Genomic DNA, 520,819 nt, shown 5'->3' with positions numbered 1-520,819 from the left:
ACAAAAGAGGGCGAGAGGTGTCGGGGAGACTGGAAGGGCTGCACCTCGGAACACAGAGATGGGCTCGCACTCCGGGCCAAGTAACGTCCTCCGAACTTTTACCCCTAACTCTCTCCCACACTCTGGACAATCCTCATTCTCAGATCTGAGTCCCCTTGGCTAAAACTGCCCGGCTCCAGGGCGGGCTCTGTGGGCGTTGGAGGTAACCCGCTGACCTGGCTCCTATATGCGCTGTCTAGTGCTCAACACACTGGCAGAGGCTAACCCACGATCATTTTAGGACACACAGAAGACTCTGTACACTATCTCCAAGCCGGCTTCTACGGCTAACCTCACAGGCAGCAGAGGATAGATTTAAAATAGATACACACTGCTGGAGGACCAAGTCGCCCGGGCCTGGACACTGTCCCCCTGCCCCCTTCAATTGCTCTGAGCCAATTGTACCAGGCCTCAGAGTCCTGCTCCAGAGCCAGTTTTGTGCAGGACAGAAACTATCATCCCAGGGTATCCAGAAGAACTGGGCAATGACCAAGGTCTCCCTAAAGATGACTCAGTTCTCAAACCCTTGACATTGGCAGCCAGCATCAGCGGGGATGGAGGTGGCCTCTGTGGACAGACTCCTTCCTATCCTGGGGAAGAGCTGAGCCTCTCCTTTAGCGAGGATTAAATGGAAGAGTAAGTGAAGGAACACAGACAGAGGCCATGCATTTCCCGTCCTGGCTGTCCTGAGACAGATTTCTCTTGGCTTCCAGTCCCATCCCAACAGGCCTCGGTTTCCTCGGCTCGAAAACGAGGGTGGGTGATGCCGAGGGGACCCGGCCCTTGGGAAGCTGGGAAGAGGGATCCTCCAGGCCCCTCGTATAATGTGAGGGACGGCACCGGGGAGGCGAACACACGGGTCATGGGAATGGTGTGGAGGCCACAGGAAGGTTGGTCAGATGATCCCCCTACAAGGTCCCTCCCAGCCCTGTCACTGGGGCCCCTCCCTCCTTCGTTCCTCTGGAAACCCCTCCCTCAGGAGCAGCCTTGCCTGCTGCCACCAATTACGTGTGAGCTGGAGGACAAGTTCAAACTTGTCACTCTCTTTGCCCCAAACAAGAGGGGGGGGGGAGAGGGAGAGAGAGAGAGAGAGAGAGGGAGAGAATGGGAGGTATCCAGACAGTGCCTGGGGGAACTGGAGAGAGCTGAGGAGCCCCAAGGTGGGGAGAGAATTTTGTCTGCCTGGCTCGCCTCCCCTCTGCGTTCTTTGGATACTAACTGTGCGCCCTCTGTGTCTCTGGGGGCGTGGGTACTGCCAGCCCACTCCTACCCCACAGCTAAGGACCTGGACTGTTTTCTGGAGCCTTCTCCACGGTTCCCCGTGAGTTCCAGGACCCCCTGGATGGCGCTGTTCCTCCTGAGTTTTGGGCAGAAGGCTGTGGCATGCCCTTCCCAGCCACTCCATCCTCTGGAAGCCCAGATGTTTTACCGAAGTTTCCTTCTCTTTGCATGCCCCAGTTTGCCTCCGATCGATCACCCTCTCTATTCCTCTGTAACCCAGGGAGCTTCTCCCCTACATCTGCTCTCTGCCCACCCCAGTGCACCCCACTCTAGTCCACTCCCCCACCGCACCCCATCATCTCTAGTCCACTCCCTCACTGCACCCCATCATCTCTAGTCCACTTCCCCCCACTCCCCCATCATCTCTAGTCCATCCCCCCACCCCACCCCATCATCTCTAGTCCACTTCCCCCACTTCCCCCCCCCCATCTGTATGGAGTCCATCCCTCGCCCTTCAGCGGATTCTGTGGGAGCAGAAGCAGGGATTCCACCGCTGCACTCAGTGAGTCGGGGTGTGGCCCCCATTGCCCTCCGCTGTCAGCTTCCGCAGGGACTCACACTTAGACAAAGACTCAAGAGGACCAGGAAGGAACACTGAGATGCTAGCAGTGTGACAAAGTGTCCAGCGCGCTCTGGGCCTTCCCATCCATCTCTCAAGTGCATCTAAAAAAAATTACCTTTAGTTAACATTTAGGGTTTTTTGTTTGGGGGGGGGGGCGGTGTTCTTTGAGATAGTGTCTCATGTAGCCCAGGCTGGCCTCAAACTCACTATGTAAGCCAGGATGACACTGAACTCCTGAGCCTCCTGCCTTCATCCCCGTGGGGCGGCCATGGCGGGTGTCCACCCCCACGCCCAGGGCGGCCATGGCAGGTGTCCACCCCCACGCCCAGGGCGGCCATGGCGGGTGTCCACCCCCACGCCCAGGGCGGCCATGGCGGGTGTCCACCCCCACGCCCAGGGCGGCCGTGGCGGGTGTCCACCCCCACGCCCAGGGCGGCCGTGGCGGGTGTCCACCCCCATGCCCAGGGCAGCCATTTGCCTTAAACGTTATCTCCCTTGCTTGTGTTTCATCTCTGGGCAAAGGACTCCTCTGAGACACCCCTAGTTGATATATCCAGGGTCAGATCCTTCCAGGGGCACCCCTGTCAGAATCCAACCACGTGCAGGGACCTCCCCCCAACCCCCTCCCCGACAAATCTCCTTCCTCAGTCTTTGCGTTCCCTCTCAATGCCTCGGCTTTCCCAAAAGTGAGACCTAGCCATCGACAATAGCTTGACAGACGAGAGTCTACTGGAGAGCAGGCATGAGCCAGTGTCCCAACGTCAGGGTCAAGCTGGGCCACCCTTCACACCTGGTGAGCTGGTCACTTCCTGGAATCCCAGCTGGCCAGTGACGGGCCTCTCAAAGACAAGGTACACATGGGCCCTGCTGCCATGAGCTAGGGAGCTAAATGACTTCAAGACCCGGTCAACAGCAGTGTCTTCTTCAATTGTTCTGCCTTATTTTATTTATTTATTTATTTACTTAATTACTTATTTTCAAGACAAGGTTTCTCTGTGTAGCCCTGGCTGACCTGGAACTCACAGAGATCCACCTGCCTCTGCCTCCTGACTGCCACCTCCCGAGGAGTGTACCACCACCACCACCACCACCACCACCAGGCTCCACTTTATTTTTTTTGAGCCAGAGTCTCTCTCTGAAACCGGAGCGCACCTACTGGCCAGCAAGGCTCAGGGAACCCCCTGCCTCTGCCTCTGCAGAGCTGGGGTTCTGGGTGTGCGCCGCTGCGCCTGCCTTTTCATATGGGTTCTGTAGAACCCGGTCCTCACGTTTACCCAGCAAAGCCCTGACCACTTGGAGCTGTCTCTTCAGCCTCCAGCTCAGCTACCTGGATGCCCTCTGACCTCACAGGATTCATAGCATTCGTTCAATGAGATGATGTGTGAAAAACACCTGGCACAGAGCACCTCATAGACGGAGGCCATGGTTGCTACTTCTACCGCTTGGCAGGAACAAAGGGCCACGGTGTCGGATGGGTAAAGGGTACAGCAGTGCCTGGAACAAAGCAGCCTTGGGTCAGGCCAGGCTTTGTCGCGTGGGGTGCTGGCGAGGTCAACCAGGCCTGAGTCTCACCACCCCTAACAGGTTCCTGTCTGTCACACATTCCTACTGGGAAGGTTCCAAAAATTCCATGCATTCCAGCACACTGGCTTTATCTGTAGCCTTGCATTTTATAGAGAATGAAGCGGAAACTCACCTGCCGGTCCCTGTTTCCTTAGGAAGAGGCAGATACCGGGACACAAGTCACAGCAGCCAGCCACCACTACTCACCCCGGGGGTGCGGTGCATGCCAGCCCCTCTACGGTAGCACAGTCCAGCCAAGGCCTGGGGCCAGCAATTTTAATTAATACCTCAGAGCTTCATACCACTGGGTGTTGACCTCAGGTCCTCCCACGTCCTCCACAGGGTTCTCCACCACCGGGCTCTGCGCTAGACTTCCCTTCTGCATTTTATTGTGAGACATCGTCTCACTAAGTTGCCGAGGCTGGCCTTGAACTCATGAGCCCCCCCCCCCCCCCCCCCCCCCCCGCCTCAACAGAGTAGCAGGGATTGCGCCTGCACTGCCGTGCGTGGCTCTAGTCCCCTTGGTACCGGTGGGGAAACTGAGCTCAGGCAGATTGACTTGCATAGGACGCTACAGAGGACCAAAGCCAGGACAGGGCGCAAAGAGATCAGCCACCACCAATGTCAGCTGATGGGAGAGGTCGTGTGACATGGCCAAGGTCCCGCCGCCATGTCTGTAAAGGGAAAGCTGGAACCCAGGCACCTCTCTCCTCTGATCTCAATTGTAGATCAGCACTGTTGCTTCGCGGTCAGAGCCGTCAGAGACCCCTCCTGGTCCCCTCTTCCTAATGTCAGGCCGCCGCTGGTCCTTTCACCAGCATGGGGTGCGAGTCTCACACCTCACGCTACTATCCTATGTTCAACGGCACATGGGAGAATTAGACAGTGGGGTCCCCGGGCTGGTGCGCAGGGCCTTTGCTTTGCTCTCACAAGGGCCTGGGTTCAATGCCCAGCACCACGGAAAACCGAGGCACAATGACTGTGCCTGTCACCATAGGAGGCAGGCAGGAAGGGGCTGGACGGATTGCCCAATGGTTAGGGGTACGTGCTGCTTTTGCAGAGAGAGAGCCTGACTTCAGTTCCCAGCACCCACATAAGGTGGCTCACAACTGCCCGTGACTCCAGCTCCAGGGGACTAAGAGCCTTTGCTGGTCTCTGAGGGCACACGCTCAGACACACACACACACATACACATGATTAAAGATAAAATAGAATCTTTAAAGCAAGAGAGAAGGGAGGAAAGAAAGGTGTGGTCCTCGCTGGAAGCGACACAGCACTGGAGTGGGTATGAAGGCCACGCTGAACCCCAAAGTCTGGACTCTTAGCAAGCAGCCGAGGATGCAGAGTATCGGGATGACCTGGAAGGGCCCAGGCAGAAAATGCCACTGAGAGGCAGAGGAGACAGGGGCCGAGAAGACAGGACAAGGTGTCAGCCCTACCTTGGTGACTTTTAAAAGTATAGACATAAATGTGCAAATAGAAATATGGACACAAGTCAATGGCGGACAAAAGAGGAAGGAGGAGGAAGGGGGTCTCAATTAGGTGGCACCTGGGTGGCCCAGGCCCTGGGTCCATGCTGATCTGGTATGGCTTAAGATGGGCAGAGTCGGGGCCGGGCAGTGGTGGCGCATGCCTTTAATCCCAGCACTCGGGAGGCAGAGGTAGGAGGATCTCTGTGAGTTCGAGGCCAGCCTGGTCTCCAAAGTGAGTTCCAGGAAAGGCGCAAAGCTACACAGAGAAACCCTGTCTCGAAAAAACAAAAACAAAAAAAAGATGGTCAGAGTCATTGCATTCCAGCCCTAGGTTCCAGAAGCCACTTGCCCCCAGCTCTTAGTCCTTAGACAGGTCACAGGTAGCTCTGCCAGGATACGAGGAGGAATCAACCTGGTCCCTGCACTTTACCCCTGCCCTGCCCTCTCTTCTGGACATTCTGGCCACCTTCTGTTCACCGCTCATGTCTCCTCACCCCAGTGTCTAACCTCCCTCCCTCCCCACCCCTGAACCTGAGTCGAGGTGACACTTGTGTCCCCCCCGCAGCTGTTTGCATGAAGAAAACAGAAATCTCCAGTCTCCAACAGTCAGGCATGTCTCCAACCCCCAGAGCCAGCACCTGCCCCCCAGAGCGTCATTGCTCCCCTGAACTTCGGTTTCCCAGTCCCTGCTGGCCCTTGTCCCCTATTTCTCCAGTCAGCATCCTTCGCCAGCGTGGACATCCCACGCCACCCTCTGCCGCTGGGACAGAGGCCCTTCCTCTCAGCCAGTACCATGTACGTGGACCTGCTCACCCCATAGATTAGCTTTTCACGGCAGCCCCTCCCCCTCCTAACAACGCAAGCCTCAGCCACAAACCCACGCCAACTTCCCAGGCTCCCCCGACTCTAGCAGGAGCCTGCCTGCGCCCAGTCCTGACCCGGTCACCCCTCACTCTAGCGCCGCGCAGCCCTGACGGTGCTGGGGAGCCAAGGTCTCCAGTGGCTTCCACAGGCATTCTGACATCCTGGGCTGCCTGCCAAGCCTTATCAAGCTTGACCTGACTGCGTCACCCCAAGGCCGCTGCACATTTTCCTCTCCCGTCTTGGAAACCCCTCCTTTCCCTGACCCTCTCCTGGCCAGTTTCATGTTGGAGCGGGCAGGCGGCTTGTGGAACTTGAATAGCTTCTATCTCCTTCCTCCTGCCCCCCCACCCCACCCCCGCACCTCTTCCTCTGTGACTTTCCATGATGGAGAGCCATCCATGGTAGTGAAAGGAATCTGGACCATGCCAGCAGTCAGTCCCGAGTTTAGATCCCAGCTCGGGCTGTGTTAGATCCTCTCTAACCTGTGCGTTGTTATCTAGGAGACAGAAGATCAAACTCCAGCAACCACACAGGCAGCTGGGGACGGGGAGGGGCACAGGGCAGGGGTGCAGCAGATGGAGACCTTTGAGCGTCCCCTCTCAGGCCCATGACTCTAGGGCCCCTGACCTCCTGGTTCTCACTCCACATGTCTAGGTTGTAAGCCCCTCTTCAGGTCTTCCCTACCCTTTGTTTGTTTTGGTTGGTTCTATATTTCTGCCTACTTATAGTATTTTTCTATTTAAAATTTTTAATATTTAGTTATTTTGAGATAAGATCTTGGTTTTTGTTATTGTTTTATTGTTGTTGTTTTGTATGTTTGTTTGGTTTTTTGAGACAGGGTCTCTTTACATACTCCTGGCTGTCCTAGAACTCACTCTGTAGACCAGGCTGGCCTCCAGTTCAGAGTTCTAGATCTAGATGCCTTTACCTCCTGTGTGCTGGAATTAAAGGCGTATGCCATCATGCCCAGCCTTTGAGACAGAACCTCAAGTTGGCTAGGCTGGCCTCGATGTAAAGCCAAGGATGACCTTAAATTTCTTTATTTTTTTTTAAGATTTATTTATTTATTATGTATACAGTGTTCTGCAGAAATGGGCACCAGATCTCATTATAGGTGGTTGTGAGCCACCATGTGGTTGCTGGGAATTGAACTCAGGACCTTTGGAAGAGCAGTCAGTGCTCTTAACCTCTGAGCCATCTCTCCAGCCCGACCTTGAATTTCTTATCCTCCTGCCTCCACCTCCCCAGGGCTGGGATTGTAGGCCAGCATTGCCATGTCTGGTTTCTGAGGGGCTGGGGGTGGAATCCAAGGCTTCACACCACACAAGCACTCTGCCAACTGAGCCGATGTCCAGCCTCCAGTAGTCGTTCTCAAAATTTCAGGAGGAACACCCTCTCCCTCCCCCCCCCCCCCCCGGCCAAACTCCCTGCTCTCACCACCTGCCACTGTGCACTTCCTAAGAGCCGAGCGGCCCTGTGACCCACCCAGTGACCGCAGCTGGCCCGAGTCCTCAGACTCTGTGGGACTTCTGACCGTCCTCTCGTCCATCCCGTCCGTCTGTCCTTACTGTTGTTACTACAGTCCTCACACCTGCAGAGTCTCCTGGGACCATTGCCAGCCAAGGTTTGGTTTGGGGGCCTCAGCATGGTGCAGGTGACCCTCCATGCCGGCTCTGGATCTTTCTCTGTGGTGATATTTGATGTTCCTCTTCTGAGCCCACTCCCTATACCCGAGCCCCAGCATACCGCGCAATTCTCGCCAGCTGGCTGGCCACTGCCGATCTTTAAGACCCAGCTTCAGGGCATCTTATCTTTGAAGCCATCTTGCTGCCCCAGCAGACTGAAACTCTGTGGCCCTTGACACACACACACACACACACACACACACACACACACACACACACCATGAAGGCTTTGTCCATGTTGTGCCTGTCGACCTTCCACAGGTCTGTCAGACCTTTGAGGACAGAGCTCGGTTTGTCTCCGCTGGAGCCTCAGCCTCAAGCATGTCTTGGCCTGGCTATTGTGACCAGAGATACCTGTTGAGCAAAAGGATAAAGGGATGGATGGCTGTGGTTGCAAGTCTGTCACCCCAGCAAAGAGTTCAATGTCATCTTTACATACCAGGGCAGCCTGGGCTACATAACACCCTGTCTCAAAATCAACCAATCAACCAACTAACCAACCAAAGAAATCATGAAGGAACAAGGGTTCATAGGAACCCTCCATAGAGGTAAAGCAGCCCCGATATGGTCTCCCTGACCCCCACCAGCTTGGAGATGACGTAGACCACCTACAGGGCAGCAGAGGGTCCCCAGAGTGGTGGGGGCAGTGAGGAGACCCCAAGCCAAATGAAAACCAGGGAGATGTGGGGGTGAGGTGAGGGGGTTCTTGGATTCAAGAAGGCAAAGATGGAAAGCTAGAACCTTCCAAGACAGAGCTGGGGATCTTCCCAAAGTTTGAAGAATTTGGATGATGGCAGCCTTGATTCAACAGCCAGAGGCAGGAGACTGGACAGGAAGAAACCTGATGCCAGAGACCTGGGGTCAGGGATGACAGTGAGTCCCATAGGCAGTTCCCTGCGGAGTTCTGGGGAAGCAGAACCGGGGAGGCGGAGTCCTAAGGGAGGGCGGAGTCCTAGGGGAGGGCGGAGTCCTAAGGGAGGGCGGGGTCCTAAGGGAGGGCGGGGTCCTAAGGGAGGGCGGGGTCCCAAGGGAAGGCCTCTGAGAGCCCCAACCCCCTCCTCCTCTGCCAAGGACCTGCACCCTAATACTTAAAAGGTTGTTGCAGACAACCCTTTCGTGTGTCGGAGAAAGCTCTTATGTAGTCCAGGTTAGCCTCCAACTCTCTATGTAGCCAAAGATGACCTTAAACTCCCGATCGATCCTTTGGCCTCTGCCTCCCACGTCCTGGGATTTGCGGGGCACGCCACCACACCTGGTTTATGCAGAACTGGGGATCCACCCCAGGGCTTTGCACCAGGGCTTCTAGCAGCTGAGCCACATCCCCTTTAGCGTCACTTCCTTGAGATGAGCTGCCTCCTGGGTCTGCCTCTTTCCTCCCAAATAGAAATATCCCCACCCAGAAGGACACAGGACAAGGCCCCTGCCAGTGACCGGCTGCTGCCCTGACAGTCCCAGCCTGGGTGGCAGAGAAGCCTCGCAGCTTGGTCCCCCTGCCTCAGCCCTGTGTCTGTATGGATGAAGCTCCTCCCACTTCCCTCCCAAGGAAAAGATGGAGAGGTAGCGTGAGACCTCTCCCCCACCTATCCCAGTCTTGTGGGTATCAGCACGAAAGGAAAGACATTGGAGGTGGTGGAGTGTTCAAGAACCAGGCTTCAATGGTGCATAAAGGGCCGCTGTAGAACGCCTCAGAGGAGGGCCACAGAACCGAGTCCTTCTGGAAGTATCTGAGAATTACCAGGGCTTGGAGGAGTGTCTGCCAGAATGCGCTGGATGTTGGCATTACAAACTTCAGCCTTTTTTTTTTTTTTTTTTTTTTTTTGGCACGAGGCCTCCTTCTTGACTTAATGCTTATTTAATTTATTTTTCTTTGAGACAGAGTCTCACTATATAACCCAGGCTGGCCTAAGTCTCTCAGCTCCACCCCCACCCTGTCCCGCCCCGGGATGGCAGGTGTGTGCCCCACATCCTGACCCTCTCCCCCAAGCTTCCAAGATTCCCTGGGGTCCTGCCCTGGTCTAGGAAAATCCAGTCTGCAGGAAGTCACGGTGGGCTGGGGAACAAGCTTTTCCGGGAGTCCTGACCCCAGGGCACTGTGCTGAGCCTGAGGATCAGTGCTGGCCTTCAGCCCCCGGCCTGGCACCAGCTGAGCGGATGCCGGAGCATCTTCTAGTCTGCGGTGCCGATCCTCACCAGCAGGTGCCGCTGTCCAACATTCCATCCTCCAGCCCCTTAAGTGAGACCCCGGAAGCCTCCCCCGGGGTCCGCGGGCCTCCAGAGCGTTTGCTCCAGTGCGTGTTCCAGCCGAGGTACGCTCACACTGGGGGAGCGAAGGTGCGGAGTTAGTTGTGTGTGTTTCTTTAGGACATTGCTTCTAACCTACCATTGTGTGTCAGGGACTTGGAGGATGCGGGGAGTCAGGATGACTCCGTGGGGAGGTAGGAGAGAGAAACTCACATAGAACTGATTGGCACACGAGGCCGAAGGTGACGATGTCGATCTATGGAAGTGTCAGCGTAAAATCTCAACGAGGTGTTGAAGAAGAACGACCGGGTTGCATCCGGAGGCATGGGCTTGAGGAAGGAGAGGCCGGTTAATCTCTGGCCTCAGAAGGACACAGCATTCCCACCTGTGGAGCTCAGGGAAACAAGGAGGGTGGTGGGTGGCAGGAACCAGGTGAGCAGGGCTTGCAGGAGGAGAATGTCTCCCAGCAATGATTAACAGCGGGACTCAAGAAGACACGTGTGGGACTGGGGAAGCTCAGTGGTTAGAGCATTTGCCTGCCTGGCATGCACAGAGACCTGGGTTCAGGCCCCAGCACCTAAGTGTGGTGGTGTATACCTGTAAGTCCCACACCCCAGGAGTGGAGCCAGGAGGATCAGTTCAAGGCCATCCCCAGATTCTTAGTGAGTTGGAGGCCAGCCTGGGCTATGTTAGACCCTGTGTGGTGCTGTGTAGCAGTTGAGGGGAGCGGGGGGGGGGGGGGGGGACTTACGGGGGTGAAAAGAAGCTCTGAGCGACAGGATGGAGCAGAACAACGGTGGGAGGCAGGGGCTGACAGTGCTGGATCAGCTTTGGACACTTTAAAAACTATTATTTCCCAGTGCCCAGGAGAAGGAGGCAGGTGGATCTCTGAGTTCAAGGCCAGGGCCGTCCTGGAACTCACTCTGTAGCCCAGGCTGGCCTCGAACTCACAGAGATCCGCCTGGCTCTGCCTCCCCGGTGCTGGAATCAAAGGCGTGCGTCAACCACCGCCCGGCTCTTTTTTTCTTTTCTGGGCAGCAGCAGGGCAGGCTTAGGCATGGATTTGCTTGTTGCTGGGTACCACAAAGTGAGTTCACTTCCTCACGGAAGAAACCAGGGAGAAGAGCAAGCAGAGACGCCGAAGGGCGGGAGGTCACAGAGCATGGGAACAGAGGTGCTATTGGCTTCTCTGGGCCTCTGGCTCCGGGCCTGGGGGACCGCAGAGGACAACGTGAGGTGGGTTTGCCAGGGACGTGGCTTCTGCTGGCCCTGTTCCTGCCCGTCTGGCAAGGACATGTCTGGGGGAGAGGCTGAGGAGACAGGTGTGGTGGGCAGGCACAGCGGCTCCTAGCTGGGCCCTGAGCCTGTAGGAGTCTGTCGTGAGGATGTGTAGGCATCAGAGCTGGACTTTGAATGTCCCTGTGAGAGGCCTCTGTGTGACCTGAGGGCCAGGGGACCTGCCCGAGCCCGGCAATGATTTGCCCCTAGCTGTCTCCCTGTCCCACACATCCTGGCAGGGAAGAATTAGCCCCGAGGCTGGGTTCCTCAGTGCAGCCAGGACGTCCTGCTGGGCTGTCCACTGAGAGCTGGCCTTCCAGGCCCCAAGGGTGGGCCTGGCCCTCCCCTTCCACAGCCCGCAGACATTAACTGCACATGCACCGTTACTGCATGAGACCAGGGACCCCGCACAGGCTCGGCAGCTGCAGATCTTGCTCACTGAAGAACAGATTCCTCGGCATTGCTGGGGTGTGACCTGCCGTCAACATCAGATAGCCCTGGCTGACGGGGTGGGACACTAGTCCCAAGAGCCCCCATTGGCTAGGGCTCAGACAGCCTTTGGATTCCAAATTAGTCTAAAAATGGCCCCTCTGGGCCTGTTCCCCCAGTTTCTCCCCTGCCTCAAATCTCAGTTGTTTAAAATTTTAATCATTGCAGTTATTTGAGGAGGGGTTATACACAGGAATGGTGGGTGTGTGGACGGCGGGGTGTGTGGATGGTGGGTGTGTGGACGGCGGGTGTGTGGACGATGGGTGTGTGGATGGTGGGCGTGTGGAGGGTGGGTGTGTGGAGGGTGGGTGTGTGGACGGTGAGCGTGTGGAGGGTGGGTGTGTGGAGGGTGGGTGTGTGGAGGGTGGACAGCAGGCGTGTGGACGGCGGGTGTGTGGAGGGTGGATGTGTGGACGGCAGGCGTGTGGACGGCGGGGTGTGTGGACGGTGAGTGTGTGGACGGTGGGTGTGTGGAGGGTGGGTGTGTGGACGGTGGGTGTGTGGACGGTGGGTGTGTGGACGGTGAGTGTGTGGACGGTGGGTGTGTGGAGGGTGAGTGTGTGGACGGTGAGTGTGTGGACGGTGGGTGTGTGGAGGGCGGGGTGTGTGGACGGCGGGGTGTGTGGACGGTGAGTGTGTGGACGGTGGGTGTGTGGAGGGTGGGTGTGTGGACGGTGAGTGTGTGGACGGTGGGTGTGTGGAGGGTGGGTGTGTGGACGGTGGGTGTGTGGACGGTGGGTGTGTGGACGGGGTGTGTGGACGGCGGACGTGTGGACGGCGGACGTGTGGACGGCGGGCGTGTGGACGGCGGGCGTGTGGACGGTGGGCGTGTGGGGAGGGCGGGCGTGTGGACGGCGGGCGTGTGTGGACGACGGTGGGTGTGTGGAGGTCAGAGGTCAGCTTTCAGGAGTCAGTTCTCTCCTTCCACCATGTGGGTCCTCAAGGCTCCAACTCATATAATCAAGCTTAATGGCGGAGCTCCCTCCCCGCTGAGCCAGCATTCTGGAGGCAGAGGCAGGTGGATCCCTATGAGTTGAGGCCAGCCTGATCTACATAGGGAGTTCCAGGCCAGCCAGGACTACACAGTGAGACCTTGTCTGAAACAAACCAAAAAGGGATCCAGAAGTTGAGAGATGCCTTTTCATCCTGTTTACAACGTCTCAGCCCCTCTCACTTTTATTTTGAGGCAGGGTCTCATGTTGCCTGGTCTTGAATTTGTTGTGCAGATAACCTTGAACTCCTGATTCTGCCTCCACCTTCCACGTGCTGAGATCACAGGTGTGAGCCAACATGGCCATCTTGTTTCGGCTCGTTCGTGGAGTGGGTTCCCCATAGGAGAACCCAGTTCCTTCCACCTAAGGAACATTCCCTTGTTAACATGGAAATATACTGAATCTTGTAAGTCATTTCCATGTGAGCCTAAGTTAGAACATGCTGTCACATAAGTCTTGAGGTGATTGGGGAACCACCCCCCCAATCATATACAAGCCCTTGTCCTGTGTGTGTATTCCCCAGTGAAGTTTTCTATAGTGTTCTCTACAATTCCATACACATTCACCCCTAGTTACGGTTAAAAATCTCTACAATGGCCGGGCAGTGGTGGCGCATTCCTGTAATCCCAGCACTCGGGAGGCAGAGGCAGGCGGATCTCTGTGAGTTCGAGGCCAGCCTGGGCTACAGAGTGAGATCCAGGACAGGCACCAAAGCTACAGAGAAACCCTGTCTCGGAAAACAAAAACAAAGCAAAACAAAACAAAACAAAAAATCTCTACAACGGTGCGTAACTCGACCTCTCCTCCCCCACCTCCACCCTCTGCTTGGCCAGTCAGACCCCCAGGGAGACACCTTGCTTTCTCCTTGGGGACATTCCTCCACTCACAGACTTCCCACTGTCACCCAGCCCGAGGGTGTCTTTCGGAGGTGTGGAGGGGTGAGAGGGGGCCACAGCCAAGCCCTTCGTTCTGGGTTGGTTTAGCTGCCCGGCAGTGAGCCACGGCTTTTGGTGCCGATGGGACACCGTGAGCTTGCTGGGCACACGCTACCTGGATCCTCAGCAACTGCACAGCGGCCAGGAGGGTGGGAGGGGACCGTGCTGGGCTACCCGCCGCCAGCCTGAGGAAACGCTCCTCAGCTCAGACACTCCATCTGCTCTGAGTTGTAGCTGTCTCCAGAAGGCCCCTTCGGGGTTTGGAAGGGGAACTGGAGGTGGCGGGTGTCTGCCATCCTAACATTTGGGAGGCTGAGTAAGGTAGGAGGGTCAGGAGTTCAAAGCTAGCCTTAGCTGTTGAGTGAGTTCTGGGCCAGCCTTGGCTACAAGAGACTGTGTTTCAAAAACAATAGAGGGAGAGGGGGAGGGAGTAGAGGAGAGAGAGAGAGAGAGAGAGAGAGAGAGAGAGAGAGAGAGAGAGAGAGAGAGAGAGGAGAGAGAGAGAGAGAAGGGGAGGAGGAGGAGGGCAGGCTAGGTAGATGGCCCCATTAGTAAGTGCTTTCCATTGACCATTTAATCCCCCAGAACTCATGTTAAAATAACAACAGCCGGGCAGTGGTGGCGCACGCCTTTAATCCCAGCACTCAAGAGGCAGAGGCAGGCAGATCTCTGTGAGTTCAAGGCCAGCCTGGTCTACTGATTGAGTTCCGGGACAGCAGGCATCACATGCCAGTACACTCCACAGTACACACACAGAAAGTCTTTTTGGGAGGGGAGTTGGGATTGTGCCAGTCAGCCAAGGGAAAGCAGTGAGCTCAGAGCAGGGAAGTGGGGTTGGGGTGTACCAGCTCTGTGACTGTGAGACCTGTGTCACCATGCCCCGCTGTCCCTGGTACCTTATGTCGGTTACCTTAGTCAGTCCAGTCCGATCCTCTGGAACCCATCACACCAGCTCTGTGGCCACAGAGGAAGCCAACAGACTGAGACAGACAAGGAGCCCAGAGGAGCAGGGCCTGGCCTCCACCCTCCCGGCCTCTCTTGATGTGTGGCCTTGCTCAAGGCGCGGACCCCCACGGACCTCTGCGGCCTCCTGGGGAGAGTTAACATACCTGCCATGTTCAGAGGAGAACTGAGGTCACGCTTGGGCTGCGTTCTGAGCTTTGCAGACAATGAGTGTATTCTTGGGAGCAGTAACAATAATAATAATTACAGTGACTCTAACCAGTAAACACACCCGGAGCGGCAGTGCGGCCCCTTGGTGGGGTAACAATGAAAGGTCTGGGGTTGCTTTTTGGAGTCTCTAGGTGGGGGAGTTTTCTGGCCCTGTACTGATCTCTGGGGTTTGTACAGTTGATACTGTGGGAGGGGCTGAGGCCTGCGGCCACCTCCCAACGTTAGCAGCATTTGCTGAACAGTCGTGTGTGTTTGCGGCTTTTTTCCCAGAGGCCTTCACGTTCCCTCTTCCTTCTTTTGTTCGTTTGTTTTTATTTTTCCCACACAGGGTGTCATGTAGCCCAGGATGGCCTAAAACTTGTTATGCAGTCAAGGATGCCCCCGACTTCCTGATCCTCCTGCCTCCACCTCCCAGGAGTTGGGGTTACAGATGTGCACCATCTCCTCACTGGAGGTGGGTTTCAGGATTTCCCAGACCCCCACCTCCTCCATCAGCTAGTGTCCATCCACTCACGGAGACAGTGACCTGGCTGTTGGAGATCCTGGGCATTTGGGCCTTGGCCCCAAACTAGGCTGAAATCATGGGCACTGAGACTCTTCTACCTCCTTCTTGGTGGGCTCATGGCCAAGCAGAGGGGTGTGTGTGTGTGTGTGTGTGTGTGTGTGTGTGTGTGTGTGTGTGTGTGTATGGTGTGTGTGTATGGTGTGTGTGTGTGTATGGTGTGTGTGTGTGTGTATGGTGTGTGATGTGTGTGTGTGTGTATGGTGTGTGATGTGTGTGTGTGTGTGTATGGTGTGTGTGTGTGTATGGTGTGTGTGTGTGTGTGTGTGTGTATGGTGTGTGTGTGTGTATGGTGTGTGATGTGTGTGTGTGTGTGTATGGTGTGTGTATGGTGTGTGTGTGTGTATGGTGTGTGATGTGTGTGTGTATGGTGTGTGTGTGTGTGTGTGTGTGTATGGTGTGTGTGTGTGTGTGTATGGTGTGTGTGTGTGTGTGTGTGTATGGTGTGTGATGTGTGTGTGTATGGTGTGTGTGTGTGTGTGTGTGTGTGTGTGTGTAGCCCCCAGGTGCGATTCCAATGCAGCCCCCCCAGTGCTGTTTGAATTCGGGGCTCATGACGTCTTCAACCTTCAACCACTGGCCGCGCGCTGGCTGCTGGCTGCGAACTGCGCAGTGTGGAAGTTTGAACCGAGCAGCTGGAGGACGCTCTCTCCCGGAGTCTGCAAATTGACAGAAAAGCTATGGTGGGAGCCCGGGGGTGTGGCTCCCCTGACAGAGGGCTTGTCTGGCTGCTGCACAGGCCCTCCTGGCATCCGGGGCCATCCGCAGCACCTTGTAAACTTAGGTGGTGGTGGAGGAGTCCCGCAGTTCCAGCAGGAAGGGTCAGGAGTTCAAGGTCACTCCCTGTGCTTGGAGGTAACGTCAACACATTCTGGTTCCTAGGAGACCAAGTTCTCCTTCAGCTCAGCATCAGGATAAGCCAGGAACTCAGAGAAGAGCGGACGTTGGTACTGGTTGGAATGAGTTGGTCCCCACAGGTCTTGGGCAGTGAATTCTTGGCCCCTGGCAGTGCTCTTTGGAGAGGATTAGGAGGTGTGGCCTTGCTGGAGGGAGTATGTCACTGGGGTGGGCTTTGAGGTTGCCCATGCCATTCCATGTTAGCTCTTTCTGCTTCCTATTTGTAGATTAAGATGTGAGATCTCAGCTGCTGCCCCAGCTGCCTGCCGCCTGCTACCTCCACACCACCATCATGGACTCTAAGTTCCTGGCATCATAAGCCCAAACTAAACCCTCCCTTCTCTAAGTTGCCTTGGTCATGGTGATTTGTCCCAGAAAAGTGACAAAGATAGGCATTGTGGATGGATGGAGCTTCAGACAGTGGAAGGTGGACAGAACAGAGAAAGAAATGTGTGCTCCGTGAAGTCTAGAGGTGATGAGGCACAATGTGTCTAGAGCAGGGGTTCTCAATCTCCTGATGCTGCCACCCTTTAATACACTTCCTCGTGTTGTAGGGACCTCATCATAAAATTGTATTCATTGCTACTTCATAACTGTAATTTTCTGCTGTTATGAGTAATATAAATATTCAGGACGTCTGATATGTGATCCCATCCAGAGGGGCCACGACCCATAAGTTGAGAACCACTGATTTAAAGGATGATAATTCAGCCGGGCGGTGGTGGCGCACGCCTTTAATCCTAGCACTTGGGAGGCAGAGACAGGTGGATCTCTGTGAGTTCGAGGCCAGCCTGGGCTACAGAGCGAGATCCAGGACAGGCACCAAAACTACACAGAGAAACCCTGTCTTGAAAGACCAAAAAAAAAAAAAAAAAAAAAAGGATGATAATTCAGAGCCAGGCTGTGGTGGTTTGAAAGAAAATGGCCCCCAAAGGGAGTGGCACTATTAGGAGGTGTGGCCCTGTTGGAGTAGGTGTGGCCTTGTTGGAGGAAGTGTGTCACTGTGGGGACAGGCTTTGCGGTCTCTTTTGCTCAAGCTTCCCTTGGTGTGACTGTCAGTCGACTTCCTGCTGCCTTTGAGTCGAGATGTAAGGACTGTCAGCTCCAGCACTACATCTGCCTGCACACTGCCATGCTCCCTGCCATGATGACAATGGACCGAACCTCTGAAACTAGTCAAGCCACCCCAATTAAATGTTCCTTTATAAGAGTTGCCGTGGTCATGGTGTCTCTTCACAGCAATGAAAACCCTAAGACAGAAGTTGGTACCAGGAGTGGGGTAGAGCTGTGATAGGCCCGTGTTTGTTTGAAGGAATTTGAGCTTTGGTACTTTGGGTTAGGAAAGCAGTGGAATGCTCTAAGCAAGGCTAAATGGGGCATGCTAGTAGGAGCATGGAGGACAATGGTGCTGATGATGATTTGAAATGTCGGGAGCTGGCTCAAGAGGTTTCAGAGATGACCTCAGCTTGGGAGGCAGCAAGTTGGGGAGGAGAGTGATGCACATGTGTTAAGGAAGACCAGACAGGCTTCCCACCATCGGGAATCAGGGAGTCTCAACAGGCTGTGGTTCCCAGCACTCAAGAGGCTGAGGCAGGAAAAGCAAGTGTTTGAGGCCAGCCTGAGTGACATGTCAGGATGCTGTCACAATAAAAACTAAAAGAAATGTGTCTCTGCACATTGCACATATAGGATTTAAGGACAACCAGGCCCTGAGATATGGCTCAGTGGTTATGAACACTCGCTGCTCTTCCAGGGGACTTGGGCTCAATTCCCAGCACCCACATGGTGGCTTATAACTTTCTGTAGCTCTGGCCCCAGGGGATCCCTCTCCTGGCCTCCTTGAGCACCAGGTACACATGTGATGTACATACATAAATGCAGTCAAAGCATACACATAAATACAAATTATAGATAATAATTTTAGGGTGACTGAGAGAAGATGGGGGCTAGAAACAAACCTCCTCCTACTGGGGATGAGGGTCAGTTGGTAAAACTCTGGCCCGGCATGCAAAGCCTGCCTCCAGCTCCAGCTCTGAACAAACCAGCTGTGGTGATGCCTGAGTCATCCCAGCGTTTGGGAGATGGAGGCAGGAAGTTCAGAGTTATCCTTGGCTACATATCCAGTTTAGGGTTAGCCTGGATCACATGATACCCTGTCTCACAACAAAGCAAATGAAAAAGAAAATATCAAAGGAAAATGAACCAGTTTCATGAAAAGCAGAAAAGGCACAAAAACAAGTAAAGGGAGAAATATAAAATAAAATGACAGGATGATTCAAAAAATACCATTAATAATACATGCTCCCTTTCGCACACACAAATAAATAAACATTAGAAAATTTTTAATTAAAAACTATTAACCTCGAGGGGCCGGGGAGAGAGCTGGAAGTAAAACATCTTGTTGTGCAGCCTGCTGACCTGAGTTCAACCCCTGGAATGCACTTAAAAAGATGGATGCTCTGGATGTGGCGCCTCACGCTTTTAATCCCAGTACTTAGGAGGCAGAGGCAGACAGATCTCTGAGTGAGTTCTAGGACAGCGGGGTACATGGTGAGACCCTGTCTCAAAAGCAGATAGATAAAGATAAATAAATGAAATTGGGTGCAGGGATGCACATCTGCAACCCAGCACCCCTAGAGCAAGATGGTTCAGAGACAGAATTGACGATAAGGACACAGGTTGGCCATCCTGAGTCCGTGGCATGAGAGCTCCTGTCTCAGCAAGGTGGCAGGCAAGAACCAACTCTCAAAAATTGTCCTCTGACCTCCATACACACTCTATGGCACGTGTATGCCCACACTCACACATAGATCTCTCTCTCTCTCTCTCTCTCTCTCTCTCTCTCTCTCTCTCTCTCTCTCACACACACACACACACACACACATACACACACACACACACACACACACACACACACACCTAAAATTTTTAATTAAAAAAAGGAGTTAACCTCACAATCATGAGATGATATGAGTCTCTGTAGCCATTTGGAAATGTAAACTCACTCATGGGAAATCTCCAGGAACCCATATTGCTTATCTCTGAGGCAACCTCTTTGTGGGGTATGCTTACCAGGGAAGGTTCACATAAAAATGTCACCTGTGTGGGGGCCATCACCTTAGACTTCCATTCCTAAGAGTGAAGTCTCAATAAGCTTGTTGCCAAGTGTTGAAATCCCCCCCCCCCCCCCCCCCCCCCCCCCGTCTCACCTCAGCCTGTTGTGGAATAGTACTTTAACTAGGCAAAGATGTGTTACATTTGTTTATGTTGCATTTGTTTAACAGTGTAATCATGTGTTGCTGTTTCACCTTGCCTGCCTAAGGCACCTGATTGGTCTAATAAAGAGCTGAACAGCCAATAGCTAGGCAGAGGAGGGATAGGTGGGGCTGGCAGACAGAGAGAATAAAGTGAAGGAGAACTCTAGGCTGGAGGACCGAGAAAAGAGAGAACAAGGGAAAAAGGGGGAGATGTCTGTGGCGAGAAGCCAGACACGAGGAAACAGGAAAGTAAGACATCTAGAATGAAGAAAGGTAAAAAGCTCAGAGGCAAAAAGTAGATAAAGAGAAACAGGTTAAAATAAGAGCTAAGATAAGGCCAAGCATTCATAACCAATAAGTTTCCACGTCGTGATTTGGGAGCTGGTTGGTGGCCCGAAGGAAAGCCTGTTACATGAGCCTGCCTGCCTGGCCACCACTCTGTGCTCTGTAACGCTCACCCCTCCCTCTGCTGGTGAGCCCCGCACCTGTCTGGGACTCAGTCCTGTCTCAGAGCTTCTATTCCTTTTTAGTTGTTGGGTTATTTGTTTATATCTTTGCATTTTATGTGCATTGGTGTTTTACCTACATGTATGTCTGTGTGAGGGTGTCGGATCCCCTGGAACAGGAGTTACAGACAGTTGTGAGCTACCATGTGGGTGCTGGGAATTGAACCTGGGTCCTCTGGAAGAGCAGCCAGTGCTCTTAACTGCTGAGCCACCTCTCCAGCCCCCTATTTTATTTTGTTTTTGTCTTTTTTTTGGGGGGGGGTGTTTTTGAGACAGGGTTTCTCCATGTAGCCCCAGATGGTCTGGAACTCACTGTGTAGACCCCCAGACTGGTTTCCAGCTCACAGAGATCCACCTGTCCCTGCCTGTCAAGTGCTGGGATTGACGTCCTGTGCCATCACCCCTACCGAATCTAGTTTTTAAGGTGAGTTCCGAGGACTGAGCTCAGGTGAGCAGGCTGCACCGAAGCCAGCTCCCAGCCCCTGTGGTGAATGAATTTACCACAACTCCCAGCCATCCTTTCTAATGAACTCAGTGATTGATTGCTCATGCCTTCCAGACAACCTGGACCCACTCCTGTTCCTATGAATAGAGTTTTAGTGACTGAACCATGTCCATTCGTTTGCATTTTTTATCTGCCATCTTTGTGTAGTTATAGCTGAGATCATGTGACCTGCACAGCCCATGACATTTTTTTTTTTTTTGGTTTTTCGAGACAGGGTTTCTCTGTGTAGCTTTGCACCTTTCCTGGAACTCACTTGGTAGCCCAGGCTGGCCTCGAACTCACAGAGATCCGCCTGCTTCTACCTCCCGAGTGCTGGGATTAAAGGCGTGCGCCACCACCGCCCGGCTATAAGACCCTTTTTAAAAGTGGGGGGTCCCACACGTGGGGGTGTGACCTCAGGTCGGCTCTAAGATCTCTCATCTCTTTCACCATAGACGGTGAAACCCACCTCTGTGGTAGTTTAAGCAGAGTGACAGGGGAGACATCCGAACCCCACCTGCCCTGACACATCCCTCTCAGACTGAGTGCCTCAGACTGGTTTCAGGCATCTCTGTGTAGCCCTCACATGGCGAGCTCCCTGGGGCCTCTTTCCCACCCTTTTCTCCACGGCCATCTCCTTCAGTTCCAGCCCGAAGCCTTCCTGACCCCTCATCCCTTGTCCTGGGCCCCTGGTTGACAACAGGAAGTAAGCACACTGAACAGCCTGACTCAGCTTAGGGAAGAGGGGCCGGCATGGTGGCTGGAGAGCGGCATCCCCCTCCTGAGCCACCTGCGGCCAGCCGTGCCTGATTATTCACACCCTGAGACAGGCCAGTTAAGAGGCAGGCAATTTCTGGAAGTCACCCATGTCTTATCCAAAGTCAAACCTCCAGGGACCCTTGGTCTAACACTGATGAACAAAACCCTGAGTTCTTGCATCCCCATCGGCCAAAGAAACCCCCAGCTTTCTCAGTCAGGGCTGTAGACAGTCATTCCCATGACTCTCCACCAACAGAACATCAAACAGAACGAGCCGGAAGGTGCTGAGGAGGTCAGAAGTCATTGCCCAGAGGATTGGTACCTCAGGCCCGGCAGCTCAAGGTCAGCCTACTTCCTCTTCCTCCTCCTCCTCTTCCTCCTCCTCTTCCTCCTCCTCCTCTCTCCTCCTCTCTCCTCTCCCTCCTCCCCCTCCTCCCTCTTTCCCTCCTCCACCACCTCCTCCCCTTTTCCTCTTTCCTCATTTTTGAGACAGGGTCCCATATAGTCTAAACTGGCCTTGAAGTCACTCTGTAGACCAGGCCAGCCTCAGCCTCCTAAGTGCTAAGATTAAAGGCGTGTACAGCCACCATGACGGCAGCACTTTTGATTTTACAAATGAGGAAACTGAGGCCCAGAGAGGGGAAGTTTCTCAATCTGCCACAGAGAAGAATCAACACTGGAAAGTAGTCTCAGCTGAAGCAGCTGGGGGGCGGGGTGGGGGCGGGGTGGGGTGGGGTGGGGGTTAGGGGCAGGCCTGGGAGGGTTAGGAGGCCACAGCCTTCTCTGTGCTGTGGGCATGGCTTCGTCTTGGAGTACTGGCCTCTCTGGGACAGAGGGCTGTCCCAGTTGACCATCACAGGCACATAGCGTCCACTGTCCTCTCATCCAGGCCAAGTGCCACCTCTGCTTGCCTGCGGCAGCCCTGCTCAAGGAGGCCTCCCATGCCTTGGCCCAGGGAGAAAGTCCGCAACAATGCCTCCAAACTGAAAACATCTCTTTCTCCACAGAACAATGGCCATTAACAGGCGTGGAGCTGGAGCGGAGAAAGAAGCGAACTCCAGGGGCCGAGAGCCTGGAGGGGTGTGGGGTGGAGGGGCGCTGGGGGGAGCTTTTGTCCTTCCTGTCAGCCATCACCCTTTCCCCAGAGGCATTCCCATGGACGCCTCTGGACCCTACCCTCGTACTCTGTGAGGGCTCAAGCCTGCAGAGGGCTGACCCCCCACCCCAGCCTCACCCTGGACACTCGCCACCCACTGGGAAGTCAGTGACTTCAATGAGCCAACGATCTAAAACAGCTCCCACAGCATCCCCAGCAGGGCAACCCTGTTCCCAGAAGCCCCACTGCCTTGCCGGAACCGAACAGGACCTCAGGGGTGACCTAGGGGCCAGCAACAGATCCCCAGTTCCCTTACCATGGGAACCCCACCAGCCTAGGACTTTTTTTTAGGGGGGGGGGTTAGCTGAGACAGCGCGTCCTTGTCGAGAGCAGGAGATGACGCATTTTTCTGCAGCCACAAGCCACTTTTGACGGGTCCGCCCCATCGGGGAGCAACGGAAACCTTGTCCCACCCAGCACGGCCTTTGTCTGCACCACATATTTATCTTATTTGGAAGATTTTTGTGGGTTTTCCTGTCTTTCTCCAGTGCATTCTGCCCTGAGGGGGATTCAGGGGGTGAGCAGAAGGAAGGGTGAGAGGCGTTCTCGGGGCTCTATGCCTGGTGGTTACGGCACATTTAGGGTGGGGGAGAAATCTGTCCCCCAGCACCCTCTGTGCCCCGCAAAGATGCTAGAGACCTGGCCACCACATTCCAGGCCCGTCTCTTCTGGGTCTCCTGGGCAAGTACTTGCTCTGACATTCTGTTTTGTTTTGTGACAGGGTCTCAAGTATTCCAGGCTGGCCTTGAGCTCACTGTCTAATGGCGGATGACCTTGAATTTCTGATTGTCCACTGCTTCCACTTGCCTTGAGTGTCCCGCATTTCTACCTAAATCCATCCTTCCTTCCTTTCAAAGACAGGGTCTCGTGTAGCTCAGGCTAGCTCTCTCTGTCTCTGTGGAGCTGAAGCTGGTCTTGAACTCCTAACCCTTCTGTCTTTCCCTTTCAAGGGTTGAGATGGGAGCCACGAAGCACTGGCTCCTGATAGCTTCATCCTAAGAGTTACTTCTTTTATGTTCGTGTGTGGGTGCACCTGTCTGAGTTTATGTGCATCACATACATGCAGGTGCTCAAGGAGGCCAGGAGAGGGCGCCAGAGAACCTGCAGCTGGAGTTACGAGTGGTTGTCAACCACCTGATGCCGGTGCTGGGAGCTGAGTCTAGGTCCTCCGCCAGGTTAGTACGCACTCTTAATCGCCACCTCTCCAGGCCATCTCCACATGGCTCTGGCTGTGGGGGTGCTCCTCCTCTTGTTGAGATCAAACCTGCTGCCTTCTGGCTTCCGCATTACTCTCAGCTAGGCTACGTAAAAATATTCTAGGTTTTTTGCCTCACATCTACAGCCTCCCATTGAGGCCATCATTTTCCTTCCTTGGTTTCTATTTTCCCTCCCCCTCTCTCTCCCCCTTCCCCCCTCCCTCCCTCCCCTCTCTCTCCCTCCCTCCCTTCCCTTTCTCTCCCTTCTCCCCTGTTCAAATACAGAGACAACCCAGGATGGCTTTTAACTCACTACGTAGCCAAGGCTCCAATGCACAATCCTCCTGCCTCAGCCTCCCAAATGCTGGCATCGCAGTCATGCACTGCTGCACATAACTCTCTGAAGTCTTACTGAACAGTCTGTCTTTGTCCTGTGTGTATGGGTATTTTGCCTGCACATGTATCTGTGCATCATGGAGGCCAGAAGAGGGCATTTGATGTCCCGGGTTGGGAGTTACAGAAGGCTGTGAGCCACCATGTGGGTGCTGAGAGTGAAATCCTGGTCCTCAGCCAGTGCTCTTAACCTCTGAGCCATCCCCCCAGTTCCTGCAATCCTTTCAGTACCCCAAGCCCTTGGTGACCACAGACTTGGGGTTCCTCTTCCCATTTGGGCCCCTCTCCAAACTCTGCACAATAATCCCCCCTGTCTCTGCATCCAGTAAAGGTTACAGCTTCTCAGAGGGGCTCCCTGGCACGTGGCAGCTGAGAACCCAGAGCAGAATCACCATCTTGACAGGTTGGGGGTCAGGAAGGAGGTGGGGGTACAGAGCTGTGGCTTTGCCTGTTTCTGTGCCAAGCAGCCCTCCTCCCTCCTAGGGGGGCCACAGGGCATCCCTGTGGAGGCCTATTTTGTCCTACACACACCTCAGAGACGGTCTCCTGGTCATTAGTGTGCATTTTAATATGGCTATTCAGAGGGCCACCTGATATTTTAGACCAGAGAGGGTGACTCACCACGGCTTTTCAGGCAAGTGAGGTATTTTGGGATAAGAAGCCTTGCAGTGCTCGGCTGGCTCCCTGGCTTCTGTGGATGATGGACAGCCGCCAGCCCCAAGCATATTTGCCTAAGGCCAGGTAATTCTCAAGGGGCTGCCCCTCCAGACCTCAGGCTCACATCAGGCTGGGGGTGGAAATGTGGGCTTGTCCACCCCATGTGGCTCACCATCTTTATTTCCTTAAAAGTTTCACTCTTTGTAAAGATTTGCTAGTTAGTTAGTCTGTTCGTTTGCCTGTACCATGCATGTGGAAGGACAGAAGGAGACATCACATCCCTTGGAACTGGAGTTGTGAGCTGCCATGTGGGTGCTGGGAACCGAACCCAGGTCCTTTGCAAGAGCAGTCAGTGCTCTTAACCACTGAGCCATCTCTCTGGCCCTCTTATTTATTTTTAGTATGTGTGTGTATGTTTGCATGTATGTGTGTAGGTATGTGCATGTGAGTACAGGTGCCCATGGAGGCCAGAGGTGTCAGATCCCCTGAGCTGGCAGTCATAAGAGTCTGCAGCCACCCAGCGTGGTGCTGGGACCCGAACCCGGGTCCTCTTCATGCTCTTCACTGCTGAGCCTGCCCCAAAGCTCCGTCACCATGTTTCTCGCATACCTAGTTATGATAAGTGAGGCTTCCCAGAAGAGCACAACAGTGATCGTTGAAGTGTTCTTGACCCAGTCTAGAAAAGGAAAGAAAAGATAAATAATTACTAACTACCGATGGGTAGCAAAAGATGTGGTTTCTTCTTTTGTAGCCCAGGCTAGCCATCCTCCTGTTTCAGCCTCTTCAGTACTGAGACTGCAAGTGTGTAGTCCCATCCCATCAGAGTGGGGGGATTGTCGTCTGCTTTTTTATTTCCCTTGTACTATGTAATCTCCAAATACTTCCTCTTTCCTTTGGTGCTGGGCTGATAGGCTGAGTGCACTGTCCAGGCCAGAATTCCAGACACCTGTGCAGGACAGCCTGGGATGGCCACCTCCCTTCCTGCCAGGCTTTCAACTTTCCCGAGTCCCCTAAGCCTCAGAAACAACCAGTCCACGCAGAGGCCAGCTGGGCGTGAGCAGGTTCTTGTCGTGGGTGCCTGGCGACCACGATGGACACATGTGGGCAGGCTTCTGTGTCCCAGAGTCCAGAGCCCAGTTGCCCTTCAGTGACCTTGCCTGGAGAAGAGGGGAAGGGACTCAGAGGTCATGTTCTAGTTGTCTTTTCTGTTGCTGTGATAACCACCACGACCCTGGGCAGTTTGGGGAGGGAAGGGTTTATTTGGTCCCCATTTCCAGGTCACAGTCGGGAAGTCGGGGCAGGAACTGAAGCAGAGGCCATGGAGGAATGCTGCTTCCTGACATTCTGAGGCTCACCATCAGCTGCCATTCTTATACCCCCCAGGCCCACGTGTGTCTGGGAACGGTGGCTGGGCCCTCCATCAGTCGGCAATCGGGAAAACGCTCATGCACATGCCCACGGGCCAATCTGATGGAGTCATTTCTTCAACCGAGGCTCCTTCTCAGCTGTGCCAATTTGACACCCAAGATTGGCCACTATAGCCAATATTTGGATTTGTTTTTATTATTTATTATATTTATTATATATATGTGTACATGTGGTTTTTTTTTTTTTTTTTTTTTTTTTAAGAGACAGGGTTTCTCTTTGTAGCCTTGGCTGTCTGGAAACTCACTTTGTAGACCAGGCTGGCCTTGAACTCACAGTGATCCACCTGCCTCTGCCTCCAGCCTCCCAGTGCTGGGATTAAAAGTGTGTGACACCATGCCCATTGTGGATTTCTTTTTAAGTTGAGTTTGAGCAGGTATGCAGGGGTGCCTGTGAGGGTGAGCATGCACACGCCTGCTCCCAGGCCAGAGTGGGATGCCAGGTATCCGCCTCTCACTTCATGCCTGTTGCCTCCAGACAGGATCCCTCAGCAGAAGCTTACTTTCCAGCTAGATTGGCTGCCCAACCAGCCGGGGCACCCACCTGTTTCTGCCTTCACAGCTTCCGGGGTTACATGCATTTACACCAGGATTCATACCTAGGTGTTGGGGGTCGTTGGTCGGTCTTGCACAGCAAGTGTTCTTATCCACCCAGCGGCTCGCCAGCCCCGAACCTGGGTTTCTGACGTGCTTTCCCTGTTATAGGCTCCAGAGACTCTCATTTCTGATCTTTTGCGGCCACCCCAGAAACAAGGCAAGGTGACGATGATTTCATTGCCCAGGTGAGAAAATGGGAGCCCAGAGGGGGGGAAACAGTCACACAGCAGGATGAGGATATGGTTCTGGTGGGGTAAAGAGTGGTCCCCAGATCTTCTGTGCCCCACTCCCAATCCTAAGATATATATAGCAGGGATGCGAGGCCTTCTGTAGACGCTGAGCTGGGCCCCTTAGCGTCTCCTCAGCCTCTCCTGGGACCTGAGTGGAGAGGAAAAGTAGGAGAGACCTGGAGAGGTCAAGGTTATCCCTCCTTCCTGGAGCAGTGACGACAGGTTGGCCAGGAGCCCTGTGGTCCCGCCACCGGGCAGCCAGGCCACGGAGCCTGCCAGAACACGGGGCTGAAGAGACTCCAAATACACAGCCAGGACAGCCTCTGTGGTAGAAATGACATTTCTGGGCTTTAAATAGCTGTATCTGGAGCCCCGGAGCCTCGGCGGGGCTATTAATGCCTGGTTCCTGGGGCCCAACGTCACTCTGTTTGCCTAGGTCAGGGAAGAGCTCCGCCACCCCAAATTACTGCCGGGCTCCCACGCCATCTTTACAAGGGGTCCGTTTATTTTTGGCATCGGGATTCGAGCTGACCATGGGTATATTTTGTTCTTACAAAGTGACTGCTCAGGTCCACAGGTGACTGGAAGATTTTCATTGTCTCTGCAGTGAAGGGAGATGGATGATACAGGGTAAGGGGTGAATGTGAGTCCTTATCCAGACATGGATGTGTCAACTTAAAGAATTCCCACGTGTGGTTTTGTGGGTTTGTTTTGGGTTTTAGTCTTTGAGGCAGGATTTCATGTAGCCTAGGCTGGACTCTACCTTACTATGGTGGCAAAAGTGAGCCGGGAAATGCAAATCCTCCTGCCTCCATCCCCAAATGCTGGGATAATATCCATGCACCACTACACCTGGCTCTGTGTTTTCCTTATGTATTTTCTTAAGTTAGTTTTGTTATTTTTATTTTTAGGAAGGGACAGGGTCACAGTGCACATCTAGAAATCACAGAACTTGTACTCACCATCCACCAAGTGGGATTCTGGGAGATTGAATTTATGTCATCAGACACCATTACCTGCTGGCCAGCAGCTTAACCACACTGGTGAGCTCCAGATTGAGTGGAACATAAGGCAGGGGGTGAGGAGTTCCAGATCATCCTTGACTATAAACGGTATTTGAGGCTAGCCTGGGCTACATGAAACCGTGGGGTAATTTGAAAGAAAATGGCCCCCAAAGGGAGTGGCACTATTAGGAGGTGTGGTCTTGTTGGAGTATGAGTGGTCTTGATGGAGGAAGTGTGTCACTGTGAGGGCGGGCTTTGAGGTCTCATATATGCTCAAGCCATGCCCAGTGTCTCAGCTCACTTCCTGTTACCTTCAAGATGTAGGACTCTCAGTTACTTCTCCAGCACCATGTCTGCCTGCACGCTGCCATGTCCTACCATGAGGATAATGGACTGAATCTCTGAATTGTAAGTGAGCCGCCACAATAAAATGTTTTCCTTTATAAGAGTTGCTGTAGTCATGGTGTCTCTTCACAGCAATAGAAACCCTAACTAAGACAGACTGTATCTCAAAAAACCAAAAACACAAAAAACAAAACACAAAAACAAAAAACAAAAAACACTTAACTCAGTGGTTAAGAACACTTGCTGCTCTTCCAAAGGACCTGAGTTCTGATCCCTGAATCCACATGGGGCAGCTCAAAACTGCCTGTAACTCAAGCTTACACACACAGCACCAGTGTCCTCACAAATAACAAACATTTCTGTTGCTGTTGTTGTTTGAGACAAGATTTCTCTATGTAGCCCTGTAGCCCTGGCTACCCTGGAACTCACTATGTAGGCCAGGCTAGCCTCAAACTCAACAGAGATGTGCCTGCTTCTATCTCCCCAGTGCTGGAATTAAAGGCATGCACCACCATACCCAGCATAAACAATAAAATGAATCTTGGTCTTGCCAAGACTTTGTTGACTCCCCAAGGGAGGCCTGGGGCCTAAAGGCAACTAGGGCTGATAAGAGGAGTCCCCCTGTGTCCCTGGAAACACCACTGCAGACTATGGAGCAGACTCATGGCCTGGGCTGTCCCAAGGTGACTCCTGATGACAGGGAATGCCTCTGTGGTTGAGGCTGGTGGGAGTGTGGGGGTGGGGTTGCTTTATTTTTATTTTGTTTGGTGACGAACTGTTAAATAATAGACCTGCCTGGGGTTTGGGCTTCTCCGGTGTGTTGGCTGGCTGACTCAGTGGTGGGTTATTTTGGCCCTGCAGGGGGCCTGGGCTCCACTCCTTAGGCTTTCCTTGCCTCTGACTCTGCCTCCCCTCAGTGCCAGGCTTGTTTGCCTGTCTGTCTGTGCCCCAGGACTGAGCAGGCGGGAGGTGTGCGGGACTCTGAGTGTCCAGGGTCTGGGCACAGGGCTCTAGGGGGGCAGATGTCACAGCCTCAGGGTACCTTTAACTGCGGCCTTCTCTCCTGGGGTCCCCTCCTCTCTGCTGGCCCCTCTGCCTGGGCCCCCAGCTCTGCAGGATACAGTGAGCCACTGGCAGCCCTATCCACGGTGACTGCTCCTTCCACGGGAAGAGAGCTTTCTGGCTCCCAAGCCCGGGCCATCCCGCTGCCCTCAATCTGGGCCTGGGGCTCACCCCAGGCGTGGCTTCACGAAGCTTAGCCCATGTCTTTGGTCATGTGTCCTCATCCTAGGTGTCCTCGTAGTTGGGGAGCCCGCTATCACCCCAAGTCCACTTCCTCCTAAGCAATAGAACCTCTTGAGCCCAAGCAAAAGAACAATTCTATGACGTTCCTTAAACAGGTGGGGGGCGGATGACGCCTTTACCCTCCCTCATTGCCTAAAGTTAGGATGTAGTAGCTTGGCTTCAGCAGCCACCCTGAGCAATGAGGTAACTCTGAAGGCTGCTAAGCTTGTAAAGCTGAACTTTAGGGGGGCTTTGAGGTACCAGCCCAGCCCAGCCCAGACTCACACCCTGGATCTCACTCTGTAGCCCAGGCTGGCCTCGAACTCACAGAGATCCGCCTGCCTCTGCCTCCTGAGTGCTGGGATTAAAGGCGTGCGCCACCACCGCCCGGCCAGATTTCCTTCATAAGAGAGAAATAAGTCTGTCCTGACGAGCCATCGATGCCTGGTTTGGCATCGCCCAGGCGACTCTCTTCCGATCCAGAGACCCCCATTCCTGGTGACCCGCACTCTCCTCTCCCACTCACTTTTCCTTTGTGCCCCTCCCCCGATCACCCACCATTCCTACCTTGTTAATTGGGTCCTTTGAAAAGTGCTTTCTGGTCCAGTGTTCTCGGGATGGTGCCATCCCCCCGAGAGAAGGTGGCGTGCGGTTCGGGATGCTTCACATGCTAACTCACATGGAAGCGAGAATGAGGCCTGGAGAGGTTAAGCGACATGGTGTAGGGTGGGGTGGTCCCCTTGCCCAGCAGCAACCAACCTCTGCACCAGAGGGCCAGGGCCTCCTCTCACAGTGCAACCACACACGTGTGAAACACACATATGCCACAGGCAGAGGCAAGAGGATGATCCCACGTTCAAGAACAGCCTGGTCCTCACACTGGGCTTCAGCGGGGGACCATCTCAAAACAAGAAGTCGCAGAAAGGAACCATCTACTGTGTTTAGCTGTAGTGTTTTGAAATTTGACTCGGGGCCTGGAGAGATGGCTGGGCTGGATGGCGCCCACTGCAGTTCCCAGCACCCATGGTGGTGTAACTAGCTCCCGGGCCCAACCCCTTTCTCTGGTCTCTGAGGGCACCTGCATGCACATGTACATACCCACACACATATACACCATCACAAAATAATTTTAAAAAATGGTGTACATTGAGACAGAATTCCCATCCCATAAAATCCACTCACTCAAAGTGTGCGATACAGGGCCGGAGGTGCGGCTCAGTGGGTAGAGTGTGTAGAAGTAACCGTCTTATTCAATAAGAAACACAGCGCCAATACAGAGATGAAAGCCAAGAGGTCAGAGCTAAGAGCTAAAAACCTTACCCTTCACTGCCGCGGTGGTCCTACCTCTCCGAAAGAGACCTACTTCCTGTGTGTCTGTCTTTTTTATAGAGTTTCTGCTCTGCCTTCTCATTGATTATAAACCCAACCACATGACCTCCTCATCACTGCCTGTCTGTACAGACCTCCAGGTCCTCTATGGTTGGTATTGAGATTAAAGGCGTGTGTCTCCAATGCTGGCAGTATCCTTGAACACACAGAGATCTGCTTAGCTCTGCCTACCAAGTGCTGGGATTAAAGGCATGTTTGCCACCATTTTCTAGCCTTTGTATCTAGTGGCTGTTCTGTCTCTGACCCCAGATAAGTTTATTAGGGTGCACAATATTTTGGGGAACACAACACCACCACAAGAGTGCCTGCCTAGCACGCCACAAGGCCTGGGCTCGATGCCTAGCCTTGCATAAACAGGCTGTGGTGGCACATGCCTGTGACCCCAGTACCCTGGAGGCTGAGGCCAGAAGATCAGAGGTCCACGTTTGTCCTCAGTCATAAAGCAAGTTCAAGGCCAGCCTGAACTACATGGGACCCCATGTGTAGCAGGTAATTTCTTTTCATGTAACATGGTTTTGAGATTCATCCATGTTGTAGCATGGGCCAGAACTTCCTGTTTGACAATAGAACCATAAATTCCATCTGGATTTACCACATTCTATGGTGATGCTTTATTTGTACTGAAGTGTGGTTTTATTTGTATGTTAATAAATAAAGTTGCCTGGGGGTCAGAGCTAATAGTAAGCCATAGCAGAGCTGGGGATTCATAGTGCACGCCTTTAATCCCAGCACTTGGTAGACAGAGCTAGGTAGATCTCTGTGTGTTCGAGGATACAGCCAGCATTGGAGACACACGCCTTTAATCTCAATACCAACCATGGAAGACCTAGAGGTCTGTACAGACAGGCAGTGATAAGGAGGTCATGTGGTTAGGTTTACAACCAATGAGAAGGCCGGACAGAAAGTCTATATAAAGACAAACACACAGGAAGTAGGTTTCTCTTGGCTGAAGAGGATCGCTGCAGCAGGAAGGGTAAGGCTCTTAGCTCTGACCTCTTGGGCTTTTATCTTCACATTGGCTCTGTGTTTTTTATTTAATAAGACGGTTACTTCTACAACGTTCTGTTGGTGGACGCCGGTCCCCGTCCCTCAGGTGTGGTTACGATGTTGCTACCCCACTCAGACCTTCTGGGCTCAGGTTGTTCTGCAGAATGCCTCTTTGGACCGCATGATTGTCCCCTGGTGATTCGGTCGGGCTCACTGGGCCTCCGCGTCCTATAGCCAGGCAGCCATTCCGCTCTGTCTTGAGCTCCACCATTGTCCGGCGGAACCGAGCGCAGAGCATCCCGTCTCCCGACAAAGCAGCGCTATGACCCTGTGCTGCCCGCAGACTTGGCCACAGTCCTCCCGTCTTCGTGAGCCCAGGCCCTCAGAGCTATGTCAGCCCCTTTGTGGTAGAGCTGGCCTGGGGAAATCTGAGGTCCTGGCTGCTGGACACCGCTGCCTTCCTCAAAAACAAGAAAGTCATCCCTGGGCTTGTGACTTCAGTCAGGTGGTCCAGCCCCTTGTTTCTGGTTCCCACTGGGGAAGAAGATGCATGCATCACTGGAGGGGCTTCCTGTTGACGGCATGTGGCCTTAGTGTGGTGTCAGCTCGAAAGACCATCTCTCTAAAAGTGGCTCAGCGGCTCCAGGACTCCTGTGTCTTTGTCATGGCTGGTTCCTTCACACCAGCAAATACTTCACAGTCTGGTTCCCTCCATGCAGCCCCCAAGGGGTCCCGAGGGCTATGCAGACCTGAACTTGCGTCTCTCCCAGGTACCTTTCCTGGGATCCCCAGATTCTGCAGGGTGGGGGTGGGACCGCAGTAGTCTGGGGACTTATTGTTCACCTCTGACCCTGTGTGGCTTTGAAGAGGTCCCTGGCACACTCTGGGCTCCCAAGTGACCACAGAGATGGGAATGGTGCCATTCTTTGCAGTATTGATCTGGGGTGGGATGATAAAACAGCTAAGAGAGGCTGGCTGCCCTCCACGGAGGCATAGGCCTGTAATAAGGGGTTAGGTCCTCTCTGGCCACCCTCCCCAAGACAGACAGCTCTAGAAGACCCTGAACCTGAGGACTGGACATCCCTGAACCCAAACTCACCTTTTCCTTTTCGTTAGCTGTGAGGCCCTGGGCAAGTGACTTAATCTTGCTGTGGGGTGTTCACCAGGGAAGACTTCTCAGACATGGGTTTAAGCCAACAGAAAGTCTTTCTTAGCCTGTGGCGACTACACCAGGTGTTTGGGATCCCAGTGTAGCCCTGAGCCTTTCTCAGGATGAGCTTCTAAGCACATCAGCTATGTTCTGCATTGACATACTTCAGTTAACAAGAACAGCTAGCCAGATGCAGAACTGCAGAAGCCCACAAGCAAGGCCAGTGCATTCAGAGACTTTCCCAGAACTATGGACTTTGATGGGTTAGGTATGTGTTTTCATTTTGGCGGGTGGTGTTGTTTACATGCTGAGTGTTACAGTCTGGAATGGCACTTCCATCATGGAGTCAGTTGTGCTAAGGTCTGGGGTCTGTTACAATCTCTTGGACCCTCTGAACTCCCGAGTCTCCTGTCTCCACCCCCTGAGTGCTTGGTTCACAGGGGTGATTACAGCAACTGGTTTATTCGGTGCCGGGGGATTGAGCCCAGGGCTTCAAGCATGCTAGAGCAAGCACTGTACTAACCAGCCACATGCCCAGCCCCCCACCACCCCCACTTTGTATAAGGCTGTAATATAACGGTGGCTTTTTCGTGGGTTGATAGATTCGCGCTTCTCAGTGAAGTGTCGGTGACAGTTTGTAGGTTACAGATGCCCAATAAACCACAGATGTTGGGAGTACAGATGTTGGGGCCACCTTGATGTTCCCCCCATCAGCTGGTCTCAGAAGCTAAACAGAGCCCAGCCTGCCCAGCATGATGAGAGAAGGTTCCGCCAAATAGGACCAGCACTGGCTTTCGTCCGAAGGCCCCGGGCCTGGGGCCCAGGCTGAGGACAGGCCAGAGTTGCCGGGCGGGGTAACAGACAGGCCTGAGGTATTTCCCGCTTGAAATCGACGGTCCTTGTCTCTCGCTCTCCTTTTCGCCAAGCCCTGATTTCAAGACCTCAGACAATGGAATTAGAAGTGGATTTCTGAAGAGATCAAGATATCTCCAGATAAACCCAGTAGGGGAAGGCCCCAGCAGGGGAATGCACCTCACCTGTGGGTCCATCACCCTGGGAGGCATGTGGGTTCCGGCCTCCTGCTGGCTCTTGTAGGCCACCCAGAGGGTGGGATTTCATACTGCCTGGCCACAATCCTCCAAGCCTGGAGAATGAATTCTTGACAGTTCCTTGGAGGTCTGTTGATTCAAAACCTTGATCCCTGTGGGAGGGAGAGACCTTGGGAAAAGATGTGTTTTAATCCCCGGCAGCCAGGAGGGTGGATGTGGGTGACATGGCAGGTGATGCTCTGTCTCCCCCCTCCCTTTTATCATAGGCCAGTTCCTTGGGTGTATGTGTGCACCTGGCCAGTCTTGGGTACCACTCCTCGGGTGCCTTCTGCTTTGTTTTTGAAGTAAGGCCTCTCTCCGGCCTGGGGCTCTCTGAGTAGGCTGGACTGGCCGGCCAGGGAGCCCCAAGGAACCCTTCTCTGTCTCCACACCTGGCTTTTGACATGTTATAGAGATCAAGCATGGGTCCTCACGCTTGTAGAGCAAGGATTTAGAAACCGAGCTGTCTCCGCAGCCTGGAGCTGCTGTTCTGGCTGCCATCATTACAGCAGGCTGTTCTAACTAGGGCGGTATCTGTGCTTGGAGTATTAGTTTCAAAAATTGGGGGGAACTGAAGAGATGGCTCAAGACACGGGTTCCGTTCCCAGCACCCACATGGCTCACAACTATCTGTAACTCCAGTCCCAGAGGATCCAACGCCCTCTTCTGGCCTCCTTGGGTACCAGGCATGCATGTGGTGCACACACATACATGTAAGCAAACACATATAAAATGCATCTTAACGGCCAGAGGGCAATGAGAGTCATTTCTGTCTACCATGCAGGTCCTGGTGAGGGAACTCTGGCCGTCAGGTTTGGCAGCAAGCATGTTTTTCCGTGTACAGAGTTAGAACCTCCAGTGACATCCCCACCCTCTACCTCTCACCATCGTTTTCCCATGTCTCCTTAACGTTGCCAAATGTCCCCCTCAGTGTGCGGTGGTTTCAGTCACTGAATGAGAAACTCTATTTCCCAGCCTCTCTTGCAGCTATCTGTGACCATAAAGTGCTACCCAGCGGTACATGGCCTGAAACTCAGACCTGTGCAGATGCCAGATCATGTCTTCAAAGGGGAGAGTGGGTCCTTTGCTTCCTGATTGGTCTTCCCACTGGCTGGAAGGTGACCGCAGCGGCAGGAGCTGTGGCAGCCGCCTGATGGCCTGAGGTGGGAGTTCCGGATCAGATTGGTGGAGCCACCACGTCCACCTTGTTGTTTAAGCTTAAGCAGCATCGTGTGAGAGAACCTCCTATTTTGCCAAAGCCAATGTCATCTCGGCCTTTGATGTCATCTGTGTCTTTGTGTCCCTGGAACTCGGTTTGGTATCCTGGTGAGTCAGTGAGGAACCAATAGCAGCCTCTGGTCTCCATGCGCATGCTCACATGCAAGCACACCTGTCTCCACTGGGCCTCTCCTAAGTTTTAAGGACTTTTGTGAATTCTTCGAGTTACTGAAAGAAAAACATTGATCCTGTGATTCCAGAAAAAAAGATACCGAGGTGCAGAGGTCACGTGACTTGCCTACATCCCAGAGCTAGCAGGGGTCACAGCCAAAACTCAACCCGAGGCATGGGAAGATCCCTCCCACACACCCCGGTGTCCCCAGGTTTGGAAGCTGCGTCTTCAGGTGCGCCTGAGGGTGGGTGAGAGCAGGGTATTGCTCCCTTCCACCTGCACCAGCTGTTACTGGTCCAGACTGTTAACCCTCTCTGGACCTCAGTGTCTTCATCACAAAACAAGAGGGTTAGACTGAGCTCCCTCTCTGGCATCCTTCCCCTCAAGGCCCGCGGTCAGAGGCCAGTGGCAGGGCCAGAGGACCCCAAAGAGAGCCCAGTCGAGCGCTGCTTCCCACGTCCATGGCCGCGCCGAGCGGAGGCCACAGGCCATGCGAGCCGCTTTGTAGGACCCTGCGGTGGCTAGCTGCATCACGCTTCACTTGGCTGGACTTCAAAAGGGACTGCGGGGCTCCTGCCCAGACAATCGCTGGGGGGCATGCGCGCGGCCAGGCGGCCCCACGGGGTCACCGCGCTGGGCAGTGGGCAGCCTTTTATGGACCCGACCTGGGGGATGGGAACAAGGAGACTGAACCCTCAAGTGTGGCTGTCACCATCCCTGGTCTCTCCATCTCAGGTTCCCAGCTACACTCCTCCCGCCTCAGGGGTGAAACGCCCCCGCAGCTGAGGGGGAGGGGAGAATAAAGCAAAGTTAAAACAAAAGTGGGGGGGGATGGTGGGTCAGAGCAAGTGCATGTAGGGAAAAGGAACAGGGTCCCCGCAGGCGACAAAACGGCCGTGGGACACAGCTGCTGGAGCAAACGCATTTGGTGCTGTAGTTCCGTCCTTAGAACCGGAAGAAAGGCAAGACAGTCGTAAGTACTGACAGTGCCAGACACTGGGTCTAGGCAAACGTAAGGATCACCTCATCGGCTCCCGGCCAGACCCTATGAAGTGAATGCCAGTCCTGATCTTGCCATGTTCCCAGGGAGCAAGCTGAAGCTGAGAGAGGCTGAGCAACCTGGCCGAGGATAGACCCCACGTGAAGGTCAGGGGTGGACTTTGATCTTAGCGTGTCTCTCTGTTTAGGCTGCATTCTGAATTCCTACTCCAAAGCAGCCTGGTGAGCATGGAGTTCGGTCACCTGTCACCCCAGCATGTGGGAAGCCTAGGGAGGGAGGGGGTCATGATTGCAGGCCAGCCTGGGCTACATAGAAGGAGCCTGTCAAGAAAGAGAGAGGGAGGGAAGCAGGGAGGGAGGGGAGGGGAGACAGAAGTGAGGAAGCAGTCTTGCAGAGAGGCAGTGTAATTCTAACACCCACGTGACTCCAACTCCCCAAGATCCCACGCCCCCTCTGGACATCTTGGGCATTGCATACACATGCTCAGCCACGCATACAGACACACATAAAAATACAAATTAAAAAAAAAACTTTCAAAATAAAAGGAAAGATGGGAGGGTGGAAGGAAAAGAAAGGGAAGCTGCTGTGCTGGCGAGGAATGCAGACCCCGGCCACCAAGCCGAGGATTTGAGTTTCATCCCCAGGATCCACATGGGAGAGAGAACCCACTCCTGAGAGATGTCTCTACCCCCCCTACAACACACACACACACACACACACACACACACTAAATAAATGTAAAAAGAAGAAAATAGAGAAAAGAGAAAAAAGGTAGTTATGAATCTTTAATTTTTTTTTTTCGAGACAGGGTTTCTCTGTGTAGCTTTGTGCCTTTCCTGGATCTCATTCTGTAGCCCAGGCTGGCCTCGAACTCACAGAGATCCGCCTGGCTCTGCCTCCCGAGTGCTGAGATTAAAGGCGTGCGCTGCCGCCGCCGCCGCCGCCGCCGCCGCTGCCACCACCAACACCACCCGGCTCTGAATCTTTAAATTCTTAAAAATTATTTTTACCTTATGTGCATTTGGTGTTTTGTTTGCATATATCTGTGTGAGAGTGTCGAGTCCCCTGGAACTGGAGTTACAGGCAGTTGTGAGCTGCCCTGTGGGTGCTGGGAATTGAACCCGGGTCTGCGGAAAGAGCAGCCAGTGTTCTTAACCCGAGCCAACTCTCTGCCCTGAATCTTTAAACTTTTAAAGTGATGGGGAGGAGCCATTGTGGTGGCCCACATCTTTAATCCCAGCACTTGGGAGGCCGAGGCAGTCAGATCTCTGCAAACTTGAGGCAGCCTGGTCTACATAGGGAGCTCCAGAGCAGAGCTACATAGAGAGACCCTGTCTCAAAACAAAACAAAACAAAAATGTGATGGGGAGAAGGGATGTTTGTCTTCATGGCCAGGAGGGCCAAGTGAAACTCCCACTCACTAAGAGGAACTATCTGGTAGTCAGTTGCCTGGTGACAGTCTCCACTTTAGGAGCTGCGACTCTTCGCCCTGGGGTGTCTGCACAGAGCATGTAGAGGCAGGCAGGCACACAGACCCTGAGACGTGGGCTATGCCCCTTCCTGCTCACCTCCAGATCCCAGCAGGGAGCGGAGGGGCAGGACTGGGGAGGCAGCTGCTGGCCAGTGACATCCAGTGAGTCACTGACCGACCTCTCCAGGGGTTCCCTGAGGAGGCCATCCCTTCTCAGGGGTCTCAGGCTACTTGGGATTTCACCTGTTGGGAAGCACCCTGGCCTCAGGATGAGGAGCTTTCAGATTTGTCACAACAAGTTGTTTGCTCTCTGCTGACCAAGTTCCTTCAGCTGAGATGTCAGTTTGGGTCAGGTGGGTTCTGCGGCATCTTAGGTGATGCACTTGACCTTGAGACGTCAAGGACTCCCTGTGTCTTAGAGGCAGGAGCTGGTGGAACAGGATAGGTCAGGCTATCCTAAGGAAAGGGGGTCCTCTCGGTGAGGGGAGCTGCAGAGGCAGCCCCAACAAGGAAGCCCTGTGTGCCTGTCTCAGTGAAGATCCCAGAACATGTGCTCAATGATAACTGCGGGCTCCTTTCCCCAGAAGACCAGCAGACAGGCTCCTGAGACAGGCGAGGAGGGGGGCAGGGAGGAGGGGGCAGGCGAGGAGAGAGGCAGGCCTCAGCATCCAAAGCATCTTAAATCCTTAGCTTACTTGCTTATTTTGTCTTGTTTTCAGGCAGGGTCTCATTTTGTAGCCCAGGCTGGCCTAGAACTTATGACCCTCCTGCCTCAACCTCTGGAGAGCTAGCGTGCCGCCACCACCACCACCACCACAGCTCTCCTTCATGGTTTTGTTGTCGTGACAAGCCTCACCACCCCAGTCATTTTGTCGTGTTTTGGTGGCACTCGGGATCAAACCCAGGACCTCATGAGTGCCAGGCAAGTGCTCTGCCACCGAGCCACATGCCTAACTCGAGGGATCCACTTATGGAGTGGTGAAAACACCCTGAGTTTGAATTTCAGCCCTGCCACTCACCGGTGACTGACTTCACTTTGACTGTTCCCACAATTTATAATTGGCACAGCTGTGCTGTGAAGGAAGGGGAAGCTGTCTTTATGGGAGGTGGGTGGCATACACCGGCCCACGCGTGTGCACGTATGTGCAGGCCAGAGCTAGACACTGTGTAGCTTCTGGGCTCCATGTTCCGTCCACAATGGCCCTGCCTTCCGGAGTCCGTCTGGGCCAAATATCAACACAGCTAGGCCTCTGGATTTTTTTTTTTTTTTTTAAGATTTTATTTATCATGTAAACAGTGAGTGTTCTGCCTGCAGGCCAGAAGAGGGCACCAGATCTCATTACAGATGGTTGTGAGCCACCATGTGGTTGCTGGGAATTGAACTCAGGACCGCTGGAAGAACAGCCAGTATTTTTAACCTCTGAGCCATCTCTCCTGCCCCGGCCTCTGGATTCTTGACAGTCCTTCTTGGGAGGAGGGAGCAGGGAGGGCCATAGACTCGCCTGAGTGTCCAGCCAGCTGTAAGCAGATCTGCCCTAATTGTACGTGTCCAATTAGGGTCTCTGGGAAGAGCTGGAGGACATAGGTGAGGAAGGAGGAGGGGAGATGGCGCTCTGTCTACACAGCCGTGGGGGAAATCACCGTCTTCCATGCTGGGTGCAGACCTTTAAGGTCACCCACACTCTGTAAGTCAGTCTAACAGACTCATTGGTTCCTCGGTGGACTTTGGTGGACTCACACGTTGATCTGTCATAGGACCTGGGTGGTGGGTGTGGTACGGCTCCCTTGGGGAAGGAATTTATGTAACAACCATTCTTCATATTGCTTTTTGAGGCAGGGTCTCTAAATCTGGAGTTCAGTGACTGCCTAGGCTGGCTGGCTTGTCCATGGACCTCTGAGTCCTGGAGTTACAGGCCCATGATAAATACTGGTGTGTGTGTGTGTGTGTGTGTGTGTGTGTGTGTGTATACCAGGGATTCCAATGAGGTCTTCACTTTTTAGCAGCTAAATCTTTGCCCACGGAGCCCTCTCCCCAGCCTCAAAGCTATTATTTATCACTCCAGGTCAACAGCATAAATCCACACGGGGTGGGGGTGGTGGGGAGGGTGGGGGGGTGGGGGGGTGGGGGGGTGGGGGGGGAGAAGCTGGGCCAAAGGTGCTCTGCTAAGACTCACAGGTCGTCCTGTTTCTGCCTTGGGAACATGGACGTTGTGATATCTACAAACGTGTGCTTCTCCTGGCTGAACTGCAGGTTCGGTGAGTGACCTTCAGTGGGTACTGAATGAGAGCAGGCTCCGTGTGGCCTGGCCCCTCTCCTCACTTTTCCTATATTGAAGGAGCTGTGCCCAAGTCCCTTCTGGATGGCTCAGCCGCTCAGGCCTGCATCTCTCTGTCCTTTGATGAATGCAGCCCCGGGGTTTCTTGGCACAGGAAGGGCCTCTCTGCACACAGCTCCAGGACTGTAAGGCTGGCCTTTCACTCCCAGGTGATTTGAATCAGTAGCTACCAGGAAGTTTGTTTTCCAAGGCCTTTAGTCAACATGCGGGTATGGAAACTTCGACCACTTTCAAGGCAGTCTGCTCCTTTCTAAATAGGGACTTTCACGTTAGACTTCTCAAAACAACATGGTATTTAAACAAAATTCCATTTCCCTTTCCATCATGGACAGCAGTTGCTAAAGATATTTCTGTCCCGACCAGGGGCTTCCCCAGCCCACATTCAGCTGGTGTGATGTCATGGTGTTGAGGGGAGGAGAGCCAACTTTGGTGGCTTTTTTTTTCCCATTTGTTTGAGATGGGGTCTTACGTACCGTCGTCCGGCCTCTAACCCACTATGCTGCCAAGGACAGGCCTGAACCCCGGGTTCTCCTGCCTCAGACTCTCAAGTGCTGAGACCACAGGCGTGCACCATCATGCCTGTTTGAATTGTTCTGTGTCCTCAGTTTCTCCTCTGGCCCATCATGAGACCTCAAAGCCTAAGCTGCCTGGGCCAGATCTCAACATGGTTTATTTGTTTGAGTCTCTGGGCTGCTGACTGCCTGGGATTCCAACAGCGCCCCCCCTGGGATTCCAAGATGCACTCCTAAGTGGTGCGTGGCAGCACCCCAGGGTTCTTGTGTTACGGCCTCTCCTCTCAGGAGATCCCAGGATTTGGCATGAGACACTTCTAACAAAGCTTCAAGTACCCCACATTCGGCTGCCTCCAGCCGGCCGAGGCTCACATCCCACCCTGTCGCTGGTGTGGTGCACGCAGACCTGGCATCCTTCCAGAGCCATGAGCCCTGGCCTGTGTCTGCTCTTCTGCTTTCTGAATCAGCCCTCCCGAGTCCCATCTCCACGGCTAGATGATTCAAGGCTCCGGCAGCTGTTTCCTGTGCCCAGGGGCCGCCATGTGCCCCTCGTTTACCAACGGGGGCTTTGACCAAGCTACAGGGCAAGCGGTGCCTCAGCTGTGTGACCTGGGGTCCTTCCCTAGGGTCTGGTGTGAGGGATCAGTGACCTCAGGAGGGGGGAGAAAGCTGGGACTAAAGAGGTAGCTCAGTTGGTAAGTGCTTCCCATGCAAGCTCAAGACTTGAGTTCAGATCCCCGGCAAACATGTCAAGAGCTGAGCATGGTGGCACGGGCCTGTAATTCTAATGTAAGTGAAGACTGGAGCCCCTAGGAGCTGGTAGCCAGCTAATCTTGCCAAATATGTGAACTCCAAGTTCAGTAAGAGGCGGTCTCAAAAAGTTAGATGGAGGATTGGACTGAGTAACTGAGAACACTGGCTGTTCTTGGAGAGGACTCAGGTTCAGTTCCCAGTACCCACGTGGGGCATGGAGTGTGTGTGTGTGTGTGTGTGTGTGTGTGTGTGTGTGTGTGTGTGTGTGTGTGTGTGACAACTGTCTGTGACTCCGGTTGCAGGGGATCTGATGCCCTCTTCTGGTCTCTGCCAGCACCAGGCATGCGGGTGATACACATATACACAGGCAAACATTTATACACATAAAATCAAAATAAATCTTTTTTTTTAAGTCGGAGCGAGGCACCCAGTGTCCCTCATAAGCATATACACACAAAGCCATACTCATGCATGCAAAACACACAAAGAAAATACTTAGAACCTAGGGTCTGATACGGGCACGATTGCTGTTAGCTGTGTTTCTGATGCAAATTCAACACAACCCTACCTGACCCTGGGTGACCATGACACTGTAACCTGCCCAGGCCCTCTGTATAGGTGACAAGAAGGCCTTGAGATCTGGGCTCTCTGACCCTCGAGTCTGGGTCCAGTTCCAATTCGGTTCCTTGTGCATGTACATTATTACCAGACGACGTGCCAGGAGCCGGGTGGGGGGAGCCAGGATGGATGGAGCCGAGGGAGTTCCGCCCAGGTCTCAGTCGGGCTCCTGCAGCAGGCGCTGGGCTCCGCACAGTTAATCTCCAGCCATCCTTTCTGGCTTCACCTGGCTCATTAAAGCCAGACACGTTTTGAGTTTACTTAGCATCTGCGAAGAGCGTCTTTCATCTTCAAAGGCTTCCCGAAGCACCAACCAATTAATCCTTACAACTGCCTCATCTTGTAGACAAATATTTATCCTCATTTCGTACCCAGGAAAGCTAAGGTGGCGCGAGAGAAAGACCAGACTGTGTGGGAAGAGGAAGAGTGGCCCCTGACCACTTAGCTTCCCAGTCCGTTGGATGCTGGGAAATTGTTCCTGTAATACTCTCTCTCATGTCCCCTCCCTCCCCCATGCCTCCTTCCCTCCCTCCCTCTCTAAATGGAAACTTTTGCGAGTTCAGATAGATAGCATGTTTTTTAATAGTAACCTGAAGGAAACACATTAAAATCATATTCTATCAGTTACAAATCTTCATGTCACCAGCCAAGGATGAGGGAAATAATGCCGGGCCCCGAAACACATCTAGTCAGCAGCTCCTGCACATGGGCAGGGACGATTTATAGAGTGTGGACTCCGGCCCACTGGAACAGGCCCGGAGTTCATCGGAATGGAAGCCGGGCTGCTCTCAGATGAGGTGAGGGGGCAGAGGCTGCCGAGGGCGGCTTGGATTTAATCGTTGTTTCTCATTTTTTTCCCACGTAAATTGCCTTTTTCCCCCAATGCTATAAGTCAGGTTGAGATCAGTCTCGAAAAGATTGCCTTCATTATCTGAGTTTGTCAAGGGTGGTTTGAAACTTATCAGCCCTCCCCCAAGAAATGGTCCCCCCACATGCACATACCGATCCCCACAATGGCGATCAACTCCAAAAGGGGCCATCGAGCAATGAATTGATTGGGAATCTGGATAGTGTGTAGACAAAATATTTGTATAATTAATATGACTTTATTTCTTCTAACAGTAGGGATTCTTCTTTGCCTTAAAATACCAAAATAAAGCTGGACGGTGGCACGTGCCTTTAATCCCAGCAGATGTGAATGGATCTGTAAGTTTGAGTCCAGTCTGCTCTACACACTGAGTTTCAGGACAGTCAGGGTTACGTAGAGACCCTGTCCCAGAGAGAAAAACAGTACCATGTAGCTTAGAGAATTATGGGAAGATAGTCTAGTTCCTGTTGTTGTATGTTTTTGATGCAAGGTTTCATGCATCCCAGGCTGGCCTCACACTTCCTCCGGAGCTGAGGATGACCTTGAATTCAGACTCCTCCTGCCTCAATTAGTGCTGGGGTTTCAAATGTGCACCATTATGCCTGCTTTTACCTGCTGCTCAGGATCAGACTTAAGGCCCTGAGTGCTAGACAAGTGCTCTACCTCCTGAGCCACACTCCCAGCTCCACAGTGGTCTTTTTTGTTTGTTTTTGTTTTTCTGAGACAGGATTTCTCTGTGTAGCCCTGGCTGTCCTGGAACTCACTCTGTAGATCAGGCTGGCCTTGAACTCAGAGATCCAGTTGCCTCTGCCTCCTGAATGCTGGGATGAAGGGTGTGTGCCACCACCACCTACACAGAAATTTTGAATAGCATGTTCCAGCCAGTCTGCGGACCCGAAGGGCAATAAAGCCCTTTCAGCTTGTCTGGGATTAGCAAGGTAGCATGGACTGTGGCACTAGAGTCTCTGGGACAGTCCTTGGCATGGTGGGACAAGTTGTTCACCCTGCTGGGCTGTGTCTGTGTAGCTGATACCATGACCTTAACTGGTTCATGGGCCCTCATCCAGGAGGGGATGAAAGCGAGAAAGGCCCTGTGGTTCGGCTCATGGAAGAGCGCATGCTCATCACACATAAGGTCTTGGGTTCCATCTTCAGCATCAAAAAGAAAAGTGAATTGAAGGGGGGGGGGCACTGAGCCTGGTGTAGTGGCGCACACCTTTAATCCCAGCACTTGGGAGGCAGAGGCAGGCGGGTCTCTGTGACTCCGGGTAAAGGCATTTGCCACCATGTCTGAGGACCAGAGTTTGACCCCAGGTCCCTCCACGGTACAGGGAGAGAACAGACTCCTGAAGGTTGTCCTCCAACCACACACACACACACACACACACACACACACACACACACACACACACACACACACAGACTTTTTTTAAGAAGAGGAAGAAAGACTAGGGACTCAGGCTGTGTGAACTGACTTGGAGAACAGTTACTGAAATAATCACATTTTGAGAAATAAGATTCTGATGCCTTTGGCAGCCCTGAGAGTTGAGCCGAGGGCCTCCTGTGTGAGGAGTACCTACCAATGAGCTATCATTTGAACCCGTCCAAATCTTAGCTGAGCCTTTAAGGTAAGAATGCTAGAGCAAGGCAGTGGTGGCACACGCCTTTAATCCCAACACTCCGGAGGCAGAAGCAGATGGATCTCTGAGTTCAAGGCCAGCCTGGGCTACAGAAAGAGTTCCAGGACAACCAAGGCTGCACAGAGAAACTCTTTCTCCAGAAAAAGAAAAATAATGTGAGATTAGAATCACTTTTAGAGAGGGAAAACAGGCACAACGTTCTACATTTTCTTTGAGGCCAAGAGAATAGACCCCAGAAAAGCTTTAGCTTAGCAACCTATGTGGACACTGTTCCCCAAGTTCTTCTCTGGTTGTGAGCTTGGGCTGGCTGCCAGCCCTCGAGGTCTCCCTATTTAATTTTGGGGGGAACGAGGCTGGAACCTTCCTAAATTTGATTCCAAGGACCTCGCTCTTGGCAGAGAACCTCAGCGGGGTCAAGGGAGGATGGGGGCTTGGGAGCGAGGGCGCGGGATGGTCTTCCCCCTCCACACCCGATAGCGGTGGCTTCTGGGGCAGCGCTCAGACTGCTTCATAAAGAACAGCCCCGACTCGGTGCAGCTGGCCTGCTGCGTGCTGGGAGGACCCTGTGTGTCTGGAATCAGAGCTGGAACCGCTCAGCGCAGGAGCCTGGCTGGCTTTTCAAGCCGCCCTTCTCTCTCTCTCTCTCTCTCTCTCTCTCTCTCTCTCTCTCTCTCTCTCTCTCTCTCTCTCTCTCTGGTTTAACTGCTTTTTCTGGCCCCAGGGGATCCCTCGCAAGTTAATAAAACTTACTACATCAAAGGGCGCCACAACCATTACCCAATTAAAACCTACCAGGGCTCCTGAAGCAGGGGGAGCATGATTAACCCCATTTCACGGATGGGGAAACTGAGGTTAAGTGGCTTGAGCACCGCCCCCCCCCCAAGGAAATGAGGTCCTAGCTGTGTTAGGGATTTATGGCTTGTTCTCCTGGAGGTGGGGGTCGGGGGCTGTTTCTGCGGCACACTGATTTTTATTTTTCAAAAGTACCTTGATTCTTAGAAATTTCTCCCCCCTCCCCCCCAGCCCCCCTCCTGCAGGAAATGATTCCTCCGGCCGGGGCTGTGCTGGGCCTGAAGAAGGTCACTGATGCTGGCTGTCGCCTGGCTGCAGCTCCTGCCTGCAGTCTAGAGAGGTACCATAAAAACAGATGAAAGCCAGAGGTTCTGGGCAGCAATTTAGGAAACAACCTGGGCCTTTCAGAAATTAATGTTATTTAAAGGTGCAGATCCATCCCCCCCGGAGCCCTTCTGGGAGCTCAGTCAGCTTCTTTTCTGGCCCCTAATCCCCTCACTTGTGGCGAAGCTCGACCTCCTGGAGGGAAATCAGCAACAAGAATAAACCTAGCCCAACCTGCCCTGTGCCAGGCACCCCTCCTCCTTCCCAAAGAGCATAAAATTCCTAATCCTGTTTATTCTCAGCAGGGCATTAAACTCAGCTTCCAGTAGACGGTGGGTCCCATGGGGGTCTCCACGCCCCCCCCCCCCCAACCTTGTGTCCTGTCTGCTGTGGATGCAGCCAAGGCGATTGGGATCTTTCCTTCCTTCCTGTCCACTGAGCCCTCCAAACCGTGGTGATGCTGGGTGTTAAGTTTGCCCCGGCCTGCTGAAGGAGATTATATATTTTGGTTTGGATAACGCTGTGAGCCATGAGGAAGATTTTAGAGACTCTCGGAGTTTTCCAAAAAGTCTCCAGTGCCGTCCCAACCAATTATAACCCACCGAGGCAGGATGCCGTGTTTATATAAATAATTACCAGATTTCGGGTGGCCAGACGTGTTTCGGCACCCAAGAGGCAAGCCCATAAATTAATTTGGGGAATTAAGGGTCAGATTGATTTTATCTCTGCAAAGTGGGCCAGATTCCGGCAAGCTCCAGGGACATCCGGTCGGCTGAGCCTTAGGAAGTGTGGGCCCAGGAACCAGCGGGCTGGGGGATGCTGCTTCTCACTACCTGTTCTGCTTCTTCCTGCTCCCCCACCCCCTACTACCCAGATCCTGGGAGGGTGGGTTAGGAAGAGAATTGCCCCGACTTGCTCTCTGCTTACCCTACAGAGGAGGGGTGTGGGAGAGGGGCGTGGACACCAGTTCCCTGTCTGTTTTCTTCGTGGACCACATACATGTCAACCAGTAGATGAGCCACAGGATGAGCTCTGTGGGGGTCTTCTCCTCACGGGCCGCGCCTCCATGTTTTTATTCGGCCAACACACGGGGTGCTGGAGCCCAAGGCAGAGCACTTGCTAGCCTGGGGGCGCTGGGCATCACGGAGGAGGGCTGTGTCCCAGGAACCAGCATGCCTGAGCCTGAATTCTGGCTTCGCTAGCTCTTCTACGAAAGTGACCTAGTCCTCCCGACCTCCAATTTCTTGTCTGGAAATTGGGATAATGACATTACAGTACCCCAGGAATGGACGAGGAGTAAAGGGAGCCGGTTTTTTGTTTTTTTTTGTTTTTTTTTTTTTAAAGGAAAGTTCTGCGGAATTTCATCCTCTGACTGTTACATGGTCATTACCTTTTTTTGTTTGTTTGTTTTTGAGACAGGGTTTCTCTGTGTATATTCCTGGCTGTCCTGGAACTCGCTCTGTAGACCAGGCTGACCTTGAACTCATGGAGATCCACCTGCTTCTGCCTCCCTAGTGCTGGGATTAAAGTCATGCCCCACCACTGCCTGGCTCAGAACTTTTTTTTTTTTTTTTTTTTTTTTTGCATTACCATTTAAAAAAAATAAAAATAAAAATAAAAATAAAAGCCAGGCTGGCATTGAACTTGCTATGTAGCTGAGCATGACCTTGGAGCCCTGATGCTCCTACCTTCAGTGCTGGGATTACAAGCGGGCACAAGTTTATATGGTGGTGGGGAATGAATTTAGGGCTTGGTATGTGCTCACCATATCCTGGCTGGCCATGACCATCTTAACCAGAGCAGCCATGATTACCAGCACGAGACTCCAATGAGATCAGGAATGTTGAGGGGGTGGGGAGAGTCCTGGACCCTCACCTGAGATTCCTGCCGTTCAGCCTCTTCTGCACACCCCATCCTTCCCAGCTGCCTGTGGTCTCGGGTGCCTGAGTGGTTAGAGTGTAACTATGCATGCCGCTCAGGCTATCCACCACACGGGGGGTGCGGCGTGGGGTTTCCTGTGAAGACGCTGTCTGGGGATCACCCCTGCTCCTGTAAACGCGTTGGCACACTCATCTGAACTCGGTAGCACTATTCCTTTGGTGCCTTTCCTGGGGTGACTGGATCTTTGTCTCCATCTCCCCGGCACAGTTCTCACGGAGGTCTTAGGAGAGATCCGGGCACATAGGAAGCATATGGCAGGAACTGGTTGGTTGTGATTACTGTGGCATCTGCAGACCTCACCTCTGAGGTGGTGATGACCTGGTGGGGTGGGGTGGTCACCTGGGGACCCAGAAAGGAAAGGTGGTTCTTGTGAGGAGATGGCCTGAAGGAAGTCAGGCTTAAACCGGCCTTGGCAGGCGGTTAGCCATTTTGTAAAGTGTCTCCGTTTTGGTTAAACAGTGACAAGTCCCAAAACTAAAGCAGTTTTGTTCCCGGCGTTAAAGCACCTTAATTTTCCAGATTCTTCCCTCCCTGCCCTCTTGACCCCAAGTAATGGCTGACCATGAGAGATGTTTATCGTCGCTTGGCATTCTTCTCTTTTTCCCCCAGCCACAGCCAACTGCCGACCCAAAGGGGAGACTTTCCCTCCCCTCCCCCTTTTTCTGCCCTGTAACTGCCCCTGGCTTGTAAGTGGACCCTCGGGGTCCCTTCCGCTGGCCCTCTCCAGAGTAAACTCCATGTCACGTTCTTCAACAGACCTCAAGAGGACGTGCATGGTTGGCCACCAGATGGGGGTCAGGGAGCTTAAGAAAGGCCTCAGCATGCTAGAAGATGGAGGAGGGCATCAACAGAGTCTGCGGCCTTCACATGAAGAAGCAGCCCGATCCTGTCAAGGCTCACGAGTCAGGGCTGCCCTTTCTGGGAGAGAGAGGAGGAGCTCTGAGTCGAGAGAGAGCTCACTGAACAGGCGTGGAGCTCACCACTATAGAGAGCATAGCGGCTGGCCAGTGACTCGGGGGATCCGCCCGTCTCCTTCCTGCCCCACCCCACCAGTGCCGGGGTTACAGGGCCGCACCACCACACCTGTCTCCTGTGGGTGCTGGAGATCTGAACCTGGGGTCCCCTGCTTCTGCAGCAGGCGCTTTCCTGACTCAGCCATCTCCCCCAATGGCTCCTAAGCCATCCTTTGAATACGTCCTAGCTGGGGATGACACTCAATGTGGTTTCTTCTCTGGTGTGGCAGGCTCTGCCTGCCCTTTCTTTTTTTAAAAAGATTTATTTATTTATTATGTATACAGCATGTATGACTGCAGGCCAGAAGAGGGCACCAGATCTCATTACAGATGATTGTGAGCCACCATGTGGTTGCTGGGAATTGAACTCAGGACTTCCGGAAGAACAGTCAGTGCTCTTAACCTCTGAGCCATCTCTCCAGCCCTATGCCTGTCCTTTCTATAAGTCAGAAAATATTGAAGGGCTAGGGATGTGGCTCAGGTGGAGGTGGAGTATTTGCCAAGTGCTGGTCAGTTTTTGTCAACTTGACACAAGTCAGGGATACCTGGGAAAAGGAAAACCCTAGTGGAGGAACTGCCTCTGGCAGATTCATCTATGCGGATGTTTTCTTTGCTTCTCTCTCTCTCTCTCTCTCTCTCTCTCTCTCTCTCTCTCTCTCTCATTTTTTTTTTTAAATTTTTTGATACAGGATTTCTCTGTGTAGTCCTGGCTGTCCTGGATCTCACTCTGTAAACCAGGCTGGCCTCAAACTCACTGAGATCCGCCTGCCTCTGCCTCCCGAGTGCTGGGATTAAAGGCGTGCGCCACCACCGCCCAGCCGCTTTTCTTTAAATATTTTTTTTTTAATTATGTACAAGTGTTTTGCGGGCATGCATGTCTGTGTACCATGAGAATACCTGCAGAGGCCAGAAGAGGGCGTCAAATCCCCCAGAACTAGAGTTACAGGTGGCTAGGAGCTGCCCAAAGTAGCAGTAATTGCTCTCAACACTGAGCATCTCAGTGGGGCGACTTCTTAGTTGCTGATTGATTGTAGGAGGACCCAGGCCGTCGTGGGCGCTACCATCCCTGACCTCCGCTGTATAAGAACGTTGGCAGAGCAAGCCAGCAGGCTGGGCTCCTCCGTGGTTCCCACTTCCGTTCCCGCCCTGACTTCCCTCAGTGATAGTGATTGCAACCTGGAAGATGGAAGGAATGAATGCTTTCTCCCTAAGGTGACCGACTTTCTCCGGTATTTCGTCACAGCAACAGAGAAGCCATCTAGGACACCAGCATGCACCAGACCCTGACACTCCCCACTCCAGCACCTCGCAAAACGGGGGCGGGGGGGGGGGTGTTGATGGCTCACACCTGTAGTTCCAGCACTTTGGAAGTAGAGGCAGGGGGATTAGGAATTCAAGGCCATCTTTAGCTATATGCCAAGTTTGTGGTCAGTCTGGGCTACACTAGAACTCTGTCTCAAAAGAAAAAAAAAAAAATCCTGTCCTCAGCACAGATGAGGTTGACCACAGGAAGACTGACCCGAGATCCAGAGGAACAGACGTGGCGAGTCCAGACCTGCACGCCTGGAGAAATACTCCCGCTTCCACTTGGAAGATGGGATAAATATTGCTTGTAATCTTACTGTGTGAATAAATGAGTGTTATACCAAGTCCGAATCAAGAGTGATTATTCCTCCCCCGTAACCGGGATGTGTGCTTGCCACAGAAATATAAGAATTTATTGTTAACTTTTAAAAAATTATCCTTGCTGGACAGTGGTGACACAGCAATACTCCCAGCACTCAGGAGGCCGAGGCAGGCAGATCTCTGAGTTCAAGGCCAGCCTGGTCTACACAGAGAGTTCCAGGACAGTCAGGGTTACACAGAGAAACTCTGTCTGAAGGGGGAAAGTGGCCCTAGTCATCCATCTAAAATGGAATTTCTGAAGAAACTTTTGCTTGGATAGCAAAGATAAAGATAAATCAATTCAGGAGACATTCAGCAAGTGTGCCAACCATAGGCCTGGCTTTGCTGTGGTTTCTACAAAAGATAAGAAAGAATTTGAAAAGAAACAAGGATATTTTTGCTTCCAACTAAAGTGGCGCAATGGTGAATGTATTTAGTCTCCTGTCTGGTGAGTGAGAGGGAGGGGGAAGTGGGGAGGGGAGGGGAGGGGAGGGGAGGGGAGGGGAGGGAGGAAGAAGACAAAGAGGAGGCTGGAGAGCCGGCTCAGTGGTTAAGAGCACTAGCTGCTCTTCCAGAGGACAGGGGTTGGGGTCCCAGCACCCACAAGGCGGCTCACAACTGTTGTCTTTAACTCCAGTTCCTGGGGATCCGACCCTCTTCTGGCCTCTGATGGCACTGCACTAATGTAGAGCTTGTCTAGACAAATTAACATATACACATAAATAAAAAAATAAGATTATGTTTTTAAAAAGAAAAGAAGATATGATGGAGGAGGGAAAGGAAGAAAGGTAGGAATAAAGAAACCATTGTTTTCTAGAATTTACCAGCGAAGGAAAAGCCTTGCTGAGAGGCAGAAAATAAAACATGATCTAGCATCACTCCAGCTGTTTGGAACTCAAAACCTTGCCTTGGCCTCCAATCTATTAATTGCTGGGTGCCACCATACCCAGTAACAAATTGTAAATCTAAATCCAGTAAAACATCACGTGGGCTATGGGATGGCTCAGTGGGTAAGGGAGCTTGGCAGCCTGAGCTCAGTCCCCAGGACCCACATGACAGAGGGACAGAGGACTCCTACAAGCTGTCCTCTGACCTACACACACACACACACACACACACACACACACACACACACACGTACACACACATACACGTATGACACACATGCGCGCACACACCGAGGCCAGTGAGCATGTACAAGTTTGCTGCACACATATGCAAAATAAATAAAAATGTAAAGAAGAAATCTTTAAGAATAAAAGTATAATAGCGACCTTTTCAGACAGACAAAAGTTGGAGGAATCTGTCAGCAGCAGAACTGCATTGTAGAAAATTGCTAAAATCCCCCAGACAGAGGCAAACGATGCCAGATGGACCGCGGCTCTGCTCAGAAGAACAGGGCAAAACCACAGGATTTGAAGCAATGGTTTATATCTTTTTCAAAGATAATTGACTACTTAAACCAAAAATTCATGTTGTATTGTGTGGTTTAAAACATGTATATGTAAAACGTATAACAATAAAAGCCAAAAGGTCAGGAGGAGAAATGAATTCATATTGTAGGAAGATTCTTTTATGTGAAATGGGGAAGACAACAGTGATAAGATATATATATATATATATATATATATATATATATATATATATATATATATAATTTTATATGTCAATAATTATATATGTAGATATATGGATATGGAGTCTGGAGAGAGTGCTCGCTGCTCTTACAGAGGACCAAGTGTGGTTCCCAGACCAAGTTGGGCAGCTTAGAAATGACTATAACTCCAGCCCCAGAGGAATCTGACGCCCTCTTCTGGCCTCCTTGGATACCTGCACTCATATACACACACATAGGTACATAAATGAAAAATAAAAACTCGTATTTTCTTAAAGGGATTGGGGGCTGGAGAGATGGCTCAGCAGTTAAGAGCACTGGCTGCTCTTCCAGAGGACCAGGTTCAATTCCCAGCACCCACATGGCAGCTTGTAGCTATACATAACTTCTGTTCCAGGGGATCTGACATCCTCATAGAGACATACCTGCAGGCAAACACCAATGTACACAAAACAAGAATAAATTATAAAAAGAGTTTGGGTATCTTGGCGCACACCTTTGATCCCAGCACTCAGGAGGCAGAGGCGGGTGGATCTCTGTGACTTTGAGGCCAGCCTGGGCTACAGAGTGAGATCCAAGACAGCCAGGGCTATATATATATGCACCATATAAATATCAATATATATGTGATTAAACCCTATAAAAAGCCACTAAAATAGCAGAACAAAAATAATAGTAACCAAGACAGAGGACAAAATGGAGTCATGGAAATGAACAGAGAAGAAATGGAAGGTAGACTCTGCCTTAGTCTGCAGATAATAGTTAATAGTCATGCCAGAATAGTTAATAGTCATGCCAGGCACAGCAGCTTGCATGTGGCCCGGCTGTTAGGGAGGCCGGCCTGTGCAGTGAGAATCCCTGGTGGAAGAGACGGCAAAGCGCTCAGGCCCGTGCTTTACACAGCGTGAGGAATGAGGGGAGATGCTTGGTCAGTGAGAGGCCATAATCCCATCACCGGGGAGGGGAGGGGGAGGCTGCCAGATCCCTGGGGATCCTCGGTCGGCCAGCCCAGCCCAGCCCACGTGGTGAGTTCTGGATCGGGAGACCCCACAAGTTTCAGGTTGAATGAAAAAGACCAAAGGATGAGTTAAAGAGCAAGACACTGATAAGATAAAATCTAAGGCTAGGGCTGGGGGACGCTCAGGGGTAAAGGTCACGAGCCCGGTTATGAGTTCATCCCAAGACCCACACTATGGAAGGAGAGAACCAGCTCCTACATGTTGTCCTCTCTCCCCACGAGTGCTGTGACATGTGTGTGCCGCCCACCACCTCCCTAACAAATATAATAGAAGTGTAATACACTTTTTTAAATTGAAAAATAGAGATCCACCATGGCAATCCTCCTCACAGGACGGCGCTGGTGATGACCGCAGCACCTTGAGTTCCTGTGACCCCATCTCACCTGGGGAATTAAGCAGGGGCAGGCTTTGTTAGTACTTGGATGGGAGAAATACAGAAGCGACTTTATTAATATCAAAGATTTCGCCAGGTGGTAGTAGCGTAAGCCTTTAATCCCAGCACTCAGGAGGCAGAGGCAGGTGGATCTCTGTGAGTTCGAGGCCAGCCTGGTCTACAGAGCGAGTTCCAGGACAGGCACCAAAGCTACATAGAGAAAACCTGTCTCAAAAAAACAAACAAACAAACAAACAAAATCAAAGATTTCAGAGCAAAGAATGTTGTTGAATGTTAAGAAAATACTTGGGAGGCAGAGGCAGGCAGATCTCTGAATTGGAGGCCAGCCTGATCTACAGAGTGAGTTCCAGGACAGCCAGGATTACACAGAGAAACCCTGTCTCAAGAAAACAAAACAAAAAGAACAACAAAAACCTTTAATAATGATAGTCAACCCACCAGAATTATTTTGCTCTGTGCTTGCTTCCTTGTTTCCAGGCTTCATGTAGCCAGTCTGGCTTCCAACTCAGTCTGTAGGCAGGTGTGACCTCGAACTTCTGATCATCCCATGCTGTGCTCACCTCCCCAGTGCTGGGGTCGCAGGCGTCACCATCATGCTCTGTTGGAGTGGTGCCGGGGATCAAACCTGCGGCTTTGTGCATGCTTGACAAGCGCTCTGCCTACTGGGCCACATCCTGAGCCTCAATTCATCCAAAGTCTAAAGTGTGTGCACCTAATAACAGAACATGAAAGTATATGAGGCAAAAACGGGCAGAACTACAACTATAACAATCACGGCAGATGGCTCACTATTCCGCAATTACTTATGTGGAAAATAAAGGCGGCTATGGAAGACTGGAGCAACACCACCAACCTGACCTCTGTGACCTCCTGGGTTGTCCCATCCAACAGCAGCAGAACACAAATACTTTTCAGACTCCCAGAGAACAGTTACCAAAATAGGCCATATTCTTTCAATAAGGCAAGTCTCAGTATATTTAAAAAGATTCAAGCAATAAAAAAAAAAATGTTTTCTCACCACAATGGAATTAAATTAGAAGCTAATAATAAAGATCCTTGGAAAAATCCCCAAATATTCGGGAACTTGGCTTCTAAATAACTATGGGTCGGAGGAGAACGCAAAGAGGAACGCCAATGCATTTTGCGTGGGACTGGAACCCGAGCATGAAGATGTGTTGGCGTCACCAGACCAGTCCAGGGAGGCTCCTGTTTTAAGTCTCATTTCTGCTGTGATAAAGCACTCTGACAGAAAGCGGCTGAGGGAGAAAGGTTGATTTTAGCTCACAGTTCCAAGTCACATACCGTCCGTCTCCCGGGCCAGTCAAGGTGATGGGACTTAGCCCATCACATCATCACCACGGACAAGCACAGAGAGAAACGAGCACACCTGTGCTTCCGGTACTCGGCTCTCTCCACTCCTTATACGGCCAAGGACCCCAAGCCTAGGGAATTGTGCCACCCACCGTGGACTGGGCCCTCCCACACCAGTCAAGGCAATCCTCCATAGACATAGCCACAGGCCAAGCTGATCTAGATGGTCCCTGGTTGAGACTCGGGTCTACATAGCAAGTTCCAGGCAAGCCAGGGATACATAGAAATATCCTGTCTCCAAAAAGAAAAATAAAATTAAAACTAGAAACTAGATGTGGTAGTGCAGACTTTTAATCCCAGCACTTGGGAGGCAGAGGCCAGTGGGTCTCTGGGGGTTCGAAGCCAGCCTGGTCTACAGAGTGAGATCCAGGACAGCCAGGGCTACACAGTAAAGAGCCTGCCAAAAACAATAAGAAAAGAAAATTAAAACCAATAACTTAAGCTTTCACCTGAAAGCATTAGGGAAACAAAAACAACAATAAAAACAAACAAGCAAAAAGACTTGCTGACTCAGGCTTAGGATCCGAGCTACTCAGAAGGCTGAGGCAGGAGGACCACAAGTTTAAGATGGACATACTGTTTCAGTGGTGAGAGTTACCCAGTAATATTTCCAAAATTCAGCTTTAAGTGATGGCCCACACCTGTAATCCCAGCACACAGGAGGCAAAGGCAGGCTGATCTCTGTGAGTTCGAGGTCAGCCTGGGCTACATAGTTAGACTATCTCTTAAACCAACAAAAAACTAGAAAGCAGTCGTGGGACTTCTACCGTGCCTCATTCACCCAACCTGTGTCATGTGCTCAGGGTCCAAAATTTAGTGTAGCTGGAATAAATTAACTTAACTTACCCTCAATAAACTGACACATGGGTTTGAGGCAGCTGGTAACCCCTTAGCAGCTTCCGGAAGCACGGAGTGCAAACACTGCTTCCAACCATAAGGAACCTTATTATAGAGGGACCAGCACCTGCACACTGAAGAGAGGGGGGAGGAGGGAGGGGAGGAGGGAGGGGAGGAGGGGGGAGGAGGGGGAGGAGGGGGAGGAGGGAGGGGAGGAGGGGGGAGGAGGGGGAGGAGGAGGGGGAGGAGGGAGGGGAAGAGGGGGAGGAGGGGGAGGAGGGAGGGGAGGAGGGGAGGAGGGGGAGGAGGGGAGGAGGGAGGGGAAGAGGGGGGAGGAGGGGGAGGAGGGAGGGGAAGAGGAGTGGGAGGAGGGAGGGGAGGAGGGGGAGGAGTGGAAGAGGAAGGGGAGGAGGGGGAGGAGGAAGGGGAGGAGGGGAGGAGGGAGGGGAGGAGGGGGAGGAGGGAGGGGAGGAGGGGGAGGAGGGGAAGAGGAGGGGGAGGAGTGGAAGAGGAGGGGGAGGAGTGGAAGAGGAAGGGGAGGAGGGGGAGGAGGGAGGGGGAGGAGGGGGAGGAGTGGAAGAGGAAGGGGAGGAGGGAGGGGAGGAGGGGAGGAGGGAGGGGAGGAGGGGAGGAGGGAGGGGAGGAGGGGGAGGAGGGGGAGGAGGGAGGGGAGGAGGGAGGGGAGGAGGGAGGGGAGGAAGGAAAGATCATGTGGGGTGTAGACTGGCTCAGGAGTCACTTGCTGCTCTTTCAGAGGACCTGATCTGGGTTCCCAGCACCTAAGTCAGGAGACTCACAGTCCCTGTAGCCTGACACCCTCTTCTGGCCTCCTTGCACACTCACACAGACACAGACACACACAAACACACACACACACACACCATCTTAAAAAGAATTCCAGATGCCACAGAGCCCCACCTCCCCTCTTCTCCCCCAAATTCTCAGAGTTGGGGGGGCACATCATGTGGTCTCGCCCAGCAGAAGTGAAGGCTTCTGTCCAGGCACCCCCATTCTGAAATCCAGGGCTTGCTGTCTCTGACCTGTGGCCTCCGGGGGGGCGGGGCAGGCTGGCAGTGCTGGACCTGGGGAGGGGTCTGTAGGAAGCCCTAAGTAGTTCTTAGAGAAGAGGCCTCCCTTAGACCGAGGTGAGGGTGGGGTCGGAGGCCGATGGCTGAGAGGGTCCAGATGTTGAGTAAAACTGAAGCTGGAGATCAGGAGTCCTCCTGGGCGCCTCTGTGGGCACCAGTGGGCACAGGAAATGGAGGTCCTGCGGGGGTCTGAGGTGGCTCAGCTGTGGTTTTTTATTTGATTTGTGACTGGGCTGGGAGTGAGCCTGGGCCTGGCTTGTTAGTCAGCACCGTGCGGTGGGCTACATTCCCAGCCTTTGCCGCCCCCAGCCCTCCTTTGCACTCGTGTGTGTACGTGTGTGTACGTGTGTGTACGTGTGTGTGTGTGTGTGTGTGTTCATGTGTGTGTGAAGGTGTGCACAAGTCTTTATACTTGGAGGCTAGAGGTCCACCTCCGGCATCTTCTCATTGCTCGTCGGTTGCTGTTAGAGGAGATGTTTACTGACCTTGGAGGCCTTGGTTTGGTCAGGGAACTCCAAGGGTCCTCCAGTCTCTGCCTCCACAGGGCCGGTACTACAGACTCACAGTCACGCTTGACTTTATGTGGGTGCTGGCGTCTGAACTCAGGACGCACACACACACCTACGCCTACACCTTTTGAGGGAGTTGTTGAGACAGGGCCTTGCTGTATACTCCAGGCTGTTCGGCCAGATCTCACAACGTAGCCCAGGCTGGTCCGGTGTTGGGGTGTTGGCGGCAACCCTCTTGCCTCTGCCTTAGCATCTCAAAGGGGAAATTCTATAGCATGGGGTTCGAGGGGTCCCAGGGAGGCCTCCAAGTCTCTTCCTGTGTCCCCACCTCTTTAGCCCCGTAAATCACAATATAACTGCAAGAACATGGGGCTACACGTGGCCTTGGACCACCAGCTCAGCCTCCAGCCCACCCTGTTCTTGCTTCCTCGACCATCAGGGTCAGAAAATTCTTGCCATTCCTCAGCCAGCAGCAGAGACTCAGCCGCAGTGACCTCCTTTTGTTCTGAGGGCCGCAGACCCTCAGCAAGGTTAAACCTCTCTCCAGCCATCCCCAGTGAGAACAGGCTTGCAGACTGTACTGTACTGGGGGACAGGAATGGGGAGGGGCACTGGGAAGAATCCAGAAGGGAGAAAGAAAAGGTGTGTGTGTGTGTGTGTGTGTGTGTGTGTGTGTGTGTGTGTGTGTGTGTGACAGAGACAGAGAGAGAGAGACAGAGAGAGAGGAGAGAGACAGACAGACAGACAGAGGAGAGGAGAGGAGAGGAGAGGAGAGGAGAGGAGAGGAGAGGAGAGGAGAGGAGAGGAGAGGAGAGGGGAGAGAGGGAAGCTCTCTCTCCACTCCCCATTCTCTTGTTGTGGGAAGGGAAAAAGGCCCAAGAGACCCTGGTGTATGAGACTTCTCTCCTATTAGGGATGAAGGCAGGAGAGAGACTGCCTGGTCTGGGAGGAACGCCCGGATGGGGAGCCATTGTCCAGAGGGCACAGAGCTTTTGTTGAGGATGAGAAAGGCTTGGGTATAGATAAGTAATGATGTTACCCAACACTGTAATTTTAATCTATTTAACGTCCCTGAATTGTCCATGTAGGAGCGGGTAAAGTGATAAATATTACACTACTCTACCACAATTAAGAACCCCTACAGCCATGTCCCCCGAAACGGCTCAGACATTTCTTTTGAGATCAACTTCAAATAGACTGGCCCTCGAACGCCTCGTCCTTTGTCAGGCCATTATCCTCCGCTCTCAGCACAGATAATTACAGAGGACATGACTGATTGAAACTGATTTATTTCTCCAGCCGGCTTGTGATGCCTTCATGCCTGTCCAGTCCTGGGTGTCCAGTGACTGCTTGCCTTCACCCAAGTCGGGAAAAATAAAACGCAGGCCCCCACCTCAAGGGGGCCCTCATTTAAGGAAATGGCTTATGTGAAATCCAAAGATTTCGAAAACAAAATTGGTGGCTGGTCATTTGCCTTACAAAAGACCGCCTCACTCAACAAAGGGTTTGCTTAAATCTTCCTTCAAGAAGGGAGCCCCCTGGAGCATTTAATGATATTATTGGATTAAAATGAAATCCCGTGGACCATTCAAGGACACCGAGTTGGAAGTATATGAATGCATTGTACTGTGTTGAGAGCGGTCAGGGTTCTTGACAAATGGACCATTTGGGCCCGAAGTAACACAAGAAAAAAACAAAAACAGAACGCGTTTTCTTGGTCTAAAATCCCGGTGGCTTTCTGGAAAGGCTTTGGCAGTTTTCTAAGTGATTTATTTAAGGCCAGTTAGGCCCAAGGCCTGCGATGTGTCCATTTTATGAGAAGGGGCTGGTGTCATATTTAGGGTCAGAGTCACGACTCCTGCTGACCCCTGTCATCCGCCCTAATCAAAACGGGTTCCTGGGACCTGAGCTCAGCGTTGCCCGGCCAAGGCAGAGAGAAGAAAAAAAAAACTCTCTCCGCTGCCAGAAAGCAGAAATGAGGCATTATTTATGTCTGCGTATAGGTACATTCTGGGGCCCATAAAGGTTTAATTGTCCCTCCAACTCATTTTTTTTTTTAAACCCACAAAGAGGCTGCCAGCTTTCCCCAGAGTTGAGAGCCAACTGAATATGGTTCTTTGGGAGCAGCTTAAGTGTGTAACTCACGCCGTGTCCCAGGCACAAGGAGCAATTGTTTTGGGGACACAAGCTAAGAGAACTTCTCAAGTTGGTGTTTGTGGCTGCTGCCGAGCCTGAGTCACTGGGGAGAGGGGAGGGGAGGGGGAGGGGGGAGGAAGGGAGAGGACGGGGAGGGGGGAGGGAGGGAGAGGACGGGGAGGGAGGGAGGGAGGGAAGGAGGGAGGGAGGTCTCAAGTTCTCGGGTGACATTCTCGCTGCCCTCTGCTGCCCCCTTCCGGTCGAGGGGACCCCAGTGTCGCAGGGCCCTCCACGCTCCCCCGCCCCCCCCCCCCCCGTCACCCCTCCCACTCCCGCGACCCCCCATTTCAATAAAGGTTCATGGTAGGATCAAACTTGTGCCTGCAAGTTTCACGACTGCTCTAGACGGAATCCAGCAGCAGGCCCCGGGGGGCTCCGAGGAACTGAGGCTGGTAAGCCACGTCCTCAGGGTGAGGGAGCTGGGAAGAGGCCCTGGGGTGGGGACAGCAAAGCCTCTTGAATGATGGTGAAGTCAGGCAGTCACTTCCAGAACCTTCTTTGCCCCCTGCCCTGAGCCTCCTCCCCAGGCCCTGTCACGGTGTCACGGTTACCCGCTCATCACCTCTCTTAGGGACCACCTCCAGGCCATGCCCAGATTTCCTCAGCCTTTCTCGTAACCTTGGGGGTTCTGTGGAAAGAAACACATTTGTCAAGAGACTAAAGCAAATAGTTTTGACGTGCGGTTCTGGGTGGAAGAGGGGCCCCGGCGGAGTGGTCCCGGTTTACACTACTCCAACTGGTTCCATTTAAATGTCCCGCCCTGTATTTACGCGTCCCCACCACTTCAGTGGACTGTTTATCTCCCCGTGGCCTTGACTGGTTTGGCCTTCATTTAACTTCAGCCTTTACTTTTTCCATCCCAGGGCCTATCATTTACATTTTTTTCCTTCAGAAATGTAAATATTTATTTACAGTATTAGCATTTACTCTTGCAAAGCTCTATACATCACATGGTAAACAGACTGGGCTATGGGCTTTTCTCTCAAATTTTCCATAAACTGGTGGTGACCTTAACCCAGTCCACTCACCCTCCCGACTCAGGACGACTTTGGTGAAATTAGATGGTTTCTGCCTTTGTTTGGTTTTATCTTCCCCAGCCCCACTGGGGATTTCTTTTAAAATTTGAACTTCTGTGTGCCTGGGGCCACGTAGGACCATTTCCTGAGCATCCTTGCTTTGTATCCAAATGTTCTTTTCAGAACATCCTTGTGCACACGGCCAACCTTCAGTATAATTTGTTTCTGAGAGGTAGTGCACACAAAATTTTACCAACGAGAGCAGCACATACTCTTGGGCCGTCCTTCAGCCTGAGACATGTGGGGACCATTGAGACACAGGGGAATTGTAGCTGCCGAGGCCTGACATTGGTTTTTGCTTTGTTTGTCCATTTCTTCCTCTGCCCCCAGCTCCACTGTCCCTCCCTCTCTCTTTCTTTCTGCAACAGGTTCTCATGTAGCCCAGGCTGGCCTCGAACTCTCTACATAGTCAAAGATGACCTTGAACTTTTAATCCTCCTGCTTCTACTTCCCAAGTGCTGGGATTGCAGGTGTGAACCATCAGGCTGGGCTTGGACCGAAATATCTGTAGCCTGTTTCCCAGAGTGGGATGAGGGACGCAGGGAGACACAGGCATTCAAATTAGTACAGGTAAGCCTTCCTTCTAGCACAGGAATTCTCAAATAATTGAAGAGGAGAGTCGGGTTTGAGTGTTGGAGCAGATGTGGAAGGCAGGTGTGGTGTTGCACACCTGTAACCTAGCACTTGGGAGGCAGACATATGAGGAAGCCTGGGCTCCATAGCCTGTATGAGGCCAGCCAGGGCTACAGAGTGAGACCCAGCCTCCACAAATAGATACTATGACCAGAAAATAAAAGTAAAGTGTTGTCATAGTATAAAAAGTGAACCCTTGGGCTGGAGAGATGGCTCAGAGGTTAAGAGCACTGACTGCTCTTCCAAAGGTCCTGAGTTCAATACCCAGCAACCACATGGTGGCTCACAACCATCTGTAATGAGATACAGGCAGAACACTGTATACATAATAAATAAATAAATCTTAAAAAAAAAAGTGAACCCTGAAGTCAGGAGAAACGGTACGTGCATGGCTGTAGTCCCAAGTACTCAGAGGCTGAGGCAGGAGGATCACAGGTTTGAGGTCAGCCTGGGCTATATCCAGAGAGTTCCATCTGAGCCTGAACTACGAAGGAGACCCTACCTGAGTCAGGTGAGCTTTGGGCCGGACCGCTGTGGGCACACTTCAGCGTGAGGACAAGCAAGGCTTACCTCCCACCTTAGGCTGCTTGTGCAGACACCCCCATCTCTGAGGTTTATTATGCACAGGGTTACGGTGTCAGGGGAGTGAGGAGAGACCATCCTGCTCCCTGGTAGACGTATGGAGAATCCCGTCACCACTAGAGTTTAATGGCGGCCTGAGGTGGAGGGCGAGCTAGGCAGACAGCTCCAAAGACAGAGGGCTGTACAGGAAACAATATAAGCTTGGGATCCTGGATAAAGGCTGAGGCTGACCCCATCCTTTCTCTGACCTGCCCTTCTCTTGTACCCCATTGCAGAGTCCACCAAGCCACTGTGTGCTAGACCTCCTTGTATGTAGACAGCTTCTCAACCAGAGTCAGGCAGTCAGTGTGAATTCATGAGAAGCGTATGATCGAGAGTCAAGACCTCGCTGGGCAGGGGTGGCAGCGCACACCTGTAATCTCAGTGCTCAGGAGGCAGAGGCAGGTGGATCTCTGAGTTTGAGGCCAGCCTGGTCTACAGAGTGAGTTCCAGGACAGCCAGGGCCAGAGAAAGCCTGTCTCAAAAACAAAAACAGAGTCAAGACCTTGCCCACCAGTGCCTTTGGTTACCCCTGGAAATCACTCTCATCTTGCCTCTTACCTGGGGTCAGTCCGACATGATGCCCACTTTTGCCTATTTGCACGGGTAGGGCGGTGTGGCGGGCATACGCGTTTGGAATGTAAAAGCACCGAGTAAACCATTAATGGACAAGTCAGCTATTAACAGAGACCCCGAGGCAAGGAGCGCCTATCTCATCTCCTAGCTCTAGCCCCTCGACTCCGATGCTTGCCTGGTTGGTTCTGATAGCTATTAATGATACGGATCGTGGAGTCTGCACCGCGCCTGACCCTGGGAAAACACTTCTTAGTCTCTCTCTGCTGCCCCCATCGTCCCCTCTTCTTCAGCACCCCCCCCAGCAGCCCCCCACTGCCCGCTCCACTTCCTCCCACTACCCTCCAAGAGACGTTAGATCTTTCTTTTTTTAGAAGCATAAATATTTATTTGTGACAAAGGAGTTTGTGTACAGTGTTGAAAACCTACAACTTCTTGTTAAATTCACATTTGCACTTCTCCCTTTTAAACAAACATTTATAGTCATTATTTTATACAGATATAGATGTGTAAATACAACATCAAGTTCAGAGGACCTTCAGCGTTTTCCACTTAAATGTTTTTTTTTTCTTTCTTTTTTTTTAAAATTTTGGAGCTGAGGATCGAACCCAGGGCCTTGCACTTGCTAGGCAAGCGCTCTACCACTGAGCTAAATCCCCAACCCCGGTCTTTTTCTTTAACATAAAAAAAGGTTATAATTCTAAAGTCCAGAATTATTTGAAACTGGAAAATATTTTCTCTGTAGAAAATAGTGAAAATGATAACATTTCCCAATAAGCCCTTTTAAGCCAAATAATACATTCTGGGATACAGAAGAGACCTATCTTCATCTGTTCAGAGAGCTATGTTTTACTTAAGTTGTGTGAGATTCCTATTCATCTTCCCCTTCACTGTTTGATTTATGGCAGACATTTTTCTATAGGCTAATCCATAATCTAAAAAGATTTTAGCCTCCCCTCCTGAAAGTACAGCCAGCATATCCTTTCATCAGCTTGATACGGTACAAATTCTTTTTTTTTGTATTTTATAATTTAATTTAATTTTACATATCAACCACGGATTCCTTGTTCTCCCCCCCCAAGCCCCACCCCCGTACAAATTCTTATCCTTATTTTCTGAGAAACCGTCATACTGATTTCCACAGTGGTTGTACAAGCTTACATTCCCACCAACAGTGGAGGAGTGTTCCCTTTGTTCCACATCCTCTCCAACATTGGCTGTCATTAGTGTTTTTGATCATAGCAATTCTGACAGGTGTAAGGTGGTATCTTGGAGTCATTTTGATTTGCATTTCTCTGATGATTAAGGATGTTGAACAATTTCTTAAATGTCTTTCAGCCATTTACACTACCAAGTTCAGTGTAACTGGATTTATGTTGAGGTCTTTGATCCACTTGGACTTGAGTTTTGTGCATGGTGACAGATATGGATCTATTTGCAATCTTCTATATTGATATCCAATTATGCCAGCACCATTTGTTGAAGATACTTTCTTTTTTCCATTGTGTAGTTTTGGCTTCTTTGTCAGAATCAGGTGTTCATATGTGTGTGGATTAATGTCAGGGTCTTCAATTCGATTCCATTCATCTGTATGTCGGTTTTTATGCCAGTACCAAGCTGTTTTTATTACTATATCTCTATAGTAGAGCTTGAGGTCAGGGATGGTGATGCCTCCAGAGGTTGCTTTATTATACAGGATTCTTTTAGCTATCCTGGGTTTTTTGCTTTTCCATATGAAGTTGAGTATTGTTTGTTGCAAGTCTGTGAAGAATTGTGTTGGGATTTTGATGGGGATGGCATTAAATTTGTAGACTGCTTTTGGTAAGATTGCAATTTTGTTTTGTTTTGTTTTTTCAAGACAGGGTTTCTCTGTGTAGCTTTCTGCCTTTCCTGGAACTCACTTGGTAGCCCAGGCTGGCCTCGAACTCACAGAGATCCGCCTGCCTCTGCCTCCCGAGTGCTGGGATTAAAGGCGTGCGCCACTGCCACCTAGCCTCTAGGGAGATCTTTATAGCAATGCTATTTTTATAGGGGAAAATGTGCTATTATTAAAAAGAAAAAAAAAACTTTTTTCTCCCAGACATTAAAATGCCCAAACAGCTGTTATGTAGAACTGAATAGTATTGTAAAATAAAATAAAATAATTTAAAAAAATGCCCAAACAGAATTGTGGATTTTTCTTTTAAAGATTTCTTTTTTGACTGGTGTGGTGGCACATGCCTTTAATCCCAACGCCGGGGAGGCAGAAGCAGGCAGATCTCTGAGAGTTTGAGACCAGCCTGGACTACAGAATGAGTTCCAGGACAGCTGGGGCTACACAGAGAAACCCTATCTGAAAAATAACAAAACAAAAACAAAAAATATTTTAATTTAAAAATGTTATTTTTTGTGTGTTTTGCCTGCATATGTGTGTATGTGTATATGTATGTATGTATATCATGTATATGCCTAATGCTCGGAGAGGCCAGAAGGTGGTACTGGCTAACCTGGCACTGGAGTTACAGATGTTTGTAAGCCACCATGTAAGTGCTGGGAACTCAGTGCTGGTCCACTGCAAGAGCAGCAGGTGTCTTAACAGTTGAAATATCTCTATGTGTTTGTGTGTGTGTGTGTGTGTGTGTGTGTGTGTGTGTGTGTGTGTGCCATGTGCATGCAGGAGCCCTTAGAGGCATAAGAGGGCATCAGGTTTTGACCTGCCATTTGGGTAGCCTCTTTCCAGGCCTTGCATGTTCCTTTTAAAGGAGAGATCAACAGTAGTCTAAATACGTCGTTATACGACAATGAGACAGTGTGACATCACAGTGCAGCTTCTATCCACTTTTGAAGGAGAGGCTGCTTCACTTTGACACTGGAGAAAAGTGTCAGGGAGCAGGAGGGGGCGGAAGGTTTAGCGTGGTTAATTTGGATGGGTGGTGATGCTTTCTGGATAGCTCTCTCTCTCTCTCTTGTTCTTGATGAGCTTTTAGAGTAAAACCTTCATCTTCTTCACAGTTTTCTGCTTCAAAACTGAGTTGTTCATGAAATTCACACTCTGCATTCACAAGGCAAGAACCCCAGGCAGAAGTTCTTAGAGCTGATGATACAAAGTCTAAAGAAGAAAGGTGTGTTCAGAGCCCTGCCCGGGACTGAGAGCTGGCCAGTGACCAGAGCACTCTCTCTCTCCTTTCCATCCTTTTAAGTAAGTTCATTCTCTTTTGGGGAGACATATAGAGTCTCATTTATCCCAAGCTGCCTGAGAACTCATGGACTGCCTTCTAATTCTCCTGCTTCCACATCCTGACTATTGGGATTACAGGCACCTGTCGCCAGGCCTGGAGTAAGCAGTGCCGGGAAGCGAACCCAGGGCTACCAACCAAGCTACTACAGCCCTAATTCATTTATTATTATTATTATTATTATTATTATTATTATTATTATTATTATTATTATTATCTAAGCCGTGGAGGCAGTGACATGTGCCTTTAATTCCAGCACTCTGGAGGCAGGAAAATCTCTGAGTTCGAGGCCAGCCTGGTCTACAGAGCAAGTTCCAGGACAGTCAGGACTACACAGGGAAACCCTGTCTCCAAAATCAAAACCAAACCAAACCAAGAAAAAGAAAAAGAAAAAAAACTTGTAATTTCTGTGTATGGGTTTTTTTTTTTTTGCTTGCATATATATGTAAGCACACCACGTGCCTGCAGTGCCCCAGGAGGCCAGAAGAGGGCGTCGGATGCCCTGACACCGGAGTCCCAAACAGAACGCTTCGTGGGTGATGGGTCTCGAACTGTGGTCCTCTGGAAGAACACCAGTGCTTCTAACCGCCGAGCCATCACTCCAGCCCCTAACGGGGACCCTGAGGGCTGGGGACTGAGTTCGGCCAGTGGGGACCTAAGGCCCCTTCCATCCCCAGCACATGAACCCTTCACGGGGGTTCCCACCGGTGACCCCAGCACTCAGGCGGAGGCAGGAGGGTTAGACGTTCCAGGCCCGCCCCCGTCCTCCGTGCTCCGCAGGCTACCCCTGAGCCCCAGCCCCTGACCCCGGGAACTCAGGAGGGCTGACGGCGAGCGGCTCGGTCCAGCCCCGGTCCCGCCCCGGTCCCGGCCCGATCGGCGGCGGCAGGTGGTCGGCGGCCGGTGGAGGGGGCGGGCTGCGCGCGTACCGCGTTGCCGGGGCACCCGGGCGGTTTGTTTTCGAATCCCGGGCGCTCCCACTCGGGCCCGGGGCCGCGGGGTGGGGTCGGGGGTCCGGGGTTGCGTGACGGCCCAACGAGTTGGCTCAGTGGCTCCGCCCAGCTCCCCGGCCCCGCCCCCGGCCCCGCCCCCAGGTGGTTTAACCGGAGCCGCCTACCCGCCCCGCGCCGGAGAGCCAGCCAGAGTGGGCGGGCCGGCGGAGGAGGAGGTGAGGGGAGGGGAGGGGAGCACGAAACGGGGAGGGGAGGAGCAGGGGGAGAAGGGGAAGGGGAAGCGGAGGGGAGGGGGAGTGGTGAGGACGGGGTGGGGCGAAGGGCAGGGGGGCGTTGGCCCGGGAAGGCGCCTGGCGGTGGAGGGTAGGAGGGCTCGGCGGCCTCAGTTTCCTCCCTGCGCCAGCGCTGGTCCCTCTGGCCCCGACCGGCCTCCCGCATCTGTCCCCCCATCCACCCCGCACCCAGATACCAGCACCACCGAGATGCCAAACGTGAAGGACAGGGCGGCCCGGAAGGAAGCCCGAACGGCCGAGGGCGCCTCCCGTGAGCCCCACGCGGGACACCCCCGGGAGAGCGCGAGCAGCGCCCAGGGCCACCGATCACGTAGGTTCAACTGTCGCCTGGCCTCCGCCGCCCTCACCCCGGACGTGTGGCCCTTAACCCCGGGCTCGAGGAGCCGCCCGAGGCGGGGTCGGCGGGGCCCCGGACGCCCAGGCTCCCCGCGCGCGCGGGGACCGCGAGCCCGCACCGCCCCGGTTCCCGCGCGCCGGGGTTGCCATGGATCGCCCTGGACGCTCCACAGTTGGGTCTCTGTCCGTCCGGCCACGCGGGGTCGCTGCTGATCCACGGAAGGACAGGACGGCACGGGCCCCAGGGGGTCCGGGTTTGTCCGTCCCCCCCCCCCCAACCCTGGGGCGGGTGGCGCGCGCGAGGGTCAGGGTTTGGAAGCCTCATCTGGAGGCGGTGACGTCCGCAGGAGAAATAACTCCGGGCGGTGTGATCGGATTCCCGTTTTAAGAGTTCGTGTATTAGGGTTGCTCTGTTTTGCAGTTTTCTGTTTGGGGGCCGTCTGGACTTTTAAGAAGTGTGTTTCTGTCACACTTTGTCCCTCCTTGTCCTGGAGCGCGTTCGCGTTGAACTTCTGGCCGCTTTGTGGCAGTTGGCGCGTTTTAGTGTTTCCCGCAGTTTTTCTCCGACGCCTCGCCACTGTCGCTCAGCCCCGCGTTGAAGGCTTCCTTTAACCCTCACGTAGTGCTGTGAGTTAACAGTGGGTCTGCTTACGTCGTGGGCTGTGTGGTACCAGCCACCTTGGCCGGGATGATTCCCAGGGGCGGAAGAGAGGAGCAGCCGCAACACTTCACCTTGTTTTTGTAAAAGGACATTTAATTTTATGTATGCGTGTGCACATGCGTGGTCAGGGCCAGGAGAGGGCGTCAGATCCCCTGCGACTGGACGTGGAAACCGGGAAAGGCAGCCAGTGGGCTTAACCGCCCAGTCACCTCTCTAGTTTACCTTCTTATAACCCAGACAAGGACTCCGAATTTTCTGTGAAAATCCACAATCACCTTATGTTGAGATAGTTCAGATTTGTTGCAAAGTAAAATCCAGTGACTCCGCATTGTATGTTTTCTTCTTTACTGTCTGAAGGCTACAGTCGTGACTTTAAAATTCTTCTGAGAGAGAGAGCATTATCCTATGTAATCTGCTCTACAGTTATTTCTTATTTTATTTTTTGGTTTTTTGAGACAGGGTTTCTCTGTGTAGTTTTGGTGCCTGTCCTGGATCTCACTCTGTAGCCCAGGCTGGCCTTCAACTCACAGAGATCTGCCTGGCTCTGCCTCCTGAGTGCTGGGACTAAAAGCATGTGCCACTGCCACCCGGCTAGTTATTTATTCTTTACATTTTTAATCTTTTACTATAGAAAAGTTCTACTTCTCTGGGCCTGTGAGACCCCTCAGCAGTTGAGCATTCCACACAGGTCTCAGTGGATCCCAGGCACCACAGTAAAGGTGGGAAGCGAGACCCAACCCCACCAGACTGTCCTCTGGCCTTCACACATGCCTGTGCTGTGCAATAGTAACCATTTAAAAAGACACATATTTACAAAGTAGTATGGCCAGCGTCCTGAGTCCCTGTTTACCGGTCCCCTGCTTCATTTGTTACAGACCTAGGTCTGGGTGGTCCCAGAGTAGAATTTTTTTTTCTTGTCCATACTTCACAACACAAAGAATTGGCAAGTTGTGGTTTTTTTTTTTAAATTTTTTAAAATGTATTTATCTATTATGTATACAGTGTTCTGCCTACATGCCTGAAGAGGGCACCAGATCTCATTATAGATGGTTGTGAGCCACCATGTGGTCGCTGGGAATTGAACTCAGGACCTCTGGAAGAGCAGCACAGTGCTTTTAACTGCTGAGCCATCTCTCCAGCCCTGAAAGTTGTGATCTTTAACCTTAAAATCTTCTTGGAAATTTCACTAGTCAGTGAAGTCCTAAAATCGGGGAACTGCTGTTTTGGAAAACCAAATAATGTTGGCGCTCCACATGATGTCTGTTACCCGGAGGGAGAACCCTGGCTCAGTTAACAAGTGTGTGTTTGTTTTTGCAAACCATAAGTTGTTTGTTTGTAGCTTTGTGGGTTTGTTTTTGTTTTTAAATTTTCAAGACAGGCTTTCTCTGTGCAGCCCTGCCTGTCCTGAACTTGATCTGTAGACCAGGCTGGCCTCGAACTCAGAGACCCACCTACTTTGTGGGTTTTTTTTTAAACTAGTCAGCTTCACCTCACGCTTTCCTGACCTTTCACCTTCCCCATGTTGGGCTCCGAGTGTTTCTAGCACTTTCATGGGGAATACAAATGTCTGCTGTTCTCGAGTGGACTCTGACAGCCGTGAGGCCTACAGATGAGTGACCGAATAGTTTCACATTTATGTGGGTTGATCAGTGTCCACCAGAAGTTCCCTGTGTAGCCCTGGCTGTCCTGGAACTTCCTCTGTAGCCCAGGCTGGCCTCAAACTCACAGATCCACCTGCCTCTGCCTCCCGAGTGCTGGATTAAAGGCGTGCGCCACCACCGCTCGGCTTCACCGGTTCTTTCAATTACAGGCCTGACGGAGAGGGTTCATGAAACTTCCAAGCTTGATTCTCACTCGGAAGAGAAGACCTTATCTTCAAGCAGGTGTTGGCTTTTATAGTTTTCTCTGTTTGACTTCCTGACATCATTACTTAGTGCTGAGGGGTTCCGTGACTCAGTGGGCAGAGACATTTGCTGCTAAGCCCGACAGCCTGAGCTTAATTCCTGGGACCCACATGTGCCCCTCCCCAATCAATAAATAAGCAAATATCACTGTCTTAGTTATGGTTTCTACTGCTGTGAAGAGGCACCATGACCACGGGAAACTCTTATAAAGGAAAACATTTAATTGGGGCAGCTTACATTTTCAGAGGTTTATCTATTACCATCATGGTGCAACATGGTGGCGTGCGGGCAGATGTGGCTTGCCAGCCTAGCTGAGAGTCCTACATCTTTGATCTGCAGCCACCGGGAAGTGGTCTGAGTGTCACACTGAGTAAAGCTTGAGCAAAGAAGACTTAAAGCCCGAGTGACACTTCCTCCAGCAGGCCACACTCCCTTCAGGGGCCATTTTCTTTCAAACTATTACAGTTATTAAAAATAAACTCAGTGTTGTGTGATGGTACAAACACACACACACACACACACACACACACACACACACACACACCTACACACACCTGTAATCCTAGGAGGTTGGGAGGCAGATCTGTGAGTTCAAGGCTACCTGGGTCTACACAGAGAGTTGCGGCCAGTCAGGGCTACACAGGGAGACCCAACTCTAACAAGCAAAACAACCCAATTGTTGTTGCCTTGGCAAAGTGTGTTGATTGCAATAGTTCCTGCTTTGATTAATCTATTGAGGCTAATATAATGGTTTAGTGTTCACAGTCCAAAAGTATGATCCTTTTGTCCACGTAATTTAAATTCAGTTCTCTACATGTGATGTTTAGTAATTCTAACAGCATTTGTTGAAAAGATTCTCTGAGCCAGGCGGTGGTGGTGTACACCTTTAACCCAGCACTCGGGAGGCAGAAGCAGGTAGATCTCAGTGAGTTCGAGGCCAGCCTGGTCCACAGAGTGAGATCCAGGACAGCCTGAATGTTACACAGTGAAACCTTGTCTTGAAAAACCAAAAATAAATAAATACATAAAGAAAAGAAAAGAAAAAAGAAAAAAATTTCCTTTCTATATTAAATTGCATCTGTATTTTTTTAGTTTAGACAGGGTCTCATGTAGCCCAGGCTGGTCCTCCTGCCTCTGCCTCCTGAGTGTGGACATTATTTTAATTTTTTAAAGTTATAACAAAGAACAATAACAAAACGTAGCCTTCCTGACTTGATAGATAATGCTCTCAGAATAGGAATATATGAGGAAGAGGTGGGTGGGGGTAGTCTTTTTTTTTTTTTTTTTGAGATAATTGTGTGTGTGTGTGTGTGTGTGTGTGTGTGTAGCCCTGGCTGGCCTGGAACTCACAGAGATCCCCCTGCGTCTGCCTCCTGAGTGCTGGGATGCCATCACACTGGGCTGAGCCAATTTATTTTAAGCCTGACTGATCTGGAGGTGTCTCTGACATTTGAGTATTGTCAAAAAAGGAGAATATTTTCCTAGATTTTAGGAGTGAAAGAAAGTGATGAAAAACCTGCCCGATGCAGCAGCGTGTAGCCACACACGGTGAGGCCCACAGGGAAGACTCACTGTTACACTCAGGCTTGCTTCTGCTCTTGTAGTCACACCTAGCCTTCAGTGACGGCCCGCTGGGCCCGTCTGTCGCTCCTGGTGTTGTCTCTGGGGCTCAGATTCTGAGCCTGGAACAGTTTCTCATGGCGGGAGTAACCTGTGTGTTTGACCTTCTTGTAGCCTGGAAGGTAAGGGCAAGGAGACGATGCCCAGTGACTTCTGGGACCACCTGAAAGAGCAGCTGTCCTCTGTGCCCCCGGACTTCAGCTGTGCCCTTGAACTTCTGAAAGAGGTCAGGGAGGTGAGTGCACATCTTCATTGTAGCTTGGAGGTTCCAAGGCCTGTCTCGGCAGGCACCAGTGGGTGGTGGCCGCAAGTCCTAATTGCCAAGGTGACTAGACAGCCCAACCACTGAGTAACTTCAGTGGGGAAGAGGTCCTGTCAATGACTGCAGCAGGACGGGAAAAGGGGGCCATGGCTAAAGACAGAGACTTCTGAAGAACTCCGGAGCGTCCGTCGCTACAAATGTGCTGAGTGAGTTACGGCATCGAGCTGTGTTGGTGTATCCTGCCTTGAAAGTCAAAATCCGGTGAATAATGGGCTCTATTTGGGGTGAGTGATGGGTCGGTCAGAGGCACAGAGACCTGCCTTTTATCTTCGGGGATGACCAGCTTCCTTCAGAGAGCGGGGCAGTGAAGGAGGCCCTTCCTCTTGTAGGATATTTAGTGCCCTGCAGACTACAGAGGGAACTTGTTGCAACCCCAACAGAGAAACATGGGGAAGGGGGAGCGGTGGAGACGGTGTCAGCCTCTGCTTCCCAGGGCAGGGTCCCGGAAGGGCAGATTTGAAACAAAGCCGCTCTGAGTTGGTAACTTTGAAAGCTTGCCGACTGAAATAGGTAACATGAAGCAGTCTTCTCGTGTACCACATGGAGCTGGTAACTGGATTCTGCTGAGACAATTTATATTTGATTACCCTAAATAGGCATGGGTGTGTCCTCCAGCTCCACGTGTTGGGTGTCTTAAGGAGACACAGGGATAAATAAATAAGAGTCAGTTACCAGGAGCTCACGTTTGGGCATCAGAGACCCCATTACAGTTCTTCTGATCTGTCTTCTCCCTCTGAAATATTTTAAGAAATAAATAACTGCCCTTCTTAAATTAAGAGCACATTTTCTGGTTCTTTTTCAGTTAAGATTTATTTTTAGTCCCAGCACTCGGGAGGCAGAGGCAAACAGATCTCTGAGTTTGAGGCCAGCCTGGGCTACAGAACTAGTTCCAGGACAGTCAGGACTACACAGAGAAACCCTGTCTTGAAAAACCACAGATAAGGGGCTGGAGAGATGGCTCCGAGGTTAAGAGCACCAACTGCTCTTCCAGAGGACCCGGGTTCAATTTGTAGCAACCACATGGCAGCTCACAACTGTCTGTAACTCCAGTTCCAGGGGATCAACACCCTCACACAGACATACATGCAGGCAAACACTAATGTCCATAAGATAAAAATAAAGTTTTAAAAAACACAAATTGAGTATTTTTATCTTATGTGTATGGTGTTTTGCCCGCATGTGTGACTGTGCATCATGTACGTGCAGTGCCCAGGCAGGCCAGAAGAGGGCGCTAGAGCCCCCAGTCTAGAGTTATAGATGGCTGTGAGCGCCACGTGGGTGCTGAGACCTGAACGGAAGTGCTTCTAGCCCAGCTCTGTCTGTGTCCCGTGTGCTTTGTGTGGTCCTTGGCTTTATTAAACTCTATCTCACTCTGACCCATTTATCACAAGCTAAGATAATACTCAGTGGAGCATGTCTGCAGCAACTTCCTGATCCTGAAAAGACAGGCTGGTGTGTGTGAAGGCGTGAACATGGGGGAATGTGGGACTCAGCAGTGTCTCTTCTGACCTGCCTGGCAGATTCTGTTGTCGCTGTTGTTACCACGCCAGAACCGCTTAAGAAGTGAGATCGAAGAGGCCTTGGACATGGACTTCCTCCATCAGCAAGCTGAGCGTGGGGACTTGGATGTCACCTACCTCTCTAAGTACATTCTCAACATGATGGTCTTGTTGTGCGCACCAGTGCGAGACGAAGCCGTGCAGAAACTGGAGAGCATCACGGATCCTGTCCGGCTGCTGAGGTGGGACACTTGTGGGTAGTCACCTAACCTGCTCCAGGGCCTGGGCTGGGAAGGGCTGGCCGACTCCAGGACAGCCGTTGTCTTACTCTCTTTCTGCTGGAGGCAACTTGACGCCCGGCTCCTCTCTGGCCTGTTGGTTTTCACATTTCCAAAGTGGACCTTTGGGTCATCCTTAGCTTGACAGGACCTTTGTGTAAGACACTGCGGTAGACGGAATTCCAAGGCGTGACAGACATCCTGTCCTAACTTTTCTCTGGTCTCAGTTCACACACTGTAAGGGACACGGCATGTCCTCTCCTGATGTACGGTATGGCTGTGTGGCATTTAGGAGGTGTGTTCAGGGAGTTAAAATTCAAAAGCCACCCCCACCCCTGGCCTGAGTGGAGAGGAGAAGGCTGCCTTCTGGGCCGAGCTGGTGTGCTGCTTCTCCAGGGCACCCTGGAGCCCTTGCGGGACTTGAACTCACAGACTTCTCTCTTGAGACCTTGCTGCGCTCCACCCAGCTCAGCAGAGAGAGGACATGGTGAAAGCGACTTGGCTCACCATGGGCCTCGGTCTCGGCTGCTTGTCCTTCCGTGGATGGAGGACAGAGCTACCGCTAAGCTCCTTCCAGGCGCTGGAGCGCGGGCCTCAGTCACCCTGCTGGCTGCCCTCCGCTTGGGTCCTCTAGTAGCATGGTTCCTCTCTCCTGCGCTAGGGGCATCTTCCAAGTGCTGGGGCAGATGAAAATGGACATGGTGAACTACACGATCCAGAGCCTCCAGCCGCCGCTGCAGGAACACTCGATCCAGTTTGAGCGGGCTGAGTTCCAGGAGCGCCTCAACAAGGAGCCCAGTATGTATGACGTGAGGACGGGCGGGCCACAGCTTGCACCTGACGCTCTTCACACAGTGAGTGGGAGGGAGAAGAAGGCAGATTAACCAGGAGCATACACTTTTTACATTTTAATTTAGTGATTATTTTAGTGTTTTGAGATAAGGTCTCACTCTTTAGCCTTGGCTATTCTGAAACTCATTATGTAGCTCAGGCTGGCCCCAAACTCATGGCAGGGCTCCCACCTCAGCTCCACCACGCTCCACAGGAACAGTAGTAGCTGCAGAGAACTGTGGCGCGAAGCTGCAGCGGTAAAGATGCTTATACACTCCTCCTCCATTGCAGACCTCCTCGATCACACCACCAAGTGGCTGACCCAGGCGGCTGCGGACCTCACCAGGCCTTCTGTAAGTTGCGCTGACACACGGGACTCCTCCAGCTCGCCTGGCTCCTCTTCCAGGGACGCGGCTGCCCCGGAACCTCTCAGTTCTACAATGGTGCTGTCCCAGGGCTTCCTGAACCTCCTCATCTGGGACCCTGAGAATGAAGAGTTTCCCGAGGTGGGAATGGGGGCATTGCCTTGTTTTGGGGTTTGAGCTCGGGCCGGATCCCCCTGATGTGCCCCCCACCCCCACCCCCTCCTCAGACCCTGCTGATGGACAGAGCCCGGCTGCAGGAGCTGGAGCTGCAGCAGAAACAGCTGACCATCCTTGCCTCCGTCATGCTGGTGGCCAGTAGCTTCTCTGGCAGTGTTCTGTTTGGCTCACCTCAGTTTGTGGACAAACTGAAACGCATAACCAAGTCCCTGGTAGAGGAATTTAACTCCAGGTGAGCTGCAGACATCTTTTTTTAAGGACTAGGAGGAAGGAGCTGGGGAACTGACTCAGGTGGTAAGGTGAGGTGCTTTGCTGGGCAAGCATGAGGACCTGGCTGTATCCCCAACAGACCCAGAGAAAGCCAGGCATGAGCTGGCGGTGGTGGCGCACACCTTTAATCCCAGCACTCAGGAGACAGAGATCTCTGTGAGTTCCAGGCCAGCCAGGGCTACACAGAGAAACCCTGTCTCTAAAAGGACAAACAGGAAGAAGCCAGACGGAGCAGATGTCTGTAACTCCAGCTCGTGAGGGGGTGGTTCAGGGTCAGCCAGCCTAGTCCACTGGTGAGCTGACTGGGTTCAGTGAGAAAGAAGGTAGGGAGCCACTGAGGAAGAAGCCTGCTGCCAGCCTTAGCCTGTGGTACCGGCATGTGGGCGGGGCGGGCACAGACAGAGGAGCAGGTGGTACAAGCGTCTCGGATACTGGCAGTGCATGAGCTCTTCACCACAAACACGGAGAGAGGCCCTCTAGAACCAGCCACAGTGTTGGTTTATTTCTGTAATGATACTGGGGCTTGTGGGGGCAGGAGAGAACTTTCCAGAAAGGGTGTTGTGAGACCTTGAGCTGCTACCAGGCCCATCTCTCACTGGGCGGGCCTGAACATGTGCTGAGCTGTAGTCGATGATGACTGAGGAGATGGAAGAGCCAGATTTGGGCTGGGGATGTAGTTGAGGGTTTCAGCACTTGTTTGGTATGTTCAAGACCCCAGGCTTGATCCTCAGCTCCCCAAAGAAAACAAACAGCAGGCCAGGCTTGTGCTTGGGGGTAGGGGCCGGACATGACCAGGGGCGATGCTTGGGAAGGGTCTCTGTCCTTACAAAGTGCATTGGCCACAGACACCTGCATCCTGGGGAGAGCCAAGCTGTTCTTCGGTCTTGAGAGTGTTTTTACGGTTCAGGACACAGCACCATTTACAGAGGTCGCTGGTGTTCAGAGGGAATCACGAGGACGTGGAGCCTATCTGTCGGGCTTTGGTGCTGGGCAGCTGGGATGGGGGACAGGAGTTCCCCAAGTCCCTAACCTCTTAACTTCTGCCTGAGGCTTTGTGGTGTCTGTGCCTCTGCCAAGGCCACCTGCTAGGTGCAAGCTCACCTCTGTTGTGGTCTAGGCCGGAGGAGACCATGCAGACCGTGAGTGAGCAGGTGACCCAGGAAATCCACCAGGGTCTCAAGAGCATGGGCCTCGCCCCTCTGACCAGTGACAACACAGCGTCTCTCATAGCACAGTTCCAGAACATTGCCAAGAAGGAGAACTGTGTCCGCAACGTCATTGGTGAGTGTGCCACCTGTGGGCAGTGTGGATGCTGGAGGGAGGGGCCCCAGCCATGGGTGTGGGCGAGTTTCCAGGTTCCAGTCAAAGATGAGACGGTCCTGAGGAGGTCTGCACACAGAAATCCTGTCCACCCAACCCAGTTAAGTCACTCAGGAGTCTCACCGTGTGACATCCACACCCACCCACCAGCAAGAAGCCAGCTGGCTTGGTTTAGAGACATTTCTCTGCAGTACAGACCCCAGCCCCATTTGGAGGAATCAGTTGAAGATGTCTTCTCTAATGTCAAATCCTAGGCCTAACCCTGCAGCCCAGGTCGGCCTGGACACAATATGGACCCTAGGCTGGCCTTACTCGTGGTATTCCCCCTGCCTCTGCCGCCGGGTTCTGGGATTACAAGTGTGAGCCACACCCTGATACCCAGCGGTCTTGAGTACTTGGGCTCAGTGACACCCGGTCCCCGTGAGAAGCTCCTCTGGAGCATGTGACTCAGAGGGCCGTCGAGCGGCCGGACCCCAGGTGCTCAGGGGTTCCGTTGCCTTTTCCTTCTGCTCACAGACCAGCGGATCCACTTGTTCCTCAAATGCTGCTTCGTTCTCGGTGTGCAGCGCTCGCTGTTGGACCTTCCTGGAGGCCTCGCTCTCGTCGAAGCCGAGCTGGCGGAACTGGGCCAGAACTTTGTTACCCTGACACATCACAACCAGCAGGTGTTTGGCCCTTACTACACTGAGATCTTAAAACCCATCATCTCCCCAGGCCAGAAATCGAAAGTGGAGTCTGTCTGAGCATGGGCTCAGAGCCCTGGCACCTTGGACCCAGGGGGAAGGCCCACCTCCTGGCGTGACATCACCAGTGGCCAGCAGAGCAGTGAGTCCCCTCCGCACCCCCACAGCCATCACAGCTGGCTGTAGGGATCAAGTATGTAAACACCAGCTGGCCCAAATCCGCTCCCTAATAAACTATGAACTGCAAGCAGCCTGCCGTTCTTCCTGTGACTCGGCAGAGGCCATGCCCCGTGACTCAGCAGCACCAGCCGCTCTCAGGCGGTGTGCCCTGTGGTGTCACAGATGTCTGGGTGCTCCCCTCAGGAGGCTCTGAGGAGAAGCGCTCTCCGGAGCCTTCACGTTGCCCAGCCAGCCAGGAGAGGACGCGGAAAGCCAATTAAGTCAGAACTAGAGTCCCCTCGAGGTTCCAAGAGCCCCCCAGGAGGTCGGGACAGCAGGAGCCCCGGCCCCATCCAGAGCAGCCGCTGCAGGAAAATGATGCTGGCCGCAAGCAGCCCCCCCAGTCAGCGGGCCCCGGTGTTCTCAGCTCTCACTCCCTCGGGTTATCTAGAGTTCAGGTAGAGTCTGCCTGGTCCCACCCCTGGTCCAGGCTTCTGTGGCCTCAGCCCTAAGTTCAGAGCGCCCACTCCTCGTGACAGAGGCAAGGCGTGCGTTCAGATGGGAGCAGACTCCATCTCTCCCTGCTCTGCCAGTGTGGGTGGTTGTGGTGTGAGTGCCCCCCAACACCACGTGGGACTGTGGGAAAGACCCGGGTCACACTCACTGGTGGCAACTGGCTCCCATGAGAAAGCGTCCCGTTCAGATCTGGTCCTTTTGTAACAGACAATGTGGGGATTGACTTGTGTGTGTCCTCAAGACAACATAAAGAAAAATGACCCCTTTGAGAAGCCGGGAAAGCTGACAACACAATGCAGACACAACACAAGCTGGTGTCTGAGTTCTGCTGGCCTGGGATGGGCCTCTTTTTATTTATTTATTTATTTATTTTTGGTCTTTCAAGACAGGGTTTCTCTGTGTAGTTTTGGTGCCTGTCCTGGATCTCGCTCTATAGACCAGGCTGGCCTTGAACTCACAGAGATCCACCTGGCTCTGCCTCCCGAGTGCTGGGATTAAAGGCATGCGCCACCACCGCCCGGCTGGGATGTGCTTCTAACTGGCAGCCTTTTTAGATAGGTCACAGTGTGGTCAACAAAGTGTCCAGGCATAGATCACTCAAAGTCCTGTCTTGTAACTGTATCACCTCACTTGGGGCGGCTCAGGAAAAGATATGTGCAAATAGATAGGATTGGGTGCTTAGAGCTCTGAGTGCAGTTACTTGGTTCAGTTTCCAGAAGTCCACATCTGGGAAGTGCTGGGGGCTCTGTGAACACTGCCTGGGCAGTGGGTTCAGGCGCTGGGCTGATGAGAGCCTTGCTTTATGTCATAATTAAAGTCTGGAGTAACCAACACAGTAGACGTTTTGAAATGTTTTTCTTGTTCTTCTATGTGGAGGAGACAGGAACCCTATTTTATATTTACATTTATAATTGAGTCTTGCCCATGGGTTTGTGCTGAGGAATAATCCTCTTGTACACTGTAAAGGTCTGTCACTCCAACTGGTTTAATAAAATGCTGATTGGTCAGTAGTCAGGCAGGAAGTATAGGCAGGGTGACCAAACAAAGGATGATGGGAAGGAGAAGGAGGACAGAGTCAGGAGTCGCCAGCCAGGTGCAGAGAGGGAGCAGGAGAAGAGCCTGCCATGCTAATAAAGGTGGCACTATGTGACAGAGCGTAACTAAGGAATATGGGTTAATTAAAATGTAAGAGTTAGCTAGTAACAAGCCTGAGCTATCAACCAAGAATTTATAATTCATATTCAGCCTCTGAGTCAGTTATTTGGGACCGGACAGTCGGGACAGGAAAAGCACCATTTACAGGTTTGAGGACGTTGATGTTGTTTCAAGACAGGATCTCACTATGTAGTCCTGGCTGTCTTGAAACTTACTTGGTAGACCAGGCTGGTCTTGAACTCATAGAGATCTGCCTGCCTCTGCCTCCCCAGTGCTGGGATTAAAGGTGTGTGTTATGTCCCTATGCCTGGCTTGAGGACATTTTTAATTTTTTTGGTTATATTTTAAGTTGTAATAAATACGAAGTTTTCCATTAGTGATTATAATTTCATTCTTAATGTCATACAAGTATCATGACCTCCCATCCAGTGCCATCACCATAGAAGGAAATACCATTGACCAGTCATCTCTATCAGCTCCCTTTAACCCGGGTAACTATCACTCTGGTGTGTGTGTGCATCCTGCAGTGCCCACAGCGGCCAGAAGAAGGCAGTGGCCCTGTAGAAGTGGGAGTTACCGGTGGTTGTGAGCTGCCACGTAGTTGCCGGGAACTGAACTTGGATCCTCTGCAAGAGCAGTAACTGCTCTTAACTACTGAGCCGCTGCTCCAGACCCCATAGAAATATTTTATGTAAATAGTGTTTATATATAGAAACATGGCACGTAGTTGTTTGGTTGACTTCTTTCACGGAGGGTTTATGTTCTTAAGTTGAAGTCAGTCGTGTCCTGGCTGGCTTTGAACTTGTGGTCTCGCCTCAGGCTCCAGAGTGCCCGACTCTGCCCAGCACGTGTGCATCGTGTTTCCTATATGACAGCCCGTTGTCCGTCCTTCCTTACAGCTGGATCATGACACCCCCATGTGGCAGCGCCACCTTCTGCCTTGCCGTCCACCAGCTGGCGGCCTGTGTGGTCTTTGGTAAAGTCTCTGTGGACGGAGCGCCGTGAATGTTGTGCATCTCACTCTACTTCTTCACCTGATTTCAGTGGCCTCAAACTGACAGCCAGGACAGCTGCTGTCACGTGGCAAGGCCATGATTTGGTCTTTGTTTTTATGGGGTTTTGTTGTTGTTGTTGTTTGTTTGTTTGTTTTGGTTATTATTTTGAAGACAGGGTTTCTCTGTACATAGCCCTGGCTGTCCTGGAACTTGCTCTGTAGACCAGGCTGGCCTCAAACTCAGGGATCTGCCTGTCTGTGACTCCCCAGTGCTGGGATTTGAAGGCGTTCCCCACCATCACCCGGCTCCACGTTTAACTCCTAAAGGATGTAAAGTTTGTATTGTCTGAGGACCGGATGCTGTGGAGCAGGGTTATTCTCCTATGTGGATACAACGTTCTCAGCGCTTCTGCTGGAGCCGCTGTCGGGTTCCCCGCTGTCGGGTTCCCAGCTGTCGGTACCTGGTCAAAAGGGAACTCCCCGGTGGGTGCTGTACTGTAGCTGTTGCCCTAGCTCTTTGGAAGACTGAGGCAGGAGAATCACTTAAGGCCAAGGACAGCTTGGGCAATGTATTAAGACCCCATCTCAAAAGAAAATACTGTATAGGTGTTCATTTTTGGCGTTTCTAGTCCATTGGTCTATATGTCTATCCTTAAGCCAGTAAACTCATGTTTTAATTACTATAGTTTTGTAATTAACTTTTGAAATTGGGAGGTATGAGTCTTCAGTTTAGCCTGTTTTCAGGATTGATTATTATTATTATTTTTCAAGACATCAGGGTTTATTATTGTGGCTACCTCCTGCATTTGGATACAATTTTTAGTTTTAGCCTGTCCATTTCTGCTACAGGGAGTTGGGAAATTAAAAATTTTATGTACATGAACGTTTTACCTGTATGTATGTACATGGATGTTTTACCTGTATGTATGTATGTGGAAGTTTTACCTGTATGTATGTATATGGACGTTTTACCTGTATGTATGTACATGGATGTTTTACCTGTATGTATGTATGTATGTATGTACACCACGTGTGTGTGCAGTGTTGGAGGAGGTGGGAAGAGGACCTCAGATCCCTTGGAACTGGGGTCATTGACAGTTGGGAGCCACCATGTTGGTGCTGGGGATTGAACCCAGGTCCTCTACAGGAACAGCTGGTGCTCTTAACCTCGGAGCCGTCTCTCCAGCCCTGGAGGTTTGGATTCCTGAATGCACTGAGTCTGTCTGGGGAATAATCCATCTCAGCACTATGGTGTCTGCCCATCCATGAACACGAGAGTACCTCTGCTTTTTCCAGGCATGTTGGGGACTGAACCTGGGTTTTGTACAGGGCAGTCAGGCACGCTCCTACTGAGCTCCGCCCCATCCCCCGAGCCTGTATGTTCATTCCGGTGTTTTTTTTCAGTTATGTTTTTACTGTTTTTGAAGTATGGATGTTGCGTGTCCTCGGCTCTGGTTGTCCCACAGTGTTTCTCCCATAAGTGGAGATTTGTTACTTCTGCTCCGTGGGTGACCTGTAGGGACAGACCTGTTTCCTGTGGCTTTGCTGGATCAGTAACACCTTCACGCATGCATGGGAATTCTTTGATACTTTTCTCTTCTTTTTTTAAGTTTATGGAGTTTATTTATGTATGAGTGCTGTATGCTTGCATGCCAGAAGAGGGCACCAGATCTCATTACAGATGGTTGTGAGCCACCATGTGGGTGCTGGGAATTGAACTCAGGACCTCTGGAAGAGCAGTAAGTGCTCTTAACCCCTGAGCCATCTCTCCAGCCCCTCTTTGATATTTTTCTTCACGGGTTCATGTGGACATCTGGAATAAAAAGTTTATGTTTTCCTTTCCAGTTTTACTCTGTTTCCTTGCCTAGTTGGTCTGGTTAGGACTCGTAGTCCAGTGCTGAGAAGTGCTGGGACCCAGGCATCCTTTGCTTATTCCTAATGGGGGCTTTTAGGGTTTTTTGCTATTGAGTTTGAGTGCTGGCTAGTTTTACATAACTTGTCACAGTTAGTCATTGGGAAGAGGGAACCTCAGGTGAGATAATGCCTCCACCAGACTGGCCTGTGGGCATTTTCTCTTCTCTTCTCTTTTTCTTTCTTCTTCTTCTTCTTCTTCTTCTTCTTCTTCTTCTTCTTCTTCTTCTTCTTCTTCTTCTTCTTCTTCTTCTTCTTCTTTCTTCTTCTTCTTCTTCTTCTTCTTCTTCTTCTTCTTCTTCTCTCTCTCCTCTCTCTCTCTTCCCTCTCCCTCCCTCCCTTTCTCTCTCTCTCTTTTTTTTTTTCAAGACAGGGTTTCTCTGTGTCGCTCTGGCCATCCTGGAACTCACTCTGTAGACCAGGCTGGCCTCGAACTCACAGAGATCCGCTTGCTTCTGCCTCCTGAGTGCTGGGATTAAAGGCGTGTGCCACCGCTGCCCAGCTAGTGGGGCATTTTCTTGATTGATGATTGGTGTGGTATGCCTGGCTTTGGTCACTGGTCTGTTACATGTGCCTGTGAACTGTGCATAGTATATGAAGCTCTCCCTTCGAGGGCTGCAGCCAGTTCGTTTCTGTTACTGGTTATCAGGATTTGAATGATGTTCTCAAAGGCCTTGGTGCCCGCTCATGGTACTGCTGAGAGGTCATAGGTCATCAGGGGCATGCCTTGGAGGGCCATGGGTGGCTCGGTTCTTTGTGTGTGAGCGGCTCGCCCCACCTCACTGTGGGAGACGGTTTGAGGCGTGTTGGCTGAGTTGCTGGCTATCCCTCTTTTCTCCTCAGTTTTGCTGCAGGTTTTGACCGCTGTGTTGAACTTTCTGGAAGATGGCTGTGTGTGTGTGGCTTTAAAATTTCTCGATTTTGGTTTCACTGTCCTCTGACACCTTGCTTTGGGCTTGTGTGTACATCAAGACTCCTCTGTCCCAGTGTGCAGGTAATGCTACAATCCACTCTCCAGCAGCTGCTACTACCCCGCCCCCCGGCTCCCCCCTGGGCTCCCCCACCCCCACTCCCCCCCACCCCCCAGATCCCCCACTCCTGGCCAGTTTTCAGTTCTCTGGAGACTTCTCTTTGCCCTGGCTCATTACCCACTTTATAGGCTGTCCTGACATTTTGAGAGAGAGATTCCCCTGTCAGGCTGAACACATTCTACACAATTTAAAATCTTCTAAATTTGTGAAGGCTTGTTTTGCGGCCCCAGAATCCATTCTCTTTTGGTATGTGGCTCATGGGACACTCAGGACAGGATGCATATTCTGCCCCTGTTGGTTGGAGTGTTGGCTTAGGACAGAGAAAGCGTGGTAATTGGTAGTCCATTAGTTTGCAATACCTTGCTTACACCCTACTTTGATCTGTGACTGATAAAGGGATGTGGAAGTCTCTAGCTATATAATTGTCCTCTAATATTGACAAGAGACTCCAGGGACCCCTTGCAAATAACAAAACCCACAAGTTTGCACAAGCTCACATGTGAAATGGATAGGAACTACATACAACCTACATACATCCTTCTGTGTGCTTTGAACAGTTGTTACATACAGTAACCTTTGGTAAATGTTATGTAAATAATTGTACTGCATTTCCTAGGGAATGGCAAAAGTCTGTGTGTTTAGTATAATTTAATAAGGGTTGTACAGGGCTCAGATGTTGAGAGCACTGTGCTCTTCCAGAGGACCGAGTTTGATTCCCAGCACCCTTACAGTGCTCAAAACCCTTTTTAAACTCCAGTTTCAGGGGATCTGACCTCCTCATCTGTCCTCTGCAGATACCAGGCATGCACATGGTTCACAGACACACATGCAGGCAAAATGCCCATACACGTAGATAAACAAATTAAAAAAATTATTTTCAGGGGCTGGAGAGACAGCTCAACAGTTAAAGGTGCTTGATGCTCTTCCAGAGGACCTGGGTCTGGCTCCCAGTACCCGTGTTTGGGGGCTTACAACCATCTGTAACTCCGGACCCAATGCCTTCTACACACACACACACACTCACTCTCTCTCTCTCTCTCTCTCTCTCTCTCTCTCTCTCTCTCTCCCCCCCCCCCATCCACATGTACAGGAATCAAAATTCAATTCACAGTTGTGGGAGCCCACAGCAGATAAGAAGGGAGGGTTCTTTCTCACTGTGTTATTTTGTATTATTTGCTGTAAATACACAGACCAGGTGAAACAACAGAAGTTTATTTCTCACTTTCTGGAGGCAGGGAAAGCACGGGCGGAGGCTGGGAAGAGCCTGTGGGGAGGGCTCTTTTCCAGGTCATAGTTGGCCACCTTCTCTTGTCTCGGGGAACTCTCCCCTTGGTGGGGGAGTTGCATGTTTGCGCACATAGGGTGGGAAGGAAAGATGGAGAGAGGCCGTGGTCCAGAGCCATCTTCTGTAAAGCACAAAACCCAGGGATGCGGACTTTGAGTGTCTCCTAAAAATCCCACCTTACCATAGCTGCCTCATGAAAACGGCACGGGGATCATGTCGGAGGGCTGGATGTCAGCGCAGTCTGGGTGGGGTTCAGTCCTGGGCATTCATGGACGCTTTGTATTTTTTCTTCAGTCAGGTTTTATTCCATATGGGTCAGGGTTACACTGGGTGGTTCATACACATTTAATGTCCTTATAATCTTCATGTTGTGACCTTTTGTCATTTTGTAATGTGATTCTGTCTTGTAATTGGTTCTGAAGTCTACCTTAGGAGCTACTTCCTTTATATGAATATTTTATCTACCTTTAGGGTGTTTGTTTTTCGAGACATGGTTTCTTTGTGTAATCTTGGCTGTCCTAGAACTTGCTTTGTAGACCAGACTGGCCTTAAACTCAGAGATCCGCCTGCCTCTGCCTCCTGAGTGCTGGGATTAAAGACATGCACCACCACAGGACAGCGACCTTTAGGATTATTTATCGTGTAGGTATATGTGTAGGCGCACACGTGGTTTCTTGTGAAGAAAGGTCAAAGGACAACTTGTAACAGTCCATTCTCTCCTGGCATTTGGGTTCCAGGGATTGAACCCAGATTGTCAGTCTTGGCGGCAAGAACTTTTATCCCCTGACCCTCCTTAAGTAGCCCCCTCTTTTTACTTTGCCTCAAATGCTACTTGATATGAGTTCCTTGGGGACATATGGTAGATCCTATGCCCATCCTAACCTAACCCAGGCCTTGTGCATGCACTCAGGCAAGGGCCTTTCTATCCAAATGCACTCCTAGCCTTGGCTCACAGTATCTTTGAAAAGGTTGTTTGTTTAATGTAGTGTTTGCCTCACTTAAGTGTGCCATTGTGTATGCAGTGCCCAAGGACTCCAGAAGAGGGTGTTGGATCCCCAAGAGCTGGAGTTTTGTTGGCTGTGAGCTGCCCTATGGGTGCTGGGAACTGAACCTGAGGTTCTGCAAGAACAGCCAGTGTTCTTAACCATTGAGCCATCTCTCCAGCCTCTCTGGATCATATTTTAAAATCTGCTCCACTGATCCTGTAATCCCCTTCTTAGCTGTTTCAAAACAGTGTCAGTATATTGTTGTGTGTATTTTGAATTTAAGACTTCCTCAAGCTGGTCTCAAACTTGATGTGTAGTCTTGAATGGCCTTAAATTCCTGACCCTTGTGTGGGGATTACAGGTGTGTGCTACCACATCTGGCTCATCAGTCTTCTAATTGGTATTTGAAAACAATTTACATTTAATATTATTATGGTTGGATATGAAGCATTTCCCAAAAGGTTCTTGTGTCGAAGGCTTGGACCACAGTTTGGGGATTTGATCAAGTTATCTGGAGGTTGACTAAATCATGAGGGGTATGACCTAACCACTGATTACCCCACAGAGTGGTTCATGATTTGATGGTTTTGCTGGGAGGGATTGGGATTTCTGCAGGTGAGGCCTGTGGCTGTAGGAAGCAGGCAACTGGACCAGACCTTCTCCTTGGCCCTTTCCTGGCCCCACAAAGCAAGCAGCCCTGCTGAAGCACAAACTTTCACCTGCTCAGTTCCCCCCAGGCCCAGGAGCAGTGGAGCCCACAGCCAGCACAGCAGGATTTCTTTGTCAGAACACAGATGCTAGGCAGGAAAGTGACCATTAGGGAGGAGGTCTGCTGTTGTTTTTCTAGTGATTGGATTTTCCTTTTTCCCCCTTGCCTCTCAGAGTTATCTGACTTTTGAGATGGGGTCTTGGTGTTGCACAGGCTAGCCTTGAATTTGTGATCCAAGTGCCGGATTACAAGCACTCACTGCCACACTCTGCACTCACCACATTGTTAAACACTCTGATTTTATTCATAGGGTCTTTCCGTAGCTTTTTAAAAAAGTAGTTTTGAATTTGTATATAACTTGTCACAGTCATCTTCTACCAGTTCAAGTAGCAGAAACTTTGCCTCCCAGTATTCCCTGCTCTGTGTCTGCATCACTTCCTCCTTGGTGAGACGGCGGAGGTGCTTGGCACTAATCCTGGCGGCCTGAGGTCAATTTCTGGTGACAAAGTTCCTGTTTCTTTTCACCCCCAAATGCCCTTATTCTTGTTCATTCCTGAAGAATACTGACGTCTTAAACGAGGTAGGATTGTTGAGGAATATTTGTTTAACTTTGCAAAGGTGTGTTGCATTTGTTTAACAATGTAAAGATGTGTTGCTGTTTTACCCCTGCCTCCTAAGGCACCTGACCGGTCTAATAAAAAGCTGAACGGCCAGTAGTGAGGGAGGAGGTGTAGGTGGGACTTCTGGGCAGGGAGGGTAAGGAGGAGGAGGAGGAGGAATTTAGGCTGGGGACGAAAGAAAAAGAGACGCCAGGGGCCAGACAGACAGACAGACACGGAGGAAGCAGCAAAGTAGGACTTGCAGCATGAAGGAAAGGTAAAAAGCCCCAGGTAACATGTAGTTAACCAGAAACAGTTAAGTTAAAAGAGCTAGTGGGACAAGCCTAAGCTAAGGCTGGGCATTCTAAGTCTCTGTGTCTTTATTTGGAAGCTGGTTGGCTAACTGCACAGGATTCTGGTTTGTCCACTCCTCCCATCCAGTCTTCTTTTGAGGTGTAGGGCCTTACTCTACTCCAGAAACATACTGGAACTCACGACACAACCCAGAGTAACCTCAGCTCACCCACAGCAACCTCCTGCCTCAGCTTGGGGACACATGTGCCACCGTGTGCAGCTGTGTGGACTGAAGACACGTCCCATGTCATTCAAACTGCTTTTCTTGTGGCGGCAGTCCACACCTTCAATCCCAGCACTGGGAGGCAGAGGCAGGCAGACCTCTGAGTCTGAGGCCAGCCTGGGCTACAGAGCGAGTTCCAGGACAGAGAAACCCTGTCTCAAACACCCCCTCCCCCAAAATGATCTTTCCTTCAGAAATCTGACTGTGCCGTACTAGTTAGTATCTTGGCAAGGATTTTTGTGGGCTTATCCGTTTCCAGGTTTGCTCAGCTATCTGCAGGCTTCTGTCTCTTGCCAAAATTGGGATTAAGGCATTTATTTATTAAGCAGTAATTTTCCTTTTTGAAACAGTCCACCAGGTAGTCTGGCTGGCCCACTCATGACCATCCTGCCCTCGCCTCCTGAAAGCCGGGGCTGTAGGCTTGAGGCACCACACAGGACTGATAAGGGTTTTCCTTCTGGAATTTGGACTTGTTAAAATTATTGAAAGCTGTTTGGCTGCTGCTGTTTGCCACTGCCCTGCTGGCAAAGGGATGGCATGGCTTCCTTGCAGACATGTTGGGCAGAAATCCAGATCCCTCAGAAGTCCTTTGGCCTCAGCCAACACCTGAGGTGTGTGCTCCCCACTGCTGGGCGGGAGCACTCCCCCAGTCCTCAGGAAGAGCCTGATGCTGCTGGGGCATCGCACAGGCTCGAGTGGACAGCCAGGCTCCCCTCTGGCAACTGGCTAAAGCAGAGCACAGGCTAGCACTGTCTTCCTTTTGAGGCTGCCTCTCCCCTGGTGCTCATCTAGAAGGCTTTTGCTTGCCTTTTTTCCTGTCCAGTGGGTGTCTCCATTGTTAATTTATCCCTGGTTTAAATTGTACTAGAAAAGGCAAGCAGATGTTCCCTGTTACTTGTGACAACTATTATCAAGCCATCCTTTGTTTCATGTGGTACAAACATTAATTCCAGTTGTTCCTTTTTATGAATGGTTGTGCTCTGCTATACAGAGATGTTTGGCTTTATATACAGCTGAGCACGTGAAAATGAATCCAGAGTTTTACAGCATGCTTGAAAGGGCTTTTCACAGCAAGACCCTGCGGCAGAGGCTCTGGGCTTGTCCAGCACGGACCTGTGGCCCAGCCAGGCAGCTGGGGTGGAACGGTTCTTTCAGCTTTAGAGAGACCCTCAGTGGACATCTGTGGGTGAGCCTGGCCCAAGGTGGCTCATCTGTGGCCTGCATCCCTTATCTGTTCAGTCCTGTCCCTAGGATCCTGCTTCAGACAGGGTTGACTGTTAGGGCTACCTTGGCATCTACCTGCTGAAGACCACGAGTCAGAATTCCAAACCGTTACCCATGCCAAGCAGAGGACACGTGTCCCTGACCTTCAGTGGCATCTAGCCTGTGTCCACACACAACCCCAGAAGAGAAGCTTTCGGATTCAGAGACTCCCAAGCTAAGGCTGGTTTCCAGGCTCTCCTTTATTAGCTCAGTCTGTCCTAAGCTGTCCAGCCACGACAATTACAACCGAGCTGGAAGACCAGGATATGCACACGCTGTAGTGAGGTCAGTCTATGCTGCTGCACAGGTTGGTTACGTTTGGTACCACAAGGTGTTTATAATTCAAACAAAATCAGACAGATTAACAATTTTATGTACAGTAAAACAAAAGGGAAGTCATTCAAGTATCAAAATATGGAAACAAAGATTAAATAACATTTTTCTCATAGTCCAGTCCCACCGTCCGCCATGAGCAACAACTCCCGTGACCTGCAGCATAGGCCCAGGCACCTCACGAGCTGACTGTGAATCATCTTGACGATTGCAGCCATGCCTTCCGAGTGCTCAAACCCGAGGCTTCCCGAGAACTCCCTAACAGGCAACCTCAGGGGCAGAGCCCAGAGTCCCCCGCTGGGATGCAGAGCCTGCTGGTGGGGGCCTCCTGCTCAGGGCAGCCTGCGGCCACGGCGCTGAGGACACTGGGCACGTTTTACCACCCTCGTCGGGACGGCTCCTCCACAGCCAGGCACAGCCTTGGTTTTGTCAGAGGACACGACCTTTCCACTTGGCACCTGTCCTGAAGGGGAGAGACCCGCCCCGAGGAGTAGAAGAGGGATTTCTTGAATGTCCCCAAACCAATCTTGAAACGAGACCCAGAGCAGCCAAGCCAAAGACTTTCTGGTAGAAACACCCTGAATAAATAAGACGTAGCAGCGTCAAGGGAAGAAGTGCCTGCCTGTGGTTTTAGAACAAAACGCAGCTTGAACTTCTCGTAGTGTCTACAGTGTCCCCAGGCTTTGCAGCCACCACCGAGCTCACCGCTGGGAGCAGGGAGGGGTTCAGCACAACCGGTCCACGAACCAAGGGGAGCTTTCGAGGGCTGAGAGCGCGAGGCAGGGAAAGGAAGTACTTCCGCCAGTACCGAGCAGTGGAGGAGCACTGGCTTCTTCCTAGAGAGGAGCTGTACCTCAGCACAGAGCAGACAGAAAGCCCCAGGTCTAGCAGAGGTCAACCCTGCTTCCCACTGACCAGCCACAAGGTGAAGGTGCCCAGGAGCACTCCACACACACGCCCAGGAGCACTCCACACACACGCCCAGGAGCACTCCACACACACACGCCCAGGAGCACTCCACACACACACGCCCAGGAGCACTCCACACACACACGCCCAGGAGCACTCCACACACACGCCCAGGAGCACTCCACACACACACGCCCAGGAGCACTCCACACACACGCCCAGGAGCACTCCACACACACACGCCCAGGAGCACTCCACACACACGCCCAGGAGCACTCCACACACACGCCCAGGAGCACTCCACACACACACGCCCAGGAGCACTCCACACACACACGCCCAGGAGCACTTCACACACACGCCCAGGAGCACTTCACACACGCCCAGGAGCACTTCACACACACGCCCAGGAGCACTCCACACACACGCCCAGGACTGCAGTTCACAGACCGCTCAAGCCTGGCCCACTGTCCCCAGGACCAGAATGAGCTGCCAGGAAAGCCTGAAGCCTGCTACTGTCCCCATGGGCTCAGTGCGTCTCTTCCGTTTTGCTCTCTACTCCAGAAACCCTGGGGAGCGGGCGGCCTGACTTGGTCCCTTTCGCCTAGCACTCTGCTCCTCATTGTTCCTCAAGCCCAGGACAAGGACCACCACCCAAGTCACTTTAAAAAGTAAAGCAAGCTGCAGAAGAGGTTAAGGAGCACCAGCCTGTCCTTAAGACCATAGTGGGCAAGTACACCTGACCTAGCCTTTTCCACATCTGGAACAGATGTGTCCAGCACAGAGGATACAACAGTCAAAAAGCACTAGCGTGAGGTGGGACAGACAAGTCCCCAGCTGGCAAGCTGCAGTCTTAGCTGACATTCCCATTAATGCTCCAAACAAAGTCCCTTCTCCCTTCTGACCTGGCTGCCGCAGCCTGTCAGGAACATGGGTCAGCTGCCTCGGGCAGTGCTAACGTGCACAGGTGAGTACCAAGGAGTTCCCCACACCAGAAACTACTTGCTCATCCCCACTTGGGACCCCAGAAACTTCTGCTCTGGCCCAAGTGCCATTGGCCCAGCTCTAAAGCAGCTGGGGACCAAAGACTGAAGTCTCAACTCTGGCCAAGCCACTGCCAGGCCGAGACCCCATCCTGAAGGCAGGGGCTGTACAGGCGAGGCTTCTGCTGGTCTTCCTCTGTCTTCCTGACTGGCAGCTTCACCCAGAAGCTGGAGCCAAGTGTTAAAATTTTATAAAAAGATTGCTTTTTCCTATGAAAAACACATGTCCTGGACAGGCCACTCCTGGGCCACCCAAAGTTATGGTCCCCTCGGCTAGATGCCTGGTGTCTTCTCTGCCTCCATGGCTGGGTTTGTCCTGCAGGTGGTGGCAGGCCCAGGCCAAGCAGCGGAAAGGAGGTCCCGCGGCGGGGCTGGGCCTGGGTCTTCAGCGCTGCAGGTGAGGCTCTCGGCGGCGCCGGGGCACAGGAATCTGTGCCCCCCACCTCCACGTTTCCGCAGCACAGTGTGGCTGGCTCCTCAGTGGCTCAGCTTGGCAGAAGCAAACAACGGGGGAGGAAAGAGTTAACCAAAGAGCCTGCGCAAAGTGGAGGAAACGGGAAGGACAGAGCAGAACAAAAGGTCCCTGCCTCCCCTGCGCGCCCTCCACAGCCTACAGCCCACGCTGCTCCTGGCCCATCTGCTCAGGAAGGCACAGGAGAGGCAGGCGGCAAGGTGGGCCGGCCCTGCCGGGGGGCTCGGGTGCTGACTGCCCCTCTTGCACTGTCCTACACTGCTGGCTCCACGGCCACAGCCACCAGATCTTCTGTCCCCTGCCATCTAGACTGGTCTTCCCACGCCAGGACATGCGGGGCCGTCTCCAAGACCCAGCTCCGTGACGCTAGCTGCTGGGGACGGCTGGATGACGGCTGCCTCAGGTCCCCACCACCGTAGGGAGGGTGAGAATGTTGCCAGACACCAGAGAAGCTGCTCAGTCTCCGCCCTGTGCGCGGGCAGCTCCACTTGGAGAAGGAAGAAGGCGCACTTGTGTGCAGGGCGCACCTCGGTGAGCTGGACTCCGGAACCAGGCCCACAGCACAGACGGGGGCCAGGCACACACAGGCCCCTCAGGAGCCCACTGTTTGGATGTGCAGGGCATGGCTGGTACCAACCTTGGCCCTTACAGAAAGTCTGTCCCTGGTGAAGCCACATCACGGGGCCTGACCAGGTGAGGAAGCAGCACCTGAGGGCGGCTGTGTGCAGGACATCCTGGCACCGGGTAGTCACAGTGCTGGGGGCTCAGGAAAGGTGAAAACTGGTAGCTTTTGGCATCCAGCTGTGACCCAGGAGAGGACAGGAAAGGAGAGCAACCTCGGAGGGGGCTAGTGGGGTCCCGCTAGAAGCTACCCCCGCCCCTCGCCTCACAGTGCCTGTTGCAGACTTTGGGGGCCTCAGAGCCCCTCTGGTGCCCCCTTCAAAGGCAAGTCACCCCCCAGCTGTCCTCAGCCCAAGGGAGGATTCACAGTGTTGGGTGGTGTGAGCAGGAGCTGTGTGTGGAGGACTGTCTGAGCTGCTGCCAGGAGAGCAGGGCCCACGGAGGTGGGGCCTGGTGGCGCAGCTGGAAGGAGAGTTGAGACAGCAGAAGGGTCGGGTGGTAAAGGCACAGTGGGGTGGTGGAGACAGGGTGGCTTTAGAAGATAGTGGTCTCATACTTGGTGCTGAGGCTCCGCTTAGAGTCTGGCTTTGGGTCCACAATCCAGGAAACACTAGCGTGGGATGGGGCCTCCTGGTCCGAATCAGGCGGTTCCAGCTGCCAAACAAGGAGACAGCGTTAGGACTCAGAGTGGCCTCGCAAAGCAGGACCCAGCACACCTGCCCCTCCTTGAAGGTGAAGGGTGGACACCTCCAGGAACTCTTGGGGACTACTCAGAGGATCCTTGACCCCTGGAGTTCACACTCGGAGCTCCAGTCGCGTGGGCAGGAAGGGGACGCCCTCTAGTGGGCAGAGTGCTCAGCCTGAGGACGGGCACTGCACTCCTCCAGGCCTTTGCAGAAGACGACGAGGACACAGGGCAGAGACACAGGGCAGAGCACACAGGGAGGGAAAGAGTGTCACACAGGCCGAGCGCGAGGCCGCCGGGACAGGAGACAGCTCACGGGCACCGCAGAGCCTGACACACAGAGAGCGGGCGGGCGGGCGGGAGGCGGAAAGACCTTGACTCCAGGACTAACAGACGGCAGCGGAAGGTAGGAAGGACGGTGGGTGGTGCAGGTGTGACAGTGACAACAGCGAGTGTCGGGGGGCGTCGGCACCTGGGGCGCAGAGCAAAGCAGACAGACGGCGGGTGTCACGGGGCTGGCCGCGGCGGCCATCTTGCCCTGGGCTGGGCCTGACAGGGGAAGACAGCTCCCTCTCCTGCCCCAGGATCCCAGGGCTGCAGGGAGGGAGCCAAGGGACAGGGCTGCTCTCCTGGGGCAGCTGGCAAGGAGTGAGAAGACACTCGGTGCGCCCAGCTCCACCCGGGCCCTGGGGTGCCTTGTGGGTGGGGGAGGGCACATACCGCAGACTTCCTCACGCCGACCCGAGGCTTAGGCACCGGTTTGGAAGATTTTGTCTCAATCATCGCAGCTGCAGAGGCCCCCATGGTCCTGGACTTCTGGGCCTGGAGGGCCAGCTGATAGGCTACCTCAAATGCCTGCCCCAGGGTCAGGATGATCTCATAGGTGAGGTTCTGGGAAGAAGCAGAGTGTGCCCCCTGAGCAGCAGCGCAGAATCCTGCAGACCCCACACTCCTCACAGGGAGTGGGAAACTTTCTCTTTTCGAAAACAGAAATTTAAGCCCGGCAGTGGTGACACACCCCTTCAATCCTAGTACCCAGAGGCAGGCAGAGCTCTGTGAGTTCGAGGCCAGCCTGGTCTACAGAGTGAGTTCCAGGACGGCCAGAGCAGCACAGAGAAACCCTGTCTGGAAAAACCAACCCCCACTAAATTTGTTTCGAAGTGGTTTCAAGTGAGGCATTTTAACACATTTAGTTCCCTTAGGCTTCAAACACTAGGTGACTGCCAAACCAGCTAAACCACTCACATCCCAAGAGGAGACACCTGCAGCCCATCCCTAGCATCTCAGGGACCGTGTCCTCTCCAAGGCTTCTCTGGTTTGCCAGCTAGCCATGGTCTCTTCCCAAGGTGGAGCGCCAGTGACCGGAGGTGCATAAGTGTGGAGCGTGCCCTCAACCCACGGGCCTAGACACCCATGCTCCACTGGACTGTGCGTTATCCAGCAGTGGGTTAGGAGCAGGTGTGCCTCCGTGAGCACAGGTGAGGGAGGAGCTAACACCACGTCATCTTCAGTACAGCCCAGGAGGGGAACAGGGAACATTTCTAGATCACCGAGCTACCAGAGGTAAAACTGGGCAGAGAGCTGGACGCAGGAGACTTCCTGCGGGGTGAGCAGGAGAAAGGAAGGAGAATCAAGGTCAGAGTGTACTGCTACCAGCAGCTGGGGGAGCTGGGGCAGCCAGCTGACCAAGGACCTGTCCCTCCCAGGAAACGTGTAGCTACAAAACCAAGGTGTCACTGACAGCCGGGCCTAGGGTGCTTCTCTCTGAGCTGCCCTCATGGCTGTGAGAAAGACTGCACCGCATGCCGCCGGCTTCATTCATAGCCAGCCCCCTGCCGGCTAGGGCTAGGCCAGCACCAGTGCCCATCGATGATGGGCCCTCCATGGCCTTGGTCACTTCTGCCTTCTCGGACAGAGCCGGCTGCTGTCACGGGGACACTCACCACGTCCACGGTGCTGAAAACGTGGCAGTAGTGGTGGCCGGTCTGCAGGTCCTTGGTAATGTAGGCAAATGTACACAGGTCCTCCGGGTCCTGTGCAGCGCAAGAAATGTTCCGGATCTCATGCTCAGCAATGACATTCTGCCAGGAAAAATGTGTTCTGGAACTCACAGTCCCCGGGCAAGCCTCTAGAATTGCCGCCCTAGCCTTCTACTAGCCTGGAACTCCACACCCCCCTCTTTCCTCACTCCTGACCATGGCCAACAGGCAGCAAAATGTTCCCAGTGCATGCTCCACCTATCCCTACAGGAGGGCAGAGAGCGCTCTGAGGAGGTGGATCCCGGAGCAGTCGGTGGTTCACTGAAGGAACCACCAAGGCCAGGCTGAGGACGAGAGAAGCAGCTGTCACTACAGCTGAGACAAACTGGATTCCGGGACAAGGACCAGCAAACTGGAAGGAAGAGTCCTGGGAACCTGACAGTGAGGTGGCTCTGCCCACTGCTGCCCTTTGGACAGGAAGTGCTTCAAAGACTCATGTACTGGACACGTGTTCCCCAGCTTTTGGCAATGTTCTAGAAGGTGCTGGAAACTAAGAGGCGGGCACAGGACGTGGATTAGTGAGAACATGCTGTGGAAAGTTACACCTGCCTGGGCCCCCCACTGTTTCCTGTCCACTGTGAGCAAGCTTCCACTTCTGAAACCATGAGGCACACAGCCTCTGTGCTCTGCCGGTCACGGCCGTGAAAAGGTGACATGGGAGTGAGGCCACCGCAGTGCCTAACCTGCCAACGCGGGCCTCACACCTCTGCGGAGATGTCTGTGGAGGAATCTGGAAGCATGGGACAGACGGAGTGGGAGCTACTGTGCTCAGGAGGGTCTGGTGGGAGAGGCATCTCCCGGGGACCCGCGTTACACTGTGATGAAGAACTCGGCTGCGTTCTGTCCCTGCCCCGGACTGAAGGTGACAGCTGGTGAGCCCAGGGGAGGAGGTCGCAGGGATGCACTGGGGGGACTACGGCTCCTGGCTGTTCCAGTCAGGCTTACAGGGAGAACCAGGAACAACCACCAAGGCAGAAAGGTGTGAAAAACATGAAGTTTGGTCAGAAAAACCTGATGAAGCTGGGCCAAGGACAAAATGGTTTCTGAAGAGAGCAGCAGCATAAAAAAGGAGTCAAATATTTGCATTAGAGTGATAGGAAAATGACTCTGGAGACAGCTGGGCAGTGGGCAGAGCCTGCCCCAACAAACTCAAGACCCTGGAAGAGAACTCTTGTAGAGTGCTCTGCCTGTGCAGGGCCACCTAGAAAGGTGTTTCCCTGGAATTCATTTGACCATGCTCAGCCCTGTGGAATATTCCTTTACACTGTGTGAATATATGTCACAGTGATTGGTTTAATAAAGAAGTTGAATGGCCAACTGAACAGGATAAGGTTAGGCAGGAGAGCCAAACTGAGAATGCTGGGAGGAAAAAGGGCAGAGTTGGAGGAGTCTGAGGGAAGCAAGATAGGCATGTTGCACTGAGAAAAGGTACCAACCACATGGCAAAGCATAGATAAGAAATATGGGTTAATTTAAATCTCAGAGTTAGCTAGTAACAAGCCTAGGCAATTGGCCAAGCATTTATAATTAATATTAAGCCCCTGTGTGTTTATTTGGGAGCTGCTGGTGGGACAGAAACTTCTGCCTACATGCCACAGCCATGGTCTAAGGGCCCAGCCTCTTCTTTAGTGGATGGCAGACCCTGGCATCACCTATGTGATGCTAGTTTTGCTGGCATGAAGAATGCAAAAGTTACAGGGTCCTGGAGGCTTGCTCTCCAATTTCAAAGGAAGGCCTGGGGTCGGGGGGTGTGTGGCAGCATCAGGAGCCCCGTGGGAAGTTTGAGAAGCTGTAAAGGGAGAGCAGTAGAGAGACTGGAGGTACCAGGAATGTGATGTTTCCAGAGGACAGCTGGGAGCAGTGACCAGAGCCAGCGGAGACTAAAGAGAGGCAAGGGCCGAAACAGCAGGGCTTCCCAAGCCCCTGGCCTCACAGTCCCACACCATATGCCCAGATGCCAGACATGGAGCCATGGGCATCGTTGACCTTGCTGGGCTCTGTTTGCTTTGGTCTGATCTTTCTTTGCTATTAATTTCTCCCTTTTAGTGGGAAAATTTTTATTCTGTGCTATTTGTTACCTTGTGAGCATGTAATTTGTTTTCTGATTTTTACTATTTCAAAATTTTATTTATAAAATACTTATTTTATGTGTATGGAGTTTTGCCTGCATGTATGTCTGTGTACCACATGTGTGCCTGATGCTTGTGGAGGCCAGAAGAGGGTATCAGATTTCCCTAGAAGTGGAATTACAAATGGTTTTGTGCCACCATGTGGATATTAAAATTGAACCTGGGACCTCTGAGAGAGTAGTCAATGCTCTTACCCACTTAGCATCTCTCCAGCCCTGGTTTCTGATTTCTTAAATTTTTTATTTTATGTGCAATAGTGTTTTTTGCCATGGGTATCAAGTCGCCTGGAACTGGAGTTACAGACAGTTGTGAGCTGCCATGTGGGTGCTGGGAATTGAACCCGGGTCCTCTGGAAGAGCAGTCAATGCTCTTAACCGCTGAGCCATCTTTCCAGCCCCTGGTCTCTGATTTTTATAGGGGCCCACAGTTAACAGTTTGCTTTGAAGCTGGGCATGGTGGAACATGCTTTTAATCCCAGAACTTGGGAGGCAGAGGCAGGCAGATTTCTGAGGCCAGCCTGGCCTTTACAGTGAGTTCCAGGACAGCCAAGACTACAGAGTAAGACACCGTCTAAAAAAAAAAAAAATTGCTTTGAATCTCTGAGGAGACTTTGAACTTGTACTTGTGAAAAGTGCTAGAAGTGTAAGGACTTGGAGGACGCTTGGACATGGACTAGATGCATCTGTATTATTAGATGGTCATGAGCCGTTTGGGGCCAGGGGCAGAATATTATAGTTAAGAAATGAGGTGTCCTCCAAAAGGATCATGTATTGAAGGCTGGTCTTGGCTGGTAAGTGCTATTTTGGGAGGTGCTCGAGGCTCGAGGCTTGTCCCTGGCCTTTCCTGTCTCTGCTTCTTGAGCACCAGGAGATGAGCAGCCTCTACCATGTGTGTGCCCTCCCCCGGCTGGTGCACTGCCGCATCACAGGCCCAGAAACACGGAGGAGGGTGACCCCGGACCAGCCCATCTGAACCCTAGGCTGTTTCCTCTCAGGTGTCTGGTCCCAGGGACAGACACACCTGCCAGCAGTCTTCACCAGAGCGTACCTTGTTGGAAGCGTCAATGAACTTGACCCCTTTGTATGTGATGGACAGGATGATGGTGGGGACCTTCTTCATGTGCTCGGTAGATTTCTGTAAGAAAAATGGAGTGGGCTGAGAGTGCCTTCTCTGATTTCACAGCCCTCCCCAGCCCTCTGTGGCATGGCCCGGGTGGTTGTGACTGGCATTCCCACTTGCTATTCTAGGCGGCACCTCCCACCTCCCCACATTTTTCCCTTTCCATTTTCATGTCGTGTATATGGTTGTTTTGCCTGCGTACATGCCAGCACACCACATGCCTGCCTGATGCCCATGGAGGCAAGAAGAGGGCATTGGATTCTCCTGGAACTGGAGTTAAAGACAGTTGTGAGCTGCCATGTGGGTACTGGGAATTGAACCTGGGTCCTTGGGAAGGGCAGACAGTGCTCTTAACTGCTGAGCTATCTGTCTCTCCAACTCCTTACCCGCATTTTGGCACAGGCATCTTGTGTGGATTCTGTCCCTCGAAGATCTTTGATCAGCATAGAGCCCAGATACTGTGGGGATGGGCAGGGGATGGGTTTAGGAACATCTGTGCTGTCGCATAGGTTGACCGAGCCAATGTGGACCCCTCTGCTGTTAGAGGGTCACCTTTCCCAACACACTCTTTTCTCCTGCCCCTTCCCTGTCTTATTCTCAGGCTAGTGTCCCTCCCCTTAGCACAGCAGAGGTTGGCTTGTAGGTCCTGGGTCCAGCCTTGTCAACAGTCTGAGGGCCTGAAGAGGCCCGGGAAGGAAGGGAGGGCGGTGGCCATCTCAGAAGGGCGGGAGTCACTCACATTGGCCTCATAACCACAGGATTCAAAGATGAGTTTTTCCGGCTGGTGCTGCCAGCTCTGTACAGGAGCATAGGGAGCAGCCAGGCTGGGTGGACGGAGGGTCAGCTTGGTCTCACCGGGCTCCTCCTGCAGAACACACACAGCCGGACACTGTTCACCTGCTCCAGAGAGCTCACACACTCACTGTCTGGCTCTAGCACACCCACGAGTGGGGAAGCCCGTGACCTCAGCAAGGGCCGGAGTCAGGTGCAGTGGACAAACAGGCACCTGAGCAGCACTGGGGCCAAGGGACGCGCTCCCGGGACAAGTGCAGCCAGAAGAGCTGTGGCACCGAGACAGGAGCATGCACAGCACCGTGTGTGGGAGACACAAGACACAAGGCTAAAGCTGTGCAACCGAGTCCTTGGCTTCCTCAGCTCCTGGGCAAAGGATGCCTTTTTAAATGGACCCTCTGCTGGCAACTGGGTGGTAGGAGGCCACCACAGCTGAGGAGAGTCAATGTGGGGATGGAGGCACAGGCTTCTGCTTCCACCATGTGCAGTCTCCACAGAGGACTGAACACTGGGCAGTGTTCTTCAAGTCTGTAAAATTCTCAGCTGTGCTGTGGGAAGGAGAGGGGCTGGGGAAGGGACAGGGAGACAGCTAGTGACCTGGAGTGTGTGCAGGGTGTCAGAGCAGGTGGCAGTGAGGCATCATCTCTCCCAGAGGGGAAGGGACACCTGCCAGTCTGGGGTCCAGAAGGCTACTTGCAGCAAGGGGCAGAGCCAGGGCCTGGCAAGGCAGGAGGACAGCGAGACAAGCACTGGACATAGGAATAAGAGGGTCAGGGCTCTAAGGCTGAGCCCGGAATGCAAGCCTGCACCAGCCTTGCCCTGGTGAAGCATGAAAACAGGTAGCTGTGCCCACAAGTCTAAGAGCCGCAGCAGAGCGCATCGTGACCTGGGCCATGGTTCTGCAGGGTGGAGGGGACAGGAGGGCAAGGAGCTTTCAGTACAGAAGGAAGTTCTGGGGACCAAGAGGGGTGAGGGCATGGGACGGCCACGGGGACGAGCAAGGGCCTGCAGGAAGACCACGCCACAGGAGAGCCCCAGATCTAAAGATGGGAGGAAGTGGAGGTCTTGGACGGTGCTCTCCTCAAAGCTCCTGGAGGTCGAGGGCTTCACCTAGCCCTGGGCAGGGGTGAAGGAGGCAGGCAGCGCCGCCCCCGACGGTGATGGCAGCCGACAGGCGGCCCCTGCGGCTGACGCCCCTGCTCACCTGCCCTCGGAAGCGCTCTGCCCGAGAGGCGGCCCCGGGGTCGTACGGGCTGTCGTGACGCCTCCTGCTCGTGTCAGCCGAGGGCAGCAGCAGGTCTGCCGACCGCCCTGTACAGGAATCGTTCTGGCTCAGCGGGGACGATGTCTGGGAGATTAAATCCTGGCACTGTTGGGCAAGAAACAAGGGTGAGATTCCCAGGCTGTCCTGAGGCTACCTAGGGTGCGTACGCAGCTGAGGGGTGAAGAGCAAGGAGGCGCACAAGTGGCCAGAAGCGGTGGACAGAGGCTACAACTAGGCCTTGCCCGGTCCAAGGAAGGACCAAGTCTCCCAGAGGCCCAGGAGCCCCCAGAACCCCACCCTGCAGAGGTCCCCACAAGCCTGTGCTGCAGAGGAACGGGCGCGAGGGCAGAAGCCATGTTCACATTTGTCAACAGTGAAATCGCCTGCCACACGCCACCCCGGGCAAAGCAGAGCCCTTTCTCAGGAAGAGCCTCAGAGCAGCGGGTGTTCCAGCGGAAACGTGGGCTCCACAGCCCTGAGAGCGGAGGCACGTGTGCTCCGGCCCTGCCTGGCCTGCTCCAGCGTCACCATGGAGGAAAGCAGCAGCTTCATGAGGTTGCGGCCCAGCACAGAGCCACGTGTGGCCCAGCACAGTGGAAGAGCCTCTCCTGACCAGCAGCTCTAAGCTGTTCGCCAGGCCTGCCTGCCTGAGTAGCCTCAGCTCCGAGGTTTTAAGGTGCAGGACTCTACTCTGCCCCAGGACCTGTGGCTCCGAGGCAGGCACCGGGGAGGCCCACTGTCTGTCTGGTCGGGGATTCCCAGCACCGGCTCGGACACACTGAGGCACTGGAAGGGTCTCCTCGGTAACTAGGTTCGGAGCTGAGCCTAAGCCCTAGATGTGGTCCCACCCTGGAGCTGCTCCATTAGCTCCTCTCTACTGTGAGAGTGGTCCTTCATGAGCAGCCACCTCAGCATCCTGGGATTCAGACAAGAGGCTGTCACACTTGCAAAGGACAGAAGCCACTCTCCTGTGCGTGAGTCCAGCAGGAGAGGGCAGGGCTGCTGTCTGCTATCCCGAGCCATGTTGTTACCAACACAAAAAGCACTTGAGGACCTTTCCCCTCCTTGAACTCACTCTTAGCTGGGAAAACCTTGGGGGCTTCTGGGGTGGCTCCTCATAGGGCCTTTCTGCAAGAGAGGCAATGATGCGCTTCCGGTGGCCCAGCAGGTGGACCTTCAGGACCTGGCGGGGAAGCAGAGGGGCGGTGAGTGGCGCTGGGTCCTCGGCCCCCGGCCCTAGCCTCCCGCGACACACTCACGTTGACAAGCTCCAGCTCCCAGAGGTTCTTCACAGTGTCGATGGAGCTGTAGCCGCTGGACAGGAAGGAGTGGACATAGTCCTGCAGCCCCAGGGAGTCCAGCCAGGAGGGCACTGACGGGGGGCTGGCCCCGTCACAGCCCAGGGCCTTCACCTGCAGTAGGAGGAGGCAGGAGGGCATCGCTGAGTCACAGCAAGACCTGGGGACCCGGGCCTACCTGAGCCCCTCCCCTGGTACAGTCCATCACAACCCTGAGAGGTAGAGGCTGCTGGGTCTGGGGAAGAGGGGCCAGTAGGTGTGGCAAGATGGAGAAGAGGGGGTGACAGAATGCTTCTCTGTGAGCTCTAAGAGGTCACAAGCTTGTGAGGACAAGGATATAGTGTGTGCTTATGAAGCAGTCACTTCCTGAACTCGGGGTGGGTGAAAGGATCAATGGAACACTGGCCATAGCACTAACAGTCAAGGGGTGGACACCGGCCATAGCACTAACAGTCAAGGGGTGGACACCGGCCACGGCGCTAACAGTCAAGGGGTGGACACCGGCCACGGTGCTAACAGTCAAGGGGTGGACACCGGCCACGGTGCTAACAGTCAAGGGGTGGACACCGGCTACGGCGCTAACAGTCAAGGGGTGGACACCGGCTACGGCGCTAACAGTCAAGGTGTGGACACCGGCTACAGTACTAACAGTCAAGGGGTGGACACCAGCTACGGCGCTAACAGTCAAGGGGTGGACACCGGCTACAGCGCTAACAGTCAAGGGGTGGACACCGGCTACAGCGCTAACAGTCAAGGGGTGGACACCGGCTACAGTACTAACAGTCAAGGGGTGGACACCGGCTACGGTGCTAACAGTCAAGGTGTGGACACCGGCTACAGTACTAACAGTCAAGGGGTGGACACCGGCTACGGCGCTAACAGTCAAGGTGTGGACACCGGCTACAGTACTAACAGTCAAGGGGTGGACACCAGCTACGGCGCTAACAGTCAAGGGGTGGACACCGGCTACAGCGCTAACAGTCAAGGGGTGGACACCGGCTACAGTACTAACAGTCAAGGGGTGGACACCGGCTACGGTGCTAACAGTCAAGGGGTGGACACCGGCTACAGTACTAACAGTCAAGGGGTGGCGGCTGTGACCTTAGAGAGGCCAGTGCTGCCTCTCATGTTTGCTCTTCTCAGGCCTCTCTGGGGTTAAGATGGACTAGCCTGGGCTCTAATGAGTCAAAAGAGACCCCAAAGGGGGCTCTAGTGACAGGCCAAGCCTATGGGACCAGGCTTTAAGCCAAGAGGACGCCAAATTCCCCTGGGTCAGTCAGACAAGGTGCTTATGACTCCTGAAGTCCTGCTACTCTCCATGGGCCTGTGGGCTTTACAAGGAAGGAACCAAGACCCGGTGCCCTCTTGGGCTCTTATGAGGGCAGACATGGGATGAGATTTGCATGCCTCAGAGCCAGGCTCCTTTCCTGCTCTCTGTCTAGATCAGTGGTTCTCAACTTTCCTCATGCTGCGACCCTTTAATACAGTTCCTGTGTTGTGATCACCCCAACCATAACATTATTTTGTTGCTATTTTATAGCTGTTCTTTTGCTACTGTTGTGAACTGTAGTGTAAACATCTGATATACAGGATATTTGATATGTGACCCCTGTGAAAGGACCATTTGATCCCCAGGGGTTAACTCATGTTGAGAACCACTGGTCTAGGCATTCAAGAAGATGGCCTGGCCTGGGAGGAGTCACCTTGGGCAGGGAGCGTGCAGCCTGCAGCAGCTTCCGCCGGTGCTGTGGGTCACTGATGCCAATCTCCCTCAGGTCTTGCTCTTCCATCACATTAGACCCCTGAGATAGAGAAGAAAACGTTAGGTCCTTCCTACACTGAAGCCTGGTGTCCTGTCAAGGCCGCCTGCCAGCGGTAAGCAAACCTGTCCGGACCGCCCATCCCCAGAGTGCCTGGAGCTGCCCGGGCCAGGGCTGCACTCCGGTCCCCACAGACACACCTTTGTCAGCATGGTTAAGCGTGAGTGGACAAAGGCTGACAGATGGGGGTCAGAACTCGTGAACGGAGCTCCCTGCTGCAGGGGGGCCCAAGCCAAGCCTTTCTCAGCACATTCTCACTGACCCCCCTACAGAGGAGCATTCGGGGTGCAGCAGCTGCAGGGCCAGCACTGCTCGGCCCTGAGTCTGACAGGGACAGGGGACAGCTGGCGGGCCACGTGCCTGCTTCCTAAGTACTGCTTTGCATGCTCTGTCCAACCTCGCAGCACGATGATGCCAGCGCCTCTGTTAATCTTGGTTGTGCAAGGTGAGAAAACAGAGGCACCTGGCCATCAGAACTTTCCGGAACTTACATATCCAGTGGCAGAGCTTGGAGCTGACCTCACACAGTGTGACTCCACCCCTGTAGCCCACCAGGTTGTCCCACTGTCACAGCCTGAGAACTGTTGGTATATTGTTTTGGTTTTTTGAGACAGGTTTCTCTCACTGTGTAGTGCTGGCCTCGAACTCACAGAGACAGCCCTGCCTCTGCTCCCGAGTGCTGGGACTTAAGGCGTGCGCCACCACATCCAGCTGTGAGAGTGTAAATGTTATGGAGTCAAAGCTCATCTGAACTCTGATCTTTCTTCTTCCGTCTCCCTGTGAAGGGCTAATAGGTGTGCAACCCCACGCCAGGATTTCAGGTGCTGGAGCCTGGGGCCAGAGCCTTGTGCATGACAGGCGAGCACTCTGCTCACTGACCCACCCCCCAGCTCTGAGTAAAGTTTAAAAAGAAATTCATGAGTTTTCCTGTCCTTCTGGAGTCAACTGTCCTGGAACTCGCTCTGTAGAACAGGCTGACCTCGAACTCACAGAAATCTGCCTGCCTCTGCCTCCCGAGTGCTGGGATTAAAGGTGTGCTCCACCAGCGCCTTTAAATCTCTCCTTAATGCTTCCAATTAGCCAGGACAGGCCACCTGTGCAGGTGCCTTTCTTTGAAGCCAATGGAGTCCCAGGTAGGGGCACGCTCACTCCCAGTGCCTGGAGGAAGAATGCCCAGGTCCAGCTTATTCACAAATGGTCCCACCGGCATCCCCAGGCGTCAGGCCCCGCTAGGCCGGGGCTGCAGGAGGGCACTGCTTGCTTGAGGGGTCGTGTATTTAAGACCGACAGATGTTTGTCGTATCAGTGCTGGGTTCCCCACACTGACAGAGGCGTTGTGCAATGGCCGACCTTTGGCCCCGTTCCAGGGACACCATTCTCAGTAAAATGAGGGCTCTGTGTTCCCGGCGGCGAGGCCATCCGTCATCTTCTCATTTTGTTTGGGCATCCATGCAGGGGTCCCTTCGTCATGTCCTTCAGGCTTTGCACACACAAACCTTGGTTCCAGGAGCGCTCTCCCAGTCTCTCTCTTTCCCTGTTTGGCTTTGTGTGTGCTCTCCAGGGAGGAAAGAGACCTCTTCTCTGAGCAGGCCAGTTCAGCTACCTCTCCTTGGCTACAGGACACACCCCTTGCCCAACACACACAGAGCCTGGGGTCAGCTTCTAGGTCACCCCACGCCCAGACATCGCCACACTGTGTCTGCAGTTGCTCTGGGTAGCTGTCCCCCGACTGCTCCTTCCAGTGTCCTTGTTGGCTTTGTGGAAGCACTCTTGAGAGCAATCGGCCCCGTGGAGCATCTTGCATGTCGGCTTGGGATCCCTCTCGGGTTGTTCTTTAGCACTGACACTCTTTTGTGCATAGTGACGTCCTAGGGTCAGCTTTCCTCCCTTCCAGGCAGAAGCTGTCTGTTTCTTTAGCTAGCTTTACCCGGGACCTGGAATTATGCCTGTGGGTCTCCTTCGGGGCCACTTTCTGGATTCTATCTAGAAAGGTGGGTATTTCTACTCCCGCTTTGCACTTGGACATGTTAAGTAGCATGGGGCAGCGAATGCGGACCATGACCTGGTGGCCCACCCCTGGCTCCTCAGCACTGGTGTGGGACAAATACCCCACAGAGCACACCAGCAGCCTAGGCTTGAGAGCTCTGTGCTAGGCTCTGTGGCTTCTGGGCTACAGAATGCACCCTCTGCCTACCATGCAAAGTTCACACACAGCCGCCACCACTTCTGGAGTCTGCTGATGGGTAAGGCCACACACCCAGACTGTCCTTCTGCTGATGCCTAAACAAGGACCTGAGTTGAACCAACACGAACTTCCAGACGCGTGGCCCAAGAGCCACTTCTACCATGCCCACTGGCTGGAAGATCCATTTACTCCTTCTACCAGCTCTAATGCCAGGCAGGTTCCATGTGAATCAGACCCTAGTCCAGGGTCAGGAGCTGTAGAGCTCTGAGAAAGATGAGTGGAACAAATGAAGGGTATGATGGGAAATATGGACACACGGCTCCCAGAGCAGTTCCTGCTGTGTCCCTTTCCTCTCCCTGGGACCTTGGCGTATGAGCCTGCAGGTCAGCTGCCCTGGGAAGGAGACAAGTTTGCATGATCAGTGGATCTTGCTGCCCCAGGTGGCCCTCCCCTGACTCGGCTTCCATCTCTAGATTACCTACAAAGCCCAGCAGGATGCAATGCCCCCAAGTTGTTACTGCGTTGTTTTGTGTTTGCATTGTAACACCAGACACTCTTGACCAATGGCTGGATCCACTGCTGTTGGACAGAGAGGGCTGGCTGCATTTTATAGAACTATCTGTGCTGAACACTCAGACTTTCTTCTCTTTAGTCCCTAAACAATACAGTGTAACAACTGGTGGTCCAGTGAGTTCTGGGAGCAGGGAGCTGGGTGAAGGTAATGGAGGGCTTCCCAGGGAAATAGGGCCCAGCGGGCAAGGTTGGACAGGCAGAGGGCAGAGGAACCAGGATTAGACCAAGTATGAGGTTGTCCCTGAAATCAGCACGAGTCACGGTCTGTCCATGCAGGAGGTCTTGGCCCTCTGTGCTCCTGATGTCAGCTGAGCCTAGTGAGGAGCCATGTAACCCTCACATACCTTCACAATGGGGTAAAAGACACATTTCAGAGACCAAGGCAGCCAGGCCACTTGCCTAGGTAAACTAGTTCTTGACCGTGAGCCTGTTCCTGCTAGCCAGGCTGAGAGGCCTGTGGAGGGGCAACCTGCCAGGGTGGTGGTGGTGAGGCTGCAGGGGTGGGTACAGGGGGTAGTGCAGACCTCATCTAGAAAGACCAGAGCACGGGGTGGGGTGGTGGTGGTGGCGCACGCCTTTAATTGGGAGGCAGAGGCAGGCGGATCTCTCTGTGAGTTCAAGGCCAGCCTAGTCTACAGCGTGAGATCCAGGACAGGCACCAAAACTACACAGAGAAACCCTGTCTTGAAACAAAACAAAACAAAACCCAACAAACCAAAAAAACAAACAAAAAGAAAGAAAGAAAGAAGACAGAAAGACAGACAGACAGAAAGAAAGATCGGAGCTTTCCAGGCTTAGGGTTTCCAGGGGAGTCCAGCTGAGGGGAGGGAGCTCCCCAGGGCTTGCACACAGCAGGCAGGAAGTCTGGCTTCCACCATTTCCTTGAATCCAAAGGAGGCACAGTCCTGGGCTCTGCCAGGTGCCACATAGGCAGCACCCCAGCAATCAGGTCCTGGATTACAACAATGTGACCTCCCTGATGCCCCTCCCTTCTGGGGGTGTAAGGAGCAACATCTGAGGGAAGGAATATTCTAGGCAGGAGAGGGGCAGAAGGGAAGGTGCTCCAACCTGGACAAAAGACAGCTGCAGTGCTTTCCAGCCTTTGGGCCAGGGTCGACTGCAGGATGTAAATGACACCCGGGAGCAGGTTAGTCATCCCTCCCATCAGTGGGCCGAGCTGTGTTCCCAGGACTGGGTGTCCCGCTCATTCGAGAGCCCTAACAGAAAGACCAGAGCGGAGCGCCTCCCCTCTGCCACCTCTGTCGCTGGGTGTGGTTTGTGTTCACAGAGTCCTGCCTTCTCTACATTAGGAAAATGTTTTCCTCAGTAGAAAACGTACACAGTTTATCCCAGGACATTTTGAAAGTGAAGGGGCACAAAGAACCGTGAAGGCCACTCGTTTATCCACCCCTGGGTAGGGGACACCGGCATTTCTCTTCTCCTCTGTTTTTTGCTCCAGTGAGTCAATTTTTGTTGTTGTTTTTGAGACAGGATCTTACTATGTTTCTGAGGTTGGCCCGAAGTCACTATGTAGATCGGGCTGAGCAGGAACTCACAGAAATGCACCTGTTTCTGCCTCCAGAGTGCTGGGATTAAAGGCGCGCACCACCACTGCCTGGCTTTAGCCCCCTTGAGGAGAGAACTGTGGACGTGCTGGGGCACAGGCCGTGGGTGCTCCCCCCTCTGGCCTGCTCTCCCAGGCAGGTTCTTGATGTCCCTGTCCTTTTGACCTGGCAGAGGTGCTGGTTCTGTCCCCACATCTGCAGTATAGTACAGCCTGAGTCAGTCACTCGAGAGTTGATTGGTTTCAAAGCCACGTGTGTCTGCGGGCACTGGCAGGCAAGAGCAGCTCATCCCTGCAGATGCCATTGCTGCCTGCTCCGCTCCAGGGGAAGGCATGCACCACCCAATTGCCCCCAGCCCCACGCAGCAACAGCTGCTCTCCAGGTGTGGTGGTAATGGCATGCTCTCTTCGGAGCTTATGCGAATGCATGGGACCATGAAGGACATTGGTAAATAACATCTAGAGATGGGAAGGATCTAGAGAATACATTGTCTTCACTTAAGCTCTTTGCCACCAAGCAGAGCTGTAAGTTTTCTCCTGAGCTTTCCCTGTCTACATCATGGTGACCACCACCTGGCTTCCCATGCAGGTGTCATGAGCACATGCCACCACAGGCCAGGCTGCAGAGCACAGAGAAGACAGATTCTCTTCAATTCTCTCACCAACCTTTTAGAGGGTGAGTGGGTAGAACTTGGATCCAGAGTACCCCTAAGGCTCTCAAGCTTGATCAAGGGGCACCTGAGGAGTTTAACTCTCAGTGACAAGACTGATGTAGCCCAGAAAGGAGGACACGGGCCTCTCTGAGAACCCTCCTGTCTGTGCCTCATCTCCACCAATCCTCCTGCTTCGGCTCTGTGTCAAGAGGACGGAGAAAATCCCGGCCCAGCAGGTGGCTCACAAAGTGCTGTGCAGAGACAGGAGGCTTGGGGGGAAGCCGGATGCTGCGCAGCCTCTGGGCAGCTCTGCTCAAGGTGGCTGTGGTCCTTAGACCAGCAACAGACAGAGGTGAAAGGGAGGGAGGGGCACAGGGGCCAGGGCAGGAGATCCAAGACTGCAGCCCACAGGTCAAACAGAGCGGCTTATGGGACTGAAGAACAGCCTGGGGAACAGGATGGGAACCTTTGGAGCCTGGGGATTTGGTCTGACGGAGGCTAATAAAGAAGGCTCCTGGCCTAAGGGTGCTGAAAGTCAAACACTTGTCAGCCTTCTCCAATAGGAAGCCCAACAACCCCAGAAACAGACAGAAACAGCCCCGTGGGAGCCCAGCGGCCCTGTAGCAGAAATCCAGCGGAGAAAGAACTTGATGGGAGCTGGAGGCCTCCCAGCTGTGCATAAGAAGCAACTTCCTTCCCATTCATCTGCTCCTGAGCTATTTGGAGCCACTCAGCCCTCCCCCCTCCCGGCTGTCCTGATACCACCTTCAACCAACCTCTGCCGGCCACGGTGGACATGGACTCATGGCTTCTGCCTGGTGGGAGCCATAGGACAAAGGCCCTCAACACAGGGCTCAGAGACATCAGGGCACCTCACATGGCTTCAGGACTCTGGGGTTGGCTCCGGCTCACCCTCCAGCCTCACCAGGCCCTGCTCTCAAGCCAACTTTGCTATCGGTCTCTGGCCCATCACCTGCTCTTCCTCTCTGGACTTGGTTAACACAGTCCAAGTTTGGAGCTGGTGTCTCTGTTGCAACCTTCTCAGCTCTCTGGTCCTCCACTGTCCCACCTGTGATCCTGGGTGATGTTGCTCTGGGTCATGTGTACAGCAGAACATGGTAAACGTGGCTCCTGTAGCATCTAGAGCCTCTACTCAGGCCTTAGCAGGGGGTTGCTCCACCATGCTACTGCTTCCTGAACTGCCTATCTGCAGCTGGACCACAAGGTCCCTTCGACCCACACAGGGTCTGCTGGTCCTGCTTCATCTCCATCCACAGCAGGAGACAGAGAAAATCCATTCTGCCGCCAAGAGAAAACAGAGCTACCAGAGATGGGCATGGGTGTATCCTGGCGCTCCTTACACCTCCCAAGCACAGAGCAACATTTGGGCCATGCATTCCTGTGGGCCACGGCCCCCCAACAGCCCCATATGAGCAAACTTCCCTCTCTCAGATATCCTTTCACTATATGTCTTCACATCTGTCACAACCCTCTGGCCTCAGGGCCACCATCATATGCACCATCAACACTTCCACAAGACTGTCAGAGAGTAAGTAGCCCAGCATGCTTGGAGGCACAGGTGTGCCAGCCATCAATGACCTCCTTCTGAACTCACTGAGTGCATTTGCTCCTTACTCCCAAGAAAGCCCATTTCCTGTGGACATGGTCTGTGGTGAAGATGAATGGGCTGCAAGGTATGAGGCAGTGTGGTGGCTGCTGGCTGGTAAGGCAGCCACACTCCCTTGCCTGGTTTCCTGGTGCTAAGGTTGGGCCCCTCATCAGGCCCCATCAGCACAAGAGCTCATGGTAGCTCTCATGGCCTTGGCTTGACCCTTTCTTTCTACCTACAGTCAAGAGGGTGTGGAAGAAGAAGTTCAAGCTACAAGGTTTGCTAGCCCAAATCCATCTTCATCACTGTGGGAACAGTCAGGATTAACAGCACCGAACCCAGACAATACGGAACCTTCGAGGCCACCGCGAAGTCTTCAATTGTCTAGAGGGCATAAGTGTTCTGTGTGGCCCCAAAGGTGAACCTGGGAGCAGCAGACAGAGGCATAGGGACTCAATGTAAATATGAGCATTTAAGTAGCCAGAACACTGGGTCCTCTGTCACTGAAAACATCAGGGCAGAGATGATCTGGCATGGTGAAGGCAGATCATCCTGGAATGTGCCTTACCATGCACAGAGCTCCATAATGCTCACAAGTACCCTGACACGGAACTCCACAGTAGCACCTTGACTATGAACATGTGTCCAGATGTTCCCAACAAATCTGGACCTGGGGTTACTGGAGCTAGTTTTCATCTGGTAGAAACATCTCCAGGGAATCTCAGAACCAGGTGAAACATTCACAGTCTACTGTGAACCAAACTGGATGGGCTACACCAGGGCCATGTGCTTAGGGAGTGTTTCGGGAATGGGAACACGCCTCTGCTAAAACTTATTCTTAAGCCCACCTGGCAGTTAACATGCAATTACCCAGGGTGCTGTGCTGGCCACTCAGGCCACTCCAGGCACCTGAAGCAACATACTAAACTCAGGTGTGCTCATCTCACCTCTGGGTGGAGACTTCTGCAGATGCTCCAGACCAAAGAGGCCCTGGAGGAACCAAGCTGCTGACTACCAGGGTGGATGGAGCGGCTTTCTGGTATAGGTTCTGCACCTTACACGGGCATCTATCTGGTTCAGGGCCATGCTTCCCCAAAAACGTCATCTAGCTGTTTTCTGGTTTGGGTCTCAGGTGGGGTCAGGGAGACCTGGGGTTGCTCAAGGGCTGGAAAACTGAAAGGGTCCCACACTGAATTTAGGAGACGTGTGCTATGATCTGCAGGCTCAGCTCCTGACCGGCATGGGGGAGTGAGTGTCTGCAGATCTCGACCACTCTGGTTTGACCCACCAGCAGCATGGGGAAGGGAGGACTTAGAAGGCAAGTCCACAACCCCACAGCCAGGACCAGCTGTCCTTCCCACTGACGGAACCCATCTCCTTCCTAGTTCACGGTCCGTCCTTCATTAAAGAGCGTGGTGAGTCAGAAGTAAGAGCCCAGGAACCATAAACATACCCATATAGCTTCAGTTTTAGAAAGGAAAAACAAACTGCTATTTTAAAACTGGAGACTTTGAAATACTGAAAAAGCAGCCCGGACCTGGGAGGAGAGGGCGGCTTGCTGCAGGCTTCCCAGGAGACAGGGGTGACTTGGTTAAGGCACTCTCCATCGGTCTTTCCTGAAGCCCCTGAAGACACCAAACCCTGAGCTGACAGAGGAAACCCAGCCATCCACCGAGACGGAGGGTCGGCTGGGACCCTGTGCCCGCTCTATAAACCCGGCCCTCACACGAGGCGCAGGGCAGGTGTGCACCAGTGAGAGCGCTCTGCTTCAAGGGGACATGGGAAGCCCCCAGGAAATGGGAGGAACAGGGCAGGTAAGTTTGCTCCCTTACCAAGATGTGCAGCAGACAGATGGTTCTGCCACACCCCAGAATGAGAGGTGGTGACAGTGTTCAGAGAGTGACTTCTTGCCTTGTAACTGCCAAGCACACATTGTCATTTGGCCACTCACCAGCAGTGTGGCCCTGATAAAGACACTTGACCTCTGCGCCACACTGGGCATGCGGGAAACAGGTGAAGACGCCAGCACACCCCTCATGGTGCTGGGAGGTCACACAGTGACTGCTGTGACGTCACAGGCCTGCTCCTGTGCATGCCTCGGCTCAGGCACTGCCTTGAATGACCCACGAGGAAGGACACACTGGGCAAGGCTTCTGGGAGGCAGATGACGCGGGACATTCGATTCTAAGCCCGGGGGCTAAGCTGAGTTCCCACTCCCCAGGGAGCAGAGGAGAGGCCCTGGTCATTCCGTTGACCCCTTGTATTCTGAGAGCAGACTGAATCTCCGAAAAGCAACCAAGCTGGCACCGAGCCTTTCCCTGACCGTCTGGGGCCCTGGCCTCCATCTCACTTGCAGGGGTGAGACAGGAACCTTTGCTTCAGTGACAACAGCAAAGGTCTGAAAATAAGGAAACTCCTGCTATCCAGCTGAGATGGGACATGGAGTCCCCATGGGGTACCTGACTGTCCTGTCTGCCAAAGCTGCTGGGGACTGGCTCCACATGCTGGCCAAGATGTCTCAACACACAGCACCCCAGCATCCAGCCTAAGAAGCAGGGCTGGAGCAAGGGTCTGAGTCCAGGGTCCTTCTGAAGAGTGCTCCACCTGAACGGCAGCTGGGACAGAGATAGTGGGGCCAGGAATGTCTGCAAAGTTGGCATCGGGCACTCAGCGACTTCCTAGCACATTCCCTCTGTTAGCTCTTCCCTGGGGTTCGGGATTACATGCCCTTTCCGACTCCAGCTGAGCCCGTGCGGCCAGGGAGGCCAGTTTCCCACCAGCAGCACCAGCGCTGGCCGCTGGAGTGACCTGCGAGCACTCACCAGGAAGCGGACATCGTCAAAGCCGTTCAGCAGCAACCTGCTCTCGTACTGCTGCAGGCCCATCGACTCCAGCCACTCCCCGACGCTCTGCTCCAGCGTCCGAGAACCTGACGAGAGAGGAATCGGCAGACGCTTGAAAAGGGACAACCCATTAAGGCGGTAGCAGCGGCACTCAGAGGAAGACAGATGGCACTGCCACATCATAGTCATCACCATAACGCAGCCAGACTACGGACAGGAGAGCGAGAGAGCGGGCAGGACGAGCTGCCTGCCTGGCACGGCACACCGGCTAACTTGGGCGGCTGCTGCCCACTCACACCCCACGGTACGCGCTGTCCCGGACCAGGGCCGAGGCTGCACATGCACCATCTGCCCTAGGGTCGGGGGAGCCGACCCCCAGTGGTCTCTGGGTCCACTCCTCTCATCAGCGTCCACACAGAGGCACGGCAGAACGTCTGTCCCCAGAGGCACTGGAGGGGGACACTAGCTCTCCTAAGTGCCCACCAGCCTGGCTGCTCCTCTCCATGCAACTTGGGGAGCTGCTGTTGGGCTGTGACAAGGGGCTCGTTCTGCGACCTTGCAGCGTAAACCAGTCAGGAGCGAGCGCGAGTCTTCATGCAGCTGAGGGACACAGGCACCCAGCGAGGGCTCCGGGAAGGAAGCAGCGCGGCAGCTGTTCACGGGGACCCAGCACATGCAATACAAGCAGCCCGGAACACGGCAGGGGAGAGAGGGGACTTTTACTTGTTTTCCCCCAGCAGTCCCGGAAAAAGCAAACCATGGCCCCAGCTCAGGACAGTCAGGGGGCTGAGTGGGACAGATGGGTTGCAGTGTGGGGGTCAGGCTGAGATGCGGCTCTGCTGGGTCAATGGCATGGTCTTCTACCGGGCTGAGTGGGCAGCAGACTTGGGCGCCTCCTGGGCTGAGGCACTGCCCGAGGAGCTGCCTTCCCGGCTTGAGTTGGCTTCCAGGAGTGTGGTGTTCATTCTCACCGTCTCCGGCAGCAGTTCCCGTGACCCACCCGCCTGCCTGCCTGCCTGCCTGCTTAGGGGAAAGCAGTCGGGCTTTCAGTTCTTGGTCAAAGAAGACAAAACCCAAGCAGATAAAAGAAAGAGGCGGCACTTGTCCGTCAGGAGGCGGCAGCTTGTCTATTCACATTCTCTGGCCGAGGGACGCACACGGCTTTCTTCCTGGGGTCTCTGGTCTCACCATCTCTACCGAGGCACAGACAAGGGGAGTACTTATTCACTGTGCTCAGCAGTCAGGACGGGACGGTGGCAGCAAGGAGGACAGAGTTCAGCCGTTCCCGGCAGCCCTCAGATGTTCTGCTCCAGATGCCGTCACACCCACCTTACTTCTTCAGTTCTTGTAGCAAGAATGGGTGAAAGGGGGGTAAAGAAGGGGAGGAAGAGAGAGGTTCAAGGCAGGAGAAGGAAGAACCAACTACAGAGACATCACCTCCCGGGGACTCTCCTCCACACGGTGAAAGTCATCCTGCCATTACTGGCGGTCTCTGCCCTTCAAGGCAGGGCAATGCCAATTTGCTTGTCTTAGGGACCCTGCTGACCAACTGTGGCGGCCTCCACTGCTCTCCTGTCCTCCGCAGAACAGATGGTGGGTGGTGACAGGGTGGTCTCTGGATGCAGGCTGTAGAAGTACTCCAAAACGCCAAGTCTGGGGGCTTCCAGGCTTGCCCTTGAATGGAAAGTCGGCTCCAGGAACCTACGCAGCAGGCTCTTGAATGCTCATGAGCTTGTGTGGCCCCGGCTGCTGATTCATTCCTGCGTGTAATCCCAGGGCTGGGCAGCTGTGGTCCAGGCTGCTGCCGGTGGATGTGCACGCTGACGGAGCCGCAGCAGAATGCTTTGTCTAAAGGCTCTGGGGCTCCACACTGCTGGCTGCCGACTGCCGGCACCACAGTCCTTGCTCACTCTCATGTCTGGCCCTCCCCTTCCTCCCCTTCCTCCCCTCCCACCCTTCCCCCTTCCATGCTCAGGAAAATACATCAGGGATCGGACATCGGAGCAGAAGCTGCTGCTGCTGCTGCTGCTGAGGGGGAGCCAGAGTGAGATGACAGGTTTCCTGAGACTGATGCTTGGCGATGCAGCCGCAGCCGCTAAGGGGGAGACGGCCGCTTCACCTCAGGCTTGTGGGCAGGAAACCTCTTACAGGGCACCGAAGAATCATGCCTGTAACTTGGGCTGGCAGTTTCGAGGACAGCCAGGGGAAGGGACCAAGGGGCAACGTGGCCCACAGTTAAGTGACCCCCCGCTTGTTACTTTAGGACGCAGTCTCCTGCTCAGCACCAAGAGAGAACACGGCTACTACATCTGACGCTCCTTAGACGAGAACCCGGGGCCAGGGGAGAAGCTCACCTAGAGCAGGACACTCAGCAAGGGACAGCCAAGGAGGGGGGACCTGATCAACTGCAAGTGCAGCTGGGGAGGGACAGAGTCACAGATATCCAGGAACCACACATCACCCCGGAAATACGCCGGGGGCACCTGCATCTCAATAGGTCTCTACAGGCACGGTGTCCAGAGACCAGGGGCCCAGAGGGGACACTCAGCAGTTACGCAACAGTGACTGGGGAGTTCAAACAGAGGAAAGCCAGGCTATCCTCGACAGAGTAGGCCTTTGTTCAAAGAATCCAGAGTGGTTAGTGTGACAGACTTCTGATAGTCGGCAGAGGTGTGAAGCAGTTGTAAGACCTGTCTTTTGGGGATTTGGGTATCTAGCCCCAGTGTGGACAGTCCAGGGGCCCTTGGGTATCCAAATGGGACTGGACTCCAGTGCTGTGTCCTGTCCTTCCGGGAGAACCCTGTGCAGAATTAGTCCCTCTGAGCAGCCGCCGCTTGGCTTGGCACCTGCTGCTGAAGGCTGTGCCTCGCCCCAAGCTGCCGGGGCCAGGGCCCAGGTATCTCCTCCTTGATCCTTGTGACAGCTGAACCCTGGTACACTGTGATCCTGACCACTCAACATGCACAATGACTCTGCTTTGGCCTGAGCCAGCCTCTCCAGGCTTCTTAGCCAGGGAGTGGTGCAGACCCCATGCCCTGGGGTTCTCTACGTCGCACACATCTTCGCCTGTCCTGGGTGTCCCTAAGCTGGGGTGTAGAAGGTGGCTCAGCAAAGTAAACATGCACACAGGACCAGGTGCTGGGGTCAGGACCGCCCGAGCGGAGAGAAGCCCTCTTGCCAATCCCAAGGGTGGGGGAGAGAAGCAGCAGCTCAGTGCAGACTCCTTCAAGGGCAGGGCTCTTCCAAGGAGGCCTGACTGGATCCAGAGGCAGCGGGCTGCTGACTCCGGCCTCTTGGACATGCTGTGGCTTAGGTTCCTGAGGAGGTACAGGAAAGCAGAATGTGGCCACAACTAAGCTCAATGCTCTTGGTCCCAGCTGTGATCATCCCCAAAGCACAGCCTTGAAAGTGGCATGCGGGTTTATCTGTGCGTCCTAAATACCTATTCCCTACAAACACCTGACCCTTGCAAACGCATATGCATTCCAGAGGTGCAGGCAATCACTGAGCAGACAGCAAACAGCTGTCCGGAGAAGGGTCCATGGCTTCTCAGCTGGAAAAGCCATCTGTCGACTCCAGCAGTCATCCAAGTCTGACAAGGACCAAGCCCAGCCCAGTCCCTCTACTGGAACCCTGGAACCCGAGAACTGAGGCCTGGAGGGAAGGATGCAAAGCTAAATGCAGAGGGAGCCAAGCCAGGGAGCAGGTGCTCTGCTCCCGGAGTTTATCAGCGTCATAGAAATGGGCACGGCTACTCGAAGCACGGCTTCCATTCACTCAGGCGTGAGTATCTTATTAATTCGCTCCAATACGACAAGGTAAGTCACTGGGTGGTGCTGCTAGGAACCTGGCACTCAGGTGGGAAGAAATGAATGACTTACTCTGCAGCCTGTATCTAGAACTGGGACTTGAACTCAGGGCAGTGTGGCTCCAGGAGCACAGACTGCCCAGCAAAGCCCACAGTTCCTCTCTCCCATGTGCACAGCACCCTCCTCCATCAGGCCTCTTGGCAGGGCCACAGGAGCCCAAGACTGGGAAGTGCCACAAGGAAGGCTGCTGGGCCACTGCTGTCGGAGGTACGAACCCCACCCTGGAGAGGTGGCACCCTCATCAGAAAGGGAAGCTGGGATGACATCTTCTCTGAGATGTCATAGTTCTGGGGTCTGAACCAGGACTCCATGAGAGGTGTGAGCACCAGCTCTGAGAGGTACTTTAAGGACATCTCTCCTGAGAAAGAAGCCCAAAATGATGGTCCATTTCACAAAAAAGGAAATCAAGGCAGGCCTTACCCTAACGGCTTATATGAACAGCGTGACCTGTTCTGTAGGGATCTGGGTAACACTAGCAGAGACAGACACCCCTCCAGGAGACTCTGACACACGTTAACAGAGAACATTCATCTAGCCCCACACTGCCACTGTGGTAAACAAGGCATATGAGGGCCATGTTTTCATGACCAGCTGGTGCCAGAGCTTTCTCAGGAACTGGGGAGGGATGTGGCAGTAACTCCAGTTTGGAGCACTGTGATGAAGTCCAACACCACAAGCAGCCTGACAGCTGCTCCCCATTGCAACTCCTTTTCGTAATAAGCAGCCTCAAATTCAATGCATACACTTCCCCCAAAATGCACAGTCATTTCTCCACAAGTGCAGGCCGTGGCCTGGGCTGGCCCCTTTCTCCTCAGATGTTTGTCTTGGGTCAGAGAAGAACCTGAGGCTGCCAGAGCCAGCGCGAGGCCTGTGTTCTACAAGGTGGGGACTAGTACAGTACCTGAGACCTTCTGCTGTTCCTGAGAAAAGTCAATTCCTTCTCCAATCGAGCTCATGATTTTCTCAATCTGAAACAGAAGAAAGAGGACACAAGAGGGGTCAACTTGGGGTCAGCATTGCCAGCTCAAGGCCAGCACCGTCCGTCTCTTCTCCCAGGGTCTAACTCAGCCCAGGAAGGTATGGGAAGCCGCTCCGCAGGGCTCCGGATAGCAACAGTGTGGGCTGCGGCACAGACGCGACCCCTTTCCTGGACTCGGAAGCCTCACTCCTCAGCCCAGTGGTCTGCACACGTCACTGCTCACGTTAGAACTTAGGTTCCCGGGGAGGACACAGTACCAGCCTTGCTCTATGTCACACTCCAAGCACCTAGAGCCATGCCTGGCAGACTGTGAGCACAGTACAGATAGGTAAGTGGTGGCCGTGACTGGCAGCCCTGCGGTGTAGAGGCAGGCAGACCACCTGCACACAGCAAGCTCCCAGAAGCCGGCAGGGAGGCCACGTAGCCCTGGATGGAAACCCTTTTTGCATCTGGGAGGTGGGAAGGAGTTTTGCACTTATTGGGGAAGAGCCCTTCCTCTGGACCAGAGCAGAGACAGTGAGCCTCAGAGCATCCAATGGCCTCAGCACAGACCCTGGTATGGACCACCTGTCTCAGCACCTGGCTTTGGTTACTGTGGGCTGGAACCAAGCTGCCCCATCTGCCCCTCAGTCCAGTATGCGTGGCCAAGGGTAGGTCCAGACAACCAGACCAGGATGGCTTGTCCCCCTTCTTGGGCTGCAGTGATAATGAGCTCATTCACAGCTTCTTCCAAAGCCATGAAAAGAGGGACCTTTTGTACCAGGGCTTGGATGCTCTTTCCCCTAAGTGCAAGTAAGGAGCCCGGGCCTGACAATCAGAAAAACAACTCCCCAGCTGGCCTCCAGCTGGCAGACAGGGCGCGCAGCTGATGCCCAGAAGGGCAGAGGCTAAGTGCCTGCTCTTTCCGAGGCCAGTGCAGCCCACATCCTCGGCTACAGAGCTCAGCCAAAGCACAGGGATTCACTGAAGACTTGGCGGGGTTGTCTCTGCTTGAGAGGCAGTTCCAGGGTGGGTCTGCACTGCCCCCTGGAGTGAACAGCCACCCACATGCACCCCTCCCCTTGGCTCTGGCCGTTTCAGGTGCTGCAGCACTGGCAAAGGACCCCAACAGTCAGGAAAAGACCACCCACCTCTAAAGTCCGGGATGTAAATACACATCGTGTTCACACAGCATCTAGGGGAGAACATGGCTCACAGTAGATGCTCAATAAAAATTAGCTTGTGCCCATTGTCCTCTGTTGCCCTCTGAGGGCTCCAGCCTACTAAAGCCTAAATTTGAAGCTTAAAAAAATATTTTTATGTTGGCCGGGCGGTGGTGGCGCACACCTTTAAACCCAGCACTCAGGAGGCAGAGCCAGGTGGATCTCTGTGAGTTCGAGGTCAGCCTGGTCTACAGAGTGAGATCCAGGACAGGCACCAAAGCTACACAGAGAAACCCTGTTTAGCGTATAATTATGTCTAAGCACCACATGTGTGCCTGGTGCCTGTGGCCAGCAGAGGGCATAGCAACCCCTGGAACGGGAGTTACAGATGGTTATGAGCCACCATAAGGGTGCTGGGAATCAAATCAAAGGTCCTCTGCCTTAAGCCCTGAACATCTCTCCAATCCACTCAAAAGTACTTTGACTCATGCTCTTCTGTTGTTTTTGAGACAGGATCTTACTATGTAACTGTGGCTATAGACCAGGCTGGCCCTGAATTCAGAGATCCTCCTATCCCTGCCTCCTAAGTGCACCACCATGCCTGGCCCTCGATGTCTATTTCTTTACATACATATTACTACTCAAGAACTACAAAACATCGCTCAGGGAACAGCATGCCTCTGGCTTGCCGCCCATTGCCGTGTTCTTTCCACTCTTTTAGATCACTTCTTAGACGTGGGCAAGTGCAAGGATACCCCCCCTTCTACCCCACAGACATGCCACGCATCTTGCTTTTCCCACTGAGTTCTGGAGCTTTTTCACAGTTCATAGCGAACTTGCAATGGGTAAGCCACACTGTCGGTGCAGCTCTCAAATCACGTGTTTAACAGTTGCCTGGCACATATGTGGGTGTTTTCTCATTGCCAGGGCTGCAGTGAGTTCTGTTCCATGTGTTTTTGTGCACATTTACAAGCACATGAGTGAGGTCACTTCTGTGTGTCCGTTGAAGGTCCACCAGGCACTACACAGCAGTGTGATCAGAGGAGGTAGCTGGGTGAGCTTGTCCTGCACATGTGTGGCCCTGAGTAAGGATCCCACAAACTCACATGAAGACGGATGTGGTAGCTGCACCTTTAACCGACTGTGAGAGGGAGGGAGGGACAAGAGAATCCCCAGGAGCTCGGTGGCTAACTAGGCTGGGGTGCACAGTGGCAAACAAGAAAGCCTGCCTTAAAGAGGGTGGGAGGTGAAGCTGTTCTCTGACCTCCACGTATGCGCCGTGACGAGGCATGCCAGTGCCTGCTGCACTTACACACGTGAACACCTGCGTGCACATGCAGACAGAACCAGCGGCAGGTCATGGAATCCCTCCTCCCATGCACGGCGATTTTGCTGAAGGTCTTCCAGAAATGGTGCTCACCATCTCACACTGTCAGTTCATTCTATGCAGTGACGTTTGTCTTTTCACAGAGTTACAGCTTGCCTGTAACTTCAACACAGGGGCTGCTGCCCCTCCAGACCACACCCTCTTCCCCTGGAGAGGCTTACTGGATCAATTTAAGATAAAAGCACAGTTAGCAAGATAAGGACAGTTGGCAAGAGGCCTGCCACGGCCATACAGTTTGCAAGCAATATAAGTGTCTGTGTTTATTTGGTTGGGTCTGAGCGGCTGTGGGACTGGCGGGTGACAAAGATTTGTCCTGATCGTGGGCAAGGCGGAAAAGTCAAGCTACATTTGGCGCCCAACGTGGGGCTAAAGAAAAAAAAGGGCTAAAGAAAAAAAGGGAAGAAAAAAAAAAGGGACTAAAGAAAAAGGACAAATGAACAGGGATAAAGGCCGGTGTTATGAAAAAAAAAAAAAAATACTAAAGACAAAGTCCCTTAACCAAGAGGCGCTCCAATAAAGTGTGATCTGAGAAGAATCCTCGCGTGGTGGTAAAGAGGATTCAGAACTCAACACACGGAACGGTGACGTCGGTAAACGCCCCACAGTTCCTAATTCTCTCTCTCAAATGAGCGGCAGCCGCCGGTTTGAGTTACTGGCGGGTTCCTGGGGCTTGGGAGAGAGAGGAAAAGGAACATAGACAGTTATATAAAGAAATAGAAAGTTTAAAAAAATAAAGTCGTTAAAGAGAAAGTAAAAGTAATATAAAAAATAAGCCATGTAAAGATGGATATAACACAGAGAGTTTGGATTATATTGTCTTTGGGATTTTTAACTGCAGAAAAACATTTGATCGTAAAAGATGTTGAGTTAAACCAATATGTATATATTAAAGATATCTTGACTTTAAAATTTGGATATAAGGATGTGTTACTTTGGAAAGGAGACTCTGCTTTTATCTCTACAGAAAGCCAGAGGCTATGGATTTTTTCCAGATTGAGACACATCAGGTTTGATCAGCCAAGACCACCTGAAAGGTCTCCGATGACACCATGGCCCAGATGATCCAGCATCCAGAGTCGTTTCGGGGCAACTGGCTCAGACGATACGGTCTCACGGACTACTCCATGATCCTAAAATTTTCTTTGCATCCCCATAAGATACAGCGCCCCCCTCCAGCAGGAAGTAGTTAAGAGAAGCTACGCCCAAATTCCCAAATATACCAAGCTGGCTTTGGAGATGTGTAAAAGTTAAAACCTTCCTTTTTAAAAAAAAAAGAAAGGGGAAGTGCTGTGGGATGTTCTGTATGTCCTGTGGGAGCCCATTCTCAGGTTCCTTGTGGCGTTACCCAGCAGGTCCGCATAGAGGATGATTAGGACCATGGGCCTGAGTGCAGGTGTTTGAGATGGTCTGCACTTGGCTGTGCTGGGGGATGGTCTGTATGTCAAGTTGCTCTGGTTGGTTAATAAATAAAACCTGATCGGCCGTGGCTAGGCAGGAAAGATAGGTGGGACTAACAGAGAGGAGATATAAAAGGACAGAAAGGCAGAAGGAGACGCTGCAGCCGCCGCAATGACCAGAGAGGCTGCAGCCGCCGCAATGACCAGAGAGGCTGCAGCCGCTGCCATGACCAGCAGCATGCGAAGACGCCAGTAAGCCACCAGCCACATGGCAAGGTATAGATGTATGGAAATGGATCAATTTAAGATAAAAGCACAGTTAGCAAGATAAGGACAGTTGGCAAGAGGCCTGCCACGGCCATACAGTTTGCAAGCAATATAAGTGTCTGTGTTTATTTGGTTGGGTCTGAGCGGCTGTGGGACTGGCGGGTGACAAAGATTTGTCCTGATCGTGGGCAAGGCGGAAAAGTCAAGCTACAGCTTACCGAGGCCCGCCTAGAAGACACCTCAGGGCCAGTCCTCAAAGTCTGGGTTGCCTGATCTAATTACAGAAGCCCCACAGCCGGGCAAAGAGCAGATACTCAATAAACCCTGCTCCCTTGCCTGCCTTTTCCTTTCTAGAACATCTGTAGGGAGAGGTGCTCAAGGCGGGAGACTTTTCCCCACATGGGGGAGAATGGCCTGTGTTCCTGGGGTGGTGCCGGGTTGGGAAGATGGGGCATCTATGGCAGACTCCCCAAGGGCAAAGTCCAGTGCATTTCATCGCCTGAGAACGGCACACGGTAAATAAGTGAACAGATGTATGAACAGGCACTTTCCGTTACACTGGCCTAGCAATGAAAAGTTGTTTTCCAAGGCCATGGTCCACACCATGGGCAGAGAGAGCAAAACTGGGTGATGGTCCCGTGTGTTCTCATTCCTGATTTCCCACAGGGCCATTTGAGTGCTGCTGGTCCCCAGAAGCCCCCATGTGCCCGGAGGCCTGCACAAGCCAGTGTTTCTACAGCCTGCCCTGCGTTCCTATGCTAGTGGACACTGCCAGGAGGTTTGCCCAAACGTTTTACTGTTCTGTAAAGCTGCCACAGCCAGGCCAAGCGGAGGAGTCTAGTGTCCAGAGGAACTGAAGGTACGTGCCAGTCTTCTGCTAGCTTGTGGCCCAGGACCCCTTCCGTGGCCGCTGGAACCTACAGAGGTGACATGGGTGGCTGGGAGGGGTTTCCGGGCAGCCCTGAGGGAGGGCTGTGGAGTCGCAGGCGGCTGCCCTCCCTGCCTCCACTCGCAGCCCAGAAGCAGCAGACCCTACACTCGGCAGCTCGGGTGTGCAAGGTGAGGCAAGCAGCAGGCAGACGCCACTCGCATGCACACAGCGCAGTTTAACCGAACGGGGCAAGCCGAGAAACATGCGTGTTCCCAGAAGTCTGCTTCGAGGGAAGGGAGGGAGGTGTGACAGGAGGGCATGGCTTTCTTTTTCTGCTGCTCAGATGAGTGACAGTTTTGGAGCGATGGCTAGTACTGCACTCCTCGTGAGCTGTAACTGAAAATGTGTGTCTGTGTTAAGATAAGGCCCTGGAAGCGATCACAGTGAATTCTTGTGTTAAAAAAGATTTTGAAGCCTGGCGGCGGCGGTAGCACACGCCTTTAATCCCAGCACTTAAGAGACAGAGGTGGGCAGATCTCTTGTGAGTTTGAGGCCAGCCTGGTCTACAGAGCGAGTTCCAAGATAGCCAGGGCTGTTACACAGAGAAACCTCGTCTGAACAAAACAAAACAAAACAAAACAACAAAATGGAAATGATCCATCGGCAAGTGTTCAGGATGCTTCTGTTCGGGTGGCTCCCCTGCCAGGGCTGCATGAAACACACTCCCCACATGGCTGGGAGCAAACCCTGGTTATGATGCAGACCTCTGGGTAGAGCCCCCAGGATCCTGCAGCTGTCCATGGAGGTGGGCCCATCCAGTCATGGGGATGGTACTATGCTTTTCAAGTAACCACTGGAGTGGAAGGGAAACCCCAAGTTCTGAGGAGGGTGGCATGTGCCAGGAAGTGTGTGAGGTGCAGGCAGTCCCTGGGCACCCTGGAGGGTCAGTGCACTCCTGCCCCTAGGCCTTCGGGAAACTCCCCTTTTGGGCGGAGGACAAGTTAGAAGCCACACTGTGTCCAGAGCTTCCATTTGGGACCAGGACAACAGCCACCAGTCAGGGGTGTGCCTAGACGCTGGGGCTTCATGGGGAGGAGAGGAACCGCCTTCCTCCTCCGCTTCTAAGTGTAAATATTAAAGGCCATGTTCTGGAGAGTCTCAGAGTTGGCTACTGACACCCCCCAGCTCCTTCCTACTGCCCGGGGAGCATCCCCACACTCCTGGGATTCCCTGGAGTTGGGAAGCACACGCTAGCGTCCTTAGGTCTGTCCTACAGAGCAGGAGATGCCCCCCTCCCTCCTCCATCCCCCACTTACAAACTTACCCAGAAACCTGTCTGGCTCTGTTGCTTTAACAATTTTAATGCTGTGTCCCAGCGATGCCGAGAACCATCAAGGGAGAAGGCCTGTCTCAGGGCCTTTGGTCTCAGCCTGTGTCTTCTACAGAGCTGCTGTCTTGGTGACGCTCTGGCCTGGTGATAAGCAGTGACAACTACTACTCAGTGCTCTCACCAGGCTGGTCACTGAAACTTGAATCACATTTATATAAATGGAGGAAGCAGGGAGGGTGGTCCACACTGCGGCTTCTGGGTCCGTCTGGATCCTCTGGAGTGCCTTCCCTTATTTTTACACCCTGCCCAACTCCTCACCAGCCCCGCAGACCTCAGCTCATGTGGAGCAGGCACGGAACCCCACAGTCAGGGAGGAATCTGAAGTGCACCTTGGCAGATCCTTAAATGTGCCAGCAGCCTAGCTCGCTCCTGGGCCCGAGAGGCACCAAGCCTGGGCTGAGTGTTTCTGGGAGAATGAGGTGCTGAGGATCTGGCAACATCCTTTCAGCCTGCCAGAGGCTCACCCAACCCTATCATGTGATCCCTGATGCTGTCAGGGAACCCAAAGGATGCTGACAGAGCCACTTCCAGACCAGCAGCCACATGAGAACTTAGGTCCTCTCTGCATCTGCTCGGCTGCCTCTCAGAGCAGACAGGCACTCAGCCGTGAGTGGGCTCTGACTCGCGTCTGAAAAAGGGTCAGTGACCAGGAGCTACGGCAGCTTTCTTCCCCTTTCAGACTGAGCTGCTAAAGGCCTCAGGGAAGACAAAGATGGATTGAAGTAAATGGTTTGTCTGATTTTCTAATCTTGTCAATGGCTTTTAGAAGAGGCCAGGATGGCGTGGAGAAGCGGGGGAGGGAGGGTAGGGATGAATAAGATCTGCCAGTGGGTTCAGGGCCTCTTCTCAAGCAGGCCAGACCGGCAGCTCTGGGAACAATGGGCAGCTTCTCCTCACAGCAGACTGTTAGTCTCAGCTTAATTTGTCTCATCACAGGAGAGCACACAGGTTGATACCATATTTATTGTGGTACCCCCTCACTCCAATTTCCTTTCCCTCACTTCTCTCAAGGTCCCCTTTTCTTCCAGGCTGAGGGGTAGGGAACAGAGCTGTTTCATTTCAAAAGTGCTTTGTCCGACCTGACAAAATGCCTACCCCTCTGTGGTTGCCCCAGACACAGAGGGGCAGCCTAGTAGAGAGGAAAACCAAGCATGCCCAGTCCTAGGCCATGTCTCTCTGCCCCTCAGCCTGCACCTTTGGGCTGCAGATACCAGCTCTTGCAGCCTCAGAAAACCTCCAGTCACACAACCACCAAGTGGGTCCCTTCTCCACCCAGGGGCAGGGCTTGTGATCCTTAACTTCTTTGTCAGTCTGACTGGATTTGGAATCATGTGAGACACACTCTGTGAGGGTGTTTTCATAGAGGTTTAAGCAGAAGACATCCCTGAATGTGCCCAGAGACATCCCACAGGCTGGGCTGGACTGAAGAGGGAGGAAAATAAGCTGGGCAGCAGTGCCCATCTGTCTCCGCATCCTGACTGTGATGCAGTGTGACCAGCAGCCTCCACCACCACCTCCACCACCACCTCCACCACCTCCACCGCCTCCACCACCTCCACCACCTCCACCACCTCCACCACCACCTCCACCACACTCCCCCTGTCCTCGGGGACTGCACCCTCACACTGTGACTGCTTTTGTCACAGTAACAGGAAAACAGAAAGGAAATATGTAGATATGACAAGAACATGACAGAAGAAGCCCCATGGAAACAGGCAACTATTGCCGGGTGGCCTCCTCCTGCCTGGACGGCCCACTCTGAAAGCAGTCTTTGACTCCAAGTGCCTGGAAACTGCTGAAAAGAGAAAAATCGGGAGACCTAGATTCCAATTAACTTTATTATCGCTCGCCACATAACTCTGGGGTGTGTGCCAGGTTTTGGCTTTAAAAAGTGGGACAACTATCTAAAAGATTAATGAAACTCCGTATTTGGGTTCTGGTTCAGTTTATGCTTATGTCTGGCGCATGGAGGAGGACAAAGGTACGTCACACAGCCTCGGGGGGGCACAGGCCCTGGCTGCGGGGTCCTGCTTCTACTGCCACCTTTATTCCACCCCGCCGGGGTGGGGGGACCAGCATCCGCTCCTCAGGCCTACAGCCAGCAGCTGTCTGCAGTACAGGCAGTTAGAGGACACCATGCATGCCATCAAGAGTCAGCACACCGGCACACCCATCAGCGCCCCTCAGGGATCCGCAGCCTGCCACCCCTAATTACTGCTGAACAGGGAGAAGTCGTAGAAACGATCCGGAACCCCAAACTTTATTTCCAGACGTGAGAGTCTTCAGATAACACACAAGGCACATCCTGCACAACTGCTATTCAGATGAAGTAATAGGTCAGGCAAACAACTACCACAGAAAAGTCCAGAAGAGTAGGTGCCCGGGAGGCTCTGGGGTGGGGTTGGGGAGGGACTGACTGGCAAGGGCAGGAGGGAACATTCTGGGGTCACAGTGGTCTTCTGCATCCTAATGGAATTTGGGGTTACACAAATGTAGGTATCTGTCAAAGATTATGCAACGACAGCTATGATCGAAGCTTGTCTTTGAGTATGCGTCACCCCACTTTCACGACCCAGACTATAAACAAGTATTGAACTCTAGTTAGTGACACAGCTCTTTTTCTTCTCTCTGTAGCCCTGGCTGTCCTCGAACTCACAGGGATCCACCTGCCTCTGCCTCCTGAGTGCTGGGATCAAGGGTGTGCGCCACCACACACGGCTAACGACACAGGTTTTTGAAGTTTTGGGATAAAATGTACTGATGCTTGCAGCTTCCCCGAGACACACCAAAAACCAGCACGGCTTGCTGGATGGACAGAGGGGCGAAGGAGCTGAGACGCAGAGCAGGCTGAGCAAGACAGCCGTTAGAGAGTCCAGGCCGAGTCCTGGGCACCAGGGGTTTTCTATTCCAACCACTCAAGTTTCTCTAGTTCAAAACTCAAAACAAAATCCTGGGAAAAAATGTTTCAGGAGCAAGTCTTTTAGAAAATATTAAATTATACAGCCAACATGGGTTTGTTTTTTCTCTGTTAAGAGTTCTGCTCAGCCAGGCGGTGGTGGGGCACATCTTTAATCCCAGCACTGGGAAGGAAGAGCCAGGCGGATCTCTGTGAGTTCGAGGCCAGCCTGGTCTACAGAGCAAGATCCAGGACAGGCACCAAAACAACACGGAGAAATCCTGTCTCAAAAAACCAAACCAAACCAAACCAAACAAAACAAAACCCAGCAACAACAACAAAACTCTGCTCAATATGCCACACCAAAGCCGTGCCCAGCAGAGGCCGTGCGAAGAAAAGGATGTGGGACACTGGCGTCCCTGTCCTTCCCAGCACACAGCGTGGGCTGAGGGCTCTCCCATGGCTTGTGTTGTGCTGTGCTATCTCCATTCTGGAACCAGACAAACCCAGGCCCTGCAGTCTGAAAACCCAATTACTAGTGTTCTCAACAAAGCAGAGGCTAGGAGACAGGTCATACCCATGAGACCCCAAAGGGCCAATCCCTGAGTCGGGAGTGACAAGACCAGAGGAAGCAGCATGCTGGAATGCTCGGCTCTTAGCATGTTCACATCCCTGACGGCCTGGAATCAATAACATCAGGGCCTCAAACACTCCAGAATATAGAGGGAACAGGGAGCCTGTGTGGGCATGCTAAACGCTTGTTAGGCCCGCCCCTTCCTACTTTAGGAGGTCAGATATCCTTGGAAACATTACAACTCAAGCCTTGCACACTGCTAGTTCAGTGGATCAGGAGGACTGGCCACCAGCACGGCCCTCTTCCTTACAGCCATCAGTGACATCCTGCTCCCAGAACTTCAAATCTGTGGCTCTGATGGTCATTTCCTACTAACTTCCTGTCCAGCTTATTTTATGGCTAGCCTCTGCTTCTGTGAAAGCTCAGGGCAAAGTCTCAGATTTGTCAGATGGACGTCACTAGAGGCACAATCAGGTACAGGCAGAGCAGACTTCAGAACAAAAATTTGAATCCTGAGTTCAAATTCTGCTTCTCTCCATTGTAAGCAGAATCTTGGAGAAGCCGTTCAAATGTCTCTGAGTTTTTTTTTTTTTAAGATTTATTTATTATGTATACAGTGTTCTGTCTGCACATATCCCCACAGGGCAGAAGAGGACACCAGATCTCATTACAGATGGTTGTGAGCCACCATGTGGTTGCTGGGAATTGAACTCAGGACCTCTGGAAGAGCAGCCAGTGCTCTTAATCTCTGAGCCATCTCTCCAGCCCGTCTCTGAGCTTTAATACACTTCCAAAAAATGTGAGAAAATCCTTCACCTGCCAGATCATTGCCATGGCCAATGACTTCTCTTCCCCCTCCCTGCTTCCCTGAGCCAGTCTCACGGTGCAGTCCAAACTGACCTCGACCTCAATCTCCTTAGTTTCCCCAGTGCTGGGATTTGGGGCATGCACCAGCATGCCCTGCTATTTCCTTTTCTGAGCCCCCGTTTCCTCAAAGGCTGCTGGGAAAGTCTGAGCTGTTGTATGAAGCATGGCGGGAAAACAGCCTGTGCCCTCCAGACCGAGTGCATGGGGCCTGTGGACTGGCGCCGATCCTCCATTCCCGATGACATCACTGCTGTGGAACATTACTTTAACTAGGTAAAGATGTGTCACATTTGCTTAATTGTGTAAAGATGTGTTGCTTTGCCTAAGGCACCTGATTGATCTAATAAAAAGCTGAACACCCAATAGCTAGACAGGAGAGGGACAGGCAGGGCAGGTGGGCAGAGAGAAAAGAGAAGAGAACAACGGAAGAGGAGAGGGAGATGCCAGGGGCCAGCCATGGAGTAAGCACGGAAGTAGGACAAATGAAAGAATGAAAGAAAAGTAAAAGCCCCAAGGCAAAACGTAGATGAGGAGAAACAGGTTAAACTAAGTTACAAGAGCTAGCGGGACGAGCCTAAGGCAACCGAGCACTCATAATTGGTAATAGGTCTCTGTGTCTTTATTTGGGAGCTGGCTGGTGGTCCAAGAGAGCCTGTTACACATCACCCTGGAAGATGAGGTTCTGCAGCTTCTCCTCCAGAGGTGGGTTTGTCTGCACTGTTTTGGAAGCTCCAGTCTGGGCCTTCCTGGGCCGGAGCAGGAAGTCCTAAGGGCCTCCTTAGCCCAATCCTTAAAAATGTGGGCTGGAGCTGAATCATAATCTACTTCCTGCTCTGTGACCCACCTGAGCAGATGCCAACCTTCTTGCTCTGGGAAACATCTGTAGTCTTTGTAAACTGCATATGCCAGGCAGGCTGTCCAACACCCCTCCCTCCTCATTCATTTACACTGGTTAGAAAGGCTGCCATGGTTTACATTCATCTCATCCTAAAATAAACAGAATTCCACCTAAAACAGTTAAAAGCCAGGTCCTTTAGAGATAAACCCGACGGAAAGGGCTGAAAATGTTCACAACCCCAGTGAACAATAGCTCACTTCCTGGACACAGCTGCTGGTGGCTTCTCCATTCAGGACAGAGCGTCCCAGTGAGGGAGGCCTTCCTGGTAAGGACTTTGGGACAGGACAGAGGTGAGGACTGCTGTATCTGCCCTCTCCACACTTAGGCGAGGGTTGGTTCCCGGGAGCTGCACAGTAGGTCACAAAACAGGCACATTTTGATGGAGTCTGCTCTTAGTTCCTGGCCACTGTGAGTCTGTACTTGACAGCAACTTTCACTGACAACAGTGTTAGTGTTGGAGTCGGTGCCTAGCACACGCCTCTCTAGCCCCACCCCCCACCCCCACAGGGAGGACAAAGAGAAGAAAATGTAATCACATGTTACAAAAGTAACGGGACAGGTGAAAATGCTGTTTCTGTAACAACCAAGTGGATAGTTCCAAGAGACACAATAAAGGGGACATTTTGAAAATGTGTTCTTGAATGAAGTGTAGTTGGTAAAATAAGTTTGAGAAATTCTGAGAGAATTCTATACTCAGACTGTTTTACAAGTGGCTTCATTCTGGCTTTACTTATAAGAAAGTCAAACTGCTAACTCCAGTCAACAGAGCGTCATGGATGGCATCGTAAAGGGCAGGGAACACAAAATAAAGAAAGCCACACTGAGAGAAAGACTCAGGTTCCCTTCAAAGAGCGCGCAAGCGCGCGCGCGCACACACACACACACACACACACACACACACACACACACACACACACATGCTGTAGTTCAAAGTAAATTGATGTTTGTACCTCTTTCTTTAACAGGCCTTGTAATTAACATAAGAACCCCCTTGCATGCGGTTATTCCAGAAGCTCTTACTAAACAAAGGGACATGGAGAAGAAAGTCCCTGGGGAAGCTGGGGCCTGAAAAACACTAACAGCACTAACTTTCCAATCCCCTTTGTTATCAAGCATGCCCCACCTCCCAGGGCAAAGTCCCGCTCTTGATGCTTTTTCTCAGAAGTCTCTCCACTGACCAGAGAACACTAGGCGGTGGTCGTCTCCTCCTTTATAGAAGATCTGTTTGAACAATGTCCTAACGTTTGCTGATCACTACCTTGAGTCGGTACAAACAGCCACAGTTTGGCCTTTCTGAGCTCCCGGTCAGAGCCCAGAGGCTGCTGTGCTACTAATTCCAGCCTCCATCCACACACTTGGCAGGTGGGAGCCAGAACTGCCTTCAGCCAGCTCAGGGCCCAAGCAGGGAGCACAGACACAGGTTATCAAGCTAAGCCCTTCTCAACATGTGGAGCCCGCCCTACAGGCAGACCATAGGACAGAAGGCAAAAGCAATTCTACGTCTCAAAGACATTCTGAAGATTAAAGACACCCAAGACTATCTAAGAGGAAAAGGTTAAGCTATGAGGTCGGAGCTAAATCATGCCCAGCCTGGCCTCTGCCCCATCAGGAATGCAAGAACCCACAGAAATGGCATCCGTGTGTTCCCCAAAGGTAATCCTGGAGAAGTCTCCAAACATGAGAATTCTGAGAACAGCAGAGATCAGGAATGGGGCGGAAGCAGGAAGCCTGGCTTTGATGGAAGACATCCTCATTCCTGCTGATGCAGAAGGTCTCTGGTTGGGCTGAAGTCTCTGCTCCTCTGCAGTCACCCGCTCTTCACTCTCTATCTAATGCCTCTTAGGACCAGTCCAGGCTGCCCTTCCCTGATGCAGTAAATTTTCAGTCAGAGCAAGGCTTCTTGCTTGGCTGGCCCTTTCAGCTAGCTATAACTCACCTAAACTTAATCCACGCATGGGAGCCAAGACCCCTTCATGCAGGCAGCAAGGTAAAATGGAGCGGCTGGCACTCAGCACACACTTCCTGGTTTTGACGAGCGGAGAGAAGCTCACTTGCTGGGTCTCCAGCCAAAGAGTCAGCTGGTTGCTTCCCGGCTTCTCTGATGGAGCAGGTTTTCAACCTAACGATATCTGACTCCCGAGTCTTTACTGGTAAATAGAACAACACTCCACACCATCATAGCCGGGGCCAGGGAAAAGGAAAAAGGAAAAAGGAAAAAGGAAAAAGGAGGGTTTCCTAGGTTCCAAACAGCACATCAGCACAGCAGACCTTTCATGACCTCCACGGCAGTGACGGTGTCCACCCAGGGCCACCTGCACGCCCTTCTCCACACCTCTCCTTCCCTGCTCACCACCACTATCCTGAAGACAGTGTTTCTGACCTCTGGCTTTCCTTCATCTTACCACCTCAGCCACTGTTCCTACAGAACACAGGGTTCCTATGATTGCATGTCTCCAGTGCTCCTGGAGCCAGAGCTCGGGGCCAGAGGCTCATCTGACTGGGGAGGGAACAGGAGGCCACAGAAGGACCAAGGCCAAAAGAAATGCAGCCCTGTACAGGATGCACAGAAAGCCAGCTCCACGGGCCACTGTGTGGGGAGACACATGCAAAGGTGGGGGTGAGCTCCCCACTGACAAAGAAGCACAGAGACAAGCATAGGAACCCACTCCTAGGAAAGGCTGTGACCTACGTCTGTGGTTCACTGACAAGGGAGCCGCAAGGCAGAACTATGAAACGATCATTTTCTCAGGAAGAACATTAAGATAAACAGCACACAGGACAGGGAAGGCAGGAGAAATGGCCACATAACCACTCTGATATCTTTGTGCTGGGAGACGCCTAGGCTGTCCTACCCATGAGCTGACAATGCTCTGCAGCTGCATGAAGACCCCACGGCAGCATCGCCCCCAAGCCCAGCCGCTCTGCAATGAGGGTCAGTGCCACGGCCAGGTCTCCAGGGCTTTGTGTGTGTCTGGGCTCTTCAGAAAAAGAGAAGGTCTGCTGGAGGAGCCAAGAAAGACCCACTTTATTAATGAGAGTAAGACCCAGGACAACTGTTTCTCTTAGTCTTTGTCCTAATTTTATAAGAGCCCCACTTCTGGTTACTTAGTGGATTTCTGCCAACCCCTGTGTTTCCCACTTTTGTTCCAATCATCAATAAAGACTTAGGATGGGAATGTGTGCTCATTTCAGGTGCAGCAAAACCAAGGCTAAGCTGCTTTGTTCCATCCTGAGTTCTAGGGCAACAGGAAAGAGGGGAAGACTGGGCAGGTGGCCTGTCAGGTTAGACGCAAAGGGGAGGCTTGCTGGGATCCCAGAGCAGAGGGGCCCAGCTCCTTGTAACTGGGGTGCAGCTTGTCTTCTGAGACACCCCTTCTGCATGATCAGTAAGTGAGCTGCTGCAGAGTGATCCAGAAACTCACTTTTCTTGCTCTCTGAGCTCAGGCTATGTGCACAGATCAGAATCTCAAATAAGCTCCTGCCGGGTTGAAAAATAAGCAGGATGGCTCTAATCAAAACAGTGAAGCATACTGGGGATGGTGGTGCATACCTTTAATCCCAGCACTCAGGAGGCAGGGATCTGAGTTTAAGGCCAGCGTGGTCTACAGAGTGAGCTCCAGGATAACCAGGGCTACACAGAGAAACCCTGTCTCAAAAACCAATGAACAACAACAGAAAACTATGATGCATGAAACTCCTAGACTCCTCCACCCCCACCCCACCCCACCCCACCCCACCTGCTCCCAGAAGTGGGTGTGAGATTGGCTGGTGCAGGTCTCCCTGACCCGCCAATGGGCAGGCAGCACAGGAGCGTGAGGACACAGGGACCCCTGTGAGTCTCCAGGTCAATCACTGCAACATGGAGACCCAGAGACACTCAGTAATTTCCAAATAACTGAACCAGGCACTACACTGGCTAAATCTCGATGCTTGCCTTCTAACCCCGCACTGACTCTGTCACAGGAAGTGGTAGATATGGAGCAGTCCTTGGTGAAGATACCCTGAATGGTGTCCCTACCCAATTCAGATGCTGGAAGATGAAAAAGTGTGCGGCACTGAGGCCTTTGCCACAGGAATGTGGTGTCTATAAGCCAGGAGGAGAACCCTCACGAGGGGTGCTCATGTGACGCTGGACGCCCTCAGTGCCTCTAAGCCACCTGGTCTGGTGTTCTTGCTCCAGAAGCCCACACTGACTCCTACCATGCCTGAATGTCCACAGGAGCCCAAAGATGAAGAGCAGTGAGCATACTCATCCTTTCTCCACACCCTAAAGCAGAAGCAGACACCAGCCTCTCGGACAAGGCAGCCTCCAGCCAGGGCACAGCATGCCCCAGTTGGAGACATGGGACAATGACCCTGTACTTGGCCAAGACCTAGCCATGCCTCCACTTCGCTGGAGGAACGGAATGTTAAGCTATCAACTTTTCATGGCACACAGGAATGAAGTAGAGACCTGGGGCCAGATGAGGGCAACTCTGTGGTGACCCCAGTGCTCAGTGTAGGACGCTGTGGTGGTGTGGTAGGGCTGTCTGTATCAGTTACAGGCAGAAACTGGGGGATTGCACCAAACACAGGACCACCTGGAACCATTCTGTAACTTCTTGTGAATACACAACTATTCAAAATAAAACATTTGGATAAAGAAAGAGAATGTGAAATCAACCATGCCTTTCTTTTTATAGAAGAAAGGCCAACTGAGTCCAAACACTGGGAAGGGCAGACATAAGAGAACCAAGTGCTGACAGACACACCTCTGGCCGTCTGTCCTGAGTTCTCTCCTCCTGTGGCCCCACTGCACTGCAGGGAGGCAGTCTCCATCCTCACCAGTCCGGCAGCACCCACCATAAGGGAGGCTGGTGTTGAGGAAACGAGGCTGGTGAGTCTGCCCGTGAGAACCCAGGCACGGGCTCTGCTTTCTCCTGCCCCCCCCCCCCCCCCCGCCCCCCAGGGCCTCTACTCTCCTTTACCTCTTCCGAGAAAGGGACGCGACGGCAGCTGTTTGCACTACTCAGTTTTGTTTTTTACTCACTGACCCCGTTCTCCCTGGCTGACCCTGCCTCCTGCACCAGGCAGTCCCAGCTTGGGGCAAGCCTTCCTCTGCAGGAGGGCAGGGGCAGGGTTCCTCTAAGACCCCAGGGCAGCACACAGGGTGAAAGCGGGGGAAGCCGTCGCTGAGAGGCTGCCCAGAACAGCACCTCCCACACTGCTGCACTCCGCACTTGCACGGTAAGCCCCTGTAGCCCCTGGGGGTTCACCTTAAGTGTTAGTGATGTGTGCCCCCCAGCAGCTCACATTGTAACTCTTTAACCCTAGCTCCACCCCAGAGTCTAAGGAGGTCGGTGCCCTGCTGCCCAGGATGCCACTGGTCCCCTCCTCAGCTCCTATCAGCACTCCCTGGAGTCACCTCCAAATAAGCATTTAATTCCTGCTCTTGGAGAACTCAACCTAAGATAGGTGCTCACAGGGGAACGAGGGTCAAAAGTCAAATAGAGTGCGTATAAATGAGGCTGTGTGGAGAAAATCGCCACCAGAAGGTCAAAAGTCAAATAGAGTGCGTATAAATGAGGCTGTGTGGAGAAAATCGCCACCAAAAGTAAGGTGACTAGCAGGCACCCAAAAGCCTGGGCAGGGTGGGAGGACGTGTGTTTACAATGTGAACGTGACGGCCACATGCATGAACTACTTTCACTTGGGTAATCACCCTGGCACGGTAAACAGCCACACCTATGGAATGTGTTAGCCAAAACCTGCATTAGATTTCACTGGACTGCCAGTGGTAAGGAACCCCATGCTTGAGTCCCAAGGCACTCTGGGAGCATGAGAACCCCGGAGGGCTGGTCAGAGCCAGACCACTGCTAAAGCCCAGGTTTCTAGTTATGAAGGACGGGAAGCATCAAGAGCACCTCCCACGGCTCTTCTGTGGAGCTGTGGTACTGGCCGCCGACCACACTTCAGACACACATAGCTAGGGGGACAGAGACAAGGCAGAACTGCAGGGTAGGCTGGCCCCACAAGATGACCAGTCTACAGGTGGCAGAGAAACAGGTGGACTATCCCATCCCGGACGCCAGTCGCTGGCTCACGTCAGGCTTGCACAATGACAGCTCACATCCAAAAAAGGTGACATTATCTCTGCTACTCAGACAGATGCCAGGAGGCCTGGGCTTACTCAGGCCCTCAACAAGTGCCCTGCCTGTGTCATGATGTTGCTTAGCAACAGAGACTTGGGCTCTGTCAAAGGTCAGGTGAGACTCTGAGGTTACCTCCTGTGTGGGCCTCGGTTGCTCACATTTAAGGCCTTAAAGCAAAGCTGCATAAGCATGCTGCCTGCTGCTACCAGCCGACCACGGCGGTGGGCAGCCCAAGGACTGCCAAGGACTGCCAGCGTCTGGGTCCAGGGGCCTTCCTGGGTGGCTGGAGTCCAACGTGGTTCAATGAATGCCAAGTAAAGGTGTTGCCCAGGTGAGATAGCACTATGCCCAACGGCAACCCCACACGCAGCAGCACCCGGCATGAGCTCACGCCCTTAACTGGCACCCCCCTGGCGTATCATGTCGGTTAACCGCAGCACCGCGGTGTAGGGAAGTAGGTGCACCCTGGAACTGAAAACGCTGTCATAACCTCAACTGGGTCTCATCGAGCCCTCCTGCTTGGAATGCAAAGCAGGCGCGAGGGAGGGAGCTGGAGCAGCCACCTGTGAAGGGCACCCAGCCACGCACGCGCTCGGGGAGGGCTGGGGCGGCAGGAAGTCACCAAGCCCTGACCTTGCAGGCCCCACGGGAAACAGGCAGGGAATATGCTTGTCCTTTTTTGTGTTATAAAGAGTGAAACCCGCGAACAGCAGCAGAACTGTGGGCGGCTCTCTACTGACAGGCCAGGAGGGCCCCGGGCACTGAGCAGCCAGGCGGCAGGCAGGGAAGAATTCTGTCCTAACAAACACACACTCTGAGACCTAATGTCACTGTGGCATTAGAGCTGAAAGGGTGGAAGCAGAGTCCCCAGGGCGGGCCAACTTGAGTCTTGCCCTTTTCCGACAAGTTTCAGCCTTAAATAGAGAAGAGACCCAGAAAGCTATTCTTGTCCTAACGCACAAATGTAAGTCAACAAGGAAACCACTGAGACAAGTCCTAGCCCCAGCCTTAACAGCTCTGCTCTCAAAGTTCTTCCTGTGGCATCAGGAATGACCCCTGCAGGCTACAAGCCTAGAGTGTCCTGCCCTTCAGCTCCACCCCCTTGCTCAAGGGCATCCCGCCCAGCCTCCAACAGTGGGCACCATAAATACCTGTTGAAAGGCCAAGGGCTCTGTCCCAGCCAGCCTGGTCAGCCGCTGGTAGTGAGGCTGAAAACAGGGCTCAGGGAGGCCAGCCAGTGCCGTTCACCTGTTCTTCAGGGAGAGCCTGTTCCTAAGCCAACCTGTTCCACTCCTCACGTAGCAACGAGTCCCTCGGGTTCACGGCGCCTGTGTTGGCTGAGCTGCTTGTTTATGAGTTTTATGAAACTCAGCATCTGAGTTTCAGCTGCCGAGGCCAGGATTCAAGATCGCGGCTAAGCTCACATGGCCTTGGTGTCACACCTGTCAACCACTGCTCTACTTGGACTCAGTTTTGTGGCTTTGTTAGTTCCAGACAATCTCAGTTCAGATTTGTGTCATTTCGTTTCCTTTTCTAGATCAATGCTGAAGACATTTAATGACTTTATTACATAAAATTCATCAAATGATGCCATGATATTGGCTCAAGCCATTCTCTTTCTTTCCTTCCTTCCTTCCCCCCTTATTTTTGAATTTTTGAGACAAGGTCTCACTGTGTAGCCCTGGCTGTCCTGGAACTCACTCTGTAGACCAGGCTGGACTTGAACTCAGAGATCCACCTACCTCTGCCTCCCAAGTGCTGGGATTAAAAACATGCGCCATTGCCCGGCTTGGAAATGTATCTTAATTAGCACAATAAGAAATATGGTCTAAACTAAGCAATCGAAGGGCACAGCACAGACTTGACCGGAGCACACATGCTCCCAAATGCAGAAAGAACTTCCCACAGGCTTGGGTCTGATCCAGGAATGTTGTCACTTACTTACTTCATACTCTCTGAGCCAAGTCATGAAGTGGCCTTCATACACACCTGCTCACCTCATGCCACTTGGTATGTCTCTGAGAAACATGCTGGGTGGGGCTGGGGGCCATCTGCTCCCACCCCATTCACCTTCCCGGTGTGCCTCAGGTTTGACTCCAGGGGGAAAAGGTGACACCCATGGTGAAGTCAAACAGGAACCCACGCCAGAGCTGGGCTACACCCTGCCACGGACCGCCAGCCGTGAAACACACACGGCACTGTCTGCTCGGGGCAGGAAGGGCAAAGGCAGGGGTAACGGGCAGTGAAGCAGCAATGAACTCGGGCGGACCCCAGCCCAGGTCAAGAGCAGACCTCAGAGGTCATGGCGAGGGGCTGTTCTTACCGAGCAAGCGTGCAGCCCGGCCAGGCCCACCCGGGAAGGAGACCTGGGCAGCAGGAGAGACTGCGGGCCCCGCTGCAGGAGACCTGGGCAGGAGGAGAGACTGCAGGCCTCGCTGCAGGAGACCTGGGCAGGAGGAGAGACTGCAGGCCCCGATGCAGGAGACCTGGGCAGGAGGAGAGACTGCAGGCCCCACTGCAGGAGGACCTGGGCAGGAGGAGAGACTGCAGGCCTCGCTGCAGGAGGACCTGGGCAGGAGGAGAGACTGCAGGCCTCACTGCAGGAGGACCTGGGCAGGAGGAGAGACTGCAGGCCTCACTGCAGGAGACCTGGGCAGGAGGAGAGACTGCAGGCCTCACTGCAGGAGACCTGGGCAGGAGGAGAGACTGCAGGCCCCACTGCAGGAGCACCAGCCCGCCCTGACTCCACCCTCAAAGGCAGACATCTGAGCTCTTGTCCAAGGGGGCAGCGAATGCAGGAAACCACAGTTCTTGTTCGGAGTGAAAAAGGGCCAGACGGGATCGAGCCTTCAGGAGAAGGGAGCAGGAAAAAGCACTCCCTGAACGGCGCAGGGCCAAGCCAGGGCTCATACTCTACCAAGGACACTCATGAAGACTGATTTCTACACCAGCAGCAATGTTCTGATTTAAACAGACAGACAAACGGGTTTGAAAGACTTACCTACACCGATGCCATCAGCATGTCAGTGTAGGTCAGTGACGTGGGCCCTGCTTTGCTGACTACACTCCTGGGAAGCCATCCGCAGATGGCTGTAAACATGGCACTGGCTGGGGACGTGCTGAGCAGTGCACGAGCTGGATTGGACTTCTGGGGACTGATGGGGACGGATGAAGTCACCTGGGCCGGAGCCGGCGTGTTTCTCTCAAGGTGCTGCATACCACTGGTTTCGTTTCTCCTTTCAATCTAACGAACCTGCCCAACTGATTTTTTGCTCTGGACTTACTTTTGGGTCCTTGAAAACAAAGGACTGTAACACACGGTGGTTTTTCCAAGGGGCTTCTGTGTTCCCTTTCTTCAGAAATGGTGATTACATTATTTGTGGGAAAAGGGCAGAGAATGGAGTTAAATTAAAACTTTCTGGGCTGAGCATGACGGCTTACATCTTTAATCCTAGCACTTGGGAGACCGAGGCAGGAGGACCGTCAAGAGTTCCAGGCCAGCCTGAGCGCTACAGTGCATTTCAGTCCAGCCAGGGCTACAGAGTAAGACCCTGTCTGAACAACAACAAGTTAAATAGACATTTAAATGTTAAGTTCAATCTCATCTTTTCAAGCTAGCATGTTGGAGCAAAACATTTTAAACTTTAAAAAAAGGAGGGAAGGAGGGGTAAACCTATGAAATCACATGGGAACCCGCTCCTGAAATCTGACACCTCTGTGTCCCATCTCTGAAGCTGTGAGTCTCAGATTCCCTCACAACCTGTGCTGGGGAATGAAGGAGCAACTGCCTATACCAGGGAACGAAAAAGCAAACGTAAAGCGGAACGCCCTGGAGACGCAAGACTCCCATCGGGCCCGAGCGCGTGACAAGGTTTTGAGAGCTTTAGAGGGACAGAGGCATTTTAAGGACTGAGGACATCCAGTGTCCTTCCCATCCTTCCGGGTCCTTAACCACTGACTCCAATTCTCATTCATATTCATTCATTCTCTCTCTCTCTCTCTCTCTCTCTCTCTCTCTCTCTCTCTCTCTCTCTCTCTCTCTCTCTCCCCCCCCGCCCCCATCTCTTCTCCAAGACAGGGTTTCTCTGTGTAGCCCTGGCTGTCCTGGAACTTGCTCTGTAGACCAGGCTCTGCTTTCTAAATGACTGTGGCTACTACCTTGGAAGGGCTCTCATCTGACTGGGAAGACAGGTCCTGCTCACATAACCAAGATCAACCGCACGCAGGCTGCCCAAGCAGACTGCGGACCCAGGGTGGGAGGGGCGTCAGGCAGACAGAGTGAACGCACCCTCACTGTCTCTCTCTCTCAAGGTCTCGGCAGCTTGTCAGACTGGCAGGGCCTCCCACCCCGCCACTCACACAGCTCCCAAGCCTCCTCAAGAGCATTTATTTCATTTGTGATCATCTCACTAGTCTGAACTGGTTTAACATCAGTCTCCCTTTAAACACTTAAGTGCCTCGGAAGTGGGTTGTCTTTTACCCTGCTGTTGTTAATGGCAGCAGGCATAGAACGGGGGCTCAGGCATGCTAGACAAGCACTCTATACCACTGCGCTAGCATCTGGCCTTTAGCTCTGCGGTCCAGTCAGGCCTTGAGTTTGTGCTCCCCCTGCCTCAGCCTCCTGAGCAGCTGGGAGCACAGGCCTAGGCCGCTAGGCCCAGCCAAAGCTGGATGTTTCTCGTGCTTATATTTTCATTTGCATGACCAACTCTCAGAGCAATGCTAGGTATGCAGCAGGCTTTTGATAACTGTGGGGAACTGGTACTGGGAGGCAGCTCACTGGGTATGGTGCTTGCTGCACATGCCTAGGAACCTGAATTCAGACCCCAAGCAGCTATATAGAAAGCCAGGTGCCGGGCTGGAGAGATGGCTCAGAGGTTAAGAGCACTGACTGCTCTCCCAGAGGTCCTGAGTTCAATTCCCAGCAACCACATGGTGGCTCGCAACCATCTGTAATGAGATCTGGCGCCCTCTTCTGGCCTGCAGTCATACATGCTGTATACATAATAAATAAATCTTAAAAAAAAAAAAAAAAAGCCAGGTGCCATGGCATGCATCTAAAACCCTAAAGCTGGGGGCAGGGGAGACAGGTGGCCCCTTGGAGCTTGCTGGCCAACCAGTTTAGACAATCACTCCAAGTTCAGTGAAAGCCTCCCCATCACAAAGTAGTAGCCGGGCAGTGGTGGCGCACACCTTTGGTACCAGCATTCAGGAGGCAGAGGCAGGCGGATCTCTGAGTTTGAGGCCAGCCTGGGCTGTTACACAGAGAAACCCTGTCTGTCTTGAAAACAAAACAAAACAAAAAAGCAGTAAAGTGACAAAGGAAAATGCATATGAACTACACAGGTGGACACACCTGCAAACACATGCTTACACATACACACACACACACACAATGTAGGGAAGAAATGATAGAGTGAGCTCTTAATGAAGGGTGAACTTCAACACAGGAAATGGAGAAAGGAATCCTTAGTGAGCATATGGCATAAACTGAGTAAGTGAGGCAGAGTAAGGGAACTGCCCAGGGCCAGAAAACATGATGTCAGAGGGCGGTGACAGGCACACCAGATACTCTTACACGGAGACTGTCTAGCTCCAGCTGAGGAGTCTACGCTCTGCTCTGCAGCACCAGGGGGTGCAGGAGGGGGCTTGTGCTGGGGCAGTGATGTGAAATGGTTAGGGGAATGAAGAGGGAGCCGCAGCGGGAGCCTGGAGAAGCCCAGCGGTTGTACCTGTCCTGGCAATGCAGGAGGAGGTGGGGTAATGGAGAGGGAGGGGAAGAGATGTCAGAAGGAAACCTTGGTAAATGACAAACCGGCTGTAGTTCCCCTCCAGACTCTGGCTCAGGGACATCTATAACACAAGGCTTTCCCAGTCTTCATCTGTCCTATTGATTTCAAATGAAAAATTGGTTCAAAGGTATCTACGCTGCAAATTAAGGTCACAGGGAGTGCCGCTGCTATTAAAATTGGCCTGAGAAAGTCTCCCTGACCCGGAGCAGGCCAAGCTCACCACCGGGGAGACCAGCCAGAACCACTGTCACATTGTGGGCCACAAGGGAGACCTGTGTTGAGTGTGCCAAAGGTGACAGGAAGAGGTGCCATGTACTTCTCAGGCAGGAGTCACAGGAGGAAGAGTTAGAAGAGTGCCAGGTGGCTGCCGATGTAGGCCAGTGACAGAGCTGGAGCAGGTTGTGTGTGTGTGTGGGTTCCTGTGTTCAAGGCTCCAGCACCAGAGAAGAAAGAAAAAAACAAAACAAAAACAAACAAACAAAAAAATCCCCCCAAAACCAAAAAAGCCATGTGCATGTACACAGCATAGCAACTTCCACCGCAGCCTCGGATGGGAAGGGCATCTTGGGAGCCATCAAGTGGCCGTCACTGCCTGGGCTCCCCGACAGACTGGTCTCTCCGCTTCTGAGAAGGGGAGACACATGCAATTCCTGGATAAAGCAGGATAAGGGGCCCTCCCTGCAGTGCAACGTGCAGCATGCATCCCCACCCGCTCTTCTGCCCACCTTGTGGCTCAGCAAAGAAGAGCAGCTCGAAAACAGAGAGGAGGGAGAAGCAGGGACCTCGGCTGAAAATGAGAAAGCACTTGCCGGATCTCACTGGGTGACAGAGGGGAATGTGGAGTGTCTGAACTAAAGCTGGCCGACACTTTAGAGAACAGTGATTCTGTTCATGAAGAGCGGGGGCTACACTGAACTTGAGAATTTGATGGGAATCATGACTTCACTTTGAACAGTCTGTCTGTCATGCTGAGCCTCGCTGGGACTGGGACGGCGCTGCTCCCAGGAGGCTCTCTCCCAAGGTACCACTGTCCTTCGTGCTCATCGGCTGATGACCCGAGTTCCATCCCCAGAGCCCACGCGGGGGAAGGAGAGAACTGACTCCTGCAAGCTGTCCTCTGACCTCTGCGTGTGCAAAGTACAACGTGCACACATCCACACTAAGTAAATGTAACACTCAAAAGTGTTCTAATAATTGAAACAAGAGCAGGCAAAAACAAAAAAACAAAGAAAAAACAGAGCTCCCCTAACTTGAAATTAATCACGTTAAAGGCACTGCTTCCTCCATTTATCAACGCCGAGGCCTTAGGCCAGGTTTTTCAGCTCCCAAAGCTCTAGTTTCCTCGTCTCAAAACTGAACTAAACTGTGGACTTGATCAGATCACCGCTAAAAACCAGAGAGCTCACCAACGAAAAAGAAACTCCAGAAGAAACCAAGGCTGAAAAACAAAGCCATATAAAGTTCAGTGGAAAAACAGTGCTGCTTTTAGAAAACATTGCATTGGGAAGGTCTTTTTAACAGAAGACACAAATTAGGAGGCTGCTGGAGAGAAGATAGATAACTACATAAAGATGTTCATTTCTGGGGCTAGAGAGATGGCAGTTAAGAGCTTGAGAGATGCTCTTGCAGAGGATGGAGTGCTGTTCCCAGCTCCCCTATCCCCAGGGGAACTGAGGTTCTCTTCCGGTCTCTGCAGGCACCTGCATTCACATGTACACACACACCCCCGCCCCAATATGCAAGTAATTAAGATAAAATCTTAAAATTCACTTTAAAATGGCTCATGCCTTTAATCCCAGCACTCGGGAGGCAGAGGAAGAAGATCTCTGAGTTTGAGGCCAACCTGGTTCCAGGACCGCCAAGGCTACCTGGAGAAACCATGTCTAGAAAAACAAACAAACAAAACAAAATAAATTAAAAAAATTTTTGCATGTTGAAAAGAAGAAGAAGAGGAGGAGGAGGAGGAGGAGGAGGAGGAGGAGGAATAGGGTGCAGGCACCGAGAACTCAGCCCAGCAATGGAGCACTTCCCAGGGTGCACAGGGTCTTGGGCCCCATGGCCAGCAGGAGAAACAAACCCAAAAAGCAGCTGAAAACACAGAGCTTCTACAGTAGGTACGGAAGACACTTCGACAGCCAAGGAGAGAAAAAGGACGCAGGAAACAATGTTTCTTCTGTCTCCTGCCCCCACCCCAGACAGGGTTTCTCTGTGTAGCTTTGGCGCCTGTCCTGGATCTCGCTCTGTAGACCAGGCTGGCCTCGAACTCACAGAGATCTGCTTGGCTCTGTGCTGGGATTAAAGGTGTGCACCACCACCGCCTGGCTTCTTGTTTCTATCTTTTGTTTTTGAGATAGGGACTCATCTAGCACAGGCTAGCCAGAACTTATTTTGTGGCTGAGGATGACCCTGAACATCTCATCTTCATACCTCTACCTCCCAAGGACTGAGATTCATGTTACAGCACAGCTGGCTACAATGTCTGCTGCTGTTGTTTTTAAACATCTTTTTAAACAAATGGAAAAAATGCCAACCTCATTCCTAAGGAGACATATTGGAATGCTTTACCAAGACAGCGGTGTTGGTCTGTGAGTGGTGGTGCATGCCTGTAATTCCAGCATTGGAGAGGCCGAGAAAGAGAAACTTTTAAGTTCAAGACATTCTGGACTACATATTTGTCTTTTAAAAAAAAGAAAAGGTAATAGTGCCAATCTGCTAACCAAAATGATGGACGTGTTGATTACCCTATGCCAGGGAGTGTAAAAAACCAGCTTTCTCTGTGTGTTCTGAATGGGAGAGCAAGTTTAAGGTGAACCCAGCCATTCAGCTTCTGGAAATGATTGCACAAGAATCTGCCAATGCGGTGATACTCTTAATTAGCAAGAGCTGTATAACAACTGCCAGTCCATCAGCAAGAAACTTCTGACGTGACCAACAGTGTGTGCATGCCACAGGGTCTTAAGATGAAGCTATGCATGTTCTTAGTTATTATCATCAGAAAAACTATTATCAAGGGAGAAAAGATTTGCACAGCACTGCTTTCATCTTAGAGATCATGTTTGCTGTGTTGGAGATGCTCACACATGTGCAGGGTATTTCTGGAAGGATACTTCGAGACCAGAGAGGGGAACTGGGGTGTAAGAAAGCAGGGGAGACACTTCTCACTCCACGTTCCTCACTGAGTACTTCTGACTTTGCAGGCACACGGCTGCCTGTGGTGGTGTGTACTCGCAATCCCAGTAACCCAGGAGCTGAGGACGTAGGGCAGAGCATCCAAGGTCAACCTGGCTCACACAGCAAGACCTAGTACCAAGGAGAAAAACATTTCTTTCTGGCCATTGGCTGGCATTAAATTAAAAAAAAAAAAAAATCCCCAGGGTATAAACATTCCACTTTCAGAGCTGGCTCTGCCTAGATTTCCATAGACAGTTGGGCAGGAAGGGGCTGGTTAAGACACAAAGCCCCTCCAGAGGCACAGAAACAGCTCCAAGATTTGGGGTTGGGGGGCTCTACCCCGAGAGGCATGCCTTTGTCATGACCACGGGGTTTCAGAGTTCTCTCCCGTCCACTGAGCTGCACAGTGGGCAGGGCTGGTGGCTGAGGAGAACGCTCCCCAGTACAGACTCTAGGGTCTTGTCCCTGCCCAACAGACGCGGCCTCACTGGGCTAGAGCGTGTTCTGCTGAACCAAGGCCTCTTACAGTGGAAGGGAGGTGAGCACAGGGGCGCATGCCTGTGACCTTCACCCCAGGAAACTCACCAAGAGCTCCAGACCAGCCTGATCTATGAGTGACACCCTGGCTCAACACCCCTCCTTCACCCCACCCCCTAAGAAATCCCCAACAAAACAAGAACATGGAAAGAAACCAGAATATTTGCACACAGCACACGTTTCTCTGGGTTTACAATAGCTTCTCGGCTGTTTAAATCAGGACAGCCGGGAACAGACTGCCGGGCAAACTGTCATTTGCAAGCCCCTACTGAGCACAGACAGTTTCCCACCTGTCCAGACAGACAAACAGGCTGCCTACAGCTATGGGCAGGTAGGTCCCGTGGTGCCAGACACTGGGTCATTAGTGTGCGCGAAACCCAGCAGAAGAGCAGCCACTTAGCAGCTACAGGCTCAGGCTTCCTCCTCACCCACGTGCTTGGCGGTACAGAACGGGAACATCAGTGGGGAAGGCACAAGACTAGAGTGACAGAGGAACCTGAGCTGGAAGGGCATCTGCTACAAGTCTGGAGCTGAGACCTGAGACTGTAACAGCCCCCCACCCCCACCCCACCACCAGGGGGTGGCTCTGTGCCGCCTGAAGGTTGCAGATTCCCAAGGAAGCCAAAATGAGCTCCGTGAATTGCTTTCCTGGAGTTGTACAAAATCAAAGGCTTGTCCCCTCACTATCTGGCCAGGTAATGATTTAGCTGCCACGTCAGCCACAGAGTACCAATTAAACTTGTCTGAGGACACTATCCTCTGCCTTCACATCCAGTGCCTAGGAAACTCCTGCTACACTAACCTACCAACTCCACCCAAGGCCAGCGATGCCTGAAGTCCCTACATTTCATTCTCTAACTGGCTGTGGTGAAATTTGCAACTCCTGTACCAGCCTCCTGGGAGTACGTGTCTAAAATGTATCATGCCCCAGGCTCCTGGAGGGAAGCCTGTAAGACACACCAGGCGAGTTCTTGACATGGCCGCTCAGCACCTTGGATGTCCTTTATACCGGATCTGCCCCGGCTCCTCTCACCGCACCTCAGTGAACCCTCCCTTGTCTTAGAATCCTGGAATTTAGGTTTCCTCTCTACTGATCACGTGGTAAGCTCACGGAAACTTCCTTCCTGAGACAGTGATGCGGAAGTCCGTCTCTCCAGCAGAGCTCACTCAGGGATCCTGCCCCGTGGAAAGCATGATGAACCCGGGGCGGCCTCAGGATTCGGATGTCATCACAGCCCCACAACTCAGAAATGCAATGCGTGAGCAGTAAAAAGGCGCCAACACCGTCTAAAGGAACAACAACCAACCCAACCCAACCCAGGGAAACCAGACCAGGAAAGGCAGGCAGCAGCGTGACAGCAGGAAACGGGAAGGAAAGCTAAGTTACAGGGTCGTCTCTGACTTCTGAGTGTAGAATGGAATCTGAAATTTCTTTACAGAGAGACGAACACAAAGTAACTGAATAATGCTGCTGGCGCCCTTCTCCCGTCCCGTCCAGGCCAGCTCAGTCGCATCCTTTGTCCCACCCTTTAGCCTTCTGTGGACTAACAACAAGCACACAGGCAACCTGCTTACTTACCCTTTCCTTTCTGTCTCCCGGTGAGCGTTCTAGAACGCCCATGCTGTGAGAGCAAGAGGCTCTGTCATTTTAACAATGCTGCTTTCCCAGCATCTACAACAGTGCCTGGGACACAGCAGGCACTCAACAAACTAGCTTGATGAATAATTGCAAAGAAGAAAAAACAATAAAGACTCCTATTGTGTCTCAGATGCAACTGTTTTAGAATCATCTAAGGCAAATTACCATTGCCCAAATCATACAAAACCTCTCCATCCACAGCCTGGTGGTGCTCTGACTACAAACTAGAGTCAGAGTGTACATGTCCAGAATTGTCCTGGAATGTGAAAGCAGGCATGACGGTGCACTCCTCAAATTTCATTGTTGCAATCTGAGGCCAGTGTTGGCTACATAGGAAGACCCTAAAGTACCCCCACCCCAAAACATCAGAGACAATGTTTCCCTGATTCTCAGCTCTGGAATAAAGACTACAGTTTAATCATCTACTCACTAACTTTCATGTATCACCAGAGTTGGTTTTTTTTTTTGTTTTTGTTTTTTGAGACAGGGTTTCTCTGTGTAGCCCTGGCTGTCCTAGAACTGGCTCTGTAGATCAGGCTGGCCTCCAACTCACAGAGATCTACCTGCCTTTGCCTCCCAAAGGAATGTACCACCACTGCCCAGCTTCACCAGAGTTTTTGGTTGAATGTTTAAAAACAAATGTTGGAAGGCTGGAGAGATGGCTCAGAGGTTATGAGCACTGACTGCTCTTCCAGAGGACCTTAGGTGCCTAGGTTCAATTCCCAGTTCCTACATGGTGCTTACAGTTTGTAACTCCAATTCCAGGGGGATCTGATGCCTTCTTTAGTTCTCCATGGGCACCAGGTATACATGTATACATGCAGACAAAACATCCATGCACACAAATTTCTAAAAAAATACATGGTAATTCACACCTTTAACCCCAGCACTTGGGAGGCAGGGGCAGATAGATCTCAGTGAGCTTCATGCTACCTTGGTCTACGTAGTGAGTTCCAGGACAACCAGAGCTACATAGTGAGATGTACATTTTAGTGCTCATGCTTGTTCATGCACCCCCTCTCCTACTACGCACACAGGAAGGAAGGAAGGAAGGAAGGAAGGGAGGGAGGGAGGGAGGGAGGGAGGGAGGGAGGGAGGGAGGGAGGAAGGAAGGAAGGAAGGAAGGAAGGAAGGAAGGAAGGAAGGAAGGAAGGAAGGAAGGAAGGAAAGGAAGGCAGGCAAAGGAAATTCTTACTTGGCTGGCAAATTCCCTAACAGCACAGAACCTTCACCCTGTTGTGTATGCTGTACCCAATGCCCCCACATGGTGCTACTGCCCCTCCTGCCGCAGGTGAGTGGGGCGAAGTCATTTATAAAGGATGGGAAGGCTGTGCAGGAGGTGGTATGGGAGACAACGAGAGGCACAGAGGCCTCTAAAGAATGCAAACATTGCCACAAACACTAGAAAGAGAAAATAGAAGACAAGTCCCTGTGCTGGAATACAGGATGAGAGAGAGGCCAAGAAAGCCTAGCACTGATGCCATCCTGGAAGCGGGACACGAAATGAGCAGAGGGAGAGCACAGGTGAGGGAGGGCAGGATCGAAGCAGGGCTGGGAAAGAAGGCAGACAGCGGCAGGAGGCGAGAGGAGAGGCTGAAACTGGAGAAGGCAGGCCCAAACTTCCAGGCTGAGAGCTGCAGCAGGGACACCTTCCAGGCCAGGTGCCCAGCTCCCTGCTTCCCCAGAATGCCGCCAAGATGGTCCAGGAAGGCCAGCGGGAGGTGTGGTCAGTGTGGAGCCAGGACTTAGAAGGCTGTGAGTGCAGGTGCAGAGGAAGGTGTGCAGGCAGTTCGTCAGTCTGGCTAACAAGAGTTCCCAGATCTGACACAAAGCCCAAGATGCAGAGCTGCCTGGAAACAAGAGTGACTTAAGCAGTGTGAACAACTGCCTCCAACCTAAAACCAATGGAATCGGCCAGGATAAAAGCTGCGCCTCCAGCGTGTGCCAGGAAGCAACTTAAATAGGCATTCCAGGCTGTCCCCAGAGGCGGGAGTGCCACATTCTCGTTTAGAGTGGGAGGGCTGGGCTCAGTATAAAGTACGCCCGCTTACGTGCCAAGGAGAATGCACACTGCAGACCTGTGGCAAGCTTAGGGTCTTCCGTGGAAGCGCAGCCCTCCTGCGTAGCCCATGCCACCTCCCGACTTCTCAGGGGTTAAGGCAGACAAAGCCTCTGTGGAGCCGCACCAATCATCTCCCCTCTTGATGACATCATGCTAGCTCCAAGGGACAGTGCTGGAAAGGGGGAAGCTTGGGGACCTGGCCTGGAAGGGCGCCCTTCCTGCCACCACTTCAAGAAGGGACTGGCTGAGGGTCCCTCGGCCACCGCTTCAGACTGAAGCACAGCTCCCCAAAGGGACACTCCTAAGCAGGAATCACGCTCGGACTACGTAGAAGGCATCCAGAGCACGTCCCTGCTCTCCTCCGTCTCCCACTTGTTTAATATTTATGAAAGCTGATTACAAAACACAGATTTATCACTTAAGCCTTCAGCCAAGTGTTCCCTGACTCAGATGTTTATGCTAAGTAGACAAGCAGCCTTCTGTGGTTTTCTCCTTCATAATCTTCGATCCCATTCAAAAGCAGGCATGGGGGAGACCTAGCTGACCTCGCAGACATTTATACCTCAGACACAACCTGCCCGGGCAGCTGCTTTTCTGACAGTCAGCATCCACTTCTCAGAGGCCTACAGCTGCAGGTTCAACAACTACATGGTGAAAAGTTACGGAAAGGAAGAAGCTGATGCCTGTATTCTATATACACTGATGGTTCTCACTGTCTACATTACAGAGTCAAACACCTGGTCACACAGCGCTTCATTCTATTAGTCACAGTAAGTAATCCAGAAATGACAGGATGCACGCATCAGAGTGAGAACAGGCTGTAAGTGCTCCACCATCTTACGCAAAGGGCTTTAGGATCCTTGGGACTCGCCTGTCACAGCAGCGCTGGTTTACAGACACTGGTGTGCAAAACAGTTAATTCTGGCATTAATTGTTGTCGCTGCCTATGTGACTGTGTGCAGGGGGCAGGCTAGGAGTTTACCTAGAGACTCAGATACCACTGAAACCGACACCTTGGCACAGCAGAGCACCAGAGCCTTTCCTATGGATGAAGTGGGAAAAGCTTTGAGTTCTGAGTCCCCAACCCCCATCCCTGTCTCGCAGCATCCCTCATCCCCCTCTCCCAGCATCCCTCATCCCTGTCTCCCAGCATCCCCCATCCCTGTCTCTCAGCATCCCCCATCCCTGTCTCCCAGCATCCCCCATCCCTATCTCCCAGCATCCCTCATCACCGTCTCTCAGCATCCCTCATCCCCGTCTCCCAGCATCCCCCATCCCATCTCCCAGCATCCCCCATCCCTGTCTCCCAGCATCCTGAACACTCAAGCAAGCATTGCAAACAAAAATGAGTTTGGAGAGCTGTGATCTTTGTTCCAGCACAAAGCCATCGACACTTGCTTAGGGGTGACACAAATAAGGTCCCCTTGAGAAAGATGTCACAATCTACTGAAGAGACTTGATAATGGCATTATTGCTGGGCACAGTGGCATGCCCCTGTAATCCCAGGACCTCACAGGCACACTCTAGCAGGAGGACTACTGTGAGTTCAAGGCCAGCATGGACTACCAAATGAGATGCTCAAACAAACAAAAAGCCGGCACTTATTTATGCCAACAGTGCCAATAGTGAGCTTCTTGGTGGGAGGTAGGCTGCAGGGATAGTGACAAGTCCCAGTGGGGAACCCAGGCTCGAGGGTAAAGGAGGGACTAGAACCTGGGCAGAACTTCCACGGAAAAGGCCCCTCATAGGAAGGACACAGCCCGCCCAGCTCTCCCTGGGACTGTCAATGCAGAGCGTACAGGCAGGTTGAGGGAAGGGAACGGACTTGAAAGGTAGGAGGGATATGGTCGGCACAGCATCTGGACGCCCAGCGATGTTAGCACAGCTCCACAACACAACAGTGAGCCTTCAGATCCGAGGGGACTGAAACACCCTGATGGCAGAGTATTGGAGGAGCACACTCCGGGGCCTGGGGTAGATTCCTAGCAGCATATATACACGGGCAAGGGGCGACATGGAGCTCCAGCTCCACATTCTACCTTGTCATGGGAAGGTGTCTACAATGTGCAGTTATTGGGTAAGAAAAGTAAATTATCAATCAGTAAGCATTCAAACCAAATTTGGCTGTGTAACAAATATTCACCTAGGTTACCTACATGGGAGGTGCATGTGGTTTCCCCTCTCCTTGATACCTACGCTTCTGTCATACACAGCTTCTCACTTTACCCTCCGGTGAGCTACAGGAGAACTCAGACAACATCTCCTGGACTCTGGAATCAGCAGCCCTCTTAGGCAGAGCACTTCAGTGAGCAAACTCCATTACTTCTTGGTTAGCAAGACTCTGGTAGGACATGAGAAAAAGGCTGATGTCGCTAATGGATGCTCTTTTGGAGGCTGACCTTCACCAGGCCAGCACTCAGAAGTCATCTTGCCCAGGGCAGTTCATCAAGGGCTGCATCACCAGAAGTAATCAGCATGCCCTCAAACCTATGAGCTGAGCATGCTCCCAGCCAAAGCGCCTCAGCCATCAGCCATCCAGGTTCAAAGATAGTCTGTGTTCAGTCCCGTTTCTCCAAAGCTCCAGGAAGTGACAATATTAGAATCTGCCATGTCCCTACTTGGGCCTGTTTCACAATAAAGAACAATGACCCTGAGGATGTATGAGAGCATCCATGGGATGTGGAGTGGATGGTGGCAATGGCTTTCGAGGCATTACAGAGGCCCAAAATGTCTCCACCTTGCACTGTCTTTTAGAAGTACTAGCCAGACTCACTGCAACTCCATCAGTGCTGAAGTCACAGCTGCCCTGGACCTTTGCCTCCCCCTCCCAGGCCTCAGTGAGGAGCTGCCTGTTCTCTGTCTTCTTCAGAGCCACTTCCCCAAGACCGTGGATCCAAGTTCACCAAGGAAAAGCTCGGCAAGCACAGGATGTGGCGATGCAGCCTCCAGACCTTGACTAGGGTGGGGTGGGCACAGTCAGCACCAAGGCCCTCATCTGGGACAGCCTGCCAGAGGCTTGGGTTCAGGACTAGTCCAAGGGACACTTCTGAAATTTTTGCAGAGAGGAATCCACAAAAACAAGCAAATTATGGCTCAAAAGCAATGCTGAGGGGCTGGGGCTGTAGCTCAGTGGCACAGGACTCACCTGGCATATGAGTTCCATCCTCAATGCTGTGAAAAAGACTGTCGCAGGACCACCCAGTGTGTGTCCATCCCCACACAGCACACGATGGTCACAGGACCACCCAGTGTGTGTCCATCCCCACACAGCACACGATGGTTGTGGGACCACCCAGTGTGTGTCCATCCCCACACAGCACACGATGGTCGCGGGACCACCCAGTGTGTGTCCATCCCCACACAGCACACGATGGTCGCGGGACCACCCAGTGTGTGTCCATCCCCACACAGCACACGATGGTCGCGGGACCACCCAGTGTGTGTCCATCCCCACACAGCACACGATGGTCGCGGGACCACCCAGTGTGTGTCCATCCCCACATAGCACACGATGGTCGCGGGACCACCCAGTGTGTGTCCATCCCCACATAGCACACGATGGTCGCGGGACCACCCAGTGTGTGTCCATCCCCACACAGCACACGATGGTTGCGGGACCACCCAGTGTGTGTCCATCCCCACACAGCACACGATGGTCGCGGGACCACCCAGTGTGTGTCCATCCCCACACAGCACACGATGGTCGCGGGACCACCCAGTGTGTGTCCATCCCCACACAGCACACGATGGTCGAGGGACCACCCAGTGTGTGTCCATCCCCACAGAGCACACGATGGTCGCAGGACCACCCAGTGTGTGTCCATCCCCACACAGCACACGATGGTCGAGGGACCACCCAGTGTGTGTCCATCCCCACACAGCACACGGTGGTCGCGGGACCACCCAGTGTGTGTCCATCCCCACACAGCACACGATGGTCGCAGGACCACTCAGTGTGTGTCCATCCCCACACAGCACACGATGGTCGCAGGACCACCCGGTGTGTGTCCATCCCCACATAGCACACGATGGTTGCGGGACTATCCATGATGGTCGCAGGGTCACCCACGATGGTTGCGGGACTATCCATGATGGTCGCAGGACTACCCACGATGGTTGCGGGACTACCTCCGGCATGCCTGTGATTTTGCAAGCAGGGCTCAAATGTATGAATTCTTTCATAATGGCTCAACCACCTTCAATTTTCTTTCAGATTTAAAATACAGCAGTGTAGCCTGGCATGGTGGTGAACATCTACAACCCCAGGACTGCAAGTTCAAAGTCAGCTTGGGCTACATGAGGAGACCAACCAACCAACAAACAAATAAACAAACTTGTGAAATACAGCAAAGCTTCTGCCCAGCATGGTGGCTCACACCTGTGATCCAAACACTCAAGGGCCATGGGAGACAGGCGAATCTTAAATTTGAGGCCAGCCTATGCCACATAGTAGAACCCCATCTTGGAAAAATGTGTGTGTGTGTGTGTGTGTGTGTGTGTGTGTGTGTGTGTGTGTGTGTGTATGCGCAAGGGTGGTAACAGCACAAAAACCTCATCACGTTATAAAAGCAGAGAAACCTTGTATAGGTGCTGTGGTGATCTGGCTTGTTCTCCAGGAGGAAATACAAAGTGAAAATACATAAGACTGCCTGGCAATGCCACACCTGAGCAGTGTGTGAATGTGCTTGTCCAGCATTATGGACATCCTAGGATAAGGATGCCTAGGAAGACAGCCATGAAGAGGAAGCGGTTCAGAGTCAGCCAAGTTGCCTTCCAGCACATCTGAACAGTCCTGCTCACTGGCTTCACGCAGTTCCCATCTTGCCTCATCTTCTGGGCCTCCCTGCGTTTGGTCCACTTTCTACCCTGACCACACTTGCACTCTCTAGGAACCCAATGTCCCTCTTTCCCAGCTCCAGCAAACCATCTGTTCGTGTTGTCTCTTCACTGTGTTAGCGTCAATCTGGTTTGAACCAAAGGAGTATTAATTCCTTGGTTCCAATCTAACTCCACTTCTCCGTGGAAGCTCTCTCCCACACTGGTGCCCCGTCTACAGACCTACTGCTCGACTCTGTCCCCACCCCATTCCGGTGCTATCCTAAAAGTGTTCTGAGGGACATCTTCTTACACATACTCTGCAGTGTAAGCCGGGGGACCCAGGAGCAACCTCCCAACAGTGACTTCCCTCTAGTGCCTGGCACCTCTCTGGAACAGGTCCAGCAAGGCTTTGAGTGAGCAATGAGAGATCTTTGCACAGGGATTCCTGCGTCTGTTTAAACAGTCCTAAGACCGGTCTTATCTGAAGATAAGGAGCAGAAGGAGCTGCCCCCGCCCTGCCCACACTGGGAATGGGATGGGCTTTGGTTTACATAACTTTGCAGCAGCAGGGCCATCGGGCTGGGTTGGGTATAAGGGCTACAGAATGTTCACAGGCACATGGCAGCTGTGCTGCCCCTCCTTTTAGAGAGCTAAATGCATCCCAAGATTGTTCCTGGGAGACTGGCTGAGTCCACTTCAAAGATAGCAAGCAGATTGTGAGGCGGGCACTTTAACATTCCCAGGGTATTTGCCAATCTTTCAGACACATGTTCTTCTGCCCAGTAGGACACTCCAAAGGTCTCTGGGAAATTGTCGGTTCTACCTCCAAATATTCAGTAACAGTGGTTAAGAGGGACCCTAGGTCTCACACCAGAAATGCGTTCTCCTCACCACGCTTTGATTCTTGAGCCTCCAAAGCCTCTGCCTAACTGAGCTGGGAATGTGGGACCGGCTGCGTGCATCTGCTGGGAGAGGCTTCTGGGTCTCAAGACCATGGCAAGAATAGACAGGAGGAACGCCGGATAGAACACCCTCCCCTGGAAGCCCTCCTCACAGCTCTTCCCAAGCACTGCCCACCCTCTCCCCACCTGCTGCCCCTGCTAAGCCTGGCCTTCCCTCTGCCTCTCCAAAGACTCGCAGGAAGTGCCATGGCTCTTCGGAAGTAACTCCAGAATGAGACAGGCAGATGGGCTCCAAATGTTTCCAAACACATGTCATTTCTAGGAACTGTCCTTCCCTCAGCCCTGCCCTGCCCTGCTAGGTCTCCACCCTCAGGTTTAACTATTCGGGGCCATGTCCTCTAGGACCCGGGCTTCTGGAGCTTGCCACAGTAACCACCATCAGAAACATTCTCAGCACGGTGCTGAGGAACGGGGCAGTTCTGGCCCGGATCCTGGTCCCAGAAGCCAGCACACGGGGAGCTGGAGTGGGCTGCAGCCAGGTCAGCCAGCCCACATTCTCTGTGACATCAGGACAGCCTTACCTCATCCCACTCCGAGGCAAATGAAGGTGACTTCTCCAGCCGCTTCTTCCCGATGCTGCAGTTGGACAGAGACTCGCTGCGACTCCCCATGGTGGTGTCCTCCGTGGGGGAGCAGGTCAGAAGGTCGGAGTCAGACTTAGACAAACTGCGGCTGAGTTTGAGCTCCGCTTTGGGCTTGCTGGTGGGAGGGGCTCTGCTCCTGTCGTCCTCTTCCTCAGCACCAGCAGGGTGCAGAGGCACTGTGTGAGTCCACGTCTGGAGGTGTGCTCGGCTGCCCGGGGCAGGCAGGCCTGCTGGGAAGCCCACTCTCTTGCTTTGGTCCAGGATGCCGGGCTGTGGGCTTCCAGTGCCTTGCACACCCGGCTCCTCCAGCTGCATGCTGGCCTCGTGGCAGGCGTCCTGCTGGGGGGACTCGGGGTGGTTCTGGCTGGGGGCAGTAAGCAGCTGGAAAGGGTCCTGCCCCACCTCACACACTGGGGAGGAGCCGTGGAGGAGACCTGAGAACTGCTCCGGGACCTGCCCGTCCTGCCCCTCCACAGAGTCCTGGCTCCGGCTGCTGCTGCTCTGCCTGTGGTCTTGGAGTGGACAGAGAGAAATAAAAAATTAAACGTGGCGAAAATCAACAGAGTTCCTACGCAGCGCGTGATGGCAGAGCAGAGTTCACAACAGAGAGAAGAAAGAGGTTGGGTAGGCTGAGGGGAGGGAGAGGACAGAAGAGGAGGAGGAGGAGGAGGAGGAGGAGGAGAACAGTTTCATATTGTTCATGTTCAATTTGTACCCAAAGTCAGGGCATTTATGAAATCCCAAACCCTGGCCTGATTAATGCTGCCTGGCAGCCATCCCCATGTCAGACCTCTGTTAACATTAGCGACCAGACCTTGCTATATAAGGCCAGGAGAAGCACTAACTACAGACAGGAAGGACACACAGAAGGACAGAGTGAGGACAGAACGAGGGACAGGGAGCAAGAGTGTGCCAGCGAAAGCGACTCCGGGGACACTGGATACATTTCCATAAAGGCCACAGTGTTATTTAGAGCCGCCCGCCCGCCCGCCCGCCCTTCCTCTGGCAAGCAGTTAGGAGGGGAAAAGGGAGGTCATGAGCACAACCTGCGACTTCTGGAATTCCTTAACTGAAAGTGCAAAACAGAACGGCGGGGGAAGTAACTGCTTCCTTTCTCCTCGGGGCCACTCAGATCCACATCCACGCCTCGTCCTTCCGCAGGAACAGACTTTTCCCTTTCTTTTTTTTTTTTTTTTTTTGAGAATGTGTGCGCCTCACTCCTGCCAAGGCCTCCCAGCTGCTCATATTTGTTTAAGTTTAACCTTAGCTGATCCACTAGAAAAGGAAACAGTCTGGTTTGTCAAGCCAGGAGACAGCTGCTGCTCTCTGGAGACCTCCCTCACACTGTAGAAATCTGACACTGCTAGTTCCCGAGGCCAACTACTACCATACTCTCAAAAACGTCTGCCATGAAGTAGCGTCAATAATCGGCCAAGTCCACGTCTCACGTCAGTGCCACCCTGGGACACCCTGTGGGAACTCAGTCCTATCACAGGTTTTCACCCACGCCGTCAGCTGAGGCAACACCACACCCGGCAGTGATCACATCCAAAGCTAATGTTTAGGCGTATCGTCTACATGCGTGGAAGTGGTACTATTCTACACGCGTGCATCCAAAGAATCCCCTGATCTGCCCAAACGGCCCAAGAACTGTTCATGAGGCCGAGCACCACAGAACAGAGTGTGTGGTTCCAGTGTTTTCACAGATGAGTACTCTGTGGCCCCAGGCATGGTATGCTTTGCCCAGGGTGGTTGGGCAGAGGTTTACCCAGGAGGAAGTACTGGCTCTGCTCCTCTCCAGCTGTGTGGCCTCTGCAGACTGGACTGCATGGTGCTTAAAAATCCCTTTACCGCCACGACAGTGACGAGACTCCCAGTCCCCACATCCGGTGGATGGCACCTGTCCCTTGGGTGCTGTACAGTGCTACCTGGTGCCTCTTTTGCTGCAGAGTGCAGCCCCCACTCCAAACTTTCTTGTTATACACTGGCAGCTGCAAGGTCCCTAAGGAAGCTCAGTACACAACACAGGGAAGTTGGGGAGAAGGGGGCAGATGACCAGCGTGCCTACATGAGGTGCTAAAATAGTCTCCACAAGGTGATGCCAGGGTGGTTCTCACAGTGCTGGTTCTTCTGAGAAAGCCTCTACGGGCCCCAACACCCAGCTCACCCCAGGCGCCTGCACCGCTCAGCTCTGGGCAGCTCTGCAGGGCAGAGGAGGGGCAGCCAACTCTCATTACAGGCTCTGATTACTAATCCATGGGAACCCCGAAGTATGAACTCCAGTGCCTCCCTCCTTTACATCTGACCACCCTGGAACTTTCACATCCTTCATTCACTAATCCTGTACCCTACAGGGCAGTGAACAAGGCATCAACAACTTGAATGAGTTCCTCAAGTAGAAAAAACAGAGGTGAGCAAGTGAGAAAGCGAGTTCCATTCAGCATAACTGGGGCCTGAGGAAGTCATGACTTCACAGCTGCCAAGGGCCGCTGTGACAGCGGGTCCCCAGGACGAGGCTGCCTGGTGACCCTGTATGTAGAGGCTACAGAGAGGACAATACATGACCACCGAAGGGAGGTTTGGGTCAATAGTGCTTTCCCTGGAGAGGCTGACGGATCTGCCGACTGTCCAATGCTCCTGCCCAGGGTGCACTATCCTTGTTGATATTCAGGAAGGGGCCTGGGTTACTCCTCTGCATCAGCTCCAGGCTCTCAGGTGAAGGAGCAACAGAAAGAGAACTCCACAGCCCAGCGCTGGGAGACTTCTTGGCTCACCGGACTGGTAGGGCTCAAAACCCAAGTCAGAGAAGGTTCTGGCTGCTTGCTGGGGAGCTGACAATGAAGGCCCTTAGACAGCCACCCACTCATGCCAGCCATCAATGAAGAAAGGGAGGCAGATGCCAACACCAGGGGGATGCCGGGGGAGGCTGTGGGCGGAGACAAGGGATAGGAGCTTGTGGAGGGTGGAGATCTGTGGAGGGTGGAGATCTGTGGAGGGTGGAGGGTGGAGGTCTGTGGAGGGTGGAGGTCTGTGGAGGGTGGAGGTCTGTGGAGGGTGGAGGTCTGTGGAGGGTGGAGGTCTGTGGAGGGTGGAGGTCTGTGGAGGGTGGAGGTCTGTGGAGGGTGGAGATCTGTGGAGGGTGGAGGTCTGTGGAGGATGGAGGTCTGTGGAGGTCTGTGGAGGATGGAGGTCTGTGGAGGTCTGTGGAGGATGAGGTCTGTGGAGGTCTGTGGAGGATGGAGATCTGTGGAGGGTGGAGGTCTGTGGAGGGTGGAGGTCTGTGGAGGGTGGAGGTCTGTGGAGGTCTGTGGAGGATGGAGATCTGTGGAGGGTGGAGGTCTGTGGAGGGTGGAGGTCTGTGGAGGATGGAGATCTGTGGAGGGTGGAGGTCTGTGGAGGATGGAGGTCTGTGGAGGGTGGAGGTCTGTGGAGGATGGAGGTCTGTGGAGGGTGGAGGTCTGTGGAGGTCTGTGGAGGATGGAGGGTGGAGGTCTGTGGAGGTCTGTGGAGGGTGGAGGTCTGTGGAGGATGAGGTCTGTGGAGGGTGGAGGTCTGTGGAGGGTGGAGGTCTGTGGAGGGTGGAGGTCTGTGGAGGATGGAGGTCTGTGGAGGATGGAGGTCTGTGGAGGATGGAGGTCTGTGGAGGGTGGAGGTCTGTGGAGGGAGGAGGTCTGTGGAGGGAGGAGGTCTGTGGAGGGAGGAGGTCTGTGGAGGTCTGTGGAGGTCTGTGGAGGGTGGAGGTCTGTGGAGGGTGGAGGGTGGAGGTCTGTGGAGGGTGGAGGTCTGTGGAGGGAGGAGGTCTGTGGAGGGTGGAGGTCTGTGGAGGATGGAGGTCTGTGGAGGTCTGTGGAGGGAGGAGGTCTGTGGAGGAAGGCACCTGTGAGTCACAGAAAGTCCAACCTGCAAATCTCACACAGGGAAGAAGCCTCAGCACCTGAAGAGCTAGATCATCAAGGCACAAGAACGTTAGTGTGTCTGTCTGTCTGACCCTTTCTCCCTCCCTCTCTCCATACAGAGACAGTGTCTTGCTGGACAGTCCTGGCTAGCTTAGAACTCTAGTCCAGGCTGGCTTCACACTAGCCACCCTGCTCCTCAGTGCTGAGACTACAACTGTATGCCCCCTTCCTCGGCTGAAACTGGGATCTTGAGAAGTTCGTGCACTGTCTGTCCCTAAAAAAACTGTACCTACCCTAAGCATGGTGGCTTAAGTTACTTTTCTATTTCTGGAATAAACCACCATGACCAAGGCAACTAATAGAAAAAACTGAGGACTTACATTTTGAACTACAAGCATGAAGGAGAGGGAATGAACCAGAAATGGTGTGAATCTTTACACTTTCAAAGCTGCCCCAAGTGCCAAACCTCCTCCAACACGGCCATACCTAAGTTTCCCAAACAGTGTTACCAACTGGGGACCAAGTACTCCCACGTTCAAGGCGATGAAGGACATCTTATTCAAACCATCACACGGCTCAAATCTATAATTCAATTCAGGATTCTGAGGCAGGAGGACTGCTCTGAATTCAAGACCAGTTAGTCTACATAGCAAGATTCTGTCTCAAAAAAGAGCAAGAAAGAACATACTGAAGACAGCAGGCCCTGCACAAGACTGCACTGTTCTCAGAGGGCACGTGCGTGCTCAAGGAGAAAGGTCCTGACCAGGTGACCCGGTCACTACTACAGACCATGATCTCAAAGAGTCCAGTCCAGTCCACAGCAACCTGAGAACAGAACAGAGGATGGATTGGGAGTCGAGAGGTCCAAGTGACAGTCCATTCCAGTGGCTTTCCCTCTTGGGATCTTTTTCTGAACATGAACAGCTGGGATGTATGAGGTCAATCAGAGACACTCTGGTCTGAGTGTGTGATTACCTCTGTCTCTGCAGCCCCTCCCAGTGATGAAATGGTTCTAGTCATGGGCAAAGATATGGGTCTGGATACAGTGGACTAGAGCTTAAGTCCTGGCTCTAACACCAACACTGGGCATTCAGAGCCATTGGTTTTCTCTCCTGTAAGCTGCTGCAATGCTAAGCCTGTTCAAGACTCAAGAGACAACTAACCCATTCCTCCATAAATTCACCTCGCCCTCCTGGCTCCCCCAGGCTCACCCTGCTCACCCTACCAGCTTTCCCAGACTCCCTCTGCTCACTCTGCCTGCTCCCCCAGGTTCCCCCTGTTCACCCTGCTGGCTCCCTGAGGTTCTCTTGGTCAATTCTGCTCACCCAGCTGGTTCCTGAGTCTTCCCTTTAGGAAGCTCTGGTCTCTGTGTTTCTGGCACTTTAGAATTCCCACCAACCATGAAGAACTGGTGTCCTATTTACACAGAAGCTGAAGTTTCAAGAAGGTAAGTGACCCTGAAGGTCACCGACCACAAGGAAGCGAGCAGGAGTTCAAATGCAAGCCTCTGCATCTGGCCTGGCCAACTTCATTCTGTCTTGCTCCTTTCTGAAAACTCTGTTGTCCCCATGAGAGCGACTGTCCCTCCTGTTCTTCCAAATCATCATCTTTACCCACAGGTACGTTCTGGAGGACATGACAGTCTCCTGAGAGGATTGCAACACACGTCATAACCGTTCCATCCTGTCACCATATCAAAATCCAGGGAGTTTCATTTCTTCCCATTTGTCTCAGAGAGGCACCTGCACCATCTGGATTGACCAACAGCCTTCCAACCACCTGACACTTTCGAGTCTTCATCCTCTAGCTCGGAGTCCCTGGAACCTGTGTTAGTAGTGGTGGCCACATGCTCATCTTCCTCTGCTCCCTTGACCTGGCATTTTTAGACAGTTGCAGCCACCTGGGATAAAGGCTGCAGTTGCTGCTTAGGTCAGCTTCACTCTGCTGTCTGTCCAGGTTGGTGTGAAACTTGTGACCCTCTTGTCCTGCCCGCTCCCACATCAGGTTTTAAGGCTGTTCTTTTTCAAATGTGCACCTCAGCATAACCACACAACTGAAGAGTCACACACTCAGTGTTTAGGGACTTTCTTTAAAATGCCTTCTCCTTCCCATGCTAACGACTCGAAAGTGAAGAGCCACCAGGACTGTGACTAACAGGAAGCAACAGGTCCCTGAAAACACAAACTTCCACCCAGTCCTGTGCTCATTTCTGCAGGCAGCATGCAGCTTGCTGAGGCTTCCTGTTCTTTCCTCTTTGGCTCAGCTCCTCTTCTAACCTCAGCGTCTCTCCTAATCCTCAGATCCACGTTTCTGGGTGTTACGGCACATCCACACACATGCTCTCCTGGGACACAGAACTCTAGATTTAGCGTCTTCCCTCAATCCTAGCCTTTCCGACTCCCCACGTTTACTGGTTACATAAGACTTTCTCAGCCAGGCTAGACACCTCCCAGTCTCCCTCAGCACTCAGCCCTTGCTCATCCACACTTGGCGACACCCTCCTGTCATCCCACCCCTTCCTCCTCCTCAGGGCTTCCTCTCCTCCCTCCAGGACAGTTCTAGTTACCCTCAGAGACTCCTGAAGGTCCTGGCTGCCAGCTACCCTGCCTCCGGCCTCTCCCCGCCGAGACTCCCGAGTTCTCTCTTTCTAAAGGGCAGCTCCTGTGCTGTCCACCCTCCTAAAGCTAACAGTACTGCTCTGTCCCTGGAATAAAGGCTGACATTTGAGAGCCAACACTCTATGACAAGTTCTCTTTGTTCCAGCCAAACTGGAGTGCTGGCCAAGCTCCAGGCAACACTCCCCTCCCCCCTCCGCCCCACCGTTAAGTGTGCCACACCCCTGCCTGGAACCTCTGCTCAGCTCCTTCCCCAGTCTTGCCTACTGAGTTGAATCCTCAATTTCAGGGCTTAGCTCAGACCTCTTTGTAAAACGATCTCTGATTTCTTACAGGGACATAATTTGTCTCCCTTTTGAACGGCAAACTGCTTTTCTTTTTTTATCTCTTTCATATGAATTTAACACATTCTGCCCCTTTCAACTGTTTTCTGTATTTATCACACATGTCCACGTCTATAAACAGCTGTCAAAGCATCGCGTGGAAGGAAATACAGGCGCCATGTTCACAAGGCTCATTCAACCAGAGGGAAAGTCAACTGTTCTAACCCCAAAGCAGCAGCAGTCCCAGTGGTCCCAGCCTGGCTGTGTCAGGAGCCTAAGTTAGAGGCTGGGGAGCAGCTGCCGCTGTGGCTCTGCCACGCTGCCTGTTTACACACTCAGTCATGCACACTTCTGCCGGGAAAAACTGCCTGGACTTTGAGGTAAAGATAGGGACTGAACACTGGCATTATTTTCTCTTTCTGAACTCTGACTTAATCAACAGCAAGCACTAAGGCCATGTGAGAATGGGAGAGGCCAGGAGCAGAGGGCCGGAGGGAACAGGCCCCTCCCCTTCAGGGATCAGTCTTCTAAGGCAAGTGCGCCCCCTGCCCCCCCCCCTGCACAGGCCCCCCTGCCTGCTCATGCTAAGCCTCACTTCTCAGCTCACGCTGAGCCCTCCTGGCTCCTTGCTCTGTGCTATCAAGCCTGGGAAGCGGTCGCTGCACTTGTGAGTGATCACGGCCTCTGGACTTGGTGTAGCCTCCGGCTCTGTGCATCTGAAGGAGGAAACTCAGCAGCAAGAAAGCGACAGACTTAATCACAAGCAGCATGTGGGAGTGATGCCAGCAACGGGTAGGTAGCCTGACCTTCAGTGATTGTAAAACGCTGTAAGAATCTTGTTTGATAAGCAGGGTGCCACCACCCCTGGGGGAGCATTCCGAATACTGGGGGGCATCTGGAGTTGCGAGTCAAACCCTGATGGGAAGCACAGCAACAGCCCAGTCACACTGGTCCTGTGTGTGAGACAGTTTGAATCACAAAGGATCCCTACTCGCCTAGAATGGGCCTCATCTTGGAGAGCAGGAAAGCTGAGCCTGTTGCAGCACAGGAGAATTTCCACCAGAGACGTTGTTCACGCCCACGGAACTGGAAAAACCCAGCAGTCGGAGAGAGTGTTAGCAGATCCTTGAGGCAGAAAACGCATGTCCCCCCAAAGCGGAAGGCCCACACGGCACTTATGATAGCTTTAGGGATATCCCTCTGTGGTTCAAGTGTCTCAAACACAGGGCCAGTGTGACCGAGGCATTCTGTTTGAACGCTCTCTGTGCGTTTCTGTCAGTCTTTGTTCATGTCCCATGTTTGGCCTCGGGCTTGCAAGGCATGTGCTGACTGACCCAGCCCCCACTGCTAATTTTATTTTTTTTCTTGAAGAACTGTCTTTTAATTTATATATATGTATCTTTATGAGTATATGCCATGTGTATGCAGGTGCTCAAAAGGGCCAGAAGAGGGTACTGGACCCCTGGAACTGGATAAGGTGGTTGTGAGCAGGCTGATGTGGGTTCCAGGAAGCACAGTCTTAACCAGGAGCCTCTCCAGCCCCACTGTCTGGCGGGGTCCCCGCGACTGTGACAGTGCACAGCGGGGCAGGCGCAGGCTGGCGGGGTTGGGCTGGTGGGTGGGGTGGCCTCCTCGCTTCCTTCTGCTGGTAGAAAAACACAACTGTGTACACAGCATGCCTGCAGCAACACAACTCCCAACAGAAGAGCCCTGGGGACACGCACAGCCACCAGCTGGAAATGAAAACTGAGGGGGGCCGGTTGGCAGCGGTGAAGAAGAGTCCAGCACTTAGGGACCAAGACAAACTGGACCCATGATCTGCAGACAGGTACAAAAAGCAAATTCTCAAGGCCACATGTGACTCCTTCTGGGTTAAATGTGAGTCGTCGGCTAGCTCACAGCCACCCCTGCATGAAGACAGCGTATGTCTGAGGCGGCCACGCCTCCACAACTCTGAGAACGGAGACGTCTCTGTATTCTTGTGATGCTTGCTTCCTTTTCCTTCTTGGTGAGTATATACCAGTATCATTAACAAGGCAATTCAAAAGGACCCCCTGTTCCACCCCACACTACAGGCTAAGGTAGGCCAAGTTCTGTCTCATTAACATAAACATAACCTTTGGAAAACAGATCAATTAGTTCATGAAAGCTGCATACGAAAATGGCACTAATGGATTAGGAGAAAGGACGGATTTGAACGAAGCACCGTAGGCTGCCGATTGCTTCCCTTCTGGGGACACCACAGTCAGGGCTTCTGAGGGACCAGAAAGTCCGTTTTGTAGTTAATGCCTTCGCCTGTCCGAAAGCTCCAGTGAGCCACACCAAAGGGCGAGCCTGCAGGCAGTGCCCCCCCCTCCCACTATGGTTCAATTAAATTAATGCCCACAGCATGCACTCTCACCAGCCAAACAGGGCAGAGAGCAAGGAGCAGAGGGGCAGGCATGAGATTATAAGTCTTCTTTCGAAGCTTCCAGGAACTGGGAGAACTCCTGACCCTGGGACAGAAAATCCCTATCAGGGACAACGGGCAGCCAGGAGACAGGCCCACTCGGAAAGCCTTTGTTCCTTCCCGCTCATGTGAAAGGCTGAGCTAGCTATGTGCAGTCGCCCCACCTGAAGCTGCTCAAAGAATCACCCTCTTCCTTCACGGGGCACCAGCTTCAAATGCAACCTGAGAGTACAGGCCTGTTTGGCCAACGTTAATTTCCATGATTTTTTTTTTTTCAGAAAGGGGCTCACATTATAGCCCCACCCTGACTTGAACTCTGGAGCTCATAGTAATCCCCTGCCTCAGTCTCCAGAGCACTGGGATCACAGGCGTGAATGGCTATGCATGGCTCATGTCATTTCAGACTCTAGAGAAGGCACCAGAGCTGTGCCTGCTCTAAATTAAGGATGTACCCACAGGACGGGCAAACTCATACAGTCAAGGCACCAGAGCGTCCCAAACGGTGGGATTTGACACCAAAATGAAGATCTTAGGGTGAGAGAAAAGACATCCAAAGAAAAGCACATTCGATAAAGAAGTTGTCAACAGAGTGTGGTGGCGGCACAGGCCTGTAAGCCTAGCTAGCACCTGAGAGGCTGAGACAGGGGAATCATGGAGAGTTCAAGGCCAACTTGGGCTATAATGATAAGACCCTGTCTCAAACTCTTAGAAAACAAAAACAAACATGTTCAAAACAAGTGAGTAAGAGAAGAAAGTCATTTCAATTCAGCCAGGCAGGGCGACGCACATACGTAATGCCAGCACTGGGAGGCTGAGGCAGGAGAACTGCCATGGGTTAGAAGCCAGTCTGAGCTACACCTTGTCTCAAAAAAGACAAAAAGGAACTTAAGCCAATAACACCCAGAGACCTCAGACCTCAGTAACGGACGGAGACGACCCACTTTTGAAAGGAGCGGCAGGTGTTGGCGGACACTTCATGGAGGACTGGCTCACACAGCAGCTCAGTCGGGAAGGCGGATGTCCTCCTCTCCTAGGATGACACCGACGCGGGTGTGTGTGTGTGTGTGTGTGTGTGCGTGTGTGTGTGTGTGACAGCACACCGCAGGGGACCCAGAACGGCGAGTCACTGCACAGTGGCTGAGTGGCTTCTCTGAGAAGAGTGCTGCACCCGGGACCCAGAACCCCAAGCCCTCCTACAATGACATGCTTATCCCAGGGAATGAGAACCTCTGCCTGCATGAAAAATGGAAAGAGTAAGTAGTTGTACCTGCCACTGGGGAAAACTGAAAATGACTCCCTGTCCCTGGGTGGGAAAGGATAAACTGGCACACCTCTCTCTATAAAGGAACGTCACCCAGCAGTGAAGAGGAACAAATGACTGAAGACCAGCACAGATGGTTCCCAGATGCACTGCACAAGTCAGGGGTGCACACTGAATGACTCCATTCACGGAACGTTCTGAAAGGGCAGATCACTGGGACAGACATCCGAGGAGAGGGACAGAGGAAAGCCCTCTGTAGTTCTCAGATTGCCCGTTTTGGTCCTGGCTGGCAGTCACTCACAGACTGACACAAACACAGATGCATCTCATTGCATCTAAAGTGCAACCTTTTAGAGGGGTTCCCAGTGGAAACTACAGGACACAAACAGCTGCTATGAGGAGGAAGACAGTTCCTACACGCCCAGGGGAGGCCTCCGAACAGGATGAGAGGCAGTGTGCTGGGGTACCTGACCAAGGTGGGAGTGACAGAACCAACTGGAGACAGTGGGCATGCGCGGTGAAGGACCTCATAGTTCCACTTGTGGGGAACAGGGACAGGCAGGTTCCCTCCAGACACTGCCCTTCAGTCAGCCCAGTGCCCGTGCATCCCCCTCTCTGCAGGGCTGGAACTTATGTCCGGAATGGATTTTGCTGAAGCAATACAAGCGAGTCACAGTGACAAAGCACCATAGTTACAGGTGATAGCCCGTCATGAACCCGACAAGGAGCACACTGCCCTGAGGTCAGGAACCACAGAGTCCACCCCGCGACCATGAGGACCCAGACTTAACCTTAGCGGCGCGACTCCATCTTCAGCACCTGCCCTCCCGCCACCCTTTCCTGTGCCCTGGAGGGAAGCAGGGAGGAAGTACCTTTAGTCCTTCCAGTGGGGGCCCCCAGCTTCTTGGTCTCTGCCGTGAGCAGCAGCTCATACGGGTGCTCGTCTTCCTCCCGGGGGACACCGCTCTGAATCCGGGGTCTCAAAGCCAGGCCCTAGGAGAAAGAAACACCCAGACTCCGTTGGGCACAGAGACGGGAGGAATGTAGCAAAGCTCCCATTCCTGCTACCTTGCAGGGCAGGCCAAGGCAGGGAAAGAGTCGGGCACCCTGTGGACTCAGGTGCTTTTCTAGTCCTCCATGCGTTCTGGCTCATTCCCCAAGGTTACCAATGCCAGAAGCTCGATGTCCAGTGCAGCCGGGATGGGAGACAACACGCCAGAGATGAGGCATGGTGGGTTGGTGGTCCTCCAGACTCCTCTCCTAACAAACCCACTCCTGAGTGGCACCACAGCAAAGGGGTGTTATCACGTGAGCCCGGCACCCCATGCTCGGCCCCGCTGTGACGCAGCTGAGGCTGCCCTAACCAGAAGCTAATGAACAGATGGAGCAGCTTCACGGGACTTTTGGCATCCCACCTGTGAGTCAGATAAACCCCTTTTCTTGATAAACCCAGACTCAGCAATAGAAAAACCGAAAACAATTCCTGTATATGAAATCTCCACAGTGTGACTAAACCATTTTATCCTCCAAAAAATGGTAAAATCCAAGCCTTTCTTCTCTGCCCTCTCCCCACAGTGTTTCTATGAGAAACTTTTCTAGTAGTTGTTATCTGAGCTGCACTGTTACTGCCAACCTTCTCCATGCTTCTTCTCTGACATGCACATATTCTACCCACAGGCTAGTATCCACCTCAAAAGAAAACAAAATACTCTTGCCACTTAAATGGCCTGTCCTTGTCCTACCCTTCCCTCTCCTCTGCTGCTGCAGCCCTGGCTAGCTTGGAACTTGCTGTGTAGACCAGGCTGATCCTCAACAGGCAGATCCTCTGTCTCTGCCTCCCCAGGGCTAGGATTAAAGGCATGAACCACCAGAGCCAGCTTGTAACTATCCTCTTCACAGATCCCAAGGGCTGTGGGAACAGATCCCCTGAAAGCTAGCTTTCTGCTGAATTATAATGTGACTTCAGATGCCTCCAACAGTTTGGAGAGTCAGTAACTAGCAATGTGAGTTTCTGTGGGAGAACAGCAGCTTTGTCCACTGAGAAGGTCTTGATTCAAGCAGGTAAGCACCTCCCATACAGGAAAGGTGAGCATCAGGGGCTCCTCAGCTAGTCCTGGCATTAGAGCCAAGATGGTAAAACCACAGTGCTGGAGACGCAGGGAAGGGTTGTGGAGACTCCTGCCCTGATAATTCTACTCATCTGCCCTGATGCGGATGTGTCTTAAAGACAAGTTAAGAATAATCACATACCAGCTACCGCAATCAAGCCAGAGCACAAAACTTCCAGAGCTGTTTGAAGTGGTAAGTACAGCCTGGGAGTGAAGTGGGGGTAGCTGGGATTCCCACTCATGCCTAACAGAACAGCAGATCCTACAAGGGAAGCTCCTTTACACATACAGACACCTCCTACCACTCACTGGAAAAGCACCAGGTTAGTGATTCACCAGAGTCCGCCTCTGTGGGGACAGCTCACTGTAAGCAGCAGGGCTTATAAGTCCTCCAGAAGAGAAGACAGCACTCCCAGTCTTATTAACAAGGCTGCCTCTCCGATGGCAGAACAATGGTCTCACTCTAAAACTGCTGAGCACAGCAGGTACCCCACCTGGAACTAAAGGTGCCTTTACTCTGGGAGCCCTGGGCATCATTTACTACTGGTCTGTTTTCACAGGAAAACAATTAAGGGAACAAAGAGGGACCATTAAGTAGTTCACACCGTGTCAACTTAACACCACAGGCTTCACTGACAGGATTTGTGCTCTGCAGGTTTCCATCCCTATGACCCCTCACACAGAGCCCTGGAAATCTGATTCCCAGTATTACTGCCTCAGCAAGAGTTCTCACCCAGGCCCAGGCATGCTTCCCTGAAAAGTAGCTGACAGCCAGGATGCCAAGCCTATAAACAGGGCAGGATAGAAGACTTCAGTGGCAAATGAGTCCACGAGGCAGGGCAGATGTGAGCAGAAAGCATCCACCACCACAGCTGGGACACCAGTCACAGCCAGGGGACCTGATTCTGGCCATTTATCTGCAAACTCAGACAGGGCCAGGGACCTGTCCACGGTTAATGCAAAGGCCGCAGCAGAGCTACTGTCATTAAATGCAGTTCCTCGGGTTCTATTCCAGTTTGGCCCCACTTTCCTCCAGCCAATGGGCTGCCTTCCCTTCTTCAACTGCTAATGAGAGCCCCTGCTTGGGCCCAGACAATAAATGGGGCTGTTCCTTTCCTCTTGTTCTGGCCCTGACCAAACTAAGGGGTTAAACCTTCACAGTCAACAAGAAACTTTTCTTCCAGACATCCTTGCTCCCACAGAAGTGGCCCTGTGTTACAGTGACTATGGCAAGAACTGGTTGTCAAAAGAAAGGATTCTGTTTTTTACTAAATTATTTCTTCATCTTCTTTCCCTTTTCCTCCAGGGCTGGCAATGACTCAAAGCTAAAGAATCTCTGTGGAGAGCAGCATTGCTTGGGCACAGAAGGGTTGCAAGCAGCCAGCCATCACCCAGCTGTGGCTTGGAGAATCCATGGGGTGTGGGTAGCTCAGAAGCCTCATCACAGAGGAGACCAGGGCCAGCCCATGGCAGCTGGTAGCCCATCAGGAGGAGTAAAAACTTTTCCTGTGTGGGTGTGTGTGGGTGTGTGCACCAGCACGTGTGTGATGTCTCATGTCTGGCATCATAATGAGATCATTGCTTGAATAAGCTCTTCTATGGTCAAATCCTGGGTCACATGATTGACATGTACACAGCCCTCAGATTTGGCTTGGTCACAAAGCCTTCCTTAGCACCAGAGACAAGTACTATAAACAAAACACATCAGCAGCAGGTTTATTGACATCACTGTCTCAATGTGAGGTTTAGTTTTAAAGCTTTGAGAGAGCTGGAAACTATGATGGTGGGGCTGGACTTCTTGCTGCTCCTGCAAAAGACCAGAGTGGAGGTTCCAGGACCCACACTGGGCAGCTCACAATCCTCTGAAACTCCAGTTCCAGGGGATCTGATGCCCTCTTCAGCCTCTCAGGATCCCAAGCACAGTTCTGAGTCACAGATATGCCCGAAAAAACTACCCATGTACATAAAATAAAATAATAAAGATCCTGTCTGGATCATTAGGAGAACGATGATCCAGGCCATGTCTCCTCTATATTTATGCACCCATAATAACAGCAAATAGGCAAGTTTAGGGCTCTGGTTGTCACGGTCTCCCCAAAACCAACTGTGTTGGTTCAACTGGTTTAGAATTCCAGGCTGTTAGGAAACATTTCCAAAGGATGAACCTCACACACTGACATCCCACCAAGCAGGATAGCCCAGCAGACAAAGGTGTTGTCTCTACACCTGACAACCTGTGTTCAATTTCCTGAACTACATGACGACGGAAGGAAAGAACTCTGTCCTCTGAAAACACACACACACACACACACACACACACACACACACACACACACAGTAACATAATAAAGTCTTTTTTGTTTTGTTTTGTTTTTCAAGATAGGGTTTCTCTGTCCAATAGCCTGGCCATAAAAACATTTTTTTAAAAAGGTAGACTGGAGGCCAGGCAGTGGTGGCGCACACCTTTAATCCCAGCACTCGGGAGGCAGAGGCAGGCAGATCTCTGTGAGTTTGAGGCCAGCCTGGTCTACAGAGTGATTTCCAGGACAGCCAGGATTGTTACACAGAGAAACCCTGTCTTGAAAGACAAAAAGAAAAGAAAAAAAGGAAAACTGTAGCTGAACACAGTGGCACAGGCCTTTAATCCCAGCACCCGGGAGACAGAGGCAAGTGGCTCTCTGAGTTCGAAGCCAGCGTGGTCTACATAGTGAGTTCCAAGACATACAGAGCTACTTAGTGAGACTGTGTCTTGAAAAAAAAAAAAAAAGTAGACTGCTTCAAATAACCACCTCTTTCCTTCCCACCCACCTCCTTTATCTTTTATTTTATTTAATTTTATAGACTTGATTATTTACTAAACTTGAAAATAAAATATCATGCAGCAAAGGTAACCAGACCAAAGCCTATCTTTTCCACTTGTCACCTGTAACCTGATTCATGTTGGATACAGTCTTTACAGGAAGCAGTGAGGGGGTTAAAACAGAAAGCAGCCCCCTGGGGCCCAACCACCAAAACCTGATAACACTGTACTGTTCGTACAATGGCAAGGACTCGGAACCTCGTATCAGGACACTCACGTATATGCCCCACACTCACACACGACTGCAACAATCCTTTCCTCCCCAAAGAGTACAGGCTGGGGAGATGGCTTAGTGACAGAGTGCTTGCTTGGCACACAAGGCTCTGGGTTCAATGCCCAGGGGCTGGAGAGACGGCTCAGCAGTTAAGAGCACCGGCTGCTCTTCCAGAGGCCCCGGACCCAGACCAGCACCGACACAGCAGCTCACAACCACCGCTAACTCCAGTTCCAGGGGACCTGACACCCTCATCCTACCTCCACGGGCACCAGGCAGGCATGTCGTGCATATACATACATGCACAAACAAACAAAAAAATCTTAAAAGCCTCCTTTGGAGCTCGCACATCTACCATTTAACAAATGCTATGTCAGTGATGGGGTGGCCCCAACTCTCTACCTCAGAGGCTGTCAAGGGCAAATACTTCTTATCTACGCGCTCTTCCTCCTCTTCATCAGGTGGCGGCTTTGCTGGAGGCGGTGGGCGTTCCCTCTGCAGAAGAAAAACAAATATTCTACCATCTCTCCTTTTCAATATTTAAGTTTTTGGCTTCCCCTTATTTTAGTTCTTGGAAATAAAAAGAACTATGTAAAGAATTCCCCCAGGAGCCTAAAGTTACGTCCAGTCTCTGAGCAGATGAAGGACCCCACACCCAGACACAATTCAATCCGCTGTGCTATCTGATGTCTGCAGCAAAGATCATAAACACCTCCTTCCGGGCCACAAGGAGAACAGCAGGGAGAACTCACAATTGCCTCGCTGGCACAAATACTCCATCCACACGACAGACACAAAACCTGACAGCAAAGGCAGAAGATCAACTTTCAGTCTACACTGAAAAGAAGAAACTTGAGATTAAAAGACCCAGCTCCGGAGCTCTTCTAAAGCCAAGACTCTCCGGGAGGCAACGGGAAAAGCAACCAAAGACGAAATATTTGTCTTTGCTCAGACTCCAACGCTGTGCTGCTGGTCATCCCTACTCATGAGGAAAAGTTCCACACCAATCTCTTAGCACCTGTAGTTTCAGCGAGTCAGGGGACTGAGGCAGGAGGATCACCCAAGCCCAAGAGTTTGGGGTTATCCTCAACTCAAAACAAAACATCTCTTGGTTTTGGGGTTATTTTGTTTTTGTTTTTTTGAGATAGGGTCTCACCATGTAGCCCTGGCTGTCACAGGACATGCTATGCAGACCAGACTGGCAGCACAGAAATCCTCCTGTCTCTGCCTCTGGGTGCTGGGATTAGCAGCATGTGCCACCACACCCGGCCCCACATCTCCTGTTTTTAGTCACCCCCTTCAGTGATAAATACAGGACATGGGTCCCTCCTGTTCATCTGGACAGGGGCATGAGCACCAGGCTCCCTAGGGCGGGGCTGGCAAGCTTGCTCTGAAAGGACCTAAAGCAACTCTACCAGGCTTCACAGTCAGTTCCACCACAGACGCCAGGCAGATGGTGCGTGTGACTAGATTCAAAATAACCTCAGTCAAACACACAGCTCCTGCCAGTGGGCTGTGGTTTTCCAACCCTCTCCCATAGTAAGGAACTCCTGGAGGGGACGCTGGGCAGGTGAATGAAGGGTGGACAACTTCAGGACCGTGTATGACCCTGGTGTGGCAAAACTGGAGTCGGGGACCATCGCACCCGTGCCTTTCCCACTGTTTTCTGCAGGCCTGGGCCCTACTCAGGGGAGGACAGCTTGCCTGGCCCCACGCTCAGCCCCAGGCTTGCCGGTCAGCTCTTTGTTGCTAACGTAGGCGGAGCTTGGAATGCTGACCGGTAGAGATTTCCAGAGAAATTTGCAAAGACGCTGCTCTGGATTTTGGCACCCAAGACCTTTCTGTTCAAACGCGCTTCTCTACTGCACACCGGCCTCCATCACTCAGTCCTTCTGTGAGGCCAGAAAACGAAAACAAGAGCGGCCACACAACACAAGCGTGCACGCCAAGATGCTCTGGCTTTTTATCACAACCAGCAGAGGCTGGCCTTCAAAGGTTACTCAGCTCTTTCTGGCCTGTGTGGCTTCTAGCAAAGGCACTGGCGCCCCCTACTGGGAGACGCCTGTAAGCCGCACTTAAAGCAAAGCCTTCACACACAGGTTAGACAGAACAGGGAAGGGAAACACCTCGCTCAGCAAAGGCTCCCTTCCACCGCTCAGAGGGTGTGCCTGCAGCTCTTGCTCACACCTCCGCTGCTAGGCCGCCACACTAGAGGGCTCACTGGAACGCACACTCAAACACTGCTATTGCATCAGGGCAGGGCAAGGAGACCACCATCGAAGAACACTCCATGAAGTTCTAGGCCTTTTCCAGGCCAGTTAGAAAGGTCAAGGACAACCCTGTCCCCTGCCAGAACTGGGCCAGAGGGAAGGCCAACAGGAAAAAACCCACATATGCCCCCTATCTGTTTCAAGGTGGTCAGCCAGCCAGGTCAGACAACCACCAGGGTATGAAAACTCAGGACAACGTGTGGAGATGGGAAGAAGTGGGGACAGGGCTGCAGACAAGGCATACTGACTCTGGGGGTGAAGGGGGAGGAGGAGTCTGGAGGTCCAGGAAAAAAGCAGTGCCAGGGCAGAGCACAGACCAAGGGGAAACAGCGCTGCCACGTGGGTCAGGGCTAATAAATACACACGCCGTCTGACTACGTCTTGCGGTGCCCCCCCCCCCCCCGCCCCCAGGGCAGGACACCCCATCCGCACGGCTGGTGAGGCAAGCAGGACTGGGAGCAGCCAGCCGCTCCTGTCACTGGGTAGTTCTGCTCTCAAGGCTACACCAGAGCAGAGACTCGGATCTGTGCTAAGGCCGCGGAGGATGGAGAGACGCAAACAGGCTGCGCTGCGCTTGAAGAAACAAAGCTCTGCCTCAGTGTGACCTCAAGTTTTACCACATGGAACCGGAGAGACAAGACAGAGCCCCCAAGAACAGCGGGGGCTCCGGCAGACCTCTTCTGGCCAGCACACCCCCAGGAGGCTCAGCCCTGGCCACGTACAGGCCTCACTCCGGCAGGTCTTGCTCCGGTGGCCTCGGCCTCCTTGTTCACGGAGTCGCGGTCAGACGATGGTCCGCTGGCCGTGCTGTCCAGGGACTGGCAGGACACGGCGTTGTACAGCGCCTCGTAGGGACCCTCCTCCTCAGCATGGGTATCAAAGTCAATGATCAGTTCACTTACTGCTTTCTCCACATTCCCTGGAGAAGAGGACAGGCAAGCTCGTTAGTAAAAGGGGGCAGAGCCCTGGGTTCTAGACACTCTGGCTGAGCAAAGACTCCTCCTCACAATATGAACCGTAATGAACACTAACCCACAGGGAACATGGTCACTTTGATAAGGACAAGGACTGATTTTTCTCTGATTCAATATAGAAGAGTGCAGCACAGTGGTAGAACTCCAGCTTAGCATGCACGTAGCCCTGGGTCCAATTCCCCAAGAAAAGAAACTACTTTAAATACGGAATTCCCATGTCCTTTGTAAGACTCCAGTATCTCAATACCACGTGAATGAGAACTTAGCCTGAAATGCAGCAATGTGTGACTGAAAATTAAAAGTAATGCTTTAAGTTGTGGTTGATTTTTTTTTCTTTTTTTTTTTGCTTTCTTGTTTTTTGAGGCAGGGTTTCTTTGTGTAGCTTTGGCTGTCCTGGAACTTGCTTTGAAGACCAGACTGTCCTCAAACTCACAGAAATTTACCTGCCTCTGAACTCACTATGTAGAAAAGGCTGTCCTTGAATTCACAGAGATCTGAGTGCTGGGATTAAAGGAGTGTGCATGAGGCAGGGCTTCTCTTTGGACCCGGAGCCTACTTTAAATGATTTAATGAAAGCCACACACACTCCGAGAAAAGCAAACCTTCCTGAGACAAGGTGCTATACTACTTGAGGCTGTCTCCTCAGTGCCGTTAGAAATGGCATCCCTGAGTGGCCTGTAATAGCCACAAATATCAGCGTGAGCTCCTGGAAGGCTAAGAGCTCAGTGAATGGTTGATTCCACAGCCAGGGGATTCCAAAATCAAGTAAAAGTTTGGAGTGGGGGTCAGCGGGGGCTGAAGAAGCCAGCACAGACAGGCCGGGAGTCTGAGGCCCTCCTGCTTCTGCTCTGCTCCACCCCTCCCTTTTTATGTTGCTTTACTGTTTCTTTATTTCCATCTCCATTTGGGGGGTGCTGTTGCTGTCGGTTAGGATTTATTTGTCTTTGTCTTTTATCATCCCACAGGCTGTTCAGTAAACCAGAAAGGATTCTATGGGGGAATGTTAGTTGAAGATGTGTTACATTTGTTTATGCTGTGGAACATTTGTTTAATGATGCAAAGACGAGTTACAGTCTTTTATGTTGCATTTGTTTAACTCTGTGAAGCTGTGTTACTATGTCTACAACACCTGACTGGTCTAATAAAGAGCTGCATGGCCAATAGCAAGGCAAGAGAAAGAATAGGTGGGGCTGCCAGGCAGAGAGATTAAATAGGAGGAAAAATCTAGGCTTGAAAGAAGAGGGAGGATTGAGAAAAAGAGAAGGAGAAGATGCCAGGGGTAAGCTGCCCAGCCACAGAGTAAGAAGGAAAGAAAGATACAGAATAAAGAAAGGTATAAAGTCCAAAGGCGAAATGTAGTTAAAGAGAAACGGGATAATTTAAGTTAGTAAAGCTGGCTAGAAACAAGCCAAGCTAAGGCTCGGCATCCATAAGTAAGAATAAGTCTCTCTGTGTATTTATTTGGGAGCTGGGTGGCAGGCCCCAAAGAGCAAAAAACCATCTACACGGTAACGTACCAACGTGAGGCTTAAATATCCACCTAGGGCCTGAGAAAGCTGAAAAAAAAAAAAAAAAAAAAAAAAAAAAAAAAGGGAGTGGGTAGGAGGAAATATCGTTCCTTTAAGAAACTCTGCTAGCAGGGCAGTGGTGGCACACGCAGAATCAGGCGTATCTCAGTGAGTTTGAGGCCAGAGTCTGGTCTACAGAGTGAGTTCCAAGACAGCCAGGACAAAGAAACCCTGTCTCAAAAAAAAAAAAAAAAAAAGAAGAAGAAGAAAAAGAAAAAAGAAGCCTGCTGTACAGCAGAGCACTGAAACAGCCTTTTTCACCCTAAGTAGAAACAAAAAATAAGTAAAAAACACCTGCCACAGTGCAGAGCTTGGGGGTGGGGGTGGGGGCTGAATGCAGTTCTCAGTCACCCACCTCTAGGGCCCAAGGCTTGGCTCTCAAGACCCTAGAAACAGGCAGAGCCAGCTGCCGAAGCTGTGGCAGAGGTCCTAGCCATGTCACTTAGCAGTTTAAAGGCTCATGTGGTCAGAAGAGGACAGGGATACACAGTAAAGACAGATTCAGATAAAAAAACTCTAAACGGATTACAGTGTGTTTAACAATGTGCATAGGCTTAAGACAGAAAAGAGAAAGGATATAGACAGTCATAGAAAAAAAGTAAGTGGTTTTAAATAATAATAAAAGTTTTTTTTTTAAGATTTATTTATTTATTATGTATACAACATTTATGACTGTAGGCCAGATGAGGGCACCAGATCTCATTACAGATGGTTGTGAGCCACCATGTGGTTGCTGGGAATTGAACTCAGTACCTCTGGGAGAGCAGTCAGTGCTCTTAACCTTTGAGCCATCTCTCCAGCCCTAATAAAGGTTTTTAAAGAAAGAAGTAATATAAAAAAAGAATAAGCCACATAGAGATGGGAAATACACAGTGAGTCTGGATTCTGATTTTTGATTGCTGATAAGCAAATGACAGCTGCTGAGAGACCTGGGATTGAAAAAGGGACAGCTGAAATAAACCAGCCTAGATATTTTAAGAATGCCTTAACTTTAAAATGGAACTAAAAAAACACATTGCTTTGAGAAGAGGTTTTGTTTGCTTTTGTTTCTATAGGAAACAAGAGGCTGGAGATTCCTTCCAGGTTGATATGGATCAGGTTTGATGGAGAAGACCTCCTGAATCTTGACAGGTGATCTATATCAACAAAGGTTGCAGCTGGTCTTCCCAGGACTTGGCCATTACCTCAATTTCCTTAGGGACCCCTAAAGATGCCTTTACCCACAGACAACAGGAAGCAGTCTAGAGAATGACACCCACATTCTCAAGAGGTTATTTGGTGGGTTATAGATGTTGGTTATCATTTAGGGGAATATAAGAATATAGGATAAAAAGACAACTATTAATCTCAGACACTTTGCACTGGCATGGATTATAATATATTGATATAAATTTACAGTTATTTTTGTTTTACTGTATACACGTTTCTACTCTTGTTTGGGGCATTGTGCTTATGTAGCTCATTTAAAAATGCAATGTATAATTAAGAAATGAGGTTAGTAGTTAATCTACAATAATCAATGTTGTAGTCACATTAGGTATGCTTTCAAGGTTAAACAGGCATATTTTAGACAGGTGGTTTTCAAACACTTCAAAGACCTACATAATATGGCATTTAAGATGTTTAATAACCTAAGGTTTTTCGTGACAATGAGACACATCTGCTCCTGGCAGCACCAATTTACTTCATAAAAAGATGATGGTCATCAAAGAAACTCCATATGGAGTTTGCTTTCAATGTGGCAAGGCTAGCCATTTGGGAAAGAAAACTGTTCTTGCCTTGACTGCTGTAGAGACTGGACATGCAGGACACATAGGAAAAAGACCACTGAAGTTTGCTAAGACAAGGCAGGACAGCCCTTTGAGAGTCCTGCTTCACAGAAGAGTCTGCCAGACACTCCGCAGGACAGAGAGGAAAGTGACTGCAGAACTTCGCCAAAACAAGGTAGGACAGTCCTTCAAATTTCCTGCTTCACTGCAGGCAAAAAAATGGATGCCTCAATGGTGCAGAGAAACTTTGGGTGACTGTCCAGACAACCAAATGTTTCTGTTACATCCTACTGGAGTCTTTGATGGAGTTAAAGACTAAATAGTTTATAGTTGTACTTTTCCCTAGTTATGATAGAAAGTAAATTAGGTATAGAACTTTGGAATCACTAAGATAAGATAGATTATGAAGTATTTTCTGACTTTCACAAATATAAATGGACTGAATATTGTAAATGTAATTTAATTCTTGATAACTGTTTTTGTGGTATATAGTTTTCTACTGTGTTAAAGTTAAAACTTTTCATTTTTGTTTAGACAAAAAAGGGGAAATGTTGTGGAATATTAGTTTAAGATGTGCTACATTTGTTTATGCTGTGGAATATTTGTCTAATGATGCAAAGATGTGTTACATTCTTTTATGTTGCAGTTGTTTAACTCTGTAAAGCTGTGTTACTGTGCCTGTTTAAAACACTTGACTGGTCTAATGAAGAGCTACATGGCCAATAGCTAGGCAGGAGAGAGATAGGTGGGGCTGCCAGGCAGAGAGGATAAGTAGGAGTGATCCAAGCTCAAAGAAGGGGGTGGAGAAAAGTAGGAGAGAAGGACACCAGGGGTCAGCCACCCAGCCACACAGCCAGCCATGGAATGAGACGGAAAGGAAGATATATAGAATAATGAAAGGTAAAAAGTCCAGAGGCAAAACATAGTTAAAGAGAAATGGGATAATTTAAGTTAGAAAAGCTGGCTAAACACAAGCCAAGTGAAGGCCAGGCATTCATAAGTAAGAATAAGTCTCTGTATTTATTTGGGAACTGGGTGGCGGGCCCCCAAAGAGTAAAAAGACCAACCAACAGAATTCTGCTGATGATGAACACCTACCACCCAGACCACCTCCATACCAACGATTTATTGCCATAATTGCCATGTACGCAAGGACTAGCCAGCAGACCCTCATTGGCCCAACTGTTCCCAAAGTGCTGCCATGTGTTTCGGTATAGAAAGAGACACTAAACACAAGTTCTAAGTTGATCTTAAGATGATCCTGCCAATTACACATCCCTACAGAAGTAGAGGCCAAAATAAAGCAGACATGGGCTAGAGAAATGGCTGAGTTAAGAGCGCTGACTGTTATTGTAGAGGAGCCAGGCTCAGTTCCCAGCACCCACACAGCAGCTTACAACTGTCTATAGAGCCCAACACCCTCTCCTGACCTTTATAGGCTCCCGCATGCATGCCGGGCACTTAAACACACCTGCCATATGCATAAAATGTATACTGTCTTTTTCTTTCTTTCTTTCTTTCTTTCTTTCTCTCTCTCTCTCTCTCTCTCTCTCTCTCTCTCTCTCTCTCTCTCTCTCTTTCTCTCTTTTTTTTTTAGCCTGGAACTAGCTATGTAGATTAGGCTGGTCTGGAACTCAGAGAGCTGCCTGCCTCTGTCTTTCAAGTGCTGGGGTTAAAACACATGCCTGGCTTAATTTAAAAAAAAATTTTTTTTTTAATGAAAAGGGAAAAGTAGGACAGATAATACCCATAGCAAAAGCTACGTCGTGCCTGCTAAAATTTCATATAGCATGGAGACAATTGAACTGAGTAAGTCTTAATAATGCCCTGCAACTATTATTTGAATTAAGACTTTCCCATTTTGCCTGAGAATGACTGACTCTCCTCAGGATGCACCTCTTTCCTGGCTGTGACTTTGTGATTTTCCTCACCCTGAGACTTTGGTGCTATGGCATCTGTGCCGGAGAGGAGAGGTAGCTGGGCTGTGGAGGTCTTATCACCTTCTTTCACGCTTCTTTTTCCAGTCATGTGATCTGTAAGGGAAGACAGTAAAAAAAAAAAAAAAAAAAAAAACTAGAGGCTACCCCAAGCACAGTGCACTGTAGGTTAGCTGTCCCTGGTCCCCGGACGTGCGGTGACCCACACCTTCTATCAGTGCGGCTATCTGCTGGCTCTTCTGCGAAGGCAGGTCCCGCACAGTATCCAGGGCAGTCAGTCCACGATTGTCCTTTATGTTGACATCGATTCCTGGAAAGGACAGCAGGTGGTGGACCAGGAAAGTGAGCATTTTTAGCAAGCCCAAGGCTGCCCATAGCTCTCAAGCAGCACAACCAACATTCTTCACCCACAGTCACCAACAGTCTAGTGTTCCAGGACCAAGTCACACAGTTCTAACCACACACATATGCTGGGCTCAGACAGCGCCTGGCACATGGGATCAGCGCTGCCGACCTCACCTGCAGCCAGCAGAATTTGCACCACATCGGTCTTGCCAAACAAAGCAGCCTCATGCAAAGCGCTGCCCATCTCCGTCTGGAAGGCAAACAAGAGCGCAGCGGCACGTCATGAGAAGAGTCGGGTGTGTCACATGACAAATGGGACACGGATGAGGAGGGCTGGCAACTGAGCTACACAGAGCCTCTGGGGCTCCTCTTCCCACCATTTCTTGTGTGGGTTCTAACACCACCAGGGTCCACACAGCAAGACCTTGTGTGCTATCGCAGGCCGGCCACAGGCATGAGTCCCCACTGCTTGTAGGGATGCTGACCACGAAAACTCGACCAAGCTCCACCTTCCTGGGGAGAGGAATAAAAGCACCTCATGGCCCCCGTGGAGAGTCAACGCCAAGCTTGAGGAAGTACAGACTGAGAGAAGCCTGCCATCACAGAGGAGTGATAAAGCACATGGGCAGTTGAGGCTTTGGCAGCGCAAAAAGATGGCCCTGGGTGGTGGGGCACGTATGGGAAGATAATGAACCTTTCTGTTTTTGGGATGGCCACAAGCACTTCTTTTCAGGGTTTAAAGGCCGGATCTCACACCCTGAAAAGAAACAAGCAAAAACACTAGACTCACTCCGCAGAGCTCATCTGCCTCTAAGATGTCACGGCAGAATCAAGTGACAAACAGAAGCCCGTGAATGTGATGTGAAACGTGCTAAACACACACAGCCCAGCAGCACGGTGCTTGTGCCTCTTCCGCCAGCTAAGTCCCTGTGCCAGGCGAGATGCCTGCCTTGCTACCTGGTAGTTGCTGTCCATGCCGGCGTCCAGCAGCACCTGCACCACAGCCTTGTGGCCGTTCCTCGCTGCCAGGTGCAAGGGGGTGTGCTTCCTCGTGCTGCAGCTCAGGAGGTTGGGGTGCGCGCTCAGCAGCATCTTCACCACCTCCAGCCGCCCGTACAGCGCTGCCAAGTCCAGGGGGGTTTCGAACTTGTTGTTGCGCATGGTGGGGTCTGTGAGCTCCTCCAGCAGGGCCTTCACCACCTCCGTGTGGCCGTACTGCGCTGCACAATGCAGGGCCGTCTCGTTGTCATTGTTCTGAGGGTGGACAAGCACAGCCCATCAGAAAGGGGTGGGTGGGGACTAACGTCTGCCTGTATCCTCACCCGTAAAACCACTGAAATTTAAATGAGAAAAACAGCAGCAATACTTGGGGACTTACAGGAGTCGGAATCCGGGCACCGCCCCCAACAATCAAGCCTGATTGCTCCCATTGGCCACATCTGCCCCCAGCCCCTGAGGAGGGGAGCATCCCCTGAACATCTGCAGTCCCTGTGTGCCTTCAGGGGTGCAGCTCCATATTGAAGGAGAGGGAACATTTGGCAGACGCCCTGGCATGTCTGAATACTATATTACTGCCATTGTTTCATTCAATTTCAACTGGCTTTACAAGCATTTCTTTGTTCAACCCTGTGGTTCCGATTCGGGGTTTGTCCACCAACCACAGCCTTCCACACAGCCTTTTAAAAGGAGGTTGTCATCTGTAGCTTCTGGCATGCACATCAATCGGCCAGCAGAGAAAGTAACAGAGCAGAGCACCGCAAACCACTCTCAAGGCAGCAGCCGGCAGCCATTTCTGAGGAGGGAGGCACAGGCTCAGGCCTGAGAGAATTCGGGACCCTATCCTGCCCTCATGCCTACTGCAGAAGGGCACGTGGGGCGATGCATGCAGCTTCTACTGCATAAGACAGTGAGCACGTTGGGGAAGCCTTCTCATGTAAGAAAGGGACAGGCTCTGGGATGCTTGGTGTGAGAGGTGCAGAATATTCCAATGCAACATTGCCCTCCATTCAACTCAAAGTCTGGAGGCCTCGGCTGCCAATTTTGTCTCAAGGATAGAGTCTGGAGCAAAATTAGGGAACTTTGTGCTTTTTCAACTGTCAAAAGTAAAATGTGAGTCATGTCAATCATGCTCTTGGTTGAGACTGATGACATACAATTGAAGCAGACAGTTTTTCACAACCTCTCTTTTCGGAGAAGCACTGAGGAGAGTAAGGCTCTCACACGTCTCCGAGTCCTCAGTTTACCCAGGCAGCTTCTGCTACTGTGGGGAAGACAAGGCTTGAGAGGGCCTGTCTTGAGTCAATACTGTGCACCTTTCAGTCGCCAAGAGTTAAACACTGACTACGTCTACCGTTGTTTTAATTCTGTTAGTGACGTTAACATGAACGGAGGAAGAGTTACCCAAACATGCATCAATTCCATCTGCTTTTGACTGCATCGTTTTGGTTCTTTTTCCCAGCTACACAAAAATGGATGAGAAAGATTCAGAGCTGCTGAGACCAAGGCCCCAGGGGCCAGAGTGACAGCAAAGAGCTGTTTTGAGTGGCAGCAGGGGCACATGCGAAGATAAAAACAAATAAACAAGACGTAGACGACAGTGCCAGGGTGTCGGCACAGCTCAGCAAAGGCAGCCACAGGACAGTTTTCAGTGGCCGACGGAAGGCAAACTCACGGGGCTCCCTGTGGCCACTGGGCATGCCCACCTCCTACCAAGCTAGGGCCCAAGGCCCCTGAGCAAACTCAGGGATGTCACTTCAATTCCTTGTGACAAAACATATCTACTTCAACAGAGCTCACAGGAGCTTTCTGGAAAGCGCAACCCAAAGAAGTCTAAGAAAAGTCTCTGAGTTTTCTACCTCAACTTCCGCATGCCAACCAGAGCCAAAAAGTCAGCTTATTCTCAACAAAACTCCAGTCAATAAAACCTGTTGTGACTCTGAATCAAATCCTTATAGCCATGGTGCCTCCTAATATCCAGAATTATGTGTCCTTGACTTTGTAGAATTATAGAGACTTAGAGACTGAAAAACTATAAACACACACACACACACACACACACACACACACACACACACACACGACAAAATTATCCAGCAAGGGAGGGGGGGGTAGGACAGAGGGAGAGAGAGATATAAAGATATGCTGGAAATACGGTTCGGTGGTAGAACACATGCTTAGCACACTGGGCCTGGGCTTAGTCCCTAATGTATCCCACCAAAACGATGAAGCAGAAAGACAGAGCCAGCGCTTTTTAGGTGTGTTTATTGGTTCTTCTCTGGCTTTCGTTAGAATGAAGACAGCTGTCCCAAAGCTGCCCTGTTAAGGTATAATCTTGGTCAGCTCTGGCACACTGCCTGCCTGGTGGTAAACACTATCTAACCACACCTCGCTGGCACAGTGTGGAAGCATCCGAGAGTGTATTGATTTTGCCAGACACGGGCTGGTGGTTAGCTTTCTTGAGCTTGTCTGTGGTGACCCACCACCATGGCTGGGCCCTGGCCACCACCACATGCTCTCCTGGTTTGTTGGAGCTGAGCCCTGTCAGGGTAAGGATTCCTCTGATTCATGGACCCTGGAGAGGGGCAGGGATCCCATGGAGAGCACAGATCGCAGTCATGGGGCACACTTCCCTTTCACCCCTTCTGAACAACACTGCGGTAATCATCTTACTCTGAACGAGGGGAAGGTCACGTGGCCCAGGCTAGCCTTGAACTTGATACTAAAGCCTTTTACTAACCTTCCATCCCCACTCATCTTGAGATTAAGTTTTCCCTGCTACAGTCAGTAGGTCTAAGAAAACGGGGGTCTACTCCTCTCTGCAGATTCCACTGAACTTCGGATCCCCTATGCGATTCACAGATCTACACATTCATAAGTGAGCAGAGAAAATCATGCCGAGTGTGTCCACGGGGGAGTATCCCATCACGGTCAGGCTCATGTGTCCCCTGTGAACAGTCTGTGTAAGGAGCCAGAGCTGTCGCTGTCCCTGACTGTGGTGCAGGTTCTGGAGACCTGACTGGGAAGAAAGGCAAAACCGCTGGTACAAAATTAAGAAGATGGGAAAGAAAAGACTGACCCCAGGACAGCAAAGGAGGGTTCAGCTCCTTCCTGCGGCATGGAACTTGGACAAAGTGGACAGGAGAAAGACACGCCAGCCCAGCTAGAAACTGCAACCAGCAGCCCAGGGACACCTGCTGGGCAGCAGGTAATTCTGGGACACTGGGAAAACATGGAAAGAAAATGGAGCACATTCTGTGCAGGTGACAGCAAGGACCCCTCCAGGGGGAAAGCTGGTTCAGACGAGCACATCTCAAGATTCATCTGGGAACTACATAGAGCTTAAAACTAACCAGTCACTGGCCCACCCTCAGACCTGGCCAAGAAAGCTGATAGAGCAGAAGGGCATACTAAACTATTATTTAAAATCCTGCTGGTATGTAGGACACGCCTATAATCCCAGCACTCAGGAGACTAAGGGGGGAGGATGGAGGATCGTGAGTTCAAGACCAGCCTGGACTTGACGGCCAGAACTTGTCTCAAAACAAGTATTTTACTCAGTGGCAGAGTGGTTGCCTAGCATGTGAGACTCTCCTGAGCTGCACCTTCAGTTCCCATTTCCCTAAGGAGCAAAAGCACCTGCAACGCCACTGTCCTTAAGGAGACAGTCTGTGACCTGATGACACACTGACAAGGGTATCAAGTCTATGGCACCCTGTCCCACACAAGCAACCGGACGGAACCTACCCATGAGAGTAACAGCTTCATCATGGCTGGAGGGTGGTAAGAATGACAGATGGGAGGGGAGAGAAGGGGAGGGAGGGAGGGGAGAGAAGGGGAGGGAGGGAGGGGAAAGAGGAGGAGAGAAAGGGAGAGAGGGAGGGAAGGGGAAGGGAAAAGACAAGGAAATGACTAATTGACATCACGAAGACAAGTAACAGAATGTGAACGTGGGCAACATATTAGGAAACTTTGAATTTTCTGAATTCAGTGACTGTATCAGGGTCTCCTTACTGTTTTCAGACAAGGTCCCACCACGCTCTCTGGCTGGCCTGTCACTCGCTACAGAGCCCAGGCTAGCCTCAGACTTTCAGTAATTCTTCTGCCTCAGCTTGAGTGCCAGGATACAGTGGTGCCCCACCATGTTCAGCTTTATAAGTGAATGTCTTTGTTCTCAGATCTCAATTAATACTAAAGCCAATTAATGCTAAATCCCAATTAATAGTAAATCTAAGTTTTTGGAACCAAGATGCGAACAGCTTAATCTCACACACATCACCACCAGCGATGGCCACGACTGCAGAGGGACAGAGAAGAGGCAGAGGGTGGGACAGTCACTGCTCCGCCCGCACCGCCAAAAGCAGTCCAGAGCCCGCTTGGTCCAAGCCCTCCCTAGCTGGAAGTCCTTCCAATGGGGAGCTCCCTGACAGCTTCTGGTGCCCCTGATGCAGTCAGGTCAGTCAGGTTCAAGGTCCCCCCAGCACTGGGACGTGAATGGTCAGAAAAACTCATCTACCCCAAACGAGTCTGCCTACGCTGCTCGCTTTGTGAAAGAACGCCCAGCAAGGGGAAGCTGTCTTAGGAGGGGTGCCTGGGTCTCACAGTCCCACCATGGCCACGGCTCAGCTTCACTTCTCCTGACTCATGATGATGACGGAAGTGTTGAAAGGGAACAGGAGAGCTTGAGAACTCCACGTCTGCTCCTGAAACGGTGCCCGAGACGTCTACGTTTGTACTTGAGCCAGACAGGATTGAGCATTCACATACACTTTCGTAAAGCAATCCCTAGCCATGGGCCAGGCCAGTCAAACCCGCTTAAGTCAGGACAAGACCGAGGGGTGTGGAACCAAGTCAGCTCCAGAAGGGTCTGCATCCTCAGCACACACAACCCAACTCAGCCCTCGATGCTGTGTGCTCGCTCACCCGAGGGAGAAAGGCACCGGGCAGCACTTCAGACACCAGTGTTCACTGACTGACAACCTATTTTCTTTTCTGTCCACGGAAGCAAACGCTGGGGAAAGCACTTCCAGGAACTAAAGGCCCAGCATTAATCCAAGCTCTCGAAGCCAGCTGAATCACAGGTGGAGACAGTTACTGCAGGCCGCTCCTCACCAAACCAAAGCTTGAGCACACTGAGCGATGCTTCACTAATCACCCAGCAGCACTGGAAACAGATCACATGGTGCCTTTTCAGAACAGAACAGGTAGCGAGGCGTCGTGGTGGTGCATACCTGTAAGCCCAACACTTGGGAGGCAGAGGAAGAAGGGTCTCTGTAGTTCAAGGCCACCCTGGTCTACAGCTAGAACTCCATAGTGAGGACCTGTCTCCATAAACAACAACAACAACAACAAAACCCACAGACTGCACAGGATTTCAGAACATCTCCTATATCGTTAGTTACCAGATCCTTTATCAACCTGACTCCAAAACAGCCCAACAGGGAAGGGAGTAACATCCCATTCTATAAAAGAGGAAACTGAGGCTCAGAGAAAACACATTTCCTCGGGTTAGCAGTCCAGAACTCAAGGCCCGGGGAGCAAGCCTGGCTGGCAAGTCTCCACTCCAGTGCTCTGCTCCAATAAAGGGTCCCTATTTGATTCTGAGAACACAGAGAATACACCAGAACAGAGTGCATGTATCGGCTGCCTCAGATCAAACCGCTTCTCTACCAGCAATGGTTCAACAAAATCATCCCATGACGTGTCTGATGAAAGGGACGATGCCCCTGCCTGTCACATCACACACGGAAGCAGGACAGTTGCGTTCTGAGCAAGCAGAGAGCACCAACCAGGACAATTTAGGATCCGGAGCAAACTCCAGACTGCACTCAGAGAGCAGCTTAGAGCCTGGAAGACAGCACAGCCGACAGAGTGCTGCCCCCGCCCCCACACACACACAAGGGCACCCGTCGGGCGGGCTCTCCAGCGTCCACGCCACAAGCAGGGCAGTAAGTACTCCAGCACTGGGAGGCGAATCCTGGGGCGTCCCTGCCAACCAATTGAACCAAATCGGCAAGCTCCAGGTTCAGTGAGAGACCTGACTCAAGAGTTAAGGTAGAGAGTGACTGAGGAAGACATTGACCTCTGGCCTTCACCCTGTGGGCACGTGCACACACACGCACATGCACACACTCACATGGGGGTGGGGGGGTTAGAAGGATGGGGAGCTGGATCAGAGAGACAGAGACAGAGATTGGGGAGAGACAGAGACAGAGACAGAGGAGAAAAAGCATGTACGTGCGCATCAGCCCAAAATCCATCTGAGTAAAACTCAGCGATAAAAATTTAGCATGTGAGGACAACAAGAAGCCATACCCACCACCTCCTAAGCTCTCTTTATGGAGAAGTCTCCTGGTGAGATAGTGGCTGGTCATGTAGGTCTAGCAAACCACTGCTGCTCCCAGTCACCAGGCCCGTGCCCCGCAGCTCAGTTTCAGAGCCCTCAGGGTCAACAGTGACGAAGCAGAAAGAGAAGTGATGCTAGAGACTGGACTGAGCTAGGAAGCGCCATGCAGAAAGGCACACCCCCAGGAAGAGAGGGCGGCACCCAGCAACAGCTTCTGAAAGAATGAGGTGCGGTCACCTATGTCCCCCACACCACTGTGGCCACGGAAACCTGAAAGAAAGTCAGATTCGACTTCAAAAGAAATGCGAGAGCAGATGAAAAGGAAAAAGCTTTCATTTCAAGAAGTACACTCCAATCATTTTCTGTGCTTATGGCAAGCGAGCGGACTTGTTGGATGGGCCTCTCTGCCGACTTCCCATGACCTTACGAGTTGCAAGCATACAGCAGCAGGCTTGCGGTGAGGTCCTAGTTCTTATTCCTGCTGCTTCAGATGTTCCCAACCTCTCCTGGATGGGATGGTTTTAAAAATAAAGCCTCGGCCCCTGTGCTGTGCTTTCCCTAGACAAGCCAAAAGCAGATGGGCTGAGGCGGGCAGCTGGAGGGTGATGAAGAGGAGCCTGGGCAGGCGGACAGAGGCGCAGCATGGAGAAACACAGGACGATGTGGGGTCCTGGCCGTGATGTACACACCTTGGCATTGATATAAGGGTCAAAGGGGCCGTACTTTTTGAGTTCTCTGATCTCAAGAGCATTCTATAAAAAGGAGAGGAAAAGACAATGTGATGATAAATGGATGAAATATATCAAAGCAATATGTAGCCCCGGGGGCCCAAGGCTAAACAACCTAGATATGAGCTCGGGGGGCCTGAGAGAGTTACAGGGGGGCCGCTCCAGGGGTGCTCACTCTTACCCAGCGGAGCCGCATTAATGGCTTTAAAATCACTGTCATGTCTGTAACTGCCTGGATCCATTCGGTTCTTCCAGCTCCTTTGGACATCCTGCCCAGCCCCTGCCTGCGATACTCAAGCACAGGGCTGGCATCCACCTATCTTTTTTTGCCTACTCTAGGCGGGAGGCAGCCGTGAGCAAGACAAGCTAGCACACTCAAGTGGCTCAAAAACCCAAGCAGCTGTGTTTCAAGGCAAAGTGGGCGAAGACAGGATTAGAAATGATTGCTGAAAATTGCTGAAGTGAGAAGGAATGACTTCAATGGGTGGGCAGTTTTTCAACATTGAAGAATGTTAGCTATAAGCAAGCTTCTCTGCGCACTTCTTTCCGAGAGGAGAGAAAACTGTCGTTTCAGTCAGGAGAACTGCACTTGGGTTCTAGAGAGGCAAGCGCACTGTCATCCTCATGACAGACACAGGCTTCTGTGTCTGCGTCTCTGCTGCTTACCTACCTGGCAGCCCCGCCCGCCCGCCCGCCCGCGAGGGAATGGCAGCTGACTGACAGCTACCAACACCCAGTCTCCAAATGGAGGCACCTGGAGCTCTGACAGTGTCCCTCCCTCCTCAGACAGAGCTGCCCTTCTCAGAATCAAGCCACCACGCTCTGGCAGCTCAGTGGAAACCTGTGTGGGCCTTGCTGATGAGTGGACTTGTCAGATGGCGCCCTAAGTTTTGAGGAAGAAGCTGACATTCCAGAGAGCTGAACAACCTCCTGAGAGCTGTCACGAGGAAGCCAGCCCTGCGCTCCCTGAGAAGGAGCAGCACAGTGCACACCGCAGGGGCAGGGCCGACAGACAAACCTCCCCTCCCCAGAGGACCTGCGTCCAGGGACCCCAACTAGAGGTGGGAGTCACAGAGCCTTCGTAAGGAAGTCTCTCCAAGGAACAAAGACGCTGTCCTAAGCCTTCAATGCAGAGGCCTTGTGAGGTCTCGCTGATTCTGTTCTCTCTCTCTTTTCAGATTAGGGTCTCATGGTGGGGTCTAGGCTTACCTGGAACTTCTTAACTTTCCGCCTCAGCCTTCTGAGGGTGGCGATGCAGGCTGTACACCAACCACCATAGCTAGCTTAGGTAAATCTTCCTTCCTTCCTTCCCTCCTCCCCTCCCTCCCTCCCTCTCTGCCTTCCCAAGGCAAGGTCTCATGTAGCCCAGGCTGTCCTCTAACTATGTAGTCAAAGATGACCTTGAAACACTTGATCCTTCGGTCTGCACTTTCCAAGTGCTGAGATTACAGGCATGCGTTAACAAATCTAGCTGGGTAGTTTTCCTTTCTAATAACTGTGTTTTTTCAAAGTATGCTCACTCTTAAGGCAGCCTCAGAGGACATCATGAAAATGATCTTCGTGCCGCTGGATCACCTCTGCCCTGCATCTCCATGGTTTTGAGTTGTGAGCTCATTTTTTCAGTACTAGCACACATACTTTTACTTCTGCACATTCTGATGTATGTAAAATAACAAGACAGCTCACAAGGCACTGACAAACACCAGGAATATTGTGCTGCATATTGATGGCATAAGCACAAATTGTAATTATGTAATCCCTTGAGTTTGAAACTACATCATTTTAAAAGATTTGCATCAAATTGGATACTGTGAGACTATGCATGTATGTATCTGTGCACGTGTAAAATTCTAGTTCAAATCTGCATGCAAATCCAGTTCAACTGCATATAAAATGTATCCTCCAGGCCTGGCATGGTGGTGCATGCTTTTGATCCCAGTGGATCTCTAAATTCAAGGACAGCATGAGTCTACAGATCAAGTTCCAGGACAGCCAGGACCACACAGAGAAACCCTGTCTTGAAAAACGAAACAAAACAAAAATGCATCCTCCAGAACACAATCTCCCCACTACTCGCAATGAGGGGGTCATGCCTAGGGAATGGAGGAACTATGTCCTGAGCTATATATGCCCCAGGGCTGAGTGAGGCACAGTCTGGCCACAGCTGAGGGAGGAGGACAGTCTCTCTCCCGACCTGTTCGTTGACTCTGGTGTGCGAGGGCCCTTGGTGGATGAGCAAGCGCACTATCTGGGCGTCTCCTTTCCATGCTGCCAAGTGCAGTGGGTAGCAGCCTTTCGAGTCAGCAACATTGGTCAGTGCATCATTCCTCAGAAGAACCTCGACCACATCCCTAGAAAGCAAAAAATCAGCATGAGCTTACAGAACCAGAGGTCTTTCCAGGGGTGTACTGCAGAGTCCTCTCTGACATCATCTCTCCATGCGGCTCACCTCCTCCTCTGAGCTCACTGCCAGATCTTCTTCTAAAGCCCCACAGTCACTGATGTGGCTTTAGGTGGCTGACTCACGTGAACAATGACTAACCTGCCGTGAGCCTTTCTGGATAACCCATCTATTTCCCACTGCTTTGGAACTGCCTGGACTCCGTGTGGAACTGTGCAGCGTTCCCTAGTTTGTGATGTTTAAACAGCATTCAGCGTTTACACAAAGGCAGGCAGACAGGGCGAAGCGACATCCTCACCACCTGTTCCAGTGCCTTGGGGATGTGGGAGCTGAAGGGACGGAGCAAAATCAAGGCCACAGACACAAGGCAGATGCACAGAGCATCGTCTCAGAGCTCCAAAAAGAAGACTCTGGCTTTCTTCTAGGTGACATTGCTAATGAAGCAGATTCAAATGTGTAATTATCCCCAGGCACACAAGGCCAAAGAAAATCCTCCCTGTGAACACAAACAGGCCCTGGAGAGGAACCTGGCTAGCAAACTGCCACCTTTGAGTTGAGGAGTCACCTGAACTCGGACTTTCCCACCACTGGAGAGGGTCCCAATCTCTTTCTACTTTCTTTGTGGATACACCACGTGCCATGGAGCATGTACGGAGGGAGTCAATTCTCCACGTGTACCATGTGGGTCCGAGGGATAAAAGTCGGGTCACTGGGCATGCATCATGGGCTTTACCCTCGGAACCATTGCGCCGGCCCCGGATTTTAGCTTTAAAGTCATTTTAGAAAAGAAACGGTATCCACACTCAGCTTGAGAAGAGTTCGGTACTGTAGCAAACCATCAAGTGGCCACACACTGGACAAGGGACAGAACCTGCGGAGTGTGTGGTCTGTTCCGTGCTTGTGTAAACTGAGGGCTGAGGGTATGGGTTAGTGGCAAAGCATGAGGTCAGCACCAAAGAGAAAGGGCAGGAAAACATCGGGGAGCGTCTGGTCCCTGCTCCCCAGAACTACCCCCACACAGCTCCTCTTCTTCCTAGGACTTTGCTTCCGACTCCCGACACCATCTCTCCTTCCCCGTCGTTTCTGTTCTTCCACAGCTGAGCAAACTCACCCCACACCCATGACGGCACCTGTGCTGCACCGAGCCTCTGATGCTGTCCACTGATGACTCTCAACTCCCCTGAGTTCATCGTCTCCAGAAAACTTTCCACACTCACCTTCTAATAACCTCCCTAGACTCACGAGGGTTAAGTGGACCACACAGGTCTTTTCTGTCTCTTTTAGGGATGGTTCACGGAGTTCACAAGGCTGCTCTTACGGGGGAAGAGTGCCGGCCATGCGGACAGAAAGCCAGCCTCTCATCTCTCTCTCTCTCTCTCTCTCTCTCTCTCACACACACACACACACACACACACACACACACACACACACACACACACACACACACACACACACCGCCCCATCTGTGTTCAGCAGGGACAGACACCTGTGGGCCAGGATCTTTATGATCTGGCTGCCCCGAGTCTGGTCTTCACAGTTAGCACCATCATGTGATGCTGGATCACTCCAGACAGGAAGGGATCATCAGGAGAAAAGGTGAAATTCACTTCTGTCTAAAGATCTTTCTAGGGTGGGGCAGGGTGGGCAGGGAGGGCCCTGGTACTCACCTGTGGCCATTCAGAGCAGCGTGGTGTAGGGGAGTGTAGCCGGTGCTATCGACGCAGTTCACGTTTGGCCCTCTCCACATGCTGGTAAGGAAAAAGAGAGATTTCAAAGGCTGAAGAGACACCTGGGTACTGGTGTAGTAGATAATCAAACCAGAAGCTTCCACAGACTTTGGACAGTGGTGCCTAGCACCTAGAGTGGCCTACTGAGCAAAGAACTTAATGACAAGGCCACAGTGTCAACCCAAGGACCAGTTTACCTGGGCTGCATCACTTACTCAGTTTTGATCTTAGGACTCCCAGCTCACAGAGATGTCACCCAAAGAGCACAAAACCAAACCACCCAGCTAGACATGGGTGCTGAGCATCACCCTGTTCTGGTGAGTGAAGCCAGGAACTACTTCAATACAGATCACAGACCAAGGTAGCACCCGACAGTGTCAAATATGCATCAGGACACATGAGTTGAGACACAAAGCAGACTGTGTCCCCTTCCTTCAAAAAGACAGTTGGCTGAGGGGAACAGGAGATTCTGAATTCACAGATTCAACTATGGGTTGAAATGGGCATTAAAAATGCACCTCTACCAAACACACACAGCTCCCTTTCTTATCATTATAATCCAAACAACACAGTCTAAAACCTGTTTGCATAAGGCTGGGTGTGGTGGCCCATGCCTCTGATCCCAGCACTCCAGAGGCAAGTTGATCTCTGTGTTTTTGAGGCCAGCCTGGTCTATATAGTGATTTCCTGGACGTCCAGAGCTACACAGAGAAACCCTGTCTCAAACAGAGCGAAAGAAAAGAAAAGCCATGCATAGCGTCACGCTGTGGTAGTCAGGGGCAACCAGGAGGCGGCTGCAAGCACGTGGGAGTGTGCATGTGGAGAACACCAGGCGGATACATGGATACACACAGTTTTACACGGGGGTTCCTGGAGTTAACCTCCTGTGGACGGATAAACTACTCCATCTTATCTGTGGATGTCTATACGCCCACTGACAGAATCTACAGCCTGAAAGTCTCACCTCCACGAGAAACACTGTAGAGGAAAGCAATGTCACCTCCTTCAACCCTCAAAGCCCTAATTCCGACTTGTCTCCCATCTCCCTGCACAGGCCACAGCCTCAAGAGTCAAGCCCTCGCTTGTTTCTAATCCCGTCAGCACTGGAGATTGGAAGCACCCCTCTAACGTTTCGGGTTTTTTTTTTTATGGTTTGGGGGATCAAGCCCAGGGCCTCACTCAAGCTGCCAGGCCATCCTTCTGTCAGGGAGCTACATCCCGCCCTTTCCTTTTTAAAATGTTATCAGGGAGAGCTGTTTAATCAAAATGCATTTTCAGCGTCCATAAAAGTAACTGGCTTTCATGTCCAACGACCCAAGCGCACTATTGCCGCAGTGACTATATTAAGCTACTCGCGTTCTTGGAGTGACCTCATCTGTTGCCACCTGTAAGAGCCCGGCTGGGACATACTGTGTGGGGTGTCTGCTTTGGAACACAATACTTGAATTTTCACATCTGTGTTTGTGAGGCCAGCCCAAAGGTTCTGCCTCTTAACGCCACTGTAAGTGGTAGTGTTGGTGCTCAGTTTGGGTCAGAAGTCAGCGTGGCTGCTGTCCACTCATATAAAAAGTCATTAATTGTTTTAGATTTGTTGGCATGTGCATGGGTGTTTTGTCTGTGTGTGTGTATGGTGCCTGCAGAGGTCAGAAGAGAGTTATCAGGTTCCCTGGAACTGGAGTGATGGCTGTGAGACATCATGTATGTGCTGGGAACTGAACACAGGTCCTCTGCAGGAGCAGATGCTCTTAACCACTGAGCATCTCTCCATTCCTATTCGATTTTTTTATTTGGGAACCAGCACTCAGCAGTGGAACCATCTGGGCACAGAGCCTTCAAGCCTGGGTGCTAGAAGCAGGATCACTCCAGGAACATCTTAGAAACAAGTGCCATCACTACAGCCTAGGCAGAGCAGTCCATCATCCAGCTCCCCCGCTCTGAAGGAGGCAGGGAAAAGACCACAGCCGGTGTCACGGCGATCAGAACCACACACGGCAGGTTTGCCCATGAAGACACTGAAACAGAGAACGCATCAGACACTTTTCACTTCATCCCCATCTTAAAGTTTAAAAAAAAAAAAGTTAAAAAAAAAAGTTAAATTATGTTGGAGGCTGGGGCACGTGAGCCACAGCACACCTGTGGAGGTCGGAGGACAACTTTTGGATGTTGCAGTCTCCCTCACTGGGATTGGCGACAAGTACTCCACCTGCTGAGCCAATTTAAACCCCTCCCCCCTTCACACACCACCCCAAAGTTTAATGAACTGACAGGAAAAAAAAAAATCTTATACCTCACACACAGACTGATTCAGCCCTAGCAAGTAAGGACAGATCTTGCCACCTAACTGTCAAAATTGAGATTTTTTTTTTCCCCTTTGCTTTCTTTTTTTGGGGGGTGGTGGTGGTGGTGGTGGTGGTGGTGGCAGGTTCTCATTATGTAGTCCAGGCTGGCCTCAAACTCACAATTGCCCTGCCTCAACCTCCTAAGTACTGGGATTGCACAAACCATCACATTTGGCTTTTTGAGAAATTCGTAGAGGGGAGACACAGAGGCCAACCTTCAACGTTTCCCTCGGGCGCTGTCTTTTTCTCTGGAGACAAGGTCTCTCACTAGGATCTGAAGTTCACCAACTAAACCAGAAGGGCTGGCCAGCAAGCCCAGTGACCCGCCTATCAATCCTCCCCGCTGGGATTGTGTGTGTGTGTGTGTGCATGTCATTCAGTGCCAGGGACTGAGTACAGTGCCTGGTGACTGCATGCCCAGGCACTTCACTGATCCGAACCAACCCCTCAGCCCTTTAGAAGACAGTCTTAAAAGGTAGAACGTTGATGCAGCCAAAGAGAATACAAAGTATACCCATCATGTATGACTTTCCACCTAGCTGATCAACCAAAACAATGGAGTTACCAAGTGTTGGTGAGAGCAGCACACCCTGGGAACGAGTTTAAGTTAGTCAGTGCCCTTGGGAAGACGATTTGGCAGCGTTTATCAAAACCAAAAATAGCATTCCCTGGGAGCCGGCACCTTCACTTCCAGGCGACTCTCCAAGAGAAACATTTGTGCATGTGCACAAAGCACATGCTTACACAGGACCACTTCACTAGAGGAGTAAGATTCCAGGGGCCCAAGCACACCAGTGCACAAGCAGTCAGGATGCTGGTGTACCCGCAACACGAAATACGACACTATTTACAATTAGCCATTAACAATAACAACGGGAAGCTGGGCTTGTATGCCGGGACTTGGTGCTGACAGCATGTGAAAGGACCTCACTGAATCATAAGCGCCCCGTTTTACAACACACAGGACACAGAGGCTCTGAAAACGGGTCGACGTAGAAGAGTGCTCACCAAGAGCTGCTCAGTGCAGCCTTGGGGCGCGGCAAAGGGTGCCCGACACTTCCATGTGGACGCGGTGTCGTGCCACGGCGGTCAGAACGTGGGCAGCCACGTGCTCTCACAGCAACGGCTTTCACATGGAAGAACCGATACAGGGAAACAAAGGCACCAAGGTGTTCCTACGAGGGGCTGAGTGTGTGGCGGGCCTCTCCAGGAAGCCCCGGTACTGACTCAGAACCCTGAGGAGGAAGGAAGTGTTCTGGAAGAGCTGACTGAGCAGCCACGGAGACAAGCAGCAGAGAAAGAGCCTAAGGAATGCGAGAAACACCTGTCAGTCATGGGCCTGAGAAGAAGCTAACATCTGAGACACACACGGACTCAACGGAGTGCCAGAGAACAAACGCAGTTAAAGATGGGCAAAGGACACAAAAACACATCTTCACCATTGTGACAGGGCCTCACGCAGCCCAGAACGGCCCTGGACTCTTGGTCATTCTGCTTCCAATTCCCAAGAACTGGGAAACAGGCTATGCCCAACTCTGTAAAGATATTCTATACAAGACGTACCGATGGTCCACAGGTAAGTGAAAAAGCCTGTTCCATGTCACTAATTATTAAGAAAGTGCAAACCCAAACCTATGTGGTACGGGCGGTGAAGGACACCGCTGGTGGGGTGCAAGCTCGCACAGCCAGATGGACCAGAAATAATGAAGAATTCCCCAGGACCCAGCAACCCCACTGCTTGCTATGCATGAGCATCTATCCAGAGCAGTGAACTGGGAGTGCAGGAGAGACACGTGCACTCCGTGCTTGGTGCCACGCTACAGAAGCCAAGGCACAGAACCAACAGGAGGCTCCATTAACAGTGATCAGGAAAAGAAAGTGGAATGCTATTCAGCCCAGAGAAAGGAGGAGATCCGTCATTTACAACAGAATAAACAAACCTGGAGGACACTGTGCTGGGTGAAAAGGGCCAACTACCAATACCAGGCCGACTCATTTAGACACAGACTCTGAAGTGGAACTCAGAAGCTTTTCAAGTCCTTCCACAGCATGTGCATTTCAAAACAGACACAGCACTTGGGAGGCAGAGCCAGGCGGATCTCTGTGAGTTTGAGGCCAGCCTGGACTACAGAGTGAGTTCCAGGAAAGGCACAAAGCTACACAGAGAAACTCGGTCTCAAAAAACAAACAAACAAAAATTAACAAAATATAAACATCCATTGACATTGTGCTTGTCAGTTAAAAGCTGAAATAAGAGGAAGTGAAGAGCGTGGGATCTGTGTGAGCTGACATTGGGGCTCTTCTTCACTAGCGAGCCTGAGGCACATCCCGACACTCTCCACGTGAGGTCTGGATCCCTCTGCACCTCCCAAATGAGGAGCCACCAGCAATTACAGCTCACCTCTCCTAGCCATTTTTAATAGCAAACTTGCCTGCGTGTGTCTGGTGATGAGAAGAGGATGGGAAGGCAATGACCTGGGAGAGCTGGGAGAGACGGTGCTCATGCAAGAGATTCCTGCATAAATTAGCAGAGCTGCTAGAGTCCAGCATCAAGCCACAGGCACATCAGTGAGAGGTGAGGACCACTGGTGAGGCAGCTCTTGGCACCCCTCCAGAGAAGGACTCTGAGTCTTCCTGGAACACCGAGAAGGAGCTGGGAAGGCAGCATCACACAGCCACACTAGCTTAGCAACCTACCAGGAGCCAGCCCCTACGAAACTCAGGGTCAAGCTGCCCTTCATTTTAGCAAGGGTCCTCCTCCTCCACAACTGCAGAGGCAAGCACGTTTGGACATCCTACACCACGTTAAACTCCCCCAAACTAGACAAAATGATGACGACGAGGCACACGCCCAGCCCTCTCCAGCCCCCTCCCTCGACCAGCATCTCAAAAGGTCCATCTAGAGATTTCGGGGTCCAGGGAACAGACCAAGCAAACTCGAATACTGAAGGAGACCTGTGATCTCCCTGTTTGGAGTTAAGCTCTGGACAGGATGGCAGTGACATCCTCCCCACCCAACGTTCTTCCTTTTTGGCAGCTCAAGAAAAGAGCTATTTACAAATCCTGGTCTTCCTCCCTGTCGCAGCTGTCTCAAACAGTGAGTACTGAGCGCTGCTCACCCACAAACACAGCACAGAATAGAATGGGGGTGGGGAGGGGACCTAAAACCAGTCCAGAAGATTCCTAAACAAGGCTTCATGGGAAGGTTCTGCAGAGTCGCACTTTCTGACAGCTCTGCAGCTGTGGAGTCACAACAGTCCTTGGGGTAGCCTTAGACACAGGTTCAGGGTCTAGGCGCTGGCCTCAAAACTTGACTTCATATGGCAGACATACCACCTAAACCACTTAATACTCTACACCACTATCCACGTGTCTGTAACTCCACGATGGTCCCCCAGGACTTCCATCACTCACAACTTCTAGAAGCTGGAGCCAGATTCACAACACTAGGGTTGGGGGCCTATTGTGTGTTCATGGCCATTTCACTGCTTCCGCATGCTGTTGGAGCAGCCATGTCCGATGCCTCGGAAGCACCTACGTTTAGAGATGGCCTTTAAAAACTGCACAGGGCAAGGGAGAACACGCAGGCGTGGCCCTCCTTCGGCTTCGTCCCTATTCCTCACAGCACAGTCACACCTGCAGGCATTGAACTGCACTTGCCGGGCAGAGGGAGAATAGACACATAACACAATGCACTGCATCTGTGAGTCAGGTCTGGCCAACGGGGTCCTGGGCAGGGGGTGACTCACACACGTGTCCAACAGCATGTGAGGTGCGGCCCACACAGAAGGCATGCCAGGAGCTGGAAAGGTCCTGAATGAAAGACTTCATTTTGTGTGGACACATGCATGAGCGTGTATGTGCACAGGGAGACCAGAGGCCCACATCAGGTATCTCTCCTGTGTTCCACCTTCCTGTTTTGAGACAGGGTCTCTCCCTGGACCTGGAACCCAGTTGCAGGTGTGCACCAACACATCCAGCTTTTATGTGGCTGCTGGGAATCGGAACTCAGGTCTCATGTTAGCCACTGAGCCATCCTCCTAGAGAAAGCCTTCATCTCAAAGGATAGGATCCTGACCCATGGCCCACTTGGCCTTCTCCAAATCCAAACCGGAAACTACAAGATTCCTTCCTGGAGACACAATGACTCCACAGTAAAGGTCAGCAGAAGCTGATTTGGGGGCTCTATCACCCTGTATCATGATAAGGAGTATCCCTGACAAGCTCTTCTTGCCTTTGCACAGTGTCCAATCAGCTCTAGTCTCAGACTTACACAAGTAGATGACAGCCAGGGATCCTGGGCACTGAGGAAACCTTCAGTATGGGAAGACAGATAAGGAGCCAATAACCCCCAAAAATGTCACACCACACAGGCACAGGTCAGGAGAAAAACAGGAAATAACCAGTGAAAAGTTCTTGGAAACTAGAAATGATTGCAAAAGTTTAAAATATAAAGCACAAATGACAAAGCTGAATAAATCACAAAGAAAAACCAAGACAGAAATAGGAAAGACAAGATCAGAAGACTCAGAGTTCTAGAAAAAAGAGACAAAAGAAAAAAATCAGAGAAGTAAGAAACTGGTCGGGAGTAGTGTCACACACTTTAACCCCAGCACTCAGGAGGCAAGGCAGGCAGATTTCGCATCTGAGGCCAGCCTGGTCGACAGAGTGAGTTCCAAGCCAGCCGAGGCTGCATATTGAGACCCTGTCTCTAAACGACAGCAAAAAGGTGTAGAAGGCAGGAGGGCTAGGCTCGGTGGTGGGGTGCTTTCCAGCCTGCCGGACGCTCTCGATTCAGTCCCCAGTGACACACATCCACTCACCCAAGTTTTTGAATTTTGAATACATAAGACAACACTGACCATGATCCTAGAGGGAAAATGGTAGCTCACACATGCAATTTCTTCTCAGTGTTTCTGGGAGCCCTAAGTCCGAGAACAATGTCTCCAAACTTCTGAGGTGAAATCAGTCCCACCTTAGACCTCTCCAACAGACACACTATTGTCAACGCTCAGAGCAAGACATTCATAGACACCCAAGATCTCAAATCTGACCTCCCACACTTCTTGGGAAGAGAGTTGGAGGATGGGCTGCTCAACCAAACACGGGCAATGAGAAAAGGGAAGAGAGGCATCAGGAAGCTGGGCCCAGGGACTCAGATTAACCAGGGCGAGCATGGGGGTCAGAGGCTCAGACTGCAGAAACAGAATGTCCACAGGAGACAGTGACAGCAGTGTGAACACCCGCCTGGGATGTGGGAGACCTTAAGAGATTTAACAAGTAGAGTCAGTGGTTTTGGATGTAAACTCAGAAAACCAAGGCAATCAAAAAGTCATTAATAAATCATACAAGAAGAAGACAGGATTGCTGTATTCTAACTGGCTCAGCAGATAACCCCCTGTGACAGCCACAGGAGCACAATCCACACTGACCACCAGGGCACCATCTTCAGGACACAGCGACAAGGAAGGGAGCTGCAGCCTCTCCTCCACAGCCCCGACTACTAAATGACAGCCACGCTTTGAGAACGGAGAAGCAGCTGGAGCGAAGGCTCTGCAAGCCTGAGGACCAGGCTCAGATTCCCAGCACCCATGCACAAGGCAGGCGTGGCGGCAAGCACTGCTAACGGCAGGTGGGAGACGGGATCCCTGAGGCTCACTTGTCAGTTAGTCTGGCTAACTCAGTGAGCCCCAGGTTCAGTGAGAGACCCTGCCTCAAAATCTAAGGTGGAGAGTGACAGAGGGAGGTATGTATGCATACACACAGAAGGGGAGACAGGGAGAGAGGGAGGACCACCACAGCAATAATTACTACTGTGGAGGGAAGGGCAGCAGAAAATACAGGACAGATGAGAACAGAGGACTAAGGACTCTTGGGGCTACCTGCTCGGCTAGAGGAGCCCTCGTCAACCTTGAAATGTCCAAGTCTGGTTACCCGGGAGTTTTGTGTCAGACACGTAACGGGTAGCTCCAACACTGAAGGGCTTTTCCCTCCGGAGGGAGACACAGCAGGAAAGGCAGTGCTCCACCTCACCTGTGCACACACAATCCACACACAGCCTGGAGGGGAGGGCGGGCCAACGGGCAGACATACAGGTGACACCCATTCTGGTCGGCACCTTCTTTCCAGTTGGCAGTGTGGGGAGACAATCACACACTGAACCAGGCAGGCTTTTGGGGGGTCATGACCACCCGGAAACTCCTGGCGCCTCTTCTTGGGCCTGCTGTTTTCACCACTGAGTCAGGCAGGTGAAGCATCGTGCCCTGTGCCCTGCTTGTCCATGGTGATGGGCAGGGAAGCCAGGGAAGCGTGTGGACCACACCCACAGGGTGAGTGCCAAGAAGCCCCTACTGCATTAAGATGACCCATGAGGATTCAAAATCAAACACGTGTGTGTAAGCCACCTCTCCCCACTGGTTCACACGATTTGGGCCATTCCTCTTTATTTGGCTGAACTTCTCTCCTAAAAACTTCCTGACCCTCAAACGTTCAGTGCTCAGCTGTGAGGAGGGCAGGGCAGAGGGAAAGGCTACTGCTTTATTCTGGGGTTCTATTTAAAAAGATACCACCACCACCCCGCAAAGGAAATACGCCCAGCCAACGTGAGGCCTCCTGCTGAAGGAACACGTGGTGGAGGACTGGATCTCACTGGGAAGGAGAGCACACCAGAGTGACGGGGTAACAGAGCCTTCACCAGATGCTTTACAGGTTTCTGTAGTTCTGGAACACCTACTCTCCTCCTTCTCCCTGTCACACCCGTCAGTCCCTGCCCAGGGCTGAGCAGAAGTGACTCCTCAGGGCACCTACACTACCTCCTCTGGCCAGCCAGGATGCCCCATAAAGAGCAGGGCCCTTGTACTTGGCCACCCTCAAGACCGTCCATCTCACTTCAGAGCTGTTGATCATTATTGACTGCCTCTTTCGCCAGGTCACCAACAGTTCAGGGCAAACTCAAGTGAGTGTTATTTCCCACTGTATTCTCATTGCCAGTGAAGTGCATACACAGTACCTTCCGCACCTCAGTTCTTTAAGAATGAAGGCTAGAGGTGGCTCAGTGGTTAGGGGCACTGGCTGCTCTTCCAGAGGACCAGGGTTCAACACCCAGCACATCTCTCTCCCATCTTGCTCTTCTTGTTTCTCCCCAGGGTCACAGGAAAGCCGCGCAGAGTGCCGAGGGTGAGAGCCATGGTGTTCCAGGCACAGACTGGGTCCCAGAGGGAAATGCAAAGGCGTCTAACTGAAGATCCACTAACATTTCCAGAAACCCACTTTGACTTCCGTACCTAAGAAGTACCGATGCTATACTGAAAGGTATCAACTGATTCATGTCATCTTAAGGCGGTAAGGTAAGAATCTTGTTTGGAGGAAATTCAGACGACAACAAATTCACTACAGAAACAACTCATGAAAACAGGACTATCATGTCCAAGTTATTACCAGACTCAGGGCCTTCAGACATCCAGGTGTTTCCGGATCCCTCAAAGGGCCACAGACTAAAGCAGGATTGTGACTGTGGCTGATAAGTGGGATGTCAGGGGTCTAGAGTCACACTGTTCACACTCCCACGGAACCAGTGGGAGCCTGGATAGACACATCAGCTGCAGAGTCTCCGGCCAAGTGCAGGGTGATTTTCATCTGATAACTGAGATCTCCATGAACAATGGCAAGGAAGCCCTCGGAGCTGTTATACGGAGTAAGTGGAACAGTAAATGTGAAACGAAAACTGCAGGCTCAAATGGAAGTACTTACATTTTAAATAACTCCAGTTGACGATTCTTGACTCTGGACGTGGTGTTTACTCAGACCAGTGTGTGCTGCCGCGAAGCAACAGAACAGCCAGGAGGGAGAGGCGCCCTGCCTCAGTCTGGAGAGTGACCTTACTCACGCCAACACAGCAGTCGGCCCTGACTATTCTGGGCATGCAGCGTGCATTACTTCTGCAGTAAAACATGCACTGTGGTCCCATCCCTGACTGGAGTCCAGTCAGCCTTCTTAGAGCCCCATAGGTCTGCTCAGCAGGCTGAGGAAGAAACCTGCCAATTACGCTTACAAGTCCCTGAGCCCCTGATACCTGGCCAAGTTTCCGGTCTCCTTCCGGGGATAGCTAAGCCTGTACTGTATCTTCAGAACCCTGCTAGTCAGTTCTATGCCCTAACCCAGAGGCCTCCACTATGGAATTTTCCGTCCCTACCACTTCCACCCTGTTGACAGACTGTACGTGGAGTGAAGGCCATATCTACCTATCCCCGTCTCCCTGCCCCACCGCCACAGAAGCCAGGTCCATTCCAGAGAGAGATGGGCTTCCACTTAGGAGCGTCATGGCAGAGTGTGCACAGAAACGGGTCAAGGGACATTCATGTCCGCGCCTTGTTAAGGGCCACTGTGGTCCCTGATTTTCAGCCCCTGGAGGGTAAACATCAATCACTCTCCGTCCTTCTGAAAGGAGTCCCTGAATCACAGCGGTCGTGAAAATAACTTGCTCTGGAGACTTTAGCCACAGGGGAGGTGACCGGAGGGGTCAGTGAGTTCAGAGGCTAGTGGCTTGAGAAGCCCTGCAGGAACCGAGAGACAGCTGAGGTTAGGAGAGGTGAATGGCAGGTCAACACGGGTGCTTGTCTCAGCTAGGGTGTCGACTGCAGTGAAGAGACACCATGACCACAGCAGCTCTTAGAAAGGAAAGCATTTAACTGGGCTGGACTACAGTTCAGAGGTTCAGTCCATTATCATCACGGCAGGAAGCATGGTGGCATGCAGGCAGACATGGTGCTGGAGAGGAGTTAAGAATTCTACACCCAGGTTGGCAGGCAGCAGGAAGAGAGGGAGGCACTGGGTCTGGCTTGACCATCTGACATCTCAAAGTCCACCCCCATTGACTCACACACCTCCTCCAACAAAGCCACACCCACTCCAAGGCCACACCTCCTAATAGCGCCTCTCCCTATAGCCTATGGGGCCATTTCTATTCAAACCAGCACAGTGTCCAAACCCAAGATGCTTTCTTCCCTGAGACAGTTTCATTTTCAAAGTCACCTTCTTAGTCTTGAAATCACCCCAAATGATCAAGATTGCCTTGACTAGGCAACAACATTCTACAGAGGCTGTAACTATCTCAAGGACTCCAGTCAGGTTTTGCTCAGAGCTTTCCAGGCTGCTCTCTATGGAACAGCTCCTCAGTCTGCCACACAAGAACCGCCAACCCCAGCACCACCTGCCACCCTCCTGCAGACCCCGGGTATCAGCTGTGTGTCTATGTACACACACTGCTCTCTCCACCTCAAACTCTGAAATCTCAAAATCCTTCAAAGCCCCGCTACAGTGTTATCCCCCTTTCCAGGCTGAGTTAACAAGGGAGTCCCCAGCCTTCACAGACGACTCTACCCACAGCCTCTCTAAGGCCACCTTTCCTTGTCTTCACTGCCTCCTCAAGGGCAGAGTCTTCTCAGACTCATTTCCTTATCCCTGGGACCTGCATGATACCTAAATACCTGTCCAGTGTCTTGTCTTTACAGATGGGAATGGCCACAGAGGACAGCGGGCACAGCTCTTAAATGGTTGAGCCACACTGGAAGCCAGGTTTCTTGTTTTCCAGGAATGTTCTTTCCATTACACTAGCTGTATTCAGTTTGGGGAGAAACATGGTCATTATTTCTGAAATGGCTGTACAGGTTATACAGATCAAATTCTGCTGCCTTAAGCTCTTCTGTTTAAACTAATTTTTCAAGAAGTTATTTCTCCACAATTTAGTAAGTCATCTAGCTGTAACTTCCGTTAGTGAAAACAGCTGAACAAGGCAAATTACTTTGGAACAACAAAACCGGATTTGGCTTTAACCAAGTCCAGGTTTTTCTCACTCTCTTTGTTTCTATTTGTAATGTGTTTAAATTTAGCTTAATCCCAGGCCCTGTCTCAGGAACTCTAAGATCTGTCTTTAATCAGTGTTCCAAATCTGCTCTGCTGTCAAATTCTTCATCCAGCTTTTAGAAGTGCAGCGCTTTGCCTTGGAATCTTTCAAAAGTGACCCCTGCTTGGATGGCCGAGGCTTGGCAGACAAGGCCTGAAGCAGCATCACTGTGTGGAACATCTGCTCTTGGAGGACTAAGAGACCTTGTCACATGGCTAAAGAGGAAACCGGCTTCCTGACGAGATGGTGTCCCTACAAATAGCCATTTTGCTTCCAGATTATAATTTTACAGGAAGTAACTAGCCAGGACCCAACCATAAGGAACCCAATAAAGCTTCGTAAACAAGAGCTGAGGGAGGCCATCTCGGCTGTTGAGCTGGACAGGTAAAGGAACGCCATCTTCAGTGACTGTGCCCCGCGTGCTAGAAACAAGATGGCCACACTCCCCTGGGGACTAGACTGTCACAGCAGGTACCTAATCAACCCCAATTTTCACACCAAATAGGAAAATAAGAATTTGTATTATACAAACGTTAGCATGTTCAGTGGTGTGACGTCACCTCAGGGAGGGCACACGGTTACCCTGGATGCTTCCTGCCCACCTTGTTAATTCTACATGACCCCCTCTGGTTCACTACCTACCCAAGCTACAATTTGAGACTTAAGTGTAAGTTCCTAAAACTTCTGAAAACCTTACAAATCTACGGATGCCACAACGACCTATGATGTGTCTGTGTCAGCAGCTAATCCCTGTGCCTCTAAGCACACATGTCTAACAGTGACTGGTTAACCAGGACATCATGTTCTAAATTATAATATGCATCACTTCTTGGCCTTTTAGCTAAGAGCAAGTATAAACTATAACATGAACTAAAATCCCACACTCCAGATTATTGCTCCGAAAAGAAAAAAAAAAAATCAGTCAATCTGATAAACATAATCCCAGGCTAACAATGAAAACACAACACTAGCAAACAGGGATCAGAGGCCACCACTGAGCTGGCAGACAGGAAGAGAACAGAGGAGTACGATAAATGACTATGCCCACACACCTGAGAACTTCCAAGAAGTGAGCAAACTCCTTAAAACTAAAAGCCTCAACCTACCAAGTTCACTGAAGAAAACACAGATATAAATAGGCCTGGACCTATTAAAGAAATTGAGCCCTCAATTCCTTCCCTCAATAAAATGCAAACGCCAGGCCCGGAAAGTTTTACTGGTAAGTTCTACCAGGCATTTAGAGGAAACAGAACCAGTTGCTTGTCTTCCCTCCCAGAATAGGGAAGCAGAGAGAACCCGGCTAACTCATTCTGTAGGGCTGGCAGCATGCTAATGCCCAAACCAGAAAGTAATTTAGGAGAAAGGAACAGCAGGCATGGCGGCTCGTGCCTGTGAGCCTAGCGCCTGGGAGGCTGAAGCAGGAGGAACATGTGTTTGAGGCCAGCCTGGGACACAAAGTGGGACCCTGTCTCAAAGAAAAGAAAAAAGAGAACAGAAGACGGAAAGAAAAGGGACAAAAGGAAAATAAAGGACCTCTATCTCCAACCACACAAATACAAAAGGCAAGCCAAACAAAACAGAAAGAACTGCACACCACAGCTGAGTCATTTACTGTAGATATTGAGAACAGGTTCAGACTGGATCCCTTACACTCTACCTTATTTAGACGAGCCTCTCGCTGAACCCAGACTCACGAACCTGGCCTGACTGGCTGGTCACCAAGTTCTACGGGTCCTCCTGTCTTCTCCTCCCCAGGAGAGCTATGAACCCAGCCCAGCAAAATTGTAAACCACTTAAAACAAAGTTGGGTTTTTGTTTGTTTTTCTGAGATTTATTAAATGGTCACTGGATGATGTAGCTCCTGAGAATCAACTTCATAGATGGCCATGTGATGTTGCAATGTCCACGTCTGGACACACCTTTGAGAGAGCTAATGGAGGAAATTTCACTTCCTCCAGAGGGGCCTGCCACCAAAAGCTATGCAGATACGGCGAAGAGGAACCTACCCCGAGTTACAGCCAGGACAACTGTATTCAAAAGCCAATACTTGGTGGCTGATACTCCTGCTTTCTACTCCTCACCTAGAAAAGATCTGAAACGAGGTTCTCCTTGGGGTCCCCCACCATGTTGCACTCTGCCCTCAGTGACAACCCTGGTTTTTTTAAAGGAGCAGCTTGGGTCAAATCTTAGAACTGAGTCAGGATTGTCCAGAGTGTCAAACATCAGAGAACCCGATCCATCTATTATTAAAGAAGAAAGGTCACGTGCTCCTTTAGTTAAAAAATACCTGGTGCTGAGGTGAGTGTTCCAACTGCAATCCCAACACTTGAGAGGGGAAGACACACTGACCTTCAAAGTCTGGGCTACAGAGAGAGATCCTTGTCAAAAAAGAAAATAATCTTGACAAGTAAACACGCTTGCACTATATATAATAATATATAAAGTTTCTTTTCTTTTCTTTTCTTTCTTTTTTTTTTTTTTTTTTTGGTATTTTGAGACAAGGTCTCCTTACATAACCCTGGCCATTCTGGAACTTACTCTGTAGATCAGGCTGGTCTGGAACTCACAGAGATCCGCCTGCCTCTGTCTCCTGAGTGTTGGGATTAAGGTGTGCACCACCACCACCCAGCTCCTCGTGATTTTTAAAGAAAACCAACCCAAGAGGCTAGAAAGGTAGCTCAGCAATTAAGAGTGCAACTGTCCTTGCAGAGGACCAGGTTTGGTTCCTGGCACCCATGTTTGGGCATCCCACAACTGTGTATAACTTCAACTCCAGGGGATCCACCGACTCTGGTCTCCATTTATATCCACAGGAATAAACAGTTACAAAAAAATCATATCAATAAAAACATCAACAATGCATTAAATGTAAAAAAACATAAAGGCAGGTCAGCTTCACCACTGAAACAAATATGGACTGTATCTGTATATGTAGGGAAAAAATTTAATTTCTTAAAATGTTAAAGAGACCCAAAGAATAGATATATTTTGTAAATTTTATAGTTTGACTTTTTTTTTTTTTTTTTTACTGAGAGGGCATATTACATAAATACTTTTAATTAAGTTTTATAATTTTTGAAAATTTCAAATCAGCAACACTTCTATCTTGGTTCATTTGATTTTATATAAAACATGTACAAAAGACAATCTTATGAAGAATCATCAGAAAAAATATTTCTGCATTCTACAGACTTGCAAATTGAATCATGTGCCACTTCTGTTTTTCCTCCAAAAGTGTCCTTATCACGTGTAGATTCCCATCGGTGCTTCAAGGACAAAGACCTCCTGAGGCACTGCCTAGAACATCCTAACCCTGATTAAATGCATGTTTTGAGAGAGTCATGGAAACAGCACACTGCAGGCTGCCCTGCTCACCTCGGGGTCATCCGGCTGCACTGCTCAGCCCGGCAAGGAGTGCACTCGGCAGCTCGGCCTTCGCTATTACATCTCCAGGCAGTGCTTTTCCAGGGCTCACTGCATGGAACCAACTTTACAGACACAACGTGCTCATCAGCACAGACGTTCTCTTCTTAGACCCACCTGGCTGCTGATGTTGCGACTGTTCTTGGTGTGAAAAGCAACTCAACAGTGTGAGATGCCAGCTCTGGAAATGAACTCTTTTGTGGCCATCTCTCCAGGACCCAGATAACAGGCTTGGGCCTGAGCCACACACAGGGCTTCCTCCAAACCTTAAGTATCTTCAGCTACTCCCTACAGGCTGGAACACAAGGTGAAAAGGCCACAGGAGAGAAAATGTCCTGGCTCCCACAGCTTGCTGGGGCTGATTTCTGTCCCATCTTCTAAGCAGAATGGGGAACCATTAGGAAATACTACATGAATGAATGAAGAGCATCAACCGCCCTTAGGCATTTCCAACGACTTTTTTTTTTTTTTTTTTTCCCTGAGGCAAGGTTTCTTAGTGCACTGGCTTCCTGGAGACCAGGCTGGCCTCTGCCTCCCTCCCAGGTGCTGAGATTACCAGTGTGCGCCGCTACCACCCAGTTCCAAATACTTGTTACTTCTGATTACTTGAAAGCAACAAGAAGACAACTAACGGCGTCCTCACAGCTCAGGTCAGGATAGTGCTAGGACAAACCGTGCAAGTTCACAATAACACTCACTAAATGCCCACTGCAACACGCTCTAAGAGATGACATTCTGATTGGCTCCAGCCTGTGGGATGAGGGGCCTGCCCCGGGAGGAAGGGCTCTGAAGACACTGGGGTCAATGACTGCTCTGCAATCGTCAAGATGCCAAGAGCTAGGAAGCTCAGCTGGCTGCAGATGGGTCAAGGCCACAATCATTAATACTCTCACTTCTATTTCCACTGGACTATTCCAACCTCCTTTGAGTTGTTTGTGAAATGACTGTATTTATTAAATAAAAAAGCCCCCAATCAGTACCCTGGGCCCTTATGTCACCTAAAAACCAAATAGTTTCAAGGACTAAAATTCATAAACTGGGTTTGAAGGTACTCAGGCAGGAAGATAGAGAGTTCAACCTGGCCTGAACTATACAGTGAGATACAATCTCAAAAAGTAATACGTATACATTTACACACACACACACACACACACACACACACACACACACATACATAGTCAGGACAACTACTAAATATTCTAATGCTGTAATGCTTAGGAGCTTTCAAGACACACTTGTTTTTCTGTTTGTTTCAGACTGGATAACACTACACAGTTCTGGCTGGCCTGGAACTAACAAAGAATGACTGAGTGCTGGGATCAGAGGATTCTGTGCCTGACCTCACATTTGTTTTTATACCAAAGGTTTTCAAAATTGTGGGCTAAAACCATGTGCAGTCCCGTACCTGAGCGTGGGAACTGCAGTAAGAAGAAGGACTAGCAGTAATGGTAAGGCATTTCTGGATGTACAACGACCAAGAGCTAATTCAGAATCAAGTGTGTAACGGCTGGAGTTGTTTCTGGCTGCACACGACTAACTGTGCTGCATCACACCACTCCACCGCCGCCTTAGCTGCACTCTGCGACACCAAACAATGCTGCCTACAGCAGCCAGGCCGACACCCAGCGCTAACCACTGTATGTCACCAATGGTTCATTACAGAGAGCAAGGACTTCCAGAGAGTGGTTTCATAGTCGCCGAGTAGGTTTCATGAGGCATTCCATACATACATTGTTCTTACTCACCCTCCTCCCCCATGCCCCTCCCCTCCCCTCCAGTCCCCCCTGCTGGCCCTGCTCCCCCACAGCCTCCACTCTGCTTCCATGTCACGTATACTCCGTGACCCTCTCTCCTCCTCCTCCTCCTCCACTAAGATCACATCTTCCCTCTCGGGCCCCTGTCCAGGTTCACCACACAGACACTCTCACCTAACCTAGCCATGCCCACCGTTTCCCCGCAGACCTCATGCTCACATTTGTATTCCAAGCGGAAGAGGAGCCCACTGAGTGTGCACATCACATGTTCTTCATCCATCCATCTGCTGGCCAGCACCTAGGCGACTTCCGTTTCTCAGCTCCTGGGACAACTGCTGCCACGTACGTATCTCTGAGGACACTGAGAGTCCTTAAGGGACACTGCCAGTCGTGGTAAAGTGGTAGTTTTCGTTGTCCTGGCCTTTTGAGACATGCAGCCCAGGATGGCTCCATTTCCCAAGAGCTAGAATTACAGGTGCGCCCCACCACAGCCATCTCTGGGTTTCTAAGGAACCTCCATTCATTTCCTCACTGGCTGCACCAGTCTGCATTCCCATCAGCAGCAACTAAGTAACACGCACGCACGCACACACGCACGCACGCACGCACGCGCACACACACACCATCCTTGCAAGACTCACTCTGTCTTGTTTCCTCACTGCTAGCCATGACTTAGTGAGATGGAGTTGCAACAGTAGTTTGCATTTCGTTTCCCTGGTGACCAAGGATATTGAGAGCTTTTTCAAGTATTTATCGGCTGTTTGTGTTTGCTTTGAGAAGTGTGCGTTTAAACCACTAGCCTGCTGACTGGAGATCCACTGTGGGGTGTTGGGTATGCATTCTCTGCATCAGCCCTGTCTGCTGGAGACTCTCTCCCATTCTGTAGCATTGTCTCACGCTGGTGGTTGCTTCCTTTGCTGGGCGTGAACTTCCAAAGTTCACATAAGCACATCTGTCAACTCCTAGGATGGTCTGCTGTGCAGCTGGGTTTTTCCAGAAGATTCTTGCCCAGACCTATGTCTTCAGGAGTCTTTCTCTAGCAGTTTCAAAGCTTTATGTCTTATGTTTAGGGCACTGATCCATGCCGAACTGATTTCTCTGCAGAGTGAAAGGCAGGGACCAAGTTCCACTTGTCCACAGATAGCTTTGCTCAGCACTGGTTGTTAGAGAGGTGGTCTTTTTAATCCAGTATATTTTGTAATAACTTTGCCAAAAAATTCAGTAGCTCAGGTCAGCAAGATGGTGCAGTGGGTAAAGGCACTTGCCCATAAGCCTGGCAACCTGTGTGGAGTCCCTGGAGTGCATGTGAGGTGACGAGGGAACCAACTCCATGAAGTGTCCTCTGACCCCCACATACCCAGCATTAATTTTAAAACTCAGGTAGCTGTAGCCATGTGGGTTTCTGGGTCCTCCACTGGAGTCCACTGGTCTGCATGTCTGTGTGTCAGCTCCTTGTCACTTTGGCTCTACAGTACAATTTGAGACTAGTTATTGTGATACCTCCAGCACTGTTCTATCTGTTTAGGATCAGGCTTCATGTTTTTACAGAATTTCTGCTTTTCTGAAGGGGATGGCTACTTTTGGTAATACAGCCATTTCACTATGTTAAGCTGCCAGCCCATAAACACAGGAGGGCTTTCAGCTTTTTCTACAGCATCCTAAAGGACCATAGGAGTCTTTTACTGCCTTAGGCTTAGTCCTGTTTTGTTTTGTTTTTTAACTATTGTGAACAGGATAAGTTCCTAAGTTTTGTTCTCAGAAGGGTTTGTTATTTTATGTAGAAAAAAAAATAATATGCCAATTTCATAACCTGAAAGTGTTTATCAGCCCTAAGAGATTTTTGGTGACGGCTTGAGGATCTTTTAAACATAGGGTCAAGTTGTCTGCCAGCAGGTGATCTGATGTCATCCCTTCCTCAACCTGCCAGTGCCATACTGAACAGGAGTGGAGAGTGGAAACGTCATCTCAGTCCAGATCTTAAATACATTTACTATCATGCCGGCTATGGTTTGTCATACACAGACCTCATAATACTCAGAGGAGTTCCTTCTGCAACTATTGCTTCATGACTTTACTACAAAGGGATACTGAACTCAAGTACCTTTTCTGCATCTCCTGAGATGATGATGTCACTTCTGTCGGTCAGTCTGCATGTATTTAATACACAGTGAGTGGTGGTCAGTTTTTGTTTTTTATTTTGTTTTTTGGTTTTTCTAGACAGGGTTTCTCTGTGTAGTTTTGATGCCTGAGCTCACTCTGTAGACCAGGCTGGCTTTGAACTCACAGAGATCTGCCTGCCTCTGCCTCCTGAGTGCTGGGATTAAAGGCGTGTGCCACCACCACCCGACCCGCGAGTGGTCTTCTTTATCTCTCTGACTAAATGTGGTCTGAAAAAGTTGCAGCTTGTTTTGGGTTTGTATTTGCTTGGCAGGTTGGTTTCCATTTTCTGGCTCTCGGTTTGTGGGCATCTTTACCAGTTATGCTTTAAATAACCTGGTCTTGGAAAACAAACAATTTAAATATTTTCCTGTTGTTATTACTTATCATGTAATAACACATCAATGTATCATCAGATTGACTTGTAGTAGACACACAAGCACGTCCATCTTGTTAGTGTGCAAATTTTCTTGCATTTACGATGTGACAAATTTACATGTTTTAATTGTCAATTGTTTTAAATAAATTTCTTTATGCGTTACTGTTAAAAAATTTTAATTTGTATGCCTATTTTATGTGTTTATATATTTTGAATCATATGAAAAGTCTTTGTGGGTAAAGGGGCTGTGAAAGAAAACGCCTGAGAAGCTGTTTTGTGTGACTCTTCCACTCAAAGGGAGGAAACCAAAGTAAGTACCCCAGGGATGCAGAGACCACAGCCCAGATCCAGTCTTATCAAATGTTCAGTTGGACAGATATCGGCCTGGGCAGGGTGACGTGCTGCTGATGTGCCAAGTGCAGCTGTAGGGCAAACACCAGCACATCTGTCCAGTAGGAGCAGGAAGACCAAGCAGGGCACAGACACTGGCATCCTCTACAGCTGTTACCTGTTCCTCAAGGGAGAAGACAGCTCTCTCTGGGGGAGGTGTGGAGCTGCCCCTGCCTTCTGAAAAAGCCGCAGGGAGACTGAATTGTTTAATGCCAGGTCTACAGGGTACTCCCAATCTGCTTGGTTCTGGGAATTCTTCTAAGGAAAAGAAAGGTCTTTAAAACTGCAATTCAGGGGCTGGAGAGATGGCTCAGAGGTTAAGAGCACTGACTGCTCTTCCAGAGGTCCTGAGTTCAATTCCCAGCAACCACATGGTGGCTCACAACCATCTGTAATGAGATCTGGCGCCCTCTTCTGTATACATAATAAATAAATAAATCTTTTTAAAAAAAACTGCAATTCAAAATAAATGGCTTAATGCTGGGCACGCCTTTAATCTTAGCACTCAGGAGGCAGAGGCAGGTGGATCTCTGTGAGTTCAAGACCAGCGTGGTCTACAAAGCAAGTTCCAGGACAGCCAGGGCTAACAGAGAAACCCTGTCTCAAATAAACAAAAACCAAAAACCAACAAACAACCCAACAACAACAGAAAGAGAGGGGGGCTTGAAATGTACTTAAAATGGATAAAATGTCCAAGGCATCTACTCTGACTGCACTACAATGACATGTTTGCCAGTTCAACAGCAAAGGACAAGGGTACAGTCAAAGTGCCATGGGAGCTATGAGGCTATGAATGTGCTCAGGTCCCAGCCCTCACAAATTTCTCTTAGGAACAGAGGAAACCACCTTACCAGAGTCCACACATCACTAGCAAGCTACTGGTCCTTCAGAATGAGGTCAAATCAAGCCAGGGGAAGAACCAACGCCTTGGCTGAGCCAACCACAAATTAATTTTCCCAGTGTTAACACCTTTACCAGACCTCACACAACACTGACATTTGTGCACCACTTACGACTTCTCCTCTGCCTTTCCCTACTGCCTCATGCTCCAAGTTGCCATGGCCACATTAGAGGAGCAACAGACGTCAACTCAAGTGGAGGGTGTCAGGCCACCAGGAGGAAAGTCCCTGATGGGTGAATCTTAGTCAGGCAAGGCCCCAAGACCACAGACCCCAGAAGGAACGTGCCTTTACATGTTTGCTGCTGCCATCTTTTCTCAGGTGTCTGGCCTGGTGGGAATGGGTGTGGGAGATCCCCACTACTGCAATGTATTGTGTTGATCTCATGGAAGCATCCCGTCTTACTGGACATTTTTACCTGTGGATTATTCTGAAGATGATTTCTTCCTAAGCTGAACTGTCAAAAATGACAATAATAATGTTAGTTTAAATAGAGTTTTGATGATTAACAATATGAACAAGAAAGTGTCACACAGCTACAACTGATGAGTTTCTATTGAGCCTTATAGACTGTGGCTTAGGTTAATGATTAAGAAAAACAATTGAGTCCCAGTAGCCCAGCTAGCTTAAATTCTTTTAATCTTAATGTTGGGATATGTGTTCACAGGTTTCAGAGTGCATCACAGCTGAAACAAAGCTTTGAGAAGAACTTAAAGTTAGACTAAAAGGCACATAATTGAGTGAGAAACTCTTTAAGCTCAGGGAACAAGAACAAAGCAGCCCAATTATCATTAGCTGACATGCCTTTCTTGCCAGCATTGGTTGATGACCAAAGGTGATGATTAATTCCTTGTACCCATTTCTGCCCTCAGTCTCCTGATATTAAAAACTATTGATGAGTGAATATGCACCCTGAAGATTTAAAGTAGAGCTGACTGGTTCTTTTTCATATATAAAATTTAGGTTTGTGATTCCTTTAAAATTCCTTATAAGATTGCCTTTCAAGATAAGTAATAAAGTAATTGGTCCTTTCTTTGTAACTGCAAAATGCAGCCTGCCAGTAAAAGACCTGACTGAGAAGAATACCTCGCTTGCCCACACGGTTAATCTATAACAAGCTGCTTGGGTATGAATGTGCGTGGGTTCTTGAGATAATTTGTTTTCCACCTGTAATACGTAAAATGTTTAATCATGTAAGGGATATGGAAAACATGCTGGCTTTTTACTGTTTGCTTCGTATTCATTGTAATCATTCACTTGAAAAACAGAATGTAACCACATTGTAATTCCTATATTGCTTGAAAAATTTTGATAGGGTATATAAGCTGTAGAAAAAAAGTACACAGTAGAAAGAACACAAGAAAGAATACAGAAGAATAGAGAATGAAGAAGGAAACCATCCAGAGAGAGTGTGAGTCTCTTTTCCCTCAAGCCCCTCCGATAGAAACGTCTAGTGTGCCCCACTCTGTGGCTTCCCTCTGAGCCCTGCACTGCTGGAGGCTGGAGGCCCACATTTCCTTTCTCATCCTCCACCACAGAAACGAGGCCTACTAACCATCAGCAGGCTGAGGCTGTTCCCCACATTACAATGGCCCCTGTATCTGTCGGGGGATGCGTCCCACAACCATGTTGTAATGATGGATGGCAGTCAGCCCCTTTTATGTCACGTCCCCTACGTATGCATGTACAAGGTAAGAATTAGTCAGGGTAAGAGATTCACAGTAACTCCTAAGATCATACTGTAGTAAAAGTTACTTAAAACTTAGATGCCAGTAGCCCAGGGAATGAGGCAGGGCAGTCACAGACTCAAGACCAGCCTCAGCAATAAAGAAACCCTATCTTAACTATAAAATAAAACAACAAAAATAAAAAATGACTGTAAATAGCTTACTTCTGGAATTTTCCATTTAATTTTTTGGACTGCAGTTGACTGCAGGCAACTAAAACTATGAAAAGCAGCTGCATACGCGGTTGCTTCACTGCTGCAACTGCCCTGTGAGGTAATTCCTTCTGCTGCAGTCTCATGATGGCCACCGTGCCGTGAGGCAACAAGGACTTTCAACTCCGTCACAAACCTTACTGGGCCATCAATGGCTCTGTGGTTCCTTGTTGACTAAACAGGAGGATCTGGCCTGGACCTGTACTAACTAGTGTCTGAGTCCAGGTCCCGAGTTCTGAGTGTAAGGCCCAACCATCACTGTTCCTCATAAATGTAGTATCTTCTCTCTTCAGAACTCTCACTGGCCTTTACCCAATAAGAAAAAAGAATAAAATAAATAGGAACTTGATGTGTCTATACATGCATGTCTTTCTAGGCAAGTGTTTTTTATTTTCAATTTTGTTTTGAGAATGGGTCTCACTGTGTTGCCCCTGGCTGACTTAGAACTCACCATGTAGAACAGGCCACTCAAATTCACAGAGTTCACCTGCCTCTGCCTCTCCTCTGCCTCTCCTCTGCCTCTCTGCCTCTCTGCCGCTCTGCCTCCCTGGTCCTGCGAGGTGGAAATGGGGATCCCTGGACCTCACTGGCCAGCCAGACTGGCTAATCATTGAACTCCAGGTCTATGAGAGATAATGTCTGAAAAAATAAGACAGAGGGCAATAAAGGAAGACATGTGATGCAAAGGTCTAGCCATCAGGCACCCATAACCACACAGACACACTATCACTGTATGAACACACACACACACACACACACACACACACACACACACACACACACACACACACACCAATACATACAGAAATACAGAAAGGTGAAGAGAATGACCTTGGTCCTATATCCTGAGGGCAGGCTGGCCAGTACCTCACAATTCTGGCCCCAGTCAGATTCACCACACTGGAGGTGAGAGCTGGCTTGCCTGAGTCCTCCTTCAGCAAACAATACAGATCAGGGGTTGCTAGTACTTAAAACAAATTCCCAAGTCTCCCTCAGCGGCCCTGCTTTGAGGGGCATGAGAAATGGTCATCACTGCTCCAAAGGGGTAGTTCTACTCAGGAAATATACCATCCCCTTTCTTTCAAGGGTCTCCTGAACAGCCAGTGGCCAGACATAGGAATTATTAATGAAACCTCTCTCACCCCTGCTCAGTGCTGGGGATCAAACCCAGGGCCTAGAATACACATGACAATCATCTCCAGCCTGAAACGTGTGATGTTATGAAGCGGATGGCCAGGTCACCCACTGGGCCTTTTTGGCTGTGGTGGTTGTTGTGATGCTTTTTGTTTTCCAAACAGGGTTTCTCTGTGGAACAGTCCTGGCTGTCCTGGAACTAGATTTGTAGACCAGGTTGGCCTCGAACTCAGAGATCCGTCTGCCTCTGCCTGCCTCTATCTTCCAATTGCTGGGATTAAAGGTCTGCACTACTACCCATGCCCCACTGGGCTTTTGAATGGCAGGCAATAATTGCGAACGTTTATGTCTTAGGGTTTGGAGAAGAAGACAACGAAGGCTACGGGAAACGAGCACAGATACTGCACGCCATCCCAGTCCTCAACATTTGTCACAGTCACGTGTAAATGACAGAGTCTAACATCAGCAAGTCTGGGCTCCATCTCATCTCAGCAGGTTTTAATGCAGGCTGGCATCGAGGCATCAGTTTTCACGTGACAGCTAAAGACTGAAGAATGGAGCACGGGCTGAGGGGACAGCTCAGTCCCTTGCACGCACGAGAGCCTGAGTTCAATTCACAGAACCCACCCAAAGAGCCAAGTGTGGGAGACAGGCAGGTGGGTCCCTAAGGCTCACTCACTAGCCAGCCTGGTCAGCAGGGACAGCAGCACACTGTCTCACAAAAAGGTGGCTCCCAGCTGAGGATCACTCAAAGACTGTCTTCTGAACACCACACATAGGCACACGTGTGCATGCAGGGAAAACAGCCCGCTCCTGTCCAGAAAAGTGAAAGGCTTTTCTATTCGAGTGAGCAGGAACACTGGCCTCTCATGGCCACTGTTCGCACGCAGAGAAACCGAGGAAAGGAGAGACCTGGGCAATCACCTAGAGCAAAATGGGAGGGAAGAAGACAGGAAGGCTGGTGGGAGTGGAGAGAGAAGAAAAGGCAAGGCTGTTCCTGCTGGGAGGTGCAGGGTATTTTCTTTACATGTCTCGGCCAAAACAAACAGGTTCACATATGCAAGAGCAAGGCTGCCTGGAGCAGAGCCAGCCTGTCATGAGGCCCAGTGCCTCACACTAGGCAGGAGGCAAAGCTTCAAGGACTGTAGTCTTGCAAAGGTTCCATGAAAAGGACGTAGGCAAGACTCCTGAGCTACATGCAACTGCCATTGAGAAAATAGACGATAACCAGGCAGGGGTCTGGAGTGAAGCCAAAGTAAAGCTCACCAGACCCCAGGCAAGCTCCAGAGACCAGTGATGAAAACCCACTTTCACCTAGTCCACATGTGTCCTGGGAACAAAGTGAAGGCTTCCTTCCCCTCAGCTCTCTGCAAAAGGTTTCCATTTATGAGAGATACACAGAAAAAACAGCCTTCAGCTCTCCAACATCTACAGTCCGTCAGCTGGGTGTATACTCTCCCTTTCATACCAGTTCTTCTGCAGCCTTGGTGTCCTGGTCCAAGGCCCAGTCTTCAGAATGACAGCCCTAAAACGTCAACTCCAGGCCACCATAGTCACAGAAAACTAACAGCTCTCAAACAAAAATGATGGGGTTTTGTTGTTTTTTCTGTGCGGCAGATTAAACTTGGAGCTTTACATGCATGCCAGGCAAGTGCTCTACAACTGAGCCGCATCTCCAGCCCCGAAAATAATTTAAAGTCACATTACGTTAATCCAATCTTTCAGCATTTTTTCAAAGACACCATCCTTGACAAGCCTTTTGGAAGATGTCAATCAAAGCCACAAAAGAACTGGAAGAAATCAGAGACTCCAAAGACGTCAATGTCTAAGGGGAGCAGCCCTTGGGGAGGGCCGTGCAGTTCTGCCGTGTGCGGTCAATGCAGCTATCTCCCCTCACACGCGCAGGGCCCTCTGCCAGCCTGAACGTCACATCTTTTCAGCCTTTCACTGCTAATCGCTGATTTCAAAACATCTACTTAGACGGTGATGTTTAGTCTATACACACAGCGATGGAATGACCAATGACAAGAATTAAGTTCCAGACTGTCGAATGAAACCTTCAAAAAGAATCTACACATTATAACTCAATAATTAAAAAATAGACCAATTCCAATGTGACCAAGAGTTTAAAACAACATTTATCTTCCAAGAAGTAATGCAAATGGCTGATAAGCCTGTGAAAAGATGTTTGGTGTCATTACCTATGAAATAAATGTAAAAATTTTAAAAATCACTGTATATGGTCACTTTGTAGTCCCTCCCAGTTACACCAAAGACTGAGGCAGGAGGATTTCTGGGCTGAGAAGTTTAGAGCCATGCTGAACAAAGCAAGAGCTCATCTTCGGAGGAAAAAGAAACAGCCACTTAAAACAGCTAAAGTAAAAACAGACGAACAGTAACAAGTGTGTGAGGACGCAGAAGGACCAAGACCTACACAGACAAGAAGGCAGGACAAGAAAATGATGAAGCCACTTAGGAAAAACTTGGCAGGTCTTCAAAAAGTTAAATATAGAATTACCACATAATTCAGCACCTCACTATGAGAAAAATGCAGGCGCAGGCATATCTCCACACAAAACCCTGTGTCTTGATGTTCAAAGAAGTACCAGTCATAACCACTCACAGGCTTTAAGAACCTAAATGTCCATGAACTAATAAAAAAATGAACAAAATACAGTATACCGATGCACAGTATTACTTGACAATGCCAAAGAGGAACAGCTGCATCCTGACAACACTGACAACAGGTCCACTCACACAGGCAGCACCCTACAGGGGTTTTTGTGGGGGTGATTAAAAATTAGAATATGGTGATACACGTCTGTGGGTGTGCTATAAACTGCCCAACTGTGTCCTTAAGGGCGGGGGTGGCTAGGAATACAACTCAGTGGTAGAGTACTTGCCTAGCATATGTGAGGCCCTAAGTTCAATTCCCAGCAACACACACACACACACACACACACACACACACACACACACACACACTACATCACATCAAAATAGCAGATACAATCTGATCAAACACCAAAATAACATCTGCACAGGAATCTGTATCACAGGATTAGGAAGAATTAGGAACCAGACACTTTGGTGAGAAGGGATCCAAAAGCATCCAGTGCCTGTGTTCTACAGATGAAGAGACTATGTTCGAAGGAGCCACTGTACCCAAGGCAGAATGGAAGCTAGACTGAAGTTAAGCTAGGAGCAGAGGCACACTGGTGGAGCGCAGGCCTAGCATGTGCCCAGGGTTTGGGTGTGGCACCACCACCACCAAAACACCACCCACTCGGGTGCAGGATCTTCCTAACTCTGTTCTGTTCTCTCGAGACATATTCTCCCTATGTAGCTCAGGCTGGTCCCAAAAGCCAAATCCTCCTGCCACAAACCTGACTCAGAGTCCTCCAGTCTCTGAACCTTAAAATTTAGGCATTGGGGGCCAGTGAGATGGCTCAGCAGGTAAAGGTGTTTGCCACCAAGCCTGATGACCTGAGTTCAATACCAGGACCCATATGGTGGAAGGCAACTCCTCTAAGTTGTCCTCTGACCTCCACAGGTGCACCTATCACATGTGAGCAGTCTCAGGGAGGCCACGTAACCATGCTGTGCCTCAGCTGCAAAGCGGGTACACAACACACAGTATAGATGTGTATGAAGATGCCCCAAGTCGGGCGGTGGTGGCGCACGCCTTTAATCCCAGCACTTGGGAGGCTGAGGCAGGAGAATCTCTGTGAGTATGAGGCCAGCCTGGTCTACAGAATGAGTTCCAGGACAGCCAGGGCTGTTACACAAAGAAACCGTGTCTGGAAAAACCAACCAACCAACCAACGAAAAACCCAAAAGAGCTAAGTACCATGGGACTGTATACAGCGAACACGTATCAGCGAAAGAGAGCGCACAGCGATGGGGGTGGGAGGCGGTAACACAACCGTGGCCATGAGAACAGTGTGAGGAGGCACACAGTAGTGAGTAAAGACGGGGGGCGGCTGTTCTAAAATAATAACCGTGAGACAGAGACTCGGACTTGGATGCAGCTTCAGCCCAGCCCCCTGTTATGAGAGCATACTTCTCAGAGCGCTTAGCTAATGCCTTGGCCCAGGGACACCAGGGTGCTTATCGCACCGTTACGGCTCGCCTGTGACAGAGTACTCCTGACAGGGTGATCCCAAGCATGAAATCCCAGTCCCTCCAATGACCCCGGAGGCTCTCGGCTATAAGCCCCTCTTCTCCCCTTCCACTGTGGGGCATCCTTCACAGTCCCAAATGTGATCTCTTGATGGCAGCCTGACCAGGCGGGCAAGGCCAGGCCCGCACGGCAGGAGCAGCAGCCTCTGCCTGCGGACTGGAAGACAGCATTCCCAGGCTCTCTGGAGGCACAGAGGCTCCCATGGAAGGACTCAAACCCAACGAGAAGCCTGGGGTCAAGAGGATGCAGGCAGGAGCAAAGCCAGACGGCAGCCATGGGGATGCAAACACTTGACAGGCTAGTACAAAGCAGACATCGGGATGCACAGGAACACATCAGCTGTCTCTCCCTGCTTCTCGATTCTCACCACAGACCAAAGATCCAGCTCAGGTTGGAGACTGGCCTGCTCAGTTATAAGGAACACATCAGGTCTTGTTCTCTTGTTCTAATAACTTGCCCCCACCCCAGCCCCCCTTCCTCTCTCAGATGTCCGCCCCCCACCCCCAACACACAGTGCGTTGTGTGGATGGAGATTTGGAGCACCCCGCACTGACCCCTGTGCCTCATCAGTCCTCACACTCTGGACACGTGGAGCTGTTTCAATGCTATCCTCCTTCCTCTAGCCCATGGCTGTCACTGTCGCTAACTCCTGACCCAAAGACGGTCACCATCAGAGCAGCTTCCTGGCCGACCTCCACCCTGTCACTGTCCTCTTTCAACACTTGACTCATCAATTTGGACTTCAACTTCCTTTTGCGGTTCCAGAGTGCAGAGCCCTGGTGTTCTAAGTGGCACTCTACTGTTTCCCTGTTTGGTCAGTGTCGGGGATCCACCTGGGGCCTTACTTATGGGAGGTACTCTACCACCGAGCTACAACCCCAGATCTCATTTTAAAACTTAAGTGACACCATCTCACTTAAGTTCATCAGGCTGGCCTTGAACTCATTCTGTAGTCTCAGCAGGCCTTGAACTCATGATCCTGGCTCAGCCTCCAAGCAGCTGAGATATAAGCCTGCATGAACAGAGCAGTCTTGCAGAAGCTAACATTTGGTGCCTATTTATGAATGAATCAATTTCCTAGCCTCCAAACCACATACCCAATCTAACTCTCCATTACCCGTCAATTTCCTGGTGGCTTCTTAGATACATCAAGGCCCGTCTCCCATTGGAACCCTAATGCGCAGTGTCTCTTTGCTTGGACACCATCTGCAGATATCCTTAGCCAACTCAGACCTTCAGCTCACTGCTAGCCCCAAAAAGGATGTCTTTCCCGCCCAAACACACCCTCCCCTCCGGCTTTGCCTCCTCTGCTTCAGCCCTCCTCCAGCAGGTGGTCTGAGTCAACCCACTAAATGTGCTAAGAGGAGAAATACTGATCAGTTCTTGTGTGCCATGGACATTCCAAGCCATCTGTGATTACCTAATCCTTATAACCACCGCATGCAATTATCCAAGGAGACAAACTAAGTCACAGGCTAACTGGCATACATAAAGTCACAAAGCAGGAACAACCTGGTGCCAGAACCCACACCACTTGTAAACACCATACAGTAATTACAGCCTGCTTTATGATGCACTGAGATCATAAACTGCTCTACATGCTTCCACTACCCACAGCCATGCCCAAGTGGCACAGCTGGAAGCAAGGTCAAGCCCCTAGCCAGGGACTGGTTACGGTGCCTCGCGGCAGCTCACACAGTTCTCCTCCTCCTGGGAGCTGTAGGGAAGGGCCAAGTACCAGGGCAACAGGGCTGGGAACAGCCTTTAAATAACACAGACTGAGTGTCCTCACATGGAATATATCTCATGGACATGGACAGAACACGTTTTGTGTCTCCACAGCCCGGGAATTGTTTTAAGGTACACGACATATTGGAGGGGGTCACAAAACAACTAGTAAGGTTCTTTCTGGCAACACCATGACAAGGCAGTTGGGACAGCTGAGCTCTCCAAATCCTCTGAAGAAGCTGCTGTGGGAGTCTCTGCAACATCGCAGGCCTGATGTTGTCACTTGAGAACAGAGCTTAGCCCCACCTTAAACTGTTTTCTTTTCCTTTTTTTTTTTTTTTTTCCAGAGACAGGGTTTCTGTGTAGCTTTGGAGCCTGTCCTGGATCTTACTCTGTAGACCAGGCTGTAGACCAGGCTGTAGACCAGACCTCGAACTCACAGAGATATGCCAGGCTCTCCTCCCGAGTGCTGGGATTAAAGGCATGCGCCACCACTGCCTGGCAAACTGTTTTCTTAGAACTATGCAAACAAGCTGGGCCTGGCGATACACACACGCCTTCCTTTAATCCCAGCACTCCGGAGGCAGAAGCAGGAAGAGCTCTGAATTGGAGGCCAGCTTGACCTACCGAGTTCCAGAACAGCCAGGGCTACCTTGAAAAAAAAAAAAAAAGGAAAATAAAAATATACACTCAGAAGTCTGTGCAGCGGTTCAGGCTGTGACCCCATCACTTGGGGAGGTGGAGGCAGAAAGATCAAGGGTTGAAGGTCACCCTGCACTACTTAAGGTCCTTTTTGAAAAAAAAGAAATAGAAAAACTATAATGCAAATAGAAAATTAAAATGTAGTGACGTTAAAAGGCTGGGACCCTGGGGGGCTGGAGAGATGGCTCAGAGGTTAAGAGCACTGGTTGCTCTTCCAGAGGTCCTGAGTTTAATTCCCAGCAACCACATGGTGGCTCACAGCCATCTGTAGTGAGATCTGGTACCCTCTTCTGGCCTGCAGGCACACATGCATGCAGAACATTGTATACATAATAAATAAATAAATCTTAAAAAAAAAAGAAAAAAAAAGGCTGGGACCCTAGTGATTCATGGGTAAACAGCAGACTTTCCACTGTTTTGACTAACTAACATAGCCTGCTACTTTCAAAGACAGACTGTCACGGTAAACCCTAGTTTCTAATCCCGTGTATTTTCTTATTTGAAAAACAATCAGAAGAAAATGTGTTTTACCCAACAGTGTAATTCTGACAGAAAGTCTGACACAGACTAGCCTTTGTGTGTACTCTGTACTGCTCTGAGATGGGGAGGGGGGAACCCACAGGGCAAGATGAACTATTTTTAACTTTTGGAAAAGAAGCCATTAAAATAGACGTTTCTGGGCTCTCTCTCCTCCCACAGTTCTCATGCTAGCTGGCTGTCCACATCCTTATCATACGGCAGTTATGCTACTGAAACATTCCAACTGCGGAAGCCTCAACGACACAGGAGGGCAGGCCAATGGAGGGCAGACCACGGTCCTGTTAGAGACAACGGTCCTCAGGGGACCTTCACCAGGGACTAATTCCCAAGTTTTCCTTACAGGACTGGGAGCAGTACAGTTTACCAACTACACTGATCCTTTTTCTTTACAGTGGTGATGAGGATGGAACCAGTGAATGCCTTGCACATACTAGGCAAGAGTCCTGCCACTCAACTACATCTGCACCGTGGGAATCAACAGTATATAAACTTCAAAACTAGGAGCAACTTATCAGATTCACAATCAGAGTGCTTTCATGGTAATCTATAAAAAGGGCACATTTTCATTTACTTTGTACTTCAACAAGTCAGAAAGCAGCAGAACACTTTCAACTGGGCTGTAAAATCCAGGAAGCAGCAGCCCTCTGTGGAGACGGACAGGTCACGCTATATGGGATGGCTTCTATCTTCCCCAGATGCTTCCTGCTACCTCCTCTCCTCCTAAGTCTCTCCAGAGAGTGAGTGCAAGGGTGCACTGGGGTGGGGGCTGGAGGCGGGGTACTGGCTGGCAGCATACTGGCCCAGCACAGCCCAACAGCTGTAAAACAAGCACTTAACAAGCACCAACCACATGCCGAGCTCTGCCAGAAACCCTATCAAATGAGAGCCTTTGCTCCTCACATCAACTGCATGGGGCAGTGAGGAAACTGAGGCAGAGTGTATAAAACTTTGTGCTGCTGGGCGGTGGTGGCGCACGCCTTTAATCCCAGCACTCGGGAGGCAGACCCTGTCTCGAAAAACCAAAAAAAAAAAAAAAAAAAAAAACAAAAACAAAAAAAAAAAAACAACTTTGTGCTGAGGGGGATATGGCTCAAGAACAAAAACTCCTAGCCACCACCCACTGCGCTCCCAAGCAGCACTTGATTTTCAATCAGAAGCCCCACACCAAAGCCTCAACATTGTGATTCCTGATGGTCAGACTCAGTCTCTAGATGGAACAGCAGAGAACTGCAGTCAGGACAGGTGGTGGGCAGGCATTTCTGGAGAGAGCCTGAGGTAGGAATGGAGGGAAAAGTCAGGCTCTATAGGAGTCCTCAAGTGTGAGGAGCAAGGAGAGCCTCTTCTCCAAGCCCACAGTCCTACAAGTTGCTCAACAGCCCCCAGGACTCCATGTTTCCTATATATGCCAGCCATGGGCCAGCTAGGCCAGGGCCCTCTTGGCCTTAGGTCTAAAGGAGAGGCCAGGCCAGAGCAGGGTGTGTACTCTGCATTAACAGGATGTCCCCTCCTGCTGAAAAAAAGCAAAGAACCTCTACTCACAAAGACCCTTCTGCCAGGTGTGGTGGCTCACACCTGAAATCACTCAGGAAGCTGAGACAGGAAGGTAGTTCATGAACTGGAGGCCAACCTGGGCTACACAGTGAGTACTAGGCTAGCCTAGACTAAGTAAGACTCTCTTGGGAGAAAGAGAGACAAATGGAAGTGTGTGTGTGGGACAGAGAAAGAGACAAAGAGAGAAAAAGGAGACGCAAGGAGACACAGGGAGAAGCAAGATGGACATGTCGTACTGAGAAAAGGTACCAAGCCACGTGGCAAAGCATAGACAAGAAATATGGGTTAATTTAAATGTAACAAGCCTGAGCTATTGGCTGAGCACTTATAATTTTTATGAAGTCTCTAAGTTGGTTATTTGGGAAGTGGCTGCTGGGACAGGAAAACTTCCACTAACACCAACTGACTAACCAATCACAACATAGTTAGTGTAATAGAGAAATGTGGAGTAAAACTGGACAACATGACATTTCACTTGCAATGCAAGTTCTTCTCACAAATTTGTAATTCTCTCCACTCAGCGGTTATAGGAATTTCAGCAGGTCATTTGGAACTCAGGGTGGGGCTGCGGAGTTCACGTGGGTTTGAAGAGTAGAGATTACCAAACTGAAAAGTGCTGGAAGAAAAGGCCACTGTCACACAACAGCCTCCTCCCTCAGCTGAGGGCCAGCCTCCACCCTGCCCCAGCAACTCTGTCCTTCCACACCCAGGTAGGAAAGCTATCAGCATGCTGCTGAGATTGCTCCTCTGAGCCCACCTCCTCTCCCGGATCCTCCCCTGCCAGGAACAGGCAGTGGCACTGTATGATTTATCCTGGCTAGTTTTGTCAACCTGACCCAAGCTAAAGTTATCTTGTGAGGAGGGAACATCAATTAAGAAAATGACTCCATAAAGTTGGTTGTAGGCAAGCCTGTAGGGCATTTTCTCAATTAGTGATTGATGGGGAGGGCCCAGCCCATTGTGGGTGGGGCCATCCCTGGGCTTGTGTCTTGGGTTCTATAAGAAAGCAGGCTGAGCAAGTCATGAGGAGCAAGCCAGTAAGCAGCACCCTCCATGACCTCTGCATCAGCTCCTGCCTCCAGGTTCCTGCCTTGCTTCAGTTCCTGTCCTGACCTCCTTTGATAATGAAACTGTGATATGGAAGCATGAGCTTCCCTTTCCTCCCCAAGTTGCTTTAGTCATGGAGTTTCATCACAGAAATAGAAACCACAGCTAAGACAATGATGGTCCAAAAACAGAGATGTCCAGGGAAGGCCCTGTGTCTATCTGAAAAAGGGAAAGGCCCCTTCTCTAGTACAACCAGCAAGGCAGGAGGGGGCATTTGTCAGGTCTTTGTTACTGCGGCTGCAGGACCTTATAAGGAAATGTTTGTCTAGTATATGATTCCTGAAGGTTTAAGGAGATGATGCTGGCACCAGCACCTCACAACACAGAGCAACATGGCAGGAATGTATGTGAAAGAGATATCACATTGTGAGACATGATGCCAGGCAGTGAGGCCGCAGTCAATCTCACTCCATTTTAACAACACGCTCTTAAGAGAATTCATAGGCCCCACCTTTACACTCCAGGACAAATCTTCAGCCTGGACTCCTGACAAGCCAACCACATCCAATCACAGCAGAGGGCTCCGGGGTAGAGACCCTGCAGGACAAGCACTTTCCAGGCAGTGCTGATCTACGGCTGCCTTAGAGAACAGGGGCTGTTTGTTCACAGCAAGTGATCAACCAATGTGAGGGAAGATCCAGGACACACCAAATGACCTAAGGAGAGTTCTCCAAACTCAAGAGTCAAAGAATGTGGTGTCTTCTGCCTTTATTGTGATGCAGTGCAATTCCCAAGAGAACTGCCCAGAATTACAAACCCAATGCAGATGGGACTCTGAACAGTCAAAATATGTTTATTTTTAAATTACGTGGGCGCAGAGCATATTTCAGAGCAAAGGGAAACTTTTCCAATAGACCAAATGAGGAAATGTTTCCTTAAGATGAGACATCTGGAAAACCTGGCAATCCACTTGTTGATGTAAGTTTCTGAAACCCAGGTTCTCTCTGCATTATTTTTAAAGCAGAGACTTCACAGAAGTTTGTGTGTGTGCATGTGCGTGCGTAGACCAGAGGACAATCTTAGGAGTCATTCTTCTATTGACCTCCTCATTTGCTGTTTTTAAAATACGGTCTCACTACGTAGCCCTGGCTGGCCTGGAACTTGCTATATAACCAGGGTGGCTCCAAACTCACATCTAGCTCCACATCTGTAATCTTGGCCTCTGGAATGCTGCAGGTGTGAGCCACACACCCAGCCCTCTCCAACATGTTTTTGAGACACAGTCTCTCAGTGACCTTGGAGCTTGCCTTAGGCTAGGCTGGCCGGCCGTGAGCTCCCAGAACTCTGTCCAGAGGTCTGTCTTCGTGCTGAGTGACAAGCACTTTACCCAGGGAGCCATCCCCCAGGCTCCACAGAAAACTCTGTCTGACGATACGGAGGGAGCAACTGCTATCCAAACAGTTCCACTTTCACAGTTTGATTCAGCAACGCTTACTAAAAAGCACGCTGTGATGAGAGGCTCCGCAGGTAAAAGCATGTGCTCCCACACCTGCGGACTGAGCGTGCTCCTTGGGTCCTATATGGTGGAAGAGGACTGACTGTTGAAATTTTTCCTCTGACCTCCACATGCATGCCATGGTACGTGTGTACCCATATACAATACATAAATTAATGAATGCAATTTAAAAAAAAAAAAAGCACACTGTGAACATGTCTTTAATCCCAGCACTCAGGAAGCAGAGGCAGGAGGAGCTTTGTGAGTTTGAGGGCAGCCTGGTCTACACAGAGAAACCCTATCTCAAAAAACAAACAACACTAATAAGTGCGCTGTGGCCCAGCTTCCTTCCCACAGACACACAGCCTTCCCCTAGATCCCTCATAGGCTCTCCCAGGCTCCCGGATGCAGAACCAGTACTTTCTCTCAGAGGTCAGGACAGGAGGACTGGCTCAGGCTCTGGGATGGACCCAGGGCAGAACAGAGACAAGGTAGAGTCCAGAGCCCCGCTGGCCTACCCCAGAACAAAGTCTTCCTAAGTCCTCCCTCCCTCACCTTACTGGTCTTGAGAAAGGCTCACTCACTCAGCCTGGAGCCCACCAACTGGGCTAGACTAGCTGGCTGGCCAGTGAGATCTCTGGCCCTGCTGCTCTGCCTCCCCAGGGCTGACGTTACAGGACAGGTGCCGAGGATCGGAACTCGGGTCACCATGGCATCACAGCAAGCACTTTAGCAACTGGGCCACCCCCCTGAATCTCTATTTCACTCCTACGGTTTCATCCGTCAGGCTCAGTAAAGGAAAGACCTCTGGAAATCTTGTAAAGTGTACACGGCCCCTATAAGCCCAGCCCTTGGGAGGGAGACTGTAGGAGAGTTCTGAGTTGTGGCTTGCCCAGGCTACACAGCAAGACTCTGCCTAAAAAGAAAAAAGAAACACCACCGTACAAGCTAAAAACCACAATATGTTACTAAATCCAGATCTGTGCTATAGGACAAATGTCCCTATACAACACACACACACACACACACACACACACACACACACACACATACACACACACACACACACACACACATCATGCAAGACAAGCCACAGTGCTATCCAGGACTGAGGACATCCTAAGTGTGACTTGCCACAGGGGCAGGAACACAGGGAGCAAACCCATTTGTTTATACCCAAGAGCGGTGGTTCTCAACCTTCCTAAAATCCCGACCCTCTACTGCAGTTCCTCTTGGTGTGATGACTCCCAACCATAACATTATTTCATTGCTACTGTAACTTTGCTATTGTTATGAATCCTAATGAAAATATCTGATATGCAGAACATCCGATATGTGAATAGTTAATACTTAGTGCTTCAAACAGGACTCTTATACATGAGATGACAAAAATTCCATTATAGAGTAAAACAGCCCCACTTCGGAGCTGAAGAAATATGAATAAAGGGACAAGCGGGATGGCTTGACAGGTAAAGGTGTTGGTTGAGCAAGCCTGGCAACCGAGTTCAATCCCCAGAAGGCACAAAAGGTGGAAAGGGAGGACCAACTCCACAAAGTTTCCCTCTGGCTCCCACACTCATGTCGCCCCCAGACACTCACACATAATAATACATAAACCGTATGTTAAAAAATCAGATGCATCAAACCATTTGCCAGAGGTCATGCAATTGACGGTTTTCGACAGGCGACATTTCTAAGTCATGTTCTCCTCCCACAGACAGTTCTGCCTCTCACTGCTGTTCCCAGAAGCCCTCAGCAAAACCGCCAGGAAGAAACAACCATACGACTGAGTCTGTGGGAGAACTGAACGGAGCCTCGGGATGGGCCTGGGCGCAGTGTCCACAGTACAGTGCTAAGGTCCCGATTTCCTGGAGGAAGTTTCCTCCTAAAGCTCTTAGGCAACTGAGCGGAGCTGTGGCATGGGAAGATTGCCTTTCACAGTCCGGTCACTGCACCTGGAGAGCAGATGTGTGCATCAGGAAACGGGCAGCACACTGCTGTGTTTCTCTCAGCCTGTCCAACCCAGCGTTGGTCGAGACTTTTAAAAACTGTCCCTTTCTCACTTTTAGAAAAATCTGACTACTTCCCTAACTAATTTTAAAATATACAATGAGCTGGAGGTATAGATCAATGAGAGAGTGCTTGCCTAGCATTTCAGTACTGCAAACACAAACCACCACTAAAAAGCAAAGGGTGAGCAGGGCATGGTGGTACACGCCTTTAATCCCTGTACTCGGGAGGCTGAGGCAGGAGGATCTCTGTGAGTTCGAGGCCAGCCTGTTCTACAAAGCAAGTTCCAGGACAGTCAGGCCAGATCTCTGTTACACAGAGAAACCCTGTCTTGGAAAAACAAAAAAACAAAAAAACCAAAGGGTGAAAGCTACATCATTCCAGGCTCACTCACTAAGTGAATTACTACATGGTGAATATTTTGTCAGACAATGTATAAGCCTTTAATTAATACTGTGTCTGTGTCTTGGTGTTTCTGTTATTGCTTAGATTTATTTTATTTGTGTGAGTACTTTGCCTACCTGTATATATGGACACCACACCACATGCATGCCTGGTGCCTAAGTAGGTCAGAAGAGGGTGCTGTATCCCCTGGAACTGGAGTTACAGGTGATTGGGAGCCACCATATGAGTACTGGGAATCAAATGCAGGTCCTCTGTGGGAACAAGTGCTCTTAACTACTGAGCCATCTCTCCAGCCCTGAGGAAAGTATCACTTTTTTTTCCTTTTGGTTTTTTGAGACAGGGTTTCTCTGTGTAGCCCTTGCTGTCCAGAAACTCGCTCTGTACACAAGTCTAGTCTTGAACTCAGAGATCTGCCTGCCTCTGCCTCCCATGTGCTGGGATTGAAGGCCTAGCTGAGAAAAGTATTACTTAAGCACAGCTATTTGATGTTCCAACATTCTGCATCTGGCTGCGAGGACAGGTACCAACACACACAAAAATACATTAAGACATGTATAAAAATACATGGACATGGTGGAGCTGCCAGTACTTGGGAGGTGAAGGAGGGTGGATGAGAAGTTCAAAGTCATCCTCAGTTACATAGTAAGTTCAAGGCCGGCCTGGAATATATGAGATCATGTCTGAAAAGATAAATAAATAAGGGTCTGGGGAAATGGCTCAGTCGGTAGGGTACTCGCCATGCAATCATGAGGACCTGACTTTGGTCCCCTAGCACCCACAAAAAAATCTCAGCAAGGTGGCAAGTGTCTGTAATCCCAGCACTGGGGAGGCAGAGACAGCGTGGATCTCTGAGGCTTGCTGGTCATCCAGTCTAGCCAAACCCATGATCTCCAGGTTTAGTGAGAGACTCTGTCTCAAAAGAGTTGAGGATGATTGAGGAAAACTTAACATTAACCTCTGGCTTCCACATACACATGAACACACATGCAAATGAACACGTGCACATACATGAAGAAGCAAAAATATTACTCAAAATCATTTTAATTTCTCAGTCCAAAATATACCATGTTCTTTTCAACAGTCCTCTGAGCCCAGTATCAGAGTGTTCTTCCTGGTGCTCCCTCTAAGCTAATGTCAGCTCTGCAGCAGAGTGAGGCAGTTCTCCAAGCAGATGCCTCTCTGGTCCTTTCTAGCTAACCAGCTATTTCCATCACCTTCTCTCAAGACATGCTGCCAACTCCTTCCCAGAGACTGGAGGAGCTTTCTTGGGATAGAGAGATGAATCAGCAATTAAGAGTACTTGTTGCTCTTGTGGAGGGCCCAGTTCCTATCTCAGAACCTACATGAAAGCTCACAACAGTCTGTAACTCCAGTTCCAGGGGATCCTACTCACCCTCATTGACCTCTGAGAGCACCAAACACATAAGTGATGCACATATATATACACACATACACGCAGGCAAAATACTCCTGGAAAAAAAAAAGGTCTTTCTCTCCCAACCAGCACGCTGTCCTACCCCCAGAGGGCCACTTGGTCTCAGAATCTACAGCACTTATCCCCTAAAGACCCTAGGCCTTCACAAAAGCCAAGGTTTGAGAGAAGCCCATCCGCTGCCAGGGAGGAGAGTCTTGAGGTGCTGTCCTTGGAGGGTGCACCCCTCTCAGGCGGTGAGGACCAGTCTACACCTGGATCCGAGAAGTCCCGACACTAAGTGATACAAGCAACAAGGGGACAACAAGCTGAGACTGGGAGCTGGCCACCTCAGCAGTTCCCAGGAGAGCCACCTCCTAATTACCACCAACTCCTGGCATGCTTGTCATTAGTGGTGGTTCCATCACAACATGGAGCTCAGACTGGACATGCTCAGCTCTGTCTTCACTGCTCACGCAGCATGCCTGTTTCCTGGCAACACACGACTCAAACCAACACTCCTGAGCAGAAAGGACGTGCTGCTGCAGGGGCGCGCCGTCCTGGTACTCAGGCCACAGCCTGGAACGCAGGTACTCCTCGGCACACAACACCGATTCCAAGGACAGGAAATGTGTCCTGTCGCTCGGGGCTTACGCTGACACTGGTCTACTCACCCGAGGATTCTCAGCCCTGCACGCCTCTGTCAGTTTTCTGAGCTGTCAGGGATTCACGGTAACAGGAAATCTGAAGATGGGGTGGGATGTCTGACTATGGCTGACTGGAGAGAACAGACTCCCTTCCGCATGAAGGGTATGGTCTATGTTTTCTTAGTTGCCTCTCAGAGTCAGGACTGTTGGGATCAGCCCTGGGAACTTGTTCTGCCTCTTTTCTTTCTTTTTTTAAACTAAAACTAGTTTTTGGTTTGGGTATTTATTTATTTATTTATTTATTTATTTATTTTGGTTTTTCGAGACAGGGTTTCTCTGCGTAGCTTTGCGCCTTTCCTGGAGCTCACTTGGTAGCCCAGGCTGGCCTCGAACTCACAGAGATCCGCCTGCCTCTGCCTCCCGAGTGCTGGGATTAAAGGCGTGCACCACCGCCCGGCGGGTCTTTATTTTTAAGATTTATTTTTTTAAATTGTGTGTGTGTGTGTGTGTGTGTGTGTGTGTGTGTGTGTGTGTGTGTCTACGTGGGTATGAGAAGGTACCCACAGACGCCAAAGCATCAGATGCCCCTGGAGCCCCCAGGTCCTCAGAAAAAGCAGTAAGTGCTCTTTATCCGGCCTCCCTCCAGCCCTTGTTTTGCCTTCTAGATGTCCTCAGTGCCACCTGCACACTCCTTATGAGTGACAGTCTAGCACGAGGGTGGAGCATGGGCCGTGACAGCCAATGGTACCCGACTCCCACGCCCACCCTGCTGTGATCCTGTGTGTGAGGAAGGAGCTATTCCAGCAGAGCTCAGACCGAAGAAAAGGCAGAGCGAGCTGTAAGCCTCATAAGCCTCAGAATCCACATGCTAAGCTGGTCCACAGGAAGCGCTGACTGGGCTTTTTGCACATGTCAGTGAACAAGCAACTGTGTCAGGTCCTGAAGGTGAAGGAAGGCGAAGGAAGGCGAGCCTCTTCTGCCAGCTCCCACTTGGCCTAGGGGCTCACAGGGCTTCTCTGTGGAACAGCCACTTAAGATGCAGCTTCTGCCATAATAAACAAAGAATGAGGAAATCAAACTAAAAGACCGACTCATTTGTCTGTTTTAAAAGGTTATCATTGAGCCAGTGTGGTGGCGCACGCCTTTAATCCCAGCACTTGGGAGGCAGAGGCAGGTGGATCTCTGTGAGTTTGGGGCCACCTTGGTTTACAGAGCGAGTTCCAGGCCAGCCAGACTCTGTCTCAAACAAAACAAAAAGTTATCATTCAACTCTTGGCCTTAGCGACAAACTCCCACGCACATCAAACAAACGGAGGTGTCTGAAAGCAAGAACTGCCCCCTCAAGAAGGAAAAGCATTTTGTTTGACTTATGACCCACAAAAATCCAGTCCTTCCATAGGGTCCCACTCAGCAGTTTCACACCTGATGCTCTCACAGAAGAGATGAACTTCTCAGTGCAAATCAGCAGCCACAAAATCCTGTTCATTCCACCTCTAAACAACGAATGCTCTTGAGGGACTTCATGCCTCCAGCAGGGCATTTATCATTTTGCAACCCCTAGCCCACAAATTCATTTTGTTTAAAAAAAAAAAAAAAAAGAATCAATCTCCCCAATGGGCATGCCCATCATTACCATCGCTGTAAAACCCAGCACCAGGCCACCTAATGGCGTTGTCAGCTCGGCCTCCTGCCCAGCTCTCTATCCCACAGCCCAGGCCTTGCGCTGACACCCTCCGCAGCTGCAGGCAGGCAGTTTTCTCAATGTGCCCCGCTCTAGCCTGAGGCAGCTCTGTCCCGTCCCCCCCCCCCCCCCCCTGCCTGTACAGCTCCTTCGCCCGAAGACTGTCCCAGGTCTTTCCTGTTCTGGAAGGAAAACTCATCCTTGGTTTCTGAAGAGCCCTCAGCATCCTTCCATCCCGTAGCACTCATCACAGGATTATTGCTTCTCCTCTCTCTCCCCAGCACATGATCAAATGGCTGAACAGAGACTTCTTTTCTGTGACTCCTCTAGCCAGCAAGGTGATCTGACACAGGCAAGGCACTCATCAAATGAAGGAACCGCCAATTGTCCTTTGGCTCCAAATCAGCACGATTCCCCCGACTTCCCCAGAGAGCAGCATGCGTTTGGATCACTTAAGTGCACTTAGAAATGTGAATCAGGTGCTAACTACTGCTATTGGCCCCATGTGAACCACGGACGGCTCTAAGCCAGCTCTGTACTTGTCTGCTCAGGACACAGAATGGGGTGCAATGGAGGAGTCTTGGGGGGATGAGCTTGAACAGTTACATGAGTACATGGAGGAGTAATAGACGTGTTTCTGGAGATTCCCCAGTGCCAAAGGACAAGACAGTAGCTACCTCAGGAAGAGGTACTCCGGGCTGCGGCGTTGGAATACACTCGTGAGGACACAGATACACTCACAGGTAAGAACATATCGATCTGTACCTGTAATATTCATGCCTCCAACTCCATCTATACTTCTTTTTCTTTTGTCGCACTGGATATCAAACCCAGGACCTTGCACATTAGGCAAGTGCTCTACCACTGCACTCCAAGCCAGAAGGAAGCGTAAAAGATAAGGCTTGGGGGACTGGAGAGATGGCTCAGTGGTTAAGGGCACTGGCTCTTCTTCCAGAGGACCCAAGTTTTCCATGCACTCATTTGGAGGTTCACAACATCTGTGACTCCAGTTCCAAGGGATCCATTGTCCTCCTCTGGCCTGTGAGAACACAAGTGATACACATACATACACTCAAGCAAAACACCCTACACATTAAAATAAATGAATAAAATTCTAAAAGTAGGCTGTGCAGTAGTGATGTACGCCTTTAATGTCAGCACTCAGGAGGCAGAGGCGGGTGGATCTCTGTGAGTTCGAGGCCAGCCTGGGCTACAGAGTGAGTTCCAGGACAGCCAGGGCTATACAGTGACACCTGCCCTCAAGAAACAAAACAAAACAGGCTTGGACGTCAGTGACTGGGCCTGAGCCCAGTGTTTCTGTAATGGGCAGTGGACACACCCCCAGGGCAGGGCAGCAGCGTACAGAATAGTGCACAACAGCACTGAGGAGCTTCTTTACTTAATATAAAATTCACTTCAGAAAGTTACTAGGTCCGTAGTCACTTGATTGTAGTGCATCTTTACCAACAAAGGGGACCAAAGAACTCTATAGTCCTGCTGAGACTAAATAGGTTTCTGGACTATTTGAATTCATCAGTTCTCTCCCAAAGTCTATATACTCCCTGAGGCCCAGCATTCAAGCCTGGACAATCTGGTACCAGCCAACCCAGCAGCCTCACCTCAACTGACTGTGCAGGAGCCTCCATGGCGCCAGCTGGGCCAACAGGTCTAGTCCATTCCAGCCTCTCCACTTTCACCCCTGCAGCTGCCTTCCCCCTCCACCTTCTAAGCTGTCTGGATCCTGCAAGGCAGGGTCCAGACTCTACTTCCTCAGAGAACACTGCATGGTGGAGAAAGGGCTTCCAGACTACCCTCAACCAACTGCCATCTCCTCCTCCACACTCCCCAGTCCTGACAGTTTACACCCACAACTACATGGCTCAGTGCCCAGGAGGAGGCTGGATTTCCTCTGTAAATATTAACAGTCTTCGGCTGCCCTGCTATGTTCTAGCCAGCTTTAAGCATTTGCACACATTTCATGATTGAACCTTCATAAAACCTCTTAGGAGAGCTCTTCCTTTCTTGTTTTTTTTTTTTTTTTTTTGGGGGGGGGGGGGCTTATTTTAGAATTCACCATGTAGCAAAAGGTAACCTTGAACTCCTGATCCTGCAGCCCGGCCCCACTTCCTAAGTCCTGGAATTACAGCACGTGCCACCATACCTGGCTGAAGTTCTACTATCACAGACGATGGAAATGAGACAAGGAAAAGAGATAAGGAGGCCATTTCAACCGGCATGGTGGGAAAGAGAAAACCCAAACAGGCATCCCAAAGACAGCACATATGCCTCCACTGTCATTAACGTTTTTTAGATTCGTTTTATTTTTATGTGTATGGTTACTTTGCCACCAGCATGGATGTCTGTGTACTGTGAGTACCTGGGTCCTTGGAGGTTGAAAGAAGGTGTTGGGTCCCCTGGAACTGGAGTTACAGACAGTTGTGAGCTGCCATGGGAGTGCTGGGAATCAAACCTGGGTCCGCTGGAAGAGCAGCCAGTGCTTTTTTGTGTATTTTTGAAGCAGGGTCTTACTCTGTGGCCTAGGCTAGCCTGGAATTGCCTATGTAGCCTAGGCTGGCTCCCAACCTTCAGCAATCCTCCTCCTGGGTGTTAGGCTTATGGATGTGCCATCACACTGGCATAATTTTAAAAGCATTTCAAAGAAGCAGGAAGAGTTCTTGTCCCCCCCCCTCCCCACCCCTCCCTGGTTCTGAGTATCACAGTGATAGTCTACGTCCATCACAAGCCACTGGAAAGCACCAATCGTAAGAGGAAAACAGACACTTTAAGAAGTCATTACTAGAGGCTGTAGAGAGAGCTCAGCTGCTGGCTGATCTCCCAGAGGCCCAAGTTCAGTTCCCAGCACCCATATCAGGCAGCCCACACCTGTCTACAACTTTAGCTCCAGGGGATCTGATGCCTCCTAGGGCACCTGCACTCACATGCACATACCCACAGGACACACATGCAGGGACACACACACACACACACACACACACACACACACACACAAAATTTAAAACATTTTTAAACAAATCTTTAAAAAATAAATCAGTTTGAGGCCATTGAGATGGGTCTGGAGGTAAAGATACTTGACACACAAGACTATAGTTCTGAGTCTGATTCCCATAACCCACATAAAGGTTGAAGGGAAGAATGGACTACACAAAGATGTCCTCTGACCCCACACATGCAGTGCAGCATGTGCATCCACATACATGCATCATACACACAATAATGATTTTTAAGGAGAAGAAATCCGCTCGTATACTCTTCCCACAAAGACAACCTTGGGGTTTGCTTCAACACTGTCCCTTTAGTGCTCATGACAACCTACAGCCACACACGTGTTCCTCCGGGAAACCGAAGACATGTACAAATGACTGTGGAATGTCACTCCAAAAAAATCAAGGTTTCCTGAGTGTCTGACGAGGGAATGAGAAGCGGTTACGTACTTGTACCACAGATGTTCTCTCTGTAAAAGAACTGCAAAGTTGTTGAGGGCCTCATTGTCAGGGTGTAGGACACATAACTGCTAGGGAGGAATGATTAAATGTTCAAGCCCAGCCTGTACTACAGCATTCAGCCTACATGGGTCAGGCTAAACTACATAGCTTCTGAGTGTGCTTCTCTCTCTCTTTCTCTCTCCCTCCCTCTTCCTTTTCTCCCCTCCCCTACACAAACAAGCAAAAAACAACTATACATTAGAGAGCGGTAACTGGAATGATGGGAACTAAAAGCAACAATGAAACTAACAGGTTGTAAGGAGTAAAGAGAAGACACTGAACACATAGTTCATTCTTATCAATCTGTCCAATGACATCAAGTTTTACACACACACACACACACACACACACACACACACACACACACTGATCCTCCTAGTTGGACACAGTGCACACCTATAACCCCAGCTCTGGGGAGGCTGACAGTAGGATGTGGGAGGGTCAGCATGGCTGAAGAGTAAAACAGTGAGACCCTATCTGAAAACAAACCCGAGTCTGATTTCTTATGCACTCTTCAAAAAGAGAAAACTGCTAAACAGTAAAGCAAAGCCATAAATACCGAGCTATTTACTTAAAAAACCTTTCTGAAGATGTGCTCTGTGCCTGATAATGATGGCAAAATGAACAGCTGAAGAGTGACTAGCAAGAAAACGAGTCTCCAGCTGGATCTTATATGGACAATTATGTCACTTGCAACAGATTACAAGTGACAAATCCAGACTCTCTGCCAATTTCCACATCTGAGCTGCTCTTATTGCTAGGTAAAGTAATAGCGCGTCCCACGACTGCTAGCCACATAGGACCCAGGGCTGCTCCACAGCCTCTGAGCCAGGCTCCTCTGCACTTCCATCGCTAGGCTGCAGACCACTGGAGCCGTGAGCTCCACACACAACAGACCCTAAGGGCCACAATCCCAGTAAGATGGACACTAATACTCTCATTGAAGAACTGAAGATTAAAACACCAATCTTATTATGGAAAACAACATTTCCCATCTCACAAACCCAGGCTTCAACTACTAGCCACAGTCATTTGACCCAGGCAGATCAGAGTCTCTGAAAATCTCTTTCTGGAAAAACTATGATTTGAGAAAGCAAGATCTAGTTGTGAAGCACTAAGAAAAGTGGGTGAGAACTGAAAAGGGGGAGCTGAAGGCAACAGCTGGACATGAGCACACAGCGGTGTTCAGCTACAAGAGCATACACATGCACACAAAAGCACACATGGGGGCTGGAGAGACAGCTCAGAGGTTAGGAGCACTGGCTGCTCTTCCAGAGGACCTGGGTTCAATTCCCAGCACCCACATGGCAGCTCACAACTGTCTATAACTCCAGTTCCAGGGGACCCGACACTGCCACACAGACATACATGAAAGCAAAACACCAATGCACATAAAATAAAAAAGCACACATGGTACATGGGTATGAGCGTGTGTACACATACAGACACACATTCACACATACCTGCACACAGTGCACAGTTATGAGCATGTGCATACATTCACACACATGCATGCAAGCATGCATGCATGCCTCCAGCTTCTCATTAGCTGTTCAGACTCACTTTCCTGAACCCACTATGGCCACAACAATGTACCTGGCATTTCACTCATCCAAAAATCTTTACCACTTTCACCTGATGGAGGAGTCTGGCTTTTCTCACAGGTAAAATTCATGGTTCCATGAACCTGTCTTAAGGAAGCTAAGACTTTTCTGAGAGGCATATGGGAGGCTTCTACCTCTTCACGGGCCACACGAGCTTCATGTCCCACATGCTCCAAACCACTGACAGCTGGCGTACATTTAAAGACATCTCTCCATCCAACTTTCCTATACTCCAGAGAAATGACCAATGACTAGAAAGAAATGAGCCTAATTTTATGTAATCAACATGCTCCACAGGGATTCTGTGTTCCAGTCTTAGGAAAAAGAAAGAATTCCCAGTTGCTTAGTAACTAAGCAAGAAGGCTGGAGCCAGTCTGCCTGGGTTCAAAACCAAGCCTCACACTTCCCAGCAGCTTGCTACCTGGACTGTATTGCACATGCCCTTCCCCAATGAGTTGTTACAAAGATAAAATGCATTAATGTCAGAGAAACGTGCAGCATAGAGTAAGGTATCTAAAAGCAACTATTGTAGGAAACTAAGTAAAGCTGTAATGAATTCTCCAAGTGTTCCAACAGGTGCTGGGATCCAGAGTCTGGGAGTTGCAGGGACTCCTGGCTCTGCTCTCTCCTGTGTGGCCCTGGGCTGGCCATATTAACCCCCTCTAAACCTTTGTCTTTTCATCTGTAAAGTGGGAATAACAACTACTGAGCAGGTGAGCTATAAAGACAAACACAAAATAGGGATGCAGAGCCAAGTACCAAGAGTGCAAAGGTGCCCCACAGACACATGTTTACATCCACCTGCTGACACACCCACCTGCTGACACACCCACCTGCTGACACACCCACCTGCAGCGGTCAGGAGAGCTGACAACCATAAACACTACAGGGTGGGACAGGCTTTGCACTGGCTTCCCAGGGAAGATGGCCACCCACAGAAGCCCGGGCGCCCTGCCACTGCACCCAGTGAAAACAAGAGTCACCAAAGCATAGCCTTCTTCAGGCTGGACCCAAGGACCAAGATATCGACGGTTAGGGACAGGGCCTGACTGGAGCTGGGAGTGGCAGTGCACACCTAAAACCGCAGCATTCAAAAGGTAGAGGAAGGAAGGTCAGTCCAAAGTCCTTCAGCTGTATAAGTTCTAGGCCAGCTACCCGAGACCATCTCTCAACAGAAACAAAGTAAGGTGGAAAGGAACTCCCGGGACGTCTACGAGGCTGTCAGCTCCTCAGCTAAGTGACCTGAGCTGACCAGTCTGTAAGCTTGTTTGCTATAGGACTTTTCATAAGCAGGTCTCAACTTCACAGGAAAAGCAAGCTGAGGAATGAATGTGTTTCAAGGAAACCACACGGCTGTGCTCAGGTAAAGGGAAACAAAGCAAGGCTGTTCTATGTGGATGAACAGAGCCGGGATGCAGGCAGACGGTGTCTGCAGAGGCACTGTGTCCGGTTCAAGTGTCATCTCCCGATAAACTGGGCTCCACTTTCTGCTCATCTGACACCTCAACAGTACCACTTTGCCCACCTTTTCACAGATAAGAGGAACAATTTCCATCTTTAAGTCATTTTGGGTTTTGAGTTTTTTTGTTTGTTTGGTTTTTGTTTGTTTGTTTGTTTGTTTGTTTGTGACAGGGTTTCTCTGTGTAGCTTTGCACCTTTCCTGAAACTCACTCTGTAGCCCAGGCTGGCCTCGAACTCAGAGATCCGTTTGCCTCTGCCTCCTGAGTGCTGGGATTAAAGGCATGCTTTTATTTTTAATGAAGGTTTCTTAGGCTGGGGATGGACCTCAACAGTAGAGCGTTTACCAAGAACACATGGGATCCTGGGTTCCATGGGGGCGTGGGGCGGCTGGTGCGTTGGTTGTTAATTATGTCCCTAAATGAAATTAGCATTGTTGACATTTTAAACTTTCTATACAACTGAAAGGAATGAAAGAGTTGAAACTCATGAAATACCCAAAAGAAAGCCGGGCGGTGGTGGCGCATGCCTTTAATCCCAGCACTCGGGAGGCAGAGCCAGGCGGATCTCTGTGAGTTCAAGGCCAGCCTGGTCTACAGAGTGAAATACCCAAAAGAAGTAACATGAATCAGGCATGCATGGTGGTGGCACATGCCTATAACCCAAGCTCTTGGGAAGTGGAGGCAGGAGGATCACAGGTTCAAGATCAGGCTCTGTGAGTTAGAGGCTACAAGAGACCCTGTCTCCCTCAATAAATAAATAAATAAATAAATAAATAAATAAATAAATAAATAAATAAATAAATAAATAAATAAATAAATAAATAAATAAATTTGAAGGGACAGTAATTAAAAAGTTACTCTACTTATCCTAGTGAGCAAATACTTCCTGCCTGGCAAGCTTAACCCTACAATTCGGCAACCAGTGAACACTCAATAAAGGCCTGAGTGGTCTCCTGGCCACCACCAAGAAGAGGTAAGAGCAATAGACAGCCAGGACAGATGATGGCCCCACTGCACGGAGTCAAAACGCTGCAGGTGTGTGACTGCCCGTTTAAAAGCTGGAACAGCAGCGAGAGAGGGATTCTGTGTTCCCATCCTTTCACTTAGACTACGTGCTCCATGCATGTGTTAGTCACGTGAGCCTCTGGGTTGACCAAAGAGATGGCTTGATGCTTAAGAGTGCATAATGCATCATCATGAGGACCAGGGCCAGGAGAGACGGCTCAGCTGCTAAGAGCACTGGCTACTCTTCCAGAGGACCCAGTTTCAATTCCCACCACCCACATGGTGCCTCACAACCAGTGACGATTCCAGTTCCAAGAGATCCAATGCCCTCCTCCGGCCTTTATGGGCACCAAGCATTCATGTGGTGCACAGACATACATGCAGGCAAAACACCCATGCACATGAAATGATTTTAAATGAAAAAAATTTAATCATAAGGACTTAATTTCAGATCCCAGTACCCACTGTAACAAGCTGGGCATCCTGCAAACTCCTGTAAATCTAGCTCCAAGGACCCTCTTCTCAAAACAACAGAAACCCCTTTTATTTTTAGGATAAGTACACATGTATGTCCACACATGTATGTCCATGTGGGGATATGTGCATGGCTGCAGTCCTAGGAGCCCAGAAGACGGTGTTGGGTCTCCTGAGCTGCAGCTATGAGCGGCTGGGCGCTGCCCAGTACTGTACTGAGAACTGAACTGGATCCCTTACAAAAGCAACAAGAATTCTTACACACTGAACCTCTCTCTCCACATCCTCTTGCCTCTACAAATGCAGAGGCACAGGAACCTTCATACATGCACAGGCAGACACACGCACACAAATAGTTTTTTAGGAAAAGACAAAAACCCTGTTCTCGGGACAGATATGGCTGAGTGGGTGAAGTTGCTTGCTGCTGAGCACAAGCCTGATGACCTGAGTTCTATTCCTGGATCTCACACAGGGGAAGGAGAGAGCCCACTCTTACAAGTTGTTCTCTGAGGCAGGATGGTGGCGCACACCTTTAATCCCAGCACACAGGAGGCAGAGACAGGCGGATTTCTGTGAGTCCGAGTTCAGCATGATCTACATAGCAAGTTCCAGACCAGCCAGAGGCCCACACACAGTGAAACCCTGTCTCAAAAGAAAAAAAAAAAAGAAAACAGCAACGAAAGTTTTCCTCTGACCCCCACACACAAATAAATAAATAAATGCAATAAAAAATTTTAAATTCCATGTTTAAAAAGGCAACACTCTGAACACGAGAAGCACCTGACAGCCATAGACCAGGCATTTCCTCCTTCCACATGGACCCAAGAGACAGCAGGATCTCAGAATTATTTCATAAGCGGTATCAATTTCAGTTGCACAGTTATGATTTGGGCAATGATTGAATATTCAGTTTGCATCTGCCGTTCTACTGAGTTTACAAATGTTGTAATCATGAGTGCATAAAAAACTCATCTACAAGAACAACTTTGGTTGACAACCACTAAGTATTTGAAAACAGCTAGCAAGGCCAACACAAGACTGGCAAGTGTCATCAGGACCGAGTGTATGTATGCACTGAAATTTCAGACTGCTCCTCACATACATATACAATGACTCTGCCAATTAAAAATAAAAACACAGACTGAAGATGGCTCAGAGCATTAGTTGTTCTTCCAGAGGACCCAGGTTCTATTCCTAAAACCTAAATGGTAGCTCACAACCATCTGTAATTCCAGTTCTAGGGATCTGACACTCTCTCTGGCCTCTGCATTGTTCAGAGATATTCTTGCAGGCAAAGCATCCCCACACCACAAAATAAAAATAAAAGAATCTTTTTAAAAATAAAATAACATATTACTGAAACAAATTTTTTTCAAAGTTTTAAACCTACCTACAAAGATATGCATCATGCATCTGTCCTAAACAGAAAACTAAAAAGAAACTCATGTCTCACAGCAGGCAAGGGGTTAAATAAATGACAGTTCCTAAATACCATAGCTATCACTAAGGCTCTCAAAACAAGGCTGAACAGTATAGAAAAGGGACCTTTTTTTGTTTCGTTTTTGTTTTTGTTTTTCAAGACAGGGTTTCTCTGTAGTCCTGGCTGTCCTGGAACTCTCCTTGTAGACCAGGCTGGCCTAAAACTTACAGAGATCACCTATCTCTGCCTCCCGAGTGCTGAGATTAAAGGCATGTGCTGCCCCACCACCCGGCCACAGGGACATTTTCATAACACATTATGTTAACGTTTGATACAAGTTACTAACAGAATGATGTCAACTCCTGTAGCAGGAATCTTAAAAGGTCTTATTAATAAAATCAAACCTGAGGCCAGATATTGGGGTGAATGCTGGATGATCAGAAATCAAGCCACAGCTTCCTCACCTCGACAGTTCCTCAGCTGATCCTGTTTCCTCAGACTAGAAGCTTCTGTGTCCTCATCCCAATGGCTCTCAGCTGAACTGCTGCTCGAAAGCCTGAAGCTTAACCAGCTAAAAGCTTCTAGTTCTTGGTCTTCATGCCTTATATACCTTTCTGCTTTCTACCATCACTCCCTGGAATTAAAGACTCACTTCTTGGGATTAAAGGTGTGTGTCACCATGCCTAGCTGTTTCCAATGTGGCTTTGAACTCACAGAGATCCAGATGGATTTCTGCCTCTGGAATGCTAGGATTAATGGTGTGAATGCCACCATTTTCTAGCCTCTGTTTCTAGTGGCTGTCCTGTTCTCTGACCCCAGATAAGTTTATTAGGGTGCACAACATTTTGGGGAACACAATACCACCACAAACTCCATTTTTAAAAAAGATTTGCACAGGAAAAAAATCTAAATATGTACAGCACAATTGCAACAGTTACATCTTTAGGTGGTAGAATTATAATCTGTGTATGTGTTCTTGTGTTTTGAGACTTTCCTACGACAAGGCAGGCGTCTACAACTCCCAAATAAAACAAGCTCTAAGCCAAGCATAGTGGCACATGCCTTTACTCCCAGCGTTAAGTTGGAGGCAGCCTGGACTACACAGTGAGACCCTGTCTCAAAAAAAAAAAAAAAAAAAAAGCTGTGACATTATATTTCCTAAGTCAGCAGCAAACTAGTGTGCTGCAAAACCTGACCGTGACCAGAATGAAGCTGCTTTGCCCCTGCCACAGTTAGCGTGAACAGTCACAGGATTTACAGAGAAACAGGCTGTTCTAGGGATGTCGCAACCCCACTAAGGGGCTCACATCACTCTCCTTGTATCTTAGTCAGGGTTTCTATTGCTGTGATGAACTCCATGACCAAAAGCAACTCGGGGAGGAAAGGGTTTATCTTAGCTTACACTTCCATGTCACATTCCATCATCCAGAGAAGTCAGGGCAGGAACCTGGGGGCCATGGGGTGGGAGGTGGGGGGATGTTGCTTACTGGCCTGCTCAGCCTATTTTCATTACAACCCAGGACAACCTGCCCAGGAGAGGTACCACCCATAGCGAGTTAGGCCCTCTCAAATTAATCATCAATCAATTGTCCACAGGCCAATCTGATGGAGGCATTTTCTCAGTTAAGGTTCCGTCCTCCCAGATGACTCTAGCCTGTGTCACGTTGACTTAAAACTAGCCAGCACACTCCACAACCCCAAAGCTCCATAGATTCTGAACATTAAGCAAGAGACTGAAGAGCTGGCTTAGCTTTGCCACATTTATGTTTTAAAAATAAGATCCCTAGGATGGGTATGGAAGTACACATCCTTAAACGTAGCACTTGGGAGGCAGAAGCAGCCGATCTCTGTGAGTTGGAGGCCAGCCTGGTCTACATAATGAATTTCAGGCTAGCCAGGGCTATACAGAGCAATGATGTTAGGGGGTGGGCTGTAGATTGAGATTCCTCTCCTGTGAAAGAATCAAGAGCCTGTATTATCAATTACTATCAACTTAAAACGGTAACAGTGAAAAGACAAGTCCCTCACAAGCAGGCTCATGGGGCCAACTCATCAAAGGTGGGAACATCTGGTTCCCATGGATGATCCTAGCAGCCACGGTCTGTTAACCTCTGGACATGTGCTAGGCCGTACATGCCTTGCATATTTTGTTTCGACTCATCTGATTTTAGAGAGATGGAGACCAGTCCAGGATGCCTCTACCTATGAGAAGATGCAGGCTTGGAGAAGTTTCCTGAGTTGCTTTCGTCACAAGCTATGACTGATATCCTGAGCTCCAGGGCAGCGGCCTGAAGGTGGCTCTGCCTCCTAAGTCACTTCCGCCCCCACCGGCTCAGTAACTGCAGTGACAGGGCCAGCAGACACAGCTGGCTTTAAGACAGACAACTGACTTATTTCAAAAACTCCTTTTTGATTTGTAAACTAAATGGACTTGATCTATAAATTACCGAGGAAGGATAAATTGGAAGCCCTACCATATAATTTCTTGTGCTGCTACCACTAACCCTAACCACACCAAAATTATTTGAGGATGTTCTATGGATGCAACATATTACACGATATAATTTTCTACACCACAGAAAATCTCCTCGTAATCTTTTGGAAATCAATGTGGGAAACATCTTCCCGGGACACTCCAGAAACGAGCTCTTGCTTCTATCCGCCAGGGAGCATGGCTTACAAAAACAAGCCTTCTACTGTCTAGTTCGGGGGTTTCCTTGGTGTCTGTGCACTACAGAACCCATATTTACTTTCCTACCAAGGACAAGGGCAGAAATGACCCTGGACTTCCTTCTCGAAAACTCCAATTCAAAGCTGTTTGGGGTGAACAAACTCAGGAAGGGGACTGAAGGGGTTTTTCCTGGAAAGGATGCGGCGTCTACTAGTCCCTAAGCTCTTCTGACAAGGGGGCAGGCTGAAGCTGACCAGGGCACAAATCAAACCACGCCACAAGGCTCTTTCACCATCCATATAGTGAAAACTGAACTCAACTGGGGAATTTGGAGAAAGGGGAGCACAGAGTTACTAAATACATAAACTGTCTTCTGCTACATATACTATCCTACTTAAGAATGACACACTCGGGTGGGCAGTGGTGTCACACACCTTTAATCCCAGCACCCAGGATGCAGAGGCAGGCAAACCTCTGGGTTCGAGGCCACTGGTCCAGGACTAGTTCCAGGACCACCAGGGCTAAACAAAGAAACCCTGCCTCGAAAAACAGAACAAAGAGAGGTACTCTCCAGATTGTTTTTCCTCCTAGCGAAGATCCAAGTCAAGCCTAGGCCTGATAGGCACCAGCAAACTCCAGCTCTGCCCTCCTTCCAAAACTAAGACTCTGGATATGAAGTAACACAGTGACAGGTCTGCTACCTTGTTTTCTTTTTTCTTTATTGTTTTGAAGAAGTAGCCATTCTCCTTTAGAGAAAACTGTAACATGTGGCAATTCCAAACTTCAGGAAGAGGACTTCCAAACAATAAAATCATACTTAAAAAAAAAGTATCCTAGAAGTTCTCGGAACTGGAAAGAAGGCTCAGTCATTAAGAACATTAGCTGTTCTTGCACAGAACCTGGGTTCAGTTCCCAGCACCCACACAGTGGCTCACAACCACTCATAATTCTAGCTCTGGGAATCCGACACCCCCTTCCGGCCTCCAGTGGGAAGCCAGCATGCACTGGTACAGACACACACAGGCAGAGCACTCTGGCCTCCAGTGGGAAGCCAGCATGCACTGGTACAGACACACACAGGCAGAGCACTCTGGCCTCCAGTGGGAAGCCAGCATGCACTGGTACAGACACACACAGGCAGAGCACTCTGGCCTCCAGTGGGAAGCCAGCATGCACTGGTACAGACACACACAGGCAGAGCACTCTGGCCTCCAGTGGGAAGCCAGCATGCACTGGTACAGACACACACAGGCAGAGCACTCTGGCCTCCAGTGGGAAGCCAGCATGCACTGGTACAGACACACACAGGCAGAGCACTCTGGCCTCCAGTGGGAAGCCAGCATGCACTGGTACAGACACACACAGGCAGAGCACTCCGGCCTCCAGTGGGAAGCCAGCATGCACTGGTACAGACACACACAGGCAGAGCACTCCGGCCTCCTGTGGGAAGCCAGCATGCACTGGTACAGACACACACAGGCAGAACACTCTGGTGAAAGTTCTTTAAGAATGGTTGGCTGGGGCTGTAGTGGCAGAGCACCTGCCTCACACATGCACCACCCTGGACTCAGTGTTACCCTAGCACCTGAAAAAGGCTTTCTAAATGAAGCTAGTTTAGTGAAAGAACAGGAGAGAGAGAGAGAGAGAGAGAGAGAGAGAGAGAGAGAGAGAGAGAGAGAGAGAGAGAGAGAGTGTGTGTGTGTGTGTGTGTGTGTGTGTGTGTGTGTATCCAAGGGGATGGCTGTGTCCTGCTTGGAATGGTGGGTATGATGGGTTTTATTGGTTTGTATTGGGGGGGGTCTTTTTTCTATTTGCCTTTGTGGGGACTGGACAGGAACTTAAATCAGGCAAATTCACAAGATCATACCACATCACCCTTCTGCCGACTTACACAGTCAGCGTGTTCCTCTTAGGATATTAAAAGCATTTTATGTCATTTGTGTTTTTTTTTCCCCTTGTTTGTTTGTTTGTTTCCACAAGATGGCAGAGTAAAGGGCTTAAAACTACATCTACTGGTACTGTCCATAGGTTCTCAGACCTCTTCAGAAGCCTCTGTGACGACAGAATTGCCCTGACAAAACTGTGACAAAGCCCCCTCTGACTTTATTCCTCTGCACAAGCCCCGAGGGCACCTGACTTCACCCTTCCTTTCACGTGCACTAATTCAAAGCTCGGGACTCAACTTACCTGTCAAGTTTCTTTTTATATTCCATATTCTCTAACCTTGGGCCTTTTAACCTAAATCATACTGTATTCTCAGATATAGATTGCTTTCCTAGAAATCAGTAGTTTCATTATAAACCTAAACACAGCCACCTCCATTTCAGGAATATTTAACGTCAATGTGCTTGGGGCTGAAAGCATCCTAAGTAAAAAATTTAAAGGCTGTCTGTCTTGTCCCCAGTTCTCAAGCTATCATGTGTATCCAGGGAACAGAAAATGAGTCTATCCCAAATCAAATATACTCCATGCAGTGCAGAATCTCCATCGTACTAGACACTTTGGAGAATTAGCTCATCTACTGATTATTATTAGTAAAGTAACAAACATTATATTTGCATCACTTTGGGTAGAAAATTGAACATCTACTGAACATAATCTTTATTTAACGGCTAAAACTCATAATAGACAGCACTAAGATATGGTACAAGAGGGCTTTGGGCCTACTCAGGTCTGGGGAGCTACAAACCTCTGTATCCACAGCCTCAACGGACCAAGGGGTGGGTGCGTACATCTGCCTACACACTCCGTCTTGTCAGTTTGTCACAGGCATACTATACCACTGCAAACTCTATAAGCAAACTGCGCACGACAGTGAGAAGGACGAATTCTGACATGGCGCCTACTATGTGTAAGTGCTGAGATAAATTTCGCAGAGCATCTAACAATCACTTGGCTGGAACAAAGCAGATGATGGGTAAAACAATTCATGAGTGGCATTCACATGTCTGCCTAAGCAGGTTCACACCCTTATGGACAGTTTCTAATCTACCACCACGCAAAGAAGAGATCACCAAGCGTGAAAGAAACCACTTAAAATGTGTCTGAGCGGGGGAACAGTGGAGCACACCTGTAATAGAGCAGCACTCAGGACTTGGAAGATGGAGAATCAAAGTTCAAAGTCATCCTTGGCTACCTATGCATTCAAAGCCAGCCTTGACTACATTAGACCCTGTCTCTACAATAAATGAATAAACTTAAAATGAATCATGTCTCACATAAGAATCTGCACTTAACAAGTGCAACATGACAGACTGTGTGATAAGCTGAGGCTAGCTCACAGTGAGCACACAGGACGTGTTAGGAATTGTGGTGCAATGTGTTCACTGCATTTATTACCCAAGGCAGCATCTATACGGCAGGTAATATTGTCTTCATCTTAAAGAGAGTGGGGATCAAAGTAGGTAACGTCTACAAGTCTAGTGGCCAGCCAGTGGTGCAGCAGACTGTGACAGACAACCTGACTCCATCAGTGACTTCAGTCTGGTGTCCTATGCTGCAGCGAGGGGACAGTAACTACATACACGGGAGTCAGGAGAACACGGTACCTGTCAGCGCTTTTCTAGCAGGTCTTAGGACATTAGGATTCAGATATACTCAGTGAATGAGGACTGCAGCATGAAAACATTACAGTGACAGACTGTCTTCTTCACTAGGGTTTCTAGTCCTGTGATCAGCACCACGACCAAAAGCAACATCGGGAGGAAAGAGTTTATTTCAGCTTAGAACTCTCAGGTCACACTTGATCGATCACTGAGGGATGTCGGGGCAGGAACTCGAGGCAGGAGCACGGAGGAAGAAACTGAAGCAGAAGCCATGGAGAAGCACCGCTTACTGGCTTATTCCATATGGATCGCTCAACCTGCTTTCTTATACGGGGGGCACTGCTCACAACGGGCTGGGCCCTCCCACATCAATCAGGGGGCCTTTTCTCAATTGAGGTTCTCTTCTCTCAGGTGACTCTAGCTTGTGTCAGCTGACAAAAAAACTAGCGAGCACACAGACCAAAGAGAGGAATTCTGAAGGGAGGTAAGTGAAGGGTTATATACTACAGGATGTGTCCCCCAAACCTGCCAAGACCTGTGTCTATATACTACAGGATGTACCCCCAAACCCCAAGACCTGTGTCTATATACTACAGGATGTGCCCCCAAACCCCAAGACCTGTGTCTATATATTACAGGATGTGCCCCCAAACCCTAAGACCTGTGTCTATATATTACAGGATGTGCCCCCAAACCCTAAGACCTGTGTCTATATATTACAGGATGTGCCCCCAAATCCTAAGACCTGTGTCTATATATTACAGGATGTGCCCCCAAACCCCAAGACCTGTGTCTATATACTACAGGATGTGCCCCCAAACCCCAAGACCTGTGTCTATATACTACAGGATGTGCCCCCAAACCCCAAGACCTGTGTCTATATATTACAGGATGTACCCCCAAACCCTAAGACCTGTGTCTATATACTACAGGATGTGCCCCCAAACCCTAAGACCTGTGTCTATATACTACAGGATGTGTCCCCCAAACCCCAAGACCTGTGTTATATATTACAGGATGTGTCCCCCAAACCCCAAGACCTGTGTTATATATTACAGGATGTGTCCCCCAAACCCCAAGACCTGTGTGTATGAGGCGCTCACGAGCTGTGCGTGGTTAAGACCCAAGCAGAAGATGCTCTATAAGAAACAAGGATGCAAGGAGAGGAGGGGAGTTTCCCAACTTGAGAATACACAAAAGGGGTCGGAGGGGCAGCTCAGCTGGTAAAGCGCTTGCCCTGCAGGCATGAGGCCTCAAGTTCAATTCCCCAGGACCCATATAAAAATGCCAGGAGTAGTGGTGTCGGCTTGTAAATCCAGGGCTGTGGAGAAGGAAACAAGAAGAATCCTGAAAGACAGTCTCCCCACCCTACCCCACCCCCGACAAAAAAAGGGGGGAGACCAGCACCTAAAATAATGACATCCAAGGTTGACCCCTGGCTTTCACATATGTATACATGCAGCCTCATGCACACACGCACACACACACACACACACACACACAAAGAATACATACAAAACCTCTGTGGAGCTGGGCGGTGGTGGCGCACACCTTTAATCCCAGCACCCGGAGGCAGAGCCAGGAGAATCTCTGTGAGTTTGAGACCAGCCTGGTCTACAGAGTGAGATCCAGGACAGGCACTAAAACTACACAGAGAAACCCTGTCTCGAAAAAACCAAAAAGAAAAAAGAAGAAAAAAAAAAACACCTCTGTGGCATGAATAGTGGTGGTGGGGTCATAAACACATGAGGAAAAAACACAGAGTGTGATTTGCAACACTATATCCACTGCAGCCATAAGCTCCTCAAACTGGGAGAGCAAGGTAGGCTACAGTGTGCAGTACTAATGAGCTGGGATATGTCTGTGGACACAAGTCAAGATGCCAAACTAGGGTCCACAGCTTCCAATAATAACTCAGGGTTCCTGGCAAGAAAAAGGCTGGATATGTAAGGGACTCATCCCCATCTCACCATCTCCAAACCTGCAGAGGGGACATGCTGACCTAGTGGTTATTCAAATGCATGGCCTCAACCTCTTTCTTAGGTTAACCAGAGTCATCCCTAATTAGTGACACACCCGGTGTAACAAGGGTCTAAATGTCCTCCCCGCCTCTAAGAGTCACAAGAGTGGGAGAATAGGAAGCTTACAGACATCTGTAGCCTCTACTAGACACGGGAGCCAATGAGGAGTCCGGCAGTTTTGTGACTCCAGGAAAAGGAGACACCACTCATGGTACTATGGCAGAGACTGGAAACACCGTCAGGAAGACCAAAGTAAAACCACTGTCATGCTTAACTACATGGCAGCTAGATCTCAGCAACGTTTCATCTGTTCCTGAGGGAACACCAAGAAGAACTTGACTGTATTTGAGGGCAGAAGATGTATGAGAGTCTATACTCTTCCAGCAGAATAGTCTGGGGGTTAAGGCATTCCTGGCAAATCTCCAAGTCCTACATCATCAGTTCATTAGAGCGACTTCCAAACTCCTGTAGTTTTCCCGTACCTCTCAGATATCAAAACTGCAGGATGCTAAAACAGTGCAGATGGAATTAAAAACCAGGTCTATTGGTGCACATTTTTAATCCCAGTACTTGGGAAGCAGAGGTATCTGCTAGTTAAAGGCCAGCCTGGCCTACATAACAATTTCCAGGCTAGCCAAGGCCACATAGTGAGGTACTGTTAAAAAAAGAAGAAAAAGGAGAAGGAGGAGGAGGGGGAGGAGGCAGGAGAAGAAGAAGAAAGGAATGGAGGAAAGGAGGAAGGAAAGAAGGAAGGAAGGAAGGAAGGAAGGAAGGAAGGAAGGAAGGAAGGAAGGAAGGAAGGAAGGAAGGAAGGAAAGAAGGGATAAATGCATTCAATGTTTATTTGCTGAGCACCTGTGTACTGGCTGGTTTTCTGCCAACTTGACACAAGCTAGAGTCATCTGAAAGAAGGGAACCTCGATTGAGAAAATGCTCCCAATAAGATCTGACTGTGGGGCATATTCTTTTTTTTTGTTTGTTTGTTTTTTGTTTTGTTTTGTTTTTCCAGACAAAGTTTCTCTGTGTAGTTTTGGATCTCGCCCTGTAGACCAGGCTGGCGTCAAACTCACAGAGATCTGCCTGCCTCTGCCTCCAGAGTGCTGTGATTAAAGGTGTGCACCACTGCTGCCCGGCTGTGAGGCATATTCTTAGTGACTGATGAGGGAAGGAAGGCCCAGCCCACTGTGGGTGGTGCCATCCTGGGCTGGTGGTCCTGGGTTCTGTAAGAAAGCAGGCTGAGCAAGTCATGAGGAGTAAGCCAGTAAGCAGCACTCCGCCATGGCTCCACGTCAGCTCTTGCCTCCAGGTTCCTGCCCTGTATGATTTCCTATGCTGACTTCCTTCAATGATGGACTACGATGTGGAAGTGTAAGCCGTTAAATAAACTCTTTCCTCCCCAAGTTGCTTTTGGTCATGGTGTTCATCACAGCAACAGTACCCCTAACTAGGACAATCTGTGACTCTGTCTCCAGGCACTAACATAGGGACTGAGAACGTAAGTGTGAGGAAGACGGTCACTATGAGAGGCAACAGTGTACCAATCCATTCTTATTTACCTTTAAGGGGCCCAACTACTCAAGATCCCAAGCAGGAAGTTCCCTGAACAGCCCACAGACACCAAGTAAGTCTCCCTTCTGTGCCTCTGCGCAGGGTGTGCTTACCTGGAACATTCTCACTATATATGACCTGTCAAAGTCAGCCTAAGCACACCTTCCCCTGAGGCTCTGCCTCCCAACCTATCCCAAAGTGATATCTCTACTCTGAAGTACCAACCGCTAACAGTGTGGACCAAACACTTTATTTAGAGATGGATGATCCCCTAAGGAGACGGCGCAGTCTGTAAAGAGCTTGTTCGGCAAACAGGAGCCCCTGGATTTGATCCCTAGCACCCATGTTTAAAGGAAGGGGGGAAAAGAGCCAACATGGCTGTATGCGCCTGTAACCCTAGTACTGGGAAGGCAGAGGCAGGGGGAATCCCTGGGAACTCGCTGGCCGGCCGGTCTAGCACAGTCAGCAAACTCCAGGTTTGGCGAAGGACACAGTCTCAAAGAAAGAAGATGGTGAGCAATTGAGGAAGACACCCAATGTCAAGTTCTAGCCTCCATCATGCACTCACACAATGATCATTCTCCAATCAGTACTTCAATCTACTCAACAAATCTTGAGTAGCTACTATGAGCCAGTACTGTTCAAGGGACTGGAGAAATAGCAGCCAACAGAATGAGGTTTTTCTTCCCCAAAGGAAGGGGAAGGTTCTTCTGTAGTGCTTTTTAAAATCTTGCTGAGAAGATGTGGATCAGCAGTCAGTACTGAATACCTGATTATTAGAGTCTTGGGTTTCTTTGGTGCAAGCTCTCCAAGCAGACTCAAACTGAAGGTACATAAACTAATAGGGGACGGAAGCTAACGAAGCCACTTCTAAATGAACTTCCACTTCTTAAAAACCTCAAAAGAACAAGGAAGGAAAAGAAAACAGCTACGAAAGCGCTGCTGAACCAACACATTTTGTGCACTCTGACAAAGCATTCCAACCCCCCTTGTAAGCGACAAAGAGTGACCACCACCACCACCACCCCCAAGCCTTGCAGCCCCGGATTCAAGTGTCTAACAGATCTGAGAAAGTTGAACGCACGTCAGTTTCCTAAACAAGTCTTCCCAAATCTTATCGAGTAAGTCCCCGGGAGAAATGAGCATATGCCACTTGGACGAACCCAGCGAGGTTAGACTACAAGGAAACTGACGACAAATTGAGCGTCAAGCGCAAGAGAGGCTCAAAGACTGAACACCTCGTGCGCGATCAATGCAGAAGCAATTTTAAAAACAAACAAAAGCCGGGTCCCGCACAGCCCGGTGGCACGTTCCAAGTTCCTAAGAGAAGGAAATGAGGAGAATGTGCTCCAGGGAGTCGCGAGGCTCTGCCCGGCGTGGGAGTTGCTGCAGGATGTGAGAGGGATTCCGCGAATTCGGTCTGCTCTGAAGTGGCTTTTGTGAGAAGCGACAGCTGGCACCCCACGGCGGGCGAGGGGGACGCCGGGCTGTGCCATGAGGCGCGGGCTGCCACCTGGGCACTCCCCCCATTCTCCGCAGCGGCGACGCCAGACGCGAGAGCCTGGCCTGCGCCGCGCGCGCCCCAGGAGCCGCGACCTCTCGAGGGAGCCCGCGCCGTCCAGGCTGCGAGCCGCGCCGCGCCGCGCGCGCACTCACCTCAGCAGGCTGGAAAGCGGGTGGCTGGAGGAACCGAGGCCGCCGCCCCCGGAGCCGCCGCCGCCGCCGGAGCCGCCGCCACCGCCGAAGCCGGAGGAGAGCCGCTTCCCGGACAGCAGCTTCTCCACGGCCGGGAGGTGCCCGGTGCGGGCCGCCTCCAGCAGCTCCTGCTCCTTCCCCATCCCCAGGACCGCCACTCCTCGGACCCCGACCCGGGGCCACGCAAGAGCCTGCTGCGGCTCCCAAACTTTCCGTCTCCGGGCAACGCACCCCTCAAACCGGCCGGGGACGCCACCCCCTCTACACCCCCCCCCCCCCCGCCTCCTTAGCCTTCCCCCCCCGCGGCGCGTCACTTCCGGGATCCGGCGTCACGCGTCACCGCGCCCCCGCGCCCCGCCTCCTTGCCCACCTAGTGGGCGGGGCTGGCGCCGCCGCGCAGGTGACTGAGCGCAGCCGGGACGCGCGGAGCGGAGCCTTGCGGAGACCCGGTCCACGCCCAGCGCTCCGGCCCATTCCACAGGTGGGGGAGAAGACGCGCGGGGGCACACCTGTGGGGAGTGCCTGACGTGCTCGCCTTCCCAAAGGTTTGGTACCTCATGGGCCTGGAAATACGGTCATTTGTTCAGGCACGGTGGGAACCAAAGAGAGATTTGGGAACGCGCCCACGTTACGTTTTCGGTTCCATTCAAGACTCAGATCAAACAGGGAAAAGGCGCGGAGACCTAGAACCAGACATGAGGAATCCCGCCCTCTGGTGCCTCCTCGAGGGAAGACCGAAGAAATGTAAAATCGCTGGGCGTGGTGGCACGTGCCATCCCATCATTCGGGAGGCAGAAGCAGGTGTACCTCTGAGTTTAAGGCCAGCCTGATCTGCATAGCAAGTTCTAGGCCGGCCAAGGCTACATAGTGAGAACCTGTCTCAAAAAAAAAAAAACAAAAAAAGGTGGTGGGGGACGGGAGTGGCTGGGGAGATGGTGGAGGGTTAAGAGCGCGGGTTGCTCTTTCAGAGAACTTGGATTTGATTCCCATCACCCACATGGCGCCTCCCAACACAGTCTGTTAACTCCAGTTCCAGAGGAATCGAAACCCTCTTCTGGCCTCCCAGGGTACCATGAACGCATGTGGTGCACAGACAGACATGCAGCCAAAACACCCATACCTATGAGATAATTTAAAAGGAAAAACAACAACTTTTCCTCGCCTCCATCCTAAACAGCTTCAGTGAAACGGCCAGAAGAGACCTCTCTCTCTTAGTTGTCGTGAGATTAACCAAACATATTTTTAAAATCAGATTTAGAAAACCAGTCCCGATTTTGGGTACTGGTGGGCGACTGACTCAAGCCGGGTTACCAATAATTGAGGCGTTGAATGAGAGCATTGGAAATAGTCTGCTGGAGTTAGAGATTCTTGCGGAACCGAGAGGAAGCCCTAGCCATTCCCTGGTGAACACAAGCCCGCGCGGTCTCGGTTCTTTCGAAAATTACGAGGTTGGGTCCCTGCCGAAAGTTGTTCAGTCCAAGGCAGCGCTATTCCTTGACGCCACCAAGCAGCGGGACTGCGTTTTGTCCGGTTCCCCGACTTTGCTCTGAAGGGGTCGAGTTAAAGAAGGATTAATTGTCATTGCATTTCCAGAAATGAGAAGAAAAAGAAGTCTCTCAGCAGACGAATGTACACTCTTTCAAAAACGCTTCTTCCCTAAAGCGGAAGATCCACACTTCTAAATTTCTTTCTCGTTAAAACAAACTCAAGTTTAAGTGAATCCCCGAGCTAGCAACGCGCTTCTGAAACTGACCCTTCCGAGGAGCAGTGGGATGACGTCATCGCGGCGCGACGACAAACCAAAGCCCCGGCTCCGCTGTATGGCTAGTCGTCTCGCTCCTTCACCCGGCGGCGCTGCCATCGCCTCTGTCCCGCTTCTACCGCGATGGACAACCCTGGGGAGTCGCCCACAGACAAAGGCGGAGAGCCAGCGGAGTCAGAGGAGGTGAGGGCTACTCCTGGGGTCCCGGCGGCCGCCGACACTGAGGGAGTCCCAGAGGAAACCGACGGAGATGGAGACGCAGACGTGAAGGAAGCCGCGGCGGAGGAAAGCGAGGTAGGTGGAACTTTGTGGGTAAGGCTGCAGGAGCACCCGGTCGCGTTACTGTCTGCTTCCTGGCTTCCATAGCCAGAAGAACTAGAACTCACCACGAGTCATTGTTCAGTCTGCAATCTTGGGGGGCAGGGGAGAGGCCGTGAACGGGAAGGTGCTGCTTCGGTTCCAGGGGCCAAGCACTGCGTTCAGTCGGCTCTTGTCTTCACTGGACATTGAACCAGTGTCTTGGCTGCTCAATTCCAGGGGTCTCGGAGCCTCATTAAAACCATCGACTGTGCCACTTCAAAAGCTAAACACTGTTGCCTAGTTGAACCTCAAGCGTTCTTTAGGTTCCATTTCTGCAGATAGAATCTCGAAGTTTTAGAGCTGGAACTGGCTTTGAGAAATCATGGAGGGAACCGTAGATAAGATGGAGATGGGGCTTTCCAAGCGCAACTGCCACTTCAAGACGTTTTGAAGTAATAACTTTTAGGGGGGAAAAACATAGCAAAACTTGATGGGATTTTGCTGTCCTCTTTATGAGGAGCATCTCCCTAACACGGGCTGGCCTTGAGCTTGTGACCCTCCTGTCACAGGTCAGCAGCAAAACTTGCCAGAAGAAAATTTTAAGCTGAATGTCTCATGCAAGCAGCTGAAGTAGAAGGAATAAATTACAGGACTTTATGAGCTACAAAATGAAACCTGCTTCTACCCCAACTCCCTCAAAAAGGAGGAGAGGAGGGGAAAGGAAGAGGGGAAAGAAGGAAAGTTAATGCCTTCACTCCCCCTCTCTGAATTTCTGAATGAGTTTAAATGTGAATCCCTTTTTAAAGGAACCATTATATCTCAATAAGTTTTGATGTACTAAGATTCCATAGTAAGTTGGTCGGGACAGAGTTTGGATTACACCTGTCATGAGTAAAACTGATGAGTGCTTATGTGGAGAAATGTAAATAATAAACATCCTTAAAAAGATTTTAGTGTAGGGCAAGCAGAATGGCTCAGCAGGTAAAGGTGCTTGCCATGAATGCCTGGGAACTGGAGTGTGATCCCCAGAGCCCACATAAAGGTAGAGGAGCACCAACTCCACAAAGTTGCCCTGTGATCAACATTTGCAAGTCCACACATACTGTGCATGAATGTGCATAATAATTTTAAGTCTGGGCTTTTTAAATATTTTTATTGTGTGGATGTTTGCCATGTATGTGTCTGGTCCCTGTCAGAAGGCAGCATCAGATCCCCTGAAACTGGAGTCACAAATGACTGTGAGCTGTCACGTGAGTGTTGGTCATAGAACATAGATCCTCTGCAAGAGCTCTTAACCTCTGAGCCATCTGTTTTTAGTTTAAATTCAGTATGGTGGTACAAGTCTATAATCATAGCAAGGAGCCTGAGGAAGGGCAATTTCCACAATTTGAAGACCAGGGAGTGTTGAGCCACCAGCCTAGGATACAAAATGAGACTTTGAAAGTCTTAAATGACAAAAAAAAGGGGGGGGGGGTCCAAACTGGGTGTGGTGGCGCAGCCCTTTAATCCCAGCACTCAGGAAGCAGAGGCAGGCGGATCTCTGTGAGTTCGAGGCTAGCCTGGTCTACAAAGTGAGTTCCAGGACAGCCAGGACTATGTAAAGACTGTTTCTAGTAGCGGGAAGGGTCAGAACACTGCAGGCAGTGGTGTTCCCCAGGCACAAATGGGGTGGATGGAGGACTGCTGGCATCGTGAGGGTGAGGGTGTGGTAATTTGGCTCTTTGGCATTTCTCCCTTACCTTGGTAAACAAATACAGGACCTCTATATGACCATGGCTCAGTTGGAAAAGTGTATTATTGATCTTCTCCAGCTGGGCTATAATCTTCCTTTGGGAGGTAGGCAGCCTCTTAATGCTGATGGTATAGGCAGTGCCTAGAAGCAGACAGCTACTGCATAAACAGATTTCCTGAGCTGGAAAGAGCAGGGCATTTGCTGACTTTGCCCAAACCTGAAAAGTGTACTAAATATGTAGTCAAAGTTTCTGTCCATCTTCCCAGCTCAAGAGTCAGGATGTCTCCGATTTAACAACAGCGGAGAGGGAAGACTCGTCATTACTTACTCCTGCAGCCAAAAAGCTGAAACTGGACACCAAAGAGAAGAGAGAAAAGAAACAGAAAGTGGACGAAGATGAAATTCAGAAGATGCAGTGAGTCTCTTCTAACTTTTCCATTTCAAGATCCTAACTCAGCTCTATACACTCACTCTTACTTGCTTTTTGTTTGTTTTGAGATAGGGAGGTTTAAGTTAGTCTTGACCTCCTGATCCTCCTGCCTCAGCCTCCTTAGTGCTGAGATTACAGGCATGAGCCACTATGCCTAAGTATAATTTCAAGCCAGCAAAGCTACCAGGTAAAGTTGCTTGCCACCAAGCCTTATGACCTGAGTTTGATCCTGGAAAATCACATGGTGGGAAGAGAGACTGGAAATTGTCCTATAACCTCCAAATATAGGATATAGGCATACCCCTACACATACACAAAATAAATGCATAAATGTAAGGATATTAAATAATTTGTTTAAAAATGCTTTGTTTTTAACATTACATTTGGCCAGTGTTTCCCATATCAGTCATGATTTTCTTCAAAAAGCTCAATTTTATTTTATGGTTGCAATAATATGGGCTCATTGCAAATGACTCAGAATACCCCCCCCAAAAAAAGTAAAATGCCCCAAATCCAGCAGCTAGATCCTATCCCAAGAATGTATATCTGGGTCTATTTGTGCATATAATATTCTCGTATCAGTGTTTCCTGGTTGTACTGCATCTTATCTATGTGATCTATATATCAACCCTTTACCTATTATGAGTAGAGTTTTAACATTTTTTGTTTGTTTTAACAACAGTTACATCTTTGGACATACCTCTACACCTCATCCATTTCTAAGATAAACCAGCTGTATAAAAGCTAGTATAACACCTTTCAAAGGCTTTTCAGCATATCTCCAGATTTATGAAAATTGTGATCTTGTTTTAGTTGATCACTTCAAGTTCCTTGATTAATACTTCAGGTTCATTTTTTTTTTTCTTCATCTTGATTGGCCATTGGTATTTCTGTGAATTTAAGTCCTTAGTTCATCTTCTAAAACTGGTTCGGCCATCTTTTTCTTTATTTAGAAGAATTAACTATAAAGAATATAGGGGGCTAGAGAGACTGCTCAGAGGTTAAGAGCCATCTGCACTAACAAGACCAGTGAGGTCCCAGCACTCACCTCAAGCTGCTCATAAATGTCTGTAACTCGCTCCAAGGATCTGGCACTCCCTTCTGGCTTCCATGGGCACCTGCACAGATAGACACACACAAGCAAACATACTCACATAGATTAAGTTTAAGGAAGAGGGAGAGGGAGGGAGAGGGAGGGAGAGGGAGAGAGAGGGAGGGAGGGAGGGAAGGAAGGAAGGAAGGAAGGAAGGAAGGAAGGAAGGAAGGAAGGAAGGAAGGAAGGAAGGAAGGAAGGAAGAGAGAGAGAGAGAAAAGAAAAGATGGGCCCTAGCAGGTAAGGCACTTATCATCAAGCCCAACCTGAGATTGATACCCAACCCATGACCTACATGATGGAAGGAGAGAACTGCTTACTTCAAGTTGTCTTTCATGTGTTCCCCCCCACATACATACACCACACAGGCATAGCAAATAGATTCAATAATTTGAAATATTAGGGCTGAGGCTATTGTAGATTGCAGAGCATGCAAGAAGTCCTGTGATTGATCCAGCACTGAGTAAAACCAGATGTGGTGGCACATCTGTAATCCCACTCTCTGGAAGGTGGAGCCAGGAGGATCAGAAGTTCAAGTTTATTCTTGATAACACAAGTTTGAGGCTAGCCGGAGGTATATCATGTCTCAAATTTTCTAAAGAACATGCATATTTTTAATGTTTCCCTCTAAACTTGTTACTATTGAAAAGCCCTGATTTGAGCAGACATTCTGTATTAGAGGTTTACTGTCAGTGTGAAGTACAGTCGGCACAGAATACAGTATTTTGTCGTCATGCTGCTGTAAGTCTTTTAGGAGGAGCAGAACAGGCTCCCACTCCTGGGCAGGCATGCACCCCACACCCAGCAGCCTTTGTCTTTAAGGAAAGGAAACTGTGTTTCCTTTTTCTCTTTCCAGAGTTCCTTAGGAGTGGAAATGCCATTAATGCCTCAACAGCACTGGGCCTAAAGCCAGCGACTCCTCAAAACACAATTTTTTTTTGGTTCTGGGCTTGCTTTTGTTGACTTATATGCCTTTAGTATTCATTCTCATTAACCAACTTAATCTTTGTCTAGAATCCTGGTCTCTTCTTTTTCTGAGGAGCAGCTGAACCGTTATGAAATGTATCGCCGGTCAGCTTTCCCTAAGGCAGCCATTAAAAGGGTAAGGATGGACTGCCCCAGTGTGTCCCCACCATGTTAGGAAGATGCCGGACTCCACACCCCTCCCTCTCATTACCTGGCCAACTCCAACTCTGTATGCCATGTGTAGCCAGCCACAACACACAATCCTTGGGGCTTTGTTTTTTATTGCTGTAGCTGTAAATATATGCGTGTGGGTGCCCATGAAAGCCAGAAAAGGGCATCCGATACCCTTGGCTAGAGTCACAGGTGGTTGTGAGCCAGCCAGTATGAGTGCTGGGAACTGAACTCCAGTCCTCTGCAAGAGCAGCAAACATCTTACTCTAATAGTCTGTTTTGGCACACAACCTTCAATGTGGCGTGCACCACTTAACTGCACTGCATTCCAAAGCCAGCCACTGACTATCTTAACACAGTCTTTCTTTCTTTCTTTCTTCCAAGCTGATCCAGTCCATCACTGGTACCTCTGTGTCCCAGAATGTGGTGATTGCCATGTCTGGTATTTCTAAAGTTTTTGTGGGGGAGGTAGTAGAAGAAGGTAAGTGTCATTGGTTACACAACATGTATTACTCTCATGGGATCTCACTTTCTAGAGTATCTACACCAGGGCGTTTAAGGGTCTGTGTGAATTTCCAGCCACACTACAAGTAGATCCTATAGGAAGCCTTGTCTTGAGGACAGCATGGCTACTCTTGTAGTTTTTATCACTGAGCAGTGGGCAGGGTTGGGGGATGGGGATGAGACCATCTAGCAACTCCCAGGGTGTTCCTTAGCCCAGGGTGACCAAGACAGTTGTGTATCTCTCCTTAGCAGACCTTGCGTCTGCTGTTGAGTGTAAGAAGACAGTGCCCTGACAGCGGTACCCCGCTGAGAGTGGTACCCCGCTGAGAGCTGTCTCTCCATCAGGTAGAAAGCCTTGCTACTTCTCAGTGCTCCTCTATAGCTCATGATGTCATTTTCTTTACTTAAGCTGTGATAATCCCTGTGGGGAATAACTAAAGCCAGTGTGACGGACTTGATAACATTTTCTTAAGAAAAAACATCTTGGTTTGTTTCTTTGGCGAGTTTCACAAAAGCCAGAATTTTAACTTGAGTTATGGTTAGTAAATCTCATGTTAACGATGCTGTCTCCTTTCCCACAACAGCCCTGGATGTGTGTGAGAAGTGGGGAGAAATGCCACCCCTGCAGCCCAAGCACATGCGGGAGGCTGTTCGGAGGTTGAAGTCCAAGGGGCAGATCCCCAACTCTAAGCACAAGAAAATCATCTTCTTCTAGATCTGACCCGAGAGTGGTCCAGACTTGTCGTAGTCGGGCTTCCGCACTGGTGCTCTGCTGTCGGTGCTCCAAGGGCCCCTGACGGTGATTTTAATGTCTCGGCACACCTACAAGGCACACCAGAAAGACAGACAACTCTGGTTTCACTTTGAAGCCTAAAGTTGGAAAGACACAGGTTGTTTCTTACCTCTGGTTTTCAGAACTGCACTTGGGATCATCTGCCATGAAGACAGTCACAAGGGTGAAATACTTCATGCTGTTAACATTTCAGATTCTCCTGTGGATTTTGTGAGTTATCACTAAACTTTTCCGACTTGGGTGGAAAAGTTTATTTTATTTTGTTGCAGGCAAAAGTCCTCATCCTTCCAGTGTCTAAATAAAACTAACTAGTCTTGGCTTTTTCTTTTTGGTTTTTGGAGACAGGGTTTCACCACATAGCCCTATCTGACATGGAATTCACCATGTAGGTCAGGCTGGCTGAAAACACAAGAGATCCACCTGCCTCTGCCTCCTGAGAGCTGATTTTTTTTTTTTTTTCTTTTTTTAACAGGGTCTCACTATGTAGCTCTGGCTGTCCTGGAACTCACTATATAGAGCAGGTTGGCCTCAAGCTCTCAGAATGCCACTACTAGAGCCTGGCACTAGTCTTGGCCTTTTTGTGAAGAAAAAAAAAAAAAAATCTATTTTTGAGACAGGGTCTCACTATGTAGCCCTGGCTGGTCTAGAACTCCCTATGTAAACTAGGCTGGACTGCCTGTGGCTCCCGAGTTCTGACGTGGTCACACCTGGCCCTTTTTCCTGAAAAGAAACAAGCAAGAACCTTAGCCTTGGGCCTGGAGCAGTTCAGAACAGAGGACCCAAGTTCAGTTCCCAGCCCCTATCAGGGCACTCACAACTTCCTGTAACTCCAGCACTAGAGGATGCAGTACCTCTTCTGGCCTTCACAGGCATGGACATATATTCACACACATATACAAAAACAACTAAAAATGAGTATTTATGTAGCCAAAGAAATAATTTGAACTTACGGTCTTCCTGTCTTTACCTCCCCAGTACTAGGATTACAGGTGTGTGCCACCATACTCGGTTTATACAGTGCTGGAATTTGGACTCAGGGTCTCCATGCATACTAGGCAAGCATTAAAATAACCTAGGCATATTCCCAACATCCAGCACTATTTACAGCCATGTAAATCCCAGGAGAATCATGTGTTTGAGACCAAATGGGTACAAAGCAAAAATAACCTATCTTAACAAAACAAAAACGTGTAAAAGCTTATCTGCTTCAGCTCCTATAAACAGATATACGAGGACCAATACTATTTAATAGTATTTTTTTAATTTGCTTTTCAGGTGGTTCACAGAACCAGTACACTCAGAGTTTGATTAGATATTGCAACATTAAAATTCCCCAATACTGACTAGGATTCCAGTTCATTGTATACATTCTCGCTGCTTTCCTCAGAGAATGAAGTGACTTTTTATTGACAGTGATTAGCAGTAGTAAGGCTACCTGATATAATTGGCAATCCACTGACCTGCTTCCCATTCACTGTTGAGTGTCACAGGAAGGAGGGTTGGAAGCTGTTCTCTTCCGAAGCTTTCCTGAGCAAGTCTTGTTTTTAGCACCCTGAGTTAGGGAAATAGCTCAGACTCACGTAATTAGACAGATCTTTTAGTAACTTACATTAAAATTCATCAGCTTAGCCAAAGCAGAAGACACTTCAGTGGAGCACTCCACAAAGAGTGCTGTAAGACTCAGGCTAAATATTGACCAAAAACTAGTAAACTGACCAAAAAAATTCCCTCTCAACTCTAATAGGAAATCTTAACGTGTAGGAACTAATCCTATTTCGATAAAGGGTACCGGATAAGGCAGGAATATAATAACAGGACAGGAAGCTCAAATCCCAAGTCTGGCCACTTAGCAAGGCCTCACTGTTCACAGTAAGAGTACTTCCCTGTGCCATGGGGAAAGTGCCTCTTCATTAACAGCCATTCTCCACACCTACCCTGGGGGAATGGAAAGGCCCTAAGTCTCCCGTGTGTGGCCTCTGAATCTCCAAGAGTTCGTCACTTAGGTCACGGCTGTCATAGCTCTCAACCAGATGTTACTCTACTAGCTTAGGCAGTAAACATCTGTTTTCAGTTCTGGGGCTTAATGCCACTGATGTTAGAAATTTAGGCATAAAGATGAAAGGAGTTTGGAATAGAAAGTTCCCGCCCAGGAGAACTCACACCACCTTCTTTGCAGTGCTCAGTCTCTTGAGCCCCTAAGGGAAAACTGACATCAATTCACAGCAGACATTTGAGTTAGAGGGTCTGTGAGAGGTGGTATCATCCCTTGCTATTTCATACACGGGTACCATTCCTTCAGAGCGGAGACATGAAGATTATGGCCCACGGCACAGCAAGGGTCAGGAAATACACAGTAAGAACAGCTCGTAGGGGAAGAGAACCCATGTTGGCTTCCCATCAGACTCAGTCTTACTCAGTGAAGTAGACACTGACAGCCATCTGCAGCCCGGTTAGAGGACTAGATCTAGTCTACACACACCAACACATATTCCCAGTACATGCATGTAAACAGGAACTCGAGGCAATCCCAGATGACGCAGCTGCAGTAAGTGCTTTACCGCTGAGAGGGCAATGTGCAGTGGCTGCAGTCTCTGCGGGACAGTGCTGCTGTCCCTCCACAAGTTTTCGTGAGGTATTATTTCATGGTACAAATCACAGCTTCACAGCAAAACTCCCAGAGAACTGCCCTGCTCTCCATTCTCTTTACCCTTATCCTGAAGATGCGCACAGCCAGTTCACATCTCATCATGACAGTTTCTCCTGTTGATCCCCCAAAGAAGGAGGGAATTGACTTACAAAAGATGACATCACTGGGATGCCATGAAAAACAATTTTACCATCTTTTCTGAGGGATGACTCCCAGACACAAAGGCCAAAGCCACCACATAAGCCAAGACTATGTCTCCATTTGCACGTGGACAAGAACTCCAGGGCCCCTCAGCTCAGAAACATGCTGGCCATTAAGGCATTATCCTTGACAAAGTATGTTTCTACTGCAAGCCTGAAGGAGAAGCACACCGAGTGTTTGCTAGACATCTCATGGAGGGATGAGGTGGGCAAAGAGGAAGGGTGTGATTTTACACCAACTGAAGTGACCCTGATCCATGATTCTATTTTCTAGTTACTGGCTCTCCCTTTCCCTCCAAGAATCTTACAAACACAGATGCCGCTTCTCAAACAAGCTCTTCAAGTTTCTCACTTCATTAAAAGTGCTTTCTTTTCCCTGAGGCAGTGACAGAGCCCTAAAACTAGTGTTTCAAGATTGGGTTCCCCCTACTCTTGACTGTGGGTGTGGTCATCTGCTCCCCTCCACTTTCATCTCTGAGAACAGAGTCTCTGTTTTCAATGCACATCCCCAATCGTTCTCCCTGTTCTCTGAACCTCCGTTCCCTTCTCTACGTCCTAGATAAATAAAACCAATAGAAATGCCCAGTGGTTGGATGAAGTCACTCCCGCAGTTCTACCTGAGACGCTGCTCCTGCCAGCCAGGAGTGCCTTCCTAATGGTGTTGGGAGCACAGCCAGGCACAGCAGCGCCACACAGTCCCTCCTCCTTAAGCAAGGCTCTGGATTCTTTTCTGAGTATTTTTTTAGTGGTAGTAGTTAAAATAGACATAATCTTTATTTTGTTGTGTTTCTAATGCTGGGGGTGAGTCCAGGTCCTCACATATGCCACTCAAATGCTACCACTGAGCCACATCCCAGGCCTTCCCTGTGCTGAACTTCACCTGTCATGTTTCGTATTCACAACCCTGCTCACTGTGACTTTTCTATGGCTGTGTTTCTCTCTTCTGGCCTGCTTTTCATTGTCCGGAAGCAGCAACATTTAACTGCATTTAAAGTTCTAGGTCATTTATAAAAATCTGAAGCAAGGGAATGTCACCTGCTAACAGTGTCTCCAGATGGTGTTCCCAAGTCTGTAATGTGTCTCCTCAGTGGAACAAACCACAATCCTGGAAGAACTGGTGTTTGGAAATTTGCCTTAGTGAAGAACATGACTGAGTCCTGCAAGTCTGAACAAATGCAACCTCCTTCTTTCATAAATATTTTTCGTCTACCCTCAGAACACAGGGCATCGCCTGGCTCACAACCAACCATCTCATCCCGTAGGTGAGTTAGTGATGCTTCTGTATGGCCAGCACTGCTTGGAGACGGCCCAGAGCTGTGCTCTTTCACAGGGACAGGAGGAAGCCTAGCCTAGGAACCTAAGTTGAAATCACATGATTTTAAAAAGCCATAGTAACAGGGAGTGAGGCAGCATACTAAGATGTTTACGACTAAGTTTAGAGCACGTTTATCTCCCAAACTACCAAGTGCTGAAGTTAGCAAAGGCAGAAAGACATAGTGTTGGGAAAGCAGGAGCCCAGGGACTCCTATATAGAGAGAAGATGGTCAGGTACAGCTGTAGAAACAGGCAGAACTGTACCCCTGCCTCCTCATGCCCTCAGCCAAGCACTATTTCTCTTGATTTAAATCTCAAACCAATTGTTGTGCCGGGAAAGACAATCTGGCTGAGTCACAGTCAAAGCATCACAATGAAGAAATTCAACAGAAAAGAAACGAGACCCAAGGCTATCGGCCAAGATGGTATGAGCCTAGCCCCCGTTCCAGTCCATGGCTCCCTGACCTCAGGCCTCCTCTGCCCTAACCCAAAGCTGGGCTATTTCCTGATCTACTCCAAAACTCAGGCCAAGGACTTCGGTATGCCACAGGAAGCACTGGGTCATGGGATCTTTGGTGGCTGTGTGCATGACTCAGGTGGACACTTGTTCACACAGGCCATAAAGAAGCAAACACCACTGCCATGAAACCAGGAGCTGAAATGCTCTACAGTGTAGAGAGGATCCCTCTAGTATGCAGAGGGCTACAAGGCTACATAATGGCAAGATAAGGTGCAGGGCCAGGTACACAGCTATCCCAGTTCCTGGATGGATGCAGCCATGCTCTCCTTGTCCTCCACCAGGCTAGCAGCCAGCAGGAAGCACACAGAGTGACCTGGTGCTCCCGGCCCTGCCGGCTCCTCGGCACCTCTGTCCTAGGTGGCGCTGTTGCTGGTGATATGGTCTCTCCTTGGCACAGATGGCTGAGCTGCTGTCAGAGCTCAAAGAGAGGGTCATATTTCCTAATCTCCTGGAGAAGTTTTTCTTTGTCCTGGTTGGCATTGGCCAGTGCTTGTTTGGTGTCCATCAGTTCTTGCTGTAGGGTAGGTAATTCTTTCTCCTGAGGGATAAGTAGTTCACCATTAGGAACACAGCCAGACCTCCTTGCAACACCACAGTAAGGAGGCTGGGGAGGGAGAATTCACAGAAGCACCAGTAGGGCAAGGATTAGAACCCAAACAGTTTTCCCAGGGTCCAGTTCCCTCGCTGAGCTTATCAGCTCACGTCTACAGTCTCTAGCCTTTCTCCCAGAAGCTGCTGCTGGCCACAGGAGCCCATACCACCTGCTGCACACACAGATGACCTTTGAGACCTCTGAGTTTTATTGCTCTCAAATTACAACCCCCTAGAGGTTTATGGGGAGGTTAGGTCAGGTCCTCACCTGCAGTCCCAAACCCTGTCCTTCGGGCACCAGGAGCACCTGTTCTTTTGGGACTTGCTGCTTCTCAGGTACTTCAGCCAATGGTGTGTCCTGAGCAGGAGCTGGAGAAATAAGCATTTTCAGTGACCAACAGCTGCCAACAGTCAGACAGACTGACTTGTCAACTCTATTGACTCATCAGAGAAAGGTAGAACAGAGAAGCCGAGAAGCCTAACTCACCCCCAAGGTGAAACACGCCATCGTCACTCCGCTTCAGCACAAGATGCTCCACCGCCAAAGTGATGGGGCCAGGGCCAGGGGACGTTGGATAGATAGGAGGGATATCATCCTGGAGGACAGAGGGACCACATGACTACCCACCCAGCTCAGCACATATCCATGCTTCTACCACCCAGTTCAAGGCATTTGACGCCACTGGTTCTCCAGATACTCTTTTGTTTATAATTACATTTATTTATTATTTGTGTGTGTGTCTGTCTGTGTCTGTGTCTGCATGTCAGGGCTCTCATGTGGAGGTCAGAAGACAATTTGTAAGAGTAGATTCTCACCTTCTACCATGAGAGTCCTGGGGATTGAACTCGGGTCCTCAGGCGTGGCAGCAAGTGCTTTACCCACTGACCCATCTTGCAAGCTCGCCCACACATTCCTGTAAGGTACAAGAGGCATAACCAAGCCTCACCCATCCTAGAGATGGTGAGACTGAGATTCACACAGCCAGGAGCTTGGCATGGTTACACAGAATTCCAAATGGCTTTGTGAGAGTGTGTGCATGCATGTGTGTTCACATTCATGTGTTCATGTGCATGTTCATGTGTGTACACGTGGAGGCCAAGGTGTCTTACCTCAACCATGTTCTTCCTTTTAAGGTTTATTTTGTGTATAAATGTTTTATATTCGTGTTTTTATATGTATCACCTGCATGCCTGGTGCCTGCAGAGGTCAGAAGAGGAAGTCAGATCCCCTGGAACTAGAGTAACAGATGGTTGGGACCCACCAAGTGGATGCTAGGAGAGAAACTCTAGCAAGTGCTCTGAACCACGGAGCAATGCTGCAGCCTTCTCTCAACCCTATCTGTGAGATGGCTTCTCACTGAACCTGAAGCTCACTGGACAGCCAGCCCCTGGAACGCTCTGTCTCCTCCTCCATGGAATGGGTCTTTCTAACGTCTGAGGAGCAGCTTACACCTGAGCGTGTGCTTGAGCAGCGAGCCCTTCATTCCCTGCAGAACCATCGTCTACCCCCGTTCAGGCTCTGACCCGTGCCGCCCATGCCCATGCTACTGAAGTACTGGAGACAGTGCTGGACCACCTTTTCACTGGCTCACTGAGCTATGAGGGGACAGGAGACACTGTCACTACGGAGGCCAGGGCAAACATAAAGTCCCTCTCACCTTGAGGGTAATACTGGAGTTTAGGAGCTCAATCTGCATTGGGACTACCACTGGCACTTCCTCATCCTCCAAAAAAGGCCCCAGACCATTGAGCACTGAGGTGAACAGCTCCAGGTCACAGCCTCGAAGTAAGAACCGCAGGAAGCCATTTTGTGTGGCCAGTGGAGAATGAACAGATGCACCAGGCCCCACCTCAAAGCGCAGACCTACAGCAGGCCTGATGTGGCCAGTCTTCAGATTTGAGGATTCCTGGAAGCTTGTACCTTTGAGAAGAGAGCCGAGGAAAACATATTAACACAGAGACTGTTGTAAACACTTCCCCTATGCCAGCATATTAGCACCATCCCATCTCAGAGGCCTGAACTAAGTCACAGAGAATAACTTGCCCCAAGTTACACAGTTGTAGATAGTGGAGGTGAGATCTGAAGTCAGGCAGTCTGAGCTTAGGCTCTTCATTAGAATGCCTCAAGGTAGAGGAGCAGTAGAACACCTTGTATGAGCTGAGGCACTGGACTAACAGTGCAGGGAAAGTGCTTCCAACAAGACCCACAATACCCAAACCCAAGCATCTTTTCCTTCTCTAAAGTGGTGGCCTTCACATCCGTCACTCACCCCATGCTAACCCCTCCACAGTGCCATCGAGAAACACCTGGAGTGGACCTGAACAGAGAAGAGTGTGCCGGAGTGACTGGAAAGCAACACCCCGAGAAACTGAAGCACCCCACTTTAGTGATCGAGAGTCGCCCCCTAGGGTAGATCTCAGGGGTACAAACCCCACGGAAACTCCTGAGCATGTGCACCAGGGAAGGTATGCATGGGAGCTCACAGTGCCTCTACTTCACAGTCACAAACGGTGGTGTGCGGCACATGCCAGTGAACCCAGAACTCAGGAGGCACAGGAAGAACAGTCAGGAAATCAAGGCCAGTCGGAGGCACATAGCTGAGTTGCAAGTCAGCATGACTGCATAGACAAGACCAAGGCTACGACAAACCAACCACAAACAAGCCGAAGCCTCGGGAGTGAGTAGGTCATGGACACAAGAAAATTTTATATGTGACAGAAATGGGTTATGATGGTGACTACACAACTATGAATTTATAGTATTCAAATTATAACTGAAAAACGGGGGAGGGAGTAGACACACCCAAAAGAAAGAATACTGTAAAAATGAACTGATCTCACTTTAGAACCTGGAGCAACAAGCAGATAAGGTTTGAGCCAGGCATGTGGTAGTATGAGACAATAATCATAGCACAGGGGAAGCTGAAGCGGATCAGGAGTTCAAAATCATCCTCAAATACATGCCAATTTCTAGTCCAGCCTGGTCTATATGAGACCCAGACTCAAAATAAATAGGGGCTGGAGGGATGGCTCAGTGGTTAGGAGCACTGGCTGCTCTTGCAGAAGAGACAACCCCAACATGGTGGCTCACACCATCTGTTAGTCCAGTTCTAGGGGATAAAACACCCTCTTCTGGGTTGGGGATTTAGCTCGGTGGTAGAGCACTTGCCCAGCAAGCGCAAGGCCCTGGATTCGGTCCTCAGCTCTGAAAAAAAAAGAAAGAAAGAAAAACAAAACAAAAAAACAAAAACCCACCCTCTTCTGGCCTCTGCAGGCACAAAGCATGAACCTGGTGTACACACATTTATTCAAGCAAAATGTGAAAAATAAAAGCAATCTTTAAGATTTGTTAATAAAGCCTGGCGTAGTGGCAAACACCTTTAATCCCAGCACTCAGGAGGCAGAGGCAGGTGGAGCTCTGTGAGTTCTAGGCCAGCCTGGTCTACAGAGTGAGTTCCAGGACAGCCGGGACTACACAGTGAGATCTTGACTTGAAACAACAACAACAACAACAACAAAAAAAATCCCAAAACAAAAATTTGTCAATAAAAACAATGTTTTGTGAAAAAAATCAAATCACAAAATAATAACTATGATTCTATTTAGGAAAATATCCAAAATTAAGTAACATTCTGATGGAAACAGACGGAAAAGTTACAATGTAATGCAAGAGAATGGTTGCTTAGGGCAGCGGAGGGTGGCCTGAGGCAGGGGGAGAGTCTGGCAGGCTGCAGTGCTCACTGACCAGGTGGAAAGCATGAGGTATATATACAGTAAGGAAGGCATAAGGATCCACTGCAGTGCTGTTATTTTACATGTAATCTATAAATATTCTTTGGTAACGCCTTAAGATTTTTAAAAATATGAAATGAAGCCTATGACACAAGCCAGAGTGTCCTGCCCTCTGATGAACATGAATGACATAAGCTCCTGTCAGATACAGCTTTTTTGGCAGCCACAAGACAAAGGTGAGGACACTCTTCCAGGTTAAACCCAGGGGTCTGGAGGTGAGGATGGGCACCACCCACTGAGTGTGAAGAGCTCCCATCCCCCACGAAAAGCTTCCGCAGGCCTCCTGTCAGGCAGGGCCTCACTGGAGATTCCCCACAGCTGCTAGAGAAAAACACCAAGTGCCTGGCACTGGAGCTTACAACACAGGGCGGTGCCAGCTACCCTCGCCGGCTCGGGGAAACCCCACTTTTCTGGAATGGCCGTCATCTGTACCTGGGCACTGTCCATGTAAAAACTGCCAGAGCCCCACAGTGCCCAGCTGTTGCAGGGCCAGGTCTTCTGCTTGCAAGGCTACTGCCAGGTCCTCACCCCGAACTTCAATCCCAAATGACACTTCCTTCACCTTCAGGACCAAAACTGACACCTGTCAAAAGAGATTCTCTTAGTTTTGATTCCCAAGTTGGTGCCTGACCCAGAGCCTATCCCCCAAGAGAAGAAAAAAGCTTGGCAGCTGACCGAGTGAAGGACAAGGTCACCACTAGCTGACACTGAGCTGTTGGTCTCTGGCAACCCCTGGCCACAATTATCCAGAACAGGGATCCCTTGAACACTACTGTCATCCAAGACACTTGTCACAGGCACTGGTGGGACAGACTCTGGACCAGATTCTGCATGAAGAAGGTAATGAAAAAGGTCAAAGGTCAGAAAGGTCTGTTCACATCTATCCTCTAAAAACAGCAACAAACTAAAAAACAAATACAACAGCTGGGCATTTGAAAACTAACTAGAGAGCTGGTGAATTTAAGGACTGTTGTTTTTTAAACTGCAATACTGTATTTGGTCAACAGATAATCAGAATATAGTATAGATATACAAAGAACAATATCTGAACTTAAAATGAAAGGAAATTCTACATTATACACATTAAAACCTAGAGTCTTGCATACACTGTATCAAATAGAATACACAAATCATAAAAAGACAAGCAAGTGGAATATGGTAACACATGACTAAAATCCAAGCACACAGGAGACCTAGAGAGGATCATAGGTTGGAGGCCAACCTGGTCTGCACAGTGAGACCCTGAATCAAAAAGCCAAAACCAGGAACTGAAGAGATGGCTCAGTGGTTAACAGCACTCACTGGCTGCTCTTGCAGAAGACTTAGTTCTGTTCTCAGTGGCTCACAACTGTCTATAATTTCAGCTCCAGAGGATCTTATGCCGCCTTCTGGCTTCTGAGGGCACTTATCCTCACATGCACATACCCATATACACACACACAATTAAAAACAAATACCTTTTTAAAAAGCCAAAACTACACCGCCGCCCCCACCCACAAAAAATAAAAATAGAGAATAAGTGTTGGCAAGAATGTGGAGAAGAAATGGGTGGTGGTGGTGGTGGTGGTGCACGCCTTTAATCCCAGCACTCAGGAGGCAGAGGCAGGTGGATCTCTGTGAGTTTGAAGTCAGCCTTGTCTACAGAGTGAATTATAGTGAGTTCCAGGAGAGCCAGGGATACACAGAGAACCCATCTTGAAATACCAAAAAAAAAAAAAAAAAGAGAGAGAGAGAGAGAGAGAGACTGTGGAGAAAAGCAAACCCACCCTAGCTCTGTTCAAAGGAAATAAAGTAGTATAGTCAAGGAATGTGCGCACTGCCTTGTTTATTATAGCCCAGCCACAATTACGAAGCTGCACAAACAACATGTGTCTATTATGCAGTGAATAAAGAAGTGTGTGAGTGTGCAGGCAATATGGACAGAGAGGCACAAACCACATACTGTCACTTATATGTGGTATAGGAAACAATCAGACATATTGCAAAGAATAGAATGATGGTTACCATGGAGAGAATATAAAGATGTTGGCCAGAGGGTATAATCATTCAGCTGGACAGGAAGAGTAGATGGAATATATGTGAGATGACATCTATTACCACATAAACACACACATCATACTTTGTCACTCTCCAGTGAAAAATAAAGGGAAAGAAGGGACCAGTGGTTCGACTTGGTGTCAGAGCACTTGCCCAGCACACTGAGCCTCGATTAGAGCAGCACCAAAACCAATAATTATAATAGTATCAAAAGGAAAGACATAAACATGTTCTTCAAATATTCTGAAGGAATCATTTAGTAAGTTTCTATTTTGATAAGCTAAGAGCATGTGACTTCCAGAAGTGATAAATTTAATTCCTGAAAGTTAACCACCGTATGGAGATAAAGAGATGGCTCAGTGGTTAAGAGCACTGACTGTTCCTACAGAGGAACCGGGTTCAATTCCCAGCACCCACAGAGCAGTTCACAACAGTCCATGACTCTAGTTCCAAGGGATCCAGCACACTCTTCTGTCCTCCAAGGGCACCAGGGATGCACACAGTATACTTACATACATTCAGACTAAACACTCATACACATAAGTAAATATAAAAATTAATATAACTAAACATAATAAATAATAAATAAATAAATCTTTCAAAAATTAAAAATACCCAGGCAAAACAAAGCCCAGACGCAAGCATGTACCACTGACAACAGATACAAAATCAACTCTGGTCCGCTGGTCTTGTGGCTCAAAGAACTCCTTTGACTTGCATATTTTTCTGTAATAAATGTTAAGTATTAAACAATAACGTGTAGGAGAGATGGGAGTGATGGTACATACTTGTGATCCCAGCACTTATGAGAGTTAGGAGAACAGGGAGGGAGTTCAAGGCTAGTCTGGGTTACACGAGACCCCCCACCCAAAACAACAACAACAACAAAGAAACAAACATAAAAATAATCTAGGAGATGTGGAAATAAAGCCATAAAAACATGTACTGAATTTCCTCTCTTTTGTTTTGGTTAGGAAAAATACCTATTTTCTCCTGTCTCAGCTCCACTGGAATCCTGCTGGTGTGAGCATTAGCTAGAGAGCGAGCACACTCTCTGGACTAATGCAACTTTCCTCTTACATACCGGACTCCAAGAGCATCACAAAGCTATCACTGCCATCGCTGTCTACTGAAATCCGGTCTTCAGGGCCACTGCTGTCCACTGAGACACCATCAAATGACTGCTGAGAGACTGTCCTCTTCATGGAGAAAAATCGGAGCCGGGCAGCACCTCCACTCACTGGGGCTGCTACCCCCTCATCTGACTTGGCCATGGCTTCCCTATATTTAAAAAAAAAGTGAAAAAAAAATCACCAATTCAGCTTTGAGGACCTGCTTGTCCCCTCTCAACTCACCCAGCCTCAGGCTGATACATTTCCCTAGCTCAGACAGTTAATACGAACACACACTTGCTGTTAGAGCATTTTAACTACTTAAACATCTAATAACATAAAATCTCAAGGTTATTCAGGGTTATGCCATTCACAGAAGAGGCCGACTACCTACCACCCTGGTGACAATGAGTGGTGCCAAAGCCCCCGCATGCACTTCACAAGTCTTGTTTTTATGAACTTGTGTATGGGGGTACACGCACATGTATACACATGCACAGATGCATGGTTTCTGAGGTAGCCAGAAGAGGGTGTCAGGTTCCCCGGAGCTGAGTTACAGAAACAAGGTTGTGAACTTTCTGATTCAAGTCCTGCAAGAGCAGCAAGAGCTCTTAAAGGCTGAACCATCTCTGCAGCCCCATCCCACAAGTCTTTACTCAACTGCTCTGGAGAGACAAGAGTACAGGGTGGGTAGGCTGATGAAGGCACATCCCCTATCCTCAGAAGACAGACTGATAAATAGGTATGTTTTATGAGACTGAGTCACACATGCCCTAAGAGGCCAGAGGAAAAATGATCAAGAATGGCATTTCCTTTGGTTTTGAAACTAAAGTTTTGCCTTGCAGCCCTGGCTGGCCTGGACCTTGGCATCCTGAGTTCCAGCATACTAAGTTCAGGAGCCAGCACCAAAGCGTGTCCTTGAAGGACTATGGAAGAGCCAAAGCAGACAGCACCCCAAGAGGAAAAGAGTCCAAGCCAAGGTGCTCTGCACAAGGTGAGTGCGTGAGCAGAGCCACCTGGCTTGGCTCAGGTGCGGTGGGGGCTGGGGAGGAAAGGGGACAATGCTAAGACAGATGGCTGAAGAGAAGGCTAAAGGTGAGTCAACAGCTGAAGGGGGATGAAGAAAGACCCAAAGTCCTCCAACCGCCATTAAGTGCTTCTCACAACCACACAGACTGCATCCAGATCATACAAAAAGTCAAAGTTGTGTTTTTCAAACTTGGTGGAGGTGATGTCTTTTTAAGACAGTGTCTCAAACTCCTGCAATTCTTCTAGACTCCCAAAGAGCTGGGATTCCACAAGTGTGTGGCTGTAAAAATTCTTAAAAATGGAGCTGGAGAAAGCTTGGTGGGTAAGAGCACTGGCTGCTCTTCCAGAGGCCCTGGGTTCAGTTCCCAGCACCCACAGGGCAGCTCACAGCCACCTGTAACTCCAGTTTTGAAGGATCCAACATCCTTCTGGCCTTTTCAGATGCTGTGCTCACGTGGTTCACAGATATAATGCAGACAAAACACTGAACACTAAAATTAACACAAAATAAATCTTTAAAAAGTTAAAAAAAAGGCCGGGCGGTGGTGGCGCACGCCTCTAATCCCAGCACTCGGGAGGTAGAGCCAGGCGGATCTCTGTGAGTTCGAGGCCAGCCTGGGCTACCAAGTGAGTTCCAGGAAAGGCGCAAAGCTATGCAGAGAAACCCTGTCTCGAAAAACCAAAAAAAAAAAGAAAGAAAGAAAGGGAGGGAGGGAGGGAGGGAGGGAGGAAGGGAGGGAGGGAGGGAGGGAGGGAGGGAGAGAGAGAGAGAGAGAGAGAGAGAGAGAGAGAGAGAGAGAGAGAGAGAAAGAGAGAAAGAGAGAAAGGAAGAAAGAAAGGAAGGAAGGAAGGAAGGAAGGAAGGAAGGAAGGAAGGAAGGAAGGAAGGAAGGAAGGAAGGAAGGAAGGAGACCAGGTATTGGGGAATATTACTTTAAACTAGGCAAAGATGTGTTATATTCATTTATGCTGCATTTGTTTAATTATGTAAAGTTGTATTGCTAGCCAGGCAGTGGTGGCACATGCTTTTAATCCCAGCACTTGGGAGGCAGAGGCAGGTGGATCTCTGAGTTCAAAGCCAGCCTAGTCTACAGAGTGAGATCCAGGACAGGCACCAAAGCTACACAGAGAAACCCTGTCTTGAAAAAAACAGACAAACAAACAAAAAAAGATGTGTTGCTGTTTCACTTTGCCTGCCTAAGGCACCTCATTGATCTAATAAAAAACTGAAGGGCCAGGAGAAGGAAAAGGAGCCTGCCTTTCAACCTTTATCCCACCACTCAGGAGTTACATGACATTTTTTTCCTTTTTGACACTTTTAATAAAATAGTAATAACTCGCCGGGCGGTGGTGGCGCATGCCTTTAATCCCAGCACTTGGGAGGCAGAGCCAGGAGGATCTCTGTGAGTTCAAGGCCAGCCTGAGCTACCAAGTGAGTTCCAGGAAAGGGGCAAAGCTACACAGAGAAACCCTGTCTCGAAAAAAAAAAAAAAAAATAGTAATAACTCATGTTCCAGAGGAGCTGTATGATCCTCAGCAAGTTTTTGCCTTGCTGAGTTGTTTTCTATTAAATGAGGCTGCTGGGATGGAGAGATGGCTCAGGGGTTAAGAGCGCTGACTCTTCTTCCAGAGGACCCAAGTTCAATTCCCAGCACCCACATGGCAGCTCACACCTGTCTGTAACTCCCGTTTCAGGGGACCCTAACACCCATAGCAAAACCACAAATGCATATAAAAATGAAGTAAAATACATTTAAATGAGGCCTGCTGTCAGTGTGTCCCATAGGATTACAGGAATTCAGTAGGTAAATACCACACTAAAGGCAGAACCGGACACACAGGAACTTTCAGTCTAGTATTATTACACACTGGTCCCTTTTTGCATATGTGTGTGCTTATGTGTATTCACTTGTACATATGTGTCTACAGATGCATGTGGAGACCAGAGGTCAACAGAGGTCAACATCAGGTGTCTTCCTCAACTGCTTCATCACATTATATTTTGAGACAGGGTCTCTCAGTTAACCTGGAGCTCCCCAACTTAGTTAGAAATGGTGGCCAGCAAGTCCAAAGGGTCCTCTGTCTCTTCCTCACTAGCTTTAAGATTACAGGCAGATGTCCAGCTTTCTTTATGTTGGCGCTGGGTATACCAACTAAGCCATCTATCTCCCCAGCCTGCCAAGGGCCCCCGTGAGGTTTCCTCCTCTTCCTCCCTGGCTGACTACCCTGTACACTGTACACACAGGCACTGCTCAGAGACCCACTTAGGACAGTTCATACAGAAAAAGCTCCAAGGAGCTGGGGAGATGGCTCCTCAGCTAAAGCATCTGCCAGGCAAGTATGAGGACCAGAGTCTGAATCCCTAGAGCCCACAAAAGGCTGGTGGACATGGCATCCACCTGTAATTCAGGTTTGGAAGGCAGAGACAGGCAAGCTAGCTAGCTAGACTAGATGCACAGGTGAGTTCTTGCCTCAGTGAGTAAGGTGGAAGAGGAATCCAGAACGAATAACAACATCAACCTTGGCCCTCCACACACATGCACACCACATAAAAATGGGGAAAGAGGGCCGGGCGGTGGTGGCGCACGCCTTTAATCCCAGCACTGGGGAGGCAGAGGCAGGCGGATCTCTGTGAGTTCGAGGCCAGCCTGGGCTACCAAGTGAGTTCCAGGAAAGGCGCAAAGCTACACAAGAGAAACCCTGTCTCAAAAAACCAAAAAAAAAAAAAAAAAAAAAAAAAAAAAAAAATGGGGAAAGAGGGCCTGGAGAGCCAGCTCAGTGGTCAAGAGCGCTGGCTGCTCTTCCAGCAGACCTGAGTTCAATTCCCAGAATCCCCCTGGTGGCTCACAACCATCTGTAATCCCAATCCCAGAGGATTTGATACCTTGGGCACTGCACTTATATGCAGATAAAACATCTATACACAAATTTATTTAATGGAAAAGAAAAGAAAAAAACTCCTTGACTGTAATGCCATGGTCTGTGAACCACCAAATGTCCCAGAAGAGACTTCATCATGCCACATATTTTCTTTCTTTCTTTTTCCTTTGGTTTTTGAGACAAGGTTTCTCTGTATAGCCCTGGCAGTCCTGGAACTTGATCTGTAGACCAGGCTGGCCTCGAACTCATAAGAGATTCACCTGCTTCTGCCTCCCAAGTGCTGGGATTAAAGGGATGCATGACCATGCCCGGCTGTCCCATTATCTTTCTAAAAGCTCAAGAAATTCACAGGAAAAGCCATCATTTCCAACTTCTGACTATGTCTTTCAGTTTTCTTTCATCCTATTATATCCTCGAGGCTTGGCACAGGACCTACCACACAGTAAGAGCTCAACACTATTTCCCTTCTCCACTGCCCCGGCAGATGATAATGCGGGAGAGCACGGGCCAAGGCACAGCTCTTTTGTTCATCAGGTCTGGGTCAAAGAGCAGGACCTGCAAAGCATCACTCTCCTCAGCTATGAACGAGAAATACACAGTTCTGCAGCTACTTTACTGGGCTGTTATGGGGATCAAACTAATCAAAGAGATTACAAGATAACCCAGTGCAATGACTATTACACCAGAGTCAGGCGCACTGGCACACATCTGTAATGCCAAGACTCAAGGTGAGGCCAGAAGACACAAAGTTACTTTAAAAAAAAAAAAAAGAAAATCTGTTTCAGCGCTAATAAAAATTTTGTTCCTGTGTGAGGGGGAAAAAAAAAAACAACAACAAACAAACAGAGAGAAAGTTTGTTCCAGACCAGCCTGGGATATATAGTAAGACAGTGTCTTGTCTTCAAACACAAGCAAACAGTATTTGGGCTAGGAGTATGGCTCAGTGCTAACAGAACTTGCCTAGCATTTGTGAGGTCTTGGTTTCCTTAGCAACAAGAACAGAATACGGATGCCAGGTACTGTTATTCTGATACAGCCTAATCTGTATTGATAATTGTAAGGCTACACATCCTGAAAAGCTACAAATGTTGACTTGAAGCCTTCCCATTCAACCAGCCTTTCTTCCCCCTTGGTAATTTATTTTTTATTTCTTTATTTTTGGGTATTTTTTCTTTTTTTTTTTTTTTTCTTTTTTTTTTTCTTTTTTTTTTTTTTTGGTTTTTCGAGACAGGGTTTCTCTGTGTAGCTTTGCGCCTTTCCTGGAGCTCACTTGGTAGCCCAGGCTGGCCTCGAACTCATAGAGATCCGCCTGGCTCTGCCTCCCGAGTGCTGGGATTAAAGGCGTGCGCCACCACCGCCCGGCTTATTTTTGGGTATTTTTTCAAGGCAGGGTTTCTTTGTGTAACAGCCCTGGCTGTCCTGGGACTGGCTTTTTTAGACCAGACTGGCCTCAAACTCACAGAGATCCACCTTAAAAGTGTGTGCTGCCACCACCCGGCCTATAATTTATTTTTATTTTATGTTCATTGGTGTTTTGCCGGCATTTAAGTCTATGTGAGGGTGTCAGAAACCCTGAAACTGGAGTTACAGACAGACATGAGTTGCCATGTGGGTGCTGGGAATTGAACCCAGGTCTCTAAAAGAGCAGCCAGTGCTCTTAACCGGTGAGCCATCTCTCCAGCCCCCCACCAGCCATTCTTTCTCTAAGAGTACACACGGTAGGTAGCCTTGAGCCCAATGGTCAGAACTGGAGGAAAAAGCAGAGTAACTGGAGGAGGCTGAGGACCACTCACTTGGTGGGAGGCAGGGACAACATCTTGTGCATGGTGGAGGTCATTCGATCTCTACCCAAACTGAAGGCATCCCTAGTCAAGGACACAGCTTCCTTGGTGAGGTCCATGGTAGCATGGAGAGCCTCTTTTGTGGCATCCTTGGTCATGTGAATAGCACTGGACAACTCCCCCTCAACGTTCCTCAAGGGTCTGGGTTCCCCTTGTCCATTCATAGCAGCACCCCTACAAGCTGGGTCCTTCGACACAGCCGCCGGTGAGCTGACGGTCTGAGCTCTGCTCCACTTCTTGGCCTGTAGAGACTCCACTGCCTCATGGCTCTTCCCTGCTGGCTGCTGTGCAGGCGAACCAAAGTCCTGTGGCGCTCCATCATCATGCAGCCTGTCCTGGGATGCATCCAGATTTTCAATGCTGCCGACCTTCGGGACTTTCTCAGGGCTTACTGGGCCCTGGTCTGAGGAGGCATCAGACTTCAGTTCCCGATCCTCCGACGGAGACAGCTCTGAGTCTATGAGGCTGGTGGTATCTGAGCCTGCAGAGTCCGCTTCAGCAGTCGCAGGGGTAGGATGCATGAGGAGAGCCACCTCAGCACTGGGGAAGAGGACACCCACACAAGCCGTCTGGTCCTGCAGGGGAGACCCAGTCATGGCCTCTGTGTCCTTAGCCAGCTGCTCCTGGAGCCCCTGAAGCACTTCCTTGAGGCGAAGCAGAGCCAAGTACTGGTAGTGGTCGAGCCTCACTCGGACGTGGGCAGGGGAGTGCACAAGCATGTGAACATCCGCCACACCCTCCAGCTCTGCCACGAGCCCTCTGTGGTCCACACCAGCATCACCTTCTCTCATAACCTCTGGGGTTTCAGTAAAGCCTGACAGGCTTTTCAAGTCTCGTTCAGTCTTCGACCTCTGATGGGACACAGACTCAGGGGCAAGAGCTTCAGAATGCACAGGACTGCCAAAGCTGGCCGACGGTTTGAGCCTTCCCTCTGAGGCCAAAAGGAGCCTCCGTGCCTGGGCTTGCTGCCAGCGGAGAGGAAGGCAGACCCAAATGGACAAGGGGAAGGGGGCCACAAAATTCAAGCTATGGCCTTTGAAGTTCTCTGTGCCTTCAAAGTCCAAGGAGATCTCGGTGAAGTGCAGAGACCAAAGATCCTGGGAGGCTGCAGGCCTCTGAGGAGGGAGGGAGCTAGGCTGAGCTGGGAGGGAATCCATCTGGAAAGCATGGTGCAGGAAGAGCATGTGCAGAAGGCTGAAGCCCCCTGGAACCTTAGGAAAGTGACAATAACTAGAACGAAAGAACTCAGCAGCAGCAAAACCCCGGAAGAGACTCTGGAGGTCTGGACAACCGCAGTGCGGGGCATGCCGAGTATTGGTGGCGACCATGCCTGACGTGGAGAAGACGAGTGCCTGGGGACGATGCAGCTTCGCCTGCTCTCTCTTCTCCAGCGGGAAGCTCACCTTCAGAGAGAAAACAAAACACAGTTAGTTAAGGCTATCTGGGCAGACGTGGGCATCTGTAGGTGATTTTCTTTCTTCTATCAAGTGGACACAGTAGGACTGTCGATTACAACCTTGAAAAACAGCTGTGTCTACCAACAAGTGCCAAAGTCCACCTCCGCCCCTACCTTCAACCAGAATGCATCCAGTCGAATGTCCAAGTGTTCATCTTTTTGCCTTGAATCTTCCAGCTTATAGATAGCTTTGAACTGCTCCAAGCTGCGGTATAAATCTAGGCAAAAGAGGTTTCCCCAAAGCAAGCTGACGGGATCCATGGTAAATGTCAGACCATTTAACTGGATGTAGAGATTAGGACAGGGGACTGGAAGCAGAGAAAACAAGGATAGTCATTACAGTGTAGCAGCTAGACTCTTCCAACCAGCTAACGTTTCACTATCACAACAGCAAAGAGACGCCCTCGTACACCGCAGAGTTTGTTTGTTTTGTTTTTCAGACAGGATCTCACATATCTCAGATACCCCAGACTGATCTCAAACTTACCATGTAGCCATGACCTTCTGCCTCCACTCCAGAGTGCTAAATTTAGTTGTGTATCTCCACAATCAATCTACTTGGTGTTGGTGACGAAGCATGGGGCTTCATGCATGTCAGGAAAGAACTCTCAACTGAGCTCAACTGCAGCCCCAGCCCCAGGCAGTTTTTAACTTGGACACATAACACTCCTACCCACCAGTGAGACTGTATACTGTGCTCTCAGAGCTGACAAAGGTGAAGGGCATCAATGGAAGAAATGGCGAGGCCAGACGCTTACCTGGAAGCTCCTGATTATCTGGGAAGTAATACTCTGTGAACTGTACATGGATGGCAGCCACCTGAGTCGGGAGGTGGTGGCGTTTGCGGCTGCAGGAGAGCAGAGTGGATGGCTTCTTACTTGGCTGTCCTGCCGTAGAAACCTAAGTAACCACAAGTCACTGTTAGCCTGCCACAGCAGCCAGAACACAACTGTTTCCTAAGGAACACAGGCCTCTGCTATCCCTCCACATCCTTCCCTGAGACTCCGAAGCAAAGAGCTTTCCACATGTTCCAGACACAGTCACAATGGTTCTGTACTATCCCCAAGCTGCTGTTCTGTTTGGTTTGGGGGATGGGTCTCACATAGTATAGGCTGGTCTCAAACTGGCAATGTAGCAGAGGATGGCCTTGAACTCCTGCCTCCACCTCCAAAGTGCTAGGATTATAGCACCTCAACCAGTCCAAGTTCGTTTCAGCAGGAGGTTGTAATACAGCATTCTGAGACCATCCCAAGGGCTTTCTCAGAGGCCATGCTCAACAGAAACTGACCATACTATCCATCTCCTCAGAAGAGAGGCCAACAGACCCTGGCTTCCACATCTAGGTTCACACTGTTCCTAAACTATCCCACACCCTCCAATGTCTTCCTGTGCCTTCACCTGGTGGATGTCCAGGTCATCCACTCGAACAACCAGGCAGCTAGAGCGTAAACGATTCCATGCTGGAGGCCCAAAGGCAGCCTGCCAGCCCTGAGCAGGGCTTTTGTCAAGAGGGCTCTTTCCAGGATTAGAGAAAGAATCTAAATAAAAAGGAAAAGGAAAAAGAAGTAGATACATTCATTATTAATAGAATTTAGAAATTAAAAACCCAAGATCATTAATAGCAGGAAGCACAAAGAGAGCTCAACACTGGTGGCAACTTGTTAACAGTCCCCAGGAGTGCAGGACCAGCCTGCGACAGCCCTGCCGCTGCAGCCGCTGCAGCCGCTGCTGACCAAGGGACTCCACACTGGCATCACACTGTGGGATGCAGCTAGGTGAGCAGAGCCTCCACTGCTTCACCTCCTGCAGCTAGCCAGAGCCAGAGAGCAGAAGGTTCAACAACTAGAACCTCCAGGTCCTCAGCACCCACCTGCTTTCTTCCTGAAGGCAGAGTCGACCCCCAGGTGCCACGGCGGCTTCACACTGCTCTCCTCATGCCACTTCTCCATCTTACTCTGAAACTCCATCACCAGTTCCTGGGCCCAGTGGCTTCGGGTCTCCATGGCCTCACAGTGCCGCACCCAGTGTTTACAGCTGTCACCTGTGGGGTAAAGAAGAAAAGGATGTGGGCCCAATGTCACAGACCAGTGTTCCAATGGTTTCTTCCTGTCCAGGATAGTCAGAGTTCAGATTAGAAACCAACCCCAACCCAGAAGTTCCCGGGGTAAGAGGAAAATGCCCGCTAAGAGCACCCACCTTCTTCTAAACCCCATGTGTAATTCTCGTTTCCCAAGGGCCTCAAAAGGGCTCTTTTTGACTATGGAGTACTAGACGGTTTTAAACCTAATGATCTTGAGGGTCTGGGAGCAGAATCCAAAGCACCACCCACTTCCTCCAGTCATCAGCAACAGTACAGCACAGGGCCTGCAGATGTCCTCACAGGAAGAGACTCCCAGCAGCCCTCTGAGCACATGTAGCAATATCTAGCACCCTTTTGCTGGCTGGTCATGTGTGAACCCAGAAATCAATTATCTGAGCCATGCCAGAACACGTTAAATGTCTCTAACCTGCCCAGTGGAAGGGATAGTAGTCAAATGCCATCTTGCGGAAGGTAAGCTGCATGGCACCACCTGTGAGTCTGTTTGCAGAGACACCTATGAAAGAAAGACACAGGTAAACAGCACTGAGGAGCAAAGAAACCTAAGCATCACTTGAACCACCACCAAGTCCTCTGGAAGGTGGAACCCAATGCTCTTGGCAAGAGCAACCAGAGTTCTGAACGAATGGGCCCAGATCTATGCTTTATACTACAGAATATACAAATACTCCTTTGTTCCATTAATGGATAAGAAACAATAATAACTGTTTTAAATTAGCTATTTTAAAGCTATTAGTACTTAAAATTTAAAACTATAATTGCTAATAATGTTTGGGGATTTTTATTGTTGTTTTTTAGGCAAAGTCTCAAACTCAGGCTAGTCTCAAACTTATTAATCATCTAAGAGTGACCTTGAGCTTCTGATCCTCCTGCCTCCACCTCCCAACTGCTAGAATATCATACGTACAACTACAATAATGCATTCTTTTTATCTGGGGAAAGGATTTTTTTTTTTTCAAGACAATGTATCTCTATGTAGCCCTCACTCTTAGACCAGGCTAGCCTCAAACTCACAGAGATCCGTCTGCCTCTGCCTCCTGAGTGCTGGGATTAAAGGTGTGCGCCACCACAGCCAGGCTTGCTTTTTTTTTTTTTTTTTTTTTGGCAGGGGGAGATATAGGAGAGGGTGGGGGCTATTCTTAGACAGGGTCTTGCTATGTGGCACAAGCTGCCTCAAACTCATGACAGCACTTCGCTATAGCCTCCAGAGAGAGCACTAAGATCACATGTATGCACCACCACAACCAGCAAGTGCACTACGTGGCCCTGGCTGGCCTCAAACCCAAGAGACCCATCCAGGACCAAAGGCATTCACCCCACTCCAAGTCCCTCAAACTCGAGACCCATCCAGGACCAAAGGCATTCACCCCATTCCAAGTCCCTCAAACCCAAGAGACCCATCCAGGACCAAAGGCATTCACCCCACTCCAAGTCCCTCAAACTCGAGACCCATCCAGGACCAATGACATTCACCCCACTCCAAGTCCCTCAAACTCGAGACCCATCCAGGACCAAAGGCACTCACCCCACTCCAAGTCCCTAAGCAACGCTGGGAAGAACTTACTAAATACTCACTTCCTCTGATGGAAGATGCCCTATCTACTCTGTCATTCCTCATGTCTCGTCTTTGTATAGAAGAGGGTCACTGCAAGACCAAGGAGTAACAAACTAGAGAGGCAGCGTGGCTTGGTGGCCCAGGGAAAAGACAAAAAACAACTATGTACCCCTGAAACACTTCAAGGGGCAAGTCTACAGCAGGAGTTGTAGCTCAGTGGTACAGCAGCTGCTCAGCACTCACCAAGCCCTGGGTTCAAACCCTCAGCACCACCTAAATAAGGACATAAGTAAGAGGCAGACAGCAAACAGGGCCACAGAGAAGCTAAAGCATGAGAGAGAACCGTCACGTGTGAGCACCAGAGAGCACGAGGGAGCAAAGGAACGAAGACAGGGCAGGAGTAAGCATGAGTCAAAACCCCGTGCAATGACTGTCGGGGGTCCCCAAAGCCAGCAGGTCATCTCACTTGAGCCTGACAATGGCTTTGAGGAAAATAAGCAAAGACTGATTTCACTCAATTTCATAAATGAGGTTATTCCAAAAAGTTAAGCAGGGCTCATAAAGAAATGTCAATCATTCTGAATAAATAGAAATACATGCCGGGCAGTGGTGGCGCATGTCTTTAATCCCAGCACTCGGGAGGCAGAGGCAGGAGGATCTCTGTGAGTTCGAGGCCAGCCTGTTCTCCAAAACGAGTTCCAGGAAAGGCTCAAAGCTATACAGAGAAACCCCATACACATGTGCGATACTATGTTAAGCATGCCATTAACATAACCTCCCTACACATATAAATACAAATTATATAATTGAGGGAGGGATTGAGACAGGGTCTCACTATATAGCCCTGGCTGTCCTAGAACTCACTGTGCAGACCAGAATGGCCTTGCACTCACAGAGATCCACCTGCCTCTGTCTCCAGAGTGCTGGGATTCAAGCTGTGCACCACCACATCTGACCACCACAACATAATCTTAAAACGACTTCAAACTGAACATTCTGGCTCTAGGTAAAGCTGCGGTGGAGCACTGTTTGTTTAGTACACACATGAGGTCTGGGCTCGATCCTCAACTCCAAAAACGAGGAGAGAAATCTGAAAACTCTGAGTTTCCTACAATTGAATTTACTTTTCCTAAAATCCCCCAGCACTGGTTCTCAACCTCTGGCAAACACCAGCATTTCTCAGGGGACTTGGGGAGGAAAACAGCTTTATGCTGGTTGGGAAAAGGGCCTGCCACGTGTCCTGTGGGACAGGTGGCTTCAGCACACCCTACGGGCTGGCGAGCACTGCTTCAAGCCAACACAGAGCTACCGCAGGAGGGCTGGGGCCTAAGCAACACCTGTGATTAAGGGAGCTAACTGAAGGCTGGATGCCACAGTGTCTGTGGGACAGACAATGATGGGCAACCAGCCAGGCGCAGCCCCCATGGGTACCTGGCTCCCGGGACTGGCTGTCATCACAGATGTGCAGGTCCAGGCGGGAGATGAGGAGATGGTAGGAAGACTCCTTCACATCAAACTTCTCAAAGTACTGGCTGAGGCGGCTACTACTGCTGCTGCTGTTGCCCTGGCTGCCACCGAATGCCTGGGCCCAGGTCTGCTGGGCACTGGGGGCGGGCGGAGTGATCTACATGGGACAGAGACAAAAACACCAGGGGCTGGAGAGACAGCTCAGGGGTTGAGAGCACTGGCTGCTCTTTTGATTCCCAGCACCCACATGGCGGCTCACAACTGCCTGTAACTCCAGTTCCAGGGCTTCAAACACCCTCACACGGGCATACATGCAGGCAAAACACCAAGGCACACAAACTAAAAGTAAATTATGTATTTAGAAAGACAGACAGACATCAAGTCCATGCTGAGAGGCTCCTTCTGATGCTTCCTGAAGCGTAAGTCCGAATGAATCAAAGCACAATTTAACACATCCCCTCTGTCTCCCATCCTCCGGCTAGTCTCTCACTCAGCACCACCCGAGGAAGCAGCCCAAACTCCCAAAAGCCTGCCTGTGACAAGTAACTGTCCCAGTGTGTCCTCAGGACTGAGCTGCCCTGCAAGTCTCACCCACTGGGACTGAGCTGAGCCCAGTCGTCTCTAGAATGCCCTCGCTGGGGCACTGCCGTGCTGGGTGGGCAGTGCCCCTTCTCCATGCTCCTGCCGCACAGGGTCTGCATGCTACAGCCCGGCAAACCGCGCACTAACCACTTGTCTACTGTCTACCCTCCAAGACAGAGCAAGGCCCAAGGGCAGGAATGGAAGGCCACACCGCCTCCCTTCTTTGGAGACTAGTTCCATCTGACATACGGGAGGAAGCCAGTGAGCACAGCAAATGAAAGAGGACAGGCGCAGGCACCACCACCACCAGTGACCTCCATAGGCAAGCCAGTAAGCCTTCAGCCCCCCACACTGGCACAAACCAGGGCTGGCCAACTGCCTCCCAGCCCCACAAGATGTCCAGTCATCTCTAACCTGCACAGGCTCGGGAGCCAGGCTCTTTCTCTGCTGGGCTGACTTCTCCATGGCCTCACTCAGCGACTCAGCGTACTTCATCATTGCCTTGAGCTGTGAGTCAGTCAGCACCCAGAGCAGGTCATCCAGCAGGAACGTCAACTTGGAGGCCACCACATTGCAATCTTTGGTCTGAGGGGCCACAGAGAACACAGTTTAGCACCTTGTATCTTCCAAGGCCTTAAAGTGACTGTGGCCTGGTTTTCAAAGGTAGCTTTTCACCTTCCAGGAGGTAAAAAAGAATCACCAAGCACTTTGGAAAGCCTACTTCTTACAAAAAAAACTCAGGTTTACTTGATTAAGAAAAAGCACCAGTCAACCTCGAGATACTTAGGCCAGTGTGTACATAATAAAACTGTGGTTTCTAAAAGTACCAAAACGATGAAAAAAAGCTTCTCTCATGCTGATGGGGCCTACAACCATGTGGACAGAGGAGAATATCAACTTGCAGAAGTATTCTTGGCATGGGGAGCACACACTCACTCTTCTCTTGAGGGCTATCTGGATCCGGCCTTGGTTGGTAATGAGCCTCAGTGGAGTGGTAACTGGGTCCTGATCACCATTATCCGTGGCATCTGCCTCAATTCGAAGTGTCTGCCAAGTTATTTCCTTAAATGTTAAAACCTGGAAGGAGAGAAAACAAAATCCCCTGATTCTAGGGATCTAATGAACCAAGAGACGAAAGAACCGAGGGGACACTCTCAGCCAGCATCCTAACTGAAGGCAGTGGGTCCAGATCTGTGACTGAGCACTAACATTGGTCAGAAAGGATCCCAGCTTTCCCAAGAGTGGGGAGGGCTCCAACCAGGAGCAGCATCCTCCAGGGGTTTCTCCTACTTCAAATCCCTCCACTCACTCCCCTCAGAATGCTAAGGCTGTCACCTCGCCTCGCCGGGGATCAGTGATTCGGGTCAGACGCAGGTCACTCTGCTGCCAGTGGGGGTTGACACTATAGCCCTGGAGCTGCCACAGTTCAAAAGAAGCGTGGAAGGCCTTGGAGTGGATCTTGATGGTGATGGAATTGACGATGATGAACATCCCCTCCACCACCTTCTCAGCAAAGCCATACTCACTGCAAACAATGAGGGAGACGGTCGTTAGAACCAGCAGGCTGCGGGCATGACACTGCTCCCGGAAGACAGCAGATCCAGCTACAGATGTGACTACTTGTCTTTCTTCTTCTTGGTTGGGTTTTTTTTGTTTATGTGTATGAGTGTACTGCCTGCATATATGCCTGTTATATATCACATGCTTGTAGTGCCTGGAGTCCAAAAGAGGGAGTTGGATCCCTGAAACTGGAGTTACATCCAGATGGTAACAGTTGCTGTATGGGTGTTAAGGACCAAACCCAGCTCTGCTAAAAGAGCAGCCAGTGCTTTTAACCTCAGAGTCATCTCTCCAGCCCCCTAAGTTTATATAAAATCTTCAAAGACACAGAATACTTTAAAAAGGGAATAGGAAGAAGAAAGAAATACAGACAGGTCAGGGGTTAATAGTGTCAACTCTACTCAAGAATGCTTCCACCTCCACCCTGCCTAGTACAGCCAGAGAGTTCCTTCCCTCTGAGAAGCCAGAAATGGCAGAGAGAGAGAGAGAGAGAGAGAGAGAGAGAGAGAGAGAGAGAGAGAGAGAGAGAGAGAGAGAGAGATGCCTAGAAGTCCTCAGGCTGTGAAAAACACATTGTGTTTTATTTATTCTTTGACCATTTCATCCATGTACATGATGCATTTTGGACACTTTCCCACCCCTTACCTCTCTTACCCCTCCCCTACTCTCTCAGCCTCTGCTCTTCAGGAGTCCTCTTCCTACTCTAATGGAACAGACATTCTTGAAATGGAATTCCTTTTCTTCTGTCTTCTTTATTTTTATAAGGACTAGAAGCCATCAAAAGACCTCGACCCACACATAAGAGGTATGGTTGTAAACTGCATTGTTGACTTGGCCAAAGAATTGTTGAGTTAAAACCAATTCTGAAACCATTTCTCATTACAAGAAACAAAAAAGATATCTAGAGCCAGATGGTGGTGGCACATGCCTTTAATGCCAGCGCTCAGAGGCAGAGGCAGGCAGATCTCTGTGAATTTGAGGCCAGCCTTCTCTACAGAGCAAGTTCCAGGACAGCCATAGCTACACAGAAAAATCCTGTCTCAAAAAAACAGGACATGGGTGTGTGTGTGTGTGTGTGTGTGTGTGTGTGTGTCTAGAAATTATAGCTGAAAGTACATATTTATATGCAATTTAGTCACATAGGATAATAAAAGGTCCAATAGCCCAATAAAAATAGAACAAAGTATACATAGTTCACAGAAAAAAACAACATTAAACCTTACACATAAATCAGAACTACAGTGACACCTTGGAGTACAGCTAAGTGACCAATCACTTGCCTGCCATGGAACAAGCCCTGGATTCATCCCTAACATAATAATAATGAAAAAAGCTGTGACTCACACCTCTAATCTCAGCATTCAAAATATAGAGGCAAGGGGTTGGGGATTTAGCTCAGTGGTAGAGCGCTTGCCTAGCAAGCACAAGGCCCTGGGTTCGATCCTCAGCTCAAAAAAAAAAAAAAAAAAAAGTAGAGACAGGCAAATGGTCATGAATCCCAGCTTGCTCTGGGGATCTCTTTTCCACCTCCAGAGCTGAGATTACAAGTGGACCCCACACCCCTCTGGCATGACATGAATGCTGGTGATCTGAACTGCAGGCCTCATGCTCACAAAGCATGTGCTTTACCCGCTCACCCATCTGTGCAGCACCTACAGATACTTCTTTAAGGAAAAAATAAATTAAAAAAGTAAAAAATGCTGTGCCGGTGGACCACACCTCTAGTTCCAGCATTAGAGAAACAGAGGAGGCAGGATCTCTGAGTTTGAGGCCAGCAAGTTCCAGACCAGTCACACAGTGAGAACATGTCTTGAAATAAGACAGAAAAGAAAAAAATGAGAAGTTATATTCCTTTAAAAAAGGAAAAAGAACCCCCCACCCCTCTCCAAAAAAGAAATGTGAATATAGGACATGAAAAAGTATATAAAATGTTAAAAAGCAGATACAATTTGGTCAACTGTTGGGAAGAATTTGACAGTTTCCTCCAAAATCAAAACTCCCCATACCATTATTACCCAAACATTTCCCTCCCTCAGTGTTCCTCGAGAGAACAACAGCACACCACCACACAAACACACCTGAACGGGTGTTCACAAAAGCCTGAGAGCACAGCGGAAATGACAACAAGTGAGGGAAAGGGGCATGCCAGCACAGCCTGGAATCCCAGCTCTTGGGAGGTGGAGGCAGAAGGGTCAGGAGTTCAAGGCCAGCCTGAGCTACCTATAGTGAGTTCAAAGGCATCGTGGGCTAGTAAGACCTTTCTGGGGTTTGGGGAGGGTTGTATTGTACCATATCATAGAATGTAACTCCAGTTCGAAGCTCTGTGTCCCCCAAGTTCATACTGCAGTAACATAATAACATAGACTGTGGAGGTACAATACGGCACCTGGGATTTGCTTTCAGGTCCTGGAGCACATAGGAAAAAGACTGGCAAAATGCTGGTAATTATTGAGGTTTGATATTTGAAACACAGAGATTTGACATACTAGCCTATCCGCTTTAGGTGTGTTTGAAATTTTCAATAATCAAAGTTTTATTTTGAGCCAGGAAAGTGTGGCACACTTATAATCCCAGTGTTCATAGACGGAAGTAGGAGGATCATAAGTTTGAAACCAGCCTGGACTATAGTGAAAGACAATCAATCAATCAGTCAGTCCTTTCACTGGGCTCAAGTAACTAACCTCTGTCCTGAAGCAAGGGCAATGGGAGACTGTCCATTGGGGGGGCGAGGATCTTCACAGGTTTTCATCTCCACCTCCACCTTATCTAGACACTGGAATAAAAGTCACACAGAACTAAGCATCCATACAAACCTCACACCTCACCAGCAAGACAGCACAGGCTGTGCTATAGCCACCCACAGCCAACACAAACCACACTTCTTTCTGTCTGGATCCCAAATGAAATGTAAAGATAGAGCTTGAGAAGTAAAACTCATTATTTTAAAAAACTAACAAAGCTTGGCGGTGGTGGCACACGCCTTTAATCCCAGCACTTGGGAGGCAGAGACAGGCAGATCTGAGTTCAAAGCCAGCCTGGTCTACGTAGTGAGTTCTAGAATTGCCAAGGCTATTTTAGAAAGACCTTGTGTCTCAAAAAGCAAAAAAGACAAACAATTACTTTCAAGTATGAAAGGCCATTACCAAGCAAATTGGATGTGTCTTCAACTTGGTCCACTGGATCTGAAAGAAGAAAGCAAAGACACAGGCCTGTGACAGCTGGTCCTCAAGAAAACAAGCCTCCTGTCCCAAGACAGCCACAGCACTTGGACCCCATTCTCACCCGGATGGAGGCCCTGTTGCAGTAGACTCTGGTAATGGCTAGCCAGGTGGGCAGTTCCAGCACATTCTGCAGAACCTCTTCATCCAGCTCCAGGTTGGTCAACTGACCCTCCCCTTTCAGGGTGCTCAAGTTGATCTTGTCCGGGGAAAGATTCTTAGTGAACCTGCAAAGAGTGATAGGAAAACACCATTGTTTCTAGGGCAACATGATAAACTGTCACTTACAGTCAATCGTCCCACGATCTCCACACCACAAAAGGTATGAGGTGAGACTTCTCATTCTTCTATGATAGTCACCATCCTACTGACGGCGTGTGGTGGGGAGTCTGGGGAAATGCCCACAGGACTGTTTTAGTCCTCTAAAAACAGAGCTGCTGGGCCCACCCCCCTCACTGTGGCACCACGCTCTGCAAGGTCATGATGCTTAAAACCCATGAGACTAAACCAATTGCTTTCCAGAATCAGTAAGTGATGACTACTTAGTTCAACTCTCAACCTACTAGATTCAACTAGTGAAGACCTACTAGATTCAATCGCTGACCTCCTACTAGACTCAACCAGTGACCATCCAGATCAAATAGTGACACAGTAGAACTGACTATTAATCCAGAGACTTTTTTTTTCTTCCAAGACAAGTTTTCTCTGTGTAACAGCTCAGGCTGTCCTGGAACTCATTTTGCAGAACAGGCAGTGGTGGTGCACACCTTTAATCCGAGAACTCAGGAGGCAGAGGCAGGCAAATCTCTGAGTTCAAGGCTAGCCTGGTCTACAGAGTAGGTTCCTGGACAGCCAGGGCTACACAGAGAAACCCTGTCTCAAAAAAACAAAAGCAGAAGAAAAAGAAAGAAAAAGAAAACTAGAAAATGAAGCTTCCTCACAGGTCCTTCTAAGTCTGTACATGGAAACAGGAAGATGGATGAGAAAAGACAGCCAAGAATGTTCTCAGCAAGGGTTCAGAACAAAGCAGAGGGGTACAAAAAGGCACCCCATAAATCCAAGAACAGAGGAACGCCTAGGATTCAGTGAAAACCCAAGGGGACTAATTTGAGAAGAGCAAGTAAACTGGGAGGGCCCTGCAGCTACAAGGGCCAGAGAGAACCCGAGCAAGCAGAGTAGTCCAGTCTGTCCACTCCGGAGACCGGCCTTCTCAGTGCCTTTCCAGGCCACAGGGAAGAATCAAAACAAATGGGACTGATTTGGGAGAGAGGTGGTCTAAAGCAGTGGTTCTCAACCTTCCTAACCCTGTAGCCCTTTAATATAGTTCCTCATGTTGTGGTGACCCCCAACCATAACATTATTTTCGTTGCTACTTCATAATTTTGCTACTGTTCTGAATTGTAATATAAATATCTGTGTTTTCCAATGGTTTTAGGTGTCCCATGAAAGGGTTGTTCTACCCACAAAGGGGTCACAACCCACAGGTTTAGCACTGCTAGTCTAAATCAAGGTAGGGATGGAGGAACAGACCAGCAACTGGGAAAGCAAACCATTATACTTTTTCATAGCACAACAGCAACAGACACCTTTGTAGACTCTGAAACAGGGACAAGCTGATTACCTTACTGATGGGATCCGAGAACAAACCAACACCTGTGGTCTTCCCAAAGGGACTGATCCTGATTCACATTGACACATGGAGTCTAAATGCTAAAGGAATCGCACAACAGAACTGCTACCTCTGAGTATGCCATCAACAGAGTCCAGGCTGGGAGACTCCAGACTCATGGCAGGCCAGTCTTCTCACTGGTCCACACTCTGGGCTCTCATCCTCACTCCCTTTCCTGGAGCATCCATCAGCAATCCACTTTGCTCCCTAACCACTGAAGCTCCTAGCCTGCCTGCCCTTCTCCCCATTCCCGGAGTCTGTAACACACATTCTTGTCACAATCCCAGCAGCCTCTGATGTGCAGCCATGCCTGCTCAATTTGCTCTTCCACCTAAGACGGAAGCTTAGTTTACACATTCTTCCCAAGCGGTGACTGTGACTGAACAAACTTCTCTGCTAGCTAACGACTCCCAAATCCTTTCTCATCTTTCTGGCTGGATCAACTTAAGCCTGCTCTTCCGTGTGACAAGCAAAGCAGATGAACCTCATCTTGCTACTGCATCTCAGGGTCGCTATCTTCTGTCGCAATAAGCAATGTGTTTTGTCCTCCAACACTAACTATTCTTGTGTTTACGTTTATTCTTGTCTGAAATGCTAACAGTTTAGACCCAAGTTTATACTTAAGAGCTTTGCCTCCACAGGTCCCTCTCTTTCTCTAAGCTATGTCTCAATATCTTTCCTTTTCCATAAAAATCACAATGTGTACTTTTTTCATACATTATTTATTCATTGTGTGTATGTGTGTGAGTATGGTAGGTGCACTCACGTCAAGGCGAGTTGTTGGGACCCTTGTGGGTCCCAGATGGGGCGCAGGTTGTCAGGTAGCAAATACAGTTACTCTCTGACCTTCCGTACAAATAAAATCAGGATGAGAACCAGCAAGAAACACTGCTCTTCCTTACAATCAGGAGGCCCCAGGCTGGCCCCAAACTGGCAATCCTGCAGCCTTCACGGCACAAGTCCTAGAACTGCAGGTACATGCCGCCATGCTCAGTGGGAAGATCTTTTAAAGAAGAAAAGGAGGAGGAGGACTGGAGAGCTAGATCAGAGGTAAAAACACTCATGGAACCCCAGTGACAGGAGAGCCAACTGCCACAAGTTATATATACACACATACACACACACACACACAGAGCCCAAAGTGTTTTTTAAAGAAGAATATAAACCTTACAACTGATGCTCTGACAAGATAAACTCTAAACACAATAAGTTATATATTGTTAGCACTGAGGAGTGATTATACTAAAGAGATGTAACATAACTAATTTCTATATTGTGTTCTTTCCAAAATATCTCTCTAGAGTTTGATGGAAAATAAATGGCATTTCTCAGGGCTGGAGAGATGACTTGGTGGGTAAGAATGCTTGCTGCTCTTGCAAAGGACTAATTTCGGTTCTCAGCATCTACATCAGGCAGCTCACAACTGCCTGTAATTCTATCTCCAGGAGACACAGCATCCTCTTCTGGCTTCTGTGGGCACCCATACATATGCCCCCCCACACACACAAATTTTAACAATAGCTTCAATCGTGTTGCTTATAACTTATTTTGTTGTTTAAGTGACTTATATCAGGCACTCCCAGCTTTATTCTGACACTCCTTTATCTGCAATCAAGCCTGCAGGGATGAGTTCCAGGATCCACAAAATCTGTGGGTGCTCATCTTTTAAATAAAATGGCCTATTTGAGGCTGGAGAGATGGCTCAGAGGTTAAGAGCACCAACTGCTCTTCCAGAGGCCCTGAGTTCAATTCCCAGCAACCACATGGTGGCTCACAACCATCTGTAATGAGATCTGGCGCCCTCTTCTGTATACATAATAAATAAATAAATCTTTAAAAAAAAAATAAAATGGCCTATTTGTTTATAATATTTACACATCCTCCCATGTATCTGGTTTCCTGAAGATGGGTCTTGCTGTGTAGTCCAGGCTGGCCTTGAACTCATGCCTTCTGCCTCAGCCTAACAAGTGTTGGGATTACAAGTGTATCATCACACTTGGCTCCTTTTTTCCTAATATTATTAACAGTTACCTCAAAACACACCTGGTGGGCTGGAGAGATGGCTCAGTGGTTAAGAGCACTGGTTGCTCTTCCAGAAGACCTGGGTTCAATTCCTAGCAGTCACATGTCAGCTCACATCTGTCTGAAACTCCAGTTTGAGGGGACCTGACATCCATGGCAAAACACCAATGCACATAAAATAAAGTTGAATAAAAAAAAAAATTTGTTTTTGTTTTTATTTTTTTTTCAGACAGGGTTTCTCTGTGTAGCTTTGGAGCCTGTCCTGGATCTCGCTCTGTAGACCAGGCTGACCTCGAACTCACAGAGATCCACCTGGCTCTGTCTCCTGAGTGCTGGAATCAAAGGCGTTCGCCACCACCGCCTGGCCAAAAAAAAAAAAAAAGTGGGGCGTGGTGACACACGAATTCCGGGACAGGCTCCAAAGCGACACAGAGAAACCCTGTCTTGAAAAAAACCAAAAACACCTGGCATAAAATGCACTTAGAAGCTTCTCAGAAATGTTTAGAGAAAGACTGGGGATACAGCTAGTGGTATAGAACTTGCCTGGCATAACGAAGGCCAAATTCAATCCCCAGAACTCAATTCTTAAAAACAAAGAAAAGAAAATGTAAGGATACCCCCTTTGCAGTCACCCATAGCCTGCTGAACCTGTGTAAGTAGAATAAACTTACACAAACCTTTTTATGTAAGGTTATAGTGTAATATCATCAGAAATCTTTCTGAACTTCACTATCCCAAATGAAATTAGCAAAACCCTTCTTGAGAATGCCAGGGCTAATTCATGTCCCTCCTAGCAGCAACCCCCCCCCCCCCAAGACGCTGACTGGTGAGCACAGGAGGCACTAGCTGGATGATCCAGTGCAAAAGCAAACAGCATTCACCAAACATCAAAAGCGGACACTGCTACCGAAAGGTCTTCAAGTTGGGGGTGGGGATTTAGCTCAGTGGTACAGTGTTTGCCTAGCAAGTATAAGGTCCTAGGCTTGGTCCTCCTCACCAGAAAAGTCTTTGGTACATTACCAGGACTGCAAACAGGCTTTCCCTACAACAGTAATGATTGTGACAGTAGGCATCACTTACAACAACAACAGGGATACTGCCTGAGTGATGTATCCTTAGGTAATTATCACTGGGCATACTTACATGAATCTAGATATAACGGCACACTGCACACCTAGGTAGAGACATGTGCAAGCACACTGTATATCTGGTCAGTCACTGACCAAAATACAATACGAAAATGCATAACTGCATTTTCTTCATCAATAATAAAAAGGATACCACCTTAAGCTTCTCCAAAAAAGAAGTAAAGGTTCCTTACAAATAAAGTACATGCCTAACACACATGAAACCCCAACCAGACCCCCTGGGACTACAAACAAGTAAGAATTCAGTAGGACATGTTGGCACCTTTAATCCCAGAACTTGGGAGGCAGAGGCAGGTGGATCTCTGAATTCAAAGGCAGCCTGTTCTACACAGTGAGTTCCAGCCCAGCCAGAGCTACTTAGTGAGACCATCTTTAAAACAAACAAAAATTCCCTGAACTAGTATTTCCTAAATTTTACAGCAATGATAAAGAATAGGTTTTAAAAGGTGATCAGCCGGGCGGTGGTGGCGCACGCTTTTAATCCCAGCACTCGGGAGGCAGAGGCAGGCGGATCTCTGTGAGTTCGGGGCCAGCCTGGACTACCAAGTGAGTCCCAGGAAAGGCGCAAAGCTACACAGAGAAACCCTGTCTCGAAAAACCAAAAAAAAAAAAAAAAAAGGTGATCAATGGAGCCAGTTGTTATGGGGGAGGGGCAGAGGTTTCCTGAACTGAGGCTCCTTGAATGCCATGAGATGTCCAAGTGGCCCTCTCATTAACTACACAAGGAATTCCAGCACAAACTCTGAGTCAATCATGGAGTCCAACTAGATTAGACTGATGCTATGATGAAGTCAACTGTCCCACATCAGCCTCAGAAGCCAGATGAAACTCTCAAGGAACAAAAGGAATTTGAATTCTTGAGAAGAACCTTGCTGTGTACATCTCTATCCTCTCTAGTCCCTGGCACAAACTTTATTCAGCATTCGTGTTCTAACTGAACACAGTATCTATGATGCCTCATAGGCCAAGGGTGGCTAAAAAGGCTAATGGCAGTCTGGTATTTGTTCCAGTCGAGTATATGGGGAAACATTTTCAGGCCATCTGTTACTATTACTGACTACAGACGCTTAGATGAAATCAAGTTGGAAAAACACACTGATGAACTTCATCTCTGCCAGAGAAACACAATCTGCCAAAGAGGCAATAGAAAGGCTCTCAATCATCTTTGCAGAACTGTAACATGATGTTAGGAAGCCAGAGTTTTTAAACCTGCAGACTCAAAGAGCCAGAAATTTTCTTTAAGTCAGGGTCTCAAGTAGCCCAGGCTGCCCTTGAACTCAGTACTTGGGAGGCTTGCCTTGAATTCCTGATCCTCCTGCCTCAGATAGCCTAGTGCTAGGGTGGCAGGTATATGCCAACATGCCCAACCAAAATGGATTTTAAATAACCATTAATTCAAGCTGGGCAATGGTGGCCCACGCCTTTAGTCCCAGCACTGGGGAGGCAGAGGCAGGTGAATCTCTGAGTTTGAGGCAAGCCTAGTCTACAAATCAAGTTCCAGGACAACCAGGGCTACATAGAGAAACCCTGTCTTGGAATTAATTAATTAATAGCCATTAATTAAAATTCTATAATTTGCATATGAAGACATAAATCATCAGAAATGAGAAAGGGCTGCCCAAAAGTCATAGCTAGCTGGTGGTTAAACTAAGCACACCACAGAAACGGAACAGAACCCAGCATTCACTCCACTCACTCTACTACCCTGGCCCCTGGACACGCAGACAGCCGAACTTGCAGTAACTCCTCCCTGTGCTCCAGATCCACAAGTGCGCTCTGCTCTTTCACTAAGATGTATAACAAGACCCAGTCTCAGAAACCCAAAACCAATGGGACTGGAGAGATGGCTCAAAGGTTAAGAGCTCTGGCTGCTCTTCCAGGGGATCCAGGTTCAATTTCTAACACCCACATGGCCGCTCATTATGTATATAACTCCAGTTCCAGAGGATCTGACACTCTTTTGGCCTCCTCCAGCACTGTATGCACATGATACACAGACATACATTCAGGTAACAATTGTACAAAAAAATGTAAATAATAAAATAAACCCCCAAATGCTGAAGACTTTTTTGTAGCTAGAATTTTCCTGCCTTGCCCACAGTCAGGACAAATCTCTGTCACCCGCCAGTCCCACAGCCGCTCAGACCCAACCAAGCAAACACAGAGACTTATATTGCTTACAAACTGTATGACCGTGGCAGGCCTCCTGTTAACTGTTCCTATATCTTAAAGTAACGCATTTCTACAAATCTATACCTTGCCACGCGGCTCGTGGCTCACCAGCATCTTCACATGCTGCTTGTCCTGGCGGGTGGCTGGCAGCGTTGTCCTGGCAGTGGCTGGCAGGGTCTCCTTCTGCCTTCCTGCTCTTTTATCTCTCCTCTCTGTTAGTCCCGCCCATACCTCCTGCCTAGCCACGACCAATCAGGTTTTATTTATTGACCAATCAGAGCAACTTGACATACAGACCATCCCCCAGTACAGCCAAGTGCAGACCATCTCAGACACCTGCACTCAAGCCCATGGTCCTAATCATCCTCTATGCAAACCTGCTGGGTAACGCCACAAGGAACCCAAGAAGGGCTCCCACAGGACATACATTAACATCCCACAGCACTTTTTTCTAGTTATTGTTTTCTAATTCAATTCCACTATGGTCAAGGAACCTAGTACATTTTTTATATCATTAATTGTTTTATTTTTTTTTATGTGTATGGGTGTTTAGTTGCATGTATGTATATGCATAACATAAAAGTCTGCTACCCACAGAGGCCAGAAGAGGATATCAGATCTAGAACTGGAATTACAGTGTGAGCAGCCATGTGGGTGCTGGGAATCAAATCCTGGTCCTCCAGAAGTACAACCAGTACTCAGAACTGCAGAGTCATCCCTCTAGCTACTCAATATCTTGAAAATGATTGAAAGAATTTACTGATCAGGATACGGTCTACCTGGTGGACTTTTCTTGTGCATTTGAAGTAAAAATTATGCAGTTGTCATGTGTGGTATTCTAGGAATGTGCATATATACTACATAAATATAAAGCCTCTACATATGGCTTGGATCATAAAACAGTCACCAGTGTGGTCTTTTAAGGAAGAAGAACTACGCAGTCTTTTATACTTCCATTGCTTGTCATTCTTTCCTGTAGGCCTGTTCTCATTTCCTCTTCAATTTGAAGAACATCCTTTAGTAAGTATACCTTGTTCTGGGTTAGAATCCTCAGTTTTGTTATCTAAAAAATGTCTCTATCTCATCTTGTATTTTGCCTCAGTTACTTTTCTATTGCCAGGATAAAACACTATGATCGAGGCAACTTACAGAAGGCGGGGTTATTCTGGGGTTTACAGCTCGAGGGTTCGAGTCCACAACAGGATCAGCTGGAGCAGCAGCTCAGATCCTCACATCTCAAGCCACAGGCAGCAGGCAGAGACTAACTTGAAATGGCATGAGTCTTCTGAAACCTCAAAGCTTGCCCCAGTGACATACTTCCTCCAGCAAGGCCACACCTCCTAATCCTCCCCAAACAGCACCAACTAGGGACCAAGTATTCAAATGCCCAAGACTTATGGAGGACATCATTTAAACTACCACATACTTTTAAAGGACATTTCAGCCGGGTATGAAATTTGTTGACTTTCTTTCAGGGTTTAAAGTTCCGTCCACCATCTTCTGCTGTTGGAGTAAAATCACCCGTGCTGTGGAAGCACTTTTATCTGCAGCTGCTTTTGTTTTTATCTTTAATTTCACCAATATGAACATTATGTCTCCAGGAATGATTTTGTCATTAGTTTGAGGTAGTTTCTCATATAGCCAGGCTGGCCTTGAGATTGCTATGTAGCTAGAGATGACTTTGAGCTGATCCTCCTGCTTCCACATCCCAAGTGCTGAGACTTCATTGCTCAGACTCTAGGCTGTTTTTTTACCTTTTATTTTTACTGCAGTTACACTGTGACTGCATGTGTGTGTACAGTGTGTGGCACACACAGACAGCATGAGTGTGAAAGGGAAAAACAACCTGCCGCTGTTCTCTCCTTCTACCAAACCCAGCTCCTCAGGCTTGCCGGCAAGAACCTTTATCTACTAAGCCATCTTACAGGCCAAGAGGCACAGTCCCTTCTGCCGTGGAGGCCACTACCAGCTGGCAGAAAGAGCTGGGTTGTGATTAAAATCATACTCACTGATTATTCTTTAACCAGGTTCTATAAAGTGAAGATAACTAAATGCCCTCTAATGCTTAAGTAAATTCTCTAAGGGATTAATCCAGTGTACACACTCTGGCTGCATCACCTGGTGGTGATCTGAATGAAAATGGTCCCTATAGGCTCATATGTATCAATGTTTGGTGCCTAGCTAATAAACTGTTTGGGGACAATTAAGAGGTGTGTTCTTGTTAGAGTAGGTATGTCTCTGGGAAATGGGATTTGAGGTTTCAAAAGTCCACACCAGGCCCAGTCTCTCTCTCTCTCTGCCTGTGAATCCGGATGCAAAGCTCTCATTTACTGCTCCAGCACTGTGCCTGTCTGCTTCGCACAATGGATCAATCTAACCCTCTGATTAAACGTGTTCTTTCATAAGAGTTGTCTTAGTCATGCTGTCTTCACAGCAACAGGACAGTAACTAAGACACACCTATACTAAGGCCCCAGTCTCCCCATGTCATGAGAGGATGTTTCCTTCCTTCTTTAAACCCAAGCATGTATCCCGGATCTGCAGTAAATGTCTAGAAATGTAATATCAGAAGCTAAGGAAATTGCTCAGTGGTTAAAGTTCTTACCACACAAGCATAACAACCAGAGTTCAGATCCCCCCAAACCCATGTAAATGCCAGGCAGAGTGACAGCCTTCCTGTAATTCCAGTCTTAGAAGGTATAAACAGGGGAACCTCAGAACAAGCTGGCCACTGAGGTGAGTCATACTGGGGGTCCTGGCTTTGACTGAGATATTCTGCCTCAATGAGTTAAGTCTGGAGAACATGGAGGATGACCCCCAATATCAACATTGAGCCCCCACATACATACACACGACTCATATCCACACATATGCAAAACCACGCATGTATACATGCACAACACACACAGGAATATGAGAAATGAGAACAATGTGACTGAGGCAGGAGAAATGGTGCAGCAGGTAAACACTTGCCACACAAGGCTGATGCCCCGAGTTTGGTACCCGGAGTCCACAAGGAGAAAACTGACTCCACAGATTTGTCCTCTCATCTCCACACATGCGGACACACACACACACCTCTACAATAAATGTATTGGTTTTATGTTATTTATTTTTGTTTCTTCAAGACAGGGGTTCTCTGCGTACCCCCAGTTGTCCTGGAACTCACTCTGTGGATCTGCCTGCTTTGCACTACAAATGCTGGAGAGCCTCAGAGAAGAGCAGCAAGCCCCCCCCACCCTCCATGCAAAGATGACAGAGGGAAGCAGCCATGTTTTTTTTAAAATGTAATTCCTACCCTAGCGGTAGTGAACACGTATAATCTCAGCACTCGGGAGGCTAAGGCAGGAGAACTGTAAACTCAAGGCTACACAGTAAGGTTATGTTTGAACAGACGCACACGGTGCAGGCTGGCCGAGCAGCTCGCTTGCGGGGCACTCGTCTAGCCTGTGCAATGCCCAGATTTAATGCCTGGCACCTGTGGAGAAGAGCCAAGTGCAAAACAACATGTGTGTATTTTACAGATGAGAAAACTAAAACTTCAAGAAGCTACACTGCTTGCTAAGCACAGAGCTTTTAAACTCATAGAAACTGAGTCCTAGCTCTTTCAGCTATACCAACATGCTCTCCACTGATCTCTCAAAGCAAGTGCTGCTCACTGCTTAGATCCATCTGTGTCTGTGCCACTGGGGCCACAGCAGGCCCTTGCATGTGATAGACCACTAAGCTGCTCAGATAGACACTCAGCCCCCAATTTTTCTTTAAAATTTTTTTAGATTTATTTTACTCCATGTGTTTGAGTGTTTTGCTAGATTGTATGTCTATGTACCAACTGTATGCCTAGTGCCCTCAGAGGTCAGAAGAGGACATTGAAACTGCAGTTATAGATGTTTATGAACACTACATGGTAACTAAAGCCAGGTCCTTGGCAGGAACAATAATTGCTCTTAACTGTTGAGTCATCTCCAGCCCCAAATTTTCTGCTTCTAAAAAAAATGTTATCAGAAAAAGAGTCCATGGCCAGGTGGTGGTGGCGCATACCTTTAATCCCAGCACTTGGGAGGTAGAGCCAGGCGCATCTCTGTGAGTTCGAGGCCAGCCTGGTCTACAGAGCAAGATCCAGGACAGGCACCAAAACAAAACAGAAAAACCCTGCCTTGAAAAAAAAAAACAGAGAGAGAGAGTCCATGAATTTGAAAGAGAGCAAGAGGCTGGGGTGTGCAAGAGAGTTTGGAGGGAGGAAAGGGCAGAAAGAAATTATGAAATTATGATATCAAAAATTTTAATTTATTTAAAAAATTAAAGTGCTTCCTATAATCCATCATAAGCCTGACATAGTGGCACATACATTTAAGCCCGGCATTTGAGAGGCAGAAGCAGGCAGATGTCTGAGTTCAAGGCCAGTCTGGTCTACTTGAGTTACAGGTCAGTGAGGGCTACAGAGACCCTGTCTCTTAAAAAAAAAAAAAAAAGTGACTTTTTGCCAGGCATACTGGCTCACCCCTGAAATCCTACCACTCAAGAAATACAGGCAGAAGGACTGCAAGTTTGTGGTGCGCGCATACACGCGCGCGCGCGCGCGCGCGCGCGCGCGCGCGCACACACACACACACACACACACACACACACACACACTTTAACACACACAAATGTAAGACAGAGAGACCCTGTCTTTTCTTGTTTTTTTGGTTGTTTTTTTTTTTTGTTTGTTTTTTGTTTTTTTTGGTTTTTCGAGACAGGGTCTCTCTGTGTAGCCCTGCCTTTCCTGGAACTCACTCTGTAGCCCAGGCTGGCCTCGAACTCACGGAGATCCACCTGCCTCTGCCTCCCAAGTGCTGGGATTAAAGGCGTGCGCCACCACCACCCGGCGAGACCCTGTCTTAAAAAGTTGTAGGAAAGCTACGCAATTCAAATTTCTATTTCTGTAGGAAAAATGAAATATGTCAATGGGCTGCTAAGATTATAGAGCAGATGACCAAATATTTAGAGAACAACACCTTTACTCCTTTACTATGTAACAGTTATTGTGACATGTGTTGTGTGATAGCTGGAAACATCCTTATCGCCACTGTCCCTTTGTAATTTGAACATTATTCTCCAGTGACATTATATTTTCTCAAGATTAGGACATCAGAATCTGAAAACTGAACAGACTAGGGAGCTCAGCTCAGTGACAGTATGTGCTAAGCAGTGCAAAGTCATGGGTTCAATCCCTCGCATCACAAACACCCTGAGCAGACAGCAAAACAAAGTGTTCACTGGTTTATCACAAGTAAGGGTTGTTTTAATTTATTGTTTCCTGTGGGTTTTGAGACAAGACCCCATACTATAACCCAGCCTGTCCTTAAACTTGTAGGCAATCCTCATGCTTCAGCCTCCTAACTACTACATCTACCCTTTTAAAATAAAATTATATGCATCTTCCAGAATGGCTGCAATGAAAAGGACAGAAAATGCCAAGCGCTGTCAAGGACCCAGAATCAAAGTTCCCACACACTTCAGTAGCAGACCTGCCAATTAGCACACCATGTAGGACTGTATTCATGAAAACCCACACATTCTACAACCCCAAAAATCCCAAGCCCTGGTCTTAAAGAGACTCCCAACAGGCATGTGTACATTTGTCCCTAAATAAACAGGTACTAGAACATTCCTAGTATCTCACTATTATTTATAATGGCTCTGAGAAAATACATAATATTCACCAACAGCAAGTATAAGGAAATTGAGTTATATCCCCATTAACAGAATAGCCTACAATGATGAGGTCAACACGATGCAGCATGATCATGCCCTGAACAGCCAGACGAGGGCTAGGGAGCTGGCTCAATGGTAAAACGCTAGCTGTGCCAGCATGAGGACCTGAGTGCAGTCCTCAACACCCACATAAGAAGTTGGCTGTGGCGGTGGACGTTTCCAGTCCTAGCTCTAGGCAGGCAGAGATAGGAGGATCTCAGGAGCTCGTTGCCAGCTAGCCTTGCCTTAATCAGTGAGTTCCAGGTCCCAAGGAGGTAACTGACAGACAGCTACTGAGAAATGATATAAGTACACATGCACACACATATACAAGACACAAAAAAATGTTTAAGCCAAACAGAAGCCAGATACAGTAGTGTAAACCTGTAACACATTCACATGCAGTAAATAAAATGCTTAAAATATGTATGTGAATAAATACACACAATGGGCAGTATTTACGGTCCATGCACAGGCACTGGGCTCAGTCTCTAGGACCACAGGGTGGGAAGTAGGAGAGCCACTGTGGTGCACACCTGTAATCCCAGTCCTTGTGAGACTGAGGCAAGAAGACTGTAGAGACTCTGTCTCAAAAATGAAAATTTTGGGGGCTGGGGATACAGCTCAGTGGCAGAGCACTTGTCTTAAGCACACAAAGCCTTGAGTTCTATCCCAGCACAAACCAAAACAGAATATGAATCTAAAGATTTTGTTGGTTTGTTTTGGGTTTGTTTGTTTCTCTTTTTTTTTTTTTTTGCGACAGGGTTTCTCTGTGTAGCCCTGGCTGTCCTGGAACTCACTCTGTAGCCCTGGCTGGTACATACACTGTGCAATAATAATTTATATAAAACAGGACAGTGGTTCCATTTTGATGGAGGGGTAATTACTGAAAGAAGGCATGGGTGGTGCAGGAAGTCTCAGTGCTGGGATGGTGCTTCAAGTGGGGGCCGTGTTCTGCCTGAAACATGCAATAGATGCAGAGCATTTTGGCAGCAGAGGTTAAAGGGAAGCTCCAGAATGCAGCCTGCACTTGAATCTCCTTCCGTCACTTACTAGCTGTGATTCTGGGCAAGTTCCTTAACCCTTCTGCTGCAATTCTTCATCTACAACGCAAGCTTCCGCCTCCAGTTATAATCTCAGTTACCACAAGACAGAAGATGATTGTTAGTAGAGACGGCCATCACTAAATGTTTGCTGAGTTAATACAGGAGGTTTATTCTAAAGCAACATTAGAAAATGAGAAAGGAAACAGGAACAGGGTTTGAGTGTTACTAAAAAACAGACAGAATGATTACTAGAGAAGCGATGGTGTTAATAACCAGTCTAGCTGGTGCAGTGGCACAAGTCTTTAATCCCAACACTCAGGAGGCTGAGATGATTCTCTGTGAGTTCAAGGCCAGCCTGGTCTACAGAGCAAGTTCCAGGACAGCCAGGGCTACCCAGAGAAACCCTGTCTTGAAAAAACAAAAACAAACAAAAAACTAGTGTAGCACAAAGGAAAGAATTTAACCTACAAGTTAAGACTAGTCCTACAGATTTCCACCCAAAGGCCCTGACAGTAGGCCTGAGAGCTGAGGCCTGCACAGCTCATGGCGGTGGGGTGGGGTAACCTGGTGATCTCCAACATCTTTCCAGTGCTTTGACACTCTGGAGCACCAGGAGGCCCGGTCAAGAACTGCAACAGCTCAACTCAGTCTGGCTCTCTTGCTCTCCAATAGGAATTCTGAACCTTCCCACGCCTCTGAGGTCCATCACCTATGTTTATAAAAAACTCAGGTTGACATTTTCTACAGTCACTTAAGAGTAAATAACTGGCTGGGCGGTGGTGGTGCACGCCTTTAATCCCAGCACTCAGGAGGCAGAGGCTCACTAATCTCTGTGAGTTCGAGGCCAGCCTGGTCTACAGAGTGAGATCCAGGACGGGCACCAAAACTACACGGAGAAACCCTGTCTCAAAAAACCAAAAAAAGCCGGGCAGTGGTGGTGCACGCTTTTAATCCCAGCACTCGGGAGGCAGAGCCAGGCGGATCTCTGTGAGTTCGAGGCCAGCCTGGGCTACCAAGTGAATCCCAGGAAAGACACAAAGCTACACAGAGAAACCCTGTCTCGGAAAAAAAAAAAAAAAGAAAGAAAGAAAGAAAAGAAAAGAGTAAATAACTAAGATTTCCAATGGATTTCTGAAATAGGCAGCTAGTGTTCTACCATCCATACTATGACCCTGTCCCTAACACCTCTGGCCGTATTTTACAACTACTCTTTATTAAGCACTATTTATATGTCAAGCACTGTAACAAATACCATATTCCCAATCCTCAAAAACATTCCGCTAGCCCCTATTACTCTTTCCTATTCTTTTTTTTTTTTTTTTTAAGATTTATTTATTTATTATGTAGACAGTGTTCTGCCTGCATTGTGTCCCTGCATGCCAGCAGAGGACACCAGATCTCATTACAGATGGTTGTGAGCCACCATGTGGTTGCTGGGAACTGAACTCAGGTCCTCTGGAAGAGCTCTTAACCTCTGAGCCATTTATTTCTCCAGCCCTCTTCCCTGTTCTTATCACTTACCCCCAAGGACAGCTCAGCTGGGGAAGACTGCCCTGGTCAACAATGGCAGAGTTAGAAGATGGATCTGTTTTGTCTGGATCCAAAGCCAGAGTCCCCTGACTGACTTCACATCCTATCATATACCTTCTTTCTTGTCAATCCAAGGTCATTAGTTGAGGTGATCAGGCAAGAAGAAAAGCCAGACACAGTGCCGTTATACCAATAATACCAATACTTCAAAGGCAGGGTTCTAATACCAATAGACAGGCAGGGTTCTCAAGAAGAGGGGGAGAGGAAAAAAAAGAAAAGAAAAAGAAAAGGAAACAAACAAAAACCACTAATAACCTAATTTAGTGAAAAATCTATTTTAGCATTTATTTATAAAACAGGGTCTCAATAAATGGCCCAAATTGGCCTCAAATTTAAGACCTTGCTGCCACAATTTCCCAAGTGCTGGGATTACAGGACTGCACCACCACACACTGCTAATTCTGACTATTTTTAAAGGAAATCATATTACTTCCCATTGCTAAGTAAAGCTCTTTTCATGGGTCCATTTCAATGAACATTTAATGGTGTATTAAATTTCTGCAGAGTAGACAATGGTCACCCAAACCATGGGTGAAATTCCTGAGACATTTAATCCCCACTGCCTTTCCAGTGCCCAGATCAATATCTAGCATAGAGAAAGCATTTAAAATAAATAGCTGAAATTAATAAAATGACCAGAATGCACTTTCTCATCACTGGTCTGTCCTCTCTGCTCTAGGGTACAGTCCCTGAAGTCAAATGGCCCTGCTAGACACCTGCCACAGTTAACAGAGGAACTCTGCAAACCTCCCCAGCTTTCCTTCCCCATCAGGTTCCACAAGCCACAGAGCGACAGCTCTTCCCCTGCTGTAGGAGTGAATACAATACCATCCATGGCATACATGATTAAATAGTGAGTCCAAAGTAAACAAAGGCCCCGGGAGTCTGGCCTTTCCAACCAGACCTGCAGCCTACTCCTCTGCAGGGGCACCTGAAGTTGTAGCTTTAAGTAACCTCTTCCTCCTCCCAGATCCACACCCAGGAAATCAGAAATGGCCCTCCATGCCGAGCATACTATTTCTACTTTATTTAAAGCAAAAAAAGGCTTTCTTCTCCCAGGACTCATCAACCGTGTCAGGGAATACAGAGTTAGCTGTCAGCTTGAGTTACATGACACCATGGGGGGGGGGGGGAGGCTTCAGCATGTATCATTAAAATTGATATTCACAAGGGCTGGAGAGATGGCTCAGAGGTTAAGAGTACTGACTGCTCTTCCAGAGGACCTGAGTTCAATTCCCAGCAACCACATTGTGGCTCACAACCATCTGATGCCCTCTTCTGGCCTGCAGTCATACATGCTGTATACATAATAAATAAATAAATCTTTAAAAAAAAATGATATTCACAGAAGGTGATGAAACGTGTGTGCACTACAGGAAAAGTACATAGCATGTGTGTGTACTCTGGGGAATATGCCCCAGAGTTGGGAAGCTGGTTCTGCCACACCCCTTTATCTTCTGGACATGTCACTCATCCTTGCTGGGCTTCTTGCTTCCTCAGTCAAAAGTGAGGGGTTGAAGTCAGGCATGGTGACATATGCCTTTAACTCCAGCAATTGGGAAGCAGAGGCAGGAGGATCTCTATGAGTTTGAAGTCAGCCTGGTGTACATATGAAGTTTCAGAACAGCCTGGACTACACATACTGAAACCTTGTCAAAAGAAAGAGACAGAAGGAAAAGAAAGAAGAGGGGAGAGGAGGGGAGGGGAGGGGAGGGGAGGGGAGGGGAGGGGAGGGGAGGGGAGGGGAGGGGAGGGGAGGGGAGGGGAGGAAGGCAGGGCAGAGAAGAGAGGCTGGACTACATCAAGAATTATTCACTTATTCCATAATGCTCTGAGAGATTCAGGTACATGCATTAGGCATTCACAACTCCCACAAGAACTTCTACAATGGCAAATGTCAATTATTCCAGCACTTGGAGGCTAAGGCAGGAAACCCACTCCAGGCTACCTTGAGGCACTGTCTCGAGAGAAAGACAGACAGAGACGCCAAGAGAGAAAGAAAAGGTCAACAACACAGCTCAGCAGGTACAAGCATTTGCCATACAAGCCTGATGACCTGAGCTTGATTCACAGAATCCACGTGAATGTGAAATGAGAAGCGACTCCCCAAAGTTGTCCTGCAACTTCCACATGCATGCTGTGGCATTCCTGCACCTCCACAAACACCCACAACACACACATACTCAGTAGTGACAATCATTTTTTAAAACTGTCAGTATATATGAATTTTTATCTAGGCAGGTCTATGAATGGTACTAAACTGTCACACAAGTTATGACCCCAAAATAACATCCTTCGTCCTCCCGAGCACTTACTACGTGTGAGGCTCTGTTGTAAGTCTTTACATATAACAACTCACTGTAGTCTTCTCACTAACTTCTCTAGACCGGCTCAACATGTAGTCCAAGTGGGCTTGGAACTCTGCGTTCTCCAGGCTGGCCTCAAAATCCCACTCCTACGTCCGCCTCCAAAACGCCAGGACGGCAGGCAGGTGCCACCACAGCAGCCTACAACAATCTTTCAGTATATACTAAAGCTATCCTCAGTTTGAAGATCGTCAAACAAGTCGATGAGGAAGTGCTCAGGCTCTAGGAGGAGCCCTTGAGCTCAGGCGTGTGTAACAGAGCTAACCCAAAGACAGATCTGAATCTAGCTGATGAAGTCTAAGATCACAGATGCCATGTCAGTCAGGAAAAGGGGAACACCATGTCAGGAATAGACTCACACACCATTTGCTAAATACAAGGAGAAAGGACTGAAAGGCTACATCAGCACAAGCCCGGGTGCTTCATGTTGACTGGCAACACACGCAAAACACACACACACACACACACACACACACACACACACACACACACACACACCCCTCTTTTAAACTACTATCCACTGTGCAGACAAACTGCATCCCTAGAGGTACTTGAGACCACCTAAATGAACAACCACCACCGACCCCAGGTTAGAAAAAGGAAAGAAAAACAAACTGCAAAGCTAGCTCCCAATTTTTTGCAGCCACCAGTTCGAACAAGTTGCACCATCACGTGGAGACCAGGAAGGAGTCCTTCAGATACAGCTGAAAGTCGTCTTGCTGGTCAATCCCTCCTGCCCCAAATACCGAGCCACAGAACGGCTTGACAGAAGGCTGCAAAGCCCAAGTGGACACTGGCTGTCAAAAAACTTCCACGGCATCTTACAGGGAAGGCTGCCGAAACTTTATCCCCAACTCCGCCGACCTTTCTCCAATTAGTCCGTGTAATGAGAAGAAAGCGGGAAGAGAAAGGAGGGAGGTCCGAGAGGAGGACGAGCCTCGGGTGAAGGGCTCACATCTTTTCAAGGGTGATGCAACAGGGTCAGACAGAAGAGGAGGAGCTCGCTGCACAGAAGCCAGCCAGCGTCGCCGCTGCAAATCTAAGGGGACGCGGGTAATGCAGCACCGGGCGGCAGAGCGAGCAATGGAGCGGGGGCCGGGCGGCTCCCGGGGCGGCAAGGGGCCTGGAGGGCTGGGCAGCGGTGCCCAGGAGGAACCGGCTGGCCCGGCTGGGCTCCGTGCGGGTCCTGGGCCACGAGAGAGCCCGGTGACCCGCGCAGGGGGAGGAGGGGCGGGGGGGGGGACGCAGCGCCGACAACGGCCGGCGACGGTCGGACCGGGGCCGGGCGGCCAGGCGCGGCCTGGGAGAGACGGGGTTTCGGGAAGGGCCCGGGTCCGCGGGGTGTAGCTCTCACCGGGACAGGTGCTTCAAGATCTGCTTCTTAATGATCCCGGCCATGCCGCAGCGGCGGCCCGCCTGCAGGGCGGGCAGGCAGCCGTGGCCTCCTCAGCTGTGGCGGAGAGGCGCCCCCTCACCTCGCCGCGGCGCGGGCACCGGCTGCCGTAATCACAGCGGCCGCCATGGCGCTCTGTCGCCCCCGCCGCGGCGCCCGGAGTTCCGCCACGTTCCCACCCACCCGCGCGCGCGCGCGCCGCGCCGCAGCCTCCCGCGGAGACGAGCCGCGACCGCGCCGTGCCGCACGCCGTCCTCCCGGCTCCCCGTGGCGAAGGCGCGCGGCGAGGGGCGGGGACGCGCGCGGCGGCACAGGCGCACGGGCTGAGACGCCGGGGAGCCGAGGCTCACGAGGCGAAAGGCGAGGCGGCGAGGGGCGGGGACTACGGGGAGGGGGAGGGGCCTACGCGCCGAGGGGCGGGGTTCTCCCCGCCCGGAGCTGGCCAGTGGCGCGGGGCTTTGCTCCCAACACTCCTGGAGGCAGAGACAGGCAGATCTGTGAGTTAGAGGCCAGGCTGGTCTACATAGGGAGTTCCAGGACAGCCAGGGCTACATTGAGAGGCCAGCCTAGTCTACTTGATAGGGAGTTCCAGGACAGCCAGGGCTACATTGAGAGACCTAAATCCAAACAAATAAAAATTAGGCCGGGCGGTGGTGGCGCACGCCTTTAATCCCAGCACTCGGGAGGCAGAGGCAGGCGGATCTCTGTGAGTTCAAGGCCAGCCTGGGCTACCAAGTGAGTCTCAGGAAAGGTGCAAAGCTACACAGAGAAACCCTGTCTCGAAAAACCAAAAAATAAAAAAAATTAAAATTAAAATACGCAAGTGTCCTCTGGACGGTTCTTGCAACCTCTAAGTCTGAAATCTCACGCTGAGGACTATGTGCAAGGCCCTGAGTTCCATCCACAGTACCAAAGGAAAGCGCCTCAAATCCTGAAGAGCAAGGACAATAAGAAATGTTCCCAGTGACCCTGTCTGACATACTATTCTAGTGATTTTGTGCCAAGAAATCTGACTGTTAGTGCTTCCAGTTTCAAGAAAAGAAGTCTCTGCAGTTATTAAACATCTATCAAATACATAAGGTCTTTGTGGTAAAATGTCAGACGAGCCTTCAGGGCTCTGTTAAACACAGGTGGAGCAGGCTTGCTCCACACGTCACCACTATATCTAGGAGTCTAAGATAACATCTGACCAAAGCTATACAACTGGGACAAGGACTGAATCCTGTTTCCATGTAGGACGATGGCTCAGTGCAAGGATCTCATTTCCCAATGCAGCGTTCTGACAAACTGCTGAGAAGTCAGGACTCCAACCAACCACACCAAAGGTAAACAACATACTTTGCATAAAGTTAAAAAAAAAGAAAAAGAAACCCAATCTTCCTATTGACCAGTGTTATATATGATTCAAATGAAGGGGGGTGGGACCCGGCATACTCAGCAATGTCTTCCAACTGCCCTTGGAGAAAGAAGCAACCATGCAGATGAGTGCTACTGTCTTCAATTGTTCTTTAGTGTGGTTTTACTCTGTTGGTTAGTTGAGGTTTTGTTGGCAGTAGTGGGTATTAAACTGAGTGCCTTGTGCAAATGAGGTAAGCACTCCACCGCTGACCTACAGCTCCGGACACCCTCCCCCCCTTTTAAAGATGTATTGTTTTTATTTATGTGTGTGTTCCTATGTGAGTTTATGTGCACCATGGGCAATGCAGGTACCTGCAGAGGCCAGAAGCTGTCAGATCCTTTGGAACTGGACCTACAAGCAGTTGTGAGTGCTGAGAATTGAACCAGGGTCCTCCAGAGCGGTAAGCACCTAACTGCCATGGCTCCATCCCACAGCCCTTCTAGTTTACTCTTGACTTGATTTTTTTTATATTTATTGATTGATTGATTGATTGATTGATTGATTGATTATGTATACAGTATTCTGCCTGCATATGTGCCTGCAGACCAGAAGAGGGCACCAGATCTCATTTCAGATGGTTGTGAGCCACCATGTGGTTGCTGGGAATTGAACCTCTGGAAGAACAGCCAGTGCTCTTAACCACTTAGCCATCTTTCCAGCACCACTTGACTTGATGTTTTGAGACAAGGTATCCATATACAGCCCTAGATGGCCCAGAATTTGCTTTGTAGATAAACCAGGATGGCATCAAACTTACAGCAATCCTCCTGCCTCTGCCTCCTGACTGTCAAGATTACAGCTGTGCATACACCTGGCTATACTGTTTTATTCACTCTAATTAAAATTCATTGAACTTTCACCAATTGTCATAAGTTTCTCCAAAACTTTATTCCAAGACAAGGTGTTTCCAGGATGGATTTTTTTTGTTTGTTTGTTTTGTTTTGTTTTTTGTTTTTCGAGACAGGGTTTCTCTGTGTAGCTTTGCGCCTTTCCTGGAACTCGCTTTGGAGACCAGGCTGGCCTCTGAACTCACAGAGATCCGCCTGCCTCTGCCTCCCAAGTGCTGGGATTAAAGACGTGCGCCACCACCGCCCGGCTTCCAGGATGGATTTTTAATTAAAAACAGTTTGGGCTTGCTCTTCCTGCTGCCTGCCAATCCAAATGTAGAACTTTTTTTCCCCAGCACCATATCCGCCAGTGCACTGCCATGCTTCCCACCATGATGATAATGAACTAAACCTCTGAACCTGTAAGCCAGCCCCAATTAAATATTTTCCTTATAAGAAAGAAAAGGGGGGGGGGGGGCTGGAGAGATAGCTCAGAGGCTAAGAACATTAGCTGCTCTTCCGGAGGTCCTGAGTTCAATTCCCAGCAAACGTGTGGCTCACAACCATCTATAATGAGATCTGGTGCCCTCTTCTGGCATGTGGGCATGCATGCCGGCAGAACACTGCATTCATAATAAATAAAAATAAATCTTAGCCGGGCGGTGGTGGCGCACGTCTTTAATCCCAGCACTCGGGAGGCAGAGGCAGGCGGATCTCTGTGAGTTCGAGGCCAGCCTGGTCTCCAAAGCAAGTTCCAGGAAAGGCGCAAAGCTACACAGAGAAACCCTGTCTCGAAAAACAAAAACAAAAAAAAACAAAACAAAAAAAAAATCTTTAAGAAAGAAGGGAGGGAGGGAGGGAGGGAGGAAGGAAGGAAGGAAGGAGGGACACTTTGGATCATACACAGTAGTACAGTCTGTAGTACTGGCTACTCGGGAGGCTGAAAAAGAAAGATATTGAACCCAACGATCCAAAGTCAACATGGCCAGCAAAGGAGACCCTGTCTCTAAAACAAAACAGAGTGGCACATGCCTATAATCAAAGCACACAGGAGCATGAAGCAGGGGATCAGAATTTGAGATCAGATTACATGAAACCATATATATAAATATATATATTGCTCAGGAGTTAGGAGACTTGCTGCTATTTCAGTGGACTGGAGTTTGGTTCCTAGTACATGTTAGGCAGTTCAACCACCTGAAATCCAGCTCCAGAAGATCTAACATCATCTCCTGGCCTCTGAGACTAACCCCCCTACACACACACAGCAGACATGCAGACACATATACACATAAATTAAAAAAATTTTAATTTTAGTAAATTAAATAAAATTAAAATTCTACGTCAGAGGTGGTGGTGCACATCTTTAATCCCAGCACTCAGGAGGCAGAGGCAGGTGGATCTCTAGAAATTAGAGGCTGGCCTGGTCTACAGAGTTCCAGGACAGCCAAGGCTACACAGAGACTCTGTCTCAAAAATCTAAATAAGACAAAATTCCAGCCTGGTATGGTGGCCCACGGCTTTAATTCTAGTGCTAAGGAGACAGAGGCAGGCAGATCTCTGTGAGTAGGGGTCAGCCTGGTCTACAGAGCCAATTCCAGAACACCAGGTTTGTAGAGACCCTATCTCCAAAAGAATAAAAAAATTAAAAAAAAAAAAAAGAAAACTAAAAATAAACGTAACTAAAACACATACTTTGGACAAAGCCTCCCTTTTGAAGGATGGGTATCAGGTACCTCACCTGCTCTAGCTCCTCACACAATGCAATGGCACCTGGAAAGCACAATGGGTCCCAGGGGACTGAGAATCCACAGGAAGAGTAGGGAGAGGTGGACTGTGGAACTGGCCATAGGAAAAGGCAGCAAGGCAAACCTTAGGCTTATCTGGAAGTTATTTAAAAACCTAACTGGTTCTACAGGCTTTCTCTGCATACTCCAAGAGTGGAAGAGCCAAACCAGAAACCTGCTGCATCTATGTGAAACTAAGGAAGAGCAGGCAAGGTGGTTCATGACTCATCCCAGCACTTGGGAAGCTAAGGAAGGATCATGAGTTCAAGGGCAAGTTGAGGTATATGATGAGACTCGGTTGGAAAAATAACGAAAATAGCCTGACAAGATAGTGCACTCTTAAAATCCCAGGACTCACAAGGATGAGGTAGAACTGCTGTGAGCTCAAGGTCAGGCTGGGCTACACAGCAAGTTTCAAGCCAGCCTAGGCTCTACAGCACATCACTAGCTCAGAACCGCAGCCTGACAGGGAGCAACTCTGCAATATCAGCGTATGGAAGGCTGAAACAGGACTATTAGAAATTCAAGGTCAACCTCAGCTACATAGCAAGTTCTAGGACAACCTGGGTTACAAGACCCTATCTAAAAAAAAAAAAAAAAAAGAGGGGCTGGAGAGATGGCTCAGCAGTTAAGAGCACTGGCTGCCTGGGTTCACTTCCCAGAACCCACCTGGCAGCTCACAACTATCTGTAACTCCCATTCCAAGGCTTCTGACACCCTCACACAGACACACATGCAGGCACAACACCAATACACATAAAATATATTAAAAAATAAAAATGTTTAGTAGCTTTTCTAAACTGCAAATTTCCCAGTCCCAGATCTATTAATCCCAAATCTAGATTTATATTTAGAAGCTAGGGTAGGCAAGAAGACAAGTGGGGGGGGGGGGAGCTGCTTGTGTTACCCACTCTCCACCCTCCCCCCACCTCTGCAAAAACAAATCTTAAATCTTTATTTTGAAAAGGGACCCTTGTGACCTGATTACATCAACCATGCCTGCAAACTGCTGGCTTGGGCCACTCTCTGCCCTCACACAGCAACAGCACCATTAGTCTGGCAAGGATACTTTGTTTGCGTGGTGATTTTTAATAACTCAAAATACAGGATACCAGAAAGGGACAAACTTTTCTCCCCTCATTCCTGTCCCTAGCTACCATTTGCTCTTCCTGAGCTACTAATATCAGTTATTTACCTAATACATAGGCAAATAGAAACAATTCCTTAAGGGCAGCAATGAACTTAAAAGAAATTATCTGCTATTATATATATACAGAACCAAGCATGTCTTCACTTTTTCTATCAGTACACACAGCATCTCTTTCTCTTTAAATCCATTATGTAGCCCAGTGTGGTGGTGCACACCTTCGATCCCAGCACTCAGGAGGCAGAAGCACATCTGAGGCGAGAGAGAGAGAGAGAGAGAGAGAGAGAGAGAGAGAGAGAGAGAGAGAGAGAGAGAGAGAGAGAGAGAGAGAGAGAGAGAGAATATACCAGCTTTCAGGAGGCAGAGACAGGCAGTCCAGCTTTTTAAGCCTGGAGACAGAAATGGTATGCCCTCTATACCTGCATATTGGCCAAGCTATTTCTCCATGGCTGCCTGTGAAGTTGGAAGCAGTCATGTGTCTAGGAGTGTGGTTGGCCTGACCAAAAAGTAGTTCCAGAGCTGGGGAGGTGACTGGATGGATAAAGTGGTAGCTTTGTAAGCATGACAGGAATTTGGAACTTCAGCACCCACATGAAAGCAGGGCTGGTATAATGGCTGACTGTGTCCCTGTACTGAGAACGGAGATAGAATCCCGGATGCAAACTGGCTAGCTAGCCTAAGCAAATCATTGAGCTCTGGGTTCAACAGGAAATCCTGCTTAGTAAACAAAGAACAGTGATTGAGGAAGACATCTGACATCAACCTGACTTCCACATGTGTCCACTTACACATGTACACAAACAAATGCAACAAGTTCCAGATTGACAGCCAGCAAAGACAGAAATCTATTTTATAGAAGCAGGGAATTAAATTCTTGCACATCATGAGCTGAGAAATGGATGTGAGCTTCAGAGGAAACAGCCCATCTGACACCTGCTCTGTACTCTCAGAAGACTGACCAAAGTTAGCGTGCTCCATGTCTGAGCTACAGAGCTGTCTCGATGAACTGCATGCCCCTTTTGCTAACTGGATTTGGGGACCTGTGTTGAGGCAGCCTGAACTTGGAATTCATTCACCTCTGCACAGATGCCAAATCAAGTGGCCTAGAGAACAGAAAACCTAAAGCGGGGAGTTAGTAAACTAACCTCTCAGTGCTGTGCTGGATTAGTTAAGTCCTGTTGTTTTCCCAGGCTCATTCCAGATGCTGTGAAGTTGACAGTATTAACCACATCTAGAAATATGTACTGTTTTAACTACTGAATCTTTTCAGAATTAAATACACCAAGTTAAATCAACTCAGAAAAAGAACCTGCATAATTTTACAAACCTTGTAGCTATCAAGCCACTTACTGGCAAGAAAGCTGAAGTGGTAGCGCACACCTGTCATCCAGCACGAGGAGGTGGAGGTAGATAGGGTCAAGGGCAGCCTTAGATGTACAGTTGGTACAACATGGGCCACATGAGGCCAACATGGACTACATGAGACCCTTTCCTACACTGGGCCCCCACCACCACCACAGCAAAAGACTAAGGCGGGGACCTGAGAAAAATGAGTAAATGGCTAAAATGGGTAGAATAATTTACAGGCGTGGCTAATAATCAGAGTTCAATCTTGGGGAGTCAGATGGTAGAGAGGACCAATTCTCAAAAGTTGTCTTCTCACCTCCACTACTCACCACATACATATACAAATGAATGTAACAAACAAATGTTTGGTTTTTTTAGATAGGGTTTCTCTGTATATAGCCTTGGCTGTCCTGGAACTTGCTCTGGAGACCAGACTGGCCTCGAACTCAGAGATCCACCTGCCTCTGCCTCCTAAATGCTGGGATTAAAGGCGTGCACCACCACCGTCTTCTAGCCATGAAATAAAATAAAATAAAAAAACCGTATTGATGTCCAAGCCAGGTATGGTAGTACACACCCACAATCCTAGCATCAAGACTAGCCTGAGCTTCTAAGATCCTATCTCAGCCAGGTATGGTGATGTCAACATCCTCCTCCTCTACACACTGACTGAGGTCAGCTTGGGCCACTTGAAAAATAGGTCTCAAAAATCAAATAGGTAAAGCTGGGCAGTGGTGGTGCAAGCCTTTAATCTCAGCACAGGAGGCAGAGGCAAGCAGATCTCTAAGTTCAAGATCAGCCTTATCTACAGAGCAAGTCCAAAAACAGCCAGGACTACACAGAGAAACCCTGTTTCAAAAGAAAAAAGAGCCGGGCGGTGGTGGCGCACGCCTTTAATCCCAGCACTTGGGAGGCAGAGGCAGGCGGATCTCTGTGAGTTCGAGGCCAGCCTGGACTACCAAGCGAGTTCCAGGAAAGGTGCAAAGCTATACAGAGAAACCCTGTCTCGAAAAACCAAAAAAAAAAAAAAAAAAAAAAAAAAAAAGAAAAAAGAAATAAAAAAATCCTATCTGAGCACCCAAAAGAAAAGTTTTCCAAAGTCCTGAATGAGGAAATCGAACTAAACAGACAGGCAAGCACTCACACCATGGCCAAAGACTCGCACGTGGGACATGCTGGAGAACAAGCTAGCAGCACACGGCTGGAAGGAAAAGGACACGCTTTTAACTAAAAGAGCTGACGATTTTATTTTCACATTTCACAATATCAGTGAAAGCTGCACTTTTTTTGCCCCACTTCTCTCTTCGGAAGGGGAAGCCTTCCTGTCATGCAGCTAGAAAACACTCAGGCTCAGCACCGTCATCTCCTGGTGAAACAGAACAAGAAGTACAAAGTGATAAAGAGCCTTTCTGCTCTTATCTGTCTGGCCGAGTCATGCCAGGCCGAGTGGGCACCATCATAGGTCGAGCAGGAGGTCTCATCATTGGAGGCCCAGGCATCATGGGCATGTGGCCTCCCATGGGTGGCCTCATTCCAGGAGCTATAGACAAAACAAAGGAAAGAGGAATGAGAAATAACATTCAAGAGACAGTACTATGGGATTTCTTTTTTTTTTTTTTTTTTTTTGGTTTTTCGAGACAGGGTTTCTCTGTGTAGCTTTGCGCCTTCCTGGAACTCACTTGGTAGCCCATGCTGGCCTCGAACTCACAAAGATCCTCCTGCCTCTGCCTTCAACTGAGCTGGGCGGTTGTGGTGCACACCTTTAATCCCAGCACTCGGGAGGCAGAGACAGGACAGATCTCTCTCTGAGTTCGAGGCCAGCCTGGTCTACAGAGCAAGTCCCAGGACAGTCAGGGCTGCACAGAGAAACAATGTCAAGAAAAAAAACAAAAAAACTAAAACTTGGACCCTGAAAAATACTAGAAAAAGACACACAACAGAAAAAAATGCAACAAATTAATCAAATTTTAAGTTAAAGACATCAAACTAAGATAAAAGTCAGCACAGAAAGCTCTGGGAATCCTGATCTAGTGACAGCAGTGGCTATAAATAGACCACTGTTCACAAGGCACCAGGGACACCAGTTCTGCCTTGCTCAGTTTGTTTGGTTCTTTTTTTTGTGTGTGTTTTGTTTTTTTGCTCTTGTTGCTATTGCTGTTATTTTTGGTTCAAACAGGGTCTCTCTATTATATAGCCCTGGCTGTCCTGGAACTGGCTATGCAGACCAGGCTGGCCTCTACCCCTCTGCCACCCAAGTCACTGAGATTAAAGGCATGTGCCACCACAATTAGCCTGTTCAGCTTTTTTAGTCAATTATCTCCACTATGTAACAGGAGCTGTCTCCTCCATGTCCAGTCACAGAGGACAGTCTTCCCATTAAGTGACTGCTGGGAACTATGGGAAGGTGATCAGACCCAGGCTGAAAATCTGATAGTAACTGCAGTTAGCCCAAATCACGAAAAAGAGCAGGCCATCAGGAATTATACCAAATGGAATACACAGAATTTCACTTTGCAAATGCAGTTTAGAAACTATTAGTCAATTCTGTATGTGTCTGTGTGCCAGGGAGGAAAGGCAGGCAGCAGAGAGTAGAGAAGCAACATGGCAGCCTCAGTGACTGTTTAGTGACTGTCTACTCCTCATCTGGATGTGGGCTCATCAATATTCATTTTGCTATTATGCTCTATAATTTTTCAGCTGTATAAATTCTTTTATAAATTTAACTTTATGTGCATTGGTGTGAGGGTGTTGGATCCCCTGGAACTGGAGTTACAGACAGTTTAGAGCTGCCATGTGATTGCTGGGAATTGAACCCTGGTCTTCTAGAAGAGAGCCAGTGCTCTAAACCGCTGAGTCATCTCTCCAGCTCCTATATAAATTCTTTATAAATATCGAATTCTACAAGCAAAGTCGCACTTGCCTGTAATGTCAGCACTTGGGTGGCAAAGGCGAGATGAGAAAGTTTGAGGCCAGCCTGATTACTTAAGCTCCAGGCCAGCCAGGGTTACACACTGAGCCTTTATCTCAAAAAGGGAAATAAAATAGTAAGTTGGGGGCAGGGTCCACTGAAATTACATTGTTTAAGTAACTAATTTTGATTAAAGCTTGTGTTATAAATGGCTCAAGAGGGGGCTGGAGAGATGGTTCAGAGGCTAAGAGCACTGACTACTCTTCCAGAGGTCCTGAGTTCAATTCCCAGCACCCACATGGTGGCTCACAACCATCTGTAACGAGATCTGGTGCCCTCTTCTGACCTGCAGTCATACATATTGTATACATAATAAATAAATGAATCTGTAACACACACACAAAAAAAAGCTTCCCAGGAAGATGGAGCCAGATCACAACACTGGCCATTCACTAAAATAAATAAATATAAATATAAATAAATAAATAAATGGCTCAGGATATAACCATATTCAAAGTTGGATGAGGGTCCAAGCCTGTAGTGCCAGCACTCTGGAGACAGAGGGTTCCTGAGTTCAAGGCCATCCTGGGTTACAAGAGTAAGAGTAAAATTATTTTTCAAAAGTCAACATATCCTTTTCCCCACCATAGGAAGGTGGTTGATAGAACAAGCACTCCAGCACGGGTGCGCGTGCGCACGCACACACACAGACACACATGCTCACAGATAAATGTGAGGAATGACAGTAGGTACAGAAGCTGTAAGTAAGGACCAGTGTCGAGGGCAGCATGTTCTCTGTACTCTGAGGCCCACGAGCACACGCACACTTGGCAATCTGGGTATGTGTGTCTACAAGAAACTGCTCCAGATCAAACATTACACACTGGGCACCTGAGTATTTGTTCTCTTTGCTGTCCACAGTGGACTGAATTCAGATTTGCCAATAATGTGATTTCATACAGAAATCGTAGGCTCCTTTCATCTTTAACTTTACTATAAGGTCTGGGAACACATATAGGGTAGTAAGATGGGTGTGATAGCCATCCATGTCTTGAGACCCAGCTTCAACATGTACACACGATGAGAGCCAGCCCCTGGAAACCTTCTTTCCCTTTCCCCATCATTTGCTTTTATTGTGTTGTTTGTGTGTTTTAAATAGGGCCTGCTACAATGCCTATAGTGCCTCAAAATATTCTCGAGTAATTAGGATCACTCAAGAAGGATTACAGGCATGTGCCACCATGCCCAGGTAGATCTCTTTCTATGGCTCACTCATTCCCAGTTCCCAACTCTTTAAACTAAGTATGTTATTTTGTGACACTAATTTAGAGAACAAGCAGGTCACAGTGGCACATGTCTTTTTTTTGGGGGGGAAGGGGAGTTTCGAGACAGGGTTTCTCTGTGTAGTTTTGGTCCCTGTCCTGGAACTCGCTCTGTAAACCAGGCTGGCCTCGAACTCAGAGATCCTGCCTCCCGAGTGCTTGTATTAAAGGAGTCCGCCACCGCCACTAAGTGACATGTGTCTTTAATTCCAGCATTGCAGAGGAAGAGGCAAGTAGATCTCCACGAGTTCTAGGCAGCCTAGTTTACATAGTGAGACTCTGTCTCAGAAATATTAAATAAACAATAACTGCATCTAAATCACCTGGTTATGTTTTGAGTTCCTAGGCCAGTAAATCTGTTCTCTATCTTCTCCACCCTCTAACTAACATCTACACGGGCCCACAGCGACACTCCTGGCCAGAAAGCTGTTTTACTTTGCACCTCTGTGCACCTTGTTTCTCCAGTTGAGTTGGAGGCACCACTCATCTATTTCCAAACCATGTTATGCCTGCCATTTTTAATACTGTAATTAGACAATTTAACTATTCCAAAACCAGTAAAATGTTTGAGAACTTGCGAGGCAGTGGTGGCGCACACTTTTTAATTCCAGCACACAGGAGGCAGAGGCAGGAGGATCTCTGTGAGTTCCAGGCCAGCCTGGTCTACAGAGCGAATTCCAGGACAGCCAGGGCTACACGGAGAAATTGTCTCAAAAAAAAACAAAAGAAAGGGGGGTAGGAGGATCAGAGGTAGCTGGAAGGCTCTAGATGACCAGAACATTAATTCCCTCCCTAGCAAGGAAGACTCCAGGAACTAGATTACATTGCAGTCTCCAACCACTTCAAGGAAATTGAAATTCCAGCTGAGGTGAGCACTGAGGAGGCAGAAGCAGGCAAATCTCTGTGAGTTCGAAATTAGCCAAGGATACATACATATTCCTTTTCATATTTAACAATCCGCAAGGCCTTGGGTGTACTCTCAGGCTCTGGCAAAAAAAGAACTCTAAATAGGAGGTTTGTGGCTGTGGCTAAGAGGTATAACTTGTAAGCACATCAAAGCACAAGGTTCAATCCCTGGCTACAAAAATAAAAAATAGTTCTCATAAGTTAATTTCATGCTAAATTAAAAACATAAACAAAGGAATGCTGGGCATGGTGGCACAATCCCAGCAGAGGGAGGCAGAGGCAGGCAGATCTCAAGACCAGCCTGGTCTACATAGAGAGCTCCAGGACAGCCAGAACTTGAAAGGGAGACCCTGTCTCAAAACCAGAAAAAAGAAAACCTACTAAGCCAATGGTTTCTAATCTACTGATCTTTGAGAGTGTATCTGCACTAGGAGGCAGCTCTACACCAAACAAAACAGAAGCCAACCTTCCTCTGCCCCAAGACACAACAAGCTCATCGACCTCATCGCAAGTGGCCACAAGTCAAACCAAAAAAACAGGAAGGAGGGATAAGAGGGGCAGCCTCATCCTGCTTTCATAGCACAAGGGCATTAAATACTATTCGATCCTATCGACAGATCAAGTCTTTATCATTAAACGCTGACCGAAGTCAACGTTACAATACTTACAGCTAACAAAGAATGCCCCTTAATGCAGAACTAAAACTCACTGCGCCGCAACCAAAATGTGACACATTCCAACTCACCAGGTCCCACGGGCATCATCCCAGGAGGAGGAGGGCCCATCATCGGCATCATGGGAGGACCTCCCATGTGGGGTGCAGGCATCATGCCAGGGCGAGGAGGACCCGCTAAAACAGACAATGGAGGCTGTGGTTAAGCAGGTTTGCATGCTGACACTCTAAATAATTATAAACTTCCTACAGTTTCCTATTCTAACAGTAGAATCACAAATATAACATGTCATAACTTTTACTTTGTGATTAAAAAGCACTAACAAAATCCCAGCAGTCAGGAGGCAGTGACATGTGGATAATGTGGATAGCTGTGAGCTCAAGGCCAACATGGTGTATTTAGCAAGTTCCAAAACAACCAGGACTACACAGAGAGACCCTGTTTCCAATAACAAAACAAAACATAAAAGTAGTAACAAGCCTGACTAGACAAAATGTAAAAATAAAGTGAGCCCCTACATTTGAGATGCTCTGGAACTCAGTATGCAGCTCAGTGGCAGAACATGTGCTTAGCTTGTCCAAGGCCCCTGGGCTCAATCCCCAGGACATTCACCTCTAAGAAAAACAAATCCCAGAGGCTAGAGCAATCACTCAGAGCACTTGACTCATCTTCCAGAGGCCCCAGCACCCACATGGCAGCTTACAATCACCTTTAACTAAAGATCTAGGGGACCTTTTTGTTTATTTTTTGAGACAGGATTTCTCTGTGCAGACCTGGCTGTCCTGGAACTCACTCAATAGATCAAGCTGGCCTCAAACTCAAGAGAGTCTCAGCCTCCCGAGTGCTGGGATTAAAAGCATGCACCAACATGCCTGGCATACGTAAGTTCCAGGGAATCTACTGCCATCTTCCAGTCTCTTCTGGCACCAGGCACACACACAGTACACTTACATACATGTAGGCAAACTACTCATACACATAAAATAAAATTTTAAGGGTGGGAGGGGGAAGAACAGGGGAACCCGTGGCTGATATGTAGAACTGAATGGTATTGTAAAATAAAAGAAAAAAAAAAGATGTTTTAAAAAAAATTCCACATTGATGGGACGTATGCCAAAATTAAAGAGAATATGATTCAATATTTCCAGAAAAAAAATAAATAAATAAAAAATAAAATAAAATTTTAAGAATTCTACAAAATGTGTTTGTTGTTTGTTTTGAGATAGGGACTCACTATGTAAAAAGATGCAGACCAGACTCAAAGCTAGAAAACAAAGAGGAGGAAAAATCTGGAGGCTTCAGTGACCTGGAGGCTGCACAAGCACCCGGAGGGTCTGACCGGCCATCCGTGGGCGACTCCTCTGAGCAGCCCAGTTCTTTGTTCACACCCATAATATACAGGATGTTTAGTCTCTCGGTCCAGTCCAGTCTGACCCTCGCAGGGGAGCAAAAGGACAATGAGCTAGAGACCCTCCTGTCCACTCCATGAACAGCAAGCCTCCCCGAGGACACAGGCTCGTGGCCCAATCCTCTGTCAATGTCCAGTCCTGACCCCTTCACGGGCTTAGGTGTGGTGGGATGTCTGCACACTGTGTGAAAGGGTGCTGTGACTGGTGTACTAAAGAGCTCAACAGCCAAGAGCTAGGCAGGAGGTATAGGCGGACATCTGGGCAGAGACAAAGGAGGAGGAATCTAGGTGGGGGGGGAGATGCAAAGGAGACATGGAGGAAGCAGAATGGGTGGTATGTGACAGAAAACAGAGTAACAGAAATGGGTTAATTTAATTTTTAAGAGCAACTGGGGCAAGCCTAAGCTAAGGCCAAGCTTACATAATTAATAAGTCTGGCAGGGTGGCCTTAAGAAAAATCTGAATACATAGGTAAGTTAGAAATTGGGAAAAGACAGTTTATCAGCTACTTAGGTCTTCTGGTATTGTGCTCATACCAATAAAGAATTTAATTTGTTCAATAATATCTATTCCTTTTGAGATCTCCAGACCTGAGGAGTCACAGTAACATTACAACTGAAAGTTAACCCTGAGGCAGGCACTGTGATAATCCTAGTGCTTGGGCGGCTGGGGCTAGAAAGTCTACTGAGTTTCACAACAGCCTGTGCTACACATTAACACACTGCCAGCCTGGTGCAGTGGCACACACCTTTAATCCCAGCACTCGGGAGGCAGGTGGATCTCTGAGTTTGAAGCCAGCCTGGTATAGAGAAGAGAGTTCCAGGACTGCCAGGGCTACACAGAGAAACCCTGTCTCAGAAAATGGGGAAAAAAAAAAAAAAAAAAAGAGGAACTGAGTTCAAGTTCAGTTCCCATGTAAAGTCAGGCAGGGTGTGTGCAGCTGTAATCCAGGCACTGGGGAAGCGAAGACAACTGGATCCCTGGGGCTCACTGGTCAGACTACCTGCCTAGTTATAAAGCCCTAGATCCCAGAGAGAAACTGTCTCGAAAACTAAAGGCCAGGAAGATGGCTCAATGGCTAAGGTCACTTGCTGCCAGGCCTGACAAACTGAGCTCTATCTCTCCATCCACCAAGCAGCAAGCAAGGACTCAGTCCTCCAAGTTTCCTCTGACTCCGCATACATGCCACAACATACACACACAATAAAACACCAACACCACAAGGTGGATGACTCCACGGTCAGCCTCGAGTCTCCACGTGAACACACGCACTTTCACACTCACACAGAGGAAACTGCACTGCTAAAGCTAATTCCATTTAATCAACTACCTATAGTCAACAGTATTTGGAAGCCTACTACGTGACAAGCTAATCATCAAAGGATAATCTGAGCAGCTGCACACTTTAGCATAGAATTTCAAACTTACGGAGACTGGGGGGAGGTGGGATCATGGCCCCTGCAGGAGGAGGAGCAGAGAATGGAGCTGGAGGTATCTTTCCTTGTTGAAATGCAGCCGCTTAAAATAAACAAGAAAACAAAAAATGATGTGTTAGGAATGCAGCAACTTGTTTACTAAAATATCCACCACCTTTCTCTGAAATCTTTACTTCACTCGAGAGTATTCTAAGTTCCTACTCCTACGGGTGGCACTACAGTTTGAAAACCACTGAGATACTCCATTGTTACAACTGCGATGGACTGATTTACGGATTTAGGTAATTATGGAATGGCACTTTGTGCTCCTCACTTCTACGGCTAAGATAACCGTTACCAGCGAGTTGGTGTGCTCCTATGAGCCCAGCATTCAACACATGCTGTTGGAGAACGTGAGCACCGGAGTTCGAGACCAACTTAGGCAACATAGCGAGACTAGTCTTCACATTTAAAATTTTAGTTTATAACCAATTCAAGTCATCAGTTTTATTTGGAAAATATACAATCCATACACAAAGGCCAGGCTCTAAAACATGTCTCCTCCCACACCCTGAGTAAACACAATATACTTTCCTTGCTTACTTCTACTGAAACAAATGCACTGAACCAGATGAGGAAGAAATAAATATCTGGAGTCAGGACACTGAACTAAAGGAGATTATCATCTTAACAGAAGACTACCACAATCAACTTCTTTATTTTTAGTTTTTTTTTTCTTTCTTTCTTTTTTTAACTTTTTTCCTTAGAGTACACGAGGCAAAAGGGAAAACAAAAGAAAATGGAAATTGTCTGGGCCAGGCGGTGGTGGCGCATGCCTTTATTCCCAGCACTCAGGAGGCAGAGGCAGGTGGATCTCTGTAAGACCAGCCTGGTCTACAGAGTGAGTTCCAAGACAGCTAGGACTATACAGAGAAATCCTGTCTCCAAAAACCAGAAAAGAAAAAAAAAAAGAATGCCTCTACACCCTTTCTGACTTCCACATGTGCATGCATGGGCAGACACCCACACATACAAAGGAAAAAACAAAAACAACTACCTAAACAAAACACACCAGGCAAATGTGTCAGGGACTTGAGAATCTGAGACAGAGGATCCAGAATTTAAGTTCATCCTCCACCACCCCCAGCAAGCTGGAGGCCCACCTGTGCCACATGACACTAAGGGAATTTTTTGAAAAAGCTATGTTTCAAATATACCCCCATGATCTACAGTAAATGCAGTCTTAGACCCAAAACACAGAAATGAACAAAAAGAATATGGCAGATAAACAGTGGTCCAGAACACATCCAGACTGGTTTTTTTCCCAACAGTTAAGGTTTCTTTTGACTTTTCTGCTTCTTTTTTTTTTTGTTTTTTGTTTTTGTTTTTGTTTTTGTTTTCCCAGACAGGTTTTCTCTGTGCAACCCTGGCTGTAATGGACCTTTATTTATAGACCAGGCCGGCCTCTGCCTCTCAAGTGCTGGGATTAAAGGCGTGCATTGTGACCACCACCTGTCTCTTTTTTCCAGAGCTACAAATATGAAAGCCAAAATAAAGTCTTTCAAACCCACTTCTACATTTTCCAATTATTATGGAAAAATCTCAAAATTGTCGATTGCAGGGGCTGGAGAGATGGCTCAGCAGTTAAGAGAATTGGCTGCTCTTCCAGAGGGCCCAGGTTCAATTCCCATCACCCACATGGCAGCTCACAACTGTCTGTTCCAGGAGACCTGACACTCTCACATCAACATACACAGGTAAAACTGCAACTCACATAAAAGTAAATAAATCTTTAAAAGAAAAAATTGTGGATTGCAATTTTGCAAAGATAGGTTCACATAAATGTGCTACAAAATCTTGTTGCCATTAACAGGAAAATCCTAGGCAACTCCATCTTCTCTACCCCACCTCCCAGTCTAACCAGACTGCACACAACTGTTTTCTAATGCATTACCTCGATGATTAATATTAATGTGTTCCTATATTCCTGGGATTCCTGGGAAACAAATGACCTTCTACTCTGCTCATTCAACACAAGCAAATAGCCCTGTGTATCATACAGAGCGAGTTGCTACTGTGGAAAACAGAGATGAAGATAAAAAAAAGAATGGGACCATTCTATTACATCGGGACAGAGACTGAGACATACTTGTTTTGTCAATCAGGCTCTGGGCCTGCTCTTCCATCCATTTCTGGTAGTAGTCTTTTACATTCTCTTTGTGTTTCCGACCACTGCAGTGTGTCTTTCTCACAGATGGCTGTAAAACAAAAAGGTGATGTCAGATACAGAAACAAACTTCCAAAATGAAAAAGCTGAAAAGCTTTGGCTCTGCATGGGTGGCCTGGCTAAGATGTTCAAGTACCTTTTACAAACACAGCCCTGCAGTGTACATCTTTACTAGACGTATTACCTAGAACAGGCTGGCACACTGTGGCCTGTGAGTCAAGCACCTGCTTTTGAGCACTGGAACACAGACACAGGCCCTTTCCTCCTTGCCCCTCTGCACTCCACTCCGAACTAGGAATGGAACTCAGAGCTTCTGCATTCTAGCCAGTTGCTCTACCACTGGGCTACACATCAGCCCCAACAACACAGTATTCATTGACTTACTGTCTAAGGCTTCTCTCTACAATAACAGACTTGGATATCATAGAGACTCCACATTTACAAATCTAAAATACAATCTGCTACTTTAGAAAAAGTGTACGTGCCCCTGGTCTGAACCATAGTGCTATTTTAATGCCCTCGGGTTTCTCCACAGGAAAATAGTAGCTTCAATACACTTAAGCAACACTGTTATGAGAATACAGTACTTAGGGTGGTTGTAGTGATGCATGCCTTCAATTCCAGCACTCAAGCTGGATAGTCTGGTCTACATATCAAGTTCTAGGCCAGCCAGGGCTATATAATGAGACCCTGTCTAAAAATAAAGAAATAATTTTCATTCAGAGAAACTATGAACACCAAATTTTGTTGTCGCTAAAGGGTTTGTTTTGGTTTGGCTTTTCGAGATAGGGTCTCCCATCTTAGCCAAAAATTCACCACAATACTCCATCTCAGGCTCTCAAACGCTGGGAAAACAGGCCTGAGCCATTAAAACGCACCTACCTTTCTCGCTGTTTTTATTTTTCCCAAGGCCTTGTGAATTCTAAACAGCAGTCTACACTGAACTACATTTCATTAGGTTCTTACACTTATTCCTGCTGATGAATAGTTAAGAATTCCCACAGAAGCAGAGATGGAGCTGCAATTCTATAAATTAAGACATTTCTTTCCATTTTAATAAAACTTTTGAATAATATGATATAATCAAATATTTGAGTTGCAGGAGCACACTCCTAGGTTTTGGGGAAGTTATTTTGACAAGGCCTCAATATGTATCCTACACTAACCTGGAATTCACCATCTTCCTGATTTAGCCTCCCAAGTACTGAGATTACAGGCAAATGCAGCGTCTGCACATGCAAACATTTTCATCCTCAAGCCCGTTAAAGCTTTATCGTTCTGCAAATATCTTCAAATTACAAGGGCCATCACTGGAAGGGTGTTAAAAAGGAAAAAAGAAAAAAGACGCTTCCCAATTACTTTCTTGTTTTGTTTTATTTTTCAAGACAGGGTTTCTATGTGTATCTCTGGCCATTCTGGAACTCATGCTAGACCAGGCTGGCCTCGAACTCACCCGAGATCGGCCTGCCTCTGCCTCCCAAGGGCTGGAATTAAAAAACGTGCACCACCATCCCCGGCCCACAATTACTTTCTGTGAACAGTAGTAGTAAAATTTCCAGCAGGCTGTAAAGCACGCACCTGGACCTAAATTAGTTAAAAAAAAAAAAAAATCTTATTCTTGCATACAAGATTATGAAAAGACGCGCCACTTACAGAATCATGGGTCAGGTACGTATCACAGTAGTCACAATAAAACCTGGAAAGACAAGAACATGACACTACTTAGCAGGTGTCCAAACAAACACAACACCTCAAACTCAGGTTCTAAGGCGTCAAACAAAGCGTTCTGACAGAATCCGGGGCTGCGTGCAGAGGGGCCGGGCCCACTCTGGAGGGGCGGCAAGAGCGCCTCGTCTCCCACCCGGCACCTCACCAAGACGCTCGCCTTCCCCGGGAAGCGCCAAGAACCAGGACCCGCGGGCGGCCGCCTTCACGGAGACCCGACTGACCACCCCAGCGCCGCCAGACCTCAGGCCCGCACTCACTTCGGCATGTTGCTCCGCAGGCCGTTGGCTGCCCGGTTCCGCGCCGCCGGGAAATGACGCACACAGCCCGCGCCGACACGGCCTCAGGACGGAAAAAAAAAGAGACGAGGGCGGGACTTCCGCTACGGATCTTTGCTTTGCTGGGGACGGCCAGGGAGTGTGCTATGAGTGCCTGTGAGGGTCAATCCGCGCCCACTTACTCGTGATTGGTTGTTCGCTCGCGGAAGTGCATCATTTCATTCTTTCAACGAAAGGTTCCAAAAAGCAGATTCTCTAGTATGCTCCCTGCTCTGCTGTAAGTGCTGGGAAAACAGCAGAACCGAAGCAGGTAGGTGAAATAGAGCAAATCAGTGGATAGCGATCAAAGTCTTACGCCTGGGAAAAAGAAGCAGGAAGAGGGGAGCTCAACTTCAAAGAAGACGGAGAAAACTTGCTAGACTACCACTGGAAAAAATTATTAAATTATTCCAAGCAATAAAGCCAAATATGACCTGCTTTTTATTACCATCCCTTTCTGGAAAGATGGCTCAGGTTGGTTAAGAGCACTAACTGCTCTTCCAGAGGACCCGAGTTCTATTTCCAGAACCCCTTTTTCGAGACACGGTTTCTCTGTGTAGCCTTGGCCGTCCTGAAACTCACTCTATAGACCAGGCTGGCCTCGAACTCAGAGATCTGCCTGCTCCGGCCTAGAGTCCCCAGTTTTAAAACTGTCTCACTGCAACCATGGTGGCTCACACCTTTAATCATTGCACTTGAGAGGCAGAGGCAGGCCGATCTCTGTGAGTTCGAGGCCAGCCTGGTCTACAGAGCAAGTTCCAGGATAGGCTCCAAAGCTACACGGAGAAACTCTGTCTCGAAAATAAACAAACAAAAAATTGTCTGACTGCTTACTAGCTAGGCTTTCTCTGAGCTTTCAATTTCCGGGGATTTGAGGAAGAACTGTAAAAATGCTCATTTAGATTGAAGCGTTGGCTTGGCGGTTAAGGGCATCTATTGCTCTAGCAGAGGACCCAGGTTTGATCCCCAATATCCACATGGTGGCTCAAAGCCATCTGTGGCTAAAGTCCCATGTAATCTGACAACCTTTTTTTTTTTTTTTTTGGTTTTTCGAGACAGGGTTTCTCTCTGTAGCTTTTGGCGCCTATTCTGGAACTCACTCTGTAGACCAGGTTGGCCTCAAACTCAGAGAGATCTGCCGAGCAGGCTCTGCCTCCCGAGTGCTGGGATTAAAGGCGTGCACCACCACCGCCCAGCTCTGACAACCTTTTCTGACCAGGCACACACATGGTACACTTACATAAATGCAAGCAAAACACTCGCACATAATAATATGTATAATATTAATAATATCAAAAAATAAATTTAAAAATTGTTTTTAAAGCTCATACAGTGTCTAGTGCAATGTCTGCACACTTAGGCCGCTATCACTGGAAGCTACTCCCTAGGAAGAAGCTGACAGCGGTCCCTTGCCCACTAACAGTCAAGTGTTTGACCTCTCAGTGACACAGTGGATTGCCTTTTAACTTGAGCTCCTGAGAATGAGGGAGGAGTACCCAAACTTGGAGTTATACTGTTGTCAAAGAAATACAGAAAAGCTACCGTACCTCGGACAGTTTGCAAAACCCAATTCCAATGTGATGTCACGTTAAGGTAGTGATTTACACTGTCACCTTCAGATAACTTGGGTCTTTACTAGTTCCTTAATAACCTAGACATTCCCTCAACCTCCTCTATTCTTCCCCAATACTAAAGTTTCAGAATGTAATGCCTGGTTTACATAGAAAGTTACAACCTGAAACTGCCTCAAAAAGCCAAAATAAGGGACTGGAGAGATGGCTCAGCTGTTAAGGGCACTGGCTGCCCTTCCAAACAACCCAGGTTCAATTCCCAGCACCCACATGGCAGCTCACAACTGTTTGTAACTCCAGTCAAAGGGGATCCAAAGCCCTCTTCTGGCCTCTGGGCACTAGGTATACATGTACACAGACATGCATGCAGACAAAACACCCATACACATAAATAAATATTAAAGCCAGTCCAGGGTACATGAGATTTTGTCCAAATATATACACTGGGACTACAATTACCTTGTCCATCTGGCTACCAGGTGGCAGTACACACTATCTATCTATCTATCCTTGGCAAGTGAGAAGGAAAGAATGATTCATTAGTTCTGTGAATGTTTTGCCTCCCTGTAGTAAACAAAGAGTTTACGGCTAAGAATAGAAAAGGCCAAAGTCCCAGGCCTGGAGAATGTGTTGTCCTTTGAACCTCTTTATTAATCTAAAGCTATTAGAGCAACAGGTTTGGGAACAAGGAGGAAGCCAGGGAGGAACTAATGGCCAAGGCAGAAGAACAGGTTTAGCGGGTAGGTTCTGAGTAATGCTTACTGAGAAGGAGTTATTACTCACTAATGGGATGGCTGTCTTTGCATAGGCAGGATAGCTTCTCTCAGCGTAGTTTATTAGCACAGGATATTCTAAGTCTAACTCAAAGGGTGCCCTGCTAGAAAGCTAAGACAGGAACAGCCTTTGTATGGTGTAACACTCCATGACTTGAGGGTGTGGGAAGAAAACATACACATACACACACACATGCACGCACCTAAAATGCACAAGTGTTCTGTTGCCCTGGGGTAAATTGTCTTGGCTCTTGAATGGAAAAAAAAAAAAAAAAAACAAAAAAAAACAGGAAACCACTAGTTATTAAGCACCTAGTTGGTATCAGAGTTAGATAAGGAGTTTTCATTGTTGTCTGATGGGATTGGGTTCAAGTTTTTTTTTTTTTACTAATCGTGAAACTGAGCCCCAAAGAGGTGACATAATCTTGTTACTGCCAAGTTAGTAAGTGGTAAAGTCAGTGCTTGAGTGCAGACAGCCCAAGTCCAGTGCTAACCTCTCCGCGGAACACACAGCCCGTGTATGAGAACCTTTGACATCTCAGCCGAGTGGAGCCTCAACGCCTTTGATGAGATTGGAGAGCCTTATTTTTTCAGATAGGTCCTTCAAAGCACCAAGGTGTAGCCTCCGACAGACTGAGTTCCACAAGTAAGAGATGATGCCTAAAATGCCTCTGAATGATGTTCATGACTGGGAAGTTCCTGAGGCAGGAGGACCAGAAGTTCAAATAATGTGTGTAGAAAGGGAAAACTGATTCCCACACATGGTCTTCTGACCTCCACAGGAGCATCTTGGCACTCATGTGTGCATACTAACATACAGAATTAAATTAAATTAAAATGTTTAAATATATCAGGGAGCATGCATTTAATCCCAGCACTTGGGCAGCAGAGGCAGGTGGATTCCTGAGTTTGAGGCCAGCCTGGTCTACAAAGTGAGTTCCAGGACAGCCAGGACTATTACACAGAGAAACCCTGTATTAAAAAAAAAAAAGTTTAATTATCAGGTATAGTGGTACATACCCATAATCCCAACACTCAGGAGGAAAGAGGCAGAAACGTTAGCATAGTTCAATGACAGCCTGGACTACATAGCAAGACTCTGACTAAAATGGAGGGGAGGGGTTCAACATTTTTGCTCATGGGCCTGAAAGATGACTCAGTGGGTAAAGGCGTTTGCACCAAAAGCCTGATGCTCTGAGTTTGACCCCTGGACTAACATGGTACAAGGGGAGAACTGTGAACCACAGGTCACCCTTTGACCTTCACACACACACATACACACAAAATCTTTTTAACTTAACAGGCTGGAGAGATGCTCAGTGGTTAAAGAGCACTGGCTGCTCTTGCAAAGGACCCAATTCTGTTCCCAGAACCCACATCAGTGGCCCACACTGTAACTCAATTCCAGGGCATCTAACGTCCTTTGCTGGCTCCATAAACACCTACATGAATGAGCTCACATACATACACTTGGATACGCATAAAATAAAAATTAAAGTATATCTTTAAAAAGTAAGTTTTTTAATTGGGGGGTGGAGCAAATGGACTTCTGTCTGTCCACAGGAGTGAACGCTGCTACAACCACTTTGGAAAAGGTTGGGCAGTTCTGCGAGCAGTGAACACAGCTATCCAAGGCCAAAGTATTCCACTCTCAAGCCACCCAAGAGAAATGAATCGGAGTCTACGTGAAGACTTGCCTGAGAACATTCAAAGAAACTTTCTCATAGCACCAAAATAAAAACGACAACTTCTATCCCTGTGGGAGGACAAACAAAAATCCCACAACAGAACTCTACGCAACAGCAACTGCACTGCCAGGAAAAAATGAATTTGGTTTGTTTGCTTGCTTTGTGGTCTTTTGACAGGGTTTCTCTGTTTATGATATTTTGTTTGTGTTCTAACAAATAAACCGGCCTGGAGATCAAAGGGCAGAGCTAGCCACTAGTTAACCGTAGAGGCCAGGCAGTGGTGGATCACACTTTTAATCCCAGCACTTGGGAGAAGGAAGCAGGAAGATCACCCTGCGCTACATCAATCTAAAAGAGAAATGGAGCAGGGTCGTGGTTGGTGCACACCTTTAATCCCAGCACTAGGAGGTGAAAACAGGAATATATAAAGCAGGTAGAGACAGGAGCTCCTGCCCATTTGGTCTGAGGTTCCATAGAGGTAAGAAGTTTCCGGTGGCTGCTGCTCGGCTTCTCTGATCTTTCAGTTTTCATCCTCGATATCTGACTCCAGGTTTTTACTGTTAAGACTAATTAGAATCACGCTTCATTTCTCTGTGTAGCCCTGGCAGTCCTGGAACTCGCTCCATAGACCAGGGGGGCTTTGAACTCAAGAGATCTGTCTGTCTCTGCCTCCCAAGTGCTGGGATTAAAGGCAATCACAAATTCACCCAGTTTGGAGCACAGATCTTAAGTACATAGTTTGGCACTGTGATCCTTTGTTGTTTTTATGGGGTTTTGTTTTAGACAGCTCCCTATGTAGCCCTAACTTGGCTTGGAAAACTATGTAGACTGGGCTGACCTTGAACTCACAGAAAACCTCCTGAGCTGCCTCCCAAGTGCTAGGATTAAAAATGTGCACCACCACCACCCAGTGATGAATTTGTTTTTGAGACAGTGTTTCATGTAGCCCAGGCTGGCCTCAGGCTTCCTAGGTAGTCCAAGATGGCCTTGGACTCTTGATCTCTTGCCTCCATCTCCCAAATGCTGGGATTACAGGTGTAGCCCATCTTGCACAGCTCTCATGAATGAACTTCTGTAAACAAGCTAGATGAAAGAATCCAGGCATAAGAGCGTACAAAGCATTCTTCCCAGTATGTGAAGATCTTAAGCAAACACAATGGTAATTACCTGGCAGGGAAGGTACCAGGATCACAACGGAACGTTCCCACAGCAAGGCGTAATGACTGCTTTCCAGCCATGCTGGTCCCTGTGATTTCCTGGAATATGGGAAACTCATGTGCTTATTTTGTGATAATTGACAGTGACAGCTGTTCTCTCCCAAGGAAAAAAAGAGTAAAATAACGCCGGGTGGTGGCGGCGGCGCACACCTTTAATACCAGCACCCGGGAGACAGAGGCAGGCGGATCTCTGTGAGTTCAAGGCCAGCCTGGTCTACAAAGTGAGTTCCAGGACAGCTAGGGATACACAGTGAAATCCTGTCTCAAAACAAACAAACAAACAAACAAACAAACCGAAAACCAACACACACACACTGCCCCAAAAAAAAAACAAAATAAAATGATTCCAGGTCTAAGGTTCAATCCCCCGTAATACACATGCAAAAAGTATTTCTGCCAGCACGGTGCTAACTGTACTCCCACTAACGGGGAGGCTGAGGCAAAAGGATCAGGAGTTCAAAGTCATCCTTAGCTATATATGTCAGGCCATCCTGAGCTACATGAAACTCTGCTTCAAAAAATAAATAAATAAGCTGGGCATGGTGACACGCACCTTTAATTCTAGCACTTGGAAGGCAGAGACAGGCAGATCTCTTTGAGTTTGAGGCTAGCCTGGTCTACAGAGTGAGTTACAGGACAGCTAGGGCTCTTACACAGATAAACTGTGTCTCAAAAACCAATAGATAGATAGATAGATAGATAGATAGATAGATAGATAGATAGATAGGCAGACAAAAGAAAAATTAATTTGTGATGGACTAAAATGGAAAATGTGCATACAAGAAGCCAATTGGAAATAACCTGTAAGAACATTGCTGAGGAAATGGCAATTCGAACTTGTTCTAAATTTTGGCAGACTAGTGGGCTACATGAAAGGAAGCAGGGCCAAAATTCATTACTCAAACAAACGAACAAACAAAAAAGTGGTGTGTGTGTGTGTGTGTGTGTGTGTGTGTGTGTGTATGTGTGTCTGTGTGTGTGTGTATATGTGTGTGTATGTGTGTGTCTGTGTGTGTGAGTGTGTGTGTGTCTGTGTGTGTGAGTGTGTGTGTAAGTGTGTGTGTGTGTGTGTGTGTGTGTGTGTTTACAATGTACTAGAATGACTTACAGGCTGTGTTCCAACTACCCCAACAGTGGCTCCCTATAAACAGAAGGTCCAAAAATCCAGTAGTTGTTCAGTCCATGAGGCTGGAGTCTCAGGCAGTCTTCAGTGTGCACTGGAATCTTGAAGAAGTAGGCTCTAGTGCCAGTGAAGGAATGGACTTGCCAGTGAGGACAAGAGCGAGCAGGCAGGGATTGAGGCTTCCTTCTTCCATGTCCTTTAAATAGGCTCCCAGCAGAAGGCAAGGGTCTTCCCACCTCAAAAGATGTGGATTAAAGGTGGATCTTCCTACTCTTGAACACATTGGCACAGGAGACCACTTCCTAAATATAACACCAACAGCACAGACCCTGAGCACAACAATTAATAAATGGGACCTCTTGAAACTGAGAAGCTTTTGCAGGGCAAAAGACACGGTCAATAAGACAAAAAGACAGCCTACAGAATGGGAAAAGATCTTCACCAACCCTACATCTGACAAAGGACTGATTTTCAAAGTATATAAAGAACTCAAGAAACTAGACATCAAAATACTGAACAATCCAATTAAAAAATGGGCTACAGAGCTAAACAGAGAATTCTCAAAAGAAGAATCTCAAATGGCTGAAAGACATTTAAGGAAATGCTCAACATCCTTAGTCATCAGAGAAATGCAAATCAAAATGACTCTGAGATACCACCTTACACCTGTCAGAATGGCTACGATCAAAAACACCAATGACAGTCAATGTTGGAGAGGATGTGGAGCAAAGGGAACTCTCCTCCACTGTTGGTGGGAATGTAAGCTTGTACAACCACTGTGGAAATCAGTATGGCGGTTTCTCAGAAAATTGGGAATCGATCTACCTCAAGACCCAATCATACCACAAAGATACATGCTCAACTATGTTCATAGCAGCATTATTTGTAATAGCCAGAACCTGGAAACAACCTAGATGCCCGTCAACGGAAGAATGGATGAAAAAAATGTGGTGCATAGACACAATGGAGTACTACTCAGCAGAGAAAAACAATGACAGCATGAAATTTGCAAGCAAATGGATGGAACTAGAAAAAATCATCCTGAGTGAGGTAACCCAAACTCAGAAGGACAAACATGGTATGTACTCACTCATAAGTGGAAATGAGATATAAAGCAAAGGACAATCAGACTGCAACCCACAGATCCAGGGAGGTTACCTAGCAGGGAGGACCCTAAGATGACTGTGGCTTATAATAAGTTTTGGTTTTGCCCAATCTCTGGGCAAGCTTTAGTGAAACATTTCACTATTAGGATAAGAATTTGTACTGATTCAAGCTGATGAAAGTATCTGCTGGCTGTACTTTCAGGAGGGGAGGCTAACATCTTTTTAGATTATGGATTAGCCTATAGAAAAATATCTGCTGTAAATCAGTGAAGGGGAAGATGAATAGGAATCTTACTTACACAACTTAAGCAAAACATAGCTCTCTGAACAGATGAAGATAGGTCTCTTCTGTATCCCAGAATCTAATCAATATTTAAATATATAATTCAGCTATTATTTGTCTTAAAAGGGCTTATTGGGAAATGTTATCATTTTTACTATTTTCTTTAGAGAAAATATTTTCCAGTTTCAAATAAAAATAAGTGGATCTTCCCACTTCAAATAATTTAATTAATCAAAAATCCCTCATACGTGTGCCCAGCCTTTTAGCCTTTTTTATGATGTTTTAGTTAATTCCAGATTCCAGATGTAATCAAGTTGACAAAAGAGCCATCAACCAGGTGACTCTAGGTTGTGTCAAGTTGAGAATAAAAACTAACCAGCAGAGTGTACAAGCACATAGGCCACAGCACAGTGTATGTGCAAGCACACATGTCACAAACACAGTGAGTGTGCAAGCAGCCATGTCACAAGCATTCATGTGGCTGTCAGGACAACCTGTGGACGTCTGCTCTCTTCCCCACTGTGAGCCCCTGGGGTCGAACTCTGGTAGTTGCATTTGGAAGCAAGAGCTTTACAGACCAAGCCATCTCACTAGTTGTGTGTTGTTTTAGTTGTTGGTTGGTACTGGGTGTTTGTTTGTTTATTTGTTTTTTGAGATAAGGTTTCTCTGTGTAGCCCTGGCTGTCTTGGAACATGTTCTGTACACCAGGCTGGCCTCAAACTCAGAGATCTGCCTACCTATCTCCCAAGTGCTGGGATTAAAGGCATGCACCACCACCACCTGGCAAATAATCATTTACTTTGAATTCCCTTTTTGTTTATTTTAGTTCTAAGACATGGTCTTTCTGTGTAGCCCTGGTTTTGGTTTTTAGAGACAGGATCTTGCTATGTAGCCCAGGCTGGCCTCCTATTTCTAGGAAGGCAAACCTGTCCATGAACTTCTGATCCTCCTGCTTTGACCTCTCCAGTGCTGGCATTAGAGGTGTGCACCACCATGCCCAGCTTTGGACTACAATTTGAATATGGTTTATGTCGTCAAAACTCATACTCAGGGCCGAGGTGAGTATTTAAAGGTACTTCCCGTGTAGGTGTGGAGACCTGAGTTCAATCCTTGGAGACCACAAGGTCGTGGGAGAAAACATTCTGGATGGCTGCCTTCTGACCTCCACACACAGGGCCTGGGGAAAGGGCTTAGAGGGTGAGTACTTGCTGTGAAAGCCAGAGACTGAGTTGAGATCTCCAGCACTCATGTGGAAGCCAGGCATGGTTATGTGTGCTGTAAACCCATCATGGAGAGGTGGAGACAGGTGGATCCTGGGAAACTGCTGGCCAGCCAGCCTAGTCTAGCTTGAGGTTCAGTGGGAAACTGTGTCCCAAAAAAATGAAGCAGACAGGAACACACATATAAATACATGTAGGTAAAACACCCATACTCATAAAAAATATATTTTTTTGTGTTTTTGGGATAGGGTTTCTTTGTGTAGTCCTGGCTGTCCTGGAAATTGATTTGTAGACCAGGCTGGCCTCAAACTCACAGAGATCTGTCTGCCTCTGCCTCCTGAGTGCTGGGATTAAAGATGTGCACCGCCACTATCAGTCAAAAAATAAAAATAAAAAATAAGGTGGAGAGCAGTTGAGGGAATGACCACATATCCTTCTCCGACGTCTGCATGATTACTTACTCACCAATCAAAACAAAAACTTCATACGCAATTGTTACATTGTTGTTGTCTAAATTAGATGTCCACGTTTATTACATTTATCTGGTGTGTGTGTGCATGTGTCAAGATCAGAGGACAACTTGATGGAGTCTGCACTTCTTCCACCCTGTGGGTTCCAGAGATCCAAGAGACCAGCCAGGGAGTGCCAGCCCAGTGGCATGTACCCGCTGACCCCATGTCAGTCCTGAAGTCTCACAGTGCATTCTGCACTTCCCTGAGGTCTGCCCCACCACTGCAGAAACAGGGGCAGCCTCTGAGTAAGGAGTCCGCTGACAGCCCCAGCTGTGGTCAAGTCAAGGCAGGTGGGGTCAGAAATCCCTTCTCTGTCAGAACCAAGGCAGCCTGTGCCCATGGTCAACGTCAGACTCTGCTCAGTTGTGCTGCATTTGTTGATGGACTCTGACCTCTTGGACTCTAGATCTGATTATGCCTGTCTCAACTTCTGGTCTGGTTCCACTTCACCCTTACCCCAGTGATCTCTGTGGTCCCTTTTCTCCTGGTAGGTCCAGGAAGCCCTGCCTCAAGAGCCCTAGTCTCTCTGGAAGAGAGAGGTCCCCTTCACAGCATAATTCCCAGGGAACCCATTACCTTGTACTTCTGGGACCCCTAGAGTGATGACTATTGGGGACATCGAAAGCCAGGGAATGGCTATGGAGTTCCACATATGCGGTGTTATTTTCATGCAAGCAATGTGCATATCTGAGTGGCCCGGCAGCAAAGGGTAGGGAGCCTGAAGCTCTCCCCCAGTGCCAGGATTTCCACATACTACAACCTGGCATGGCAATAAATATGTGGAGAAAAAAATGTTGGGAAAAAAAAGTGCCAGGCCATGGTGACTCATACCTTTAATCCAAGCATTTGGGAGGCAGAGGCAGGAGGATTTCTGAGCCTGGTGTACAGAGTGAGTACCAAGACAGCCAGGGCTACACAGAGAAACTCTGTCTCCAAACAAACAAACAAACAAACAAACAAAAAACATTAAAAAATCAAGAGTGGCCGGGCAGTGGTGGTGCATGCCTTTAATCCCAGCACTCAGGGGAGGCAGAGCCAGGCAGATCTCTGTGAGTTTGAGGTCAGCCTGGTCTACAGAGCGAGATCCAGAACAGATACCAAAAACTACACGGAGAAACCCTGTCTCAAAAAACAAGACAAAACAAAAACAAAAAACAAAAAACAAAAAAAAAAAAAAACAACACCAAAAAAGCCCCCCAGAGTCAAATATTGGGGTGAAAGCTGAAAGATCAGAGAAACAGAACAAGCCAAAGCCAACCTCACCTCGCCAACTTCTCAGCCGATCCTACTTCCACAAATCCTCAGACTGAAAGCCTCTGAGCCCTCACCCCGAGGGTCTCAGTGGAACTGCTCTTAGTTCCTGTGTCCTCAGGACTTGTATTCCATTCTCCACCTAGCCATGTCACTTTCTAGGATTAAAGGCGTGTGTGCTTCCCAAACACTTGGTAGCAAAGGCATGAGATCTCAAGTGCTGGGATTAAAGGTGTGTGCCACCATGCCTGGCTCCGTTCCCAGTGTGGCCTTGAACTCACAGAGATCCAAACGGTCTCTGCCTCCCGACTATGTAACTGGAGTTTTCCTGGTCCCACATGGCTCGCAGCTGCCCAGACCCAAATAAACACACAGACGTTTATATTAATTAAAAACTGTTTGGCCTAATGGCTCAGGCTTCTTGCTAGCTAGATCTTATATATTAAATTAACCCATTTCTATTAATCTATAAGCTGCCACGTGGCTTGTGGCTACCGGTACTTTACACCTTACTTTTCATGGCGGTGATGGCGGCTGGCAGCGTCTCCTGACTCAGCCTTCCACTCCCCAGAATTCTCCTCTCTGCTTATCCGGCCTATACTATACTTCCTGCCTGGCTGCTGGCCAATCAGTGTTTTATTTATCATCCAATCAGAGCAACACATTCACAGCATACAGAACATCCCACAGCAGGACTGCTGGGATTAAGGGTGTGTGCCACCACTGTCTGGCCTCTACGTCTAATCTAGTGGCTGGCTCTGTCCTCTGATCCCCAGATAAGTTTTATTTGTTAGAGCACAAATAAAATATCACCTCATCAGTAGGTGTACTTACATATTTAGGAATATATATGTACATATATGTATGTGGCAATGATTAATGAAAAAAGGCCACGAATTTGAAAGAGAGCAAATAGGGGTGTGTTAAGGGTTTAAAAGAGCAGTGGTAAGCCGGGCAGTGATAGCGCACGGCCTTTAATCCCAGCACTCGGGAGGCAGAGCCAGGCGGATCTCTGTGAGTTCAAGGCCAGCCTGGGCTACCAAGTGAGTTCCAGGAAAGGCGCAAAGCTACACAGAGAAACCCTGTCTCAAAAAAACAAAACAAAACAAACAAAAAAAAAAAAGCAGTGGTTCTCAACCTTTCTAATTCTGCAACCCTTTAATACCTTACATTGTGGTGACCCCCAACCATAAAATTATTTTCATTACTACTTTATAACTGCAATTTGCTACCTTTATGAATCGTAATGTCAATATTTTTGGAGATAGAGGTTTGCCAAAGGGGTGGTGACACACAGATTGAGAACCACTAGTTTAGAGGGAGGAAAGGGAAGGAGAAAATAATGCAATTGTAATTTCAAAATATGAATGAAAAACATTTTTTAATTTAGATGGCAAAAATAGTAGCAAATATATTCAAATCACCAACAATAGGAACTGTAAAAGTTACTGCAGAAATGCATCTGGTATAGGAAGTAGCCATGTGTTGAACTGATTTTCTTTTTTTTATTAAGAGATTTTCTATCCATTTTACATACCAACCACAGATTCCCCTGTCCTCCCTCCTCCCACCTTCCAGCCTTCCCCCCAGCCCACCCCCCAGCCCCACCTCCGCCAAGGCAAGGTCTCCCATGGGGAGTCAGCAAAGCCCATTATATTCAGCTGAGGCAGGTCCAATCCTCTCCTCCCTCTCCCAAGGCTGTGGGATATCTCACCATAGGCACTAGGCTCCAAAAAGCTGGCTCATGCACTAGGGACAGGTCCCTACCCCACGGCCTGGGGGCTCCCTAAACAGTTCAAGCTAAACAACTGTACTGCTTATGCAGAGGGCCCAGTCCGGTACCGTGGAGGCTCCTCAGCTGTTGGTCCACAGTTCATGGGGTTCCACTAGTTTGGCTAACTGTCTCTGTACTTTTTCCAGTCATGCTCTCAATATCCCTTGCTCATAGAATCCCTCCTCTCTCTCATCGATGGGGCTCCTGGACCTCCGCCTGGGACCTGGCCATGGATCTCTGCATCTGCTTCCATCAGTCACCGGATGAGGGTTCTATGATGACAGTTAGGGTGTTCAGCCCTCCGATCACCAGAGTAGGCCAGCTCAGGCACCCTCTTGACTATTGCCAGTAGTCTCTGGTGGAGTCATCCTTGTGGATTCCTGGGAACCTTCCTAGCACTCTGCTTTTCCCAAGGTGTCTTCATTTATCATGGTATCTCTTTCCTTGCTCTCCCACTCTGTTTCATTCCAGCTCAAACCTCCAGGTCCCCTAAACTTTCATCCCCCATCCCTTGCCCTCCATTTGAACTGATTTTCATTAAAACTATTACATAAAACTTAAAATAACCAAAACCAAAACAAAGAACCAAAAAGAGTGTCTGACTTAAGCAGTCAGAGCTCAGCCTGAAGAAATCAGGCCACACCCACCCCACCCCTGGGACAAAGAGTTCAGGAACTGTGCTGTGCTGTCTTTTACAGCCTCTGATGTGTAACCCTATGCTGTACCTGGCTCCCCCACACCTCCAGTCACATAGGCTTCCCAGACTGAATCACATGGAGGGGAACTTCCCGACACCTCCTGAATGAATATAAAAGCTTAGGTCAGATATTTCCCGTTGATCGGGCGATTTCTCTGAGTTCTTTCTGCTGAGCCTCTTCGCCGTGCCTCCCCACACCCTTCCCCTCGATAGCCACACAGCCGTCTCTTATTCTCTTCCTTGGAGCTTTCTCTCTTGCTGACGCTCCTCTCCGGGCTGTTTTTCATTCGTCTGTTCATTTGTGCTTGTTTTTGAGACAGGGTCTTATTGTGTAGCCCTGGCTGGCCTGGAACTCTCAGAGATCCACCTGCCTCAGCTCCGAAAAGGGCTAGGAGCAAAGGTGTGATCTCACTGCCAGCTGCTCCTCAGGTTTTAGAGAAGCCTGCTTTTTCATGAAGGCCTCCTTATGTCGCCTGTCTCTAAGCTGCTGTCCTCCCCCCAGGCCCTGCCCATCCCTGCCCACCATGGTCATGAGGTCCCTCTGCTAATAAAGCTCATTTCTGAAGGGTAGAATTGTGTCTGCTTCTTTCCTGAACTCACCCCTCCTCTCTCTAACAAAAGGCAATGACAGTTCACAGTTTTCATCAGCATCTTTTCTTCTTACCTTTTTTTTTAAAGATTTATTTTTATTTTACGTGCATTGGTGTTTTGCCTGCATGTATGTCTGTGTGAGGGTGCCATATCCCCTGGAACTGGAGTTACAGACAGATGTGAGCTGTCATGTGGGTGCTGGGAATTGAACCCGGGTCCTCTGGAAGAGCTGCCAGTGCTCCTAACCTCTGAGCCATCGCTCCAGGCCATAACTAGCATCTTCTGAAAACTCATGTGATACAGCAAAAATGAGACTGAAAGGAAAACTGGAGGTGACGGGGAGAGGGAGGGAAGAATTTTCCAGAAGTAGATCTACATGCATAAACATATCCACCGCCACCACCCATGGATTCTGTGGGCTGATGACTCATCTCAACTTGAGGTAGAGTCTCCTAGAAGAAGATGGTAGGGCTGGGCCACCAGCTGGGTGACCCAGCTGTCCCAGCAGCGCCAGACCCTGTGAGATCACTAACCTCTTTTTTCTGAGTCTCCTGGTTTGTGTGAGGAGCCACCCCGGCTGGCCATCACATTGTCACACCCCGAGATCAGCAGGTACAGTGAGTGTTTGGTTTTGCAGAGGTATTTTTTTGTTTAACCAAAGTTCAGGGCTTATTGGAGTTTCCTCTAAACCTCTGGGGGAACCCGATGAATCATTTCACATGAAATGATTTGTTCTAACTTCCCCGTTTTTTCTTCACAACTTTTATCTGTGTCGAGTATGTCTCAAGACTGTCTCCATGAGAGTGCTTGCTCTGCACACAGGGCGCTGGGTTCTCGCCCCAGCATCATACAAACCTGGAACAATAGAGTACACATGAAATCCCAGCAACTGGGAGGCAGAAGTAGGAGGATCAGAAGAATTTCACGGCCATTCTGGGCTACATAAGACTCTGTCTTTAAAAAAATGGGGCCAGGGTGGCTGTAGAGATGGCTCACAAGAGTTCTAACTTCCTCTATGTTGTGGAATATTACTTTTACTATGTAAAGATGTGTTATATTTCTTTATGCTGCATTTGTGTAACTATGTGTTGCTGTTTTACCTTGCCTGCCTAAGGCACCTGATTGGTTTGATAAAAAGCTGAACGGCCAATAGCTAGGCAGAGGAGGGCTAGGCCGGGCTGGTGGGCAGAAAGAATAAATAGGGGCCAGGGCCAGGCAGCTGCCAGCAGCTAGACACTGAGTAGGACTACAGAATAAAAGAAAGTTAAAAATCCCTGAGGCGAAATGTAGATGAAGAGAAACAGGTTAAATTAAGTTCTAAGAGCTAGTGGGACAGGCACAAGATAAGGCTGAGCATTCCTAACTAATAGTAAATCTCCTTGTCATGATCTGGGAGCTGGTCGGTGGCCCAAAGGGAGCCTGCTATACCTCTACTCATGCAGAGGACCAGAGTTCAGTTCCTGGCACACACATCAGGTAGCTCACAATCACCTCTAAGTCCAGCTTCAGGGATCTGACACTATTATGAACTCTTCATCTATCCGTACTCACATACACACACACACACACACACACACACACACACACACACACACACACACACACACAAATAAAAGCAAAGTGTAAATATCAATCTTTATGTGATGGATGTTTTGCTTGCAGGTATGTTGTTAATGTACCATTTGTTTGGTTGTTACTCTTGGAGGCTAGAAGAGGATATCAGACTCCCTGGAACTGGAGCTATGATGTGGACAGTTGTGAACTGCCACATGGGTGCTGAAAATTGAACCCACATCCTCTGAAAGAGCAGCCACTGAGCCATCTCTCCAGCACAAAATAAAACTTTTTTTTTAAAAGGCAGAGAGGCTGAGTGGTGGTGGTGCACACCTTTAATCCCAGAACTTGGTAGGCAGAGGCAGGCCGATCTCTGAGTTCAAGGCCAGTCTGGTCTACGGAGCAAGTTTCAAGACAGCCACGGCTATACAGAGAAAATCCATCTTGAAACCACCCCCCTGCCACCTCGCAGGGGGGTTAGGGGTGGGGGGGAGGCAGACAAGTTCAAAAGCAAACTTAAAACTTCTTTCTCAAGGTTGCTGAGGGAAATAGCTGGCTGAGCACAGACATATTTGACTGAGTTTACTGTGCCAGGGAAGGAAAATCACAGTGGAGTAACACTGGTTCTAAATACTTAAAATACACTTGGGAAGCCACTGTAAATCAGAGCACGCGCGTGCATACACACACACAGAGTGTGCAAACTGACCTTCAAACATCACTAGTCTCTGATGAGCTCCGGTCCCACACACTTGGTCTGGACACTCAGACCACATCCAGTTCCTTTCCTACAGACAGTCTCCCTTCTGCAGGGCTAACCATAGAGACTGACAAGTGCTGTCATTTCCAATCCCTCTGTGGTTAAAGCTGTACAGTCTCCATTTTGTAAATGCTAGAGCATGCATGTGCATGTATTTAAGGAATCAGTTCTTTCCTTCTCCATCTGGATCCAGGGAATGAACTCAGGTCATCAGATTTGGTAGCTGCTGACTTCATGCACTAGGTCATAAACAAATAATTTTTAAAAGTAAAATTTAAATCAGTAATTTAAAAAAAAAAAAAGCAGTGTAAGAAATGAGTGGAACTTCCTAGGGGCCGCCTTTGGTTGGGAATAATTTGAGAACTCTGCCAAGGCAATGGTATAGTGAGTGTCGGGACTTGAGAGTCCAGCTTCTCTCTGGCTCCAAGGATGAGGACAGTCACTGAATAATTTCCTACCTGGACTTCTGCAATGGAGAAAGAACATCAGAGCAGAGAAACACTGGGGCTTTTTCCAACTCAGCATTGGGGTTCACCCACATCTGAGGCTGTGGATGTAGTTCCTCTCCATTAGTAATCTTCTTGCTGACTTGCTCGTGATCCAAAAGATCTTGAGGTCAGAGTAAACAAACGTATAGAGAAAAACCCCTGGGGGAACTCTGTGGCAGGGAAGACATGTTCCTGGAACAGAATGACTGTAGAGGTTTACACACAGCCCTGCTCAAGCCAGCTGTGGTTCTGTGCAGCGGTTTACACACAGCTCTGCTCAAGCCAGCTGTGGTTCTTTGACCTTGGGGATTTCCTTGGAGAGGTCAAACTATTTTTATCACAAGAAAAATGATTTGATAAATTAAGGATGGGGACTGCTATTTCTAACCCTCAAAAACTGGGCAAATGAACCTTAAATAAAAAGGATGCTGTAAGCCAGGTGTGGTCTGTAATTCTGGCACTTGGAAGGTGGAGGCCAGAGGACAAAGGTTGAAGGTCATCCTTGGCTACATGTGAGTTTATGACCAGCTTGGTCTATGTAAAGAGATCCAAGCCAGCCAGGGTTACATGCAGCTAGAGTTTTCCTGGTCCTGACTGGCCCACGGTTAGGACAAATCTCTCTCATCCACCAGTCCCACAGCTGCTTAGACCCAACCAAGTAAACACACAGAGACTTTTATTGCTTATAAACTGTATTGCTGCAGCAGGCTTCTTGTTATTTAGTTATTATATCTTAGATTAACCCATTTATATCAATCTATACCTTGCCACATGGCTCGTGGCTTACCAGTATCTTACATGTTGGTATTCATGGCGGCAGCTAGCAGCATCTCTGACTCAGCCTTCCACTTTCCAGAATTCTCTCTCCTTGTCCTGCCTATACTTCCTGCCTGGCTACTGGCCAATCAGTATTTTATTTATTAACCAATCAGAGCAACACATTTAACATACAGAATATCCCACAGCAGTTATATAGTGAGACCCTGCCTCAAAAACAAAAGTAACCTTACCACCCAGAAAGAGGTATGGTTAACATGTATCCTCTCAAATTTTTTTTTTCCATTTAAAGATTTATTGGGCTGGTTGGATGGGTCCGTGGGTAAAAATCATTTGCTGTGAAAGCCTGAAATCCTGAGTTCGAGCCTCAGATTCCACAGCGGAAGGAGAAAACCAGTTCCCCAAAGCTGTCCTCTGACATCCACACATGCACCATGCACACACACACACACACACTCACACAACATAGGAAAAAATATGTTTTTATGTGTCTGAGTGCATGAGCATGTGCGTGTATACCAGGGTGTGTGTATCTGAGCATGCTCTCAGAGGCCAGACGATGGTGACTGGTGCTCTCTTTTATCACTTCTTTTGAGAGGCAGGTTCTGTCTGTCTGTCTGTCTCCGTCTCTTTCAACCTGGAGATTGCATTTTCTCAGCTCCTTGTTTTCACTGAGACAGAATCTTATATTGCTCTAAATGTCTTTAAACTCACTATGTAGCCAGACTGGCCTTGAACAAATAGCAGTGTTGCCAGCCCGGTCCCCTAGTGCTGGGATTACAGATGTAAACCATCCGGTCTGGCTCTAACGATACATTTTGTTTTGTTTTGTTTGAGCCTGAGTTCCATGTCACCCAGGCTGGTTTCAGATTCACTATGTAGCTGAGGCTGGCCTTCAATTCCTGATTCTCCAGCCTTTGCCTCCCAAATGCTGAGAGTACAGGTGTGTGTCACCACACGAGGCTCTCTCTCTTTTGGCTTTTTTGAGACAAGGTCTCTTGTAGCCCAGGCTCACCTTGACCTTGCTACGCAGTGAAGGCTGGCCTTAAATCCTGATCCTCTGCCTCTTAAATACTGGGATTACACCATGTGACATGATACCCAGGTCATCATTCTGTGTGTTAACTTGGTAATTTTTGTCCTCAGGAAGCAGGAGGAAGGAGCAGAAAATCTGGAGTAGATTGTTTGGAAGAATGGGCTGCAGTGCCAACTTCAGAAACACAGAGATCTCCGTCCTGATCATCCTGAGTTTTGTTCCTCATGACCTCACGGTTGCTTTTTGTGAGACAGATGCAAGTCAAACATACCAGGAAAAGGAAGTTTAACTTGCTAATCTTTAATCAAGTTGAACTGTTAAGCAAACCATTTGCTGCCACAGATGGTACCGATCTTCAAACTTGAATAGGATAAAAATCCCCAGGTGACTCCTGAGCTCCAGCCCAGACATGCTGACTTCAGTTGGGCTCCTGGACATAGGAATTTTAACAAGAGTCTCTTTTCAGTAGTCCTCATGGTAACCCCTGTAATCTCAGCAATTAGCAGGTAGAAGCAGGAGGATCAGGAGTTCAAAGTCAACTTCAGCTGCTCCTTTTGTGGTTTTCTGAGACAGGGTATCTCTGTGTAGCTCTGACTGTCCTGGAACTCATGAAGATCTGTCTGCTTCTGCCTCATGAGTACTGCCTTAACTTCATAAAAAGAAAACAAAAACAAAACAAAAACTAAACTAACCAGATGGGTAATAGTGGCCCACACCTTTAATCCCAGTACTCAGGAGGCACAAGCAGGTGGATCTTTATGAGTTTGAGGCCAGCCTGGTCTACATAGTGAGTTCCAGGACTGCCAGGGCTACACAGAGAAACCCTGACTCAAAAACAAACAAACAAAAACAAGAATTCCCAGAAGCTGGGCATGGTAATTCATGCCTGTAATCCCAGCAAAGAGATGGACACAGGTTTTTTTTGTTTTTTTTCCTGAAATTCAACTTATGTTTGGCTTTTTCAATGTATATCTCTTTGAACAAAGTACTTACACCACTGACTTTTATTTCCCTGTCTGAAAATGGTAATAGTAATAATATTGGTGTGATTTGGTTGTGAGGATGGAGTGAGTCAGTCGGATGTGGGTGAACACCCCCTGGCACCAGGTTCCTTATCTCCACCCTCCCATACCCTCCTTCCTCTTGTCCCATCTCACCGTCTGGAGATGGAGTGGGGCTGCAGGATGTGGGGCAGATTGGAATAGACTTGGCGAAAAGAATGAAGGACAATATCATACTAAATCAGAAATTCCTTGGGGTTTTGTTTTTGCCTTTTTAAATTTTGGTTTACTTCTCTTTTGTTTGTTACAAAAGAAAAGCCAGTGACTTTCAAATGATTAATTATTATTATTTAAAAATTATGTATGCATTTTTGTTAAGATTTACTTTTATTATTATTATTATTATTATTATTATTATTTTTGTTTTTTCGAGACAGCGTTTCTCTGTGTAGCTTTGCGCCTTTCCTGGAACTCGCTTTGGAGACCAGGCTGGCCTCGAACTCACAGAGATCCGCCTGGCTCTGCCTCCCGAGTGCTGGGATTAAAGGCGTGCGCCACCACCGCCCGGCGTACTTTTATTATTTTGTATGTGTGTATTAGTATGTGCACATGTGTGCAGGTGCCTGCAGAATCTAGAAAAGAATATTCAGTTCCCTGGAAATAAGAGTTCCAGGCAGTTGTGAGCTGGCTGATGTAGGTGCTGGGAATTGAACCTGGGTCCTCTGCAAGAGCAGCAAGCACCCTTAACCACTGTGCCACCTCTCCAGCCCCCTTACCTATGTTTTCCATGGTTATCAGGAAGGGGGGAAAATAAAGGAGTCTTCAAAGAACAGGCAAGGTCTTACAGCTGCACAACACTTCTAAAAGCCTTCACTGCCTCCAACCCTGTGGACAATCAGCTGGGCTGGGGTCAGGGCTCCTAGAAGGAGCCTCAGGAAACTCCGTCCCTTGCCTGTCCCCTCTTCCAAAGTCCTACAGCCGGCAGTTGAACACAAGTTGTCTTGCACTGTCACCTTCTTTTTAAATATATGCATATATGTATTACATTTAGCCTATTAAATATAATATTAAATCTATATTACATTTATTTATTAGTGCGGTTGGAGGAGTAGGTGGAGTCAGTGTTTTCCTTTCACCATTTCAGGTTAAACGCAGGCAGTTAGGCTTGGTGGCATGGCCTGTCACCACTGCCATCTCAGCGGCTGGTACCTTTGGTGGTGGGAATGAAACCTGGACTCTCTGGAGCTAAGCACGTGATGGCCAGAGGTTGATGTCCAAGGTCTTCCTCTCTGACGCTCTGCCTCGCTTGGCTAAGACAGGCTTTCTCACTGAACCTGAGGTTTGCCTTTGGGGCTAAACTGGCTCGCCTGCCATCCATCGCTCAGGATCTGCCTGTCTCTGTGCCCCAGGGTTGGGATGACAGACGCAAGCACCCATCCTTCGCTTTTTAAGCGAGTGCCGGGGATTCAAACTCAGATCCTCAGGCTTGCACAGAACAGCCATCTTCCCAGCCTCCTAGCTCATGTTTTCACAGAGGGTCAGCAAGTGAGAAAAATGAACTCTAAGATAGGCCAAGTGAAGAAACAACCCCTACATACGTTGGTACTTTGGCCCACGTCGAATCCCAAAGCCATCTCCTCATATCTCCTGCCTTGTACGATAACAGTTATGTTCTGAATGCCCATGCTAATGCCACTCCTATTGAGCAATGCATCGTGCTTATATATTGTTACTTCATTACATAAATCAAGGGGAGAGGTGGCTCAGCGGTCAAGAGCATAAAGTCAATCAATTTACTGGATGGATCCTGTTGTTACAAGTAGTTGGCAGAAAGAAAATTTAAATCCCAAATGGATATGACCCAAAGCTACCCTCCCCCCTCCAAAAGGATCTCATGCAGCCCCGAATGACCTATGTAGCAGACTCTAGCCTTAAACTATTGATCCTCTTGCCTCCCCCTCCCAAGTGCAGGCCTTACAGGCCAGTGCCACCACCCCTGGCTGAAGACTATTGTGTGCACATGTCTGCTGGATTAAAGGCATGTGCCACCACCATCTCACTGTTTTTTTTTTTTTTTAAGAAAGTGTCTTATACCGGGCGGTGGTGGCACACTCCTTTAGCCTTTAATTCCAGTACTTGAGAGGCAGAGGCAGGCGGATCTCTGTGAGTTCGAGGCCAGCCTGGTCTACAAAATGAGATCCAGGACTGCCAGGGCTATTATTCAGAGAAACCTTGTGGGGGAGCAGGGAGGGGCGGGGGGGGGGGCGGTAAGTATCTGACTACGCAGGCGTGGCTGACCTGGAACTCACTATGTAGACCAGGCTGGCATTGAGCTCACAGAGACCCGCCTGCCTCTGCCTCTAGAGTGCTGGGTGAGACCAGCGTCACCACCCTTGGCCGTCAGCCAGACCTTATAAGCGGGGGCTGAGTAGCAGGTCTCAGGAACTCAGGTCTTCATGCCCACAGGCAAACAGTTTATTAAGCCATGGCCCCAGTTGCAGGTCATTTCTTACCCACCCTCTCTCCATACCTAGTTATACCTGGCAACAGGAGATACTGAAAACACATTTGGTAACAGAATGGGCAGATGGGTTTCTCCACAGCTTTCTCATCCTTCATCTTCAAACGGGGCCTCGAAGAGGTAGTGAGACCCACTGCACACAGTATACAGTCATGTTTTTGTCTTGTTTGAAAGGCAGAACTGGATTTGCTGAATTGCAGCAAAGGCAGTGTGTGCATCTGGACCTGTGAGTGACGCTTGTGTGCGGCTGCCTTTATTTCCTGGAGACGCCATGCGAAGGCTGCATAATTACATAAGCCGTCATGATAAACTCCAGTCAGAGGCCTGGGACCAAGCGTCCCCGGGGGCGTGCCCTCTGGGAAAGTGTCTTTTTTTGAAGAAGTCCTTTCAGCGCTCAGGAAGAAGATCGGGCTCTATGGTGCCCTTTGCACTCTGACCTTGCCCCGTTCTCTGTCCCCCGAGGCGACTTCTGGCTCCCCCATCAGCACAGGGGTGGGGCTGCTGGTCACAGCAGTGCATCCCAAGCTCGAGACCCCTCCCACGCAGCGTGGGGACTCGCGCGGGGACAGAGAGACCCGCGCCGCGCAGCCCTCCCCCCGCCCGTCCTCTCCTGCTCCCCCCTCACCTTCCCGCCCCCTCCGCTCCGCCGAGGTGAGGTCACGCGAGAGACGTCACCGGCTTATGACGTCACTAAGGGCGGGCCTCCGGGAGAGGAAGGGGCGGGGCCCAGGTGACCCCCCCACCCCCACCCCCACCCCCGCGCGTGCGCATTGGGCGCGGCGCGTGAGGAGGCGGAGGCGGCTGGGCTGCAAACCGCGGCGGCGGCAGCGGCGGCGGCGGCGGCGGAGGCGGGCGCTGGGGGGGGTGGGAGGGGGGGGAGCGCGAGCCCGAAAGCTAGCCCGAGAGGGAGCGAGCGGTGCGGCGCGGCGCGGCGCGCGCAGCCCATGAGGCGGTGAGAGGCCTGGGGCCTGCCTCGGAGCAGCGCGCGCGGCGCCGGCCAGCAGCGGGCCGCCCTTCGTGGGGCCCGGGCCCGGGCGCGGCGGCCGCCCGTGGGGAAGCAGGCCAGGGCGAAGGAAGCTGGGCGTCCGGGCCCCCCGCCATGGAGGGCATGGACGTGGACCTGGACCCCGAGCTCATGCAGAAGTTCAGCTGCCTGGGCACCACCGACAAGGACGTGCTCATCTCCGAGTTCCAGCGGCTGCTCGGCTTCCAGCTCAACCCGGCCGGCTGCGCCTTCTTCCTGGACATGACCAACTGGTGAGCCGGCCCCACGCGGAGCCAGCCGGCCCTGCTGGCCGCGGCCTCGCGGCCCCGAGGGAAGGAACACCCGAGCCCGCTGGCGGGACAGGGCAGGGCCGGGCCGGGCCGGGCCCAGGCCGGGAGGTGGCTGGGGGAGTCCGAGCCCGACGAACGTGGGGAGAGGGGAGAAGTCGTGGGATCGAAGCCAAGGCAGTTGATCTGGGACGAGCAGCGTGTGTTCTGGACGTAAAAAAAAAAAAAAAGGCACAGGAAATGAGCGTTGTGGAGTATTTTTCTTTTAAATAGGTGTGAAGGAACTGAGGATGGCAGGGCTGTGAGGGAACTCGGAGGGAGTGTGTTAGGTGCAGAGGTCGAACCCTGCCTGGGCACGGGAGAGATCTCGGAGCTGAGAGTAGATCGTGTGTGTGTGTGTCTCCATCTGAGTAGAGATAAGGAAAAAACAACTTTTTTTTGGGGGGGGGAGGCTCGGGAGGAACGACACGAATGATAATCAGCTGCGTATGAACAAGGAAGAGTTGTGCCAGGCAGAGGTGAGATCTGATGGAGGACCTGGAGTGTCAGACCTGGGGCAAGATCTAGGAAAAGTCCTCAGAAAGTGAAGGAAAGGAGCCGATCTTGGGGGCGGGAACGCAGTGAAGACGCTGGAGTCCTGGCAGGGGGTTGGTTGGCGTTGGGAACTTTGACAAGCCTACTGAATACACGGAGTAGATAGAGGGAGTGGAGACCGGCCGGCTTATCTGACCGAACACCCCTGGAAAAATGGAGAACGGTAGCTTAGGCTGGGGACCAAGTGTTTTGGCTTGTAGTTGAGTAGTGCAGACTGAAGCGGGGCAAGCGACTATGGTACGGTACGGACGTGTTTCTTGGCTCTGACAGCTGCGCTTGTTTTTGGTAAGCACGACTTTCCCCTGGTCTCCAGGTAGTAGGGATTGTTGAGTTCGCTCAGGAGGAGGGAGGAACCGGAGACCATTAGACTGCCTTTGAAAGGCTCCAGGTGAAGCAACGAATCGGGATTTGGGCGAAAAGCAAGGAGGTGCATGCCCTTTGCCCCGTGTTCCGCGTTTGGTGCCCGGACTTGCGGAGTTTTGTTTCTCTTGGCACCCCTCGAACAAACTCGCGTTTATTTCCATGTCCACCAAATGCCTGAAGCAGTGCCTGAAAAGACTTTGTAAGCTTAGGTCTTTATCCCACTCCGTGCCTATTCCCCCCCCCCCCACACACACACCATGACGCTTATTTGTGGATGAGACCCATGGGTGGAGTGTACGTTTTTGTTATTGGTCTTTAAAAGCCAGTCGTTAACAGCAAGAGCGGGGCTGAATTTTTAGAGTTTGGTAAACTCGGAGGCATTGAATGCAGAATACAGCCTTTAGAGTTAACTAAGCACTTGTAACTTCTGCTGTATCTTAAAAACAAAACAAAAACCTTAGAGGTTTATCTTTATTTTGTAATTACGAGTTAGTATGTGCATGTGTGTGCAGGTTCTTTTGGAGGCTCGAGGCATCGGATCCACTTGGGCTGGAGTTGGGGAAGTAGTGCGTGCTGGGAACTCAGCTCAGGGCCTCTGCAAGAGCAGTGTGCTTTCTTAGCTGCCTAGCTATCTCCAGCCCTTCCGCTTGTACCTGAGGTCCAGGTGATCCGATGCAAGGATTGTAGTTAACTTTCTAGGCACCAACTTGCTGGGTTTGGTGGACGCACACCTTTAGTCCCTGCACTCTGGAGACAGAAGCAGGCAGATATCGGTGAGTTGAAGCCAGCCTGGTGGTCTACATAGCAAGTTCCAGGCCAGCCAAGAGGTACACACCAAGACACTGTCTCAAACTGCAGACCTATGACTGGAACAGAGTGACAGGTGATTGACTAAAGAAAGAAGGGCTATTGTTGTAGTGTCCTTCCTAGGCGCTCTATCTTGTGTTCTTTTGCCTGCCTGCTTCCCACCTCCCAGCTTTTCCCTCTTATTTACAATAGGAAGCTTGGCATGTTGTTGCCAGTTTGGTAGGAAAAGAACATTATTTCTCTCCAGTTTCTCCTGACTGACCATTTAAGTACTGAAGTAAGTTTTTAGTTCACTCATTGGTTTTTGGTTTGTTTGAGACAGCCTCCACTGTATCCCAGGCTAGCCTCAAGCATGCATTGATCTCTTGAGTGTTCGGATTACAGATGTGGGCTATCAGGCCCAGCTACGTTTTTAGTGCTGCCAGTGTTCGTTGTTTATTTTATTTTATTTTTTGCTGTCAGTGTTTATTACTGGAGTTATTCTGATTACAAAACCAACTTAATTTTATATGCTTGAGGGGTATGTGCTATCTAAGATTGTTTTGGGGTTTGTGAAAAGTGAGGAACATCTGAGGCACTGTGGGTGGCTAAGAAAAAGGAAGAACCTGACTGCCCAAGCCAGGTGGTAGTAGTGCACACCTTTAGTCCCAGCACTCAGGAGGCAGAGGCAGGTAGATCTCTGTGAGTTTGAGGCCAGCCTGGTCTACAGAGTAAGTTCCAGGACAGCTAGGGTTGTTACACAGAGAAAAGCCTTGTTTTGGGAGGGGAAAACAAAAAAAATCTGACTCCCAAAAGTTGACCTCTGACTTCAATACACCTGCATGCAGTATTCACACAAAGTAATAATAAAGGTGAGTTTTTGTTTTTGTTTGTTTTTGAGACAGGGTCTCTATTACATAGCTCTGGCTGTCCTGGAATTTTTCTGTGTAGATCAGGCTGGCCTCAAATTTACAAGAGATCTGCCTGCCTCTGTCTCCCAAATGCTGGGATTAAAGGCTTGTGCCACCATCACCCATCTCATATTTTTTAATTAAAAAAAAAATTAAAGTTCTCAAAACAAAACCCCACAAAAACAAGACAAAGCCAAAGACCACACCACCAAACTGTGTACTTAAAATCTGTAGCCAGAGCCAGGGTCATTGTGCACACCTTTAATCCTAGCACTTGGGGGGCAGAGACAGGCAGATCTCTGAGGTCAAGGCCAGCCTGGTCTACAGAGCCAGTTCCAGGACAGCCAGGGCTACCCAGAGAAAACCTGTCTCAAAGACTTTATTAAATAAATACCACACAACATTCTTTAACATTTAACTCTGAGCAGATGGAAGGTGAGAAACAATGTGTCATTCAAGTCTTCAAAATGACATCAGCTTGTGAGATTTGAAATACAGACAGAAGGTAGCATGAAGCAGAGCTTAGATAATAAGCAGCTAAAACAATACAGTGGCAGTGAACCATTATTTTAAAATGAACATCCCGAGTCTTCTAAAATGAAACCCAAACTGAAAAGATTACACTGTTGTTTTCAAAATTAAGTATTTTTGTTGTTCCTATCAATAAAATAATGGAACATTTTGGCCCTTACATATTTATCATCTACCTCCTCCTCTTTTTTTGTTCATACAAGATCTTACATAGTTTAGGCTGGACTAGAGCCCCTGGTCTTCCTGCTTCTACATCCCAGGTGCTGGGGTTCAGGTGTGTCCCCTTTCTGTCCAAGAAGTTCTGGTTATTTTTTTGAGACAGGGTCTCACTTTGTAGACCTGGCCGGCCTGGAACTCAAAGATTCCCTTTGCCTCTGCTGCCCCAGTGCTGGAATTAAAGGTGTTCACCACCACTCTGAGCTTTTTTTTTTTTTTTTGGTTTTTCGAGACAGGGTTTCTCTGTGTAACTTTGCGCCTGTCCTGGAGCTCACTTGGTAGCCCAGGCTGGCCTCGAACTCACAGAGATCCGCCTGGCTCTCCCTCCCGAGTGCTGGGATTAAAGGCGTGCGCCACCACCGCCCGGCCCTGAGCTTTTTTTTTAAAAGATGATTTTTTTAATTATTGTTTTTACAGAGCATCTTTCTAGTACTTATTTTAGCTGCCAGAAATGGTGCTGGGATCAGTAGAACTTCTTCTTCACAAAGGCCACCAGTGACTATGTCCTGCGGGAGTAAACTCAGTATCCAAAAGCCAAACTGAAGGCTGGGATGTGCTCAGTGGTTAGAGCAGTTGCCAACCATCCATGATAGTCTAGATTGAATCTCCAGCACCGAAAAAGCTAAATGTAATGTTTTGTAGATTAGTAAAATTTCCTATTAGTGAAACTTTTTCAGACATGCTACTGGGCTATGAATAAAGAATTTGGCCAGGTGGTAGGGGCACACACCTGTAATCCCAGCACTTAAGAGGCAGAGGCAGGCGGATCTATGTGAGTTCCAGGCCAGCCTGGACTATATGGGGAGTTCCAGAACAGCCAGGGCTACATAACAAGACCCTGTCTCAAATAAAATAAAAAATAAAAGAATTTGTAGGTGATCAGTTGCCTGTAATCCATCACGTGGAAGATTGAGGATGCTTACCAATTTTACGTCAGTTTGGGCTAAATGAATCCTTGTCCTGTATTAAAATATTAAAAAAAAAAAAAAGATACACTTGTAGTTGGAGTTTTCCTGGTCCCACAGCCGCTCAGACCCAAATGAACATACAGAGGCTTATATTAATTATAACTGCTTGGCCATTAGCTCAGGCTTAATACTGACTAGCTCTTACACTTAAACTCAGCCCATTTCTGTTAATCTATATGTGTTCTGTGGCTTTACCTGTGTGCCATTACATGCTGCTCCCTGGGTGGTGGGCTGGCATCTCCTGACTCAGCCTTCCTGTTCCCAGAATTCTCCTTGTTTGCTTACCCTGTCTCTACTTCCTGCCTGGCTACTGGCCAGTCTGTTTTATTTATCCACCAATCAGCAACACATATTCACAGCATACAGAACGACATTCCACAGCATACACTCATGAAATTTACCATCTTTTTTTTTTTTTTTTCTCTCGAGACAGGGTTTCTCTGTGTAGCTTTGGTGGATGTCCTGGAACTCACTCTGTAGACCAGGCTGGCCTCGAACTCACAGAGATCGGCCTACCTCTGCCTCCTGAGTGCTGGGATTAAAGGCGTGTGCCACCACTGCCCGGCGAAATTTACCATCTTAAACTAGTTTTAAGTGTATAATTCCATGTTAAATAACCTTTAAACTCACTTCCCATTCTCTAACCCATTCTCTTTTTATGTGTTCAGATGAAGTTCTCAGCATAAATACCTTTTTTTTTTTTTTTTGAGACAGGATTCTCTATGTAGCCCGGCTGGCTGTTTCAGAACTCTGAAGCCCAGGCTGGCCTCTAACTCACAGAAATCCACCTGCCTCTACCTCCCAAGTGCTGGAATCAAAGGTGTGCCCCATCACTCTTGGCAGCACTTTATTTTAGAGGACCTTAAGCTAGGAGTTAGCCTTGGGCTGATATGTGAGTGTGGCTGTAGTTTTTCCCTGTTGGAGGATAGTGTTGACTATTTTTTAAAATTAATTTACTTTATGTATATGAGTGCTTTATCTGCATGTACAACTTTATATCAGAAGATGGCATCAGATCCCACTATAGATATTTGTGAGCCACCATGTGTTGCTGGGAATTGAGCTCAGGACCTCCGGAAGAGCAGCCAGTGCTCTTAACCACCAAGCCATCTCTCCAGCCCCCAGTGTTGGCCATTCTTAGGTTCATGCTGTGCAGTTTAGGTGTTAAAACCTTATAGGCTGTCACTAGGGTCTTCATGGAGCAGTGGGTTATTTTTTGGCTCATTGGCTGCATCTACCATGGGTATAAGCAGATATTTTTCTAATGTCTGAGAAAGGGTTTCCTGTACACTAGGCTGGTCTTGAGTTTGTTGTGTAGTTTAGGATGACCTTGAACTTTTGATTGTCCTGCCTCTACTGGAGTGCTGGGATTATAGGTGAACAGCGCCATACCTAGTATATACCATGCTAAGATTTTGTGGATGCTAGCCAATAGTAATGGTTTGGAACAGATGTTTTTTAGAAGAAGCTGAGGAAAGCATTCTTTTTTGTTTTCGTTTTTCAAGACAGGGTTTCTGGTTGCCCTGGAACTCGCTCTGTAGACCAGGCTGGTCCAAGGAGTGGGCTGCCACTGCCTGGCTAAGGGAAGCATTCTTGTGCAGTAGTGCTCTCCTGTTCAGTGAAGGTGGAACCAGAGTAATGGAGCTGAAATCTGGTGTGAAAATCAATTTTATCTGTAGTTGGACTTTCCTTGGAATACCACCTCCCAAATAATGACATGGAGACTTATTATTAATTATGAAAGCTTGGCCTTAGCTTAGGCTTGTTTTTAACTAGCTCTTGTAACTTAAACACATTTATATTAATCTATGTTCTGCCACATGGCTCATTACTTCTCAGTACCGGATATCTGACTTTTTCCAAGTCTATTTGCTTCAGATTTTTTTTTTTTTGTTTTTGTTTTTCGAGACAGGGTTTCTCGAGACAGGGTTTCTCTGCGTAGCTTTGCGCCTTTCCTGGAGCTCATTTGGTAGCCCAGGCTGGCCTCGAACTCACAGCGATTCGCCTGGCTCTGCCTCCCGAGTGCTGGGATTAAAGGCGTGCGCCACCACCACCCGGCACTGCTTCAGATTCTTTTCCAGAGTTCCTGTCTCTGCCTGGAAGTTCTGCCTATCCTCTCTTGCCTAGCTGTTGGCCATTCAACTCTTTATTAAACCAATCAGAAGGTGCCTCAGGCAAGTGAGGAAGGACATAGGCACATCTTTGTTCACACAGTGTTCCAAAAGATTATCCCAACATTGACTTGTATGATGACCCATGAGTTCTCATCTAGTCTCTGGTTTAAACATAAAACTTGATATTTCAGTAGTCGTCTTTAAAAGTATGTGTGAGTCAGGCTTAGTGGGGCATACCTGAAATCCCTGGAGATGAAGGTCATCCTCAGCTGTTTGAGACTTGCTTCAACACCCCCCACCCCAAATGCATGTTGGGGTGAGGGAGTCATTCACTAATAGTGTGTACTTAACATTTGTGAGGTCCTGAGTTTAACTCCCAGCACCAAGAGAAAAAAGTGTGCTAAACACTAACATGAGAAAAGAACCTGAGAGGGCTGGGGCCAGCCGGTTGCCTGAGGTTATTCTCCACTGGGGAGAGTTCTTACTCTAGGTTTTCTGTTACGTTCCTTCTTAAGTAGCACATAGAATGTGGGACTCTTGATATAATAGAACCTTATAGCTTATAAATAGAACATGTTCATTTTAGGGTTTTTGCTTGTTTGGTTTTGGTTTGTCTGAGACAGGGTTTCTCTGAGTAGCTCTGGCTGTCCTGGAAGTGGCTCTATAGACTAGGATGCCTTGAACTCAGAGATCCACCTGCCTCTGCCTCCTGAGTGCTGGGAGTAAAGGTGTGCGCCACCACTGCCTGGATTAGGGGTTTCTTTCTTTTCTTTCTCTCTCTCTCTCTCTCTCTCTCTCTCTCTCTCTCTCTCTCTCTCTCTCTTTCTTTCTTTTTCTTTTTCTTTTTCTGTAGGGTTTTCTTTTTAAAAAAAATTGTTTGTGTGGGTTCTTGTGTGCTCTAACCTGCCCTGGAAGGACAGAAGTGTCTGGGTCTCCGGAAACTGTCATTGCAGGTGGCTGTGAACTGACTGATGTGAGTGCTGGGAACCAAACCCTGGGGGAGTGGCAAGGCCTCCCAACCTTTTCCCTTTTCTTTTGAGTTATTGCTAAATAGCTCAGGTTGGCCTTGAACTTGATCCTCCTGTTTTTGCTCCCTGAGTGTCATCTTGGTTTAAAAGAACAGAAAAAGTACATTGCTGTCTTTCTGAAGACACAATGTTTACACTGTGCTGTTACCACAGTGCTTGCATTTCCAGTCACAGGTAAGTAAGGATTAGCATTACAGTCAGTGTGGGCATAGGCGTATTTCTTTCTTTTTTTATTATTTTTTCTTTTTTATTAATTTTTGTGGGGAGGGGGAAGTGTGCATCCCAAATCGCTAGTGGAGACCAGAGACAACCTGTGGGAATTAGGTTCACTCCTGCAGTGTAGGTCTTGGTATTGAACTCAGGTCATCAGGTTTGATCACAAATGCATTGCCCACTAAGCCATCTTTTCAGTCCCACCCACCACCAACCCAAAGTTCATCTACTGTGCAATAGCAAAAACTAACTACCAAGAAGTATTTTTAGTACTTTTATTATTTTAAATTATGTGCATGTTTGTGTGTCTGTGTTGTCGTATGTACACGTGAGTGCAGGTGCCCATGGAGGCCAGAGGCATTAGATTCCTGGATCTAGAGTTATAGGCAGTTGTGAGTCATCCATTGTGGGTGCTGGGGACTGAACTTGGGTCCTCTGAAAGAGAAGTAAGTTCTTTATTTAACCACTCAGCTGTCTCTCCAGCCCCAGTCACAAACAAGTGTGTTTTGGGTGGGTACTAGCATCAGTGTAAAAGAAAAGGAGGAGATGGTTGCTCCTGTTAGATTTTATGATTTGCTCTCTGATAGTAAATTCTGTACCTGAAGCCATGAAGGAAAGTTGCGTGATACCCAGGAAGATTCTTGTGTCTACACTTAAGTTACCAGTAAAATCTCAGAGTACAGTTCAGGTTGTGCAAAGATTTGTGTCTATTGTGGAGTTTTATTTGGATAGGGATGATGAGTCATGAGTGACAAGTGTGGAGTTGTTTTTGGTATAGAATATTGGTGTGGTGGTGGTATTAAGAATGAGAAAAATTGGGGTTGGGGATTTAGCTCAGTGGTAGAGCGCTTGCTTAGCAAGTGTAAGGCCCTGGGTTTGGTCCTCAGCTCTGGAAAAAAAAAGAAAAGAAAAAGAAAAATTGCTGTCACAAAATTAACTGTCTTGTTTTGAGGCGATCCTGCTGTGTGACCCCAGCTGACCTGAGGCTCACCTGGCCCCTCCTGCCTCTCTCTACCTCTTAGCTCGCTGAGGTCACAGGTGTGAGCCAGCAGGCCTGGTGAAATCACTCCAGTGTGCTCACAGGGCTTTGCAGCAGTTACCCCAGAGGCCGCTGCAGTCTTTACGTAATTGCCCCCACCCCTCCTGTCCAGGCCCCCACCACCATCATTGGCAACTGCCCTCAGTTCTGTTACCTCAGATGGAACTAGGCTATAAATAGAATGATAAAATATTTGACCTTTTGTGTCTGGCTTCTTTCTTCCTTTCTCCCATCTCTGCTTGTCCCGTCTTTCTCTTTTCCTTCCCCTTTCCTTTCCTCCAGAGCTTCACACATGCTAAGTTAGCCTGCGTCTCTGAGCTCATCCCAGCCCTGTGTCTAGCTCTTTGATTTAGCACGTTGTTTTCAGGGCAGCCATGTTATGTCAGTACCTGGTTCCGTTTTGTGGCTGAGTAATATTCCACTGTATGTGCATAGCACAGTGTGTGCATCTCTCACCTGCTGCTGCAGGAAATCTCGGGGCTTCTGCTCCTGGCTGCTGTGCGTGTGCTGTTCTGAGTGTGGACCTGTGTTTGAGCACTGTTTCACTTGTGTAGAAAGCGTCCTGTGGGATGGCTAGGTCCTGCAGTCTTTGAAGAACTGCTAATACTTTTCAGTGACTGATTTTACATTTCTGCAAGAGATGAATGAGAGCCTGTCCTAGTTTCTCCACATCTTCACCAAAACCTGTTTTGTTTTGTTCTTGTTTTTTTGAGACAGGGTTACTCTGTGTAACAGCTCTGACTGTTGTAGAACTCACTCTGGTCTCAGACTCACAGAGATCCACCTGCTTCTGCCTCCTGAGTACAGCTACTTCTTTAAAAACAACAACAAAAAAATCATCCTAGTGAATGTTAAATAATACTCCATGACTTTCGGAGTTTCATTGTGTGCCGTGTGGCGGATGTGGTTGTGTAGAAGTCAGGATGATGTTGGATGAACTAGGTCAGTAGGCCTTTACAGTGAGCACCTCTGTCTGCTGAGCCATCTCCCCCAGCACCTCCCCATGGTTTGGACTCCCGCTCTCCTGGTTCCAATAGCGCATCTTTTATGTTTGTTGACCATTCGTACCTTTTCTCTGCGCAAATCTCTCTTCTAGTCCTCTGACCCTTTTCAGTTGGGTTTATAGGTTTTCTGTGAAGTTGTGAGAGGTCTTTATGTGTTCTGGGTGGTAGATACATGTTTCCCCATCCTCTGTGTGTCGTCTTTGGTGGAGGCCTTTTCACTTATTTGTGCTCACTTCTCACTCCCAGCTTTGCTTTTCCAAGGGTAAGCTACTTTCTTCTCCTTAGAATGTGCTCTCCTTTCTTTCTGGCTTAGGAAATCACAGGGTTTTCTGGAATTGTCACACTTAGGGCCATTCTTAGAAAACTCTCCTTTGAACTCTTACCTCTATATAGCATCAGCATGCACACAAATTTACTCAGGGACAATGTCCCTAAGGGCCTGTGTGCTCCTGAGCATCTTCTGCAATGTTTTAGACATGAGAGGAGATGGGAGAAAATGTTTACTGTTATAGACCTCATCTCACGATGGCCTTGAACACTTGATCCCCTGCCTCAGCAAGTGGAAAGGCTTTTTTTTTTTTTTTTTTGTTTTTTTGTTTTTTTGGTTTTTTTCAAGACAGGGTTTCTCTGTGTAGCTTTGTGTCTGTCCTGGATCTCACTCTGTAGACCAGGCTGACCTCGAACTCACAGAGATCCACTTGCTTCTGCCTCTTGAGTGCTGGGATTAAAGGTGTCCGCCACCACCACCTGGCTAGTTATCGGGTTTTTGAAGCATGCATTTATCTGCTGAGCTAACTGGCAGGACCACTTTTTCTTTTTTTCTCTTTTTATTCCTTAGAATTGAACACAGGACCTCCTGCATTTAGACCAGAGCTCAGTTATAGCCCCATCTTTTAGTGACATGGAACCTTTCTGCCTCCATCTTCCTATTGCTGCTTTATAGGTGTGCCCTACCTACACATAAAAAGGCCAGGTTTGATGGCCCATGCCTGTGATTGTAATACGTGGGAGGTGTGCTGAGCGTTCACATGTGAGTTACTCTTCTGTGGTCATCAACTCATGGACTCCTACAGACTATCCACTCTAATGATTGGCCAGCAGAAGACTGACTTCTAAAGTACCCTCTGGTTGGGTCTCATTCTGTAGGCCAGACTGGCCCTCACCTCAGGTGATCCTCCTTCCTCTGGAGCTTAGGAATTACAGGTGTGAGCTGCCACAGCTTGGGTTGTTTGTTTGTTTGTTTTCATTATCTCTCACAGCCCATACTAACCTCAAACTTCCTGGTGCTCTGGTCTCCATGTCCCCTGTGCTGGGATCACAGATGTTCATCCCCGTGTCCAGTTTGTGTGTTGCTGGGGTTGCTAGGCAGGAATTCTACCAGCTGAGCCAGCCAAAGCCTCTTTTTTTGAAGTTTTTTTTATTTTTCTTTTTTTCCATTTGTGGAAACATCTTAGTGTTTTTTAAATTAACTTATTTATATTATTGTATTTTATGTATGAGTGTTTTGCCTGCATGGTATGTGTACCATGTGTGTGCCTGGTACTCATGGAGGTCAGAAGAGGTCATCAGATCTTCTGAAACTGGAGCTACAGGCAGTTGAGCTATACCACATGGATGTTAGAACTGAACCCAGGTCCTCTGCAAGAGCAGCCAGTGCTCTTAACTGCTGCGTCATCTCTCATATTCAGGAAGTTTTGTTTTTTTTTTTCTGATTTCCTTTTGAACTTACATCATAGACCTTCAATCTGTTAGCAGGGATTGGAGTGAAAATGTGTGCCCAGGCTAGTCCTCTTATGCCTACATTGTTGGTGCTGGGAAGGTTTAGGTGCGGATGGGTATACATAGACTCACACTTCTGAATCGTCAAGTTGCCTCAACATTTGTCTTTTTCAATGAGAACATCAATACATGCTTTTTCTCTAAAATCTTTAAACTCCAGCTAGCAAGCATCCTCCAAAATAAGACAGCCGCAGGGTCTTTAAATTGTTGTGTTTATTACACTTTTAACTATTTGGGGGATGGTTGTTGTCCTGTGTGCCCATAGCTTTTTTTTTTTTTTTTGGTTTTTTCAAGACAGGGTTTCTTTGTGTAGCTTTGGAGCCTGTCCTCTGCCTCCTGAGTGCTGGGATTAAAGGCCTTCATCATCACCGACCTGCCAGATTTATGCACACCATTAGTCCCAGCACTCTAGAGATAAAAGCAGTTCAGATCTCCAGGTTCGAGGCCAGCCTGATCTACAGAGTGAGTTCCAGGACAGCCAAGGCTACAGAGAAACCCTGTCTCAAAAACAATAACAACAAGCCGGGCGATGGTGGCACACGACTTTAATCCCAGCACTCAGGAGGCAGAGCCAGGCGGATCTCTGTGAGTTCGAGGCCAGCCTGGGCTACCAAGTGAGTTCCAGGACAGGTGCAAAGCTACATAGAGAAACCCTGTCTCAAAAACAACAACAACAACAACAACAACAAAAAACCCTAAAAAATTCCATAAATGGCTGTTTAAACAATTCATTACAAAAGCACCAAGAATGAAATCCAATCATCCCTCAGTATCTTGGGGCTGGTTAGGGCTCAAGCTCTTTTTTTGAGACAGGTTTCTTTGTGTAGTTTTGGTGCCTGTCCTGGATCTTGCCCTGTAGACCAGACTGTCCTCGAACTCACAGAGATAGTCCCAAGTGCTGGGACTAAAGGCCTGCGCCACCAGGCCCCTCAAGTTCTTATAGAAAGTGGCACAGTACTTCTACCACTATGGACAGCCTCATCCATCCTCCCTTCTAGATCACGGACATGGTGAGAAACAGATGTTAAAGTATATTGTAAACTCTGCACAGATGGGAGATTGGAGATGACTTGGCGGTTAAAAGCACTGACTATTCTTACAGAGAACCTGGGTTCAGTTCCCAGGACCCACAGCAACTCACAGCCATCTGTAACCCCAGTCTCAGGGGATCCAGTACCCTCTTCTGGCCTCCAGACATACACATTCAGGCCAAATACACTCATACACACAGAAAATAAAATAGATGTTTTTTGTTGTTGTTGTTTTGTTTTGTTTTGTTTTTGACTGTTTCTCTGTGTAGCCCTAGCTGTCCTGGAACTTACTCTGTAGACCAGGCTGTCCTCAAACTCAGAGATCCACCTGCCTCTGCCTCCTGAGTGCTGGGATTAAAGGTGTGCACAACTACAACCCAGAAGAATTTTTTAGTTTTTAACTATTATAAAGTATGCCAACTTGCCTAATCTCTCTCTCTCTTAATGTAACTTATGACTGACAACAAGTTCATTTGTTTAGGACAGAAAAGATAGGCACCCCTTCCCCATAGACACTTGCTTTGAGATTCTCCCTGTATTCCTGGCTAGCCTAGAACTCATAGTTGGCACTGTGCAGACTCACTGTGTGGAGGCTGGCCTGTAATCGGCAGTATACTGCCCATAGTTGCTTCCTCAGTGCTGGGGCTACAGATGTGTATAGCCACATCAGATCCCTCCATTTGTGTAACGTGGCCAAGTTTTCATGTATCCAAGACTGGCCTTGAGCTATTGCTGATCATACTGCCTCAGTTTACAGCCCTGGGATTACAGATGTGTGCCACCATATCTGGCTCATTATTTTAGAAGGTCTCAAGAATGTTCCAGATTACCTCTTTGAAGGATGTTGCAATTTGTCTTGATAATGAGGCAGTAGAGCCTGCTTTCTGTGAAGTGTTAAGCTTTCACCTTTGCAGGTGTGTGTGTCTGTCAGGTAAAAGGTGTTAACTGTTTTTGCATTTCCTTGATTGCTGGTGTGGATCAGTGCTTTGCTTATAGGCAGGGTGGCTATTTGTTTTCTTGACTCTTTCATTCCCCCCTTCCCAACACCCCTTTAGAGTCAGTCTTATGTAGCCTGGGGCTGGCTTGGAGCTCCTGTTCCTCTTGTCCTCTGCTGCCTCCAGTGTGATCTATCACGTGTAGTTTACTTTGTTATATGCTCAGGAAAAATACATAATGAACCCTGTTTATGTACTGGCCACCTGGATTTCAAAATCATTAAAATTTTGCTTTTTTTTTTTTAACCACCAGAACTTTTTGTTGTTCTATTACTTGTTTTTTTCTTTCTTTTTTTTGTTTGTTTTTGTTTTGTTTGAGACAGGGTTTCTCTTTGTAGTTTGGTACTTGTCCTGGATCTCACTCTGTAGACCAGGCTGGCCTCGAACTCACAGAGATCTGCCTGCCTCTGCCTCCCGAGTGCTGGGATTAAAGGCATGCACCACCATTGCCCTGCTATTATTTGGTTTTTCAATGTTATTCGGTTTAATGTATATGTTTTGTTTGTGTGTCTGTGTACCCATGTGTTCTTTTATTTTTTTAAAAAATGCATTTTTTGTGTGTATGGTGTGTGTGTGTGTGCGCGCGCGCGCGCGCGCGCATACATGACGCACATGAATGTATGAATGTATCCCAGAGTGTCAGAGGAGGCCATAAAGCCTCAGAAGCCCTGGCTATGGCTGGAGTTATAAGTATCTGAGCTGCTTGATCTGGGAGATTGTACATCTTTCTGTTTTCATTGGTTGTTTGTATTTTCTGTGACTTGTGTGAGGTAGTTATATTTTCCCTTGATTTATGTGAGTTGTTTGCATTGTAAGGAAAATAGCTGTATCTTGTATCCCTCAAATCAGTTTCTAGCATCAAAATCGAAAAAATGAAATGTTTATTTTTGGGAGCTGGGAAGGCTAAGCCAGGACCATGTTAGGTAAATGCTGTACCACTGAGCTACACTCCCATCCTTTCATTTATCCATTTCAATAGATACAGTAGTTAACTTGTGTTTCTAGGGCATGGTGTGACATTCCATGGGTTTGTACTGTGTAGTGATCAGCTCAGGCTAGTTGGCCTAGCACACTCAGATACTTATTTCTTGTTGGGAACTTTTATAATCCTCATCAAGATAATTCTGGAAACTCTGTTAGCACTGGATTTGTAATTCATTATTAGAATAGTCTCAGCATGCACAAACGAGGCCTGGGTTCAAGTCCCATGAAATTGACATTAAAAGTTGTCAGTAAAGTTTTTCCTTCTGTTGAGTGTGTCTTTTAGCTTTGTTTACGACACTTTTGCCTTTACTTACGTAGCCCTCTGTGTGGATTTTTCTATAGTGATGTATAATCTACCTGTTCCCTTCCTTGCCCTCTTTTGGTTCAGTGCTGGGAAACAAATCTAGTCTTTTTTTGATTCTTTGCTTTTCCTTTCATCCTATGTCCATCCTCACCTAAGAGTTATATAAACAAATAACCACGAACCCCAAGCTGGCCTTGAACTAACTCTAACCAAGAATGGCTTGGAGCTTCTGAACCCCCTGCCTGGGATTACAATCATGCACCAACACACGGGGTTTATGTCGTGGTGGGGATGGCACCCGGGGTTTTGTGCATGCTAGGCGAGAACTCAACTGAGCTGCAGCCCCACATTAGGCTTTTATAATATCTGGTATGTATTTAGAAACTGGCAAGTCAATGTGATGTGACTTTTAGTGATTAAGCAGTGAGATGGTTGATATTGTTCATTTGACAGGATATAAAATCACCTAAGAGATGATCATACAGGCACATCTGGGAGGGATTTCTAGGTTAGGTTAATTGAGGCATTCCAGATTGTCCTGGTTGACATAGGGAAACCTCCAGTCCCTTCTGTTCCCAAAAAAGAACTTTGAAAAAGCTGTACTAGAGAAGTGTTAGCTTGTGTGTTTTGAGAGGGTCTCCCTGTGTAGATTAGGCTGGCCTTGACCTTGCTCAGTCTTCTTGCCTGGAGTGCTGTGATGACAGACTTGGATGTCTGGGTAGCCTGGCTTTAGTGTGTGTTAACAGCCATTTAACTGCGTGTTGATTCTTGAGCCATTAGTGTATTGGGATTACTTTTCTTCTAGGGCCTGGTGAATGCTATATCCCTAAATCCTTTCATTAACCATGCACACATGCCCCACCCCCATTTCCAAGAAAGGGCTGACCATGTAACTCTAGGTTGGCCTTCAATTTGTTAGTCCTGCTGCTTCATCCCTCTGGTGCTGAGATTGCAGGGGTGAGCGAGCTGCTGCCCCCAGCACTGGCTTTTCTGCACAGTCTTTTGCTGTCCTTCCTGGAGATGGTGGTTTTTCCAGTCTTTGATTGCTTGGTCTTCTAGGTGTTTTTGTTGAATTGTTTTTTTATTTTTGTTTTCAAATTAAATTATTCTCATTTCTTCCAGGTGTATAATTTCTTTTCAGTATTATTAGATACTCAAGTGTTCTGACAGCACTTTTTTTTTCCTCTTAAAAAAAAAGTAGTATTCTAAGGAATTGGAGAGATTGTTCAGTGGTTAAGAGCATTGGCTATTCTTGCAGAAGACCCAGATTGGATTTCCAGCACCTACATGACTCACAACCATCTATAATTCCAGTTCCCGGGTATCTGATGCTCTCTTCTGGCTTTGTGGTACATAGGTATACATGAGAGAAAACATCCATATACATAAAATAAAAATAAATATTTAAGAAGTTTTCTATACCAGACATTGTGGCATATTCCTTTAATTTCAGCACTTGGGAGGTAGAGGCAGATGGATCTCTGAGTTCAAGGGCAGCCTTGTCTACAGAGTTTGTTCCAGGGCAGCCAGAGCCATGTAGGGAGACCCTGTCTTTAAAAAATAATAAAATAAAATAAAATAAAATAAAATAAAATAAAATAAAATAAAATAAAATAAAATAAAATAAAATAAAATAAAATAAAATAAAATAAAATAATAAAATAAAATAAAATAAAATAAAATAAAATAAAATAAAATAAAATAAAATAAAATAAAATAAAATAAAATAAAATAAAATAAAATAAAATAAAATAAAATAATAAAATAAAATAAAATAAACTAAAATAAAATAAATAAAATAAAATAAAATAAAATAAAATAAACTAAAATAAAATAAATAAAATAAAATAAAATAAAATAAAATATAAAATAAAATATAAAATAAAATATAAAATAAAATAAAATAAAATTAAATTAAATAAAATAAAAAATAAAATAAATAAAATAAAATATAATATAATAAAATAAAATAATAAAATAAAATAAAATAATAAAATAAAATAAAATAATAAAATAAAATAAAATAATAAAATAAAATAAAATAATAAAATAAAATAAAATAAAATAATAAAATAAAATAATAAAATAAAATAATAAAATAAAATAAAATAAAAAAATAAAATAAAATAAAATAAAATATATAAAATAAAATAAAATAATAAAATAAAATAAAATAAAAAAAATAATAAAATAAAATAAAATATAATATAATATTCTAGAGTCTCAGTTCCATACCGGTTTTCCTACTTGAGCTGTAGGCCTGTTGCATGGTTCTCAACCTGGTGTTTCATTTCTGTGATTTAGAGCCTTTGAAAATCCTCTACCCCCTTAAAATTAGACTTTTTGATAATGCATTGGAAATATTTGAGCCTTTGGCATTCTGAATCAACTTTTTTCATAATCTGACCCATAATTGATAAGACATTTGGCTGGGCCATCTATTTGAAGACTGGCGCTGTTTTTCTCTGGATTTTGAAGGTCTGGTCTGGTTGTTGATATATTGTAATTGTTTGGATTCTTCTTTGAGATAGCTGCTCTGACTCTAGAGCCCTGGAGTTGGACTGCACTGCAGTTCCCCTTAGCATGTTTTCAGTCATTGTGCCCAGCGTGGTGGGCCCTGCCAGTATATAGACACTCCCTCTTTTTAGCCTTGGCAAATTTCCTATTTGAGACAAGTCTTACATTGTAGCCAAGCTGACCTTCAATTCGTGATCCTCCTGCCACAAGGCCTCCCAAATGCTGGGCTAGTGGCCATGTACTGCCATGTCACCTAGCTTCTATCCTAGAAAATGATAGGTGTTTTTTTTTTGTTTTTTGTTTTTTTTTTTTTGTGGAGGTGGGGTTGGGGAGATGGTTTCAGTCAGTTTCTCAGAATGTAGCCCTGAGTTGCTTGGCATTGGAGACCAGGCTGGCCTTGAACTTTGGTCGTCTTTCCTGGGTTCATTTCCTAAGTGCTAGGAGTATTACAGGCCTTTGCCGCCTGGCTACTTTTACTTCTTGATAAAATTATTTATTTTTGTTCTTGTTGTCTGGGTAATCTCTTTGGTGCTGTCTTCTTTAAGTTGCACATTTTTTGTTTTTGTTTTTGTATTTTTTGGGGGTGGGAGTGTTTGAGACAGGGTTTCTTTCTCTCTGTAGCCCTGGCTGTCTTTGAGGGCTTTGTGGACCAGGCTAGCCTTGAACTCAAGAGATCTGCTCTGCATCCCTCTGCTTCCCAAGTGCTGGGATAAAGACATACTACCAGGGCTGGAGAGATGACTCAGAGGTTAAGAGTACTGGCTGCTCTTCCAGGGGTCCTGAGTTCAATTCCCAGCACCCATATGGTGGCACACAACCATATGTAATGAGATCTGGTGCCCTCTTCTGGTATGTAGGTATACATGCAGACAGAACACAGTATACATAATAAATAAATCTTAAAAAAAAAAAAAAAAGCATGCACCCCCCCACCCCCCACCCCCGCTTGTCATCCGAAGGGTGTGCTACCTGGGGTGTGAAGGTGTTAGGTCTGTGTACATAGCAGGCCTTTGCAGGAGCAGCTCTTCGTTGCATTTGAGGTGCTAAGAATGGGGTTATAATGACCCTAATCTTTATTTTTAGAGAAAAGATGCTACTATTGGTGGAGGGCATGCCGCAGTGTGTTTGTGGTGATCAGGGACAACTTTCCAGGAGTTGGTTCTCTACTTCCACCGTGGGATCCAGGTTGAAGGGATTGGTGGCGTGTACTTTATCCAGTGTGCCTCTCTGGGTTCAGTATATAGGTTTTAAGGGTTTTTTTTTTGTTGTTGTTTTATTGCATTTATTTATTTATTTGTGTGTACACATGTGTACCAAGGCTCTCATGTGGAAATCAGAGGACAGCCTGTTTCTCTCCTTTCACCCCCTGGGTTTCATGTGTTTGCTCAGGCCATCACGTTTGGCAACAAGTGTCTACCTGCTAAGTCATCTTGATCCCAGTGTGTAGCTTTCTATTGATGTGTGTGTCTGCTTGGTGACATGTGCACATGAGTGCTGGTGACGTGTATGTTTATGTCCATGCATCATGTACATACAGTACCCTAGGAAGCCAGAAGAGGGTGTTAGAGCCTTTGAGACTGGAGCGACAGATGGTGGTGAGCCACACCCTGTGGGTGATAGGATTGAACCTAGCTTTGGCAAGATCAACTAGTGCTCTTAACTTCTGGGGTATCTATCCCGCCCTGTGTGTAGCTTTTTTGTTTGTTTGTTTGTTTTTGTTTTTGATTTTTTTGTATTTTAAGACAGTTTTTGTATAGTCCTGGCTGATCTGTAACTTGCTATGTAAAACCAGTCTGGGTTCAAATTCACAGAGCTCCCCCTGCCTGTGCCTCCCGAGTGCTAGGATTAAAATCCTGTATTACTGCTCCCAGCCTGTATGTAGCTTTTTAAAAGGACCCGTTTCATAGCTATCACACAGCAGTCGTGTGTCTTCAGACTAGGACTTGAAGTTGCAATTGCTGCGGAGTTAAGAGGTCCGAGTCAGTGCCTGGGTCATGATTTGTTGGTGGTTGGTAACATTGGGTCGCTGTTGTCACTCTAGCAGTGGGTCATGACCTCCACGAGTGTTATGTACCGGATAGCCTGCATGTCACATATTTACGTTATGACTCATAACAGTAGCAAAATTATGGTTGTGAAGTAACAATGAAGTAATTTTATAGTTAGGGGTCGCAGCATTAGTTACCCCAGCTGTAAATGTTCTCTTAAGTGTGCCTGGTAGTGTATACTCAGGACATAGTGTGGCAAGGCTTGCTTTCTTGTCATCTCCAAAGATGGTATGGCCAACATGTTCCTTAAGGGAAATGAAACCGAAGCCACTTTGAGGCTGGTGCCTGTAGGTAGCAGTGTCTAGGGACCTTAGAGGCAGGAAATCTTAGACAGGAGAGAAACATTGTAATCAGACTTTGTGTAAAAGGTGTATGGTATTTCTCAGCTAAGACCATAAAATCTTCCTTTATCATATTTCCTATTTGTACAGCAACAGGAGCTAGATTATAGGATAGAATGTGTGTTCAGATATTTTTGGCAACTTAAAGAGATTTTGGGTTTAATTTTTTTTTAATTTTTTATTTAGAAAACAGCTCTTTGACAGGCTTGGGATCAGGTCAGTTTGAAACTCTGCTTAATTGCAGATGTACCTAATCATACCATAACTCTTTTTGTTTGTTTTGGTTTTTTGAGACTCACTCTGTAGACCAGGCTGGCCTCAAACTCACAGAGATCCACTTGCCTCTGCCTCCCCAGTGCTGGATTAAACCACTGCTTGGCATATAACTCTTGTAAACCGTCTACATTTTATGAAAAAAACCAAAACTGTGAGGAGCTCTGTGTCTGCACCCTGCTCTGTGCTGTTGTCCTGGGGCATTTGGGGCAGTCCACATTTCCATGTCTCCAATGGATCAGCGTCTCAGCATTTCCAGAAACAGTAATCACCATAGACACAGCAATTGTAAATCATTTCAGGAAATCAGACCCACGGACCACAACAAGAAGTTACTCTAAACATTCATTTTTGATGGAAACGTGAGTTCTTGGAAGCAGAAGTCTGTGATTAAAGTGACTCAGCAGAGAACAGCCTCATGTCGGCAGTGTGCAGTTTGCCTTCGAGGTCCTCGTGTTCTGAGGGAGCCTTTGCACATGCAGTGAAGCCCACCGCAGCAGACCTTGCATTAGCTTTTTGCACTGCAGTAGATTAGTATAACAATGTGGCTTCCATGTGCGAATTCATCTGAACAGTTCTGTAGGTCTGAGCCTGGTCTGACCGAGCTGGAGTGGAGGGGCTCCTTCTGGGGATCCTGCTTCCAAAGCCACTGGCATTGTCGGCTGGGGCTCCACTTCTCCATCCTCCTGCCATCTGTCTGATTTTCTCCTCAAACTCCCTGTCTACTCGAGTGAGAGCGAACATGGGGCGTGGCCCGACAGCCCCGGGTGGTTTCTGTTTGAAGGTCTGCTGATGAGTCATTTTAATTTCCTTCACAGTGTGCTTTGGCATGTGGGTCTGAGGGCAGAGGACAGGCTGGGGATAACAGATATGAAGCACAGCGGCAGGTGCCCCAGCCTGATGACACCGCCGGGTCTGTGACTGTAGAGTTGGGTTGGAAGTTATGTGTGACATGGATCTCTTTTATGCTGGATGCTTTGGTTTGTATTTTTGCAGTACCCGGTTAAATGTAGGGCTGCATATTGAGCACTCGACCCGAACTGTTTCATCAGCCCAATGAAAGTATTTTTAAAAATTCTTGGTGTTTCTTTTTTCTTTCCTGCCTCCCTCCTGCATTTACCGTGTGTGGATACATGGTAGCCACACTGCATGGGAAGCCAGGAGAGCTTGTCTGGGGTCGGTCCGACCCCACAGTGTGGGTTCTGCTGATGGAACTCAAGTGGTCAGGCTGGCAGCAAACACCTTTTCCCAGTGAGCCATCTTTTCAGTCCTCTATCCCCTCCTTTTTTGGGATCAGGGTCTCATATGGGGGCTCAGGCTAGTAATCTAGAACTACTATGTAGCCCAGGCTGGCCCCAAACTCCTTTCAGTCCTCCTTTTGAGCACTGTGACTAAAGGCATTAACCTCATGTCTGTCTGTTTCCTTTTTTTTTTTTTTTTGTTTTTTTAGTAGATCTAATGTTCCCTTTTCATGGAAGGTGGGTAGGGTCTCATGTAGCCCATGTTGTTTTGGCTGTGGGCTGAATTGGGATGCATGGGAGGGGTTGGATGAAGGGGAGTGTCTGCTTGTAAGTGGCTTGGCCTGACTTTCTCTTGGTGTCCTTCTCCGGGTCAGGGAGGCCTGACCTGATGGCACACTCGGGCAAGATAGGACACAGACTGCCCTGAGAGTTGCTGATTGTACTCAGTGTGTAAGACTTTATCCCTCCCAGTTGGATTTTATAGCAGAAGACAGTGCAGGTTGCTTGTAAGAGAGTGAGGCAGAAAATCCGTCTTTTCAAAAAATGGATACAGCTTATATAAAATGTTTCAAATGAGCAAAGTGAAAACGAAGCTTCTTTTTCTTTCACTTTATCTTCAGTCTTTGAGGGTAGGGCTGATTGCCATGTGCTTTTGAGTCTGCCTATGGGTCACCTCAGCTTTAACTAGCCACATATTTATGGCTTTGATCATTGTTATCTGCAAAGGAAACCACTGGAAAGACTCAAGTCCAAGCCTTTGTATGCAATAGTGAGTGAACAGGTGCAGTTTGGCTCCTGGCCCAGCTCTGCTCCATGTAAATTTCATCAGGCACACGGGACAGGCATGCAGCTGGTGTTGTAATTCCAGTCCTTACTGATTAGTATGACCGGCCACCATCACATGATGCTTACTCTAAGTATAGCCTGCCTTTCTGGCAGCTGCAAACACCTGGAGAAGCAGGCACGGAGACCCTAGCCAGGAAGTCTTTGCTTCTCCTAGGTGTTCGTTGCGCAGTTGTGACGGTCAGGCTTGTTTCCTGCTGTTTTGTAAAGGGTAGAAGCAGCCCACTGGCTCCTCGGCTCACAGGTGGGGTATGCTGAGAAGCTTACAGGTTAGCCTGTTATCTGCTATGAGAACTGGTGATGAGCTCGCTGATAGACCAGAAGAATCCCTTAATATCATTCCAGAAGTGCCTTTGATCTCTGTAATGAACATAGCTTATTTAAACAGCCTTGTAGTCTTTGGTTTCTGACACTGGAGAACTGAGCCAGCCCTGATGGGATGCTGTTCGGTTGGTGAGGACTCTGGATTGTGTGCTTGGCTACTTATGAGTAGTAGTTAACCAGGTGGCTCTTCCGAAAAAAATTGCAAATAGCGTTTTGCCTTCTCCCTGTTCCTTTTTTTTTTTTTTTTTTGGTTTTTGGAGACAGGGTTTCTCTGTGTAGCTTTGCACCTTTCCTGGAACTCACTTGGTAGCCCAGGCTGGCCTCAAACTCACAGAGTATCCACCTGGCTCTGCCTCCCAAGTGCTGGGATTAAAGGCGTGCGCCACCACCGCCTGGCTGTCTTTTTTGTTTTGAAACAGAGTTTACAGGCTAGTGTACCATCCCAGTTTAAAAATAGTGCTTGTTGAGGATGAGTATATGTGTGCTGGTTTGTGTGGAAACCAGAGGTGGTAGGATGGCTGGTCGCTCTCCAGTTTTTGTTTTGTTTTGAGATATGGTCTTACTATGTAGCCCTAGATGGTCTGAAATTTGCTATGTAGACCAGGCTGGTTTTGAACTTACAGAGATCTTCCTGCCTCTGCCTCCTAAGTGCCGGGATTAAAGATTTGTGGTACCACACCCAGGCCTCCACAGTTTGCTTTTAGAGATAGGGTCTCTCACTTTGAGTTTACCAGATGGCTAGAATCCTGACCCATGAACCCTGAGATCCTCCTGTCTCTGCCTTCTGTGCCTAGCTTTGCATTCGGGTGCTAGGGACCCAGACTCACATCCTCAAGTGTGCACACCAAGAACTTTACTCACTTGCCATCTCTTCAGTCCCACAAATAGCTCTGATTAAAATGTAAAGATTATTATATTTTTATTTTATTTTATAATTTAATTTTATATATCAGCCACGGATTCCTCTGTCCTCCCCCTCTCCCCTCTCCCCTCCCGCTCCCCTCTCCCCCCAGCCCACCCCCCATTCCCATCTCTTCCAGGGCAAGGACTCCCCTGGGGATTCAGATTCAGTCCAGGCAGGTCCAGTCCCCTCCTCCCTTCACCCAGGCTGAGCAGAGTGTCCCTGCATAGGCCCCAGGTTCCAAACAGTCAGCTCATGCACTAAGGACAGGTCCCGGTCCCACTGCCTGGGGGCCTCCCAAACCGTTCAAGTTAATCAACTGTCTCACTTATCCAGATTATTTTATGTGCATGAGTGTTTTGCCTGTATGTCCATATGTGCACCACATGCATAAATGGTGTTTTCAGAGATCAGAAGAGGGTGTTGGATCCCCTGGAACTAGAGTTACAGATGGTTATGAGCTGCCATGTGGTTGCTGGGAATCGAACCCCAGTTCTCTGTAAGAGCAAGAAGTGCTATTAACTTTCTCCAGCACCTCACTCCACCCTAGTAGCTTTTAAACATGTAAAAAAGTAGTCATTTCTCATTATTTACTTACTTATTTTTGGTTTTTCATGACAAGGTTTCTTTGTGTAGTGTTGGCTGTCCTGGAACTAGCTTTGTAGACCAGGCTGGCCTCACAGAGATTACTTGCCTCTGCCTCCTGACTGCTGGGGCTAAAAGTGTGTGCCACCACGGCCCAGCTGGTCACTTCTCTTAATGTTTTTTAAAAACAGTCTCCATATTTAGCTAAGACTGGCTTCAAACTGTAATCCTCTTACCTCATCCTCTTGGGTGCTTATAGGCTTGAACCACCACACCCAGCAAAGAGAAAAGCATTTAAAAATGTCAGTGAAATATTCTACTTAACGGGTTGGCAGAAATCCAGCACAGTGAAGAAGCGCTGACCATCAGGCAGCAGGGGAGCAGGTGCTGTCATACATGCAGTTTGAGCATTGCTCTTCATCTTTGTGTTACAATGAAAGTACAGATTTTGATCTAGTGTAAAAAAAAAAGTACAGATTTATCCTCTAAGACTTATTACATAAAGGAATTTATTCTATAATATGCTTGGATACAAGGTGATATGTTTAAACTGTGGAAAAGTTGGCTAGAAACACTTAGTTGATTGTTAATGACCGCAGCTATGACAGACACTGACAGAGACTGCTCATTACTGACAGAAATGTCTTCAAGACCCCGTGTCAAGGTAATAAAGCCAGGGCAGTATAGGATGCCATCTGCTGTGGGAAGCAAGAACACACTGTGTGTGCGTTGTGTGCATATGGACACTCGGGGAGAAACTCTGTCCTGGTGTAAGGTGTTGAGGGAAGAGGTAGCATGCTTTAGTCCCACTGTACATTGCAAGTTTTGTTTTATATGCATGGATTGCTTTCTCAAAAAATTAAGTCAATGGAGTACTTTAAAAGTGGAACTAGGCCATCAAGATGGCTCAGTGGATAGGGACGCCTACCTCTGAGCTTTATGACCTGAGTCTGAGCTCCAGGAATCAGGTGGTCAAGAGAGACTGACTCCCATAGGCTGTTTTCTTGTCTCCATGTGTGCACCATGGCATGCCCACACCTGCACTTAGACATGCAAGAGTAGAGGTGTAGCAGCTTTCTTGTGCCACCAGCCAGCTTTCATGACATGGAGACTTACTAGTTATGAATGCTCGGCCTTACCTTATGCATGTCTCACTGGCTCTTAGAACTCGTTTCTCTTCTTCTACGTTTTGCCTCGGGCCTTTTTACCTTTCTGTCATTTTGTATGTCTACTTTCCTGCTTCCTCCATGTCTAGTCAGCTGGTGGCTGCCTGACTGGCTGGCCCTGGGTGTCTCCCTCTCCTCTCCCTATTGAGTCTAGATTCCTCCTCTTCCTCACTCTCTCTGCCCACCAGCCTCACTTGTCCCTCTGCTGCCTAGCTTTTTTATTAGCCCAGTCAGGTGCTTTAAGCAGGCAAAGCAACCCATCTTTACACAGTTAAACAAATGCAGCAGAAACATCGTTGCCTAGTTAAAGTAATCCTCCACAACAGTCGTGGTCTGTGACCCTCTGTGCAGTGTCTTCTGGGGAAAGTCACATATAAGTTTGTTGGTCCTGCTTTTCCAATTGTTTCTCAGCAGTGATCAATGAAGGCTTGGATAGTGAGAGCCTGGGCTCTGTGACCAGCCCTTAGAGAGGATTCTCCTTTGTTTTGGCAGTTCATTTAATTCCCTTTAGACAGCACTGAGTCTTTGTCTTTTTATCTATAGGAACTTACAAGCAGCAATTGGCGCTTATTATGACTTTGAGAGCCCAAATATCAGTGTGCCCTCCATGTCCTTCGTTGAAGACGTCACCATAGGAGAAGGGGAATCTATACCTCCTGATACTCAGTTTATAAAAACATGGCGGATCCAGAATTCTGGTAAGTGTATACCGGGAATTTCTATATTGATGGGTTTTTAATAGTTAGAATGAGAAAGGACTGGCTATGATGTCCTGACTGAGCTTTTTCTTATCCACAGTATTATCTTATACTGGCACAGTGGCCAGACACCAGTGAACTATCTTAGAATAGGAAGAAGGCTTAGTCTGTTGCTGGATCCAGACACAATCTAATACTCATTTGCTACTAGAAACTAGGCTTGTGTGTGTCAGAGTATTGTTTCCATCTGAAGTTCTCCATAATTCCACTTGTGATCTCATTAATACTCATCCTCCCTGGCAGCCAGAGAAGGTGCCTCCTTGACTGGAGTGGGGTAGTTGGGAAGAGCTGTGGTCATCTGCTCCCTGCAAGTTCATTTCGTGCAGCCACAGGACTCAGATTGCACTGGAATGTCTATGGGGATTAAGACCACTGAAAATGGGGTAAGGAGTGTAGAAATTTGTTCAGAAGAGGGAGTCACTTTAGTAAAGCACATTGTAACTCAGCACAGTGGCACACAGCTGTAATCCCAGGACTCTAGGGCAGAGACTAGGGGATTGCTGCCAGTTTGTGGCCAGCCTGGGCTATGTAATGAACTCCAGATCAGCCAGAACTACATAGTGAGACCCAGTCTCAGACAAAAACGAATACTAGCAGGTGACTAAGTGAACCATGTTGTTTTGACTAGTTGGTGAGTTGACCATAGTTCCATGTCAGTGGACAGACCTGCTCATGGTGTGGTAGATGCAGTGTCTGTTACCACCTCTTGCCTGTTAACTTCTTTGAGTTTGTATTTCTGTCCATCTAGTGGAGGTTTGTGCTTCCTTAACATCCTTAGTAATGAAGAGAAAACCTGAGCTGTGGAGAGCAAGCTAGGCAAAGAGTGGTGTTTAGTTAAGACTGTAGTTAGTAGTGTGTGAGTGCCCTCTCTATCATGATTTGATTTGGTGATTTGATGTGAGATGACATAAAACTCAGGGGACCCAAGCAGACTTTTAAAAAATTACTTTTTTTGGGCTGGAGACTTGGCTCAGAGGTTAAGAACACTGACGTTCTTCTAGAGGTGTCCTGAGTTCAATTCCCAGCAACCACATGGTGGCTCACAGCCATCTGTAGTGAGATCTGGCACCCTCTTCTGTATACATAATAAATAAATCTTTAAAAAATAAAAAAAAAATGACTTTTTTGGGCTCAGTTTCTTTTTTAGTTCTTGGCAATTTAGTTTGTTGTGATGGGGAACTGTGGCTGAGCTAACCTGTTTTGTTTTGTTGAAATGGAGCAGCCAGGATAGTGATGTCCTGTAGACCTCGCTCCCCGTTGTCACAGCGATGCATTGTTTGGAGGCCTGTGGTGACACAGGAAAATGCTCATGTTTTCTAGTTTTTGTTTTTTCTTTTAGTTCTCAGCCAAAGTCTGGATTTGGTTTTTTTGTTTGTTTTTGTTTTTTACTTTGCTTAATTTCTTTTTCACCTTAAAAATTTCCTGTTTTAAAGTACATCAAAAATCTCTCTAGTTCAGCTTCTCTTCATATTTCTCAGAATTATGCAAACTTGGTATTGTAAAGTAAAAATGTTTTTCAGACATACATGTGCTTTTCTATTGGTTCATTTTCTTTTCTTTTTTTTTCTGAGACAGAGTTTCTCTGTGTATCTCTGGCTGTCTTGGAACTCACTCTGTAGACCAGGCTGGCCTAGAACTCACAGATATCCTCCTGCCTCTGTCTCTTGAGTGTTAGGATCAAAGGTGTGCGCCACCACCGCCCGGTGGCAAATCTGTTTTTATTTCATTTATTTCGTATTGTGGGTGTGCACGAGTGCCATAACACACGTGGAGTGAGTCCTCCTCTCACTGCGTGGTCCTGGGGAGTGAATTTGACTTGCAGGCCTGGAGCAGGCGCTTCTTACCCACTTGGCCACCTCACCAGCCGTTTGTCCTTCTGTTTGGAAACGAGGTCTTACTATACACCCCTGCCTGTCCTACAATTGGGATTTGCCTGCCCAGCTGTTTATTTGGGCTTTGGCTTTGTTTTGAGACAAGGTCTTACTGCTCAGACTAGCTTCAAGAGTGCCATCTCCCTGCCTCGGCCTCCTTAGTTTTGGGTTATAGTTTTGGGCTACCACAGCCTGCTACAAGGCTATATTTAAGAGGCCGAGGAAGCTGGATGTGGTGTTAATCCCAACACTTGGGAAACTGAAGGTGGGAAGAGGTTGACAACCAGGCCAGCCTGAGCTAGAGAAGGAGGGAGGGAGGGAGGGAGGGAGGGAGAGAGAGAAGGAGGGAGGGAGGGAGGGAGGAGGGAAAGAAAACAGGCAGGCAAAAAGACAGAGACAGGCAGTGTCTCAAGACAACAACAAAACCTGATTTGTTATAGAACAGCTATTCTGCTTTCTGTAAAGCCTATGTCTATCATTTACTCAGGAGATAGCTCTGCAGATGGTGGAGGAGTCGGGGAGGTTGTCTGTGATGGTCAGAGTAACCGGTCAGAACTCCAAAGCTGCCTTCACCTTGACCTAAAACACTGTTTGGGTAACTGCTGTTGTCTCTCAGCACTTCTGTGTGTGGAAGTCAGTTCTTGTATCTTAATTCCTCTTGAAAAGTTGGACAGCAACTGCTTGAGATTTTATCCTTCAAGGTACTGTGCACAAAAAGGTTTTTGACCTTTTGAAAGTAGTCCAAGCTATACCTGCAACCTGAATGCTCTCTATCTGACGAGGGAACTGAGTAGGGGTAAATTATCAGAGGACACGGGCATGTGCTGGTTCCTCAGCATGTGCTGGTTCCTCAGCGTTGTCCTAATCCTGCCGACGTCTTCAGGAAATGGATACTGGTGTAGAAGTCGGGTAGGCACCTGCCACTCGTGGCCTCTGACTCCTTCATAGCCTGCCTTTGGAGAGAAGTGGTCACTGGGAGAGTGAAGTGCATAGTGATTGTCGGGGCACTTCTTGGTTTTGGGTAATAGATTAATGCACAACAGACGAGATACACAATAGCTGCGTGGAGCTGTCCCAGTAACTTCCCCAGGGTCTGTCATATACTTGAAGTCAGCCCTTTGATATTTAGCTATGTAGGTGCATACTTGTGGAATTGAGACTTTTTCTTTCTTTTTGCTATAGAAGCGTTGGAAGCCTTACAAATACAGAGGTTAGAGTTTAAACTAGAAATATTCTCTGTAAAGATGTAAGTAAGGGGGTTGGTGAGATGGCTTAGCATTTAAGAGCACTATCCGCTCTTCCAGAGGACCTGAGTTCAATTCCCAGCACCCACATGGCACCTGTCTGTAGCTCCAGTTCCAAAGGGTTGAACACCCTCACACAGACACACGTGCAGGCAAACACCAATACACATAAAATAAAAATAAATCATTCAAACAAACAAACAAAAAACAAGATGTAAGCAGACTGGGTACCCATGTAGCTTGGCTGGTAGAATTCACCTTGAATGCACAAGGCCTGGGTTCAATACTCAGGACTGTACGTACACACACACACACACACACACACACACACACACACACACACACACACACACACACGAAATGGAAGTAGACAGAATTTTCTTTGTCATCAACTTCCATCTTCTTAGTGTTTCCAGTGAGGGTTAACTACACTTGCGAACAGTTTCTCTTGGGTGTTACAGCTGTGGTTCTCACACCAGAGTGACTTGAGCATGCTCCTCACTGTCGTTTGTATGTTTTGTGCATCATAGAAATGAAAATGAAAGTAGACGCTTGGAAAGGAAGTTGAAAAAGGACAACTGTTCCCTCTCCCCCGCCCTCCTGAGACAAAGTGTCACCATGTAACTGAGATTGTCCTGTGTCACCCGCCACCACACACCCCCACCCCCCTACCCCCACCACCCCCGTTCTCTGCTTCAGAGCACTAAAAGACAACTTTACCTTCTTTTTTTTTCTCTGTGTAGTTTTGGTGCCTATCCTGGATCTTACTCTGTAGACTAGGCTGGCCTCGAACTCACAGAGATCCACCTGGCTCTGCCTCCTGAGTGCTGGGATTAAAGGTGTGGGCCACAGCCGCCTAGCAGACTTGACCCTCTTTTCAGGCTGGCTGTAGAGAGGAGATCTCACTGAGCTCACTTATCATGTTTTAGCGTTTTGTAACTGTCTGTTAGATGTGGGAAGGAACTTGGGACTGTCTTCATGGAGCAGCCTCCACACACCAGCCTGGTTGGGGAGCCCTCCATGGGGTTCGTCTTCTGCATCTCCAGACTTCTGTAGCCACAGACCTGTGGTCATGTCCAGGCTTTCTGGAACTCCTGGTTGACTTCCTTTTGATTTCTCTGATGCTATTATCTTAAAATTGGTACATGACAGGGTAGTATTTTTTTTTTTTTTTTTTTTGGTTTTTTTGAGACAGGGTTTCTCTGTGTAGCTTTGCGCCTTTCCTGGAACTCACTTGGTAGCCCAGGCTGGCCTCGAACTCACAAAGATCCGCCTGCCTCTGCCTCCCGAGTGCTGGGATTAAAGGCGTGCGCCACCACCGCCCGGCGGGTAGTATTTTTTTAATAAAGTGATATTCTGTGATAAGAGAGCATTACTGCCTTAATCATATATGGAGCCTAATTTCCAAAGTCATAAAGCACATGTGAGCCATCCTTTCGTTCTAGAAAGACCTATTCATGTATGAGAGATAACAGAACAAGAGTAAACAGATCTCTAGGCCAGTGGTCCTCAACCTTCTTGATGCTGAGATCCATAATAGAGGTCCTCAGCCATAAAATTTTCATTGCTGCTTTAATTTTGACACTGTTATAAATTGTAATGTGCGTATCTGGTATTTCCAGTGGTCTTGGGCAACTCCCATGAAAGGTTTGTTTAACCCCAGGTAGAGAAACGCTGTGTGTGTATGTACGTGTATGTACGTGCACATGCACGCATGTGGATGCCGAAGGACAGCTGAAGGGAGTTGATTTCCCGTTATGTGAGTTCTGGGGTCAGATGGAGTTCACCAGGCTCTGCTGTAAGTGCCTTTTCCCCACTGACCTGTTTCTCTCACCCTCAGAGTTCCCTTTGCTGAGTGGCATGAGACACGGCGTTGCTCAGGGAATTGTGGGTAGACTTGCATGTGTATATGAAAGCCTTTTCCTCAGTTCACTGAGAACTCCAGCACAGGACGACTGATTTCCTAACGTGGTTTTCTTCTGCTTAAACTCAGGGGCAGAGGCCTGGCCTCCAGGGGTTTGTCTTAAGTATGTCGGGGGAGACCAGTTTGGACATGTGAACATGGTGATGGTGAGATCGCTCGAGCCCCAAGAGATTGCAGATGTGAGCGTCCAGATGTGCAGCCCCAGCAGAGCAGGAATGTATCAGGGACAGTGGCGGATGTGCACTGCTACAGGACTCTACTATGGAGGTGAGTATTTCTTCATGCAGACCAGGGCGAAGGAATTAAGGCAGTACCAGCAAGCTTCACAGCGTTGTTTACAAAGCTAATGAATGTGTCATAGTACCAGAGTGGCCTCTTGTTAGCCATGCAGGTAAATGCCTTGAAGTTAGTGACACGTTGGTCCAGTCCAGTTCACTTTCTTTTGCCCTAGAAATGCCAGCTTCAGTGGAGTGTGTGAGATACACTTGCATTGTAAATCATCATTTACTGAGGATGCTGACTAAAGTTACTGTGTAGTCTCATAGTGCTGTCAGAATACCGGCTGCAGGCCTGTGACCACCTAGACTGTAGATGTCTGTAAGTCATGTCGATCGATCGATCGAGGAGTACACAAAGTGTGGGTGTTCTCCAAGTCCCAGGACTTGTCCTGCTGCTGAGGCCTCTTAGCCCTCCCTTTATCGCCTCACTTTTTAAACAGTGGTGCATACTCTACATTTCCCAGTCACTCTCCAACCCAGGCTGTTCTTTACCCTCTGCACTCTACAGTGAGTAGTTAACAGCAACTGTCCAATTGCCAAATGGAGTAGCCATTACAGTCTTCACTCCGCCCAGCCTTATCTGTCCTTAGGTGTACTGCACTGCACATAGTTCTTCAAGGCAGTGTCTTTGGCCCGTCCTGTTGCTCTTCCTCTCTATTCAGTTGCATCTTTACCCCAAAATGACTGCCTTGTGAGTGGAGTTCCACTCGGGCCTGCTGACCTCATCACCGTGTGGGTCAGCTGCTCCCAGTTGTCTGCACAGGATGTGCATCTTCACCTCTGAGGCCAGGGTCTGTTTGCAGAGCTTCAGGTCTTTGTTTTAACTGATTATGGGCAGAACACTTGGATGGTCTATAGATTTGGATTTTAAAATTTCCCACCAGCAACATCCTGTGGTAATTAGGCTCAAACCTTGGATTGGTCATTTGTTCTTTCCACCTTTCTTAATTACAAGCCAATTCCTGTTGGTTCCGTTATATCCTATGCCCAGACTGGTCTGGGAGTGATTGGGACCTTTGGTGTTACATCATTCATCCTTGAAGTAAGTCCTCACAGTTAGCCCATGGAAACTTTAGATATTTCTACAGTCTGAAGATTTAATAGTAGAAAGAAGGTTTTATAGTGCTTACATGACATCATTGCCCTGCCTGTGCCTCCTGTAATGTGGCAGATTCCTACCGCCAGTCCCTGAAGATGCCTCATGGTTGTTTTTCTGTGTCCTCACTCACAGTTTGCTGTTTGAAATCTTTCTTTCCACGACCTAACACCATCACCGTCCGTCATTCCCTGCCCCTTCCTACTTTCCTCAGGAAAATTCACAGGTCCCTTCCCAGTCCCTCCCTTTTACATTATTTTACTTTTCTGTGGGTGGGTGTTTGGCCTGAATGTCTGTCTGTACATTACCAGCATGTAGTGCCTTTGGAGACCAGCAGAGGGCATTGGATCCCAGAACTGGAGTTACAGATGGTAGCAAGCCACCACTCCAGCACCAACCCCTTTTGAGACAGGGTGTGGTTTGCCCAGGCGTTCTGAGATCCCTACATAGGAGGAGTGACCAGTCACCTTCTCAGCCCTCTGCCTCCAGCTCCCAAGGGCTCTGATGACAGCATGTGGCACCATCCCTGCCAATTTTGTCCTTCCATTCCTCCTCCTCTTCCCTGTGTTGTGGATAAACCCAGGGCCTCTACCAATGGACTGTATCCTCAGCCCTCCTCAGATACTGTTTTAGTTACATATATATCAAGACCCTGTATCAAGGCTATTATAACTCTGCATATAACCCAGGCTGGCACTAAACTCTTTCTTAAGAATATATTTAATTTTATGTGTATGTATGTGTGCCTGAGTGTATATGTATGTTTGTGTGATACGATGTGCATGCAAGAGCCCTTGGAGGTTAAAAAGCGGTGTCAGATCTCCTAGGACTGTAGTTACAGGTGGTTGTGAGCTTCAGTGTGGTGGGTGCTGGGAATCAAATCCAATTCTCTGTAAGAGCAACATATACTCGAAACCACTGAACCATCTCTCAGCTCCAGCATTGAACTCAAAGATCCTCCTGCCTCAGACTACCAAATATTAGGATTACAGAGGTGTGCCCCATGCCTTTTTCTGTAAAGCTTTTAATTTTTAAATTTTGTTTCATTTTGCAACAGGGTTTCTCAGTGTAGCCGAGGCTTGCCTTGGTCTGTAGTGATCCTTGTACGTGTGCTTCTAAATGCTGCAGTTGCAGGGGTGTGTCGCCACGTCTGCCGTATCCTGGGCTTTGTTTTGTCTTGTTTTCGCTCACACATGCTGCAGCTTTAGTGAAGTTTAAAACAGACATCACTGTTCTTGGATGAGAACAACATGATGTAAGTTTCCTTACTGTTTCAGAGGTGCCAGTTGGTCATGGTAGGAAAGGCATGGCAACTGGGCCGTTCTGTCCATGGTGTTGGTGCTTTTGGGCCATCTTGTTCCTGTCTTGGCTCATCAGGAAACAGGAGAAGCAGACTGACCCTCAAAGGCCCAGCCTTTGTGGTTTACGTGCTGGTATCTGAGCCACTACCACCCTTCTCCCAGTTCTTCCGCTCTGGAGCCACCTCCATTAGTCATGAGCGAGACTTCGCCTCCTCTTCCCTCACCTGTGTTTTTAATGGCTGCGGTTTTGAATGCCCTGTATCCGCACTTTCTGAATGACCTGCATCCGTACGGCTGTCTGAGTCTCCAGTCTCCAGCCACTGGCTGTTCCACGGGGCACTCCTCTGGCTCTTCTAGAGCCCCTTTCTCACTGTACACAAGGTAGCTTTGAATTCTTCCATTTGCCGCGGAGTGCTTGAATTATGTATGGGCCGCCATCCTAGGCTCCTTTTCACTTGTTAACCCTCCTTTAGAACATTCTTCTCTGTGAGCCCGTGGAATGGCTCTGTGGGGAAAGTAAAGTGCCTGCAGCCCGGGAGCTGATTTTCATCCCAGAACCCACACATGGTCCTTTGACCTCCCCGTGCAGGCTGCACGGCTCAGCATGTGTGCACCACACACACACACTAAAGAAGTAGAACTTTTCCTTCTTTTGGGGGAGAAAGTATACAAGCATTCTTTTTGGTTTGGTTTTTTTTGAGATAGGGTCTCAGTGTGTAGTCTTGACTGTCCTGGTACTTACTATGTAGACCAGGCTGGCCCTAACTCAGCAATACAGCCTCCCTTATTTTGGTGTGCTCCACTGCACCCCCCCCCAAGAAATTTATTCTTTATGTACATGAGTGTTTTGCCTGCATGTGTGTAAGTGCATTTTGTGTGTGTATGTGTGCCTGGTACTCTGAGAGGCCAGAAGGTGATACCAGATCTCCATGGAACTGGAGTTACAGGTGGTTGTGAGCTTCTGTGTGATGCTGGGGACCGAACCTAGGTCCTCTGGAAAAGCAGCTAGTACTCTTAGCCTCTGAGCTATCTCTTCAGGCCCTAAAAACTCTCCGCAGTGTTCTTTGAATTGAAAATACATAGTTTTGTTTTTGGTAGAAATAATACTATAACAGATATGGGCTGTCTGAAAAGTATTTTAGAAGAGACATTTAAAGTTATAAATGAACTTTTAAATTTTTGAGTCTTTTTCTGAGACTATCATCTCTTGCCGTGTGGTGAGGGCTGGCCAGATCTGCCAAGTCAGAGGCAGTGTGCTAAATGGCTGCCTTTAGAGAGTACAGGGAGGGTTGGAGGGAGGAAAGGATGTGATTATATTACAGTCTCAAAGATGAAGTATATTTAAAGTTAAAAAACAGAAACCACTGCATTTTTCAGACAAATCTGCATTCAGAAATGCAGATGGATGTGTTTTGAACTATGTGACTATGGAAAGGCAAGTTGTATGAAGCAGTGATGCTTCTGTGTGGGGCAGTGACTGACAGCATACTTGGGTGTCTGAGTTTGAATACTCAAAAGCCTGTCACTGAGCTGAGCAGCCTCAGTTGATGTTGTTAACATCATTTCTTTTGTGATGGCTTTCACTCTACCACAGTCCCCACCTACAAAGCATTAGAAATCAGTTCAGTCCCTGCTTTGTCTTTTTTCATTATTTGATTTTTTGAGACAGGGCCTCTCTATGTAGCCCTGGTGTCCTAGAACCCAGTATGTAGGCCAGGTTGCCCTCAAAGGTATAGAGATCTGCCTGCCTCTGCTGGGATTAGAAGCATGTGTCACACCTGGCTTTGCTCTGTCTTGAGCTCTGCGTTTCTCTTTTTGTCTTGAAAGAGCTTATGCTTTCCTGCCTTTGCAAAGGAAATGCCAAGATCAAGCTTTGGCCCTCGGCAGGAATGCCATGCCCTGTTTCTCATCAGGCTGCTTGGGGAGTCATACCTACCTTTTATTGTGACATTGTCTAGAAGGCATGAGTTAGGCGTTAGCATAATAGCACTTAAAGTCAGTTTTTCCTTTTTCCTTTTGTTGTTTCTTTTTTTAATATCTAGAAATTACTTGAGGATTTTTTTTTTAAATGTTCTCTTGGGCTGGTGAGATGGCCTTGTGAGTAAAGGCCTTTATCACCAAGCCTGGTACCCTGAGTTTTATCCCCTGGATCCTCTGTGGAAAGAGAACTGGTTCCTGCAAGTTGTCCTCTAATTTCCACGTGCACACACTCCTACATGCACAGAATAAATGGATATTAAGATGTAACTGAAAACATGCTTAGTAATGCATTCTGTTTATTTCAGCATAGTATCATTCACTGTGTGATGGGCTATGGGCTTGCTCTGTAGGACAGCCGCCGCTGCCGCCGCTCCTGATGCATTCTACCAGTTGGTTTGGTGGGGAGGAGAGCCGCCAGGAGTTCATTTTCTGCCTGGTGCAAGGCACGGTTCCGAGGTCAAGACAGCTCAGTGTGGTGACGTGCTGAGAAGGGAGGGAGCTCCTCCCAGCCCTGCTGGTGTCTGTTGTTCGCTGCAACCTGCAGAGGCTGAGGGGTGGAGTGGGTAGGCAGGACTCTAGTCCAGCCCACAGAAGCCTGGCTGCGGGGTGGAGTGGGTGGGCAGGACTCTAGTCCAGCCCACAGAAGCCTGGCTGCGGGGTGGAGTGGGTAGGCAGGACTCTAGTCCAGCCCACAGAAGCCTGGCCTGCTGTTCTGCCTTGGCAGGATAGGCCTGACACTGGCCTGCTGGTCTGGCTGCTTCCTCATAGTCGAAGGAGCCAGGCCACAAGTGGCCACATTGCTGAAGACTGAGGACTTCAGTCCTGGGGCCATGAGAGAATGGACTTCCTAAAGAAGAAGCAGGTCCACCCTTGCCTGCGGTGGGCCTTGAGGATACCTGGATAGAGGAGCACAACACCCGCAGAATACTTGGTGCCTCCTCAAGAGCCACATGTGCCTAGATAAGGTGTCCCGGCAGCATGGAGAAAGGATGGCCACTAAACCTCAAGTCTTGGGGGTTGCAGGGTGTGGTCATCTGTTGGGGTAGGGAGGCCTGAGAGACAGTCACAGGAAAGGCCCTGGAAAGCTACTTCTCAGAAGATTCACACGCCTGTACCAAGTACTGATTTTGGGTTTTAGGGGTTGTTTTTGGTTTTGAGATAGGGTCTACCTATGTAGCTCTGGCTGACCTGGAACTCAATATATAGACTGGGCTGACCTCAAACTCTCACAGATCCACCTGCCTCCCAAGTGCTGGGATTAAAGGTGTGTGCAACCATGCCTAGCGATCCCAGTTTTTGATAAGGAAATCTAGGGACCTTGGGCTGGCAAGATGGCTCTTGAGGTAAAGGTGCTTCCCACCAAGCCTAAGGATCTGATTCAGCCAGCAGGACTCACAGTGGAGGGAGAGTCGACTAAGTTATCATCTGAGTCTCACGTGGATGCCACGGCACAGGCGTCCATACCTGCACACACAAAAATAGGTAAATGTAATAATACAATTTAAAAGAATTTTTATAAACCTCTTAATATTTTTCTTCTATAGAACTTGCAAATTGAACAGTCTGGCCTGGAATTCCCCCCCACACCACCCCCCAGACAGGGTCTCTCTGTGTAGCTTTGGTGCCTGTCCTGAATCTCGCTCTGTAGACCAGGCTGGCCTCGAACTCACAGAGATCCACCTGGCTCTGCCTCCCTGGTGCTGGGATCAAAGGCGTGCACCACCACTGCCCAGCTGGCCTAGAATTTTTTAGGTTTTCATTTGTCAGTTGTATTTATTTTCCTAACTCTACATAGATGATGTCATTCGTCTTGTGTGACTCTGGGTGGTTTGCAGGCACTAGTCCTCTCAGTAAGTGCTAGTCGGTGTAGTGTCCTGCTGGCCTTTCAACATGGTGTCTGACGGGAAATCCCTTTTCATCCTTGATGCTGTGGGTTTCTGCTTTTCCTAACGTTCTTCTCTGGATAAGCTTGTCAATTTTACTGGCCTTATCAAAGGATCAGCAGCTGCTTTTGTTGATTCTTCCATATTCTGTTTTCAGTTTTGTAGATGCTCTGGTTTGCTTTTATTTTCAGACAGGGTCTTACATATGTAACCTCGCTCGCCTTGAACTCACTGTGTAGTCAAGGCTGAGTTTGAATACTGATGCTCCAAGGTACTGAATTATAAGGGTGTGGCTCAACTAGTTTTATGTATTTATAATCTTCATTTTATCATTCTTCCTACTTGGTTTACATTTATTTTGTTCATTGCTAGTTTCTAGAAAGTGTAAGTCCTGGATTTAAGAGGTCTGTATACTGTAATTGTTCAGTACTATTCCCTCTGAGCATTGCTTTTAGTTATATCCTACAGCCTTCAAAATACTGTATTTTCATTTTTATTTAAGTTAGAAGTATTTTCAAATCTCCCTAGAGAATTCCTGTTTGACTCACAAGTTATATAAAAATGTGTTGTGTAATCCCCACATTAGAAGTGCTCCTGTTACCTTGTTTAGAGGCCTCTAGTTGAATTCCCCTGTGGCAAGAGACCAAACTTTGTATATTTAAATCCTCTTGAATTTGTTGCTCTGTGTGTGTGTGTGTGTGTGTGTGTGTGTGTGTGTGTGTGTGTGTGTGAGAGAGAGAGAGAGAGAGAGAGAGAGAGAGGAGAGACAGGCAGGCAGAGACAGACAGATGAAGGGGGCCTCCTGAGTGCTGGGATTAAAGATATGTACCACTTGCCAGTGGCGGTGGCTCACGCTTTGAATCCCAGCACTTGGGAGGCAGAGCCAGCCAGATCTCTTGAGTTTGAGGCCAGCCTGGTCTGCAGAGTGAGATCCAGGACAGGCACCAAAATGACACAGAAAAACCCTGTCTTGAAAAACCAAAAATAAATAAATAAGCAAACAAATAAATAAATAAAGATATGCACCACCACACCTGTCTTCCTTCTGTGTTTTTGAGACATGACCTTACTTTGAGACATAGCTCAGACTGGCCTGAGACTCATGAATTTCTTGCTCCAGTCTCCTGAGTCACAGATGAGCACCACCACACCTTGTACTATGTCTAGATTTTTAGTCTTTCAATGGTACACCTTTGTCCATCCTTTTTTTCAATCTACATATATCATGTTTGAAACAAGTTTGTTATGAATGGCATATGGTGATAAATTGTTTCCCCATTCTGACAACTTTTTGACTTTTTAAAAAATATAATTTAATTTTTATGTGCATTGGTGTTTTGCTTGTATTCATGTCTGTGTGAGGGTGTCAGACCCCTTGGAACTGGAGTTACAGACAATTGTGAACTGCCATGTGGGTGCTGGGAATTGAGCAAGGCATCTTTTATGAAATAAAACATTGGATTTGGCTTACAGTTTTACAGTATTAGAGTCTTTCAGAGAGTGAAGGGACAGCTAGGAGCTTGTATCTTGATCCACAGCCATGAGAGAGAGGAGGGGGGGAGGGGAGACGGGAGAGGGGAGAGGGGAGAGGGGAGGAGGGGAGAGGGGAGGAGAGAGGAGAGGAGAGAGGAGAGAGGAGAGAGAGAGAACTGAATCTCATGCGTCTTTTGAAATCTCAAAGCCCCAACCCACCCCTGTGTCACATCTCCTCCAGCAAGGCCACATCTCCTACTGCCGACATGGTCCACCAACTGGGGACTAAGTATCAAATGTATGAGCCTGTGAGGGAGCCATGTTTGTCCAAACCACTACGCTAACTAACGTATCATGGTAGTTCCTTCTTTTGGGTAGAGAGAAGGATATTGATACAAGAGCTTATTTAGCTCAGGCTGGCCTTGAACTCTCCAAGCAAGATTGTGTGATTCTCCCACAGGTGTATGTCACCACACCAGGCTTGCTCTGTTTTAAAGTAAAAGATAATAAATGAGCAGAAGACACATTTTATTGTATTGATACACCGCTCTTGTGTAGCTGTTCTATTCTCTTACGTTCTTAGTCTCCAAAATTACAGACTCCTCCTTGTCAGCAGGCACTGCTGTCTTCCTCCCTGAAGTTCCTGAATGTGCTTTCTGTCTGTGGGGGCACTTTTCCTGGAATCCCAAATATAAACTATCATTACAATAGGTTAACCATATCAGAAACGAATCTATGGTACTTGCTGAGTGAACAGATATGACCTACTTGGTTCATTTGTAGTATGGTAATAATAGTATATTATTATTATCCCACTTGGTTCATTTGTAGTATGGTAATAATAGTATTAGTATTAATCCTTCTCCTCTTACACTAGAGAAAGAATGTAACTCACAGCATTTGGAATTGTTTGGATTGACTTCAGGAATGCAGTTACTGAGTGACTTGTAGAAAAGAGTACCTTCCACAACTCAGTTTCTGTGACTAGATAGTAAACGAGTGCCACTTCTCTGGATTTTGAGGGAATTAGAGAGATTGGTGACCCTTTTAGAATAGCACCCAGTAAGGAAGAATCAGGGTCAGTTCTGCTGTGATTAAAAGTAAAGGTCTGGCCATGGGTCACTTAGCACAGGGAATCCACCCCAACTGTCAGCTTGTCTCATATGAACTTTCTTAGTAATTTCCCTAAAGGTTTTCTTATTTACTTACTGTGTACATTTATTTGTCTGTCTTTCTATTTGTTGTTGTTTTGTTTGCCCAGCTCAGCTCTAGCTTTCTTTATAGACAAAGGGAGATAGCCAGTTGTACAGGAGAAGCTGAGGCATGCTGGTGGAGCCCGCAGCCAGGGGCAGCAGCTCCCAGAGATGGACCTGCCCGTAGGACTGCAGATGCTTCCCTCCCATCGTGCCCCTTCACCACAGCCTTCTTCACTGCACTGCCACGAGACCCGCAGAAACGCTGGCGTCACTCGACAGGGAATTATTTTGGTATATTTTATTTTGTGTGAGACTGAGTCTCATTGTATATCTCAAGTTGACCTTGTGGCAGTCCTCCTGCCTCGGATTTCCAGATGCTGGGATTGTAGGTGTGTACCACCATGCCTAGCTCAGACCAAGAATTTCTCAGAGTATTCACGCATGCTGTGTGCACTAGCTGAGTAATGAGAGCAGAGATGGGGAGACTTGAAAGAGTGAGTGTGTAAGGGACACGGCTGGGAAAATCATCTGAGCTGGATGCTGGGTTCATCAAAATTCTGGAACCAGAAAGCAGAAGGAAAGAGAAGTCCCTTAGCAGTAAAGACCACTTGCCACACCTCCTGAAGACCCAGGTTCAGTACCCAGCACTCACAACAGCCTGTTATCAGTTCCAGGGTTTCTTGTACCCTCTCAACCTCTGAAGTCACACGTGCATGTTCAATACACACAAATACATAATCTCCACCCCCCACATTGGCCAAAGTGTTTATTTGAAAATGTCATGGAAAATATTCCAAGTCCTGCTCTGTCAGTCACCATTTGTTAAGTGATTTTTCACCATTGTTTACAACTTGGTACATCTTGCATCTCTAGGATTCTAAATATGCTGAAGAACAACCTTCAATCTGTTGTAGCTTTTAGTGCTGACATATCTTTATCTTCTGCCTGTGATCTGAGAGCTTGTGTCAAGTGTAAACTGTGTAGTGCCTGGGGGCGGGGGGTGATTTCATCTTTGTCGCAGAGGCAAGGTGTTTTGGTGGAGACACTGAATGTTCAGGACAGACTTTTTTGCAAAGATCCCATCAGATCTTCCTATCTTTGGTGCAGAGAATGATTCTCTTTCATTGTTTTTGTCTTAAATGACTTAAAATGAGTTAAGGCCTTGATAAATCTACCGCCTTCTGGCAGATGCCTTTTTTCCCAGTTCTGTTTGCAATTATTACTGACTGAGCTGGGTAGCAAACAGTTGCTCCTAGCGGTCCAATCCTAGTGGATAAGCAGTTTTCTTAAACCTAGAACCCTTTTTTTTTTTTTTTTTTTCCTGAAACCAAACCCACCAGTCCTAAAGCTGTAGTTAGGGACTCCCATTTTGGGAAGAAAACCTTAAGGATTCTTCAGATAGATATGTGCATCTTTTCCAAATTGTGCTGTATCCATTATCCCATTCTTCATAAAGACTTAAACACCCTTGGACCAGCCAGTATAACAAACATTTGTGGTAGAGATGGATGCAAAGCCTGTGTGTAAATAGTAGGCCGTTCTTCAGCATTGTTAGAATGGAAGGTGGTGCAGTATATACGGGGCTCCGTTCTGGGCTCACTAGCTGCTTTTTGGGTTTCTCCTCTTTGGCCAAGTGTACATTTATAGATGCATATAACAGATGTGCGGGCATGGTTGTCAACTTCCTGTGCTAAAGACAACCGTATCCATGACCCTTTGGCTCACAGTCTTCAGATGGAGGGCTCAGAGGGACAGCAGTTCAAGTTGACTTGTATCACCACAATCCCTCTACATAATATATCTTTAAAAAACAAAAACAAGGGCTGGAGAGATGGCTCACTGGCTAAGAGCACTGGCTGTTCCTCCAGAGGACCTGGGTTCAATTCCCAGCACCCACATAAACATACATGCAGGCAAAATACCAATCAACACTCATAAAAAATAAAAATAAATAAATTATTAAAAACAACAACAACAAAAACAAACAAACAAAAACAAAAAGGGACTATGTGCCAGTCAGACAAGGTGGAAAAGAAACATCCTGGGAAAAGAATCAGAAGCTGGGTGGTGGTGGTGCTCACCTTTAACCTTGTTACTCAGGAGGCAGAGGCAGGTGGATCTCTGTGAGTTCGTGGGCAGCCTGGTCTACAGAGTGAGATCCAGGACAGCCAGGGCTGCTACACAGAGATTCTGTCTCAAAAAACAAAACAAAAACAAAGTACGAACAGAATCAGTACAGGTTGGGAACTTGCCTAGTTAATGTCAGACATCAAACACAGATCTAGGAAACATGGGCAGCTTTAAACACAAGTCCCCAAAGGAAAAGGAAAATGTCATAGGAGTGACACCCACAACCCTAAGATAAAGCTGGAGTCATTAGGACAGTGTAGTACTGTCAGAAGAAAAACACACACACACACACACACACACACACACACACACACACACACACACACACACACACACACACACACACGGAGTAGTAAACCACCTCAGAATTCTCTCTCCGAAGAGAACAGCATCATCTCAGACACCACATGCACTGACAGACTCAGGGAAAGACAGCAGTGATGGAGTTCTGTTGAAGTGGTCTGTCCTTCTCGTTTTCACTTCACTGGCTTCTTCATTTCTCTGGCTTTATCCTCCTGATTCCATCACATAGCCCAGACAGGCCTGAATAGAAATAGATGGATCTCCAGAAATACACTGGAGAAGATTATGTGAAGGTGCTGAGCCGACCTTCACAGGCTCTACAAGACACCCTGGCAAAGAGTGGAGATGCACCAGATGGGCAGAAAGCAATTTTCTTTTTTTTCCCCCCTTTTCTCTTTTTCTTGGGGTTTTTCGAGACAGGGTTTCTCTGTGTAGCTTTGCGCCCTTCCTGGATCTCACTCTATAGACCAGGCTGGTCTTGAACTCACAAAGATCCACCTGCCTCTGCCTCCTGAGTGCTGGGATTAAAGGCGTGTGCCACCACCGCCCGTCTCAGAAAGCTAGCCCAGTTTTCAAAGGATGGGTTTGATAAAGCATTGGTATTGATGCCTCCTGATCTCTTAATAATAAAATGAACAGTTCTTTTTTAAAAAATGGGCCAAGTACCTAAACAGAGTAGACATCCTGTTGAGATGAGCTCTGTAATTATGAAGAGACACAGGAGAGTCTCCAGTGTGCATTATCAAATAAAAGAAGCTCAACTATAGAAAGGCTTTGACTTGTGTATGCTGTTCCCACTGTGTGACATTCTGGGAAAGGCAGAGCTGGAGTGGTAAAGGTACTCATTGGCCAGGGTTGGGGAGGGATGAACTGGCTTGGAAAGGAAGATGTTTCATTCGGTGGCAGGATGTGAATGCTGCATAGTGATATATACATCAGTCCACATCTGCACGTATAAAACATACAGCACCAAAATGAACAGGATAAGCTGTGGCCCCAGAGTGGTGTCAGGGCCTTCATCAGTTTAACAAACTGGCACAGTGATGTGGCCACCAGTGCAGGAGCAGGCAGGAAGACAGTGAGTGGGTATTACAATAGTAACCATGTAGGTAGAATGGGCAGAAAGGGCTCACCCAAACAAATACGGTGTGGGTGTGAATGTGCGTGTGCATGCATGTGTTTTAAGACGGTTTCTCTGTATAGCCCTGGCTGTCTGGAACTCGATCTGAGGCCAAGCTGACCTTGAACTCAGAGATCCACCTGCCTTTGCCTCTTTAGTACTAGGGTCAAAGCTGTGTGCCACCACTGCCCTGCTGTCAGACGTTGTTAACAGGTAGTTTGAGAGTGGTGACAGGGAGACAGCACTTGAGTTTGCGACTGAAATGGGATAGTTAGTTTGTGAGCTGTGACAAGTGTGGTTTGTGGTGTGTGGAGACTGTGATAAATTGGAGACCATGTGTGTCCCCGGAGGAGAGGAGAGCAGAGCCCATGACAGTTCTGAGGTGTGCGCTTCAGTCTGTCTGGCCAGAGGGGCATCCTTAGTTCTGCACTCACTGCAGAAGGCAGTGGGTGAGCAATGGAGCTGAGGGCCTTTTTAGAAGAGGCCCAGCCAGATGCCTAGGAGGGGCCCAGACCTGCAGCACACCAGTACTGATTAGGCCCCCAAATCTCTGCTCACTGCTGAGCTGGAGAACAGGTTTGGTCCAGTTGAGGCCCCATGGTGGAACTGGATAAAGCCAGCGGGTGGAAATGAGAAGACAGACCGTGTCAAAGGTCTGCACCACTGCGCTCTCCCTCTGAGTTTGTCAGCGGTTTGGTGCCTCAGGAGGGATGGGGCTCTTCGGAGAGAGACTGTGGGAGGCGGAGTTACTCCTTTGTTTATTGTGTTGGTTCGTGTGTTAGTCCAGCTAGGATTGTGATGTGGGTTGAGAACAGTTTTCCTTTAAGCCTGAGACAAAGCAGGCTCTTTTTGAAGAGGGGGAAGGGCGGGCATAGTCACTGGGGAGCCAAAGCCTTCACCAAGGACAGCTCCAGACCACCACCATGCAGTGTGTTATATATATCTTCAGCCATCAACAGGTCTGAGACTGGTGGGGCTCACGTCTAACCATTTTGCTTATAACTATTCAAAACATAGTCGGTAGCTCTGTAGAAGTTAAACCCATCACATAGAAATGTGTGGACTGCTGCGCCGTGGTGGCACACCCCTTTAATCCAAGCACTCGGGAGGCAGGCAGCCGGATCTCTGAGTTCAAAGGCAGCCTGGTCTACAGAGCTGGTTCCAGACAGAGAAACCCTGTCTCGAAAATTAAAAGAGAGAGAGAGAGGAGAGAAAAGGAAGGAAAGGAAAAGAAAAGAAATAATGTGGACCAGAGGGATAAAGGGAATATGTGGACTAGAGGGATGGTTTGGGTGTTTCCTTTTTTTCTGATTTGTGTATGTGTGAGTACATGTGTGTGCATACCTGCATGTACAGAGGCCAAAGGTCTATTTCAAGTGTTTTCTTCTGTTGTGTTTTTTCTTACAAGGTTTTGTTGGTTTGCTTGTTTTGTTTTTTATTTGGTTTGTTTTGGGGTTTTTGTTTTGTTTTTTCCTTTTTCCCCCCAAGACAAGGTTTCTGTATATAGTAGTCCTGGCTGTCCTGGAACTCGCTCTGTAGACCTGGCTGGTCTTGAACTCACAGAGATCCGCCTGCCTCTGCTTTTGGAATTCTGGGTTTAGGTGAAGCCATACAGCACCTCGCTCAGCCCATTTTATGTTTTGAGATAGAGGATCTCATTGAATCTGGAGCTCACCAAGTCAGCCAGCAGGTCCCAGGGCCCATCTGTCTCTCTCCACCTCTGAGCACTGGGCTTTTAGATACAGCCCACACCTAGCTTTTATGTGGGTGCTGAATCTAAACTGAGGTCTTCATGCTTGCCATGTAGGTTTTTTTTTTTTTATTTTTATTTTTTTAAGATTTACTTGTTTTGTGCATAGTGTTTGGCCTGAATGTGCGTGAACTGCCTGCGTGCAGTGTCGACAGAGGCCAGAAGAGGGTGTTGGATCTCCTAAACTGAAGTCACAGATGGTTCTGAGTCACCATATAGGTGCTGAGAATTGAACCCCTGTCTTCTGCAAAATGGCCATTGTTCTCTCGCTCTCGCTCACTCAAATATTTATGCATTTTATGTATATGAGTGCTGTGTCTTCATGCACGTTAGAAGAAGGAATCGGATTCCATTAGAGACGGCTGTGGACCACCATTTGGTTACTGAGAATTGAACTCAGGACCTCTGGAAGAGCAGTCAGTGCTCTTAACCACTGAGCCATCTCTCCAGCCCCTTGAGTGTTTTATTTTAAATTGCTTCTTGCCGAAAATTCTATAAGATACCAAGATTCTTTAGGTGTGCCCCTTCACTCTTGAGACATTCAGTTGGAAGTTTGAAACTGTCTTCTCTTCTCATTTGTGTATAAAATGGCAATTAAAAATTTAAGCCCTTGCAGCTGGAGAGGTTACTCAGTGGTTGAGAGCGGCGGCTGCTCTTCCAGAGGACCCTGGTTCACTTCCCAGCACCCACATGGCAGCTCACAGCTGCCTGTAATTCCAGTCCAAGGGGATCTGAGGCCCTCACTCAGACATACATGCAGGCAAAACACATGTGCACATTAAAAAACCAAAATGTTTTGCCTGGCAGTGGTGGCGCACGCCTTTAATCCCAGCACTCAGGAGGCAGAGCCAGGCAGATCTCTGTGAGTTTGAGGCCAGCCTGGTCTACAGAGCGAGATCTAGGACAGGAACCAAAAACTACACAGAGAAACCCTGTCTCAAAAAACAGAAAAAAAAAAAAAAATGTAAGTGCCTCTCATAATGCTGACTGGAAGGATTATAGGATTATTAAAATGTCATTTTTGATCTGTGTGTTTTTTACTAGTTGCAAACATTTGGCTCTTTTTTAAAGGTATTTATTCTTATTTTATGAACATTGGTGTTTTGCCTGCATGTATATCTGTGTGAGGGTATCAGATCTTGGAATTAGAGACAGTTGTTAGCTGCCATGTGGGTGCTGGGTCTTGAACTCGGGTCCTCTGGAAGAGCTCTTGACCACTGATCCATCTCTCCATCCCCCAAACATTTGGCTCTTAATACACACTACAGCTTGATTTTGAAGTTTATAGCTTAGGAGTTGTTTTGCTTATGTTGTGTGTGTGTGTGTGTGTGTGTGTGTGTGTGTGTCAGTCAGAAGTCCCATGTTGGGTGCCTTCCTCAGTTACTCTCCACTGTAGATTTTTAAGAGTGTAGGGGTGGGAGTGGGATGTGTGAGTGTATACTGTAGCTAGAGTTTTCCTGCCTTGCCCACAGTTAGGACAAATCTTTGTCTCCCGCCAGTCCCACAGCCGCTCAGACCCAACCAAGTAAACAGAGACTTATTTTGCTTACAAACTGTATGGCCGTGGCAGGCTTCTTGCTAACTGTTCTTATATCTTAAATTAATCCATTTCCACACATCTATACCCTGCCACGTGGCTCGTGGCTTACCGGTACTTTACATTTTCCTTGTCCTGGCGGCTGCTGTAGGCAGTGAGTCCTTCTGCCTTCCTGTTCTTTTATTTCTCCTCTCTGTTAGTCCTGCCTATACTTCCTGCCTAGCCACAGCCGATCAGGTTTTATTTATTGACCAATCAGAGCAACACATTTGCCATACAGACCATCCCCCAGCACAGCCAAGTGCAGACCATCTCAGACACCTGCACTCAGGCCCGTGGTCCTAATCATCCTTTATGCAGACCTGCTGGGTAAAGCCATGAGGAACCCAAGAGTGGGCGCCCACAGGACATACAGAACATCCCACAGCAGTATACCTTGTGTTGGGTGCCTGTGGAGGCCAGAAGAGAGCATAAGATCACTTGGAACTGGAATTTCAGACTTTGTGAGCCACCTGTGAACTCAGGTCCTCTGGAAGAACCATATGCAGTCTTGACTGCTAAACTGTTTCTCCATCCCTTCCACATTACTTTTTTAGACAAGTTCTCCCACTGGCCTGGCACTCAGCAACTAGGTTAGGTTGGCTAGCCAGTGAACTCCTGGGGGTGTTGTGGGATCTCTGATGGCACTGTGAAACTCCAAGACTGTGTTATACAATTAACCTTGGGTCGGGAGGCGGAGCCAGCAACTTGTTGACAAGAATTAGCCAGAGAGAGTAAGGAGGACCTGGGAAGATGGATAGAGACACACAGGAAGGAGTAGGGAGGGACTTAGAGATTGGCAGGCATGTTTAGTTTGGGACAGGAGAGATGCTTCTCTTGCTGGGTTTCTGGCCAAAAAGGAAGGTCAGCAGATTGCTTCTTGGCTTCTCTGATCTGGCAGGCTTTTACCCCTTTACCCCAACATCTGACTCCTGAGTCTTTATTGAGAAATAAAACAACCCAGATAAAAACAGCACAAGGCGGGGCTGGAGAGATGGCTCAGAGGTTAAGAGCACCGACTGCTCTTCCAGAGGTCCTGAGTTCAATTCCCAGCTCCCACATGGTGGCTCACAACCATCTGCAATGAGATCTGGTGCCCTCTTCTGTATACATAATAAATAAATAAACCTTAAAAAAAAATTTAGAAGAAAAAAAAAAAAAAAAAACCAGCACAAGGCTTTGCCTGTCTTCCCTTCCCAGCTTTCCACACAGGTTCTACAGATGCACAGTGCAGGGGCCTTGCTGACTGAGCTGTCGCCTGAATTATGTTCTCAGGGTGTCTGCTCTTCTGTTCTTTTGAGACAGGCTCTTGCTATGCGTTCCTGTTTGTTTTGGTACCTTGAACTTGTGGCAGTCACTTGCCTCAGCCACCTGAGTGCTAGTATTGTGTGAGTGAACACCACCACGGCCCGGCTAGAAGTTGAAATGAAGAGAATTTACATGGTTGTGTTAGTGCACACTCATGGAAGCCAGAGGGGAGCACCAGCTCCCGTGGAGCTGGCCTTACAGCTGCCTGCCATAGGTCCCGGCATCCAGACTCGGGTCCTCTTGGGAGAGCCTTCAACTCTCCAGGCCTGCCTTCTTCCGTTTGACTCCACCTTGGCTACCGTGAGTCTTGCTACTTAGCCAAGGGCGGCTTCAAACTCGTGGCAGTCCACCTCCAACCTCCCAAGTGCTAAAATAACATGCGTGTTGCTCTCCTGTCAGTGCAGCGGTGCACTGTTCGGTGTGCGTGTGCGTGTGCGTGCTCCTGTCAGGGCAGCGGTGCACTGTTGGGTGTGTGCTCCTGTTTCACATGGGCTGCCTCAGCCCGGTATCCACATCCAGGGTGGTGGTTCGATTCAGTTGGATGCCTAGGTCCAGCTGCTGCTCTGGGGAAGGAGGAAGTCCCAGACAGACAGGACTCACTCATGCACAGGTCTGGGAGGACTTGTGCTCCGTGCTTACTATACCGGCACTGTCCTGCCCTCCATTTTTAGCTTCCTATATTATGTGTTCACTTGTCAAAGACATCAGTATTGGAATGCAGCTGAGTCCTAAATGCCAAGCTTTATTTGGTTTCATCAGTTGATGATCTCTTTATTCCGGACTCCACCTGAGGTTGCTTAACTAGTCTTTGTGACCTCCAATCTCCTTTTATCTGTGACTTTCTTTGTCTCACTTTCATGACCCTGGATGGTCTTGAGTTCTGTGTGTTATCTTAAAGCCTACCTTGTCAGAAGGGCTTGGTGATCTTGTGGTTATACGGTGTCACCTGCTTCAGGACCAACACTTCCATGATAGGAGTTGCTGTGTCCTTGAGCAGCACATTGCACTCAGCCAGCACCACTGCTGCTGTGAGCCCTGGCCCAGGGCTCAGCGGTGTGTGTGTCAGGTTTGTCTGCTGTGGAGTCACTGTTTTCATTTCTTGCTGGGTTCTCAGTTCATTCAAGGGTCACATATCAGGTATCCTGCCAATCAGATATTTACATTATGATTCATACCAGTAACAAAATTACACATGTGAAGTAGCAAAGAAATAATAATTTGATGGTTGGAGGGCGCCACAACATGAAGAACTGTATTAAAGGGTTGCAGCTTAGGAAGGTTGAGAACCACTGTTCATCCTTAAGTGGGATAGAAGGTATAGGATTAAAATCTCCCAGAATTCTTTGCAAGCAGGTTTGTTTCTTGCTCATGTAGTGAGTCACTGGTGTGTAGCATTGTGGTCTCATGTATATTGATCTCTGGAGTTATGTAGTGCTGCAGTACTTGTTGCTCATAATTACTCTAGCTTTAGCCATGGGGGTACTTGCAAGTTGGCTCCTGTGCCCTGTCTATTGCATGCCTCCGTCTTCTGTTCTTTAATGGCTTCCTTTCTGATACTCTGGTTTGTCTTGTGTTTCCCATGCCCTAGCCCTGGAGCTGGCTGTTTCTCCTGGGAGCTTTTGTTCTCTTTTATTGGGAAACCAAACTCTGGACACTGGCTGTGTTCATGCTGCAGGAGTGTTGTTCCTAGTGGTCCTTTTAGCACTGGACCGATGTCCAACCAGTCTGTGCTTGTCTCTGTGCTTCTTCATTTGTGTGTGTCAAGCTAGTAGACTTGGTGCGGTGTCTGCCTACAGTGCAGTGCAACAGGCTTGGTTTGGAAGCTCGCTCTTGCTCATCTGAAGTGTCCCTCGGCAGTGAGACACTGTGCTCCATCTGCCACTCCCTGACTTTTGCTTAGCCCTCATTTCACCAGCACAGCGGCTTTCAGAGTGATCCCACATCACTGTCTGGAGAAAGAAACTTGCAGCTTGGGTGTGTTGCCTTGGACTTGTTTAATACTTCCCTTTTATTGGACAGAGTGTAGGCACTTGTTTTAAACATTGTTTCTGTCATCTACATGTCTTTTTGTGTTGGTGAAATTATTAGCACAGTGAGCTCCAAGCAGAGCATTTCCTTTACTTTTTTTATAGTCCGTTATGTACCCCAGGCTAGTGTTGAACATGTGATTGATGGCCCTGCCTTGGTTCCTGGTCAGTTACATTATTTCTTTACTAATTTGTTAAGTATTTCTACAACATCTTCATCTGGAAGTTCTGATTCAGATCCTAAATTGCCTTCAAACCAGATATTTGCAAGCCATTTTTCCCCATAGGTTACTGAGTCCTGGCTGCTTAGCAATTGAATTTACCTTCTTGACTATTTTCCAGTTCATCTTGGTTTATTCTAGTTATTGGTATCAAAGCTCCCATGTTGGTGGGTAAAGGTACAAAGGCCTGAAGTGGAACTGATTTAACTCTAGCTTTAGTTCCCCTAGTGCTGGGTTCACAGCATCTTGCTCGAGTTGGAAGAGCTGTGTGCTTCATACTAGAGGTCCCATTCAGTCTCAGGCTCCAGGTCTGCCCTTGGCTGTCACTCACTCTCACCTCTAGACCCCTGGTTCTCAAAGTGATGTCTTTTCACTATAGTAGTTTGATGATCTTCCAGTAACTAGTTTGGTTTTGATATTATCAATACAATCTCTGGTTTGTAGTTCTTTAAAAAAACAAAAGATTCAACTTTTATCCTATTTTAATGGTACTGGGAATTAACTCAGGGCCTCATGCATGCTAGGCAAACACTACTTACTAACTACATTTCCAGCCAGTTAATTCTTAGGTCAGTTATCAAGACATTCAGACAAGACTTGGGAATGGTCAGCTTATTGGAATCTTTCTGTTGTTTTAAAATAATTCCCATGTACTTGGTGCAGAAATGAACTCATTCTGAATCATGAGGCCCAGGTGCTGTGCCCAGACAATGAGATTGTTCCACAAAGGCATACTGTCCATACCACCCACGGTGGGCATCAGAACTGTTTCCATTATTTGCATCTCAGAGGGCTTTCCTTTCACAGCTATTTGCAGAATCAGACCAAGGCAAAGAGGTGACATAGGTGTGAACAGTGATTATATCAAAGAAGCTTTAGTTCTCAAGGCAGAAGAAGAAATGTCATTAGCCTCCTGCTGATGATGACCTTCATTCTCATAAGCATTTTGTCTCCTGAGCTGTGAGAGTGAGGCGTGTGGCCTGCATCTGAGAGGAAGCAGGAACAACTATACTGTAAGATGGAGCATGGGAGGCTGGGGAGATGGCTCAGCAGGTAAAGTTGTTGCTGTGACCAGGTAAAAGAAGCCAGGTGTGGTGGCTTGTGGCTATGATCCCAGCAGTGGTGGGTGGAGACAGAAGGATCCTGGAGTGTGCTGACTGATCATTCTAGCCAATTGGTGAGCTCCAGGTTCAATGAGAGACCCTGGTAGCTGGACTTTCTTTGGATCACCAGCTCCTGAGTAATGACATGGAGACTTCTTATTAATTATGAAAGCTTTGCCTAGCTTAGCCTTGTTCCCAGCTTGCTCTTAAAACTTAAATTAACCGTTTATATTAATCTGTTTTGCCATGTGACTCATTACCTCTCCTCAGTACCGTATGTCCAACTTCCTCTGCAACTTCCTCTGTGTCTGGCAAATCCCCCACCTCTCAGACTTCCCCACCAGTTCCTTCTCTCTCTGGAAGCCCATCTATCCTCTCTTGTCTAGCTGTTGACCATTCAGCTCTTTACTAAACCAATCAGAAGATGCCTTAGGCAGGTGAGGTAAAACAGAGACATCTTCACACAGTGTGATGAAATACACCACAACATTTCCTCCTTTTTGTCTAAACAAAAAGGAAAGGGTTTTAACTCTAATATAGTAATACTATAAACAATAAGAACAATTAATCAGATAAAAATTACATTCATAATGTCCAGTCCATTTGTATTTGGCAGATTCAGAGATATTACTCTATTATCTATATCCTATCTTGGTGAGTCCAAAGTTTTATATCGAAACCACTTTGTATCATAACTTGTATTACTAACCTAAAAATACCTTTTTAGATCTTAAAACATTTTCTTAGATAAACAACTTAAGCTTTTATGTTTCTCAGCCTTATAAACTTTACATTTCTTTTGTAAGTTTCTTTTCTGAATTTGGTAACAAGGAAAACTGTAAACCTATAACTATCTAGTCTTTAACCTCATCAGAGACCTGAGAAGGGTAAGATATTACCTGAATTAATAGGAAGTGCAGAACAAACAACTTTGAAAACTATGGAAAGTTTTCAAAGAGACAGCTAGCTGCCTGGACAATCGCCCAAGGTCCCTCTGCAATATTGGGGCATCTGTCTTTGCCTTATAGGCCTAGAATATCTGACAGACTTTTGTATGTAGCAGGAATTTTGAAGGACTGTCCTACCCTGTCTTGGCAAGTTGACTTCCTTTGTGTCCAATTTGGATAGCATACTGTTAGCAGTTGAGGCAAGGGTAGTTTCTTGCCTAGTGGCTAGCTTTACCACATTTAAAGCAAACTACATATGGAGGTTCTTTGATGCCCATCATCTTCTCTGAAGTAGATTGGTACTGCCAGGAGCATACATAACTCACTGTCATGAAAAGCCTTATGTTATCAAAACATTTTAAATGTCATATTCTATAGATCTTTGTAGTGTTTGAAGACCACCTATCTGTCTAAAATATATTTGTTTAACCTTGAAAACATACCTAACATGACTGCAAGTTTGATTGTTATATATGACTAACTAGTAACTCGCATTTCTTAATTTTCCTAAGCAGTTTGTAGGACTAGCACTTTACATTTTTAAGTAATCTACATAGGTACAATACCTTAAATGAGTAGAAACATATATACAGTATGTTATAACAAAAATAACCTTAAATTTGTATCAGTATACAAAAATCCTTACCAATGTAAACTGTTGAGACTGGTTTTAGTTTAAAAGTAGAGTCAATAATCTACCCTTTTACCCTGTCATTCCTGTACCCACCCCCTTTTATTTTTTACTAGATAAGAGAGAAGGAAGGATAGAGGAAAGAAAAAGAAATCCTATAATTTAACCTCCTTTGTTTAGTTTTCTCCCTGACCATGACCAATAACAACTTGTAACTAACTCCCCTAAACAGTGACAAACAAAACCACCCACCTCACCTCTTGGGAATGTGTCATGTTCTTAAATTACTTCCTGCTGTCTCGGGGCAATGGCATCTTTTGTGGACACTGAGAAAATTTGGATAATGTTCAAGTCCTGGGAGAGCTAGCTGTATCATTTGTTGTCCAGTCTCTGTGTGATGGGAGAGTGCAGGGCTTAACTGAGGTCCTGGCTGGAATAGTCTGTGAGATTGGACCCTCTCAGCTACCTGCTTTGAAGTTGCTTAAGCAGTTTGTGGCCCAAAACTTATCTTTAGTGGCATTACCACAGTCCAGGTGGAGTTGTCATTGCAGGGCCCCATCATCATTTGGAGACCTCCAAGGTCATTGCTCAAAATAGTCATTATTCACTGCAGACAACTTAAACATTTTAAATGCCTCCCTGACTGAAGAAATGGGAGTGATAAAAGGAAGATCCCTGGCATCCCTCTCTTGCCTCCACGCCTGCTCCCACAGTCTTATATACCCATTTAGACACACAGACAGGACACATTCACTTCAGCTAGAAAGCTAATATAGGAAGATGTAGAGTGACTTCCTCAGGGCCTGCTGCCAACTTGCTCTTGCTTAAGGCCCATATCTCACTGTTTTACAAGATTAACTCAGTCTAGAACTCTAGTCTTCTGGCTTTATAATAAAGTGGCATGCCACATTCAAGATGTCTTAACTGAACATGACTCAGTCTCCTGGGTAGGAGAATTGCCATGAATTTGAGCCCAGTTGGATATACATAGTGAGACCCCCATCTTAGAAGCAAATTTTGTGGTAGTAGTTGGCGTGAGGACGTGTAGTTTGTTATTGTTTATTTTGAGACAGGGTCTCTCTACATAGCCCTGACTGTCATGGAGTTCACTATGTACACCAGGCTGGCCTCAAACCCCCAGAGTCCCACCTGCATCTGCCTCCTGAGTGCTAGAATTAAAAGGATGAGACACATGGTTTCTTTATGTGTCAGGAATGTTTGCCTGGGATACTGTGCATTGGAGTTTTGCAAGTGTGTATGGTTGGTGGATGCCGCTTCCTTTTCTCAGGAAAAGAATTGCCATTCCAGACATGAACAGCAGGTGTCACTGCAGCTCTGCTTCCTATGCCCAGCTCTTAGCTGGCCAGTTCTCAGTACAGCTTCCAGACCACTCAACTAAGGGATTGTGGCAGTGTGGCCCTGTAAGAGACTCTTCCTACGGGACCCCATTGAAAACCTGGGCATGGGCCCCAGTGCCTCCCTGTCTGTCCTTTCCGGTCTCTGTTCTAATAGACTGCCTTGCCTGCCACATTGTGCAGAGCTGAACTGTAGCACGGGTTTGCTGTCCTTAACCTTTCAGCAGCTGCGTAGCAGCAGCCAGTGTGGCTCTTCATGTCTGTGTCAGCATCAAAGGGGCAGCTCCTCTGCTCTGACAATAAAGAAATCAGAAAGGAAACTGTGATCAGGTGTCTTTTAGTATTGACGTGTATAGGTTCCGGTCTTCACTGTGTTTTCTCGGTGGCCTGTGATTGCAGGCCTCCACCACTATGCCCTGCCTGTACATCTTTTCTAAAACAGAACTTAAGGGCTGGAGATACGGCTTAGTGGTTAAGAGCACTGGCTGCCTAAAGAGGAAACAGGTTGGATTCTCAGCACTCACAGTTTACAACTGTCTATAACTCCAGTTCCAGGGAATATAGCACCCTCTTCTGGCCTCTGAGAGCACTGCACACATGTGGTGCACAGAGAGATAGAAAGGCGAAACACTCATGTACACAAAATCAAAATAAGTCTTTTTTAAAGAAATAACTTAATGCTTATCCCTGTTACAGAAGAACAGAGCTGGTGATGGATTGGGTTACCCTGGAAAACCAGGCTGTTCTGAACCTTCAGTATGCTTGCTTAGAAAGCATGATATCCTGGATCTGGTTAGTGCATGGTTACATGGCGTCCTTATTTAATTATTTATAATGCCTTTAGCTGTAGCTTCTCTTTTTGGACAGCATATGGTTATTCTAAATTGCCTCCCAAGTGGGGTAAGGTTAAATAGGTTACGAGTCTAGTCATAACAAAAAGTAAGCATTTTTAGCTTTAAGAATTCTGCCTTCCTGGAATTTTCAGAGTTAAGCACATGCAAAGTGAAGTGAAACCACACAGAGCATCCTGTGACCTGGAGCTCTCTGGTTCTGCCTGCTCTCTGGGTAATGGTTTCCAGATTGCTCCATGCAGCTTCCTTGCAGCTTCGTGGGTCCCACCACAGAACTGCACCAGAGCCTGCCTGCCCTTGACGCTATTGAAGGCTGTGCACATGTCTCAACAGCTTTCAAAGAGTTGGCTGTGGAGAATGGTTTTCTCAGTGGTTCAGTAGTATTTGGGTTTTCGGTGGTGATCACCCTGGGCCAAGGGTATGCCTGGCATTGATATGAGCTGCCTTTTTGTTTCAGATGTCATCTGGGTGATTCTCAGTGTGGAGGTGGGTGGACTTTTAGGAGTAACGCAGCAGCTGTCATCTTTTGAAACGGAATTCAACACACAGCCACATCGCAAGGTAGAAGGAAACTTCAACCCGTTTGCCTCTCCCCAAAAGAGCCGACAATCAGATGAAAACAACTTAAAAGACCCTGGGGGTTCCGGGTTCGACTCGATCAGCAAAAATACATGGGCTCCTGCTCCTGACCAAACCGAGCAAGATCAGGATAGACTGTCACAGAACTCTGTAAATCTGTCCCCCAGCAGTCACGCAAACAACCTATCAGTAGTGACTTACAGTAAGGTAGGTGCCCTCGGAGAAGGGGCAGGTGGTGGGCCTTGGGATCCGTGATGCTCCTTCCTGGCAAACTAGAATGCTAGACCACCCCTGCCCAGAGCAGACGTGGCGGCTGTCAATAGCATCGACACAAAAGCCTTCTCCTTCCCTGCGTGTCCTGTGGCTGCTGCTTCATCCACGTGTGCAATTTACTTCTGTCTGCTCTGATTGGGTGTTGAAAACTGAGGCTCTTTACCTTTGTTATTTTTAAAACTGACAAAACATCATTAGAAGTGCTTTCAGGGCAGGTGTGTACTGAGCTTAGCGTCATCGCAGCACCCGTCTGCCACGGGCTCCTGATGTGGTGTCTTGCTTTAGGTGGGTTTTTCCCTCTGAGTAAAAAGCCAGGCTCAATTATTTTCTCCTACAATGTTGTTGGCTTTGACTCTTCTGTCACATGTCCTCTTGCTGATGTCTTTTCTGTTTGCTTTGGCTCATGACCCCTCCCCCCAGCCTAGAGTGGCTCCGAGGGATGTTTTGCTTTGCACATGTGGGAGGTAAATAAGGGAAGTGATTGCAGTTTCAGAGTCTGGGTGTCAGCAGTGTCTCCCACTGTTCAGGGGAGGGTGGCTCCTGACTGCTGGTTTGATCTGAGCCCACAGCTAGGGTTGTGGTCACCGCTCAGCCATGTGTGCACACTCCCCCCATGACTGCTAGAGCCTCCGTGTCCAGTGCGGTCCCAAATCCACCTGTGCTGAGAGCCGACATTCAACCTTGGGGTTTAAAATGCACTTGTGTGTTGGCAGTCAGGGTAGCCTGCTATAAGAATGGTACTGTGTGATCAATCTCAGGAGCAGCTTGGTTCACTTGAGAGGATGCAGAATTGATTTGTTGATTGATAGGATAGTCATTGCAGAGACTACATGTTGGCTGTTTATAAGAAAAGGAAATTGGCCAGTGACTTGCCTGATTAAGGAAAGATTCCACTTTCTGTTTTTGGGGGCCAGGATCCTCCTGTCTGCCTCCCAAGTGTTGGGGTTGGAGGCCTGGTTCAAGGAAGCTAGTTAAGACTCCAGATCTTAATATTCAAACAAATTTTCTTTTTCATTTTTATTTTTGAGATCTCATACCCTAGATGAGCCTCAAACTTGCTATATAGCTGAGGAGGATGACCTTGAACTTCATGTTTTCCAGTGTCTGCAAATGCCGAGCTCACAGCCACCAAGCCTCCTTCCATGCTGTGCTGGGGATAGAAGGTCTCCTGCACACTAGGCAAGCACCCTACCAGCTGAGCCACATCCTGAACCCAGAATATTGTCTCTGCCCTCTCTCCCCTTAAATTAGACCCCCGCAGAGTCTGTGCCCATTATGGCAGGCAGAGCAGCCGTCCCTGCCAAGTGTGCCTTGTTGTAGTGAAATGACGCAGCTGAGGTCAGTGGGAAGATGAGAGTTGGCAGAAGCAGCTTAGGCATCCATTGTTTTCCGGACAGGGTGCTGTTTTCCCAGCTGGGCCTTGTACTGAGCATGATTGCTTAGGATATTTCTGGCTAAGGAAGTAAAGTCATTTCTAGCTGTGGACCATCTTCTTCAGAGATTGATGCGTCTTAACCAGTTCCAGTGGTTCTTGACAGATTGACGAGACAGGTAGAGGGCTGAGCCTCCTGTCAGCCTAAAATCCTGCTAGGCCCTGTTGTTTTTTAAGTGCTGGACAGTGGTGAAGACATTGCATGTATGTCATTGATGAGCTTATACAATTTTACTCCCCCCTCCCATTTAAAAGAAACTTTTCGGGGTTGAAGAGATGGCTCAGTCATTAAGAGCACTGGCTGCTCTTGCAGAGGACACAGCACCCACATGGCAACTCACAATCATCTGTTACTATAGTTCCAGGGGATCCAGTACCCTCTTCTGACCTCCATAGGCACCAGGCATGCACATAGTGCACACACATACACATACATTTGCTTACTTATTTATTTATTGGTTTTTTGGGACAGGGTTACTCTGCAGCCCTGGCTGTCCTGGAACTCGCTCTGTAGACAAGGCTGACCTCGAACTCAGAGATCTGTCTGCCTCTGTCTCCCAAGTGCTGGGATTAAAGGCTTGCATTAGCTTGCCTGGCTTACACATAAATTTTTTAATCATTTTTCAAAAATACAAATAAGCCAGGCGGTGGTGGTGCACGCCTTTAATCCCAGCACTCAGGAGGCAGCAGCAGGTGGATCTCTGAGTTTGAGGCCAGCCTGGTCTACAGAGTGAGTCCCAGGACAGGCTCCAAAGCTACACAGGGAAACCCTGTCTCGGGGGGAAAAAAAAACAAAACACCAACTACAAATAGAAATAAAAGCAGCTAGTGAGATGACTCAGTGAGGGAAGGGTCTGATAAACCTGAGACCCACATGGCGGAAGGAGTTTCACTGCAGTTGTCTTCTGACTTTGACAAGTGCACCATGTCGTGCCCACACTAAATATGTACTCATTAGAAAATGTACTCATTGAGCCGGGCGGTGGTGGCGCACGCCTTTAATCCCAGCACTCGGGAGGCAGAGCCAGGCGGATCGCTGTGAGTTCGAGGCCAGCCTGGGCTACCAAGTGAGCTCCAGGAAAGGCGCAAAGCTACGCGGAGAAACCCTGTCTCGAAAAAACCAAAAAAAAAAAAAAAAAAAAAAAAAAAAAAAAAAAAAAAAAAAAAAAAAAAAAAAAAAAAAAGAAAATGTACTCATTAGCTTCCCAGGAGAGATTGGATCTAGGAAGACTTGGATAAAATGGATGAATAATGTGAAGCTTGAATCTTTAGAGAAATTGGGGCCTCTGTTGTTTTTAATCCAAGCAAAATTTTGCTCAGAAAACAATATGAAGCGTCTGGCTAATTTTTCTGTGTCCAGCTAGATCTCTTGACTCCACCTCCTTTGGATGACACGGGCAGTGGTCAGTGAGTCGTGACACACCGGCCCTGGGTAGGACAGTTCACTGTACAGTTGGACTTGTGCCCACACTGTTTGCTGTGCATAGAGTGGGGAGCAATTCAGAGTCAGGTTTGGAGCGGTCAGCAGAACAGTCAGGTGTGTGGTTCACAGTGGGGAAGGAGTATTTGCACCAGGAGGTAGTGAAGTCGGAGTGAAGGGTAGGTGTTCACAAAGGTAGGTGAGGTTTGGAAACCGGGATGATACCCAGCGTGGACAGTGCTGTGGAGAGCTGTAAGTGCTGAGGTGTGGGCAGTGGGGGCAGGTTTGGTTGTTCCTAGAGTGTCCCTTTGAAGAGGAGTGGTTGGAACAATCACAAACGGCTTTGAAAATACTGGTACTAAGGGGCTGGAGAGATGGCTTGGGGTTGAGAGCAGTGGCTGCTCTTCCAGAGGACCAGCAGCTCATGGCCATCCTTGACTTCAGTCCCTGGAGAGCTAACTCCTCTTGTGGCCTCTGTAGGCATTGCATGTACATGGTGCATAGACAAAACACTTACACATATAACAGTAAATTAATATATACATACACACACACAAATATGTGTATGTATGAGAAACTAAAATGGATACAAGTGGACATCTAGTGATGAGACTTAAAGGGCCATGTGTATGGCAGTGAGACATTTGGTGGTTAAAGTCTTTTGCTGCTAATCCTGACAAGTTCCATCCCAGGACCCACATAATAGAAGGATAGAACCAACTTCCATGTTGTTCTCTGACCTCCACATGTACACCATGTAATTTATTTTACTTTTCAAAATTTTTTTATGTTTTGTTTTTTGAGACAGGGTTTCGCTGTATAGTCCTGATTATCCTGGAACTTGCTCTGTAGACCAGGCTGGCCTGAAACTCAAAAGAACCACCTGCCTCCCCTTTCCGAGTGCTGGGGTGAAAGGCATGCAAAGCATAAGTAAGGGGACTGGAGAAGATGGCTCAGTGGTGGAGAGCACTTACTGCTCTTGTAAAGGGCCCCATTTCGGGCAGCTCACACTCGCCTGTACCTCCAATTCTAGGGGATCCAATACCCTCTTCTGTTCTTCTAGGACACTTGTACACATGTACACAGACATCACACTCAGGTGTGCATACGTGCACACACAAAATTAAAAAAATAAAGCATAAGTATATAAATAAAAAATTTATATTTGACTTGAGAACACAGGATTAGTTGGTGCTTGAAGTTGTGAAGTGTGTCTGAGGCCGAGTGAGGAGACTACATTTGAGTTATTCCCAAGAGCCCAGACATGCTGTTAGTTGCTTTGCCTGTAGTTGGAAAAACAGCAGCTGAGGGGCTGGATGCCTGGCCCAGTGTCACACAGAGCTAGGACTCCAGTGCAGTGACCCATGCCTGAGAAGTCCCTGCCTCCAGGTTGGTGTGCTTGCTTCCCTAGTTCCTCTTTTGGCTGAATGAACTATGTTGAGTGCCAGCGTGGATTGAAGTGACTATCAAGGCAGGAAAGAGGCAACGTTGACGTGTGACAAGACATTCTAATGTCAAGTGGCCCGACACACAAACCATGTGGTGTTTATAATGGATGAGCAGAAAGGGAGGATGAGGTCCTGGATCCCAGAGCAGAGAAGTGTCTGCAGTCCAGCGGGTACCATCTTCACTGTGCCAGATGGGCTGCTGTCGGGAACACTGAGTGGACAAGGAAGGGGAATTACCCAGGGAAATTCCCACCAGCCATGGAGGCTGGGGAAGAAGAACAGGATGCTCTTGGGAGCTCATGCATGGTCTTTGTAGATGCTTTCCTGCTGCCTCTGAGCAGAACTTAACTTGTTAAAGTTGGGAGGACAGAGTGCAAAGATCTGTGGAGGCCCCTGCTCCGTGGGCACTGGGTGATTATGTCAACAGAATTGCACATCGGTCAGGCTTGGGAGCTGGAGACCCTGGAGCCCTTCCCTGGCTTCTGTGAATGAACTGTCTTAAGCTCCTGATGCCCGATTCTCAGGGGAGTCTTTGGGTGGGAGAGTGTGCCCGAACTGCATCCCACAACCCACAAAGGCTGACCCTCCCTGGGAGAGCTTCAAGGGAGTCAGCAGGGGAGTGGAGACTGACCTGCTCCAAAGATTTTTAAAGCTGGGTCCTTGCTTTTGTGGGAGTTGACCGGCCTCATTGTCAGCTCAGGTGTGGCTGATTTGTCCCATGTGCTGATGAGGACGACAGCTGTTTCAGTGACTCTGTCACTGTGAAAGTAACAGAACCTGCCTTCCTTGGGGTTACAGAAGGCAGGATACATTCTGGACAGTGCATTCCCACCCCATGATTCAGCTCTAGGGCCGAGGAGCCTCTGTTTGGGCAGTTGATTAGTGGAAAGTGTCCACGAGTGTGGAGAAAGGGAAGGGAGTGGACCTATTAAAGTCAAAGAGGCCATCTTATGGCCAGGATTGATTTCCAAATGCTTTCTGAAGCCTTCCAGAACAGTTCAGACACAATAGTGACTCGGGACAGGTGAGGCTGTGGATAACAGATGCTGTCTTCCATTCTGTAGCAAAGAGCCTTTGCGCCAGGCAGGCTGAGCCCAGGGTTTGATTTGTTACTTGGACTGGGAAGGAGCAGGCTGGTGTTTGTCATGTGCTCCTACCTCACACTGGATCACCGCCTGAGCCCCTGTCATTACTTCCACCAAGCCCTGGTTAGGAGAACGTGTGATTATCTTTGTGTGGAGTTCAGCTGTGCCTCCACTTTGCTGCAGCAGCCGCTGCTGAGTGCCATCTACCCTTTCTGCCCACATCCCCCTCTGTCTTATATTTTTGAAAGTGTGTGTGTGTGTGTGTGTGTGTACGTACGTACACAAGGGCTTGTGCACCATAGTGCTTGTCTGGAGGTCAGAGGTCAACCTTCCAGCGTTGGTCTGTCTTCAACCATTTAGGCCCCAGGAATCAAACTGAAGTTGTCAGGCCTAGCAGTAAGCAAGCATCCTTACCTCATGAGCCTCCTGGCCTGCCTCTACCTGGGGCTATCTTGTTGACTAAAGCATAAAGAAGTTAATTTCTCTCAGATCAGGGTGCTGGAAGGATTGGGGTAAAATAGACTTTGTTTGTTTGTTTATGGGGGTTGTTTTTGAAGTAAGGTTTCTCTGTAACCGAAGCTGGCTTGGGCTGTCTACCTTCCTGAATCTGTGACTGCAGGCATGGGCCCCACACCTGACTTTCCTCTTCCAGGGCTGCATGCAGAGTAGGCCAGCCCTCTGCTGCTGAGTGGCACTCTCCACCCTGGAAAAAGCTAATCTTTTACTCTATGGAATAAAGATGCAATGGCTTCTGGGTCATCTTAACCTGTTTTGAAGTGGCCACAGATTTAATACAGTAAGCATGGAGTAGTGATGCACACTTTTAATCCCAGCACTCTGGAGGCAGAGGCAGGAAGATCTCTGTTTATTCAAGATCAATCTGATCTACATAGCAAGTTCAAGGCCAGCCAAGGCTATGTAGAGAGACCCTACCTCAAAAAGAAAGGAAATTTAACATGGTAATAAGGGAGTGGCTGGGGGAGGTCCAGGTCTCAGTTCAATTAAAACCAAATTTAACAGTTTGACCAAAAATGGTTGTCACCACCTGGACTAGTGATTTCATGAGCTGCTGGAGGGCACCTCTGTTACTCCTGTCTAATTTTAGTAACCGAGATGCTCTAGAAAGCTGAGTGCTGTGTTCTGGCTTCCCAACTGCATTCAGATGGCCAGGCAGCCCTGCCCTGCCCTGCTAAACATCTCCTCCCGAGGAACCTCCTTGATCTCTTGGGTTCAGAGTTTATTGTTTTTTTTTAAATGTTTATTTTTAAGTGCGTTGGTGTTTTGCCTGCATGTGTGTCTCTGTGAATGTCTCACATCTCTATAACTGGAGTTATAGACAGTTGTGAGCTACCATGTGGGTGCTGGGAATTGAACCCGGGTCCTCTGGAAGAGCATTCAGTGCTTTTAACCCCAGAGCCATCTCTCAGTCCCTAAAGTTTCTATCCTTGTGACAGAAATTGTCCTACATTCCATGATGGTCTTCAAAAGATATAGTCTATGGTTTTCAGTTTTCCCTGAACATAATGTTTTAGGGTGAAGAGGGCAGCTGGCCTGCTACGCTTGGCATGCTCCATTCTGCAGAAGCTGCCTAGAATTTTAGGCACAGACACAGCCAGTCCAAGTCCCTAGGTAGGAATGTGCCTGGTGGGTTTGAGGAATGAGATGAATGGGGGTGAGCAGATGTGAAGTCAAAGGGCAGATATCAGATCCTGGGGTCTTTAAGGACCCCTGTGAAGCTTTTGTTCTGAGGGAAAGAGCCATCCAAGGGCTTAGAGCCTGGAGAGATGTGTTCACCCTGTCACATGGAATACAGGACACAGTAGAGGCAGGTATACAACGGCAGCTGGAGTAGCCCAGAGGAGGTAGAAGTGGACTCTCAAGAGTCTGTTGGTAGCTGGAGGGATGTCAGCGGACTGAAGGCTGATAGAGCAGTTTAGAAGGGTGGACACACTGGAGGTGAGGGCTGTGGTCAGGAGATGGGTGTGTGGAGATCTCTGTAAACACCCAAACAGAGGGGCAGCCTCACTAGAGGTTAGAGTACCGGGGCGGGGCTGCACCTCTGGGCGTTGTGCCCCATGGATGATGTCTACTCTTTAACAGGGTTGCCACCTTCCAATGAGGAGCTGACGTGCAGCTGTTGATACTAAGAACAGCACCAATGTCTCTGGGGACAAAATCTTCCATCTTCTAGAGAAGGTCCAGGACTAAACTCTGCTCTCAAATGTGTCCAGAGCATCATTGCTAGAGTTCTTCCTGCTTTCTCTGTGGTTCAGGTACTTGAACCCAGGGCCTTGGGTGTGTTCTTCCTCCCAGCCGCCCTACTTTTTCTTGGTTTGGTTTGGTGGTGATTGTCACTGTGTCTGATGGTTGTGAGCACCTGAACTCCTGGGCTCAAGCAGTTGTCCTGCCTTGGCTGGCCAGGCTACCCTACCATACCTGGCTTTTTGTTGTTGACAAAGTTTCACTGTGTAGCCTGACTGGCCTGGAACTTGCTATATACCAGGCTGTTCTCCAGCTCATGCAGCTCTGTCTACCTCAGCTGGGATTAGAGGTCTGCAGCCATGATGCCTGCCCCTTCCCTAATGTTCTTAGTGATCTTTCTTTTAGATTTACTTATTTTATTAATTTATATGTATGAGTGTTTTGCCTGAGTTTAAGTTTCTGTCTGCCTGGTGCCTGAAGAGGTCAGAAAAAGAGCACTGGATCCCCTGACACTGGGGTTAGAGATGGTTGTGAGCTGCCATGTGTATGCTAGGAATCGAACTTGGTTCCTTCTCAAGAGCAACAAGTACTCTTAGCAGCCTGGCCGCCGAGCCAACTCTCTGACTCCTTAGTGCTCTTCCTAATACACACTACTCTAGGACTCCCATAGTTACAGGAGATGGAACAGGCTTACCAGGCCCGTCACACTCCCACAGCAGTTATAGGAGGCCATGGCCAGAACCCAGCTAGAGTCCAACACTCTAGATCACGATGTGATGAGGCTGCTGGGGAGTAGAGTCGGCTGTCTCCTCAGGCTGGGCACTTGTGTCAGGTGTGGAGACTTCCTCACTCACCTGTGGGAGCTATAGAACCCGTGGCCAAGGAGGAAACAAGACAGAGCAGCAAGGGACCCACCCATGCTCTGGCAGCCCAGCACATTCTGTACCAGAAAGCGTTTGACAGGAGATTCTGGGTTTGATGCTGTTACAATGACTCCATCTCCTGAAAACTCAGAAGAGCCAGTAAAGGCCTATCCGCTCCACCAGTGTTTGCATTGGCATGGGCTGTGTGTGCGTTTTAAAATAATTTAAGCAAACAGTGTGGGCCTTGGAAAATATCTTTTGTTATGTAGCATTGCTGATTGACTGAGGCTGAGAAGTATATCCAGGAACACTCCTTTGTACCTCCACAGTGCCAACGGTGCCCAGCTCCTTTGTTTGTTTTGGGGCTCTGGGCACTGTTTCAGGCTGCTCAGGCCAGGCAGACCTATAGCAGAAACGCCAGCTCATTTCATGTTGGTTGTTACAACTCTCTTCTCCGAATTCAACATTTTAATTTCTGGTGGGGTTCTAAAGTCAGTGAACAAAAAGTGTGACTCACAGGTGAGGATCTGTTGGTGTAGGGTCTGAGCTTTCAGCCCTGGTTCTCCAGCAGTCTGCACTGACCAGACTCCACAGGCTGTACAAAGTGTGAGCATGAATTCTGCTGCCTGGGTGGCAGAAGTGGGCCTCCTCCTCTGCAGAGGCCTGAGGGACTCAGGCTTTTGGCTTGTGATGTGTTGCCTAAGAACCAGTTACAGTCGTCTGCTTTACATAGATCATATTGACATTGCTCATCGGTCATGAGTCTCCTCTGCTCAGCTGCTGCTGATCCCTGTCTCCAAAGGTGTTGGTTGATCACAGGTGTGCCTTGCTGTGGGAAGGGATGTGAGCCAGGAAAGAGAAAATAGGATTTGGGGAGATTGATTTTGTTTGCTAGTTTTTCTATTTTCTTTCAGAAAATTTTAATGTACTACGATAAATTTTTTAAAGATTTATTTATTTTTGACGTGTACATGTGTGTATCTATATGTGTATGGCATGTGTGTGCAGGTGCCCACACAGAAGAGGGCGTTACATCCTCTGGAACTTGAGTTATTAGGCAGTTGTGAGCTGCCTCATGGGGATGTTGGGAACTGAATGAATACTGGTCCTCTAGGAGAGCAGGAAACATTCTCAACTGCTGAGCCATCTCTCCAGCAACTCTTCCTTTCAAGGTTTTTTAAAAAAAGTTGAACATTTGTTTATTTGTGTATGAATGTGGATGTGCATGCTGCGGCTCATGTAAAAGTCGGGGTGACTTGAAAATTGAACTGGTTGTCAAGCTTGGTGGTAAGGCCTTTGCCCATTGAGCATTTTTAAATTTTTGTTTGTTCCTACAGGTAGCCCATGCTAGCCTAATCCTTCTGCTTCAGCCTCCTGAATACAAGGACAGGATGTGTTTGCACTCCCATTGGCTTCTCTTGGTGGGTGATAGGTGGATAGGTGGTGTGGTGGTGGTGGGTAAGGTACAGGGTCTTACTGCATAGCACTGTGTTTCAGGGTGTCTGTTGCTGTGAAGAGACACCATGACTATGGCAGTGTATAAAGGAAAACATTCAGTTGGGGGGGCTTACAGTGCAGAGGTTTAGTCCATTATCATCATGGCAGGAAGCATGGCAGCATGCAGGCAGACATGGTGCTGCAGTGGGAGCTGAAAGTTCTACATCTTGATCCGCAGGCAACAGGAAATAAACTGCCACTGCACATAGCTTGAACATATGAGACCTCAAAACCCACCCCCACAGTGACACACTTCCTCCACCAAGGCCACACCTACTTCAACCAAGTCATACCTCCTATTAGTGCCACTCTCTTTGGGAGGCATATTCTTTCAAACCACCACACCCTGGTTGTCCTGAAACTAACAGAAATCTGCCTGCCTCTGCCTCCCAAATGCTGCAATTAAAGGCAATCACTCCCATGCCCAGCCCACCTTTTTAAGATTGTGTGTGTGTGTGTGTGTGTGTGTGTGTGTGTGTGTGTGTGTGCTAGCGCACTAGAGTTATGTGCAGCCCTGTCTGTGGATTCTGGGAACCAAGTTTGAGTCCTCTGGAAGATTAGCAAATGCTCCTAACCACTGCACTAATTCTCCTGCCCTCCAGTTGACTTTTAAGTGCCCATAGGTGTTGGGGAAGAGAAAACCTTTACAATAGCAATGTCTTGATTGGTGGTGGTGGCACATGCCTTTAATCCCAGCACTTGAGAGGCAGAGGCAGACACATTCTCTGAGTTCGAGGACAGCCAGGCTACACAAAGAAACCCTGTCTCGAAAAACCAAAAAGAAAGAAAGTGGTGTCTTGGTGGATAGTAAATTAGAAATGAATTAGAGGGAAAACTACATGCAAGAAAGCCCAGAGGACATTGGGCAGCCACCCAGCTCTGGTGAGTGAGGTGTGCTTTAGAAGGGCGAGGGGAATTTCCAAAGATGGTCTTTGAGGTCTGTCAGAGGAGGGTCACTTCTAATGTGAAAGCCAACAGCACCAGCAAAGCAGTTCCCAAAGGGCTTGGTAACAGCAAGATTGAACCAGCCTGGCTGACTGGGGCAGAAGAGGAACAGCTTACTTTCTTCTGAGTTAGGATGGAGGGCTTGCGGGCTTGCGGGACAGGGAGTTGACAGACGACAGTGGAACCTGAGTGGAGTTCTAGAAGAAGCAGGCCGAGGCTCAGCGGTGTTTAGCGCTCTCAGCTGAGTGCCAGTGTCTGCAGGACTAGACACTTGGAAGAGCGCCTCTCCTGACTGATTTCCTTCCTTCTTACTCTAGGAGATGGCCAAAGAGAGCTCTGTTCCCCAGTATCTGTCTCATCTGGATTTTAGCATACTTAGAGTTAGCTGAGGTCCTGACCATAAATCCAAAAAGTGTTCTGAAGTCTTGACTGAGGGGAGTCAACCTCAGCTAAGAGCCTTCATCTGCTTATGGAGCTTCAGTTAGTGGTTTGCTGTGCTGATGTGTGGGGAGCAGGGTTTCTAGCCAGGGCTGCTTTCTGTCGGCTCCACAGCCCTCACATGGTGCTGCGGCTCCTTGAGGCAGCGCTCTTGGTTAGATCAGGGGAAGTTGAAGGCTGGGCACTGGGGTGGGCAGAGGAGAAAAGATGGGTGGGGGGGTGAAAAGGAGAGGGTGCAGGGGTGGATGCTGACTGCATTGAGGAGGGTGGGCAGAACTGGGTGACAGGCGCATAGGCTGGGGTGGACAGACAGGTTCCTTGGCAGCAACAGAAGTTAAGACTGGCTGGGAAAATTGTTATTATAGAGATAAGAATAAAAAGTGGTTTTACAAGGTTGTTTGTTTGTTTGTGTTTTCAAAACAGGGTTTTTCTGTGTAACTTTGGAGCCTGTCCTGGAACTCACTTTGTAGACGAGGCTGGACTCAAACTCACAGAGATCCGCCTGCCTCTGCCTCTGTAGTACTGGGATTAAAGGTGTGCGCCACCCAGCATACAAGGCTTTTAAAAGACAGAGACCACGGCTGGAGAGATAGCTTAGTGGTTAAGAGCATCGGCTGCTCTTCCAGAGGACCCAGGTTCAATTCCCAGCGCCCACATGGCAGCTCAAACTGTCTGTTACCCCAGTTCTGGGGGAATCTAACACCTTCACACCAATGCACATAAAATAAGAAAAAAGAAGTTAAAATAAGAAAAATTAAAAAAAAACTCTCATAACTGAGTTAACCCTTTAAGCAGTTTGATAGGATCAGAAGGCTATGACCTGAGGCTACCGTAGTCCTCATGCCTAAAGCAGACCTCCTGCACTTACCCCTGGCTAGCACGTAGGTACATCTTTCAACTTTGAGGCGCTTTCTTTGAAAGTGGCCAGACTGTGGTGGTATGGTACCTTCAGAAGTTCCTGCCTGCGTGAAGTGGCCCTGCCCCGCCATCAGCAAGGCCCTCTGAGCAGCCAGCAGAAGGCTCAAGTATTTTGACCTTGCTGGTTGTCCTCATTACTCCAACATGTAAGTCCATTTCTCATCATGCCAATTAGTCCCTGGCCCTGGGTGGCCAGTGCACCCTGCACATTTGTGTGTGCAGTCCCGGGTCAAGACAAACTTCCTGCCAAACCTTGCACTCTCCTGGGCTTGTATTCAGTGTCTGTAAGTGATAGACAGGGGCACTGGGCAGGCAAATTTAGGAGGCCTCCTAATGTCATCTGCTGCCTTTGGTGCAGGGGGAGGACTGTTTTCCTGCGTGCAGCCAATGCTCTTGTTTATGAGCCTGTGTGGGCCTTTTTCTTCCCTTTTTCCTTTTGGATTTTCAAGACAGGGTTTCTCAGTGCAGCCCTGGCTGTCCTGGAACTCACTGTAGACCAGGCCACCTGCCTCTGCTTCCCGAGTGCCGGGATTAAAGGTATGAGCCACCACTGCCCAGCCTTTATTTATTTAAACCAAATCACAACTAAAGCAAAATAAAGACAGGTGTATGAAAGTCTCTGTGTTGTGGTGGTTTATCTAAGCAAGTTTTCATGTGGGGGAAAGGACTAATTCCAAAAGGTCTCAGTAAAATGTCCTTTTTAAAAGGAATTTTGGCCTCTTCTTGACCCCTCCCCCAGATAAAAGACAAGAACCGAGTCCCCAGCACAGCCGTCCCTTTATTCATTTTTAGTGGGAGATGTGAAGGGTTGGGGGCTCGGCCCTGTGGGCAGTGTGGTGTGGCCACTGTGAAATGGGAACTGAACAGAGAAGCAGAAGCAGCAGACCTGGTTCTGGTGTATGTCACTGCACAGCTGAAGTGCTTTTCCCGGGGACTGCTGGTGTAAGTTCAAGGATCTTTAATCCAGAAGTACAAAGCAGGAAACTTCTGAACGCCAACAGGATTCCTCAAGTGGGAAGGTCTGTGTCAGGAACCTTTGTTTCCTACAAAAAATGTCAAATTGCTACATATAATTTTCTTTAAGAGTAAACCATCCATGAGACATAAGTAAATGGTGTTTAGTTTTGGGTTCCACCCCTCAGCCAGCACATGCAGATATTCCAAAATCTGGTGGGGGTGTGGTTCCAAACACTTCTGACAGAGCAGTTCACATTTGGGTCCTCAGTGTGCACCCTTTTGGGGAAAGGTTTGGTGTGTGGTTTTTTTTTTTTTTTTTTTTTTTTTTTTTTGGACACCGTATTTCAGGCACTCCTGTATTTACAGGGGCCCTTCACAGAAGCTCACAGTCATGCCCTGACTCTTGCTGCTCCACAGGGTCAGCGTCATGAAGACTGTCAGAGACAGTTGTTGATGTTGGGTTTACTTTGCGGACTCCATTGGGCGGAGTAGATCTTTCCCCAATTATTACTAGGGCTTGACCCTGGGCAGCACCTGTGGAGCATGCGACCGACCGCTGTGCCCCACCTTCCGAATACAAGTGCTAGATCTTACATTGTTCTTGGAAAAGATAAGGATGAGTAGGAGTGAACTTAAGTTTACACACAATAAATTATTTTAGAAAAATAGCCAATTTGGGGTTTGCAGTAGTTAGCCTTGCATTCTGCACAGATGATCAGGACCTGATGCACCTGCTGTGTTCATTCACATCATTGAGGCACAGTGAACTCTTCCCTCCGGGACAACCAGCTGTGTTCTGTGTGGGCTGGAGCACCTCAGCCCCTGCCTCTCTGGCCCGTGTGCTTGGGCTGCCCACAATCTTGACAGCGGTTCTTTCCAAAGCCTGGGAAGACTGAAGTTGGGAAGAGTCCACTCGGCTACTGCAGGCCTGTGCTCCTTCCCTGGCAGGTGTAATGATAGCTGCAAGGAGAAGCCTTTTCCTGCAGAGTGAGCTCTAGGAGGAATTGGCCTTTAGATCCCTACTGGATTGGTGTCCTGGCAGCCTTGGTTGGATGGGTCATAGATCCTGATAAAGGTGGGTGGCCCATTACTAGAGTTTTCCTGCCTGGCCCACAGTCAGGACAAATCTTTGTCACCCGCCAGTCCCACAGCTGCTCAGACCCAACCAAGTAAACACAGAGACTTATATTGCTTACAAACTGTATGGCCATGGCAGGCTTCTTGCTAACTGTTCTTATAGCTTAAATTAATCCATTTCCATAAATCTATACCTTGCCATGTGGCTCGTGGCTTACCGGCATCTTCACATGCTGCTTGTCATGGCGGCGGCTGGCAGTGACTCCTTCCGCCTTCCTGTTCTTTCTTTTCTCCTCTCTGTTAGTCCCGTCTATACTTCCTGCCTGGCCACTGGCCAATCAGTGTTTTATTTATTGACCAATCAGAGCAATTTGACATACAGACCATCCCCCAGCAGTGGCCTTCTACACCTCGCTGGTGGGTTCGTTTTTTGTCTGGGTCAGAGTTGAATTCTGAGCTCTCTGGTGCCATCTGCTGCAGCAGTGTCCCTTGGTCTGTCTGTCCCTTAGCGGCGGTGTGCTACTGCAGAAAATAAGGTCAGGGAGGGTCTGGTTTCTGCTCTTCTTACAAGCAAAAGCCAGGGCTCAGGAGGCAGCTTGGTGGGTAAAATGCACACTGCAGGGCACCCATATAAAAGTCGCAGTGGTGTGCCAAGTCCAGGTGATGGGGAGGTGGAGACACGGATCCATCCCTAGGGCTTCCAGACCAGGGTGAGACACAGGGTGTGTTACTAGATGCCAGCAGAGATTGCTGTGCCGCAGACCCCTACCAGGCCATGGTGGTGACCACCAGAACCTGTTCCGCTGGCTTGCAGAGGAACTGTGGATAAGCCTTGCATCAGGATTTTCTCTCTCTCCATGCCTCAGGTAGGAAAAACACTTCCCATGTGGCCCTCCTGCCACAGGCTGCTCAACACACTGCCTGGACCTTTGGGCGTCTCCCCCTCTGCAGCTGGTGTAGTGTTGCCTGAGTTCTGTACGTGACACGTACAGTCCTGCATGTGGGAAGTCTCTGTCGGCTGCTTCCTTCCTTCCTTCCTTCCTTCCTTCCTTCCTTCCTTCCTTCCTTCCTCCCTTCCTCCCTCCCTCCCTCCCTCCCTCCCTCCCTCCCTCCCTCCCTCCCTCCCTCTTCAGTATGCTACTCTTCATTTGAAAGAGAATTTCATGGGCCATTCTTTCTGGAAGACATAGGACCTCAGTTATTAGAGAACCATAAATTAAGCCAGTTAGATGGTCCGAGGGTCCCATGGCAGGTGGGAATCCAAGAGTGCACGTCTTTATCCTGTCCCTGCCCAGTGCATAGATCTCATCTTTTCTATTAAATGGGGGGTCGGGTCAGCTGTCTGGAAGTCATACTCCCTATCTAAGTATTCCTAGACAAGCCTGGGAGGGCTGCATGCACTGAGGAATGGCTGGGGTGGGGGTGGGGTGTACTTCATTGCTTGCTCTCCTCGTCCCCCTGTGTGATTTTCCTGCTCAGACCTTTGAGCATTGTGCTGGTTCCCAGTCTGGGCTGCCTCTGTGGGTCGCTTTGCGTGAGTAGCTGCTGCTGGGCGGTGCTCAGTCAAGGCTTCAGCTGCTGTGTCCTTGCTGGTGCACGGGCGAGCGCCTTCCACTGGAGCCCATGAGATGGAATCTGAGAGTTCACGCTTGGCAGAGCCACCAAGGGCTGCAGCTGTGGCGGCCAAGGTGGTTGCAGCCTTCATTTGCCTACCGGAGACGAGGCTGGTGCAAGGGCCCGCAGGCATGTGGCATCCTGTCGTTCTAAACACCAGCTTGGCTCTCCAGTGCTGTGCCCTCTATGAGTTGGAAAATCACGTATTTCTGTGGACCCCAGACTTAAGTAGACTGTTATGTGCTGCAGCACCTGGTGAATAGTCGATGCCCCTTCTTTATCAGCCTTCCCTTTCTCCCAGTTCTTCTCTGTTGGTTACACACACACACACACACACACACACACACACACACCCCGCCACCTCCAGTAATATTACCAAACAACTAAAGACATACCATACTTCTGTTCTTCAGTACTTTCCACAGGGGGAAAACTCAAAACCTCATGTTCCCATTCTTAGAAGCTTTGGCCTCAGGTGGTATTTTCCTTGGGGTACTGGTTTTCAGCCTCCAAAGCGAGGCACTGTGTGTCAGCTCCCAGAACCTGGACAGTGAGTAGCTATATGGAGGAGTCAGGTATGTTGGGAAATACCCTCCAGGGTCATGTGAACATGCAGAGTGGGGAGCAGACCCAGCTGCCCCGGGTCTTGTAGCGCCACTGGCATCTCCCACTAACCCCACCCCCGGAGCCTCCACAGCTGGGGCCCGACTGATAGGTGGCCCAGGCACTTGTGTCCCCTCAATCAACCACAACAAAACCGACTTTGGAAGGGCCTGACTTCCAGGTGTCTGACGCTCCAGGTGTTCTGAATAGTACCTGTCCTTGTTCGGGTACCAATTTAGCACACCTCTGAGGCCCAGGCACTACACTGGGACGTAAAGTTGTCATCCTGGCTCCGTTAAAACCATCTAATTCTGTTTAAAGAACCGTGCTGATTTTTGAAAGCTCTCTGACTTTGCCCACATTTCATCAGACTGATGGGGGTGTCTATTTCTTCCCGCTGTGGGTTGTGCCTAGATTTGGGGTTCTTTGGATGGACATCACACAGGCCAGCTCCCTCTGACCACTCACAGGATGACTGGGCCTCGAGTGTTCTCCATGGAGGCCTGTTGCTGCAGCCCACGGTGGTGTACAGGAGCCTGGTACAGCTGGTCACGAGTTACCTTTGCCCTTTTAGGCCTTTGCTTTGAGTGAGATCCACCCAAGGAGAAGGGAGACAGGTTGCACACTTCAGCCCAATCCCGTGATGGTTCTGGTGCTGGCTTTCTGTGGAGTTTCCTCTTCATCCTCCAGGACAGGGTTTCTCTGTAGCCCTGGCTGTCCTGGAATTCTTACTCTGTACTCAGAGATCCGCCTGCCTCTGCCTCCTGAGTGCTGGGATTAAAGCTGTGTGCCACCACCAGCCAGTAGAGTTTCGTTTTCAATGTAGGGGCCGTAAGATGGAAGTCTTTACCACTCAGCCAAGGAGCATAGAAAGTACCTTTGGGGTGGAGTCTGTAATCCCAGCACTTGGGAGGCTGAGGGAGAGGATCAAGGATTCCAGTCTCGGTGGGGTGGTAGTGGCGCACACCTTTAATCCCAGCACTTGGGAGGCAGAGCCAGGCGGATCTCTGTGAGTTCGAGGCCAGCCTGGGCTACAGAGTGAGATCTAGGACAGGCACCAAAACTACACAGAAACCCTGTCTCAAAAAAACAAAAACAAAAGGATTCCAGTCCACTTTGCTTGCGAACACTCACCTGTAACTTGAGTTCCAAGGGACCCAGTGCCTGCTTCTGGCCTCCATGGGCTCCTGCCTGCATGTGGTGTGCATAAGCTCATGGACGCACATACCCATAATAAATCTATCTTAAAAACATTTCCAGTCCATCTAGGCTACATAGTGAGACCCTGTCTTAAGCAAAACAAAGGACAAGGAAAGTAAGTTTCTGACTGAGTGCACTTGAAATGTGGTAGGAGGGGCAGCTCACTCTGGTCCTCAGGCGAGGTTGTGAGCTCCACCTCCTAGCAGCTGCCCCCTCGAAGGCCTCCTCGGTCTGTGGGAAGACAGCCCTAGGGTGGACTGGGGCAGGTTCGGTGCCCTGTATGGTGCCTGGTGCTGGGTAAGCAGCAGCAGCAGCTCAGCTTGTTTTGCTTGTGTTCACTTTGTGTATGCCACAGCATGCATGTCACCGTCAGGGGACACCTTGTGGGAGTCAGGTCCTCCACCGTGGGGATCCAGGGATGGAGCTTGGGTCCTCAGACTTGGCAGCAGCCGTGATCCACTGCGTCGTCGTCTTCAGTGGAGGTTTGAGAACTGTTGTCAAGGACAGGCAGGAGTTTTGTGCCCTGGCTGGAAGAAAGTGGGCATCAGCCGAACCGCCTGTCTCTCCTCTCTAGGCTGGTGGGATTCAGGGGGAAACTCGGCATCTGGGCACATCCTGATCCTGGGTCTGATGAGGTGCTGCGCGGCCAGGGCAGTGAGCCTCACACCTCTGACTGTGCACATCACACCCCGGTGTGCACATCACTGACTGTCTTCACTCTCTTCCAGGGGCTCCACGGGCCTTACCCCTTCGGACAGTCTTAAACGGGTGTCAGCAAGAAGAAAAATTAACAAAAGACAGAAGGCCTGACTTTGGGGGGAGAGGGCAAGGGGTTCCTCTGGATTGCAGACCACATCGCACGGACCCCTGGCTCAGACCCCCACCTACCCCCCAATCACGGAAGAAGAGGAAGAAAGACTGGTTTTGAGTGAACTCAGTATGCATGTGTGAATGCTGAACTGCAGGAATGGTGTTGAGGCAACCAAGAAGAAATCCACGCAGAAATCCACCTTGGGTTTGGGTGATGACGTCAGTCTAATGAGTTGTTAGGTCATTCGGGAAGGGGCAGAGATTTAAAATGGGGGAAAATAAGCCATCTTTTTAAACAAAAATTATTTTACCTACAGAGAGGTTGTAGTTCTGAGCACATGTTAGTTTTCCCCTCTTCCCGATGTTTCTTTAAGTAAGGGACGGCGTGCTCTACAGAGCAGGGCTTGCTCTGGAAGCCGTCACAGTGAGATGAGGCTGGCATGGCATGTTTGGGGACTCGGCCAGTCGGTGTTGCCGGGCTCGTGCCCTCACCTGACTGCAGTCTGACCTTGATGGTTCTTAGTGGCTTCTGCCAATGATATGTCACCTTCCCCTCTTTTCAGTCTCTTGTTGATTTATACCTTTGACATTTGTGTCTGTCAGCCCAGGGCTGCTTAGCATCAGCACGCTCTCAAGTCCAGACTTCCTGTGTGGCCAGCAGAAGCCTGGAGGACAGTCTGAGAGGTGGCCTTTTGCACACTTGTGACAGCTGGGACCGCTTCCTCCCATGTTTCCCTTGGCAAAGGGAGTGTGGCCACAAATACGCAATACTGGGCCCTTCATGCAGTGGCCTGTCTTCCCTTGGCTCTCGCTGGGTGGGTGCGTGTGCTACATGCACACAGGGCTGTAACTCAGCAAGTGTGAACTGTGCCCTGCTTCTCTTACCACACAGCTCCCCTCCCTGCCCCCCCATGTCCTCGTGGCATTCTCACAACCTATTAGTGGAGCTCGAGCTGTTACAGAATGATGATACAGCCCCAGCTGGGAGCCCCACTGCTGACCACTGCCCGAGAGGCCACAGTCAGGTGGAAATGAAAAGACCTCCTCCGGCAGGGACTGCTTAGAGTGGGGTGGCAAGTTGCAGCCCAGCTGGAGTGCAGGCATTTGCTCCCTGGGGGGGGGGGGGCGGGGTGCAGTGCCCACTAGTGTCCCATGGACTCCAAGCAGGTTGAAATATGGATGTCTCCATGGGCATCTTAAACCAGGCTAGAACAGCTGTCTGCCAAAGATACAAGAATATGCAAAGTCCCTCTTCTTAACCCCTCCTTCCCTAAGTCAGTGGTTTGAGAGCCGGGGATGTGGATTTGGTGTGGCTGTAGGGTCCCCTGCCTGTCTCCAGCCCCCATGTGTTCCAGGGTTGTGAGCAGAGCAGGAGACCAGGGTATGAATGACTGTAAGAGGTCTTCTAGCCTGGGTGTGGGTGCAGGCCTGCCTGCCTGCCTGCCTGTCTCTGTCTGGATGTTTGAGTTCCAAAAGTGTGTGGTGTTTGTTCCTCCTCATTCTCTTCTGAAACTATTGATTTTAAACAGTTGATTGTGAAAGAAAAGCTTGTATGAAAATCCCCCTCACCTTTCCATGTCCTGAAAAAGCAACCAACAATAAGCTCTTTTGTTGAGGAAGTCCCCTGGGCAAGTGGAAAAGGCCATGGAGAAGGGCAAGCAGCTGGATCTCCAGCTAAATGGGGGCTTCCCTGGGACCCTTACTTCCTCTGCACACTTAGACCCTTGAGCCAAAGGCAGTCCCTAACAGGTGCCCAAGCCACGAATCTCAGGGGACTTTTGTCAGGGGGACTCGTTAGGGCCAGTCTCTGAGGACACTGCCACCCTAGAACACATGCATGCCCAGCCATTCTTCCTGCTTTCTGGCCTTGGAGCAAGCAGCGTGTCTCCAGCTGCCCTCTTGGAATCATGAGAGGCTTCAGCCCTGCCTCACTGGCTTCCCCATCTATCCCCTACTAGGTACCATACTTCCTCAGTTTCCCAGCAGGGACCTCGCGGGCCACTGTCACCGAGTGTCCTTCCCGTCCTGTGCACCTTCCCTCTGTAGCAGCCTCACTTGGCAGATGTAATGGCTCAGGTACCCTGGCTTCCTTCCCAGAAACAAGTCCTGTCTGTGCATCCTTGAGAGGTAGCTCGTTGAGAAGGCCAGCGCAGGTGCAGTCCTTGGCCCGCGGCTTCCTGAGTCTGTCTGTCTGTCTGCAGTGGTTTCTGCAGCCCCTTGGAGCCTTCACACGTACTAGGCCACCTTCTGGCAGGACCCCCAGTCCGCCACCCACGGGGTGAGGCAGACACCAAGTTTCAGGTGGTAAAGAGTCTGAGCCCAGTTGGGGGAATGGGTGGGTGCAGGCTTGGGAAGACTCTGTGTGTGGAGTGAGGTGTGTGTGTGTGCGCGTGTGTGTGTAGGTGTGTGCACGTGTGCATGCCTGTTTTCTTTTTGCCATGGGGACGATTGAATTTGGGGCATTTTTCTATAAAAAAAAAAAACAGCCGCCTCTCCCCTGTTAACTGGCTGTAACCATAAGCCAGTCACTTTCATCAATGCAGCAGGTGGCCAAGGTGGGAAGTGGGCATGATGTGAAGACCCCCCCCAAATTTAGCCTGAGCTCCCAGCAGGAAAGGATGAGAGGTTGCCAGGACTCACAAATGCAACTAATGTGTTGTCCCCAGCCTTGCCCTGCTATCCTTTGTTTCCTTGGGTGAATGTGGGGCGACCTGCTGCCCCTCCCAGCTGGACAGTGACGGGTGTCTGGTGGGCCTTGTGGTGCCTAGGAGGAGGAGACGAGGTTTTCCTTACCATGTAAATGAATATTTGTATGATTAAATTAACACAAAACCCCACCTTTCTCATGTGTGCGTGAGTTTTATTGCACTCGGAGCTGCCTGTTGACCTGGGTCACCCCACAGTAGCTCCAGTGCACCCGTGCAGACAGACCTGAGACACTGAGATCCATGTTTTGGGAAGTATTAGGCACTGTGTGACAGCCGTAACAGTGCCCCACAAGGGAGGAAGAGTGACCCTGAAAGCTTCGGGGGACTTGGGGTGTGGCTGGGACGCTCAGTCTCTGGTGGGTGGTAGGCGGGGAAGGTGGAGGCTGCTCACGTGCTGGACGACCAAGACAGAGGCCGAGCTGTCCCTTCCAAAGGCTCATGGCTAATGGGAGGTTTCAGCTGGCTTGGCCCCAGCCCCTGAGGGTTCCACAGCCTCCCAAAAATAGTACCACAGCTGGGAGACCGTCACTCGGTAAGAGTGATTAACAGGTAGTCAGCTTTGGTACACACTTGTATCTTCTGACACCCAGAAACCAAAATGGTAGGCTCCAAATGGTCTGTGTGACAAAGATGAGTCAGAGCTAGGTGTAGTGGCACATGCCTGCCATCCCAGCATCGGGGAGGTGGAGGCAGGAGGATCAGGAGTTCAGGACCAGCCTCAGCTACATAGTAGAGGAAAAGAAGGCCACTATGGCAGGGTCAGATACTAGTTGGCAATTCCTGAAGTTTGGGCTGATGTGTTGGCCGTGGGGCAGTGCTAGAAGACAGAGCACATTGGCCTCCGTCTGCTGTGGAAAACAGGCCAGAGACAGAGCGCTTGCCAGCCACCATGGGAACCAAGTGTCTGTCCTGGGTGTTCCTCGCAGGAAGCCTGGAAACCTGAGAGCTAGGAACACACTGCAGGCAGTCGGCAAATGAGCGAGGAACCAGCTTTGTGACCTTGGGGCTCACAGAGGTTCAAGAGCACTGAGGCAGCCAGGAAGGTCTCGGAGGCCAACATAAAGCCTATGGGGTTAATGCCGCCAAAGCTTGTCTTCAGAGCTCAGAACTGGAGTCTGGCCGGGGAGAATCCTAGTACTTGGGAAGTGGAGGCAGGAGGATCAAAGGTTGTAGGTCATCCTTAGCTACATGAGACCCTGTCAAAAAAAGTTCCCCGCATCACTGCCTGGGCTGCAGAGAGCATACTCAGGGGGAAAGGAGCGGGAAAAGGGAACTTCCTGTGTCTCACAGCTCTGGACGGGGCAGGCTGGGACCCCAGGTCCTGGGACTGGGACCTCCCAGGTGTCTGTGGCATTTTCACCAACTGAAGAGCCAGCTTGGAGCTGCAGACCGTGCATGGGCCCTCCCCCTGCCTGGCAAAGCTGTGTGTATTCAAGTGGTGCTCATAAGCCAGATTGGGGGAGAGGACCGTCCAGCTGTGTCCCTGCAGGCCGCCTGGGGAACCTCTAAACACAGACTTGGTGGGAGATGGGGCCTCCCAAAGAGCTGATCCCCTGTGCCAAGAGCTGATGCAAGACTACCCAGGGAGCACCTAATATATTGCCCAGAGACCCCCACAGGTGTCCTCACCCACGATAGTACACCTGTACCTGCTTCCTCCCCGGTGCCTACAGCTGTTTGCTCTTTGCAGGGGAGGGACCCCACCCTGTCACCTGGGTCATACCCCCACCCCCACCACCCCTGCTCCTGAACAGTTATTTGCTTGGCAGAATCTGTTTATCTTTGGGGCTGTAACCTGTCAAGAAGTCACTGGGCCCTGGGAGAAAGGAGCAAGTTCAGTGGTAGCTCCTAGCTTGAGCCATTCCCACGGGGGCTAGGTGACAGGGAGGGGGCTCTCAGCTGAGCCTGGGAGACGGGAAGCGGCCACAGTGGTCGGGGAACCAGCCCTCCTCACAAAACAAGCGATGATGCTGCCTCCCTGCCAGGTTCAGGTTGTTTTTGGACCTCCCGCTCTGTTCCTGAGAAGGCCCCTCCCTACCTGGCCTCTGTGACCCAGCCATTTCCCAGACCTCACCTGGAGTCCAGCCTTGACCAGCTGAGAGCACGAGAGCCCTGGGCCCCCAGATGGAAAGGGGCCGACAAGATTGCTCAAGAGAGGGCCGTGTTAGCGTGGGGGTGGGGGTCCAGACTGACGGTCAAGATGAGCATGCTTTAGAGACGAGGACCACACGTTTTTGTCTCTCTGATGCCTTAGTCCTGAGATGCAGATCTGGGGCACGTGTGGGTGTGGAGGCCAGAGATTGGCGGCAGGTGTCCACCTCAGTTGCTCTCTACCCTGTTTTGGGACAGGGTCAGTGAAGCTGGAGCTCACTGATGTAGTTAGACGGGGACCCACTTGACTCTGCCTCCCCGGTGTTAGGGTTACAGGTACCGGGTCCTAGGGATCCGGACTCAGGTCCCCAAGCTTGTTCAGCTCTACCAGTACCAGCTGAGCCGTTTTACATAAAGACCCCGCCAAGCACGCCTCTCAGCTTGCAGAGCTGCGTTCCAGTTGGATGAGGCAGACACAGATGTCATGTGTCAGGAGGTGCCCAGAGCTGAAGAAACACGATTGTCATTCCTTCAGGACGGCTGGGGAAGCCTTGTGTGAATCTCTGTGGGGTCACTCGAGGCAGAAAGAAGAGCAAGCGCTGAGGGAGGTGGACTTGGGCGATGTGACTGAAATGTCCAACCAGGGTGAGGTGTGAGCCACCCAGAAAAACCTTACAGGATCCCTGCCCCTGCCTACATTGAGAAAGAACTTGGGGGGGGGGGAGCCAGATACCCACAAAGATGAGTCAGAGCCAGGTGTAGTGGCACATGCCTGTCATCCCAGCATAGGGGAGGTGGAGGCAGGAGGATCAGAAGTTCAGGGCCAGCCTCAGCTACATAGTAGAGGAAAAGAAGGCCACTATGGCAGGGTCAGATACTAGTTGGCGATTCCTAAAGTTTGGGCCTGAGCACCTAGCATGTCCCAGATCAGTGGGTTACGGTCACCAAGGATGACCAGGCATCCGAGGCAGAATTGGAGTGTTAGGGCCTGCTTGCTGTGAGATGGCCCACAGACCAGTGCTTCTCAGCCTTCCTAATGTGACCCCTTAACACAGTTCTTCATGTGGTGGCCACCCCAGCCATAAAATTATGTCGATGCTACTTCTTTGGGTTTTTGTTGTTGTTGTTGTTTGTTTTAGACAAAATTTCTTGTGTAGCCTTGACTGTCCTGGAACTCACTCTGTAGACCAGGCTATCCTTGAACTCATAGAGATCCACCTGCCTCTGCCTGGAAAGTGCTGGGATTAAAGGTGTGTGCCACTACCACCCAGCTTATGCCATGAGACTTTTATATATATGTAAATTTATTTATTTTTATTTAGGGGTGTGTGTGTGCCACATGTATACAGGCACTTTTGGAGGCCAGAAGAAGGTATCAAATCTCCTGGAGCTGGAGTTACAGGCGTTTGTGAATTGCCTGATGTGAGTGCTGGGAATTGAACTCAGGTCCTCTGAAGAAAAGTAAATGCTCTTAACCATTGAACCATCTCTCCAGCCCACATTATGATTCTTTTTTTTTAAAAGATAGGGTTTCTCAGTGTAGTTTTGGTACCTGGATCTCACTCTGTAGACCAGGCTGGCATCGAACTCACAGAGATACACCTGGCTCTGCCTGCCGAGTGCTGGGATTAAAGGCATGTGCCACCAATTCTTTAAAAAAGTGAGCCATGTTAACGATTCTTTTTTTCTTTCTTTCTTTCTTTTTTTTTTTTTTCAAGACAGGGTTTCTCTGTGTAGCTTTGGTGCCTGTCCTGGATCTCGCTCGCTCTGTAGACCAGGCTGGCCTCAAACTCACAGAGATCCACCTGCCTCTGCCTCCCAAGTGCTAGGATTAAACTGGTGGTACGTTACAATTCTTAACAGTAGCAAAATTACAGTTATGAAGTAGCAACAAAGCCGGGCTGTCCTGGTGCACACCTTTAGTCCCAGCACTCAGAGGCCAGTGAATCTCTGTGAATTTGAGGCCAACCTGGTCTACAGAGTGAGTTCCAGGACAGCCAAGACTACACAGAGAAACTCTCTCTTAAAAACAAAACAAACAAAAAACAAACAAACCAAAACAAAAAAAGTAATGTAAATATCTGATATGTGACCCCAAAGGGGTTGTGACCCACAGGTTGAGACCGCTGCCGTAGATGGATACGAATCTGCAGACCAGGGGAAGTTAGGGAGTTTGGAGCCTTGGGACCAGCTGAGGTCATAGGAAGAGTGAAATGGCCCCTCGTTTATTACAAGCCTCTCAAAGTCCTTCTCTGCCAAGAGTGGCAGCTGGCCTTGCCCCTGTCCTGGCTCCAAGCTTCTTCCTAGTCCTGGTGCCCCAGCCAGTGCCTGACACCTCAGCGGCTGCATGAGCAAGGGTGCACCCAAGGGTGCAGCCCTCTTAGGGGCTGCCAGTGATGAATGGAAAAGGTATGAGAGAGGCCGGCCCATGGGGCCATGCCTACCAGTACCAATGATCAACTCATCCAAGATCCCTGATCCACTAGACTGCCGCTGTCCCCAGGAAAGGACAGGAGCAGTGAGAAGATCCTTATCTCAGGGCATCCCCAACCCGTGGAAGGGTGGGGAGCAGAAGTGAGCAGTCCGGAGTTTGGCCGCCATGCCTCCTGGTAGAGGGCTTGCTATACCAGGCATGTGGCCCAGCCCTCATCAGGAAGGTGGCCTCTGCTCTGACAAGGCCTCCCCTGGAAGCATGGCCCCACACTCCCACTCCTCCAGGGTCTCTGCTCGCAGCTCCCAGGCAGCAGGACTCTGAGCACTCCAGAGTGACGGCTTTGGGGTCAGGTGGTGGCACTCAACCTTGTGTCTAATCTGTTAAACGGGGACAGTTCTTAAATCCAGAAGTGTCACAAGAATAAAAATGGCCGGCCTCGTTGCCTGGTGCTTGGCCAAGTATCCAATATGAGTGACCATGCTTAAAACACTGGGCATTTGAGACTGCACCCTGCTCAGTGTGCGCTCGCGCCCCCCCCCCACCCCGCCCCACCCCACCCCCGTCCCCGATCTTATTTCCAGCAGACTATGCACCTTTCTTGGTTTAGGGTGGAGGGTGGAGGGTGGGGAATGCCCAAAAGAAGCCTCGGATGGCCTCACACCTTTGAGAAGTGGCTTTCCGAGAGGGGGGCACAGATGCACGCAGTGGGCACAGTGTGTGAGTTGAAGTAGTGCGCAGGAGAGACAAGAGCCTTCCTCCGTGGTCCTGGCCTGTTCTCTCAGAGCGGGCACTGCCCAGTTCAGCTCAGATAACCCAGTTCAGCCATCAGGCACCTCCTCGAGGGCTCCCGGGGAAAGGCAGGGGCCCCAGATACACCCCAGGCTGAGAATGACAGACTGGAAACCTCTGCGTGGGAACTGGCTGGGCCACTGTGCTCCCGGGGTGGAATACAGGGGCTGGCACGTCTGCATCCAGGTGTCCACAGTCCCAGAGCCCGAGCTGTGCCTGGATGTCAGGGCCAGGAGGGCGCCATGCAGCAGCCGGCCGGCCCCACTGCTCTTGCCGTCACTGTGCCTGACCTCCCCACCCTGGAAGGCTGAGCACTGTCCTCCAGGGCCCTGTGCCCCATCAAGGCACTTCAGTACCTCTGAAGAGCTGGTGGGTTGGAGCAGTTGTTGCCGCAGCTAATTTAGGAGTTCTGTGGTGAGCTCCTGTCCGGCCCCTCCTCTCCATGGGTCCTCCAGGGCTAGAAGTACATACCCCTGCGGGGGTAGGTGGATCAGCACCTGGGCACTCAGGTAGACCAAGGGCCCCATGAGTAGAGCCCATACACAGTACACCATGGGAGGAGCACCGAACACTCCTAAACATCCAAGGTTCCCCAAAGTCACGGTCAGTGTGAGCCCCTACTGCCCAGACTCCCTGCCAGAGCCAGAGCCAGAGCCAGCCAGGGATGCCAGGGCCCCCAGGGAAGAAGAGTCAGCGGTTGGATGGGGAGGAAGTGTGGCTCTGGCTGGCTCAGATCCCTTAGCCAAGCTCCAGGCGGATGTCGGGGAGGGGACGGGAGCACAGTGGCAGTTGGGCCCTAAGGGGAGGCAGCCTCCGTTCTCAGGTTCTCAGGGCTAGTTTGCATGGAACGGACGGGATTTGCATCTTTGAGAAGTTGCAGCTGTTGGAAGAGACCCCCAGGGTAAGGGGCAGGGGAGCTGCCTGCTTCCAGCCAGCACCTGTGTGCCTGCCTCAGTGAAGAACACCAGGTCTCCAGGGTCAGGGGTTGTCCAGTGCAGACCATGCAGAGCCCTACACACACACACACACACACACACACACACACACACACACACACACACACACACTCACACACACACTCACACACCACTCAGCACACATGGTTCTGTGTCAGGGGTTGTCTAGTACAGAACATGCAGAGCCTTACACACACACACACACACACACACTCACACACCCCCCACTCAGCACACATGCTTCTGTGCCCTGACCCCATAGGGACGGGCAGCACAAGCGATGTACACGCCACCCTCTTCCACATGTGCACTCTCACACACCAGGCATCTCAGGCCCACACAGGTCTACACCAAAGCTCACACTTCGGCCTGGGGAATGTAGTGGTGAAGCGCCTGCCCGGTATCTGTGATCCCCGGGCTCAGTCCCTAACACTGCAAAAGATGAAAGTCAGCAGCAAATACGGCCCCAGGCAAGGGGCACATGCCTGTAATCACAGCCCTGGGAAGAGTTCACAGTCATCCACGACCATGAGGTCAGGTGTGAGCCACGGGAGGCCTATCTCAAACAATAAAAAATAAAAGCCCCACTCGTATGCACTCGTACCGGCTTCCTAACGAGCACTCCTTGCTTTTCCTATGAGCCGGGTGTATCTGAATTCCGCTTTCTAGAACAACCTTGGTGGGCTCATTTGTCGCTAACGTTCACACGTCACGAATGCAAAGCTGCCGGTTCAGTTTGCTGTGCTTCCCCTATGCACATGGGAGACTCTCGCCCAAGGAAGGACGCGGACACGGCCCAGCACCCCAACAGCTTCCACATTCCTCCTTCCCACAAGAGGAGCCACTGTTCAGAAAAGGTAAATGTTGCCATTTAATGTGGGGGGGGGGGTCTTAAATTTTTTTTATTTATGTTTATTGATGTTTTGTCTACATGTATGTCTGTGTTGGAGTGTCGGATCCTCTAGAACTGGAGTTACAGCCGTGAGCCGCCACGTGGGTGCTGGGAATTGAACCCAGGTCCTCTGGAAGAGCTGCCAGTGCTTCTAACCACTGAGCCACCTCTCCAGTCAAGGCTCACCCTAGAAGCTCTATGACCACAGACCACCGCATCACACAATACCTCCCGGACCGTCCCGCAGCCGCCCTCACTCTGAGAAAGAACCATGATCGCAAAGGGTCCGAGGGCAGTCTGGTTCCTACCTGAGCGAAAGCACCTCAGACACCTGAAGCTATGTCAGCTATTGTCAGTCAGGCCCGAATGAATGACCTCAAGACTTAACTCAGGCTCCTTTGAGAACTGCCCAAGGCCCTCACCCAGCAACACCTGTAGCCATCCACCTGCCCAAGGACTACATAGGAAGGGCTTAGAGAAAATCTGGATTCTTCCTGTAAGAAAGAAGGGGAGGGGCTGGAGGGCTCACGCACGTGGAGCACACACAGCTCTGCAGAGGACCTGAGTTCGGTTCCCAGCACCCTCAATGACCCATGACTCCAGCTCCAGGGGATCTGATACCTCTGGAATCTTCCATTTACACACACACACACACACACACACACACACACACACACACACACACACACCTTGGAGAAATAAATAATAAATACACCTTGAAAGAAAGAAGGTGAGAACAGAATTTAGGGAAGATACTTTCTTTTTTTTTTAAATGTTTAGTTTTTTTGCTTTGTTTTGTTTTAAGAAACTGTTGTAAGTTTTTACACAGAGAAACCCTGTCTTGAAAAACCAAAAAAAAAAAAAAAATTTTTTTTATTCATTTTATATGCCAACCACAGATCCCCTCTCACCTCTCCTCACTCCCGCCCAGCCTTCTCCCCCTCCAACCCCCATCTCCTAAAGGTTAAAGCCTCCCATGGGGATCAGCAAAGCCTGGTACATTCAGTTGTGGCAGGACCAAGCCCTCCCCCTGCATCAAGGCTGTGCAAGGTGTCCCATCATAGGGAATGGGCTCCAGAAAGCCAGCTCATGCACCAGGGATGGATCCTGATCCCACTGCCAGGGGCCCCTCAAACAGACCAAGCTACACAACGGGCTTCCCTATACAGAGGGCCTAGTCCGGTCCATGCAGGTTCCACAGCTGTCGATCTAAAGTTCGTGAGTTCCTACAAACTTGGTTCAGGTGTCTCTGTAGTTTTCCCTATGATGATCTTCACACACACACACACACACACACACACACACACACACACACACACGGCTCATAGAATCCCTCTTCCCTCTCTTCGACTGGCCTCCTGGAGCTCGGCCTGGTGCTTGGCTGTGGATCTCTGCATCTGCTTCCATCAGTTACTGGATGAAGGCTCTATGATGACAGTTAGGGTAGTCACCAGTCAGATTACCAGGGTAGGCCAGTTCAGGCACCCCCTCCACTATTGCTAGTACTCTAAGCTGGTCATCTTGTGGGTTCCTGGGAATTTCCCTAACACCAGGTTTCTCCCTATCCCCACGATGTCTCCCTCTATCAAGATATTCATTGCTCTTCCACTCCGTCCTCCCCTGGACCATCCTGTTCCTTTGTTCCCTCATGTTCTCATCCCCCATCCCCTCCCCTCTATTGCCTCCCTCTTCCCCAGTTTACTCACGGAGATCTCCTCTGTTTTCCCTTCCCGAGGCGATCTGTCGTCCCTCTCGGGGGTCCCCCTTGTTACCTAGCTTCTCTGGGGCTGTGGGGTGTAGCCTGGTTACCCCTGGCTTTACGTCTAGGATCCACTTACCCTCCTGCTCTCATCTGCACCGGCCCTGTGCTCTTGTCTTGACACGGCTCCCTCTGTGGGACCCCCTCCCTCTCCCACGCTCCAGCTAGGCGTAGGTGCCCAGGCAGAATCCGGGGCCTTCTCAGCTTCAGTGTCGCCCAGGCAAGATGAGTGAGAGCGAGCCAGGCCTGCCCTTGTGTCCAGCGGGAGGGAGGGAGGGAGGGGCGGGCTCCGGCTGAGCACTCCGGGCACCCTCAGCAGGGACCCAGAGCCACTGGACACTCAGAGTTCAAGTGCAGACAAAGACATCTGCACACAGACCCATGCCAAGAGAGGATGCCCTCTGGCACAGCGAGAAGATAAAGCAGTAGGCGAGATCAGACATCTGGCCCCGGAGCCCTGAGGGTTGCTGAGCTGTTGGGAGAAGGCCAGTGGCATCCCAGGGCCCAGACCCTGAAGGGCAACTGTGGGAGAAAGCGCCAAGGTAGGGTTCAGGTGCTGCCGACACAGCTCTGAGGGGCTAGCCCAGACTATGGGAGAAATGGAGGTGTCTGGGTGTCGAGGGATGCTCAGTCCTGAGAGGCTAGCCCAGACTATGGGAGAAATGAAGGTGCCTGGGTGTCGAGGGATGCTCGGTCCTGAGAGGGCTCAGGACTGCTGCTGGGTTCTGGATGGTGCCCCTCCCCCATTCTGTGTTTTTCCTTCCAGGGCTGGGCCCTGGGTCCTGGTCCATGGACTCCAAGGAGCAGCAGAAGGAAGTCTCCTGGGCAAGCAAGTTCTGGAGGGAACTCAGCCTTGCACCAAAGTACCAGGTGGGCTGAGTAACCCTTCACTGCCAGGCAGGGCTCAGTGTCTTGGGCCTGGCACCTTTGTTGGAGAGATCTGCTTCTAAGTGCCCGGCTGAGAATCCTGCTGCCTTTGCTCTGGTGTCTCTGAGACGCTGCAGAAGATCAAGAGGTATCTGACTGCACTGTGTGGGAGCACTGACGTCACCGGTAAGAAATCGTAATGGGCAGGAGGGCTGGTGACAGTGTCCCCCCAGGAGGCTGGTGTCAGGGACAGGAAGTACATCAAACACCTCTGGAGTTGAGGGGAGTCGGCATGTGGCTCGGTTGGTAGAGTATTCACCTAGCCTGCACAAGGCCCTGGGTTTGAACCACATGAACTGGGCATGGTGGCACCTATAACCCCAGACTGGGAAGACAGGCAGGAGGGGCAGGAGTTGACAGTCATTCTTAATTACATAGTGAGTTTGAGGTCAGCCTGAGCTACATGAGATCCTGTCTAAAAAAAGAAAGAAATGGGGGCTGGAGAGAAGGCTCAGTAGGTAAGCACTTGTTGGAGGACCGTATGGCCCAGCACCGGGATGTAGAGACTGGTGGGCCAGTCTTGCTGAATTAAGGTCAGGGTTGGAGGTGAGTCTCTGTCTTAAAAAGTAAGATGGGGAACCACTGAGGAAGACACCACCCAACACTGACCTCTGACCCACACACACGCGTGCACCGGTGAGGTGGGAACAGATGGATCCCCAGGACTCGCCGCCTGAGGAACACACCTGGCCTCTGGCCTCCGTGAGCACCCACACACAGCAAGAAGGTATAAGTTCTTCCCGCTTTATAGTACAGGAAACTGAGTCTCAGGGAGGTCGAGGCCTTGCCCCGGGTCTGAGGTACGTGGGTCAAGCCTTCTGTTCCACCCTCGCCTGGGGTCCCTGGCTCCAACGTCACGCGTACCTGGGCAAGTGTGACGTGGGGCCGGCCACTGGTCAGCTGGGTCTCTGGGCTGGACCCCCACTCACCCAGCCCCTCCCTCTTCTGGGGCTGGGCAACAGCTGGGGGGCAGGTCCTCCCCATGCCACAGGTCCCCTCTCTGCCCTGGCCTTGTGCCAGGCAGGCCCGCCCATGCCACATCTTCCAGATGGCACCATAAAGCCATCTTGGAACCTGGGCCCTGAGAGCAAACAGCCCCTCCTAGGAGGCCTCACCCAGTAGAGACCACATCAGTAGCTCTCCTGGTGTGAGGTGAGGGTGCAGGACATGCGTCAGGCCTGGGTGGGGTGGGGGACACTGGACTCCCTCCTCGCCTCTCCCTTTTGATCTCAGATCTCGATTCCTCCTCTTCCGGAGACAGCCACCAACCTACCTCCCATCAGCCCCCGGGCCTTGGGCCAGTTCACCTCTGAGCTTTCTTAAAGCCTGCTTGAGAAGGCCAGGTCCAGATCCCTCTGGTCTATCCCCATCCCCTCTACAGGGTGGGTGAGGAGGGTGTGCCAGCCAGGGGGCACGGGCAGGCTGAGGGTCCAAGGGTCCCCTTTGAAGGCCTTGCTGAGAGCCTGAGCCTCAGTTTCCCAGCCTGGGCAGAAAGACAAGGAGGCAGGCTGTGAGGAGTGCCAGCTCCCAGGGCGTCTGGACCAGAGCCTCGTACTCAGCTCTGTCCTACCCCTGCCAGCCCGCAGCCAGTCACAGACTAGGCCTTCACCCTCTCCCCACCGACAGCCTGCCTGTTCGTTACACCCTAGGCCAGATGACTCAGCTCCGTCACCTGCCTGTCTGGCTGCAAGGGAACCTACACAGGGAGTTGACTTAAGCTAAGCCCCAGCTCCCACCCTATACTTCCTGCCTGGCTCCTCTGCCTCAGTTTCCTGACCTGTAAAATGAGATGGCACTGGCCCCGTGGGGTCGGAGTGAGGTCAAGGTCCACCTAGGAAGGGAAAGGCTGCAGGCAGGCACTCATGGCACCACCGCCAACCTTCCTGGAGAAGAAAAGGGTGGAAGATGGAACCCGGGGCTTCGGGATTCCAGCCAGCTGTGGGCTGGTCTGTCAGGCCTCCCCAGGCAGGGTGAGAGGCAGCCAGGGATGGGGGGCTCCTATGAGACTGGAGATGGCCTACCCTGGAGGAGAGGCAGAGGCATGGCGGGTTGGTGCCTGGCCACTGCTCGCCATCTCCCGGTCTCCGCTTTCCCGTCTGTAGGTGACAGAGATCTTCCTCACAGGGAAGCATGAAAACGAACACACACGTGAAGAGCTGGTGTAAGCAAGAGGTCACTGGAGTATCACATGAAGTGGACTCTGGAACAAGCAAGGCCTTTCCATGAGGACAGGGTCTGGGGGCGTGTCCAGGAGAGCCAACCGGGGGGCAATGACAGCCAGTGACAGCGTCTAATCCAACCTTACCGCTCCCGTGCCTGATTAGCTTGTTGTTTTATTTTTATTTTAGGGGTGGGGTCATGCTATGTTGCCCAGGCTGACTTTGAACTCATGGGCTTTCAGGACCCTCCTACCTCAGCCTCCCAAGTTCAGGTACCATGACCATGTCTGGGTCCTCTTGGCTTTTTTTAGAAGATCGGGGTGAGGCCCAGAGAGGGCAAGGAACTTAGAGTATATTGCACAGCAAGTCAGAGAAAGAGCCTGGTCTTTGAACTCACTGGTCCAGGTTCTGAGCCCATCCCCAGTGAAGGTGGCCCAGAGAAAATCTTCATCTGGCTCTGGCTGGCACCTCTCTGGCTGCTGACTCCCTACATGCCTGGGACCATGTGGCTAAGCAGGCCTACACTCAGATCAGCTCTGCTGCTGTCTGTGATGTTGCCTCCCTCTGCTGCCTGCCTCAGTTTGCGTGTCTCTAAAATGGGCTGGAAGGTGATCCAAGCCCCATAGCTGTACTGTGCATTCTCTGCTACTTAAGAGTTAGTGGTGACACGTTGAATCCCAGCGCTCGGGAGGCAGAGGCAAGTGGGTCTCTGAGTTTGAGGACAGCCTGGTGTAAATCGCCAGTTCTCGGCCGGGCACGTCTACACAGCGAGTCCCTGCCTACCCCCAAAAAATGTTCCTCCCATTACCCAAGGTCAGGTAAGTGGCCCGTGCCCTATCCCAGTCAGCCCCGCTCACGGGTGAGCAGCGTCCAGCCCTGCACCACGGGGCTCCTGCCCCACTTCAGCCCTTCCGTCCCTGCCATCCTGGCGTCCCCATCTCTGCCCAGTGACCCACAATCCCAGGTGTGGTTTGGGTTCCCATGAGCTCTGAAGGCCCGAGTGGGCAAGCCAGGGAGCGGGCAATGGGGAAGCTGGGGGTGTGGGTCTCCCTGCCCGCTGGGCAGTGACACCCGAGACGCTGGGTGGGTCCCACTTCCTGAAGCAGCTGCCAAGTGTGTGATAGACACGACACTGGGATCCCGGCTTCTCTGACGTGACGTGGGAGCCTCATTAGGGGCAGAGTAGACCAAGGGTCACTGGTGGACTGGGGTGTTTGGCAAGGGTCACTGGTGGACTGGGGTGTTTGGCAAGGGTCACTGGTGGACTGGGGTAGCTGGCAAGGGTCACTGGTGGACTGGGGTAGCTGGCAAGGGTCACTGGTGGACTGGGGCAGTTGGCAAGGGTCACTGATGGACTGGGGCAGTTGGCAAGGGTCACTGGTGGACTGGGGCAGTTGGCAAGGGTCACTGGTGGACTGGGGCAGTTGGCAAGGGTCACTGGTGGACTGGGGCAGTTGGCAAGGGTCACTGGTGGACTGGGGCGGTTGGCAAGGGTCACTGGTGGACTGGGGCGGTTGGCAAGGGTCACTGGTGGACTGGGGCGGTTGGCAAGGGTCACTGGTGGACTGGGGTGGTTGGCAAGGGTCACTGGTGGACTGGGGTGTTTGGCAAGGGTCACTGGTGGACTGGGGTGGTTGGCAAGGGTCACTGGTGGACTGGGGTGTTTGGCAAGGGTCACTGGTGGACTGGGGTGTTTGGCAAGGGTCACTGGTGGACTGGGGTGGTTGGCAAGGGTCACTGGTGGACTGGGGTGGTTGGCAAGGGTCACTGGTGGACTGGGGTAGCTGGCAAGGGTCACTGGTGGACTGGGGTGTTTGGCAAGGGTCACTGGTGGACTGGGGTGTTTGGCAAGGGTCACTGGTGGACTGGGGTGTTTGGCAAGGGTCACTGGTGGACTGGGGTGGTTGGCAAGGGTCACTGGTGGACTGGGGTAGCTGGCAAGGGTCACTGGTGGACTGGGGCGGTTGGCAAGGGTCACTGGTGGACTGGGGTGGTTTCTGGGAACCACCTGGGCTGCTCGGTCCAAGGCAGACCCCAGGTGACAAGAGGCCGAGGGAGACACAGGACAAAACTCCCCCGGCACCCACTGGCCCTGTGGCCCCGTGGTCAGCCCCGGGTACAGACAGAGCCTGGACGGGTTGGCCGTGTGGTCTGGCTGCTCCCTCCTGGCTCGTTGTCTCGGGTCGGAGTGCTCACCTTCTCATCTGCCCCCCAGAGCGGGAAAGTGGGAAAGCGAGGCTGCATAGGAAAGTATCTGTCCACATCCGTCCACAGTGACCAGAGGGGGTCAACACACTGAACTGGTGACATCATTGTCCCGTGTGTTGTCACCAGGGCGCAGAGACCTGAAGGAGAACTGAGCTGCAGAGAGTGAGGTCCCAGCCCAGCTGTAACAAAGTATCGGGTTTGCACACGGCCCCCTGGAGCTGGCTTTTCAGAACCTCCACTCACAGCCTGTGTGACCACCAGCAACTTCCTTAACAGCTCTTGTACATACCATAGAATGCAATAGTTCCCCTACCTCAGGGGGGCGACGGGGGTAGGGGGACTGCTGAGAGGGCTGGGAAGCCCAACAGTTAGTGCTGTGTGACTCTGAGCATGCTCTTTGCCTCTCTGGGCTTCCTCCATAGCCTTACAAGATGAATCCTCAGATTAGCCCAGCTGGTTGCCCTTCCAGCTCCGTGGTCTGTAGTTCCTACAAGTGCTCCCCTTTTGACAGCCACACACCTGAGGGCTCTTGTTTAACCACCTCCTCCCCTCTCCCCTTCTTAAGCTGGGGGAGGGGCACTACCTGAAGGAGCAGGTGAGAACTGTGGGGGAGGAGGGGCACTGGATTCCTCCTACCAGCTTCTCACTGAGTGCCCTGTCCGCTAAGACAGCTGGACAGCTAGGTTGGAGCCTTCAGAGGCAGGCCAGTCCTGTCTCCTCCATCAGGATCTCCAGAGAAGCCTCAACTCCTCTGCGGCCAGCGGCAGCAGTCACAGCCCTAAGAAAGGACACCATGCACGACTTAGGGCCGACCTTTCCTGACCCTGAGCCTGTCTCGGGGCCTGAACACAGGACCAGGCATTCACAGCCCGTCTTGAGCGAGTGACGAAGTTCCTCCCCCGCGACCTGACTCAGTGGTCTGTGTGGCCTGTCCTGTGCCCTACACCTGACAGGACTTGAGTCACTTCGGGGGAGTCCCAGGGTGTGGTGAAAGGTGAGAACCCCACACCCGGAAGCGGGTCTTGTTGCTGTCACCTTGCCCTGACCCCCCTCTTCCTGTAACACCCATGACCCTGGCCACACTGGGCAGGTCTCGTCACAGCTGCAGGGAGAGAACCATGTCCCACAGCCCTGTCCATCCAGAGGAAAGCCCACACCTGCCTCAGCCCTAGCTCCTCGCTTTCCCACTGACAAAACCTGTCCTTCCACCCCATCCACCAATCTGTCCGTCTGTCGACCCATTCACCAGCTCGCCCATCCACCCATGTACTCATTCAGCCACCCGCCAGTGACCCATCTACCATCCTCACCCCATCCCGTCATCCACCCACCCATTCAGTGACTCGTCCATCTACCTGTCCGTCTGTCGATCCATCTACCCCCTACCCATCCATCTCCAGATTCACCTCTTCACCCGTCCACATCTACCCATGCACAGACTCATTCACCCGTCCACCCATCTGTCCACGCACATCTGTCCACCCGTTCATCAGTCTGCACATCCATCCATCCCCCTGTCCACTCACCCACCCACCCATTCATTCTTCTTGTCCTTTTCTAGGCCCTTCCCTGAGTCCAAGGACACCAAGCAATTAGGACACAGCCCGTCTCCATGGGCTCCTGGCCCAAAGCGGACAGGCCGGAGAACTTAGAGTGGGTGAAACTAAGTCCAGCCAAAACTGCCTCGCTTTCCCCTCCTTTTCTGTGGTACAGGAGATGGCGTGGATGGCCTCAAGCTTCCTAGGCACAGTACTCTGTCACATCCCCAGCCTCACCCTCATCTTCCTCCCTGGAGAGTGGCTGCCATACCAGGCTTTGTCCCTTGCCCTGAAGGGATCCAGGAGCCAGACAGGCAGGCTGTAGACATGAGGCCAGGCAGCTGTCCCTGAGCCCCCGGGTGCAGGACTGTGGACTGTGGGCCCCGCTAGAGAGGGGCCGACTGTGGACTTGAGTGACCGAGCATGTGGCTCTGACTTCTCAGCTGAAGTCACAGGACTTGGCTAGGGGGCTCATGAGGTTGTGAGGCGACCCCGTGGTCCAGGGTTTTGTCAAAGGGAGAAAATAGCCAGTGTTGTCAGAACCACCGTGGAGAAGGTTCTGACGTCTTCAGTGGGTTTCCATGTCTTCATCAGTGCCCGCAGTTCGGTTTATAGCCCGAGTACAGGAGTCACATGGGCAGCAGGGGCGCTAACGTGTAGTGTTGTACATGACGATGACCTTGAACACTAAAGAGGGGCCAGGCACGGTGACACAGGCCTGTCATCCCAGCACCCGGAGGCTGAGGCAGGAGGATCCTGAGTCCCACGCAAGCCCTAGCCACATAGTAAGACTCCCCAAAAAAGATTGGGCTCTGACCCCCATGAGTATGTGTCCTAAAAGAAGGGTGTGGGTGGGTTAGTCTGGTGTGTACCCGAGGACCTAGGAGCAGCCTCTGAAGTGCTTGGCACAGGCTGCGTGCCGAACCGCTACGTCCGGGCACTTCCGTCCCACCGGCTCTGACGATACGACTGTGCCGCCCCGTTTTTTGTGGTGTTTTGTTCTTTTTGTTTTCAGAGACAGGGTCTCGTGTGTTCCAGGCTGGCCTCAAATTCACTGTGTAACTGAGGATGACTTTGAACTTCTGAGCCTTCTGCCTCCACCTCCTGAGTGCCGGGATGGCAGCCCTTGGCACCCAGAGGACAGTGACCTTGGGAAGGGGCACTAGGAGTCCCGGGAGAGCCTGGGTTGCTGACAGCTCTCTAGAGTCAAAATGCCCCCCACACCTCTCCACAGTCTGCCAGCTCTCAGCTCCAAACCAGCCTGGCCAGCACCTCGGCAGGGAACACCTGCGCCCCCATCCACGCTCAGCGTTCCGTCCCGCCCAGGGCCCTGCCTGTGCAGTATCAGGGCCGCTGGGGTCTCACCTTTGTCCTGCTGTCACTGTGCCGTGTGGCCTTATTAAAATAAGAACTTGATGTGCTGACGGGCCACTGCCTGGTTCTGTTTGGACAATCCTAGGGATTAAATCCAGGCCCGTTTATCATTTTCAATCCTGGACAGGCGGTGGTGATGCACACCTTGAATCCCAGCACTAAGGAAGCAGAGGCAGGTGGATCTCTGTGAGTTCAAGGCCAGCCTGGTCTATAAAGTGAGTTCCTGGACAACCAGGGCTACACAGAGAAACCCTGTCTCTGGAAGAAAGAAAGAACGAAAGAAAGAGAGAGAGAGAAGGAAGGAAGGAAGGAAGGAAGGAAGGAAGGAAGGAAGGAAGGAAGGAAGAAAGAAAGAAAGAAAGAAAGAAAGAAAGAAAGAAAGAAAGAAAGAAAGAAAGAAAGAAAGAAAGAAAGAAAGAAAGAAAGAAAGCAGAAAGCAAAAACCAAACAATTTTCAATCCTAGAGTCCTTTTATTTTGTGATTACAAACAGGAACTCCCTATGTAGCCCAGGCTGGCTTTGAACCGGCAATCTGCCTACCTGTGTCTCCCCAATGCTGGGCTCACAACCATGATGATAGAGACCCAGTGTGGGTCTCTGTTCCTCTCCTGGCTTTCCCCTCCTGTGTGTGTGATTCTGAGTGTGTGGAGGGAGAGGCTAGCCTCGCTCTCCATTCCTGAACCACCTGCAGGGGCACTTCCGCTAACCCCATGGGCGTAAACCTGCCCCCAGCACTTCCTGTCTTCCTTCCCTGTCTTATTTCCGCCCCCTGCAGCACAGAGCACCCTCGGACATGAAGCGCCTGTGTTTGCCACCTGTTTCCACAGCAAGAATGCCAACTCCAAGGGAGGGGAGAGTGAGGCTGGGGTCCTTCCTCACCTCCACGGCCCCCGGGACTTGGCGTGTAGTAGATGTTCAATAAACATTTGCAGAAGGTGCGGCTGGGGGACCAGGCGTGAAGCAGGTCTCCGTGGCCGAGGAAGTGCCCGAGGAGGAAGGACGCTGTCCTCCCCACCTGGCACCTGTGGAGGAGTGCTGGCCAGGGAGGGTGGGCAGGATGCTGAGGATGGAGGTGACGGGGTGACCGGGAATGTTCAGAGAGAAGGGTGTGTGGCCGGCCGGCAGTGACAAACAGCTTTGTGCGTGAGACTGGGGGCCTCTCTCGGGGTGTGCGGCCCAGGTGCTCTTGGAACCCACCCCACCCCCACCACCCCCACCCGAGGTAGTCCCTGGGCCCAGGTAGAAGTCAGAGCACACACAAAGGGCAGCTGTCCCTGGAGTGTAGGGGAAGCCTGGGGCTTTGATAAGGTGGGTAAATTTCAAAGGGGCTGCTGGGGGCGGGGGGCGGGGGCTGGACAGGGCTGCTGATAGCGGCACCCGGGCCGCCGGCAGTCCCTCCACCGCGGTGGTGGCCTCGTGGCCCAGCCCCTCCAATGGAGCAAAACAGGCTTGATTGTATTCTTATCGGACCTGTGGTTTTGTAAGGCCCAGCGGGCCGGCTGGCTCTGCGTCAGTAGGGGAAAGGCAGTAGCCAGCTCCCTGGGTGAGGGCATGACGTGGGCCACCACCTCCACCCCCTGCGGAGGCCTGGGGTCCACCTGGTGCTGGGGCAGGGAAAGAACAACTGATACCACACCCCAAGCAGGGAGGCCCTGGTGGTGGCTGAGAGCTGGCTGTCTTCCATGCCTGGCTCCCCACCTCTCAGCACAAGCTCTGTGCCTCAGTTTCCCCACTGAGAGTAATAGGAAGCCTGTGACAACAGGGCCCTTCAAAGGAACCGCTGAGACCATTGAAGACACTCGTCTAAGGGCCTGGAAGCCCCGGGCCAGCAGCTGGCTGGCAGCCAGGGCTGGTGAGTGACAGGCTTGAGCAGGACAACCTGGGGCACCTGAGCCTGGGCCTCAAGGCTGTACAGTGTGCCCCCCCCCCAGCCTTCCTTCTCTACCTGAGTGCTTAAAGCTAACTAACCCCTTCAGCTCCCAGCCTCAAGGAGACGCAAGCAGTGCCCCACCTCCTCAGCCTGCTGCCCACCACACACACCTTCCCCAGCTTGCCTACCGCTCCTTCCGGCACCAACAAAACCCCTCTTTTTAGCCACTGTCCTCTTTTGCTGTGGGCATCTGGGGCCTGGGGGCCATGCCTGACCTGACGGAGCTCAGTGGCCTGTGTGGAGTGAAGCGATTCCTGAGCACCAAGACCAGGCCAGAGGCAGCCATGCTTCCTGATACAGGTGGATGGGTGAAGAGGATGCTGTCTGTCTGTGTGTGCATACACACGGGCAGGTGTCCTGTGTGTCTGTCCCTCCAAGCGGCCCAAAGCTTTCGGCTCTGACTACAGGCTTGCCTGGACCCGGAGGGTCACCCCTTCAGAGGCCGTCTTGGGAGTAAGCAGGCAGTGGCATTGAGTGAGTGGGAGAAACTGTGGGGGCGGGGGGCATGGGGTGGGCAGCAAGGCCTGGGTGCAGGGAACAATGGCCTTCCTCATGGAGTGTCTCCAGGGTGCATCTGCAGGCAGGGAGGACGGGTGGGGAGACCCTGGGCCTGGGGAGCTGGATCCAGGACTGGCCAAGGACAGGAATCGTGGCTTCTTGTAACTTCACAGAACCGGGAGCCCCACACGAGGTGACATGTCCCAGGTATGAAAACAGCCACTTGCTGGGCTATTCTTGGTCCCTATCTTCCCTACCCAGGCACAGCCTAAGGTCTGCCCTGCCACATCCTAGCCCTGACCCTGGTCAAGCCAGTAAACCTCTGCCTGGCACCTGTGAATGAGCCACGTGGGCAGTGACCCCCAGCGAGCAGGCTTATTGGCATCAGTTACCTAAGTGACCACTTGTGGGAGCACAAGCTGGGATCTGGGTTCGGATCTCAAGCTCGCTGTGTGTTCTTAGGCCTATTCTCCAGCCTCTCTGGGCTCAGGATATTTGTCTCTGCCACATCCACTGGATACTGCCTGGAATCTCGTGAACCAGACTTCCCGATCATGCCATCTTTCCGCCGTGGTCCCATCAACGTGAGAACATCATGCCAAAGGAAGAAGCCCCCTCCCCGCAGTGTTTCTGCCTCCTTAAAGCCAGAGCCTGGGACTCGGGATGTGGCAATCCTACCCCTCTGGTTCTGGAATGGGCTCAGACTTCTCTGCTGTTATCACAGACTGAAGTTCTTCAGAAAGCCAAACACAGAGGATGGAAGTTCTAGGAGATAAGACAGAGAGCAAGCCAGGACGACAGCTGTCTGCCAACAGGTGGACAGACAGTCTTTCCCAAGATGTGTGCACAGCCTTTAAGTTTGGGCAGGGTGGGTCTCACCTTCATTCACAGAACACCTGGGACTCGCCACTGCCCCACAGTGTCACCGACATCCTGCCCTGGACCTCAAGTCCCAGCTCAAGAGCTCCACAGAATGGGAGTCTGTGGAGTCAAGGTGGAGAGGGTATGCAAGGCAGCTGCCCCAGACCTTGTCGTCCTGGGTTTGATAGTGCCCTAAGGGGGTAGGCAGGAGGTGGGTATGCCCACAGGTGGGAGGATTGCCAAGATCAAGACCAGCCTGGGCTACAACATGAAACTACGTCTCAGGAAAACACATACAGGAGCATAAGAGAAAAGGAAGGCCAGGAGGGCACAGTCTCTGCGAGGGTGATGGGGAGCCAATAAAGTAGAGGAAAGAGCCAGGTATGGTGGTGCATACTTTTAGTATACTAAAACTGCACTCAGGAGGCAGAATCAGATCTCTGAGTTCGAGGCCAGCCTGCTCTACTGAGTGAGTTCCAGGACAGCCAGGGCTACACAGAGAAACTGTCAAAAAACAAAAACAAACAAAAATGTGATAATAAAGTCCTAGGTGGAGGGAAGCCAGGCAGGTGGCACACCCCTGCAGCCCCAGCACTAGAGAATGTCCAGTGTTATCCTCTCCTACAAGTACAGGGCTAGCCTGGGCAATCTGAGACCAGCAAATATGAAAGTATGCTGCACATGCTGCTGCTTGCCTTTAGGCTCAGCACTCAGGACGCAGAAGCAAGATCTCTGTGAGTTCAAGGCCAGCCTGGTCTACATAGAGTTCCCGGCCAAACAGCTGCATAGTGAGACCCCATCTCAAAAAACAAAGGAAAGCCAAGGTGTGATCCTTCCATTTGTCTGTGTTCTTCAACATCTTTTTTTTTTTTTTTAAGATTTATTTATTTATTATGTATACAGTATTCTGCTTACACACCAGAAGAGGGCACCAGATCAAATTACAGATGGTTGTGAGCCACCATGTGGTTGCTGGGAATTGAACTCAGGACCTCAGGAAGAACAGCTAGTGCTCTTAACCTCTGAGCCACCTCTCCAGCCTGTTCTTCAACATCTTGAAGGCTCACAGAGCCCAGATGGAGAGAGCACATGCTGCTTCTGGAGGCTGAAGAATAGTCCCAAGACAGACACACATGAGGACAAGGAGGGACCCTTATGTGGAGGGTAGAACTCAGCAGCCTCCCGAGGTCTGGGTAGAGGGTAGGCTCTGGCATGGTTCATCTGCTGCTGTGGCCAAGGAGGACTAAAGAGTGGCCTGCCTCGGGGAGCAGAGCAGGAGGCAGGAGGCCTGGAGTGTTCACCAGCCCGTGCAAGGGACCTGAGGCTGGATCCTGAGGAGTGGAGGGGCAACATGGACTGGTCAGGAGCCTGGGGTTTGAGTCTGCCACATAGCTGTGACCTTGGACCTGACATTCAAAGTGCTCCTGAGAAGTGGGCCTAGCACCACCTTCCTGGAGGAAGCACTCCCAGGTGACCCCCCTCACAGAAGCCCTGAGTTCTGCTGGGGGTAGTGGGGGTTGGGGGGTAACCATCAATTTCTGTTTCCTGGTGACCCAAGCACAACTATGTCTTTTGAGACAGGTTTCATGTAGCCCAGGCTGGCCTCCAACTAACTATGTACCCAAGGTTGACCTTGAACTCCTCCTCCGCCACCTCAGTACCCATTCATGCTAAGAAAGCATCCCTACCCCCAGCATGTATTGGATCAAAACCAAAGTAGGTGCCCTGACATCATACTAATGGATTAAGCTAAAGAGGCCCCAGGGACCCAGCTGATCCTCCCTTCCATCTGGCATCATCATCATCATCATACCTAGCTGCAAGGGAGTCTGGACTGCATTCACTCCGAGTGGCTGCGTGCCCAGATAAAAATCACCATCTAGGGACGGGAGTAGGAGGAGCTCCCTACGAGAACACTTTGGAGCTTGCAGTGACCCCTCAAAATGGAACATCGAAAACAACCTAGATCCGTTTGTTGGGAAAAGGAGGAGAGTGGGCATGGGGGTCACTAGCTTTTCCTAGCACCCATCCACTCAGGTACATCTGTGCAGCAGCTGAGTACTAAGGCATCGGAGCACTGTGCTGGGAGCACCATTGTCTGTGAGAGTGGGGACAAGGGGGGACCTGCCCAGTAGAGGAACAGGGAACAGGAAGGTGAAGGAGTCACTGGAGAAGGTAGCAGCCTTTTGCTTACTGGCCCCGGAGGACCAGACCCCTGAGGATCAAGAGTGGTCGGTTGCAGCCATTTCCAAACTTAGAATGACCTCCTCGCCCTCTCTGCCTTCTCCACTAAAGGGCCAGTGAAGACAGTAGCTGTGCTCAGGGCTGCACAGAAAGCCCGGGCGCTGCCGGAAGGTGTTGGTGTGCATCACGGCGAGAGGCCGGCCAGCCCAAAGGAAGCCGGGCTGTGGGAGGTCACACAACTACTTAGGGAGTCAGAAAGCAGCAGTGAACACTACTGGGACTGGAGAGACGGCTCCGTGGCTTAGACACTGACTGCTCTTGCAGAGGACCAGGGCTCAGTTCCCAGCACCCACAAGGTGGCTCACAACTCCTATAACTTCAGTTCCAGGAAGCCCAATGCCCTCTTCCTACCTCCACTGGCATGGCTTGCACATGGTGCACAAACACACACACACACACACACACACACACACACATCCCAAAATATTTAATTAAAGAAATGTAATGATAGCCAGGTGTGGTGGCACCTGTCTTTAATCCCAGCACTCAGGAGGCAGAGGCAGGTGGAGCTCTGTGAGTTCGAGGCCATCCCGGGCTACATAGTGAGACCCTGTCATTCTGCTGACATGAGGAGAGATGCATTCTGGGATGATTCAGACATGGGCCTCCCTCAGCTCTGCCCGCTGTGGCATGAAGAGTATGCTGAGTGCCCGGTGTGTGGCTTCTTGAGCAGGACCTGGGCAGTGGGGGCCTGGGCTGCAAACTCCCGTCCTGTGCCACCTACCGCTGCTTCCCTTCGGGGGCTGGAGAGAACGTTCTGTCACTGGCGGACCCTGCTCTAGGTCCTTTGCGTCACCGGGTAAGGGGCCTGCAGGCCGTTGTGGGGTACAGAGAACATGGCTCCTGCCCTCAGATGGGCTTGTAAGCCCTCCCAGGGCCCAGGGCGGCAGACAGCACCACCTCCTGGGAGCCCTCACTGACTTCTCTGGCCAGTCAAGGTGATCCCCACAGGAGTGAGTGGTACTGAACTGTCAGCACACTCTTGCTGACTTGTCCCCAGTCCTTGATCACTGTGGATCCAGAGCCTGGTCCCACTGGGTGCATCCTTTGTGCTTTGTGAAGTGAGCATGCTGGTCATGGTCACTGAAAGGAGTGAGTGAGGGAGGGCCTGAGTCCTCTATCCCTCGGGAGGCAAGGCCCTCAAGGGTTAACCAGGAGCCCGCCTGCGGTCTGAGGTAGGCAGGGAGCGTATTTGTTCAGGTAAATAAGGAAGGATTACTTATAATGGGAAAGCTGGCAGACCAACTCTATCTTACTTCTGACTTCCTTCCAGCGAATTCCTGCACTCCGTCTGCTGTCCACTGTGCCTCCCACACCCAGTGCCCCGGCCTGCGGCTGCCCCTGTAAGCACCCCAAGTTAGGGCCTCGTCATGGTGTCAGCAGGTGTTCCTGAGCCTCGACCAGGGGCCTGCCTGTAGACCCTCAGGTCTGGGACCCCAGACTCCCCCTCGGCGGTGGATCGGCCCTGGTGGCCCACCTGAGGGTCCCCTCTGTCCCAGCCCTGCTGCCTCCACTGATGTCTGGCTGAGACCCAGCAGTGGTCCCAGCTGCCCACTGCCTCCTCCTGGTCCCTGAGGTCAGCGCTACAGAGGACAACTCCTTGGACACCAGGCGGCTAACGGGTGAGTGTGGCAGGAGGCAGTGTGCCCTTCCAGAGGGTTCCCTGTCCGTTGTGGGGAGGCTGATGACTAACACAGATCGGAGGCACACTTTGCAAGCTTGGAGCGCGTGTTCCAGATACTAGGGACTTTTCCATAAAGTCTTGTTCCTTCCATATGCTCCCATTTGCCTTGCTGGGACAGACCCAGAGCTTAGGGGGCACCCCCTTTTTCTGGGGTCCCCACGTCTGTGGGCCCTGCACAGAGCCCATCCTATGCAGTTTGAGGGGAAAGCAGCCACATGGGTGTATGGCACCCCTGGGTCCGGCCAGCTCTGTCCCGACTCAGGCAGCTGATCGGCCAGTGCCACCTTGGCTGCTCTGCCAGAGGGAAGGTGTGGATGTTTTCCTGGCCACAGTGGACAGACAGGGGCCCACGGGACCTGGGGGCTCAAGGCATGAACCAGAGCAAGAGAGACAGGTCCAGAGCTCTGGAAACTGGCCGATCATGGTGGCACAGGCCGGCAGTCTGGGGGTCACCACAGAGCAAATCTAGACACCCAGAAAGCAGAGAGATCACATGGGAAAAGAGCAATGTGTGGAGTGGGTGTCCTGAAATACTCATTCTTTTCTTTCGGTTCTTTGGGGTGTTTATTCTGAGAGGGCCTTATACTCACTATGTAGGCCTTGCTGGTCTCCAGCTCACAGATCACCTGCCTCTGCCTTGGAGTGCTGGGATTAAAGGTGTGCGCCACTGTACTGGCTGGGATTTGAGACGTCTCTGTAGCCCTGGTGCTCAGTCCTGTAGTACAGGCTGGTCTTGAATTCGCATTAAACCTCACCCTGAAGGCACTTATTTCTGCTTGTTTAGGTTTTTAAAAATTGAGAGTGTGTGACCAGGGGTAGGGGTGTGGATGTGGGGGTTAGAAGAAAACCTGTGGCCTGGGGTCCCTTAGAGATTCACCTGCCTCCGCCCCCTGAGTGCCACCTCGAGGGCCCAGCTTGGAGTCAGCTCTGCCTGTGTGCGCCAGCCCCAAGGCACTCATTTATAAAATCTGTCAAATTCCCATAGCCAGGAGAGAAGGGAGTACGCAGTGGGAGTGATAGGGTGGGGGGCGAGGGCCTGAGCACCCGAGGTGCCCCTGAGTCTGGCTGAGGTATGCCTGTGTGTGCGTGTGTGTGTGTGTGTCCTGAGACTGGCCAAAGTGTGTGTGTGTGTGTGTGTGTGTGTGTGTGTGTGTGTGTGTGTGAATGTCCTGAGACTGGCCAAAGTGTGTGTGTGTGTGTGTGTGTGTGTGTGTGTGTGTGTGTGAATGTCCTGAGACTGGCCAAAGTGTGTGTGTGTGTGTGTGTGTGTGTGTGTGTGTGTCCTGAGACTGGCCAAAGTGTGCTTGTGTGTGTGTGTGTGTGTGTGTGTGTGTGTGTGTGTGTGTGTAGCGCATGTGCATGCATAGGTCCGCTGTGTGGCCCCCTGACCTCCTTGACTCCTTCCCAGCAGTGTCCAACAGTTCCAGTGCAGCCACCACCCTCCATGGCTGACCCCATCCCCCTGGACAAGATGGAGACTCAGCTCATTTCCTGCCCCCACCTCACCAAGCAAACAGCTTCCAGACAGCCCCAATAAAGCTGCGACGTCCCATCCCAGCTGCTCCCCTGAGTAACAAAGCAAACAGGCCCTGCAGCTTCCCCCAGCCCGAGGTAGAGGGCAGAGCAAGCAGGCGCTGCCCACCGTGCAGATGGCTCCAGCACGCTGAGCGTCTGCTGCCTGCTGGAAGAGTGCCCCTGTCTCAGCACACAGCGGGCTGCAAGGCCGAGGAAGGGTAGAGATGGCCTCGCTGGGTCTAGGAGCCTGGCTGTGAGTGGACCAGCACCTCCTCTATGCCACGTATGGTGGGTGCCCGGAGCATTGAACATTCTGTTCCTGCAAGTTTCACCTGTCACTCATACTCATAAGAACCCTGTGAGTCAGGTGGGACCCCCTGCCACCCGAGACAGAAGGGCTACACTCCACGGATGTCCGGTGGCTAAGAACGGGGCCTGGCGGGAACCAGAGCAGGAGACTCTGAACCGGCCGCCTTGCTGTGGCCTGTGCTGAACCCAGAAAGGGTCAGCGCTAGCTGGCTGGAAGACCAAGGCCCCGATGCAGAGCAGGAAGGGACGGGTTAAGGACCATGGCGTCTCTGTCCCTCGGTGTGCTTGCAGCTCCTTGTCTGCTGACTAAGAAGGTTAGACGAGCTAGTCTCCTCGGTGAAAGGTGGCGTCGTGAAGGAGATGTCCGAGATTGTGTGGGACTTAGAAAGCTGTATAGGAGTCGGCTAGACACTGGTTGGACTTACCAGCTTATACCTTAGGCTTGAGGGGGCATTCAGTGGGCAGGGATTCCTGCCTCTGGCTCCCACCAGAAGGTAAGGAGGGGTAGGTAAGACCAGCAGCTATCCAGACCTGGGAGGAGTGGGGGAAGGGCAAGGAGTCCAGCCCTCCCTCGCCTCCGCCCTCAGGTCTCTGCCGGTTCACTAACTGAGCACCACAGTCTGTCCGTGTTCTCACCCCTCCTTCCTCTCCTTCCCTCTTCTCCAGTCTCTGCCTTCACCTGTTCCCAGGTGTGCATTCAAGCAGACTCCGCCATCGCAGTCTACAGGAATGGCCCCCGTCAGTAAGCCAGGCGACCCACGGCCATTAACAAACCTCACAACTCAAAGCCTCCAGACTGTCTGGAGAACAGGAGGCAGGGCCTCGCTCCCGCCAGGGACCCTCCCCTCGTCCCAGAGCCCCCCCAGGCAGCCCAGCAGGTAGAACCGCTCCTCTCAAAGCAAACCTTGGCACCGCGGCCCTGGGCCCTGGCCGACATTTAACGCTCTGGGCTCCGGCTGCCCGCGAGAAAGCCTGAACCTGACACTCCTTTCCCACCCTTCCTTCTGATCAGGACCTCACTAGCACTCTGCAGGGCCATGGGACAAGGGCCTCCCAGCACAGGAGAAAACGCCAATGAGACCTGTCAGGGTTCTTCCAGATTGGAGGCACCCCTGCCCCCCAGGGCTGAGATGGGTAAAGGGACAGTCAGTGGCTTCCAAGCTGGGTTCAGGCTCAGAGGCTGTGACAGAGGCCAGGCACAGGTCCCCTCTCAGGCCAAAGGGTCTAGCCTCCTGTCCCTTGTGAGTGCAGTCTTCCAACCAGAAGGGGCCTATGTCTACTGGCGCCTCCTCACTCCAGTCCCAGCCTCCCTGGGAGTTCATTCTGGGTCTGGATTGGTGCTGGAGGAGTCGGGGGCAGGGTGAGGGGAGGGAGAATCTGCTATATCCTGCCCTCTGAGGGGGGTCCCTGGGCTCAAATGTGGGAGACCTGTGCCTGCTAGAGAGGGAATGCAGCCACATGGACCCCGAGAGCTCCATGAATAAAGGGGCTTCACTGGGAGGCACACACACACACACACAGGAGGCCAAGTGAGGATATAAACTGCAGTTTCTGGAAAATTCTGACAGCCAGGCAAAATGGAACTGGACAGGGTGTGAGTGGACTCTCTCCCTTCCAGGCCCGGGCTCGCCTGGGCTGCGGCCTTGCTGACAGCAGGGAGCAGGGGCAGGCAGACAGGAACTGCTGTCAGATGGGAACCTTTCAGAGCCTGGGAACACAGATTCCGGGGACACTCGGCTCTGTCCTCCTCTCACCTCACTTCCCTCTTTAAAGACAAAAAGCAACCTCAGACGAGGCTGGGGTGGTGGGTGGTCTGTTTGGTGGGGAGGTCAAGGCCAGCACTCGGGGCTCTGCAGAGAGGAAGGCCTGAGTCCAGCCCACCTGGAGGGCTGTGATGATGAGGAAGGCTGCTGGGTCCCAGGGAGGAGGGCTTGAAAGGCGGAGATGGGCAAGGGAAGTGGCAGGCCAGGGGGAGACTGGAGCCTGCAAGCCTGAGGCTCCCTGAGGCCCAGACTGGTCTGGCTCTCTCCAAGGTGCTGACAGACTGGTGGGTATTGGGGTGCAGGTGTAAGGGACCTACACACTCTGTGGGGCTCTTCACCAGGTCCTAGTCTTGCCCCACACCCTGCCTCTAACCTACTTAAGGGGTTCAGAGGTTGGCAGGGTTTGGGGAGTAGCCAACATTCAGAGCCAGACCTCTTGTGAGGCCACCAGAGACTGAACAGGGGGTGACGGTGACTGTAACCTCCTCACTTGAGGTCCCTCAGTGCTACTTTCCCAGGGCCTGAAGCTGGGTCCTGGGATCTCAGCCACTAAGACTGGGTCTCAGGACAGGGGGGTGGCCTAAGGCATTTTCATGCTACATTTCCATGTTCTGACACCATCCCTAGGAGGCTGGGTCTGGAAGAAGGAACCCCACAGGACATAGAGAACAGGGGTTCCCAACACACGGCCACCAGGGATTTCATACGGGCCTCCTGGGCAACTTCACTCCCTGAGGATGGAGTACTGGATGCAAACAGAGGACATGGGGGCAAAGGAGCCCCAAAGGGAATGAGGTCCCCAGAAACACCTACATTCAGTCTCCACCACTGGTCCCTTTGTGGGCTCCCCTCACTCACCTTCCTGGGGGACAGGAGGTACTGAGGGATGGACTCCAAGCTATGACGCTCTACCCGCTAAGCCTCTGGTGTGGCCCTGCCTACTGACTCGGCCGCACCAGCTGTCACCAGGCTTTCTTTTGTCTGGAGAGGCAGCCAGGGCTTCTGGGGGAAGAGCAAGCCAGACCCACTGAGCCTTAATCCCCACCGAGATCAGCTCGAGGTTTGGAGACCTGAGGTGTCGCTCGGGAGACTGTAGCCCTGGGCAATTGAGAGAGACAGAGAGTAGACTCTGTCCAAGACGCCAGGCCCTGGCAGACCTCAGGCTTGTTTCGGGACCTCAGGTCTACAGAGCAGGTGTCTGGTTAGGTCCTGATTCTGCAGCGTGTGTCTGGGTCCCTCCCTGCCACCCCCTGACCTGCAGCCTCCCGCAAGTCCTCATAGTCCCATAGGCAGATGGCTTTCTGAGGATTTAGTCACGGACTAAGTTGCCCATCACCGGTGGGCCATCAGGAAGGGAGACATGAGAAGGGCTTCATGGGGTGGGGCTTAGGGAGCTCGGGATGAGAAAGACACGGCATCTTGGGAAAGAGGATGGTACCATAGGGGAAAATACCACCACGACGACGTCCAGTGCAGGGAACAGAAATGCCAGCCTTAGCAGAGCCTGGATGTGAGGAGAATGTGCTGACCTGCGGTTCCGGCTGCCACACAGCTTTCCTCGTTCTGAGTCTCATCTGTGCGGGGCTGGAGACAGAACCCCTGGCTACAAGCAGGCTGAGCAAGCCCATCGCGAGCCACATCCCAGCCCCTGGGGCCAGGCCGGCAGAAGGGGCCCTGCTTGCCAGGTTCTTGAACAGAGGAGTCTGATAAAAGGGTGTCGGGAGGAAACGACCCTGGGGTGGGGTGAGCAGCCAAGAGCAGAAGATGAACCTTGGAGGGGGAAGGGACCCAGTCGGGAGGAGGCCAGACACCCCGGAAGAGGGAGGTGGTCAGAGCAGGTGCCTTAAAGAGACTGTGGTCGGAGGGGCAGAGCCCACACACAGGCAGGTTACGCTCTGCTGAGCCTGGCCATCCCCACCTATGAGGGGAGACCCTATCCCACGTCCCCAAGGCTGTGGGTAGCTGTCCTAGTTAGGGTGACGATTGCTGTGAGGAAACGCCGTGACCAAAGCAACGTGGGGAGGAAAGGGCTTATCTGGCTGACACATCACTGTTCATCACTGAAGGAAGTCAGGACAGGAACTCAAGCAGGGCAGGAACCTGGAGGCAGGAGCTGATGCAGAGGCCGTGGAGGGTGCTGCTTACTGGCTTGCTCCTCATGGATTGTTCAGTCTGCTTTCTTATAGAACCCAGGACCACCAGCCCAGGGATGGCACCACCCACCATGGGCTGGGCCCTCCCCCATCAATCACTAATTAAGAAAATGCGCCGGGCGGTGGTGGCGCACGCCTTTAATCCCAGCACTCGGGAGGCAGAGCCAGGCGGATCTCTGTGAGTTCGAGGCCAGCCTGGGCTACCAAGTGAGCTTCAGGAAAGGCGCAAAGCTACGCAGAGAAACCCTGTCTCGAAAAACAAAAAAAAAAAAAAAAAAAAAAAAAGAAAATGCCCTCCAGGCTTGCCTACAGCCAGATCTTAGGGAGGGTTTTCTCAACTGAGACGCCCTTCTCTCTGATGATTTCAGCTTGTGTCAAGTTGACCTAAAACTGCTGGGCGGTGGTAGCGCACGCCTTTAATCCTGGCACTCAGGAGGCAGAAACGAGGATCTCTGTGAGTTCGAGGCCAGCCTGGGCTACAGAGTGAGTTCCAGGACAGGCTCCAAAGTCTGTTTTTCGAGCTATCTTGAAAAACCAAAAGAAAAGTTGACCTAAAACTATCCAGCACAGTGTGTGTGTGTGTGTGGGGGGGGGGGGGGGCTGGCATGACAGTGTCTGCATTTTCTGCGACAGCCTTTTCTCCAGCCTCAGCCCAGCTGCAGCCAAGCTACCAGGCCCCAGGCGTCAGGGGCCCTTTCCTCCGCTGCTAGTTCATCGTTCAGTCAGGGGAGCTCTGGGCATTGGAAAGCAGAGAGGGGAGGCAGAAGTCTCTGCTGAGGAAGGGTCCAGCAGGCCTCCTTTGCACCTTGACTGCCCCACCAGTAAAACAGGGGTAAGAAGGAGTTTGGGCTGTGTCCCCCTGGGGAGAATATGGGTGCCAGGGCCACAAAGCCTACTCAACAGACGAGGCAAGAAGGTGACATTACATAGTACCCAGGCCAGCGCTGGCCCATCTGGCCCCTCTGCCACAGTCCCTGGACCCCAGCACCTGTCTCCCCACACACACCTGTGGCTGAGGCCAGGCAAACACAAGGCCACAGAGAATCGAATTCTCCTGCCCTTTGGAAAAGCTAGAGGCTGGGCACAGGGCCCAGGGAGCTGGCAGGGATTGCCCTAACGTGGCAGCCGTGGGGCTGCCGGGGATGTGGATGGGGCGGGAGGCCACTGAGGGCTGAAAGAGGAGGGATGGAGATTGGAGAAGGCTCTCCTGGGGTGGGGCCACCACCTGGGGTATAGGGTGTGGGCACAGGCCAGGGTGGGGACCCGGGCAGAGCAGGCTGTGGACACTGCCTTGGTAAACACCAAGGGCCCATGGCACACACGCGTGTTTGCACAGAAGGACTTGAAATGAATCCAGGCCTGCCCTCTGTCCCCCGAAACTCCAGACCCCCCCATCCCTGCCCACTCCACCCACCCTAACCTTTTCTTCCTTGTTACTTAAAGGATTCTTTGAAAGGAAGAGTTGGAACCAGAGGCAACACCTCCTCCTCTGTTGGCTTTCTCTCCCTGCAGGAGCCTGCAGGGCTGTGCCGGAGGGTGGGAGAGCTGGGCACTGAGCAGGGGGTGGGCACCGAGCAGGGGGGTGGGCACCGAGCAGAGGGGTGGGTACCGAGCAGGGGGGTGGGTACTGAGCAGGGGGTGGGTACTGAGAAGGGGGGAGGGTACTGAGCAGGGGGGTGGGTACTGAGCAGGGGGGGTGGGTACTGAGCAGGGGGATGGGCACTGAGCAGGGGGGTGGGTACTGAGCAGGGGTGAGTACTGAGCAGGGGGGTGGGTACTGAGCAGGGGGGTGGGTACTGAGCAGGGGGGTGGGTACTGAGCAGGGGGGGTGGGTACTGAGCAGGGGTGGGCACCGAGCAGGGGGGTGGGTACCGAGCAGGGGGGTGGGTACTGAGCAGGGGTGGGTACTGAGCAGGGGGGTGGGTACTGAGCAGGGGTGGGTACTGAGCAGGGGGGTGAGTACTGAGCAGGGGATGGGCACTGAGCAGGGGGGTGGGCACTGAGCAGGGGGGTGGGTACTGAGCCAGGGGTGGTGGGGACAGAGCTAAAATTCACCTCGGCTGCATTCGTCAAGTCTTTTCCGAAAGAACAGGAAGCCGTTTCCTGGGCCGTGGGACATTTTCAGACAGGTTAGCTGCAGCCCTTGAAGAACCCCAAGGGTTCGTCCAGTCTGGGCCTTTTCCTTTGCCCTGTGGTGGCCAGAGCCAGCTGCACAGTGGGCACTCGAGAGTGACCAGAGGTGGATCCAGGTGCCCTGGGCCTTCCCACAGCCGCATGTGCTGCGCACTGGCAGTTCCAGCACTTAGGAATTACAGCAGGCAGGGGGACCACGGTCTAGGCCAGCCTGCGCTGCATACGACCTTAAAAAGAATTGCCCCTCCACCTGCCCAGGCCCGATCTCGCCCACACATCCACCTTATTGTCTTCCAGCCAGCCCTGTACTCACTGCCCAGTGACCCAGAAGCCCCCAGGCCTCTCTCAGGCCCAGCCCACTGCCTGCTGAGCCCCGAGTCTTATAACCAGCTTAGTGGCCCCCACAGAGCCAGGGCAGCCATCAGACCCACCTTCCTTCTTCTCTGATTTCTTGCAGACGCAGCCACCAGCCTCGGCAGCGGCATGGGCAGCGCCAGCCCAGGCCTGAGCAATGTGTCCCCTGGCTGCCTGCTGCTGTCCCCAGATGTGGCGCTGCGGACAGGTGTGGAGAAGGCGGAGGCAGGAGCAGTGGGTCCTGAGAAGCGGGACTGGAGCCCCAGCCCTCCCGCCACCCCTGAGCAGGGCCTGTCCGCTTTCTACCTCTCCTACTTTAACATGTACCCTGAGGACGGCAGCTGGGTAGCCAAGGTCCCCGAGGCCAGTGCCAGGGAGGAGCCCCTGGAGGAGCCGGAGCAGTGTCCGGTCATCGACAGCCAGGCCTCGGCGAGCAGCCTGGATGAGCACTCATTAGAGCAGGTGCAGTCCATGGTGGTGGGCGAGGTCCTGAAGGACATCGAGACGGCGTGCAAGCTGCTCAACATCACAGCAGGTGAGACCCTCCCTGCCGCCTCCCCCGGGGACACTCGCAGGGTGGGGATCTGCCAGATGGACTCTGATCACCCTGGGCAGCCCAGGACACACAGCAACTGGAGCCAGGGCCAGGCCCAACCACACTTAGTGGATAAAGAGCGTTCATGTGCTGTTCCAACTAGCTCCCACCTTTCCTGGGACTCAGCTCCCCTTTCCCGTCACTCTGTTCCAGCCACTTGGTCTCCCTGCTTTTCCCACACCACTCACCCCAGGACCTTTGCACCTGCTGGTCCTTCAACCTAGAATCCTTTCCCATAGATAATCCTCCTTAGCCCGTCCCTGGCCTTCTTCGGGTCTTAACATGAGACCACCGATCCTCTGATGAGGTGTCTCCCGCACCCTACCTCTTGCTCCTCCCCATTTTCTTGCTCTCGCGATACAATTGAAAGGTCTGAGAGCATTTTTGTTCCCACCTCACTTGCTGTCTGTACCCCACTAAAGGATTTGGGTATCCCAGCTCCTAGACGGCACCGGACGTGAGAGGTCCTCAATAAACAATCACCTGCCTGACCTCACCCTCAGGGACTGGGGGACTAAGCAATGAAACAGGACGTAGAGGTCAATGTGTGTGTGGAGCCGGCGTGATGGGTCATAATTAAACTGCTGAATGTGGCCCTAGTCAACTGCTAGGGAGGGCTGTGACGAGGAGGGGATACCAAGGAACAGACCGTGCGTGCGTGTGCGTGCGTGCGTGTGCGTGCGTGCGTGCGTGCGTGCGTGCGTGCACGTGTGTGTGCCCGCCTGGTCTGGGGTGTGTCATGGAGCCAGTGCTCTAGGTGGGATGGCTGGGGGGCCAGAGAGTCCTGGCCTCCATCCTGTAGGTTTCCCATTGGAGGGAGGGCCTTCTCTTGCCCTCGCACTCAACTCCTGCATGCCCCCCCCCATCTGCTTAGATGCTCCCAGGTGGTGTCCCCCTTTCAAGGCAGCTCCTGCCCACAGCTCCGCTTCTCCACTTTCCCACACTCTGGAGAGCCCTACCCCAGGAGGCTCTCCCACGGTTCCTCTTCCCCCCTAGCGGCTTGGGAGGGCTGTACTCTCAGAACAATGGGGACAGAGACAAGTTGCATTGACCTCAGGGAGGAAAACGGCCTTACAACGTGGGAGCAGCCTAGCTTGCGGGTCACTCACCTGGGACACTGACTTGAACCAGCGTTCTCCTGGAGGCCTCACCGCCACTGTGACCCAGTCTGGTTCCAGCTGTGTGCCCCCGAGAGCAGTTTCCCAGGGGACACACACAGCTGGTGAATCCCTTCTCTACCCTTAGCTGATCCGGAGCCATTTGGGGCGGCTGCTACGAACCCAGCTGTTTGCTAATCACTGGACAGGGATGCACCCCGCCCCTCATGTGCCTCAGTTTCTTCATCTCTAAAATTCCAGGATGGAGGGGTTCCTGGGTGGGTTTTCCCCTTGAGAAGATTGTGGAAGGCAAGAGGTATCTGGCTGTTGGTGACTGAATGTCACTGTCCCCTTCAGAGCTAGTGTCTCTAGAAAGGCAGACACCTGGGCGTGATGGGGTGGCAGAGGCAGCAGGGCTGTGTTACGGCCATGGCTCTTCCTTCTCGCTTCCTTTTCTGTGGAAGTGTCTGCCACCACGGGGCTCCTCAAGGCGCTGGACGTCCCCACCCTTAGGAGTGCATGGTTCCGGGCTGCAAAGCCCCGTGGGTGTTCCATCCCCCCATGGACAGTTGCCTTTGGGGTGGTGCCCGCCAGCAGTCCTGAGCGAAGATGCTGTCTCTTGCCCAGACCCTGGGGACTGGAGCCCTGGTAACGTGCAGAAGTGGCTGCTGTGGACAGAACACCAGTACCGGCTGCCTCCGGCCGGCAAGGCCTTCCAGGAGCTGGGCGGCAAGGAGCTGTGTGCCATGTCCGAGGAACAGTTCCGCCAGCGCGCACCCTTGGGCGGGGATGTGCTGCACGCACACCTGGACATCTGGAAGTCAGGTGAGACAGGAGACAGCCCAGGCCGAGTCCCGCCTCGCTCCAGGCCATTAGGTTGACCAGGCTGGCCTTGAACTTGTACCAATCTTCCTGCCTCTGCCTCCCGAGTGCTGAGATTACAGGCACACATCACCATGCCCCGCTCTTATTTTTCCTTCTAAAGGGAGCCCCCCTTTTAAGGCTAGCTTAATTTTTTATTAAAGAAGTCATGAAGACTATCAGGGTGGCTCAGTGGATAAAGGTGCTGTCTTCAAGCTTGACATCTTGGGACCTGCATGGTAGGAGAGAATGGATCTCCCAAACTGTCCTCTGACTTCCACACGAGTGATGCCACACCTCTGTTTACACACTTGCACAGCACTGTCGTCTGCTCTTTTTTCCTCTTTGGCACTTTGGAGGAGTCTGTGTTTGCTCACTGGGTCAAGGCCCCTTTTCTTAGAGGTCTGGGATGAATCAGGGGACTCTGAGTGGTCAGCGCCTGCCCCAGCCCAGGTGCCTGGCCAGTGGATGTCACCCGAGCAGAAGGGCTTTGTCCCTGGCTGATGGCCTAGCAGTGGGCAGAGGGGGTGGCCGAGTGGATGGCTGGAGGGATAGGCCTGGTGCAAACGCTGAGGCCTCCCTCAGCACCTGCCGCCTGGCCACAGCTCCAACGGGCGTCCCAGTCCCATGTCAGTGAGCCAAGGGAAGCCCCTGCACATGGGGGCGACGCAGTCGCAGCTCTGACATCCTCACCCCCTTGTTAGCACCTTGTTACTCTAGATAGGCAAGAGGCAGGGAGCTGTAGGACCCTAGCCACAGGGAGTCATCCAACCTCCCCTCCTTGTCCCACAGCGGCCTGGATGAAGGAGAGGACCTTGCCTGGGGCCCTTCACTACTGCGGTGAGCCGGGCAGGCGCAGGAAGGCCTGGTGGGGTTGAGGGAGGCTGCCTGGGGAAGCGGGTGGTCGCAGGGGCCACTCAACCCTCGCCCCTGGCTTCCAGCCTCCACCAGCGAGGAGGGCTGGACAGACGGCGAGGTGGATTCGTCGTGCTCCGGGCAGCCCATCCACCTGTGGCAGTTCCTCAAAGAGCTGCTGCTCAAGCCCCACAGTTACGGCCGCTTCATCCGCTGGCTCAACAAGGAGAAAGGTACGATCCACGATCACCAGGGCGGGGCGGGGCTGGAAGGGGGCGTGACTTCTGTCAGAGGGACAGGTCGGTGGTGGGAGGGGCCAGAGCGGGAGGGTGGGGTTTATATAGGGCGGGGCTCCGGGCTTTGTGAGCGGGGCTCAGGCCGCTGAGAGGGGAGGGGCTGGGTTAGGGACTTGGCTTCTATACGAGGGGCAGGGTCGGGAGGGCAGGAAAGTTGAGGTTTTGTGGGATGGAACCCCTCCACAGAGCGTGGGCAGGGCTAGGGCGGGGGCCTCTGTAGACGGAGGTGCCACAGGTGCGCAGGCCTTTAGCAGGGCTGCAGAGCATGGGCGGAGCTCTGATTGAGGCGGGGTTGGGGCGTGGCTCCAGCAGGGAGAGGCGCTGGGGGTGTGGCCTAGACTGACTCCGCCTTCACCCTGTGCCCAATGCCGCTCAGAGATCTGCACCCCTCCAACTCCAAGGATTCTAAGGTTTAGGGTGCTGTTTGTATCCTCGTCGCCCCGTCCACCACCAGACTTCACCCTGGTACTGAGACTCCTTCAGCACCTCACAGTGTCTGGAACACAGTATGAACTTGAGAGTATTTGCTGCTGACAATGGAAAACATGGATGGCTTCAGCAGGGCGTGGTGGCACAGGCCTTTAAGGCCAGCACTGGGCAGGCAGAGGCTGGCGGTGAATTTTAACCCACCCCAGTCTACATAGAGAGAGCTTGTCTCAAAAAAACAAAACAGGACTGGAAAGTCGCCTCAGTTGTTAAGAGTATTTTTAGTCTTGCAGAGGACCAAGGTTCAATTCCCAGAACCACATGGCTGTTCTGGAATCTCTAACGCCAGCACCAGGGGTCTGATGCCCACCTCCGACCTCTGCAAGGCACCAGGCATGCACTTACAGACATGCAAACAAAACACTCATACACATGAAATAATAAAGTAAATCTTTATAAAATCTTAAAAACCAGAAAACATCATGTTTTGGGGGCCAGTGAGACAGCCCAGTGAGGGCAGACACTTGCTACCAAGCCTGAAGACCTGAGTTCAATCCCTATGGGATGGAAAGGTAAACAATTCCTGCAAATTGTCTTCTGACCTCCACATACAGGCACTCTGGAGCATGTGTCTGCTGACACACACTCACATGATCACAAACAATAAATAAATGAATGCAAAAAAATAATAACAAGAAAAATCATAGCTTCAACCTAGAGACTCATGGTTTTTATCAGAAACACATGAGTCCCATATATGGTATTAGATGTTCTAGGTCCAGAATTGAAATGTTTAAAAACAAGTGAGTTTCACTTTAATGATATTGCCTGACCTTAATATAAAACTCCTAAATGCTCCCCAAATGTGAACTCTTTAGAACACTGTTGTGGATTTCTGGCCAGGAAAGCCTGTCAAATATTCCCAAATCCTAAAACTCCAAGCTGTGATGCAGTGCTGACCCCAAATTTCAGATTAGGGATCCTCGACCTGCATTTGATCTAATACTATGCATAAGTTAGAATTTCAGCCGGTAATAAAAGTAAAAATTATTGAAATATATTTGCTAATGCCAGGTGTGGTGACACATGCCTTTAATCCCAGAACTCAAGGACAGCCAAGGCTATGTAGAGAGACCCTGTCTCAGAAAGAAAGGAAGAAAGAAAGAAAGAAAGAAAGAAAGGAAAGAAAGAAAGAAAGAAAGAAAGAAAGAAAGAAAGAAAGAAAGAAAGAAAGAGGGGCTGGAGAGATGGCTCAGAGGTTAAGAACACTGGCCCTGAGTTCAATTCCCAGAACCCATATGGTGGCCCACAACCATCTGTAATGAGATCTGGTGCCCTCTTCTGGCCTGCAGGGATACATGCAAACAGAACACTGTATACATAATAAATAAATCTTTAGAAGAAAGAAAGAAAGAAAGAAAGAAAGAAAGAAAGAAAGAAAGAAAGAAAGAAAGAAAGAAAGAAAGAAGGAAGGAAGGAAGGAAGGAAGGAAGGAAGGAAGGAAGGAAAGAAAGAAAGAAAGAAAGAAAGAAAGAAAGAGAAAGAAAAAGAAAGAAAGAAAGGAAGAAAGAAAGAAAGAGAAAGAAAAAGAAAGAAAGAAAGGAAGAAAGAAAGAAAGAAAGAAAGAAAGAAAGAAAGGAAGGAAGGAAGGAAGGAAGGAAGGAAGGAAGGAAGGAAGAAAGAAAGAAAGAAAGAAAGATGTTTGCTGAGTCACATGGCCTGTCCCTGGGGCCCAGGGCTGAAGAGGGCCCCAGCATTTGTCTCTTATGCCTCCCCCAAAAGTGACTGATTGATCTCTCGTCTCTCTTCTCATGCTCTCCACATGCCCCTCCTCTCTTCTCACTTTCCTTTCCCCCAGGCATCTTCAAAATTGAGGACTCTGCCCAGGTGGCCCGGCTGTGGGGTGTGCGCAAGAACCGGCCGGCCATGAACTATGATAAGCTAAGTCGCTCCATCCGCCAGTATTACAAGAAGGGGATCATCCGCAAACCCGACATCTCTCAGCGCCTCGTCTACCAGTTTGTGCATCCCGTCTGAGAGTCACAGAGGCCAGAGGCCTACAGCCTGCCCCAGACAGCCACTCTTTGCTGCCCTGGGCTCTGCCCAATATGAATCCAGGGGCTGCTGGCATTCCAGGAGCCAAGGTCACGGAGAGACAGTCACTGATCTGGGATACACATGAGCTCTCTGGGTTCCTCTTCAGGTCATACTGCTCAAGTACACAGGCCCCTGGAGGGCAGGGGAGCTAGGATTGCTCACAAACGGAGAATTCCCCGACCCAGGCTTGGACTGTGAGATTCTTCCTGGAGGAACTACCTACGGCAAGCAGGGACTGGACCAAGGCAGCTCACAGGACGGTGATGCTGCTGCTCTCTGTTTCTGTCACCACCCTGTGCCATAACTGGCCTGGTGCTCAGAGATGTCTGCACCGTGCTGGGGAGCCAGGGGCGCCCTAGGAATGGATAATAAAGATACGAGACAACATACAGGTCCCCAGTGTCTGGCTGTGGACGGCACAGCCAAGAGGCCAGCGTGGTTAAAGGTGACTGTGGTCACGGGGGTTCAGGGTGGTGATCACAAGGAAAGCTTGCCCGGGGAGGTGTCATGGAGCTGAGCCTAAGAGAAAAACGGTAGCTGTTTGGTAGAAGTCATGGAGGAGGCGGAGAGTTCTCCCGGCCGAAGTAGCTAGTCTAGCCGGCCACGGCATCCTCCTCAACCGGGCAGGGCTGAAGCGGGAGTGGGCCAGGCTGGAGAGCATCTGTACACAAGCTCAAAGTAAGGAAGGCAGCCTCTGCACCTGCTCTGTTGAAGGGCAGGGCTTGCCGCCAGGTGTGCCCAGGTGTGCCAGGGGTCTGGCTCTCCTGCAGGAGGCCCAGAGCTATTATATTTGCTTGGCCACCCTAGAGAGCTGAGTCACATGGTGGACTGTGGGAGATGGTGGGGGATTCAGGCTGTTTAGGGGGCAGTAGCTTTGGAAGGATGCTGGGGTTTCAGTCTCTGTCCCCAGACTTGCCAAGATCCATCCATGGAGCTGTGTCCCTTACCTGGGCACGAGAGCCACCTGAGTGTGGGGAGCTGGGCATGCATCTGCTCATTCTCCTGAGCAACTCAGTGTATCACACGTCCCTGGTTTATTTGCCCAAATCAAGCATTCTGAGGCCCTGCCATGCACTGGCCATGCCCACTCCTCCTTGTCATTGATTTTCTCAACAAAGTCATGAAGTCAGGGTCACTTCTCTGTTCTGCACATGGCCAATCAGAGGTCCAGGATGACTGAGCAATCAGCTCACTGTCGCACAGCAATGGATGCCAGGCCCGGGAGCTGAGCTCACACTGTCCCTCCAGGGACAGGAGTCGCCCTGCCTTTCCTTCCTAAACAAGTCGGCACCTCAGCAACACAGCCCTTAACTTCTGAGGCCAGTCTTCTAGGAGAAAGGTCAGGGAGCCAGCAGCACCCGGAGCACCAAGGGGTTTTTTGGTTTTTGTCTTTTGAGACAGGGCTTCTCTTTGTAACCACCCTGGCTGTCCTGGATCTCCCTCTGTAGACCAGGCTGGCCTCGAACTCACAGAGATCCACCTGCCTCTGCCTCCGGAGTGCTGGGATTAAAGGTGTGCGCCACCTCACCAGGTTGGACCACCAAGGGTTAAAGGCATCTTGTACCCTGCCTTCTGCCCCCAGCAATTTTATTGTCTCCTGAAGAATGTTTACCCCTGACAGAGAGCAAACAGCGCCTTGGCATCTGTCAGTCGGGATTGGACTTGACAGGAGGTGTGTGTGTGTGTGTGTGTGTGTGTGTGTGTGTGTGTGTGTGTGTGTGTGTGTGTGTGTGTGTGATCTACCCAGGCCTCTGCCTTGCTAGGCCCCAGCTGTCTCCCATCCCCAGGGAAGAGGCAGACTGGGACCCTGGCCAGAGGCAGGCTCAGTGCTCTGTTAAACTGGTTTTGTGTTCAGCCAGCCCATCCTGGCCCTCAGGACTCCCTGAAGGCACACTGGATGTCCCAGCTGCGCCTGGGCCAGCCTCAAAGCTTAGGCAGGCCTGGGGGGTTCTCAAATGGGCTGGAGTATTGGGGAGTTGTAGGGCTGGGGGTTTCTCAAATGGGCCGAGGTATTGGGGAGCAGGAACAGCTCCACCTAGGGGAGGTATGGGAGATCAGAGGGGCAGCTTCCATCACGGAACATGCAGGCAGCTGCATCCACCCAGCGACACCTTGGTAGCTGGCAGCAAACCTGGATTCTCTTCCCTCTGTTGGTTCGTCCCTATTAGAACCTCACCTGGGCAAGACGTTTCCTATCCCCTTTTTAGAAGCCTCATTTCAAGGCTCCCCCAAACAAACTGTAACAGCCTGTGTGACTAAGCGGCCACCACTTTGACTCTAAGATTCCTGGGTTGGGTATGGAGGCCTGCGCCTGTAATGCTAGCATTTGGGAACAGGAGGCAAGAGTTCAAGGTCACCCTCAGCTATACAGCCAGTTAGAGGCCAGCTACATGAGACTGTTTTTTATTTTATTTTAGATTTACTTATGCATACAGGTGTTTTGCCTGCACATAGGTCTGTACACCACATTCATGCAGTGCCTTCGGAGGTCAGAAGAGGGTGTAAGATCCCCGGGACTGGAATTACAGAAGGTTGTAAACTGCCATGTGGGTGCTGGGGATTGAATCTGTATCCTCCGCTAGAGCAGCCAGTGCTCTTAAATGCTGAGCAAACTCCTCAGCCCTAGTGAGATTCTAGTTTCAGCAAAGGAAAGAAAAGAAAGGAATGAATAAAGGGGAGGGGTGTGGAGGAAGGGAGGAAGAGGAGGGAGGAGGGAAAGGGGGAGGGGAAGAAGGCAGGCTGGTGAGATGGCTCAGCCTGTAGAGGGTCCCGCCAGGAAACCCGAGGTTGTCCACTGCCCTCCACAGGAAGCACATGTGCCCTCCAGCATTTGGCTCTTGGTTGCTGGGTCTCTGGAACATTCACACACATTCAATAAAAATGTAAACAAACTGTTTAAAGGAATGAAGGAGGAGAATGAAAGGAATAAGCAGAGTCCTGTCGGGGAAGAGCAGAGCTCAAGGCAGATGATGGCCATGCCAGCCTCACCTCCTCTCACCCTGTGCACCCTGGGGGGGGAGTGCTGTGTGCACCCTGGGGTGGGGGGAGTGTTGTGTGCACCCTTGGGGGGGGAGTGCTGTGTGCACCCTGGGGTGGGGGGAGTGTTGTGTGCACCCTGGGGGGAAGTGCTGTGTGCACCCTGGGGGGAAGTGCTGTGTGCACCCTGGGGTGGGGGAGTGCTGTGTGCACCCTGGGGTGGGGGGAGTGTTGTGTGCACCCTGGGGGGGGAGTGCTGTGTGCACCCTGGGGTGGGAGTACTGTGTGCACCCTGGGGGGGAGTGCTGTGTGCACCCTGGGGTGGGAGTACTGTGTGCACCCTGGGGGGGAGTGCTGTGTGCACCCTGGGGTGGGAGTACTGTGTGCACCCTGGGGGGTGCTGTGTGCACCCTGGGGTGAGAGTACTGTGTGCACCCTGGGGGGGAGTGCTGTGTGCACCCTGGGGGGGAGTACTGTGTGCACCCTGGGGTGGGGGGAGTGCTGTGTGCACCCTGGGGGGGGGAGTGCTGTGTGCACCCTGGGGGGGGGTGCTGTGTGCACCCTGGGGGGGGAGTGCTGTGTGCACCCTGGGGGGGGTTGCTGGTGCAGGGTTATGTTTGTGTGAGGCCCTATCAGGACTGCCAGGGTCAGAAGAGCCCCTGATACCCCCACAGACTGGGAGAGCTGAGGCAGGGGAAGCAGGGCGTGGGTCTCAGAAAAGACCCAGCTGAGGCGCAAGTGGGCATCAGAGTTCCAGGATGGGCCTGGGAGGGCGTGGCAAGCTGAGCTCCAGTCCTGCCAGGGCAGATGCTCCCAGGAGGCCACCTACAAAATGTGTTCACAGCGGGGCAAGCAGCAGAGGAGCAAGAGGACCTTGTCACCCCATGGGGGGCCTCAGCAATGGCTCCTCAGAACTCCCTTTTAAAACTCAGAACTATTTGAAGATCCAGTTCACCCTTGAACCATGACTTTGGCTGTTTACTTATCGGTTGTGGTGCCTGGTATGGAAACAACCTCACATGTTAGACAAGAACCAACAGGCCACACCTCCGCCTTAGAGCTGCCAGTCTGGGACTTTAAATGCCCAGGTCCACCGGTCAGTGCTGCCACTTTGTACCCGAGGCCAGAGCCTCAGCAACCTCCCTTGGATAAGACGTGGACTCTCAACTGCCCAGCTTGGTCGGCACTTAGCCTTGCACAGGGCCACCCCACCCAGGACAGACATCTTCATGACAGAGATCCTTCCAAGGACCCACACAAACCCCCAGAACTAAAGATGCACATGATTCAGATGACAAGTCCAGCCAGGTTGACAGAATTCTGGTTTTATCCACAGCCATACAGTCACAACTGAGATAGATAGATATATATATTTGTATTTATATACCTTTCGATTTCACAATCATGTACAAAACAGGTGCATTGCTGAGACCACAGCACTCTCGGAGTTTCACAAGTGTCTGGAACTAATGGAGTCAGGAAGCCTAGGGCGGCAGACGCAGTGGCGGCGGGCGACGGGCGGGCGGCGGAGGGGCAGCCTTGGCTCCTCCCCGGAACCAGGCTACAGGGTCGAGGTTTAACAGGGGACGAAACACGTCACTGACCGAGCCCTGCAGGGTCTCGTGCAGCATCAGTGGGGCCCTTGGGGAGTACAGGAGGGGTGTGGACATGGCGAGGGGTATGGTCCAGCCCAAGGTTGAGTGCCCTGACACCCGGAATGGACAGGTGGGGCTTGGCTCAGGGCTCTAGGGACTTCCAGGGGGGAGACCCTTCAGCACCGCGGTGCTGAGGCGCTTGAGGACCAAGTCTGGTCCCAAATGGGGTCACTGAAGGTGATTCTTCGTAAGGGATAGATTTTCCAGTCCCTGCCCAGGAGTGGGCAGCTAGTGTACTGGGGAGGGGCAGGCCTGGGGTCTGGACAGGACCACAGCCCCTTCCCAGGTGCGGGAAGCCGCTGGTGCAGAGGGGGAGCCCAGGCCCCAAGGTGCAGGCATGGCGGCTTCTTGCCTTTCCGGGGTGTGAGGAAAGGTAAGGGGTGAAGGACTCCTGCCAGCTGGGGAGGCAGGAGGAGCTATGGAAAAAGGAGGGCTTTGAATCCTGCTTCAGGTCCTGAGGGGCCCAGGACCCAACCTAGGCTGCAGCTGAAGCCCCTAGGGCGAACAGTGATAAGGAAGGGGGGTGCTGGCAGCCCTGTCCATAGGGTGCCACGCTCATGGCCCTGAGGGAGGACTGCCCAACATAGGCTCCCGCCACAGCCCTACTCATGAGAAGGGGGATCAGAGCCCCAGTGCTTGGGTCCATGACCTAACAGTGTCAGAAGAAGTAGCAGGGAGCTAAAGGGTCCTAGAGAATTCAGGGCCACATACTCTTTCCCTGGAGGCCCAAAAGGCCACCTATTCAGGGGGCAGAGGGTGTCTGTGGCCCAGAGGCCTAGCAGACACCAGCTGTGAGCATGGGACTTCTCAGGTCCTTGTTCCCAAAGATCCGGATAATCAGCCTCTGACCAGTCTCCCCCCGGTTTTTTTTTTCCAACCTGTCTGCTTCCCACTCACTCACCCAAGGAGAGCTGCTATCCCCTTTCCAACCGCAAGGGCCCTTTCGTCCCCTCCGACCCCCGGGAGTCCTTTAATGGAGACTCAGGCTTAGAGAAATGGGGGGCTGCCAGCACTCAGGGGGTAATGTTGGAAAACCAAAAGAGACGAGGAAAATACGGTGACCATCCAGAGTTCCTTTCTCGGGCCAGCCTGAGCTGCTGGCTTCCCCTTACAGTGCCAAGCGGGGTGCCCCCCTGAGCCCGTGTGTCTCCCCAGGTGAGAAGGGACCTGGATGCTCCCCTGAGCCCGTGTGTCTCCTCGGTCGACCAGGTAACAGAAGCAGAAAAGGAGGCCGAGAGCCTTGCAGATTGGCTTCACAAAGGCTGATACTGACACAGTGAAGGAGGGAGCATTTCTGGATGGCCATGAAGGAAGGGGGGTGGGTGGCCAATGCCTCTTCCCCCAGGGAATGGGAGAAGGGCTGCTACTGTTGCTGGCTTTGCCCTGGGCTTGGGTGAGGGGCGCTTTGCCCAGTACCAAGGCCTGAGGAGAGGGTCAGGGCCTCTGAGCTGCTGAGTGGCTCTGAGGAGGAGCCCTCTGTCCACAGGCCCAGACAGGGTTTTCATCCCTCAAAATGGGCCCAGCATTGGGAGGGTTGGCACGGCCTGGACGGAGGATCTGCTCTTCCCTTCCCTCTCCCGTGTGCCAGGGACACCATCGCTTCCTCGGGTTCACCTCTGGGGAAGCCCAGAGGGCCCTGGAACCTCCACAGAGAAGGGTGACCCAAAGATGGGGTCTGGGAGAAGAGCACCCCCAGGGCAGAGTGGAAGACTAAAGATCGGGAGGCCTCCTTCCTGGGGTGTGGAGGAGGCTTTTAAGAGGAGGACAGTGGCAGAAGGGGACAGGGAGGGACGAAGAGGTGAGGAAGCCAGGCTCGGGTGACGAGGGCAGCTGCTGGCAGCCTGGGGTTGGGCGGGAAAGAGAGGCAGGGTAGAAGGATCCAGAAGATATCCCTCAGGGCTCAGGAGACTCTTTGGTGGGCTCTGTGGAGCAGATGTGACATTGGGCTAAAGTCCCAAGACCCTTGCCCACCCTGGGGCCATCGTCCTAAGCCCCACCACCCTGGCCTCCAGGTAGGCTGCAAACTCTGTCTCTTTGTATTTCTTCTTTTGTTCTGTTTTGACTTTTAAAAAAATAAAAGCTTGATCGGAAAATATGTCTGGAACTCTATGGCGAGGGGAGGGGGGAGGGCGGGAGGCGATGGACAAGGAGTGAGGGGACCTGGGTGGGCAGGGTAGCTATATGGCCTCAACGTAGTTGGCAGGATAGAGGCCCAGCTGCCCGCTGTCCAGCCGCCCGCGGCACCAGCCCTGCTCATCCTCTTCTCCTAGTTTGGTGAGCTCGTCTCCTGGGGAGGGGAACACGGGGGTCACATGGTTAAGATGGACGGTCCCTCAGTACAAAGGCATCTCTCTGTCCCACTGATTTACCTGGACTTAGATTCGGGGCTACAGGCCACTCAACTGCAGGTGCAGCCCCTGACCCGCTTCAGCCAGCACCGAACGGGGTCTCGGCCCCGCCCTCCACGCCGGGGCCTCCGCCCGGGCCCCTTACCTGCCAATCCTTGAAATCCCGGTCTCCAAGCCCGGGCTTGGCACCACCCAATCCAAGCCCAGTCTTCTCCGCTAGCCCCGCCCCGGCCCCGGCCCCCGGCCCCGGCCCCGCCCCCGTACCGGCCTTGAAGCTGAGCTCATCTTGCTCCTGGCCGTCGTAATCATAGAGTGCCCGCACGCGTACTCCCTTGGCATCGTCCTCGAAGGGGTTGGCGCCGCCATTGGCCTCGTTCCCCCCGAAGGGAGTCCCACTCTCATCATCTGACCACTCGGTGGCGTACGGTTGGCCTCGGTCATAGCTGCTAACACTGGGGTGCACACGGAGGACCTCCGTCAGGGCTCGACCCCACCCCTATCAATGCCCTCTCCTAACCAGAGCCTGGGTCCAAATTCTACCAAGGCTGGGGCAGAGCCGGCGACTCCCTGACAACCTGAGCACTGTGCATCAGTGTTTCAGCTCCAGAGGGAGGGAGGGAGGGCTGCAGAGGACCCCGGAGGCTGACCCTGTGAAAGGGGCACCATCTCTAAATGGGTGCCAGCTAGGATGTAGAGCGGAGAACCTTCCCTGGCTCTGAGGTGTGACCTTGGGCATGTTGCCTAGTCTCTCTGGACTCGAGTTTCCCTGTCCTTAAAATGCACACATTTATACATTTCCAGGCTGGCCGGAGGCTAGAGTCCATTAATGCAGGAGAGTGCCCAACACACTGAGTCCCAGCAGGAGTCTTGAAGGGTCACCCACCTGTTTTTCAGAGGACACATAGCAGCTATGGTCTGGGGCCATTTCTTGTCTTCTTGGATAAAATGTATCTGTCCCCGTATGTTGGTCTCTCTCCTACCCAGGAACTCCATGGGAGGTACTCACCTGCCGCGGTCCCCAGCCTGGGATGTGGACTCCACAGCCCCAGTGGCATTGCTGAGTGTGGCCCCCTCTGCCTTCTTAGGCTGTTTCTCCTTCTTGGCAGTGGTGTGGGGGAGGTCTGGGTTCCACTCCTGGGGGCGGAGAGAAGTCAGGCAGAGGGATCTGAACCGGCAGTCCCCTCCTAACCTGCTAAAAGGATTCCCCTTTGCCACCCTGCGCATCCTCACCTCGAACTGAGGCCAGTTCATGGGCATCCCGGGGCCACTGGTACTGCGGAACCATCTGAGGTCCTCCTGGGCATCGGCTCCCCGGATGGCCTGTTCCAGTTCTCGGTAGACATGGGTATAGCTACGCAGGAGGAGGGGGGGCATAGGCTTTCTTCTCACCCCATCCAGAGGCCAGGGTGCTGGGCACATCCCCAGCCAGGAAGCAGAAGACTCCTCCCACCCCCGCCCTTCTTTTTAAAATTGTATTTATTTATTTTATGTGTGTGGGTGTTTTGCCTGCATGAACATGTCTGCACATGTGTGTCCCCGGTGTTGAGAGGCCAGAAGAGAGCATTAGATTCCCTGGAACTGGAGTCCAGGGCGTTTGCAAGCTATCAGGCAGGTAACCTCGGTGCTTAACCGCTGAGCGATGTCTACAGACCTTTAACTTGTTGTTTTCTTTTTATTTTAGTTGTTTGAGACAGGCTTTTTCTGTGTAGCCCTGGCTCTCCTGGAACTCACTCTGTAGACCAGGCTGGCCTCAAACTCACAGAGATCCACCTGCCTCTGCCTCCTGAGTGCTGGGATTAAAGATGTGCATCACTACTGCCCAGCTTTTAAGTTTTTTTTTTTTTAAGATTTATTTTTTTCTGCAACTTTTGTGGTTTGTTTTGTTTTGAGATGGAGTCTCTCTATGTAGCCTTGGCTAGTTTTGAAGTCATAAAGATCTGCTTGCCACTGCTTCCCAAGAGCTGGGATTAAAGGCATTCAGCAAGATTTTTTTTAAAGATTTATTTTTATCTATGTGTCTGTGTAAGTGGACACCACATGTGTTTGTGGCCTTGGAGGCCACCAGATGTGGGACCCAGGAATCCAACTCTGGTCCTCTGTAAAAGCAGCAAGTGCGAGCCGGGCGGTGGTGGCTCAAGCCTTTAATCCCAGCATTCGGGAGGCAGAGACAGGTGGATCTCTGTGAGTTCAATGCCAGCCTGGGCTACAGAGTGAGATCCAGGACAGGCACCAAAACTACACAGAGAAACCCTGTCTTGGAAAACAAAAACAAAAACAAACAAACGAAAAAAAGCGGCAAGTGCATCAGTTGAACCTCTCCAACCCAAGATTTACTTATTCCTTAATTTTATTTTATTTTATATATTTTTTTAAAGATTTACTTATTTATTATGTATACAGCATGTATGACTACAGGCCAGAAGAGGGCACCAGATCTCATTACAGATGGCTGTGAGCCACCATGTGGTTGCTGGGAATCGAACTCAGAACCTCTGGAAGAACAGCCAGTGCTCTTAACCTCTGAGCCAACTCTCCAGCCCCCTAATTTTATTTTATATGTGTGTGCCTGTGCATGTGACTGCAAGTGTCTCCAGAGGCCAGAAGAGGGTGACAGAACCCTTGACACTGGAATTGCAGACAGCTGTGAGCTACCTGGTGTGGGTTCTGTGAACAGAGTTCAGGTCCTTCCCTCCAGCCCGACCAGCTCCGGCACTCTCAGCCCCAGTGGCCCCACCATGGCCATGCACCACCACCCAAGCTTGTGTTTCCAAGGTAACTAGTGAGCACTGGCTCACCCCTGCAGCAGCTCTCCCCACCCCCACCCCCGCCGGCACCAGGCCTGGGGTGCCCGCACTCCAGTTACTCAGCGGGCCATGCCCGGTTACCTGCTGTTCTCCGCTAGGTTGAGGTGCCGTTTGATATCCAGCAAGACTTCCTTCAGGAAGACCAGCCGCTTCTCCTCGAATTGCTGGCACTGCTCGAACACCTGCTCCATGCCCTCCATGTACTGCGGCGTGGTTTTGCCCACATCTTCCAGCACCTTCTCATACTTCTCCTGAGTCTGTGGGTACCGGGGTGGTGAGTGGGGTGAGGCCTCACCAGACCTGCAGCTCCCAGCTCCCACTCTCATTGCACACCCCCCCCCCATCTCCCCACAGGTACCTTCTGCACGTCCTGCCTACACTTGTCCACCTTGTCCAGAAGTTTCTTCTGCTGCTCGGGGGTGACCGACTGCTCCGTCTTACTATTCATCTCCCGAGTCATGGCCAGCTTCTCCTCTTTGCAAGCCAGATGATAGGCTTTCTTGGCCGCCTCCAGCTGTGGGGAGAGAGGGCCAGGGTGGGTAGACACGTGGTCATCCATCACCAACACCTGCCTGTCCACTCCACATCCCTCCCCCAGCCCCCACTGTGGAGCTGCCCTTGTAAGAGACAGGCTGTGGCTGGCTCTGGCTCGCAGGCTTCAGTCCAGGCCCTCATCTGGGACTGCTGCCCCACAGGACACCGCTCATGGCCCCTGCAGACATGCCCGGCATGGGATCTGTGGAGCCAGCCGGCTGTGTGCCGGGGAAAGCACATCAGGTACCGGACCCTGTGTGGACAGCTCTTTCCGCTCCCTGTGGGGACCGTCCCCAGCCACAGACGCGCTCCTGTGACACGCTACCCCGGAGCTGGCCACCCGCCCCGTCTGTCTGAGGCACCTCCTTCATCTTTTTGGCCCAAGGCTTCTGGGCCTTTCGGAAGCCATCCTCTGCCTCCTTGGTCTCCTTGAAGCCGCCCATGATCTGCTTGTGGTAGGCGTCCTTCTGCCAGTTCTTGACTTTCTCCAGGTCCTCGTTCAGCAGGCTGTTCTTCACCTCCTGGTGCAGCTCACTCACCTTGTCTGCCTCCGTCATCATGGCACCCCAGGCCCGCTCCAGGCTGCCATATTGTGGACCTGGGGGAAATGTCAGGGAGTTACAGAGACCCCAATACACAATGCCTACAGTCCTCTCCGCCATCTCCTTCTCTCGGATGCCTCCCCTCTCTTCCAACGGCAACAGAAACACCTTCCTTCACTGTCCCCAAACTTCTAGCCAGCCTCTTTTTTTTTTTAGTTTTTGGTTTTTCGAGACAGAGTTTCTCTGTGTAGCCCTGGCTATCCTGGAACTCACTCTGTAGACAGGGCTGGCCTTGAACTCACAGAGATCCACCTGCCTCTGCTTTCCTAGTGCTGGGATTAAAGGCTTGCAGCTTATTTATGAGCAGTTTCAAACGCCCTGATCATGACCGCTGGATGATGGTGGTAAGGGCAGCTGCTGTTCTCAGACATGTGGAGAGTTTGGGAGCGGGTGTGTGTGTGTGTGTGTGTGTGTGTGTGTGTGTGTGTGTGTGTGATGGTTCTAATTTCCCTCACGTCGTTCAGAAAAACGTGCAGATTAACGGAGGAAAAGCCTGTCTGACAGATCTCAAGTTTAAGACCAGCTCAGGCTACACAGCCAAACCAAGACGAAGAAAAGGAAGCAGCAGCAGCCTCTGCAGATATGGTGGTGCACAATTCAGACCCAGCGCTCGGGAGGCAGAGGCAGGCGGCTCCCTCTGCCAGCCTGGTCTACAGAGTGATCCTAGGGGCCAGGGCTTCAGAGTAAGATTCTGTCTCAAAGAAACAAGAGAGAGGTGAGGGGGAGAGGGGAGAGGAAGGGGGGGAGAGAGAGAGAGAGGGAGGGAGGGAGGGAGGGAGGGAGGGAGGGAGGGAGGGAGGGAGGGAGGGAGGGAGGTGGAGGCAGAAAGATCAGGATTTCAAGGTCATTCTCAGCCACATACATAGATGGTTGGAGGCCAGCCTGGGTTACATAAGATTCTATCTCAAAATTAAACAGAAAGCTGCAGTGAAATGTTAATGTTAGCTGGTGAAGCTGGCTGAGGGGTACCCAGGGGTTCTCTGCACTATAAATGTGACTTCTCTGGAAGTTTCTTTCAAAATAAAGTGTGTGTGTGTGTGTGTGTGTGTGTGTGTGTGTGTGTGTGTGTGTGTGTTCACTCTAGAGTTGTACAAAGCTGGAGGATGAAGGGGCCTGCTTTGGTCCAAGACACCCAGGTTGTGAAAAGCCCTGTGGCTGGGATGCTGGTGCACCCGGGGCCCGCCCCCCGAGGGGGGGAACCCGTCAGAGCCCGGGGTGGGGGTGGGGGGTGGGGCACCTTTCTCGATGAGCTGGCGCCAGCGCTTGGCCCAGTCGGTGAGCTGCTGCGCATAGGCTTTCTCGATCTTGGCACGCTCCTGCACGCAGCTCATGAGGTCGTTGCAGAGGCGGTGGCCGTCGTCGATGCGCTTCACCGTCCGCTTGTAGTTCCCCACCTGGCGGCAGAGCAGCAAGTGACCCGGCGGCCCCTGCGATCCTGGCCCTGGCCTGCAGGGGGCGCGTCGCCTCCGCCTCGTCCCGCCCTCCACGCGGCGGAGTCCCAGAGCTCCACGTCAGACCCCACGGTCTCCACCTACCCTCCTCCTCCTGCTCCAAAACCTCCTCACTGCCACAAAAAGCATACGGAGTTTTATATAATTTGGACTTGGGCTAGAATGAATTATTCATTTTGCTCTTGTGAGCTAAATCTATTATTATATTTATACGAGTCATATAAGCTTGAGCGGAGCTCCTGTTTCTTGACACAATATTATGTTTTGTGGACATCTCATTAAGCACTTATTAATCTAGGCTTGCCAGTTTCCTTTTTAGTTTCCAAAGCCAAAAGCAGTATATATATTTTTTTTTCTTCAGGTCACAAATACTCTCAGAAGCTCCTGAAAAGGATGACTTGTAGTCTCGCCTCTACCTCTATGGGGTTGTGGGGTCCCTGGGCTCACCCAACTCTCTGGTTCAAAAGTGCATCCCCTGCCCACCACACAGAGGGTACGGCGGAAACAGCTAGGCAGGCTATGAGAACTGTGAGATATAGCAGATGTTGGTGTGAAGGGCCTGATCCCGGAGTGTGAAATGTTACAGGCTCGTTCTGGAGCAGCTTCCGGACATTGATCCCACCCCACCCTCAAGACCTCGGTTGCCGGTTTGACGCTGGGGATTCTGGACAGGCCAAGGAGTTGGGGTGCAAGGCTGAGGTCATGGGTTGGGTCAGGGGACAGGCAGGGGCCTAGACCTCCTCCACTCACCTCCCAGAAGCTATCGGTGACCTCCTCCGAGGCCTCATCGTAGGAGCCAGACATGGCGCAGCCGGAGGGAGCCGGGCAGGTGTGAATCTGCAGTCAGCAGGCTCCGCTGCTCACAAGCTGCAAGGGCAGGGCAGAGATCCACAGAGATGAGGGACATGGTCCATGTCCTGTTCCAGGCCTGTGTCCCTGACTCACACAGAGAAGGAAGGTTCCCAGTGATGAGCCTCAAGCTGGAGTGGGGGCTTCCTGGAAGGGCTTACCATCCCGAGGACAACCCCAAGATTCAATCTGTGGTTCCTAGTGCCCATCCCGACCCGGGCTCTTCCCACCTCCCGAGATTCTGCTGAGCGCCTCTCCTCGGAAGCCATCTTCCTACGGACCCCCCCTCCCCAGCTTATACACGCCTTCTCCACATATCAGTGAGTTCCAGTTGGGGTCCTAGCTGGGGCCACTCTCTCCTCGGCACCCCCACCTGACCCAGGTGGATCCTGACACTAGATCCAAAAGATGCTCCTGGATCCCCCTGACCCCAACACAGAGCCTCTGGTCCTGTCCCCTAGAGGCCCAGCCTCTGCCATGAAGATCCCTGGGAGCTGACAGGAGGGAGACCCTGAGCTAAGGGCGCCCCCACTTTTTCCAGCTGGGCTCTGTCCATCTTCCTTTGCCTGTCCCAGCCCTGCCTCAACCACCCCATCAGCTGCTTACAAATCTCCCCCCACATGGCTGAGCATGTGGCTCTCTGGGCCTGGGGTCACACTGTGATCTATACCACATCCCTGGCGCTGTGTCTGCCCTGGATCTGTCATCAGGCATCACAGTTGTCCAATCTAGGCCACACTCTGCCCCAGGGGCCAGGGGGCACACCCCTCCCTCCCGGGCCTCACTGTCACCCAGCTGAGAATGCCTCAGTAATCAGGCAACAGCCTTCCGAGAGGCAGCCATGGCTCCCGGGGCACCTTCCTTGTTTTCCATGCAGCGGTGGGATTGAACCCTGACCAGTGAGGTCTCTGGGTGAAGGCGGACTAGCTCTGCAAGCCTCAGCTCCACCCGGCATAGGGCAGGGAAACCCCACCCAGCCACGGTCCCTCAGGTTCAGGGCAAGTGGTGCCAACGCATGAGGATCCTGGGTCAAGGGTGCCCCTCCCCCAGCCTCGGTCTCTCTGGTTCGGGGCCTGGCGACCTATTCCTGGAATGACCCAGTATGGCCTTCCGTGCCACTGAAGGTCAGAACTGCCACAAGCCTCTCGGCCACAACGGTGGGGAACTGAGTGATACAGAGCGGAGGGACCCGTTCCTCACGGTCTCACAGGATGGAATTCTCCCCCACAACACCACCTCTAGGAATTCACCTCCAGGGTGCCAGCCAAGCAGGCACGCACAAGCTTGTTCAATGCAACAGTGGGGGTCCACACCAAAGGCTGGGGTGACCCAGATCCAGGTCCCCAGGACGCTGGGTAAATAAGTTACAGTGCAGAGCGGCAGCCTGCACCGCATCCCAGACCACACCGCCAAAGTGACATGCACACCAGGCAGAGCAGTCTGGCTGGGAAAGCATGTATATATATACACACACGGGACTATTTTGGGAGGACCACGAAGCAAATGGGAGCAGTGGTCAGCTTCGAGGAAGCATGTGACTGGGAAAGGGTGGGACAGGTTTCCCACGCCGGGTCCACCCCAGCTTCTCATACTGCTGCTTGTGAATAAACTGGATTTCTTTTAACTAATGTGCATGATTTTAAAAAATCTTTTCAGCGGAAGCATTTTCTTCATTCATAGCTGATGTGGGAGGGCCCAGCCCACTGTGGGAGGGCAGTGCCAACCTGGGCAGGTGGTCCTGGGCCAGTGGGAAAGCGGCCTGAGCAAGCCAGTAAGCAGCGGTCGGTCCTCCGAGGTTCCTGCCTGACTTCCTTGACTGTCAACTGTGATTGGGGTGTGTGAGTCCAATAACCCTCTCCTCCCTGAGCCGATTTCGGTCATGGTGTTTATTACATCAGTAGAAAGTCAACGAGGATGTGTGGGGTTTGGTGATCGGGAGGCAGGTCCTCAGGTCTGTATGTGACTGCTTACCCACTGGGCCATCTCCCTAGCCCATGAATTGTATTTCAAAACGAAACAGAAATGTGGTGTGTGTGTGTGTGTGTGTGTGTGTGTGTGTGTGTGTGTGTGTGTGTGAGAGAGAGAGAGAGAGAGAGAGAGAGAGAGAGAGAGAGAGAGAGAGAGAGAGAGAGAGAGAGAATGTTTAAGAGCACTGGCTGCTCTTCCAGAGGACCTGACTTCAATTCCCAACACCCACATGGTGGTTTACAACCAGCTAACTCCAGCCTCAGGGGATCCAATGCCCTCTTCTGGCTTCCATGGGGCACTGTATGCAGTGTGTTACCCAGATGTACATACAGGCAAAACACCCCTACACACAAAGTAAAAGAAATGTAAAGAAAAAGTTGGTGTGGTGGTACAAACCTTTAATACCAGCACTCAGAAAGCAGAGGCAGGAGGATCTCTCTGAGTTTGAGGTCAGTTTGGTCCACATAGTGAGACCCCGTCTCAATAACAACAACCAAAAACAATTCACCCTGCAGCCCAGGAGAGGACAGAATCAATGGCCCGGGAGCTTGGCTGAGGATGTCCTCCCAGCACACAGCAGGGACAGTGTGGCTGTGACCTGGAGTGTCACGCTAAGAGGGCACAGGCCGCAGGCAGCGCGGCTGGCAGAACCCTCCTGGGCACTCAGATGAGGTAGCAGGTGGCATGAGGAAGGTCCGGTACCGACTTGCTCCATGACTCTGGGCAGTGGCCCCTATGGGCCTTGCTGGGAATGACTTGACTTCAGAATTAGCTGAGTGACTGGAGAGTCATTAGGAATGTTTGCTGCCCTTCCAGGGGACCTGAGTTAGGCTCCCAGCACCCATGTCAGGTGGCTGATAACCACCTGTAACTCCAGGCACCAGACCCACACACCAATATACACAATACGCATGATTAAAAATAAAAAGTCTTAATTACAAAAAAAAAAAAAAAAAAAAAAGAATGAGATGAGTTAGCAAGCCCAGTCCACAGCAGACCCTAGGCCCTCTGCATTCCAGCCACTCCGGGTGGTACCCACATGGGATTGTGCTTAGAAGGGAGGCAGGCAGGCTGAGACAATAGAAGAGGAGTGTCAAATGAGCCCCCAGACACACACACACACACACACACACACACACACACACACACACACACACAGAGGCAGGAGGAGGCTCACACAGGAGGAGATTCCCCCCCCTACAAAATGCCACGTTCTTCTTAATGACAGGGTCATTTCTGTCAGGGGTCAGGAAGTGGGTGTGACTGGCATCTGGCACTTCCTGTGACACGCCCCGCAGACTCCTAAGCTGAGCAAAAGGCCACCACACCCAGTTTCCCTGTGGCCTTTCCTCGCCAATATCAACCCGTGGCAATCACCAAGCCACATAGAGACGAAACCCCACAGGCTCAGGGACACCACTGTGAGGAGTCTGTCCGGGGTCACGGGAAAAGCATGGCAGGGTTCTGGGAACAGTCATTCCAAGGTGACCAGCGGCCCAGCAGCCAGCGCTGCTTCAGGCCATGGGGGTCATGAGGACAGCCAGTAAACACCAGGGTTGCCTGTCCTGTGCTGGGTACCTACTGAGCAGCAGCCCCCGGGGAGCTTGGGGGTGGAATAAGGGCCAGGCAGGTGGGAGACTCTGGGGTCAGATGCCCACTTGGCTGCACTGAAGGGACACACACAGCTGGCCCAGCATGCGGTCTGTGCAGAGTTGAGGGGGCTCTGGTAGAGAGTGTAGCATGGGGGGATGGACACAGAAAAAGGAGGCTGCCCACCAGTGTGCACAGGCACCTAAAGCCGGGGGGTGGGGTGGGGATGGGGAGCGGGGGGGGGGGGCAGAGGAGAGGGGAGGCTGCTGGCTGCTCTCCTGCCCAGCATCATGGGAACCCCTGCTTCCCCAGCCCCCTGATGCTGGGGCTGAGATATGCACCAGCGGCTCCCCACTTCCCTCTCTCTCAGCCTCTCAGAACCCCCCTTCTCCCCCATTTCCTTCTGGCTGCTGGTCTGTGTCTCTTGGGAACCCTAGCTAGCAGCCCCTGATGGGAAAGGGTGCCTAGGACTGGGAGCCCAGGGTTCAGATCCGAGTCCATTTTCTTTTACATCACTCACTATTGTTGTTGTTGACAGGTCTTAAGTAGCCCAGGCTGCCTCAAATTCACTTCATAGCGGATGACGATCTTAAATTTCTGATCCGCCTGCCTCCACCTCCCCAGTGCTAGGATCACTGGGCTACCACACCCCGTGGATAGTTAGCAGGACTTCTGCACGCTGGCAAGCGTGCTCGGCTGAGCTGCAGCCCCAGACACTGATGTGAAAGTGGTGTTGACATCGGTCTTGGCTGTCACCAGCTCATAGCTACTGAGGGTCCACTCTGTGCTAGCTATGGTCTTCATGCTTGACACATACTTCACCTACACTTAAAGATGGAGAAACTGAGGCATGAGGCAGAGGAGATGGCACATCCAGGGCCACTGAGGTGGTGACTGGTGGAATTGGGCCCAGTCCTGGCTATAGATACAGTCCCGACCACTATTCTGGTCCCTTCTGAGCCCCGCCTCCCCAGGAGGTGAGGAGGAAGCCAGACGCAGGGATGAGGCCAGAGGGCACAGGATGTGTGTGTGTGTGTGTGCGCGCGTGCGTGCGTGCGTGCGTGCGTGTATGTGTGTGTGTGTGTATCGCTCAGAGAGGGGATGCAGCAGGCCAAGGCCACACAGCAAGGCAGAAGACTCTAGGCTGGCTGGGTCCTCCTCTGCCCCTGCTCCCTGGGGTCCAGCCTGGCACTGCAGTGTCCCTTCAGACCTCCTGGCCAGCCAGAGCTGCCTCGGGTTCCACACATGCCCAGTGGCTCCCAGCATTCTCCTCCCTTAGAGAGGGCAGGGCAGACAAGTCTCTGCTGGGACGACAGTGCAGTGTAAGACATGGGCTCAGAGGTGAGGTGTCGTGTCCCCTGCCCCGCCCCCCGGCCCTCTTCTAGTCCACAAGCCTCCTCTGGTCATGCTCCCTCAAGTCTGCTGCCCCTCATCACTCACCCCAAACTCTCCTCACCCATGCTCTCCTCACCCCCTCCTGCAGTGCGGGTTCAGGTCACCACCCCAGCTTGGCAGTGCACTGCCCACGGGCCCTACAGGACTGAAGGAAGCCTGGGTTCAAATCAGAGCTCTGCCACTTCTCAGCAGAGCTGAGGGACCTTGGCGGGTTACTTCAACTACCCATGCCTCAGTTTCCTCGTTTGAGAAGCTGAGGGGGTGCATACTACCCATCCCGGGGCAGATGGAGAATGCAGTGGGTCACCAACACAGTGGGCAGAGGCAGGCCTAGCCCCATGGCCAACACCACCGAGTCGGCTAACATCTGGAGCTCCTTCTGAGCTGCTGGGTTCATCGAGGACCCCCAGGTCGTGGTGAGAAGGCAGGCCCAGAACTGGCTTCCTCTTCTCTTTGGGCCTAGAAATCAGGCCTGGGCTGGTGCAGGGGCACACACCTGTTACCCGGCACTCACTGTGCAGGCAGAAGAATCAGGAACTCAGGGTGTCTTCCCTATATAGCTAATTTAAACCAGCTTGACCTACGTGAGACCTCGTCTCCAATAAAACAAACAAATGTATCTGACCCCATTTCATCTGCCTGGAGGTCCCCAGGGGACTTCTTTTAGAGATGATAGATCCACAGACATTGGCCCCTAAAGGAAACAGGAGGTACCAGGGAGACCTAGGCCCCAGTGGGCACTGACTGAGCAGCCGGAAGCTTGGTGGACCCCGCCAGCAGAAAGGGTTAGAGGGTAGATGCCCAGAGGTCAGCCTCCGACCTGTTCTTACCCCTACCCCAGCCGCCACACGTGAGCTGAGTACCAGCTCTCCCCTTTCTGGACCGTCACCCCCAAACATAGCCCGATGCTCAGCCTACTCCCAGCCTGGTAAAGGAGCTAACATGTCCAGCCCCACAGATCCACAGAGCTTCCCTGAGTGAGCTGTTGCTGGATGGGACGCCACAAGATGCCCCCGACGCCTTACGGCACACACATTCTGGTTAGACGTGACGGTATGGGAAGGCCAGGCCCCAGGTGCCTAGAACTGCACAGTAGGAATGAGGCTCAGCCTTCACCCCAGGCCTAAGCTCCAAGCATGCGAGCGGGGCGCAGGGACCCATGGGATTTTAGCTTCCCCTTTTCGTCTTAGGTTCCCGGGGTCTCTTCCTTCCCAACCTTGTCTCAAGGCAGAGTGTGGGGAGCCTTAAGTGAGTATCGAAAGGTGGGGAACAGCCGTCTGCCTCTGCTCTGGATTCGTCCCCTTAGCCAGTGATCAAAAGCCAGAGCCCTCTCTAGGCACCTGTCTGTCCAGTCTGTGTGTCCTGAGCCCACGCATCCACGGCCACCCTGAGCAGAGGCAGAGCCACTGGCTATGTGGGTGTGGGTAACACTCCTGGTAGGGACATGATGGGTTTTCCCCACAGGATGGCACCCAGGCGACAGGAAGGAGGGAGTATTGGCTGTCTTGGGTGGCAAGATGGAGCGTGGTAGGGGCAGCTGCAGCAGCTTGCACATTCCAGCCCCTTGGGGGAATCACACCGCCATCACAGCCTGGACCCTTGGACCACTGCCCAGGTAAGGACTCTGCCCTCCCGCGTGGGACCAAATCCCAGAGCCCTGCGAAAGCGCGGAAGCTCGCCAGCCCCTGAGGCAGGGACTCTGGCTCTCAGGACAGAGGTAAGCGGCAGTGGGGGAACTGAGTCTGCGGGAATGATGTTCTGAAGGGGTTGGACAGGCAAGAAACCAGAGGACGGGCAAGTGACAAAGTATGTTGACGAATGCTGTGGAGAAAGGAGGCCTGGAAAGGGGCAGGGAACCGCGGCTGGGCCAGGACCAATGCTATGCAAAGCAGGATGGTCACAGAAGGCCATCCTGAGGTGACATTTGAATAAAGACCCAAGGGAGGTAAGGAAGAGAGCTCCGAGGAGCATCCAGCCAGAGGGCCCAGCCAGAGCAAAGGCCCTGAGGTAGAATCAGTGGCACTTATGGCTTATGTGGTTGCAGCAGACTGAGTACAGGGAGGGAAGGGAGGGGTCCGGGAGGCGTGGAGGGGCCAGGTGGAGGATGCAGATGACTTACTTGGGTCTTCCAGGTCAGGAGACCTGAAGTTTTCTCCCAGTGACAGTGGAACCACTACAAGGACTGGGGAGAGGTGGGGTGTGGTGTGGCTTTTATCTCTAAGGTCCCCTACAGTGGGACAAGGGGAGCAGAGCCTCTTAGCTCACGGCTGGGGGGCAGGACACTTGGAGAGGGGTCACAGGTGGGGGAGAGAAGGTGGGTGTGGAAATACTGTGACTGGAACCAGGAAGAGTTCCAGTGGTTGAGATATTGCTGACAGGAGTGGAGGGGTGACTCTGGAATTGGGGGCTGGGTAGCTGACATACACATGGACTGGGTGGAGCCCAGGCCTCTCTCAGCTCCGGGCTTTTCAGTGGCGGGGCCTCCCTTGGACTCTGTTGTGTGGGAGAAGCTCCTCGGGAAAGGGGGGTCTCGGCCTGGTTTCCAAGCAGGTGGTTTGGCTGCAGATAACTGGGGATGAGCACTATATCCCGGGGGACCCCTTCCTGAGTCTAGTGGCAATGGAGTACATAGCAAACACCATGCAAAAACTGAACCCTATCAAGAACCGGGGTCAGGGTCGGGGGGGGGGGCACAGACAGGGCAGGAAGCGGGGAGTGGAGGTCAGCCGATGGGCAGGTGCTGGCTAAAAGACCCTGTCTTCCAAATAAGCCCTGCTGGGGGACCAAGGTGGCAGCTGACAGCCCCGAGGCCCATGAGCCTGGCTGCAGAGGGCAGGGCATGCATGCACCCCAGCTCAAGGCTTCCCTGAGGGGGGAGGGGGGAGAGCTGCACCCCTGACCCCGTTCTTCCCAGCCCACTCGTGCGCTCCTACCTCCCAGGCCCCCGCCTTCAAGGCGTGAATCTGTGCCCACACTCCCAGACTGTGTACTTGACATTTGCAGAAACCAGCACCCCCATAACCTACAGCAGGCTCCCACCATGCAGCCGGGCCTTCTCTGAGTGCCCAGGGGAAGGAGGGGGGCCCACACTTCGTGCAGGACCAAGCAAAGAACTCAGTCAAACAGCCAGGGGGTGCTGGGCACAGAGGTAGGTCCCTAGCCCACTCTCGGGGTAGGGTTTCCTGGCTACCCCTGCTCAGCTCCTCCCCAGTGCTCCACTCTGCTCCCTCCTCCTCCGGAGCAACAGCGGCAGCTTCTCCGCAGTCTCCCTGCTCCTCCAGTAGCAGTGAGCAGGTCCCCGGGAGGACCGCTGCAGAGGGACAGCGGGGGGGGGGGGGGGAGCGGGGGGGGGAGGGCGAGCCGGAGGGGGGGACGGCCACAAGCACACCCTCCCCAGCACGGAGATCCCTGGCTGGCTGGGGGTTGGGTCGGGAGCCCTTTGAGAGTTGCAGGGTCATCCCATCGGCCAAAAGAACGCGGAGCGGGAGGGACCCGAGCTGCCCTGACTCGGAGCCCAATGTACAAGACCACCCAGGAGTCACCCCAGAGGTTCTGGGGTCAGACGGAGGTTTGTGACAAACAGCCAGAGATCAGCAGATCCCCGGGGGTGGGGGCGGGAGACAAGCGCGCTTCTCTCCACGCCTAGCCCCTCCCTGTCTGGCATCAACCTCGGGGAACGCAGCACCGTGGTTAGCCGCCCCGAGGCCACTGAGCCCACTGCCTCCGGGGAGTGGGACAGCTCTACCGAGTCACACCTGTGGTGCAGACAGGGAAGGCAGTACGGAGGAGAGACACGACGACAGACAGCGGACAGTCCCAATGCGGTGCAGAGAGCAGGTCCCTGGCCCCCGAAGCCCCTCGGACCTGCATCTGCTACCAGGTGAGACCAGCCAGCAGGGCGCTGGGTCCCCACTCTCCACGCAGACTTCTCCAGATCCCCATCGCCTACCTGAGCCTGGCTGGGCACCACGCTGGGGACAGGTGGGCTCTGACTGCCCCGGCTGGGCCAAGCCAGGGCCGGAGGAGCTGGTTGGTCACCTGCTCCGTGGTGGCAGTGGGGCGGGGGCCTGGCGCCGGGCTCGGGGCTCCGTCCTCGGGGTCCCCTCCGGCGCGCTCTGGCTCGGGAGGCGACAGCGCCCGAACTGCAGGAGCCAGCTCCCTGCCCCCACGCGCCGGCCTCCCCCTTCCCGACCCGCCTCCTTCCCCAGCCACCCACCGCCCGCTGCTCGTTTCTATGGCAACCGGGTAATGCTGCGCACAGATGTCCTCCCTGGGTGGACGGCAGGGGACGCCCTCTTTCTGCACCACGCCGCGGTGACCCGCGAAGACTCCCGCATCTCGCATCTCGCCTTTTCGCTGCCAGCACCCTCGGTCGCACACCCCCTCCTTGGCTGCCAGCCTCCCTGCAGGTGTTCCTGCTCCAGCCTTCACACCTCATCTCACGCTGAGCTGCTCACCAAGACATTTCAGAAAACTTGATCACCCAGGCTCAGTGACGAGACCCCCCCAAGTCCTGCTAGGTCGACTGAAATACCCACACACAACCCAGTGCTCTAAGAGTTCAGACCCATTATACAGATTCATGCATTTGTGTTCAAGACGATCTCACTGTGATGCCCTAGCTAGCCTGAGCTCACTGTGCAGATTCATAGAGATCTTCCTGCCTCTGCCTCTGGAGTGCTGGATTAAGGGCAGTGTGTGTCACGACGCAGCCTTATTAAAAATTAAGTATAATTTTCTTTTTCGAGACAAAGTTTCTCCATGTAACAGTCCTGGATATCCTGAAACTTCCTCTGTAGACCAGGCTGGCTTCGAACTCATTGAAATCCACCCGAGTGCTGGGATGGTAAAGGTGTTTACCATCACCGTCCAGCAAAAGTAAGGATAATTTTTTTAAGGCAGGTGTGTGTGAAGGTTAGTGGCCAATCCTCAGGAACGTTGAGACAAAGTCCTCCACTGAACCTGGGGCTCACCAGTTGGGCTGGACTGGCTGGCCATGGGGGGGGGCGCTCTTGTCTCCACCTCCCCAGTATTGGGGATATACCGCTGTGTTGCTGGTTTTTATGTGGGTGCTGGGGATTTGAACTCAGGTCCTCAAGCTTTTGAAGCAAGCATTTTACCGACTGAACCATTTTCACAACCCCTAGATATTTTTTTTTTAAGATTTTTTTTTTTTTTTTTTTTTTTTAAGATACGGTCTCCCTTCATAGCCCTGGCTGTCCTAGAACTCACTCTGTAGACTAGACTGACCTCAAACTCTGCCCTGAATGCTGGGATTAAAGGCATGGGGCTCCATTCCCGGCTTGAAGGTTTATTTTATTTGTGCCCGTGCCTGCAGAGACTGGAGGCATTGGATCCCGTGGAGCTGGAGGTATGTCCTTAGACATATATTCTTTTTTTTTTTTTTAAAGAATTATTTATTTATTATGTATATGGAAGAGGGTGCCAGGTCTCATTACAGATGGTTGTGAGCCACCATGTGGGTGCTGGGAATTGAACTCAGGACCTCTGGGAGAGCAGTCAGTGCTCTTAACCTCTGAGCCATCTCTCCAGCCCCCAGACATATATTCTACGGAGGTAATAAAAGAAAGGGTCTAATTTAGATTCACATGTGTTCCCTGACCACATGTGAAGACCAGCAGTCTTCCTCGTTGGCCAGCGTGAGTGGCTGGTGTTTCACTAGGAGAACAGGGTCACGTGTGTTCCCTGATAGCAGACCAGCAGTCTTCCTCATTGGCCGGCGTGAGTGGTTAGTGTTTCACTAGCAGAACAGGGGAGGAATCAAGTTTTCCAAGAGGAGGAGCACAAGAATGACGTCTTGTGAGCCCAACAGTGGGTAGTTAGAATGAAGTCACTGGGAAAAGCAGTCTCAAAAGGAACAACATGGGGTCGATAGACTAAGTTTGGCCCTAGGATGAGTTTTATAAAGACAATAAAGTTATTTGTAAAGGACACAGGATATTGAAAATATATATATACATATGTATTCTGAAAAACCAAATCAAACCAAACCAAAACCAAAAACACGCCGGGTGGCGGTGGTGCACGCCTTTAATCCCAGCACTTAGGAGGCAGAGCCAGGCGGATCTCTGTGAGTTTGATGTCAGCCTGGTCTACAGAGTGAGATCCAGGACAGGCACCAAAACTACACAGAGAAACCCTGTCTCAGAAAAAAAAAAAAAAAAAAAAAAAATCCCACAAAACCTTTTTGACATTTTTAATGTTTTAGATTTATTCATTCATTTATTTATTCATTTATTTTTGAGACAGGGTTTCTCTGTGTAGCCCTAGTTGTCCTGGATCTCGCTCTGTAGACCAGGCTGACCTCAAACTCACAGAGATCCGCCTGGCTCTGCCTCTTGAGTGCTGGGATTAAAGGCGTATGTCACCACCACCCGGCTTTGTTTTTGATTTATTTATTTTTATTTATGTGTATAAATGTCCTTAAAGATTTATTTGTTTGTTTGTTTATTATGTATGCAGTATTTTCTGCATGTGTGCCTGCAGGTCTGAAGAGGGCGCCAGATCTCATTATGGATGGTTGTGAGCCACCATGTGGGTGCTGGGAATTGAACTCAGGACCTCTGGAAGAGCAGCCGGTGCTCTTAACCTCTGGCCCATCTCGCCAGTCCCATACTTGCTTACCTTACGTGCGTGTAAGTGCACACGTGTGCACACGCCCACCCCTATGCTGTGGTGAACTGGAGGTCATAGGGCAGCTTGCAGGAGACAGTTCTCCCCTCCACCACAGGGGTTCTGGGGCTAAACTCAGGGGACCAGAGTCGGCTGCAAGCACCTTTCCCCGCTGAGTCATCTCGCCAGCACCCCCAACGAGTCTCTTTGTTTCTCATTTGGGGGCAGGGGCTCGATAAGTTGCCCAGTCTAGCCTGGCTTTGCCCTCGCTCTGTAGCCCAGGCTGGCCTTCAGCGTTCCATCCTCGTGAGGGAGGGGATCACAGGTGTGCATCCCCAGGCCCTGGTTCTTCATCCTCATCCACGTTTATCACACAAGTTCCTCTCAACCAGACCACGGCTGCCAGTCACAGCCTGCAGGAACACTATGGCACTGGAGATGTTGGCACAAGGCGGCAAGTCCCCCGTGAGCTAGAGGTCTCAGGCTGCCCCACCAGAAGAACACAGGCCCTCTAGGAAACAAGCTCTGAGACTAAGTCATTTTCCCAAGGTGATCAAGTCAAGGAAGGGCTGGGCTGGGGTTCGAACCCTCTGCCCGACAACCTTTATGATCCTGGTGGTTGCGTTATGAAAGGCTTAACTGGAAAAAATGGCAACCGCCACGGAAAGTCTGTAAGGTTCATAGCCAAGTTCAGTCCTTATCCTCGGATCAAAGGCAAAACCGAGAGACACTGTGTCTGAAGGGTGGGTCAGTGGAGTGGTGGGCACGAAACGACCTCTGAGGTAACATGTAGCCTTGGAATAAGTCCACCTCCACCGCCAGCTGTTCTCAGGCCTGGGGGGTAGAGGTGCTGGGTGCTGCAGAGCACAGGCTGTCTGGAGGGGCTACGGCTGGGGGATGGGAGGGATCGCGTTCCCAGGCGCTGTAAGTAGAGGCCCTCTGCCCACCCGTCAGTCCCCAAGCCGAGATCGTGTTTCTTCCAAAGAGAGGCTCCGTCCAGGGACGCTGGGACAGCTGCCCCCTCCAGTGGGCTTGTCCCAGCCCATCTGCTGCCAGGCAGACCCGAGTCCTGCCTTCCCACACTCAGCTACCAGACGGACCCCGTGGGAGAAGCAGACCCCTCCCGTCACCTCTCCATGGACAGCATCCTTCCCGCGCCGCCCTCCCGTTAGCCCAATCTGGCCCAATCTGGTCTGCTGCTGGGAAGACCCCAGTCTCTTGCAGCTCTAGTTCTCTCAGGACTGACCTCAGTCCTTGCCCCCACCCCTTTGTCGGGACAGCATAGACAAGGACAGGGTCACGCCTAGGCCACAAAGCAGCTGCCCTCATGGCCTGCCCTGCCATAGCCGCGTCTATCACCTCTGCTGTGTCTTCTTGCCCAGCCCCCAAAGCATTCACTGCCTCTGCCCCCACCCTGGCACAGCCATCCACGCGTCCCCCAGCACCAGGGCCTATGCAATCAGGGCTCATTAGCTGCTGCTTTGCATATCATTTGCATACTGTTCCCTTGACTGTCAAAATGCCAGAACCCTCCTCAAGCCCTGAGCAGCTCTGCAGAAATACAACAGACAGAGCTCCCCGGGGGTCCACATAGGAGGCTGAACACTGGGCACTGGGAAGCGAACAGACTGAAGCAGATTCCAGAGCCCCTCAGGCCCAGAGGAGGGCACTGGACCCGACTGAGCAACCTGCTGAGTCGGGCAGCAGACACAGGACTTTGCAGGTATGGAAACTGAGTCTCAGAGCCGCTAAGGCTGCACTGCTCACGATCTGGGTCCAAAGCTGAGGGTGAAGGTCAGTGGGAGACATGTGCCTAAGTAGGTATGAGGGTATGGTTTACACACACACACACACACACACACACACACACACACACACACACACGGAGACAGACACAGAGAGAGCAGTCATCATCTGCATTACCCATCAAGACATGTAGGGCTCTGGTCCTCACCCCAGGTATCACACATCAGAATCTGTATTTCACAAGAGCCTGGGACTTTGTGTGTGAGACTCACGATCCAACACATACCTGGAAGATGAAGCTGGCACCAACACCGAGCTGTGTCTCGATAAATCCTAGGCTAGAAGCCAGGCAGTGGTGGTGCACGCCTTTAATCCCAGCATTTGGGAGGCAGAGGCAGGTGGATCTCTGAGTTTGAGGCCAGCCTGGTCTACAAAGTGAGTTCTAGGATTAAAAAAAAAAAAATCCCAGGCCAGTGCCTTGAGTATGTTCACCAAATATTTCCTGAGCATCCACTATGTGCAGTCTACCCTGGGGTCAGGGGTAGTAGATAACACACAGTAGATATCACAGAAGATAACTAGCCAGACACCATCCATAAACTTAATGACATTTCATGCCAAAAGGGGAGGTACACAATAAATAACGTCATTTCAAGTGCTAGTCTGTGTTATCAGGAAAATAATGTTGGCTAAAAGGAAAGTGTGAGTAGGAGGCACACACACACACACACACACACACACACACACACACACACACCAAACACTCTATCATTGAGCTACACCCCCAGGCTACAGCCTCTCAGTGAAGAGGTGACATTTGAGCAGACCTAAATAAAGGGAGAGAGGGAGATGTGTGAGGACTTGTGGGAGAGGTGTTTCTGGCAGAGAAAACAGAAAAGGCGAGTGTCCTGAAGTGGGAGGGACCCAAAGCTGGTGAATGAGTGGATGGATGGGTGTAGGGATGGGCAGATGGGTGATGACTGGATGGATGGATGGATGGATGGATGGATGGATGGATGGGATGAGTGAATGGGTGGACAGATGGATGTAGGAGTGGGACAGTGAATGGATGGATGGATGGATGGATGGATGGATGGATGGATGGATGGGCCAGGTATGGAGATGTATACCTTTAATCTCAGCACTGGTGAGGCAGAGGCAGGTGAATTCAAAGCCAGCCTGGCCTACGTGGTGATTTCCAAACCAGGCAGGGCTATATAGTGAGACACTGTCTCAAAAAAAAAAATAGTAGATAGATGGATAGGTAAAGGAGAGATGGGTAAATGGGTAGATGGGTGGGTAAGTGGTTGCCTGGATGACTAGATGCATGAGTCAGTGGATGGGTAGACTGGTGGGGGAGGTGTGGATGGGTAGATGGATGATGGGTGGATGAGTGAAAGAATGTTTAGATAGATGAATGGATGCATGGGTAGGTGGGTGGGTGAGTGAATGGATGGATTAATGAGTGGATGCATAGGTGGGTAGATTAATAAATGGATGAATGGATATATAGATAAATGGATATATAGATGAAATGATGAATAGATGGATCAGTGGATGGACAGATTGATGGGTGGATCAGTGGATGGACAGATTGATGGGTGGATCAGTGGATGGACAGATGGATCAGTGGATGGATGGATGGATGCATAGGTGGGTAGATTAATAAATGGATGAATGGATATATAGATAAATGTATATATAGATGAATTGATGGATAGATGGATCAGTAGATGGGTAGATGAGTAGATGGATGGATGGGTGGCTGGAGGATGGATGGATGGATAGATGAATGGATAGATGGGTCAGTGGATGGGTGGATGAATAGATGGATGGGTGGATGAATAGATGGATGGGTGGGTGGAGGATGGATAGCTGGATGGATAGATAGATAGATGATCAGTGGATGGGTAGATGAGGAGATGGATGGATGGATGATGGATGGATAGATGGATCAGTGGATGGGTAGATGAGTAGATGGATGAATGGATGGATAGATGAATCAGTGGATGGATAGATGAGTGGATGGGTGGATGGATGGATGGATAGATGGATGGATGGATGATGGATGGATAGATGGATCAGTGGATGGGTGGATGAGTAGATGGATGGATGGACAGATGGATCAGTGGATGGGTAGATGAGGAGATGGATGGATGAAAGGTGGGTGGGTGTCAGGAAGAACTACCCAGACTGAGAGCAATAAGGGCAATGTAACAAAAGAGAGAAGCAGGGCTTCAACCCTACAGAACCTTGTCAGCCATACTGAACATTCCAATTTATTCCAACGACGGAAGGAAGCCTGCTGAGTACTCGTCAGTCCTGGCCCTGAGGAAGGTCTGAGACTGGGGCAAGAACCCACGACCCTGAGATTAAGAGTCTCATGCTCTACTGACTGAGCTCATGGTGCACGCCTTTAATGCCAGCACTTGGAAAGCAGAGGCAGGTGAATCTCTGTGAGTTCGAGGCCAGCCTGGTCTACAAAGCGAGTTCCAGAACAGCCAGGGCTACACAGAGAAACTCTGTCTCAAAAAACAAAAACAAAAACAAACAAACAAAAAAGATAAGAGAGGAGGAGAAAGACAGTAAACTTGAAGACAAAGAGATGGAAATTACTCAAAGCTCAAAAAATATTCAGTCTTGGGGTTCGAGAGATGGCTCAAAGCTTAAGAACATTGGCTGATCTTCCACAGGTCCTAAGTTCAATTCCCAGCAACCACACAGTGACTCACAACCATCTGCAATGAGATCTGGTGCCTTCTTCTGGCCTGCAAGCATACATGCAGGCAGAACACTGTATACTAAATAAATAAATTTTAAAAAGAGAGAGAGACTCTTAAAAAAAAGAAAAGAAAGAAATAAAATATTCAGTCTGAACAACGGAGAAAAAATGGGCTTTGGGAAGGGGAATGGACAGAACCTCAAGAGGCTGTGTGACCATCACTAGAGATCCAAGTGTATGTTGTCTGAGTCCAGAAGGAGGGAGGAAGGTGAGAGCTGAAGAATTGTTCAGAAAGAGGACACAAAACAAACACCCAAACTGATAAAATCGCCAACACCACAGAGCACACGGCAGGGGGTTCTGGAGAACCAGAAAACGCGGGGTGTGAACGTGGCACCTTGTCTAACGGAAAACAGACAACCGTGGCTGCTCGGAAGACACTGTGGGACTCCACAGAAGCGGCTGAAAGAAAAGCCTGTCACCCACTCACCCGTCGGTGACTTAGGGTAGGGTCTCAGTGAAGGACACCGAGGGTCAGAAGCAGACCTGCCCGAGGACAGCGGCTGGAGGAGACCCCTGGAACCTGAAGGAACAGGAGATAAGCTTCGGAGCAAGGTGGAGAGCAAGAATGTGGGGTAAGATGACAGGCTAGGCTTCTGGGGAGTTTTCTAAATTGTGAGTTGAAGTAACAATTATCACGTTGTTACCGCCTTGTCTCCAAGCTTCTCACAGTGTGGCAGAGGTATTTAAATCAGCATTCAGGGCTTTAGAGTCTGCGTAGGTTTTCTATAATTCACCTCAAAAAATAAAGACACCCAAGTGACGAGAGGGTCAATACTAAAATATACATTGAAGTCACTGGGGAGGCAGAGGCAGGAGAATCTGAGTTCAAGGCCAGCCCGGTCTACATAGTGAGTTCTAAGACAGCCAGGGCTACATAATGAGACCCTGTCTCAAACAAACAAGTCAATCCCCAGTTTCCTTAATACCGCAGCTTTGGTTACCAACGGGACCTTCCTGCACCACCAAGTCAAAGGGACAGACAGCACTAAGAGAAACCACCAGAGCACACGACACAAGGCTGGGTGTGGCTCACCCGCCAGAGTGCTGGCCTAGCATACATGAAGCCCCGGCTTCCATCTCCAGCACCCCAGGGGTGCTCAGGAGACAGAGGCAGGAGGGTCAGAAATTCAAGGTCATCCTTGGCTACACAGTGAGTCCAAGGCTAGCCTGGGCTATATAAGACCCTTTCTCAAAAGGAGTTAAAAAAAAAAAAAAGGCTGGGGGGCAGCCTCAGCCATTAAAGGCTAAAGTTCACAACCAAAGAGTAAAAAGAAGGAAAGGGGAGGGGAGGGAGGAGACAGAAGGGGAGGGAGAGGAGGGGGGAGGGGAGGGAGGGGAAGTGCAAACATGTCCAGTGCCCAGGGTGATGGAGCCCAAGGCACATTCCTGCACATCACACTCCAGTCTCCTCTGTTGTGACAGGGGCAGAGACTCAGTTCTTTGACAAAAAGAAAACAAACAAACAAACAAACACGATCCCCCAAGTGTAAAACCCACACTTAGGGATGCAGCAGCCTCCACCGTCATGAGCTATATTTAGAGATGACACTCCCCTGCTCCGATAAAAACAGCATTAGCAGTAACACGAGGCAAACTGAGCCCAGCCTGCCCCCCCCCCCAGAGGACTGGGGGCGGTGCCTTCGATCATGCCGACCCCCAGGCACCCTGAGACCGGCGACTCCTGCATCTGTTTCCGCTGCTTCAACTATTCTGCTAGTTCTGCTGTTGCAAGGGGGCGGTGGGGCAAGGCAGGAGGGGCACCAGACTCACGCGTGGAAGTCAAGTCTGTGCCCCGCAGCCTTTCCTCCGCTGCCGTCCCGACCGGGTCCCCACTGCATGTGGGAGAGGGAACCAGGGTGTGGCCCAGTGGTGTGCATGTACTTAGCATGTGTGCGGGAGAGCCTGGTTCCGTCTTCAGTGCAAGTCACATATGGGGGTGACAGGGGGCACACACACACACACACACATACACACACACACACACACACATATGGGTAGAGGGGAGTACAGGGGGCACACACACAGAGACTGGTCTCCAGCAAGGTTGCACACACATATGCACATACACACATGCACACACACACACACACACACACACACACACACACACACGGGTAGTGGGGGGTACAGGGGGCACACACAGAGAGATTGGTTTCTAGAAAAGTTTCTTGACTCAGCACTGGTTGATGCATGGGGCTGTCCTGGCACTATGGGACCTGAGCAACATTTCTGGCCTCCCTCTACCAGGAACTAGCAGCACCCACCTACAGACATGTTAAAAATATGCAGACATTGTCAACTGTCCCCTGGGAGCAACTAATCCCAGACTGATGTGGCCAAAGCTTTTCAGCAGAAGTGGGCACTTGTTAAAGCATAAACAACAGGCTGCTGCTGTGGCTCAGGCCTGCCATCCCAGCTTGGGAGGTTGAGGCAGGAGGATGGCTAGTTCAAGGCCTGCCTGGGCTACAAAGAGATGAAAGCCAGACTGGATTAATTCAAAGAGACCCTGTCTCAAAACAAAAACTAAAAAGCAAGTTGAGTCGGTGGTGGCCCACACTTTTAATCCCAGCACTCAGGAGGCAGAGGCAGGCGGATCTCTGAGTTCGGGGCCAGCCTGGGCTACAGAGCAAGTTTCAGGACAGCCAGAGATAACACAGAGAAAACCTGTGCTGAAAAAACAAAAAACCAAAACAAGAATAAGTGTCCTTAATGGCTGAATCATCTCTCCAGCTCACTAAGGAGCCCTGGCCACACTGGCCTTTAAAGGTGGGTGCTGGGGACTTGAACTCAGGACCTCATGCTTCTTTCACTTAGCACAGTGTCTTCCATGTCACCCATGCAGTAACATGTATCAGCCTTGTCAGAGCTCGGTAATATTCCATGTTATATGCACACCATGTTCTGTTGATCCGTTCATCCACTAATGAACAGCAGAGCTACTTTTACCCTTTAGCTGTTGGGAACAACAGCACTTTGGGCCCAGTATCGATCAGTCTCTCTTTAAAAGGAGTCTTTGAGGGGCTTAAAGTTTCCAGTACCCAGAAATTGAATTGAAAACAAAGATTTAAATTCCTGGATCACATGGAGGACCAGCTGCTCGCCCGCCCTGATGGCGGCGCGGCTTTCTAGTCCCATGCAAGCAAGGCACAGGGTCCCAGTTTTGCAACATCCTCTCCAACAATGACCATTTTCTATTTTTAGGCTAATGGCCGTTACCAGTGAGTGTGAAGCGGCATCTTGTTGGGGACTTGATTTGCATTTTGCTAGCGATTACTGACCTTGGACACTGTTTCACCGGCCATCTGCATGTCTTCTCAGGAGAAATGTCTATTCAAGCTCCTTTCCTGCTTGTTTTTGGTTTTATTTTTGCAGAGCTGGGGGTGGAAGCCAGAGCCTTGCGAGTGCCCAATCATCCAGCGACAATGTTTTTTATTGTTTTTTATTTTTATTTATTTATTTTTTTGAGATAGGGTCTCACTCTATAGACCAGGCTGGCCTTGAACTCAGAGATCCACCTGTATCTGCCTCCCAAGTGTGCACCATCACAGCCCTGCTAAAAAGTATTAATTTTTATTACATTTCTGTGTGTCTATGTCCAGTGTGTGTGGATGTCCAGGGAGGGTGGGAGAGTGTCATTCCCCTTGGAGATGAAGTGCCAGGCTGTTGGAGCCGCCTGGTGTGGGGGCTGGGAAGAGATCACTGGCAAGAGCAGCTGGTGCTTCCAACCGCTGAGTCTTCTCTCCGGTCCTATATGCTCATTTTCTTGCTTTTGTTTTGAGACAGGGTCTAACTATGTGGCCCTGGACGGCCTAGAACTCACAGAGATCCTCCTGCCTCTGCCTCCTGAGTGCTGGCATTAGAGTTGGGAGCCACCATGCCTCATACCCGGCTGCATGCCTGCTTTAAACTGTTGTTGAATCATGTACGTTCTGTATAGCTGGGCACAGTGGCTCACGTCTGTAATACCAGCACACAGCGAAGGCTGGAGGATAAAAAATTCAAGGTCAGCCTAGACAACCCAGTGAGTGCCACAGCACACACGTGGAGGTCAGGAGACAATGTGCACAGGTCAGTTCTCTCCTTCCGCCATGTGGGTCCCTCCTGGTGGGGGAGGGGCAGTCTTCAGGCTCGTCGGCAAGCGCCTTCACCTGGGGGGCCAGCTGCGTTTCTGCTTTTAGTTTACTTTCCTAATATTTTACTTTTAACGATTTATTTATTCTGTGTATATGAGTGTGTTGCCTCTGTGTGTGTGTGTGTGTGTGTGTGTGTGTGTGTGTGTGTGTGTGTGTGTGTGTGAGACTTTCGTAGGGATTGCTGAGGCGTTTTCTGGAGGGCCTGTCCACGTTATATCCACTTGACACAGGGAACCGTGGTTTGGATGCTGCTGATTCTGCCATGCAGCATGTCGGGGACCCACTGCTCTGTGGATCTGGGGAACCTGGGGGCCTCCAGGGAAATGTCTGCAGCAGGGCTGTGATCCCAGCACCCTCATCCAGCCCCAGCAGACACATCATCACACAACTAGACAGCAAGCCCAGGCGGCCTGGCACATCCAGCCTGCCGTGAGGAGTGTTTTTGCCGCCTGTGAGGCTGGCTCCTGTAGAGCTCCTGAGGACAGCGGCTGCAGCGGTGACTCACCCTGCCAGCCTCCTGGGACAGCCTCAGAGGGACAGTTTCCTTTGTCCTCCCAGCAGCCCCCCAAGGTACAAGAGAACATAGCATCAGCTTTACAGAAGGGGAAACTGAGGCCAGTCTCCTGTGTAAAATGGTGAGTTAGCAACAGAGACCCTCTGACTGAACTACGGATTGCAATCCAGGATGAACTGGTTTGCCTCAGCCTCCATCTTCCAGAAACGCCTCAGGACTGGCTCTGCCCACTTCCAGAACCCACCCCTTTCTCTTTCAAGGCTCTGTTCAGAAGCTGGACTGGACAGCAGAGTGCCTGTGGTTAGTGAGGTCAGAGCTTCTGCACCCCAATGTACTGGGGGCTCCCAAGCCTCACCAGGCCTGGGTCCCCAGAGTCTAACTGCACACTCTTTTTACTTGTAGCTCAGGCTGGCCTTGAACCCCTGTTCCTCCTGTGTCTCTCTCCCAAGTGCTGGGACGAAAGGCTTGCACCCACACGGTGGCTCCTGACCACCCGTAACTCCAGGTCCAAGGGAGCCAACCTTCTGGCTCTCCATGGGCATGTGGTGCAGACATACATGCAGGCAAAACATTCACACACATGAAATGAAATAAATAAGCCTTCAAAAACGTAAAAATAAATAAATAAAAAGGCTAACTGTCATAATGCACACCTTTAATTCTAGTATTCTGGAAGTGGAGACAGACAGATCTCTGAGTTCAAGGGCAGCCAGAGCTACATGGTAAGACCCTCTCTTAAAAATAAGTTAATTCATTAACTAACAGTAAGATAAAATAATAATAAAGGCCATAAAAATACGCAGTTGGAGTCCCATGAAGTGCCTCCGGGGCTGGAGAGCCATCTCTGGAGGAGTTTACACTTAAGACTGGCTGGCCACTGAGTGGTGCTCAGCCCCCCTCCCCAGGGGGTCCCATCTCCTCCAGAACCACACCCGGTGACAGGCCGAAGCGTTGTGGGTTTACACATCAGGCCTCACGATCCCACTGGAGCCCGTAAACCTCATGACTTCAGCTATGGCAGCCCCACTTCCTCAGGTGCCCGTGGCCAGCTGAACAGGGCTCATCCTGCTGGCGGACTAACCGCCCCCCCCACCCCCCCACCCCCCACCCCCCACCCCCCACCCCCCACCCCCCACCCCCGTCTCCACAGAGCGAGCCTGAAGCAAAGCCACGCTGCCCACAGAGGTTTCTGAGGAAGGGCTGTTACGATTGGGCAGAAGTCTGTGGGTGGGTGTCCCTGGTATCCCCTCCCTACCCTGTGCTGACAGGGAGAGACAGTGCCACCATGGTGCTGTAGCTCATCATTGGCCCGGCCCTTGGAAGCTTCCCCAAGCAGAGTGAACTGTTACCAGAGCAGAGACTTCCCACAGCTAGAGAAGGACCGGACCGCAGGGGATGCTGGGAGTGCCTGGGACTGCCCTGCCAGGGCTTGGGCACTTTTAGTACACCTGGTAGATGTGGGCTCACAGCTCAGCCCTTCCTCTGGGTATTGCCCTTGGCTAAAGGGAAGAGCCTGGCCCATGGTTATCCCTTCTCCCTGGGGACAGCCTGTGCCCTGTGACTGGCCAGTGAGGAGGTATAAAGACCTGGCCCCCATCTCAATATGGGACAACTCTCAGGATTGGCCTGGGTCAACTGAGGCCTTCTACTGTGTCTTCTGCTTCAACACAATCCAATCTCACTAGGTCCTATGAGCAACTTCCTGCAGCTAAATCTCCTGTATCCAAACCTTCTTCACCCAAAGTCCAGCTAAGACTTTCTTCCCCGACCCCCACTCCCCCAGGCAGGGGTTCTCTGTGTAGCCCTGGCTATCCTGGAACCCGCTCTATAGACCAGGTTGGCCCTGAACTCACAAAGATCCGCCTGCCTCTGTCTTCCGAGTGCTGGGATTAAAGATGTGTGCCACCAGGCACTGGCTCAGCTAAGACCTTAACATTTTAGTGTCTGCACACTGGTGACAAGCTTTAACTGTGAGGTTGGAGGGGACAAACCGCCACACAGGGGATGTGCCCCATCCTGAGACCCCCTCCAAACACCAATCCTGCCCTTCCTGGCCAGTTACCACCTCCCTCCTGTTTTCTCATCTGCAGAGCAGGGATGGTGGCACCCACGTCACACGGTGGCCGTGGGAGGTCGTGGAAGATGCCTCATAGCACCTTTCTCCCCCAATCTGACAAACATGCTACTTATTTTGAGAAAAGGGGAGCAGCCAAAGACAGTGCCCCACATTGCTCCCTGCTTTCTGGTCCCTGTCCCACCATGCTCTGCCTTTTCCCACAAAACAAAAGATGTTTCTTCTGTCCCCCATTGAGAGAGAGACTGTCCTTTCTCCCATGTAAAAGAAAAAGGGACCAGGGATGGTGTTTTAGGACTTAAACAACATCCAGACACACAGACACACACCACATACACACACACACCCCCACACACACACATAACTCATGTTTTGCCCAAGGAGGCCAAAAGCGGGCATCAGATCCCTGGGAACTTAAGTAAGGGACTGTTCTGAGCCACTCTGTGGGTGCTGAAGATCAAAAGTAACAAGTGCTCTAAGCCGTGGAGACACCTCTGCAGCCTCCTTTTATTTTTAAGACAGTGTTAGGGTGGCTTAGTTAGGGCGTCTATTGCTGTGATGAGACACCATGACCACAGCAACTCTTATAAGGGAAAACCTTTAATTGGGGCTGGCTTACAGTTTCAGAGGTTTAGTCCATTATCATCATGGCAGGACATGGCCGCATGCAGGCAGACATGGTGCTGGAGAAGGAGCTGAGAGTTCTACATCTTGATCTGCAGGCAACAGGAAGTAAACTGTGTCTACACTGAGCATAGCTTGAGCGTAGGAGACCTCAAAGCCTGCCTCCACAGTGACACACTTCCTTCATCAAGGCCACACCTACTCCAACAAAGTCACACCTCCTAATAATGCCACTCCCTATGAGCTTATGAGGTCAATTACATTCAGACTCCCACATAAGGTCACAGCTAAAGTGATCAGGAGACACAGACATCTCCCAGCCTCTCCCGACAGGGTCTCCCCCACCTAGAGCACCCTGCACCCAGGAGGCACAGACATCCCCCAGCCTCTCCCGACAGGGTCTCCCCCACCTAGAGCACCCTGCACCCAGGAGGCACAGACATCCCCCAGCCTCTCCCGACAGGGTCTCCCCTACCTAGAGCACCCTGCACCCAGGAGGCACATCTGTCACAACTGACCCCCCACGGAGGCATCATCACTTTCCACACTCACAGTCTGCTGGGGTTCACACTGGCGCTGCAGAGTCCACAGGTTTTGACAGGTGTGACGATGACGGGCATCTGCTGTGACAGGACCACACAGAGTGGCTGTCTTGCTCTGAAAGGTCTGTCCATCCAGCCCATGCCTGTTAAGCTCCTGGCACCATTGCTCTCTCTAGTGTCTGCACACTCTTCCTTCCCTTGGCCCTCACACAGCCACGGAGCCTTCCCGGTGGATCGGTGGATCGCTAACTCTGTAATGCATTTGAGCTTCAGCCTTGCCCTTCCAAGCCTTAATGGCTCAAGTCTTTGAGTGCTAAACAATTGTCTGGACAAACTGCCCACCACTCACTAACTTCTTAAGGGCATCCTGACCGCTTCTAAGTCCTGGCACTTCCTTGACATTTGTAACCCACCACGGCGTATTAAGGCCCCAGGAGTTCTTCTGTAAAGAAAACTCTTAACTGGGTGTGGCAGCCCATGCCTGTCATCCCAGCCCCTGAGAGACAGAAGCGGGAGGAGGGGAGTTTGAGGCCAGCCTGGGCTACGTGAGACCTTGTTTCAAAAGTAAAGGAGGGGTTGGTGAGTGGCTCAGCAGGTAGCGGCACCAGCTGACACACATCTGCCCACCCGAGTTCAACCCCTCGGACCCCCGTGGTGAAAAGGAGAAGCAACTCTGTCCTCTGACCCCACCTGGATGCCATGGCGGGTATGTGCACATGCATACAAATAAATTCAATGTAATTTTAAAGAGTGATAAAGCTTTTATATTTAAAAAGGGGGGGGGGCTGGAGAGATGGCTCAGAGGTTAAGAGCACTGACTGCTCTTCCAGAGGTCCTGAGTTCAATTCCCAGCAACCACATGGTGGCTCACGACCATCTGTGCCCTCTTCTGGCCTGCAGATAGAATACAGTATACATAATAAATAAATCTTTAAAAAAAATTAAAAAAAAAAAAACAGGCATGGGTTTGGACATACCTCAATTGGTAGGGTCCAATTTATGCTGCTCGCCTAGCATGCATGAGGTCCCAGATTCTGTCCTGAGCACCAGAGAAGCTGGGCGTGGGTGACGCAAGCCTGTGCACACTGGAGGAGTCAGGAGCAGGACGATCAGGTGTTCAAGGTCATCTTTGGCTACACAGTGAGTTTGAAGCCAGTCTGGGATACATGAGACCCCGTTTCAACAAAAGGAACAAACCCCCCTCACATAAACGTTCCCTGAGTGTTGCCAAGGGGGCAGAGCCCTTGAGGGCGCCCCCACACCTCAGGCAGCTTCTGCCTCCACTGTCCCGGCCTTGTGGAGCAGCGAGTGGTCAGAGCGCCGTGGGAGCTGGACAGTGGGGAACAGGGAGAGAAGGGGCTGGAGAAGAGACTCTAGGGCAGGCCCCATCTGGTTTCTCCTGCTCACGCCCATCTCCCGGGCAGCCTGGCTCTGCCCTGATTACCTCCTCAGTATCTCAAGACTTGATTCCTGCGAGTCTGGCTTCAAGCCCCTGGCAGCGGCCAGCCATTCTCAGCATCTAGGACCCTATTGTTGGTCCAGCCCAGCCCACTGGGCTCGCCAAGCCGCATGTGCCCAGGGGAGAGGAGGCACCAACCATGCACCTGAGCATGGGAACATGGGAACAGGGTAGAGATGAGGCCGGGACCCCGTGACACAGGGAGGATCCATCAGAGGAGCCCGCCAAATAGGGCAGGTGAGATGGCAACCGGTCACCCAATACCCAGCTCGGGCAGGGCAGGGGGGCTGGAGCCTGATGGGGCCGGTGATAGGGAGACACTGGATACCCTGCTGGAGGAATGGGGGGGGGGGGCGGAGGGACGACGGCAGGAGGAAAAAGGCCTCGGCACAGTCTGGCACTGGAATCACACACTCCTGAGGGACCGTGGCTGGAAGCATGAGGCCCCTCTGTGGCTCAATCTACCCATCTGCAACTGGAAATGGAGGCCTGGGGCTGTAGCTCAGTGGGGGAGCACTTGCCCAGCATACTGGGCTCTGAGTTGTATCCCAGCACTGTAAAAAAATAAATAAATAAATAAATAAATAATAAAATAAAATAAAACAAGGCTAACCAAGCAGCCGGGGGACTGTAAACCGTGAAGGAGCCCAGCGGAGCGCCCAGCACGAGGCTGCCACTGGGAAGCCGGGCTGCAGAGGCTCTTCAGGGGAACCGGGGTGCTGGGCAGAAGCACCAGGTAACAAGGACAGAGCGTGTCCTTCACTACTGAACAGGCAGCACTCAGGCCACGCTCAACACTGACTCATTCAGCATCTGGTGCAGTGAGCACACAGCTGGGAGCCGGCAGCCTCCAGCCTGGAAGGACACACTAGGCAGAGCACGCCACCAACAGAGCCACATCCCCACCTGACATTTTAAGACAGGGTCTCCTACAGCCCAGGCCGGCCCGGAACTCGCTCTGTAGTAGAGGAGGACCTTGAACTCCTGACCCTCCTATATCCATCTCCCAAGCAGGAACCTGGCTTGCTTGCTTGCTTATTTATTTATTTATTTATTTATTTATTTATTTATTTATTTATGTGTTTGTTTGTTTGTTTGTTTGTTTTTTTCCAGACAGAGTTTCTCTGTGTAGCACTGGCTGTCCTGGAACTCACTCTGTAGACCAGGCTGTCCTAGAACTCAGAGAGATCCACCTGTCTCTGTCTCCCGAGTGCCGAGACTAAAGGCGTGGGCCACTGTGCTGGCTGGGGCCTTTCTTTGTTTACAGGGCTTGTGTTTCGTTCCGAGTGGCAGGGAAGTCACTAAAGAGTGGCAGAGAACAGGGATAGTTCCTCAGCTCAGGAGGAGCCGGCAGTCCTGAGGTAGCAGCCCAGAAGGAAGCATCTGGTGGAGGCTGAGAGGAGGTTGGGGCAGGGTGTGGATTCTGGGGGTCCTGAGGGCGGAGCTGAGATGTTTCCTGCAGCTGGCAGCACCAGGGGACAGATGGACCCAGCTGCCAACTCAGAGAGGACAGAGGGCCTCTGGACAGCACGGTGGCGCTGCAGTCAGCAGAGGCAGGCTGTGGCCTGTTCAGACAGGGCAGATGGCTGCTCACCAAGGAGCGAGAGGAGGCAGAAGACACGTAGGAAAGGGACCCAGGGCCTCAGCCAGTCACAGAGCACAGGCCTGAGCTGGGTCTTCTGTTCCCTTCTTTTGACTGTTGTTTTGAGACAGGCTACTCATGTAGCCCAGGCTACCCCCAAATCTGACATGTATCGGAGGCTAACCTAAATTCCTTATTCTCCTGCCTCCACATTCTAGGTGCTGGGATTATAGGTGTGCACCACTACACCCAGCTCTTAAACTAGAAGAGAGGTGGTGAAGGGGGAGGGGGAGAGAATGAAGAGGAACAGAGGAGAGGAGAGGAGGGAGAGGGGAGGGGAGGAGGGAGAGGAGAGGGGAGGAGGGAGGGGAAGAGGATCCATCTGAGACAACAGGAAATGGGAGTCCTGAATGACAACTGATGACATTAATGAATTGTTCCCTCTTAGGTATAATAAATCGTAGGCGATTCAGCGAGACAAAGTCTCTTGGGATGAAGGTAGAGCTCACTGGTAAAGCCCTGTCCTAGCATGTGAAAGGCTCTGTCTCCAGTGCTACGGCCAGGAGGAGCAGGGGGAGGAGGGAATGCAGAAGAAAAACGGAGAAAATTGCCCAGAGAAAGTCCTTATCTTGGGCGGACAACGTGGCTCAGTGTGTAAAGGTGCTGCCAAGGCCGATAACCTGAGTTTGATCCCTGAAACCGACATGGTAAGAGAGAACTGACTCCAGCAAGTTGTCCTCTGACCCCCACATAAGTGTGTGTGTGTGTGTGTGTGTGTGTGTGTGTGTGTGTGTGTGTGTGCTTGACGCACATGCACACACAAAAGGAATTTAAATATTTAGTAGTAAAATATTTTTTAAATTATTTATTTGTAGCAGGTAGATGCTGGCACACACCTTTAGTCCCAGCACTCGGGAGCCAGAGCCAGGTGGGTCTCTGAGTCCAAGGCCAGCCTGATCTACAGAAAGAGTTCCAGGACAGCCAAAGCTACACAGAGAAACACTATCTTGAAAAAAAAATTAAAATATTATTTACTCGTTTATTTCATGTGTATGTATGTGTCTCTGTGTGAGTTCACGTGCACTACATGTATTCAGCGCCCTTGGAGTCCAGAAGAAGGCATGGGATCTGCTGAATCTGGGGATACAGATGTCTGTGAGCTGCCATGTAGGTGCTGGGAACTGAACCTGGGTCCCCTGCAAGAGCAGCCAGTGTTCTTAACTACTCAGCATTTCTCTAGCCTCATTTAAGAAACTCCTTAAGCCCAGGCATGGTGGGACACGCCTTTAATCCCAGCGCTCAGAGGCAGAAGCAGGTGGATCTCTGTGAGTTCCAGGCCAGCCTGGTCACATAGCAAGTTCCAGGACAGTCAAAGCTACATAGTGAGACCCTGTCTCAAAAAAACAAACAAAGAGGGGGCTGGAGAGATGGCTCAGAGGTTGAGAGCAGTGGCTGCTCTTCCAGAGGTCCTGAGTTCGGTTCCTAGCAACCACATGATGGCTCATAACCATTTATAAAGAGATCTGGTGCCCTCTTCTGGCCTGCAGGTGTACATGCAGACAGAACACTGTATAATAAATAAATAAATCTTTAGAGAAAAAAAAATTTAAAAAAAAAACAAACAAAAAAACAAATTTCAAAGCCCTTATTTTAGAGCTGTGTCCTGAGATTTTATTTGAATGATCAAATTATTGGAGAAGGCAGACAAGGGAGAGGTAGACATAAATGCCACTTTCCCTATGCATATAAATTATATTTTTGGCAATAAAAAATTTACAAATAGAGTTGGAGAGATGGCTCAGCAGTTAAGAGTACTGGCTGCTCAGAGGACCTGAGTTCGATTCCCAGCACCCACACAGCAGCTCATAACCATCTATAACTATAAACCCATGAATTCTGATGCCCTCTTCTGGGGTGCAGATGTACATGCAGACAAAACACCCATATACATAAATAAATACGTCTTCATTGTTGTTTTTCCAGACAGGGCTTCTCTGTGTAGTCCTGGCTGTCCTAGAACTTGTTCTGTAGACCAGGCTGTCCTGGAACTTGTGCCTCCATGTCCCTTAATAAATAAATCTTTATTTAAATTTTACAAATTGCTGGGTTTGGTGGCACACAGCTTTGATCCCAGCACTCGGGAGGCAGAGCCAGGTGGATCTCTGTGAGTTCAAGGCCAGCCTGGTCTACAGAGTGAGTTCCAGGATAGGTTCCAAAACTACACAGAGAAACCCTGTCTCAAAAAACCATTTAAAAAAATTTACAAATTAAAGACAGAGGAGATTTGTCAAGTCCTAGAGCTAATCCCTAGCCACCTATCCCCAACAAAAAGAAAATATACAAGAGGATGAGCCAGAAGAATTCTAAGGTGAAAGCCAGCTACAGAGGAAGCTCAAAGGGAGTCTAAACAATTTAGTGATAACCTGTCTCAAAATAAAGTAGGACTAGCCTGGTCTACACAGCAAGTTCTAAGCCAGCCAAGGTGACCAAGTGAGACCCCCGTCTCAAATAAATAAAGGATTTTTTAAAAGGCAGAAGAGAAAACAGCCCAAGAGAGGCCCTAAGTGGCCCAAAGACCCTCAGTGAGTCAGTATGGGGTCCTTAGCCTGGACTCCCAGCCCTGCCTTCCCACCCTGCCATAGCCACCTCTTTGGTGACAGTGACCCAGGAAAGTCACGGATGGCATGTGAGCCCCCAGAAAGGCTCAGGTGCTGCAGAATGAGGCTGAGGAATGAAGGGTCTCCTCAGGGCTCTGTGAGGACTGGTTGAGGCCTGGGCCACCTGTTCTAGAAGGTTCAATGAAGCAAGTCATTTAAAATGTCTATCATCAGTGCCAGGCATGCTGGGTACACGCCTATAATCCCAGCTCTGAGGAGGGGGAAACAGGAGGATCAGAAGTTCAAAGCCAGCCTGGGCTACATGAGACATTATTTAAAAACAAAGAAAGAGCCGGGCGGTGGTGGTGGTGGCGGCGGCGGCGGCGGCGGCGGCGGCGGCGGCGGCGGCGGCGGCGGCGGCGGCGGCGCACGCCTTTAATCCCAGCACTCGGGAGGCAGAGGCAGGCGGATCTCTGTGAGTTCGAGGCCAGCCTGGACTACCAAGTGAGTTCCAGGAAAGGCGCAAAGCTACATAGAGAAACCCTGTCTCGAAAAACCAAAAAAAAAAAAAAAAAACACAAAGAAAGAGGAAGGAAGGAAGGAAGGAAGGAAGGAAGGAAGGAAGGAAGGAAGGAAGGAAGGAAGGAAGGAAGGAAGGAAGGAAGAAGCCAACAAGCAGCCAGGCAGTGATAGTGCACACCTGCTGTGGGATGTTCTGTATGTCCTGTAGGAGCCCTTCTTGGGTTCCTTGTGGCGTTACCCAGCAGTTCCACATAGAGGATCATTAGGACCATGGGCCTGAGTGCAGGTGTCTGAGATGGTCTGCACTTGGCTGTGCTGGGGGATGGTCTGTATGTCCAGTTGCTCTGATTGGTCAATAAATAAAACACTGATTGGCCAGTGGCCAGGCAGGATGTATAGGCGGGACTAACAGAGAGGAGAAATAACAGGAAGGCAGAAGGAGACACTGCCAGCCGCCACCATGACAAGCAGCATGTGAAGACACCAGTAAGCCATGAGCCATGTGGCAAGGTATAGATTTATGGAAATGGATTAATTTAAGCTATAAGAACAGTTAGCAAGGGCTGGAGAGATGGCTCAGAGGTTAAGAACACTGGCTGTTCTTCCAGAGGTCCCGGGTTCATTTCCCGGCACCCACATGGTGGCTCACAGCCATCTGTAATGAGATCTGGCTCCTTCTTCTGGCCTGCAGAGATACATGCAAACAGAACATTGTATACATAATAAATAAATCTTTAAAAAAAAAAAAAAAAAAAAAAAAGAACAGTTAGCAAGAAGCCTGCCATGGCCATACAGTTTGTAAGCAAAATAAGTCTCTGTGTTTACTTGGTTGAGTCAGAGCGGCTGTGGGACTGGTGGGTGACAAAGATTTGTCCTGACTGTGTGGGCAAGGCAGGAAAACTCTAGCTACACACACCTTCAATCCCAGCACTCAGGAGGCAGAGGCAGTCAGATCTCTGAGATGGAGGCCAGCCTGGTCTACATAGCGAGTTCCAGGACAGTCAAGACTACACAGAGAAACCCTATCTAGAAAAACCCAAACAAACAAACAAACGAATGAATTAAATGTCCACATCATCAATTACCTGCTGTCTCACCAATCTCTTGGCTCTATCCCCCTCAGTCCTGCCTGGATCTCCTCCCCAGCCCCCAACGTCTGTTCCTGCTTTAAGTCAGCCTGCAATGCCCCCTCCCCTCTTTAGACAAACCATCCTTTCCTCTGAATCTGCTGCTCACACAGTGGCCACCCAGCATTCAGCATCCCTGCCCAAGCTCTGAGACCAGTGACGGCCCCAGCCTGGCTAGAGGTGAAGTCACCTGCTCTACCCTATCCATATGTGCTCCCCCCGCCCCCGCCCTGCAGTGTCCCCAGGCACCTACAACAGTGCCTGGTACACAGCAGAGGGTGGCTGACTGAACAGCAGAAGGAAGAAGCCCCTACACTTGGCGTGGGTGGGTCTGACCGTATCAGGTCCTCCTGGGTGCAGCTGGCTGGCCATTGATGTCCAGCCAAGACTAAGACTGCACCTGCTGGGATCATCCCAAAGTGGGATTGCCAAAAAAGGGGGTGCCAGCGCCCTCTCCCCCAGAGATGCGAGGGTTTGTCCTCCACACCCAATGCCAGGAAAAGGCTTACTGTTAGGATTTGTGCTGGCTGGATTAACCTTATTTAGAAGCTCCACCTCTCCTGGGCATCTGAATGGGCAAGCACTCTCTATTCAAACTGCTCTGTGGGCTGGGGCGCTGGCCCAGGGGGTAACAGGCTTGCCCTGTGAGCATCCGCCCCGAGTCGGAATCCTGGGAACACACTTGGAGCTGGGCATGGCAGTGTCTGTAATCCCAGTGTTCCTACAGGGAGACAGAAGAGCCGTGAGGACCCCGGAAGTCTGGACAGAGCAGCACAGAACAAGAGACCATGTCTGAAGCAAGGTGGCCTGCGAGGCCTGAGTCGACCCCTAACCGCCACACTTGCACATTGTACACAAGCGCGTGTGTTCGTACGCGCGCGCGCGCGCGCGCGCGCGCGCACACACACACACACACACACACACACACACACAATCTGTTAATTCTGTTCATTTCAAACAATCACCCAGAAACCCTCCACCAGGACAGAAAAGCAGCAAATAGGAGACTCTGCCCTCTTCTAACCAGCCTAGAGAGGCCAAAGGCCCCCGGGACAATTCAGATTACAGATAAAAGGCAAATCAAGCTTAAATCATCGCACTTATTTATTTACTGTGGAGGGGTGTGAGTGCGTGCCACAGTGCACACACTCATAGGGGCTCACAGGACGATGTGTTATTTTCTTCTACCCTGCGAGTTCCCAGTCTTGGCAGCCGGCATCTTTACCCTCCGAGGGGCAAAAGTCCCAGATAAAAATGTTCCTATAAGAGCTAAGTCGAGTACTGTCATGGGAGAACATGGAGCAGGTGCTCTGTCATCAAGATATCATGAAAAACGCTCTTTTAAATACAAGTATGTAATGCAACGTTTGGGATTTTGTTTTGTTTTGTTTGTTTTTGTTTTGGTTTTTTGAGACAGGGTTTCTCTGTGTAGCTTTGGAGCCTGTCCTGGAACTCACTCTGTAGACCAGGTTGGCTTCGAACTCACGGAGACATACCTCCCTCTGCCTCTCGAGTACTGGGATTAAAGATGTGTGCCACCACCACTGGGCTTGGAATATATTTATGGTAAAAATGAACCAATAAATTTGTTTCTCTGAACTTCATTTTTAGTGCTGGGATTTAACCCAGGGCCTCAGGCACGCTACACAAGTACTTTACTGTTGAGCCACATCCCTGATCAAAATCAGATTTTACCGTTTAATCAAGCACCCTGTGTTTTATCTTACAGCCCTATCCCAGCATTTAATTTTGTTTGATATATTTATTTGATTCTATGTGTATAAGTGTTTTGCATGCATGGATCCCTGTGTACCACGTGCGCCTGGTACCTGATGAGGTCAGTGCAGCTGGTACCTGACGAGAAGAGGGTTCCAGATGCTCTGGGACTGAAGCACAGTTTTGATCTGCCATGTGGGTGCTGGGAGTCACACCCAGGTAGGTCCTCTGCCAGAGCAGCCAGTGCTCTTAACTAGTAAACCGTCCTCCCACCAACATTTTCACAGGAAGTGAGGCTTAAAAGGTAGCCAGGGCCTCTGGTCCTCCCAGCCCTCGGGAACCCCGGTTTGAAGGTGTGTGGCATCTCTCCAACCCCACAGACCCACTCCCCTTCTGACTGGCAGCACTCACTTGGCTGGCATCCAAGCTCCCGCCTCCTCAGCCCACCTCCACCCTTCCTCTACTCTTCTTGGAAGTGAGCATCATCTATTGCCCTGGCTGCTGGGTCCCCTCTATAGATGCCCTGCACGGGTCCCCAGCAGCCTGCCTGCGGATGCTGGGACCTAACTGGACACACCTCTGAAACAGTCCCTCCAGCTGTTCAGAGCCTGTGGGGTCATCTGCGATTGCCACTGAACTGAGGCTCTGCTTCTGTGGGTGGGTGGCTCCTGCTGGGGTACCTCTTGGGACCCTGACCATCCCACCCCAGTCTTTGATGACAATAAAACCAACAGCAGGGTACACATGGCAAGCAGATGTCTCCAATGATGGCTAACGGCTTTCCAGTCCTATGTGAATTTCTAAATTATCCACAGCAAACACCAGTTACTTTATAATAAGAAAAAAAAATGGAGGGCTGGAGAGAAGGCTCAGTGGTTAAGAACACTGGCCGCTCTTCCAGAGGAACCAGGTTCAATTCCCAACACCTACATGGTGGCTCACAACTGTCTGTAACTCCTGTTCCAGGAGATCTGACACCCTCACACAGACATACATGCAGGCAAAACACCAATGCACATAAAATACAAATAAATAAATCATTAAAAAAAGAAAAAATGAACAACAACCAAAAGCCAGGTGGTGTTGGCACATGCCTCTGATCCCAGCACCCAGGAGGCAGAGGCAGGAGGATCTCGGTGAGTTTGAGACCAGCCTGGTCTACAGAGTGAGTTCCAGTACAGCCAGGACTGTTATACAGAGGAAACCCTGTTTCAAAAAAAGAAAAAAGAAAAAATGAAAGCGTGTTGTTTGAAACAGTCTCATAACATGTAGCCAAAGCTGGCCTTGAATGATTAATTATCCTGTATCTGCCTCCCAACTGCTGATATTACAGATATGTATGCCACACCTGGCTTGAAAAGTCGTCTTTTTTTTTTCTTCTTTTATTTTACATTTATTTGCCACAGCGTGAGTGGAAGTCAAAGGACAATCTGTGGGCGTCAGTTCTCTCCTTCCACCATGTGGGTCCCAGAAATGGAACTCAAGTCATCAGACTTGGGGGCACATGCCTCTCTACCATCGGGGTCACCTCACAGGCCTGGAAGGTCATTCTTGCTCTGTTTTTCTTTAAGAAAAAAGCTCAGCAGTTAGTTAAGAGATCACATTGCTCTTGAAGAGGACCCAGTTCGGTTCCCAGCACCCACACTGGGCAGCTTCCCACCACCTGTAACTCCAGCTCCAAGGGATCCAACACCTTTGACCTCCACAGGCCCCTCCACTCACATGCACACCTACACCTAACAAAAAATAATAAAAAGACTCGGGAGGTAGAGGCAGGTAGATCTCTGTGAGTGTGAGGCCAACCTGCTCTACTAGGTGAGTTCCCAGGACAGCCCAAGGGCTACAGAGTGAGACCTTGTCTCAAAATAAATAAATAGCCGGGCGGTGGTGGCGCACGCCTTTAATCCCAGCACTCGGGAGGCAGAGGCAGGCGGATCTCTGTGAGTTCGAGGCCAGCCTGGGCTACCAAGTGAGATCCAGGAAAGGCGCAAAGCTACACAAGAGAAACCCTGTCTCGGAAAACCAAAAAAAAAAAATAAATAAATAAATAAATAAATAAATAAATAAATAAATAAATAATAGTAGTAATAATAATAATAATAATAATAGAAGAAATGTAAGTAAGAAAAATGTAGAACTAAGGTCCAGGGCTATCTACATAGCACAGAGGGAATGCCCTTGCCTAGAATCCTCCAGTGAGGGGATGGGGTAGGGCTCAGCAGAACATGCTTGTCATAGTAAGTTCCAGGCCCTTGGCTGGATCCTGTTCCTACCCAAGACACCCATTGCCTCAGCTCCTCCTCCTGCTTCCTTCCACAGGGGGGGGGGACACACCCCCAAATCGGCAAGCTCCTTCCCTGATGGTCCTGGCCCGCCAGGCCCACAGAAGTTTCACCTCTCCCGTGAGGTCTCCCACCGACACTCACTCCTACTGGGGAGGCAGGCATCTCCATCTCCTGGGGAGGGAGAGTCAAGGTGGAGCCACCATGTCAGGCTTTCACAAGTGAAGTGAAGTCTCTCTGGGTCAGGCCTTGGGGACACCGGGCCAGGACACACCCCCTGCATCCAAGGACTGACTCTATAACCCAGGGAAAGACGATGCTCAGAGTCTGAGGTAGTGTGATACCAGATGGTCCAAGGAGGGGAGAGGATGGCGTGGGGGACACAGCCCAGGAGACTTCCGAAGGTTTGCAGGTGAGGCCAGTGTGGCTTGGCTGAGGAACTGAAAGAGTCTCGGAGCTTTGGAGGGCAGAGCGGGGGTGAGATGGGGTCAGCTGACTGGGCACAGTGGCACAGGCTGGCCAAGAGGACCCTGCAAAGGCCCATGTCACCTTTACACACAGAGCCCACTGGGGGGAGAGAGCCAGGAGATCCAGGACAGCCTGGCTGGAGCCCACCCAGCCCTGAGCACGACCTGGATTGTCTGGTTATAGTTGGGACAGAGGGTCTGAGCGTAGCAACCCAGGAGAAATCACCAAGCCGGTGGCTTGAAGAAAGGGAGACCCTCAACAACAGGCCAGACTCCCCATGGACATTTGGGGGCCAACAAGACAGTCAGGAGCCAGCAGGGTGGAAGGCTGCCCTCAGCCCCAGGCCTAGAGGAGCTTCATGGCTCTTTGGTCCCTGGGGGAGAAGGGAGTGGGGGGGTGGGAAGGGGTGGGGGGTGGAGTAGAAAGACCAGAGGGGGCTCCCTTCCACCTTTCAGCTTGCTAGCAATTGCTGGGAATTTACATATTCATTCATTCATTCATTCTGCAAACATTTCTTCCGTGCTGAGCCCTTCTCAGCCGGTGGAGCAATGACAGAGACGAATCACATTCTCAGCCTGAAGACACTTTGGTCTAGAGGGCGACAGACCAGACATAAATAACCTCAAGGCTGACAGGGTCCAAGAACCCGGTGTGGGAGGCGGCCTCTCACCTGGGGCGTCAGGAAGCTACTTGGAGAGGGTGATCTGAGTAGCCAGGCACACATCTGATAAGAACCCCAGGCTGGGGGCAGAGCTTCCCAAACCGCTGGCAATCTGCACCCCAGCTGTGCCAGGGCCCCTGACAATGGTAGCTATTTCTGGTTGTGCCTAGAAAAAGAAGGTGGCCGCGCGCGTGTGTGACTTCCCCCCAGGCTGCAGAGCTGGGCTTGGGGGAGGTGGGGAAAAGCTGGGACTTAAAAGCTGGGGCTTGGAGCGGGGTCTAGCCAAGCTCTGGGGTTTGCCACCGTGTCCCAGACACATTAATGACCCCTTTAACCTTTCCACAGCCTCCTGAAAGGTGAGCGCCCCCGGGAGGCCGCCCCAACCGTGACCAAATGGTCTGAGGCTGGTAGAGGGAGGGCAGTGTGGCGCAGAGAGGATTCTGCTGCATCTGCGGGGGCCCTCAGCATCCCCACCGCCTCTCTCCTTCCACCTCCCACCCCAGCTGGTTGGGGGGAGGGGTCGGAAGCAAAGAAGGAAGTACCTGTAATCTAAACCAGACACGCCGGCTGTCTTCTCCCCAGCCCACTCTGATCCAGAAATAACAAACGCACCAAGCTGGCACCGGCCCACCCATCCCAGCTGGTCCCTGAAAAAACACACTCAACACCCGGGGCCAGGCCCCAGCTTCCCAACAAACCTCCTTCCTCCTGTTTCCTCAGGGTAAAGGGCTCCCCTTGAGCACCCGCAAGGGGCCTAGCTCAGGGCCATCCTGGCACTGCCTGGGTTAAGCCCGAGAGCATCCCCGGGTGCGCGCCCACTTCTCTCCAGGTACCTGTCCTCGGCTGTGTCCAACGCCATCACACGCTGGGGACCTGCATCCCTCACTGGGGCCCTGGACTCCGCGCACCCCCGCTCTACCCCGCGCTCGCTCCACGCTTTAGACCCCCTTACCTGGGCGCCGGAGCGCCTGACACCATCCGCGGCGGCGGGGGGCGAAGCGGGCGACAGCGGCCCGGCCTCAAGCCCGGACGGCTTCCCGGGGGAGGAGGAGGAGGCTGGCGCGACCGCCGCGCGTCTCTCCGGGGCTGCGGGAAGGAGGAAGGTCAGAGACTCCGCGGAGCGCAGCGCCGCGCGGGGGCGGAGGCGGCGCGGATTAGAGCGGCTTCTCCGCGAGCCAATGGCGGCGCGGTGGCTGCGCAGGTGGCCGCGCCGCGGTACCCGGAGGCCGCGCCCGCCCCGCCGCTTGCTCCCCAGCTCGATGTGTGGCTCCTGCGTGCTCCTAATCCCCGCGTCTCACGTGTGGGTGCACGCAGGATAGAGGCTTGCCTAGGTCTAGTCTTGGCGTGATGACCCCCTCCTCTACGTGTGTGTGTGTGTGTGTGTGTGTGTGTGTGTGTGTGTGTGTGTGTGTGTGTGTATGCACCGAGGACAAGCGCCTGCGTTCTAGTCCTGGGGGGGTGCATGCAGGACAGGGTCCTGCGGTCCTAGCCCAGGTGTGATGAGCCCTTCCTCTATGTGTGTGTGTGTGTGGGGTGTGTGTGTGTGCATGCAGGACAGGGGCCTGTGGTCTAGCCATCATGTGATGACTCCCTCTTCTATCCATGTGTTGGGGGGGGGGGGGTGCATGCCAGACAGGGGCCTGCGGTCTAGCCCAGGTGTGATGAGCCCCTGCTCTATGTGTGTGTGTGTGGGGGGGGGGGGTGCGCACATGCAGAACCGGGGCCTGTGGTCTAGCCA

At 50.2% G+C, this 520,819-nt stretch overlaps 8 protein-coding genes, 2 long non-coding RNA genes and 1 pseudogene across 25 annotated transcripts; 5 read left to right on the top strand and 6 right to left on the bottom strand.

The window, feature by feature from the left end:
* Positions 1-47,335: 47,335 nt before the first annotated feature.
* Positions 47,336-55,641, bottom strand: LOC143269975 (uncharacterized). The gene is made up of 3 exons (XR_013046789.1): positions 53,729-55,641; positions 48,343-48,502; positions 47,336-47,923 (listed from the first exon to the last, which is right to left on the bottom strand). It is a non-coding gene; the product is annotated as an uncharacterized LOC143269975 (long non-coding RNA).
* Positions 55,642-66,397: 10,756 nt separating this feature from the next.
* On the top strand, positions 66,398-77,168 carry Tcp11 (t-complex 11). Of its 2 annotated transcripts, XM_006983120.4 has the most exons (10): positions 66,398-66,577; positions 66,828-66,965; positions 69,463-69,535; positions 71,291-71,411; positions 73,019-73,239; positions 73,937-74,073; positions 74,398-74,612; positions 74,699-74,880; positions 76,036-76,199; positions 76,755-77,168. In XM_006983120.4, the coding sequence occupies exons 2-10, from the start codon at positions 66,845-66,847 to the stop codon at positions 76,979-76,981; spliced, it is 1,461 nt and encodes a 486-aa protein (XP_006983182.2). In that variant the 5' UTR covers positions 66,398-66,577; positions 66,828-66,844; the 3' UTR covers positions 76,982-77,168. The 2 variants fall into 2 exon arrangements, with proteins under 2 accessions (XP_006983182.2, XP_076414477.1); XM_076558362.1 differs by lacking the exons at positions 66,398-66,577; positions 66,828-66,965 and adding an exon at positions 67,130-67,381.
* Positions 77,169-88,288: 11,120 nt separating this feature from the next.
* Anks1a (ankyrin repeat and sterile alpha motif domain containing 1A) lies at positions 88,289-253,881 on the bottom strand. 11 transcript variants are annotated; one of them, XM_076558351.1, is made up of 26 exons: positions 253,700-253,881; positions 191,018-191,098; positions 189,144-189,300; positions 186,911-186,973; positions 179,837-180,133; positions 179,054-179,129; positions 178,743-178,844; positions 178,529-178,630; positions 173,009-173,205; positions 170,419-170,511; positions 165,707-165,827; positions 154,228-154,802; positions 116,828-116,894; positions 112,037-112,143; positions 102,514-102,612; positions 100,772-100,924; positions 100,588-100,695; positions 99,453-99,617; positions 98,196-98,321; positions 97,843-97,914; positions 97,385-97,471; positions 94,113-94,250; positions 92,890-93,060; positions 92,543-92,641; positions 92,041-92,138; positions 88,289-90,880 (listed from the first exon to the last, which is right to left on the bottom strand). In XM_076558351.1, the coding sequence occupies exons 1-26, from the start codon at positions 253,879-253,881 to the stop codon at positions 90,877-90,879; spliced, it is 3,540 nt and encodes a 1,179-aa protein (XP_076414466.1). In that variant the 3' UTR covers positions 88,289-90,876. The 11 variants fall into 11 exon arrangements, 10 of the variants coding, with proteins under 10 accessions (XP_076414466.1, XP_076414471.1, XP_076414473.1 ...); XR_013046873.1 differs by lacking the exons at positions 92,543-92,641; positions 186,911-186,973 and having other exon boundaries at positions 88,289-89,575; positions 89,765-90,880; XM_076558356.1 differs by lacking the exon at positions 92,543-92,641.
* A 99-nt stretch (positions 253,882-253,980) lies between these two features.
* On the top strand, positions 253,981-261,808 carry Taf11 (TATA-box binding protein associated factor 11). Its single transcript, XM_006983122.4, has 5 exons — positions 253,981-255,794; positions 257,799-257,947; positions 260,070-260,157; positions 260,577-260,673; positions 261,281-261,808. Exons 1-5 carry the CDS (start codon positions 255,624-255,626, stop codon positions 261,409-261,411), a joined length of 636 nt encoding a protein of 211 aa, XP_006983184.1. The 5' UTR covers positions 253,981-255,623; the 3' UTR covers positions 261,412-261,808.
* Positions 261,809-262,728: 920 nt separating this feature from the next.
* Bltp3a (bridge-like lipid transfer protein family member 3A) lies at positions 262,729-310,721 on the bottom strand. Its single transcript, XM_006983123.4, has 21 exons — positions 310,490-310,721; positions 291,452-291,614; positions 291,313-291,351; positions 290,851-290,942; positions 287,945-288,134; positions 287,546-287,686; positions 287,024-287,194; positions 285,992-286,184; positions 283,415-283,501; positions 282,778-282,948; positions 282,306-282,445; positions 281,666-281,807; positions 281,022-281,215; positions 279,404-280,854; positions 273,675-273,871; positions 271,229-271,380; positions 270,986-271,136; positions 268,420-268,682; positions 267,249-267,357; positions 267,030-267,130; positions 262,729-266,708 (listed from the first exon to the last, which is right to left on the bottom strand). Exons 1-21 carry the CDS (start codon positions 310,531-310,533, stop codon positions 266,583-266,585), a joined length of 4,317 nt encoding a protein of 1,438 aa, XP_006983185.2. The 5' UTR covers positions 310,534-310,721; the 3' UTR covers positions 262,729-266,582.
* Positions 310,067-312,584, top strand: LOC121824769 (uncharacterized). Its single transcript, XR_006066749.2, has 4 exons — positions 310,067-310,188; positions 311,765-311,853; positions 312,235-312,327; positions 312,446-312,584. It is a non-coding gene; the product is annotated as an uncharacterized LOC121824769 (long non-coding RNA).
* Positions 312,585-318,256: 5,672 nt separating this feature from the next.
* On the bottom strand, positions 318,257-329,978 carry Snrpc (small nuclear ribonucleoprotein polypeptide C). Its single transcript, XM_076558361.1, has 6 exons — positions 329,881-329,978; positions 329,549-329,591; positions 327,818-327,926; positions 325,682-325,771; positions 322,917-323,021; positions 318,257-318,575 (listed from the first exon to the last, which is right to left on the bottom strand). The coding sequence occupies exons 1-6, from the start codon at positions 329,886-329,888 to the stop codon at positions 318,451-318,453; spliced, it is 480 nt and encodes a 159-aa protein (XP_076414476.1). The 5' UTR covers positions 329,889-329,978; the 3' UTR covers positions 318,257-318,450.
* Positions 329,979-352,750: 22,772 nt separating this feature from the next.
* On the top strand, positions 352,751-430,775 carry Ilrun (inflammation and lipid regulator with UBA-like and NBR1-like domains). Of its 4 annotated transcripts, none has more exons than XM_006983128.2 (5): positions 352,754-353,137; positions 378,795-378,949; positions 384,118-384,315; positions 409,035-409,138; positions 427,857-430,775. In XM_006983128.2, exons 1-5 carry the CDS (start codon positions 352,980-352,982, stop codon positions 427,890-427,892), a joined length of 651 nt encoding a protein of 216 aa, XP_006983190.1. In that variant the 5' UTR covers positions 352,754-352,979; the 3' UTR covers positions 427,893-430,775. The 4 variants fall into 4 exon arrangements, with proteins under 4 accessions (XP_042121945.1, XP_006983190.1, XP_006983188.1 ...); XM_006983125.2 differs by having other exon boundaries at positions 352,756-353,137; positions 409,035-409,363; XM_042266011.2 differs by lacking the exon at positions 384,118-384,315 and having other exon boundaries at positions 352,751-353,137; positions 409,035-409,363.
* LOC121824840 (MICOS complex subunit Mic27 pseudogene) lies at positions 394,410-402,538 on the bottom strand (annotated as a pseudogene).
* A 23,747-nt stretch (positions 430,776-454,522) lies between the features above and the next one.
* Positions 454,523-469,831, top strand: Spdef (SAM pointed domain containing ETS transcription factor). Its single transcript, XM_006983129.4, has 6 exons — positions 454,523-454,928; positions 463,321-463,752; positions 465,537-465,734; positions 466,563-466,610; positions 466,712-466,858; positions 469,206-469,831. The coding sequence occupies exons 2-6, from the start codon at positions 463,347-463,349 to the stop codon at positions 469,382-469,384; spliced, it is 978 nt and encodes a 325-aa protein (XP_006983191.2). The 5' UTR covers positions 454,523-454,928; positions 463,321-463,346; the 3' UTR covers positions 469,385-469,831.
* A 5,489-nt stretch (positions 469,832-475,320) lies between these two features.
* Pacsin1 (protein kinase C and casein kinase substrate in neurons 1) lies at positions 475,321-520,391 on the bottom strand. Of its 2 annotated transcripts, none has more exons than XM_076558347.1 (10): positions 520,034-520,391; positions 482,565-482,681; positions 481,601-481,757; positions 480,124-480,359; positions 479,586-479,741; positions 479,309-479,484; positions 477,654-477,774; positions 477,430-477,557; positions 476,688-476,875; positions 475,321-476,362 (listed from the first exon to the last, which is right to left on the bottom strand). In XM_076558347.1, the coding sequence occupies exons 2-10, from the start codon at positions 482,616-482,618 to the stop codon at positions 476,253-476,255; spliced, it is 1,326 nt and encodes a 441-aa protein (XP_076414462.1). In that variant the 5' UTR covers positions 482,619-482,681; positions 520,034-520,391; the 3' UTR covers positions 475,321-476,252. The 2 variants fall into 2 exon arrangements, with proteins under 2 accessions (XP_076414462.1, XP_076414463.1); XM_076558348.1 differs by lacking the exon at positions 520,034-520,391 and adding an exon at positions 491,566-491,799.
* Positions 520,392-520,819: the final 428 nt, after the last annotated feature.

This window comes from Peromyscus maniculatus, chromosome 21 (assembly GCF_049852395.1).
Source record: "Peromyscus maniculatus bairdii isolate BWxNUB_F1_BW_parent chromosome 21, HU_Pman_BW_mat_3.1, whole genome shotgun sequence".
NCBI classification, from domain to species: domain Eukaryota; kingdom Metazoa; phylum Chordata; class Mammalia; order Rodentia; family Cricetidae; genus Peromyscus; species Peromyscus maniculatus.
The sequence above is the reverse complement of the archived record's forward strand: the minus strand, read 5'-3'. Positions and strand labels throughout refer to the sequence as shown.

Coding starts and splice junctions, on each gene's coding strand:
- Tcp11 (XM_006983120.4), top strand. CDS start 66,845: ATGCCAAACGTGAAGGACAGGGCGGCCCGGAAGGAAGCCCGAACGGCC. Junction 74,074..74,397: donor GCGCCTCAACAAGGAGCCCA/GTATGTATGACG, acceptor CCTCCATTGCAG/ACCTCCTCGATCACACCACC. Junction 74,613..74,698: donor AGAATGAAGAGTTTCCCGAG/GTGGGAATGGGG, acceptor CCCCCTCCTCAG/ACCCTGCTGATGGACAGAGC.
- Anks1a (XM_076558350.1), bottom strand. CDS start 253,881: ATGGGGAAGGAGCAGGAGCTGCTGGAGGCGGCCCGCACCGGGCACCTC. Junction 180,134..186,910: donor ACCCTTATATCAATGCCAAG/GTGTGTACATCA, acceptor GTCCACCCTCAG/AACAATGACAACGAGACGGC. Junction 165,828..170,418: donor TGCCCTTGACAGCCTCTGAG/GTAGAGAGTTGG, acceptor TCTTTCTCCTAG/GGCCTGGCTTTGAGACCCCG.
- Taf11 (XM_006983122.4), top strand. CDS start 255,624: ATGGACAACCCTGGGGAGTCGCCCACAGACAAAGGCGGAGAGCCAGCG. Junction 257,948..260,069: donor GATGAAATTCAGAAGATGCA/GTGAGTCTCTTC, acceptor ATCTTTGTCTAG/AATCCTGGTCTCTTCTTTTT. Junction 260,158..260,576: donor CTAAGGCAGCCATTAAAAGG/GTAAGGATGGAC, acceptor CTTTCTTCCAAG/CTGATCCAGTCCATCACTGG.
- Bltp3a (XM_006983123.4), bottom strand. CDS start 310,533: ATGGCCGGGATCATTAAGAAGCAGATCTTGAAGCACCTGTCCCG. Junction 291,352..291,451: donor GCAACAGGGCCTCCATCCGG/GTGAGAATGGGG, acceptor TTCTTCTTTCAG/ATCCAGTGGACCAAGTTGAA. Junction 268,683..270,985: donor TTTACATGGACAGTGCCCAG/GTACAGATGACG, acceptor CTCTTCTCAAAG/GTACAAGCTTCCAGGAATCC.
- Snrpc (XM_076558361.1), bottom strand. Junction 323,022..325,681: donor CCCACCTCCCCCCAGTCTCC/GTAAGTTTGAAA, acceptor TGTCTGTTTTAG/CGGGTCCTCCTCGCCCTGGC. Junction 318,576..322,916: donor GATGATGCCCGTGGGACCTG/GTGAGTTGGAAT, acceptor TTTTGTCTATAG/CTCCTGGAATGAGGCCACCC.
- Ilrun (XM_006983125.2), top strand. CDS start 352,980: ATGGAGGGCATGGACGTGGACCTGGACCCCGAGCTCATGCAGAAGTTC. Junction 378,950..384,117: donor ATGGCGGATCCAGAATTCTG/GTAAGTGTATAC, acceptor GCTTAAACTCAG/GGGCAGAGGCCTGGCCTCCA. Junction 384,316..409,034: donor TACAGGACTCTACTATGGAG/GTGAGTATTTCT, acceptor TTTTTGTTTCAG/ATGTCATCTGGGTGATTCTC.
- Spdef (XM_006983129.4), top strand. CDS start 463,347: ATGGGCAGCGCCAGCCCAGGCCTGAGCAATGTGTCCCCTGGCTGCCTG. Junction 466,611..466,711: donor TGGGGCCCTTCACTACTGCG/GTGAGCCGGGCA, acceptor CCTGGCTTCCAG/CCTCCACCAGCGAGGAGGGC. Junction 466,859..469,205: donor CTGGCTCAACAAGGAGAAAG/GTACGATCCACG, acceptor CCTTTCCCCCAG/GCATCTTCAAAATTGAGGAC.
- Pacsin1 (XM_076558347.1), bottom strand. CDS start 482,618: ATGTCTGGCTCCTACGATGAGGCCTCGGAGGAGGTCACCGATAGCTTC. Junction 480,360..481,600: donor GCGCCAGCTCATCGAGAAAG/GTGCCCCACCCC, acceptor CATTTCCCCCAG/GTCCACAATATGGCAGCCTG. Junction 479,485..479,585: donor GTAGGCAGGACGTGCAGAAG/GTACCTGTGGGG, acceptor CGGTACCCACAG/ACTCAGGAGAAGTATGAGAA.